The 408,166-nt window shown below is 44.6% G+C and overlaps 2 protein-coding genes and 2 non-coding genes across 21 annotated transcripts; all 4 read right to left on the reverse strand.

The window, feature by feature from the left end:
* Window positions 1-13,600: 13,600 nt before the first annotated feature.
* On the reverse strand, window positions 13,601-119,591 carry DNMT3A (DNA methyltransferase 3 alpha). Of its 13 annotated transcripts, none has more exons than XR_009694661.1 (26): window positions 119,437-119,591; window positions 92,613-92,867; window positions 80,194-80,298; window positions 65,690-65,960; window positions 59,817-59,860; window positions 59,217-59,363; window positions 33,658-33,873; window positions 33,272-33,430; window positions 32,733-32,840; window positions 32,359-32,515; window positions 31,885-32,034; window positions 31,718-31,762; window positions 30,663-30,742; window positions 30,065-30,177; window positions 29,735-29,918; window positions 29,400-29,484; window positions 27,468-27,613; window positions 26,568-26,658; window positions 26,241-26,389; window positions 25,136-25,221; window positions 22,231-22,300; window positions 21,473-21,591; window positions 20,321-20,454; window positions 18,346-18,456; window positions 17,737-17,821; window positions 14,421-14,530 (listed from the first exon to the last, which is right to left on the reverse strand). XR_009694661.1 is itself a non-coding variant. In XM_061154946.1 (25 exons), exons 2-25 carry the CDS (start codon window positions 92,673-92,675, stop codon window positions 14,241-14,243), a joined length of 3,123 nt encoding a protein of 1,040 aa, XP_061010929.1. In that variant the 5' UTR covers window positions 92,676-92,867; window positions 119,437-119,591; the 3' UTR covers window positions 13,601-14,240. The 13 variants fall into 13 exon arrangements, 11 of the variants coding, with proteins under 11 accessions (XP_061010929.1, XP_061010930.1, XP_061010931.1 ...); XR_009694662.1 differs by having other exon boundaries at window positions 14,483-14,530; window positions 20,317-20,454; XM_061154946.1 differs by lacking the exon at window positions 17,737-17,821 and having other exon boundaries at window positions 13,601-14,530.
* A 27,656-nt stretch (window positions 119,592-147,247) lies between these two features.
* Window positions 147,248-381,227, reverse strand: DTNB (dystrobrevin beta). Of its 6 annotated transcripts, XM_061154958.1 has the most exons (21): window positions 381,033-381,226; window positions 353,102-353,169; window positions 341,441-341,521; window positions 337,802-338,015; window positions 316,693-316,778; window positions 305,844-305,998; window positions 297,714-297,819; window positions 294,289-294,455; window positions 262,214-262,338; window positions 223,244-223,321; window positions 206,382-206,471; window positions 202,658-202,745; window positions 192,696-192,781; window positions 191,717-191,830; window positions 186,451-186,547; window positions 181,248-181,268; window positions 157,232-157,391; window positions 156,362-156,451; window positions 153,117-153,170; window positions 149,450-149,484; window positions 147,251-147,652 (listed from the first exon to the last, which is right to left on the reverse strand). In XM_061154958.1, the coding sequence occupies exons 2-20, from the start codon at window positions 353,166-353,168 to the stop codon at window positions 149,480-149,482; spliced, it is 1,884 nt and encodes a 627-aa protein (XP_061010941.1). In that variant the 5' UTR covers window position 353,169; window positions 381,033-381,226; the 3' UTR covers window positions 147,251-147,652; window positions 149,450-149,479. The 6 variants fall into 6 exon arrangements, with proteins under 6 accessions (XP_061010944.1, XP_061010946.1, XP_061010941.1 ...); XM_061154961.1 differs by lacking the exon at window positions 206,382-206,471 and having other exon boundaries at window positions 147,248-147,652; window positions 381,033-381,227; XM_061154960.1 differs by lacking the exon at window positions 153,117-153,170 and having other exon boundaries at window positions 147,252-147,652.
* Window positions 207,574-207,656, reverse strand: LOC133065713 (small Cajal body-specific RNA 18). Its single transcript, XR_009694973.1, has one exon. It is a non-coding gene; the product is annotated as a small Cajal body-specific RNA 18 (non-coding RNA).
* On the reverse strand, window positions 207,731-207,872 carry LOC133065726 (small Cajal body-specific RNA 17). The gene has a single exon (XR_009694984.1). It is a non-coding gene; the product is annotated as a small Cajal body-specific RNA 17 (non-coding RNA).
* Window positions 381,228-408,166: the final 26,939 nt, after the last annotated feature.

The following is a 408,166-nucleotide window of genomic DNA, read 5'->3' on the forward strand; positions in this document are numbered from 1 at the left end:
CCTACCGCTCACTTTGTGTAGCCCCGACGATAGCCCCATTTCACAGATGGAGAAACTGAGGTATCTACCTCTTGCCCAGATTCCACAGTTGCCAACAACCCCGGACCCACACTCAGAGATTGAGGCTCACAGGAGATGGATACAAGGAACACTTTCAGAGGCTGTGGGCTGGTCACGGTTGGGAAAATCCAATGTGCTCCCTCTTCAGTGCCACTTGGTCCCCTTCTCACATCTGGGAGGACAGAAACAGTGACCACAGAGGCTGTGACTCCTGCCATCTTGTTCTCTGGCCCCTGTAGAGATGCCGGCAATCACTTTAGTCCAGTGGGGTTTTTTAGGCCAGCCAGGGGAGGAGCTAGGGTACACAGAGTCCTGCCTCCTGCCCACCCCCAGTTCACATGAACTGCGTCAGTTTCTTTGTGAAAGGTATTGAGGCTCTCAGTGAGATCCCTACAAAGAAAGGCTTTCTGCCACTCATAGAGTTGCCAGATTTAAATAAAAATACAAGACAGAATATTTGGAACACACATACACTAAATAGGGCATACTAAACAAGAAAAAAATATCTGCTGCTTATCTGAAATTCAAATTCAACTGTTTTTAATCTGGCCATCTTAACTCCCCCTCAAATCGAATTATATTAATAAAACTTTATATTAAATTAAGAATAAAACAAAATGTAATAATAAAACAATATAAAAATAAAGTGAATGATAAAATTATTTTTAATAATATAAAATAAAATATTAACATTTTAAGTAAAGTATAAAGTAAACAAATTTTTGAATAAAAAAACAAATCCATTAAGATAAAATAATATGAAATAATACAGCCCCAGCAGGCGAAGGCTGGCCCCTGGCTCCCAGCAGGCTGTGTGGCTGGTGGCCCCACACTTGCGCCCATCTGCGCCCCGAGCAGCGGCGGCTCACCCCGGAGGGTGGTGCGGGGCCCAGGCCCGCAGAAAGCCGGAGAAGGGCCGCTGCCCAGGGCTCGCCCTGCTGCGCCTCCTGGGCGGCGATCGCCCCGGAAAAGTGTGGGCCTGTCACCCAGGGCCCTCCCCACCTGGCACCCCTAGCCGAATCCCAGAGTTCTAGAAAGGAAAGGAGCGCCCAGAAGACCGAGCAAGTGCCCGTTCTGTTTGGGGGGAAGTCGCAGGCCCCGCCTAGCCTCTGCCGCTTTGTCTCGCTGGGGAGGAAGTCTTGGGTGTCACCCCACCCGGATCGGGGAGGTCCTGGGATGCCTGCCAAAATCCCCGTGGGCGGTGACAGCTCCTCTCGCTGAACTTTGCTGCCCCTGCATTCTGCCATTCAAATCCCAGGTGACATTATGTGGGTAGGAACAGGTGGGGCTGTCCTTGGTTCTTTCCTACAAATCTGAATGCTGAAAAGCTCAGCAGAGAATTTTCACTCGCTTGGGAAAAAGCCAGTCTGTAGGTTGGAAAAGGCAATAATAAAAGTATCAAAACATTAATAGAATACAATACAACCACAGAACTCCAGCCTTCCTTAAGCCCAGTACTCCCACTCCCTGGGAATTTAGTCTAATGAAGTAGTTCAAAAGAATTAGAAGTGCTATATGCACAGTAATTTTCATTACTGCATTATTCACAGTGCCTAAAATTTAGAGACAGGGACCCTGGTGGTCCAGGAGTTAGAGGACTCCAAACTTCCGGTGCAGGGGACATCTGTTCCATCCCTGGTCAGGGGACTAAGATTTCACATGCTTCAAGGCGCAGTCAAAAAAGAAAAAAAAAAGAAATAAGTTTTAAGATGTAGTAAGAAGAATGGTTAAATAAAGGATTTTACACCTTCACAATGAAATGCTGTGCAGCAAGGAGATGGTTATTGCCAGGGTTGCAGAAATGTTTGCAATATTATCTTAGGGTAAAATGGTTTAACATGAAATGCTGCCTACTCATGGATTTCAGCTTCATACAATTGTTTTTCTTTTAATTGACGTTTTATTTGGGTAATTGCAGATTCAGATGCAGTTGTAAGAAAGAATACAGAGAGCTGCCACTTTTGCAGTCTCCCCCAATGGTAGCATTTTGCAAAATGGGGATATTGACAGTGATATAATCCACTGACCTCGTTCAGATTTCCCCAGTTTTATTATACTCGTGTGTGTGTGTTCTCTACAATTTCAGCACATCAGAATGCTTTTTTAAAGAATGTGTGCATGTATAGGGCCTTCCAGGTGGTGCTCACGGTAAAGAACCCACCTGCCAATTCAGGAGACATAAGAGACGCAAGTTTGATCCCTGGGTCACGAAGATCCCCTGGAGGAGGGCATAGGAACCCACTCCAGTATTCTTGCCTGGAGAATCCCATGGACAGAGGAGCCTGGCAGCAACAGTCCATAGAGTTGTAAAAAGTTGGACGGGACTGAAGGGACTTAGCACACACTTAGCATGTGTAGAACTATGTGAAGGTGGTGGGATCTGAGAGATTTTCCTTTCACTGTTTCTCTTTCAGTGTTGCTATATTATCAATGAAAAGAGGAGGGGGCCTGGACCAGGGCTGCAGGAGTCTGAGGTGCCTGCCCAGCCAGGCCCGGCCTAGCCCTGTGATCCTGGGCAAGTCAAGGAATGTCCCTGGAGCCTCAGCTGCCAGCAGCCAAGTGGGGCGCAGTCCCCCGGCGCTTGCTCGCTAACAGGGCTGCTGTGGGGTTGTTTTTGCCGGACTCGGGTAATGTCATCCAGGCCCCGAGTGCAGTCAGGCCACCAGCCCAGCCAGAAGATGAGCCCTGGGTCAGGGCGTGGGAGATGGGCGGCTCCCATGGCCCAGCTGCTACGGAAACAACGAGAGATCTTGCCACCTGCCATCTCACCACCTGGCAGGCGACGTGCCCAAGAACTTCCAGGACATCTGCAGCCAAAGAGGGCCTGACTCGAGAATCGAGAACCGGGCCATCATCCTCAAAAGCAAACTCCCTTGGAGCAGCCGGAGGAAGATGGGGCCTGATGGGAGAGGAGCTTCTGATACAGCACCCACTGGCCTCCTCCAATGATGCTCCTGAGAAAGTTGCCTGACCAGGGCCTTCTCCCCAGCCGGACCCCCACAGCTCCTCCCAGGAGTCTCCTTCCCGGTGTGTACCCTGCACTGCTTGTCCAAAAGGGCTCCCACACCCACTCCACCCTGGAGCATTTCTGAAGGTGTTTCAACCGGAGATGCTTTGTGATTTTAACTTCAGCTCCTGAAACACCTGGTCTGTGACAGCTCCAGGCTCATGGTGCCTCAGGCACATCCTGGTTTTCGCTGTGGTTAGCCTTGCTGTCCCCTCAGCCCAGGATGCCCCACACCCCCAGCCTTCTCCTTCTGTGAACTCCCCCCACTGCCACCCCGATCCTTTAAGGAGGGGTCAGCAAATATTTTCTGTAAAGGACCAGATAAGTATTTCACAATTCGCATGTGATCTCTGTCACAGCTAGCCACAGAATGAGCAGGGTGGTGATCCCATTACATTTTATTTAGGGACATTTGTTATGACTTGAATTGTCATCCCCAAAAAGATAAGCTGAAGTCCTAACTCCCCAGTACCTGAGACTATGACCTTCTTAAGAAATAGGGTCTTTGTAGATATCAAATTATGATGAGGTTATTAAGGTGGGCCCTAATCCTATGGTATAACTAGACATCCTTATAAAAAGAGGGACAGGATCTTTTGGTGGTCCAGGGGTTAAGAATCTGGTAGTCCAGTAGTTGAGAATCCACCTTGAAATGCAAGGGACTCGGGTTGGATTCCTGGTTAGGAAACTAAGATCCCACATGTTGCCAGGCAACTAAGTCTGAACACCACAACTAGACTGTCCATGTGCCGCAACAGAGAGGCCATGTGCCACAATGAAGACCCAATGCAGCCAAATAAATAAATATTTTTTATAAAAAAAAAAGAGAGACATTTGGATACAGGCACACACAGAAAACACCATTTGAAGACAGAGAAAAGATGGCCATGTGAAGATGGAGTGATGCTGTCACAAGCTAAGGATCACCTGGCGCTACCAGAAGCTCAAGGGGCCAGGAAGGATCCTCCTGCAGGCTTGAAAGAGTACCGGGCACTGCCAACACCTTGATTTTGGACTTCTACACCCCCAGAGCTGTGAGACAGTAAGTTTCTATTGTTTTAAACTACCCGGTTTGTGGTACTTTCTTACAGCCGCCCTTGGAAACTCACACAATGCTGAAATTTGAATCTCATGTCATTGAATACTTCTTCTCTAGGTGTCATTGGTCAAGCTAGGACACAGGCAGCCTTTGGATGTGGCATGGATGCAAGTAGGCAGCTGAGAACCTGGGACGAGAGCTCTCTGGCCTTCGCCAGGACCTCTAAGGAGCCGGCCATACTCCATACCCAAACAAAGCCTTCAACATCACAAGAGTTGTTCTCCCTCCCAGCTTATTGGATTAGCAGTGACCTCTACTCCAAGCCGGGCAGTCAGATTCTGTCCCAGAAACCTGGTGTGGAGTGAGAGATGGGGTCAGCCAGGGCTGGTGCCCAAGTGGAAGATTAGGGAGACTGGGACACCGACCCTTTAGTGGGTCCATGGCAGGGACAAGGGAAGGAAACGGATAAGCAGGAAGGGCCACAGGCCCCAGAGAAGGAGTGCTGTCCGGGTGTCCCACCTTACTCTGCCTCTTGCCTGCTGATTCCAAGCCCCTCTTGATGTTAAGTAGATTAGGGGACTTGAAGCCAAACCTTCATGCAGTAGGCTTACAGGGAAGGCAGAACCGGACCAGCCTCAGAGCAGGTCCTCAGAGCACCTCTCTCCATCCGAAGGGGTCCCACCTGCCTTCTCATGCTGGGATGCCTTACTTCTGCCCAAAGAAGGCATCTGGGGCGACTTGGTTGTTTTTGTTTTTTTAATTTTTATTTGTCCTGAATATTCATTGGAAGGACTGATGCTGAAGCTCCAATCCTTTGGCCACCTGATGCAAAGAACTGACTCATTGGAAAAGACCTTGATGCTGGGAAATATTGAAGGCAGGAGGAGAAGGGGATGACAGAGGATGAGATGGTTGGATGGCATCACCGACTCAATGGACATGAGTTTGAGCACACTCTGGGAGTTGGTGATGGACAGGGAAGCCTGGCGTGCTGCAGTCCAGGGGGTCGCAAAGAGTTGGACACGACTGAGGGACTGAACTGAACTGGCAGTGCTGGGTCTTCGTTGCTCCTCGGGCTTTTCTCTAGTTGTGGCGAATGGAGGCTACTCTCTAGCTGTGGTGTGTGGGTTTCTCATTGCAGTGGCTTCTCTTGTTGTGGAGCAAGGGCTCTGGGGCACACAGGCTTCAGTAGTTGCAGCCCTTGGGCTCCAGAGCACATGCTCAATAGTTGTGGCACAAAGGCTTAGTTGCTCTGTGGCATGTGAGATCTTCCTGAATCAGGGATCAAACCTGTGTCTCCTGCACTGGCAGGCAGATTCTTTACCACTGAGCCACCAGGGAAGCCCCTGGAGCAACTTCTGAGAAGTAAGGATCCCCTAGGAAAAAGGGAGGGAGCTGGGATACCAGCAGTTTCACTGGTGGCAGCATAGGTCAAAGACTCATACTATAATGTTAGAGCTCATTGACTGAGTATGCATACACATGCTCTGTTGAACTATCTGTCTGACTTTCATATCTTAATGCTCACAACAGCCCAGGGAAGGAGGCCATCAGTTATTCCGTGTTACAGATGAGGAAGTGGAGTCTTTGAAGAGGTCAAGCTGATTGTCGCACAGCTAGTAAAGAGCTGGGATTCAAATTCTGGCTAGTATGCCTTTTCTGCTTTTCTGCACTGCCTTCCTACCACTACTAAGATCCATATTTTTAGATTCAATTCCTCAAGCTGCTGTGGCCTTGAAAATGTGAACCAATCAGTTGCAGGATAGGGGTGTCCCCATTTCTATTCTACTTTTTCCAAAAGCTGGGCAGTCTCTCTGTGGTCTGAAGACAACCACCCACAAATATTTTTAATGAACCTCTCTTGCAGTTCCATCTCCCTGAGCGGACAGTGTGTTCTGTAACATAGGCCCTCTGCCTTCTTCATCCTTGAAACCATATGTGATGGCATCTGGTTGCTACAGTTTGGGTTTGACCAGCCCCTTTCAACTCCATGCCCTTCTGGATGCAGGGGCTGCCTCCCCTCCCCCATATCACTCTGACCTGGCCAATCAGGGTACCCAGCTTCCTTGGACAAAGTGACTGGACCCAGTAATGAGTTGGTCAGGATTAAGCAGGACCAATCAGAATACTTCCCTAAGCTAGATATAAGGCTATCTGGAGCGCTCCACTGGGGCCCTCAACTGAGAGCATGTAAATACAGTGCTCTCATTGGCCTTCTTCCCCCCATATAGAATCAGCCCATTTATAGAAGGAGGCCAGAAGGAGCCAAAACAAAAGACAGAAGTGGAGCGAGATCAAGAGATAAGGAAAGAGCAAGAAAGAGAGAGAGAGAGAACCAGTACTTGAAGACAGGTCCTGAGATCTGTTCAATTCTGTGAATCAACCCTGCATCCTTCCTAACTGAAAGGGTCTGTTTCCTTTTTGTTAAACACATGGTTCTGTAAATATGTCACCAGGATGAAGACAGTGTGATTCATCTCGTGGGGTTCAAGGGGTAGAGGATGAGCTGATCAGAAAGTTTCTGTCATGGTGACAGCTGGCCACATCTTCCTGCTGGAAATAAGGACAGCCCCTGTAGCACCACCCCACGGTCCCATCTGTCCATTCTCTGCCCTTTGGACCAGACGGCACCTCCTACACAGCCAGACCCAGAGATCTGGAACACCTATTAGACCTTCCCAGTGTGGGCTCCAGCTATACAGAAAACTGGGTGGCAGTTCTTGGGGCCCTGCCTCTCTCATAGACTCCATATCCATCCATGCATTTCCCTCCACTCCCAACCCTTCACAACTATTCCAAGCTCTGCCAAGCCTCCTTCCATCAATCAGGCAGGACTCTGTGTTCCTTCTTGTGACCGAGTCCACCCTATGGCCATTGGCCATTCCTGACCCCTTGAGTGGGCCTCCCTCCCTGACCAGGCCATCCTTTAAGTTCCTGGACATTCTCACTTCCACGTCCCTCTGTCAGGGTTGCCTCCTCCCCTAGGTTCACCCACAGGCTTGACACCTCCTCTTTCCTCTTTTCTCCTTTTTCACAGGGCCTAAGAGGCCTTTCCAGAAATTCAGATGAGAGAGGCCTAGCCAGTCCAGGAAGTGCTAATCTCAGGCTCCCTGCCCCAGAAGACTAGTTCACGCAGCACCGGATGGGGGCCTGCTGTGCACAGCCCAGTCCCATGAGGGTGGGTTAGACCTCCTGAAGATGGAGAGTGCCAGCTGCCTCAGTGGAGAACCTCTCTTCACAAATGGCACACATGTCGTAGTCCATCTTTATTTAAAAGACAAATATGTATATATTCACACATACATTTCGAATTCGAGACTTGTTTAGACTTTGTGCATGTAGATTTATACATAGACACAAACATTTACATATGTATATATAATGGAATATACACTATATATAAATAAAAGTCTAGAAGTAAATATACTAAAATGTCAATAATGTGGGAGTCTTAAAAATAAAAACTTTATTGAGGTATAATTTACACACAATAAACTGCAGTGTATTTAAGAGCACAGTTAAATGAGTTTTGACAAAAATATACACCCATGTAGCTACCACATAATATTTTCTCCTTTGTGCCTTTTTAAAATTTCCAATGTTTTTAATTCAGTGGCCAAGTATGACTTAAGTAACTGGATAAAAACATTTCCAGAGAGGAAGAGAGAGAGGGGGAGAGAGGCCCCGGGTCTCTGGCCCTGCGTTCCAGTGGAAGCCAGCCATGAGATGGGACAGGTTGACCGGGCTTTCGAGGACTCCCCACAGCCACTCTTGGAGGACCTACTTAAAGCAGAACATGAACCCATTTTGGGGGTGAATAAGCCACAGTTCAGAGAGGTTGGTGACACTGTCCTCTAAGTGGTGGGTCAGAACCGATAAGGGATGGTCTTGAACCTCTCTCCATATGCTTCACTCAACTAGTTGTGGGGAGCCCGACTGGACCTTCTCCAGGCTCATTCAGGGGTCCCTGCCTCCTCAGAGCAGCAGGGAATGAGACCAGTGGCCTGTCCAGACACGGCAGCCTCAAAGCCCAGCCCTCAAGGACAACAGCCCATCCCCCTGTATTAGTTACCAATGTGGTTTGGGTGGGACGCGGTGAAAGCTGACCCTTATCAGGAGACCTGCTCCTCTGGGAACCTAGCGATACCTCATCCTCACTCAAAAAGGGTGAGCATCTGCCAGCGGGACCCACCTCCTGCCCTGGTCCCCAGCAGGTAGACAGGGAGAGCAGTACCCCCTAGGCCCCTGCTCCCTCCCCCATGCACAGGGTCTTCTCCACTTCCAGAGAGAGGTCCCACCGTAGCTGAGGCCCCTTGCGCTGCACACCCAGGAGTCATCAAGGCCCCCTGGAAACCCAAGTCTTGAGGACTAATATGGGGAATGCATGCATACTAAGTTGCTCAGTTGTGTCCAACTCTTTGCGACCCCATGGACTGTAGTCCGCCACGCTGACCATGGGGATTCTCCAGGCAAGAACACTAGAGTGGGTTGCCATGTCCTTCTCCAGGGGATCTTTCCAACCCAGGAATCAAATCCACATCTCTTTAGTCTCCTGCATTGGCCGATGGGTTCTTTACCACTAGCACCACCTGGGAAGCCTGTATGCACAGAGTAGAAGCTATAAAATAGGAAATCTTTCACCGAGGTCCCCCTATGCCCAGGCTTCCAACTCCTGCATTTCCCTCATTCCAAAGAGACAACCCCCTAGGGTGGTGGGTGCAGAAGGAGCCAGGACTGAGTAGAGAAGGGTGAGGGGCTGCACACCCAGACCCTTGAAGAGGAAGCAGGGAGTTGCCACAAAGACCCTAGGGGACCAGTCCAACACACGAGAGGCTAAGTGGGGACAGGTAATACCTCAGGCTGCAACCTGCAGCCTAGAAGTATGCAGACAGTTTGTGAAATTCAGACACTGCCACTGTGTGCCCAGTGATCATGACCGAGTACGTATCCCATGTGTAAAATGGGATAATACCTGGCACAGAGGTTGTGAAGATGTTAACACAGAATGATTTCTGGTACATACTAAGCACTCATTACGTGTTAGTAATAACAATGATTATAATAACTAGAAAGAGATTATGTGCCAGACCTGGTGTGGGCTGCGGGGAAGGCCCTGCTCTTGCAGGAAAGATAGTTAATCAACAGGTAAGCCAAAATGATGAGTCAGAATTTCAGAGTGATAGCTACAAAGATAAGGAATAAAATAGGAAGGAGTAGAAACAAGACTTCTTGAGATAGGAGAGTGGTCAGAGAGTGTCTCTCTGCCCCGAGACCTAAATGAGGGGAAACAGGCAGAGGAGGGAGATGAATAAGCTTTCCAGGTAGAGGGCGCAGCTTGTACAAAAACCCTGTGACCGGAAAGAGGTTGGTGTGTATATAGGGAAGAAGACCAGCACTGCTTGGGTGTCCTCTGAGGCTGGTGGAACTTTGAAGTCCGAGGTGAAGTTTATTCTTGCTGCTATATGTGCTGTGCTGTGTTTGGTCGCTCGGTCATGTCTGACCTTTGCAACCCCATGGACCGTAGCCGCCAGGCTCCTCTGTCCATGGGATTTCCCAGGCAAGAATACTGGAGTTGATTGGCATTTCCTTCTCCAGGAGATCTTCCAAATCCAGGTCTCCCACATTGCAGGCAGATTCTTTACCATCTGAGCCACCAGGCACACAACTGATGGGGCTTTTTTGAGGGTTTGATTTTTAATGAGATTATTCTGTGTACTGAATGGGCTAGAAGGGACAGGAAGACAAAAAATGGGGAAAGAGACCAGTTAGGGGACAGATGATCGGGACTTGGGCTAAAGCAGCAGAAGCAGGGTGGGCAAGGATGGCTGAATGAAGGATACATTTAGAGGTGAGGACTGTTAGAACAAACTGGTGAACCAGATATAGGAAGTGACAGAAAGGGAGGAGTTAAGGATGAGCCCCAGGGTTTAGATGCCAGTGAAGGGGCTTCCCAGGTAGCTACATACTATCAGGTATTTCACTCTGTAGGGTGATAGGAGGGCTTCCCTGGTGGCTCAGTGGTAAAGAACCTGCCTGCCAATGCAGGAGACTCTGGTTTGATCCCTGGGTTAGGAGGATTCCCTGGAGGAGGAAGTGGCAACCTGGCAACCCAATCCAGTATTCTTGCCTGGAAAATTCCATGGAGAGAGGAGCCTGGCAGGCTACCGTCCATGGGGGTCACAAAGAGTTGGACACAACTGAGTGACTTAGCATACACACACAAGCGCCAGTTACTGAGACATAGACTAGGAGCCGGTTGAGAGGAGACCAAGAATTAGGGTTTTCAGGTCACATTTAAGGTGCCTGTGAAACCTCCAAGTGTGGGGGCCAGCTGGATGTATGATCACAGCTGGATATATGAACCTGGGCCTCCAAGGGAAGCTGGGGTGGAGGAGGATGTGGGAGTCCCAGACCCTCCCACACACTGAGGACAGGAAGAGGAAGGGACCCAGGGGCATAGGAAGATGCAGGGTGTGATGTCAGCAACTCAGGGAGGAGGGGAGTCCCCCGGTCCAGCTCTTGAGAGGTCATGGGAGGGGGGTGATGGCCCTGCTGGGGGAGGGGGGAGGGGAACAGGAAGTGAGCAAGCAGAGCTGGTGAGGGCTGGGAGTGCCTTCAAGTTTCATCGCTGTAAAGCGGAGCAGAGAAACAGGGTATCTGAGTGGGGATCAGCACAGCCCCCTCTAGAAACAGGCGAGAGGTGTGGGTTGGGGGAGGAAGGACAGGGAGGTAACGGGAAGTCCTCACACTGGGCCAGGCAGGACCTCGGTGATGGAGTAAGCTCATGTCGCTGTTACCCAAGCCAAGTCAGGGCCAGACAAGGGATGGATGCCTTGGGAGAGGTGGGGTATATTTCTCTACGCTGGCATTTTTCCTGCCTCCAGTGAAGCAGGGGGGGAGGGGGCTGCAGGGTTTGTGACCCATCAGGGCTTCAGGGCCAAAGGCTCCGAGTCTCCTCCCTTTTCACAAGGGTACCACCAGAGGCCACATGCTTGACCACACATCAAAACCCAAGTTTCCAGTGAGAAGACCCAGGCCCAAGAAGGGTGGCTGACCTGCCCGAGGCCACACAGGATCCAGACAAGCGCGTTCTAAATGATGGTCTTTCTTCTGATACAGTTCAGCGCACCTGGGACTTCAGGGTTGAACAGGAAGAGCTTGGCAGGGCTGCTCTTTGACATTTGAACCCACCTCTGGAAATTGCAGTTTGAGTTGTTCACCTTCAGAGGCTGTTGTCCCCAAGCCTCCAGCCTTCCAGCCCAGCCGCAGCCCCTCCTCGGATCCCAGCTGAGGGGGGGAAAGGTACCCTGAGGTGAGTGGGCCATAGCCTTTTAAAGTGTGAAAAGTGTAAGTCACTCAGTCGTGTCTGACTCTTTGCGACCCCATGATCTCTCCATGGAATTCTCTGGGCAAGAATACTAGAGTGGGTTGCCATTCCCTTCTCCAGAGGATCTTCCTGACCCAGGGATGGAACCAGGGTCTCCCTGCACTGCAGGCACATTCTTTAACATCTGAGCTACCGGGAAAGCCCATTTTAAAGTGTGTAGGAACTAAAGAGAAAGGGAGCTTTGGGGTGAGACCAGGGGACTGTCCAAAGGGAGCCTCATCCTCCTTGGACGTGACTTCCTTGTGCCCCCACCTCTAACATACACTTTCTTCCCCCCACTGCAGCCTCACCCCCAAAACCAGCACCCCCAGGAGTGACACCCACTGCCCACACCTGCCCCTCTGGCCCTGCTATGTATGACTTTGGCTTCCCCACCAGCCAGCCCCCAGCCAGCCTCTTCTCTCCTCCCTCTTCTAATTCCACTCCAGACCTAAATTAACCTTGTTGCACCCAGGGAAGGATCTCTTCAACCAACAAGCCTGGACCTGGTGGTATATGGCACCTCCTCCCCACCCAGGGCAGCCTGCCCTCCCCCGAGCAGTCAATCCCCATTTACCTTGATTCCTGCCCAGCCCTGACCTTTTCCTGTCTCTCCCAACCTCTGTATCATCAAATAACATCTTATTTAAATCCAGGAACTTCACAGGATGGTTTCTAGTAATGAAATGGCCCCAGCAGCTCCCTCCCATAAACTCTGGCCAGACCTCCCACTCCTCAGCTCAGATGACACTGGGGTGCTCAGCCTTGGCTTTCAGAGCAGGAAGGCACCAAAAACACCCTCCCATTTCTCCTTAGCTTTGGAGCTAGACTCTCGGTGTGAATTCCACCCTCTACCAGGCTTCCTCCAGGTCCACATTCCAGATGAGCTCACTTTCAAAATTTAGTGACCAAATAGTATTGCTTCCATCTCTGGCTTGTAGCTGTAGATCTCCAGCTTCTCTCTCACACAGAGTCTTGAGTCTTTCTCACTGAGATGAAGACATTTCAAAGTTTGTACGACAAAAGACTACATTTGTTTCTTTCTGAACTCAGAGTCTCAGAGCTGAGGATTGGGCGGAAATCAGGCAAATGTGTCAGGATCCAACCACCATGTTCATCTACTTTGCCCCAGTAAGTTTCATTCCTGGGAATGTATCTTAAAAGAAAAAAATACAAAATATAGGGGGGGGAAAGCCAACATATAAAGATATTTATTGCAGCTCTATTTATAGCTAAAATAAAATGCATATATATATATATAGAAACAAACATCCAACAAGAAAATGCCATGCAGCCATTTTTTAAAAAAGAATTCTACATCAACACTGAAAAATATGAGAAAAAAGTAGAAGTTAAATACACATTTACAATTTTGTAAAGAAAATAAAAAGTGCCCATGGGAGTGGGGGGGGGGGGTGGTGCCTGTTATTTTCTTTTTCTCAAAATTTCCCCTTATAATTTCTTTCAAAGCTGCCAGCAAAGTGGTGCCGTCCTAAACCTCCCCCAAAATCTAATGTAGGAAAGAAACCTTGAATAACCCTCCTTTAAGAAACCGTTGGCTGGATCTGCTTGGTGCTTAGGATGGAAGTGCAGCATGAAATGGGGGTCTTAAGGAGATGTGATGGGAAAAGTCCGATTCTTCTGTGTGTTCCGATCAGTTTCTTAAATGGGAGGACAGGGAACTAGTGACCATCAGGCAAAGAATCATGAGGACAAAGGGGATGTCGTGTGTGGACAGGCTCTTCCAACCACAAGGCACTGTCTGCTAGCCAGATAGGGCCGAGGAGGGGCGGGTCAGTCAGAACCCAGACTTGGGGTCTCAGGGAAGCCCAGCATGAGCCCCAGTGGCCGTTCAGTACCCCTTGATCAACCAGGGTTTCGCTGTACTCAGGGCAGCCCTGTACTGCCGGCCAGGAGTGAAACAGGATCTCCCTATGCTGAGCTGAAACAGGCTCACCTCTGCCTGCAGGCCCCTCTTCCACCCGCCACATGGAATGACCCAGAACCACCCCACCCTCTGGGCTCGCCCTGTCACTGTCCGCACTCATCCCTCAATTCTCCCTTTTTCAAGCCAAATGCCTGTGTCTCGCAGGGTCCATTGCCCAGTCCAGACTGTCCACCACACCGCTGCTCTCTTCTGGATGCCCCTGTGTTTTGGGGGAAAAAAAAAAAAACCCAGAGAGAGGGGAACAGTGCCCATGACCAAAGCCCTGTAACCCCTCTGATGATCATCTTCCCCGCTCAGCCTTGGACAGAATTTGCTTTTCCAGCAACTACGCCTCGCTAACTGATCTTTGACCTTCCAGTCAATCAAACCACCCTTTTTAAAATCTGGTTTACAATCCTTATCGAATGTTCATGCAGGTGATGTTTTAAAGGGAGGAACTGCATTGTCTACACCCAATGCTAGGACCTCCCGATTGGGGCACTTAAACCTCTCTGGGGAAGGCTGAGAACAGTCATGTCAGGGGGAAGGAGACGCAAGACAAAAGGACATTATTACGGTGCTTTTTCTGTTTTTCTTTTTGCACAAAAACAGTCCATTTATTCAAGTGTTCTCCAGCACAAGTACATTAGAAAGGAGCTTTATTATATTCTTCTGGGCACAAAAAAAAATGTGATGAAGGCGGAATTGACAGACTTTCTACATCTGCTGTACGCACTGACCTCTTTATAATTATTTCATAACAGCTATGTCACGAGCATCACTTACACAGAGATACAACAGGACATGGGGGCATGGTGGTGGGGACCCACGCAGGGCCTTCTCACACCCCCTCCCCAATGTCCCAGAACCAGACTGTGAAATGTACATTATTATTGTCAATAAATAGAGAAGCAACCCTAAAAAAAAAAAAAAAAAAAAAAAAAATACAGTGGTGAAAGGATGCTGGAACCAGGAAGAAAAAAAAACAACAACAACAACAAAGAGTCAGAAGAGGAACTGAAGAAAAAGGAAAGAGGGCCGGGAAGGGAAGGGTCGGGGAGTAAGTCCTGCATTTAGCTGCGTGGAATGTGCAGTCAAAGTGCTCTCCCGCCGGGGTCAAAGCGAAATCGTCTGTAACAGTAAAAGTTATTACCAAATCAGCTACGGAGTTTATTCTTCAGTATGAATACATGATTTCCCACAAATAAGTAAGCACCCGCTACTTCAATGCCTCAGCTAAAACACATGAAATCGTTCATTTAGTTTTCAAGTACAAAGTTAAAATGCCTTTTTAATAATAATATATCAGAGTAAAATAATAGTCTCTTTTAAACTCCACTACAAGAAAACAAAACAAACAGTCATTGTCCAGACAGCAGACTTAATTTAACAATATATATTTTTAATAAAATGTTTTAGCACCTTGTTGAGTCACCTCCTCCCTCTGCGTATTCTAAGGAATTTCGGTATTTTTGTGGTTGGTTGGATTCTAGGGCTGTGCTACCAAATCAGTCTGTGAAGTGAAATGGGACTCAGGTGATGCTTTCGGATCCCTGCTCATGTTCTCGGGCCCAGGGCTGGAGGCCATGAGGAAGCCGCCCTCCCATGCCCCTTGGGGAAGTTTTCCAGTTAGGGGAGTTACAGGAGTCTGGGGGCTTCCGTCAGGGCAATTTAGCCAGTCACGACCAGCCAAGGACCTTCCATCCTTATCCTCACTGATTCTGACCTGCCTGTCTGTCCCTCTCCCCTGGACTCCACTGTTGAGGGCCAGCGGTAAACAGGAGGCCAACCACAGGCCTGCTCAGCCAGGTCTCAGGAACACACAGTGCAAGAGGGTCTGACCTCACATCCTAGAGACCCCGGCCTTCCTTTACCAAAACGTAAAGATCCAAGAGCTTCTGCTAGAACAGTGGAGTCCATCCTTGATATAAACCTATCCTCTTTCCTCTTAGATCCTCCAAACACTTGTGATTAATCCTTGCCCCAGCAGGGAACGGCCTGGGGGGCCAATCCGGCTCCATGCCACCCCTCCAGAGGTGGAGGAAAAGAGAGCAGGACAACTCCAGTGTCCTCTCTTGACCACAAGTGCTGAAAGCGTCCAGACTAGACCCTGCACGATGACAAATTCAGATTCCTCATCTCCCAGGATCAAAACAGGGCCTGGCTAGAAACCCAGTTCTCAGCAGCATCTGGGCTCTGCTGACCCCAAGTAACAAGCAGCTCTCGTCAGATCAGATCGCGGTGCCAGGCAGGTCCCATGGCCCTAATCCTGCAAGTTCCCTGAAAATGACACCTCTTAAAGACACCATTGCCACAGCATCTCTGCACCAGGCAGGACAACAGGAATTCAAATCCGCCTCCAAGACCCACTTTATATATAACTTATGTCATCAGTGAGATGAAGACTAAGACCACTCCCTGGATGGCTCTGCTGAAAGAATCCTTCCCTTGCTCCTGTTCTACACCATCCTGTGCTGGAGATGGTGGGCTATTCCCATCGAGGTTTCCCCAGAATTGCCAGTTGCTCGGGAAGTAGGGGGAGACTAGTTCAATGTCCACTAGCCTTCCTTCCTGCTGGGTCGGCCTGTCCCAATCCGCATCCTACAGACTCATCAAAAACCCACACAGGCACCTTCGCCAGCCAACCTCTCCCAGGCCCGTCTCAAAAGCAAAGCGGCCCCCTGTACTCTTTTGGGGAAGTCTGCTTTCTAGAATGTTCAACAGCAGGAAGATTCTGGGGTCTATAAAGAAAAACAGACAGTGGCACACCCGGGTGGCTGTCTGCAAGACCCCACCAGCCTTCACCCCCAGCTCCCCAGCCTATGCACTTCGGCTGGTCCCCAGGAAAGGGGGTCAGCACCAACCAGCTTGAGGCCCCCAGAGCACAGCAGCTGCTGGCCAAGTACCAGCTTCCTCTGTGGGCAGACAACCCCCAGCTCTGTGACCCTGGCCAGCTCCCCCAGCCCAGAGTCACAGATCTCTTTGGCACCACACTCCACTTGGCACCTGCAGTAAGTAGGGGGTACCACCTAAGTCCCTGGAAACCCTCATTTCCAGGAATTTGTACATGAGCCTGCTCAAGAGAAACAAAACTCCACCGAGAACATGCTCCAGAATTTTCCAAAGGCCTTCCTGGTTTCTCCCACTGCACTGCCTCTACCAATGATCCCCCACCTTAATCCACGCACAACTTTGACTCGGCCTATCCAGCACAGCTCTCCTTTAGAAGGTATCCCCAGAGGCACCCTGGGGGTTGGAAGGAGATAGTGAAGAGCACCCCAGCCTGGCCAAGTTGGCACATTTCCAAGGTCCCCTTGGGGTCTGCCAAGTTCTACTGTGGGACCAAGCCCCCGGGTGTGGCTGGAAGAAAAGCTGGCGATTGTTAACACTCATCCCTGCAAGGGGGCCTTTGGCCAAGTCAGGTTGCCAGACCAGGAGGAACAAAGATCAGCCACAACAAGCAAGATGGCCGGACAACAAGCAAGCTGGCAGGCCCACGCTGACCCCTCAGGGCTTGCCACATCCCTGGCTACCAAGTTTCTTCCCCACGCTCACTCCCTGGATGGAACCTGGGCCACTGGGAAAAACAAACCCCTGCACACAGCAGCAGACACATGGCCTAGGAGAGCCAGAAGGTCTGCAGAGGAAGAGACAGTCCTGACACAGGCTGGGAAGACCTTAGCGTCAGCCGCCGCCAGGGGAGGGAGCACCTTGGACTGTCTGCGCAGCCCTCCTCCCCCGCCCTCCGGAGTGGTGCTGGTGGGCTCCAGGCGGGAAGATGGAGCCTGGCTGGAGAAGGAGGGGGGGCGGGGCGAGCACCACAGTTGGGTACAGACTCCAACGAGGGAGGGGCAGAGGGAACCCCCCCGCCAGCTGCTCCAGCCCCGTGGGAGCCCACCGTCACCACCTGCCATCACGGCACGGAGCTGGCAGGAAGCAACCGGGTATGATCTTAAAAACCAATCTGACAAGGATATGAGTAGCTTGAGGTGTGGGACTAAGCACCCCCTAAAAGGAGTGGGAGACCATGGCCACCAGCTGTGAGCTTACTCCTGAGCAATGAGCAAGGGATTCAAAGCTTGGTTAATTTTTTTTTTTTTTTAACCAATTACTAATTTGCTTTATTCCAAAGATGAGGTTCGCTGTCCCATTTCTTTCCAATGGAAGCCCCCTGGCCAAGACAGCCCTGGACGTCAGTTTCATTTTGGACGGGGGGAGAATAGGTAGGGGGAGCTGAGGGCTGACTTGACTGGTGCCTAGGGTTGCAGGTCAGTGTCACAGGTTGCTAACAGAAGAATCTTTTGACATCACCAGGGGCAAAAGAGATAGAACGCTACCTGCTAGAGGAGAGCACCTGCTAAAAGAAAACCTCCTCCTTTTCCTGTCTTCAGCACCTAGCAACTTCTGGGATTGACAGTCTACCTGCAAACAGGGCAACAGAGGTAAAGAGCTGCAGGGCCGACTCCGCAAAGTCCTGAATCCTGGGGAGAAGAGCACTGGGAGCTCCCTGGCTGTGTGTGTATGTGTGTGTGTGTGTGTGTGTGTGTGTGCACGTGCATTTGTTATGCATCGGTATAGAAACATGTTCCTGTGTGTGTGTGTGGGACTGATTGATTGGTGTGGGGCTTGTCTGCAGTGGGGCCCGAGACTCAGTCTTCTGAGCCTCCTTCCCCCACTCCCCACGACATAATATTTCTTATACATGACCCTATCTATGTATTTATATAGCGCCTATCAGCATAGGCCCTATCTTTCTAGGGATGCGAACATGGGACCATGTGCTTGACAGCACACCTCCCAGCCCTGCCAGTCCCAGGAGGTGCCATTCCCCCCTCCCATTATAAAATATATATCTCTATATGCCACATATCTACACCCCATCTATTCAGGCAGGCGTCTGCCCGTTGGGCCCTCACCCTGGAGCCACCCACACCAGCCCTGCCTACCGCCAACGCCAGGCCGCCTGCCTCGGTGGGAAGCGGAACCAAGTGTCGTGCACTTGGGGCTCCAGGTGCTGCCGACTCGAGGTAAGAGCACAGCTTTCATCAGACCAAGTACTAGAAAAAAAATACACACCACTCCGATCACACACGCGAGGAGAGAGGGGCCTGGTCCTCCCTCCAGCCCTGACACACGTGACTCGAGAGGAGGGAAGCAGAAGAGAAGAGGGATGCGCCCGGAAGGCCGGCCTCGGGGACCCCCCCGGCCGCTCAGCTGTTGCCCGCCGCGCCTGGTGGCCCACCTGGCCCGAGGGGTGGGGAGCCAGGGCACCAGGGCCACCACTAACTTAGAAGCACCCTGCTCCCCGCACCTTGGTTTGAAACCTAAAGGGGGGGGGGGGGGTTGGGTTTTTGTTTTCTTAAAAGAAAATCTGAAAACAAACATAATTATAACCAGAACCATAAGAATAATTATAACAAAAGGTGTCATCAGCCTCCCAGTATAAAACTGCAGCCTTTGGAGATGACCAAAAACATCACATTCCAGGGGCCGGAAGCCGCCTTGTGCACAGAGGGTGGATGGTGGGGGCCTCATAAAAGAACACACAAAAAGCGACTTAGACAGGAGAGCACCAGTACGTTTTGTATGTTTTTTTATTTGCTCCAGGTGGGGTCTGAACTGTCACTTGCCCGCACTCTGGATTTTTTTTCTGATCCCACCGCAAGGAGCCCTCGAATCGGCTAATGTGAGAAATTGGGAATGAAGACCCCTCATCCTGCCATCTTGCCGAGGGAGTCTCCTTTTCGAAAAAAATCAAAAGGTTATTGCGTGAGCCTGGATGGATCCCACTCTCAGCTTTCCACGGTCCCGACCACCGAATCTCACCCCCCTTTTTTTGGCAGGGAGAAGCGGGAGAACGCTGTTCCCAAATTCTCCTTCACACCTTGTTAAACACCAAGGGGAAATCAAAAAACCCCACCACGGAAATGGTTCACCTCCAAGCTGTCTCCCTTTCTCCATCCTTGGTTAAAACCCTTTGCACATAAGGCAACGTGGAAGCTGATGTTTTTACTCATCTCGCTGTTGTAAAGCACCATTATGAAGTCGGGTTGTACAGTAGTTAACAGTACCTTTTATATATATATCTCATTTCTATCATATATATATAAACTGTAAACAAGAGGTAACAGCGGCTTCTAGAAACTGATTTTCTTCAAGGTTTCCTGTGTGGTAGGCACCTGAATACTGTATAAAAGGGTCTTGTGTGGTGTTCTCGTCTCTCTGCTGCTAGTTGGGTTGTGATCTGCATGACCAGGAATGGTGCTGGCAAGACAGCTCAGTGGCTGGGAGGGGACTCTGCCACCTGAGTGTCTGTTTTCTGTCCCCTGCTTGTGCTCCTATCTGATCAGGCTAGAGACAACAACAAAAAAAAAGATATATAGTAAAAAAAAAAAAAAGAAAAAAAAGAAAAAAAAATCCAATATATAGATTTCTATAGAATTTCCTTTTTTTCCTTCTCTCCCATCTTTCCTCTGCAAGGTATGGTTACTATTTTTTGTTACTGATTCTTTTTTTTTTTTTTTTTTTGCTGCAATAAACCCTCTTGTTTCAGTCACAGCAAGAAACAAAAACCCAAACAAACAGAAAACCCCTCTGAAAAGAGTAGAAAACAAAAGGTTTGACCAGAAAAAAAGGGGGTAGTGGGGGTGGGGAGGGAGCTTGGTTTTGTTTTTAAATAGGACTGAAGATTAACATCGAAAAATCAGGAGATGATGTCCAACCCTTTTTGCAAGGCAAAGCCCTCCGGAATTTCCGCCTCTGTGGGGTTTGTTTGTTTTGTTTTAAATTCCTTTTTCTCTTCTGGGTGCTGATACTTCTCTCCATCCTCACGTTGTTGGTGTTCTGTTGTGTTTTGTGTTTTTTGTTTGTTTGTTAAACCTTGTGTCACTAACTTGGTTTGCCCTCACGTCCCTTACACACAAGCAAAATATTCCTTCAGCGGAGCGAAGAGGTGGCGGATGACCGGCACGCTCCACGACCGGCCCAGCAGTCTCTGCCTCGCCAAGCGGCTCATGTTGGAGACGTCGGTATAGTGGACAGGGAAGCCAAACACCCTGGGGAGAAAAGGCAGAGAGGGGCAGGGGTCAGCGCCAGCCTGGGGCGATCCTGTCTGTGATAACCAATTCGAGTTTCAGGCACCTGGCTACTTTATGTGGGTCTGAAGGCAAGTTAAGATGATGACTGCCGAGATTTACCATACAGCGGAAACAAAGCTGTGTGTGTGCTCAGTCGTGTCTGACTCTGCAAACCCCATGGACTGGACAGCTCACCAGACTCCTCTGTCTATGGAATTTCACAGGCAAGAATACCAGAGTGGGTGGCCATTCCTCCTTCAGGGGATCATCCCAACTCAGAGATTAAACCTGCGTCACCCGCGTTTCCTACATTGGCAGGTGGATTCTTGACCACTGACCCACACGGGACGCCCAGAAACAAAGTCAGTGTTTGTGAAAAACACATCCAGGACACGCTTCACCTGAGACTGAGACCCACAGTGGGCATCTCAAGTCTACAATACACACACATTCCTGTATCTTCCCACCCGCCCACCCCCCCCACCCCCCACCACAGAGGAGGGAAAACTCTGCAAGGGCTCCCAACTCATGCCTGACATCAGGAGTTCCTGCTTGCTCTGGTTGTTAATTGTCTCTTTGTTTGGCTAAATCGAAGTTACCCCAAGAAAAAGGACTCGAGTCCAGTCTGCACAAATGAGGGCACTGAAGCAGTAAGGCCCATCTGCTCCCGTGCTGTCTTGGTCTACAAAAAACCTAACAGGAGCAGCGTGAAGCAGGGAAGCCGGGTCCCTCTTGGCCTCCGGGTGGCGGGACCGGCTCTGCAGCTGCAGTGTCTCTTTGGAGTTGAGCAGGACCACTGGGAGCCAAGGCACCAGGGACAGATTCCTAGATGCCCCCTACTTTAGCCCAGCCTCACAACGCAGAGTCCTCCCCGGGCATCAGCCATGTTGGGAAATGCCTGGGAAGACAAACCCACTGCTCACAGGATGTCTGCAAGGGATGTGAGCCTGGCACAGAGGCCGGGATCCCACCCCCCACCAGCACAAAGAGTGGGTACCTTTCCATTTCAGTGCACCATAAGATGTCCTCTTTCTCATTCATGAAGACGGGGAAATGCTGGTCTTTGCCCTGCTTTATGGAGTTCGACCTAGTAGTAATGGTCCTCACTTTGCTGAACTAGAAGATGGGAGAGGAAAAGGAAGATGAGCACTCATCCGCAGCTGACAGCAACTGCCATGTCCAAGGCCTACAAGGCCTGCTTCATCCAGGGGCCAGGGTTGCCCTGCTCTTCCTCCTACACAGAGGGTACCTGGCCATCCTCACTCCAATCCTGCTGGCCAAGGACTAGAGAGACAACAGCTTGAGCCACTGTCCTTCCCAAGTCTTCTAAGAAATGTTTTTCTTCCCAGGAGTAATGATTTACAGGCAAAAGGATGCTGAATTACCCAGGGGTGCAAAGACACCCCTGGGGTGCCAGCAGTCCCAGATTCCTCCAGAGAGAAATGGAACTGCCACATCATAGGAGAATCTGCTCTGAAGGCTCGTGCAATGATGATCCTGGCCTGGTAATTCAAAAGCCCAGGGATCTCGGCCAAGACTTCTTAGCGTCTGCCTCCCACGGGACCAGCAGGGCGACACTCAGCAAGGATTCTGACCTCTTCCCCTGCCTTTCAGGCTTTCCCCCAGACCCTCCCCGTCTGGCCAACTGCAACCCCGAGTTACATCCTCCGCAGGCAGCACACAGCCCTGGTGCTGCTCCAGCGCATCCTGCCCTTCTCCTTACCCCTAGCAGAGGGCTTTGATGCTGGGGCTAACCTTGGCTATTCGGCCGTGCTCCAGACACTCCTGCAGCTCCAGCTTATCATTCACAGTGGATGCCAATGGCCTAGGAGGCAGGAGAGAGAGGGTAACGACCGAAACCAGGAGAATGGCAGGGATGCACTCTCAGCACTGACCCAGCAGCCATCTGATTCACATGGAGAAGTAAAGAACCCCCATCAAACTCCCCCAAACACAGGCACAGACACTGTGGCCACTCACGGACATAGGGCCATGAAGCATCAAATCCTTTAAGGTAAACTCAAAAGTGGTCCCAAACTACAAATAAACAGATAACGCCTGCCTGCCAAGAAGGGGAAACACCCAATTATTTTTAAACCTGTTCCCTAAAAACAGACTGCACCTGAAAAGTACTCATCACAAAGCAAGCTTTGGCATGACAGAAGGCATGACAGAATGTTCTGTATTTCGACTATGGTGATGGTTACAGGTATGTACGGTGGATGACACTCATCAAACTGTACATCTTACATGTACAGTTAACAAGAACTTAAATTCTGCACAGTCCCCAGAAGACTAAAACTCTGTGACACTCAACGTGTCACTATTCAGAAGGCAGAACAGATCACTAAGTATCACTTTAGGTGATAGCCTTTTCTGACATTTAGGATTACTTACTAAAGGTTTCACATAGTGGTCTACCACCCAGAACCCATGGTCAAGTTGCACCTCCAAACTCCTCTCTGTTTATGTGCACATGTGCACGCACACCCACCCTCACACACACACACACACACACACACACACACACACACACACACACACACACACAGTGTACTTTGTCCCCTGCAGTAATTCCACTCCTCCTGGAAGCTCAGAGTTCTAAAATTTTAGGCTTGGAAGAAGCAGGTAAGAAAACCCCACAGGCCCAAGGTCTGTCAGGAGATAATGACTTAGTGGCTCTATAAAAATACTATACTACATAAGCCCATCCACTTTATCCAATATGCACAGACATCCTGGGAAGGTTAGGGGGACACCAAGACAGTTTTTAGGTCAGCTACCCACTGACCCACCTCCTTCCAAGCCACAAGCCCTCGAGAAAGACAGGAGCTTTGCCAAACGGGTCTGAGACTGGGAAGTTCCTAAAACCTCCTGCTATTGGCAGAGAGGCATAGTAGATGACCGAGGTCAGGTTAAATGGTTCATCTAATTTACAAGGAAACCATGGAGATTTAAAATCCACATTTGGGGTGGGGGTGGGGGTGGGAGGCGGTTCAGGAGGGAGGGGACATATAGCCTATGGCCGATTCATGCTGATACATGGCAAAAATCATCGCAACAGTGTGATTATCCCCCAATTAAAATAATTTAAAAAAAAACTTAAAACATTCTGGAAAATACTTCTCTTTGTAATATATTATTGCAATTGGGGGAGTATCCCTCTGCTTTTGAACCGCTGACTCTCAACCAGAATTCTTTTCTCCTCATAAAGTGAGTGAAGTCGCTCAGTCGTGTCCGACTCTTTGCGACCCGATAGACTGCAGCCTGCCAGGATCCTCCGTTCATGGATTTTCCAGACGAGTACTGGAGTGGGTTGCCATTTCCTTCTCCAGAGGACCTTTCCGACCCAGGGATTGAACCTGGATCTCCCGCGTTGTAGGCAGATGCTTTACCTTCTGAGCCACTGGAGGAGAAACCTGGTGGTTTCTTCTCATAGGCCTTTTTACAATATGACTATTACACTGAAGAAATGAAATTTTCTTCGTTCCTGGACATTAACATCTCTGTGCAACCTACACAAAGGGCATCTTCCCAAAAAAGGACTCGATGCCAACAATGTGCGTGAACAGTAGTGGAGCAGGATGCCTAAGCTGTGTGGTGCCTGCTGTTTCAAGATGCTGTCTCTGCACGTGCACCCCAATGTTCATCGCAGCACTGTTTATAATAGCCAGGACATGGAAGCAACCTAGATGCCCATCAGCAGACGAATGGATAAGGAAGCTGTGGTACATATACACCATGGAATATTACTCAGCCATTAAAAAGAATTCATTTGAACCAGTTCTAATGAGATGGATGAAACTGGAGCCCATTATACAGAGTGAAGTAAGCCAGAAAGATAAAGACCATTACAGCATACTAACACATATATACGGAATTTAGAAAGATGGTAACGATAACCCTATATGCAAAACAGAAAAAGAGACACAGAAATACAGAACAGACTTTTGGACTCTGTGGGAGAAGGCGAGGGTGGGATGTTTCGAGAGAACAGCATCGAAACATGTATATTATCTAGGGTGAAACAGATCACCAGCCCAGGTTGGATGCATGAGACAAGTGCTCGGGCCTGGTGCACTGGGAAGACCCAGAGGGATCGGGTAGAGAGGGAGGTGGGAGGGGGGATTGGGATGGGGAATACATGTAAATCCATGGCTGATTCATGTCAATGTATGACAAAAACCACTACAATACTGTAGAGTAATTAGCCTCCAACTAATAAAAATAAATGAAAAAAAAAAAAGAAAATATTAAAAAAAGATGCTGTCTCTGGAGCCAGTGTGGCCCAGCGGCAGGCACCACTCTTTCCCATTCCCAAACACGTCCTCCGTGGCTTTACCTCAGGAAACTAAGGACTAGCTGACTCTCGACACATCGCCAGTACAAGAGAACCAACCCTGTAACTCAGCAGCACAATACACGGTCTTCAGTGTCAAGAGTGTGCTTTTTAAAGGCCCTATCTGGGACCACTAGTTTTTCGATTCTTAGCCAAGTTATTTTCTACACCCTGACTCCCCTTCTTCCTCAAGGAAAAGCAAATACAAAATACTTGGCAGAGCAGCAAGCTGGTCTGCAGGGGAGGCTGGTCACCCCTCGCACCATCGTCCTGCCTGCAGACACCCACCCATGGCCACCCAGGCACAGAGCTCTCACCAACCTGTTCATACCAGGAAGGTTCCCCCAGAAGTAGCGGGCCCTGTGCGCAGCTGACACTTCTTTGGCATCAATCATCACAGGGTTGGACTATAAAACAGGAGAGAGAGAGAGACGAATATTATAGCGTGCCAGGAAACTTATTAGTTTAGAGCCTCAAAGGCTCTCACTTCTCTCTCAAGAGGCCACACTGTGACAGCCTGAAGCTCCCTGGAAAAGCCAGAATCAAACTCAGCTACATTCCACATGCTCCCACAGGAACATTCTAGACCCGCACATGGTCCACACTGCCAAGATGGAGATGTTCTATCTGCACTGTTCCATGTCGTATCCACTAGCCCACCAGGTGCTGATGGTTGGGTACTTGAGGAGGCTGGTGCGACTGGGGAGTTTTAACATCAGTTGAAACGCCACATGTGCAGATGTCCACCTCGTTGGACCACACAGCTCCAGCTAACCCAGAGGCTTTGGGAAAAAACATTCCAACAAGTATGGATGTCTTTACTGCATGTCCAGATAATGAGCCAAACAGATGCTTGCTCCAAAACAGTCAACACCAGCTTAAGGGGTCTGACCCCAAGACTTGGGCACACAAACTGCTCAGCCAGAGAAGGACTCTGGCCCAGAAACCCTCTGCACAGGCCCAAACTGGGCTCAGCCAAGTTGGGACCCACATTACTGGAAGTAAAAACAGAGATAAACCGTGTTTTCTTCCCAGGTGGCATAAAGCACCCATCACGGTGCCTGGGAATGAGGACAAACCATCCTGGTTGGGAAAACTGATTCTGGCATCTCAAAAGGTTCCCCCAGGGAAACAGCACACAGACCTCCCAGCCAAGGAGTCTGGCACTCCACCTTGCTTATGACAGTCAGGTCCTCCACACTCTGAGGCCACAGTGACATACCACCTCTTAAGAGTGAGGCCACGGGTTCTATCAGGGGTGGGCTTCCTCCTCACCTACTCGGGAAGCCCAGAGCTTACCAACGGGCCCCTTGCAAAGCAGAAGTCCCCAGTCCCCAGCTCCACAATGCAGATGAGATAGGGATAAAGCAGCAGTCCAAGGTAGAAGCCATTAGTGAGCTGGCCAAACCAAGGGTGCTGGCTATACCTCGAGAAATCGCGAGATGTCCCTCTTGTCACTAACGCCCATGGCCACCACATTCTCAAAGAGCCAGAAGAAGGGGCGGTCATCTCCCTCCTTGGGCCGCGCATCATGCAGGAGGCGGTAGAACTCAAAGAAGAGCCGGCCAGTGCCCTCTGAGAGGTCGGAAGAGAAAGCCATCAGCTGGGGCTGTCTGCAGGAGACAGTGGTGTGGCTCGGGCACGGGGAGGGTGGGATCGTTGGGAGTAGCCGTCCCAGGGCAGAAATATCCAAAGAGGAAACCGATGTGCGGAAGCGCCAGCTCAGGAGGCGGAGGGGTGACGAGCCACCTACCGTAGAGTCCCTTGCGGGCGGGGTTGACGATGGAGAGATCATTGCAGGGACTGCCCCCAATCACCAGATCGAACGGGCCCCACTCCTGGATCTGGGAGGATAAAGGTAATGTGATGGGCCTGATGTCCAGGGACAGAGGCGGAAAGGAAGAGAGAAATGATCTGTGAAGTTGGCAAAAAAAAGTACTTTGCTTGGGACAGAAGAGACCCGAATGCTTTGTATGCTGTCTACACACACATACACACTCCTTCCAGCTATGGGCAAGTTACTGAAGCTCTCTGGGCCCAGTTTTCCAGATAGTAAAGTGAAGCGACTGAACTGTGGGGATCTAGGAGGCCAGCAAGGAAAACAGCCATGCAGAGACAGTAGTCCGGGCTGCGCCAGATGAAAGGGGCCCTCTGCCCTCTGAACCCTTCCAATGCCCTTCAGGGGCTGGGATTCAAGGTCTACATGTTTACCTGGAAAGGCAAGAGGGCCACTCAGAGAGGAGCCCACCAGACCCCACTACTCTCGACAAAATGTAGGCTGGTGAAGCTGCAGTGGCTAGAGGTACCACGAGGATGGGAACCAACTGTACCCCCACAGTGCTTCACTCAAGGGGGCCCAGAAACCAGCCAGGGAGAAGCCCAAGCCCAAAAGGCCTGGCTTCCCAATTCCCAGTGGAACCTGCCCAGCCTCGAGACAAAAGAGGGAGATGGAAGAGGAGGAGGGAGAGAGTTCAAGCGGGGAGAGGAAGATGAAAGCAGTGGGCGCCGGCCCAGGAGCTGAGTGACTTGAAAAGGGGGCGGGCCCAGGAGCTGAGTGCTATAAAGGGGCAGGCCCAGGAGTTGAGTGACGTGAAGGGGCGGGTCCAGGAGATGAGTGACGTGGAGAAAGGGGCGGACTGCGGCGCTGACGTACATGCTTCTGTGTAACGCTGCGGACGTCCCCGACGTACATGATCTTCCCCTGGTGCCGCACCATGCCCACCGTGATGGAGTCCTCACACACCTCAGAGGCGATGTAGCGGTCCACCTGAATGCCCAAGTCCTTCAGCACCAGAAGCCCTGTACCAGCCAGCAAAAAGCAGAGTCACTGGGTCACCTGCCCGGCACCCTGGTCTTTGCAGGGGGTCCCTGTGGCCAGCCAGACACGTGGGTCAGAGTCAGGCCCAAGCCCCACCCTGCCCAGAAAGCTGCCCGGAAACTTCCGGGTCAGATTGGAATTATCAGTAACAAGGACATTGAGGCTGTTACCGTTGAGGCTGTCTCATGCCTAATTGGATCTACTCAGAAAACATTCCAAGAAGGACATTCCAGGGCTTTCCAGAACGAGGGGAGAACAACAGTTGACTCTCGAGTGTGCTTTCCTTTGCTATTTCTGTACACGGGTCCTTCCTTGGCCCTTAACATCACGCTGCAATTCAGTCATCCAACAATACTCAATGTAAACACCGCCTGCTCTAAAAAGGTTTTACTGATGCCCACCCCATTCCATGGCCCCCAGGATGGCCTTCCCGCCTCTGTGAGCCCCCAACACTTGGGCACCCTCTCCACCTCAGAGGACCACGCATGCCTGATCCAGCCCTTCTCTTGGGTCTTCAAGGCAGAGTGGGTGGTCTCATTGAATGTGCTTCCTCCTGAGCTAACCAGTACTCACGCTTCCTGACCAGGACCCTTCCACAAACGCTGGCTGGAACAGACCAGCGTTCCGAAAGACCCTGAGAACTTCAGGAGACTCTGTATTATCCTCCACTGCTCCCAGCAGATCTGCTCCTAGCAGACCTCCCCACAAGGAGCCTGCCCAGCTGCTTGGGGTGTGACGTGGATTAAGGAGGCTTCCAGGTTATAGCCTGGGAAACCAAAGCTGTACATGAACTCCTTTAGGTTCACACAACGACAGCACTGAGCTGGGTAAAGAAGACACACATCCGGCTGGGGGACCAGTCCCACCCTCTGGCCAAGGTCTCTAGGCCCAGCCTTCCCATCTCCCTCTGATCCTGGGACAAGTTCTGAGGAGGACTGTTCTTTCCTAAAGATGGAACAGCCTCAGCCTGGGGGCAGGGCAGAGGGGTGGTTGTCAAGACTCAGGTTAAGAACCACATGAAATTAAAAACTGGCTACACAGTTAATGGGTTAAGTATACAAAGACGCATGTATGAGAATGCTTGTTACAGCACTGCCCAGAAGAATCAGGGAAAAAGTAAACCATCCAATAGGGGTTTATTAAATTATGGTACTTTCACTCCACGGAATCATATGTAGCATTTACAAACAACATAGTCCTATATTGGTTGATGTGAAAAACTACTCATAACACTATAAATGAAATGGCAAGTTATAACACTATGCATTTTAATATCTACATATGATTATATAAACATACAAGCCCAGAAAAAATCTAAAATCTAAAAATGTAAAAGTACATATACCAAAACACTAATTATAGGATTATGGGCAATTTAAATATTCTTTAGACTCTTTTGTTTACAGTTTGTTTTTCACTGTGACTTATAATCAAAGCACAACAGGACTGCCTATGTTTTTACTTTGGTCGCCAAGTCTGTCCTTTGAGGTTTTGTGAAAATCTTCAATAATCTCTGACCAGCGACACCTCCATTCTCTGCTGAAGAGCCCCCTAGCCCTGCCTCCCTGCCCATTTAAGGGAATGCCCACTGAACATGCTGGCTTACCACTTATTTTCAACTTCTCATTGAACACAAGAGTTTCCTCCTTAGGCTAACATTTTAACAGCTGTAATATTAACTGTCACCCTGTTTTGCCAGAGTGACATACACAGAGTCCCCCGAGCTCAGCGCCCATGTCCTAGGACCAATATGCCAACCACTCTCACCTGTAGCGATTCCATCAAATAGAGACAGCACCCGGATGGGCTTCCTCTTCTCAGCTGGGACAGGTGGGTAAACCTTCGGAGGGTCCTAGCAGCCAGCACAACAGGCCAGGTGAGCATCCAGGAATGTACCGCAGACCCACACCTGGGGCAGGCCTCTCTGCCGATTGTGAGCACTTAGGCCCTCCGGACCCCCACACCCCTGGCTGGCAGCACAGGCACGGCTACACGGTGCTCAGGACCTCAATCCAGTGCTCTCGCTTTGGCAGAGTCTGCCCTCTGGCTCTGGCAGGTGGGGGTTGAAAAGAGCTGCCCTCCACCCAGCACCCAGCACTCACGAATTCCTGGTCATGGTTGTTGGCGAAGAACATCTGGAGCCGAGACGGCCAGTCGTCCCGCCGCCGCAGCAGCCCATAGGTACCCTTGTGCCCACACATGTAGCAGTTCCAGGGGTCTTCCTTGATGGCTGCCTGCGCAGCCCCTGGCCCCACCAAGAGATCCACACACTCCACGCAAAAGCACCTGGAAGGAAGCAAGGGGAGCGGAGGGGACGCTCACCCCCAGGCCAGGATGGAGCGTGGCTGTGGCTGCAGCGCTGGGCAGGATGGGCGGCGAAAGTCCAGGTGCCAGGCAAGGAGGAGTGCACCGCCTTCGGGGCAGGGCCTCACCTGCAGCAATTGTTGTTCCCACACATGAGCACCTCGCGCCCCCCGCAGCAGATGGTGCAGTAGGACTGATAGCCGTCATCATCGTACTGGTACGCGCATTCCAGGAAGCAGTTCTAGGGAGCAGTGTGGAGGCTCAGAGACCAACGGGCAGGGCACCACCCAAGCCAGTCAGTGCAAAGACAGGCGGTAAACCCAGCCTCCGGGCTCTCCCCTTGGAACCTCGATACAGCCCTAGAGACACAACCCTGCCACCCATCCAGTCAGGGTTCCGCCCGGACCACACATCTGGGAAGGGGACGCTGTGGGGAGAGGCACCCTAACCCTAACTCAACGACCTGTCCTGCCCCCACTTCACACTAGTGACTGTGACATTGTGAGCCCGCATCTGGGGACGAGAACCAGGCCTTAGAGTGGAGGCAAGGATCTCTCATAGGAAAAGCAACAGCAGGTCAGACACTTGAACCCCCAGGGTCCATTTTATCAGGACTCTGCATCAAGAGCAAACCTGAGTCACCCTTATAGCTACCACACGTGCTACAGCCCAGAGGCCAGGAGGTGTGGTCAGCCCAGGGCCTCATCTCTGCTGGGTGTGCCCTACCTTGCAGTTTTGGCACATTCCTCCGATGAAGAGAGGGTGTTCCAAGGTGACGTTGAGGCTCCCACAAGAGATGCAGATGTCTGGGAACAGCGGAGGCAGAGTGTTACTGAAGGGCCCCCCTCCCGCCTGGGGCCCAAGCCTGGCTCCAGAAGAGCTGTGTCTAGTGGCGTGCTGGAGTGTCAGCCAGAAAAGGTGGCAGGAAGGCATCTAGGAGGGGCCCCATGGAACAGGGAGGCCATGCGGCCCCACCCCAGAAGCCTACTCATCTCCCAGAGCAGCACCACCGCCTTCCAGGAAAAGCACGATATGAGGACAAGAGCCTGCCTGCGAGAACAGGCCGGACCCCGGGTCACTCTGGAGATGTCCCTGAGCAGCCAGTCCTCAGGGCCTGGGCCCCTGCTCCCATTCATCCCAGCCCTGAGGTCCCCGAGGCTGGACACACCACCACTTGGCAAAGGGAAACAAGACCTGGGAGGCACTAATGACCATCAGAGGAGAGAAGGTGGAGAAAAGGCAAAAGGGCCAAGCTCAAATCCAGGCTTCCCAAGTGGCTTAGGTGTAAAGAATCCGCCTGCAATGCAGGAGATGCGGGTTCAATCCCTGGGTCGGGAAGATCCCCTGGAGGAGGTCACGGCAACCACTCCAGTATTCTTGCCTGGAGAATCCCATGGACAGAGGAGCCTGGCAGGCTACAGTCCAGGGGTTTGCAAAGAGTCGGACGCGACTGAAGCAACTTGAACCTGCATGCAAGTCCAAAAGAGGGCACCTTTCTCTGACCCACAACCCTAATGACCAGCCCCTACCACTGACAGGGAAGACTGTGGCACTGGGAAGGCAGGTGTGTGTCGAGCAGGCTGGAGGCGGTGGAAGGCACAGGACAGGGCCATCTCTAAGTACCCCTGGCCCACGACAGCAGCCGTTCCCTGGCACCTTACTGCTCTGTGCCGGCCACCACCTGTGGGCCTCATGTCCACACGAAGGGCCGCATGCCCAGCCCATGGACAACAAATAACTGACTTCCCAAAGTCAACACCCAGCAGCCCCTCACGACTCACCCTCGATGTTCCGGCACTTCTGCCGTACCTCGTACACCAGTCGCTCTGGGAGGGGAGGAGAGCGTGCCATTAGAGGGGCCCTCGAGGGCCACACCCACCCCTCTGAATGCTGGCCTCACCCCACCACGCCCTCCAGAGGCCACTCCCTCCAGAACCAGGCCCACTACCTCTTGTGCGTTCATCAATAATCTCCTTGACCTTAGGCTTCTCCGTTGTGCTCTTTCGGGGCTTTTTGGCTGGTGGGGGCGGCGCATAGGCAGCTGCCTCGGGTTCAACCCACATGTCTGTGTAAACTTCTTTGTAGGGGTTCTTCTCCTCTGGATCAGGGAAGCAGGTGAGGAGACCACGGTTACCGCTGACAAGGAACCCCAGCTCCCTCCCCTGCACATCTGCCTACAACAACAAGGGGGTGCAGCCCAGTCCCTAACTTGTTCCTACTCCCAACTCTCTGGGGCCCGCAAGCCAGTGGGGAATAGGTCATTCAGAGTCCCAGAGCAGCCCTATCCCTACCCTAACCCCAGGGAGACGGGGACAGTAGCATTCCCACGGGCCACTGTGATGGGAGAGAGACCTTGTAGGCCCCCCCCTCAAGCATGGCTCCCCCAGCCCAGGCACGGAGTTGCTGGTGCACCTGCATGTACCTTCTGGGGGCTCCAGGCCCTTGGGGCCAGAGGGCTGGAACCCTCCCAGGGCCCACTCGATCATCTGTTTGTTCTGCACCTCCACAGCCTTGGCAGTGTCGCTCTCGTCGCTGTCATGGCACATTGGAAACAGCTTCCCTGCTCGGCTGCTGGCCACCTGGGGGCAACACGTGTGGGGGAGGCTGTCAGGAGAGTAGCGAAGGTGGGCTCAGCCAAGAGGCGGGAAAAGGTGCAGAAAGGGGGCGAGTGAGGAGAGGAGGCCAAAGGGCCTCACAGGTGGACCCTCTGCCCAAGCCTAACCCTGGGCTCCAGCCCCCAGATGGAGCCCGCCCCCGCACCCCACCCGCCCCTGAGCCCCTTGGAGGAGCACTGACCTGCAGAACCTCGTAGATGGCCTTGCGGTACATGGGCTGCTTGTTGTAGGTGGCCTGGTGGAAAGCACTGCAGAAGGAGCTCAGCGGCATCAGCTTCTCCACGCACACCTGGAGGCACAACCCGCCTCGTTTGCACCTCTTCCCAAGCTCATCGAGCACCCACCACATGCCTGGCATGGTGGGGCGGGGGGGGGGGGGGGGGTGGGCATTAAGACCCGCCTCTGCCCTCGGGAGGACTGGATGCACCAATAAGTAGTCACAGAATGCAAAGGAAGAGTCCAGCCCCAGGTGTGGGGAGGACCTGATGCAGGTGGAAGGGCATTCGGGGTAAAGGGTTCCTGGAAAGCAGCTGAACTCTCCAAGTATGACCTCATTACCTCTGAGGATTCTTCCAACCACACATTCGCAGAGTGGGGATGAACACAGCTCCCTCTCCTATGATCCCATTCCAACCACACCCCCAGCCCAAACCAGAGACCCTGGGACCAAGACCCCTTCCCATCCCCACCCCCCAGGCCACCACCGAACCCCCGACTCACCACTGAGAACTTGCCGTCTCCAAACCACATGACCCAACGAGTGCCTTCCGCTGCTCGGCTCCGGCCCGTCATCCACCAAGACACAATGCGGCCTGGCCACCAGGAGAAGCCCCGCAGTTTCCCCCACACCAGCTCCCCAATGCCAAAGCCCCGGCCGTCCTGGAGCCCCAAGGAGCAGAAGTCATTACAGGGTGGTCACAAGGCCCTGCCACCCTGCTTCCCCCCACAGCACCCCCAGCCCTGGACGCCTGAGGGTCACGACAGCCGGGAGGGAGCTCCATCGGAATGGACAGAGCAAGACTGGAGAGACCAAAAGACGTGGGGTCAGGTAGAGAGAGCAGGACAGGAGGAGCCGGACGAGGTGGGTGAAGAAGCCAGCGGCTCACCTCGTACTCCGGTTCATCGTCAGCTGCTTTGGTGGCGTTCTTGTCCCCAGCATCAGCCCCCACAGGCTCAGGCGTGGTGGCCACCGTGGGGGACGCAGGGTCGGTGGGCTGCTGTACGGCGGGAGGACTGGCCTCCTCCACCTTCTGAGACTCAGTGGACCCCTGGTTTTCTTCAACAGCATTCATTACTGCAATCACCTTGGCTTTCTTCTCAGCCTGGGGAAACAAGGAACATAAGTTACTCTGATCTGATACTCAAAGGGCACTTCTCAATCTCTCCGTGGTCTGGAGATCATGACAGAAGGTTAGGGGCTGGAGACAGGAGTTTCCTCATCAACTCAACCCGCTCACCACTGAAAACAGAAAGATTTGCAGTTGAGAGGTGAACTCAATCACTTGGCTCAACTCCAGCCTTCTCTTCTGCCTCTTAGGAAATCTTCCTCCCTCAACTAATCTTTCTCAATGGTCAGCATCATCAATTGCCCACCCTCTGATATGCATCAATTATATGCAGAGACTATTCCGTTTAGATACCAATCATGCACCTAAGATTAGGCACAGACCTTGGCTCCATCCTTTCTTATCTTACTCCCCAGTCGAGAAACAGATCCTCTTGTTCTTTTCTCCAGTTTTCCTGGGCAGTCGACCCCTTCTATTACTGGTCTTGGCTTCCACACAATTCTAGTTTTGCTGTGATGTCTAACAATGAAATCACTATTTTGTGTTCAGAGTGCTCGGTTCTTTTCCCATCTGCTCAACCACCACCACAAGACCCAGAAGAGCTTGCCTGCTCTCCTGCTCACATGCCATCCTGGAGTTCTCAGGATTATATCTAACATACTTGGTCATCAGATTCTATGCCTTCTTTCTACGTGCACCTTTCAGATCCATCAATGTATTCATTCTTTCAACAGTTATTTAGGGAGTCCACAGTACAGCCAGGCATCCTCTCTGCCATCCCACTGACAAACCCAAGGATTCGCCCAACCCGAACAGCCTCCATCCTTTCACTGTTTCATGCTCCTCTTTCAGACTGTGACCCGCAGGCCCATTCCTTCTCAAAACCTGCTCCAGGATTCCTATCACCCTTGTTTAGTCACTAAGTCGTGTCCGACTCTTTGCGACCTCATGGATTGTAGCCCACGAGAATTGTCTCTCCATGGGATTTCCCAGGCAAGAATGATGGAGTGGGGGTGCCATTTCCTTCTCCAGGGGGATCTTCCCAACCCAGGGATCGAACCCACGTCTCTTGCATCTCCTGCATTGGCAGGAGGGTTCTTTAAAACTGAGCCACCAGGGAAGCCCTCCCATCACCCTACAGAGGATGAAATACCTGACAGTTAGCTGAGGGGCACATTCCACCTAACCTCACCCCAACTATTGAATCTAGGACACGTGGCCTTCAAACTTCAAGGCTCTGCCCCCATTTTCACCATACCAGATTCAAGGGGGAAAAAGATACCATCATCAAAATAACACTTTCCCTGAGAGTTCAGAGCTGTGAATACAAACCCATCCTCAAGATTACCTGGAGAACAAGACCTCCAAGTTGGAAGTCACAGAGTTTACATTCCTGTCTTAGCCTTGCTACTAATTAATAGCTGACTTTGGAGCAATCCCTTAAGTTGCTCCACCTAAAAAAGGAGTTTGAACTGATGGATTGCTGTTAACCTTTTCTAACTGGTTTAAGAATATGATTTATGCATGTACCAGGAGTTCTAAGGACTCTCTGAAGCCTGTCCATGGACCCCCAGGTCCCCAGTTAAGAACAGCTCAAGGGTCTACCATCTCTTAGATGCATTTTATTTTGTTCTATCTGCAAGTCTTTGCCTCCCAGCCACAAACCAAACCTGCTTCTTACAGCAATTCCTAAAACCTGAGAGTGGAAGTCCTAGTTCTTTCTCTAACTCAAATTCTACAGTGGGATGAAGCATCCTTTGCCCCCAAAGCACCAACAGCTGGAAGAATGAGCCCTTGGAGATCAGGGGGCGGGAGAATGCAGGGTTACCGCTCCTCCCTCCCCAGCCCCACTCTCACCTGAGGACTCTGCCCCACCCCAGCCTAAATCAATTATCTACCTCCTCCTCCCCTACAGGAAGCTGTGTCTAGATGTGCACTCAACTCCTGAAGGGAGAGGGCTTCTTCTCCAGGATTGTCAGCTGCAGCAGCACTATCCCAGTACCAGATGTGCTCAGATACAAGTGTGCCTCGCCGTCTCTGCTCCCTTCCCTCCACCGCGCAGGCCTCTGTGAACCTCAGGCACAGATGCTGATCTAGACCAGGGTGCTGTCTTGGATGACCCAAAGCCCCAGTTTCCAGGGGTGATGGCCCCCTCAGCCAGAACAAAGAGTGCAGATGGAAGAGGATCTACAGCCAGCAGCACTGGGGGGGCACGCCAGGCACCCCCCTCCACCTCCCCTAGTCTAGAAGGGAGTCGTGCCTGCCACCACCCTCCTGACTCCCCCTCAGCCCCTTTGTCTCTCTTTTCACCCCCTCCAAAGCAAGTGCCTGAACATTCTTCTTCCCCCACAACTTCCCCCAGCTTGTCAGAGGATGCTGCTGATAGCTGTTAAGCGCCCCCAACCCAGTAGGTGCAGGAGAACATGCATCCAGCATGGTCTGGCAGGCACAGGAGGAGGAAGGGGCCTCCAACAGGACCTGGCCAGCAGGAGTGGGGGAAGGAAGAAGAGGGGGGTGGGTTAGCAGCAGGAGGCAAGAGGAAAGGGGAAGAAGGGGCGAGAGGGTGGCTGGGTGGGGGAGGGGCTCATTAGAATAGACTTGCCTAGGGCAGTGCGAGAGGGCTGGGCTTCCACGTTCGTGCCAACCCTCCTCCCCGGGCAGACAATAGGAGAAATAAGGGTTAATTAACTCTGGGCTTGGGCTTTGGGGCTTACAGCTCCTACACACCTCCCCACCACCTCAGTTCAGAAGGTCCCAGGCCAGAGTAGCCAAGAGAGAGGCAGGATGAAGACACCACCGCAGCTCCACTACGGGCGGCCCGGGAGGCCACTTGGCCTGGAGTTTGTTCGGCCTGGAGAGCCACTGGCAACTCCACTCTGGTGGAGGCAAGGCCTCCCCATCCAGTCCCATGTCTTCGGGCAGCTGTCCCGCCTCCACCTCCCTCCGGACTCAGGCTGCTTCCCATGCCAAAGGTCAGAGGTCTAGGGACCCAGGTGGATACCCGCCGGGGCAGCAGACCCGGGGCTGTTCCCAGTGCCTCTGCCATCCCAGGCCGGCATAAGGCCACCCCAGAACCCCGTGTCAGGGTCGCACTGCTCCCTCCCACTTGGACACCACTTCTTTCTGGTGGCCTGACGGCGGCTCCCAGGAACACACAGGAGAGGGGATCATCCCTCCTGGGAGTTCACAAGGTTGGCACGGCCTGAGGACAGCGTGGTCCATTAGCCAGGAACACAGGTCAGCCAGGAAAGGCCAACAACCCATCTGCCAGCCAGCTCAGCAAAACCGCTGCCTCCAGCCTAACTCCACGGGACGGAGTCTGCCCCCCAGGCCTTTACTGACCACTGCTCCAGGCTCAGGCCAGGGCTGCTCTTCCTGGCCCCGGAGCCGCCAGGTCCCACCTGAGAGCAGGGAGGAGTGGGGCTTGGGGTTCCTGAACAGAGAGTGGGTGGGACGGCAGTAACTCAGCATCTCCAGAACTCAGGCCAGGCAGGGCAGCCAGCTCCCGCGGGCCGGGGAGGCAGACTTGACTCTTCTCAACCCAGAGGGCTGCAGGCCCAGAGATCCTCCCACCGGCCCCTGCCGCCTCCCCGCCCCCAGTTTCCCCAGGGCTCCATCCAGGAACCTACCCATAAGGCCAGGTGCAGCCCCTCGGTGGTCCAGCTCAGGTGTGAGCCCCGGCCCTGAAGCTCTGTAAGTAGCTGCCCGTCTGGGGGGAGGGGAAGGGGGCGATGGGGCTGGGGGGCGGAGGGGGCCAGAGAGAGGGGGAGGGGGGAGGTGGGGGGGAGGGATTGAACATTTTCTTTGTCTAGAACTCCAGGTCACGTGGGCCCCGCTGGAGTGCCTGGTTGGCTGCGAGCGGGCCGGGGGAGGGGGCCGGCTCTCAGACGCTGGCAGTGGGCCAGCCCCTCTCCTCCGGTCCGAGGGGCGCGGGCCGGCGCTGGGGCCTGGGGGCGCGGCTGGGCCTCCGCCCATTCCTGGGGCCCCGCCCAGGCCAGGCTGGAGGCGGTGTCCGCCCCATCCCACCGCGCGGCCTTCCCTGCCCCCGCCCCCCCGCCCCGACTCGGCCCGAACCGGGCGCGGAGCTGGGGGCGAGGCCGGGAGCCCGCGGACAGCGCGGGGCGGGAGGGAAGGGGCTGCGCTCCAGCTGCGGAGGTAAGCTGCGAGCGCCCCGACAACCGGGAGCGCAGACGAAAGGAGAGAGGAGCTTTCGGACCGTCTGGGACAGCCAGGAGAAAGTTGTTAAAAGTGAGTCTCTCCGCAGCGCAACCAAAAAGAAAAAAGGAAAAGCTTACAAATGAGCGGAGAGGCCCAGGAAGCTGTAGGAAAATTCAAAGCACACAGAGGGACAGAAAGCGCCCACACAAAACCGGGAGCGCTCCAGAACGAGAACTGGGGTTGGGGGGGCGGAGAAGGGGGGGGGGGGTGTCTCCTCTTCACACTGCCAGTGGATAGAGCGGTGCCTTAGCGTGGTGTGAGGAGTTCAGGCTTAGAAAAATCACTTCTGGCCAAGTCCTTGGGTCCCCTGGGTCATTCTGGGTCTGCCTTCGATGTCTCATTTTTCCTGTTTGCAAGGTGCAGGGTTGGGGGTGGGGTGGGGAGAAGGAGTTCAAAAGTATAGCAACACCTTTATTCCCAGCACTAACATCTGCAGCTCAAGACTCCATTCCTCCTCTGGAGCCTCCAGGTGGAGCCTCCAGTTGCACCTTCAACCATTTCATGCTCCCTCCTCCTGAGCAGAGGCCCCTCCCCCCAGGGAGAATATATACATATATATATATATACACACACACACACCCCCTCACTCTCTCTCTCCACACCCCGCCCCCCCCCCACCCCCCAGCAACCCAGAAGCAGACTCTGTTGGCCCTGCCTTCAAAGAGCTAACCAATTCAACTAGACTTGGGGTAACTGGAAAAGGTCATTGAAAAGCGTCTCTAAATAGAACTGTACCACCAGTACCAAGTCCGATGGGCCAGGATGGCTTGGAAGCCAACCAAAAACAAGTAGTATGAGTGATAAATGAGGTTAATGAGATCAGTGTGGAGCAGAGACTGAACCTGTAGGATGAATCAGATCTGGAATGAGGCTGGCCAGGTAGGAAATAAGAGATGTTAGGCTGGAAAGGGAGGAAAACCCTTGCCACCTCCACCTCCCATCCCTTCAATACAACTAAAGTGAAAGTGCAGAGAAGAGATGTCAGTGGATATATCCTATTGCACTGAAGAATGACTGCAGGTTTTCTGACATGATGAGGTGAATGGGTATTTTGTAAAGATTAGCGTGGTTTCAGTTTGCAAGATGAACTAAAAGGCAGAGCAGGGGAACTGAGGGTAAGTGTCCCAGCAGGAAATGGCTGTGTGGCCGGCTGCACTGCTGACAGATCAGGACTGGAGTTCTGGTTCTGTCCCTGTGACCTTGAACAAGCCACTTAACTCCAAGAAGTCTTTTTTCACTTGCAAAACAGGAGTGATGACATCTGCCCTCCCAGGCCGGGGATACCAGCATCTCTTGGAGATAATGCCCCCAGGTGCCTGGCGTTCAGCCACAGTGGGAACAAACCAGCTGGAACAGGTGCTGGTATAATGAGGTCAAAAGATGTGCTGTGAGGAGAACCCACCATCCTTGCCCGGGTTCAGCACCCTCCTGGGGGCCATCAGAGAACAAGGAGGCTCTGAAGAGGGAAGAGGACCCCACATCAGACAGCCTTCTCCACAGAACACCCAGGGAGTACAAACGTCCTCCCAGCCCTGAGACCCAGAACCTCTACAGCAAAGAGGAGCCCTTCCACAAAACAAAGGCCCTAGTCTGCCCTTAGCGTCTTTCAAGCCAATCAAGGTACCTGCTTGGTACAGTTTCCATGAGTTTATACCTCTTGCCTGCTCTCACCCTTTGAGGAATGTAATAGGACTTGCTTGGCTTCTCTCACTCATGCCTCCCCGGCATCCAGGCCCTGTTAACAGGCCACTTTAGACCTCACCCCAGGCATCCTCTCAAAATGAAGTTTCTGATCTGGCTTGGCCAGCTCTTTAAAAACACTATCTCACCTATGACATCTCTTTTTCCATTGTTACATGGCTAAACATTTAGACTCTACACTCCGTGGTCTTGGTCTTCAGTAAGTAATGACACCTGTTTATGCAGCCAGGACTCAAAAGTGTCAGAACGGATCAGCACCATCAGTTTCGCTTTCCCTTGGCCCACTCAAAAAGTGGCTTCTCCCTCCAGCTGCCAAACTTCCTTATTCTCATTCTCTAAAATTAAGCTCAAATTGGGGGGGAGGGGCAAGAAAGACTAGGGAATTAAGAGGTAGAAACTATTTAACATAAACTATAAGGATATAGAGCACGAGGAATATAGTTACTATTTTATAATAACTGTGTGTGTGTGAGTCACTCAGTCATGTGCAACTCTGTGACCCCATGGACTACAGCCCGCCAGGTTCCTCTGTCCATGGAATTCTCCAGGCAAGAATACTGGAGTGGGTAGCCATTCCCTTCGTCCAGGGGAATCTTCCCAACCCAGTGATTAAATCAGGTCTCCTGCATTGCAGGAGGATTCTTTACTGTCTGAGCCACCAGGGAAGCCCAAGAATACTAGAGTGGGTAACCTATCCCTTCTCCAGTGGATCTTTCCGACCCAGGAATCGAACCGGGGTCTCCTGCATTGCAGGCGGATTCTTTACCAGCTGAGTTACCAAGGAACCCCATAATAACTATAAATGGAGTATAATCTTTAAAAATTGTGAATTGCTATGTTGTACCCCGAAACATAATATTGTAAATCAACTACACCTCAATAAAATATTGGGCTTAGTAAAATTAAGCCCATCGCTTCTCGGCCTTTTGGCTAAGATCGAGTGTAAAATTAAGCCCAAATCTTGCCTCTTCCACATAGCTCCCAACTTAAGCAAAAGGAAGCTCAACTCAAAGATGTCCTCTTCTTACTTACAGCACCACCCATCTCCTGTAGCTATACCAATGGGAAAGGTTCCCCTTTTCTATACAGTGAGTCACTCTGACTGAGATCTGTGTCTAACTTGTACTTGGTGGGCACAGAGACCTCAAAGCAGAAGAGATCCCAAGATTAGGCTAAGAAGTGACTTTAGCCAAAGGTCAGGAAAAAACTAGGTCAGCCTTCTAGGATCCTCAGGTCATACATGTTCTCGACCTTCCAAAGTAACCCTCCCAGGGTGGTTACTGGGATAGGTCTTTTGATTAAGATAAAGATAGTCAATCTAAAATAGCAGAGCCATGTAAAATGAGCCAGGTTCTTGGACGTATTCTAAAAGTATGTTGAAAGGAGGAACCCCTGGATGAAAAGAAGATCTGGTGGATGTCAAGAGCCTAAAAGAAGCGTTGGAGAGGAAGTATCCAGCATGGTCCAAAAGAGAGGGCAACCTGAAAGAGAGGGCATATTTCCTGTTTGGCAGGCAGATCCAACAGGCCTGATGAAAATACCTCTTAAGGACACCTGACTCAGCACTGATCCTGTGTTCATCAAGCAAACTTCTAACTTTAATTACATTTTCCAGCGACTCTGATACCGGTAAGTTGCCAGATAAAATGGGGACAAGCACTTGGATGGATCTGTGTTGGAAGGACAAGTCCTATTATAAATCTGTAAGCTGAACATCCGGGTGTGGGCCTCACCCCTGTCTTTGGGAGCAGGAGTGTAGGGAGCGCTGTGAAGCTGACTTTCCAGCTTGTGGAGCGGAGATGAGATGCTAAGTCGTGATCCTCCACCCAGGAGCAGCAGCTCCCACGGGCGCAAGTGGGAATGCCTGACTGATTTTAACTTGAAGTTCAGCGTTCTGAGGCATGCTTTGTCATAAAATCCAGTGCTGGTGGGAGGTGGGGAGGTTATGTGGCATCCATTGAACAGGACATTTTAGCACCTGAGTCCCTGAACTCAAAAGTGGAGGGGCCAGGGTCCCTGGGAAGCCACCTGCAAAGCCACATATTGGGAGACACTGTGTATTTCTTGACACACGAACATTCCCACTGCCACCATGACGAATGAGAACTTATCTAGATAAGAACCACAAGGTCAAGATGGATGTCTCTTCCAATCCTGCCCTTCCACCTATAGCTCAGAAGCCTCCGTGCTACACAGTAGACCTCTGACCACCTGCTGATTACAGCCTGCACTCCTTGCATGGCACTTAAGGCCCCCACCATCTGCAGCCCTTACCTCACACAGCCTACACTTGGCCCACCCACTTGCTGTTTCCCAAATATGCCCTTTCCCTGCCTCCATGCCTTTGTTCATGCCTTTCCTTGCTCCTCCACTTCACCTTCCACCAGTCAAAAGCCTACCTTTCCTTCTCAGCCCAATTCACCAGCTACCTCCACCATGAAGGTTTCTCTAGACCTGAATTAGCCAGTGAGACCGCCACTGGCTGCACAAAGCCATTTAAATTCATTGAAATTAGATAAAAATGAAAATTCAGTTCCTCAGTTGCACTAGCCACATCCCAAGTGTTCAAGAGCCCATGTGGCTGAGGGGGGCTACTATAGCGGAGGGCACAGATTTTAGAACATTTCTGTCATTGCAGAACATTCTCCTGGACAGTGCTGCTCTGGCCCCTCACCCTTATCGTCCCCCACCCAAAAGTTACCTTGTCCCACCTCCTCCCCCATACTCCCAGAGCACTTTGTAATCCTCTCCTAGCACCTGCCGATCTTTGCTTGGACTAAGGTGTACTCCTCTTTCCTCTCCACAAGATTAAAAATCCCTAGAGGGGAGGGCCTGGCTCTCAGGTTCACATGGAAGCAGTGTGGACCAGAGCCTCTTGCACACTGTAGAGGATTAAAGCAGTGTTTGCTGAATGGAATCCAACACTGTCTCCAGAGCCTCATCCGGAGTCTACTGACCAAGTTCCTAGATGGGGGCAAATACTTTCCACAGCAAAGTTACGATAGGTGCTTAAGAGGTCTGGGTCCACGGCTCCCAAAAGAGGCCGGGAATCTTTGTTTTCCTGCTGCCCTGCCATCCACATGGAGGTTGCAAGCAAATGACCAGGACTGGGCTGCTGGCAGGGAAGCTAAAAATAGCCACAGAGCCAACAGCAAGGAGTTAGCAGGACTTGTTGCTAGGGAGACCAGTCACAGAGAGAGCAACCAAGCGGGGAGAAAGCGTCAGACCTGCACCCAGAGAGCAGAGGCCACAGTGGGGCAGGGGGCGGGAGACGACTCAAAGTTGACAGGGGTCCAAGGCTCCCACCTAGAGATGGTTCTGCCTTCTGGCAGCTCCTGACTAATATACTAAGTGGGGCAAATGTTCCCCCTGTCCCTCAGTAACCCATCTCCATGGAAACCACCATTGCTGGGGTGAAGTACCAGCCCCTGGAAGGGAGGCCTCTGCCTGGAGCTGGTTGTTATGGCAACCTCCCCCCCACCCCCCAATCCTCTCTCTCCTGGCTTCTCCTGTGGGGAAAAGGTGGGGGCCTGGTCTTGGCTTAGCCAGTGTGACTAGGAAACACCGGCTTCCTGACAAGAGTGACCTACGATAGGCTCTTCGGAAGCTCCGGGGACCCCAGAAAGGCCAGTCAGTCCTCAGCACAAGGCAGAGCTTCCTTTCCTTCCTGTGGGGGCCTCACAGGTCACCTTGACAGGAGAATCTCAAACTTTGTTTGTATCAGGATCACCCAAGGAGGTTTTTAAAAATACAGATTCCTAGGCCCACCTATGGCGATGAGCTGGCTTGGGGTAGAGCCCAGGAATCTATTTAAACCCCTCCCCCTATTTAAACCCCTTCTGCTTCCAGCCAGGTGTGGAGATCACTGACGGCCCTGGCAGTTACAAATGAGGAAACTGAGGGCTTCAGGAGACTGAGCCCACCCAAAGGGTCAAAAACTGAGGAGGGGGAGGTAGAAGGAGTGGAGTCGCCCCCTCTCCTGGGCCCGTCTCTCTTGCTCCCCCTTCAAACCAGAGCATGCTGATGTCTGATTGGACTGTGACTTAAAACTGAGCATCTCCACAAACTGTCCCCTGTGACAGAAAGTGGAGGGCAGCGGAGCTGGGCAATCTGGTCCCCAGTGTTCAGAGTGGTGGTGGCCCAGGCAGACGACCTGGACTGAAAGAGGAAATCCATCCTCCTTCGGAAGGAAACCAAAAGGGTCACCATGGAAACTGCAGTGTGCTGGCCTGGTTGGGCTTGGTGCCATCCCCAAACCTAGGCCCAAGAGAGGCTCATCTTTAGGCAAAGGCCATGGGGCAGGGGCAGCCCACCCCCTCACAACCCCTCACCCCTGCCGGTCTAGTCTACTTTCAGAACTGTAATGAGGCTGTGGTTTATCCAGGAGCCAATCTCTGAGCCTGCCTGAATCACACCAAAACCCTAGGATCCAGCAGCAGCACCCACACCAGCTGGGGCGTGGGGGGGGCGGGGCTTGGCTTGGGGGGAAGGGGGGCGGAGCCAGTGCAGGAGCTGGCCTCCCTCCTGTTACTCCTCACAGCCTAATTGTGTGCCCAGGACCCACCACACATGAAGCCACAGCCCTCATTCAAGACAGCATGCAATTAGATGGTAAATTATGTGGTAGAGATGCTTTCTCCATGTGCTAAAGGAAATCTGAGGCGGCCGGGATCAGTCAAGGCAGGAAGACTCGAGGGTGGATGAGAGACGGTAAACCAGGACAGGGCCCAGCCTCCCAGGTTTCTCAGATGGGCAGATCTTTGGGGGCATCTGCAATTGCGTTAGCTTCCCAGCGAGATGCACAAGCACAGCTGTAGGCACACCTGTTAGGGAGGTGAGCCGCCGAGGGCCTCCTGCCTGTTCTACGTTCCACTGCTGACAGACATTCTGATCCAGAGTAAAATGCAGGGTCTGGGAGCCACCTCCTCGCTGACCCTTCACGTCTCCATCTCTTCTGCCTCTCTCCCTGGTTCTCCCATCCCTTCTTTGCTGGCTCCCCCGTCCCTTCCCAGTCGTTACATGCTTGGAAGTCTCAACTCGCCAGACCTGCCAGCAGCTCCCGAAGCCTCAACTGCAGCCTCCTTCCTCCCCTCGCCCATCTGCCCCCTCTTTCCCGACAGCTCCAGGTCTGCTCCTTAAGAGGAAGGCTTCTCCACAAACCCGACTCTCCCACCCCATCACTTCCAGCCCCTAACTGGGAGCTGCGGGGTGAGCACGGCCCTGCCTGTGAGCCGGGTGCAGGCTGTGGGCAGGGAGCAAGGGTGGGGGCGGTGGTGCTGCAGACGCCCAGGTTTCATCTGCCCCTTGCCAGGAAACAGAACAGAAGGGGCAAGATGGGAGCAGAGGATCACAGCTGATGACAAAGCTTTCGGTAAGTGCCTAGCTTCTTTGGATCTTAGTTTCTTAATCAGTCTGAGGGGACCACAGATATCTGCTGAGTATTACAGATAAGGTCAAAGGAAGTCAGGAGGCCATATCGTGTAAGAGGTTTGGAAAGAACCTTCTGACAAGTTAGCTTGACCACGTACAGTCACTTTGCTTTAGAAACTAGACTCTGGGGAGACTTGTTAATTTTATACCTGGGGGGGTGTGGGTCCAAAGGAATCAGGTAAACCTGAACCGCCAGTGTTGCTTTCTCCTCCCCTCCCCCACCCCAGGCTCCAAGGGTCAAAGGGAGGGACCTCAGGGACCACCATTCAGATTCAGGCATGCAGACCCTCTCAAGTTTCAGGGTCCAAAGAGAAGACCCAGGAGGAGCCCAGCGGACAAGCCTTGGGGTAAACCCGTTGCTGAAAACACCAGGAACGCCTACCATCTCCATCCCAAAGGAAACATTTGAATTCCTGCACCAAGTCCTTTCCGGTCTTCGCCCCCCCACATCTGTTGGGAAACAGTTCTGTAGCTGTGCCGGCCTTAAGAGCCCATACTTCTTCCTCAGCTCAGTGTTCAGTCTGAGTTTCACACCCTTAGAATCACCTGGAGAGCTTTAGGAGCGATCTGGGCCTGGGCCCAGAACTAAATTCCAAGTGTACTGAATCCAGGGTGGGGGGACCAGACAGCAGTGGTTAAAACAAACTCCCAGGTAATGCGAATGTGCAGGGAGACCCTGTGAGGGTGACAGGGTGGCGGTGGTTGTTCAGTTGCTAAGGTGTGCCCGACTCTGCAACTCTATGGACTGCAACATGCCAGGCTTCCCTGTCCTTCACTATCAGGGTGGTGGGTGACACAATAAATGCATCTTTGGAGAAATCTCTTCTGTGTCAGGTGGCTTCCAGGTTTACTCAAGTGGTAAACAATCTGCCTGCAACGCAGGAGACCTGGATTCGATCCCAGCTTGGGAAGATCCCCTGGAGAAGGACGTGGTAACCCACTCCAGTATTCTTGCCTGGAGAATTCCATGCACAGAGGAGCCTGGCAGGCTACAGTCCATGAGGTCGCAAAGAGTCGGACGCGACTGAGCAAGTAACACTATTCACTACACTTTGTCCGGTTTGGTTTACTTCTGATCATCTGAAGCTGTGTGGTTCTCAAACTTGCACAAGCCCGAGAACCATGGGCACCTGACTAGAAAATCAGATTTCCCAGGAATCACACCAGAGTCTCTGCCTCATAGCTCCAGAATGTGTGTGTATTAGTCACTCAGTTCTAACCCATCAGGTCTCTGTGGCCATCCGGGTCCTCCCCCTCTCCCATGCCAACTGCACGCTGTGAGCAAATTTTACTGTTTTTCTGACTTGCCATCCCTTAATAACAACCCTTCACAAATGCTCTATGACTCTTTAGTTAAGAAATAATGGGCAGTATATTGTTAATTTTTCACTTTCAACTCAGATTAAGCAAAAGTAGGAATAAAAAAGTGCAATTGCCTGTTTTTGCGAATCTAGGTACTGTTTAAAAGGCAACTCTTTTAAAAGGCTCCACAGACACGTGAAAAGGGGGCCTTTAGTGGTCCTTCAGTTGTTCTGGTTGCTTCCAGAAGCCCCAGGCAGGTGAGCTGACCTTCGCTACCCTGGTCCTCCGGATGCAGGGTTCCTCCTCCCTGCTCGCCAGCCTGCACTTACCCTCCTAGTGGATGACTCCTGAGTGCCTGCTAAACCCCTCCCCATTGTCAGCCACCCTGCTGGCTTCTCAAAAGCAGCTTGTCCAAAACCTAACTTAAAAGTCCACTCCTGGGACTTCCTGGTGGTCCAGCAGTTAAGAATCCGCCTTCCAGTGCAGGGGACGTGGGTTTGATCCCTGTGGCTCATGGCAACTAGGCCTGCCCGCCACAACTACTGAGCCTGCACGCCGCAACGAAAGATCCCACATGCCGCAACTAAGATCTGACACAGCCAAACAAATAGAATTTACTCCTCCTAAGAGAGTCTCTTCATGACTTTAGGGTAGGCAGAGAACTCAGAGATATCACACACACACACACACACACACACACACACACACACACACACACACTCCAATAAAAGAAGAATTTGGTTAACTTGACTTTGTTCAAATAAAAAGCTTCTGACCATCAAAATACATCCTTAAGAAAACAGAAAGCCCATACCACCTTCCTGCTCCTAACCTGCTCTTCCTCCCTAGTTGAGGATTTCCTAGCTCATATAATGACCGCTTACCCCAGCCCCCAAATACCAGCCCAGTTTCTCCCTTCCCTCCAACCAGAGGCAAACTGTATCAGTTCTATCAAGTCTGCCTCCCACTGCCTGGCGCCTTCATCAAAATCAGATGAAACGCCCTCCTAATTGGTCCTTCTTCTAACCTTGGGTCCCCTTGCATTGCAGCCAGGGTTACCTTCCCAAAATACACATCCGGTTCTCTAACATTCCAGCTCCCTCCTGCACAGGGAAGCCCACGTTTCTCACTATGACAGGGAGGCTGGTGACAATCTGACCATCTCCCTTTGCAGTTTTATCTCTTCTTACACTTCCTTGCCGACTCCCACACCTAGTTACCAGCTCTCACGCTGTTCCCTGACCAACCCAGAAGCTTCATGCCTCTTTGTCTTTTCCCTCAGTGGTTTTTTTTCCTGAAACACCTTCCTTATTTATCCTTATTGGAATTCTCAAAGGACACCTCCTCCAGGGAATCTTCCAGGAGTTCCCCCAGAAGTTTTCTCGCCCTCCTCTGTGCTCACCAGACTCTTGGTGGCAGAAGCACAGGCCGAGGCCCATGCTCCATCTGATACTGTGCCTCATGGTGGGCACTCCCGCCTCCTCCTCTAGACCATGTGTGCCCGGGGACAGGGACTGTGTCCACTGTCTCCTCCAGTGCCAGCATGCTGCTGCGTGTATTTAGTAAATACAGACTCAAGCCCGTGTGGAGAAGGCAGTGGCAACCCACTCCAGTACTCTTGCCTGGACAATCCCATGGACGGAGGAGCCTGGTAGGCTGCAGTCCATGGGGTCGCTAAGAGTCGGACACGACTGAGCATCTTCACTTTCACTTTTCACTGTCATGCATTGGAGAAGGAAATGGCACCCCACTCCAGTGTTCTTGCCTGGAGAATCCCAGGGATGGAGGAGCCTGGTGGGCTGCCGTCTATAGGGTCGCACAGAGTCGGACACGACTGAAGCGACTTAGCAGCAGCAGCAAGTCCGTTTATGACATCTAGAGTACTGACTCCTTAACAGAGTCACACAGTCCAGCTGAGCCCCCGTGCTTGAGCATCCCAGGGACCTCCTTAACGAATGCTCTGACCATGAAAGCAGAGGAGAGAGAACAGCACCATTGATCTCCTCTGTTTGCCTCACAGCGAGGGCTATGAGCTTGTTTCTGAAAGCTGAAATAAAAATGCAAGAAATCTTGAGGTGCTCTAGATCCCAAACTCTTAGAGGGTTTTTTTGGATCCCACTCAGTGCCCTTCCCCCACTGTCCCTATCAGGCAAACTCCTATCCTAGTAGCAGGCCTGCAAGATGTCTCTTCTACGGCAGGCCTTCCCAGCCTCCTTGGGCAGGGCTAGTTAGCCGCTCCCATGGCCCCTTTCCTCCTATTTCTATCCTAGCTCTTACTGGGTTGCAGCACTTAACTGCCTACCACTGCCAGGGTGGGATTCTGACATTCCTTTAAATGTGTTTCTTTAGTGTCTAGAAAATGTGGGAACGTGGCAGAGACCCAGATGCATGTGGAGTTTTCTGAAAGCCTGAGCACAAAGTATTTGCTCAGTCAAGGTTTGTAATTCTCAAAATGATGAAGAGTGATCATGTGACTAAAGAAGAGAAAACGAGCAGTAAGGGGCAGACCTAGCTAGGCACATGGTGACCAAAGCCAGAACAGGGATGTGCAGTTCCTGAGCTGAGGAAATGCCCCAGGAACATGTGCCTGTTAGACAGGGGTGTATTTGCAACAGCACCTTTTTAGTGGTGGCTTCAAGCCCCTCCCTCTCCCAGGTGAGTAGCAAGCCCTATCATTTCTGACCCCGGCAACAAACACAATAAAAGGGGTCCACCGTGAAGAGGAAAGGAAAGCTAGATTCTAGCACAAAACATGAATTTTGTGAAAGTTTTTTCTAAGCATCTTTATTAAGATGCTTTATGTGTGTGCCTCTAAAAGAAGCATATATGTGAGGTATGAGAATTCACTCAAACATTTAATTCAGGACATCCATACAAGGAGACAAAGGGAGCTACAGCTCATGACTTCAGTCCACCTCCCCTTAAATTATGCTATTTCTGAATCTCGGGGGTCATCTGGTCTATTTGTACCCTGCTACAAACGAGGAAACCAAAGTACAGAGAGGAGAACGACCTTCTCAAATTGATCCCGGGCAGAGGCTGTACTCAGAAACCAGGCCTCCTGAATCTCATTCCATTTACTTAATCCAATTTCACAACATCAAAACCGATCATGAGACAAATAGCAGTTCAAGGGTGAGGGCTCAGGACCAAAGGAGTGGAGAAGGAAAGTGGGGAAGGGGTCCCCAGGGTGAAAGGGACCCAAACCTGGCAAGACCCTGCGGCCTGAAGACCTGCAGCCTCAGACCTGTAGCCAAGGTGGGGCAAGGCGGCACGGACAGAGGGCTGGGACAGTGAGCGCCCTCCAACCCCATCCTGTAGTTTCAGGGGAAGCCAAGACTGAAAACCAGGAAGACCCAGTTCTAGTGGAGTTGTTTGCGAAACATAAGCACCCTGCACTCTGGAGTCTGGTTTAGCCCACGGGCCTCTCCATAAGGATGTCCACGTGGCTCTTATCTCCTCATCTACAGGAATCTTTTAGCTTCCTAGTGGTAAAATAAGGACGAAAATTAGCTCTTATAGTAATTGTGAATAGTATACCTGTGAAATGACAAAAATAATACAATTTAGTAACAAGTCTGATGTCCTTTATTTAAGGGAAAAGAGTCCACAGACTGGGGGAGTACAGCGGCTCAGAGCTGCAAGAGCGCCTTCCCAAGGATGCTGGGCCAGCACAAGTTCCACCCACTGACAGAAGAGGCATCCGGAACAGGAACAGGGCATGACTGGCCAGCAAGGATGGGATTTCCTTATAAGGCAGCAAGTCTTGTTTCCTAGGGGAAGGTGAACCCACTAAACTGAGCTGAAGGATTAGCAGGAGTTTCCTGTACCTGCACTGACCTAGCTTTACTTGTTATTTAAAAAAATTTTTTTTGGCTGAGGCATGGCATATGGGATCTTAGTTCTCCAACTGGGGATCAAACCTCGGCCCCCTATTATGGAAGCATGGATTCCTAGTCACTGGACTAGCCATGGGCTAGGGTTTCCCAGGTGCCACAGCAGTAAAGAATCTGCCCGCCAATGCAGGAGATGCAAAACACGGGGGTTAGATCCCTGGGTCGAAAGATTCCCCCGGAGAAGCAAACCCCCTGGCTACCCACTCCACTATTCTTGCCTGGAGAATCCCATGGACAGAGGAGCCTGGCAGGCACAGTCCATGGGGTTGCAAAGAGTCAGACATAACTGAGCACATACACATGGACGGCCTAGCCCATGCACTGACCTGGGTTCAAAGTTCTGATCTGGGCCGGGCCACAGGGGTGGTCTCTATTTTGTGAATCCTGAAATACAAAGTTACTTTGTCATTTCTTAGGATTGTGGCAAAAGTTAATGCTCTCGGCACTGTCCCTGAGATGAAGTGAAAGTGAAAGTCGCTCAATCACGTCTGACTCTTTGCAACTCCATGGACTGTATAGTCCGTGGAATTCTCTCGGCCGGAATACTGGAGTGGGTAGCCTTTCCGTTCTTCAGGGGATCAACCCAGGGATCAAACCCAGGTCTCCTACATTGCAGGCGGATTCTTTACCAGCTGAGCCACCTGAGATGAAGGAGGTGCTCATAAAGCTACCCCTTTGGCCTATTTCAGTTTTGGCCATGGCCACTGCTGAACCCAGTGCCTCATTACTGTTTTCTCACCACTAAAAAGTGGGGGTTGTTCTAAGCACTCTTCTGTATCCCCCCACAACCAGGTGGAGTGAACATTCCAGTGGGCGAACAGCTGGTCCACTGAAGAGACAACAGGGCATCTCTGTGATGACAGTTTCACAGCCTGTCCTAAGGGCCAGCCCTGGAACTCACTACTGATTACAGGCTGTCACAACAGTGCCTTTAAAAGGTGTTCGTTTAGCCTTTTGGTAAAGTACACCTGTCACACCTGCTCGAAAGAGCATCATCTCCTTTAAGGGCAGATGTTATTTCTGAGGCTATCCTGTAAGGGTTCAGGTTTTCATTAGCTTATACACTATATGGTGAATAAGCAAGGAACGTCTGCCAGTTGGAATCCCCTAAAACCGCTACCCACACACTTGGCTAATAGTTTGGTTTTAGTCCTTAAATAAGGTCTACTTTACATTGCCATTTCTCACGTCTCCTGTACTAAAGTCCAGGAGATCACACTTAATTCATCTCCTTCTTCTCAAAGTGCCTGGCACAATACCCTCAACCCCCCAACACCGAAGGTGCTTGGGGATAGCTTATTAAATGGAATATAGCACAGCAGGAGATGACCCTCTGGACACTCAGAGGCTGTTCTTCCCAGGGCCGACAGGAAGCACAGTCTGTTGAGACTGCAGGGTTATAAAGCAAGAGGAAGCAACATTTGCTCAGCTCACAGAAGCAGCAGCACAAATGGCCAATAAACATATGAAAAGATGTCCAACCTCACTTATTATCTGGGAAATGCCAATTAAAATCATAACAAGATAGTGTTTTTCCCACCCATTAGATAAGCAAAATATTGATGTTGGCACAGGTGAAAATCTCCTCATACCCTGTTTACAGGAGCCTAAGTTGGCACTGCCCTTTTTGGAGGACAATTTGGCAGACTATAAAATGCAAAAAACACATTCCTTTCAACCCAGCATTTCTCTTTCTAGGTATCTATCTGAGAGAAACAGATGCACAAAGAGACATGACCAAGGATGTTCACTGCTGTGGTGCTTATGCAGTAAAATATTGTAAACCACACAAATGTCCACCAATAAGAGAATGGTTAAATAAAATCATGGTAATCCATACAGTGGAAGAGAACAGTAAGTACGTGGCTTGATTGCCCAGACTTATCGTAAGTGAAAAACCAAGCTGTAAAACGAAACTATAGTGTGGTTCTATTTATATAAAAAAGGAAAAGAGAAAAAAGCAACTGTGAAGCAAAATTATAAATTTACACACACACATAGATGGATAGAGACAGCACCAGATACCTCTGGTAGGGGAATTAAAGTCACTGGGGAGGGATGGCTGTTTTTTTTTAAAGAATGTATTTGTGTAATACTTATATAAAATCTGTTTTAAAGAATTACGCATGTCCTATTATATTCTAACCCTGTGCTGTACATGGTATATATCCCTTACTAACCCACACAACTCTGAGATTAGAAGTAGTCATTCATTCATTCAGCAAACCTTTACAGAGTACCTCCTGCACGGCAAGCCCTGGGGGCAGAGGTGCCCAGAGGGCCTCTGCTGAACAAGCTCAGGTTGGGCAGAAGCAGAAAACAAACTGGTGAGTGGGGTTCCATGAAGATGAGACGCACACAGGACAGCAGAGTACAGCCAAAGCCTACAAACAGCGCAGGGACCTAAGCTTGAGGGGCGGGAATGGTGGCAGGGGAGGTGGGCGGGGATGGGGTGGTTAAGTGATGCTGAAGGTCCCGGGTCCAGTGAGCAGACAAGTTGGCACCGGGACTCACTTCCAGGAAGGCGAAGGCTGTGTTGCCTGTGGGAAGAGAAGGGGGCTCTGAGTGCAGGAGGGAGAAGGGAGGAGAGAACAGACTGGAATATGTGGACCAGAGATTACTGTTGCCTGTGTGCATGCTAAGTCGCTTTAGTCGTGTCTGACTCTTCTTCAAACCCATGGACTGTAGCCCACCAGGATCCTCTGTCCATGGAATTATCCAGGCAAGAATACTGGAGTGGGCTGCCATTTCCTCCACCAGGGGATCTTCCTGACCCAGGGATCTAACCCAAATCTCTTACATCTCCTGCATTGGCAGGTGGGCTCTTTACCACTAGCGCCACCTGGGAAGCCCCTGATTACTTGTTATCAGTATTTAATACATATTAAACATCTAGTTTAATAGAACTGTGGACAGAAGTTCGTGACATTGTACAGGAGACAGGGATCTAGACCATCCCCATGGAAAAGAAATGCAAAAAGGCAAAATGGTTGTCTGAGGAGGCCTTACAAATAGCTGTGAAAAGAAGAGAAGTGAAAAGCAAAGGAGAAAAGGAAAGATATTCCCACTGGAATGCAGAGTTCCAAAGAATAGCCAGGAGAGATAAGAAAGCATTCCTCAGCGATCAATGCAAAGAAATAGAGGAAAACAACAGAATGGGAAAGACTAGAGATCTCTTCAAGAAAATTAGAGATATCAAGGGAACATTTCAGGCAAAGATGGGTTCGATAAAGGACAGAAATGGTATGGACCTAACGGAAGCAGAACATATTAAGAAGAGGTGGCAAGAATACACAGAAGAACTGTACAAAAAAGATCTTTATGAGCCAGATAATCACAATGGTGTGATCACTCACCTAGAGCCAGACATCCTGGAATGTGAAGTCAAGTGGGCCTTAGAAAGCATCTCTACGAACAAAGCTAGTGCATGTGATGGAATTCCAGTTGAGCTATTTCAAATCCTGAAAGATGATGCTGTGAAAGTGCTGCACTCAATATGCCAGCAAATTCGGAAAACTCAGCAGTGGCCACAGGACTGGAAAAGGTCAGTTTTCATTCCAGTCCCTAAGAAAGGCAATCCCAAAGAACGCTCAAACTACCACACAATTGCACTCATCTCACACGCTAGTAAAGTAATGCTCAAAATTCTCCAAGACAGGCTTCAGCAATACGTGAATCGAGAACTTCCAGATGTTCAAGCTGGTTTTAGAAAAGGCAGAGGAACCAGAGATCAAATTGCCAATATCCGCTGGATCATCGAAAAAGCAAGAGAGTTCCAGAAAAACATCTATTTCTGCTTTATTGACTACGCCAAAGCCTTTGACTGTGTGGATCACAATAAACTGTGGAAAATCCTGAGAGAGATGGGAATACCAGACCGCCTGACCTGCCTCTTGAGAAACCTGTATGCAGGTCAGGAAGCAACAGTTAGAACTGGACATGGAACAACAGACTGGTTCCAAATCGGAAAAGGCTGTATATTGTCACCCTGCTTATTTAACTTATATGCAGAGTACATCATGAGAAACGCTGGGCTGGAAGAAGCACAAGCTGAAATCAAGATTGCTGGGAGAAATATCAATAACCTCAGATATGCAGATGACACCACCCTTATGGCAGAGAGTAAAGAGGAACTGAAAAGCCTCTTGATGAAAGTGAAAGAGGAGAGTGAAAAAGTTGGCTTAAAGCTTAACTTTCAGAAAACTAAGATCACGGCATCTGGTCCCATCAGCTCATGGGAAATAGATGGGGAGACACTGGAAACAGTGTCAGACTTTATTTTTTTGGGCTCCAAAATCACTGCGGATGGTGACTGCAGCCATGAAATTAAAAGACGCTTACTCCTTGGAAGGAAAGTTATGACCAACCTAGACAGCATATTAAAAAGCAGAGACATTACTTTGCCAACAAAGGTCCATTTGGTCAAGGCTATGGTTTTTCCAGTGGTCATGTATGGATGTGAGAGTTGGACTGTGAAGAAAGCTGAGCACCGAAAAATTGATGCTTTTGAACTGTGGTGTTGGAGAAGACTCTTGAGAGTCCCTTGGACTGCAAGGAGATCCAACCAGTCCATCCTAAAGGAGATCAGTCCTGGGTGTTCATTGGAAGGATTGATGCTGAAGCTGAAACTCCAACACTTTGGCCACCTCCTGTGAAGAGCTGACTCACTGGAAAAGACCCTGATGCTGGGAGGGATTGGGGGCAGGAGGAGAAGGGGATGATAGAGGATGGGATGGCTGGATGGCATCACCGACTCCATGGGCATGAATCTGAGTAAACTCCGGGAGTTGGTGATGGACAGGGAGGCCTGGCGTGCTGCGATTCATGGGGTCGCAAAGAGTCGGACACGACTGAGCGACTGAACTGAACTGAAACATCTAGTAAATCTGAGGATGCAGGAGTCCCTCCATTTGGGTTGGAAGCCAGGAAAGAGGCAAGATTTTAGAACAGCAGGACATGGTTTCCTGACCCTGAAGAAATTTAGAATCGGTTGGAGCGAAGACATTAAAGAGAGTCATAACATCACCTGGCTATAACCGCATCCTAAAACCACCAGCACTGACACACACAGGGAGCCCACATGCCATCTGGCTCGATGACAGTTCCAGCCGCTTGGCCAGGCCTCTGCCTCGGACTCGTAAGGGTTAGTGAGGTAACACCTGTGAAAAAGCCCTTCCTAAGCCTAAAGTGCTCCTTCAGGCCACGCTGTTCTGAAAACAGTCAGAAAGAAGAGTCTGGAACTGCCCTCCTCTGGAGGACGGTGCCTCTCGTCTCTTCTCCCCACTCCCTGCCCTGGGCTAGTTCTGCCAGGCCGAGGTAGGTTCTCCTTGGCTCAAGCACAGTGGAGAGCCAGTGGGGACAGCAGGAATGCGGGATGGAGGAGACTCAGACACCGCCTTACCCGTGGGAGCCTGCCCTCAGTCCCCCAGCCCCACACTATTCTCCGGGTACACTTGTCAGCACCCCCAGAAACCAATGGCCTGGGTCCGAGCTCCCCGAGAAGTTGTCTCATATTTACCCACCTCCCAGCTGCTTAGCCAACCAACGGCTATTCACAGAGCCTGTTCTCCCTGCCCAATTATCAGGTTTGGCCTAACTGGGGAAGACATAACATGTAAGAGTTAGTGAAAAATACTCTATGAAATATAACTGACTGCTAAACCCAACAATATTAACAGTAAGGACTACAGGAGTGCAGAGAAGGGAAGAGGGCAGTGTGGACTGGGGAGATCCCAGAGAGCTTCTTGGACGAGGCAGCAGCTCTCGAGCTCAACCCTGAAGAATGAATAGGGGAAAAGTATAGCAGAAACAAAAGCAGGAAGGAAGTAGAAAGGGGAGACCGGTCTCTCACAGGGACTGTCCTATAAGAGCATGGTAGTGGGGGATTCAGGGGGTGGAGCCATCGTGGAGGTCACAGTGAGGGCCAAAGTTTTGAGAAACAGCCAGAGGATTTCTGACATGATAGGGAGACAACGGAGAGTTGTTGCTGGTTCTGTTGCAGGGCCTGGTCACGACTAAGGCAGAATTTAATCCTTACAAGGACGAATACAGAGGTGCAGAGAATAGGAGATGGGACAGACAAACATGAGCATCCCAGCTCGGGCAGGAATCCCCACTTCAGCCTTGGCAGAGGGGTTGGAAATGCCCCATTTTTCTCATCCAATTATTTTAAATTTCATTTATTTTGTGATATTCGAAGTCGTCTTAATTTCTTTTTTTTTTTTTAAGCTTAAGGTGGCAGGTAATCTCAGATGGTAAAGAGCAGACCTCACAGTGTGGAGTGACCAGGAAGGTCATGGGAAAAGAAAATTAAGCTGAGGAGGATATTTTGAGGGTAGAAGGCTCTACAGGTGAGGCATGTGGACCAGGGGCAGACTGGGGTCAGGTGAAGCCCCACAGCCTTCACACAAGCCCAGTTCCCCAGCCATCCTTCTGCAGCCCTGAGCCTGCATCCTGTGCTCCTTCATCCACCACCATGGACCTCCATTCCCGAATAGATCACACAGTCTTGTGCCTTTGAACTTCTGCACATGCTGTCTCTTTCTACCTCGTCTTTCCTCCCCTTTCCCTAAATTCAAGTTCATCCTTTAAAAGCCAAAAGCCACCTCTTGCTGATGCAAAGGTGACCCCAGGCAGAATTAGTCTTAAGTTCCTTGGAGATGCTCTGCCTGAGGTGCCCGATCCCTCACCCTGAGTTTTAGTTGGGGGACTTCCCTGGTGGTCCAGTGGTTAGGACTCTGTGCTTCCACCACAGGGGAATGGTATCAATCAATCCCTGGTTGGGAACTAAGATCCCACATGCCACGTGGCGCAGCCAAAAAAAAATTTTTTTAATAAATTTTAGCGGCAATTTTAAAATTGAGAAAATGTATCTATTATCTTACTTTTCCCTGTGAGTTGAGAAAAGACTGCCTTTTTTTTTTTTTTTTTAATTGCAACTGAAGGCAGGCCTCCATAAGGGTTCTTCAAGTACAGTTTGAGAATCATCAAATTTCTGGGATCCCTTCAAGTGTAAAAGTTATTATATCTAGCCTCTGGTCCCAGGGCTAAAGGAAAGTAGAAGCATAGACCCCACATAAGGAGTAGTTAAAAAGCAAAACCCCTCCCACCAACCACAGAGGAATAGCCCCAAGTCCTGAACAAAATTTCCATCCCAAAGACCACACTTAAATCTCAAGAGACCTTGCAGAGATTGTCCCTTTTCCAGGCTCTTCCAGGAGAGAAATTTCTGCCTTCCTGGATCCCAGAGGAAATGGAAATAATCAAGTAGCCACCACCCTCTCTCTTTCCCGCCTGGTTCGGAACTTTCTCTAGAGCAAGCTCTCACACAATGCACACAGGATAACACCCTCCTTTGTAGGCCTGGGGTAAAGATCAGTGAAGGTGAAAGGCCCCAGGTGGTGGCAATTCATGGCGGGTCCCTTCCCTTCCTGGCACCAGCTGGTCAGCACGCTTTCTCTCTGCTCATCAGACACACAGGAGGGCAGTCTCCCAGTGGTTGCTTGGGGGGGACTGCTTTCACCCCTTGGTCTCCACCGCCTCACTGCCTCTCGCTGCTGAAGCCCTGGCCTGGCTGTCTCCCTCCTGACCTGCATGGAAGCCTCTCTTAGAAAAGTCACTGGCTGCCTCCAGATGGGCAGGTGCAAACAGCCTGTCTCAACTCAGCCTCCACAGGGCAGAGCAGCCACTGCCTCTGGAAAAGCTTCTTTCCTTTCTGAGACGCGGCTCTTCCTCCCAGGCCCCTTCTCAGTACGGCTACTGCCACTGCCCCTACCTCATGCGGCCGTAACTGTAGGGTTTCTGTGGACCAAGTCCCAGGATGCGTCTCAGTTCTCTCCAGTCTCCTAGGTGAGCTCATCAGTGTTTGTGGTTCTATGCCTTCCCACCTTGCATCTGCAGCCTGGATCTCCCTCCGCTCTGGGATCCGGGCACCTTAGCATCTCAGACTAAACGCTTGCTTCCCTCAAACCCCAAACCCATTCCTCTTCTAGTCTTCCCACCTGAGGAAGCAGCACACCCATCACCCGGGTGTTCAAGCCAAACCCCTGTGGGCCATGTGTCCATCCTCTCCCCTCCCACATCCTTCCCATCAGTTAGCAAGCCCAGATCTGTCCCTCCCCTTCACCATTGCTGCTCCTTTAATCTACATCGAATCACTCCTCTGCACAGAAACCTTCAGGGGCTGCCCAGGATACTCAGTGTTAAACCAGCTTTCAGCCCAGATCTCAAGGCTCTGTATGATCGGCCTCTGCTTACCTCCCCTTGCCGCCTCTCGTCTGGCCCCACTCTCTCCCCTGCTTGGTTCACTCTGAGAAGACCGGTCTTTTACACAACCAAACAAGTCAGGGCCTCGCTTGTGCTGTTTCCTCTGCCTAGAATATTCTCCCCCTCCCCGCAACTCACAGAGCCAGCTCTTTTATTCCTTCAGGTCTCAACTTCAATGCCGCCTTCTCCAAGAAGCCTCTCTGCAACACCCTACCTAAAGCAGGCCTTTGTTAACCTCTATTTCAGCTCTTGTTTACTTGTTTGCTGTCCATCTCCCCCATCACAATGTCAGGTCCATGAGGGCAGGAATTGTACATGCACAAGGCCTAGACACTGCCTGCTTGCATGGTGAGTGTCCAGTAACATTTGTGGAAATAACAAAGGACGCGCAGTCACTGCCTAGGGAGCCAGCAGTTCCCTGTAAGTGTGAGAGGTTAACCTGAAGTGGAAGGGGAAACTGAGGCTCAGCCAGGGCCTGACAACAGCCGCAGACGGTGGCTGAAGCTAACTTCCGGTTTCCCGGTTCTGTGGGACGGGCTGGGGCCCAGGCCAGAGAAGGCACCTCACCTCCCTTTTCCAGCGTGCCAGCCACTCGTCCCGCTTGCGCTTGCTGATGTAGTAGGGGTCCCCCGCCTGGAAGGTGAGCCGCGGCATGGGCCGCTGGCGGAGGCTGGACTCCCAGCCCAGGCCACCCCGCAGCCGGCCCCGGGAGCCCTAGGACAGAGAGACGACAGACAGACCGGCATTAAGGTGGGCATGGACAGCCCTGCTGCAGGGTCGTTCCTCCTGGAGGGGAAACCAAGGAGGCACTCACCTCGTACAGAACACAGGAGCTCTGACTCCTGGCCGGAGATGCCGGCCCTGGAGTGCGGGACAAGCCCCTGCCTGGGGGGGAGGAGTGAGGGATGGCGGCGGGATGTGGGGCAGGACATAAAGCAGGAGGGGAAGTGCTTGGTCTTGGAGTGGGGACCAGCTGGCTGCCTCGCTGGGGGCCTTCCAACCTCCATACCCACTTTCTCTGCTCCTCACGGAGGGACAAGTACAGAAGGGGCCAGGGGCCACCTCGGGCTCCCCTCACACACACTCGCCACAGTCGGTCAGAGCGGTGGCTTTCTTCTCCTAGAATCAGGATCCACAGAGCCCCTGGGGGGTGAGGAAAACACTTGCCTCCATTTTCATGGATTCGATGTTGGTCTCCTTCTGTTCTTTGCCTGTGGAGAGGGAAGAACAAAGGGACTGTCGGCAGAGTTACAGGAGTGGCTCAGAGGCCTCACCTTGTGCCTGGGGTCCCTGCCTCGGGGATAGGGTTTCTCCAACCATTTGGTCTCGCCTATGTCAAACCTGATGGCCTACTGTGTGCCGGGCATCATATCATGCTGGCCCCAGGACTCAGAGCGCAGCCAGGGCAGAAAAAGGACCTGGGCAGGGTTGGAGGCCCAAACCCAAAGGAACAACAGAAAAGCCAGGGCTGTGGTTTCTGGCCCATGGAGTGAGGCAGGCACACAGAAGGGTCTGGAAAGAGCCCCTTTGGCTACTCCCAGTCAAAAGAGCTCAATTACTAGAGGGGAGGCCAGACTGCATGGTGTGGGGTGTGGCAAAGATGCTCTGGGGTGGGAGGATGGGGGCAGAGGGGAACTGGAACAAGACTACTGAAGCAACTTCGTCTCTTTGAGACTCAGTTTCCTCATGTGGAAAATAAAGATGCTGGAAATGGTTTCTAAGGTGCTCCTGCAGTTCTCAACACTGTGCTTCTACCATGAATATCTGCCTCTGTACCCCATTCTCAGGTCCCTGAGTTCCGTCTTTATTCTAGAAGCTTTGGATTCCCACTCTCTGCACAGTCGTTCTGTAATCTCTCCCAGCCTTTTCCTCGTTGAGTATAGGTACATAACCCTGCTAATGCTTCAGAAGCATTTCCCTCCTCCTCTTCCCTTCGGTTCCTCAGTTGGCCCCGACTCCAGTTCCTGGAAGGGAAGGCTCCCCTGGGGGGCTGAAGCTGCAGCAGTACAGCCTTTAAAGGTGGGGGGCAGGGAGGCCTTATCCTCTCCTGTCCTTCTCCAGGTCCCAAGCTCCAGAAGGTCCTGGAGCTCCTACGCTGGTCCGGTTCCTCACTGGCACACTCCGGAGTCTGCAGCCCTGCCTGGCTGTGGGTTGGGTTAATTATGCCTTCCAGCTTCCTGCTGGAGACTGGGGGTGCTGAGGCGGGGAGGCTGGGGTGTGTGTCGGGGGGCGGGATGAGCCTCCTCTCACCTGGGCCCCAGAACTCCTTTGTCTGAAGCCAAGATTACTGAGCTTGGCCCCAAAGTAGGAAGGTCACTAAGGCTGGCTCAAGGTCACTTGGCAGGCGGGGGGGTGGGGGGGTTGTGGGCGGTGTGAAGGGGAGACAAAGAGCCCAAACGGAAAAAACAGCCCTTCTAGCATCTCCTGGCTGTGAGGCGGAAACCAGCCACAGCACTGAAGGTCTCTGAATCCCCAAGCCCCTGAAGAGGCTATTTCTTTCCCCTTCTCTCATTCACCGAGGGAGACCTGGAGCCCGGGGACAAGGCAGGTAGGGCTGCACCTGCGGGTTTGCTGGGAGGTGTGGACCCCGCGGTGCCAGGTGCCCAGGGCGCCGGGAGGAAGCGGGGGCGCGTGTTAACTCGCCAGCGCTGTGTACACAGCAGGCCTTTTAAGGTACGTCTCACCGGACTTTCCCTGTCGCTTCCTCGTGCTTCCTTTAGGCCCTCTAGCCTCACCACTGCCAGCCCCCCCACCCCCAACTGTTTCTCGCGCTTTCGGGGGCAGGGCTCCCCCTCCCGCCCGCCCGCTCTGGGCCTCCCTCCTTCCCCGGGTCCCCGCCCCCCAACTTCTCTCAGAACCCCCGCGTTCCACCCGGCGAGGCTTTGGGCCGGCCAGGAGGGGGCGCCCACCCTCGGATCACGCGGCGCCTGGGACCTTTCTTCCGGGGGACCCTCCTTGGCTTTTGGCTTGTGGGGAATCCTCTGTTCGCTAGAATTAACGAGAATCGGGGCTGAAAGGAATTGTCCAGATGATGGAGTACTTGTCTTGCCCTTCGAGGGGGAAACTGAGGCGCGCGGGGCTCGGGGGAGCGGGTTGTGGAGCGGAGGGACTTACTACCAGAGCTGAGATCCAATTTCAGGGCTCCTGACTCCCAAGCCGGCTATTTCCTTTTTACATCGCACCGCCCTGAGGCTCCCCTCTTCCTCCTTCCCCAGCCCCCATGCTCCCCGAAACAGAACTACTTTTCCTCATGCGGTTTCCAACTGGCTTCTTTCTGGAATGTTCTCCCTGACAGATTCCGCGCATGCCCACTTGAGTGATATCGCACACACACTTTCCAGCCCGGCCCAGCAAAACAACCAACTGGGCTGCTTCAGAATGCAGCACTTGTCCTGAGTCAGGGGGTGGTCAGCTGCTCTCTGGACACTCCCTCTGCCGTCCATCTGCTCCCTGCCCAGACCCAGGGTCGCAGGCTGGGCCAGGTGGCTGTGTGTCTTCCAGGATGGCCCTGGCAGGCTGGGACATAACCCTGGGGCATCTCAGGTCCTGGGGGCAGGGGAGGCCAGAGTGCTTCTAACACTTACCTGCTGGTCTGAGGCTATACTCTGCCAGGGGTCACCCCCAAATTCCCTTTAAAATGAACCAAAATTCCAATGACAGGACTGAGGTCAGGCTGGCCTCAGAGGGTAGTTACTAGCCCAGTACTAGTGTGTCAGTCTAAGCAGAGAGAAGCTCTGTGCTGACCCTCATCTGGCCCTTCACCAGGTTGTATAATCTCAGTAACTAACTTAACCTGTCTGAACCCTCAGTCTCCCCATCTGAAAAATGGGGATAATAAAAGTCTTCCTTAGATGCTCGCAAGGATTAAATGAGAGAATTACATAAAGAGAAGGGCTTCTCAAAGTTTAACATGCCTCAGAATCATGAGGCTGTCTTTCAAATGTAGATTCTGATTCAGTAGGTCTAGGGTGGGGCTGGAGACTCTGCATTTGTAACATGCCAGATGATGCCAGGAGACGCTGCTGGTCCATGGACCATTTTGAGTAGCAAGAACATGGAACACTCAACACATGGTTAATATTCAGTAAAAAAGAAAGCTACATTACCATCATTACTACAATCATCATGATGGCCTTAATGCTAGGAGTGCAGGAGCAGTTCCAAGGCCACCTCCTGCCTGTCCAGGTGGCTCTTGTCCTTATTACTCATCATCTCCCCTGTTCCTCCTTTCTCCTGGCTGTACTATCAGGATTTGGGGCTCCTACGTGCACACAGGAGGGTGCGCAGGCCAAGACTGCTTTAAAGTCCTCCATGTTTCCTGTGTAGGAAATAATGAGAGGGATTCCGGGAGAGACAGATGGGGCCCCTGAAAAGAGACCTGGGAATGAAGGGAACTGAAAGGAGAACCTGGCCAAGTCACTTTCTCCCTGGGGACTCAATCTCCTTCCTTCTTGGAACCAAGCAGCTGCGTATGCATTCTATGGGGCCGACAGCTGGACTGGTGGCCAAGCCTCCAGTAGGCCACTGCCCACCCCTCTAGGTACCAGCTCACCAGTCTCAGCATCCAGGCAATTCACCGTGACCTTCAGGGATCCCAGCTCTGATCCCTGCCAGCATCTCCACAGCCTCAATAGCTGAGGCCACCCAGGAGTGCTCCAAGGCCAAATTTTGGAGATCAAGGACACACGGGACGTTTTCACCCACTGCACTTTGCACTAAGAGTCTGAGAAGGATCCACTCAACGTGCGAAAGTCCCAAACCCAGGAGTCACCCTGACACCATCTCTGCCCGCCCCCCTCCCGTCCCTGGCGCTCATCCACAGCTCTCCAGATCTGCCATCCTCCCCTCGGCGCCTGATTGCTCATCCTGCTTCCCGGCCCCTCTGTTCCATCCCAGGATCCAGATGGCAAAGAGATCTTTTCAAAACGTAAAGCGGATCATGTCACCCCTTGAGAGGGCAGCCTTGAAGCTGCGCTGGCTGTATCTGCTGTCCCCCTGTCACACACCCTTCTCCCTCCCTCCCCCCATTCCACACTTGTGGGTTTCTGTCAGGTCCCTGGATACCCTGCTCCCTCCCACCTGTTCTCACCCCCTCCCTGCACTTCCCCTCCCCTGGTAAACCCCAGCTCATTCTTCTGCTTAGGTGTAACAGCCCAGCTTGTCTGGGGCTCCTCTGTTACAGTTCCTGAGAACCATGTTTATTTTCCCTTCGAGAACTTATCTCTGTGTATAAACACACACTTGTAAGTGTGCATTTCTCATTAATGTCCATCTCTTCAGTGGACTGTTGAGGTCCTCCAGGGCAAGAACCAGGTTTTTGTTCGTGATAGTTTCCCCAGATCCCGGCACACATCAAGTAAGTGTTTAATAAACCCCTATTGACCAACTAGAGAAGTTGCTCCTGAGAACGGAGGACAGGGAAATCCCAAACCGAAAGCAAACTCTCATGAGTTAAGAGCAGCCTCACAGTTCTGGCTCCATCCCAACAGGCAGGAAGGCCTGCCCCAGCCCTAGGCCTCAGCTGGGTGCAAGCTATGATGGCGTCCCAGGAGCTGCCTGTCTGGTGGGCAGGGCCGGTGGGTTCCCAGTTCTGCTCTTGCACATCTGGCCTTTGTAAAGGGAGATGGTGTTTTCTCCCTTTCTTCCTGTTTCAAATCAGGCCAAATGGCCACTCCTCTGCGTGTCAGGACACATCCCCAGAGGTGCTGAGTTCAGGAACAGCCCCCACATCAACCCCACCCCCCAGAACAGCCGGGAGCATGGGAAGGGCACACAGACTCTGAAGCTAGAGACCAAGACGAATGAATTCCGAATCTACCAATAGGCTTGGGGTCCCTGAGAAAGTCACTGCATCTTATTAAGCCTTGATTTTTTCCCACCTTAAGATGAGGCTCATAATACCTCTTGAAGAAGACTGAGAGAGTAAATAAAACCACAGATGCAGAATGAGTACCTCAGAAAGCCCTTTGCACGTGGTGGGAGCATCATAAATATTAGTTGAATAGTAAATGAATGAAAGATTTTTTTTTTAATAAATTGGGAAATCTCTTCCGGAGATGCTCTCTACCGTGCATGAATATGAGGTTTGGAAGCATGCGAAATTAAGTCACGCCAATTAATCGATTGACTCACTCCCCATCATGTACTCTTGGAAGGAAGGCATTCTGAAATTAAAATGCACATATGCAAAACAACCTGGCAGGGCCCTGGGAGCATCAAACGTGATAATGTATGAGAAAGCGCTTGGTAAACTGTGAAGCCCTGTACAAATGCTAGTTGTCCTCATTACGAACATGTTTACAGCTCTCTTGGCCCTGAAATCGCTGGCTTAACCTGAAAGAAAAAAGTGGGCAACTTTCCAGGGCTCCAGGGCGAGGCCAAAAAGTCCCTAGAGGAAGAGGTCTGGGCTGGGCAGTGCACACCCCACCCCCACCTGCCCTACCCCTCCCCTACTCTGTCACCACTGAACTTCAGTCCCCTCGGCTGAACTGTGGTGGGCTCAGGACATCTGCACTGGGAAAGGTTGACGGGGCTTATAACACCCACAAGGGCACCTGTTGCCCTCGAGCGCCCAGGCCAGGGGCTTCCAATGTGTGGATCCCTAAGAGCCGCAGGTCTTGTGGACGAGTCAGCAGGCGAGGCCAAGGCTGATGGAAAGCAAGGGGAACAACCAGCCTGTGGGGAGACAGCCATCACCCCAGTTCAGCAACCACTAGCATTCTGCAAACTCACTGTTGTATCAAATCTAGTTTTTTTTTTCATGAGAAGCCAAAACTCCAGATTTTTATGTGAAATTTCTTGATTTCGAAATATTGGCAACTAATTTTTTAAAAAAAAATGTTTAAAATACTGCCTGGGTCAAATAAAATGTGCGCAGGCTATATCCAGCCAGTAGCCTGCAGGGCACATAGCCTTGGCAAGTAGACCTTCAGCCACCACCCAGCCGGTGCCTCCTGGGACCTCCCAGGTCCTGAGTTCTAACCCTCAGGGAGATCCCAGCCAGCCCTGCAGAGGCTGCCCCCCTTGTGCCCGGGACTTACCCTCTTCTGCAGGGGCTCCCCGGCCATCCTTGGGGGTGCAGCAGCCATTCTCTACAGCTCTGGAGGCTTCGGGTGGGGTCTCAGTGGCACCCTCTCCCTCTGCTGGGGCCCCGCCCTTCTGCCCCCCAGCGGGGCTCCCCTCCTCTGGCTGGGGCTCACTCCGCTTCTCCAAGTCCCCGTTGGGTAACAGCTCTGAGGGGCCTGAGTCTTGGGCCATGGACAGGGACTTGGAGGTCACGGCAGGGTCCTTCGGTGTGTCACTGCTTTCCACCTGCAAAGATAAACACGAGGGGAGCGTTAGACCAGTGGTTTCAGCCCCTCATGCATCATTGGCCCATTGGCAATTCTGGCGAAAATTACACACCGTCTGTCCAGAAAATGGTGTTCACATAAATGTGTATGCAGTCAAACACACAATTTTTTCTCTCGGATTCAAGGGCTTCACCCTCTGAAGTCAAAAGGTCTGTGGACGCCAGTGAAGAAAACGGGAAAATGTATGAGAAAGTGCTTTGTAAACTGTGAAGCCCTGTATAAGTGCTAGTTGTCTTCATTACTAACATGTTTATAGCTCTGTACCCCAGCCCACAGCACCCCCACTCACTGAAGTGACGGGGGGAGGTCCCCAAGTCTTCTCTGTGGCCCCCACTGAAAACGAATGTTCCTCATTCTATCCCCACTTCAAACCAGGACCCCTCCCCAGAGGATTCCAGGTAACCCGGGGCTGATCTGACTCCTGTGTGAATGCCCCTCTGGCTGTCCTCTTGGTCTCTTGAGCTGCTGCCTGGCCACGTGGAGTGGGAGGGTGAAAGGGGGGGGCCTCCTCTCCCCCAAACCAAGCACTGTTCCTTCCCTCAGCTTTGGCCCCACAGCCTCTCGAGGGCGCTCAGACCCCAGGAGAGCCAAGGCCCCCTGGCCAGCAGCACACAGTGGCCTGCAGCAAGTCTTCTGGAGTACGTGGTGCCGTGTTCCCCTCCAAGAGGAAGTGTCATGCTTTGTCCCCAAGAGCCTCAGAACTGAGCTTGCTACGGGAACCACACTGAGAGTTGTCATAACCGTCCCTCCTAAGTGTCACTGCATGGTGGGCAAAGCTCCCTCTCACCCGCTACCTTCAGAGCACCCAGCCTCCCAATTAGGCTCTCGGAGACTTTCGTGATTAGCTCGAGGTCACACACCTTGCGAGGACAGAGCCTGGCGAGCACTTGGCCCTCAGCCATCTGGGGGCAGGTAGGCCAGGACATCTCAAAAGGGACAGAGGTGTCCACTCAGGGCAGGAGAGACAGGAGTCCCCCTGTGCTTGGCGCTCTGCCACGCCCGTGGGCACTGGACCACCCGCCGCAGCCCTGCCCGCCGGCTCCCCTGCAGAATCAGTGCCCAGAGGAGGGCGGGAGCGGCACGAGCTCAGCAAAAACCTCAGGAAGGTGCTGCTCAAGAGTGTGCCTCAGTTTCCCCACCTGTAAGGTGAGATGACTGGTCCTATAGGAAGGTTTCCTTCAAGTCATTTTTTTCTATTTATAAAAGCCAGTCACATACAAAAATTCTAACCACACAAAAATGAATAGCACTGAAAGGCTAAAGCCCCTATTTCAATTCCCTACCTCCAGAGTCACTCCCCATAGGTGAACCATCATTAACAGTTTGGCGAGTATCTTTTCTCGACTTTTTTGCCTGCGCGTCTACAGTCATGTGTAAGTTGCATGTTTATACACATGTATTTACACACACATCCAGATCCAGAATTTTTTTTTTTCCCCTAAGAAGGGATCATATGACTTATCCTGTTCTACAACTTGCTTTTTCACTTCACAAGCACAGCGGGCATCTCTCCATACCAGCGAGTATGGATCTGGCTCACTCTGCCTCAGCTGCTCAACATTCTATGGAAAGGATGGTCCTTAATTTATTCAAACCTTCTCCTAGTGGTGGGCTTTGGGCCGACTGGCTTTCTGTTGGAGAGAACTTCTTGCACTTACGGCTCTGTGCACCTGTGAATTTCCATAGGCCAGAGTCCCGGAAGTGGCCTGGCTGGGGAAGAGGGTCTGCCCATCCAAGTGTGAGGAAAGAGATCCTGCCAAACTCCCTCCAGAGAGCTATACCCCTGAAGAACACACCCCAAAGCTTGACGGAGTGCTGGGTTCCCCAGCCCCTCCCTGCCAGGCCCTGCAGTTTCCAAGGCGGCTTCTGCCCCAGGGATTCACACTCTCAGCGATGAGCCCACTGCTGTATGGTGAGGAAACCCCTGAGGTGGTAGAGAGGGACCAGGGCCTTGGAGAAAACAACAGAAATAAAAGCTAGAGTCCGCCCTGGACGACGTTCCCTACACAGAGCAGCCTGAGGGCATGCAGAGGGACCTCGAGGCCTGGCCAGGCTGCTTTTTCTGGGGGAGGGGGCCACCTGGACCGGCTTGGGCAGGCCTGCTTCCAGGAAGAAACCCTCCCACGGAAGGCTACACATGTGTGTGCTCCTCAGCAGTGGGGGTGGGGTGGGGTCGGGGTGGAGGGGGGTTGCTGCAGCAAGAGGAAGAGGTAGGCCTCAGGGGTGGGGTGGGGAAGGGAGAAGTCCTCCACCACGCTTGGGCACTGAAGGCCAAAGCCAGCAGAGCCAGGAGGCCAAACACGGGGCCACCAGTGGAGCAAGCAGGCTCTGTCCCTCTCCTCGGTGGCCGCCCCGTGTGTTGGGACTCACACACACACTCTCTCAGGACTCAGGAGGTCTTTACCACCTCCCTGCTCAAGCCAGTGGGCTCCCTGGCCTGGAGCTCCCCTCCTCGGATGAGTCCTCTCAGTCCTCAAGCCTCCTGTGTGTGACACAGTCACGTGGCCCAGGCAACCTGGAGAGCCGGGCGTGCCTTGTTGGGGGGAGCCGCGGGGCGAGGGGGGGGGGGTGCTCTGCCCCCCTCGGGTCCAGCTGGAGCCCCAGACACGGCGCTCCCAGGAGGAGGGAGTGGGGGGTCCCGCTGGCCAGGCTGAGAAGTTTGGGTCTGCAGCACCAATCTCTTACCATGGCCGTGTCCTCCTTTCCTCTAGCCACTCGCTTCCCCACACACACCTCGAGTCAGGGTAGGCTCCCAGCCCCACAGACTGCTCAGACAACGCCACTGTCACTTACTTCCTGCCCGGGGACCACACCGCCTCTTCTCACCCTGGGACTCACTTCCTGTTGATTGCCGGCTCCAGAGCATAGAGACCCAGGAGTACCTGATCTGAGACCCGACCCAGCCCCGAGGTCCTGAGCCACCCTGACTGGAGACCCCTCTCAGGCCTGCCCCGGAGGGACCCCCAGCCTGCAAGAGGGTGAGACACACCATCCTTCTAGAGGTGGGCGGAGGAGGCGCCAGGGGGCGCTCTGCACAGCCCCAGCCCCAGGGGGTCAGTTCAAGTGGGCTGAAATCTGCCCTGATCTCACCATTCCCCCTCAACCCCCTTCCCCAACAGCCTGAGTCAATTGGAGTTCTGAGCTTAGGGGAGCTGCTGACTTAACCACCGTCAATTCGAGATCCAGCTAACCCATGAAGAACTACCCCCCTCACCCCCAGCGACTAGTGGGCCCTCACTGTCCCTCTCTCTGAGGTGTGGAAACTGGGCAGGTCAGATCCACCCAGAAGAAACCACGGAGAGGAAGGAAGGAAGGAGGTCCACAGTGGGGAGCTGGATGTTCCACCTCAGGTGAGAGGAGTAGACCTGGAAGCCACTGGGAGCAGCCACCCCAGCCCGGCCTGCGCCCTCCTGATTCCTTCTCCTCCTCTGCTCCTACCTCCTCTCAGCCCCCTCCTCTCCTCTGTGGCCACTAGCCACAGAGCAGGCACGAGATTGCTTCATTGGGTTAGACTGCGTGTTGGAGTAGGACACCTAAGGTGTTCAGTATTCATAATGGATTCCTTAATGCCAAAGACCAGGTCACAGTGAGAGCATCCAGTCCACACGCCTAGAGGGAGTCTCAACTTTGTTGTATGTCAGACCTAACTGGTTAAAGATCTGGTTTTGTTTGCTTTTACTCTTTACTACTGCCTTGAGTGGAGGAGACACAACACACTCTGAGACACTCGTTTCTCCTGTGAGGGGAGGGGTTGAGGGGAGGGGTGGCAGCAGAAGCCCCCCCACCCCACCCCTGGCCCTTTGAGAAGGCACCACCAGCAGCTGTAGGTGACAATTTCTACTTCCTCAGCTTCTCACCTGCAGGGGTGGGGAGGGGGGGTCAGGAGTGGTGGCAGGAGGGGAATGGGAGCCATGGGCCCCCTCACTTCTCTTCCTTTGGGTGGGTGGGCACAACCGAGTGGAGTAAAGCTAGACTCTGTCACCCACTGTGCACCTACCCCACCCCCACATGCCTCACTCTGGGTCTTCAAACGCGACCTACCACTTCCTGGGGCCCCCTCAGAGTTTGCTGGCCTTTGCCTTCCTTCCAAGCAAGACCCCTCCATCCCAAGGTAATGCCTCCTGCTTCTCTGCTGCCTACCTGCTCCTTGGACCTCTCCTGTGAGCAGCTTATTCCAAGCAGTGAAGGCAATGGTTCTCAGCTGGGGTGGATTTTGCCCCCTGAGAGGACATTTGGCAATATGTCTGAGACATTTTTGGTCACCACACTGTGGGGGCAGCGGGGGGTGGGGGTAGGCATGGGCTGTGGCTTCTGGTGGGTAGGGGCCTGGGATGCTGCTAAATACCCTACACCACAGCCCCCACCACAGAAATCATGCAGCCCCAAAGGGGGAGGGTGCTGTTGTTGAAAAGCCCTGGGCTGAGGACAGGAGCACGGACACAGGGACCTTCTCTAAGGACCAATTTTTTAAAACTTTTAAAAGTTGTTATAAAATATATGTAACATAGAATCTACCATTTTAACCATTTTCAAGTGTACGATTCAGTGACATTAAGTACATTCACATTGTTGTACAACCATTACCACCATCCACCTTGAAAACATTTTCATCATCCCAAACTGAAAGTCTGTACCCTTTAAACAAAAATCTCCCCATTTCCCCTCCTAGCCCCTGGCAACCACTATTCTACTTTCTGTTTCCTAAGGAATATTTTAAGTCTGTCTGTCTCTCTCTCTCACACACATACACCCCTGGAAGGCATTTGTGTCAGGCCCTGCTTGCTCTTTAAGGCCCTCAGCCTCACCCCTTTCCCAACCTCTGCCCCCCAAGAGCCCACGTGGAGGCTGGCCCTGCAGTCCACTCCAGCATTCACTCACATCTCCCAGTCCACCGCACACCACATTTGTTTACAAAGCACTTTCACACCCTATCTCATTAGAGCACTCCTCACATGGTACCTAATTATTTGTTTACTGTGTGTCTCCCTCCTAGGCTGTGAGCTTTGCCTTATTTACCTTTTTATTTCTCTTCCTTCCAACTACTCCACTGACAGCTCCCCAGTACTAAGCAGAGGGCTCGGCATAAAAATGCTTAGACAATTAATAAACTTAATTATCACAGTTATCCCGATGGGTTATGTTGCTCTCACTTTTCCAAGGAAAAAGGCTCCACAGTTTGCCCTCCAGTCACACACCTTCTAAGTGGTAAAGCTTCCAGAATGACCCAGGTACAGGAGAGGCATTCGAAAGCTGGCCTCCCACCTGGGTTGAGTCTCCGGAAAAGCCCAACCTCAAATCCCAAGGGCTGCAAGGAGGAAAAGGAGGCTTTGATGTGCCTGAGCAGGGCCAGGGAAAGGCTGCCGGCTGTTTCCTTGGCAGCAGCCACCACAACGAAAGGCCAGAGGCGAAGCAAGAAGGAACCTTCTGCAGTGAACCTGTTCAGGCCAAAGCCAATTCCCCAGCCCTGCCCCCCGCGCCCTGCTCCCCTTCCTCTCTGCTGGAAGTCTGGACCAGACCCCAGAACGCCCACCCGCCCTCAGGAGGTGATGCCTTGTCTCCCAAGGTGGGGTAGAGTGCTGAGGCTCCAGATAGGGAAGTGATTTTTGAGGCTTTTTACAGTTATAATACACACACACACACACACAAGACACACACACTGGCAAGTAAGAAGTGACGGAAATGATACACGGGAGACAGGGCACAGGGCCCAGCTCTCCAGCACAGCCTTGCATGCAGGCCTACCTGAGCTTAGGTGTGGAGGGGGGAGACCCAGGGACCCTGCCTCTCGCACTGCAAGGCCCTGAAAGTCAGAGCCAGGTCCTGCCCTAGCTCTGGGCACCTGACTCACCCTCTCTTCCCATGCCGGGAGCTGCTGCTGAAAAAGGCCTTCATTCCCAGAGGAGGGAGGCCCTGAGGCTAGCAGATGTTGGGCAGCCTCACCTCGCCCTCCCTAGTCTTCCTGCCCTCCTACTCCCACCCCCAAATGGCCATTGTGCCTTTAAGGCCCTTGGCAGCAGTCAGCTCTGTGCCAGCCGGGAACCCTGGCGTCCTGCCAGTTACGTCTTCTTGATTAAAGACACACAAACACACAATCACATGTGCAGACACACAAGGAGTGCACCCATGGCCCAGAGACATCTGCTTACCGGCCACAGGACAGAGCTGTGCTCAGATGCCCCAGAACAATGTCAACAAACACACACCAGCACCCCCCTCCACCCACACCCACTGTTCATCCAGTCCCTCAGCTGCTGCAGGCCCATCAGGTCCCCACCAAGCTCTGGATTTTCCCAACTTGACTCTAATTTCAGGAAACAGCCGAACTGTCCACGTAAGCAAGGCGGCCCTGTCCCCTAAGCGCTGGCACTGGGCCCAGGCTCCCCAGTCTCCTCTGTTCCAGGCCTTCCTGCAGCCCCTTCCCCTGGTCACTGTCTGCTCTGATTGGCCGGAAGTGGCCTTGAGGCAGGGAGAGCCAGAGAGGTCCCCTGCACCCACTCCCAAGAGAGGCCCTACAAGCCTCCCTGCCCAGCCTTCCTGGGGTGATTGGACTCGGGCCCCAAGACTTTGGAAGCAGGACCTTGACCCTTCTAATTTCCTTTTAGCCAGTGGAGTAGCTAAAAGGGCCACCGGTGGGGTCAAGGGACAGAAGGACCAGAGGCCAAAGAGGGCCAACTCTGGCAAGTCTGATCCCCCAGGCTGCATATGACTTCTAGATCCTACCGTTCCTCTCACCACTGAGGCCGGGAGCTGCCTTCCCCCTCACCCTCCTCCCCAGAGATCTCTCCTCTGTGTGTGTGTGTGTGTGTGTGTGTGTGCGCGCGCGCGCGTGCACGCACACTTGCAACTCAGGATGGAGGAGAGAACTTCAGGGTTGCAGGTGTCTCAGAGGTCACTCAGCTGGGACCCCTGCTGGCTGTGACAAACGGATGTGAGAACGAGCATGTACCTGGTGAGTGGTGGCCCACCCGGGGTTCTGCTTTCAGCCAGGGACACCTGTCCACCTGGAAGAGGGCCTGGCTGTGCTCTTTGAAGTCATCCTCAAAGGATTTCAGGGTGAGTTGGAGGCTGCCTTGAAAAAGCCATTATGTGGAGAAGATCCCACGTAGTATTTAAGTCAACCTCTTTTGAAGTTTCTTCTGTTTTTCAGCCTCTACATTCAGGCCTCGGGTGACAGGTTCAGTGAGAAGGGAACTCACCATGGAAAATGGGGCTTTCTTTTCTCCGCTTCACCTACCTTTCTAAAGATTCTTTGGGTGTCTCCCCGCCCACCCCCACCCACCCCCGCCAGGGTTTGCTCATCCTGCCCCACCCGATGCCGTGACTTCATAGCTTTAATCACATCCCGACTCAGCCTTTGTCTCTCCAGACTGGAGGGCCGTAATCGTGCTTGTCTGTCCTCACTTGGCAGCCCTGCCTTCCCCTGGATCGGTTTAGCTGCCCTTCTCTGGAGCTCTTCCAGCTCCGTTACATCTTTCTTGAGGTGGCAGAACCGAAACGCACAGAATTCTCTAGGTGAGGATGATGAAAGAAGACCGACGTCAACAACTCTGCCCCAAAGCGTGCACGGAAGGTCCCTGCCGCTGTGGGAGTGCGGCAGGTGCAGCTCGGGCTCCCAAGAAGCCCACAGGGTCCTAGGAAGCCCTCAGGGCTCGGGACCCGAGGGAATGAATGCCTCTTGCTGGAGGTGGCCTGGGACGTGTGGCTCTGGGGAAGGGGCCAGGGAGGGATGAAAATAAGCAGGGGTTTTTGGAAAAGCAAAGTGGAGATTCTGGGATTTCACTCAGATGCTTCCCTGGTAAGAACAGCTATCTAGAGCGGCCTCTGAAAGGGCCTCTGCCAGACCTTCCAAAAGTTTTCGTCTCTGGTAATAACACTGTCGCCATCTCTGGAGGCCAGCAGCACCTTCCCTCCTCTCCCTTGTCTGCAGCCCAGCAGTGCAGGCCCTACCCATTCTGTCCCATCACGGCTGCCCCCCACCCAGTAGACTCTGGACATATTTTCTGGCCTCATCACCCTATTGCCCTGGATTCTTGGGTGCTCAAACTGTCATGCTCAGAAATGCCAGAGTGACCTTCCCAAAACTTGACTCCCATCACTTCACATCCCATGCCGTCTCAAAAATTCTCTAGATAAACACAACGTATTCTCAAGAGGATAAAATGTAAACCCTCAGGCTGCCTGCAAACTATCTCTTCAACCAAGATAGAAGGTGTTCTTAAACGAAACCTCCTTCCACTCAGCCCAGCCAGTCTGCTCACAGTCCATCCTCTCCCTGGCACATGGGTCCCCTCTCTGCACATGCTGCTCAGGAGGGTCACAAGTGGAAAAATCTCCTACTTTCCCCTTCCAGGGATCACCTTTCAGAAGTCCAGCCCCTCCCCACAACATCTCTTTGGCACTTCAGGCGCAGACCTCGGACCAGGCTCTTGGGTACCGGATGCCTCTGTGAGTGTTGATCCAACTGACCAGCTGTGGAACAGCAGAGGCGTCTGCAGGGCACAGTTCCAAGAAAAGTCTCTGCCCTCCTGAGAGGCCTGCCGGCCCTGTTTTCCCCCACCCCTTCAAAAGCATGAGGAGACAGGGGAGCGGGCAGCCATGTGCCTGATGCAGGCTCACAAGCAGGGACGCCCCCTGAGGGGCGGGGGCCCAGGAATGGGAGACACCCTTTCAGAAAGTTTTGTGCATTAAAAACAAGCGGCGCCAAGTCACTGAGTCAAGGTTCCAGAGGTAAGTGAAGGAGCCCTTCAAACCTGGACACAGAGAGCGCTGTCTTCAGAAGCAAAGGGATGTATTAGGTGGGAAAATGAGCCAATACTGCAAACTCTCAATAACCGAGTTAAAAGGTACTCAGCTAGCTTCCCTGGTGGCTCAGACTGTAAAGAATTCACTTGTAATGCAGGAGACCCAGGTTCGATCCCTGGGTTAGAAGATCCCCTGGAGAAGCGAATCCCCTGGCTACCCACTCCACTATTCTTGCCTGGAGAAGCCCATGGACAGAGGAGCGTGGCGGGCTACAGTCCATGGGGTTGCAAAGAGTCAGACACTACCGAGCAACTTACACAACAGCTGGCTTAAGCTGCCGTGGGACAGACTCCCAGCTTCACACAGCTTACACCCCCAAATCCTTCGCTCTGAAGTGGGGCAGTGCGGCCCTTGTGAGCTCACTCACTGGGGCGCTGTGTTGGAGGTTCCGCCTCCAAAGAGGAGTGAGTAACACTGGCTTTGGGCCGGTCTGGCTGAGCTCAGCGCCTGCTCCCAGCCCCCTCCTCCCCTCCCCCTCCCTCCCTTTCTGGGTTATTCTTAGCAAGAAGTGACCTCAGAGTGCTCCCACTGAGCAAAAATAACCCTGGAGGAAGTTGATGAGTATAAATCTTCAATGAATAAGTGCATCTACCTAGTAAACAGGGCAGTCCCCAAAGGACCAGCCCCCCACCAGGGTCTGGTGGGCAAGGGTGGATACTGTCCCTCCTAGAGCCCCAGGTGTAACCAACACGAGGGACAAAGTTGGTCACAGGGCTGTCTGGGCCTGCGATCAGGCAGGAACCAGCTTCAGACACCTTTACTTGTTACTCTCAACGTCCCCGGAGCCAGAGAACAGGAAGATGCCTCTTCCTCCCAGCCTGACACTTGCACCCACACGTGGGCCTCCGCTCTGGGGCCAGCAGCGACCAGCCCCACATGGTGCTGTCCCCTCTGCGGGCCATGAGAACTGGCCAGCCAGCAGGCCCTGCACGCAGGTGCCAGCTCCCCTCCGAGGCCCCGCCCAGCCCTGTGGCTGGCTTCCTGTTTCCTGTTGCTGCGGGGAGCATGAGCATCCTGACTCCTAGGCCAGTGCCACAGATCAACGCCGCCGCCTGGTTGAAATGGGCCCACCTCTTACTCCTCAGACCACCCTTCCCCGCTTCGCCACAGGCTCTCTAGTATGTGGGTCAATCGCCCTGCTCAGTTCTGTTTCCTCTGGGTGCTTTTTAGACCAGGTCTACACATGTTTTCAAACAGCCCAGCCTTCGTATATTATCTTAAAGCAAATTTAGGATACCCAGTCTCCCAGGTGGTGAGACTGGAGTGGCAAGGGAGGATGAGCACCCCGGGCTTTGCAGTTGGGAGGTTGGAGGCCAAGTCTAGGTCATCATCTCTGAACCCCTGTCTCTTCCTCTGACTGTGGGGACGGTCATGACAGCAGCCCCCACCTCCCCATACAGGTTTGTTGTCAACATCAAATGAGGTTCACGGGGGTAGAAGGCCTTTGTAGGCAGTCGAGCACTGTGCCATTCTCAGCTTTTCTTCAGGACTGCCAGTCTCAGTGAGCGGGTAGCCAGTGCAAGGGGAAGGGGTGGTAACACCTCTGGAATGGAAGATCTAATGGAAGCGACATGCTCTCACTACCAGCTTTTCTATGCAAAAAGCCAGGCTTTGGTTTAGGTATCTTAGATTCCCAATCCACCAGGGAACGATACTTCCATAAAACACAAAATCGTGCCTGTGGATGTGGTGACAGTATCAAGTTGATATAAAGGTTTCCAAACTCTGATTCTCAAGTTCTGTGCAGATGGGGGAACAAACAGCTCAGACTGGTGCCTCTCCATCAGGTGTGCAGACCCAGGTCCGGGATCGAAGGGCTGTTATCTTGTCTTAGTTCTTAGTGTTCATTTTAACAATTGGTTTAAAAGGGAGGGTCAGCGTGGCTCACGATGGCTGCCCTGGGCTTCATTTGCAAGACAGGCTTCGGTGGGCTGTGACACCAAGTGGGCAGAGAGCAGGTAAGGCTGCCAAGAACATCAGAACAAATGTGCCCAGGGTGCTCAGGGAGCAGCAAGCAGACGGGGTTTCTTTGGCAAAAGAGGTGGACGCTGTGCACCCATGCAGAAGCAGGAGAAGTCACATGGTAAGGAGCCAAATGGAGTGTTCCAGGTCTCATCCCATGAGAAATGGTGACCCTCGAGATTTTTTATTTTTTTAATATTTAAGTTTTAGCTGCACTGGGTCTTCATTGCTGTGCACAGGCTTTCTCTATTTGCAGCAGACAGGGGCTGCTCTTCACTGTGGTGCTCAGGCTTCTCACTGCAGTGGCTTCTCCTGTCGCGGAGCACAGGCTCTAGGTACATGGGCTTCAGTAGTTGCAGCACACAGGCTTAACTGCTCCACAGCACGTGGAATCTTCCTGGACCAGGGGTCAAATCCATGTCCCCTGCATTGGCAGGTGGATTCTTAACCACTGGACCACCAGGGAAGTCCCCCTGTAGATTCTTGAACAGTGATGTGCCCCAGGCTGTATTTACTGTAATTACATGTGGCCTCTTCTCGGACACACTAGGTTGAAATAAGTCTTATTTATTTGGCAGGTGCTCAGTTGGTGTAATGTGTTTGTGGCCAAAAAAGAGAGGGTTGGAAGTGTTTAGAGAGATGCTGTGGGCAGGTGGGGCCTGGTCTGGGTGAGGACACAGCCAGGAGGCTGATGCAGGAGAAAGTGGAAGGTACCCAGAGATAGGTAGGCCTTGGGGGCAAAATCTAGAGACCTTAGGTGGGGAACGGCTAGGACACCACTGGATATACCTGATCCCTCCCCGTCCAGCAGTGGGTGTGCAACGTTGGCACAAATCAAGAGCCCACCTGCAGCCAGGTTTTCCTCTTGTGCTTCCCAGCACTGCCTGCTCTGTTCCACTTGCCAGGGTTTGAGCTGAGCCCACCACTCCCTGCCCGGTTTCCAGGCTTAGCTAGATGACACACACTCAGCTGCCTTAAAGCACCCTGGTCAGTCTGTTCTCAGGGTCACAGCTGCACCAGGTCCCCAAAAACCCACCCTGCTGTGCTCCTTGGCTGGTGAGGGGAGGAGGCCTGGGCAAGCATCTGCTCTGCAAGAGGCCCAAGAGACCGTGGGCTGGCCCTGGGCTGCAGCACAGACTTCCCCTATGCGGGCTCCCTTCGGGGTCCATGGGGCTGCTGCCAGGAAAGACCGGCTGGCTGTTCTCTGTGCCCTGCAATGTGCAAGGGTCCCTGTCACAACGCTGTCTTGGACCCCCTGCCTCCCCAATCAACATTGCCTCCCCGTGCTCTGTCCCCCTTCCCAGGGGCTCTCTTGGGAGTCCAGGTGGCTTCAGATGTCAGTTAGGACTGGATCACATCAATACTGACCTGCACGGGATGTGCACACCTCCCATGGAGTTCTGAGAGGCTGATGCCAGGCTCCCACATGAAAGGCCTTCTAGACCCTGGCCCACTGGCCCCACAGGCTTATGACACTGTGCATTTGGAGCCCAACTTGCTGTTTGCACAGCATCCCTGGAGGTGGACAGGGCAGGTATGACTGGCAGCCATTTTTTTTCCAACGAGGAAGCAAAAGCTCAGGGAGGTTCAGTAACTTACTAAGATCACACAGCTGGCAAGCAATAAATCCAGCGCTGCTGCTTCTGTTCTGGGTAAGGACAGGACCGACTTTGGCTGACCTCTGGCTCTTTGGTGTTTTAACCCATTTAATTCTCCCAGGGGTCTAGGGGGAATGCATCCTTATCTCTATTTTTCAGAAGGGGAACCCAGGATTAAGGCGGTGACTTGTTTAAGGTCACACACGTGGTCAGTGGTGGAGCTGAGATTTAAACCCAGGTCTGATGGATTTTAAAGACTGCTTCTCCTTCCCTGCTGGGCCTCTGTTCCAGGCCAGGGTGTGTGATCCACTGACCCTTCATCCACTGGTCTGTGCCCCCTCCTTCCCTCTCTTCATCCAACTCTGGACACACACTTGGCCCTGACTTCCTTGTACCCGCTGGTTCAAGGACCTCCCCCACCTCCCAGTGATGTGCCCTCCCTCTGGTTCCGGGACTCACAAAGATGAGTCAGAGGGCTGCCAGTTCCATTTGCTACAGGTGGCGGCTCCCACCCCTAGCACTGAAAAGTAAGGGCGGAGTGTGCTCTGCAGATCACCGGCACATGCACGGCTCAGATACGGAATGACCGACGGGTTCTCACTCCATCGGCACTGTGCCCCTCCACTTTCCCCGACAAGGTACTCTATCTGGGGGTGGAGTGAAGGGGCACCCAGGAATCTAGAAGTGCAGCCTGGAGTCTGCTGCAAGCTGAAAATTCCTTTGAAGTCCCCAGTTTTATCTTTCAACTACCTGTGCATTTTTCATTCCAGGCCATAAAATATCCATGTTTGCTTGAATATTGAAAGTGTTCAAAATTACTTACCAGTGAAATGACTTAACTTCTGCCCCCTTCCACTCCAAATCTCCAAGCAGCCCTGGCAGCGGTGCACTTCAGTGCCCCACAGGTTCCCACACCTCCTGACTCCGAAAACCCCGTCACCTCCAATAGGTGTAGCCCTCCCTTCCTCATTGCAGCCACCGTTCACCCTACTCTCTACCCCATGGAGGAAAATCCTGCTCCCCTGAGACATGTCCTTGAAGGGCTGAGTTACAAATGCGGGGCTCCTGGCTCCTCCTTACCTTCTTGCTCCAAGTTCCCCATTCTCAGCTGGAAGGGACGAAAAGAAAGGAACCAGCTGTCGGTGCTGGCAAATAACTACTGTTCTGCCTCTGCGTTTAAGGCATGAGGAAGGCAGGCTCCTGCAGCCCCTGGGCCCTGCCCCACAGAGCACTCCTCATCTGGGGCAACCCAGGAGCCTCGCCCTGGATTCTGAGGCAATGGCACCCAGAAGCTGGGGTTCTCCACTTCAATTAGACTTAAAACAGTGCCCAGCCCTCCTTCTCTCTGATAAAGGGACTCATGAGCCTGCATGTCTTCCCTACTCACTTTGATCAGACTTCCAGACCTTAGTCCCCTTCCTCCAAGTTCTCCAGGTGGGACGGAGGCCCAAGGTGGGTGTCTGGATGGGGAGGGAGGGGCCTGTGCTGGCAGGCCAGGGAAAAACAAGTCCTACCCTCTTGCTGCCCTTCTAGAATGAAGGTGGGAGTCAGGGGCCTGATTCAAGTCCTACCAGATCCATAATGCAAGTCCCCTGGCCTCTGGGGGCCTCCACTTCGATGTAGAAAATAGGAGAGTTGTGAGGGTGGTTTTTGGGTCCAGAGAATAGGGAATGGAATTGAGCTCTTAACAGCTGGAAGGGTGCACCACATCCCCAAGTCTTAGTGTGCCCAGGTCCCTGCAGGCCACACATCACGGACATTTAGAGCTTGCATGTGTGGGTACATGTGTGTGCGCGTGCACAGGGCTGGGGGGGACACCGCTTCACTCACCGGGGGGTGCTTGCGCTTCCTGCCAGGCCGCCCCACCTTCCGGGCAGTCGTGCTGGGCTCCTGCCGCTCCTCCTTGGCACGAGCCTCCTCCTGCTCCTCTCCCTCCTGTGGGCACAGACACAGCCTGTAAAGCCAGAGCTGGACCCCCAGAGCCCTCCCCAGTGTCCCACTGATAGGGCAGCCACACTCCCAGGGCGGTGTCATGCCGGCACCCTGATAGGGATGGTCTTCGCCCGCCTCCTGCCTGGCAGAGCTGAGCCACCCCCATGGGCCAATTTCCGTATATCCTCGGGGGGACCTGTGGGCCGCCCTGCTGCCCCGGCTGAACACAGCTCTCCCTCGGGTGGACACGTTTTCTGAACCACAGACTCATCACACAGGCTCTGACAAAAAAGTTGTTTCTGGATATGAGTTTATTTATATGGGAAAAAAAAATCGAACACAAGTACAAAAATGAAATTAGCTCTATACTGAGTGAATCACCTTTATTGAAGAGAATCCCATGAAGAGACACACGAAACTGAGTGATGTCTATTGGAAGTGCATGAAATCCTTGGAAGCAGGCTTGTCACAGGCCACGCAGGGCGCCACAGCTGCTCTACACTAGCCTGCCCTGAAGCACCTGCCCCATTGCGGTGTCACCCTACAGGAGAGTCCTGGGGACTTTGTCTTAGCTCATTGTGATGCCCCTCTTTTGGTGACTGGGATGGACCAGAAGCTTGGTTTTATTACCACCCTTCACCTGTGCCAGGGCCAGGCCCTGCAGGGCTTGTCTTGTGGGGCAGACACATAAACCTAGAAAGTCCTCCTGCCTCACTGCTCCAGCCTGGCCACAAACCACCCACAAGTCGCTTCTGACTCAGCGGCTCCAGCATGACTAATCACGAGCACAAACTGTGTTGGGGCAGGAGAGAGAACAGGACCCCGACCCAGCAAGGGGCCCACCAGCTGCTCTTCGTGCCCCTGTGTAATGATATCAGCAGCTCTGGGCGGCTTCATGGTCCTCCCAAGGGAGGGCGCTGGCCCAGAACCGTGCTGGGGCCACAGAGAAGGGGAGGCACACAGATTCCCAGGGGATTTCATCGAGGTGGCTCTCAATGTCCCACTCAACTTTCATTTTTTGTGATTTCAAAATAGCTTGTGGTTTGCCACATTAATTTTCAGGTGATGGTGAGACATGCGGACGGAAACCTACTGTGACCAGTCGTAGACCTTAGACTGGTGGGAAGAGCAACCCTGGCCCCTCTGTCCATCCATCCATTTGAGGCCCATCTGGGACAGATCCAACCAGGAGGGAGATTTGGGGGCATCACAGTTGAGGTTCTGGGAGTTCTCAGAAGACATGCAAAGAGATGATGACAAAGGCGCCAGGCCTTAGCACCAAGGGGAAAGCTATGGTCGAGTTGGAAGACATGGAGAGAGTGTTTAGAAGAGCAGAAAGTGGACACCAGTGTACTGTGGGTGCAAGAAAAAAAAGGGAGCTGCTAACTCAAGAGGCAAAAATTGACAGACACACACACACAAAAAAAATTGACAGACACAGAGAAGTCGAGGGCAGCGCGATTTGGTTAGGGATGGGAATGGCCAGCCTTTGGAGAAGCTGTGCAGAAAGACACAGCAGTGAGGACTGAGGGCCCGGAGAGGGGCCGATGAGACGGTTTGAGGAACCCAGCTGAGAGAAGTCTGGAAGAGAAGCCAAGGACAGGGAGCACAGTGCCAGCTGTGGACAGGAGGGGAGGGTCCAGGGCAGACAGAAAAGGCTACCCTGGGACCAGAGACCCTTGAAAGGCTCTGTTCAGGAAAAACTGGCAGAGAGATTGTGAGGGCAGAAAGGCTGAGGTGGGACACAGCCAGGTGGAGGAGAGGCCTCTGGGGGGGCCTAGGGTGAGTGGGCTAGACCTGCTGGTTCTGAGCGATCTTTCGAGACCCCACAGACACCCCCGTTTAAGAAACAATCACCTGGATCACAGAGAGAGCAAGGATTCCCAGTGCAACTTAATGTTTGTGAAGGTTCCAACTGAATCTAACCAAATGTGGTGAATTTAATCTGAGGTGGCGCGTCAGATTCCACAATGGCTAAAGTGGAACTGTCTTGACTGTGCTAACTAGGTAACTCAGCATTCATAGAACAGCCAGCCATAGAAAGGCAGAGCTTAGAGCAAACATAAATTGGTATGTGCCTGGCTTGTTTGTGAGCTGCTTTCAGGACGATTCTCTCTGAACCTCAGTTGCTTCATCCATAAAATGGGGCCATAAAGGTGTCTGGTGCCCATTCTGCCTGCTTCTGGGGTTTCTAAGAAGGCAGATGAATAAAATGGTTTATCCCCTTGTTGACTTCCCAGAGCCTAGAACAGACTCAGCCCTTGGTGGGTTTTCCACGTGCCCCACAGATGAGAGGAATGACATCTTCCCTGGAAAAAAGAGGGCCCACCAAGCCCCTGGACTTGCCTACAGAACACAGGCCAGACCTGGCAGAGCCTCTGACTGTTCCTTATGTCCAGGCTGACGGGCCTAGAAGGCACAGGCAGCAGCCGGGGTGGGGTACCGAGGTGGGTCAGGACCAGTCTGGGCAGCCAAAGGGTCTGGAAGGACTCCCACCACCCAGAAATTCTGGCCTCTGAACTGTTTCTTTAACACAGTGCATTTCTTACAGGAGGATTCATCTGATTTTCTAACTTTTGCTCTGAATTAAGCAGAGGCATAAAAGCCAGTCAGAGGCTCAGAACAGCACTCAGGAACCACAGTCACCAGGCCGCCTGCACAGACAGAAAACAAAGACACCTGACTTTTAAGGACCGCCAGGCCCACCCCCCACCCCATCAGCATATGGAGAAAGCCTCTGGGGGGCCCCTGATAGGCAACCCCCTGCCATCTGGAGACTTGCCGTCATTCCTCAACTTAAGTCTCGCACTCTCGGCCTGATGTACGGAGGCACTCAGCGCATCTTGAGTTGAATTTTATTCAACTCAACACCCCCAAGAGGAAGGGGAGGAGGACCCTGGCACCAGACCATCTGACCAGTCCTGGCGTGTTGAGACCAGAGAGTCCCTGGGGCCCAAGTAGGCCTTCGCTGCCCAGTCCAACACTCAGGCCTCAGGTACCCTGGGGTGTGCTCAGGAAACTAAGCGGCCATGAGACTTGGCGGGAGTTGTAGCCAGGTCTGAGCGACTCTGGCCCATACCCTTTCCATCCGATCCCTCACACAGCTTTGTGAAAAGCACGCTATTTTTGGTCATGTCATTCTTCCGTGATGTAGCGACATAGCAGGGCAGAGGGAGGTGGTGATACCTTCTGCTCTGGGCCTGCCCACGTTCACACCCACGAGGGAGAGGGGATAATACGCTGAGCAGGGTGAGCAGATGGCTTGGGGCCGTGCCCCTCAAGGAGGCGTATCAAGTGGTTCATTCCCGCATCTGTCAGGAGGCCTGTTTCATTCAGTATCCCTGCTGATGGGTTGAGCGAAGGAATGTAAAATATGCTTATCAAATCTGCAAGTAGCATTGAGTTAGGAGGCGTCACTAATACTCTGAAAGGGAAGAATCTGATCCGCAGTGACTTGGAGCAGCTGGAAAACAGTAACAAATTGAGCAGAACAAGCTTTGAGCCCAGGTTGGTTTCCTCATCTGTCAAGTGAAGGGACTGGATTAGTCAATCCTTCCAGTGGGAATGGGCAGAAATTCTAGGGAGGTGGGCTTTGCAGGGAGGGGGCAGGGGAGGGGCAGGCTGGACTTTCTGCTCTGCTCTTTCCTCAACAGGCGCTTCCAGCTAGTTAACCTCTCCAGCCTAGCGTTCCACACCTACAAAATGGGGAGACTGATACCTCCACCTCCTTCGCAGCAATGGTAGAACAATTAACTGAGGTAATATATGGAAAGCTGACATGTGCGAGGCACTCAAGAATTGCTAACTTCCTTTGCTCCGCACGTACCGACCAGAACTATTCCCAGAAGTGCCTCCTCCCCGCCCCCATGCAAATCCCAGCTCAAGGCCTGCATATGCAGCCATCACTCACTGCTCAGACAAACCCCAACATCTGGCTGGTACCCGCCGCAGTGTGATCCTCAGGAACACTGGGGCTCCGTGATCTTTCCAAAATGCAAAGCTGATTATGTCACTCCACAGAGCTTAAGCCCTTGCGGAGGGGGCTCCCAGGGCCCTGCGGGATCAGCCCAAGCTCCTTAGCCCAGGGGAAGGCAGGCCCTAGAGTTCCGGCCGGCAGCTCTGGCCATTGCAAAACCACCACACCAGGTGCCAATGTGGGCTGCTTCGTCCCTGGGACTTTGACACAGACCCTGGCTTCTGCCACGACTACCTTCCTCTCAGGTTGACCAGCAAACCCTGACTTTTCCAACCTCACCTCCTAGATTCCCTTCCTTCCCCCCCAGGCCCCTCCACCCATCCCTCCACTAGACTAAGTCTCTGGGTCCTTCCTCTCACAGAGTACCCACTCTCCAACACTGTAACTGACTGCTGGCTCTCCTCCTGGCCAGGCCATAAGCCCCTCCAGGGAAGGAACTCTTATTCACTTTGGCCTCCGTCCCCAATGCCTCCATTCCCTGCACCTGGCGCAGGGCAGGGACTCAAAATACTTGATGAATGACTCTCACGTAGTAGATGCTCAATAAACAAGTCCACACACATACAGAGAGAGACACATGTGTGCAAATCCACAAACCTGCACCAGTACAACTGAGCAGGAGGATCAGTGCTGCTTGATCATTACAACTGCAAATCAGGAAACAGGGTGACTAAAATGTAGCTTCTCGTCTTAAACATGATCCTGTCACTTCGATTTACGTAACCCTTTACAGGTTTCAAAGCCCCTTCGCATTTGGAGGCCTGTGAGATGAGGCAGTTATCATCAGGCTCTCTCAACTTCTGAGGCTAGGATTTGACCTACATTTTAACACAGCTCACTGGATGGATTATTTTAAGCCACATACAACTTCTCATTCTGAGGAGCTGGGCCATGACGATAATAATCTCTCGCATTTGTACAGTACGTGGTAATTAACAAAGCATTTTCACATACGTTATTTCATTTTATTCTTATGCCTTACAGAAAGTAGAGCTGGTTCTTTTTTTTTTTTTTTTTCCATTACGCAGGCGGGAAATCTGAAGCTCAGGGTGGTTCTTTCAGAGATCAGAGAGCCAGCAAGGGAGGCCTTAAGAACCAAAATTTAAATCTTTTCATTCCCAGCCCCTGGATCTTTCCACAGCAACATGCCATGATACCCTCCTCTGCTGTGTGTTCCTGGCACGTGTACACATGTGCGACATGAGCAGGCAGGCAAGCCAAGGTAAAGGTATGCGCTGGCATTCATACACACACACACACATCCACACACGGTTGTCTCAGGGGCCTCATGCCTAGACAGGGACCCCTCCCCCTAAGAGACAGCACATCCCACGAGGCCCTTGCCCAGAGATAGCCAGCGAGACACACATGCTCCCTTCGGAACGCACACCGGATGCTACCAACCCGGCATCCGCTGAGCAGATGTCTCAAGTTGGTGTTTGAGTTGAGGGGATGAACTTGCCGGATCTAGCCAGCCACTTGCCTGGGCCCCCCGGGACAAGAAGCACGTACCAGCCTTCGCCAGCTGGCTGGCCGGCCTCCCAGGACCTGTCTGTGGTCGTGGAATTCAGTGAAACGAATTGGCTTCTCTGGCAGGCAGAGCCCGTTCTGGGCACCTGAGTCCCCAGCCTGCAGAGCTACGGGCACAGGACCCCCCACCCCCACCCCCAGGCCACCCCACACATGCTCATGCACCCGCACATGCCCAGCAGGCCCAGGCCAGCCCGTGGAGAGGTGGCCTCAGGGTGAGCTGCAGGAGGCCAGGCGGGAGGGCAGAGCCACGGGACACTTCTGTTGGTGCTCACACTTCCACACGGCCCTCCTGGGCCCCCGCCTCTCCTGCTCTCAGCCACCTCCCAGAGCTCAGCAGTCCTCTGTTCCAACTATCCAAGAATATTCAACAAGCACTCACTGACTGCTCGGTGGGCTTCGTGTGATAATTACTGATGAAGGTCTTCCACGGCTCCCAAAAGGCCCCGTTCCTGGGCAGGCAGCAGCTGTGTCCTGTGGGCCCCTCCCACCCTCAGAGCTCCTGGGCACTTGCACACCATGGATTCTCCCAGGTCCTTCACACCCCGTGCGCCATGCTGGGGCCTCACTGCCTTCCAGAAGAGAAACTCCCCCAGTATACACCCAGCCCACCGCAGCCCAGCCGTGCCCACCCTTGTGGTCCTGGGGCTGCCATGAGGCCAGGCCCGTGGATGAGCTCAGAAACATTTATTGAGCACCTACTGTGCTCAATATAAAGATAAGCAAATAGAGAACTCAGTTCAGAGGGAGAGTCACCACCTAAACACACAAGGGCCTGCGCTGTGCTGAAGGCTGGATGGAGCACGGCCACTCTGCTAGCTGCCTCCCCTGTGGCCCCCAAGCGCCTCTGCCCTAACCCCTTCAGCAGCCCACCCAGGTTCTGCTCAGCCCACTGTCTCATCCCTGCCCCACCAGCCACCCTCACTTCGTGGACAGAAAGAATCCAGGTAAAACCACTCTGCCGCCATGTGGCCTTTACCAAGTTTCTCAGCCTCTCTCAGCCTCAATTTCTCACCTGTAAAAATGGGGATAATGACAGTGGGCGCCTCCAGTTACGTGAGGATTAAGTGAGGAAATTGCCAGGCACAGGTAACTCCTCTAGACTCTGCCTTTCCATGCTGGCATGTGCTAAGTGGAGTGATTATACGTGAGAGCCCTCGTTGTTCTGTGGCTCTCTGTAGGGGCAGCTGCGGCCAAGTCCAGTCCTTGTGCCCAGCCCAGTTGCCAGAAAGGAAGGGCATCACCCCACTTTACACTCTTCCTGGGACACCCTCTCCTGCTCAGCTCCCTGCCGGCCCTCTTCGCTCCACAGAACTGAGCTCGGCTTCCCCACCCAGCCCATGGCCCCTCATGGAGCCTCCAAAGATAGCAGAGCTGCTGCCATAGGACTTGGGTTCATCCTGCAACTTGCCTCGGTTTTGCTTCTGCTCAGTGGGAGACAGGAGAAAGGGCCAGGGGCTCTCAGGGTGCTTAAACCCACACCACTCACACCCTCATCTGCACCATCCCCATTCTTCTCCCAGGCCCTCAGTCCTTGGGGATACAGTAGATCTTGGGCACCAATGTGCAGATAGGGCGGTAGGCAGCAAGACAGGCAAATGGGGAGAAAGGTAAGAAGGTAGATAGACAGACAGCTAGTTAACTACCCAAAATAAATGATAAGACTCAATCTCTGCCAGGGCCCTGTGTTAACCGCTCACACACACTGTCTCCTAGAAACCTCTCATTTCGATGCTCAGCAGTCATGTAGCTGAGTCCACATTCAAACACAGGCCTGTCTCCAGAGTCCAGCTGACCCCCACTCAAGACTGAATTGACTGCAAAGTTAAACGCGACAAGTCATAGCCGCTAACTTCGAGAAGTTGAGAGAGCCTGAACCCTACAATGGAGGTCCCGGTCAGCTCTGGGGCTGTTGGGGGGGGAGGCTATTTACATCACTCATCTGCTCTCCATGCCTGAGCATCTAATCGACTCCACTGAGCTAAAAGTGGATATTTTTTATTGTCCATGGACCATTATTATTAGCTGTGTTCCTGAAGAGATAAGGGTATTTCTGCCTTTTCTGGAACTGTTTAAATGTGTAAGAGGGAAGGCTATTTCAGCGGCCCCTATGGTGACAATTATAAAGCAAAGAGCTGGCCCTGAGTGACCATGTGCGATTTAAGTGCATGAAAGGGAAGGCATGCCTGGGGGCTGACACCGGACCTGTGGAGCAGCAAGAACATCTGAGCCTGGAGCCAGGGGAACCCCACCCAAGGATGCCCCTCAAGCTCACAAGCCAGAGCTCAGAAAGTCAGTGCTTGCCAGGCCTCTGGGTTGGACTTAGGTGAGGAGGGAGAAGCTTCCTTCATGGCGCTGGCCACACGTGTGTATATATACACATGTATGTAAACACACACATACATGCATACACGGGCACACCTGCTGTGCTCCCCAGCACAAATACATATCTCCCCACCACCACCACCACTGGTGCTTCTCCAACCCAGCAGGAGAGGGTCCAAGGAGGAGCCGCCCGCCTCCGAGGGCTGGCATGGCTCACCCATCCTTGTATCTTCCCATCCCCTTCCCTTTGCTAGGTCCTCCAGGGAGGTCTATCCAGTTCACCCAACAGACTCGGGGAGCCCTACTATGTGCCAGGTACTGGAAAAAAAACTTAAGTTTGAAGAGAAAGAAAAGAGGGAAGGCAGAAGGGAAAGAAGCAACATGTACACAGCAGTGTCTTCACACAGAAGAGCATGTATTGGGTGCGTGTGTGCGTGTGCACACGCACACGTGTGCACATGTACACAGTCGTGCATACTAGTCTGCACACGAGAGCTCCTGCTAGGGATGAGTGCCCCCAACATCCACCCCAGGGCAAGAGCACAGCTATGCAGAGAAAAGCGTTCTCTGACCGTCCCGACTTTTAGTCTAAATAAACATTCTTTAACTTGCAGCAGAAGAAACGTGGCTAGGACCACGGAACATCACAGTGGGGAGGCAACATCCACTCTGTTCCCCCTTCACATGGGATGCAGCCTGAAAGGCCCAGAAGCCTGGGTTATAATCCCAGCACCACCACTTGCTAGCTCTATGGACTTAGACAAGTGACCTGACCTCTCTGAGCATCAGTTTAGTCTTTAATAAGATAGTGATGGAAATAACAGAGCCTATCTTAGGGAGCAGTTGTAAGAAGGCAAGCGCAGAGCTTAAGAGAGCACCTGGCAGACAGTCAGCACTCAATGCATCTGTTAGGTTTCCGAGGCCAAAGGAGAAGGGGAGCAGGAAGATGAGGGGCCCAGCCTGGGGCCTAGACTCCTCGTGAGGCACTGATTCACATTTGGGGATCCAAGGAGGCCCTTCCAACCCCGAGGCTTGGAACGCTCTTGGTCCCCTGCCCTGTTCCTCTGCCCCACCTCTCCCCTCCACGCGAGACCTAGAACCCCATCTCCAAGATTCCCCCTGAGCCAGGACCCAGGTTCCTGGCCTTCCTGCAGTTTACCTCCCTGCCCACCTCCCACAAGGCCAGCTCCCCCTCCCTTCTCTGTGGCCACATATACCCAGCTGACCCTTCCTGGCCAGAGCCCCAGGGCTCAGCACCCCTTCCAAGCCTGCCTCCTCCCAGTCTCCCCAAGAAGCCCCGTCCCTGCCCAGCAGACGGATGGTAAAGTGAGGGAGGCTGCAGGGAGAAGGGATGCTGGGCAGGAGCCAGAAGGACACCAAATAACACAGACCTCTCTGCTCTCTCAGCCTACTGACCACAGTACTGCACCCTGCCTGCTTGATCCGGGCTCTGGGATTGCTCTCCAGTGAAGGAGTCTCATCCACTCTCATTCTCCTCTCTGTCCTATCCATAAGGTATTTTCTGAGCATCTGCTCTGAGCTAGTCAGGCCTTGAGAATCCACCCCAATGACAGTATTGGGGTCCTGCCCTCCAGGGGCAGCGGCAAGGCGGGATATGATCCACACCGGTACTTCTCAAGTCCCCTAGAGGGCTGGTTAAAACAAGGATCGCTGGGTTCTCCCCAGAGCTTCTGATTCAGCAGGTCTGGGGTGGGGCCTGAATATTTGCATATCTAACGCTTCCAGGTATTGCTGGTATCACTGGTTTATAGACCACAGTGTGAGAACCGCTGATTCTCTCTGTATTTCAAGGCGGACTGAAGCCAGGGCTTTGATCAAAAAGGAGGAGAGAAGCTCAGGGAAAGGGCACACCAGGCAGAGGAAGCAGCATAAACAAAGGCCTGGTGGCTCCAGGAAGTACCGCAGTGAAAGGTACAGGGAGGCGTGGCTGCTGGGGAAGGAGGGGGAGGTGGCAAGGGCACGTGGGGCCAGGCGGTGAAGGGGCCAGTGGGCAGCCACACCCCTGCCCTCTGGCTCACCAAGCAGCTCCTTTGTGCCAGGCGCCCCTGGAAACTCTGCCAGGTTCCTTGGGCTCTGGCCCAAACCCATCTTCCCCTCTGCAGCCACGCGGCACCGCTGCCCCAGGCCTGGCTTTCACGGGCTGCCGTAGGTGGCTGTCAGCATCTCTGCCCGCCCTCCCAGGGCGGCTCCTGGAGCCGCGAAAGCCAGCCCTGAGGTGCCAGGGAGACGTGCCAGGTGAGCCAGCATGCACACCGGGGAGGAGCGCCCGCCATGCCCCAGCCCCCGTCTATCAGCTCCTTCTATCAGCACCAGGCGCTGGGCCTGTGTGTTTGTTGCCTCTTGAGCCAGAGCAGTTACTATGGGTAGATAATAATAGCAATCGTAATCCCTCATAATTGGACCAGACTTTGCTGTTTGCAGGGCACTCCATGCCCGTGACCTCATCTGACTTCCACAACCACCCTATGAAACAGGCACAGTGAGAGTTACTATCCCCATTTTACAGCTGAGCAAATGCAAGCCCAGAGGGCCTGAAAGTCACATCTCCAGGAAATGACATCCGCAGGCCTGGGTCCCGGGACTTGGGACTCTCTGGCCAGTGCTTTTTCTCTGTCCTGAACTGTCATGATAGTGAGCCCATCTGCTGCTCTCCCTGGGGTCTCTGCTGCCCGGGGAAGCCCTGGCCAGTAATGAGAGGAATGTGGCCTGTCTGCCCCCTAGCCTTCATCTGTTGGGGGGCAGCTGACCACCAACTGCAGGTGCATGGACGCAGAGCAGTGTCAGCACCAGCCAGGACACTGGGCCAGGGGAGGGGGTCAAGGTCAATGGAGGAGCAAAGCCTGGCCCAAGGAGGGAAGGGAATTAGTCATGGCCACAGCTGTGGGTCAAGAGCACAGGTGGCCTCAGGTGGCCTTGGCTCTTTGACGGCAGGGTGTGGGTCTGATACGGTCTGAGTCCTGGGTGGGAGGAGCCCAGAAAGCCCATGGGATCAGAAAGAAAGGGACTGACCTGCAGCCACTAGGAGCCCCAGCAGGTGGGCTGCAGCATGCACTTTGTCCCCAGCTTGGGGGCATACATGGCCTCTCACCCACCCTAAGGCACTCTATTGGGTTCCCGGCTGGGAAGGCAGGTTTCTGGGCTTCATGCATGCACATGTATGTGGGTGTGTGTCCATACCAGGACCCACACAGGTGGGGCAGGAGACTGGGCTCTCATCTGGACTCACCACTGATTAGCTGGGCCCAGCTTCCTCGTCTACAAACCAGGGCCATCTGTCCTTGCCCCACTTGTTTCAAGGGCTATCCTCAAGGACCAAATGGATGGAAATTACCCAGAAAACAGAAACTGACTCTAAGAATGAGCAAGCCTCAGAAGAGGCCAAGCACACACGGTGGGGAAAGTAGGCAGGGAGCGGGGTCTCGGAACTGCGGCTGATCGCTGTCCCCAGAGCTGCCGCTCCTCAGAGGGCTCAGGGGTCCCACGCCTGGTGTCAGGTGTCCCCCTGGTTCCAGAAAGACCAACTGTGCCCCGTGAGCACGCCCTGCTACTCCCAGCTACCACCTAGCACCACCACCCCTCAAACCCGCTCAGGAAAAGGAGAGCAGGCAGAGGACACTGCGGGGACCAGCCCGGGCCTGCCAGATGGGACGCCCCAGGAAGGCCGTGGCTGGCATGCTTCCCTGCCAGGGTGGAGGCAGGGCCTGCCATCCCTGGGGATTCTAGTGGTTCTGCCAACAGGTGGACATAGCTTGGTGAGGTCCTCAGGTAGCCAGTCAGGACCCAGCAGGGACTCCCACTAGTCTGCAGGGATCTCCTCTAACTGACTTGGGCACATCCTAGAGTTCAGCAGAAGGGCAAAGAGGTTACCCCTCTTGGGGCCCTAAAAACAAGGATGTCACTGGCTCTAGGGCCAGAAGTGACGCTTGCTCAGAGCCGGGGTGGAGTGGGGGCGGGAAACCAGTGTCTCCACCGTGGCTGGTGCCACCCTGAGCTCACCGCACCCCACACCCCACAGTGAGCCGGGCTGTCTGTGTGGCAGCGGGAGTCCTCACCAGGCCTCCCATCTACAGAGCTCCTTGAACTTGTCTTTGGCCTCCCCAAAGCTACTAACCCCTCAGGCAAACAGAGGCCACTAAACTAGGTAAAATGACTCAGACCTAAGGACACACAGCTAGTTAAGAGGCCGATTCAGAAAGGAAGCCAGGTTTGGGGCCCCTGCCAGGCCGACCCCTAACAATCACACAGACCTGGGCTCTGAAGTTCAGCTCAAACACCGCGGAGGGGTGGGGGTGTGGGCTTAGAGACCAGCTCCTGGAGCCTGATCTCCAGTATTTAACCTCTTCACACCTCAGTTTGCTTATCACAAAAGAAGGAGACTCCTTCCTCCCTACAGCCCCATGTGGAGACGAGCAACGTGGTCCAGCGCTCAGCACTCCCCCTCATCCCTGCACAGCCAGCTGCTCACCTTGCGCTCCTCCTCCCGCTCCAGAGCGGAGCCGCTGGTGTCCCCGGGGCCGCTGGCGGGCATCGCGGGCAGCTGGGCGGTGGGAGGCAGGCTGGGGCTGCACGGGGCTGGGGGGCTGCTGGGCTTTGGGGAAGGAATTATCGTGGTCTTGGTAAGCAAGAGTTACAACTTAGACATAGATCCAGGTGCGGAGCGGAAACCCTGGGGAACTGCGGCCTCAGGCTGCCGGTGGGGTTGGGCTTCCAGTGACTCCACCTGTGGAAGAAGAGAAGAGAAGAGGGGTCAGCAGGGCAGGCACCGTCCCCCCACCCAGACCCTCCCACCTGACCCCTAGTCCCTCCCAGGGCCAGCCCCTCAGCTTCAGGGCCCCCCCAACCCCCCAGCCTGTGAGGCCTGCCCCTCCAACCTGACTCTTCTTCCCAGGCTGGACCTGGCACCCTAGGGACCAGGGGAAATCGAGGCCGCCGAGTTGGCAGCGGGGCCCTGCCTGGCTTCCCTCGGGGGGCCCGCCACCTGCCTCCGAGGCAGCGAGGGGACGACAGTCTCCCCGGGGCCTCCGCGCGGCTGTGGCACAGTGGGACTCACAGCTGCCTCCCGCCTCCTCCCGTGTCTTCATTCACGTCTGTTCTTTCCTTTGAAAGCTTCCCGCAGCCTCCCTCCCACCCCCAACCACCCCCTGGGAAATCCCAGAGGTCCCCAGCCCGGCTACATTTTCCTCTGATCTGTCCTCCCCGCACCCCCACCCCCACACCGCTCCCACCACGTGGAGGAAGTGAGCGGCAGTCACAGGATGTAGTGAAATGAATGTCACCTCACTTCGGGACGGGCGCCTGGGCCGGGAGAAAGCTGAGGTTGAACTCGGGGGCTGCGGCCAGGCTGAAGGCCTAGGTCTGCAGAGCTGTCGTGGGGACGCCCTGTGGGCGGGAGAGGCTGTGGCCGCAGCCACGCCAAGGGAGGAGGCCAGGCCGCTCTGCCCCTCCACCTGTGAACCGGCCCCATCTGCCCTCAGAAACTGGTGGGCTCCAAGGGGCCTGCGAAGGCACAAGGCTGAATTTTAGGGGCTTTTCAGTCTCCCTGCTTCAGGTGTGGGCCTCAAGCCAGCGAACTAACAAAGCCTGGGCCCCACCCCCACCACAGGCCTCAGCTGGGGGTGGGGGTGCTGTGGCTTCACCCGCACCCCCCGCCCCCTTCACTCGGAGGAGACACTGAGTTCTCCTGGGCCAAGCCCCTGCCTCCAGTGCGCCAGCCAGGACAGGGAGGGGACTGGCAGGAGGAGGAAAGTGGGAGGCAGGCTGGATCGAGGCCCACCCACACCCTTCCCCTTCCAGTTCCCGGTTCTGCTTCCCCCACTCCCCCTCCCTCCTGGGCTTCTTCTCCCATCCCCCTCCAGCCAAGGCTCCCTGGAAAACCAGGAACCGGAGAAGGCGCAGGCTTGGGTCTCCCACGGGTGCAGCCCCTCCCCAGGGATGGGCGTTGGGGGGCCGGGGTGGTGTGGAGGGGAAGCTGGCGCTAGGAAGGGCCTCCTTAGGGCCAGGACAGGAGGGGCCCCCGTAAGTTAGAGCCTGGATGGGCTGAAGGTGCGCCCACCCCCGCCCCCCCCCCCAGGGGAGCCCTAAGGAAGCCGCAGGTGGACCACGGACGCCTGGGCTGAAGAACATGTGTGCCGTTAGCTGCTGGCATAGCCGGTGCAGAAGCAAGAGCAGGTCCATGTGTCCCACGCTGTGCAAAGCCCAGAATGGGCCTTCCTCTTCGGGCAGCCACGAGTATTATTACCATCTCCACGAGTGGTTACTACCGTCTATAGGAGTATCACTACCATCTACTGTAGAATCTAAGGTTGCAGAAGGCTAGGGCTTATCTGTGTTCCAGAGTCAGAGCAGAGGCTTGAACCCAGATCACCAACTCTAGAGCTCTCAGGGCATCTCTATAAAGCTCCATCCCCCCAGCTTATACCACCCCTCAGAGACAACCCCAGGAACCCATCAGACACCAATCCGACCCAGAACTCCACAGAGCTTCCGTCCATCATTAGCCAGCAAGTCCCCCTCAAACCCACTCCTTGTTTGTTAGCACAAACATCCCCCAGTCACCCATCACATCAAAAGCTTCGAAAAGGAGGTGGAAGCCGAGAGAGGCAGAGTCTGATTGGGAAGAAGAACACTGATCCCAGAGTCAGCAGAGGCGGCTCTAATCCTGACTCGGGCTCCTCTGGCCCTCAGTTTCCTCATCTGTAAAATGGAAGCGTTGGGTTGATCTTCAAGAACCAGGTCTTCCAGCCCTGTCCTGCCCTGCCACGCTGCTGGAGGCCCCGAGGGCAAAGGGTGGGAGCAGATGGTGGGGGTGGGGGTGGTCCGGGCATCTCCGGGAGCCCTGAGGGCCTAGCATGGAGTCCATGCAGAGCCAGGCACCAAGTACTTTAGGGACAGAGAACCCTCTCCAGGAAATTTGTTTCAATGCTGCCCTGAGGGCTAGAAATGTCCAGGGGTTTCTGTAAGAAAAAGCACTGGTGACAAGAGGAAGGAAGCAGGAGGGAAAAAGCAGAACATCACAGGGTGTTGACCCCGAGGGCAGACACCCCGGAAAGGAAATGCTCATCCCCCTCCCCCTCCCCTACTCACCCGCCTGAGCTGCACACTCTGTCCACACAGCAAACACAGCTGACCTGGGTCAGCCTTTTGGCTCCTTTGTGTAACTCGATGGAACAGCCTTGTCAGTAAGTGTCCCTCCAAGTCAGCCAGCATCATCGAAAATCACCCAGCACAGGGCTAGGCAGGCCATGCACTGCAGAGCTCTGGGGCCCACTGGGGCAGCCAAGGTCCAGGCCTGGACACAGTGCTGCCCGCCTGTCCTTAGATGCTTCCTTCTTCTCCCAAGCAGCCCTGCTGAGGGGAGAGACCTGCTCCTGAGCCTACGGTCCCAACGCAGCAGCATGTGTCCAACATGGCATGACAGCCCTGCTGCTCCTGGCTCCAAAGCACCCTCCTCACCCGTGCCAAGGCTGCACCACCAAACCACCACCAAACCGAGACCCTTGCCAAGAACCCTCCCACCAAGATTCGTTGTTGTTTAATCTCTAACTCGTGTCTGACTCTTTTGGGACCCCATGGACTGTGGCCTGACAGGCTCCTCTATCTATGTGATTTCCCAGGCAAGAATCCTGGAGTGGGTTGCTGTTTCCTTCTCCAGGGGATCTTCCCAATCCAGGGATCAAACTGGCATCTTCTGCATTGGCAGGCAGATTCTTTACCACTGAGCCACCAGGGAAGGCCCACTACCATGACAGGCAGCTTTTATTTTCTCCTTTATACTGCTAACGTCCACAGTGGCCATGAATAATGTTTACAAGAACTTTTAAACAACTGTTTTGAGGAATCCTACAGGAAAGTATCTTAGTATCACAACTGACATGGTCACTATCATCACTGCTCCAGTTACAAAACCGTTATGGAAAAAGATTGGGATTCTGAATATAAACACCCAACTGCCCAAATGTGCAATCTTCTAAATCCAATGTGGGAGAAAGATTGTTTAAGACACAAATTCACAAGATTGGGCTGAACAGAGAGGAAACACCACCAACAAAATGTGGGGGTCTGGAAAGCAGACTTGTAGCAGGCAAATTTCAGACAGTACATGACAAGTGATTTATGACAGAGTCCTTTAAAGACACTTGAGATGACAGCACCACGGATCACCCATGGGACCAGGGGCGAAGAGAAGGTATGTGTGAAAAAGATCAAATCAAAGAAGTTAAAATCTAGATACACTTCCACCATAAAGTCTGAAGGTTTTCTCTCTGGAGAGCACCAAACAGAGGGTCTTTGCAGAGTCATCCAGCACAGCTGAGAGCAAGAATAATAAATCAAAACCAAGGAGATGGCAACTTCCCTGGTGGTCCGGTGGCTGACTCCCAATGCAGGGGGCCTGGGTTCTATCCCTGGTCAGGGAAGTAGATCCCACAAGCTGCAACTAAGAGTTCACATGCTACAACTAAACGTCCTCATGCAGCAACAAAGATCAAACATCCCAAGTGCTGCAACTAAGACCTGGCGCTGTCAAATAAATGCAAAAACACAAACCCAAGGAGATGAAGGTTATTTTCAATGATGATGTTGAATACCTCAGGCTAGTCGCTCATTGGGTTCCTAGAATACCAGCAGCCAGATCCTTACCTTCTTTTCAGCAGAATCTTATCAGTACAAGAAGAAAGGTCTAAGAATACAGATACCAGCAACCAGAACCCAAATGGTTTCCAAGTGGCTTGTTTACATCAGCCAGTGTGGATCTGCAAGTGAACCAGCTTCTAATCTGTATTTCAGTGCCCTGTTATTAATCCTGCAAGGACAACCAAGAACCACTAGATATCCGAGGGAAGCCTCCTAACTTGGAGTGCTGTCACCACCATGCCCCCAACTCCCGGGGCTGTCTTTTTAACCTGACAGAACTACAGGTGTGACTAGCTGTTCTTACTCTGGGGTCTGGATTCAGGAGCTGAATGGATTTGGATAAAAATGGAGATCTGAAAAAAAAAAAAATGGAGATCTGTTATGGGCAATGTGCTCTAAACAGGGGAGTAAACCAAGCAAGAAGACATGAGCTCCAGAAAACAGGAATTCTAATCAGAAGGAAGGTGACAGGAATGCCAAGGAAGACCACAGAAAGAAGTCACTGAAAAGCAGCTACACTGTGCCGTAGGTGCTGAGAGCAGATAACTCAAAAAATGGAACTGAAACATAATACTTGCTGTGACTGCCCTTGTGGAAAGCCATACAGATAGCTATTAGCAGGTGCGGCAGGTACAGGCAAAAGGTATAAAGAAAATAAGGCACATAAAGAAGCAAGGTAATTAGTCACTTCAGGAGGAAAAAAGGAAACTATGGTAGTACAGTAAAAAGCTCAGCTGTGAATAGTTGTATTAGTTGACTTAACAAGTGTGTGTGTGTGTATACATACATATATGCATATATATATGTAACATACAAATGAATGCATGTTTGCATGTATGCATGTGGATATATACATATTACATGGTGTATTAATTTCCTATGGCTCCTGTTACAAATTACCAGAAAGTTAATGGCTTAAAAAAACACAAATTTGTTTCCTGAAGTTCTGGAAGTCAGAAGTCTAAACAAAGTCCAAAATGGTTCTTGTCACTGGGCTGAAATCAAGGTGTTGGCAGGCAGTATTCTTTCCTGGAGGCCCTGGGGAGAATCCATTTTCTTGACTTTTTCAGCTTCGGGAGGCGGCTCACATTCCTTGGCTCCTGGCCCCCCTTCCATCCTCAAAGTCAGTGACGGCTGGTCTTTATCCCATCTCACTACTCTGACCTGCCTGCCTCTGCCTCTCACGTTCAAAGACCCTGATGGTGACACTGGGCCCACCCAGGTGATCCAGGATGAATCTCCTCAGCTCAAGATCCTTCACTTAATCACTTCTGCAAAGGCTCTTTTGCCACATGAGGTGACACATGTACACGAGGTTCAGATGTGGATTTGGCCACGTCCTAATCCTCTGAATTTTTGTGGGGCCATTAACCTGCCAGCTACACATATACATATATTATTTTGTGCATAAGACATTTTTGAAAGAACACTGGTAAGGTACTATTAATAGTCTGCCTACCATGAGGGCTGTTTAGGAGGATGGCAGGGTAGAAAGCCATGGCTGGCCATATAAGAGAGTTAAGTTCTTATTTACTACATAGGAAATCAATGGAAAATGTCTACAACGGAAGAGTCAAAAATACGCACATTACTCAGATCCACGAGCTGTAAAATTGCTAGAAGAAACAGCTAAAAGTGGTTGCCTCCGAGAAGAAGAAGGTGGAAGTAGGCGAGGAACAAGTGCATTTTTGTGGAAAGATGTTAGTCCTGTCTGACTTCTTAAATTATACACATGTATCACTGTGAAGAAATAAAGAGTAATTTTTGAAAAGAGAGAATGGGTCTGGGAACGAGGGCTTACATCCCAGCTGCAGCCATCGGGTGGGCTTGGCCTCCATCCTCCTCCGTAAGAGTGCAGCTAAGTCCTTCCACCTCTATTACTCTATGAAACCATCACGTCCCACGGAATAACCATCATCAGCTCCTCACACCCACACAGAGTTCCATCAACAGCTCTAAAAGTGGTACCTTCCTCCTTGCCCCCCCACCACCACGCCCCTCACGAAATGTTTAATTCTCCCAGCACATCATTTCCACCAAGTCCTGCCCATGCGTGGCACGGTTCACCTCCCTTACATTCCTCCCAAACTGCATCTCCACGTGCCATGGCTGCCCACATTCCTAACCATGATGCTGCTTGCTCATCAGTCCATCTCAGACCCAAGACCCACAACTCAACCATCTCCTGCCCACACCCTCCTGCTGTTCAGCTCCCACCTCCACCACCACACTGTCCCCAGTATTATTCCTACCCTCTTCACCAACCCCAATGCCATCAGCACCCTGGGCCATGCACCCAAAAGCCTCGCCTCCAGGCCTTCTCCAACCAGAACCAACTAGACCGTCAACCAAGTCTCACCTCAGCAAGGGCCAGCACGGAATTATCCTCTTCCAGAAACAAAACCATAACAGCCCACAAACCCAAATTCTCCATCAGAAATGATCCTAACGTGATCACCATAAGGATAGACTATCCTGCTGCATCTCGAATCCTGTATTTGAATTGCGGGCAAATATCTAACCATCTTGGCACTGGGTTCCTTCTTCACCCCTCAAGCTGGTAGTCTGCTCTTCTTGTAGTGGACTTCACTGGTTTGGGTCTATCTAGTTCCTTTCCTCTCCTTCCCAGGGGGTTTTGTGGTGTTTGCACTGACCCCACCCCCAACCCCAGTCACAGAGTGAGCATGTGACCAGGCGGGGCCAACCAGAGGCCCTCCAGGAGCGTTTTGCTGCAGTGGAAAGATGCTAACAATGATAGGATGTGAGTCAGGGGCTGGTGGCTGTGTTGGAGAAAGTCTGCCTGAGGGATGGAGATAGAGGGCTGGAACACTGAAGTCACTGTCTGGGGGCCCCTGAATCCAGCTGCACCTGAAGGCTGGTCATCTCTGAACCTCCCCTGAGTAATGTGAGACTTTCCCTACTTAGGTGTGAGTGAGTCTGTGCCTGTGGCTGACAGTCATACGCTGACTCATACGCTAATCTCAACCTCCTGAAGTCTTACCTGGAAGGCCTGACTGCGTGGGTTCAAATTCTGGCTTAACTAGCAACAACTTTGCAACTTGAGGCATACCTGTGCCTCAGTTTTCTCAGCTGTAAAATGCGGAAAATGACACTTGCCACTTCCGAGGCCTGTTGTGAGAATTAAAATGAGATGCATTAAAAATGGTAACAGGGAATTCCCTGATATCCAGTGGTTAGGACTCTACACTGCCACTACAGGGGGTCCAAGTTCCATTCCTTGGTGGGGGAACTAAGATCCAGCAAGCTGGGTGGTATGGCCAAAAAAAAAAAAAAAAAAACAAAGAATGGACAAAATAATATTAAAATTATTACTTAAAAAAAAAAAGCTAACCACAGTGCCTGACACAAAGAAAATACTCAATCAATTTTAACAATTATTGGTCCCTGACTAACCAAGCCCACAGTTTTCTCTCCTTTGTTGACATCCCTGGAGTGCCTGTGAGTGTCCTTCACTTAGACAGGAGCTCATACTGATTACGATTCTTACAACGCGCCAGGCCCTGTGGAAAGAGCTTTACAGTTTCAACATCCTGTTCATCTTTATACCTCACTCCAACCCTCTGAAGTGGAGACTATTTTTATCCCCATTTCCTAGATGAGAAGAATGAGGTAGGAGAGGTTAGCAAAGCTGCCGAGGTCACACAGTACGTGGGTGGTAGGGGGAGCCAGATATCAATACAGATCCAGGCTTGTTGCCCTCTGAGGCCCCCAGTTTTTCATTCCATCAGAATCTCTTACAATTAGCAAGTGACCACTGCAGACATGTTAACTTTTGTCGCTTAGTAACTCTTTTGTGACCCCACAGACTGTAGGCAGCCCACCAGGCTTCTCTGCCCAGGGGATTTTCCAGGTAAGAACATTGGAGTGGGTTGCCATTTCCTCTTCCAGGGGATCTTCCCGACCCAGGGATTGAACCCTGGAGTCCTGCATTGGCAGGTGGATTCTTTACCACTGAGCCATGTTTTAACTTAGTGAAAGTGAAAGTCGCTCAGTCGTGTCTGACTCTTTGCGACCCCATGGGCTATACAGTACATGGAATTCTCCAGGTCAGAATAGTGGAGTGGGTAGCCTTTCCCTTCTTCAGGGGATCTTCCCATCCCAGGGATCGAACCCTGGTCTCCTGAATTGGCAGGTGGATTCTTTACTACTGAGCCACATTTTAACTTTGGGCAGGAACTAATCAGAAAACAACGTGTCCAGGTCATCTCTCTTTCCTGGTGAGGTTGGTCGGCAGTGAGGGCAGGGGAAGGGGTGGTAACAGGCAATGCGACCTTCTAATCATGCAACTCAGTGCCCTGCCCAATGCGGGAGCCATTCGCTCATGTATTTATCCCTCTATTTACTGAGCACCTACTGTGTCAGGCACTGTGCTAAGGGACACGCGCTGCCTCCATCTCATCCTCAGAACCATCCTATGAAGTCTATGAAGTTGTTTCTACTACTATTCCCATTTTACAGAAGGATAAGTGAGACCGGGAGAGGTTAATTTCCTCTCCAGAGTACTTCAGGGAGAAAGTCCCCGGGCAGGATTCTGAATCCAGGTTCATCTCACTCAGGAGTCCTTGCAAACATGGCGACGAATGTGTGTAGCACGGCCCCCAGCTGAGCTGTCTGTGCCCCTTGAGCCTGCAGATAACAGGTTCAAGGCTGAATTTCCCACTTGAGCTTAGGAGGAGGTGCAAACGTGTCCTGTGGGTGACAGAAGACAGAAGAGTATCGTGCACCCCACACCACCCAATCATCTGCCAGGGTGGTGATAAACTTGGTAAGCTGGGGGCAGCAGAAAGCTAAAGGGAGGCAGCATGGCCTCCCAGACGGAGATGTTTATCTGCCACGTCTTCCCCCTCCCCGCCACAGCCCCTCTTGGTCACAAGACTGGGGCTAGATAAGGGGGCGGGGGAGGCCCCAGTGCCACTTTCTGATTGCTCATTCTCACTCAATACGAGGGAGAGGATTGTCATCATACCATCATTCTGACTTCCAGAAACGTCCTTCCCACCCAAACCACCAGCTGCCCATAGAACACCAAAAGCCACTGGCGACAGGCCAACAATCCTGCCATGCTGTCCCCCACTTCAAAGCCCATCTGCCTCTGGAGTCACAGCAAGATGACTTGTGGCTGTCACACCACCCTCGAGGCTGGGGCACCACCAGCATGAGCATTTATAATCACACCCAGTGCTGCCATTATGGTGGCCACATGGGCAGAGATGAGTTGAATCAGAGTCCTCGGCTCATGCTTTATGGTTACCATGACACAGCCCCAAAAGCAAAGAGGGGGAAAAATGGTTTTTACTCAAAATAGACACTGGTAAGGAGCTGAAGTTGTTCTTAGGAGCCAAAATGAGCCGATACAGAGTTCCATACAGAAGCACGCATTTCCGAACACGGTGACTCAGGAGGAATCCTGTCTTAGGGGGTTGGGGATGTATGTGCGGCGATGGGCCACACGTCTGGGAGTTGATGGGCGTCCCGCGTCTGGGAGGCAGGCCACAGGGTCCAGGCTGAAAGCTCCCATGAGGCCCTGGTTGGGCCTGCTGTCTGGAAAGCCACAAGCCTGGATCTGATTCTGTCCCCGCCCCTCCCCACCCTAAATGACCAACAGTCCACACCTGTGTGATTTTCCACTTTTTTAGCCTTCTCGATAGAAGAGTTCACAACTGCCAGCTCCAGAGGCTCTTCACTTACTCTCCCCGTGATCCTTGCATCTGGCCCCCACTTGACCCCCGTATCTCTGAAAGGGTCTAGGGGCCCTGAGTGTTGTCCCCCACCAAGAGGATACTGCAATAATGATTGCATTGTAACACGAGTCATTGACTTTTTGGGGAGCCGCTTATGCTGCTGAATCAACAGACAAAAAGGAGTTACTTCATGAGCTGGAGTGACTAATCCCAGTTACCAAGGAGAAATCGGGTTGCTGGACACCATACAAGCCAGGAAGATAATCTCTGGAACTAGCGGATTCTCTCAGGTACCTTAGTTCCATAACCAAAAGTAAGGGTTAACGAAAAACTACAGGAACCAAAAAAAAAAAAAAAGGGCAGGGTGGGGCAAGGAAAGCCGAGGACCAAGGATTCGGATCCTTCGAGAATCAAGGGTTTTGGGTCACTCTACCAGGTAAAAGCTGGCCCTGCTGAGGTCCCAGCAGAGTGCAGAGAACTTAAAGGATGAGAAATGGGAGAAGGAAGCCGGATAGCAAACGTGGTCTTGTGAACAAATACAGAAATGAGAACTCTAGCAGTTTTGCATATTTTCCATTTACTTGATAGAGACATGTGTTTATTTGTACATGGTTAACTATTTTCTTCTTTTCCCGCCATCTTCTCATTATTTTATAAACAAGTTGCTGGAAGTTAATTTAGTTTATTTAGTTAATTCAGTTGCGAATTACAGTCTAGTCTTTAGGTAACGGAACATTCAGGGAGACTGCGATTGAATATGAGGCATTATTCATGTGGACAGTGATTGAGACAATTAGGGCTGGGACTCCCCATTTGGAAGACAAGGTGAGAACAGGAAGCATGAGAGCTGCTTTGACAGGTAGAAATACAACTATTCTGTTGTTGTAGGGGAGTCACTTGGGTGTAAAAAGGAAGCCACTGGAAGCTGTGCAGCGGAAGTAGCAGACTGTGCCAGCGACTTGATTCACCCTTCACTGCCTGCTCTGTGAAGATGCAGCAAGGCCCTTTAAATATGTCCCCTCTGCTAGCTGGCCTGACATCAAACCCCCTCAGTAGAGGGCACTGCACAGACACTGAAGGAAGAGGTGCTTTCCCTCCTAGAGCCAGAGTGCTCTCTTGGAGGATTCCTGCACTGTATACAACTTCTCCTGCAGCCAGATCCTATTGCCCCGTGCCCTCCCTGGTGTCCAGTCCTGTCCCATCACAGCTTCTCCAGTGCCCGGCTCCAGCAGCCAGGGCGCTTCTCCAGCACTTGGCTGTAGCAGTGCTTCACAGTCAAGAACAGCCAGCAGCTTCACTCAGTTCTCCTTTGGGGTAGTTTAGCAGCACTGTGCCTCCAGCAAGATAATTCCTCATGAACAACTTTCCTTGGGACCCAAAAGGATGGATTTCCACTGAGTTCTAGGGACGGGGGGGGGGGGGGGTGGGGGGGGTGGGCGGGGGGGTACAGGCAGCACAAATTTCTAGCGAGTAGTGCCAACATGGCATCACATGACTTTTCTGTCATCCGGGGAGCCAAGGCCATGCCCTTTCCAACACGGTCAGGATTTCCAACCCTGGGGGCCTCTACCTTGGGCACTGTGTGGCCACCTTAGGTGTAGTGGCTGTTCTCATGAATGCTACTTCTGTGTCCTTTGCAGTTCTCTTTACTTCTTACTGGTCAATCTTTCGATATTCCAATCCCGTTATGGTTAATAAGTCTTTATATTAAAACTTTCCTGTTCAAATCACTATGTGGTTTCTGTCTCCTGAATTGACCCTGACAGATATAGTCACCCACAGCCTCAAAGGGCCTTTTTTCTATCCTTGGCATCTTTGAGCTCAATTCAGCCTCCTTGCCAGCTAGTCATTCTCGGCTTCAAGCACTCACTCAGCAATCACTTACTGAGTGTCACTGCCGCGCTGGGCCCTGGGTGAACAGGAGACCTCTGCTGTTGCAGGTTCACAAGCAAGGGGACTCTCCGGCTCTCTCTCCCCACTTGGCTCTATGCTCTTGGCCCTCAGGCCCTCCGCTCCGTCTCCTGAGCTGGCTGGGGTCTTGTTCCCACTACTGCACAGCGGGCACCCCCTCAGGTCACACTCGGCTCCAGCTGTACTCGAAATTCTCCTCCACTAAGGTCTTCAGTGAGCGTAGACCTCCTACTGCAAGGCCTCCATCTTTATTCTCTGGACACCCCCACCTGGATCTCTTGCAGTTACCTAAGATCCTACTCTTTGCGAACCAGAGGCTTCATGTTTCCTCTGGTTTCCTCTGTGTGGAAGTGGCAGCACCTTACCCTCAGCTGTCAAAACCCAAAGCCCACCCCAGGGAGAACTGAGATCCTGCCTCCTCCTTCCAGCCCCACACTGCACCAAGCACCTGACCCTCAGGCCCCTATTCCCATCTCTGCCCTCCCGGCCCCCGGGAACCACAGGTCTAGACCTTGGCAGTTATCTTGGAACGCTGCCTGTCATGGCTCTCCCTCCCACCCCAGCCTCTCAGCAAAGATTCTCCACACATGGCTTCCTCAATCAAAACCTATGATGCCTGATGAAAACGTTCTGAAATTGATTGTGGTGATGGTTGCCCAACTCTGTGAATGTACTAAAAACCATCGAATCATACACTTTAAAAGGGTGAACTATATGGTATGTGAATTAGATCCTGACAAAGCTGTTATTTTTAAAAAACCCTCTGATGCCAGTGATTTTCACATACCATAAAATCTAAACTCGGGTCTGGTCTACACTGCTGGCTCGCCAAGTTTGACCTCAGCCTATCGCTCTGACCTGGCCCCCACCTCGCCTAGCGGACTCCATCATTCCAGGCCCCGGGCTCACATCCCCTGTTCCCACACACTTGTGTCAACACTCACATCGTTCTCTCCTCCAGGGGTTGGGGGGGGTGGGCTCCTCCCAGAGAGTCCCCCCAGGCCCCTTCTCCTCCGTCCCTCAGCACCTCCACCCCCTATAGCCTCTCCTCGACCATCCACCCAGGGGTCTTTAATCAGTTTGCTGTGTGGTCATTTAGCGTCTCACGTGCGGACGGATGTGCATGTTTTCCTAAACACATGAGGTCAGAGTCCTGCCCTGCACCTTGCGCTTCCACCACCCGCCCCTCCCATCCTCCCTGGTCCGGGGGACCCTTGAGGCCGAGAGGACTGTGTGAAATCACTCACAGGCAGCTGCAACATCCAGCACAGTGCTGCGGTGCCTAGAGTGAATCCCCGCAACCTCCACTCTAGGGGTTGCTTGGCAGAGCTCCCCAAGGCACTGTGCCGAGAAGGCCCCCGCTCCACCTGCCCTAGGCCAGGGCATATGCCTCCTGTGGGGTTTACGGGCCCCACCAGCCCCAAGATGCTCAGGGCATATGGGGTCGGGAGGCACCTGGATCAGTGTGGCCCCACCAGCCCCCAGATGTCCAGGGCACACGGGGTCGGGAGGCACCTGGGTCAGCGTGTCTGTGAACCATAGGAAGTAGGGGGAGCTGGCCTCCCTGTACTCAGGCCCTTGGAGGCTGGTCCCCAGGTTGCCTGTGACCATTCTCTCCCCACACCACCCATGTGATGGATGCTTGCCCGCCCGCACTTTGTCACACTCCTCCCAGGCCACCCAGCAGACCCTCTCCTCCCAGGCCCAAACCAGGAGGTCCCCCAGAGGGCCTTCAGGGTCTGGGAGCCGCTGCTGGGGCACGGCCCCTTCCCACCCAGGGAAGGCGAGAAAGAGAGTCCGCGACTGCCAGAACCACCCATTGCACCCTTGTTTCCTTTCTCCTACCCTCTACCCCAACCCAGACCAAACCACTTGTAGAGGGGCAGGGGTGGGGAGCCAAGGGGAGGACGAAGAGCCCAGGATTCCGGGCGGCACAGCCACCCCTGGTGCAGCTCAGCCCTACGAGGGCTCAGCCAGAACCCACCTCAAACCTCTGCCACTCAGATGCGGGCCTCACTTTACCAACCTGCACAATGGGGTGAATAAGAGTCCCTGCCTCCTGATTCTGTTTTAAGATATGAGAGAATCTGAATCGAATGTTCAACATGATACCTGGAGCATGGTAGGCACTTAATAAATATTCATTAAAAAAAACCCATGTTATTAATTAGGAGGTAAAGCCAGTGAAGTGTCCTTAGGAAACCTAGACTCCCACTTCACACCACGCCCAAGAATGGCTCCTACACAGCTGCTGTGGCCTGACCCAGAGTGCTCTCTCCCGGCTAATGCTGCAAGGCTTCCCCTAATCCCCCAGTGCAAAGGCCTTTGCAACCAGAATAAATAACATCTTTTCCAGCACCCTTAACCTGCCACCGTCACCTGAGGTGTCACAGGCACACACTGAGACACAGACTCACACACAGACACATGCAGAAAGACACGTATGCATGCTCGTGAGCGCACACACACACACACACACACACACACACACACACACAGGCTCCGGGAACCTGGAGCAGGAGGATTCCCGGCGAGGCCTCCCCACACATGCATCACACATTTCACCTAAAGTGCGGGCCAAAGAGGCATTTGGAAACCAGCTTGGGAACCTCATAACCATTCATAACATTGTTCTGAGAGAAAATACAAAACATGGCCCTATAAACAAACATTTGCAATAGAATTCCTCCAAGAGCTAGGAATTGCCTGTGCTAGAAAACTAACAGAGCAAGAAGAGGGAAACCACATAAACTTAGTTTGCCTCTGCAAAATTAATACCAATTACAAAAACATTTATGTGAACTGCTTACCATTTACACCTAATTACCAGGCAGCACAATTATGCATACCATTAAGGGTATGCTAGATTAATTACACTCTACATTTCATGTGATGACACCACCACACCCTCGGTCCACACAAACCCCGCTCCCCCTGTGACAGGGAAGAAAGAGCAGGTCTGTACTAACCAGAGAAACTCTGGTTTCCACCCTTGAATTGTCAGTGGTCCCCACCCACCCCACCCCCAGCCAGAGACAGCCTGATTGGCCTTCTTACCAACGTCACCACCACAGGAGCCCCTGCTGAGAACCCACCTTCCCCCACCCCCACCAGAGCCTCCTCTGCAAGGCACAGATGCTTCAAAACTCTCTCTGTGGGTGTGGCTGCATGTTATAGGCCACCACGTGTGCCCAATGGCCACCACGTGTGCCCGCTTCCTGGGAAGCTGGCCTCACTGTTCAGGCCAAGGTCACCCCGAACTCATCTCCCAGAGAGATGGACCAGGGTCCTGCAGCCCTTTTCCAGGCACAGGAAGCCAGGTCCTGGGCAAGGTCCCAGCCTACGGTCCACCCAGGACCCAAGTGGGTGAGAGCCTCTCCCACCCTCGCTTTCTGTTCTCCACACAGCCAGGAGCCACTCTGCACAGACCTCCACCTCCCCTCTACTCAAAAGAGAAAAGGAGCTAAGCCCCCTCCCCTAATTCCCACTGAGCTCAACAGATGCTCTTCAGATACACTGGGGTGACCCAGGTTTGCAGAACAAGGGAGTCAATGGAACATGATTAAGTGGAACTTCCCAGGAACCTGGAACTCAAAACCCACTGGGGGTTGGGCTTCTTGGGAGGCGAATAGCAAGAGGAGGCTCAGCCTGTGAGACAGGGGAAGAGGGGTTGTGCCTCCTGAGCACCAGACATGGGCCAGGCACGGCTGAACTGTGATCCTCATGCACCTGCGAGGCCAACTATAGGAGCATTTTTTAAAAAAGATACATGAAACAAAACATGCAAGTTGAGTGCAAGAAGCAGGGTTTTTGAAACAAACAACACAAGCCTGGGAGGTGGTCTCCACTTTGCAGAAGGCAAAACTGAGGCTAAGGGAAGTTAAGTGATCTACCCGAGGGGGATGTGGTTAGGAGTTGGCAGGGCTGAGGTGAAACCAGTGCCTGTCCAGCGCCGAGCCTAGTGGCCCTGGCGCAACGCCATGCCGCCTCCCGCCTCTGCCCAGGTTCAGGGATGCTGACCTGGCTCATGCCGTTTTCTAGAAACTCTTTAGTAGAAACAGCTCTTCCTAGGATACACAAAAGACTCGTATTTCTATTTTAGAGAAAGTTTTTGTTTCTTTTCTGTGGGCTTACCGACACTGCAAACAAACACTACAAGCACTGCAGAGACACCATCTTCTTCCCTCCTACCTTGGCAGACCTGCCTCTGAATGGAGGGTGGATGTCAACTTTGCAACTCCAGGGGGTGATGACAACTCCCTCCAGGTCGTGCAGTGGGAGTTGAAGAACAGGGTCTAGGCCTTGCAGCTTATCATTTGGGGGAGCTCCTGAGAAGCAGAAGCCCCAGCTCAAGGCCCCCAACGTCAGGATCCCCAGTGCATGTGGTACAAACTCCTGGTTAAGTCACTTGCATCCTCAAAAATCTAGAAGGATGGCTACCAGTTATGGAGAAAAACGCACCTGCCTTTCTAATGCATCAGCCGGACACTGCACCTCCCTGGGCCCCCCCACATCCAGGCCTCTCTCACCTTCCTGGCTCAGCCCAGCCTCCAGCTGCATAAATCCTAAGCACCACCCTCAAGTCCCAACTCCAGCCCCGCCTCCCATGGGAAGCACTCCTAGATCTCTCCTAGACTCCCTCCACCCGCATCCTCTGAATGGATGGCACCCCCGCCCCTGCCCACCAGGCTGGCTGAGGCAGCTCCCTCACCCTCTCCATCACCCAGCCACTCCCACCTAAATACCTCACAGAACAGCCCTCCTCCTCCTCCTCCGTGCCTGCACTGCTGCTCCCCTGGATTCCTGCACCAGCCTTCTGCCTGGTCAATCTGTCCCCAGCCTCAGCTGCCGAATTTCTCCTCCCTGATGCCCCTGGACCATCTTTCTGATACACAAATACAAGCATGGTACTCCAAGCCCAATGCTTATTGATGGGTAACATCCCAGCCTTCTGTCCAGCTCTGCTCGGCCTTCCCAGCCTCACATCCCATGGTTCCCATCACCCTTCACTCTTGCTGCACCAGGGGAGAAAATGCCCTGGACCACTCGGCCAACTGCTGCCCACCCTTCAAGACTCGGCTCCAGCCTCACCTCCTTAAGAAACCCTTCTCGGATCTTCCCTCCCCACTTGCCTGAGATGTCCCTTCTCTGAGCTCATGGAATGCCCTGGGCACGCGCCGCAGAGCTCTCTCCACCCACCTATGACGTAATGGTCACCTTGCCAGACTCTCGCCTCCGCTGCGGACACCCTGAGGACTGGCTCAGTCCTCTTTATATTTTTGTAGCCAGTGCCTGACACATAGTAGGTCTTTAGTAAATGAATAAACAAACGTTATTTGTGGATCTCAAACAAGGAGCCTCTGGAGAGAAAACTTAAGAGCTACCAGGCCCGTTGAGTCGGGGCCCCAGTCTCTCACCATACCATCTCAGAGTCCAGGCTACACAGAGGGTGTTAACCAGAGAAAGTGCAGAGGCGACTGCCCTGCCCCACTGGGCTTCCCAGCTGAGCTGCCAGTACCAGGCAGGCCCTCAGGTCACCACTAGTTGGGCTGGGAACCACAGGCCTGGGAGAGGATGGCAACAAGCACCACATTGTTGCTGGTAATAAAACCATTAGGGAGCACTGCTGTGCGCCAGCTGCCAGGCCCGGCTGCGGTCTAGACCCTCCCATGCCTGTGGGCCAGGGGGCAGAGCTGGCCCTGCCAGCAGGCCCAGCAACCAGAGCAGAGGCCACTGCCTGCTCTGGACCCAAAGAGAGCAGAGGGCAGGAAGGGAGAGGGCCCGGGGCTTGAGGAATCTGCTTGGTTCCTGGTGGGCATGGAGTCTCAAGAAACTGACCGAAGTACATCAAAATTAAAGGCCCAGAGATGAGACGCCCAGGGCTGGAGATCAACCAGCCAAATCTGGGCTTTACAGAGGAGAGACAGAGGCCATGCAACCCCTCAGGGGTGATGAGGATGACAGACAACACGTGTGGGGTCTTGGAAGACAAGAGGGCCTTCAAAGGGGTCATCTCGCCCAGTCCCCAGATGCACCCCAGTCATGACCCAATTAAGAGAAAAGGAATGCACACCACCTGAGTACCTACTATGCGCCGGGCGCAGTGCTGGCATCGTCACACAATATTTCATTAGATTCAAGCAATGCCAGTAAGAGGCAGATGCTCCTCTCAGTCCTGATTCACAGATTAAACACCCAGCTCAGAGACCTTTAGGTCTCTCAGTTACCGTAGGAGTAGCAGGGCTGAGATGCAAATCAAGGTCTGCCTGCCCTCTGGTCACTTCTGTGCCCTGCACATCTGTCCCCTGGCAGCCTGGGACAAGGGGCAGTCCACAGAGGGACTGGTTTGTTTCCATGCTGATGCTAATGGTCCTTTTATTTATCTTCCAGCCTCACTCCAGAGGTGGGGTGGGGCGGGGCTGGAGAAGTCCACATACCCTTTCTCCAGTCTTTAACAAGGGCAGCCTCAGGGGGCAAAGCAAGCTCCAAGTTGGCACCCATGGCCCGGGGCTGGGCGACCTGATTGTGGAAGGGGGAGGTGGGTGCTGTTGCCAAGCAACCAGCAGAGGAATTTGTATTCGCCCCTCCTCACCTCTCCCCTCTGTCACCTGGGTCACTGCCACCTGCTCCTGGGCCTTCAGATCAGAGTCAGGCACAGCTTGAGCCCACATGCCAGCCGAGCTTCCCAGGCCTCCCCTCTGCCCCTGGTGGGGCCTCCTGAAGCACCATCTTGTCCTCCCTGCATGTGGCTCCCCAGGCTACACCAGGGCTGGGTCACCTGAGGTCCACACCAGGACCATTTGGGTCACAAGAGCAACCAGACTGAAGATCCTCAATGATTAGTTTGTCATCCTGGTCAGATCTGAGAGGTTCCCATCCCTATCCTCTAAAGTGAACTTGCTCTGCAGCCCCGACGTGAACTGGGGTGCTGCCAGCTGCCTGTTTTCTGCTCTCACCCAACCCCAACCAGTCCAGCCTTCGCTTGGAGACCTCAGGGTCTGCAATAAATCTCCCTGCAACCTTTCCAGAAAATACAAGTACCTGAGTAGCTCCACCCTGTGCTGTCACTCTCCAAGCCAGTTTCACATTCATTATAAAAGGGCCCACCCTTCCAGCCTAAGGGTGACTCAAATTTTTTTCAAGTTCTTATCCAGAAGCTTCAAAAGTGTGGTTTTATTTTTGCTGTGGTCATTAAGAAAGGAATGCACGTGCCTTTACGTTGTTGCAAAGGTTACAAAAGTGTATAAAGTGTATAACCAAAATGCTGACACGCTTGCTGGGTGATCCTTCTAGAACGACTTTTTTCTAAGCAAGCGCTAGCCTCTAAGTGTGCATACTGGTATACGTTTTAAAGGAACTTTACAAAAATGAGATCAGACTCTGCACGCTGTTTGTGGGGGTGACCCCACACCATATCATGGACATCCAATGTGTCAGAATAGACACATTGAGTATCCCATTTCAAAGGCTTTGGGAGAATCTGACTAGATCCCCTTTTATCCATTAACTTAGTACCCTTTCAGAGTCTACAAAATAAATCACACAGGACCATGCTTTCAAGAAGCCCTCTGCCAACAGGTTCTGCTATGCTGGCGGATCTCAGTTGCCTGGCATGGGTCCAAGCACCCTCGCCTCGCCTGCCCCTCCCTGGGTCCTCTGGGGAAACTCTGAGGGAAGGCAAGCTCCCAGCCCCCCAGCTCAGGTGTTCCTGGGCATTCACCACGACAGAGCCCACATCCAATGCACAGCTCAGTCAACTACAGATCTGACCCCACCATCCCGTAACATCCTTCTGAGCATCTTTTAACCTTTCGAAGTAAGAAGCACCAGGCACCCCAGGATGGAGCTGATCTACTAGCTCTAGAACACCTTCTGCACTGACCCCAGGATCCATCTACCTAGCAGCACAGCAGGAAGAGCACCTGATTAGCGGCCAGGACACCCAAGTTCCAGCCATCCCGTTAAGAGCTGTGAGATGGTCCTCATCCCCTCTGTGCACCCAGATGGGGCATCCAACAACTGGCTCAGAATTAAAGATGACCTTGACATTTGAAACAGAAACAGAGGGAAGATCAATAGGGATGACAGTGAGCAGGGCCATGACCTCAGGAAAGAGAAAATAGGAACCTGCTTACAGATGTAAATAAGGCTGGGAAATCCTGGAGGTTGGGGGGGCGGGGAGAACCAGAGCAGGATGGAAATGGGCAATGCAGAGCTGCAGTTGAAAAACAAATTTGCATTCCCTGCTGGGGTGGGGTGGGGTGGGGGGGACCAGAGCAGGATGGAAATGGGCAATGCAGAGCTGCAGTTGAAAAAAAAAATTTACATTCCCTGCTGGGATTCGGCTAGGAAAGCCCCGGGCGCCCACACCTCCTCCCCCAGCCTCTGTCCTCCAGACAAGCAGGCCTGCGATGTGATCAGCAAGGGAGATGTGGCCTGGCGGGCCCTGTCCACTGGCTGTCCTTGCTGGGGCTGCCAGGCACTGCCAGTCACACCTAGGGGCATCCCTTCTCCAGGTGGGGCGCTCAGTTCCGCTGCATGTGGAGGAGGGAGGGAAGAGAGCAGGGCAGAGTCAGGGTCTGCTGTCCCCCCTTCCCCTTCCCTGTGCTCTTGGCCCCTTACAAGAATGATGTGGGTGCTGCAATGCCTCAGCCTGGGGCAGGGGGTGCCAAAACCAGATCCAGAGACCCCTAGGAGGCCAGGTCAGGGACCCTCCTGCCGCCCATTCACATCATGTTGCCATCACTGACAGAGACACAGCCCCGCTGGTGTTTCCCTTAATTGCCGCGACACCCAGGGGTTGCTGTAATTTAAACCCTGCTCTGTTTCCCTGAGTCTGAGCTCTTAAGCTTCAGTCTACAGAACATAAAGGAATCATCAAGATCCTACACCAAACAAGCTCAGCTGGTCCCTTCCCCTCCCTCCCTTTCGTTCCTCGCTCTTCTCCACCACCCTGCAGAGCCACCACAAGCAGGGAAGTTCGAAGTGAGTCTCCACGGGCCACGCCGGCGCTACAGGGCACAGGGGCCCACTCCCCTCAAATCAGCATGGGGCCTCAGGCTGGCCTCCAGCACACGGAGGCCCCACTCACTGCCCCAGAGTCTCCGCCACACTCCAGCCACCTTATCCCATGCAGCCTGGCTTCCTCTCCTTGGTCAGGAAGCCCCATCTCTGCGCTCAGAGGCTCATCACAGGTGCCACCTCCTCCAAGAAGTCTTCCCTGATCTCTCCAGTTGGTTGTCACCTCACTGTCCTTTGAGTGTTTTGTCTTCCTCTCCCTCGACCTTGGTCTGTGGCCATTCATTAGCTGGGCACACCCTAAACTCCCCATGTACCCTCTCAAAGCCCAGCACAGGGTCTGGCCCACAGGAAATGCTCAGCAAGTCTCTGGGACATGGAAGTAAACAGGCTGCACTTGAGACAGAATCCGAATAAAGAGTTGAAACTAGCGTGAGGGACTGTAGGTGGATACAAAGACAACCTGTTGACTATGATCTGCTAAACTCTGGAAGGATTGCTAAATGGTGCTGAGGAGCCTCCCACCTCTGAAGACGTTTCAATCAGAACCAGCACTTTCCTCATCTGTCCAAGATTTTGCACACAGAGACGGGAAGGTGGACAAGACTTCCCAGAGTCCTGCAGCACCAAGCCACGCGAACTACCCTGATGATGACGATAGTCATGCTGAGCGCCTGCACTCGGCCAAGGGCGATGGGCATTATCTCGTTTAATCCTTCCAACAACCTATGCATAGAGCCTGGTCTCATTTCCATGTCACAGGTGAGGAAATGGAGGGTCGAAGAAATTGCGCTTGTTGGAAGCTGAATGCAGTTCCCTCCAACTCCAGGGCCCTCACTTGGGCTGCCTCAGACAGGCTCATGTCGAAGCAAGTCTCTGTCCCCACGCAGCTGCACACCGCGTACACAGAAATATGCACAGAGATACACGTGCACCACACCCTGTCTTGCCCACACACTTAGCCAAGGGACACACATGCAAATCTCTGACACTGCATGAATCTCAGATCTGGTAGGTTGTTGTTGTTGTTTTGTTTTTTTTTTTTTTTTAGGAAAAAGAGTCAAAGAGAGAAATGCCTGAAAATGAGCCTTTAAGATTTGAGTGGAAAGGAATCTGGCACCTTTGGTTTACTACTAAAGCCCTGCTCAGCAGCAACAAAGCACATAGGCCCACAGATATGCCCAGCCTCCAAGCACACTACTCTCCACTGAACACCAAAAGGGAAGTGGAAACAATTCCTACAGGCCATTCCTTGGTCCTGACTGTTGCCTGTTTCCAAGCAGAAGGCCAGAGACACTTAACTATCAGTGGGGCATGGGACCGGGCAAGGGGACCTGAGCACCAAGACAGGGACCCCAGGATCAAGAGAGCAGAAGGTGGCAGGAAGTGCTAAGTGAGGGGAGCATGTGATGAGCAGGCAGTTGGCCCTTCTGGCCTCGGGCTCTGGGTAGTGCTGCCAACCCTGGAAGAAACCGGGCCTGGCTCCCCACCCAAACAGCCCCCAACCCAGCTCCAAGTGCTCTCAGAGCTTCAAGTTGTCTTTCAACCCTAAATTCTAGGGCTTGGATTCTAATGGTAACATTTCAGGCAGAGGATGGGGAGAGGGTGGTCTATTTTTAACTCACCCATTAGAGAGCTGGCAACACTGCTCTCAGAGTCCCCTTTCTATCTGGCTCCCAAAAAAACAGGAGCCTTGATGGAGTCCTGGCTCACGCTGAAAAAGAATCTGGGTTTTTCAGGGGGGCTTGAGCCTAAGGAGCCTCAGTAGGCAGTGACTATTTGGGGAAGGTGGAGCAGAAGCAAGAAGAAGAGAGCCCAGCCACCAGCCGTGCAGCTAGGGAGAGGACGGGGACGCAAACACAGATGTGCAGCAAGTTTCCCCACTATCCAGGAGACACCTTGGAAGCTCCACAAAATGACCAAGGGGACCCAGAGGTGGCCAGGGCAAGAGTCCTGTCCCGTGGAGACTATGAACCAAGAGGCGAGACTGACATGGAGTGTAGCAGACCAGGAGAGCTGGAGCAGGAGGCAATCTAAGCTCCCCGGAGGGCAGCTCTGGCCCTGCTTCTTCCCAGCCAGGTCATCCCAGGCCAGGATTTTATAGCTTGTCCTGTCTTCCTTGCAGGCTTTTTCAGAGGACCACTGGCATGAAACTAAGAGCATCTCTTGTTCTAATGAGGTGACTCTGGGTGGGTTCTGGGATGGGGGCTGGTCCCCAGAGAAACCAAGAAAGGATGAGAAGGTTTGGAGTTTCAGCCTGAAGAAGATCCACAACAAACTCAGATGCTCACGGCAAACTTGACTCAGGGAGGAAATCTCAGAAATTCTGCACACACACACACAAATGCCCATGTAAACCTACAAAAGGACACACACATGTGAGGGCTTAACCAGAGGCTAAACTTTTACACCCTTTGTGGAGTCAGATGTGACCGACCTGTTTCCTGAAGGGCCCCCACCCTTCACACCACCAGCTCCCTTCAAAGGCCCACCCCTCAGGAGGCCCCGCTCTCACTCAGACCTCCTCTCCTGAGAAGTCCTTCCTGATTATACCTGTGTGGTGGAAATAAGACCATCCCACCCCCCTTCCTGGGTCTGAAACTCCACCACTGGAATCAGAGCCATAGAATTTAAAAGCTGGAATGACCCTTCAAGCTGCAGTCCAACCCCCACCCTACAGAAGAATCTTGTCCACAGACACCCTGACACATGGCCGTGGTTATCCTCTCCTCTGCTTCTCCAGTGCTTGGGGAGTAGGGGGAGGAGGGGAGGAGCCCTTGCACAGTGAAACTGACACTCCTTGAATTTGAGAAGGAATTCACCTTTTCGAAGGCTGGTTTCCTATTGCGGGTCCGTAAGCCTGGGAAGGAGGACAAGGAGAGCCTCGGTCCATCAGGGCCAGGAACTGTGCATTTGATGAGGAGCTGAAGACAGGCCCAAGGACCTGGACAAGAAGCTGGAGAGGAAGCCAGGGCCCAGAGGAGTGGGGCCCGGGGAAGGGAGGCAGGCAGGTGCCAGACCCGCTGCACAGGTTTGCCTGGGCCCCTGCCTGCGTGCGGCACATGTGCACACATGCACACACACGCACACAAGACTCACACTTTTCACAGAGTTGCCTGTCAAACAGCCCAACCAGGGCCTCAGTGGGACCTGGAGGCAGAGGGGGACCACCTTGTCCCAGAAACCTAGCAAGAACTCCTAATAACCCAAGCCTCCTAACCCAGGCAGCTCAGGAAACCAACCAGGAGACCAGCCCCGGCCAGCCCCGGGGATGGCCCAAGGAGGGTCCGCCTGACAGCTGGGCTCCCCAAATCCCACAGGCCAGTCTTAGCACTCCAAGCATCGCCCAAAGAGAAAAGCTCCCTCGGCTGCAGCTGTCACATCTGCCGGGAGAGAGCAGGCACAGCGGAGCAGCACCTGATCCCAGGATCCCTTCTCAGCCCGCCAGCCAGGAGGCCTGGTTCAGCCGCTGGCAGCCCCGGCTGAAACATGAAGACGGAACTGTCCCCCAGGGATGCTGATGGCAGTCTCTGGGCACGGCAGCGAGGGGCAAGCTGGGTCACAGGGCGGCCGGCTCCTCTCCCGCAGCCTCCTGTCCCTGCTGGTTTGGGAGTGGGGCGAGTTGTGTGGCTTCGGGGCCCCGGGCCCTTCCTCCCCGCCTGACGCAGGCCAGAGCTGCCCAGCTGGGTGCAAGACGCCATCTTGGGTCAAGGTGCAGCCACAGGGGGCTCCCCTTCGCGAGCCGGGGGGGAAGAGAGCCCCTGAGAACCAGCAAGCCCCTCACTCCCCACCCAAGGCGCCAACACCTACTCAACTGGCTTTGCAGTAGAGAGAGAAAGAAGGACGGAAGGGATGGAGAGAAAAGGGGGAAATAACAGGGGCTGGGGGGGTGGGGGGAGAGGGAAGGGAGTGGGTGCCCCAAGAAGGGAGGCTCCAGGAAAGCGAAATGCAGTTTGGCAGCCCGAGGGCCGCGGGCCCCAGCGATGGGGGGCTGGGGGAGGCCGGGGGCGGGCCCTGGACTCCGGCCAGCCCCTTCGGAGCCGAGGGGGAGGGAGGGCAGGGCGGCCTGGGGGAAGGGAGCTGGGGTGAGGGCGGGACACGGCCCGAAGCCGCCTGCGGCTCCGAAGCTTGGGGTCTCCCGGGGCACTGGGACGTGGGGGCCGAAGACCCCGAGCCGCAGCCTCGGCGAGGCCTCGTCCTTCACCGTGCAGATGCGAAGCTTTCAAGGACACGTCTGCACCGGCCCAGCGGGGGTGCGTGTGCGTGAGTGTGTCCGCGTGCGTGTGAGTGTGTGCAGGCGGGTGGGTGCTGCTGCAGGGGGTGACCCTGGGCGCCCCCGCCCGCAACGCCCCGGGCCCCGGCCCCGAGGCTCCCACCCCCTGCGTTTTCCGGTCCCCGCGGCCCGGGTCCGGGATCTTCGCCCGCCCCCGCCCCGCCCCCACACTGCGGCGCCGCCACCGCCACCGCCACCGCCGCCGCCGCCGCCGCCGCCGCCCCGGCTCCCACGGCCAGCGGCGGGGGCAGGGAGGAGCCAGGCACGACGTCCGCCCCCCCCGCCCCGCGCGCGCGCCGCTCGACTCTCCGCGGAGAGGTGTGCCCCCCAACTGGCACTCTCCCCACCCCCGCCGCCCCTCCCAGATCCGCTGGCACCCCGCACCCCCAGCCACAGGTGGCCGGAGGAAGATCGCTGCGCAGCGCTCCCCGGCCCGGCCCCCCGATCACCCCTCGGCCCGCCCCCCGGGGGCCTCCCGGGTCCCCCCGCCCCGCCGGGCCGAGGAGGGCCTGGAGCCGGGGGGGAGGGGCGGGGGGCCGGGTCGTGCCAGGCTGCCATTTTCTGCCGCCGCCGCGGAGCCTGCGCGGGGCCCGGCCCCCGCCCCCCTCCCCCGCTCCCTGCGGGCCGCGGCGGGAGCCGATTATTCCGGGTCGGGGTCCGCGCCCTCCAGCGCCCCGGCCTCAGGCCCCAGGCTGGGCCCCGGGGCGGGGGCAGGCAGGGCCCGGAAGGCGGGGGCGGCCAGGCCGGGGCCCCTGCGGCAGCGCCTAGCCGGGCACCGAGGCTGAGGCCGGCGGCGGAGGGGGGCCCCCGGCGGCATTGTATAGACTTGAACTTGAGCCCGGAGCCGGGCGGGGGCGCGGAGGGGGCTCCGCGCCGGGAGCGAGCGGGACGGGAGGGGGCGCCTGGCGAGCCCGCGGGGACATAAACAAACCCTCCAATCCCCCGCGCCGCCCTGGCCAGCCCGGCCCGCCGTCGCCGCCCGCAGCCCTGGCCCCGCGAGCGCCCGGCGCCGAGTTGCGGGGGTCCGGGAGCGTGCCCCGAGCCGGGCACTGCCCGCCACCGTGCCCCCCGCCCGGCTACCCTCCTCCCCGCCCGCCTCCGGGCCGGCCTCCCGGGCCGCCAGCAGCGGCGCTCATTACCGTGTGGCCGGTGGGGTCGGGCCGGCCCGGCTGCGCGCCCTAGTGCCGCGGCGCCGCGTCCCGGCTCGTCCTCTGCTCTCGCCGCCGCCGCCGCCGCCGCCGCCCGCGCGCCCTCCCTCCCTCCCTCCCGGCCCGCCTGCCTGCCTCGCTCGCTCGCTCCCTCCCTCCGCTCGCTGTCGCGCTCCCTCTCTCCGCCTCCTCCGCCGGGTCCCCCCCTCCCACCCCTTCTCTCCGCCTTCCTCCTTCCCTCCCTCCGGCCGCCCGCGGGCCCAGGCCTCCGCCCGCTGCTCGCCCCCCGCGGCCGCGCTGGCCCCGGCCCCGGCGCTGCAGAGCCGGCCCGCGAGGCAGCGCCGACTTGGGGGCCCCGGGGCGCCGCGGCGGGAGCGGCCTGGGCGCGCGGCCGGTCCTAGCGCCCTCGGCCCGACTTCCCGGCCCCTACGTCCCCGCTGGGGGTCCCCGCACGCTGCAGGTCGGAGAGCCGAACCCGGCAGCGCCGCGACCCTGCGCAGGGCCCGGGCTCCCCGCCTCGGCCGCTTCTCCCGGCCACTCCGCCGGGGGCCTGCGGCAGCCCTCACCACCCCCCCCGGCCCGACCCTGCGCGGGGCGCCCCGCTACCTGGCGCTGCCTCTGCGCTGGGTCCCCGCATCCAGCACTGGCCGCAGGGACAGCGGCCCCTCCTCTCCCGCGGCCGGTGTCAAGTGCCTCCCCCCCGGCAGCCCGCGGAGCCCCCGGCGGCTTTCGCCCTGCAGTTCTCCCGACCTCCACCAGAGCCCACTGCACTCTGCCTGCCTCAGCACTGGGGCTGGGGACAGCAGCGCCGGCCCATCCGCGTCGCAACCCCCACGCCACCCGCCACCCCCGCCAGGTGCCGCCGCCGAGTGGAGGCCAGTCCATTCAACAGGGCCAAGGTCGGGGCGCCGGGCCTATCCAGGCCGTCTTGGAGGCTCGAGCACCTCTATTGGATGAGCCTCCCTTGAAGGGAGTGAGCTCCCCGTACCTTGAGGTGTCCAAGTAGAGTTGAGTGTCCTCAGTTGGTCAGTGGAAGACTGAAAGATTCCTTGGCTGGGAGGTGGAACTAAATGACATTGAAGATCCCTTCCAGCTCTAAGATTCCGTGCACACACCTACACTCCACCCTCGTGCTTACTCACCCCATTGCTGCGAGGGTTGGTCTCATTTCCCATAGAGTTCCCAGGGCTCCAGATTTCTGACTTGGGGCATCACTGTCTACTTACATCAGCACCACCGCTCTCACTCTCCCAACCGCCACCGCTAGGCTTGGCCCCCTCACTCCCCTCCCCTCTTCTGCCTGTATCCCCACCAGTCATCTCCCACAGTGTACTCCCATTCCACCCAGCACTTCATCTTTATTACAGCGCTCTGAGCTCCCTGGCCCAGGATATAGTGTGCCGCCTTCCCCAGGCATCCATCACCTTCTCTGCTGAAACCAGTCCTTCTTTTCCCTCCACCCCCACTAACTTCAGCCCTTCAAGGGTCACAGCAACAGTTACCTAACTCTTTGGGACATAGAACTGACCTTTCATCCAACAGATTCCCTTCCAGAAGTCTTCTAATGCTTCCAGGTCCCTCAGTCTGCCAACTCCCCATGCCTCAAGGTCAGAGACCACTCCCTACACAGTTTTCAATGTCATCCTCATTCAAGGGGTCACCCCATGGCACTGGTGAGAGGTCCTGCTATCCGTGGTCTCTACCTGGCCAGTTCCATCTTAAGTGGTCTCTGAAGACAGAGTCCACCTCTGTCACCTCTGTAGCCCCATACTTGGCACAGGCTTTGGCTGAATGAATATGTGCATTGCAGACTCCTTGCCACTTTGCTTTCAGCATCAAGGTGGACATCCATAGACATGCTAAAGGTTGGCTAAGGGGAAGACCATGTTTAGAAAGATAGTTGCCATACCTTCTAGTTCCTTAAAGTGTGAAAGTGTTAGTTGTTCACTAGTGTCCAACTCTTTGCAACCCCATGGACTGTAGCTCACCAGGCTCCTCTGTCCATGGAATTCTCCAGGCAAGAAAACTGGAGTACGTAATCATTCCCTTCTCCAGGGGATCTTCCTGACCCAGGGAACGAACCTGGGGCTCCTGCGCTGCAGGCGAATTCTTTACCATCTGAGCTACCAGGGAAACACTAGGGCTTATATAATAATACTCCAACTAGCAGTGAGGGTTTTCTGAGTGTCTCCTGTGTGCCAGGCACCAGGTTGGCACTTTTCCCCTAGTCCGTGGCAAGACTGTGTGGTATAGTGTGTGTCATCCCCATTCTGCAGATGAAGAAACTGAGACTCAGTCAAAGCCACAGAGCTGGGAAGCGGCAGAGCCAGGATCCAAAGCATGGTCTGTCTGACTCTGAAATCGTGATGGTTCCCTTAAAACCTTACAGTTATTCTTAATAAACTGACACTCTCAGGGTCAAGTGGGCAGTTGTGTTTCTCTTCAGTAAGGAATTCCTTGGCTTGTTCCGTGGTTAGGACTCAGCACTTTCACTGCCACGGCCTGGGTTCAGTCTCTGATCAGGGTACTAAGACCCTGCAAGCCACGTGGCTCAGCCAAAAAAGAAAAAAAAGCAGCTTTCTATTCAGTAGAGTTATCTGTGATGAACTCATTGGGAGCCCATGATAAGTGTGACCCTGGATGTCTGTGAAGCTGATGTCAAAAGGCCCAAGGTGACAATGTTAGGGGGTTTGCTTATGTGCAGTAAGAAGCAAATGTGTGGCTGCAGGGTTGTTTCTGGCTCCTGGTCCTGATGTCTTTGGCATGAGGAAGGCCCTCCAGGCCGTGCCAAGAAGAGACACATCGATGCTGGCTAACCGTACTGGGCCCTCCTCACCATACATCACACAGGGTCCAGCTCAGATTGATTTAGCCTTCAGGCTCCTACGGCCCCATCAGTTGTGTGTGCTCCACTGTGGCCCAGCCAGTATCCCAGTCAACCCCAGATCATCTGGGGTGAGGGACAGTTATCAATCACCTGCAGTAACAAGTGACAGAATCCTGCCTGACAAAAGGCTTAAGCAGTTGAGTTTAGACAGCCAGGAAGACCAGGGAACAGGTAAATCCAGGGACTCAAGTGCCAGCTCCAGAGCTGATTCTCTCACCTTTCACTCTTGTCTTCTTCCCGCTTTGGGCACTTTTCTGTGCTTTAAACAAACTGAAGGTGGTAGGCAGCTGTCTCATGTCCCTACTCTCCCAACTTAGAGAATCCCAGTGGAAGAACATAATTTCCTTTCCTTCAGGAAACCCCCTAATGCTTCCAGGGCAGGAGGTTCCATGTCTTTTATTTTATTTATTTATGTATTTATTTTTGGCCACAACACACAGAATCTTCCCTGACCAGGGATCAAACCCGTGCCCCCTGTACTGGAAGTGCAGAGTCTTAACTACTGGACCACCAGAGAAGTTCCTCCATGTCTTTAATAACACTCTCCCAATAAAAAAATAAATTAATAAAAAAAAATAACACCCTCCAAACCCCTGAGCCTCAAATATGAGACACAATTGTCCTGTTTTTTGTATTTCAGTGGCACCCTTGCTGTCAGTGCCATCCCTAGCAGAGATGTCCTGAGGGTTACTTCAGTTGTTCTGACTTTGGTCAAAGGCCACTCTGAACATGTCCTACCACCTGGGGGTGGCGTGGATCACATATCCACCCCCTTAAGTGGGTTCAGGAGGTTTGGAGACTGACAGACCCAACAGCACCCTGTGGAGAAGGGGCAGAGCTGTTGTCCAAAGCAAGGGTGCTGGGCAGACACACTGCACTTCACCCAGTGGCCGCCCAGCATCCATGTACACTGTCTTTTCCCCATACAAGCATCAAAAATGCTCTTGCTGGGACTTCCCTGGTGGGCAGTGGCTAAGACTTCGTGCGCTCAATGCAGGGAGCTTGTGTTCCATCCCTGGTCAGGGAACTAGATCCCACATGTAGCAACTAAGAGTTCAAATGGCACAACTAAAGATTCCGCATGCCCCAGTGAAGATTAAAGATCTCACGTTCCGCAACTAAGACACAGCACAGCCAAATAAATATTTTTTTTTAAATGCTGCTTGGTAGAGGTGGTGGCTGCACAATATTGTGAATGTACTAAATGCCCCCGAACTGTACATTTTCCAAAGGTTAATTTAATATTATATGAATTTCACCTCAATAAAAAGATACTTTTAAATGCTCCTACTAAAATAAAGAACCCTCACCACCTACAACTAAAAATCCATTTACTGTCCTTCCCAAAGGAGGATAAAGAGGATCCAGGTAAGTTGCATTCCTCTCAATGGTCTACACGTGGCTTCTCATTATCTGTAACAGTGGCTACATTATAAATTTAACCACCCTCAAAACACCAAGCCTATGATGGTGGAGATAAAATAGATTATTCTCAATGAAGACTGACTTTGGAAGAGAGGGGAAGGGAAAAAGCACATAGGGGCCCACCCTGCCAGCGGGGCAGCCAGGACTCACTTCTCCTAAGGGAGCTTAGTCGTCGTCTGGAGGCTTATTGTCTTCAATGGCTGAACCTGAGTGCCTACAGGGAAGAAGTCCCCTTTGCGGAAGGTCAACTCCCTATTGGCATGGTCGTGGCTTCCTGGGGATTCCTTCAGAGGCTAGGCAATCCTTAGGTCTGAGGATTGCAGAATCACTTCCTTAAAACCTCAACTGGCTGCCAGTCAGCTCGTTTCCTAGGAACTCCATGGACTGACTAGTAACTCGCCCCCTAAATCCCAAAGCTGATGAGTGGACTCCAGTGCATGGCCACCACAGAGGTTGTGAGCATTACAACAAAGAGGGAAATAAAAGTGCTTTGTAACCCATAAATGAGGTCATTATCCTAATTCACTAAGAAAATCATAAAGACACAGATTCGTTCTGTACAGTTTCACGTGCGCTAGTACACAGTCCTTTTATTCCCACGGCAATTGTCATCCACTTCCTCCCCTATTTCTAGATGCTGATTCAGCCTTTTCCTCCAGAAAACACCTTAGCCTCTGCCTCTCACTCCACTCTGAGCCTCACTTCTGTATATTGATAGAACCAGAGATAAATATAGATGTAAAATGTATGTGTGTGTATTTACATCTTGTGTATATACATACACACATTCCCCTCTTCTGTCCACTGAGAGCATGTACAAGCAATGAAACCTCAACAGGGATGAGGATACCTCATGCCCAGATCTTGGTTTCTAAATACCATTCTTTACCAAAAGGAACTGGACTTTCTTTGGAGAAATGGCAGCTTCCAGAGCTGGGTCAAGCAAAGAACAAGATGAGTCCAGAACATGTTATACTTTAAAGTTAAAGAAGTATTCAAAGAAGGATGGGATACAGAAAGGGCTTTTACTGGGAAAATATGGGAAAGTTTGAGCACCAAAATAATGATACCAACAGATTATAAATCCACTGCATAAAATAGGAATCCATGAGTCCACAGTGCTAGAAATAAATAAACAAACAAATTGCAAGTTTAGTGGGGAATGGGATATTTACACAGCCTCAAAGTACTTCCCAGCAAGATACTTACTAATTACAAAGAGGAAAAGAATAACTTTACAATGAAAAAGCCCTTTAATCAAGTGATCAAAGTTAACTTCATCAGTAGTGGACCAAATTGAAATGATACACCACCTAACAGGATGCAGTGAGAACGACACAGCATCATTTCTGTCATACATACTCCAGCCAAAGATGCATCACCTGAATCTAATCTCAAGGAGACGTCAGACAAACCTCCTCCCAGTCCATTTGGGCTGCTGTAACAAAGTACTATAGACTGGGTGGTTTATAAACAATGAATAGTTATATCTCACAGTAGGGGCTGGAAAGTTCAAGATGAAGATGCCAGTAGATTTGATGATTGGTGATGCTTCCTTCTGCAAAGGCAGCCATCTTTTCTCTGTGTCCCCACATGGTGGTAGGTACAAGCTAGCTCTCTGGGGTCTCTCTTATAAGAGCACTAATCCCAGTCATGAGAGCTCTGCCCTAATGACTTAATCTTCTCCCAAAGGCTGCACCTCCTAATACCATCAGCTTGCAGGGTAGGTTCCGATATATGACTTTTGAAAGGACACAAACATCACACCATTGCAAAGGGATATCCTACAAAATAACTGACTTGTATTTTTCAAGAGTGTCAAGGCCATGAAAGTCAGGGAAAGATTGAGGAAGTATTCCAGATGGAAGGAAAGAAACTAAAGATACAAGACAAGTAAATGTGTGATTCTGGATTGGATATTTTTGGTACAAAGGGCATTATTGGAAAAATTCAGTTCAGTTCAGTTCAGTCACTCAGTCGTGTCCGACTCTTTGTGACCCCATGAACCACAGCATTCCAGGCCTCTCTGTCCATCACCCAAACCCATGTCCATTGAGTCGGTGATGCCATACAACCATCTCATCCTCTGTCGTCCCCTTCTCCTCCTTGGAGAATTGTAAATTGGGTCTGAGGATAGTAATGGACTATAGTAATGGATCAGTGTTACTTTCCTGATTTTGATGTTTGTACTGCAGTTATGGAAGACAGTGTCCTTATTTATAAGAATATATTTCTAGTTTAGGATAAAAAGAAATATATCCTATAGTAAGGTTTTTTTTGGGGGGGGGGGCGCGACTGGGCACCATGTTGACACTTTGTCACAAATAGTTTAGAAAAAAAATAAATTATTTTGTGACATTTTCATCTTTTCTGTAGTTTTCTGTAGTTTCTGTGAGATAGTTTTAAAATAAAAAGTTTAAAAAAAATTACCCCCAGGAGTTGTAGCCTTTTCCCTTCTCACCAGGAATACATGTGAAAGAGAATATTGCCAATTGAGTATGTCATCAGACTCTTGGACTTCCGCCCACCGGTTGGTTGAGCAGTGATCTCTTGCTGTACATTTCATTTTGCATTTCTCTGACCACAAGGAGGTTGAACTCGTTTCATGTGTTAAGGGGTGTTTGCATTTATAAACTGAGAACTGTCATTTTATCTTTTGGCCACTTTTCTAACAAAATGACCTTTTCATGAATTGAGGAGGTTATTATCCCTTTGTGTTACAAGCCAATACTTACTAATATTTCTATACTGTGTATTTGGTGCCTGGCATTGTGCAGAATCAGAGAACTGACTCATTGGAAAAGACCCTGATGCTGGGAAAGATGGAAGGTGGGAGAAGGAGACAACAGAGGATGAGACGGTTGATGGCATCACCGACTCAATGGACATGAGTTTGAGTAAGCGCTGAGAGTTGGTGATGGACAAGGAAACTTGGTGTGCTTCAGTCCATGGGGGTCACAAAGAGTTGGACACAACTGAGTGCCTGAACTGATTGTGCAGAAGAGCCTGGTGAGACAGATGGTCTCTGCCCGTGAGGAGTTTACACACAACACAATCCAGACTAACGTTCACCAGTTAATCAGGAGTTAAATTGTGAAGCTCAGACAAGAAGGGAAGGGGGCTGGTGTGCAGGAGTCCCTGAGCAAATGGGATCTGAGCGGGGGTTGAAGGATGGGGGTGGGAGTTGGGTCAACGAGGGCATCTTGGGCTTAGAGGAAGGAAGGCAATGTGAGGGTGAGAACTTGACCTGCCTGTGGTGACTTGCCCTAATCCCTCTCTTTCTGCCCCGACCTCAGACTCAGTTCCTCTGCCTAAAAGAGCTTCCCTAAGTTCTTCCTGCTTTTCACTGCTCCTCCAGAAAGAGGAGGGCAGGAGCGCCAGATCAGTGAGAAGAGCAGATATACTGGACCTGATCTTATGGTCTCAGGGGAGCACGGTGGGCAGTGCCACAGTCCACCTAGCTTTCTGTGGGGGTGCCACTCAGGGTCAAGGCAGAAGATTAGAAACTTGGGGTTCTGTTACTACTTTTCAAATACAAACATTTTAGTGGGTTAAAAGCAGTGATTTTTTTTTTTTTTTTAGTTGCAAGGATATATTGTACAACACAGGGAACATAGCCAATGTTTTATAATAACTACAAATGCAGTATAACCTTTAAAAATTGTGAATCACTATATCGTATACCTGTAACTTTTATAATATCTCACATCAACTATACTTCAATTTAAAAAAAGGAAAAGGGAATTATGGGGACTTTCCAGGTGGCCCAGTGATTGAGACTCTGCACCTCCAATGTAGGGGGCATGGGTTTGATCCCTGATGGGGAACTAAGATCCAATATGCCATGGGGTGTGGCCAAAAAAAATTGAAAACTTTTTTAATTTAAAAATAAAAATAATTATAGATGATCAAATTATTTTTTAAAGAAGTGTTGTGTTGTTTTTTTTTTTCATTCATACCTTCTAGGAATGAATGTACTTTCTAGGTAATGTACTTTCTAGGTTATAACTTGAGTTCCATGTAACTCAAGGCGGTGTTTTTTCTTAATTAAATTTTTTCTTTTGATGCCAATTTGGATTCACATGCAATTACAAGAACTACTACAGAGAAATCCCCTATACCCTCTATCAGTTTTCCCCAATGATAACATCTCTCAAAACCTAAGTGTAATATCACAAGCAGGTTATTGACACTGACGTGGTCAAGGTACAGAACATTTCCATCGGCCCATGATTCCCCACGTTGCTCTCTTACAATCATGCTCACGTCTTCCCTGCCTCCCCCTCTGCCCCAATTACTCATCTGGGCAGCTACTCATCTGTTCTCTGTTTCCATAGTTTTCACATGTAAATAGTGTTATATAAATTGGAGTCATACAGTATATAACCTTTGGGGGTTGGCTTTTTTTCATTCAACATGATTCTATGGAGATCCATCCCAGTTGTTATATGTATCAATAATGCTTTCATTTTTATTGCTGAGTAGTAGTCCATGGCACAGAGATATACCACCTGTTGAAAAACATCTGGGAGTATTTCTAGTTTTTAGCTACAGGTTTAAAAACCGGGAGCAGGGAAGTAACCAAGTTGCACCAGGGAATACAGGCAGTCACATGTAAAGAAAGTGAGTCTCAACTGAAGAGAGGCATATAGGAAGAGAGGAGATTTGTGCTCAGCTGTGGTGGGGGATCCAGGGAAGCTCTGGGCCGCCTTCTGAAGGGAACGTGTATTGCTGACTGAAAACAGACATGATGAGGAGGGACATATTAACTGATTTGAGTTGTTATAATAACATCTAGATAAAATATATATTCAGGGGCCAGAAGAGAAATGGAACTGAATGCAGATGAGCATGAGGAATGGGGGAAATGACTGGAAGAATATCTCCATAGACATAGAGCTTACTCATTACTAAAGCCATGAGCAAGGGGCTCTTCAGGGAGTACACAGACAGAGATGCTGGGGGAGACCACAATTAGGGGGTGAGAGAAATGACAAAAGGGAGGAGCCTCAGAGAGGTAGGGGCAGCGGGGTGAGGATGGAGTGAAGCAGAGGAGTGAATGAAGGCCAAGGACAAACAGACTTAGCACTGACGAAGCAACAGGGTTGAAGGGAAAGGAGTGTATTTGTTATCTATGCTGCATGACAAATTAACCCAAATCTTAGTGGCTTAAACAACAACATTATATTATTTCACAGTTTCTGTGTGTCAGAAATCTGTAGGTAGCTTGGTGTCCTCGGGCTCAGGGTCACTCACAGGCTGCAGTCAAGATGTCTGACTGCAATCATTCCAAGTTTTAATAGGGAAGAGTCCATTTCCATTTCCTGTGGTTGCTGATGGGATTCAGTTTCTCACACGCTGCTGGACTCGGCTTCAGTTCAACATGGGTTGTTGGCTAGAGAATGCCCTTAGTTCTTTGCCTTGTGGGCCTCCCACAGGGCAGCTCACAAGATGACCCATGGCTTTGCTCTTAGAGTGGACAGGAGAGCGCTAGAGTGTGCAGGCGAGATGGAGGACACAGACTTTTATTTTATTATTATTATTTGTCCACACTGTGCAGCATGCAGGATCTTAGTTCCTCAACCAGGGATTGAACTTGTCCCTTCTACATTGGAAGCTTGGAATCTTAATTACTGGACCGTCAGGGAAGTCCCATCACAGACTTCTATAACTGAGTCTTAGGTGCTTTTGCCCTGTTCTCTTCATGGCTTCCCTGGTGGCTCAGTTGGTAAAGAATCCGCCTGCGATGTGGGAGACCTGGATTTGATCCCTGGGTTGGGAAGATCCCCTGGAGAAGGGAAAGGTTACCCACTCCAGTATTCTGGCCTGGAGAATTCTGTGGACTGTATAGTTCACGGGGTGGCAAAGAGTCGGACACGACTGACTGACTTTCACTTTCTTTCTTCATTAGGACCAGCCCACACTCAAGGGGAGAGGATTATATAAGGATCTGCATACCAGGAAGCCGCACAGTTGGTAAAGAATCTGCCTGCAATGAAGGAGACCCAGTTTGATTCCTGGGTCAGGAAGATCCTCTGGAGAAGGGAAAGGCAACCCACTCCAGTATTCTTGCCTGGAGAATCCCATGGACAGAGGAGCCTGGCAGGCTACCGTCCATGGGATCGCAAAGAGTCAGACATGACTTAGCGACTAAACCACCATACCAGGAAGCCAGCTGAGATGCAGCTTACTAGAGGAGCAAAGACAAACCTGAACCTCCCCCAGAGGGCCCTAACAGGACAGTATTAGAAGGGTGTGAGAGGCAGATGACAGAATGGAGCAAGACAGGTGGTGATGCCCAAATTCCAGCTGTTCCCAGCACTTCAGGAAGACATGGACAGACTAAGGAGTCCCACCCCTCTTTTCTACAGTGAGGCGCAGAAGGTCCCAGCTTGGTTCTTTCCGTGGGTCTGTTTCCTCCTCCCATCCCTTGCCCCACCCATAGCGGAGCAAGGGAAGCGGGAGCCTGGCTTACCATCTGTATCCCACCAAGCAGCGCTCACCATGGAGGCAGTGGAGCACCCTCAGGGGGAGGGAGGACAGGACCTGACTCCAGAGCCCTTGCACTCCCCAAGACTGCCTCTTTCCCACCTGAATTCCTGTTCAGGCCCAGGGACAATAGAAATGACCCCCCCCCCCCCCCCATCTCACCAAGGATCCAGCAGGGGGCTGGGAGAGCAAAATCCCTTGTACTCTAAAAAAAGCAGCTCAGAGTACTTTTATTAGTTGCCTCCCCAGTTCTCTCTGTTTCTTGTCACCTAAGGGGAAAGAAGAATGAAGAAAATACCCTCAATAGGACATAATGTTTCAGATGGGCTTTTAGATCAAGCTCTCGGTGGATCCTAATGACAATTCCAGAGGCACTCAGGCCAGTGATTGTTATGCCACTTTTCAGGAGGAGACCACTGAGACCCTGAGAGGCATCTTGGCAACTCAGTGACCAAGTGGCCCCAGACCCGGACTCCCAGCTCCACTCTGTGTCCACATGGAGCTTCCCAGGGGAGCATGGCTTCTCCAAGTTCATGAAGAAGGCCGAAACAGTGGACACAGGGTCCTCACCTGCTGAGTGTGGGACTTAGAGCTCACAGCTCTGTTCTTGCTAGTCTTACCCTCCTCCCCCCTTGCAGTAGCCTCCCCCAATAGCATCCCAAGTTCTTGCATCCAGAATATTCAGAAAACCCACCTGCCCCCAGATGTCTTGAAATCTCTTTACTGGAGATCAAGCCTTTCCTTCTACAACTAATGAATTCTCAGGAGCAGAACATGACCTGTAGCCCTGGGGATACTGGAGTCCATGAACAGGGCAGGAGAGCAAGAAGAGGGAAAAAGAGGCTTGGGGTTGCGGGGGGAGAAACTGGGTCATGGGAGCCAGTTTTTGTGACCAACACTGGGGTTTGCATGTTTCTGGGGACAAGGGAATTAGGAGGAAATTGGAACAATGAGGGGAAATAAGAGGCGTTGGGTGTTAGGCCACACGGGAGAGGGAGAGATTATTTCTCAAGGGCGCCAGCACTGTTTGGCCCAATTCACCCCAACACAGGCTACTCTATTGTGACCTCAGACCTCCTTTCAAATTAGGAACAAGGAACATGAAGTGAATGACAATTATTTTAGTTCTGTGCCCTGACCCTGAGGGAGAGAGCAGGGCTGATGGCCGCCAAGTCAGGCCCATTCAGGGCCAGGGCAGCTGAAGACACGCTGGCTGTCCGACCTTGAAGTCTGAGTGTAACGCTGCAGTCTGGGCTCCTCCGGGGACGTCTAGGCCACCATCTGGAGAGGGACAGCCTCCACACCCCTGCCCCACTGACTGGGCACCAGCGAGAGGGCACCACCCCTTCTCTGGGTCCACTCTGCTTAATGGGGGTTGGGCCCAAAAGAGATGTTATTGAAGTATTTACAACCGCTATTGTGTCCCTTTTCTGAGCACTTTTTCTCATCACACCCATTCTTCTGGTCAAGTAGGGATAATTTACAACAGGAAGTAGCGGAAAGTTGTGGGGAAAACTCTCTTGAGTGAACAGGTTAACAGCTGTCGACCGCGCCTCAGCCTCTCCGCCCTCAATGACCCCCAGAGCTGCCCCGTGAGCTGTCTGACTAAAGTTGGGCGGAGGCCTCATCTCTGCAGACCACGAAGACCCTGGCCAGCTCAGCGCGCTCCGCCTCGCAGATAGATTCGCCTCCGGGCAGGCGCCACATTTATCCGCCTCGACCTCCAGGTGGCGCTGGACTGGGGCGGAGCCTGCTGTCTGTCACCCATGTGGAGGGGCGGGGCTCTGTAGGTGCTGACTTCTGATTGGTTGGACTTGGTCTTGCTTTCTTTTCGTGTCCAGAGCAGGTCTTAGGTACAGCACCCATCAAAGCCCCTGAACTAGGCAGGAGGAAGAGTGTGTGTGTGTGTGTGTGTGTGTGTGTGTGTGTGATATGTTTGGTTTTACAAAGCCCCTGAACTAGGCAGGAGGAAGAGTGTGTGTGTGTGTGTGTGTGTGTGTGTGTGATATGTTTGGTTTAACAAAGCCCCTGAACTAGGCAGGAGGAAGAGTGTGTGTGTGTGTGTGTGTGTGTGTGTGTGTGTGTGTGTGTGTGTGATATGTTTGGTTTTACAAAGCCCCTGAACGAGGCAGGAGGAAGAGTGTGTGTGTGTGTGTGTGTGTGTGTGTGTGATATGTTTGGTTTTACAAAGCCCCTGAACTAGGCAGGAGGAAGAGTGTGTGTGTGTGTGTGTGTGTGTGTGTGTGTGTGTGTGTGTGATATGTTTGGTTTTACAAAGCCCCTGAACGAGGCAGGAGGAAGAGTGTGTGTGTGTGTGTGTGTGTGTGTGTGATATGTTTGGTTTTACAAAGCCCCTGAACTAGGCAGGAGGAAGAGTGTGTGTGTGTGTGTGTGTGTGTGTGTGTGTGTGTGTGTGTGTGATATGTTTGGTTTTACAAAGCCCCTGAACTAGGCAGGAGGAAGAGTGTGTGTGTGTGTGTGTGTGTGTGTGTGTGATATGTTTGGTTTTACAAAGCCCCTGGACTAGGCAGGAGGAAGAGTGTGTGTGTGTGTGTGTGTGTGTGTGTGTGTGTGATATGTTTGGTTTTACAGTTACCTGAGGGTGTGTGCATGTTTTTGTAATGTTATTTTTTCTTTGATTATCTGAGTTTCAATTTTTCATACCTTAATATGTTGCCCCATAAATTGACATGCCAGGAAAAATTCTTGGTCAGACCCACTTGTAATAAATATATCGTTATGAGGGAGCTAAGGTTAGGGTCTGCCACTCAGCCAAAACCCACTTCTTTTTTCATGTTTCCTTAATCTTTGTTGTATGTATATTACCAATTTAATTGTACTTGTGGGTATATTTTATTTGCACATCTGACAACTGTTTGTTAAACTTCCACTTTCTGTCTGGTGTTGAGCAGGGTTTTTGCAGTCACTGGAGAACAAAACAGACCTGGACCCTCCCTCAAGCAGCTCACAGACACAAATCAGTGATTACACACACATGTCAAATTGAAAAACTCCCTTGTGGCAATAAATGAGAAGTGGCTGGTGCTTGGGAGAGGAGCAGGAGTTTTGAGGAAGTGTAGTACTGAGTGTAGCGGCTACAGAGCCACTCCACCAGAGCACAGACTGAAGCGAAATTGGTCTCATTTCAGAAGATCTACTGGGCTCTCTTGTGAAGGTGGGGAAGCTGGGGCGGAGGAGAAGGAGTTCAGAGGTGGTTTGGGGGATATCCAGGGGCAGCCAAGATGGGCTACCTGGTCTTGTGGTTGGTCAGTGTGGAGGAAAACACTGAAAGTGTGTAATTTCCAGAATATTGTCTTCTTGCTGCAAAATAGAAAGTCATCTTCTGGGACTGGATGTGATGGGGACACTGTAAACTTTGTCACTGGAGAAGATGGTCAGAGAAGGACTGGCAGAACAAATGGACAAGAAAAAACCACCAGGGTGTAAAACAAAGGCCTGGAGTCCAGGACCCAGGGGTGGCCTAAAGAGGCAAGAGTGGGGGGAGGGGGAAGTTGGCAGGAAGATGTTAATCTGAGGCTGGATTAGCTGCTGGGAGAGTGGTTCAGGGGGCTGGCCACAGTGGGACATAACCCAGAAAATCATAAGCAGCAAAGACAAGATTGAGTCTGTTCTCAACTAGAGAGCTACCAGGGGAATTTCCTGCCAAGGGTAGTGTGTGTTTTCTCTTTGTTCACCTAAAAAGCAGGGGCAGAGACCTACACCCAGAAGAGCTCATGCATGACCTCCCCCCATGACTCACTCTGTAAACGTTCACCACACTTTTCCCCTTGAGCATTTACCACCTCCCGACCTCCCACAATTTCTCACTGTCTGTCTCCTGCCCTAAAATGTGAACTTCCCGAGGGCAGGCACCCTCTCTCTTTCTTTACTGTATCCCCAGGGCCTGGAATATGTCTGGCAGGGAGTAGTTGCTCAACAGGTATCTGCTAAGTGAGTAAAAGAAGCAGACTCTTCTTGGTCTGCAGAGAACCCTCCCTCAGTCTCAGTGTAGCGGTGAGAGCCTGACACCTCTGGCGAAGGGTAAGTTGTTCCGAGAGGGCTCTGTCGTCCAGGGCAAACCAGCCTCTGGCCCCAAGAGAAGGGGCTGGGTAGGAACTTGGTGTTTCAAGGGCTTGAGAACACTGCATCACCCACGGAGCGACAGTTATTTCCCAGGGAGGGGTGTATTTGGTGGAGGGGGTGAGGTGGCCCTCCCCAGCCTGTCTTGGTCCTACCTTGGCACTCCCATATTAGCCCCCCACCCCTGAAAGTGTTTTTTTTTTTTTTTTTTCTGTGATGTGAAGGCTACAGTGGGGGTAGAAGTTTGGCTCAGCATTCTGGACCCCTCTGACCTCTGAAGGTGGCCCTTCCCACCTCTGTGCAGGGGAGATGAACCAGTGCCCCACGCCTAAACAGCTCTCACCAGCCCCAGGGAGACTCCCTAGGGTGACTGAGCCACAGGTGTGGGGCTCAGGCCCCGCAGCCCTTGGTTCCTGCATCTCCATCACTGCAGCCTCTCACTTGTGAGTCCAGGAGGGGCCTGGTTGGCGGTGGGGGTGTGGGGGGTTGTTCAAGAACTTTTCCCTGAGGCTGAGGGACTTGAAAGGGCAGCACCTGCAGTGTCAGAGGAAGGAAGGAGAGTAACTGCTATTGACTGTACGCTAAGTGCCAAACGCTCTTCCAAGGGCCTCCCGTTTCAATATAATCCTTATAAACAACCACACAGGTTAAAAGTATCTTCTCATTTTGTAGATGCAGAGACTAAGGAAGGCATGACCTGAAGTCACACTCTAGAAAGGAACAGCAAAGTACAAATGATTTTAGGTTTTGCTTCAAAAATAGTTTGTAGTATGTGTTTTTTAAAAACAAAAATGCCAATGGAGTGGGCCAGGCATATTTAAGATCTTACAAGCATAGGAAACAGTAAGAGAACTCACTGGACATCCATCTAAAAGCAGCTTTCGACAGGCTGTGTGTGAGTCCGTTTAAGGATTGAGCTCGTGTAATAAGAGTGGGTATGTTGTTTCTGTTATTTTATTTTTAGGTACGATTTTATTTACCTATGATTGAACTCTTCTTCCTTCTCTGATTCCCTTAACACTTTTTTTTGGCCTTGTGTTTGGTAGTTAATAAGCATCACATTGGGCTTTCCAGATAGTGCTAGTGGTAAAGAACCTATCTGCCAATGCAGGAGACGTGAGATGTGGGTTCGACCCCTGGGTTGGGAAGATCCCCTGGAGGAGGGCTCGGCAACCCACTCCAATATTCTTGCCTGGAGAATCCCATGGACAGAGGAGCCTGGCAGGCTACAGTCCACAAGGTTGCAGAGTCAGGCACAACTGAAGTGAATTAGCATGCATGCATGCAAGCATCACTTTGCATTACTGCAGTTTTTCCTTATAAATCCTCAGAGTCAGAGAAAGGCCCCCATGGGCTGCTGTTTGGGAATTGCTGTGAGGTGTGGGAGGTGAGCAGAGGGGTGGGGAGGGAGTTGTCTGGCTGGGGCTTCAGAGGATGCAGGAACCCACCCTCGAGCAAGAAGAGCCCTGCCTGGCCCAGAGCAGCGCCCCAGGACACACAGGTGTGGCCATGAGAGAGGAGGGTATCTAAGTCTTCAGAGGGTCTTAAGCAGGCTTGTTGCCATGGGGGAATGGTGGGACCAGTACAGCCAGATATTCTAACTTTTCCAGAGAAGAGAAGCTGTAAATCTGGATTTTTCTATGAAATCTTCAGCTATCTCACCATTTGCAACCCACTAAATTGTTTTAAAAATACCTTGGGGGCCAAAGAAAATGACTTTAAGCCACCCTCTGTTAAACCTTCCAATTCAGTCCACAGAGTTCCTCTCTGGAGTCCAAATGATAAGGACTCGGCCCCTGGGGTGCTGTGTTCCTTAGAGCTCTCCTTCCCCAGAGGACGAAGCCGGCAGAGGAGACTGGGGCAGGAGCAAGTGCCGGGGTCCATGTGGGTCACCCGCTAACCCCCATCCCATGAGCTGTCAGCCTGCTGTGGGGTTAAGGAGCGAGCGTCGCCTTCCTAGCCTCTGATGCCCGTGTCCATTGGGGCCAGACACCCTTCCCGGCCGGCCAGCATCTGTAGTGGGCGAGGATGAGGAACCAGGTGAAGTGGATGTCTTATCATTAGCCCTTCCCAATCCCCGGCCTGAAGAGGCAGAAACCATCCCAGGTTCGAGTCTAGTCTTGAGCACCCTGAAGCCAGGACACAGGTCCCAGCTGCCCTTTCTTTACCGCTCCCCCCCAACACCACATCATGGGAGAAACTGAAAGAGATCCCCCTCCCTCCCTGGAAGCCCTGTGGGCCCTTTGCATCTTGCTTTGCCCTTGTGATTTTTTCAGGTAAATCCGCAAACAGATGTATTTATTTGCTTTGTGTGTGTTGCAGGTTGAGTTGGTTTTGTTTTGACATGTTGGTTCAAAATAAGATCACCCCTTTGAAAAATCACCTTGCTAAAGCCATTGACTCCGCTTCGACTTGAGGGGTTTAATTGAAAACAGGCGAGGCACACTGACACCCCCAGACCTCCAGCCTGAAAGAGACCTCAGAAGAGGCATGTTGGCCCAGAGGAGGGTACGCGCCACTTCAAAAGCAAGGGCCAGCGAAGGAAAAGTTGTATCCCAGGAGGAAGGTTTTGCTTCAAAAGTAGTTTTTAGTATGTGGCTTTTTTTAAACAAAGATGCTAATGGAGCAGACTAGGCACATGTAAGATCTTACAAGTGTAGGAAACAGTAAAAGAACTCACTGTAAAAGAACTATCTAAAAGCAGCCTTGGACAGGCCATGTGTGAACCAGTGAAGGAATGAGTTTGTATAATAAGAGACAATATGTTATTTCTGTTATTTCATATTTGGGTATCATTTTATTTACCTATGGTTGAACTCTTCTTCCTTCTCTGATTCCCTGAAGACTTTTCTGTATGGTGTTTGGTAATTAATAAGTATCACTTTGTATGATTGCCTTTTCCCCATGTATACCCTCCCATCTTCGTATATAACCCTTTTTTTTTTTAAACAATCTGACTTCATTTATTTTTTTATTTTTTGGCCCTGCTACGTGTAGCATGTGAGATCTTAGTTCTCGACCAGATATAAAACCTGCACCCTTGCGTTGGAAGCGCAGTCTTAACCATTGGACTGCCAGGCAAGTCCCCTCAGCTGTAGCCTTTTGAGGGCAGAAACAACATTTTACATATATGACCAAGTGTAGATGACAAATTAGGAACTTTTTTTTTTTTTTTTGGCCACATAGTGTGTGTGGCACGCAGGATCTTAGTTTCCCAACCAGGGATGGAACCCATGGAAGTGCAGAGTCCTAACCCCTGGATAGCCAGGAATTCCTAGGAACTCTATTTTAATGTAAGATGTACCTATTTACTCATCTAACCTTGGAAGATTCTTAAAAGAAGCAGAGAGGAGGACTGCTGATTATTCGCTAAGTCATGTCTCTTTTGCGACCCCATGAACCCGTGCCCCTTGCATTGGCTCCTCTGTTCATGGGATTTTCCAGGCAAGAATATTGGAGTGGGTTGCCATTTCCTTCTCCAGGGGATCTTCCTAACCCAGGGATCAAACCCACATCTCCTGCATTACAGGCAAATTCTTTACCACTGAGCTACCAGGGAAGCCCAAGTTGGGGGCAGTGGGGGTGGGGGGTGGGGTGGTTGGAATCCACTCTATTTTGCCAGGTTAGTTCAGGTCAATCACTGGATGACAGAGGTCCAGGCAGAATTTCCTCCGGGAGGGTGAATATCATTTGCCCTACATAGGGGATTCTATCTCTTGTGGTTGGGAGTCTGGTGATTAGATAGAAACCTCATTGTCCGCTAATGAGGATGCTTTGCGACATGGCTTAGGTAGGAAGGGTGAATGCTCAAGGATTCACCTAAGAACAGGATATAAAGTTAGGTGTGGAATGATTGGTATGTTCTCATGGAGAAGCATCCTTAAACTCCCCATCCTAACATCCAGGATGATCTAAAGAGCCGGACCAGTTCCCTTGGTGCATGTTAACAGAAGGAAGCCTGCATAGTGAGAAATGCAGTCACAGAAGCCTTTTGGTAGATATATTTAAAGCTCCAGGGGTGGTATGGCTCACAGGTTACCACATGACAGGGTTGGCCTTGGGAATATGGTTCCTGACATCATCTCTCTGAATTACTTTCTAGAATGAAGGTTACACAATGATAATGTTCTTCACCAGAATTTAAAAAAAATTAAGTGTAAAGTTTTTTTTAAAAAAGGCCTGGAAGGACCAGCACTTCCTCCAAGAGCTTCTCCATCACCTCCCTATGTGGTCCTGAACCGTTCAAGTTCCTTGATGTCAGTTTCCTGGGTCAAGACGATTTGTTCACGCTCTTCAACCCTCTGACTTGCTCTGTGAATAGCAGTGGCAACATCACAGTGTCTCTGTGGGGCTAACAATTAAGTTCCTGTTGGTGGGGACTTCCTGGTGGTCTGGTGGTCAAGATTCCGTGCTTCCAATGCAGTGGGCGTGGATTTGATCCCAAGTCAGGGAACTAAGATCCTCCATGCCATGCAGTTTGGCAAAAAAAAAAAAAGTTCCTGTTGAGGTCCCTCTCCATAGATGGGGTGGGTGGGGTGGGGTTCTGCCACTCAGGGCTCTTGCTGAAGCCCCCAGTAAGCCCCTCAGTGTAAGGCCTGGTCAGAGCTGAATCTGATAGGCGGACGGGGGACCTTCCGATCCTGTCCTGCAAGATCAGGGTGGAAACGGAGGAGCCCTGACCATTACTTGCAAACTGCAGAGTGGGCCTGGTGAAAGGCCACCAGGCTGAACCGGAGGCCAAGACTCCACCTCTTCCTTCCCTGCCTGCATGAGATGACACGTGGAAAGCGCGCAGCCCAGCACCAGGCCCAGAACTCTGGCTCAATCAGTGCCTGTTAGCCAGCGAGGCAGAACATGGGGCTTAGGAGGTGCCTCTGGAGACAGCCTGCCTGAGATCTAGTCCCTGCCACCTGCTACCCGAGTCCGTGGCAGAATGCCCCTCTTGTTCCAGCTGTCTCATCTGTGGACAGGGGATAGTGGAGCTGCCGTACCTTTTAGGGAAAGTCATCAGTCAGGTCATTGTGCCCAGAAAGGCATTTACCATTCTCTTCGTGCTGGATTTCGTCTCACAGAGCCTGCTTTTTGGGGAAAACAAACCCAACTGTCCATGGCAGGTATAGGTTCTATTTGCATTGACTGAGAAGCCTAGGGGAAGGGTTATGCCCAGAGGTGGAGGTGGCAGTAGGAATTAGAGGCACTATCTTGGTTAAGAATTTTTGTCTTAATTATCAGCAAATCTGGGCAATTATATCTCAACTGTGATTTTTGAAGCTGGCAAGTCAGGCTCTCCTTAAGGCAATTGACTCACCACACCCCTTCCTGGAGCTATCTCCCTCCTCCTCTCCCACACTTGGGATATTCTTCCTTTTCCTTGAAATTTTGCTGAAATTCTGCCATGTCAGCAGTGTGGTAGTATGGGAAGTGCAGTTACATCACAGTCAAGCAGAGGGCTGGAGGTGTCACTTCCCAGCTGTGTGATCTGGGACGTTACTTGGCCTCTCAGAACCATCCTCCTCTGAACTGATGAACTTACATTGCAGCTCTGTTGGGTGGGGACACTAAAGATCACATGTGTGAACACACTTGGCACACAGCAAGCGCTTACTGTATGCTCCTTCCCTTCCTTTTAGAGCAAAGCCCTCTTGAAGAAGCCCACCTGGTCTCATCACCCAGTAGCATCATGTCCAGTAAGCTGGACATTCATGCACCTAACACAATAGCTACAGCCGATTATGTGTCTGTCTTATTTTCTCTGTTCTAGTATTTCCCTTCACTTATTCCCTCCTAGATGCCTTTAAGTTGCTCCGTTGGTTGATTTCTCAAGGAAGTGTTCCATTTCCTTGGTTTGAACCTCTTCACAGGCCTGGACAGTGCTCTCCAGACATGGGGCCTGGGGCTGGCAGGCTGAGTTCCTCCAGGTTGTGCCTGTGTGTGCAGAGCCAAAAGGCCTTTGTGAGGGTAGCTCTGTGTGTACACAACACATCTAGACAGTGACCTTGTCCAGGGAGTTGTCTCCCTGGAAAGAATATGCAGGGGAAGAAAGACCCAATCTCCATCATAAAATGGGGGCAGGAAGAGACCAGTTAGCAGCTAGGTGAGGTGGGCCACGGGCAGGTCAGGGTCGGCCTTGGCAAACAGAAATGTTAAACAAGAGCCTCTCCCAGCTCCACCCTGGCATTAAACCCCACGGTTTGTAAAGTTTGGCTCCAGAGGCCTCCCAGTGACCCCAGGCTAACTTCCCTCCACTCTTCAGTGGTGGCTGAAGGCGGGGAGATAAGCGTCTCCTTGAACCAGACAACCCCTAGGGAAATTCCATAGCCCCCTCCTGAGGCTGCAGTGACTTAGGTCAGGGCTGGGATGTGAGGAGGAGGGAGGGGTGAGGAGATAAGGCCCCTGCAGCAGGGGCCGCCATAGGGGTAGAGGTCCCAAGAAAGCCATGGGCAGTCCCTTTCCCAGCCCAAGATGGGGTGGAAAGCCAGTAAAGGTAATTAGGGCAAAATGTGGGGGCTAGTGAGGCTTCCCAGATGGAGCAGTGGGAAAGAATCTGCCCTGTCAATGAAGGAGACAGAAGAGCCGTGGGTTCAATCCCTGGGTCAGGAAAATCCCCTGGTAAGAAATGGTGACCCACTCCAGTATTCTTGCCTGGAAAGTTCCAAGGACAGAGGGGCCTGGTGGGCTGTGGTAACAGCAGGGCAAAGGAATGAGCTGACCTCTGCCTAGGACTCAGGGCAGGTGAATCACGCTGCCCTACCTCCTCCCAGCCTCTCCTTGGCCGATTCCCCTCACCTAAGGTTCTGCCTCTCTCTGCATCTTGGACTATCTTCCTCTTGCACTTTCCTCTCCCAGGTCACCCTGCTGTGCCCATACATCCCGTTCTCCCTTCCCCTCCTCTGATGGCAAGAGCCTGGCCCTGGGCTCCCAGGACAGGCTGGCCACAAACGGTGACCCCAGGGTGGTTGCCAAGGCAATGAGGAAAGCAGGACAAACAGTGCCCACAGTCAAGGGAAGAGGGGCACCCAGGAGGATCCCAAGCCTGAGTCCTCCTTCCTCATCCTCAGCCTGACTCCCATTTGGGGGCCCTGGTCCAGGGGGAACCTCAGGCTGGCTGACTGACCCCCCACCAGACTCCCTCCCAAGCAGCATCTGTGCCCAGCTCCTGCCCTTCCCAGAGCTGCTCTTCCATCCTGGTCTCCCTAGCTCTGGGGCATGTTGCTTCCAGAAGACCTACCCCTTAAGGAGAGGCCTAGGAGGGCAGAGTTCCTTAGGTGGTTGATTGTTGTTGTTGTTTATTTGCTAAGTTATTGACCATAGCCTGCCAGGCTCCTCTGTCCATGGGATTTTCCAGGCAAGAATACAGGAGTGGGTTGCCATTTCCTTCTCCAGGGGATCTTCCTGACTCAGGGATCGAACTCACATCTTCTGCTTCACAGGCAGATTCCTTACCACTGAGTCACCAGGGAAGTCCATTTCCATGGGGTTGATGAGGTGAACCAAAGCTACACTGCCTATTGCTCCCAAGTGGCGGTCAGGCTCTGTAGAGGAAGGAGGAGCCTGGAGGGGCCTGGGCCCCCGGCCTAGGATTCCCAGGGAAGATTTCTAGAGGTTTTTAGATTCAGGACACAGACAATTCTTCTTCAGTGAGGGGCTGAGTGCCTGGTGGGCAAGGATGCCAACTCTGTGGGGAGGGAAAGAGACTAAAGTGATTAAGGCCTTCGGATCAGGCATGGGGCTGAAGGCATTACCCCTGAGCTGGGACCTGATTGAAAAGCCCAACATACGCAAGTGATCTTGAGGCCTGCTGTGTAGATGCTCTCCCAGCCCCAAGTCAGGTGCCGAGTTGAAGGCTCTACTCTCAGAGAAAACAGCAGCACTTGACACCGAAACTTTGCAAGTCAGGTTGCAAGGGCGAAGGAGTGTGTGTGCGTGTCCTGAGGTTTCTGTGCGCTTCCACTAAAGCTGGGTGAAGTGTGTCTGAGGACACTTGCTGGGACTGCAGAGGATTCCAGTTATAACTCATTGTGAATGAACTCCTTATTCGTTGGGAGTATGCCTGGACCCCTGGGGCTATAAAATACACATTAGTTATGACCCTTAGCTTCTGGGTCTTTTTCCAATCTCCTCTCCCCGTCACAGGTCCAGAGATCCACACTTCTAGGTGACCATTTCCCTTCCTCCTGGCAACGGCCTCAGGCAGCACCCACCATCCTGAAGCTGACGGGCTTCAGAGGGCAATGTAATCACTCCAGGCTCACTTCCCTACTCCCCTACTCATAACCCTAGTTATGACCTCAGACCAGGCTTCAACCTTAACGTCTAAGGTCCTGCATTCAGTGAGGCCTGAAGACCTGAGGAGGGCATCTGGTGCCCAGTACAGAGTGCTCATCAAGTATCTTCTCGAATGAATGACAGTCCCATGCTAGGCTACATGTTCCTTTTTAATCTCTACCTTTAGCGGTGCTAGGCTCTGCTTAGAGCATGGTCTCAGAAATTCAAGCGTGGCTTTCTGGACTCTGCCTCTTCAAAGGATGCCCACCCCCACCCCAGTAAGTCCCAGTTTTCCTCATGGTCTTCCTTAGGGATTCTACATTTTATAAATGGAAGCAGTCACACCCACCCAAACCTTCACAGAGCTGGGACACTAACTATTGTTAGTTGCTCAGTCATGTTTGACTCTTTGTGACCCCATGGACTGCAGCACGCCAGGCTTCCCTATCCTTCACCATCTCCTGGAGTTTGCTCAAACTGATCTTCATTGAGTTGGTGATGCCATCCAACCAACTCATCCTCTGTCGTCCCCTTCTCCTCCTGCCTTCAATCTTTCCCAGCATCAGGGTTTTCTCCAGTGAGTCGGCTCTTTACATCCAACGTTCAAAAATATTGGAGCTTCAGCATCAGTCCTTCCAGTGAATATTCAGGGAATTAACAGTGCTTTCTAAAACTGGGAAACTGATTTGATGTCCATCTTTTCACATCAGGCTCTACCAAAACTGTCCTGCCATGGGGCAGGTGGCGGGGGAGATGACGCCAGAGTATCCTCCACCTGTTTGCCAACACGGTCAGTGGAACAATCACCAAGCCCACCACCTAGAGACCTCATTTCCCAGGCAAGGCTAAGTGTGCAGAGAAGATGTCAGAATCCTTGACACTTATTAGTACTATTTCTAACTGGGAAGAGGGCCTGCGATCTCTATCAGTTTCTCTCCTGATCTTACTCAGTTGTGTCTGACTCTTTGCAACCCTATGGACTGTAGCCCACCAGGCTCCTCTGTTCATGTGATATCCCATGCAAGGATACTGGAGTGGGTTGCCATTTCCTATACCAGGGGATCTTCCCAACCCAGGGATTGAACCCTGTGTCTCCTGCATTGGCAGGTAGATTCTTTCCCAATTCATCACCTGGGAAGCCCCGTCAGGTTATCTACTCATCATTTTCTCGCTTACAACAATACCCATGAGAATAGGAGTTTCACATAGGCTGAAGGTAAGCAGTCCAGCTGGGGCCTGAATATCATTTAGTGGAGAATACAGTATTTACATTCTAGGGAAGGGAATTAGAAGATGATTGCTTCTTGCCAGGAAAGTTATGACAAACCTAGACAGTGTGTTAAAACACAAAGACATCACTTTCCTGACAAAGGTAATATAGTCAAGGCTATGGTAGTTATGTACGGTTGTGAGAGCTGAACCATAAAAAAGGCAAGAGCACCACAGAATTGATGCTTTTAACTGTGGTGCTGGAGAAGACTCTTGAGAGTTCCTGGACAGCAAGGAGATCAAACTGGTCAATCTTAAAGGAAATCAACCCTGAATACTCACTGGAAGGACTGATACTGAAGCTCCAATACTTTGGCCACCTGATGCAAAGAGCTGACTCACTGGAAAAGATCCTGACACTGGGAAAGACTGAAGGCAGAAGGAGAAGAGTGTAACAGAGGATGAGATGGTTGGATAGCATCACTGATGCAATGGACATGAACTTGAGCAAACTCTGGGAGATGGCGAAGGACAGGGAAACCTGATGTGCTTCAGTCCATGAGGTTGTGAAGAGTTGGACATGACGACCAAACATCATTCTGGAGAAGGCATCTTGATGTAAAAACTCCAATGGTGGGGGCTCAGTGCCAGCAACAGCCTTTCTTCCCTCTTCCCTCTCCCTCCTGAGCCAGGTAGGTCATTGGTCGCCCAGACACTGAGAATATAGACCATGTAGGACTCACTCAGTCACCAGGCATCTGTGAGGTTGGTCTGCAAGTTCAAGGCTTCACCTATGATGCTGCCCCACCCCCACTCATAGGGGAAGGTCTTTGTTTATGGAGTGGTGGGGAACAAGAAACAGCCTAGGATCACCAGTCCTTCTGGTATCCTGGCCAAGAAACGTGATAGCAGAGCCCTCCCAGAAGGGAAGTCTCTCTTTCTCTAGAATAGACAACTGACGCTGTCCCTTCTCCACCTGACTGGCCATGGTTTCTTGCTCTGATATGAATGCTTTTCTCCTCCTAGTATGGTGCTCCTCACTTTGTGGTTGGACCTACACCACCATCACCACCACCATCACTCAGGAGCTTGTCAGAAATGCAGATTCTCTGGCTCTGCCCCAGGTACTCTGGGGGTGGGACCCAGCTCTCCATATTTTAATAAGCCCTTGGGGATACTAAGTTTGAGGGCCACCGGCATTGTCTCTTACACCTAAAACCCCTCAGTAAGAGACTCACTTGGTTTTCTGATCCACACGTGGAGGACCACACGTGGAGGTCCAGTTGCATGCAGCTTGCAGTGATGGAATGTCTGCCCAAGAAGGTGGGCTAACCTTGGAGCGGAGGTCCCCGCTCCACCTGCAGCAGTCACCTGACCCCTGACAGAGGTGGTCAGGAAAGGCTAGGTTTGGAATTTACTGCACGGCTCCTCACAAACCGTTGTCTTCCAGAAGGTGCAGCAGGAATTCAGATGGCTCTGGGCATTACCATAGCAACTGTACCTTTCCGAAGCTGTCATGGACTACAGGAGCAGGGCGTAAGCAATGCAGAAGAGGGGGAGTCTGCTGGTGGAAGAAGCACACCCAACAGTGGAGAGGGCTGTGACAATAAATGGAACCTCAGCATGGGTGGGATTTATGAACCCGAACCTGGTGGGGTCTTGACTTCCTTGAGACCCAGGATGCTTCTGGCACCTCTCCAGGGGTCTTCCTAGCTACAGATTAGCACCAGCCCAAGGGGCCCACAATGCTGACAGTATACGCCAGTTCTCTCAAAAGGTCATTTTTGTGTGTACTTAGTTGCTCAGTCGTGTCTGACTCTTTGCAACCCCATGGACTATAGCCCGCCAGGCTCCTCTGTCCTTGGGATTCTCCAGGCAAGAACAGTGGAGTGGGGAGCCATTTCCTTTGTCCAGGGGATCTTCCCAACCCAGGGATCAATGCAGGAGACCATCCTGCATTGCAGGCACATTCTTTACTGAGTGCCTGAGTCTGAGTGCACATTCTTTACTGAGTCTGAGCCACCAGGGGAGCAGGTTAAAGCAGGCTGGCTCCTAAATCGTCATGGAGAAATTAAGAAGGAAGTGCCCACTACAGGACGTATCCTGTTACAGGTCAGTGTTAAGGACAGGGACCCAACTTCAAGCTTCTGGTAGGGGTCTGCATTCAAAAGCAGATGCCAAGCAGCCAGAAGGCGCAGCAGGGGCCTTAGATAATGGTAAGATATTCCAGTTGGAAAAGAATTTATATGAAAATGGACCACCCAGACACATGAGTAGTGCCTGTGGCTCTTTCCTGTCCACTTAGCATCTTCTGGGTGCTGGTAAAGTGGGAGGTTGGAAGTTTGGAGCCTTTCCTGTGCTTGGAGACTCTGACTATACTCTTTGGCAAAGGCCAAGCAGAGAGTGAGAGACAGCTGGAAGGTGGTCAGGCCTGCGGGGGCCCAGGAGACACTGCTATTCACACCTGCACCTCAGACGGCCCAAGCCCTTGGCTGTTTTGAAGCCACTGGTGCTTTTAATCTGTTCCTTTGAGTATTTTCACTCTTTAAGAAGCAAGCAGTCCACATAAGGAATCAGGAGGTGGGATCTTGCCTGTCGTCAGGGGCAGGGTACTAGGTGTGGGAAGTCAGGATTGTGGAGGCACCACAGAACCACCCAACGGTGTCCTGGGAGGCCCCCGCCTACCTAGACCTTCCACACCTATTTCACCACTGGTTGGCACTGACTGTCCAACCCAGGACATTCCATTTGGTCTCTCTCCCCATTCTCTCTCTGGCCCTCCAGGGAAGCTGGGACCCTTCCCCCCCACCCCCATATCTCCTGCATCACTGCACCCTGACACAGATGTTCCTTCAGGAGAGCTGCCTTGGCATCCCTGGGGCCTCAGCTCACTGCTCCTCACACTCTGGACTCCGCAGTGCATGGGAACTGCTGCGGGGTGGGGGCGGGCGGCCGCAGGTTCTCCCCCAGGCACGGGGGTTTCTCCCGAGGCTCCCAGAGGCGTGCGTTCTTTTTCACACCAACTCTGGCTCCCATTTTCCCTGCTGCTCTGGCACATCTGGAGTGTTCCCAGCTGCTCCTGCCCCTCATATCTGGTCTTATCGCACTTAGCTGCTGGGCAAGGTGCTCCCACGCGAGCCTCGACCTCCTTCAGGAGTGGGAGTCACGAAGGGAGAAAGTGCTGCAGAGCGCCCCATCCCTGCTCCTTCACCCCGACTGCTACCTCACGAGGCTCCCAGGTGACTGATCGCGGCCGTGGGTGAGCCCACGAAGGGCTCGGCGCAGCCCTCCTCCCTCCGACAGCGGGCCGGGGTCTGCAGCGTGCGTGCGTGTTGGGGGTGGGGGGAGGTGAGAGTCGGCAGTGGGGCCTCTCGCTTCATTCCAGTCACTGCCCTTTATAAATATTTATAGCAGTTCTGCTACTAAAAATAACATCCTGGAGCCCAGGGAGGAGGGGGGAAAAATAAATGAAAATCACCGGAATCGGGATTGATTAGCCAGTGTGCGGGAGCGGGATGGCATCCGGAGAGGCGAAGAGGCTGCACGAGCGAGGCCCCCGCCCCGGACGGCGCTCCCTCTGGCGGTCACCGGTCAGCGCGTCCCGCCTGGTCGCCCTGGCTCCGCGACACCCGCTCGCCTGCTCTCCTGCAGCGGCCGGAGGAGGTGGAGAACGAGGAGGAGAAAGGACGAGGTGGAGAAAGAGGAGGAGGACTCGCCGGGGCTGCAGGGGCAGAGCTCGCTCGCTCTCTGCTCCCGCTTACCGCCCGGGGCTGCAGCGCAGCGGCGTCGAATCGGGCGGAAGTGTAAGCAGCGAGAGAGAAAGGAAGGAGGCTATTTTTAGCCCTGTGGCCAGGGGTGTGAATGTCTGTAGAACCGAGCAGAGCCTGAAGCTGTCTTTGCACAACAGAGAGAAGAAAACCTGTTGGTTTTTAAAGGTCAAAGGTCGGGAGGAAACTCGTGCCCCCATTCCGGGGAGCAGCCCGCGTGCTGGCGAAATGCCAGCAAGAACTCCATCAGCTCTCTCTCTCACACACACACACAAAGATTGGTGCTGTTTCTCTTTTCAACCTCCAGTAAATTCCAGCAAGAACTCCATCAGCTCTCTCTTTCTCACACACACACACACACACACACACATACACGAGATTTGTGCTGTTTCTTTTCTCTTTTCAACCTCCAGTAAATTCCCGTTGCAGAGATGAGACCATGCCCGGAGGAGAGTGATGAAGATGCTAGTTCATGCAGGACTGTGCGAGGGTGGGGTGGGGGGTGCGCCCGAGGCGGCACCGGAGGTCCCTCCCACTTCCCACCGGCCTGGGCTCCCCTCTCCCTGGCAAGTGGTAACGTCTGGCAGCCTGCAAGCCTGGTCCAGGTGTGCAGCGGAAAGATGGACAGGAATGCGCCTCTGGGAGAACACCTCGCCTTCTTCGAGTCGGTCGGTGCCAGCTCGCTCCACGTCCCCTGTGCCTGTGCAGGACAGACGCACGGTCACTCCCGGGGCCTGGTGCAGGGTCTCAAGGCAAAGGCGGCTAACATCCGCCAGGACCGGCCAATGCACGGGGATGGCGCTGACCGGCCGCTTACCTTGTCACTCAGGACACTCGAAGAGGGACAGAACTCACACACCCCTTTTAGGGAAGCGGGTGTTCTCTTTCTGGGGGTATCTTGGGTCTTTGGAGTCCTTGCTTAGGTCACAGGGTCAGGAAATGTTTCCAGGAAAGAAAGAACTGTGTTTGCAATGCAAGGCTTGGAACGTGGTGGTTTCATGGGGTGAAGAATTGTGATTGAAGGGAAGGGTAAAGAGGTTGGTGATGTGCTGAGAAGCCCTGGATAGAAGGGGAGAAAGCCTTAGCCTCACACATAAAATGAGCAGAACTTAAGAGTCCACCTGAGCGTTTAGGCTTTTCCTTAACTTTCCGAAACTCTCCCCGCTTCAAGAGTTTCTCACAACACCCCCCTCCCAGGGTCAGAGGACAGCACTAGTAGCAGAGGAGTCAGGGCTGGCACCAAGCTCCTGGGTAGCGGCCTTAGTTTCCTCTTGTGTGCAAAAGGGGTGGGCCAGCTGGTGGACACGCCTTTCCTCGTCTCCCAGTTCCTGTGTGCCCTGGGGAGAGGGGCCCTGGCAGGCTCCCCAAGGGCAAGTCAGCTCCTGACTGCCTCATAGCTGCGGCAGCTACCGCCTGCTTCAGGAAGGGCCTTGCCCGCATGCGCGGTGAGCTCAGGGACAAGCCTGCCCAGCCTGGGAGGCGCTGTGATTTCCAGGGCGGCTAGAGAATTTCCACAGCTCAGCCACTGCCCGTCTTCAGCTTGCACGGTCCCTGAGCCGGGGGAGACTCAGAGAAAGCAGGTCCGGGAGGGCAAGCAGGACAGAACCCAGGGTCTGGTGCAGATGGGGAAAAGCGGGGCTGTCAGGGAAAGGCCTGGAAGCTGCCTCATGACAAGAATGCTCAGGAGGGCCTGGGAAAGGTCCTTTTCTGGACTGTGGGCTGCAGCCCTGGCTTTTCTGTCTGGAAGATCTGTAACCGAGGAAGATGGCCTAACTTTTAAACACATGAGGTGGGGGGAGGGGAGGGAAGCAAAGACTAAAAAAATAAAGAGGAATCTCAAGGCTGCACCAAAGGCATCTATCCTTGAAAGAACTCTTCCCTTGAACAGATTGGTTGTCCAAGTATTTTTGTTCCTTCCTTTTAGCTCTCAGTGCAGACCTAGAAGCCTCAATACCTTGGAACTGGAGCTAGATAAGAGCTAAGGTCTTAAGATGGAAAAACGTGAAAGGCTAACTCTCAAGGCAATGGGTGTTTGCCTGTGAGGAAATCTGAACTTTTATTTATTTATTTTTTTTTTTAAGGAAGTGAGAAGGTGCAGCTTGGCCGGGCACCATGGGAAACGACTTTATGGAGTTACCAGTGTGACCCTGCACCGGCGGTGGTTTGGACATCTGGAGAGAAATGACAGAGGCTGAGGGGAAATCAGGAGCAAGAAGGAAAGAGAGGCAGCCCGGGGAAGTGACTTTTGCCACCTGCATCCCAACACAGGTGACACCTGCCTGAAGCCCAGGCTCAGAGCACTGCAGGGCCAGGGTCTGCAAATGGGGCTGAGCAGGTGTTCTGGTGTAGTTGCACAAAGAGAGGAGGTGCAGCAGGGCTTGTGAAGGAAACTTCAACTTGCATCACGCGTGTCGGGGCAGCTCTGGCTTGGGAACTGTGATGGAGGAGAGGGAGAAGGGAGGGGGCCGTGGGGAAGGGCAGGGAACACTGTACTCACCTGTGCTTCCTCTCTGGCTGGGCTCCTCCGCTAACCTGTGCAGCACAGACACAAATGACAGACGGAGGTCACAGGCGGGATCTCCTTGCCACCCGGGGGTTCTCCTGGGGCCTCCCCGACCCATGGGCTCCTGGACTTGCTCTTTGTCTCCTCTTAGATCAACTTTTTCCAACCCGGTTTGAAAACAAGGGGGAAGTCACATGACCTACAACCAGCAACTACGACTGACCTAATGCAGCCATGGATACACATGCCTCTCAGGAGGAAGATAAATCATATGAAAGTGGAAAGGAATCCACCTTAAACCCAGGGAGCAGTTACATCAGAGGACACAGCCCATGTGGTCCTAAAGTGAACAAGGTGAAAATGGCTTAAATGTTGAAAAGAGCAGCATTTCCTTCCTGCAGACGCATCTTCCGGGGACTCTAAATCAGACTCCTGCTCACCCTGAAATCTTGAACCATCGCCTGGACTGTCAAAAGCCTGTATCTATTCTTACCAAGGACGACTGCTGTCAGTCTCCCAGACACGTACCAGTATTAAGCATGCAAAATGGATTTATAGCTCCCAATACCATGATGGCAGGTGCTGGGAGAGGTGATTCTGAAGGACACAGGGGCATAAAATGAGGCTGTGGAGTAGCAGAGATGAATTGAGGGCTCTGAAGTAACATGGGGAAGTTATGCTAGCCTATGTTTCATCTGTATGCTCTTGGTTACAAGGACTGACCACCCAAAGTGAGGGGAGGGCACTCCTACAGTGGAGCAGAATCGTTCCCCAGGATGCACCCGGACAGGGAGCCAGGGTGGGCAGGGAGACGCCAGGGTGAATGTGGCTGGGAAGTTGGGCTGGGTCAGGAGTTCTTCAAAAGTGGCCATTTGGCTCTCATGGTTTCCACTGAGCAGACTATACCTCATGGGGTGCTGACCTGGTTGTGTTTATATTATGTCAGCATGATTTCAACCCCGAAGAAGCCAATCTTTCTCTGTTTCTGGTTGATAGTTATTGCTCTCTAATGCCTAGGTGACAGTAGTTACTGCCACCTCGGTCTACAGTATTAAAATTTCACACGTAGATCACAGTGGAGAAACAGAAGTTTCATCCATAAAAACACTTGGTTGAGAACTACACCTACATAACAGCCACATGTTAGCTACAGGGTCATATCCTGGGACCCATACAGTATTGACAGCCAAATATCCTTTTTAAACCCTACCCATCTCTCACCTCAACTCTTAACACTCTGCCCCTTGGGGATGGCACCTAAAAAACCCACAGAAATGGAAATTCAGGCATTCTCACAACAAGCTTTCACATAGACATACAAAGCAAGAGGGACAGAGAGATGTTGACTGGGCAACACAGGTGCAAAGACAGAGGGTCCCTGAAGCCAGCAGGTACCAGACAAGGGAAACCATACCCAGTCCCTGTGTGAGACACAGCCTCTGTCCAGACTTGAATCAGGGCTAAGGCTAGAGTCTGTGGGCAGGGAAAGGCACAAGCGATCAGGGCAGTCTTCTGTGTGCTTTGGGGGAGCAAGGGAGACTGAGGAGAGGCCCTGGGAAAAACTATTGGGGAAGGGAGGGTATAAGGGGAGAGAGGCCAAAGAAGCAGCTGTTATGTCTTCAGCCAAGAACATTCCACATGAAAGCTGGGATCTGGCTGGATTGTGTGTGTGTGCATGCATGTGTTTGCAGGGTGTGTTTACATAAGCGTAAATCTATCTCTGTGTCTCCCCTCTTCTCTTCACCTCTTGCAGTACAGCCCTCCTGCCTCCTTCCTAGTCCCTCATCGGCATGCAAAAGTCAGGTTTCTCTTCTTTTCTCTGCAGCATTTCTAGACGTTTCAAACACCACTGCCCTCTATTGCTGACCTTTTGACGTCTTTATGTCAAATACATCATTCTCATTAATTCATCATAGCTCTTGTCCACTTTCTCCCAGGCCTCGCTCAGACTCACTTGATGATTGCAGCACCTGGAGTATGTTTTTCTACCCCCGTCTCACTCTTGGTGATTCCAGTGTCCTTGCTGACAAACTCCAAAGACCCCTCTCTCTCATCCACACGAGCTGCTATGGGCAAGCGCTCTGGACCTTCCCCTTCTTAGGTGCTCCCCTGTTCTCATCACAGCCTCCTTTTCTATATCCACTTCTCTCCACTCTTCCTTAAGACTTCTTTCACTGCACTTGGTCTCCCAGTCCATTCAGAGTAAAGATGGGCGCTGGCGTTAGAGACACCTAGGCTGAGTCCAGGCTCAGGCGATTACTACCTAGACACATTTGTTTAACTGCCCTTAGCCTTGTCCTTGGAATCCTTTCCTCATGGGGCCATGGAATTAGACAAGAGGAGTGTGTTAAGTGCACAGCCTCCAACAGGGACCTGAGCGAGCTGGGCCAGCTCCCTCTCATACTCCACTTTCAGCATCCTCAGGGTGGCCACCTGCCTCTCTCTCTGACAAAGTGCTCTCCTGCATGCCACCCTGTCTATTTCCTTATGTTTGTGAATCTACTGATATCCTACAACATGCTGGCCACTGTTCTAGTCACTGGGGATACAACCTGAACACAACAGATGAAAATCTCTGTCCTGGGGAGCTCACATTTTGAAGGAAGCCAGCAATAGATGTATTAAATACATCACAGAAATAACAGCTGACTCTCAAATGTCCAAAGAGAATTGTATTATTTGTTTAGGATAATGTAGAAACATAAAGATTAAGAGCATGAAGTCTAGAGTTAGGAAAACAGTTCAAATCCAACCCTTAGCACAATGTGGTGCCAGTGGTAAAGAACCTGCCTGCTAATGGCAGGAGATGTAAAATATGCGAGTTCAATCCTTAGGTCAGGAAGATCCCCTGGAGGAGGACATGGCAACCGACTCCAGTATTCTTGCCTGGAGAGTCCTACGGACAGAGGAGCCTGGTGGGTTATAGTCCATAGGGTCACAAAGAGTTGGACACGTCTGAAGCGACTTGGCATGCATGCAAGCTGTTTGATCTAAATTTCTCTGAGCCTATTTACTCACTGGTAAAATGGGAGATATCATTATATTACATATCTCACCAAGTTGTTGAGGACTGAATGAGATTATACATGGAAATCATTTAGCACAGCTCTCTGAATGTAATAAGTTATTAAGAAGGTTTTATATACAATAAAATGAGGAAACCTTACTGTCCTAGGTTGATACCGTTTCTCTATTGCTTTTATTTCCTCTGAGAAGCGACAAAACCATTTGGCTATTCTGTCCACAATAATCTCTGCCTTTTAAGAAAACTTCCTGTATTTAAAATCCTATACATAAAGTTTGATGACTAACTTTTCCTGCCACTTCCTTTTACCTCCTATTTTGCATATCTTAATTTTGCTCTCCTAACTCTATCCTAAATTGAGGCAAGGGGTCATGTTTGGCATTTTACTTGTATCCACTTCCTGCATCCCATCCATCTTTCATAGTGTCAGGAAACCAGGAAGCTTTTTTTGTTGATCCACTGACACAAACACCTCTAGGGAAAAACCCGGTGGCCAGTTGGGAAAGGCTGGGAGAAGGATCCACAGGGGTCTGAAAGCTTTGGGGAAAGGTGGTGGCAGGAAGGAAGGAACAAAAGGGAGAGGGGGCTAGGGCTTTGGCCCCCATCAGGCTAAGGGTCCTGTGGAGCTGCCTTTACCTCTGTCCTTCCCATTCTGCATCTTCTCTTCTTCTTCCTCTGCACCTTCCCCTGCTGTGAAAACAAGTCCAAGGAGGCCAGTGACCCTTCAGCCAGTAGAAGCATAGGCAGAGGGAGAAGGAAGGTGCTTAGCAGGCTAGGGACGAAAACCTAGCTAAAGGGTCATGGCTGCGGACCTCCAAGAGTGCTGCGGTCACCTGGTGTGTGCCCTGCGTGGCACATGCTGCAGCATCAGGTCCCCATAAGCCCTGGGCTCAGAGGAGTAGTGCAGTCTGACGTCACCCCCATCCAGCTTCTGGCTCTGTTGCTAGTTTCTCTAAGGGATGACATCTACTAAGAATATGGTGAATACCTTGCACTCAGGTTCAAGAAAAGCACCATAAAAATGTACAGCAGGGAATAACTAGATGAACACTGGCTTCCGTTTAAAAAAAAAACACTAGAGGTTTTAGCAGACAACAAACTTAAAATGACCAAACAGTGCCAAGTGGCAATGTGGAAAAAAAGCTAATGCCATCTGAGGCTGCATTCCCAAGAGGCCTGACCAGGGAGGTGGCGGCTCACTGTTCTGGGGGGGGGGGGGAGGGGGTCTCTGGGGGAAGACCCCTTGTGATCTGGAGATGTGCTCAGTCCCAGGAACTCACTTTGAAGTGGGGCCTTGAAACACTTGGCCACACCCTGGTGTGGACATGCGGGATGGTCCAGGGAAACCTGTGTCACGTGAGGAATGGCTGAGGGAACGGCGAACAGCTGCCTAAAAAGGAGAGGCCGTGGGAGAGCCACGTTGTCTGCCTTCAAATACTGGAAAGGCTAATGTGAGAGGAAGGACCGAGCTTCCTCTGGCAGCTTCGGTGGGGGGGGGGGGGTGGTGGAATGAGAATAAATTCATTATAGAAAGGCAGATTCTGGCTCTCTGATAAGCAAGAACTCCCCAAGGAGGAGAGCACGAGCATGGTCATGAATGAGCTCACTGGAAACAGTCAAACAAAGGACTTTTACACCTGGCAGCAAGCTGGATTAAGCGGCTTCTGAGACCCTTTCAACTCTAAGAGACCATTACTCGTGCAAAAATAAAAGATGAGGAACATAAGCTATGGATATAAACAGTATGTCCATGATACACATAAAGATAATATGAGCAACAGGTCTAGTCCTCATGAGAACCTCAACAGTGACAGTAAAAACGTGCTGGTGTCGGGCAAGGCTCCTCCACTCATTGAGAAGCTGGCAGCCTTGCACGTAAAGGAGTTTGCTTCTGTGTCTGATAGAGACACTGTGCCAGATGTGGACCCAGTCTACGTCCACCGTGGACTTCAGGGCGTTGGAGAATGAAGCATCCATGAAAGAGGTCTTGGTGGGATTGCAGGTTTGACCCCTTATCCTGCATGAGGATGAGGGCAGTGCAGTGGTAAGAGCATCAGCTTAACGTTCACACCCAAGCTCTTAGGACCAGCTTGGCCCCTTCGAGCTGGATAACTTCAGGCAGATTTCTTTACTGATTGCACTTCTAAAGTAAGGGAAGTGGAGGACTTCCCTGGAGTCCAGTGGTTAAGACTCCATGCTTCCAATGCAGGGGGTACGGGTTTGATCCCTGCTCAGGGAACTAAGATTCCACATTAAAAAATTAAAGTAAGGGGAGGGGACAATGTGATCTCTGAGGTACCTTCCAAATACATTACACAGCTTTGTTAAAAACCATCCTTTCCTATCAGGAGAGATGGCTGAACATTCCCACACACTTGCTTTTTTCTGAAGCTGTGTGGTCTCTATATGCTTTGTGTTTAATGATGTCCAGTTACCCCTCAAACTCATGTGATGAGTTCATGAGCCACGTATTTTGCACTAACCCTAATAACCAGCCATGAGGCACAACTGTGGTTAATTTCCATGGCCTGAAATCCCCTAAGAAATTCCCTCCAAAAGTGGGATATCTGGCATCAGTGGGGCACTATATAAGGGAAGGGACTTTCTGATCACCCATGAGGTCATCTCAAAGGCAGTCTCCCCTTTTGTTTATGTGTGTGTAGAGGGGGAAAGTGCTTCTAAAAGGGATTGAGAAATGGTACCAGAATGGAGACAGTGTTACCATCATGCTCCCTCAACAGGAGAACTGACATCTTATCAACTGTACTAGGAAAACCAACCTTATTCTCTTCTAAACAAAAACAGCAGATCTGAGAGGGAAGCCACTGGCCAGACCTCAGCCTGTCTCATGACAACTCTAAAAGTATATGGTTTCACCTACAAAGGTCTGAAGGACTACTCAAGGCTTGCCTTCCCTAAGTGCATGGATTTATGATTTCAATGTATTATGTTTGAGTAAGTACGTGTATCTGAATAGCCCACGGAAAAACTACTTTATATCTTTATTCAACAACCTTGTTAAGCTATTTCAAGGTATCCAAAAGCACGATATTAGGTGAAAGGAAACAAAAGAGGGCCACCAGTATGAGTGACCCACAGTATTAGGAAGGAAATCTGTTTTTTAATATATAATATGGGAATCTGACCACCATAAAAAAAAATTAGTAAAATATCTGGTGGCTTCAAAACTGATGCAATCATGGGGATTCTTGCAGATATGATGATGTGGGAATGGCCTATTTTTTTTCTCCCCCTCTTGGATTTCATGTAGGGGGAAATATGCCATGAGGTAAGGGTCTCAGGAAAATCATGGGAAATAGCTGCGAGACAGACAGACTGAGAAAGAAGTCATAGATAAGACTGAACATGTGGAGTGAAGGAAGCACCAGACTCAGGTCATGAACTTCCAGGGAAACCAGAGCCTCGTCACGGATAAAAGGAAAGAATAGGATTTTGAAACCAAATCAAATAGGAGAAGCAGAAAGGCAGCGGGACGAAGTCCAGAAGCTTTTGTGGCTGATTCGGTTCCCTGTCGTCCAGGAAAGCTCCGAGCGAGATAGCCGAGCAGGCCTAGGGAGAGAGCAGCTGCGGAGGAAGTACAGGCGGGAGACACAGTAAGTGAGGAAGGGGCCCGACGGAGCCAAATTCTTTTAACATCAGAACTTTGTCTGCTCCACAAGGCGTGCTCTTAAGAGAAACTTTAAGTGTGTGACCATGTATGGGAGAGAGGCTCACTGGGGAAGGCATCCAGAGAGTTCCTGGAAAGCAAGGAGGCCGCGCGGTGAAATGAGGGAGGCGCTTTACCACCTGGGGGGTGGGTGGCAAGGAAGGCAGGGGCGAGGAGGGGAGGCAGGAGGCTGGGTGGGAGCTCTGGACGTCACCTGAGTGGAGCTCCTTCACCAGGGATGACATGGTGTTGGTGATGGAGTCAGCAGCCACCAGCAGGTCATTGCGGAGGTTTCTCCTCGTACCTGAGGAGAGGCAGAGCAGATGGCGATGCCTGGTGGGTAGGTGGGTGGTGGTGGGGGCGGGGGGAGACAGAGCTGAGCAGAAGTCTCAGTTGGCTGGCCCCGGGACTTAGTGTGGACTCCTAAGGGAAGATGGGCCAAGCAGCTCCACCTGCTCCCAGGCACTGGTGCCCAAGGCCGTGGTTCTCCTCCCTCTTCTCTTTGTGAAGGCAGGACCCTGTCACCTCCACGCTTCTTAGCCACAATCAAAGAGGTGGACTGCAAACCCTTGGGCAGGACTTACTCTCACCTCCACCTCCCTGCTCTTGTCTCTTCCCCGAGACAAGACAAGACTTCCTGAGCAGCCTCGTCTTCCGCCCACGACAGAACACGGCAGGCCATTAACTCCACAGACAAGGCACCTTCAGCAAGGTCGGATTCAGAGTTCTAGCCTCCTTCTCCTGCTTGCTCTAAACTCTGCAGGCCGAGCACTCGACTTTGGGAATGATCCATCCAACTCCTCTGAAGGAGGCAAAGCCCAAATGACAAGGCACTTCCCACAACCCTCCCCCAGAAGAGCACAGAAACCCAGGAGGCCTGGACCTCACACACATACAAGCCTGCAGATCTCCCGTTGCAGACCAGCCCATCGGATGAAAAGGGGCCAGCACGAGACTTGCTTTTACTGTACATGAAAATTTGAAAGCTAAGCGCACAAAAGAAAATGGGGAGAACCGTAGCAGGAGTCTTGTCCACGTTTCCAAACCCCTTCGGCGCTTCATTTTCCTCTGCTCCCAAACTCACCTTGGGCGAAGGCCTCCTGCATGTCCCCGCCAACTCCGCTCAGTGGGTCCTGCGGGCAGTGGGTGGGGGTGGAGCCGGCAGAGGTGGAGCGCACGGGCATGGGCATGGGGCGGCTGCCTCCGTGAGTGGGCGATGTATGCGGTGATCCGGTGGCCTGAGCCTGGGAGAATCAAGGAGATAAAGCCTGTCATCTCCTGCACCTTACCTCTTTGAGGAAGGGGCAAGTGCTTTTTCTCAGTCAACCTGAGCCAACCTAGGGCTTCAGTTCAGTGGTGCAACGCACTGCATGATCAGATTTGAAAGGAAAGAGTCAGGCTGCCTCCAGGACTGGAGAGAGGAAGAAAAGGAGCAGGGAAACAAAAAGGGAGAAAGGGAGAGAACAAGGGGGAGGAGCGGGGGAGGCAGCAAGAACACTGAAGAATAAACTAAAAGCGGAGGGAAAGTGGAGGCGTGCTCAGGGAGGGAGGGTAGAAGGGCCTTCCAGGTGGACAGATGGAGCGGGGTAGCTGGTGGAGGATTTGGGAGGGGCTGGGGTCACAGCTGGGAAATAATATGCAAACATCTTTCTTTTCTGTTTGCAAACACATTCATGTGCATCATCTCATTTGAGTCTCGTAACGACTCGAGTAGTATCCATTTTAGAGAAGACAGACGAGGATGAAGAGAGTAAGAGCTCTGTGTCAGGGCTGGAACAAGCCCTTCTACTCCCAGCCCAGGGCAATGACATGCGCTTTGCAACTCTGCAGCTGCTGGGCTGCAGGGAACGTGCCTGATGAGTTTGCGGGGCAGGAGCCCAGCAGCAGGCAGTCCCAGGAGCCGAGTCATCTGGCCTGCCGTGCTGCCCTCGTCAAGCACACAGTGCGGTCTTCTGTGAGCCATTCCGTGGGGACTGGGTGAGAATGGACACACGTTTATCGGGAAACCGAGCCTTCCGTGGGAAGGTTCTGGTGTAGTTTTGGAGAAAGCTTGGAGCCATGGGATAAAACTTAAAAACTCCAGTTAAAGGGAATCCACTGAGATTTGGGCTCTGCAGCTCTTTAGAGGAAGGGCAACTGAGGGTGGCGTAAAGACTAGGGTTCTCTTTGGAAGCAAGACTGGGAAAATATAAGCCAAAGTGTGCAAATAAGTTCAAAGGAAGATAATTATCTTTGGGGAGCTGGCTCAGAAACCCCACATACAGATAGAATTGGCTGCCCCAAACAGGCTGACAGGCGGCCTCAGCTCAGCTTCACCCAATGTGAGCGCTGGACCAAGCGGAAGTGGTCTGTTTTCCATCATTCTTGCTCCGACTGGTGTCTGTGTATTTTAATCTGAGAAACTTGAAAAATACAAGGCAAGCTTAAAAGTATAATGTAACAGACCATTCAAATTGATATTTAATATTGTGTGAAATTTATTCTAACACTGCAGATAAATCTGAAGACCCCTTGACTACTAATTCTTTCCAGTCCCTTCTTCTCTTCCCTTCAGAGGCAGCCATTATCATAGATTTTGTGTGAAACTTTTTACCTATGTGTACATATGTTGTTATGAATAATATATGATGTTTCATGCCTTTAAATTTTGCATGAATGGGTATCATGCTGCACATATCATTTGGCAATCTGCTTTTATCATCTAGCATGCTTTTAAAATTTTTACTGAAGCATAGTTGATTTACAATGTTGTGTTTAACGTCTGCTAAAAAGCAGAGACATCACTTTGTCAACAAAGGTCCGTCTAGTCAAGGCTATGGTTTTTCCAGTGGTCATGTATGGATGTGAGAGTTGGGCTATAAAGAAAGCTGAGTGCTGAAGAATTGATGCTTTTGAACTGTGGTGTTGGAGAAGACTCTTGCGAGTCCCTTGGACTACAAGGAGATCCAACCAGTCCATCCTAAAGGAGATCAGTCCTGGGTGTTCACTGGAAGAATTGATGCTGAAGCTGAAACTCTAGTACTTTGGCCACCCGACGCCAAGAGCTGACTCATTTGAAAAGACCCTGATGCTGGGAAAGATTGAGGGCAGGAGGAGAAGGGGACGACAGAGGATGAAATGGTTAGATGGCTTCACCGGCTCAATGGACATGGGTTTGGGTAGACTCCGGTAGTTGGTGATGGACAGGGAGGCCTGGCGTGCTGCAGTTCATGGGGTTGCAAAGAGTCAGACACGACTGAGCGACTGAACTGAACTGATACAGCAAAAATAGCATACTTTTTGAGATCTTTCCATGATACAAATAAATATGAACTTATGAGACCCTTACTTCACATTATATACAAAAACTAACTCAAAATGCACCATACCAAATATAAGAACTAAGACTGTAAAACTCTTAGAAGATTAGACAATGACTTTTTAGATTTGACACAAAAAGTATGCATTACAAAAGAAAAAACAGATAAACTGGACTTCATTAACATTAAAAACTATTTTCAAAGGACACCTTTAAGAAAGTGAAAAAAGAATTCACAGGATGGTGAAAAATTTTTGCAAATCATGCATCCCATAAAGGATTTATATTAAGAATACATACACAACACTGTAAATCAACTATATTTCAATAATACAACTAATTTTTAAAAAAGAATATATAAAGAACTCCTACACTCAATAATAAAAAGACAAGTAACTTTAAAAAATTAAAACAAAAAAAAAGACAGGTAATTTAAAAATATGAAAAGGATCTGAATAGACAATTCTGTAAAGAAAATATGTAAATACAGAATAAGCATATGAAAATATGCTCAATATTATTAGCCATTAGGGAAATGCAAATCAAAACCACGAGATACAACTTCACAACCATACTTTTAAATGGCTATAATAAAAGGACAGATAATAACAAGTGTTGACAAGGATGTGGCAAACTCAGAACTCTCATAAGCTGCTGGAAGGAATGTAAAAACAGTGCAGCTGCTTTAGAAAATGGTCTGGCAGTTCCTCAAAAGTTTAAATATTGTGACAAGTCTACTCTTACATGTATATACTGGCCATAAATGAAAACCTATGTATACACAAAAATTTGTACACAAGTGTTCATAACAGTATTGCACATAATAGCCAAAAAATGAAAACAAATCCAAATGTCCATCACCTGATGAATGATTTAAATAAAATGTAATATGTTCTTTCAATGGAATATGATTAGGCAATAAAAAGGAATGAAGTACTGATACACGCCAGAATACACATGAACCTTGAAAATATGCTAAGTGAAAGAACCCAGTTATAAAAGACTACATATTGTTTGATTCCATTTATATGAAGTGTCTAGTATAAGCAAATCCATAGAAATGGAAAGTAGATTAGTGGTTGTCTGGGACTGGGTGCCTGGGAGGAATGAAGAGTGAATGCTAATGGGTTTGGGGTCCTTTTTGGAGGAGGGGAAATGTCATAAAATGGATCATGGTTTCTGTGACTATATTAAAAACCATTTAAAAGGATAAAGTGTACAATATATGACTTATAGCTCAATAAAACTACTAAAAAAGACACACTAACAAAAATAAAAACGCTAAGCCACAGACTGGGAAAATGTTTGTAAATTATTTCTGATAATGGAATTGTGGATCTTCACAATGATTTTTTGGATTTGATACCAAAAACAAAAGCAACAAAAGCAAAATAACAAGTCAAACTACATCAAACTAAAAGCTTCCACAAAGCAAAGGGAACCATCAACAAAATGAAAAGGCAACCTACTGAATGGGAGAAAATATGTGCAAGTCCTATGTGTGATAAGGAGTAAATATCTGAAATATAGGAAGAACTCATACAATCCTGAAAAAACAATCTGATTTAAAAATGTGCACAGAAACTGAATAGACATTTTCCCAAAGGAGACACAGAAATGGCCAACAGGTATATATGAAAGGGTACTCAACATCACAAATCATCAGGGAAACACAAAACTACAATGAGATATTACCTCATATCTGTTAGGATGGTCATCATCAAAAAGACAAGAGGTAGCAAGTGTTGGTGAGGGTGTGCAGAAAAGGGAACACTTGTGCACTACTGCTGAGAATGTAAACTGGTGCAGCCATAGTATTGAAGTTCCTCAAAAAATGAAAACAGGGGACTTTCCAGGTGGTCTAGTGGTTAAGAATCCATCTGCCAATGCAGGGGACAGGGGTTCAATCCCTGGTCCAGGAAGATCTCACATACTGCAGAGCAACTAAGCCCATGCACCATAATTATGGAAGCCCGTGTGTGGTACAGCCTGTGCTTCATAACAAGAGAAGCCCCTGGAATAAGAAGCCAACAGAGTGAGAAGTCCATGCACTGCAAAGAAGAGTAGTCCCCACCAGCAGCAACTAGAAGGAAAGCCCGAGAGCAACAATGAAGATCCAGCACAGACAAAAACAAACAAATAAAGTATCCATAATTAATAAAAATGAAAAATAGAACTATCATATGATCCAGTAATCCCACTTCTGGGTATATATCCAAAGAAAATGAAAACAGGATTTTGATGGAATATCTGAATTTCCATGCACACTTGTTCACTGTAGCAATAATCATGATAGCTAGGATATGCAGACAACCTAAGCGTCTATCAGCAGATGAATGGATAAAGAAGATATATTATGTATATTCATTATTTATTCATTTATTTATTCATTATTTAGTCACAAGAAAGAAGGAAATCCTGCTGTGTTATTTATGGTAAGTGAAAAACACCAGACAGAGAAAGACAAATGCTGCAGGTATCATCTTTATGTGGACCCTAAAACAAAAAACAAAAAAACCACACTCAGAAACTGAGAGTAGCAAACTAGTTGCCAGGTCTGAGTGGTGGAGGAATAGGGAGAGGCTAGTAAAAGGGTGTAAACTTTTGACTGAAATATAAGGTCTGAAGATCTAATGTCACATGGTGACTACAGTTGATAATATACTATCGTATAACTGAAATTTGCTAAGAGAGAACAACTTAAATGCTCTAACACACACAAAAGATAAATATGTGAGGTGATGAATGTGTTAATAAACTAGATAGGGAAATCCTTCCACCATGTATACATTTATTAAGTCACTTCAATGTATATATTTTAAATATCTTATAATTTTACATGTCAGTTACATGTCAATAAAGCTGAAATAAATACAGAATAAACTATAAGAAAGAACTTGTGTCTAGGACATATAAAGAACCCTTGTAACTGAATAAGAAGACAGACAACCCAATTACAAAACAAAGACTTGAATATACATTTCATGGAGTAAGATATAAAATGAGCTAAAAATTACATGAGAAATGTTCAATATGAGTACTCATTAGGGAAATGAAAAGCGAAATCACAAAGAGATTCCATTTACCCCACTGAAATAGCTACAATCAAAAAGACTAACAAGGATATGTGGAAATGGAAACCCTTGTGCATTGCTGACAGAATCATAAAATGGTACAACCACTTAGGTAGACAGTTTGGTAGTTTCTTAAAATGTTAAATGCAAACTTACCATAAGACCTAGCAAATTCACTCCTGAGTATGTACCCAAGAGAAATAAAGACATATGCCCATCTAAAACTTGTGCACACATGTTCATTAGCAACAGTTCAATAGGCCAAAAGTGGAAATAACTCCAAAGTCCATTGACTGGCAAACGACTTAACGAAATGAGGCTTATTCATATAATGGAATACTACAAAAATCTCTTTTTGATGTCTTTACCACTGTTTAACTTTTATAATAATTTTCCACTGACAATTCAAATGTTCGATCTTGTGAAATATTCTGTTTTTTTCCGTGGCTATAAAACATTTATTATTATTCTTTCAGGGTATATATCTCCTTTCCAACTAGTTTATAAACACCGTAGGAGTCCCATTTTGGCTAGATTATACTATCACTTATTAATCACTGCATTTTGGGAAACAATCACCTTTCACCCTATAACTATTATCAGCCTCTGCCTTTTTGTCCATTTTTATGGGAGGGGGGGCATATGTGTGTGTGCTCAGTCACTAAGTCATGTCTGACCCTTTGCAACCCCATGGGCTATAGCCCACCAGGCTCCTCTGTCCATGGGATTCTCCAGGCAAGAATACTGGGGTGTGTTGCCATGCCCAGCGGATCTTCCTGACCCAAGGATCAAACCTGCATCTCCTGCATTGGTAGGTAGGTTCTTTACCACTGAACCACCAGGGAAGCCAGGGGGCAAATAATAAAGCATACAATTCAACCTAGTTTGAAGGTACTTACGAGCACCAGACCTAGCAGTTTCAGTCTCAATCCAAACAAGATAAGGAAACTGGGAAAAAGATGAGAGAATCTGCAGAGAAGGCAGGAAAGTCTGATGCAGAGGCCTGGCTTTGTAGGAAAGTCCTAAGCTGGCACAGTGGAGGATGCAGGAGATCACAGAAGTGGTGGATCCTGGCAATGCCTGGGCCTTTCCTGGGCCTTCCCAAGGTGGAAGGAAACAGAATGAAAGTTGTTTCCTGGGTTGCCTGAGCAGCCTCAAGGAACCCATGCAGTCAATAGGCTGATACTGTGAGAAGCAACGAGTCCAAAGCTGACTCTCAGTCACAGAGGAATCAGAGCATCAGTGAGGTCAGGTGTGGAGCCTGGATGCTGGGGGAGTCTCTGAACTCAGATGCCTTAGCCAAAGAATGGGGGCTGCTGCCTGCGAGAACCTGGCCTGGCCACAAGCAAAGGACATGATGGCCCCAGCAACATATCGCCTCGAAGCTTGTGGACACTCCTCCACTGATGCTACAGTACCCTGTATAAGTCTCTAGGATGGGGCACTCATTTTGGGTGCAAGAAGAGGGTTAAAAATCTCTGCTTCCTTGGTGGTCCAGTGGTTAGGACTTTACTTTCCAATGCAGGGAACATGGGTTCCCTGGTTAGGTAACTAAGATTCCACAAGCCACAGGGCAACTAAACCTGCATGCTGCAAGTACTAAATGCAAGTTCTAGAGTCTATGCTCCACAATAAGAGAAGTTTGCACACCACAACTAGAGAAAAACTTGTCCAGCTCAGCCAGAAGTAAAAAATATCTCTGATGTGACTGACTTCAGAGTTTGCCTGAAATGCAGAAAGTGAGAAACTCAGCTCAGAAAGTGAGAACTCAAGAGGGAAACTAAGGCCACTCAAATAATTTTTTTCCCCCTAAGTATGTGGCCTGTGAAATTCAAATTGACTTCACCGTATGAAGGGCCAACCCAGCATTAAGCATGTGGCAAAGACTCAATAAACCTCACTCGGGGAGACTGGAGCCAGCATCGCTGCCTAAGGACTGAATGTCAGAGCCCTAAGATCGGAGATGAACAAATAGGTTGCTCTTTAAGAACATGAAACTGAACCTCTGCAAACAGATTAATAGGAAAATGATGATGGCGAATGAGGTAAGAGGAATGGACGGAGTAGACAGCCACATGCGGCTAAAACTCTAGGATCAGGAAATGAATCCTACGGCCCACCATCAGCTTAAAAATAATCAGCCCCCCTTCCTGGGATCACTGCCCAGGACATGCCTTCCGAGGAAGATAGAAACCAGACTCCTGATGTTGTCTTTGTTCAGAGCAGTGGAAAGAGAAAAGCTCTTCTCAGACCCCTGGGAAGGCACAATTTTCTCCATGGATCTCAAGCTTCAGTCCCTGGCTTTAGGATCATGCTGGATTAAAATATAACTAGGATAGAGCTGTCAGGAACCCTCTGTGGATTCTAGGTCCAGCAGAACAATGCCGGTTTGGCATCCTTGTGGGCCAGTACATCCCCAAGGCCCTGGCAGAGACACAAGTCACAGGCAGCCGATATGCAGGGACTTCAGCCAGGCCCAAGGCGGGGGATCAGGAATAGGGTTGATTTGGGATGAGGCTCTGGTGGCTGAGACGGTAAAACATCTGCCTACAATGCGGGAGACCTGGGTTCAATCCCTGGGCTGGGAAGATCTCCTGGAGGAGGAAATGGCAACCCACTCCAGTATTCGTGCCTGGAATATCCCATAGACGGAGAGCCTGGTAGGCTACAGTCCATGGGGTCGCAAAGAGGCAGACACAACTTCACTTTCACATGTCTGTGCAAGGGAGGTCAACTGACTGCTCCTGCACGGTTTCGAGAACAACAGTCTATTGAAATATTGGAAGCACAGCCCTCTCTCCTGCCTTCAGGCCTCTATACTTGCTGTTCTCTCTGCCAGGAGCACTGACCCCCTCCGTGTGTCTGACCAGCTCCCACTGGCTTTCCAGCTGACTGCTTCACTGTCACTTCCCTCGGACCCCTGCACGGCATTAATCTCACCTCTCAAATTTATCTTCCTTACAATTGTGCTTACCACATGTAAAGGCTTAATAAATATTTGTTAAATGACAAGGAGGTGTATCAAGTTTCTGACCCTTTTCCTCCTGTAATGGAAAGTGGGAACGGAGCCAGAGCGGGCAGTGAGCTCTGGGGAGGACTAAATCTATCGCCATCAATAAAGCTTTATGTGAAATGCTTTAACTAGGTAACTGACTGTGGTGGGCAGACCCCTGAGGGGGCTTCCAGTGACACCCTCCCTCCCTGCAGTCACCATCTGATGTAATTCCCTCCCCTTGAACATGGGCTGGCCATAGTGACTGCCTCTAATTGAAGCAGGCCAATGAGATATCATTTCTGAGACCAGCTGATGAAAGACATGACTTCTGTCTTGTCCACACGTGCTCTCTCTTCCTCACAACCCTGCTCACGCTGAGGAAGCCAGCTGCCATCTTGTGAACCGCCCCATGAACAGGCTCACCTGGCAAGTAGCTGAGGGCAGCTTCCAGCCATCAGGCCGGCGTTGAACTGTGACCCTCAATCCTGCAGCCCACAAGGGGTCCTGCCAACAACGATGTGATTTGCTGAGCCCTGAGGTGCCTGCCTCATGCGAAGAGTTGACTCATTGGAAAAGACCCTGATGCTGGAAGGGACTGGGAGCAGGAGGAGAAGGGGACGACAGAGGATGAGATGGCTGGATGGCATCACTGACTCGATGGACTTGAGTTTGACTAAACTCTGGGAGTTGGTGATGGACAGGGAGGCCTGGCGTGCTGCAATTCATGGGGTCGCAAAGAGTCGGACATGACTGAGCAACTGAACTGACTGAACTGACTGAGGTGCCTGCAACCTTGTGAGAAACCCTGAACCTCAGCTTGTGAGAACGCAGCTAAACAGCGTCTGGACCCCGACCCACAGAAGCTGTGAGTTAAGTTTGTTCTTCTAAGCCATTAACTTTCAGTGTACGTGCAGCCATAGATAACTTAGGAGCTAAGCTTGATGTTTTTCTTTATACATTATTAGATCAGCTGCATCTGAAGAGCATTTGATGGAAAGGGATTAGGAGGGAAAATCTGGGGATGCGACCAAGCCCACAGGCCCTCATGAGATGCCAAAGACCCTGGAACCAGGACCATGGATGAGAAGAGAGGCGAGGACACGGGTTCAAGAAAAATTCTTCCTGATCTGAGAATGTGCCTAAATCCCTCAGCACATGAGCCTGTCCTGAGGCTGAAAGTTTCGACCTCTTTACTTTGTCGATGATGACGGGACCTGGAGACAATTCTCGGCTGCGAATCCACTAACTTGTAGAGGAGGGACCACCACAGGCACCAAGATGGAATCTGACTCTCACCCTGGGTGAACGCCAAGGAGGCACTGAGGCTCGGTGGGGAGGGAACGGCTTTGAAGTCTGGAGACCTGGGCTTTTCTATCGATTGTACAGCATACGCATTTCAACGTTTCTGGGGTTCAGTCTTCTAATCTGAGTGGCTTCTAAACTGAGTGGCTTCACTGGTGACCTGTGAAGCATTTTTCAGATGTAAAATTCGAAGATGCTATGCCCTTCACCAAGTTTGCCTCATCTCAGAAATGCCGAGTCACCAAGGCTTTGCCTCGGCTACAACCACCCTGTCGGCGAAGGTTCGTCCTTTGCGGGTGCACGGCAGAACAGAGGCTGTTCTGCTTCTAATTTTCCTTTCTCATGAGCAGAGTCCACACCAGAGATGCCGCCCTTCAGGCCTCCTGCATGCAAAGCTGGTGGGGAGGTGCAGGGAGCAGGCTGCTGTGCGCAGCGTCTCTCAAGGAGACAGTTCAAAACAAGGTCCTTCTAACTCCATAAGTAAGAGTGGAGCGCCTGGCGCATACGCAGCTGGAGGCAGAGTCACAGAGCTCATGGCAGCGCTCCAGCTCGCTGACAGGCACCTGCAGCCCGGGTAGAGATGGCTCATTCTCTGCCCTCCTGACAGGTTTGTGCCAGACAGACACACTGGTCAGTGCAGACGGAAGCACTGCAGTGAGTGGCAGCGCCCTGTCTCGAAGGCCTAGCAGGGTCCCAAGAGGCAGGCCCTCCCCACAGAGAGCGCCGAGTGCTCCCTCCACAGAGAAAAAAACCGATCTAGAAGCAGTGGCCCGACTGGGGGCTGGGGGGAGCATCACTGTTGGAACCTAGAGATTATGGGGAACGTGACACTCTCATAGAAATCAGCGAAGGTGGAGGGACTACTCAGATGTCTCTTAGGGGATGCGGATAAGCTCTCCAATGAGGGTCCAAAACCGCTGCGTGCCTCTGGGTTTCAGCTGCTGGGAGAGCGAAGGTCAGCCTGGGGAGGCTTCATGACACGCTCCCCGGTTTTAAGGTTTCCTGAGGCAAGGACAGTGGGACCTTGTTGAAATACAACCTATTACAAAGGCCTGAACACAGCACAGGCCAGTCACGTGTCCAACCAATAACTAAATACAAGAAACGCCCTGTAACTCAGGTTCTCTGAGTACAGAAGTCCCTTGTAGTGGAGAACAATTCTAGAGAAACGTTACAATCGGAGAGGCTCTCTCCCCTGCTGGTCCTTTGCTTCTTCTCAATCAGCAAAGACTCTGAGACCCTGAGAAAGCTACATATCGTGTTCCAAGAAAAAAGCTCGGAAGTTACGCACATCATGTCAGAGGGTTCATGATCCCAGGAAAATAGGCTCTATTTCAGTTCAGCATTTATCTTTATCTGAGGAGAGAGATGCCTTGAGAGGTCACAAGGTCACAAATAAATTAGTAACACAGTTAAGACGGATACCTGGGACGTCATCTTTTTTTTTTTTTTTTTAAGAAGTTTTATTTATTAAAAAAAAATTGTGGTCACACCCTGTGACATGTGGAATCTTAGTTCCCTGACTAGGGATTGAACCCACGAGCCCGCACCACCTGCATTGGAAGGTAGAGTCTCTCCCGGACCACCGAGGAAATCCGCCTGGGTGTTCTAATTGTCCTATACTTCAGGGAGACTCCTAAGCACACCGGGATCCCAGCACCACGTTTCTCAGGTCAGACGGAACATGCATCAGTTGAGACATCCCACTGCTGAGGCCATGCAACAGAAATTAATTTCCACCACGACCAAGAAATGTGAGAAAGGAGAATACGGTGATTCTGACTTAGTCTTCTGTTTGAGTGCAAATCTAATAGTGGAGCCAAAACAGGTGCAGAGAATGCCAGAGAAGGTGACTTGAGGACACTGTGAGTTAGACAGGGACTCACACAGTGGCAGAGAGCGGGGCCGCACAGGGGTGAGGCTCTTTTTGCAGCAGGAATATGATGTGTGTGCTGTCCTGGCCACACTCGGCCATCTCCGGCAGGGTGCCTGGCACACAGTAGTGGCTCCATAAATACTATTTCCTTCCCTTTTTTTTCCTGATGGAACAAAGTATGAATTTTTCTTTTAATCTCCCTGATACACGTTATCATCAGGTAATCAAACCCATGGAGGCTCATGGCAAAAAGCCTGATCTTTAGAGTTCATGCCCTCGCCAGAGCAACTATTAACAGCATCCCCTCCACACACACGCCCAGTGACAACTCTAAGCTAAGCGGTTATCATGGTAACAGAAGGAGACACTTGAGTCTCCATTTTTCTCTCTCTGACTCATGGACACCTGCCAGGTAGCAGATGGCCTGTGTGGACAATTACCTTCATTTTGCTGCAGTGTATTCAAAATAAACAAACTGGCCTCTTTGCTGCCGATTTTCAGAGGCCCACTCAGAAAAACAACAACAACAACACCCCAAGGAAACAACATTGGGAGAAAGGAACTACAAGTCTGAAATTTAGAGGAGGCAACCATGAACATACAGAGAACTGGGATGTATAGAGAATGGACTTTGTATGTTTTTCTCTTTAACAAAAAGTTAAAAACAAACAAACAAAAAAAAACAAGCCAAGACTATTTTGAGCTGGTGCTGATGGTGCCTCTGCTGGGAAAATGCAGCTGTCTCATCAAATGTGGAAGTAAAAGGAGAGGGATTATCTGATGCTGCACTGTCTGTCCTGCTGCAAGATTTGAAAATAATTGCCTAATATGACAAGAGCTAAGACTTCGCGGAGGGGAATCAGGCCCAGGGATGGAGGTGAGAACACAGGAGAACAGGTTTGAGGAGAGAAGAAAGACAGTCACATGGCAGTGAGCAAAGCAGAGGCCGCGGTTCCCTCTGGGGTGAGTTAGAAACAGGTAAAGAACATGCCTGGAAACCTTCCTCCCTCCCCAAAGTGTCTACCTCTGAGTGTAAGGGTGGTGCAGCTTTTAAGGATGAACTTGGCTTCTAAACTCCCAAGAGAAGGGCCAAAGAGTCTGATGATGTGTCTCTTCTCTCAACACCATTGGTATACATTTATGGTGTGTGTCTGCTGGAAGGATGGGGCCACCGAAAGACCTGTCCCGAGGTCCCTCTGCAGAGGGCAGACACCTGTCTGTTCCCACTTCACTTCAGGAAACTCAGGGCTTACCCGTGACCTGTCACCCACTGTGGGGTTAACTGCTATGGATGGGAAACAGCAATGGGAGGACTGGTAGGTTCTGTGATCACGATGCTACCAACAGGCAGAAGGTTACGGTTCTCAGTTTTCATGACTCTGCCCCTATTCAAGTCGAACTAAATTACACAGAAGGCAAAGTTTATCTGAGGCTGAAAAGGGTGGGGGCAAGGTGTCTAGGTATCTTTCTGGGTGGAAGGAAGAAAGCATATTAAGTTCCTGAGACTGTCTAAGAAGAACAACCTCTTAAAACTCACCATAAACCCAAAGATCAAAAGAGAGTTGAAATTTAAACTTTTAGATAGGGAAACTCATAAATTCCAAGACTAGAATTACCCTCTTTCTGTTTGTTTCTCCTAGTTTGCCCAGGTCTATTTGAAATGGAGTCCCATTAGTTCTCATCATAGGATTTCAAAGCTAGTTCTCAGCAAAATGATCCAGGACCTCACTGAGGGAAAAATCCTTATACAATGAATACCAAACACTGAGATTGTATATTAGAAACCAAAAGATGACAGGATTCCAGGAGAGTAGAGTCCTTAATGCAGACATGAATTCAGTGATGGGTCAGGCAGCCAGAACCTATCAAAGATATTTTAAAGTTCAGTGAGTCAAATTTAAATGCTGCTTCTGGGTAAGTAAGTAAAACTTGTATGATGAGTTGGGGTACCCGATCCAGCACTGCCACTCTTTGTTGAGTCCCTGTTCTATATAATAAGGTGGTTAAAATCCAGGTTTAGCAGTCAGGTGGACCTAGTTTGGATTCCAGCTCTGCCACTGACTAGCTGTGTGACCTTGGGCAACTTACTTAACCTCTCTGGGCTAAGATTCTTCACATGTAAAGTGGAGATTAAGTGTATCTTCACGGGTTAGTGAGGATGTACATAAGATGCTTCATATCCTGGCTCATGGGGTATGACCTGCCATGATTCCATTTCAACAGGTGCAAAGTAATGGTATAAAGCGGCAAGGTCTCCACTCTCTGCAGGTTCACAGCCTCCTAGGCAATTTGGCATGTAAGCAGCTGGCCTACAAAGGAGGATGAAATAGCAGAGGTACAAAGGAAAAGGAAAATAGAGGCAAGAGGGTTTAACTCTGACCTTCCAGAACAGGGTAAGGTTTCACAGGCGAGGTGGCATCTGAGAGTGTCTTGGATGGTATAATTTCAACAGGCAGAAGCGGCTCAGGAACGGCAATCCAGGTGAGCAAAGGGCACAGAAGCTCCCCGAGAGAGGAGGCTGGGCTTGGGGGTGGGGAGGGAGCACGTGGGGACACTAGCAGGCAGGGAGCCCAGAGGATACATGGTGGGAAAGACAAGTGTGGGCCACAATCATCTAGAACCTTAAATAAACGGTCATCACGTTTATTTACTAGGCCATGGATGGGCAAACTACAGCCCATGGCCAAGTCCAGCTCGCCACCTGCTTTTTTAGTCTGTGAGCTAAGAATGGTTTTCACATTTTTAAGTGGTTTTATTTTAAATGGTTATATAAGTCCTTACATAATGCCTTTGATTTGGTTCACAAAGCCTAAAATGTTTACTACCTAACTCTTTAAGAAAAAGCTTGGTGCCCCTGCTATGAGCAATGGCAGATGGAGTCTGTGAAGGCTTCCAAGGAGGGATTGGTGTGGTCAGTCTGGTCGGATTTAGGAGTCTGGCTCTGAGGCAAAGCGAAGGTCGGATTGAGAAGCAGCAGACAGGAGATCAGGTGACAGATGATGGAGGCTGGAATGAAGAATGGTGACAGGGACTGGGAGGAGAGGGACATAAGCAAACTTTTGGAGAAAAATTTGACTACACTTTGGCAACTGAGTGGGGAGAGCAGCGGACTAGAAGAGAGCATGCATGTGGGGATTGCTGGCAATGACATTAACAGAAGCAGGGCATGTGGACAAAGGGGTGATTTGTGGGGAAAGTTGACTAGAAATATTTCACCATCCATCCCATATCTAAACCTCAGAATAAGGGATGCTGAGAATGCTGCAAAGGCTCAGAGTGGTATCAGAGAGAAAGGTTCTCGAATCCTAGTTCACCTACCAGGGATGTAATCTGTGCCCCCTGCAGTGGAAGCTCAGAGCCCTAACCACTGGACAGCCAGGGTGGTCCCAAGTAGTGCTTTTTCACTGGGGATAACTGTACCTGCTAGGAACCTTGTGGGGGTGAGGGTGGGGGTGGGACACATAATCGAGATTTAATAGGTGGAGATCAAGGATGCTGCTAGACATTCTATAATATACAGAACACTCCTCACCACCCCCCACCCACTACAGACACAGACACAGACACACACACACACACACACACAAAAGTAATCTGGCCCCAAATGTCCATAGTGCTGAGGATGAAAATGTGGTTGAGGGTGATAGCATTATGAGGTCCTAAAGAGAGTGGCCTGTCTTCCCAAATGGTGAGCTGCTATAGAAGGAAGCGGGGCTACCACTAGCTCCAGATCAGGTTAGAAACTGATCTTCAAGGGGCCAAGAATAAACTCTGAGATTCTTCTGCACATTTGGGAGCTGTCCGGGGGCAGCTATAGGCCTGAAAATCTCCTAGATTCTTGCTTGGTTTCCTGAGATCTGAGCTGGTTAAATATGGGAGCTGAAATTTGAAATATGAAAGCAGTGGATAAACACTGAATATTATATATAAGTTAATATGAATATATAGTAATAAAAGCATGGAAGGATTTATGATTAGCCAGCTTTGTAGAGCAATAATTAGTTGGCATGGGTTCTTATTAAAGGTACCACTTTAATGGCTGAGTAATATTCCATTGTATACATATACCACATCTTCTTTACCCATTCCTCTGTCAATGGACATTTAGTTTGCTTCCATGTCTTGGCTGTCGTAAACAGTGTTGCAGTGAACACTGGGGTGCATTTATCCTTTCAGATCATGTTTTTCTCTGGATATATGCCCAGGAGTGGGATTGCAGGGTCATACAGTAGTTCTATTTTTAGCTTTTTAAGGAACCTCCATACTGTTCTCCATAGTGGCTGAATTAAAGGTACCACTTTAGCTGCAGGTAACTGTCTTTCTGCATTGTCTCTAATTTTATAAAGAATGATTTTGTATTTCTTCTCTTTTTTTTTTTTTAAAGCATTGGGCAATCTATACTGCAGCGCCAAATGGGAGTAATTCTACCTGCCAAATTATGATTAGCAACAAATGGAGAAGAGTGCAAAGGAGTCTCTCATACTCTTTATAATATGATTCTTTGGCTGAAATTAAGCAGATGTTCATTTCAGTTAAGGACACTAAGCCAGGAAGCTCCCTACCTTGGCACTGCTGTTAATTTGGAACATCAGAACCAGCCCGAGGTCAGCTATAAAACCCTAGAGATTGGTATGGCATCAGGATTCATGGAAACGCCGACAGATGCTCTCCAAGTGGAGGGTCACGGATCCAATCGCATGCCAAGTGAGGATGCTGAGTGAGGTCTCACAGAAATAGTATAGGGAACTCTTTTTTCTGCGGGAGGCATCCCAGAATCCCAGAGCTAAGCCAAAAGAGAGGGATTATGGAAGAAGCTGATGTTGTTTTCTTAGGATGCTTTTTTTGTCTAGAGAAGTGGAAGGAAGAAGGTTGTCATGATAAACCCTGGAGAAGGAGTTGGTTAGAGGGCCCAGGAAATGAATTGAAGGTCAGAGGGTTTCAAAGTCACAAAAGGAAACATCAGTCAAATGAACCCAAGAGGATTTCCGCAGACCCTTCTTGGTTCATAGCCTTTCCCCAAATACACCGATTGGTATCAGTGATGAAAGGATCAAAGAATTGTGGACTGGAAATCTATAAATGAGAAAATTGAGGTTTGTAAAGGCTATATACATGGTGAGATAGAAAAGACATGAGGTTTTGTAACAATCTATTCACATACAACTCTGTAAGGTAAACTCCTTATTTAACTCCTTCCTTTGTTGAGGTGACATCAGTGGGGGTGGGGTTGAGCAGGCTGGACAAGAAGACAAAAGTCCATCTTTCAGAGCTGTCTACACTCTGCCGTACTGAAACTTTCCTTTACAAGGCTGCTTCCTTATTGTCAAATCCTTGTCTTAATTGCCTTATTAACTTTCTCCTTGAAACTTTCTGGTTTTTCATGAGAACCCACAATCCTACCTCCTCTTTATTCTTTTTGTCTACAATGGGTTTTGCCATGTTTATGGGTTCAACTCTAATTTTATGTTGCTAGCCCTGTTTCTCCACTAAATTTCCAGCAGCCTAACCCCAAATATCTAATAGACCAAACGAAAAGCTTGACTGTCTGCCTACTTTTTGTAGCTCGGTATGTTCACCATCAGATCCAAGTCCCTTTCCTGTATCCTACATCATCTCCCTTTTTCCATTTTTTCTAAGTCAATTTCCCAGGCTCCTGGGCTCAAAACCTAGAAGTCACCTTCTTTTCTGTTGATGAGACCCAGAATATAGTATTCTGGGGGGAGATATTACATCCTAGACTACTGGAGAGTGAACTTCCCCAGTCTGGTGTGTAGAAACCTTTTCCAGAGGCCCTGGTGTATATTTTTCATATATTGTATGCATTCTGATCACGAGAACAAAAGATATAAATATAGAATAGGAGGAAAATAAACAAAGTAGGTAAGGAAAAGTTTCAGCTTGTGATCGATGCCAGTGATGAAAAATATTGGGGGTGCTGCAAAGAGCCAAAGCTATTTCCCTTATATTTTCAGGCTATAAGCTCTCTCTGTTTAAGGAGTCTGGGGGAAATGAAGTGTAAGTACCTATTTTTCAATATTGCTATGACATTTTCTTTTGGAGAAAACAAACAAAAAACCCCCAACAAGCTACCAGGTGCCTATAGTAAGTACAGGAGCCAAGACTGGTGAATGTGACCATGTTTGAAGACTTTCATGAGGCCATCTATGGGAAGATGTACAAACAGTGGGACTGGGATCCAGGCTAAAGGTTTGGGGCATAGTCACAGAGTACAGCACATTGGTCTTTGTTTACCAAAATCCATTACTGCAGCTGGCCAACTTGGAAGGGAGGGCAGCAATGGTGCCTAAGGCTCTGGTTATCACTGACCTGGCTTGTGTTTCTGAATACAGGGCATCATGCCAACCATGAAATAATGTTCATACTATTTGAGGGTGGTATTTGCGTAGGATTTCTCTTTTGATCCTCCAAAAGGCCAAGCTCACCCACTGCTCAATGAACATATGTAATAAGACATTGCTTGAAGATTAAATAAATAAATGGCAATCCTTTGCCTGTCAGGAAGCAGAAGACTCGGGCTTCTGTTGCAGAATATGGTGGGGCTAAGAAGTTCCAGAAAACTTTTAAGAGGCATGTGAATCACTTTCCAGTGAAACTGAGTTCAAAGATGAAGTGAACCAAGAGGGAAACTGACCCATGAACACATCAAGGGGTTCACCAGTAATCTCTTTAATGGACAGTGAGGAGGGTTTTATTTGCTGTTGTTTAGCCTTTTTTTGTAAGTACTTTCTCTTAAACTTACAAAGTTAACATTCATGAAGTTTGTCCTGGCAGAATCACAGGTCAACCATGGCTGTGTTTGGTGAAGCCATGGTCAGAGAAGGGGGCTTCTGAGAGCTAGCCCACACCATGTTTTCTCTGGTTTAGTCATGTGGGGTGTTTGTCTGCTTCCGGAAATCAGAAAGGGCCTGGGGCAAGATCCCAACTGGCTGAAGTAGAGAGATGCCAAGTGTGGGCATGTTCTCTTAGTGAAATCCCCAAGATCCTCTAATTACATAATTCTCAGAGTACCACCTATATAACTCTCTGGATCACTACTCTACAAATTGGGATCAAGGTCACCCTTGTCCCCTATCTTAATGCAATACTGTTTACAGTCTTTAACTCTGATGCTGATCTGTATATTAAAAGTAATGATTTTCTAATAGAAGGAACTGGAAAAATGTTTAAAGGAATACACACTTCATGAGTAACATGAACCCTTGCCTTGGATAGCTCATTTTATTTGGCATTAGCAATACAGCAGTGAAATTTTATGGAACACTGAGTCTCTGAGAAAAAGGGACCCTGAAGGTGTCCCAAGAATAAATCTGTACACTGAAATCCCTCCAGAGTAGACTGGGAGACTGTTTGATCTTGAGGGAGTAGTCCACAGTTCAAGGCCACCATCAAAGCAGGGTCTTCACCAGTCTGCTGTTACTTTAATGTACCCCTCTGTACCACACTTCCGGTTATGGGCATTGGGTTCTTACTAAGCAAGTATTTTCAATGGATACAAACAACTACAGGTATCCTGCATTTTATAGATTATTTGTGCTTAAAAAAGAGAGGATGCTCTTACTCCACATAATCTGTTCTTTAGAGAGAAATAGTAAGAGAGTTAATTAAAATACTAACATATTGGCTTGTTCTTCCTATTCTTTTGGTAATGCTGAAAATTGTTTTTCTGATTCTTTTTATAAAGGACATTTCTGAACCATCATTTAGTCTCTTGGATAGATCTACCTATTATATGGAAGTACCTTGAGCAAAATTACTGCTTAGGTACTTGAACCAGTTATGTCCCTTACAAAAAACCTATACATTTGCATAGTTTTTAAGTCAATATCTTATACATTTGGTTAATACAAGCTTTCATTCAGCAACTATTTATTGAGTATCTGCCATGTGGCAGGCGCTGGGCTAGTGGCTAGGGGATGCAGTAGTGAAAAAGGCAGACAAGGTCCTTTAATTACGGTCTGACAATTATCATGGGCCTGATTAACCCTGACTCAACTGATATAATCTAATTCCTGCGTCTGTTAAACTGTAGGGTATATCATGGGTCGAACAGTCACTCAGTGAAGTCTTATCTGAAACAGCCAGGCAGTTCTACCCTTAATTACAAACCTAGGATCTGAGAAAAAAGAAGGGGGAGGAGGAAGGAAGGGGGGGAGGAAAGACAAAAGAATTATTAGCTGAGGTACTAATGTCACAAAAGTACTGGAAAAGTGGCGGAGGCTGAAGGTAGAACCACAGGCCTCAAATCACAGTTAAGGTCAGTTATCATCCATTTCCCTCAAATTCCCCAAAAGCCAAAATAATCCCTGAAAGGGAAGAAGGCAAATAGTATAAAAAGTTCTTGATAATGGATTTACAGACCCAGGGGAAAGATGTCTAGTAAATTCTTCATTTAAAAAGTCATAACTCTTTTACAACCCATACAGGGTAATGCATTTTGATAGAGAAGAAATTAAACTCTACCAGTCTGAACCTGGGAGGAAGAAAGGGTGACGACTTAGTTCTGTGGTAAATCCTTTTGGTGCTTCGATCAGTAATGATACAGATTAAAGCAGATGCTTGAGTTCTAAAGCTGTATGGTCTTCCCAGCTGTACATGTTACAAATGTTGGTGAACTAGGTAAAGCGAGTCCATTCAAATTTGCACCTCACTGAGAAGCCAATGGCAACCCACTCCAGTACTCTTGCCTGGAAAATCCCATGGACAGAGGAGCCTGGTAGGCTGCCGTCTATGGGGTTGCACAGAGTCAGACACGACTGAAGTGACTTAGCAGCAGTAGCAGTTAAGTCTTAGGTGGGTCCAATTTAAAGCTGTGATGCAGACAGAGAAAATTTCTACCTGTATCCACAGAGCAGGATTTCTTACCTCATATCACAGTGGGGAAGGATGAGGGAAAAACAATTTGTACCAATTCATGCTCTGGACAGTCCCCTGGGACAGTGAGGACTACAATGTGAGCTCAGGACCTTAGCGACAGAGAACTCCCAACACACGTACACGTTCACGGCAGGCTCCAGAGATCTGGGTCTAACTTCTCATTTTGCCAGCCTCAAGGAGAGTATGATCTCACACATGATCAAAGGTCACTGGAATGAACATGTTGTTATTTAATCCCCTGTCTGCTCAAGGTCAGCTTTAAATTGACCTGAGAAGTAATATGCCAGAAATGATCATTTCTGATTCTTGGGTTACACAGTAATCCATAAAATTTTTGAAAAATGAAGTGTCTCTTGGAAGCCCTTCCTGCTTCGATTAAAATAAATATCCACTATGTTTGTCCTCCTCTGAAAGGTGTTCTCAATAAGGTATTCTTGATCACATACTTTGCTGGCACATTCAGAGTGGGCTCAGGAGATGCTAGTCTGGGTGGATGGTTGGAGGAAGTTCCCAGCAAATGGTTTCAGCTGTAAAGCACATCTCTGGGCATTACCAGCACCTGCTTTTCTAATTCTTCTAAACAAACTAGAGGATCATCAGTTCAGTTCAATTCAGTCACTCAGTTGTGTACGACTCTTTGAGACCCCATGGACTGCAGCACACCAGGCCTCCCTGTCCATCACCAACTCCCAGAGTTTACTCAAACTCATGTCCATTGAGTTGGTGATACCATCCAAACATCTCATCCTCTGTCGTCCCCTTCTCCTCCTGTCTTCAATCTTTTCCAGCATCAGCATGTTTTTCAATGAGTCAGTTCTTCCAATCAGGTGGCCCAAATATTGGAGTTTCAGCTTCAGCATCAGTCCTTTCAATGAATATTCAGGACTGATTTCCTTTAGGATGGTCTGGTTGGATCTCCTTGCTGTCCAACGGACTCTCAAGAGTCTTCTCCAACACCACAGTTCAAAAGCATCAATTCTTCAGCACTCAGCTTTCTTTATAGTCCAACTCTCACATCCATATATGACTACTGGAAAAACCATAGCTTTGACTAGATGGACCTTTGTTGGCAATGTAATGTCTCTGCTTTTTAATATGCTGTCTAGGTTGGTCATAACTTTCCTTCCAAGGAGCAAGCGTCTTTAAATTTCATGGCTGCAATCACCATCTGCAGTGATTTTGGAACCTCCCAAAAAATGAAGTCTGTCACTGTTTCCCCATCTATTTGCCATGAAGTGATGGTACCGGATCCCATGATCTTAGTTTTCTGAATGCTGAGCTTTAAGCCAACTTTTTCACTCTCCTCTTTCACTTTCATCAAGAGGCTCTTTAGTTCTTCTTCACTTTCTGCCATAAGGGTGGTGTCATCTGCATATCTGAGGTTATTGATATTTCTCCCGGCAATCTTGATTCCAGCTTGTGCTTCATTCAGCCCAGCGTTAAATAAGCAGGGTGGCAATATACAGCTTTGACATACTTCTTTTCCTATTTGGAACCAGTCTGTTGTTCCATGTCCAGTTCTAACTGTTGCTTCCTGACATGCATACAGATTTCTCTCAGGAGACAGGTCAGGTGGTCTGGTATTCCCAACTCTTTAAGGATTTTCCAGTTTGTGGTGATTTACACAGTTGAAGGCTTTGGCAAAGTCAATAAAGCAGAAGTAGATGTTTTTCTGGAACTCTCTTGCTTTTTTGATGATCCAACGGATGTTGGCAATTTGAACTCAGGTTCCTCTGTCTTTTCTAAATCCAGCTTGAACATGTGGAAGTTCATGGTTCACATACTGTTGAAGGAGAATTCTCCTGGCTTGGAGAATTTTGAGCATTACTTTGCTAGTGTGTGAGATGAATGCAATTGTGCTGTAGTTTGAGCATTCTTTGGCATTGCCTTTCTTAGGGATTGGAATGAAAACTGATCTTTTCCAGTCCTGTGGACTGCTGAGTTTTCCAAATTTGCTGGTATATTGAGTGCAGCACTTACACAGCATCATCTTTTAGGATCTGAAATAACTGAATTGGAATTCCATCACCTCCACTAGTTTTGTTCATAGTGATGCTTTCTAAGGCCCACTTGACTTTGCATTCCAGGATGTCTGGCTCTAGATGAGTGATCACACCATTGTGATTATCTGGGTCATGAAGATCTTTTTTGTGTAGTTCTTCTGTGTATTCTTGCCACCTCTTCTTAATATCTTCGGTTTCTGTTAGGTCCATATCATTTCTGTCCTTTATTGTGTCCATCTTTGCATGAAATATTCCCTTGGTATCTCTAATTTTCTTGAAGAGATCGCTAATCTTTCCCATTCTATTGTTTGTTATTGAAGGATCATACTTCTCTGAAATTAAGGGTGGTCATATGTCTTGTTTTGGCCAATGGAACAGAGCAGAAGTGATATGTGCCACTTCTTGGGAAATGCATTTAAGGGCTGGGCTTGACCTTCCATCCTGATCATCTCCTGCTCTGCCCATGTGAATGTTCCCAGTAATACAAAGGTGCCATAAGATGAAAGTAATACATGATGTGTGAGTGAGGAAAACACAAAACCACATAAAGCAAAGACAAAAACAAGATTTGTTACATTAAAGCTATTGAGATGTAAGGGCTTGTTGCCTACTCTGACTTCATCTTTGTCTTCTTTCCCTCTTTTTGACAGTCTCCTTTTCTCTTTTCTTGCCTCCTCCCCTCATTACCCACCTCTTCCATCCTTTCCCTATGATTCCACTGCTCCCTTAACTGGAAATAATAGTAAATATAATGTTTTATACTCCTATTCTTAATTTAAAACATTGATAAATTTGCTTTTGAATAAGAAATGAGGACATTTGAATAAGAAGTGAGTACATTGAATGACGTATCTCACTTAAAAAAAAAAAAAAGCCGTGAGGTAAAATTAAAAATCAGCTTTAGCTTGTATGAAAAAATGTATGCTTTGAAAACTTTACTATGTTATATAAACATATGGTGTTACCATTGTTGATAGACCCTCAGTTGATTCCAGTGTGGGTTAGTGGCTATCAGGAAAAATAAAAACAAACATAAACCTTCCCTAAACATCAAGCAGCTCAGAAAAACCAAAGATCCCACTGGAGTAGTGCTGAACAGGAAATCACTTACAGCATGATCAACCACTTAGCTTTCATTGGTAACTTTGTTAAGAAGCCTGCTGGAGCTGGAACACCAAGAAGACTATTCAAGACTAAAGAACATCTAAAGTCATCAAAGGAACTTTGATGCACATCTTCATGCACAGTCATTCACAATATAGTATTTAGCCCCAAGGTCACCCCCACCATCCTGGAAGTTTTTTCAAGCAATTAAAGTCACCCTAATCATGAAGTGGCAGAGAACGTAAGTGCAGGAAATGCAATTGTAGCCTGGCTAATCATGCATATTTAAATAAACACAATAGATGTGTACTCTGAAGACAAATTCAACAAGCTCTGGTTTCAAATAAGAACATGCTCTATTAGGTAAACATGACGAGGGCTTTTAGGCTATTTTACAACACCAGGGAGAGAACTGATGAGGGTTTTACACAAGACCAACTCTGCAGAAATGATCTGGATGCAGGGAGGAGAGGAGAAAGTATGCAACAGTTATATGAGGAAAAGAAGACCATGCAAAGGAAGCAAGAGGTGGAGAATTCTGAAGTTCACTTACTGCCTGTTTTTGTTCTTCCTCCTAGAGGTGGTGAAGATGAAAAAAATGGTAGAGGGAAAAAAGGAGAGAGAGAGATTAATGCCCATCACCACAAACATCTGGAAAAAAGTGACAGAACAGGGTAAATCATGTCAGACTCATGGGTTCAGAGACCCAAGAGCCTGACCACCATCAGAGCATCATCAGGCGGACAGTGCAAATGGCAAGTTTTTGCCACATCCAGTTCTTTAAATGCTAACTTCTAGAGTTGAAGGAAAGAATCTCATAAAGCCTCTAGTCCAACTTCCCCTTTTATACACAAAAAAGACCTGACTTGCCCAAGGTTACATCACTATTTGGCATAAACTGAAAGAAGCAGCTCAACCATGACTCAAAAGTTCAATGATCATTCTGTTTCATCATTCACAATATTAACATGTGCTTAGGTACATTTCTCTATGCCAGTGGTTCTCAAAGTGTAGAACACAGATCAAGCAGCAGCAGCATCACCTGGAAACTTGTCAGAGATGCGTGCTTTGCCCCGTATCCCCCTCGACCAATAGAATCAGAATCCTTGGGGGCGAGGGCAGCACTGTTTCATGAGCCTTTCAGTGGATTCTGAATCCTGCTAGTTTGAGAACAAGTGCTCTTGAGAACCTCCTAGACACTAGAGAGTCCATCTGACCACAGATTCTTTTATTTAGTCTCCTCTCTTCCACGTGTGGAGCTTTTGGTCACTGTGTGGTCCTTGTCAAGGATGCACATGCATCCCCTACCCTTCCCCCTCTAAACTGGAAACTGCTTCAAGGACCTAAGAGGCTTTTCAAAGAGAGTTCTTGACCTGGCTGTCTCATTACTCCAACACAGGTTCATTTACTCCTTCCTATGCATGAAGCACTAGAAACATGAAGGTAAGGTATGGTCTCTGTCTCTCAGGACCTTACAGTGATGGTGCTCAGAGAAGGCCTTTCCTAACCCTTGGCTCTCAGAAGGCAGCTCTAGACACTCAAGAACGAAGCACAGTGAGGCGGAGATAAACACTTCCGAGTTCCTCTCTCTTCAGTCTTGTGCTTCTCAGTTTCTCTGTCTTTTAATGGGTCTCTTTGCTTCCTTTTTCTGTGTCTCATCATGGGTAACTGTGGTCATGACACCTCTGCTCTTGGCCCAAATACACAAATCTAAAAGCTGTTGCAATGGTTCCATTTAAATTGGATCCATCCATGCAGACTGTCTTTACTAAACATGTGTGTAGGAAGTCTTGGGAATAGATGGGTGATTCTCAGTCTGTAGATCTGGGAGCAATGGTGAGAATGATTTCAGTAAAGACAAGGAATTATAAAAGGGAGAGGAATAGTAAGAATCTGGAGAGAGTCATTTTATTCCTGCAAGGGAGAGACATGCATTGGAAATTAAATGGGCACCAAAAATCTCTTGAGGAAACTCCAGTTCAGCACCAGAAGAGAGTCTTCATTATCAAAGCCCCAGCTGCTAGATGACTGGCCAAACCTAGAACCACAAGCACCCAGGCAAAGAGGGGCCTGAGTGTTAGCTGAGTTCGCCTGAAGAAGTTAGCATGTTCCAGCTTTTGCATCTGGTGTGCACGGCTCCAGTTAGAAGGGGTTCGAGTTTTACAGTTGGGGAACGACGTTCCTGCTTAGTCAGGCTTCCCTGTAAGGCAGCACACTTTTCTTCCATTCGTCCGTCAAGGCAAACAGCCACAGAAGAGTTATTAAACAATTCAAAATGTGTTTTTATTGCTGGCATTAAATGTTGAAATGGAAATTGGTAGGGGAGGGACAGGGCAATCCTGACAAGTTGGAATTGCATCTGAGATCAAAAGACCAGTATATAATGTCTTAGCACTGTTTCTAAGACACCTTATTCTCACTGCTTTCTCCAGGTTGGGTATTGAAGACATCACCCTGGCTCAACAGAATAGGGAAGTTCAGAAAGCAAGGTTTCATGTTTGCACATTTGTGACTCTGCTCTATAGAATTTATCCAACGACATAAAATCGTGTTAATTTGCAGTAGACGCATGTCAGGTTAGGATGGGTGAGTGGACAGGGTAGTGTTTCTAGGACTCATAGAGCCCCCGTGTGCGTTGGGATTGGCAGAGAGTTGGTGAGGTGTTACTTAGGATGCTGTTTAATCCAAATTCACCAAAGTTAATCAGATAAAGGCTCTGTCAACATAATAAACAGGTCAGATATAAAGTCTTAGAACCTTTTTGTTATCAGTTAGTTAGGGTCAGTAAAGATTGACTGATGACAAGCCAGGCATAGGAGCCAAGTTGATTTAAAGGGGAGTAATAATGCCTTAATTATAAATTACAAATCTAGGATTGCTCAAGTTACCTGAAAATATGGGAGACCCATCCACGTGGGGGATATCTGGCTCAGCGGCCAGAGTGATGCCACAGCCACTGTAGTCATTGTCATCTATATTTTAAAAATTCATATTCCAAATCTCATTTGCAAATGACGTTAAAATTTAAAACCACAGAATTCATTTGGTAAATGCATTTCAAAAGCAATATTGGAAAAATGGAAAAAGAGGCAGAAAAATATTGGGAACATGATTAAGAAACAAACACAAACATACAACTATTTCTGGATCAAATAGGAAGTTCGAGGTAGAGGTTATCCATATATACTCATTCATCAGGGGGAAAAATGTAAAGAAAAGATACATTCTGAAACAAGGGGACTTGAGTGTCAGTCTGTATTATGTCATTTGGAAAATAACAATAAGGAGATGCCTGATACTCCCTGGTGACAGGGACCCAGTCTTAGTCACCATTATACACCACATAGCTAAACAGGACTCAGGAACTCAATACGTTTCTGCTAAATAAATGGTTTTTACCCTGCCTTATCCCTCCTCCCCCAAATTTACAATTTTTGCTGAATGAATTAATAAACAATGGTGACACTTCACACGCTTCTCCAAATTATCAATTTTCAAATAAACAGACACAGTATATAGTATTTCCCTGGAGCAGTAAAATGAAAGAATTCCCTGTGAAAGAGAAACTTACTGTGTGGTATATTTTAATTCATGAGTATCCCAGATCATGTGGCTCAATTGTCCATTTGACTAAATACTTACAGCTGTTGTATGAGGGCACTAAATGCTAGCGGATTGAACATCAGTGAAAGCAAGACAGTCCTTTGAAATTAAAATTAGAATTCTGAAGGGTACTTTTACTATTTGTTAGTAAATGTAGTTTTCATAGTAGGAAAACATCTTTGAGATTTTAAGAGAAGTCAATGATTCCTATGTATAACCTTTTAGGAGTGCATATAATATACAAATTAAGATTACGCTATAACCCTTTTAGGAAGCTGGACACAAGGTCTGAGATTTTCAACTGTGAATTTTAATCGACAGATTAAAAAAGATGACATTCCTGGTTTCTGTTTTCAAATCCTTTCTCCCTTTTTGAATGACCACAGCCTGTCAGGTGGATAAAGATAAGGCATTTAAGAGCCTGGGAGGGGATCCTACAAAACAGAGCAGTGAGGTCCTGCTTATTTTACTGAAATTGTAATTAAAAGACAACAGCTGGAAATACAAAGAATTGGAGGGTTTGGGAACAGAGTTGCAGGTACCAGCTCCCTCTGCTTAGGCCTTGAACACAAGTATCAGGGGTACACAGCGAGGTCAGGGTAATGCACATGGGACCAGGGCCAGGAACCCTGAGGAACAGGGAGGCCCATCAGCTGACCAGGCCCACCAGCTGACGGGAAAACCTTCTGTGATACTTAGGGGAAATGCATTCTGACTTCCCTTCAGTTTGCATAAACATTTTTGCCTTTTACAAAAATCACCCTGGGGTACCTTCCCATTTATGTTCTGGGTAATATCTGAGAACATTTTTCTGAAAGGGGGGTAAATCCCCTATCACCTTCTGTCCTCTGGGTGGACTAACCCCACAGCGGCAGAGCTCTCACAGCCCCGAACAGCTCCAGATGCTGCACTGGCCCAGTGTGTTTAAGTTCGCCCCTGCTCTCCTGAGTGGGTGACCGGGTTGCTTGGCTGGGTACTTGACAGCTATTTGAGGGATCTGGGCCAGGTTTTAGGCATAAGGTTTTCTTTAAACAAGACCCATTCAGACAAACTATTTCTCAGGAGAAATCCTGCTAACAGGGTTAATGTAGAAACATGTTTCCAAATACGTAATACCCAGGACCAAAGCTAGAAAAAACTCAGCTCAAGACTAAAAGAAATGATTGTCTCGAGCAAGCCAAAAGTCAGTTCAAAACACAAACACTCCATTTACCCAAGCTGCCAATACCACGAGCTTTATTATTAAAGGACGGGCTGATGATGAAGTTGAAGAAAAGTCTTCCAGCTGATCTGTTCTTGGATTTCCCCTCCAAGTCCAGACCCTTGTCACTCCAGGCCTGAATGATTTCACTAGACTCCCATTATCCTTTAGTTTCTCCTCTTCCTGACCTGTTGTGTACATTTTCCTAAACTATTGTTTTTAAAACCTTTAATGACTTCCCCTTATCACAGGATTAAATCCACCCCCTTAGCCTGGCTTCTGGCTTCTAACTCTGTGACATACCATGAAATGCAATGATTTCAGAGTATAGACAGAAAGACAGTAGGAATTCACAGCATAAACAAATGTACCCTGGTATTGCTGCTACAGGGCTGGTAAATACTTCCGCTCAGTGCCAGGCAAGCTGTCCAGGTGAAGACATTTAAATGCCAAGCATGCCTTTGCTCTAGGGTATGGAGGCTGTAATAGATTTTTCAATGAAAGGTAGTGAGGATTGAAATTATTCTATATTTTTCAAGCCCCAATATACCAAACCTAGAGCTATCTGCTATTTTATTGCTCCTAATAGAGCAAAATTATCAATTAGAGTTGGTTTGATTAGGGTGGTTTTCCTCTATAATACTTATTAAAATAGCACACAATATTTGGTAAGTATTCAGGTACACTCTTTGAAGCTTTGTCTTAAAAGAAACTATATAATTGAGAAATATTCATTTATATATAGCTAATATTCTATTTACAAACATTCTTATTTATTCATAAAAGCACATCACTCCGGTTCTGGTTATTAATTTTTTGTAATTGGGCTTTAAATAGTTAACCCTTTGGCCTCATCCTATTCTGACATCACAGGGAAGGCAGAAGCTGAGCTGGGGGTGAAGATGGACAAGAAGAGCTGAGGTGGGAGGAGGAGACTGGCCACTGCTCTTACCTTCAGTAGCTTCATCAGCCCTTCCAGCTGGACCATCAGCTCCCGCCTGCTCTCCTGCAATGCTGACATCCTCTGCTCCAGTTCATCTTTCCTCTGCCTGTCAGAAAGGAAAAGCTCATGAGAAATGAAGAGATGAAGCTCTGATGCTGGACATATAAAATGGTGATAGTATCTGTTTTGCCCACTGCTATGAGAATAGCATGTAAAAGTGCCTTGGAAAGTAGACATTGCTGTAGAGCAAAAAAGTATTGTTAATATCATTAAAGTCATTTTTTAAATTCTTCAGGAAGTCAAATACCTCATTTACATGAATTAGTTCAAATTTAAATTAACAGTGGAGAAAAATGTGTGAAAACTGCTCAGATAAGACAGGATTCAGTCGTCAGTGCTCCCAGAACCACCCATCAGGCTCTGAAAAAGTGTGACAGACATGAGGATGACTGTCTCAGAGAACTTGGTTTCCCTGAGGACAGATTTCATGCCATCAAGTCTAGGTCAATCTGTCCAAACCCAAACTTAAGACTTTCCTTCCTAAATGGTTCTCTTTCTCAATTTCCCCATCTCTCCTACTTTTTCTTCTAAGCTCTTATGGCTGAAAAACTCGATCCTCTCTGATACTTTCCTGTTCATTTCCTAGATTTCAACGGTCACCCAATTCAGATGATTCCTGAATATCAGGTGTCTTATCTTTCTATTCCTGCTTCTCTGACTTTATCCAAGTATGCTTCACCTCACACACGCAATGGTCTCCTAGCTTGACTAATCCTGATTTCATCTACGATGACTGGGAAAAAGCACTGGAATATAAATCAAGAGATTGAGGCTCACCATTTTACTCACTGTGCAACCTTGGACAAGTCACTTAACCTGTCTTAGTCTCAATTTTCTCTTCTCTAAAATGGAACTAATAACAAATTACTAACAGTAACATTTTTAAAAGTTTTTTTGATGTGGACCATTTTTAAAGTTTTTATTGAATTTGTTACAATATTGCTTCTGTTTTATGTTTTGATCTTTGGGTCGTGAGGCATGCAGGATCATATTTCCCCAACCGGGGATTGCACCCACACTCCCTGCATTAGAAGGTGAAGTCTTAACCACTGGACCACCAGGAAAGTCCCAACAATAGCACTATCTTGAAGATCAAGTAAGATGATGGACATGAAAGCATTCTGTGGCCTTTACAATGCCACTCAAAGGAAAGCTGTACTCCTTTCATCATTTCTTATAATAACCTAAACAGAATTTCTAGCATCACTGACTCTGACCTGCATAGTCTAGACCCCTGTTGTCTAATGTGGTAGCCACTGGCCACATGTGACTACTCAGCACTAGTCTGAATTGAGATGTAAGTGTAACTTAAACACTGGATTTAAAAACTTAGTGTGAATGAAAGTAAAATATCACAATAATTTTTAATGTTGATTAAATGTTGAAAAGATAATATTTTAGATTAGGCAGGTTAAATAAAAGAAGTTTTAATGATACCTATTTTCTTTTAGTTTTTCAACATGGTTGTTAGAAAAATTTTAATACATAGATGGCTCACATTATACTTCTATCAGAGAGAATACCGCTACAAACTCTACCTACATTCGATCCTCAGTTCCTTATTTCCCTTTCTCTTCTGTGTCTGGCTCTCCAGCCATGGTTCACTTTTCCCTAAGCAGACGGCATCACTTTACGACTCAGTATTCCCCTGCTCTCTTCCAAATACTATTTACTCCTTAGTGCCCATCCTAAATGTCACTCTTTTTAGGAAGCTATTCCTGATTACTTCAGTGAGTATCAGATCCTACTTATTTAATCACTATAGCAACCGGTGCTTCTCTGGGGCACTTAATTTATTTTACCTTGTACTGCTCTCACTCATACCATGACGCAAAATCTTTGAGGTCAGGGGATGAGCCTTACTCATCTTTGCATATACTGAATGATTAAGAGAATATCACGTATCCAGTGTGGACTCAATTAACATCATGAACTTAGTGAAATCATTATTTGAAGCTCTCTAAGGATTTCCAATGACCTATCACTTAAGGCTCTCAGAATCTGGTCTCAATTATCCAACTAATTTTATCTCCCATCACTGGCACTCTAAAGATTAATTCACTGGATGGCTGAAAACAAATTCTTAGCTTCAAGATTCTTTTCTCTCTCTGAAATGCGTTATATTTATTGGGGAATCTTGCTGAACCCTAACTCTGTATATAATCTTAAATGTTTTGTGCCACACTCCATTCAAACCATACCTACCTTTCATGGTTCAGCCCAAATTCCACCACCTTTGGGGGGCAAATAGCTTCTAAATTTCTTCTAATATCCACACTACTTATTATTAACATTGTATAGTATTACTGAGTTGATTAGAAAATCACTTTATGTTTTGTTTCCAAAACAAGATTATAAATTTTTAAGATAGATTCATTTGTCTTCTTGTCTTTATACTCCCTAAATTTCCATCGCAGGTATAAACTCAATAAGGAGTTGACTCATTCAATTTTCTAGAAAGTCTTTCTTCCCTGAACCACAAGACTGGATGCAGTACTCTTTCTCTGTGCTATGCAGGATCAAGTAATTACAATACAAAATGGCAAAAATGAATGGACTACAGCTATTAATTCTTGCAACTACATGGAAATGATCCTAAAGAACAATATTAAGTGGGAAAAATGTCCCAGAAGACTACATATAATTTCATTTCAATAAAGCTCAAAAAATAAAAAGCAAAACTAGACACTCTATTGTGTGAACATACACACATATCTGAAAATACTGTTTAAAAAGCAAGGGAATGATAAAGCAAATTCTGGATAGAGGTTAGCTCTGGGGGGAAGGCAGAAGGAAGTGAGACAAGATGGGGGAACTTACACAGATGACATAGCTTTAGCAATATGTGAATTCTCAAGTAGGGTGTGGGTTTCTGGGTGTTCATTTTAGCATTGTGTTTCATATCTTACTCATTTGTCTCATTTATTATTATAATAACAAATATACCATTAAAAATAATAAAGGGGGAAAAGACAATTTTGGCAGTCAGGATTCGTAACCACTAACCCTAAGGATAAAATTCTCTATCTTGTTTTATTATACTAGCTGGGTATTGGCAGTTCCTGTATTCATATACATAGATCAAAAGCAGAAGGATGTCAGAACCTACAAATGAATCCTGCCCTTCATGTGTCTTGTGATAAACAAAAGTTTGTAATATTAATCTAAATGCATTTACCAACTTCTTTCATGGCTAGTAATTCTGAGAAATTAGTTTCTATTCCAAAATTCTAAAGAAATTCTTCTACGTTTACTTCTAGAAGTTTTAACATTTTTGTCTCCATGTTTCATCCGTCTGCCGGTGTTTTTTGTACATAAGTGTGAGGAAAAAAGCCAATATGTGTGTCCTTATGCATGAGCAATTGCTCTAGCACACTTCATTAAACTGTCCTTTTTTCAGTGCTACAGAAGCTGCTTTTGAGATCAAATACTTTCTGACTTCTCAGAATTTAGACCTTCCTTGGACTTAGATTAAATTCCTGCTTCTTACTGCCTGATGTCACAGCACTGGATTCTGCCCTTTGTCTATTCTACTGTCTACGCTTTTTCAGATCTCTCTAGCATAAAGAAGCCCTTTCAGCAATCCAAGTCCCAGCAACAGTGAAACTAAAGTATGACAGTTTTTTGCGTTTCTAGATACAAGATAGTCACCTATGCCTGAGCTGAGGTGGGGAAAGAAAACAGCTGGCTGTATCTTATCGGAGCTGTGCTCCGAGTCAGCAGCTTCTGCTTTCCCGTCCTTCCTGGTATGACACCAACTGTGCTGATTTCCCAAATGTTCGACAGCAGAACCAGAGCCACCAAGATCTCAGCCCGACTAAATTCAGAAACTCAACTGAATTTCTTTTTTGGAGAATGGGAATCTCTGTATCTCTAAAGATTTTCTTCTGCACAGCTTAAATTCCTGATGACTTATCTATTAATGACATAAATCTAAACAGAAGGACAGTTAGAAAAAAACAATCATCTCCATTCTCTAAGAGAAGAAATCATGGCTGGGAAGCTAATTGATCTAAATCAAAGGAAGAACTAAGAAAGGACTTTCAGCTCTGCAGAAATCCAGGTGATGGCACATTAGAAATCGACTTGTGGGATGCCAAAGGTTACAACCTATGCAAAAAGAATCCACTGTTTGGGAATCCACAGATCCGGTGAGAATCAAGTCACTCATTTAGTTTCCATAATGGCATCACTTATGGAAGAAGGTGCACACATCTTTCTAACACTGATAGGAAATAAGACACTATGAATGTTGATCCCCAGGAGAAAGGAACGGCAACCCACTCCAGTATGCTTGCCTAGAGAATTCCATGGACAGACCATGGGGTCGCAAAGAGTCAGACACGATGGAGCAACTAACACACACACACAATGTTGCCCGGATCATGCTCATGTCATACTCTTCTGGAAGATGCCCTCGTTCCCCTGAAAACAGTACCAAGTGGGAGCTGAAGCTGCTCTCTACTCCAATCCTGATCCCACATCCTTGGTCTCTCACTCCTTGAAAGAGTTTATGTTGAAGTGGAAGGTTCCTTTTCCCTGTTGCTGGGAAAGACTGAAGGCAGGAGGAGAAGGGGACGACAGAGGATGAGATGGTTGGATGGCATCACTGACTTAATGGACATGACGTTGAGCAAACTTCGGAAGCTGGTGATGGACAGGGAAGCCTGGCGTGCTGCAGTCCATGGGGTCTCAAAGAGTCAGATACAACTGAGTGACTGAACTGAACTGAACTGGAAGGTACCACAGCCACGGTGTAAGGGATTCCCACTTGGTTTCACATCTCAGGGGATTTCCCACCACGGACTCCTGATTTAGGAAGTGCTAGAGAACATACTCGAAGGACAGGGAGAGCATTATTCCTAGCCAAGAGTCTCTAAAGTCAGACTAATTTCAAGATAAGAAGATGGAGTGCAGCACACTGGGCTTCTTAAAGCGATCACGGAAGTATAAACACTGCTCTGCTTGCGGTGGAGCTGGAGGGTGGTGTTTACCTAGTTCTGGAATGAAGGCAGGAGATCGCAGATGATTAATAAAGGAACTCAAACATCTGAAGCAGTAACAGAATGAGTGGAATGCTTCAGCTATTCGTTTTAACATGACTAGATGTACGGATGAACGGATCCTATCCTACTGGTTTGGTTTCCTGAGATATGAACTCCTATCGGAGCAGGTTATACATCGGAATGGCGGTGCGGGCAGGACTCTGACTTACCTCAGGAGCCGCAGCTCGGCCAGCAGCGTGGGGTTCTGCTGGGCCTTCTCCGGGGTGGGCTGGGACGCCTGCTCATGCTCCAGACGGAGACGCTGAATCTCCTGCAGGATCTCTCTAGACAGGGTGGATGAAAGAGATGGCTACGTGATGCTTCCCAGCGGTCTCTCTCTCTCTCTCTGCTGTTAGAAGTTTTTATTCCACTAGTGCTGCCTCTAGCTATCTTGTTCCGAGTGCTTCTGAACAAACAAGACGTGAGATAGACATCATCTTAAAATACCCACACTTCGTATTTCCTCAATGAAACAACCCTTTGTGGTAGAAAAAGTCATATAAATCTTCTCAAGAACTCGAAAAATCTCCACAGAAGAAAAATGACAACTAGAATACTCAGTTCCTCTCTGGGGGAAACTTGCAGCCTCCGAATGCAGGTCTAGTGCCCAGGTCCTCAAGTCTCCCTCCATCTCGCTTCCTCTCCTGACCCCCGACCCCTACCCCAAGAGCTGATGGCGGCCCCTTCCTCCACGATGCCTGTTATCTTCTGTCCAACCTCCTCATCCTGGTTCCTGCCTTTTCAGTGCGTGATGTTGTGTTGTTTGGGCTCCGAGCCTATGAACGGCTTTTCTGTGAGAGACCCAAGAGTGGCACGCAGCATCACGGGCCAGGACGAGATGGCGAGACAGAGCAAAGGCTCCTGGAGCAGAGCGGAGAAAGGAATGGTGAGAGGGGCACACACTGGTGGGTGGGGAAAAGAATTTCCCTGAGGGCATGTGAGCAGGGTTGCGGACTGCCAGAATGAACTGCATGCAGAGTTCATGCACAAATTAGTGTCCAGGGCAAGACTTGGGCTGGCCTATCTTAAACGAGGTGGAATCTTCCTTTGTGGTCAAAACCCATCTAGACTGCAAGGAAAACGAGAATCAGATACTCACATGATAATCTTGGGCTTATAAACTGGCCTGGCCTCTCTCTGCATTCTTACCTGTTTTTATTCTCCAGTTCTGCAATAAGCTGTCTTTGTTGTTTGTTGGCATCAAAGTTAAAGCTCAAGTCAGTGGGAGGACGGGTCTAGAGTGAGGAAGAAAGGTTTTTGGTTTTGGATTCAAATATCTCCAGAGCCCCAGATGGACTGATTTTTTTTTTTTAAAGAAACAGATTTTTGAGGTATAATCTACATACCATAAAATCCACCCATTTTAAGTGTACAATTCAATGAGTCTTAGTATATTTAAAGTTATGCAAACCAAGCACCACAGTCCAGTTTTAGAACATTTTTCACCACCACGGAAAGTTCCCTCATGCCAGTTTGTAGTAAACTACCACTCCCATCCCCAACCGCAGGCTAACACTGATCTGCTTTCTGTCTACAGTTTTGCCTTTTCTATATACATATACATGGAATGATACAACATGTACTCTTTGGTTTCTGGCTTCCACTTACTATGTTTCTGAGGTTCATCCACATTGCTCCATGAATCAGGGTTCCTTCCTTTTTACTGCTGAATAGTATTCCACTGTTTTCAGCTTTTGGTTATTACAAATGAAGCTGCTCTGAACTCTCATTTACAAATCTTTGTGTTGATATGTGTTTTCATCTCTTTTGATTAAATACCTAAGAGTGGAACTCCTAAGTTACACTCCTAAGTAACTCTGTATTTAACATATTGAGAAAGTGTCAAACTGTTTCCCAAAGTGGCTGAACCATTTTACAATCCCAGCAATAGTAAAGGAGGGTTCCAACTTTGTCATATCCTTGCCAATACCTGTCATTGTCTTTTTGGTTTTAACCATCCAAGTGAACATGAAGTACCTAAATTGTGGGTTTTTTTAAAATGAGATATAATTTACGTGCTTTAAAATTTACCCTTTTAAAGTCTACATTTCAGTGGTTTGAAACTATATTTATAAGACTGTGAGCCCATCATCAGCATCTACTTTCAGGACATTTTTATCACCCCCAAAAGAAACCCACAGTCACTCCATACTACCTTGAGACAACCTCTAATCTACTTTCTGTATCTATGGGTTTGCCTATTCTAGACAGTTCCTACAAATGGAATCATTCAATATGTGATCTTTTAAGTATCACTTCTTTCACTTAGCAAATGATTTCAGGGTTCATCCATGTTGTAGCACGTGTCAGTATTTCACTACTTTTTATGGTTGAATAATATTCCAACATATGGATAGATGGTATTTTGTCCATCCATTCAACAACTGATGAGTATTTGGGTTGTTTCCATTTTGGTGGACTATTTTGAATAATGCCGTTATGAGCATTTGTGGACAAGTTTCTGTATAGAGACATGCTTTCATTTTGGGAGGTATATAAGAGTGAAACTGCAGGTTTATATAGTAACTGTCTTTTGAGGAACTGCCAAGGCTGTTTCCTACATGGCTGCACTTTTAATGATATACAAATAATTTACATTCTCACTAGCAATATATGAGAGGTCCATTTTTCTACTTTCTTGCCAACAGTTGTTATTGTCCATTCTTTTGACCACAGTCATCCTAGAGAGTATAAAATGTATCTTATTGTGAATTTGGACTTCCTAGGTGGTTCAGCGGTAAAGAATCCACCTGCCAATGTAGGAGACACAGGTTTGATCCCTGGGTTGGAAGATCCCCTGGAGAAGGAATTGGCAACGCACTCTAGTATTCTTGCCTGGAAAATTCCACGGACAGAGGAGCCTGGCTGGCTGTAGTCCATAGGGTCACAAAGAGTTGGATACAACTTAGCTACTGAGCATGCACACGCATTGTGAATTCAATTTTTATTTTCCTAATGAGGAATATGTTCAGCATACTTTCACGAGCTTACTGGCCATCTAAATACCTTTGGAGAAATCATTATGGTTTTGATTTTCAAATCCACTGACGTTTTTGACTCTTATTACCTTCTTTAAGAATATGGAAGTCAATCAACACAAAATATGAAAATGGATGACTAGGTGACATTTCCCTTTTATTGATTAGCCACAGTGGAAGCTCTAATGAAGGCTCTGGTATGGTTATGCTTCCCTCCATGTATAAACATGATATATGATGAAGCAGAAACTTTGTTTCCTATCTAGTGCTTAAAGATGCAATCAGTAATTCTTTTCATGTGAAACTTCTTAAATAAACATAGGCAAAACAGCATAGCAAATCTGAGTCAGAGGCTTTTTTATTTAATCAAATTACCAAATACTTTTCTTTTTTAAAAGGGGAAAAAGTGATCTTTCTTCCTACAAGAAGAGTGGACCAGTGGCCAATTGAGCAAGTTCTCTCTATTATCTATGCACAGTCTTGTGAGAGCCTGAGCTGAACCTCAGAAAAATGGCAAGCCTGAGACTAAACCTGCTATGAATAATAGATTTACAAATCCTGAAGACTGGAGTTAAAATGAATGGTTCCTTATCAGAGTGGGACCAAGGAAAATTATGGATGAGGAAATGAACTCTGAAATGAACTGGTTTCATATACTGACAAGTAAACAAAAATCCCCAAAGTATTTCACTGGACATTTCTAAAGAATCTTTTTAGTTTTGAGTGTCTGACTGCAGTGCTGAAGCATCTTTCACAGAGGAAGTTAACACACGAATCAAGAATTATTATCAACAGTGATTCCTAATGAGAACATGCCATACAGCACAGGGAGCTCTACTTAATGCAGTGTGGTGACCTGAATGGGAATGAAGTCCAAAAGGGAGGAGATACACGTATATGTGTGGCTGATTCATTTTGCTGTACAGTAGAAGCTAACACAACATTGTAAAGCAACTATATATATGCCAACAAAAATTAACTTTAAAAAATAGTGATTCCTAACCAGGCAATATTCTTTGGCACCAAGAAGCATTGTGACTCAAACATAAAGAAGTAGGGGTGGGGGCTTCCCTGGTGGTCAAATGGTTGAGTCTGCCTTGAAATGCTGGGGACACTGGTTCAATCCCTGGTCTGGGAAGACCCCACATGCCATGGGGCAACTGAGTCTGTGCACCACAACTACTGAAGCCTGAGTGCCTAGAGCCTGTGATCCAAAACAAGAGAAGGCACGGCAATGCCAAGCCTGTGCACCGCAATGCAAAGTAGTCCCTGACCTCTGCAACTAGAGAGAGCCTACGCACAGCAACGAAGACTCAGAATGGCCAAACATAACTAAATAAATAAAAATTATACACACACACACAAAAGAAGAAGTAGAGGTGGAAGAAGATTCAAACCCTTAGTTGCTGTCCCACCTGGAGCAGCCTGCATCCTCGCTCCTTCACCTGGATGTAACAACAGGGAGAGCCCCCAGTGAAGAGAGTCGAATGCTGGCTTATTTCACTCAGACAAACATCACACATAGCCAAGGTACATTAAATAACAGAGAAATGTAGGGGTTTTATTTACTGACCACCTTAGACACCACAGTATTCCTTAAAAAAGTAAATAAATAAATAAAGCCAGGTATCCCTTCCTAAAATGCCTCCAGAGAAAACGAGGGAACAGTTAGTTTAAAAAAACATGGAATACTTTAGCCAGAAGAGACCTAAAGATGTTTTCTTTCAAAAATTAAATAGTTCATTCATTTACTCAACAAATGTTTCCTGAGCACTTACTATGTGTTAGATACTGTTCCAGAAACTAGGGATGCATTAGTGAATAAGGCAGTGGTCCCCAACCTTTTTGGCAGCAGGAACCATTACATGGAAGACAATTTTTACATGGAACGGGGAGGCGGGAGGATGATTTCAGGATGATTCAAGTGCATTATATTTATTGTGCACTTTAATGCCACTGCTGATCTGACAGGAGGCACCAGTCCCTGGCTCGTACGTTAGGGATGCCTGAATACAGCTTCTACCCTCATGTAGCTTACATTACGCAGAAAGCAACGGCAACCCACTCCAGTACTCTTGCCTGGAAAATCCCATGGATGGAGGAGCCTGGTAGGCTGCAGTCCATGGGGTCACTGAGTCGGACATGACTGAGCGACTTCACTTTCACTTTTCGCTTTCATGCACTGGAGAAGGAAATGGCAACCCATTCCAGTGTTTTTGCCTGGAGAATCCCAGGGATGGCGGAACCTGGTGGGCTGCCATCTATGGGGTCACACAGAGTCGGACATGACTGACGTGACTTAGCAGCAACAGCAGCAGCTTACATTACACTGGGAAAGAAAGGTAAGAAATATATATACATATGTATGACATCAGTAGTGATATATCTGATGAAGAAATACAGGGTAATGAAACAGAATAAACTGAAACAGAAGACTTTTTAAATTAGGTAGTTATAAAAGACTCAGTGAACCGAGGAAGCAAGCCAGGTGAAGGGCTGGGGGTTGGTGGCTCAGGCTTGCTGGGCAGAGAGAAGGGTGAAGGCCCACAGTGCTTCAGGTGGGTGTGTTCAGTCAGCACTGATGGAGAGGAGTTAGCCGTGAAGCAAGGGTGGGAGATAAACTGGGAGAGTCCAGATCACAAAGGGCCTTTTTATCATGGGTAGAGTTTCCATCCCATCCCACATGTGGCATGCAGCCACTGCAGGATTTTGAACAGGGAAACACTGAATTAATTCCAAATAACATAGGTACATACACTGCTCTTAAGGAGGTGGAATCTAACTCCCTGTTCCTTAAGTGTGGCCTGCCCACAGTGACTTCCTTCCAAAGAGGACAGTGTAGAAAGGGGAAAAAAGAGGAACTTTATGTCAGAGAAACCTGACAAACGTCTTCCTCAGCCAAGTCATCAAGGTCAACATCAACAGAGATAAGTGACGCTAGCACTAAACAAGTAAGATGTGAAGTGAGGAAAGTGGCACTTACCTCTTCCTCGCCCAAATCCACAATCCCAGTCTAATCATGAGAAAAATAGACAAGTCCCAATTAAAGGGCATTCCTCAAAACTGTCCAGGTCATCAAAAACAAGGAAAGTCAGTAATAAGCTATAATGGAAAATAATCCTATATATCAAATATAAATATAGTTGAACCACTTTGCTCTATACTTGAAACTAACACAATATTGCAAATCAACTGTGTTTCAATAAAACAAACAAAAAACAATAAAGAAAAGTCAGAGAAACTGTCAGATCAGAGGAACCTAAGGAGAGATGACATCTTAGTGAAATGTGGTATCTTGGATGGAGCCCCAGAAAAGAAAAAAGACATTAGGCAAAAACTAACAAAATCTGAATAAAGCACATTGTCGTTGTTTGGTTGCTAAGTCACGTTTGATTCTTTTGCGACCTCAGGGTCTGGAGCCTGCCGAGCCCCTCTGTCCATGGGATTTCCCAGGGAAGAATACTGGAGTGGGTTGCCATTTCCTTCTCCAGGAAATCTTCCCAACCCAGGGAGAGAACCCAGGTCTCCTGCACTGCAGGCGGCATGGACTTTAGTTAATAATCATACATTGACATGTTGCAGCAAACATGCTATACTAAAGTAAGATGTTACTAACATGGGAAAAGGAACATGGGTTACATGGAAACTCTTTGAACTAGCTTCAGAAATTTTCTATAAATCTGAAACCGTTCTGTAATGAAGTTTATTACAAACAAACAAACAAACAAACCCTACCAACTGGAGGATTCACTTTGTGGAATAAGAATGAAAGTTAGGAATCCTAGGGTCAGTTACTCACCATGTAAACTTTGAGCTACTTTATTTTCCTATATACCTTTATTCTCTTGTCTGTAAAACTAGAATATTTATGGAAAAAGATCCCTTCCTCTGTTACCCTAGTATTCTCTTAGACTTCCCTGGGTGGCTCAGACGGTAAAGAATCTGCCTGCAATGCGGAAGACCTGGGTTTGATCCCTGGGTTGGAAAGATCCTCTGGAGAAGGGAATGGCTACCCACTCCAGTATTTTCTCAGGTTTAGGTAATCTTACAGAGCTCCATCATCTTTAATGAGATGGAGACACAGCTGAAAAATACAGGATAAGGAACAAAACCCCACTGAGCAAAACTGGGCAAATTGGAAAAGACCCTGATGCTGGGAAAGACTGGAGGCAAAAGGAGAAGAGGGTGGGAGAGGATGAGATGGTTAGATGGCATCACCAACTCAAAGAGTTTGAACAAACTCCTGGAGATAAAGAAGGATAGGGAAGGATGGCGTATTGCAGCCCATGGGGTTGCAAAGAGTCAAACATGACTGAGTGACTGAACAACAAAAACCATTAAACCAAGGAAAGTCAACACAGTCAGCAAACTGTAATCTGCTGGGATGCACTTCTGGAGCCTCCTAAAAAGAGATTGGAAGTTTCCTGTCTGGATGAACTTGGCAGAATGAGTTTTACAGATATGCCTGATGTCAGTTAGACTTCACAGCATCCCAGGGCAGCCCTCCCATCACCTCAGCCTTGCCTAGACTAACTGGAGGGCTATGAATTATTAATATTTCCCTCTCTCAAAAACCCAGTAATGTTTTTTAGGGCAGTGGTTCCTAAGGTAACTGTAAATCAAAAGACTGAAAAAGTTTTCTTTTTGCTTTTTAAATGAAAATCAATAGACCCTGCTAAACCCATTGATTCTGGATTCAGTGATCTGAGGCAAGGCCAAGAAACTCTATATTTTTTAAGTGCTGCACACAAGATTATAATATGTAGCTAGGTTCGACAATGACGGTTTTGTAGGGGTTTAAAGTCATCACATGTGTGCCAAACACACATGAAAATACCATTATCTTTAATTCTAAGAAGCCATAAGGATATATCTGGAATAGTGTATGGGTGGAGCAGCTGACATGATGATGAGGCTGTGAAGTCTGGGACCAGGCTCTGTGAAAAAAATCTCAAAAATGTGTAAATGTTAGATAGCATGACAATGGATAATGGTTTCCTTTTCCTTTCACTTTTCTTCCAAGTTGTCCATAGTGAGTTTTTAATTTTCTCATAAAGAAACTTTACAAATAAACAAAAAATCATCTGACTACATCAAATGCTAGTGATGTTTGTGATGAAATTTTAAGATTTGCCACACATTGTATTTCTGCTTTAAAAAGGAGCTTAGGCATGTCAGGAAAACAAATTTTCTCTCTTGGTTCATCTAAGTAATCTATAAATTCTCTGTTTGGGATCAGTCTCTGTTTGGAAGAGGTTTCAGTGGCCATGTCTACCACCTGGGGAGATGTGAGGGTATGATGTTGGAGCACTTCATAGGGTGTAATGCCGGCTGCTAAAGTGATTTAATGGTCTTTCTTTGTGAAGTGTTTTGAAAAAAAAAAAAAATCAATACAAAGCCTATCTGGCAGGCTATAAATAAATTCTTTTGAGCACTACACCCACTTTATGCAAAGCACTTGTATCAGTGAGAGATTAGCAGATTAGAAGTCGTCTGTTTAATAGAAATCTAGTTAAGAAGACTCCACCCTGAGAGACCCAATATTTATAAGATAACTACACTTAGGAAAATAAACTGAAGATGAAAGGGGCCATATCAGAATTTAGTCTCAAGACCATTCAAACAAGGATTATTTTCACATGAATTAGAGAATTGGCATCAGAAACTATCAGGTGTAAACAGATTTATCTTGTTTGCAGTAAAGGAGTACTAGGATCTCCTTTTCAGGGTCAAATGGCTTTGGAGCTTCTATTTACAAAATTTAAAAAGTACTTTAAAAAGTACTAAAGTCAGCAAGACTGTATAATGGTATTAAGTATACTTAATTTTAAAACTCCAACCACAACACTACTCCATCTCAAAAAAATTAATATTATTTGTAAATTTTAATTTCTAAAATAATAAATATTTGTGACTGACTGGTTTGACTAATCAAATAAAACTAGTCTTTTTCCAAGACTTCCCCCCCCCCCATTCTGTTCCATTTCCCTAACCTTTAGAGTTGGAATGTTAGAGTCAGATGTATGACTTATTAGATTCTCAAGGAAAAGATTTTAAAGTCTAAACAAATCCAAAGGAATAAATTACATTTTGAGAGAGAAACGAAGCAAAACTCTCTATTGGCAGCTTTCATAACTATTTCCCTAGGAAGGAGTAAATAATACACTGTGGGATATTGTCCTATAAGATCTTGGCCTGCCTGTCCAGTCTAATCTCACTCTAGAACAATATTGGACCCAATGGTTTGTGATTCCTGTAACCCCTCTAAGAAATCTTATATAGTCTTGCTGACTTTGTTAAAATGTCTTTTCTGCATCTATTGAAGTATTATAATTTTCTTCTTTAAATTGCTAATATGGTGAATGACATTGGCTGATTTTCACGTGTTAAATAAATTTGCATTCCTAGGATAAATCTCACTTGATCATGGAATATTATCTTTCTATATGTTGCTGGATGCAATTTGCTAATATTTTCTTAAGGATTTTTGCATCTATGCTCATGACAGAACTTGGCTTGTAATGGCCTTGTACTGTTTTGGATTCAAGCTATGGTGACCTGATAAAATGACTTGGAAAGTGTTCCTTCTTTTTCTGTTTTCTGAAAGTTTGTGCCAGATTGTTATTATTTCCTCCTTAAACATATGATAGTATTCAACAGTTAAGCCACCTGGGCTTGGAGTTTTTGAAGTCAACTATGAATTCAATTTAACAGATTCAGGACTATTTAGATTTTCTATTTATTATGTCAGTTATGTAAATTTGAATCTTTCAAGAAATTTAGCATCTAGTCATCAAGTTTATTCATAATATCAAAGATATTCATAATATTCTTGCCATCCTTATAATGTTTATAGGCTCTGTAGTGATGTCCCTTCTTTCATTCCTAATATTGGTAATTTGCATTTTCTTTCTTCCCTTTTTATCTTTTTTTTAAACTGAAGTATTGTTGATTTATAATATTGTGTTAGTTTCAGGTATATAGTATAATGATTCAGGGTTTTTGCAGGTTATATTCCATTAAGGTTATTACAATAGGTATAACTCTTTGTGTTATATGGTAAATCTTTGTTGCTTATCTATTTTATGCATAGAAGTTTGCTATCCAAAACTTGTCCCTCCTACTCTTTGGTAACCACAAATTTGTCTTCTATGTCTGTGAGTCTGTTCCCATTTTTTTTTTTAACTATCTATATATTGGGTTGTACCAAGTCAGTTGTGGGCATGTGGGATCTTTGCTGTGGCATGCTGGATCTTTAGTTGCAGCATATAGGATCTAGTTGCCTGACCAGGAATTGAACCCAGGCCCTCTGCACTGGGAGCATGGAGTCTTAGACATTGGATCACCAGGGAAGTCCCAAGTCTGATTCTGTTTTGCATATACACTTATTTGTATTATTTTTTAGATTCCACATAATAAGTGATATTGTATAGAATGTGCCTTTCTCTGACGTTTCACTAAGCATAATATTCTCTAGGTCCACCCATGTTGCTGCAAATGGCAATATTTCATTCTTTTGTATGGCTGAGTAATACTCCAGTTTGTGTGTGTGAATCACATCTTCTTAATTCAATCATCTGTTGATGGGCACTCGGGTTGCTTTCATGTCTTCCCTATTGTAAACAGTGCTGCTATGAACACTGGGGTACATGTATCTTTTTGAATTAGTGTTTTCATTATTTTCCAGATATACACCCAGGAGTGGAATTGCTCCATCACATGGTAGTTCTATTTTAGTTTTTTAAGGAACCTCCATACTGTTTTTCAAAGTCTTCACCAATTTACATTCCCGCCAACAGTGTATAAAAGTTCTCTTTTCTCCACATCCTTTTCCCTTTCTTTCTTCTTTTTCCCTTTCTTTTTGATCAGGATTTCTAGGGGCTTATTAAATTTATCAATCTTTTAAAGAACCAAATTTTGGTTCTTTGATTTTCTTTTACTGATTGATTTTTAAAAGCAGTTATTATAGATAAAATTAAAGGCCACTGCAATCCCTTCCTTAAATCTGTTTCCCGCCTCCTGTCTCTGAGGTATCTACTCTCCAGAGTTTCATGTTTACCATTCCTCTTCCGTCTGTATATTAAAATAATGTAAATTTCTGCTACTCTATACTGTAATCCTCTATTTACTTACCATGTTTCCTGCCTCTGCAGCCAGCCGGGCGGCATAGCGGGCTATAAGCCGGTGCTCCTCGTCCAGTCGGCTAGGACTGTCCAGGACACTGCCAAGGAGATAAAAATTCAACAGGTATCTATTAAACAACCCCTACTCTTGCTTCTCTCTCAGGAAGAACAGATGGGAGAAAGGCTTATGAAAAAGAATGGTAACAAAAGAAATGGAGACCTGAATCATAGATACTAATGATCTCCTGAGACCAGAGGGATTTAGAGAAATGACAAGGCCACGCATACCATCTCTCTCGGGCAGTATATCCCTGTTGCTCCTACACCTTTAGAGGGACACTTCTTTTTGAATGCAAAGGCTGAAAAAAGGGCATCTATAAAGCCTAGGGAGCTATTTCCAATAGATTGTTTTACGAAAACCTCATGACATTTAGATATAGGTCTTGAATTCAAAAGACCAAGAGAAAACTAAAGCATCATGAAAAACAGAGGGCTGGGGAAGTACACTTAACATTGGCTGAGCAAAACTGAGGAACCTAAGCTAGGCCAGGTTCACAATATGATAAAGCTGGGGAAGATTCCATGGTATCAAACATTCCCCTCCAATGTTCTTTCTCTTCTTTTACCATGCTTATTCTACAACTGTAGCCCCAACTTGAGTGAATTAATTTAGTCTGTTACTCTTAACAACAGTTCCAGTGTTCTAAGAACTTTAAACTCCACTAAGGCAGTCTACCCATGCCAGTATTCCTGGGCTTCCCTTGTGGCTCAGCTGGTAAAAAATCTGCCTGTAATGTAGGAGACCTGGGTTCTATCCCTGGGTTGGGAAGATCCTCTGGAGAAGGGAAAGGCTACCCACTCCAGTATTCTGGCCTGGAGAATTCCATGGACTGTATAGTCGACAGGGTCGCAGAGTCAGACGCGACTGAGTGACTTTCACTCTCATTTTCCACTAAGGTAGTGCCACTACCTTGGATAAAAGGATTCTTGAGCAGGAGGCTACTTCTGTGTATATGTTCTGCTCACATAGAACCTTCTGCTGATTATGGTTGACAGCTTTAATTTAGGGTGTGATGTCAACTTATCCATATAAGGCACTTCCAGATTAACCAGCACTATGGCTTTATAATTCTATTTTGTTTCAGTTCTGACAGAAGCTTTAAGACAACAATAATGATGATGACTAACTGATGAGAGATGACTGTCATGGCTTGTTTCTGCTTTGGCTCCAGGTTCCTGGAGTTCCAAACCCCTGATTGCAATTTAACAGTATGACAAAATATGAAATATGAAAAAATTTATAAGACATGAGTTCAATATTCATCAAACCTTGTTATAATTACTGAAGGGAATCTGGGAAGGATGGTGGTAAATCAACAGAGATCTGGACTTTTCATATATAAAATCAACTATATTTTTCTTAGATTTTTTTTTTTTTTTACCATCCTGTATTTCTATCTCTGTGACTAACTCTTTAAGCTTCAGTTGGTCTTTCCTCTAGGATGAATTTTTTAAAAAACTGTGTTGCTACTGTCAACACCATGGTCTTCTGCCAATGACACTTCTCAACACTATATAATTTTAGGTGTGCAAGTGTCAGTCTCTAGCATATATTAATATAATCATTTCTCAAAAGATGATCTTGCAATAAGAACATGCTACCAATAGTTGGCTTTAATACTTTAGGGTTAGGGCCCCAAGGTCAGGGCTGAACTATAGTACTTATGCCTATATTTGTCTAAAACAAGAGGACTCTCTTTATCTTTTAAATAACAACAAAACGAACATTTACCAAAACAAGTAGATACTGTTGTGGAGGGAATAGCAGCTTAAGAAGTGGGACTTACAGTGGCTGTCCTCTGTGACACAATAGGTTCCTCTTTGCAAAAGAGGTCCTCCTTCTCCATCACATTCCCTCTCCCTAAGAAGGTCAATTTGACCTGTCATTCCTGAGTGTGGAGGACATGGTCGCTTTAACTAGCCAAGCTTTTCAGCCAGAAACTAGAACTTTTTGTTGATGACAGGTTTTAAGGTCAATGAAACTATAAGGGAAATTAGAAAGGTTCCTTATTCTTCTACTTCAGCTGATTTTACATCTCAATATTCAGAATTATCAATAGTTAACCTCGAAATTTCTGTACAAAGCTCAGTTCCTTCAACTATAAATCAAGAAGAGATGCAATACTCACCCAATCCTCACGTTCCTCCAGAGCTCCTGGCCACCAATTCTCACTCAGGGAGCCTAATCTCTAAGCCATGAGACTTGAGGGTCTCAGCTAAACCTAGCATACATCTTCCTGGGCTGAAACATCAGGTAGTAGTGTCTGTCAAATATTCTGCTGCTGTATTCACCATGGAAACTTTTAATCACTTGGACAACTACCCTTACTAATACTAAATTAGTTGTCTTGCCAGGGTGAGACAACTCTCTTCCCAGAGATCAAGGGACTGCGACAGAGTGCTCAGAATTCATCCCTCTATGATACAATGCACAATTTGCAGGCCTTCCCCTCCACAGAATAAGTTTATTAATTATAGCTGGGAGAGAGGAGAACCCTATAATCTAATGCTTTAGAGACAGGTAAATGCCTGAAGTAATAAACACCATTTGGTCATACTGGGGAAACTATGCGAAGTGCTGTAAAGTATAATAATTAAAACAGTCCTTTTCAATTATACATATTTTAAAGTTGATTATTAATTTATTTTTCTGTTATCATGGGGAATAAATGCTTCCTGTGGAGCCAAGGCATGTTAAGGGCAAAGCTATGATCAGAATTTAAGTCTCTAGTCTCTCCCATGTGTTTAAGTTTATATATTAGTTTTTTCTCTAAAAGTAAGAATCTCAGGCTGTTTGGCACAGAGACTCTTTGCTGCTATATAAAGGGGAGGGATTATTAAACTTTAGATTATTTAAACTTTACCTGCCATTCTCCTTGCAGAATGGTGGCAGGGGTGGGCATGGACTGGACAGGTGGCTTTGGGTCTACCTGAATGCAATGGCACTTTGTCTATTAACTCTTTTAAAGGGTTAACTTTGCTAGAGTTAGTGGTTATCAAATGTTTTTCCACCATAACCCACTGAGGGATCAGACATATTCCCATATTATCAGTAGTTTCTAGTTAATTATAATACATATAATTATTATAATATGAGGAGATATACATGGTTTGGTAAAAGTCTCTCAGGTAACAATGACTCAATACTACTGTTGAAAATCACTGGTTTAAATTATCAACAATGATAAGGCTTTGGGGATGGATGATGATGCAACACATAAAGATGTAACAAGGTGATGGTGTCAAAGCCTCCACCTTAGACAAGGTGTGCCGATCAACCCCAGACTTTGAACGTTGACCGAAAGATTTCATTATTTAGGCAAGAACGAACAGGAAGAGGTTGTATCAAATGCCTCTGTGAATACACGGCTTTGGGACTGCACATCTCTGAGGTTTACACTCTTTTAAGTGTAGTCTGAAGGAAGGAAGGGCACTCCACTTTAAGGAAGAATTTCTGACTCTGTGTTTAGGTAAGTGCCCAGCCTTGGCAAGGCTCCTTCTCTTTTAGAAGCTAATGCTTTAGCAATTATTTAAACTCTGCCAAACATAGCTGGTAGCTTCTCAAGAAAAACCCCACATGCGGAGTATTTTCCAGCTGGCAGCCCCGGGTAGCAGAGCTCTCCCTCCCTCTGACCAGCCCGTGGCCACCCGCCTGCTGCTGCTCTCCCACTGACCGTGCGCAGTGCTGCAGACGGGCCACATAGGAGGCTATCAGCGCATGCTCGTCAGCCAAGTGACTGGGAATATCCTGGCTATACTGTAACCTGGGAACAACGGAGGCAGAGACAGCAAGCGTGACACACACACATACAGAGCAAGAAAAGAACATGGATTAAAATGGGCAAATGTCAAAAAAAAAATAGAACAAAAAAAATCATGATAAGGAAAACAATGAAAAACCACAAGGCATAATGGCATCTGGTGTTAGACCATAGGGAGTACATCTCATCAATCCCTTCAACAAAAGCAGCCCCTTCAAAAATGGCTTTGGTGGGCGGGCTGCTACTAGAGCCCGTGAAAAGGAGAAACCAATGAGGGGGCCACCGAGGAGCCTTACCCACCAGGCTTGCCCAGGTTCTGGGCTCTGTGATGGATGCATCTTGTAGGGAATGCCCTCTGGCAGGAAAACTGAGGCAGAGTGGGTCCATTTAATCACTGAGTGGCCCCTTAATGCTCCTATGGCTTCTGTCTACCTGTCAGAGTTTTCCGTTTCTTCATGTTACCAATTAAGCCTTTTTATTTCTACAAGGATACTGCCTTTAGCATCATTCTATTTTCTCCCATAAAACTGATACTTATACAAAACTTGTTAGAATTGTATTTAATTGACAATGTTCCATACAATCTGAGTGAGGCTCTTTCTTGCAGACATTTGGAAAATCCTTAAGCACATGATCTTCTTTTTTTTTTTAACTTTTCACTAGAGAAGTATTAAAATATGCACAAAATAGAAAAAGTTATTTAATGACTACCATTTGGAGGAAGACATGGCAACCCACTCCAGTATTCTTGCCTGGAAAATCCCATGGACAGAGAAGCCTGGCGGGCTACAGTCCACAGGGTTGCAACGAGTCAGACACAACTAAGTGACTGAGCATGCACACTTCATGGACCCATCACTAAAGTTCCAACAAAGACCAACATCATCAACTTATTTAATTTATTCTTCCTTTTTCCAACTTTTTGTGCAGGAGGGTGTGGCTAGAATAACACCAATTTATTATTTTGTCTGCAAATACTTGAGTCTGTACATCAGAGAAAAAATTTATACAACCTTGACACCATTATCATGTCTGAAAAAATTAACAAAAATTCTTGAATATCTTAGTCCATCTGAAAATTTAAATCTTTTTTTTTTTTTTTTTTCGGTCTCAGTCCGTTCTCAGAACACGCTCCATCACCTAGTTCCCAGAACTCAGATTGCGCAGTGGTCACGTCATCATCGACCAGGGCTCGCAGAGCGGCAGGGGCCACCCTAACCACACCAAAACCTTAGCCTAACTGCCTCCCCCAACCTCCCAGCCCCCGGGTCCCTGGCCCCATTTCGCCTGACCCGTTTTCATAATCCTCTCAGGCTCCAGGCCGCCGGCGCCGCCAGCCATGGGCCCTATCATATAAGGAAAATACTGCGGCCTCATCCGGGGGCTGCATCGTGGACCCGGGGGCGCCCTGTCCCCTACGCCACTCGCTACACCCAACCCTGCAAACCTCCCTGCCCCGCTTCGCGCGCTGGGATCTCCCGGGCGAGTCCAGCCGCCTCGGCTTCCCCCCTGGGCTGTTCTGAAAATTTAAATCTTAAAAAATATCCTTTTAAAGTCCAGATCTAAATAAGGTCCACACTTGGCATTTGGTTGATATGTTTTTTGTGTTTTTTTTTTAATGTTGGGACTTGATTATATATTTCTGTTTTTAATCTGTAACAGTTCTTCCTTTTCCCTGTTTCTTCCCCGTCATCTACCTGTGAAGAAAACAGGTTACCTTGCTGCATATCCTACATTTTGAAGGCATCATTAAACTTGTTTCTCTAGCCCCTGTGAGGCCAGATCTAGATGCTGGACTAAAGTTTTTGCTTTTGTTTTGTTGTTGAGACAGGGCTAGGCTCCATCATATATAATATGATGTACTTATAAATCAAAACAGGAGGTACATAATGGAAGGGAATGGAAATACTGATCAGTGGATTCAGATCCTATTGATTACATCTCTCTGTTACAAACATGCTCATCAACTTTTCACCTAATAATTTTAGCATTTAAAATCATTCTTGCCTAGATACATTATTTCATGAGGGGTTACAAAATGCTGACTAGTTTTATCACCTTTTGCATGTTTATTCATTTCTTGTATTTGCTTACTGTGAAATACTGCTCATTCAGGAAAGGTAAAACAAATGGTTAATATTTCTTATTTAACAGCAACAATAGAAAAATGAGCTAGTCCCTTATGAGGGTTTTTGTTTGTCTTAATATCATTATAAACTCATAGATTTTTGTGTATCTGATGTGCTTCAATCCGTTACAATGGTATTCAAATTGTCCTAACTTTGGCCAGTGGGAACCCCAGGAAGCAGGCTCCACTAGAGCTTATTAGCTTCCCTGTTTGTACAATAAGATGCCTCAGTCTCATCTTGTATATATCCTACTCCACACTTAGAATCAACCATTCTTCCAAGGGTCCCAGGTCCCCTTTACTGAGAAAGAGCATTCAGAAGCCACAATCAGGGTACTAGAGTGCTCACTGCTTTTGGGTTGTCACCACTTCCAGGTTTTTCAGTGGATAAAGCTAGGAAATTTCTATATTTTAGAGAGAATAAAACTGAGTTCTTTCAGCACTTTCAGATATCACTCTATTTTCTAACTTACATTATTTTCATTGAGAACTCATTGGAAAATTTTACCCCTTGTTCCCGTATGTAACAGTCTTTTTTTCTCTAGCTGCTTTTAATATCTTCTATCACTGCAGTTTTTTTTTTTGTGATTTGATTGTGATTTATGTTGGTATGTTTTCCTCTGTGTTCATTCTGCTTACAGTTTGTTGATCATCTTGTATCTGTGTGTTGGTAGTTTTCATTAAATATGTAAAAATTTATTCAGAAATTTGGAAAAAAATTATTTCCATGAATTTTTCCTCCCCCGTTAGACTGTTTGACATTGTCCCAAAGGTCACTGAGGCTCTGTTTTTCAAATATTTTTCTCTCTGCTTCATTTTAGATAGTTTGTATTGTTTTAAGTTCAGTGAACTTTCATTTTGTAATTTCTGACCTACTGTTAAGTCCATTCACTTAATTTTTCAGTATAATCCCTTTCAACCCTGTAAGCTCCACTTTTTTTTTTTCCATTTTTTTATTTTAAAGGTTTTAATGGAAGTAGACTATACATGCAAAAAATTCCAATCACATTTATACTAGGTTTTTTATTTCTCACATTTTCTCCACATTATGTTGATATTTTCTTTTATAAATATATTTAAAAAATATTTATTATTTGGCTGCACCAGGTCTTAGTCATGGCATTCGGGATCTTTACTCTTCACTGTACCATATTGGACCTTTAGATGCAGCATGCAGGATCTTTTTTTTTTTTTCCTCCCCTCAGTTGCGACATGTGGGATCTAGTTCCTTGACCAGGTAGGGAACCCTGGCCCCCTGCACTGGGAGCATGGAGTCTTAACCACTGCACCACTACAGAAGTCCTTCTTTTATATTTTTGATACTTATCATGGATGCTTGAAAGTCCATGTCTGCTAGTTGCATCACATGTGTTATTTCTGGCTCTGTTATGTTGACTAATTGTCTCCTGGTTACATGTCACACTTCCCTGCTTCTTCTTATGTCTTCTAATTTTCCACTGAATGGTGCAAACTCTGAGTATTATGTTGCTGAATGTCTGGATTTTGTTGTCTTCCTCTTAAGAATGGCAGTCAATTTCCTTGTGAACAGCTTGATCCTTTTGAGGCTTGTGTTGAAGCTTCATTAGTGCAGATCTAGAGTAACTTTATTTAGGGCCAATTTGACCCCGCTCCTATGATATGATCCTTCTGGGGTCTTCACTGAGTGCCTCAAGCATTCAATCTTGTCTCTTTACTTTGGTTGGTTAGAACTCAAACTATATATGTTGGTTGGAACTCTACAGTGTGAGCTCAGGTTAGTTGTTCCACTTTCAAATCCCCAGGAGTTGTTCTCTCTCAGATCTTGTGAAATCTCATTACATGCAAATACAGCTTAGTTTTCAGCCGAAGATTCAAGGGATCTCTCTTCAGATTTATGGAGCTCTTTCTCTGAACATGTACTCCTCTCTGGTGTTTTGTTCAGCAAATTTTGCTCCCCAACTCCAATCTCTACACTCTTACTCTCAGCAAGACCGCCTTGCTCTGCTTATATCCTGCACTGGTGTTTGGCAAATGCATTCCTGCGGAAAGTCTGGGCGTTCATGGGGCTATCTCACTTGTTTCCCATCTCAGGAATCAGTCCTAGGCTACTTACTGTCTAATTCTTGAAAACAGTTGTTCTTGCATTCAGACCAGTTTTCCAGCGGTTTATAGTGAGAGAGCTAATCTGATACCAGTTAGTTCACCATGACCAGAGAGGAAGTTCTCTCTGTAGTAACTTATTTTTATCATATCTTTGTAAAGCATCAGTCTACTTCAAACTAGAATTCAAAACAAAGCTGGGTCTTTATGGCAGACAGATTGAGAAGTAGGTTATATAATCCTGCATACCAGGACAAAAGCTTTAGCTTTTACTCTGAGATTAGACGTTACTGGAAGGTTTTGAGCAGAAGTGAGGTATAACCTGTATTTTAATAGGATCATTTGCTACAGGAAGGATAAAGTGCCAGAGAGCAGGGGGAAGAAGCAGTCAACTAGAAGGTGGCTTGACATTCCAGATGAGAGACAAGAGTGGCTAGGAAATAGTAGCCGTAGAAGTGATAATAAATAACAAGATCTTAGATAGACTTTGACAGTGTTTTTGGATAGATTTAATAACCTGACAGTTTAGATGCGAGAAAAATTAACGATTATGACCAAGCAACTAAGAAAATGGGACTGCCATTCACAGTGATGGGGAAGAATATGGGAGAAGCAGATTTGGTGGGAGAAAATATAAAACTGAGCTTAAAATATGCTAGTTATGAAATATATATTAAATACCCAAGTGAAGGTATTGATTAGGAGGAAGATATGTGAGGGAAAAGGTGAAAGTTCAAGGAAAAAGTCTCGGTCAGAAAAAGAAGTTTTGGAGTAACTAGTATGCAGATTTTATCGAAAGTCATGAGTACGGATGGGATCACCTACAGTGAGTTGAGTACAGACAGAAAAGAGAAGTGATCCCTCTGGTATGCTAACATTTACAGGTCAAAGAGGTATGGAAAAATCAGCAAAGGAGGCCAAGAAGGAATAGGAGAAAAGCAGAAGAGCATAGTATCTGCAGGCAAGCGCAAAAAGTGTTTCAAGTACAAGGGAGCAATCATCTACATCAAATGCCACTGACAGGTCAAGCCTGTAAGTCCTGAGAATTCAACACTGGATTTAGCATGTGGAAGTCTCTGGTCTCCTTGACAAAAGTGGTTTTGGCAGAGTAACGGGCATGCAAATCTGACCACGATGTGCTCCAAAGGAAATGGCAGAACAGAAACTGGAGACATTTACTATAGAAGCAACAGTCCATTAAACTCCATTTTAGTGTGATACGAAGGACTGCTATTCAGAACTAGTGTTGTCTGCCAGATAATTAGGAATCTAAGCCAAAATGAAAAGCATTAACAGTAGCTGCTTATGGCAAATGAGGAATTTAAATGCCCATGAATTTTCTGACAATTTTGTTTGGGGCAGACTCTTGAGAGTCTCTTGGACTGCAGGAGATCAAAACAGTCAATCCTAAAGGAAATCAACCTTGAATATTTATTGGAAGGACTGATGCTAAAGCTGAAGCTCCAATACTTTGGCCACCTGATATGAAGAGCCAACTCACTGGAAAAGACCCTGATGCTGGGAAAGACAGAAAGCAGAAGGAGAAGAGAACGACAGAGGATGAGATGGTTAGATGGCATCACCGACTCAATAGACATGAATTTGAGCAAACTCCAGGAGATATTGGAGAACAGAGGAGCCTGGCGTGCTGCAATTAATAGGGTTGCAAAGTCAGACACAACTTAGCAACTGAACAATGGGTGTTATATCATTCTACTCACATTCAAAAATGTACCTGTTTTTCAGATTTATTTTTTTAATTTAAACTCTTTCTTGATTATGCATACATGCATTAAATGTGCTGCAATATGTATATGCAACACATATACAATCCCAACTTCCAAACAGATTTTGCTTTAGAACTCTGTTTTCCTAAAACAAAGGCAATACTTTGGAATATTTTGGAATCCTATAACAAATAAAATAATGAAAATAACTGTTCTATTTCTGCTATCAAAAGTTAATTCAATCCATAAAAGTAGGTGATTTGCATGCCTGAGTACACAATAGCTTGAATGGCACTTCTGATGGAGACTGGGCATGTGAGTCAATGTTTGGAGCATTGACTAGAGTCAGCACTGTGCCAGGACAGGAGGACATGAGCAAAACCCAGACGTGGATTTTTCTACTTGACTGTTAACATCAAGAGAGCAACAGTCAAGTAGAAAAGAGATGATCACACAAATAAGGAAAACTCCAAGTGTAATGAGTGTTATGATGAGAAGGACACTGTTCTATGAGAGGACCTAATAGTAGAATTTTACCCAATTAGGGAGACCAGCAAAGGCAAGGGTGATTAGAATGAACCAAAGTTAAAAAGAAAAGTGACCATGAGATGAATATATTTCTCCCCAGGTACCCTAAAGAGAGTTCTTTCCCTCATAAGGCATCTCCCAGCTCTAAAACAACGGTAATAACAAGCATAGTTGGGGACAGAAGGTCCTGATGGGACTGCAGGGTCAAAGGCAGCATTTCTAAAAACACATTTCCCCAGACTTCTTCCTTTAGAACCCTCAAGCTTGTACTGAATCAAATTATCTGAGAACAAGGCCTGGGGATATGCATTTGAAACAAGCTTCCAGGGCTCCAGTTGCACACTGCAGTGTGAGAATGGCTCTCCAAGACAACAAGGGCTTGGAAGCCTAGGTGACAGTCTCATGGCTCCAGCAGAATCTCCAGTGTTAGCAAGAGAGGGCGCCTTTGGCCAAGGTTAAGACCACACCCATGGGCACAGGCAGCAAGGGGAAGGGATCTGACGGCGGGGGGGCGGCGGGGGGTGGGGGTGGTGGGAGGAGGTTGGGATGAAGGGTAAGCAGGGGTGGGACAAGGTCAGAGGCACTACAAGCAAGCATGCTAGAGCCAGTGCACACCCCTGGTAGCGGAATTATTTACTAAGTAAAAGGCAACAGAGCATAGCAACCAAGAACTCCGGCACAGGAGTCAGGCAGTCTTGGGTTTAATCCAAACTCTGATACTTATTAGCCATGTGAGCTTGGACATTAACCTCTCTATGTCTCAGTCGTCTCATTTGTAAAATCATAATAATACCAAATCTACCTCATGAAATATTTACTTTAGAGAGTGTTGGGAGGATTAAATACCATAACATAGTAGTTACTATCAACAAAGTACTGTGACCCAGCAGATACTTTTACAGATCTTCTGTTTGTTCTTAGAACAATCTTCCATAAAAGGTATTACCTGTAATCCTCTCAACTTCATATTCCAGCCCTGACCTCTCCCCAGAGCTCCAGAATCATGTAGATTTGATGCCCGTTCAGCATCTCCCCTTGCCTGCCTAACAGGCATCTCAAGCCCAACATGTTCAAAATACAGCTCAATTCTCCACACTTTCCTGGTTCACCTGCCACTCCCCCTAATTGGCTGGTTTAAATAAACAGCACTCTCATTCACCCAGTCAACAAGCCCCAAAGCTGAGAAGTCTTCTTAATTTCTCTCTTTTCCTCATGTTCCACATCCAATCTCTTAACCAGGTCCTGCCGGCTCTACTTTCAGAACAGATCCCCAAACCAGCCGCTCTTACCACCCCTCCTGCTGCCATACTCTCTCATCTGGAATTCCTCCCTCAACACCACTTGGTCTATCCCAAGAGCCTCTTGACTGGTCTCTCTTCTTCCACTCTAGTTCTCTACAGTCGAGTCTCCACACTGCAGAGATTTTTTTCTTTTTAGTAACAAATCAATTTGGGGAGGTAATGAAAATATTCTCAAATCTATCGTGGTAATGGTTTTGCAACTCTGAATATATGAAAAACCACTAAATGGTATGTGTTAAATGGATGAGTTGTATAATATATGACTCAACAATCATCTGTTTAAAAAATAAATCAACAATTCTGAAACTGCTATGTACACTACGAGCCACTGACCGAATATGTAAACGGATGGTGACTGATGGGAGCCAGGTTTCTCACTGATCAGAGTGGAAGTTACAGCTAACCAAGAGGGGCCAGCAGGAGTGAGCCAGGTGGTACTGCATCAGAACATGATATTCCAGGATAATCCATGTCCTTTATTTCTCAGCCCTCAATGAAACAAGCAGGCAGTGCTGTAAGATGCTACGTGCTTGAAATAACTGAAGAAGAAAACCCCTTTCCTAGCAGAAGCGCTGATCAAGGGGCAAGCAGCAGCAAGATTTGGAGAGAAGGAGTAAGTTTCTGGATCAAGCCTGGTTGATTCTCACCCTCAAGGAGCTTAGGGTCTTGAAAAGCATGAAACAAATGGCTAATAACAATTCTATGATATGTACAAGATACTACAGATCACAGAAGACAAACACTTCACCTAGCTTTAGGGTACTAGGGAAGGCTTCCTGGAGGTGGTGAAGTTGAGAAGGCAACCAAGGCAGAGCAGCATATGCGGCGACCTGCTTGGTGAACTCTGAGTGATTGAGTAACTCTGACAGTAGATGCCAAATAGAAACCATGGAATAGGTATGGCTGCAGAGGCTGGCAAGGGTCAGCTCAGAAATGAAGAATGTGCATTGCATCTTGCAGAACTGCACTGCCACTAGCCACCTGTGGCTGTTTAAATTCAAATTAATTTAAATTAAGTAAAATTAAAAATTCACTGTGTTGCATCAGTCATATTTCAAGTGTACAGTACCCACACATGGCTAATGGCTACCAGACGGGTTAGCACAGAACATTTCCACGCTCTTGGACAGCGCTGTAGAAGGGAAGAGCCACTGAAGATTTTTATCCAGGAGCATAACATACTCAGACCTGCACTTCAGAAAAAGTCCCCTTGGTCGCAAAAACGAGACTGGATTGGTTGGGAGCAGACTATAGAGTTTTCCTAATAAGATCCAGGAAAAAGATAAGACCTTATACTACAGCACTGATTTAAATGTCTGCTTATTAAAAGAAATTGAAATATTTTAATAGTTTGATGTGAACAAGGATGAAAAACTATGCCCGTCTAAGCCAGACCAGCACAGGAATTTGAGCACTGCTGTAGGAGTTTCCATCATGTGTGCAAGCTCGTAGAGCATCTTAATAGCATCTTATTAGAAAGCAGTGTGCTGCACCTAGTCAGCCTCTTAGCAGCAGGGACAGTCAAGAGGTATCCAAGGCAACAGCCTCCAAAGCATATGTAAAAATGTGTGTGTGTGTGAGAGAGCGAGCGAGAGACTGACTGTGTTCTACTGGCCATTTGTTAGATCTCAAGAATTCATGCCATGGTCTGGTTCCCTGACGTGCCCCAGGCTCCTCTAACTCACATAACCTTGCTAACTTCCTCCACAAATCTCCCTTCTGTGTTTTGACCAAAGGTACCTAACTCATGCCAGAAAGAAAACCAACCACTCCCTTCCTCAGCACCCCCACATTCAAAATGTACCAAGCCCGTCTTCACCCCCAGGATCCCTTAAGCATCTCAATCCCAATGTGAGAACACAACTCACGGTCTCTCCCCCTAGGCCAGCTCCTTCTTCCCCTCTGCTCTGCTGATGGTCCATCACTCTTGCTCACATTCTGAATCTCAAGCCTCAGTCCAATGAGAGGAGGAAACTATTCACATCAAGGTTTGGAGGTATGGAGTTGGAAATACTCAAGCTTTTAATCTGTACTAACCTGAGTTAGAACTGCTGAAGGGTTTACCTTAAATGCTTGAATGGAAATGGAATTTAATCCCAACCCAGAAGCCACTGAAAACTGGCAGGCTGCCCAGGCCACCAGACAGACTCTGGAAACGTGCCAACGCTGAGACTCTGCAGTTCCATAAGATTATGTGTTAATTTTCAATTACTCTGCTTTTCTGTCTTTCAAGGGAAAAAAAAATTGGAGAAAAAATAATTGCTGAGTTGCCTTGGAGAGGTTGTCACGAAGAATTCATACAAGGTAGCTGTTTCAGGGCGATGCCGAAAACCTCATTCGTTTTTGCTTTCCACCAAACTCTATTTTTCTCATTTCACAGAAAGAGAATCAGTGGCCCGAGTCCACACATGCACAGCGCCTGCCTTGACCAATTTCATTTTGTCTCTCTTCTCAGTTTCCCCACATCTCTTTTGTTTTCAGTCTGAAAAGGCAGTGTTCTGTGGCTTCTGTCACTCCACTGCTTTCTGTAGATAACAAGATAAGGTCTTTATCTTGGCGCCCAGTCAGAAAGCCATTTTAAAACCAGTATAGGACAACTCACCTCTTAACTTGGTCATGTTTCTATAGCTCAGAAGTAGTACTTATACTGTGGCACCTGGCCTTTAAAAACTGCTTCTCCTTCCTGTGAAGTATGGATTAAAGTAAAAAGGCTCGGATAAAATCTTGCCTTCACTTAAGGTTCCTCGCAACTGGTGACCTACTCAGGATCTGTGGCTCTTGTATTTACCTGTTCACCACTCTAAGATGGTGTTATGTCCCACACAATCATCTCCATAAACTGAACAGAATAGCAAGAATTATTTAACCCTTGAGAAAAATTAAGGGGGTAGGGGAACATAGGTCTCCTGAAACAAATCCGTGCAAACGGAGGTGTGATGTAACATACTTTCATGTGCACTTTTTTAAGAAACTACCTGAAAAAGAAGTTTATGGTGATGTGTCTCCTCAGCAGCTCTACCTTCTCCAGGGAAGTAGCCTCACCCTTGTTTGTGAATTGACCCCTACCCATTCAACCATGTTATTCTAGGTGGGGCCACTGAACACAAAACACCGGGGTGGGTAACATGACCCAAGATGGATCCAATGTAACTTCCACTGAAAGTTTTCAAACTGGATCCACATAGAGTAATGAGGTTATGAAATGTGAACACACGGGTCTCCTGGCTTTGTTCCCTGCTGCGTGGAATGATAGTTACATTAGGAAAGAAGCAGCAGATGTGCAGTAGAGAGAAGCGAGGAGGCGATGGGTGGGGGAAACACCTACACCAGTTAGAGTTCCCCTTGCTCTGTCCGCCCAGGGGCCCAGCCACTACCCCCTGCTCTGCCCACGGCCTGGTTACAAAAACAAAAAAATCTTCTTGTTTTCCCTAAGCCAATTCAAACTGAGCTTTTATTACTTGTAGCTAAGAGTTATGACTAAAATAGAAACTAACACTGGGAGTCGGGTGTAACACTGACTGGAACTAGCTAAGTCAAGGAGAAGTGTCAATGGTAGCAAAACTCTCTCCATCCAGGGAGGGAATACATCAATCTTTGCTACATGGCTACAGAGCAAAGCCACTGGTTAAACTGTAATCTCTGGGATCCTAGGACTTGGATCTTGTGCCCCTTCTGGCTGGAGCCCCAGGCACTTTAAGAGGAATAATAGGATGCAGCGGGGCTTTCTTAAAGTCTTTAATATGATGTTCCAAGAGAAAGAGACATGTTGTCTGGAAGCCAGTGGCCTCAGCCCACCAAGGTGAGATGATTAGGACAAGTTGGGTTTTTATGGGGGTTGTATTGTTCCAGAAACCACAGGCATAAATCTCAGCTCTGGCAGGGTAGGGCAGGGGCAGGTGCCAGTTATGTAGACATTCTGAGGCTGTAAGTGCTTCTTACGCAGACTATGAGCCATCATTCTGTAATTCCCCCCACATAGCCTTCCCATTCCTGGGTGGGCTTTCCTCCGGGTTTCTCAGTTGGCTTAGGTTTTAGTTCTCTCCAGCCTGGAAAAATCAGTTACCACTCAGCCATCTGCTCTGCTGCTTCCAAAGTGTTCTTGCTATTGTTTCCTCACCCATTTTTCTCTGTTGTTGTGGGCTTCTACTAAAAAAAAAAAAAAAAAATCTCTTGACTATCATTTTCATGGTGTTTCAGGAGGAAATGGGCAGATATGGCTTAACATGTCCTATTTCCTGTGACTTTCCTTCCCCCGCCCCGCTTCTCTAAATTACAATTATCCTATTTTCAGGTATCTGCTGTTACAGACTTGTGAGTTGTAGTTGTAGCTGTGAGTTGTAAAGATGTGAGAGTTCTTAAAACTTCTCATTTGGTCCATGGTAGACTAGGTTAATGAATCACAAAAGAGCTGATCCCGACGAATGGACATGACTCAGACATCCGGGACCCCATGCTGTCTGCAGGAGGGGGATAAGACCTCCGGGAAAGGTGAGTGCGCACCCCTAGTGATGCTGCTGCACTGTGTCAGGAGGGAAAGCTCGTGGGGAGGGAAGTGTGTGTGTGTGTGTGTGTGTGTGTGTGTGTGTGTGCGCGCGCGCACGCGCATGCATGTGCACACCTCTGCACACCTCTCTGTGCTGGGCAGCCAAACAGCACTCTGCCAACAATCTCTGGTATTTTTCTTTTATAGTTACAGGATCTCTGCTGCTCTTGACAGTACAACCTTCTTTAGGAGAAATGCTCCTCCCTCAATTCTCCTGATACAGGTCTGAGAGTTTGGCTTATCGCACACACACACGAAGATAGGCGGTAATGCCATCCAGGACAATAAGAATCCTTTCCTGGAGTCTTCTAATCCGAGAGAGGAAAGGCACAACCTCTTGAGTGACAAGGCTGAGGATGTGAGTTGGAAGTCACTGGCACCTTGAGCAGTGGCTGTTCTATAGGAGGAGGGAATGAAGACCTCACTTGAGAGGAGCCAAGAGATGGAGAAGCCAAGGGTGGACATCTCGGTGGCAGTTCAGCTTCTGCTCTTCCCTTTCCTCTCTTTTTTTGGGCTGTGCTGGTCTTTGTTGCAGTGCATTCCATGGGCTTCTCCAGCTGCACCGTGAGGGCTACTCTATTTGCTGTGTGCAGGCTTAGATGCCCCATGGCATGTGGGATCTTAGTTTCCCAATCAGAGATCAAATCTGCATCCCCTGCATTGGAAGATGGACTCTCAATCCCCAGACCACCAGGGAAGTCCATACAAGGTTGCACACAAGACTTCTACAATGTTTTCATCTGGCTTAACTGGGTTTGTGCTTTTTAAAGTTAGATTTTAATACTTGAAGTTAACAGAGTTAAAACTACTGTACCAAACAAATGCACAAAGTCAAAAGTTTCATCCTAGAGGTTTTTGTTGATGTCAAAGTTACATGAAATGCCCACAGAATTGTAAACATTTTTATGTGTATAAATAATTAAAGCCAAAGCTTTAGAATACATTAAAAATATCAGCATCATTTTTCATATTGGTTTGAATGTAAGGTATGACTTAAAATAGTACAATAGTGCAGACCGTAATAATATAATCACATTCTGAACCTTGGGGAAATAGAGGGGCAGAAGCAAGCCTCAGAGGAAATTAACTAGCAGACGGGCAATTTAAGTCTGTTTTAAAGTTCTGAAAGTTTGTTTGTTTTTAAGTATACTGTTCTGATTCCCTAACAGAAGCACATTTCTAGAAACTACTCAGTCTCAAAGACGAAATTTCTTTTCAACTATAGACATGCCAATATGAAAAATATTAGAAAAATATTACGGAGGGCAAATCCCTAGAGGGGAACCTTTCAGGTACATAATTTACAGTTTCTCACATGATTGTCAGCATCTCAGCCCTTTATAAGGTTTTCTTCTGTAAAAAGTAACCATTACATTTGACCATCTTTTATTGGGCTAATCAAATATTTTTTTTCACCACTGGGGCTGTGACTATTTTTATATGCATGGCCTATCAGAAAGGTAGAAATTGGAACTCTTAATTTTTTTCCGGGGGCGTTTTTGATACTGTGTGTGTTCTTGTCTGACTCAGTGATTTATGTCTTATGCTGAGTTCTAAAGAAAACCTTATTCTGGAGAGTAGCCTTATGCCCCCCGAGGACTCTTTGCCCTGGCAGAGGAAGGATCTATGACTGGGATGACGTATCAGGCTCCTGGCTTTTATCAGACTCTGGAGACACAGGTCTGATGACATTCAAAGGAGAAAACAAACACTGATGAGTCCTCAAGGAAGTAAACAGGGTACTATCTGAAATTTATACAGTTGAGTAACTGAGGCCAAGAAGAGCCAAATCTATGAGTTATGCAATTGATGTCTGTATGTTATATCATCATTTCATCCTGAATAGAAATGAAATCTCCTAAAGTTCTAAGGACAATATTGTTGGACAGGCGCATCTTGTTCCCATGTAGCCTTTCTAACAACTACTCTTCATGGTTAGTCACAGAGCTCTGCCTTTGCTCCAGTCTCTTAGGGCTGTGGCCTCGTTTGGTCTGCTGGTCAGCCCCTGGAGAGTCTGTGACAATCACTGCTAGCACTGACAAAGCCTACCCAGAAAGAGATGCTAGTTGAACTGCTGACTTTAAAATATTCACCCAGGTTATACAGTATTATCTGAAACAACTTTCATAAATCGTAGATATTTTGTGACTGACAATGGCAGCTGGCCGTTGACTACTGAGCTGGGGCTTTATGCAGCAACATCAAGCTTAAGGTTAGTAGTCCTTCTAGAGAGGAGCTGTGATGATTATTACTCCCAAGTCCCTTCTTTCAGCCTGCTCAAGCAATGAAATATCATCCAGAAAAATATACTCCCTCCAACAGACTCTAGCAGCTACATTCAGCTGTGGGTCCTAAATGCACAGTGCCCTTGGTCATCATACACTTAGGGTCCTCAAGAAGTCAGATGACAAAACTAGTAAATGAAGAGAACTCAGGTGAAGTGAAATCCTTATAAATGGCGTTGCTAAAACATAAAACCTGGACTTCCCTGGTAGCTAAGATGGTAAAGGATCTGCCTGCAATATAGGAGAACTGGGTTTGATCACTGGGTGGGGAAGATCCCCTGGAGTAGGGAATGGCAACCCACTCCAGTATTCTTGCCTGGAAAATTCCACGGACAGAGGAGCCTGGCAGGGTACAGTTCATGGGGTTGCAAAGAGTCGGATACGACTGAGCAACTAACAAAACATAAAACCACAAGCTGACTTCTTTCAATAATCTACCTTGTCTTCTGAGTTTTGAAACAGAAACATTACTGAGTTGATATTTAGATTCTGGGTCTGGCTCTGAATGTTATGAGTGTTTACCATAAAAAGCTAAGGCCAGCAAGGGTGACTAAAATTGAGGCAGGTGGGAGAGCTTCTACTGCCTTGTATTCTTTCATAAGCCTTCTGTTTCTCTTAGAGAGGGCATCCTCTGTAAATTAGCCCCTCCTCCCCACCTGTTCTCTCATTAGTTCACTTCCTAAATAACAAGGACAGTATCTTACATCCTCACATACACACCCCACAATGTAGATACTATTATTGTCCTCATTCTACAGATAAATCAACCAAGATAAGAATCTTGTGCAAGGTCAGGTGAGAGCCAGGATTCAAACACAAAGTCAAAGGGCTCAGAAATCTGTGCACAGTTGAGACTGCTCATACCACTCAATTTTGCCCCAAAGAAGCAGTGTAGCTACTGTCCTGCTGGTAGCGTCCCAACAAGGCTGCGGACAAGCACTGTCATCTGGCCAGGGTGCTGAGTGTCCATGTGGGTAACACTCTATTAGCAAGTCACTCTCATTTGTTAAGTCCCTAAATCCTCTACTGCAGGGTGGCAGATTCCTATGGTTTACTCCTTCGTTTCTTTCTAAGGCTATTTCCCAAATTTGCTTGATGATAAGAATCACCCAGAATACTTGCTTAACATGTGGCTTCCCAGGATCTCAGGATCCACTGGATCTGAGAAATGTGTGATCCCAGAAATGTATATGTTTAGCAAGTGACCCAGCTGATGCTTCTCATCACTCCAGGCTGGGAAACACTGCTCAAGGAGTTTTACCCAATGTGAACAAACATAACTGCTCTTAAGTATTAGTATCTTAAGTATTATATATATTAAGTCAAGGTATTATTACATAGATGACATTTCTATAGTTAAATTAATCCAAAGCAATCAGTACACATAGTTTTCTTCAGGTCTGCAGTACAAAGTGCTCTTCTTCAGGAAGGACTTGGGGAGTAGGTGGGAATATCTTCGAGTTTCTTTGTATTTTTTTTTGAGCGATGACTGCTAGAAAGAATTCTTTATTGGTGTGCCCTTGAGAAATTTTCTGCATTGCTCTGGTGAGGGAATAGCTTAAATCAGATGGGAAGTCAACCATTTTATACAGCTCTTTCAAGTCCTGCCTAAGAGAATTTTGGAGAAGAGTTAACGAAATAAAGAAGAGAAAGGAGTATACTGTTCTAGTGCCTTGAAGGACCCTAAGGAAAGTCCTTGTATAATTAAGAGAGAAACTCAGACTTTTCACCTTAGATGCTTATAAATTCTATACAGAATGATGCAGGAGAACATAAGGAATTAGCGCAACTTATGCAGTCCAATCAGAAAGCAGAAATGATCTCTGACTCTCCAAGAATTCTAATGCAAAACTGTTGAAATTCATGCTCATCAAAATATTGTTTAATGTTAAAAAAATAAAGAGATCCCAAACAAGCCTAATCTGCTTTGACACCATGTTCACTGGTTGTCACAAAGGGACAGTATCCACCTCAGGCACCACTCAAAAGCAGACTCCTTCAGTTGCTATATTTATAAGTTAGTAGGGGAAAAAACAGGAGGATAAACCATAGAAAATAATATAAAAAGACAGTCAGAGGAAGAGAAGGAAAGCCAGTCCTTTCTGCCCTGTGGAACACTCTGCTTCTCAGGACAGAGGTCAGAACCCAACTCCCAGCGGGGACTGAGGCACAAGCATCACATACCTCTTGGTGGGCGTGGGCGCCCCGGAGGACATGTGGCTCACCATGGTGTCATTCATGTTCATCGGAGGGCGAGGAGGACTGGAAGAAAAGACATTGACATTAGATTAATAATTACCAGTGAAATGAGGGGAAACAAATGGAAAAGTGATAAGGGCAAAGGACCAACTACTAATATCGCTCCTGATATGCACAGAGGGATCCATAAGGAATGGGGCTAGAAATCAGTACTTTCAGCCTAAGTACTCAGCAAGAAGGTCAAAGCCAAAGGACCCTAGAGCCATTACCCGATAGGAACAGCAAATTGTACCCACGTGGCTGAAAGTTAAAGTGTTAGTTGCTCAGTCGTGTCTGACTCTTTGAGACCCCAAGGACCGTAGCCCACCAGGTTTCTCTGTGCATGGGATTTCCCAGGCAAGAATACTAGAGTGGGTAGCCATTCCCTTCTCCAGGGGAATCTTCCTGACCCAGGGGTCAAATGGGTCTTCTACATCTAGGCCATCAGGGATGTAACTCTTGTAGCTCTTGTTTTATAGGTTTAGCACACAAGAGTCTGAATTCTGCATTCCAGGTGTTTTACAGAAACACTAGGTATATGGCATCAGCAGCAACATGCCTGCTTTTCCTGACATTTGGTTAGAGTTCACTGTCTTCCCTCAGATTTAGTTTGCATACAATTTACTGAAACCATTAAATTGTTAAATACTAAGTTCTTTTATCAATCCTTTACTAGAGTGTTAACAATGAGGCCATATCTGTAATTCAAATTTAAATTTGAAGGTAAGCATTTTTGATAACTTGTCTTTATTGGTCAGTTTTCTGGACTCAAGGTTTCTTTCTTCCTCCTGTGAGTCTTGAATGAATGATTCCAAACTTAGCAAAAGGAATCTGTGATTCTGCCTTTCAGCCATTCTTCAGCCCCTTCTCCTTACCCACAAAGTTCAGTTACAAAGGGCTTCTGTCTTACACTTGGAACCACATGACTATTGCTAAATATTCCTCCTGGGAAATCACTCACTTCCTCTCCTAAACTGAAAGAAGTATTTTTCAGAGAAATTTGTCCATCAACAGCAGAAATGTGAGGCAGAGAAGTCCTTCTCTCATATTTAGGTGTTTGAGAATGACCTCCTGGCTCCTTCTTATCTCTTAATAGCTGAGTCAATTATGAAATTATTTTTTAGAGGTTACACTTAGCAAGTCCTAGTGAATATATATATGCGTGCATGCATGTTAAGTCACTTCGGTCGTGTCTGACTCTTTGCGATCTTATGGACTGTAGCCCACCAGGCTCCTCTGTCTATGGAATTCTCCAGGCAAGAATACTGGAGTGGGTTGCCATTTCCTTCTCCAGGGGATCCTCCCAACTTAGGGATTGAACCTGTATCTCTTACATCTCCTACACTACATTGGCAGGCAGGTTCTTTATCACTAGCACCACCTAGGAAACCCCATATATTTTGGCCACACCATGTTGTATGTGGGATCTCAGTTCCTCGACGAGGTATGGAACCCGCGTCCCCTGCATTGGAAGTGTGGAGTCGTAACCATTGGACTGCCAGGAAAGTCCCTATCCTAGTGAATATTAAAGGACCAGAGCCTTTATTATTTTTGTAGGTTTCATAGTACATTCAAATACAGGTTCAAGGGAAAAGTTTCAGGTAGGTCCAAAATACTGAGAGATGGGTGGGTCTACCTCTACACTTCTTTTTAAAAAACCAACTTCATTTCCAGATAGGGAAATATTTTTAATGATTTCTCATTTAATGGAGAGGATCAAAGATGGAAAGTAATTTGCAGGGAACAGATTTAGGTCTCTTGATTTTTAAGCCATAACACTATGCTTATTGTCACACATTTCTTCCTTTGCGTGACAAAGTAAGACATTCAGAATTGAAATATGCCTTTTGAGGCTGGAGTTCAATTTCACATTATTTATCTCACCACCTACTTTCCAGGCAGACATCCAGTTTTGCCCCCAAATTTCAAGCCTATTAATGGTAGTGCTGTGTTGAGTTATAATCCATTGTTTTAGGCTGGTTATTAATGGAAGTGAACATGAAAATTAGCTTCATTTTACCCTAAACTTATATTCTTGCCTCTAATTCTCTTAAATCCATTGTCCAAAGGGGATAAGGAGACAATTCCTGTTAAAGAAACAAATCCAGCATGATAGCTTTTCATTCTTGAAGGCATCAGAAACATTTCAGTCCTGCAAACACAAATGTGCTTTGCCTCTTTAATATACTATTATTGGCAACCCATTTCCAATATAGATAAGGACATGTTCATGTTGCTTTCAGAACTTATGCAGTTACTCAGTATATTTCAATATTGAAGATACTACTGCATTCAATTTCCTTTCTTACATTCTTTGAGGAAAAATGACAATAGGGAAAAAAAAAACAAGTTTGTTTTAATTCCCCAAACATGGATCCACATGATAAAATTCATGATTTGTAGCATTCTATTTGGTCTGATACCACAAAAGGTTTTAATAATTATCTTTATCTCTTGGTAGATATCATGATCAATTATTATCTTACAGCACACATAGCAAAGCTTTTCTGATATTCAAAACTAGACAGTAAGGATTAGATTGTAAGTTGTAAATTAACCAGACCTGCCCACAAATTTCATACCCTTTCTGAACTCCTAACATGTTTTGCTAGGGAAATAGATATGTGTTTATAACCCAAGATCAAAGAGGCATCTGAAAACTTAAAGGGGGTCTTGACTGTAGAATCTACCACTAGACCCACTGAGAAAGCCAACAGCTTAGATGTGGTCTCAGGAGATGTAATACATCAAAAATTACTCCCAGTTTCAAAGAAAAAAATTGTCATAGTTCTTGCAAGACAAAACTGAAAAGAACGCTTCTTTTAGGTGTGAGGTAGACATTAATGGTGCCAGTTATAGAAACTTACTTACAAAGTAGGAGAACTGACAGAACTCACCAGATCAGTTGTGTTGATCTTTACCGTTCAAAACTTACTGAATACCGTAAAGCAAAGACTACCAGATGTTCTATATCCTTCTTTGGTGAAGATATCGGTAAGGATTTTTAGAAACTAATGAATTCTGTGATATCCAAGTGACCATCAACTATCACTCAGTACTGTGATTTGAGGGGTTCCATCTTTGTTAACAAGACAGGCCAGTTTTTTGGATGAGGAGATAGAAACAGATGAATGATCTAGATAGAAGGTAATTTGCTAGTCAGAAGAGGTGGATATGAAAAGAAGACTCAGAATTTAATTCTTTTTTCTTAATATACATTTTTTTGAGAATTTGTTAGGTATTATTATTATTATTATTTTTGGCCATGAGGCAAGGCTTGTGGGATCTTAGTTCCTTGATTAAGGATTGAACTTAGGCCCTTGGTAGCGAAAAGCACGCAGTCCTAATCACTGGACCACCAGGGCATTGCCAATATAATTTGTTAATTCTTAATCAGAAGGAAAGGGGCATGCCTACTGGGTACCTATTCATATAAGATAAGCAAGACTATCTTTATCTTAATGACCTAACTATATGTATATGTATGTATGTGTGTGTCATCATACACATCGTCATCACAAATGCAAACTACTGGGAGCAGCAATACAAGTATACACAAAGTGTTGAGAATTCAACAGATGAAGAGCTGTTATCCCTGCCTGGAAGAATAATGGGTTAACAGTTTTCAGGTAAAGTTACATTGAGGCGAGAGTTTTCCAGATACAGAAAAAAGGGTAACCAAGGTAGAAGAAATGGTATGGAAAAAGGTACAAAAATCCAAAAGTACATGGCATACTTGGGTCTCTAATTTATTTGGCTACACTCAAAGGTCCTGGGAGGGGAGTAGCCGAAAAAGCATTTGACAGGGAGATTAGGGCCAGAGTTTAATGATATCTGTTCTATCACAAGGCAAGAAGTTTGGACTTTATACTATAGGCAGTAGGGGAGGCACTAAAAGTTTTTAAGCCAAAGATGATATGACTATAGTAAGGTTTTGAAACGGTAATTCCAGAAGCTTGTAAAATGCTGGTTTTAATCTGGGTGAACACAGGAATCATCAGGGAAGCTTTTTGTGCTGAGATACCCAAGCTGTACCTTCAGTTTAGTGAATCTGAATCTTCAGGGGCAAGAGGATTCTTTGTAATGCATGCCCCCATTAAAAAGTCATTTATGTGAAGAGGTTTGGAAGGTGAAAGAAATGGAAGCTGGGACCTCAATGAAGAGGTTATGGCAACTGTCCAGATCAGTGATTACAAGGGGGGACACTGGTAGATAAGACGGGGAAGAGACAGAGAGAAAACATTGTGGAGGTAATATAGATAAGATGTGACAGATTAATTGCATGTGGTCAGTGAATAAAGAATAACTGAGATTTTTACCTTAGTCTGACTACTGGGTGGATAGTGGTAACATCCAAACTAGGGATCACAAGAGTAGGAAACAGGATTTGGTGTTGGACTGGTGGGGGTAGAGAGAATGAGCAGGAAGGTAAAGATGAATAGATTTCAGTGGTGAAGTTGCTGAATCTGAAGTGGCATTCTTAAGTATAGGTAAATGATATTTACCTGTATCTTGCAAGCAGTCAGAAACAGGAGAAAGGAACCCATGTGAAAATGTCAAGTTTGAAAACATTTGAGTGTCATCATTTAAACTGTAGCTGTTCATTTGAGTACTCTGATCATTATAAAGGTACATTTTATTTTTTTAGGTGGAGCAAGGTAAGCTTGGGGAAATATCCAGTGATAGGGGGCTTAGATAACAAGTATAGAGCTTCTGGTTACTGGTTAGACAAAACTCCTACTAGAAAGTAAAAATTTAACTTACTGTATAAGTTCATTTTATGTTACTTCTCCTATGACCAGACCACTCCAATTCATTCTGGTGGATACTGTGGAATGTAGACTAGCTTGAAATTAAAATTACTCTAGAATCTCTCATAAGATTTTTAAAGCCAGGAATAGATGAAGAATAACTCATCATGCCTTTAAAATCTTCCAGGACAAATTATATATAACTGTGTATTTCTTTCTTTCATTTATCAAATATTTGTTGTGTCTCTACAAAGTGGTAGGTACTGTGCCAACTGCTGGGGATAAAAATTAAAAGGACAAAAACTTAGATGTTATGAAGAATAAAAATACAGAAAAAATAATTACAATATAATGCAGTATTTAATAAAAGTAAGAAAAACTGCAACATTCTATGGGGAAACACTGAGGTCAGTTCACCTCATAAAGAAAAATAAAATTTCAGTGTACTAAAGAACTAAGTATAAATGTTTATATAAATCAGAGGCAAACATACAGGCCTATGGATAGAGAGGATTTTCTAAGTTCAAAAGCAATGGAAAAATTAGGAAGAAAAAGACGGATGAATTCTAATGATTTAAAAAGTCATTTGGGGAACTATTTCAACAAATGTGACAAAGCAAGAATTAACAGCCTTAACATACAAGGGATTCATACAAACTGATAAGAAAACTATTAAGACTTCAATCAGATAAATGGTCAAAGTGAAAACATACCATTAAGAAGAAGAAACACAAATAACAATATAACACTTTAATTGTGAAAAGCAAAGAAATTTGCTAACATTACAGACCATTTTCCCTTGTAAAAAATAACAACAATATTTTTAAAATTTAAGGTAATCTTAAAGCTAGAGAGGATTTTATGACAAGGCCCTTAACTGACTATTTTAAGCAAGAGTGTAAGCACAAAGTTAAGCAAAATTTCTAGAAAGTAATTTGACAATATGCCCATCAAAGATCTTTTTTTTTAATTTTTTTAAAAACTTGGTTTATTATTTTGCACCTTGGTCTTTAATGGCTTAGAATGGACTTTTCAGTTAAATTTGCATGCATGCTTGTCTAGTGACTCGCCAGGCTCCTCTGTCCATGGGACTTTTTCAGGCAAGAATACTGGAGTGTGTTGCCATTCCCTTCTCCACAAAGATCTTTTAAAAAGTTCAAACATTTTGACTCCTAATTCCCTTTCTAGGAATATATTCCAAGGAATTAATCAGAAATGTAAAGATAATTTTACAATTAAAAATATTTAGGAAAATATTTATAACAGAATAATTCCGGAAGAAATCTAAAGTATTCAAATATGAGGGAAAGGAAAAGTAAACCACAGTACATCAATAAATATAGTATATTAGGCTATCATTAAAAAATAATCCTTATGAAGAGCCTTCTAATTACAAGAGAAATAGCTTATCATGTAAGAGGTAAAAAGAAGGGTAAGATAACTATATTAGCTAACAATTAGTAAATGTTTGATATGCATCTGTTAGACAGTGGTTAGAGCTTTAAAACATTATTTTATCTTTATAAAAATCCTATAAAATAAGATAAAATTATTTATACGTATACACACCTGGTCTTAGCTAAATAATATGATGTGTAAAGCAAAATATCTGAAGGAAATATATCAAAATGTTAAGAAAAGTAGAATTACGGGCATTATTTTTCTCGCCTATTTATACTTTCCTGTCCTCCAGTTTTTCAAGTTTAATTTTTTTCTGATTTTCAGAGAAAAACATGCTTAATATTTTAAAAATATGTATGAAAAAAAAAGAAAGAAAACTTACTATACCGAGTCAAGTTTTCTAAAGTGAGGTTGTACTGTTTCTGTTATCACTAAGAAAGCAAACTGCAAAGGAAAGTCTTTTACAAACCTAGAGAGAACTTTGAGACTGTTAGCAGAAAAAAGACCTGTTAAATGGTTTGAGTTGATCCAAGCTTCCACAACCCCCCAACATCCCTACCTCCACATTCCCAAAAAATAAAGGAAATAAAACATTTTAGATCTGTCTACATTATCTCCTCTACTAAACTGCAGGAAATGTACGTGGTTTTTTATCACTGTATTACGAGCACCTGGCATACTATGAGACACAGATTAGGCTTTCAGGAAATATTTGATCATGAGTCAGCATGACGTCGTGTGCAGAGTGTGTAAGAAGTAACCTTTCTGTTATATTTAGCTGCAGTGAGACTCTTCTCCGAGAATGGAATAATGACATTTTTAGCTGTTATATTTGGTAGGTATGCTTGTAGCTATAGCATGCTTTCATCTGTGATTTCATAATGGAATCAACACAGTGGAGAGTGCCTTTCATAACAATAGTAATACTGAGTGCTTCATACATGCCAGATTCAGTTCTAATATTCCCCATGGATTCGCTCATAGAAATCTCACAACCATCGAGGAGGCAGATCCTATTATTACCTTTATTTTACGGATGGAGACAGTAAGGCACAGAGAGAAGTAATGCACCTGAGGTCACAGCCAAATCAGGCGGCAGAAGCAGGGTGTGAACCAAGGCGGCACAGCTCTTGGGTCTGTATTCTTAATCATTATGGTGCAGTAGTTCTACCATCCTTGCTCTAGTTTTAGAAAAACTTATGACTGTTTGGTCTATAAATTAAAACCGATAGCATGGGGACTTCCTGTGGTCCAGTGGCCAAGACTCTGTGTGCTCAGTGAAGGGGGCCCAAGTTCAATCCCTGGTCGGAGAATTAGAGCCTACATGCCGCAACTAGAGTGCATGCCCAACTAAATAGATCTCAGGTGCTGCAACAAAGATCAGAGATGCCACGTGTTGCAGTTAAGACCTGGTGCAGTCAAATAAGGAAATAAATAAAAGTAAATATATATATATATATATATATAATAAAACCAATAGCATGATGTTAGATCATAGCTCTTGTAAAGTTGCTTCTATAGGAAAGATAAAATGATAATAGTCTTAGGGTATGGTTTTGGGTGATTTATTCTTTCCCCTTAGAACTCTGTATTACAAATGTTTCTCAAACTATTTGGTTTCATTTTTAGCCACCTCTAGGCATTGGAGAAGGAAATGGCAACCCACTCCAGTATTCTTGCCTGGAGAATCCCAGGGACGGGGGAGCCTGGTGGGCTGCCATCTATGGGGTCACACAGAGTCGGACACGACTGAAGTGACTTAGCAGCAGCAGCAGGCTGTTCCAAGGAAGACTAGGTATGCTCATATGAATTGTTTCCTTCAAAAATATATCTCTATTAAAATGACTTTCAAATCAAACCTTAATTTCAAAGGTCTTTTGAAATCTTCATCTCAGCCTAACAAAATAAATGCATTTAGTGAAGAAATTACTTATTATATCAGCCAGACTACTGATTAAAAAAAAAACAAAAAACTAATACCTGGCTTCAGACCAAAACTGAGTGTGATTACTTGCTTTTATTTTCTAAGTTGACTGAGATTCAGGCGTAAACAATTTCCGGATAATACTCTCTAACCAAGGATGTGAAAACATAATACTGTTGTTTAAGCACAATTTCTACTTAAAAATTGTGAGTGAGTCAAAGGGTATGTGTGTTTCCTAGGTGGCACTAGTGGTAAAGAACCCATCTGCCAATGCAGAAGACGTAAGAGACTGCAGCTTCAATCTCTGGGTCAGGAAGATCCCCTGGAGGAGGACATGGCAACCCACTCCAGTCCTTGGAGAATCCCAAGGACAGTGGAGCCTGGCAGGCTATAGTCTATGGGGTTGCAAAGAGTTGGATAGGACTGAAGTGATTTAACATGCACACACGAAGGGGTACATGAAGAAAGCCAAGTCTGAAGCCTGCAAGGACGAGTGACACCTTGGGTAACTGTCATTTTCTGTAGGCCCTCTGGTGTACCTCTTCTGTAGGAAGTCACCCAGACAGACAGACACTTATCCCTGCACTATACTTTTAAAAGCATTTGCTCATTATCTTGCTCTTCCTCCCGGAATATTCTTTAACTGCAAAGGTTAAAGTCACAGTTCTGCAATTCTCTTTTGTCTTGACAGTCAACTGCCAACCACACATGTGTGGGGACTTTTTACCAGATGTTTTGGTCTGTTCATTACTGTTACTGTGCAAGGAAAAAAGATTTTATTGTGCTATAAATAAAATAATATGTTTTCATTTACTTGATCACTTTTTTGTACTCCCCACAATAATGCTTTACATAGGTACTCAACCATTTTTAGTTAAGTATATTTAATCACTTACTATAATTTTTGCAGCCAGCTATTTTGCCCACAACCTGGATACCTGTTTTGCCTTTGAAATTACCTCCCTTACTCACTTTAATCATAGTTTTCTCATCTTTAAGTTTATGTAGCAGATACCACCATACATTAAGACTGTATGGTGTCTTATAGTAAACTACTTCACACACTGTAAACCACTTCATTCTTTTCTCCATCAAATTATACTTCCCTCTACATCTTTCAAGCAAGTTGTTTATTTGCTTCTTCTAAGCCCCCACTTTCAAATTCTCTCTAGGTACTTATCCTGGAATGTCTTTCTTCATAGACTTGCCAAAGTCACACTCTTACAAGAAATTTTTTTTAATTTAATTAATTAATTTATTTGGCTGTGCCAGTTGCAGCGTGTGGGATCTAGTTCCCTGACCAGGGTTCGAACACAGACTCCCTGCATTGGGACTATGGTGTCTTTGCCACTGGACCATGAGGGAAGTCCTCTTTCTCACTTTTTTAATGAGAGAAATGGCTCTTGACATTTCAGTATCCCATAAAGCCCTTCTGATTACTACAAACTCCATTTAAATAAACAAAGGTCACATCAGTACACAAACAAAAATCCATGGCTAACTAATGCCTAGCAATATTAGGGGCTTTGAGAAAAAAACAAAAACAAGTGAACACTGTCCCTGCCCACATGAAGTTTATATTCCAATTAGTCTTCATAGTTAGTCTTCACAACAATAGACATTTATATTTTAGTTTAACATATTACAGCTTTTAGGTCAAATATAATTTGATAATCATTCACAATAAAAAATGTGTAAAATAATTTATAACAGGACTACAATGTAATTATTTTAAATAATTAACCACAGACTAGGACAGCAAAAAGAATATTAAAAATCCCACAAAGGGGGATTCCTTGGCAGTCCAGTCAGTCCAGTGATTAGGACTCCACACTCTCACTGCTGAGGGTGGGCAGTTCAATCCCTGCTTGGGGAAATAAGATCCTGGAAGCTGTGTGGCATGGCCAAAAAAATAGCAAAATAATAATTCAGAAAAGGTTATTGAATACACTTATTAAAAAAAAAATACCATGAAGTTAACATTTGCAAGATTTGCTGTATATTTTACATATATTTCCTTTCAGAACACTGCAGAGGGTTGGGAGGGAAGGGGTGATGAACTACAAACATTTACTAAGTATGAGCATTTGCACTGAGCTAGGTCCTCAGATACATTATTGGAATTCATGCTACTATTCATGATGGTATTCTTATTTTAAAAATAAAAAGAGAAAGGTTAATGAGGATAATTAACATGCTTACGGTCACAAAACTATGAAGTGAGAGTACCAGCACTGGAGCCCAGTTTTACTCGGTTCTGACGCCACCAAACAGATCAAAGCCACAGATTCACCATCCTAACCCAGGCATCTCTCTACTGCCCACATGAATTTTTCAGATTAGAGTTCTCAGGGAAGAATAAATCCCCTCTATTACTTTCTCTAAAAGCACCCTGCCTTGAGACAATGGTTATGACAAGTGCAGATCATTTTTAACCTCCTTAAGTGGTGTGATATTTTGGTCTTTATTTATGTCTATGTACCAGACCAACTGGGCTTTCCCGATGGCTCAGCAGTAAAGAATCCACCTACAACACAGGAGATGTGGGTTCAATCCCTGGATTGGGAAGATTCCCTGGAGGAGGAAATGGCAGAGCTAGAACAAGATTCTTGGCTTCCTTTGCGTATTCTTGCCTGAAAAAACCCCATGGACAGAGGAGCTTGAAGGGCTACAGTCCAAAGGTTCATGAAGTCAGACACTTCTGAGTGACTGAGCACACACACACCAGACCGACCATCTCCTTTACTCCACTAGGTTCCAGGGTTATCCGCCAAAGCAAAGAGGTTAAACAAGCCAATGGAACTGCCTTTGGGAAAACTATTAGAAAATAACCATATGATACTATAAGCATAGCATAGATATTATGTTACATATTTACAGTGAGGTTTCTCTGACTTCTAGGGAAGTACATTTTACTTTATTGGTTATTGACAATTAATTAACCAAAACAAAAGACTTAAAATTTCCAAAATCAACTTCTAATCTAAACACACTGCAACTAATCCATTAATGTCAAAAAGACCTAGCAACAGACACACATGCCTTCATTCCTATTTCTGGCAGTTCAACGTAGCCATTTGTGGTGTAAGACTTAGAATGAAGTATTTCTCAGGAAGGAAAGGTTCACCACAAACACATTCTTATACAGAATTTTCACCACTAGACAGCATTGAGAGACACCCAGAGGAAGCCAAGTATCTTGTTCTAGCTCTGGGAAAGGATAGAACTGTAAAATGAGGCAATAATTAGCAAACTACTTATTAGTATTGCTCAACTTAATATGATTATACTGAAAAAGTTGGCAAAAGGTCTTAGAAATGAGATAATTAAATCATCGAGACTGTAGCCCACTGGGCTCTTCTGTATATGGAATTCTCCAGGCAAGAATACTGGAGTGGGTTGCCATTCCCTTCTTCAGGGGATCTTCCTGACCCAGGGATCGAACCCAGGTCTCCTGCATTGCAGGCAGATTCTTTACCATCTGAGCCACTAGAGAAGTCTCAGAAAAATACTATTTTATTTTAAAAACCTTTCCACAATGAATCTTTGAATCTTTCCTTCTTTGTTCTCTTTCTTCATTAAACTTAGGAAGTTGCCAGTACTTTTTAGATGTCAACTCCTGTATTTCTAGAAAGATGAGCAAAGACGACAACTTAAATACTTTAACAAGTTACTGTTCACAGAGAGGCCAATGAAATGCATGATGCAATGTCATTTCCTAACCTGTTCATATGCTCATTACTGAAACCTGTTTTTAAAAATGGAAACATACATATTATGGAAGAAAGGCTGACTCTTAATGTATTTTTGCAATTAACCAGGCGAGAAAATATACAATGGGTTTCCCTTCTTTAAAATAACTGGTTGGGAAGTTTCAGAGGCTCTAGCATCCTGCCTAAAATAAACAAAATCATCATCAGCCCAGCAGCTCAAGCAGCAAAAACACAAAGGCAAGGAAAAGCTATCAAACCTTTACGTTCTGTAGCAAACGCTTCTTCTTTCTCTATGGATCTGGCATCTAATGCATTGCACTGCTGTTGTCTCTAAGGAAACAGAACAATCACATGACGAAGAATCTTCTCTACAAGGTAGTTTATCCCACAGAGCATTTTGGGAAAAAGCAGGTACAAGAGAACAATTCATTAGAAGGCGAGCACACGTCTGCACTCTGTCAGCAAGTCCATCAAGCAGTCGAATGCAGCCTGTGACAGGAAGGCAGATGAGTGCAAGAGTAGGAACCACTCCTTAGATGCTTCAACATGAAACACACCCTCCTGCAACAGCATCCAAGTTCTGCTGCAAACCAGTGACCTAATTAACATAGTCGACGATTCCATTCTGGCGGGGATATTAAGGAGCACCCCTCTACCTCTTTTCTTAGGGCCTCTCCTAATTGCCAACTGCTTGATAAGAAAGCAGCTAGCAGTACTGTGTCTGCCAAGCCATCTAGGTAGGTAGCATTTGGGAGGTAGGAAGAATTTGCAAGGCTTAATTTTGTTTTGTTTTGTTGAAGAGGAGTTCATGGAAATATAAGCAGAAAGAAAAAAAAAAAAAAGCAGAAAAGCAGAACCATGGTGTCTACCTACCCCTGAGATCCAAAGAGCTCCTTAGTTCATAAAGGCGTATCATCAGAGGGCAGCTGAAAGAGAAAGGCTGAACAGTGGGCTGTCAGGGACACCTCCAGCAGGGCGCTCACGTGATGAGTATGTTCCTGACACTCACAGTCATCCTGTGGCCTCTTTTTCTACTTCATCTACCCAACAGTTCATAAATCTATCTGTTCCTGGTCTCCATCTCCACTGGCATCACCACCTTTCAGCATGCATTTGGTTAGTGTAACTCAAATATTGTAAAGGTTTTCCTATTAGTCCACCAGTGTCCAGAGCACTTTTAAGCTGTTGCTCACTGGATTTCTCATGGTTAAAATTACTTCCCCAAGCATAGCTCTCATGCTACCATTTGGCCACAGATCATCAAGCCTCTACTAGTCTCCCAAGTTAGAACAAATATCTTCCTCTCTCTATACTCACTACCCAGACACTACAGCCTGAGTCTCCTAACCCATCTTCATTTTCCCGATCTCCCTAAACTTCCCAGGCGTTCTGGACAAACCTGTTACTTCACTCAAACATAGGCCCTGAACTTTTCTGCCACAGTAAAACAAAAGTAAGACAAAACTGTAAAAGATACACAAGGATTTATACTAAAAACGGAGTAAGTCAGAATGAAAGCCAGACTAACAACCTAGGTGCCTGGGAAAGAAAGCTCTATCATTTGAGATGAACAAAGAGGCGAGAAAAGGCAACCCAACAAATCAGACCACTAGCTGGTTAACATCAACATTTTGATATCAATAATAAAATTCTAAAGAAAAAAATAAATGCAAGTGTTCAAATGCTTGGCATAGAAATATAATAAAAACAAAACAGCAATGGAAAACATCTTTCAAAGCTGTGAGTTGTGAGGACAAACAAGAGGAATGAGCACAGAAAGTGAAGGGCAGTGTGAACAACAATGGATAAAATTAATTTCAGGAGGGAAAAAAGGGATTACAGAATACCAGAGATGGAAATGCCTTCATTTTATAATAAAAACACATCAAAGGGGAAGAAGAGGCAGCAGAGAGTGGAAAGAACACAAGTGTGGGAGAACCAGGTTCAGCATCCAGTTCTGGTACTAAGCAGATGAAGTGATGCCTCTGACTCTGGGCTATGAAGCCCTTTGGGCCTCAGCTAATCAGTCTGTGAAAAGAAGGAGGCTGGTTCTAGAACAGTGGTTTTCACAATGTGTTCCCTGGGCATTAAAGGATTCCATGAGGTGCTTCAGTAAACCAATGAGGAGAGCAAGGGGATTAGGTGTCAACCTCATCCCTGATACCTCAGTTGGTAAAGAATCCGAGTTCAGTTCCTGGGTCGGGAAGATTTGCTCGAGAAGGGATATTACTACAGGATTCTTGGGCTTCCCTTGGGGCTCAGCTGGTAAAGAATCTGCCTGCAAGGCAGGAGACCTGGGTTCAGTCTTGGGGTTGGGAAGATGGACTGGAAAAGGGAAAGGCTACCCACTCCAGTATTCTGGCCTAGAGAATTCCATGGACTATACAGTCATGGGGGTCACAGAGTCGGACACGACTGAGCGACTTTCACTCACTCACTCACTTCAATAAGAGCAGCTCCACTCTTTTCTCCACACTACTGCTGCTGAGTCACTTCAGTCGTGTCTGACTCTGTGCGACCCCACAGGCTGTAGCCCACCAGGCTCCTCCATCCATGGGATTCTCCAGGCAAGAGTACTGGAGTGGGGTGCCACTGCCTTCTCCAGCTATTCTCCATAGGAGTTCACACAAACTGTGGAGCACTGGCTCTAGGACGCAAAGCTTTTAGTAGCTGCGGCAGGTGTGTTCAGTAGGCGCGGCTCCTGGGCTCTAGAGCACAGGCTCTGTGGCATGTGGGATCTTCCCAGATCAGGACTCAAACCCATGTCTAATGCATGGGCAGGTGGATTCTTTACCGCTGAGCCACCAGGGAAGCCTTCAATGTTGTTTTAAAAAATTTGAAAACCCCTTTTCTGACTACAAAATTTAAAAGAGAAGCCTCTTCTGTACTCACTCACAGTATCCTGTTCTGTTCTTGTAGAGTCCTTGTCACGGTTCACAATTACTCTTCAGCCTTTACTTTTTGACTGGCCTCACTCAAGAGGCTGTAAACTTCCTGAGAGCTGGGCTCACGGGGTTTATTCCACCTCTGTATTCACACTGCATACCTAACATATGACTAGCACACAGTGGATGAAAGAAAGTGTTAGTGAAGTCGCTCAGTTGTGTCTGACTCTTTGCGACCCCATGGACTATAGCCTAACAGGCTCCTCCATCCATGGGATTTTCCAGGCAATAATACTGGAGTGGGTTGCCATTTCCTTCTCCAGGAGATCTTCCCAATCCAGGGATTGAACCCGGGTCTCCTGCATTGTAGGCAGATGCTTTACCATCTGAGCCATCAGGGAAGTCATAGTGGATGAACAACCAACATTTTTCAATAATGAACTTATTCTTATGATTTTATGATTCTATTTTTCATTCCAATCTACTTGAAACAATGTGTTAGCTAAATCCAAAAGTACAAATTGGTGAAAGGCTCACCTGAACTGAATTCAAATAGAAAAAATGTCCAGCTAGGGAAGTCAAAGAAGGATAGCTAACAGGCCATTTGGGATGGTAAAAATTCTTGAGTGGGAGGAATAATGATGAGTAAATAATGTTCTCAGGCATTTACCTGGGTACAGGAAAACAGGAGTCTTTCTCATATGTACTAAATGCATCAGATCAACTTTGCCTATTAAATCAGCCTTGCTATTTAATTTCTGGGCCAAGAGAATCTAAAGGTAATTTTAAATGCCCTAATACATTAGGGAGTTTGCCAGGGGAATAAAGAACCACACACCACTCATTAAATGTGTATCAAAGTCTCTGTTGAAAAGGCCATACAGAGACCTTTGGAGACAGTGCTATGACAGTGAATTATAAAGCAGCTGAAGGTGTAGTCTAGGGATTTCTGGTTCAAACTGGTAGACTGAGCACATGTTGGGAGCTCACCCTTCTGCACCAAAGAAAAATGATTCAAAGATATAAAAGTTAATTGAGGCATGCATAGGTAGAATCAAACATTTTTTAAAAAGGGAAATTTTCCTTAAATTAAAAAAAAAAAAAATGAAGACACATCACCGAAGGAAGAAAATAAACAAGAAGCCACTGTGGTGAGCAAGGCTGTGCTAAACTGCCACCAGCCACACACAGGACTGCAGGCCACCTCTGAGGAGGTTGAAGAACTTAATCAAAACCTGCTCCCACCCCACCCACCCCCCAAAAAACCAGACAAAACAGAGCATCTAAAAAAAGTCTTTAAAATGAGTATGTTTAATATCCTCATTTTTAAAAAATGAAAATCATAATTACTGAGTTTTTTTTAAAAATGCACAGATAGACTGAACATAAGCCTGAATACAGCTAAAGGCTGGCAGTACCTTTTTTTTTCAAGTCAAGAAAGATGAGAACTGAACTTTCCTGGTGGTGCAGTGGTAAAGAATCCACTTGCCAATGCAGGGGACATGGGTTTGATTCCTGGTCTGGGAAGATTCCTCATGCCGTGGGGCAACTAAGCCTGTGAGCTACAACTACTGAGCCCGTGATGCCCTAGAGTCCATGCTCTGCAACAAGAGAAGCCACAGCACCTCAGCTAGAGAGTAGACCCTGCTCACTGCAACAAGAGAAAGCCCATGCACAGCAGCGAAGACCCAGTGGAGCCAAAAATAAATACACTTTAAAAAGAAGAAGAAGAAGAAGAAAGAAACATGAGAGTTAAATCCAGTTTTAATGTCTGTACTCTGAGTTCCAGAGAGACCAGAGGGAATGGAGGAGAGGCAACAGTCTCCAACACAGAAAATGGCTGAGGATTTTTCAGACTCAAAGAAAGACATGAGCTTCTAGAGAGTAAGAATTCTCTGAGTAGTAAAACAAATACAAATAAACTTCTTAAAAAAGTTTTTATCAAAAAAAAAAAAAAAAAGTTTTTATCCAGGTAAATTAGAGTGAAACTTCAGATTACCCAAGGCATTTTAAAAACTGTAAAAGTGACTAGGGAAATATGAGAGAGTCAACAAAAAGGAAGGAGAGTCAGACTGCTATCAAAACTGGTTACAAGACAATAGAGGAATGATATCTTCAAAGAATGAAGGGAAAACATTCCTCGGCTAGATTTTAAACCCAAATTATCACTCAATAGTGAAGGTGTGCCACAACAACTAGACAAGAAAAAGAAATGAAAAGATCTGAACTGTAAAAGAAGAAGTAAAACTATCTCTATTTGCAGATGACATGATCTCATATATAGAAAACCTTACAAGAATTTACCCCCAAAAAAACTGTTCAGTTTAGTTCAGTCGCTCAGTCGTGTCCAACTCTTTGTGACCCCATGAACCACAGCATGCCAGGCTTCCCTATCCATCACCAACTCCCGGAGTCCACCCAAACTCATGTCCATCGAGTCGGTGATGCCATCCAACCATCTCTTCCTCTGTCGTCCCCTTCTCCTCCTGCCCTCAATCTTTCCCAGCATCAGGGTCTTTTCAAATGAGTCGGCTCTTCACATCAGGTGGCCAAAGTATTGGAGTTTCAGCTTCAACATCAGTCCTTCCAATGAACACCCAGGACTGATCTCCTTTAGGATGGACTGGTTGGATCTCCCTGCAGTCCAAGGGACTCTCAAGAGCCTTCTCTAACACCACAGTTCAAAAGCATCAATTCTTTGGCACTCAGCTTTCTTTATAGCCCAACTCTCACATCCATACATGACTACTGGAAAAACCATAGCCTTGACTAGATGGACCTTTGTTGACAAAGTAATGTTTCTGCTTTTTAATATGCTGTCTAGGTTGGTCATAACTTCCTTCCAAGGAGTAAGCGTCTTTTAATTTCATGGCTGCAATCACCATCTGCAGTGATTTTGGAGCCCAAAAAATAAAGTCAGCCACTGTTTCCACTGTTTCCCCATCTATTTGCCATGAAGTGATGGGACTTGGCTGATGTGATGGTTTATTAGCTCTCTCTCTCTCTAAAATAACTATTAGAGCTAATAAGCCAGCTCTAAGCAAAGTCAATATAAAAAGCCAGATCTATTTCTATATACTAGCAGTGAACAATCTGAAAATGAAATCAAGAAAATAATTTCACTAATAATAGTATGTAAAAGAATAAAATACTCAGGAATAAATTTAATCAAAGAAATGCAAAACCTATGCACTGAAAACTATAAAACATCATTGAAAGAAATTAAAGAAGATGGAAAAACATTCCAAATTCATAGACTGGAAGACTTAACACTGTGAAGATAGTAATTTTCCCCAAACTGATTGACAGATTCAACACAATCCCTATCAAAACCACAGCTCTCTTTTTCGTAGAAATGGACAAGTTGTGGCTCAGCTGGTAAAGAACCCACCTGCCAATGCAGAGGATGCAAGAGACGCAGGTTTGACCTCTGGGTCGAGAAGATCCCTTGCAGAAGGAAATGGCAACTCGCTCTAGTGTTCTTGCCTGAGAAAATTTCATGGACAGAGGAGCCTGGTGGGCAACAGTCCATAGGTTGCAAAGAGTCAAACACAACTGAGTGCATGCATGTGCACACACAGGTTCATACAGAAATACAAGAAAGAATAGCCAAAATAATCTTCCAAAAGAAGAAAAGTTGCAGGATACATACTTCCTGATTTCAAACTTACTACAAACCTTTTTCAAAGTAGATTAGTTTGCTTTATGTCTGAAGGTTCAGAGATATGGATAAATTATCCATTACTCTCTGCAATTACACAGAAATCCCTAATTAATATCTGATATTACTGGTTTTGAAAAAGTTTCTAGGTCTAAACACTGTGTAAGGATTCAACAACAGACCATGAAGGTTTCTTAGGTAGCTTTCTAACTGGGGTCTCTGTCAATGCCATGCGCTCCATTTCACATCCCACACCTCTGCGTGCATGGTTTGCTGGAATCCCCAGAGGAGAAGTACAGTTGATAATGGTACTCTTACAGCTTCTCCACTCAAGGTCTTCATTGTTTCTCCTCTGAAAGTGAAAGTGAAGTCGCTCAGTCATGTCTGACTCTTTGCGACTCCATGGTCTGTAGCCTACCAGGCTCCTCTGTCCACGGGATTTTCCAGGCAAGAGTACTGGAGTGGGCTGCCATTTCCTTCTCCAGGGGATCTTCCCAACCCAGGGATCAAACCCGGGCCTCCTGCATTGCAGACAGATGCTTTACCGTCTGAGCCACCAGGGAAGACTTTCTCCTCTGTTCCCATATAAATGTTGGGGAAAATGACAAATATATGTAGTCACAGGAAGCTAAAGGATGCTGTTGTAGACAGGGAACTGAAAGTAACTTTGATGATGTGTTATAAGGGGTCGAGAGTATTTTTCATTTCAAAGATGTTAAGTTTTTGGACCCACCAGTACTTTTTCACTTGTAACTTACTGCAGGGCACCCAGAGCAACAAGACATCTGACTTGATCCATTTAAAGGTTTGCATGTTCAAGCTAGTTTTGGAGATCCTCCTTGGAAAAAGGTCACCTTACATATGGGATTGCTTTTCCTGTTTTTAAAAGAGAAAAATATCAAAAGCTTACTGCCACTTCTCCTACTTTCCTATTTCTCGCCCTCTTCCACTGCCACTTTTAACATTTTAAGATCACAATAAATTACAAATATAACTTTGCTTCATTTTGATGACTCAATTTCATCCAAACTCTTTAAATACATCTCTGACATCAGTGTTTTCATCATCACTAAAGGTTCTCTGAGTCATCACACAATACTCCAGAATACATCATGGTCATTCTGTCCCAAGTGTTCATAAATAACTCCTCTGTGTCTAATGTTCTCAATGGAAAATGTACCACAAGCTTCTCCCATAATATTAAGCCAGCTGGCATTTCATCTATAATCACCACTTAGAACATTTTTACTTTTAAATTAAATTTAATCTTTTCTACACACATAATTAATAAGCTTGATCTAATGGGAATATGGGGGAGCACTGCACTCAGTACTAACCTGAGAATCTTTTTTAAGCACACAGAGGATGTTTAGAAAAATTGTTCAGATGCCTGACCCTACATGAAATAACTCTACCAGAGGATCAATATCATACAGAATACCACCTCTGACCAAAACTTGATAATATCAGAAAGTATCAAAAAATATTCCCCAAAGTCTCATGTACTTGGAGATGTTTTTAAAGAAATTTTAAAAAATCAATTCACTGAATCATCTAAAGAAGTAAGAAACTAGTAACAGGGTTTGACCCTTACATGTTTTTTCTTCTCCATTGAAAAGAAGGGAGGGTGGGAAGGGAGGGAGGGAGGGAAGTAAAAGGTATTAAAAACAACAACAAAACAACCAACAAACTCATGAATGTCCTCAAGACTTAGATAAACTGCCTATTTGACATCCCTATTTGGTGTCAAAGAAACCTCAACATGTCCAAATGGAGCTCTCATTCTATTCAAACTTCTTCACCTATAGGTATCCCCATGTCTAGCCCTCCAATCATTCAGGCCAAATTGACTTCTCTCTTTCGCTCATACCCCACATCCAATCTGTCAGCAGCAATTTTATCCCTACATGTTATATCAGTTCTAGATTTAAAGACTGAGTTCAGACAGATAACATCAATGGTAGTTTAATCAATTTCTCAAAATGAAGACACTAAATATTCATTTCAGAATAATCTATGGAGAAGCTCTTAACAAGAATGTTTTTCTTGTAATAAACTGGACACAGGAAATGAGTGAAAAATAACAGCTGGGCTTATACAGAATTAAACATGAGGTGGTGACAGCTTGGAAGAAATGGCTAAAGAGAATAAAGAAGTCACTTACATTCCAAAAAGAATTATACTAAAAAAGCGAAAAACCAATGACGAAGAATCTTCAATACAAACTAACAGAATATTTTCTTAAATTCAGGTTTGGAGACAATGTATTCAATCTTACCCTTAAAATGATCCCATTAAATTATCCATAAGGGAAAAAATAAGTGAGACAAAAAAAGAAAGGTTTTTTTTGTTTGTTTTTTACTTTTTCTTGCTTTATTTTTTGCTGTACTGTCCTGGAAGCAAGAACACTGAGTACCATGTTTAAGTGGTAAATGTAGACACATCTGTCTTATTTCTTATATAAATGAGCAAAGCATTCAGACATTTGCCATTAAGGACAATGGTATCTGTAAGTCTTTCTTAGAAATCATTCATGGTGAAGATGTTTTCTTTTATTCCTCATTTTCAGAAAATTCTTATCAGGAATGAATGATGGATTTTCTCCAGTGATTTTTCTTCATTTACTGAAATGATTATATAATTTTAAATGATATTAATCTGAATTATATTGATTGCTATTTGAAGGTTAAATCAGCTGGTAGTCCTAGGATAAACTCCACTTGATTATGATGTATTTGTCTACGGCTGCATTTGCTTCATTAAAATTGTGCTCAGGATTTAAATATGTAATAATGACATATAGACTGTGGTTTTCTTTTCCTGTAATATTTTTGGCTAGTTATAGAATCAGGTAGCAATGATCTCAATGAGTTGAGAAGTAGTCTCTCCTTTTCATTTCTAAGAATTTGTGTAGAGCCAGTGTTTCTTCTTAAAACTTTGGTATAATTCACCAGTGAAGTGATAGGCCTGGAGTTTTCTTTGAAGGATGGTTTCTTAATCTTCAATTTTATAAAAGATACGGGGTTACGAAGGTTGAATGAAATTTGGTAGTTTTTGTCTCTCAGAAAATTTTTCCATTTCTTTTAAGCTGTTGAATTTCTTTATATGGTGATAAAGGCAATATTATGGATATCTTTTTAATTATGTAGAATCTGTAATGAGGTCACCTCTCTCATTCTTTTTTTTCCTTTTTTTTAAGTTTTTTTTTTTTTTGAAGGGTAATTCCTTTACAGAATTTTGCTGTTCTCTGTCAAACCTCAACATGAATCAGCCATGCTGCTGCTGCTGCTGCTGCTAAGTCACTTCAGTCGTGTCCAACTCTGTGCGACCCCATAGACGGCAGCCCACCAGGCTCCCCGGTCCCTGGGATTCTCCAGGCAAGAACACTGGAGTGGGTGACCATTTCCTCCTCCAATGCATGAAAGTGAAAAGTGAAAGTGAAGTCACTCAGTCGTGTCCAACTCTTAGCGACCCCATGGACCACAGCCTACCAGGCTCCTCCATCCATGGGATTTGCCAGGCAAGAGTACTGGAGTGGGTTGCCATTGCCTTCTCCGTGAATCAGCCATAGGTATACATATATTCCCTCCTTTTTGAATATGAATCAGCCATGGGTATACATATATCCCCTCCCTTTTGAACCTCCCTCCCTCCCTTTTCCCTCTCCATTCCCAACACTCTAGGTTGCTACAGAGCCCCTGTTTGAGTTTCCTGAGGCATACAGCAAATTCCCACTGGCTCTCTATTTTACATATGGTAATGTCAGTTTCCATGTTACTCTTTCCATACCTCTCACCCTCTCCTCCTCTCTCCCCATGTCCATATATCTATTCTCTATGTCTGTTTCTCCACTGCTGCCCTGTAAATAAATTCTTCAGTACCATTTTTCTAGATTCCGTATACATGCATACAGAATACGGTATTTATCTTTCACTTTCTGACTCACTTCATTCTCTATAAAGGGTTCTAGGTTCATCCACCTCATTAGAACTGGCTCAAATGCATTCCTTTTTATGGCTGAGTAATATTCCATTGTATACATATACTACAACTTCTTTATCCATTCAACTGATGATGAACATCTAGGTTTCTTCCATGTTCTAGCTATTGTAAACAGTGCTGCAATGAACAATGGGATGCATGTTTCTCTTTCAATTTTGGTTTCCTCAAGGTGTAAACCTAGGAGTGGGACTGCTGGGTCATATGGTGGTTTTATTCCTAGTTTTTTAAGGAATCTCCATACCGTCTTCCATAGTGGCTCTATCAATTTACATTCCCACCAACAGTGCAAGCACGTTCCTTTTCTCCACACCCTCTCCAGCATTTATTGTTTGTAGACATTTTGATGAGGGTTAAAAGAAAGGTCCTTTTAACCAAAAAGAACATGTCTTACTTTAACCTTATCTTGATCCCTAAGATTATTTTAAGTGGTAAAATAAGAACCTCTCTCCAAAAGCTAATAAAAATTTACAGATTTTTTACAATCTGAGTAAACTTTAATTGCCTTCCAAAGTCTCAGTAAGATCATATCAAAGTCATGTCAGATAAACAAGTAAGGTCTGACAATGTGACCCTGAGTCAGAGAGAGACAAGAAACTTCTCCAATTTAACCTAATTTAATTTTAATTTACAACTGGGCCCTGTACTCCAGAAGCACAACACATCAGTAGAGTTAGTCCCCCCAACACTGGAGTATGCCAGGTACTCAGGGTATACAATTCTAGACCTTAAGAAGTTGATGGTGTAAAGGAGGTGTTTATAATAAAAATAAATGGAAAAAAAAAAAAAGGAGGTGTTTATGATGTTCAAGAAATCCAGGTTCAATACACACTCAAGAAATCCTTAAAGGAGAGAGCACTTTACTATGTGCCCAAATGACTAATATAATGACAAAAGCTGGGAATTTCCTGGAGGTCCAGTGGTTAAGACTCTGTGCTTCCAATGGGTTCAACACTTGGTTGGGAAACTAAGATAGCCCAAAAGCTAGAAAACAAAAAAGCAAAACAAAATTACACACACACACACACACACACACAAACAAGAGCTTTTAAAAGAACCTAAATAAGCCTGGAGAAGGAAATGGCAACACACTCTAGTATTCTTGCCTGGGAAATCTCATGGACAGAGAAGCCTGGTGGGCCACGGTCCAAAGGGTCACAAAGAGACAGACACGACTCAGTGACTAAACCATTACCATGTCATACACCTGAAACTAACACTGTAAATCAACTATACCTCAATAAAAGATCATGTCAAAAGAAAAAGAATCTAAGTAAGGAAAGAAGAGATCCATATGAGTTAGCTGCCTCTGTGGTTCAAAGGTTTCATGAATGGAGCAGAATTCAAGTTTGGCCCATGGATATACAAAGTGTGGAAAGTTTGGAAGGGGCAAGAAGGGCATTCAGGAAAAGGGGTTATTGGGCTAGGACATCCTGAGCCAGCTCAGAGATATGGGACGAGATAAAAGTTTTAAAGAGTAGGAAGGAGTCCTACTTCCCTTGTGGCTTGGGAAGGAGGCCTGGCCAAAGTGGAGGTTTTATCCTGCATAATTCAGCAGTAGAAGATAAGATTCAAAAGTAAGGTAGGTCTCGATTACACAGGGCCTTGAATTCCAGCTTGAGAAGTGCCGCCTTAAATCTATAGGCAGTGGAGTTTTGTAGATTTTTAAAATACGGAAGTAATATGACAAAGGCATATTCGAGAAGATGGATTTGTCAACTCTGTACACAGAGGTGAGGTTTAAGGAGAATGGTAAAGGGCTAATTTAATAGGTGCTAAACACAGGCAGTAATCAAAAGTGGACAAGACCTATTAAGGAGCTAAGAAACATTCAAATTATCCTCAACTGCAACCAGATCACAGTATATACATTCTACTAAGAAATTCAACTCAGGGAAATAAACTTCTGAGGTTCAAAATCTGAAATTATGCTACAAGTGTACCCCAGGTTTAGCTAGGGGAGAGATGAATCTCAAAGAAAAGCAGATTTCTCCAGTATTAATAAGAATGATTACTTTTCAAGGATTTCTTAGTAATCATAATGAATTGGAGGATCATGGCTTCCAACCCCAAAATGTTGATATTATCAGCTCTAACTCTGTAAAAACACAAGAAAAAGACCTGCCTCATCCTCACATACTGATATAATTTCTTATGCAGCTTGAATGCTTCACAAAGATCACTGCTATTAGTAAGTTGCGAGCATATACACATGCATTTGTTCATTCCACAAATATCTATTTATGGTCTGCTATTTGCCAGGCCCATTCTATACCCTGGAGATATGGCAGGAAACAAAGCTTTTGTTTTCAAAGGGCTTACCATCTAGTGGAGTATAGATTATAGACAAATACAAAAATGTATAATGTCACATAACAGTGCCATGAGGAAACTAGAAGGAGGCAATGGGACAGAGTGATGGCAGTGCTATTTTAGAGACAGTCAAGATGAGTCTCTTTGAGGAGCTCACATTTAAGGAGAGATGTGAATGAAGTAAAGGAATGAGACATGTGAACATCAGGATGAAGAGCATTCTGGGCAAACAAAACAGCAGCGCAAAGTATGGTAGGAACATACGTGGCATTTTCAAGGAACAACAAAACCAGAATAAGAAAAAAGTACAGAGCCCAACAGGAAAGTGGTTGGAAATGAAGTCAAGGAGGCTGCCAGGAGCCAGAGCTTATGGGACCTTGTAGACCACTGGACAGACTTTGGCTTTTAAGTGTCATGGGAAGTCACTGAAGAGACAAGGACAAACAAGAACTGGGTTACATTACGAAAGTGAAAGTGAAAGTCACTCAGTCATGTCCAACTCTTTGTGACCCCTTGGACTATACACATACAGTCCACAGAATTCTCCAGGCCAAAATACTGCAGTGGGTAGTCTTTCCCTTCTCCAGGGGATCTTCCCAACCCAGGGATCAAAACCTGGGTCTCCTGCATTGTAGGTGGATTCTTTACCAGCTGAGCCACAAAGGAAGCCCACATTATAGAACAGGTATAATAAGAAACCACCAATTCATAGATACTTAGAGTTCTGAATTTTCTTTACAAACATCTAACACCCTTTCAGAAACAGGTGATTTGCACTAAATATTTACACAAAAAACTCATATCTTAAAAAAACAATCTCAAAAGGATTTTTCATGAACATTAGCATTAAATCAGGAGGTAAAAATGAATTGAACCAAAGGGACTATACCTATGGTTGTGGGCACTGTTAAGGATTTGTTAAACATATAAAGTAAGTGTGCTCTGGACAAGATTAGCCACTCAAAAGCAAACACAGAAGAGCACAAAACAAAAACCCTACCAACCAACAAATAAAAGGACTAGGGAGAAGAGGGGTAAGTGTGGGGAGAAGGGAAACAGAGGAAGAAAACTGATCTACATATTTAACGGACTCCCTAACAAAATCTCAGCAAGATTTTTGTTAAAAATGACAGCTGTATCCTGAAATTTAAAAGGATCTACAATTGCCAAAATAATTTTTAAAAAGAAGACAATTTACACCATCCTAAATCAAAACTCACTATTAAGTTACAGCATTCAAGATCAAATAGTACTGGCATAAAAACAGATAGAATGAAATAGAACTGAGGGTCTAGAAATAAACCCTTAGAGTGAACTGATTTTGACAAAGGTGCAAAGGACAGTCTTTCCACAAATAGCGCTCATATAATTACCTAATTAAATGATAATTAAGTTCACATGCAAAAAAGGGATTTACCTTAAATCATACACAAAAAGTAGTTCAAAATTAACACAAAAATGGATTACAGACTGAAATGTAAGGGTTAAAACTATAAAACTTCTAGATGAAAACATATGAGAAAATCATTGTGCTCCTGGGTTAGGCAAAGATTTCCTAGATATGACAGAAGAAGAATAATCCATAAAAGAAAAAAATTGATAAAGTGGCCTCCCTTAAAATGAAAATGTTTGTTTTTCAAAAGCTTGTTAAGGAAATAAAAAGATAAGACAGACTGGAAAAAATTACCTGCAGATTATATATCTGACAGAGAACTTGTGTCCAGTATATGTAAGGAACTCTGGTCATTTGTTTTTTTTTTAATTCAACTTATTTGCTGGGGACAGTTTGAATAATGAGTAAACTATAGTGCCAGTGAAGTTGCTGAGTCGTCTCCGACTCTTTTCGATCCCATGGACTGTAGCCTACCAGGCTCCTCCATCCATGGAATTTTCCAGGCAAGAGCACGGAGCGGGTTGCCATTTCCTTCTCCAAGGAACTCTGAAAACTCCTAAGAAGACAACAAACCAACCAGTTATTAAATGAGTGACAGAAACTGTCACAGACCAGAGGAGCCTAAGGAGGCATGGGGAATAAACGTAATGGTACCCTAGATGGAAACCTGGAACAGAAAAAGGTCATTAGGAAAAAAAGACTAATGAAATCCCAATAAAGCATGGAATTCAATTAATAATAATAATAATATCAATATTGGTTCATTTGTAAAATGCTAACAGGAACTGTGCCCAGAGTATATGGGAACTCGTCCTATCTTAGCTACATTTCTGTAAATCTAAAACTACCCTAAAAAAAGATTATTTAAATCATCTTTTTAAATGGTGAAAGATATAAATAGATAATTATAGAAAGAAAATATATGAATAGTTTATTAGTACATGAAAAGGTGTTCAACATCATTAGTCATTGGGGAAATGCAAATTAAAACCACAATAAGGTACCACAACTCACTGCCTAGGATGGCTATAAATTCAAAAGATCGACAATCTACCCAGTGCACTGGTTAAGACTGTGGAGACACTGAAGCTCTCAGATACACTGGTGGGACTGTAACAGGTACAGTCACTTTCAAAAACAGTTCAGCAGTTTCTTAAAATGTTAAACATATGCTTACCCTGCATGACCCAGCAATTCTACTCCTAGGTATCTACCCAAGAGACATATGAAAACATATGTCCACACAAAGACACAGATGTTCAGAGCAGGATTATTCATAAGAGTCAAAAACTGTAAATGAGCCAAGCATCCATCAACAGGTGAAAGGATAAATGAAACATGGTCTATTCATAATATAATGGAATATTTGCAGCACTGAAAATATATAAACACTGATACTTGCTACAATATTGATAAGCCTCAAAAATACTATGCTAAGTGAAAGAAACCAGAGACAGAAAACTACATATGATTCTGTTCATATAAAATTTCTAGAAAAGGCAAAACTGTATAAACAGGAAGTATATCAGTGGCTACCTTGGGGCTACAGATGGCAGCTGGGATTGACTACAAATGGGTGTAAGGAAATTTTTTCAAATCATGAAAATGTTCTAAAACTGGATGGTGGTAATGGGTGCAAAACTATATTCATTTACTAAAAATCATTTAACTGTCACAGTGGGTGACTTTCATGACATGTAAATTATACCTCAATAAAATTGTTTAAAAAAAAACAAATCAAAACCACAATATTCTATTACCTCATACCCATTAGGCTAACTTGGAAAAAAAAAAAAAAAAAACTACCCAAAAAATAAGAAGTGTGGATAAGGATGTGGAGAAATTGGAACCCTCATACTTTGTTCATGGGATTGTAAAATGGTGCAACTACTATGGAAAACAGTATGGAGGTTCCTCAAAAATTAAACATAGAATTACCATATCATCTAGCAATCCCACCTCTGGATATATAACCCAAAGAATTGAAAGCAGGGTCTCAAAGACATATTTAGACACCTATCTTTACAGCATTAATCAGAACAGCCAAAATATCTGTTGGCAAAGGAATGAACAAACAAAATTTGGTATATACACACAATGGAACATTATTCAACCTTAAAAAGGAAGGAAATCCTGACACATATTACAACATGGATGAACCATGAGGATGTTATGCTATGTGAAATAAGATAGTCACATAAAGGCAAATAGTATATGATTCTACTTCTATGAGGTATCCAGATATGTAAGAGTTGGACTGTGAAGAAAGCTGAGCGCCGAAGAATTGATGCTTTTGAATTATGGTGTTGGAGAAGATTCTTGAGAGTCCCTTGGACTGCAAAGAGATTCAACCAGTCCATCCTAAAGGGGATCAGTCCTGGGTGCTCATTGGAATGACTGATGCTGAAGCTGAAACTCCAATACTTTGGCCACCTTTATGCGGAGAGTTGACTCATTGGAAAAGACCCTGATGCCGGGAGCAACTGGGGGCAGGAGGAGAGGGGGACGACAGAGGATGAGATAGTTGGATGGCATCACCGACTCAATGGACATGAGTTTGAGTAAACTCTGGGAGTTGGTGATGGACAGGGAGGCCTGGTGTGCTGCGATTCATGGGGTCGCAAAGAGTTGGACATGACTGAGCGACTGAACTGAACTGAAGGTACTCAAATTTGTAGAAACAGAAGTAGAATGGTGGTTACCAGAGGCTCTTGATAAAAGAGGAGTTGATGTTTAATGGATAGGTTGTTTCGGATTTGCAAGTTGAGAAAGTTCTAGAGATCTGCTTCACAATAATATAAATACACTTAACACTACTGAGCTGTGCACTGAAAAATGGTTAAGATGGTAAATTTTATGTTACCTATATTTTACCATAATAAAAAAAAGAAAACTGATGGATTGTGCTTGGGCAATGTTAGAGTTTAAAAACGGGATTTTATGGCAGTACAGTGGTAAACAGAGTGAGAAAAATCCCAAGGGGTGGGTGAAACTGAGCAGGCCAAAGTCACAACCACTTATAAGTGATGATCCTCCTCGAATTAAACCTTGAGTATTGTTGTATTAAATAAAGCCATTTCTCCTTACTGCATCATAATCAATCACCACATTTGCTGTTCATGTGACCATCCCTCTCTATCACACACATGCAGGAAGTATACATATATACTTACATGTGCAGGTTTGTGAGTATATGCAAGACCTTCTGTCCCCAAAACACACACACACGCTGAGGTTCAGGCAGACACTTTATCCTATTTCTGGGACCATCTTACATGACACGTGAGCAGTCATGGCACAGACCACTTGGTACCAGCGCTCTCTGTGTTCCCTCTGTCTTCTCTGGAGAGAGACACTTCCAGGGCCAGCCACCCAAATCCCAGAAGAGAAAGATAATCTGGGACGTTTAGCCTGAAATGGAGCCAAAAAGACCACACCAAAAGCAGAACTGAGCGAAGCTCAAGGGGCTAAGAGAATCTGGTGTTCCTCAGCTGCTTGGTTTTCAAACTCATCCCAGCAAAATGCAAGACAGAATTAGTGTCAGATGAGCTATGACCTGAGAACCATAAGAGCCTTCACATTTTAGGCTATCTAAATAGAACAAAACTCAGCTTTTTCTTTCCTGAAAAGGTCAAATTAGATAGACCTGAAATTTTAGGTGTCTGATGGCCGACTCGTGAGCAGATTACATCACTATGCCTAGATTTTTCCAAATCATTACAGCAAAATGCAAGACAGAATTAATACCAGATGAACTATGATCTAAGAGCCAAAGTATAAGACCTGCATGTTGGAAACAGCTCAAAATTCTAACCTTCCAAATAGGTTCAGCCTCAGGAGACCAAGATACCCAGAATGATCTGATGATATTCCTTTCAAGTGAACAGAACATCAGATTCACCTAGGGATCTAAAAGAAAGCATCCTCTTGCCAGTTTCCTCAAATAAGACTCTCCCCAGCACCAAGCACAGAGCCCCACTCATAATTCACATTCAGCAAATACTTGTGGAAGAAAGTGATTTCAATCCAAATCAACTTATCAATATCATAAATTCTACAATTTATTTTGGAATATAGCAAAGGCAGTTATTAACTCTCATTGAAAAAAACCAAATCTGGCTCATAAAAAAAGTTGCAAACACTGAAGCATTTGGTTCGGCACAGGACAGTTAGCCAGAAGCACCCTTGCCACAAAAGTCATTTCAATTCCAAATTCATCCATCATTGTAAAAGAAGTGTCAGAAATATGTGCCTAAAACTAAACGACATAAATAAGAAGTTAGACCTGTTTTTTTTAGAGGGTTACAGATAGTCTTATATTATCTCTGGTCTGGTGAATTTCTACTGATCTACTTAACGTCAATGAATAAGAACAAAAGTGGCAGAATTTTCACACTATACTAAAAAGTTTGCAAACAATGAAAGCACCAGATGTTTGATGCATAGTTGTCTAAGCTTCAAAAAAACAAAAAACGACAACAAAAAAATAAACTATGACCTGTATATGAATACAAGTATAGATTCAATATAAGAACAAACTATGTTTAGAAAAGAAACAACAAAGAGGACAGGCTTGATTAAATCAAGGTAATGCTCATATATATAGTCTAAGTCAGTATTAAACAGAAGAGGGGTTAAAATAGGACAATTAAGAGCCATATTAAAGTGTTATTTTAAAATCTAGCAATTTTTTTAAATTGTCTAAGTTAATTCTGTTTTGATAACGGATGTGAAGAAAACTGGTTGGTTTAGCTGTGCAAACATGCTACATATTTATATATAGAGAGAGAGCAAGAAACAGTAAAAAGGTAGACTGGTTTCTAGGTAACAAACTTTATCCAAATGCTTTAACAGAAGATGTTACCAAATTAACCTTTACACTTGGGTGGGGAAAAAAACCTGGACCATCAAACCAAAGAATATAATGAGCCTCCAGAAAAAAAGAAAAACAAGAAGCACAAACTGCCCTAAATTTGCAGTTTTTATCAACTCTTCTTTTAAGAGTAGCAGTTGGCAATTTTTTCTGTGCAGAGCCAGATAAAAGATACTTTTAGGCTTTGAGGGTCATACAGTTTCAGTCACAGAGACTCAATTTTGCCACCGTAGCCCGAAAGCAGCCATATGACAATTGGTAAATGAATTAGTGCGCTTCCCTGGTGGCTGGGTGGTAAAGAATCCGCCTGCCAATCCAGGAGGCACAGGAGACGTGGGTTTGATCCCTGGGTCAGGAGGATCCCTTGGAGAAGGAAATGGCAACCTATTCCAGTATTCTTGCCTGGGAAACATATGGACAGAGGAGCCTGGCAGGCTACAGTTCATGGGGTTGAAAAGACTTGGACATGATTTAACGACTAAACAACAACAACAAAATGAATTAGCATGGTTGTGTCCCAATAAAAGTTTATTTATGGACACTGAAATTTGAATTTCATATAACTTTCACAAAATATTCTTCTTTTTATTTCTCTTCAACTATTCAAAAATATATTTTTTTTAATTCTTAAAAAAACATGGGCCATACAAACAGATGACAGGCTAGATTTAGCCTGTGGGCTGCAGTCTGCCGACTGCTGTTTAAAACAATAGATTAGTCACAGGTTATCCAATGGGACACCAGTCCTGCCCTTCCCTGCTGGAATTTAGAGGAACAAACCAAGCCAACATCAGAAGTTTTGCTTTCTCTCAGAAACAAATAACCACAAACTCAAATGTAATGATGATGAACTACTAATTAAAGAAATTAGATATAAGAATTATGTGGTTAGACAATTAGATGCTAAGCATCAGCCAACTGCTTGAATTAGGCTAGCAGGAAGTTTATCAGAGACATCAAGGACCAGAAGTTTCACAAAAATGTTCTGACCAAAAGAAACAACTAATTTCTCTCAAAGACTTAGAAGGAAACTTGCTACTGCGCTAATGATGAGCAAATTGTTTGTTTGTTTGAGATTTATTTGAAAAATCTTGTTTACTTAATATTCTGAACTCGCCAGAAGAGAAACACAATGGCCCCATTGAGGAAATATGCCTGACATCTAGTGGAAGTCTTGGGAGCTGCAGGTATGGGACCTATGCTATTTACTGAAGGAAGAACAAACAGAAGGGGCAAGGCCTAGATGTTTAGTGTCACTCAGTAATTCAATGCATTTTAAATACCTACCATGTTCCAGCCACTATTTTAGGCACAGAGAACTCAGTGAAGAACAAAGAAGACAGCTCCAGGCTTTCTGGAATGTACATTTTTATGACATGACCTACTTTATTCTGAAAGTTTAGGATACAGTATTTACAGCATCCTAACAAAATGGTAACCCACTCCAGTACTCTTGCCTGGAACATCCCATGGACCGAGAAGCCTGGTAGGCTGCAGTCCATGGGGTCGCTACGAGTCGGACACAACTGAGAGACTTCACTTTCAACTTCTTAGAAGCACTTTTAGATACATTATCCTTAAACAATATCCTGAGATAATTAAGATGAGTTTTATTATCACCATTTTACAGAAAAGTAAATTGGTGTCTCTTGAGTTTTAGTCCAGTTTTCCTTCTGTCACATTATACTGCCTCCCTTCTATTTTCCAACCAACCAAGTTACAGCTACTCAATGCTCTTTCTTGATTCTAAACCTATCCAAGGGGTTCAAACAATGGTTCAATTACCATATGTTTCTACAGGAACAATTTCTTACTGGGCCAGCATGTTAGAAAACTAGGAAAGAACAGTAGGCAAGGAGTTCGAAAGCCCCACACTTTGGTCCCAACTCCAGCACTTTGCCGTTGTGTGATCCTGGGCAGGTTAATAGTTAATGCTATATGTAGTGCAAAGGTTGCTGTGAGGGTTAAATGAAGTAAAGTACATGAAAGAGGTGAACAAAGAGCCCGGAACACTGGGTGCTCAATAAATATCCAACCCTGAATCTCAAATTTGTGATCATCTGAGAATCTCTATCCTATGCCAACAATGAAACATATGCAATTAACATTAAAATAAACTTAATCTCAATTTCTGTTCCAAATTTCCACTGGAGTTTTATTTCTGGGCATTTAATGGTAAAACCTAAGGTTTTTTTTTAAATGTTTACAAACTTTTCTCCATCTCCATTACCACAATGACAATCCAAACCACCATCATCTCTCAGCTGGTCCATTGAAAAAAAAAAAAACCTAGCTGGGCTCTTCTTTTTCATCCTTGTCCTGCTCTTTATTTCTACATAACAAGCAGTGATTTCTTAAAGTACAAAATTCGACATGTCCCTCTCCAATCTAAAACCCTTCAATCTGGGATAATGTCCCAAATCTCAGGGGGCCGTTGCCTACCTCTGCAGCCTTCCTCTGGCTCTCTGTTCTCCTGCTCCCTCTCTACTGGAAATGCTCCTCCCTCTGCCTTCCATGTACCTAATCTCTATTTATCTTTAAGGCTTCACTGTATATGTTACTCTTCACAAAACCCTTTCTTAACCTACCAACAAGACAAAGACAGGCCAAAAGGGAAAGACATCCTGTTAGACAATTACTTTATATATTAGGACTGATGTGTGATTTATACAAATATTATTTCTCAGAGATTTCAAGGTGAGTATCAATTGTCAAAAGGAAGGCAAAATTAAAATTGCAACAGAGTCAACAGGAGCATAACAGGGGTGGAACAAATGGCTCTCTGTTTTGAAAAAAATAAACTTAAATTCCTAGCAAAATATCTCATGGCAGCTACAACAAAAAAGGAAAAAAATACAGAAATAAGAAATTTCTTGACAGGTATTTTTAGAATTTTGAAGTGAGAACATTAATTTTAAATATAAAATGAAAGCCAGAAAACATACAGAAAAAAAAAAATTTGACCATTAAACTAAAACTCCAGTAAGACACTATTTTCTACTGAGAAGGAGAAATAGAGATACATGCATTCTAACATGCCCCATCTCTCTTTTCCAAAAATTGTGAGCAAATAAGCATGTTATGTAAGAAATAACTATAAAGTGTGAATCTACTTGCAAAATGTTTCACTAGTGGCCAAGGGAAAGGTTCAAGTATACTGGCCATCCAGTCCCTTAGATCCTATTCCCAACTCTCAACCCCCTTGGAAGACAGCATTCATTCAAACCAGGATGACTGATTAGGAGTAAAACAAATATAAACAATCTGATTGAAAATAATACCTACAATGTGTAAGGACTCCTGAAGTGCAAGAAAATGGTCTTATTCTTCGTCCAAAACAGGACTCTTCTAAATTAATACAGTAAAACAATGATTAAAATAATCATGATCTTATCCAAATAAATATTTTACTGACTTTAAGCTTTCAAATGCAGGAGCTACCCTCATCCTTACCTTCATGCAAAACAGCAACCTTTTCTTTTTCCTGATCACAATTATAAACGCATAGCAGCCCACTCCTCACAGTTTTCTCATCTTTTGAGCTATATATACTTGCAACTCTTTCCTCAAGAAGCCAGCTGCAAACACTGCATGTTATAAAACTGGTTTCCTCACTGTCATTCAAACTTATTTGTATATAAGGAAAGTACTGTGTGACTACTGCTTGCACCTTGCTTAGTATCTGGAAGGTCCTCAATAAATATCTGCTGAATGAATGGAAAATCTGAATTTCAGCAAGCAGTAAGAGTTGCTATTCACAGGGAATGGGATGATTTGAGCTCTGCGGTGACCTAGATAGGAGGGAAATCTGAGAAAGAGGGGATACATACATACATATAACTTGGAACATAATAAAAATTTGATCTTATACTAAATAAGCATGTCTCAACAATTTGACAGAACTGAATAATAAAGATTTTCCAGACCAAAATGAAATTAAATTAGAAATTACTAACAAAAAGGCAACTAGAAAACCCTCATATATTTAGAAATTAAGACATTCATTATACTTCTCAAAGAAGAAATCCTAACAACTTAGAAAATATTTATAACAATAAAAAATTACATAACAAAATTTGGACATTACTCAGGGAGTGTTCAGAGAAATGTATAGTCTTAAATGCTTACATTGGTGGGGGGCGGGCGGGGGTGGACTTGAAATAGTAAGCTAGTGTGTTAGTCACTCAGTTGTATCTGACTCTTGACGACCCTATGACCTGTAGCCTACCAGGCTTCTCTGTCCTTGGAATTCTCCAGGCAAGAATACTGGAGGGGGTAGCCATTCCCGTCTCCAGGGGATCTTCCTAAAACAGGGATGGACCCCGGGCCTCCTGCACTGCAGGCAGATTCTTTACCATCTGAGCCACCAGGCAAGCCCAGGAGTAAGCAAACCATATCTTAAAATAAGTTAGGAAAAAAGAAGCAAAATAAACCCAAACAAGCTTTAACAAAAGAAATAATAAAGATAAGAAATAAATGAAAAAAACTAAATATAATTCATATAACAAAAGAATAATCAAAACCAAAAGGTGGTCTTCTGGAAGCCTACCAGACAAACCTATGGCAAGATTTTTCAAGGAAAAAAAAATAAATATGTGAGAGTAGGGATGAAAAAGATATTAGCACAAATATTGTTGATAAAATATTATAAACTTTGTGCCAATAACTTTAAAAATTTAGATGGAATTGACAAATCCCTACATCTATAAAATGTTCCAAAATGACTCATAAAGGAATACAAAATGAAAATAGTCTTATAACTGCTTTTTAAAATGGAATTAACAGTTAAAAAAATCTTTCCATAAAGAAGGGTTTAGGCACAGACAGCTTCACTGGTGAGTTTTACCAAAAACAAGGAGCAAATAATTCCAATCTTAAGCTCTTCCAAAAAAATAAAAAAAGAGAATGCTCCTCGACTTTTTAAGATAACAAACTGGCCAAATCTTATCCTAAAAACAAACCCAAAATATCAAGAGCAGTAACAGGACAACTTAACTCATAAACATAGAAAAAAATCTAAACAAAATATTAGCAAGTGAAATCTAGCAGTGTATTAAAAAGGAGGGTCAACTTATGTTTAATCCAGGAACGTAGGGTTGTTTTAAAAAATTAATGTAATTCACTATATTTATAGAATAAAGAAACTCAGGCTATCATATTAATGCTGAAAGTCTTTGATAAAATTTGACATCATTCATGACAAAAAGAAAGCACTCTTAGCAAAATTGGAATAAAAGGGAACCTCTTTTATCTGATAAACAGCTTCTACAAAAAACCTACATCAAAGAACATACTAAAATGAATGCTGAAAGCACTAGCTTTGGTATTACTAATAATGCAAGAATGCCTATCAAACCACTTCTATACAATATTGCACTGGAGGCACTAGGCAGCACAATAAAAAGAAAAAAGTATGATTATATTTGAAAGTATAAAGAATGGGAGGGAAGAAAAAAAGCAATCATTATTTGCAGGTGATATAATTATTTATAGAAAAATCCAAAAGAATTTGAGTACAAATTAATAGAATTACAAGCAAGTTATGCAAGATGACTATCTAGTGGATTAAAATACAAAAGCAATGTGCGTTTCCATATACCAGCAACAGACTGTTAAGAAACATAATTCAAAAAAAGATACCATGTGCATGACTGTACACATTTGCCAAAAACCATTGAATTGTACACTTAAAGTGGGAGCATTTTATTGCATCTAAATTATATCTCAAAATAATTGTAGGGAAAAAAAGGCACCATTTGCAACAGCAACAAATGCAAAGTACACAAGAACTAAACACATACAAGATCTTTCTGAGGAAAAATTATACAGCTTTACTAAATGGCACAAAAGGATATTCAAATAGGTGGGAAGACATAATACATTCATGGAATGGAAGACAATATTGTAAAGATGTCTGTTCTCCCCAATTTGATCTTTAGAGTCAATAAATCTCTGATCAAAACTTTATGAGGGTCTCAATAAGCTGATTCTCAAATTTATATGAAAGAGCAAAGGGCAAAGAATAGACAAGACATCCCTAAAAAAGAAGGTGACTTAATCCCTTACAGTAATTAAGATAGTATGATATTGGCATAGTGATAGACATTTCAACCAAAGGAACAGAATAAAGAGCCCAGAAATCAGACGTGTGTATTTGGAAACTTCATTTATGACAATGATGGCATTGTAGTTAAGTGGGGAAATGATGGATTATCCAACAAATGGCCTTGAGACAAGTTATTCAAATGCAAAGAGAGAAAGAGAATTGGATATTCTACATCGCACTACACACTAAAAGTCTGTTCCAGATGAATTAAAGACATATATAAAAGGGACATCTTTAAAACTTAAAAAGAGAGGGGAAAAAAATCACTACAGTGTTGGAGCAGGCAAGATTTTTTTTTAAATTTAAATAAAAAACACTAACCAAAAAGAGAAAAGGTTAATAAACTTAATCAAACAATGGATTACACACAATAGGTAAAATGCACTACGAAACATAGTGGGAGAAAAGTGTATTTTTTCCCCAGGAAGAAGAAAACAATGGAACACTGAAGCAAAAACCACAAAAACAGTACAAGAAAGTCAGTCTGGCTATAAAGCCAACAGGCACACTTTTGAGCAATCCATGGTAAAAAAGAGGATCCCACTCAACTCCAACGAGAACAGCGGCACAGGGACCATGACACAGGAACTAACCAAAAGCGTGTCCAGAATGACAGCACACAGCTCAACTTTGTCATGAATGGAATTAACTAAAAATGCTGTTATTTGGTTTCCAACTTTTACACTGAGCCCTTAATAAATCTCAGAAGACTTAGTCATGATCACAGGGAAGAACAGAACCATTATTAGCTTTGACAATATAAAAGTAATGGCATAGGTGATAGAAGTTAGGAGGCAAAAGGAGAAGGGAGAAGGGGACAGAAGTTACATACTGGAAGTCAAAAGAAATTATAAGAAATAGAAGTTTAAGAATTACATTCAAGATTACAAAGGTAAATAATTTTTTAAATGGTGATAGAATTATGAAAAGCTGGGATGGGTTGATATGCAGAGCTATAAATGAGGTTGGTCCTCTATACCACAGAAGGAATTCAGTATGTCCAAAATGGATAAGCCAAGAAATGGTGCTCTGAATACATTATTTAGCGATACGGAGGTATCCATTAGGACTTGTACTGGACCGTGGCCTGTGAGGAACCGGGCTGCGTGGCAGGCGAGCCAGCAAAGCTTCATCTGTATTTACAGCCACTCCCCATCACTTGCCTTACATCCTGAGCTCCACCTCCTGCCAGGTCAGCAGCAGCATTAGATTCTCATAGGAGCACAAATCCTATGTGAACTGTGCGTGTGAGGGATCTGGGTGCAGGAAAACAAGATCAGGGCTCCCACTGACTCCGAATTATGGTGAACTGTATAATTATTTCATTATGTAACACAATGTGATAACAATAGAAATAAAGTGCACACTAAATGCAATGCACACAAATCATTTCGAAACATGCCCACCCCCACCTTCCACCTCGTCCCGTGGAAAAACTGTTTTCCATGAAACTGGTCCCTGTACAGTCTTGTGTTTTCTAATTTTCTCTCAATACGAAAAGAATAAATGAGGTTGATTTTAATTTTCACGTTGTCTAAATTACCTTCAAAATCTCAGTGGTCATTAATTGTTGTAGAGAAAAGATCCCTACTACTGAAAAGAACACAAAAACAAAAGGCACCCTTGTTAAACCAAGTATAATAATTACTTGTAATGTGTTAATTTTCTGATAGAGACTCCTATATTACTTAGGCTTCAGGGCTCAGGAGCTAGGTTTCCATGTAGATATTACAGTGATTTAAGGTGCTGAAAGCCTGAAGTATTAAGATCCCCAAAAGTAAAGTAAAAAACACAAGGTTAAACATTCATGTTAGCTGATAGTCAGTTCTGACCCAAAAGAATCCAGCAAGGTATCCATTTCAGTATAATCCACATCTCACTCCAGGTATATACTTACACTATATTTGCAAGGTCAAGTGGTTTCTCTGGTTGCTCAGGAAAAACAGGATGCGGGGGTTCTCTGGTGGGTACACACCCCAAAGATTTACTAATTGCATGGCTCAGCTTCTTTGCAGGGGATTTCTGTGTCAAAGCAGAAAATAAGGAAATAGGAATTGAATTTTCAAAAGAATGAGAAAGAATGTTAACTTAATGACAAGAGCTGTTGAAAATATCTTTTCAAATACATGCTAATCTGCATTATGGTGAACACTACTGAGCCTTGCAGAAAGGAATCTACAGCTGTTCCAAGGTCCTTTGTGGCCCTTCGTTTCTGACTCCCTCATTTCTACTATGCAGTCACACTACCCCATTAGTGCTAACGTTCCTTTTGAACATGTCTTGGCACCCCACTCCAGTACTCTTGCCTGGAAAATCTAATGGACGGAGAAGTCTGGTGGGCTGCAGTCTGTGGGGTCTCGAAGAGTCGGACATGACTGAGCGACTTCACTTTCACTTTATGTGCCCTTTGCGGGAATTGCCTCTTTTGTTGCTTCTGGATTATTCTGGTAAGATGCTCTAGTTAATTCCCTGCTCAGAGTCAGAAATTTTTGCTGGACTAAAACACTAAAAGGTTACGGGAATGCTGAGCTCTTAACTCTTGAATGTTAGCAAATTAGCTGACCAACCCACATCCCCAGAGATATTAAGAGACTATCCTCCAAATGAACGTGAAACAGAACATTTGGTGTTAAGGGGCCGGCCGTGGACACAGACACAAGTGAGTGCAATCAGCATCAGATCCGTGATTCTAAATCATGACATGCCGAAGGTACAGAAATAAGTTGGCATACTAATACATTTCTTGGGAAGGCAGAGCAATACACAGCAAATCCAAAGACTAGCAGGCCTAAGGTATGATAGTAAATACACACAAAAGTAAACAATATGCCACGACTAAGATATGTAGAATACGAAACCTATATTTAAAGGAGGCTCTTTACAAACTTATTTATTGTCCACTCAATTCCCTTAATAATACTGTTGTCTGAGATTTTCCTGGCAGGATACTAGTTGCAAAAAAAGTTTAAATGTTTCATTCTTCTGCCTCTGCAGTGTGTTACCATATGTACCACTTTAACTGGAAAACAAAATTTGTTTGCAGCTGTGTCTCATCAGTAGCACATCTCCACTTAATTTAATATCCTGCCTGCATTATTTTTATTTATTTATTTAGCCACACTGTACACCTTGCAGGATCTTAGTTTCCTGAACAAGGATCAAACTGCCCTTGGCAGTGAAAGGGCAAGAGTCCTGACCCACAGACTACGAGGGAATTCCCAGCCTGCATGTATTTTAACATGGATGCGTGTGTGCTGTTGCTTCAGTTGTGTCCGACTCTTTGCAACCCCATGGACTGTAGCCCGCCAGGCTCCTCTCCAGGCAAGAATACTGGAATGGGTTGCCATGCCCTCCTCCAGGGGATATTGCTGATTCTTTTCTGCTGAGTCACCTTGGCAGCCAGTATTTTAACATAAAATAAGCCAAAATCTATTTACCTTTAAGAATATATAGGCAAAGTTACTTAATACCTTGTTTATAACAGACTCCTTGAGCCTCCTTGAACACATTAAATTCTGTGGAAAAAAATCTATATGTAATCAAATTTCTTAAAAATTATATGAAGTTAAACAAAACAGAAATTTTGAACTTCCCCACAACTGCTCTCTCTGCCCAATGAGTAGCTATATGTAATCCTGACTCCCCCTTCTCTGCTCCGTTACACTGCCCCAGACATCATGCAGTCTTCTGCTTGAAACCTTTCGAAGATTAACAGTCATTTATAGACTAAGATATAGAGACACACCATCCTATTCCCACACAGGCACTTTCATATCTGGCTCCACTCTCTGGCCTCACATTTCACCCCACATCGGCATGAACAAGCTGCTCAGTTAATCTGTACCTTGGCCCGCGCCCTTCTGAGATCTCCCTTTCCCCATCTACTTCACTGTAAATTTTCTGCTTATTTCTCAAGACTGCTTGTTTGCAAGTCTCCCTTTCTCTCTGAAGACCTCCCTCACTGCTCCCTAAGTCGGTGCCCACTCTTCCAAGTTACCCACTTGACAGGTACACATTTCCACTGTTGCACTGTTCCAATACTACACTGCACTTGTCCATCTGTTTAGGCTAGTGCTTTCGAAGGGTAGGATCTACATTTTATTTATCTGTGTATTTCCAGAACCCGACCTACAACAGAAGATGTTATTTGAATAAATTATTTGCTTAGATGAATTTTCTAGATTGCTTTTTCCTGACTAAACCACAGAAGCTTAGGTTTTTTTTTTTTAAGAGTTATGATATGAGTAGGGGACCATCAGAGGACACCAGAGATATCTTAACTCACCGTTACAACTAAACACTATGCATGTAATCCATGTATTTATTCTGTGATTTTTTTTGCTACATCTGAGAACCCCCTGGGCCATTAATTCATGCCCTCTACGTGAGATGGGATATCACATAGACTATGTTAGTTGCATCCTGAGTAGTAACAGCCATGAAATCACAGGTTTCATATGTATATTTTACAATAAACATTAAGATTGTTAAAATGAAAAATGTTTCCCTTCCCACCACTTAATATTCTCTAGCAGCATGCTTGTTGTGCTTTCAAAAACACAAGTCAAGGTTTTTTTCCAAGTCAAGGTTTGAGGTTAGATCCCAGTTCAAGTCTCAAAAATATAGATAGAAAGACTAAATCAATACAGCAAAGCCAATTCCAAACAGAGTACATCAAGAAATGCTTGATGTGTATGGGACGGAGAAAAAGACTGGAAATAAACATATATCTATATATTAAAAAGCACAGATATTACTCTGTCAACAAAGGTCTGTATAGTCAAAGCTATGGTTTTTCCAATAGTCATGTATGGATGTGAGAGCTGGACCATAAAGAAGGCTAAGCACCAAATGCTTTCAAACTGTGGTGCTGGAGAAGACTCTTAAGAGTCCCTTGGACAGCATGGAGATCAAATCAGTCAATGCTAAGGGAAATCAACCCTGGATATTCATTGGAAAGACTGAAGCTGAAGCTGAAACTCCAATACTTTGGTCACCTGATGTGAAGAGCCAACTCATCAGAAAAGACCCTGATGCTGGGAAAGATTGAGGGCAGGAGGAGAAAGGGGAGACAGAGGATGATATGGTTGGATGGCATCACCAATTCAATGGACACGAATTTGAGCAAACTCCGGGAGATGGTGGATGTGTGTGCTCAGTTGCTCAGTTGTGTCCGCCTCTTTGAGACCCCATGGACTGCAGCCTGCCAGGCTCCTCTGTCCATGAGATTCTCCAGGCAAGAATACTGGAGTAGGTTGCTATTTCCTACTCCAGGGGATCTTCCTGACACAGGGATCAAACTCATATCTAAGGTGTCTCCTACAATGGCAGGTGGATTCTTTACCACTGCACCACCTGGAAAGGCCAACACTTTCAATTAAATTGTAAATTAAGGTAAATAAATGACTTCCTTAAAAATATCTTACAGAGTGAATTATAATGTGGCCATGAAGTGATTTCACTTGTGGAGTCTGATTAGGAAACTAAGATTAACAAAGCCTGTGAGCAAAAGTTTGAGAACTAAAAAAAATAAAAAATAAAAAGTTTAAAAACTACCATTACTATAATTGCCAAGACAGGGACATTACATCCCCTGACTACTTGGCCCCTAGTACAATGCCCAGGACTTGGCAGTCAGTCACTAAATATTTACAGAAGTACAGGCAGTGAGGAAGGAAGAAAAGCAATCCAGGTGTAGGAACTGGTGACCCCCAGACTTCATTTAAGCTCCAGGCCTGAGAAGTTCTGACAGTTTTTTATACCTTTCCCCTCAGTTGAAACCTAACACTGATATAGGGGGAGGCCTTAACCTAGTAAATTAAATCTCCTCCAAACACTCTTAGGTGACGATTTTCAATCTTCATGCATTTTCAATACCTTAATCCACTTTACCTAATTTCAAAACATTTTCCATCATCTCTTAAAAATATTACAGGTTACATTTTTTAAAAATACATCAAAAGCATATAAAATGGCTGTGTATGCTCTAAAATGTGAAATACCCATCTATCCTCTATCTTTAGTCTGAGAAATAGACCATTATCATCACTTGGAAGCCTGGCTGTAAGTCCTCATCTAAGACAGCCCATTCCCACCACATCTGCTCCTTTCTTGGTTATCCTGGATTCTGTACTGTTTACTTGATTTTACTATTTCAGCATTTATGTATTAAAAAAAATGCATGATTTATTTAATACATGCTTAAAAACCTATATAGGCTTACACATATATTTTTATGCAACTTCTTTTACTCAAAATTATGTTACAATTGATCTGTACTTCATTCTTTTTTGTTTGTTTGTTTGACTGTTCTTCTTTGCTCAATTACATCATAATCTATATAGCCAGTCCAGCGTTGATGAACATTTGGGTTGTTTCCATTTTTTTCCCTCTCCGTCACAATGCTGCTATAAAACATTCTTGTCCATGTCTCCTGGTGACCATGTAAAAGAATTTCCTAAGAGTTATTCCTAAGAATTATTGGGTCATAAGTTATACACATTCAATTTTACTTGGCACTGCCAACTTGCTTTTATAAAGTGGTTACACTAATTTCCTCTCCCATCAGCTGTGGAAGAGATTCTCTCTACATTAATGTCAACCCTTGTTACAGTTAGACATTCTAACATTCACCAATCTGGTAGGTGATAAATGTTATTGTGGTTTTAATTTGCAATTCCTTATTACTAGAAAGACTGAGCATCTTTTCCAGTGTTTATGAGCCACTGTGGTTCTTCGTCTGTGAAATGCGTGTTCCTGTCTCTGGAACAGTGTTTCACTTACTGATTTGTAAGTCTTTCTCTTACTGATTTCTAAGAGTTTTTTTATATTTTGTATTTTAACCTTACAGAAGGTATATCTTACAAACAACTTTCATGTTAAGGTTTCTTTTTCATTCTGTTGTTTTTGATGATTGGTCATCTTAAAATATACAGCAGTCCCAATTTATTAATATTTCTTTCATATTTTGCGCCTTTTGTATTTTATGAAATATGCCCCTTCCTGAGGTGATAAAGGTATCCTGCCAGATTGTCTTCATTATTTTATAGTTTTTATCTTTCATTTTTAAATTTAAATCTTCTTAGAACTGATTTTTTATATGTGTAAGGAAATAATCCAATATGGATAACCAATTGCCTCAGGATCATTTAATAAACAACCCATTCTTCTCTTATAAGATAGATACTCTACTTCTGTACCTATACCAGTCTCAAGATAATTTAGCAGTTACAGCTTCCACTTATCTTTTCATGTAGTACCAGTGCCTCAAACTTTCATTCCTCATTAGGAGAGTCTTCATTTTTCTTGACCCTTCACACTTCCACTTTTACCATCAGTCATTTACCACAAAAAAATCCCTGCTGGGATTCTGATGGAAACTGATTGAATATACAGACATTTCTGGGGAGAACTGACGTCTTCACATACTGAACATTCCTTTCTGTGAACGGCTTGTGGTATCTTAGTTCCCCAACCAGGGATTGAACCTGGGCCCTCAGCAGTGAGAACACAGAGTCCTAATCATTGAATCACCAGAAAACTCTCATAAGCCTTTTTAAATTTCTTCCAATAAAGTTATAGATTTTTGTTCACAAAGGATGTATGTATCTGTTATTTATTTCCAGTTACAGAAAGATTTTTGCATATAGCAATCTTGCTCTATTTTTAAAAAATTTTGGTAAAACATACATAAAATTTACCGTCTTGACCATTTTTAAATATATGGTTAAATAGTGTTAAGTATACTGGCCATTTAGAAATCATCTTTGGAGAAATATCTGTTCAATTTCTTTACCCATTTTTTAACAGATTGTTTGCTTTATTTTTTGTTCTTAAGTTATAGGAGTTCTTTATATAATCTGGATATGAGCCCCTTATCAAATATATCATATGCAAATATCTCCTCCCTTTCTATAGTTTGCCTTTTCACTATGTTGATGTGTCCTGTCATACACAGGAGTTTTTAATTTTGATGTAATTTATCTATTTTTACTTTTATTGTCCCTGCTCTATTCTAATGATTTATTTGGAGATTCTTTCAGTCTTTCTGTATTGATAGTCACCATTAAATAACAATAACTTGTTTCCTTTCAATTAAAATGTCTTTTATCTGTTTTCCTTGTTTTCTATGCTGCTTAGGACCTCCAAGAAAACATTGAAAAAAGTGATAGCAAGCCTCCTTGTTTTGTTTTCAATCTTAAAACAGATACTCTTGGTATTTCATCAGTAAATATAATGGATACTATGTTTTTATAAATATATTATATTAGGTTAAGGGAATTCTTCTACCCCTAGATTACTAAGGTATAATGTGTGTAAATGTTTAAATTATTAATGAATATGGAATCTTAATAACTATTTATTGATTATACAGAATTAATCCATCAATCTATGAATATGATTAAATTATAATAATCTATCTCTTGTTGTTTAGTTGCTCAGTTGTGTCTGACTCTTTTGAGACCCTATGGGCTACAGCCTGCCAGTCTCCTCTGTAGTGAGTTGCCATTTCCTGCTCCAGGGGATCTTCCCAACACAGGGATCAACCCACATCTCTTTCTTGGCAGGCAGATTCTTTGCCACTGAGCCACCTGGGAAGCCTATCTTTAAATGTTGGAATAAAACAAGAGTGTTCATGATCTTTTGGATACACTACAGAAATAAGTTTCATATTTGGTTTAGGCTTTCATTTGTGTTCAGTAGGATAGCCTGTAATTTTCCTTTCTTGTCCTCATAACATTTTGGTACCAAGGTAATTCTAGCCTTAAAAATGAAATCAGAATGTTCATTATTTTTTTTCTAGACTTTGGGAAATTTTTATAACACTGAATTCTTTTCTTTGAAAGTTGAAACTTAGGTAAAGTTATTCAGGTCTGGTTGTTTCCTTTGTACAAATATTTTAAGCTACTAATTCAAATTCTTTAATGATTATACTAATATTTACAGTTTTTATTCTATCTTGAATCAGTTTTAGAAAGCAAGGTTGTTTAGTAGTTGCATATTCATGCTGTTGTATATATATATAGCTGTTGATTTCATCTTTTTATCTTTTGTAAACTTTACCTCTGGTGAAGATTTTTTTACTGTAATAAAATGTATATAACATAAAATACATCATTTTAACCTCTCATAAAATGAAATCTATGAGATCTATTTTGCCCTGAAATCTATTTTCTGAGGTTAATAAAGTTTCACCATGTTTCCTTGGTGAGTTCTTAGCTTGGTGTGTCTTTTTGTTTTCCTTCTTTCTTATTGAGATATATAGACATACAGCACTGTATAAGTTTAAGATGTAGACCATAATGATTTGACTTACATACATCATGAATTTATTATCACAATAAGTTTAGTGAACATTTATCCCCTCATATAGATACAAAATAAAATGTTTTTTCCTTGTAATGCAAATGTATAACATTTACTGTCTTAACAACTTTCATATATAACATATAGCTGTGTTAATTTTCTGCCTTTTTATCCTTAACTTTCAACTTTGTGTATATATTTTTTATATTTTTGCTGTTTCTTGTAAATAGCATACAGCCACATTTTTTAAAAATATCCACTTGACAATTGTTGCTTTTTATCTGAAAATTTTATTTAGTTCACAGATTACTAATAAATATATTTGGACTTGTTCCCATAGCTTGTTATTATTTTAGTTTCTTTCTTTTATTTTTGCCCTTAATTACTTTTTAAGTTTTATTTTTCTCATTTTGTTTTCCTTTTTTGGGCAATTATACTCTTTGAGCAGACTCTTCTGGTGGTTGCTTTTTTTTCTTTGTCTGAAACAAAGTAATGTTTACTGAGAATTTAGTGTCATGTTATCTAAGAGGTGCTTTGCACATATTCAGAGGCTCATTTAACCCTCCCAATGTTTTATGAATTAGATATTAACAGTCTCAATATTATAGGTACAGAAACTATATATAGTTCATATAAACAGGCCTGTCTTACTTTTTTCACAGTACAACACAGCCCTCTGCCAAGTAAACTTAGAGAACATACAAGGGATCAGAGAGATCGCCCGGAGCAATGAGACTTCCTTGCAAAAAGTCAGAAACAGACTGGGGATGCAAGTACTACACTGGGGATCGTGAAGGGGGCACTTGGCTGAGTAGAGGTGGGGACACCTCCAACTGAGGACAGCTGCAAGGATATAGATAACTGTGGACCAGGCACTAAGATATTCTGAAATTTTTTTAAGCTCAGATGACTATATTCTTAACCAGCCTTAAGCTAATTTCTTACACAGCACAGTCTTCACCTCAGGGTACTTGACTACAGACCCTGACGCTTGGGAGCACTTCAGCCTAATGAAAAAGTTCAGGATTGGTGTCTTGGAGGCCATTCCTGTCTGTTCACTTCAAATTACTCTGAATATATCATCCGGAGGACCACTGGTGGGGATTCAGGCAGAAACAAAAGCCTCCTCAGAGAAGTCAGAGACCTCCTCTAAGCAATTTAACATGAACATTTTACACAACCTTAGTCAGTATCTGTACTCTCATCTTGTAACTTAAAATCCTTTAATTCTAACCATGCCTCAACTATATTCATGGCATGGTTGATTAGTACTTCAGCTGCATCTTATTTTCAGACCAATAAAATTATTAGTCATTATTATTTTACACAGTGTTTATTTAAATTTACTCACATTTACTACCTCTGCTGTGCACCATTTCTTATACTCCATTTCTTTCTTATTGCTTCCATTTATTTTTTCCCCAAAGCATATCTTATGTTAGTTCCCTTAGTAACAGTCTATTGGTGGCAAACCCACTGAGAATTTTTTTGAAAATATATATTCTTTCTTTGCTCTTAAACAGACTCGCTAGGTATAGAATTCTAGGTTGATCTTTTCACTCTGTCCTTCAAATTCTTCAATGGACTTTCACATTTTCCATTTCCCAGTATCTGTGTTCAGTATTCTTTATCCTGGTTAATTTTCTCAGACTTATTTTCCTAATTTTTGCTGTAGCTGTCTCTAATTAGCTATTTAACCCCTCCACTGAGTCTAAACTTATTATTTTTTATTTCTAGAAGTTCAGTCTGTTCCTTTGTCATAGACTTATTCTTTTTTCAAATGTCACTATTCCTAAACTTATTTCCTTAATTTTTATTTTTTTTTAAATTTTATTTATTTTTTTTTATTAGTTGGAGGCCAATCACTTCACAACATTCCAGTGGGTTTTGTCATACTATTTCCTTAATTTTTAAAATGTACTCTTTTCTAAAGTCCTTGGCACACTAAAGGTACTATATGTCATGCTAGCTGATTCTCCTTCACAGTAGATTGCTTTATAATAGAGTTTGAGCTCACCTTTAATGGAGACTGTTTTTTGTAGGGGAATCTTATTTGTACTCTCTCTGGGCCAGAGGAGTAATTTGAGCCCCTCTTTCACAAGGAGGCAGCCCTTCTAAAATTCTAAACTTTACAAAAGTACCAGTTCTACTCACCTTGAGTAGACCCAAGTTAGATTTTCTACACCTCAGAGGCACTAATAACACCAACCACTGGTCTAACTTCAGTATCCAATCTGATAAATCCTGGGGATACCACAATTTGGGATTTAATTTTTGATAGCCAAGAATTTCTCTGACTTGTCAAGTTGAATTTTGCATTTCAGTTTTGTTATCATTTTTCATCCTGCATTCGTATTTTTCATTGAGGATAGAAGCCTATAGTTAGCTTCTAATTCCCTTTTTGCTCTCCTTAACCACAAGTTCTAAGTTGCTGTTTTTGCTGATTTAAGTCACAACTTACTAAAAATCATCATATATCTTACAACCAATATCTATCTACATTCAGCATTGTTTTTCTGATTTCTCTGCTTCCTTTTTTTTTTTTTTCCCTCTCTTAAATCCCATTACTCCCTTCTTGGTTCATTTATTTTCTTTCTGCAATGTATCTTTAAATAGCTCTTTCAGCAAAGGGCTTTTAAAGTCCTTAAATTCTGAAAATGTTATTATAGCATCCACGCTGTTGAAAGATAGTCTGGATGAGAATACAATTTTAAGTTCAAGTTTATTTTCCTCAGCCCCTTGAAGACATTCTGCTGTTATTCCTTAAAACCAGTGATTAATCTAACATCATTTGGATTTTTTTTTCTCCACTTCATGCACTATGTGGACTCTTAGTTCCCCATCTCGGGATGGAATCCAGTTCAGTTCATTTCAGTTCAGTTGCTCAGCTGTGTCTGACCCATGGACTGCAGCATGCCAGGCCTTCCTGTCCATCACCAACTCCTAGAGTTGACTCAAACTCAGGTCTGTTGAGCCGGTGATGCCATCCAATCATCTCATCCTCTGTTGTCCCCATCTTCTCCCACCTTCAATCTTTCCCAGCATCAGGATATTTTCAAATGAGTCAGTTCTTCCCATCAGGTGCCAAAGTACTGGAGTTTCAGCTTCAGCATCAGTCCTTCCAGGCCCCCTGCATTGGAAGTGCAGAGTCTTAATGACTGGACTGTCAGGGAAGTCCCTGGATTCTTTTCATTTTCTTTTTAAATTTTCTTTCCTTGTTTATTTTTGGTTGTGTCGAGTCTTCATTGCTGTGTGTGGTCTTTATGTAGTTGTGGCGTGGCTTCTCTTGTTGAGGAGCATGCACTTTAAGATTTTGAGAACTTTTTTCTTAATCACATTTTTTATTAGTATCTTCTCTATATATGTCTACCTCTATATTGGCTTTTTCCAATTTTATGGGATTTATTTTTTCCTTTTTTTTTCTTATTGTTCTTTTCTTGGCATAGTTATTCTTTAATATATTTAAATCTTTTAAAATACTTCTATTTAACTCTGCATTTCTATTTTTTTTCTTTTTCTCCCCCCACCATGTTAGTGTGTTTTCTTTTCTTTGCTTTGTTCCTCAGTTGGCTCTTTGCTTTGGTCTTGTTTTCTGTTTCATGTTTCAGTTAGTGTTGTTTTTAATTGGTTGGTATTATTTTTGATTTCCTTAGTTCACCAGGTCACTCTCTGTATTCTTCTTTAGACTGTTATGGTTTTGTTTGTGTGTGTGTATATGTTCCTTTGCTTTTGCTACTATTCACCTGATATTGCATTTGCCATTTGTCTAGGGTTCTTTTTTTTTTTTTTTCCTAGTTTTTTGTTTTTTATTTGTTAGTTTTAATCCTCTTTATTCCCTTGACAAATGGCTTGTGGGATCTTGGTTCCCTGACCACAGATCAAGCCTGAGAATCTAAGGAAGCACTGAGTCCAGGACACTAGACTGCCAGAGAACTTCTGATCCTAGGGAGTAGTAATTAGTGAGAACTCCCACGGAAGCCTCTACCTGTATTAAAGACCCAGCATCACCCAATTGTCAACAGCACCCAGGGCAGGACGCCTCATCCAGACAACAAGCAAGATAAGAACACAAACCCAATCAGCAGCAGACAGGTTTCCCACAGACACCCTAACACCTACCATCTCACACGACCCCGCCCATCAGGGGGGAGAAAAACTCACCTCTTCCCACCGGAATGCAGGCCCAAGTCCCTCCCAACATGAAGCCTGCACAAACCACTGGACTAACATCACCAACAGAGGGCAGAGACCAAAAACAAAAGGAACTAAGATCCGATAGCTTGGGGAAAACAGACCTCAAACACAGTAAGACAAAATGGAAAGACAGAGAAATACTACACAAATGAAGGAACAAGGTAAAAACCCACAAGACCAAATAAACGAGGAGGAAACAGGCAGACTACCTGAAAAAGAGTTTAATGATAGTAAAGATGACCCAAATCTTGAAAATAGAATGGAGAAAATGCAAGAACCATTTTAACATATTTAAGGACCTACAAGAAATAACAAATAAACAAACAATGACCAGTAAGGCAATTACTGAAATTGAAAATACTCTAGAAGGACTCAATAGCCGAATAACTGAGGCAGAAGAACAGATAAGTGAACTGGAAGATACAATGGCAGAAATAATTGCTCAACAGCAGAATAAAGAAAAAAGAATAAAAAGAGTTGAGGATAGTCTCAGAGACCTCTGGGACAATATTAAATGCACCAGCATTTGAATTATAGGGGTCCCAGAAGAAGAGAAAAAGAAAGATAATCAGAAAATTTTTGAAGAGATTATAGTTGAAAACTTCCCTAATATGGGAAAGGAAATAGTCAAGTCCAAGAAATGCAGAGAGTCCTATACAGAATAAACCCAAGGAGAACCACACTGAGACACATATTAATCAAACTGACAAAAATTAAACACAAAGAAAAAATATTGAAAGCAGCAAAGGAAAACCAAGTGACATACAAGGGAAATCCCATACAGTTAACAGCAGACCTTTCAACAGAAACTCTGCAGGCCAGAGGGAATGGCAGGATATATTTAAAGTAACGAAAGGGGAAAAGTCTACAGCCAAGATTACTCTACCCAGCAGGGTCTCAAAATTCAAAATTGATGGAGAAATCAAAAACTTTACAAACAAAGAAAAGTTAAGAAAATTCAGCACCACCAAACGAGCTTTACAACAAATGCTAAAAGGACTTCTATAGGCTGGAAACATAAGAGTAGGAAAAGACCTACAAAAACAAACCAAAAACAACTAAGGAAATGCCAACAGGAACATATATATCAATAATTACTTTAAATATAAATGGATTAAACTCTCCCAACTAAAAGACAGACTGGCTGAATGGATACAAAAACAAGCAAAAACATATATGCTGTCTATATACTCATCTCTTGATGCTGGTTTCCGGGAGAATTTCTTGCCCTGATCTTTCAGTTCAATAATCTGTTCTTTAGCTATATCCAGTTTGCTCTGAAGCCCATCTAGAGAGTTTGTTCAACAACTGTATTCTTCATTTTCATTATTATTTATAGTTTCATAACTTCTACTTCTTGTATTAAGCATGAAAGTCTATCCTTGGTCCTCTAAGGAAATTAGACTGACCTATTTTTAAAGTTTCTTTCTGACTCTTCTAACCCACAGGGTGTAGGTCTGCTGTTTATATTTCACTGAGCTAAGCTCCCTCTGGGTTTTCATGACCATGTAAACATCTCCCATGGGACTGTTCACTTGCCATCTTAGCCAATAGTGGCCTCCTTGCTGGGGGCCTCATGTTGAATCTTTTCTGACAAAATCAGCAGAGAGCTTCAGGGTCTCAGTAGTAGTGATGACCTCAACCAGGCACTGTTAAGCAGTTCCTTTCTTCAACTTCTCCTTTACGTACACCCCTTCACTTAAAAATGTTTTATGGCTTCAGGTCAGGAACATTTCTTTTCAATCTTGAAAGATAATTTATTAAACTTAATTTTTTATCATTTCTATGGACTTGGTACAGAGGGGTAAGTGGGAAAATGTGTTTGGTCAACCACCTTGAAATTGGGTTTCTTACTTCTTTAAATATAATTTCTGTGCATTCTCTTTAGCCTCCTTCTGGAACTGTTATTAATGGCACTCCTCAATCTATCTTCCTTTTTTTTCCCCCCCATTACTCTGTCCTTCCGTCATGTGTTTAAGAACAATTTTCTGCTCTAGTATCCAGCTCACAAATCTGCTCTTAAGTTACAGGCACAGATAACCAGGCCACTTAATGAATTTCTTATTTTGACAATCAAACTTTTAAATTCCAGAATCAATACTTAGTTATTTTTGGTAGATAAAATAGCTTGGAACTTCTCTGGTGGCCCAGTGGTTGAGGCAGGGGACACAGGTTTGATTCCTGGTCTAGGAAGATCCCACACAGAGTTGTCACAGAGCAACTAAGCCTGAGAGCTGCAACTAGAGACCATATGCCACAGCTGCTGCTGCTGCTGCTGCTGCTGCTAAGTCACTTCAGTCGTGTCCAACTCTGTGCGACCCCATAGACGGCAGCCCACCAGGCTCCCCCGTCCCTGGGATTCTCCAGGCAAGAACACTAGAGTGGGTTGCCATTTCCTTCTCCAATGCATGAAAGTGAAAAGTGAAAGTGAAGTCGCTCAGTCGTGTCCCACTCTTCACGACCCCATGGACTGCTACAGCTACTGAAGCCTATACACCTAGAGCCCATGCTCCTTAACAAGAGAAGCCACCACTCTGAGAAGCCCAAGCACCACAATGAAGAATAGCCCCTGCTCACCACAACTAGAAAAAGCCTGCTCTAGCAACAAAGACCCAATGCAGTCAAAAATAGTTAATGTTTTAAAAACTGTTCATCTCTCTCCAAGAGTTCAACTATACAATTTTAAAATCTAGTTCCACTTGTTCTACGAATTCTATGTCCAAAATAAACGCTTCTGCTATCTCCTTTGCATAGCTGTTTCTGGTGATTTTTAATGAAGTGCTCATCTTTGTAGTCAAGGCTCCTTGTTGAGACAATCTATCCTATCTGTGCTCATGCTTACTTGACAGGGAGAAGCAGGACTTGTTTTCAGTGAGAGTGAAGGAAGGGACAGAAGGTGCCAACCTCATGGAAAAGCTTTGTAGCTAGTCTTATGAACACAGGATCCCTATTCTCCAAGAATTCACCACGCACCTCTGCCTCTCCAATCCAAGGTCCTATGTACACTACATCTGCCTGAGACACCTGTATCACCTGTATCACTCTGTCACTTGCTCTGAGCCCCTCTCAGCTGGCCATATCAACTATTTCCAAGCAAGAACACCCTAAATGCTACTCCTATCCTGAAAAGCAATACTTTCCTGCCTTGTTTCTCACTTATGAGACTATATCTAGGTAGAATAAAAAGTAATTAGTTCACATATGGCTTCTGAAACGTGCTTATAAATTACTATCTCTTGACCCATAAAAAAGGAACCACTGCTATTTCAACTGGCTCAGTAAGAGCTGAGGTTGGAGTTGTGTAAAGAAAAGGAGAACCTGGCTTGAGCAGCAAACAGTTTCCTTTTCAGGAAAAAAAAAATTATACAGATTTGCTGGAATTCAACATCAACAGACTGACATTCCTATGTGCACCACAAGAGCCAATATAGTATTTATGGTTCCACACACATCAACCCTGGGATTGGGAGGGGTACCCTTGAGTACCAACAACTGCTACGTTAAGCATAAATAAGTTATAACACTCTTCTGGACTCAGGAATCCCACTATTAGAATTACACCATAGAAAAACTCTCTGGGCTGCATGAGATGACCTGTACCAGAAAATCCACTAAAGCTTTGTTTGGAAAAGTAGAAACAGGTTGAATGTCAGTCAATAAGAGAATAAATTAAATGTGGTGTATTAACAGAACTGAATTTTATACGGCACTGAAAATAACCATACCAGTATGGAGATCATTTTATAAACAATGTAGGTGAACAAAAGAAGCCACAGGTTGATGCTATTCTGATGAAGTCAATATACAGAATCTAGAAAAATGGTACTGAAGAATTTATTTACAGGGCAGCAATGGAGAAACAGATGTAGAGAATAGATTTATGGACATAGGGAGGGGGAGGAGAGGGCGAGATGTATGGAAAGAGTAACACAGAAACTTACATTACCATATGTAAAATAGATAGCCAATGGGAATTTGCTGTATGGCTGAGGAAACTCAAACAGGGGATCTGTGTCGGGCTGGAGGGGTGGGATGGGGAGGGAGATGGGAGGGAAGTTCAAAAGGGAGGGGATATATGTATACCTATGGCTGATTCATGTTGAGGTTTGACAGAAAACAAAATTCTCTAAAGCATTTATCCTTCAATAAAAAATAAATTGAAAAATATGAGAAATAATGCTATATGTTTTAATGGTCACACACACATGTGTAATAAAAATACAAAAATATGAACGGAAGTGTTAAGCACTAAATTCAAAGCAGAGGTTATTTCTGAGGAAGGACGAAAATGAATATATATTATGGACCTCTTTCCATATCTGAACATACATATCTAGTTCAGTTATTTTGACTACTACACAGAATTCCATAGCTATAATTATATATATATATATACACACACACACACACATATATATACCATAATAAATTTCACCATTTCATTACTGTTGGATATTTTGATCATCTCTTCATACCTAAACCCTGATATACTTGGTGCAAGAGTCTTTGTGGGAGAATTCCTATATGGAGAATTGCTGGGTCAAGGGTTTTATGCATTTAAAATTTTATCTTTCAAGTGTTGCATCAGTTCATACTTCTACCGAGTTCTCTTCTCCACATTCTTGCCAAAATTGGACATTATCAATCTCTCACACTTTTTGCAAGTCAAGGAAGACAAAATGAACATTCTCATGATCAAAAGTAGTTTAAAAACTGGAACAAGTGGGAGATGCCAACTTTATAAAGTTCTTTAACAAACACTTGGGGTATACAGGCTAGCAACATACTAAGGACTTACAAGCTAATAGAATATACAGACAAGTGAACAGATAATTATAATAGCATAAGTGCCTTCTATTCAGTATGCCATAGCAGAGCATGAAAAGACACGTAAATCAGCTTGGGGTTCAGGAAAAGAGGCAATGGCTGCGCTGAATCTCAGAGGCTGAACAGAAGTTGGCAAGGGAAACTGGGGAAGATGAGGAAGAGAGGAGACAAACATAGCTAGAACAACAGATTCAAAGACATAAAAGTAAGAAAATATGGTAGGATAAGAATTGGAAATAGTTCAACACTATCACAGCGCTATCTATGAGCTATAGCTAAAAGTCCCAGCTATAGCTAAAAGTCCCTGTCCAAAGACACAACTATAGAAGCTTTCAGAACATTACTCCATTAACACAAGATAAAACCCCAGTGTGTTATAAACCATCTCTGATTTAGACGCTGCTTCTAGCATATACGGAACAGACAGTTCTCTGACTCACGTGCAGTAACAGACTGCATGTCAGGGTAGGATGAGGAAGGAGAACTCTGACCAATACTTCAGCTTTGGGCAAACAAAGGGTCTAGTCAGCTAAGACAAAAAAGCAGCAGCACACAAGTGTACTATGGAAAAAGTTTCACAGGCATCCAGAGTCCCGCGAAAGGCAGGGTGGAGGTTAGAGAAGGCATGAAGGTCAGAAAACCAATAAGACCCACCGTGTGCTTCTTCATATGGCAGCACTTTCTGCAGCCTGAAGCAGAACAGGTACTAGAAATGCTTATGGAATGATAATCAGGGCAGAAAGTTCTTTGCCTGGCTGAGACCGCCCACTGACACCTGGGCACACAATATCTCCAAAGGCTGTCACAGACAATGCCACAGGTGAAGGCAGGAACAGAACCAGAAGTCAATTAACATCATATGTGATATAGATGCTCCATAGCCGAGCACCAAAGACTATCACCACTATTAAAATATTAGGTCTGAAATGATGTTTCCCAACATTATCTGAAGATTTAGAAATTCCTATGGTATTTATTTAAAAATAAAACAGATTTCTCTGCCTCAACCCAAACCTACTAAGTTAAAACTCCCAAGGGCAGAGACCTAGTACTCTGTATATTTAAAACAAGCTGCCCAGCTGATTCTTTTCAGGCAATTTTGGGAAGTGCTGATCCAGAAGTTCTTGCCAAAACAAAGGTTAAAAAAATATATATATTTATATATATATATATATATATAACTATTGGGAAATGATTGTTACTGTTTCCCACAGGCAATACAGTTATCTACTTAGAAGTCTAAGAAAATTGACTGGGGCTTCCCTGGTGGCTCAGCGGTAGAGAATTTGCCTGCCAAAGCAAGAGACACGAGTTTGATCCCTGGTCGGAAGATCCTACATGCTGCAGAGCAACCAAGCCCTAAACCCTTGGGCCACAACTACTGAGCCTGTGCTCTAGAGTCCAGGGGCTGCAACTATTAAGCGCACACGCAGCCACTTCTGAAGCCCATGCACCCAAGAGCCCATGCTCGGCAACAAAAGAAGCTACTGCAATGAGAAGCCCATGCACCGCCACTAGAGAGCAGCCCCTGCTCACCACAACTAAAGAAAAGCCCGGGCAGGAACGAAGACCCAGCACGGCCAAAAACAAATAAGCAAAATTTTTTAAAAAAGAAAATAGACTGAAAAAATTATTAGAACCATGTGTTGACAGAAAAGCTAGTAAGACTTCAAGATAGAAATGTCTACAGGGCCACTGAATACAGGAGTCTTAACCTGGACCAGAAGCCTGGGCTGGAATTCAGAACTGCAAAAATCTGTAAGTGCTGGAGGGTGGGTGGGGAGGGTCATCTAAAACCCGGAACGATGTGAAAACATTCAGAGGTCGCAGCAAGAGAAGAAAAGACAGCTTACTGAATCACTGTGTTGTGCAACTGAAACGAATATAATATTGTAAATCAACTGTACCTCAATTAAAAAAAAAAGAGAAAAGCAGCTCAGGAAAGCATGCTGCACACAATATGGGTTCCTTTTTATGGTGGAACTCATGAAAATATAGGTTTATTGTAGATAATCAAAGTTTCATAATTGGACATTTTGTAGTCATTAAGTGGAGATAAAAGGTGATAAATATACAATACACGTGTTTAAGTGTATTTAGAGAAACAGTTCTACAGATCTCAGAATGTATTAGACACACTGGCAATCATCACTGATAGATCTAAGTTAATGCAGAAACAGACCAACAATTCACACTATTGTGTCCTACAGATTCCTCTAATTCTCTCTACACATGGAAGCAGGATACACATTCTCCAGTTTGGCTCTGGTGGCCACTTGTAAGAATCAAAAGAGATCAAACGCTGGAGAAAGGGCTGTGGGTGAGATGACTGCCAGAGGAAACCGCTCACTTGAAGAACTGCTTGGTTTCAGTTAAGTCATACATTTCTTTGCAATGGAAAACCTCCCTGTCATTTCTGTTCTAAAAATAATCAGGCTAGTTGAAAAAAAAAAGCCTTATTATTTCATAAACTACACACCAATACTTTCTTGAATAAGTATCCATCTTTTTAAACACCTGGGTCCATTTCAAGTGTTCTGCTTTCAAATTCAGCACTTCTGCAGTTGTAAATGGGTTTAAGAATACATAGCGCATCCAAATATCAGAGCAGATTGGGGCAATGTTCAGATGCTACAAAGAGCAATAGGTAAAACATCCCACTCAACCCACTGAAGTTGCTGATACATGCTGTCAGCCTACTCCTTTTACCTCTTGGAGGGCCCAAGAAATTCATAATTTCAGAAGGAAGCCCTTGGTCAATGAAGCAGCCAGTGTAGCTGCCATCAGGAGAACTTCAGGTCACATGTCCCTAGGTCTTCATACCCCCATGAAAGGGAATAAAGCCAGGAACCCATATTAGTCTCTTATGATCCTTTGTATTTCTGCATCATCTGTTATAACCTCTCCTTTTTGAGTTCTAATTTTGTCAATTTGATTCTTCTCTTTTTTACTTGATGAGTCTGGCTAAAGGTTTGTCAATTTTGTTTACCTTCTCAAAGAACCAGCTTTCAGTTTCATTAATTTTTACTATTCTTTCATTTCTTTCTCATTTATTTCCACTCTGATCTTTATAATTTCTTTCCTTCTGCTAACTCTGGGGTTTTTTTTGTTGTTGTTCTTTTTCCAGTTGTTTTAGGTGTAAAGTTAGGTTGTCTATTCACTGTTTCTTGATGTAGGACTGAATTGCTATAAACTTCCCTCTTGGAACTGCTTTTGCTGCACCATGTGACCCAGCAATTCTACTACTAGGCATGTAACCAGAGGAAACCAAAGTGGAAAAAGACACATGCAGTCCAATGTTCACTGCAATAGCTAGAACACAGAAGCAACCTAAATGTCCATCGATGGATGGATAAAGAAGCTGTGGTACATATATACAATGGAATATTAGTCAGCCATAAAAAAGAATGCATCTGAATCAGTTCTAATGAGGTGGATGAATCTGAGCCTATTATACAGAGTGAAATAAGTCAGAAAGAGAAAAACAAATATTGTATACTAATGCACATATATGGAATCTAGAAAGATGGTACTGATGAAATTATCTGCAGGGCAATCGAGACACAGACATAGAGAACAGACTTATGAATGGCAGAGGAGAAAGGAGAGGGTGGGATGCATGGAGATAGTAACATGGAAACATGCATAACCACATGTAAAATAGAGAGCCAATGGGAATTTGCTGCATGACTCAGGAAACTCAAAGTGGGGCTCTGTAACAACCAACAGAGGTGGGATGGGGAGGGAGGTGGGAGGGAGGAAGGTTCAAAAGGGAGGGGACAAATATGTACCTATGACTGATCATATTGAAGTTTGGCAGAAACCAACACAGTACTGTAAAACAATTATCCTTCAATTAAAAATAAATAAAATTTTTAAAATTGCATAAGAAAAAAAAAAGATGGGTAACCCAGAGGTCTATGTGCAAGGGCAAGACCCTCTCCCAACAATACTCCCATCAGCAGCACCATGATCTGCCTAGGAGATGGGCTAATTTCAGTGCAACGTTTATCACAAGTTACACCTGTTTCATGAGAGACTCGAGTCCCCCACTTGGACTTTCATTTCATAGGGTTCTGCACAGCCTCACAAGACCCCATCTCCTACTAACCCTCCACTCTCAAATCCTTCAACTTGTCTGCAAGTCTAGCAAAACCCCTTCTCTGTCTGAGGATCCTCTCCTCTGAGTCTTACTTTCACCTTCTTGCTCTCCTAGGAAACCTGGCTTTCCCCGAAGGCTTGGCTTCCTCTGTAGCTATTCAAGTGGCAGCCGCTTTTTCTCTCACATCCCTCAAACAGCTGGATCTCCAGTGGGGGTGAGGGGGAGATGTCCTCCTAGAACCTGATAGCTATTCTCAGATTTTCTCCCCTTTTCCTTAAAACCCTACTTTTGAATTTCATGCGATCATGACGTGAATTTCATATCACCAAAACCCTAAATATCCCTCTCTAGTGGAGTTCAATATTACTGCTGTAATTCTTACTCATTTCAACATCCACATAGTTGACCTTTCCCAAACACTACTGTGGTTGATTGAATGGTGAGCCCCTCAAAAAATATGGCCAAATTCTAACCTCTGGAACCTGAGAATATGTTAGAAGAGCAAATATTACCTTCTGTGGCAAAATAGGTAACTGAGTTAAAGATCTGGGAAGGAAACATTTATCCTGGATTATCTGGATGGGCCCTAAATGCAATTACATGTATCCTTATAAGACAGACACACAGAGAAGACAGAGAAGAGGAAGCGGTCATGTGACCAAGGAGGAGAGACGGGTGAGGCAGCCACAAGTCAAGGAATGACAACAGCCACAAAAGTGGAAGAGACAAAGAAGAGCATCATGGCTAACTTTGTGTGTCAACTCATCTATGCGCAATTGTTTGCGCCCAGACATGCAAACAAACAGTATTTTCAGTGCTCCTGTAAGGGTGTTGTTGGATGAGATCAACACACGGATTGGTATTCTGAGTAAAGCAGATTTCTCTTTCTAAGTGGGTGGGCCTCATCCAATCAGTTCAAGACCTGAATGGAATAAAAAGTCTGACCCTCTCTCAAGTAAGAGAATTCTTTTAAACTGGGACACTGGGTTTTCTGGCTTTTGGACTTGAATGGCAACATCTGTTCTTCCTGGGTCTCACACCTGTAGGCCTTTCAGACACAGATCTACATTATTAGTTCTGGTTCTCACACCTTCAGACCCAAGCTGGAACTACATCCTTGGCTCTCCTGGGTTCTTGGCTTTCTGCCTCTTTCCACAGATTTTGGGAATTGTCAGCTTCTGTTGCTGCCATGAGCCAATTCCTTATAATAAATCACTTCTTATATAAACGTAAACCCTACTGATTCTGTTTCTCTGAAGAACCCTAACACAAATGGATTCTTCCCTGAAGCCTCCAGAGGAAGTGTGGCCCTGCTCACACCTTGATTTCACACTGTAGTGTCAATGGACAGAGAACAGACTTGTGCTTGCCAAGGAGGAGGTGAGGGAGGGATGGATTGGGAGTCTGGAGATAGTAGGTGCAAGCTATTACATACAGAAGGGATAAACAAGGGCCTACTGTATGGCATAGAGAACTAGATTCAATTTTTTGTTGTCATTTAGTCGCTAAGTTGTTCCTGACTCTTGTGACCCCATGGACTGTAGCCCACCATGGACAGGCTTCTCTGTCCATGGGATTTCCCAGGCAAGAATATTGGAATGAGTGGCCATTTCCTTCTCCATTCTGCCATTTCCTTTTCAACCCAAGGATTGAACCCCCATCTCCTGCATTGGCAGGCAGATTCTTTAATGTTAAGTCACCAGGGAAGCTCTAACTATATTCAATAATCTGTGACAAACCATAGTGAAAAAGATCATGAAAAAGAATATGTGTGTATATATATATATAACTGAATCACTTTGATGTACAGTAGAAATTAACACAACATTGTAAGCCAACTACACTTCAATAAAATAAATTTTAAAATAAAATAAAAGATCATGGTGTCCAGAATTGTGATGGAATAAATTTCTGTTTTAAGCCACCACATCTGTGGTAATTTGTTACAGCCACTTTAAGAAACCTATACACCGGTCTTCCCTGAACTCTTCTACAACAACCTGTCCTCCACTCTGTATCAGCCACCAGTTTCAAGTCTTGTTCTAGAACGCTGTATTACCAATTGTCGTATATTATCTAAAATCTCGAGTCAAGTACCCTACTCTCACACCAGCTTCTATCTTTCTTTCACTCCTTCCAGTGTCCTGCCTCCAACAATACTTCAACACCAGTGGGACCTAAACTTCATTGGACCTACCACCTTCTCCCAGTCCCTTATCCTCCTCACGGTCTCGTTTCTCTCTTTAACCAACTTGCACGCCACGCCCATTATTACATTCATTTCTTTGCATACTCTCCAACCTCTCTCACCAGCTCTCTTCCTTTGTCATACTCCTTTGTCAAAACACCAACTCTACCTATTCTGCTTCTCAAACATTGAGGGGGCGGAAGTAAAATACACAACTACACCAACTGGTCTGACTCTGAATTCATAACCACCAACCTCAAGTTAGTCATTCCAATCGCAGCTCAAATGTCACTTCTTAAGAAAAACTTTCCCTGACCAATTTTTAACAGCTTTATTGACATACATACTTCACATATCATAAAACTCACCTTTTTAAAGTCACAATTCAGTGGGTTTTTTTTTAAATATATTCAAAAGAGTTGTTAACCAAAACTAATATCTCATTTCAGAAGATCTTTTTTTCACCCTCAAAAGAAACTCAGTACTCTTTTTCCCCACTCCACTAACCTACCTTGTCTCTATGTATTTGCCTATTGTGGACATTTCATATAAATGGAATCATACCCTATGTGCCATTTTATGTTTGGCTGCTTTCATTTACATATTTTCAAGGGTTCTTCCATGTTTTAGCATGCATCAGTACTTCATTACTTTTTGTTGCCTAGTAATATTCCATTATGTTGACATAACACATTTTGATTATCTGTTCATCAGTTGGCAGACATTTGGGTCTATTTCCACTTTTTAGGTATTTTGAATGCTGTCTCTATGAATATTCATGTACAAGCTTTTGTGTGGACAGAGTAACTTCAATTCTCAAAGGAGAATTCTCAATTTCTACCTAAGAGTGCAACTGTCAGCTCAATGGCAACTGTTTAACATTTTGTTGTTGTTCAGTCACTAAGTCATGTCCAACTCTTTGTGACCCCATGGACTGCAACATGCCAGCTTCTCTGTCCATCACTATCTCCCTCAGATTCCTCAAACTCATGTCCATTGAGTCTGTGATGTCATCCAACCATCTCATCCTCTGTCGCCCCCTTCTCCCCTTGCCCTCAGTCTTTCCCAGCATCAGAGTCTTTTCCAATGAGTCGGCTCTTTGTATCAAGTGGTCAAAGGATTGGAGCTTCAGCATCAGTCCTTCCAATGAATATTCAGGGTTGATTTCCTTTAGGATCGACTGGTTTGATCTCCTTGCTGTCAACAAGGAGTGTAAGCCACAGTATGCAAGTCTCAGCAGTTTCTCTGAGAAGCATGGGGCACTGGCCTTAAGGGACTCGATTCTGTACCAATTTTCTTCACCTGTGTATCTCACCTCTTGCTATAACCTGCTAAAAGTGAGGATACTGTTTTATGCCTTTAAAAAATAGTCCTCCTGGGATGTCCCCTGTGGGCCAGTGATTAAAGCTCTACTCTTCCAACGCAAGGAGCCTGGGTCTGATCCCTGGTCAGGGAACTAGGATCCCACACGTTAAGTGGTACAACCAAAAAAATAAATAATAAAGATTTTTTTAAAAAGGTAAAAAATAGTCTTCCTGCCTAGTTTTGCACTATGTACAAAGTAGCTGTTGAACTATGACATGTAACTATTTAGAAATAAACAGGGGCATGGCCAAGAAACATACCTCCTCCTCCATGAAAACATACTATCTTTTAGAATTTTAGAGATGGGAGGAGAGGTATACTGATCACATGAAAATGAAATACTGCTTCTGACAAAAGTCAACAGTCTTAATTGTTTCAAGTCTATAACAACATAAGCTTCTCTGATTCCTTCAAGTAAATGGTTTAATATCATTGCTGCCCAAACAACTACACTGGACATATATAAGTTGCCCATTAACATTTACTCAAAAAAGAAAACAAGCAATCATAGTAACAAAGGTTGTTAAATCCAGTACTTTGCCATGTATAGGTTTTCAAGTGTAGGATAAGTAACTTTGTTCTGAGGTGGAGTCTGCCACCTGGTGGGAAGAAAGGTGAAATTTCCATATCCTCAGCTAAGTTACGTAACTACCTCTACCAAGACATTCTACCAACAAACTGTACTGTGGTACAAGTGTACTTTGTACACACACACATACTCCCTACCGTGAAGTGACGACCACAAGGGAATTGGTCAAATTTCTCTTGGTAAAGTGAAGACCAGAATGCACAGAGATCAGAACATAAGGCGGGGGGAAGGCAAGGAGTGGGAGCAGGCTTGTGTATCTCCATCCTCCTTGCATATCAAGAAAGAGTTAAGAGTTTCAGTTTGGGAAAATGAAGAAGTCCCAGAGATGGATGGCAGCGATGGCTGCACAACAACATGAATAAACTTAATGCCGCCAAACTGTACTAATTTAGTAGAAAAACTTTGATAGACTCCTTGGCTGATGGAAATCCTTGTTCAGATTGTAAGGCTTTATCCTCTGGGTGGCAGACTGTATTTTCCAAACATAACTGCAGGGATCTCTCCTGCCACCCATGCTCCACTGTGATGAATTTTATCACCACCCCACCATCATCAGAGATGAAGTCCCTTCTCCAGCCTTAGCAACTGTGACCAATACAATATGGTGGAGGATCATGATATAACTTCACAGCCAGGTCAGACAAGGCCCTGCGGCTTTCCCCAGCACTCCAGGCACGTTGGTACTCCCGTTGCTTCCCCGTTGCGGGGATGTTCTCTCTTAAAACACAGTATCCACGCCATGAAAAGCATAAGCCACATTCAGAGACCCATTCAGAGACGGCTCCTGTCAATCATCCCAGCCTTATGATCTGAACGAGGATTTAAGTGGTTAACTCAGTCACAGAGACTATCATATTTTCTATTAAATCATACTTTTAAAAGGAAAACTTTATTCAAATAACTACGCATCATATTTAGTAGAATTTTTATGGCCATATTTAAATGATTCAGATTTGGAGGAAGACTCTTCTAAAGTATTCTAGATATAGCGTTTTTGTAGGTTTTTGGGTTTTTTTTTTTTTATCACAGTTAAATGATCTTTAGCCCATACCTTCCCCATCTCAGCTGATGGTAATTCCATCCTTCTATTTAGGTCAAAATCTTAGCATTTCCTTGGACTCCTTTCCTTTCACAAGCCACATTCAACCCATGAGACAGATTTATAAAATATATTTTAATTCAATTCTTTTTATCTACTACTAATTCTTTTTATCTCTACTGCTAATATCCTATCATGTCTTGTTTAATTACTGCAATTACATCTCCAAAATGGCCTGTTTCTGTCTTTTCCTTCCACTGTTCACTTTTTACATGGCATCCAGGCTGATCATTTAAAAATATAAATCAATGCAAGCTATTTTTCTACTCAAAACTCTAAAGAGTCCTCCTTTCACTCAGAGTAAAAACTGAAGTCCTTACAATGGCCACCAAGGCCCTTGTTACCTCTTTGACCTCCTCTCCTACAACTGTCCCCTTGCTCTGTCCACTTTGTCTACTCTGGGTTTTTTTTGTTCCCTGAATTGAAGCACAGTCTTGCTCTACAGCCATGACACTGAAAACTCCTGCTCTTCCCAGATGTCTGCAGGCAAACATCTAAGACTGCTCAAATCTCATTTTGTCAGCAAGGCCTCTAAGACTCTCCCCACTCCTACCCTTCATTCCTTTTTCTGATTTCTTGCTCATGTGAGAGTATAAACTGGCAGACGGGTTCTGATCCAGGCATCCAGGTACCCAGCCTCCTTTCATCTAAGGACTCTGCCTCTGGGAACTAACAGAGGAATGAAACTACATTTCATTTGGGCAAATGTACAGAGGAAGTGGGAAGGGTAAAGACAGAGAGACTGGAGAAGACACAATTGCTGTAAACTACCTTGACCCTAATATCACTTTCAAACAAACTCCACTGGTAAGAACTAGTCCCATGGCCCATCTGGCTACAAGGAGGATGGGTTATATAATCTAGTTATATACCCAGGAGACATCACTTTGCCAACAAAGGTCCATCTAGTCAAAGCTATGGTTTTTCCACTAGTCATTCATGTATAGATGTGAGAGTTGGACTATAAAAAAAGCTGAGCACAGAAGAATTAATGCTTTTGAACTGTGGTGTTGGAGAAGACTCTTGAGAGTCCCTTAGACTGCAAGGAGATCCAGTCAGTCAATCCTAAAGGAAATTAGTCCTCAATATTCATTGGAAGGACTGATGCTGAAGCTGAAATTGCAATACTTTGGCCACCTGATGTGAAGAAGTGACTCACTGGAAAAGACCCTGATACTGGGAAAGACTGAAGGCAGGAGGAGAAGGGGACAACAGAGGATGAGATGGTTGGATGGCGTCACTGACTCGATAGACATGAGTTTGAGCAAGCTTTGGGAGTTGGTGATGGACAGGGAAGCCCAGTGTGCTGCAGTGCATGGGGTTGCAAAGAGCTGGACACAACTGAGCAACTGAACTGAACTGATCCAGGAAGAAAAGGAAAGCACGGATACTGGTAAGCACTTTTAATCTTTCTTCTGCTACACAGAGAATACACTCAAACCTCCCCGACTATCCAAAAGCAAACCTAAAGTCCCCTTAAGTCAGGACATCAAACTACAAGTGCAGGACCTCTGACTCTTGCACACTCTCCTTCATCAAGACCACGTGCAGTTCCTGAGGCTGCATCCGATGAACTGAACAGGCGTGTCATCTGCACCTGCCCTCCCTAGTCCCAACATACAACAGCAGGGCAAGAGCAGAAGGTTCTTCTTCATCCAATATCCTCCTTGGTTCAGCTGGGCTCTGGCGTGCCCTCCTAAGGGGCTGTAAAACCTTCACAACCCACCTCCTTCCAGAACAAGTTCTGGGTCCTTAAATAGTTTTACATTTACAGCTCAAATCGTCAGGCTCATGGTTCCGTTGCCAATATAATTCGCTCAAAAACTTAGCAGGCCTTTGATCTATTTGTTTCCAGTCAGTTCCATGTGCCAGAAACCACACACAAAGTTCTTTCCCAGACAAAATTCTCAATCCTGATTTATGCGTTTGCCTCCATGACTCTTGCTTTCAACTAACAGCAGCCACATGGGGGCCAGATGAAACAATAGGTCAGCGGTTTCCAACTTTGGCTGCAAAACAGAATCACTTGGGGGAACTTTCAAAAACGGCCTGTGTCCAGGTTCTGTGTATCCTGGAGCCAGTAAATCAGAAGCTATGCAGGTGGGAGTAAGATAATTCTGGTGAGAGCAGCAGTTCTGATGGACTCTCACCCTTCATCTGAGCTTGGCCACAGGACGGGGTCACTTTTTTTCAACTGAGAATGTTTACTAGGTCTTTGATGCTCAAAGCCTCTCTCAACTCTTATCTCCTACTCTCTAGTCTGCTTTTCCTTTCTCTGCCCCAACTCTCAGAACTTTCTCTATTCCCTTTCGTTTTTTTGTTTGAAAACTAGCCAATTCTTTCCTTAACTCCTCTCTTTCATGTAATACCTTAACAATAAGTCAACACACACTGTGACCTTTTCCAATGTTTGACCAAGAGTTAACGTGGCTTGAGGTAGGTTTTCCAAGTTACCATGGATGACAAATTTACCAAACTGGTCATCTCTGCGGCACCTGGGTTTCTGTCCTTCCCATCCCCAATGTCAGTGTCCTCATCAGGGTGCTACCTGACTGCTAAGTCAATGAAACAAATTTAAAGGTTTTGTTTTAATAGAACTCTACTTCTAGTATCAACCACGGTAGCAAAAACTAAAACCTCAGTGGCTTAATACAAGGTTTCTTTCTTGCTCCCATGAGAGTCACACAGGCTGGCAGGATATTCTTCTCACCCATTGTTCAAAGACCCAGTTTCCTTTCATTTTATACTTTCACCCTCTCTGGGTCCTAAAGAAATTCTCTTTATAGTTTTACCCTCTCTGGGTCATTAAGACATTTTATAGTTTCACCCTCTCTGGATCCTAAAGAAATTCTCTCCATTAAGCTGGTAGAGAAAGAGAAAAGGCATCCAGCTATTAACTGTCTTGTTCTGGAAAGACACATATCACTCTAATCACATTCCCCTGGTAAGAGTTATTCACATGGTCCTTTTAGATACAAAGGGGCTGAAAAATGTAGTCTAGATATGTGCCCAGCAAGAACAGGAAAACAGGGTTGTTGGCAAGCCTTAGTGGTCTCTTTAACACCCCTTAAAATTTAAGCTCCATCAGGGTAGGAAGAGGAGAGTGAAAAAGCTGGCTTAAAACCGAACATTCAAAAAACGAACATCATGGCATACAGTCCCATCACTTCATGACAAATAGATGGGGAAACAATGGAAACAGTAACAGACTTTATTTTGGGGGGCTCCAATATCACTGAGGATGGTGACTGCAGCCATGAAATTAAAAGACGTTTGCTCCTTGGAAGAAAAGTTATGACGAACCTAGACAGCATATTAAAAAGCAGAGACATTACTTTGCCGACAAAGATCCGTCTAGTCAAAGCTATGGTTTTTCCAGTAGTCATGTATAGATGTGAAAGTTGGGATTATAAAGAAAGCTGAGCACCGAAGTATTGATGCTTTTGAACTCTGGTATTGGAGACTCTTGAGAGTCCCTCGGACAGCAAAAAGAACAAACCAGTCAATCCTAAAGGAAATCAGTCCTGGATATTCATTGGAAGGACTGATGCTGAAGCTGAAACTCCAATAGTTTGGCCACCTGATGCAAAGAACTGATTCATTTGAAAAGACCCTGGTGCTGGGAAAGATTGAAGCAGGAGGAGAAGGGGGTGACAGAGTATGAGATGGTTGGATGACATCATCGACTCAATGGACATGAGTTTGAGCAAGCTCTGGGAGTTGGTGATGGACAGGAAAGCCCCCGTGGGGGTCACAAAAAGTCGGACACAACTGAGCAACTGAACTGAGGGTAGGAGTCTTTGTCTGGTTTGTTCATAGATAGATCTCATAGGCCTTTTACACTGCCTGGAACATAGCAGATGCTCAAAAAATATCTTTTGAATAAATAATAAATGGACAGAATGAATCACAGGTATGGTACCATATGACTTCTTTTCTATAATAAAGGTAAAAGAATGGATTGATGACTAAAAGAAAAATGAAGTATACTGCATAGTTATTACATAAAACATTAAAGAGAACTCTTAGAAAAATAAAAATAAAAATTCTAAGCACCAACACTACACATATCCAATCTACAACAGAATTCATGCACACTAAATTCATCTGTTGTAAACATACAGAGAAACATTCATTCAAAATATTAATACAAATATAGTGGACAAATTCAAAAAAATTACCATTAAACTGATTATATATTTTTTCTTAGGTGGAAACTTCTTTAACCAAATAGCCTCAAATTTCACCCATATCTTCCTCAAAGAATAAGAACATTGCACACAGAGCCCCAATCTTAAAAACAAGTTACACTTACACACACACACACACACACACACACACACACACACACTGCTAAAAGATCCTCCCAGGATGCATTTACCATTGTAAGGCACATACTCATCAAAATTCAGAACTGATACATTTATGACACCAGCATCAAAATTAAGTGTGCTGATAACACTTGATTTTCTTGAAATCTTAAGTTACCACCACAAAAATGAATGAATAAACTAGAAAAAAATAACAAAACTGAAATTTTTTAAAGATGGGTATAAGACTTACTTCACAAGGGTGTTGTGAGGATCAAATAGAAATTTAAAAATTCACTTGTGATTTCTGTACTTTAGGTATACTATAGATCAACAGGTATGAAAAACCGCTCTGTAAATCATAAAGCAATATTCAAACAGTCACTGATGTTTAAGTAAATGTAACATTCCCATTTCTACAAGGGTTATAAATTAGCTAAATGAGTAAGTTTAAAGCAAGGTGAAAAAGAAGGTCCTCATCCTCCTAGCCCTGACATCTAGAAGGAGAATTTTCAGTAGATACACTCAGAATCCAATCATTCTGAGATAGCAAAAAGCTATCTCAGTGTAAAGAGTGACACTCTAAATAAGAAACAGCCAAAAAATACTAAAAAGTCAATTAACAGCATGGGATACTTGAAGAAAAAGGAACAATTTTAAAATCTATAAATCCTTTCTAGCCAATTAAAGAGAATAAACTATAGGGTTTTTCCCCCACTTTGTCTTTTTAAAAAATTTAAAATAATGTCTCCTCAACCAAAAATAAAATTGGAATTTACAATACAACAAGACTCAGGACAGGAGGTTCAGTTTAACAAAACTTTATGGTTTAATTGTAACTGAAAAGCCATCTAAGAAAAAAATGATCTCTAACACATTATCAAAGATGTAGGAAATAAAGAACACACTTGATTAAAGTTTGCTCTTGGTTTTTAACTAATCCCTTATTTGCTTTTTTCTTGGTTGAGTTTTAAGAAGAAAGAAAAGAAAGAAAAAAGAAAGAAGATGTAAAGAAGACTAAAAGAAAAAAGACCTGCTTCCAGCCCCCAATAATGAAGCTAATACATAAGTTTAGTATGATGCCCAGGCTAAAGAACCTAGATCCACAATTATACTTATGACCATAAATATTTTTCTACCTTTTGGCAAACCAACCAACCAATCAACAAACAAGAACTAGAGGGAGAAGTTTTAAAACAAGGCTATAGCAACTGTTAGGAAATAAAAATATGGCATTTTTCTAAACTCTGGAAATAAACTGGAAGAAGGGAAGAAAAAAAATGACTGATGCTACACTTGCTACATGATTTATAAACACGACACAGAAAAGTTAAACACTGACCTCCACCTAAATATTGTTATTTAAAAGACTACTTTTGAAAGAGCTATCAATGTGGTAACTGTAAAATACAGTATTTTCCCAATTTTCAAGAGTCAAAAATCTAACCTCCCCTTATGCAGCTTTCTTTGCAACATTTAAATCCTATAAGCATGAATAAAATTTGCTTGCAAAAAAGAAATTTAAATCTTCCTCATAATGCAGCTAGCTTCTTGTAGGAACTTATGTTAATGAGATAATTTAGAATGTGCACAAAGATTTCATCAAAAGCATGTGCACTGCAACATTAACCCTAAATGCTCAAGAAAAGCACAAAATACACTCTGGAACATCTTTAATACATACGACACAGATGTAAAAACAAAGCTCAGTTTTGTGAAAGCAAATGTCTTGTCAAGGGGAGATGCTGGTGATATATTATTTAATGTGAATACAAAGTTGCAAAGTGTTAAAACAAACAAACAACAACTCTGCTTGTCAAATCAAATGATGAAGCACAACACATCTGCAAACCCCATCATAAAAGTCAGGGTTAATATTTTATGACGCCACATCCTTATTTGATAGGCATCTACCAGGGAAGAAGCCCTTCGTGCTGTTGCCGATGAAACAGATAAGCGCCGGGGACACAGACTGAGACACAGAGCGGTTACCCAGGAGGAGTGCTCCTTCATCTGGTGCTGGTTGCTGTGGGGGCCGCTGGCATGGCCGCGCCAAAAGCAGCTCTGGCAGAGCTGGTAGTTGTGGCACTGCTGGCATCGGTACCGGAAACCCATCATGCTCTCGCAGCGGCAGTAGGAGCACTCCACGGGGTGGAAGACTGCAGGGCGGGGAGAGGGCCAGAGAGAGACAGAGGTCACCGTCAGCTGCAGAAGAAGGTCAGCGCGGCACAAGACCAAACCTAACGTAAAAGCCAAGGTGCAAACACAACTAGAACCGAAGAACTGCAACTGTCTTCCATTTAGTTCATCTAACCAGCCAGTGCATCCTAAAGATCTGTCCTGGGTGTTCACTGGAAGGACTGATGTTGAAGCTGAAACTCCAATACTTTGGCCGCCTGAAGCGAAGAGCTGACTCATTTGAAAAGACCTTGATGTTGGGAAAGATTGAGGGCAGGAGGAGAAGGGGACAACAGGATGAGATAGTTGGATGGCATCACCGACTCAATGGACATGGGTCTGGGTGGACTCCGGGAGTTGGTGATGGACAGGGAGGCCTGGCGTGCTGCGGTTCATGGGGTCGCAAAGAGTCGGACACGACTGAGTGACTGAACTGAACTGAACCAGCCATTCAATGAAATAAAAAGACAATACCAAAATGTCCCATTGAGAAGCGATTACAATCCACCTTAGAAACCAATCAATTTCCTTCTTTAAAACATCATTCATGTCTCAAAGGTTAGGTACACATATAAGTAAGGAGGAGAGACAACTTTACTCCAAATTTCTCTTCCAATCCTATTTCTTTTTAAGAAATGTATATTGTTAGCTGTGGACACATGTCTCCTTCACTCACATAAAATCTGTGAGGGCCAGGATGACATGCTATGTGTCTCTATTACCTGCGAGTGGTATTTCACACAGTCCCTTGGATTGATGATCTTGAAATGTTTGCTGAATTAAATACTATTACATGCTGGGGTGCAAATGGGAACTGGTTAAAAAAGAAAAGTAAGGCAAGTCACATCAAAATACCAGTTTTAATAGATAGTCAATGGGAATTTGCTGCATGACTCAGGAACTCAAACCAGGGCTCTGTAACAACCTAGAGGAGTGGGCTGGGGAGGGAGATGGGAGGGAGGCTCTAGAGGGAGGGGACATATGTACACCTATGGCTGATTCATGTTGAGGCTTGGCAGAAACCAACACAATTCTGTAAAGCAATCATCCTTCAATTAAAAAAAATTTTTTTAATTAAAAAAAAAAAAGTACTAGTTTTAGGTAAGAGCTTGAAGTACTGACATAAAATAAAGTACTCTAATCTAACCAATGAAGGGGCAGTGATTTGGAGGAAGGGAAACTCAGTGACCTGCCATTCTTTTCTCCACCTCACACAGCATCTTACCTCGTGGAAAATTGCCAGCTGGCAGTTAGGATTTATAAGGGTTACTGGGGCCTCAATGTCCAGTTCATTGAGTGGAAAGTGGGCAATAAATGCACAACTGTGTATTACAGATTGTTATTTATACTTTTAAATGTTGAAAGCAACATTGTTCCCTTTGCCAATTCAATTCTGAACACAAGAAGTCGATGTCAAAGGAAAGAGGGGTGTAACAGTCAAATCATCATTTGAACAGCTCTTTATGGCCCTATGGCTACAAAGGCAATCTTATCTCAATCATAAGGACTTCTAGTCCTGCTTCCAAAAATGTAGGTTAACTACAGAATCAAGACTCAAAACAAACAAGGACAAAGCCTGAGCACTTGGTGAAAAAAATAATGCAACAAGATCACTAAAGAATAACAGAAAGAGTAAAATCTGGAATGAGAAATCGAATGCATAAACTTCCTCTAAGAAATTTAAATTTTTGTCACCAAGATATGTCTAAAGAGTAATCAAAGTGTTAATCACATAAGAATGTAATCAAAATACTATGTAGAAAGTCACAACAAAATGTTCATATGGATAATGATAATACATCTTGACAAATGAGATTCCCTCTAGGGAATGGCAACCCACTCCAGTATTCTTGCCTGAAAATCCCATGGAAGGAGGAGCCTGGCGGGCTACAGTCCGTGGGGTCACAAAGAGTCAGACACGACTGAGCGACTTTACTTCACTACTTGGTAGAATAGACATAAAGTGATTTTATGAAAATGAGCTGGATATGAAGCTACTAAAACATTTAGGGCTATAAAAGTATTGCTCCCCCAAGGAAGCAATATTGTTATAATTTAATAGCACAAATCTCTTTCCAAAAATCCTGTTTAAAATTTAGCTGTTTTAGTCTACTCAAGAAATTCCAGAACTTTAGGAAAACAATCATGCATCTAAGGACTTGTGAACTAAAGTCATAACTGGGCAAAAGGCTGAGAAGTTTAAAAAAAATAAAAGATATGAACAGGAGGCAGAAAATATAAGAGAGTACAGTTATGTTCTCTCATTCTTACAAAATGAAGAAGAAGACTCTAATTTTTAGTGCCTGCCACCTTTCACTCTTTCTCTTCTGTGGAATAAGGAGAGAAAGGCAAGAGCCATGAGAGAAGGGAAGGTCCAGAGAAAACTAGGGCCTTTCCTTTAATGAACTGAAACAACCTAAACAAGGAGATAAGCTGATAACAATACTAGAAAAACCTAAGAAGTTACTCAGAGGTAAATACCATTTCAATTCCAAGTCAAACAAAGATTCCCAGGTGGCACTAGTGGTAAAGAACCCGCCTCCCAAAGCAGGAGATGCAAGAGACATAGGTTTGATCCCTGGGTCGGGAAGATCTTCTGGAGGAGGGCATGGCAACCCACTCCAGTACTCTTGCCTGGAGAATTCCATGGGCAGTGGAGCCTGGCAGGCTACATAGTCCATGGGGTCACAAGAACTGGACACTACTAATGCGACTTAGCATGCATGCACCTGGAGAGAATACTGAGAGTAATTCAGTAGTAAAGAAAAAAACTGGGTACTGGTGAAACCAAGTACCAAATTCTATCTTAGCTACTTTCCTTTAAACTATTCCAAAATAATTATAATTTTAACAGTGGATATTTAATACATTCAATTTTTTGGAGCTAAGCTTTTTATAAACTACAGGGGAAAAAAAGGAAGTCATGGCTAAGTTGGGTGGGTTCAAGCAGAAAACAATCATCTGGAATCTGGAGGGAAAAGCCTAGAGTTTGAAACACAAAGTTTTCTGACCTGATATTACTACATTGGTATCCTAAGTAATACGTCCCCTTTCCTCTTTTTTTTTTTTTTGGAGAAATAAATATTCTTCTTTGAAGCTGAAACTACCAATTCAAATGATGGAGTGCCAACAAATGTCAATTACAATTTTCAGTGACAATAGCTAAGAACATTACAAATAATCTCAGTTCACATACTTCCTGTAGCACAGGGGACTGAATGATTAAAAGTTCTGCTTACCATTCTCCACGTGGGCAAGCCTATGCATGAGAGGTAGCCAGACAAGGCACTGGGGAGGAGGATCAGCCATCATTGTGTCTAAAAACATATTTAGCATTATCTTTTTCTGTGAAGAGAGAAAAAAAGAAACTTATTTTTCAAGTTACCTCTGAACTCTAACATTAAGCTAACAGGATTCTCACAGCCAAGGTGTAATGAATTACATGGGAAATTTTATAGCAAAATAAATAATATTTTGCAATACTACAGACATTGCAACACACTATCCTAAATACTATTGCTATATTCAAATGCATTTCCACTTATTTTATTTGAGTCTTAAAACAAGTATATAAAACAAATAAGCTAGGATGGAAATACTGTGTTGTACACCTGAAATTTGGAGAAGGGAATGGCAACCCACTCCAGTATTCTTGCCTAAAGAATTCCATGGACAGAGGAGCCTGGCAGGCTACAGTCCATGATGTCACAAAAGAGTCAGATACGACTGAAGGACTAATACACACACACCTGGAACTAATATTGTAAGTCAACTGTATTTCAATAAAGATATGAAATGAAAAAAGATAAAGAGGCATTACTATCTTCATTTTACAGATGAGACAATAAAGGAATAACACATTTAAATAACTTGTAAAAGTCCTACCCAAATCAGAACAACTCAGGTATCCTTCAAAAGACTATTTCTGAAGAAATCTGAAGCAAAGTCTCAGATCCAAGACAGAGGACAGGCCAGCAGTGAATGGAGAGAGGGAAAGGGTCTCACATATATGCAAGAGGGCTGAGGGTGATAACAGTAGGAAGTTACCATCCAAAGGCCCTCTATACACAGCTGTGCACTGATGGTGTGGTTTGAGAAATGTCTACTCAAATAGGCTAAAGTTTTCCAAAGTGTTTTCTATCTCAGGAATCCAAGTTACTACTGTTTCTGAGATTTCAATGGAAATTGGGAGGAACGGGTGAACAACATAAAAATAAAGCCAGTAAGTCATCCAACATTTGAATGGAGGTTCAGACATGGAAAATATCTCTTATAGTGGATATGTAAATAACTGCAATAAACCAAAATAAAATTAAAAGCATCCACTTAAAATTGAGAAAGAAGACGCTAGGGAGTTTTTTTTAACTAGTCAGAGGTAGCTAACAAATATTAAACATATCATTCATGATAATGTTTAAATTAATATATCTGTATCTTCTTATATTTGTTAAAAATTACATTTTTACAAGCCCACTTATAATCCTAATGTTACTTTCCCTAAAAAGTCTTGACTCACTTATCATGGAGTTTTACAGGTTTTTAAAAAATCTTCAAGATGAAAAAGTTCCTTAAAAAACTAAAAACAGAGCTACCATATGACCCTGCAATCCCACTCCTGGGTATATATCCAGAGGACAACATGGTCTGAAAGGCTACATGCACCTCAATGCTTGCTCATCGCAGCACTACATAGCCAGGACATGAAAGCAACCTAAAAGTCCACAGATAGAGGAACGGACATATCTGCTATCTCAGAAGTCCCTTATAAATACACTCAGGATCAGTTTCCAAAAGTTGTCCTCAGTTCAATTCAATTCAGTCACTCAGTCATGTCCAACTCTTTGTGAACTGCAGCACACCAGGCTTCCCTGTCCATCACCAAGTCTACTCAAACTCATGTCCATCGCTTTGGAGATGCCATCCAACCATCTCATCCTCTGTCGTCCCCTTCTCCTTCCACCCTCAATCCTTCCCAGAATCAGGGTCTTTTCCAATGAGTTGGTTCTTGTCCTAAGTTGTCCTAAATCATACTATAATTGGAGGTCCACCGAAAGCATGAGGAGTGAAGCCAAAAGAACCATGTCCCAGGACTCTGTCTTCCATTAACTACGTGATTTGGGGGAAAATCACCTAATAATCTGGTTTCAGTTTTCTTATTTCTCAAGGGCTAGAGCAGCGGTTCTCCAAGTATGGTTGGAGATCCCCATGGGAGGTTCCTAAATCATTTCCAGGGAGTTCATGAGGCCAAAACTACTTCCATAATAACACTAAGATATTATCTGCCTTTTCCAGTTCATTCTCTCAAGAGTGTATGGTGGAGTGTTCCAGAGGCAACATGGCATATCCATGATTATCTGCAAAAGCTTTTAAAATATTCCTCCCTTTTCCAACTACACAGCTGTGTGAGACCAGATTATTTTTTCCATACTTACTCCAAAACAACATATCACAACAGATTGAATGGATAAACAGATATGAGAATCCAGCTGCCTTCAATTGAGCCAAGTATTAAAGAAATTTGCCAAAAATATAAAACAATGGCATGCTTCTCATTACATTTTTTTGCTTTGCAATATATTTTTCATAAAATATATTATTTGTGTTAATATATAATAGGCTTGTCATTGTTCTTTTTAAATGATTTAATATTTTTAATTTATCAATTTTAATTTCTAACATGGAAACAGTGATAGATACAACCCGTATAGACAAAAGCTCTCTGGGGTTCTCAAATGTTTTTTGGGGTGTAAAATGGTCCTGATACCAGGAAGTTTGAGAACTCATGGGACAGAATTCCTAGCTCTAAAATTTCATGACTCAGAAAAAAACTATGTGAAAAACAGACTGCCTCTTTCTCTACCTTTTTGTTTTATTTTGGTTTTGCTCTTGGATTCATGCTTTGCATTTCTCTTTATTTTTTACAGCACAATATTTATAATAAAAGCTGTAATAAAACTGCATATAATGCACATTCCTATTACAATTCTCATTTTTCTGTATTTCCCTCCAAATGCATATGTTTCTATAGAGTTACGTACATAGGGGAGATATAAATGTATGATCTGTTTTTTAACTTGTTTTATTAAATACTTTATTGTTTTGCTATGTCTTCTTTTCTAATCACTTTAACAGCTGCCTTATCCACTGAGCAAAAACACCATGATTTATTTATGCCTTTCTCAGTAAAACACTGAGGCTGTTTTTATCTTTGAATGCACTTTCATATTTTTCTTTTAATCCAGTGTTTCAGTTTGTTACCTCCCTCCCTGCCCTTTGTTGTTCTAATTCTCAATACTGACAATTACTAGTCTAGATGCCATCCATTCTCACTTCCCTCCCTCCACTTTGAGCTACAACTTTCCTGCATTAAAAGAGGGGACAAATTACCTCTTAAACGTGAGAAACCCAGTATCACTAAAATAATATGAGAAAACAAGTAAAATAATTTAGCATTAGATCATCATAATTGCAATTTCCAATCTCATTTTTATTAAAAACTCCTATTTTCTTATGGGCAATAGGTAAATAAATTTTTATCCGTTGTCCTATGACTTACTTGGTCATCAGTTAAACTGTATACAACATTTAGCTAAAAGTCTTAAAAATATCATTTTAAAAATCTTTCAGATTAAAATGTTTTTATACAAACTTCTGTGTAGAGTTATACAAATATTTTGTCTGACAAGGGCAAACACACATTAACTGGTTATGGGACCAGTGTTATGGATTGGTCTTCAATTATTAAAAGGCTCTGAATTTGTCCATATCACAGATTTATTTTGGACTTTGAAAATTAGGATACTTTGCAATGACACAACAATATAAAGTTGCTGTGCTTTTTGTCAGAGCTACTTTCATTACAGCTTTTAAAAAATGGAAAAAGTGTTTAAAAAATCTGAAATTCTGTATTTTCCTCATTGTAAAGATCGTCTCATTTAAGAAAATGATGGAATAAAAGTATCAATGAAAACAGTAAGGTTGCAAGTATATCCACGAGCTTTAAGTTTATGATTAGAATTCAAACCCAGATACTTTCTCATGTCATACTTGATTTAAAACCACTACTCAATTAATCCAACAAATAACCTGTAAGCACTGATGATTTTCTAGACTGTTAGTCACAAGGATGTAAATTTGAAGAAGACCAAGGTGCATCCCTTCAGGATATCAGTGAGCTACATATAACTGGCCAGGGACTGTAGAACAGGAAGCAATTAATCCTACATTGAAAGATTCAGAGCATCTAAGACCAGGAGATATTTAGCTGTGATATGAAATATGAGGCCTTTGTTGGAGGAGAGAGAAAAGGTCAGGGGCTACTGCATTTCAGTGAGGGCTAAGAACATAAAGAAGAGAAGAACATCACTTCTGCTTACACAAAACAAGTGAAATGCAAATCAAAACTTTGCTAACATTTCTCATCTCTCAGACTGGCAAAAAAATCCTAAATGAAAGAATATGTGCTGTTGGCAAGGCTGCAAAGAAAAAGATGGCCTTACCCATTGCTGGTGGGAATGTAAAGGGCACTGGGGCAATATCTAAAAAGAACCCATGGCATCCTGAGGCAAAAGGGTAGGAGAGATCAGGAGTGAAGAAGAAAAGACAGGCTGCAGTTGAATTGATAAGCACCACAATGTGTGGCTAACAATCCAATAGACAATGAGGAGTTTGCAGGGTTTTTGTTTTTTTTTTTAAAGCAAAATAGGGACATCAACAGGGATGTTTTTTTAAAATGATGACTTAAACTCAAATTTGCTTATGCTTAAAAGGAATAATGAATCAAAAGCAGCATCTGAGCAGGCATCGTCCTCTTCTTTTAGGCTGCCATTAGGGCAGGAAGCAAAGTGACTAGGAGTCCACGGTTCACAGATCTTTCTTGGCAAAGAATTTTCCTGCTTACCTTGAAGACTAGTGAAGCACAGACTCCAGAGTAGGGAGTACATGTAGACTGTGTGGCCAGTGAACCCCAGAGAAGTAGCTGAGCCAAGAGACCCCAACACTGTACAGCCAGCAACCTCCAGCCCTGCCTACTGGCCAGGGGATCATCAGACCCTGTTCTCAGCTCATGAGTAATAGCAGAGGGCAGGGCCTTTTTCTACAGCAATGTTCACAGTAAGCATTGTTAACTGACAAAAATCTCTTTTAAAAAATGAAAACATAAGTCAACTATACTCCATTAAACAGTAATCTTAAAAAAAGAAAACAATCTTGGAGCCATCATCATTTCTACCTAAGGAATAATTCAGCAAGACATTCTCTTCCACAGGCCCAACTAGGGCAAAATCTCAGTTTCAACTCTCTGCAATTTTGTTCAATCTAATGAAAGCCAGCGATATAGGCCTGATTACCATAGACCTGTTCATATCAAAATCCATGTTATATGCTGTAATTCATCCAATCTAAGACACCATCATTTGTAAGATGCACCATTATTTTTTTTTCCTGCCACTAAGAAAGAAAAACACTCAGCCAATTAAACTAACTCAATGACTTAATTAACTATAATCCTTCATGACATGTGAATTGGTCCCACCAGCCTCCTGATGAACTGAAATTCCTTTCATCTATTCAGAAGGATTTGGCAATTTTGCAAGGTTCAGTGGCATTGCTTCAACTGACAAGAAATGATTTTGGTCGTATCTCAATGATAAAAACACAGCTTCATCTATTTGTGGACATCTTCCTTTAAAAAAAAAAAAAGAAAGAAAATTTTCTGTAAAGCACCTGATGTTGCTTTGTAAGAAAATATGTAGTTTCTCCAATGATGAATATTTATCTCACTAAATTTATTTCTTAAATAAATTTAATAAATTTATTTCTGTGAAATTTATTTCTGTTATGTCCACAACTTTCTGTGTTTACAACAACTTTTTAATACTGAGTCAGAGTATACTCTCTCTGAGGACATCTGAAATGACAACACATGCAGTACCAAAAGGGGACATAACTCAGCTGAAGAGCCTACGACAGCAGTAACTATGATCAAGTTATTACATGTGAGCAGGAAATGACAACTCATCATAACCACCACCTGCCAAAAGCAATGGTCAGATGCCATGGGCTATACGAGAGATTTTGAGAGATGTCAGGCGTGGAAAGGGTCTTCAAATCAATGAAAATGGTAACACTGCACACTAGATTATAATGGTAACGAGGGGCTTGCTAACACAGACTAAAAATTTCGCTTAGTTAGGATACCTATGAAATACACACACACCTATTCATGTGCCAGTCAACTCTTGCCAAACTTTATTCAATGTCCAGGAAAACAAAGTCAGAACTTCCAGGAAGTTCTGTAATATAATTTTTGGTGGATATATGTATGGATATATGTTATTCTATGGCCTGGCTAAATATCCCATATTTTAACCTTTTGAAAGTGAAAGTGAAAGTTGCTCAGTTGTGTCCAACTCTTTGTGATCCCATGGACTATACAATCCATGGAATTCTCTAGGCCAGAATACTGAAGTGGGTGGCCTTTCCCTTCTCCAGGGGATCTTCCTAACCCAGGGATTGACCCAGGTCTCCCGCATTGCAGGTGGATTCTTTACCAGCTGAGCCACAAGGGAAGCCCAAGAATACTGGAGTGGGTAGCCTATTCCTTCTCCAGCAGATATTCCCGACCCAGGAATCAAACTGGGGTCTCCTGCATTGCAGGCAGATTCCTTCCCAGCTGAGCTATCAGGGAAGCCATTTTAACCTTTTACTTCTAAATAATTTCAGATTTATGGAAAGCCTATAAGATTATTTAAAAATTCCCATTTGCCATTAACCCAGATTCTTCAAATGTTAACACTGCAGAAGAGATATACTTTTAACTTTAAATAACTTTTTATTTCTGCAAAATCAGGACATTCTCTTGATTAAATACAAGTATCAAAATCAGGAAATCAATGTTATTGACAGAATACTATTATCTAGTCTACAAGCTTCAATTCAGATTTTCTCTATTGTCCCAATGGTGTCCTTTATAACAACAACAACAACAAAAATCTGGATCATGGTTGTATTTCAGTTTTCATGTCTGTTTAGACTCCTATAATCTGGAACAGCTCCTCAATCTTTTTTTGTCTTTCATGACATTGACCTTTTAAAGTGTGTGGGCCAGTTATGTTGTAGAAATACTGCATTTGGCATCATTGAATGTTTCCTCAATGAGACTCAGGTTGTGCTTTTCTCTCAAGAGAACCACAGCAATAATACTGGCTACTTCTTAGGGCATCCTGCTAGGAAATAGGATTGCCAGCCTCTCCCTCTGCTGGAGACGTGGATTTGATCACTTGGTTAAAGTGGTATCTGACAGGTTTCTCTACTGCAAAGTTACTATGTTTCCCTTATAATAAATATTCTATGGTGGGACACTTTCAAACTATGTCAGTATCCTATTTCCGTTAATCTTTTACCCAGTAATTTTAACATGTGTGCTAAGTCACTGCAGCTGTGTCCAACTCTGCGCAGCCCTATGGACTATAGCCCACCAGGCTTCTCTGTCCACGAAATTCTCCAGGCAAGAATACTGAAGTCAGTCGCCATGCCCTTCTCCAGGAGATCTTCCCGACCCAGGGATCGAACCATAACCACGGATTGAACCAGTGTCTCATACGTCTTCTGCATTGGCAGGCGGGTTCTTTACCACTAGCACCATCTGGGAAGCTTTAACATAGATTTTTAAAAATTCTCTGCTTTCTAGAACTTTCTAAATGTAGCATGAAGCTCTGTTATCTCATCTCTACCTGGAAAAAAAAAAAAGAAAAATGGCTGCTACAGCCAACATCCACTCTGCTCTGAGTTCTTTGAGGCACAGTTAAGATCTCAGGAATATACTCACACTAACCTCTGGAGCAAGACCACACAAGGACACTCACGAATGAAGAAGAACTCAAATCTATCTTTCTTTTATATGAAAATGGCAGTATACTCTTGAGAGACTGTGAACTGACAGTTGAGAGTTGTATAGCATTGCTTGTCTTTGGTGCTCAGGAAACAATGATCTGAATTGTATAGAGTTTTATATCAAAATTCCTGTATTTCACAGTTAATGACTCCCTAGGGAGAATAATATATGTCTAGTAGCAATAATATAAATACTTCATCTCAAATATTTTCCTGGAAACTTTCAGTAATTTGAAATATTTCAAATCCTATCATTTTTTTTAAGAAAAGACTTCCCTCCCCTCTCCCAAAAAGAGTTCTCAGGTGAATTTTTTACCCTCCCTCTTTTTTATACCCCCTCCTCTGATTTAAAGCTCTTTTTCCTCCCATATTCAAGACCTATATCCCTAGTGTGAAGCAATCTGGCAAAATTTGACTAAAGGTAGAGGGGCAGATGAGAGCTCTTCAAGTCCTAGGTTCTATTAAACTGTCCTTACCTGCTGTGGAAAACAGGTGCGGACCGAGTGCTCTGTGTAACCAAAAGATGGCCCTTCAAAGACAGCTGTTGGGAGCTTCAGAACTTCCTTCAGAAACTGGTCAAACTTGCTAAATATCATTAAGCCATTGGAATCTGACATCTGGGAGAAAACATCTATGAGAATAAAACCAAATAAAGTCAAACTATAAAGAAAAACCAACTTTTTATAAACAGCTGTATGTCATTTGTATACTAGTCCAAAAGCATCATTAAAGAGTATCATAAAGTTACTATGATTTTTAGTTAACATGTACTCTCAACCTCTTTCACACTGTGTGGTTACTTTGCTGAGAAGGCTCCTCTTTCCCAATCATTGAATACTCAAGATCACCATTCACCATAACCATTCACATACATCCACCTACCTACTTTTTTTGAGCATACATAACTGGATAATATATAACTTTTTATTTTACCTATTTACACCTCACCTTATTCCAAGAAGAATTTGTAGCAGCACATCTTTATCTCTTACATTCATGTATGTACTTACATAACAAATATGCATACTTGAGTGTATGAATACAGCTGTATATCGGTGAAGAGTATGAAAGAAACTGTATCACACATGTGTATTCATATACTAATGATGTAACGTATTCTTATGTAGTATGTTCATTTAAAACATTCCATTTAGTAAGTTCCAAGAGTAGAATAAAAAGAACTCACATTATCTTTTCTAACACAAGATCCTTTGATACTGTAAGATTATATTTTTACATAATGCCTGTCCCAAGCAGCTGAAAAAGAGGTTTCCAGTAGTGCTACTATTTCTTTATCTCCTTAGAGAGAGCTTCCTATCCCTAGTTAGTAATTCTCCTCTTCTCACCCATAGTTGAGGAGAAAAAGAAAAATAACCTGGAGCTCAAAACAACTTGACAACTATAACCTAAGCTTTCTTTTCAAATTATTCAGCTTTCTTACAAACAAATCAGTGAGTTAAATATGTGGAGGAAAAAAATCTCCTGAGGCCTTTTCAAACATGGTATTTTGAAAAATAATATTCCATATATTAATAATAAAAAGGTATATTAGAAAAATGTATGTAATAGATACATACAATGTACATTTTTACATTACTCTTTAGGTTCAATCTGGGGATTTTATCACAAACCACTAGCTAAAAAAAAGAAACATTTAAAATATGTTAATCAAAGAAAGATAAAATTTAGATCATCAGCACCACAGGGTAAATATTAAGGCATCAGAAAACAGATAATTATCAAAGGAAAATCTCTGGCACATACCTTTCATGAGAGCTGCTAGTTTGCAGTTGAGGGAAACGCATTAAATAACCATTAGGAGGGGAAAATCTAACAAGAGGCTAAAAGAAACACAGTCCTAGTGGAAAGTAAAACCAAGTAATTAACAAATACATACTAAGTTCTCATTGAGTGGTCCAAGTGCCAAGCATTTTGCTATGTATTTTGAAACACAACAAGGAAGTATGATACATGGTCCTTATCCCTCAAGACACTTTCAAAGTAACTGGGAAAAATAAGATACATAGGGAGCAAAGAAGAATTAAACACTAAGCTAACTTAAATAGAACAGAAAGAAAGGAGGCATTTAATATTAGTTTAACCTCACCATTTGCTATGGCTGAGTCTGCCTGTGTGTGTGGCGTGCTAAGGTGCTTCAGGTGTGTCTGTTCAGTTCATTTTAGTCACTCAGTCGTGTCTGACTCTTTGCGACCCCATGAACCGCAGCATGCCAGGCCTCCCTGTCCATCACCAACTCCCAGAGTCCACCCAAACCCATGTCCACTGAGTTGGTGATGCCATCCAACCATCTCATCCTCTGTCATCCCCTTCTCCTCCTGCCCTCAATCTTTCCCAGCATCAGGGTCTTTTCAAATTAGTCAGCTCTTCGCATGAAGTGGCCAAAGTATTGGAGTTTCAGCTTCAGCATCAGTCCTTCCAATGAACACCCAGGACTGATCTCCTTTAGGATGGACCGGTTGGATCTCCTTGCAGTCCAAGGGACTCTCAAGAGTCTTCTCCAACACCACAGTTCAAAAGCATCAATTCTTCTGCGCTTAGCTTTCTTTATAGTCCAACTCTCACATTCATACATGACTACTGGAAAAACCATAGCCTTGACTAGACGGACCTTTGTTGGCAAAGAAATGTCTCTGCTTTTTAATATGCTGTCTAGGTTGGTCATAACTTCCTTCCGCGGAGTAAGCGTCTTTCAATTTCATGGCTGCAATCACCTTCTGCAGTGATTTTGCAGCCCAGAAAAATAAAGTCGGACACTATTTCCACTGTTTCCCCATCTATTTGCCATGAAGTGATGGGACCAGATGCCATGATCTTAGTTTTCTGAATATTGAGCTTTAAGCCAACTTTTTCACTCTCCTCCTTCACTTTCATCAAGAGGCTCCTTAGTTCTTCTTCACTTTCTGCCATAAGGGTGGTGTCATCTGCATATCTGAAGTTATTGATATTTCTCCCGGCAATCTTGATTCCAGCTTGTGCTTCTTCCAGCCATCGTTTCTCATTATGTACTCTGCAAAGAAGTTAAATAAGCAGGGTGACAATACACAGCTATGACGTACTCCTTTTCCTATCTGGAACCAGTCTGTTGTTCCATGTCCAGTTCTGTTTCTTCCTGACCTGCATGAAGGTTTCTTAAGAGGCAGGTTAGGTGATCTGGTATTTCCATCTCTTTCAGAATTTTCCACAGTCTATTGTGATCCACACAGTCAAAGGCTTTGGCATAGTCAATAAAGCAGAAAGAGATGTTTTTCTGGAACTCTCTTGCTTTTTCGATGACCCAGTGGATGTTGGCAATTTGATCTCTGGTTCCTCTGCCTTTTCTAAAACCAGCCTGAACATCTGGAAGTTCACAGTTCATGCATTGCTAAAGCCTGGCTTGGAGAATTTTAAGTAGACACCGAATATTCTTATCTCCTTCATTAGTAATAGAACACTCATTTTATTTGTGGAGCAAGGTACTCAGCTAAGAGATCACACGATGCAACCTTCTTTTAATACGTTTCAGTCATGTGACTAGGTGTTTGGAGACTTAAGCAGAAAGGTTGTGAGAGATTTCCTGGAAGGCTGGTTAAAGAAAGTTGATTGCACTGGAAAGAGATCCCTTTTTCCTTCCTCCTCTTGCTATCTGGAATGTGGCCATGATGGCTGCAGCTCCGGCAGCCATCTTAGACTATGAAAAGTGAGTGTCAGTCACTCAGTCATGTCCAACTCTTTGCAACCCCATAGACTGTAGCCTGCCAGGCTCCTCTGTCCATGGAATTCTCTAGGCAAGAATACTGGAGTGGATTGTCAGGCCCCCCTCCTGGGGATCTTCCCAACCCAGATATCCAACCTGGGTCTCCTGCATTGCAGGTAGATACTTTACTGTCTCAGCCATCAGGGAAGCCCTGGACTACGTGGAAACCTCAAACTTTATGTAGAAATCATACACCAGAATGATAGAAAAGAAGGATATAGAAAGCCTGGGTGTCAGATGAACACAAAGCTACCATATCAATCCTGGACTACATACCCCTGGACTTCCTTAATATAAGAGAAAAATAAACTTCAACTTTGTTTAACACTGTTATCCTGGGATTTTTGTTTTCATCTTGCAATCCCTAATATTAAGTACTACTATACTTTACTAAACATTATCCCATTTTACTGTCACAAAAAGACAGTGTGTATGTGTGCGCGTGCACATGTGTATGCACATAATTGTTTAAATTTCATAGCTAAGGAAACTAGCTTAGAAAGGTTAAACTTCCTAAGGTCAAAAAGTTATGTCTAGATCAAGATTTAAATTCACACTGATTCCAAAGACATTCCACTACACTATACTTCTTCAAAATATAGTGTAGGATAGATACAAAAATACATAGGCAGGGGTTGTAAAGAAAGAAATTTAGAAGCTTGGCCTTGCAAACTAGGATTTGGAATGAAGTAAAAACACGGTGGGAGTAGGGGTTTTGGGGCACAACTAGAGAAGAACAGAGATAAATAAAACAAATGAATGAATATAACAAAGCAGAAAGAGACAGAGAATAAACTAGTGGTTGTCAATGGGGAGAGGGAAGGTGGGAAGCAGGGTTAAGGGATGAAAAGGTACAACCTAATATTTTTAAAATAAATAAGCTATAAGGATATATTGTACAACACAGACATATACACAATATTTTATAATGACTTTAAATAGAGCATAATCGCTAAAAACACTGAATCACTCTGTTGCACACTTGAAATTAATATAATATTGTAAATCAACCATATTTCAATTGAGGAAAAAAAAAAGAGTAGGGTAAAAATCTCCATGGCAGGAGTTTATAGTGTGTCTGTTAGTGTTGGCAGACAGCAAACAGTGCACTGAAGAGAATGTTCTATGATAATTTATATTGAGAAGGAAAGATAAATAAAGATTCAGTAAGAAAAGTAATCATGTTATGAATGAAAACTCAAAGAGGAAACAATCTGGATTTGGTTTAAAAGTAGGGAAGAAATATTTAGAAAGTTAGGTTTTAAGAAATCAGACTGTTAATGACTGGCAGAATAAGAGGAAGAATGAGATTGGAGACATCAGCTAGAAAAGTTTATAAATAATGCACAAGTAAGGAGGTGAGAGTCAGAATTCCAGGAGTGACAGAATGGGGGGAAGGCTGGTCAACTCCAAGAATCACAATGTAGGCGACTGAAGTGGATGGCAAACTGGATTAGAGAATAAAGGAATTTCTAAAATTAGGATTATTTTAAGTTTCCAGCTTCACAATCCTACGAGGCAAGTCATATGGCAGAGCAGGAAAACAGGAGGAACCCAAATGCTGATGAGAGTCCCTGAGCCACGGTGCCAACCGTGAACTTGCCAGGCTTCGGACTTATTTTTACACGAGAAAAACAAATCCCGATGGTTTTAACGCCACTCCTAGTCAAGTTTTCTGATGCCATTCCATGTATTCATAACTGATACACTAGCAGTTATTAATGTGTAGTCACTAATAGTAGAAATATTCAAGACCAGAGACTTCAGCTACAAAGTATATACATACACATATGTACATAGCTTCGAATCAAAAACATAGGTGCATACATCCACACCACCAAATCTATACCTAACTCAATCACAGCAGTAGTGATTAGATAGTGAAATGGCTAACTTCTCCCCTCAAAAAAAAAGTATTATTTTCAGTTATAGTTACTAGGTCATATAATATATACAAAGTAGTAGTTAAAAACGACTGAAGCTACTTAGCAGCAGCAGCAGTTAAAAAAAAAACAAAAACACTTTTTAGTCCATGAAAAAAGAAAGTATAACTTAATAGGTTTATATTACACTAGTAAGAGAACAAACAGAAACATGTTTGTTGGGTGGTTGATTTTAAGAGAAATACTGCTAGACTAAAACTGAACATACAGTTAAGTAATTACTTAGAAGTCATTACTTGTAGAGTTACTGGTTTAAAACACTTTTTCCTTTTTTTTTTTTTAAGCTAGGCTTCTCATATCTGTAAAGAAAAACACTGAAAATAATTGCTAGATTTTTTTAAATCATAAATGAAATATAATAATGAATCCAAGTGCTTCTCATATCTAACAAAATGAAATATAACAATGAATCTTTAACAGCAAATATGATTTACTATATACTTATAAAAATATCTTAGCAAAGAAATAAATAAGAGCTAATTAAATGTAATAAAAAATATCCCCAGAATTCAACTAGCCCTCTAATTAAAGCCCTAAACCCTTCTGGCATTAAGGGAAAAAACTGCTTCCCAGATCACTGGTTAATTTCCCCAGTAATTCTATTTATACGCCTCTGAAAGAAGGTATGCTGATTTCCCATTAGTTGTCTCCAGATAAAAGTATAGGCTTTCTCCCTTGTGAAAAACCCACAATCAAGTCCTTACACACACACGGGTACAAACTTTTTAAAAATACTCTGTCCTTTGTGTAGTGGCAAAATAATGCTACTATTCTACCATCCTGACATATATATTGATTTTTTTTTTCTGATGATAATGACCCTGGCTTTCTTCATTGCATCTATCCATTCCCTTGTTGGCCCTGCATGACCAACCGTACACTTCTGCAAAGTGACAGGACTGTTTACAATAAGGACTCAAGCGTATTGAAAAGAAAGCAATTTTCTTTTCTCTGTTAGCTTTGCTGGCTAACATCTTCTTCTCTTGCCATCTTGCTACCAACTGAGCAACCTAAACCACACACACACACACACACAAAATGTATACACATCTGCATATTTATAAATATCTATATGTAACTAAATCCAAATGCAAATTTTATTCTCAAACTCATGAATATTCCTACATCATTCACTAAGTCGAAGTGAGGCAGGAGGATGGGAGACAGCCATGCCTTGGGCTTCTAGTATTGACTCAGTCAGGAACTACCTGAGGCAAGTCTCCAGGGCCTCCCTTGCTTTTGGTTTATCTTTTTCTTTTTCATAAAATGCAGATGAGGCAGTCATTTCTTGCTTTCAGTTTTAAAATATTTTGGTTACATGAGAAATATGAATGTGAGCAAATACTCAGATTAAAGAGTCACTTCCTGCTAATGAAGGGAAGGAATGATTAAGAGTACCAGCCACAATAAGTAAGCAGTGACAGGTGGTTAGAAGACTACAGCAGAGGATGCTAAATTTTGAACAGGTGAAACTGCTTAATTATAACTTCAAAGGTCGACTCCCTATAGTTTGTTAATGAAACATCAAGGAAGCAAATCAACTGAAATGTTAGAACTGCCAGTTCTGTGCAAAAACACCACCTCAGGTCATCTTTTCCCCGGCTACTCAAAATGTGGTCTATCAAAAACACACAAAAACAATAAATAATATAAATTATTATTAAAAAACCATTTTATGCCACAACTCAGAGAAAATGCCTAGCAGGATGTTATCATTTTGGTATATTTCTTTTTTATGCATATAATGATTTTTTGTTTAAAACTGCATTTTGATTATTTTTTGCATTTTGCATTACAAAATGCATTTTGATCTGAAGCATAATTTTAAAGGCAGTATATTCAATCCTGTCAGTATCCCGAAGTATAACTGAGCTCTCACTTTTGGACATTAAAGCTGTTTCAAGTCTTCGTATATTATAAAAAGTGCTGCAACAAATATATATAAAACCTGGGATTTTTAATTCCTCAAGATAAACAGGAAGCAGGCTGAGTTACGGGATACAAATATTCCTACAGCTTTTCTGATACACACTGTCAGACTGCCCTTCAAAATGATGGCACCAGTTTTCTCAAGGACTTAAAAATAAATTGCATGAATCATCTGTTCCTATCTTTTAGTGCAAGACATATGGGGTTTGAATAAGAGATTAAGTTTCTTAGAAAACAGCAGAATTAGACAAAGCAAATCACATGGTTAAATTAATTGATAAGTACGGTCTAATCAATAATGGGCTCACAGTCTGTAAATTTTGTTTCTCTGAGGATTCCTGCCATTATTGAGCCTTCATCATGCTGATAATTAAAGTCTGTATTCTCTGATTATAAATCATTGGTATTTAGAATCCTGACAAGTTGCCTTTGAATCTTGGATACAGCCCCTAATGGCCATAAGTTAACCACTTATCTATAAATGAATGATATCTGGCAAAAGAAACTTACTTAAGAGAGACCTGTAAAGTCTAATTAAGAAATGTCTCAAACTAAAAACACAAATATTGGTTAAGTCATTTTAAATGCTATCTTGACAAGAAAACAAGCAAGCAAACAAGAACAGATCAAGTAAAATGGGGGAAAGTGAAAGTGTTCATCGTTCAGTCATGACCAACTCTTTGTGACCCCATGGAATGTAGCCTGCCAGGCTCCTCTCTGTCCATGGAATTCTCTAGGAAAGAATACTGGAGTGGGTAGCCATTCCCTTCTCCAGGGGATCCTCCCAATCCAGGGATCCAATCTGGGTCTCCTGCATTGCAGGCAGATTCTTTACCATCTGAGCCACCAGGGAAGCCCAAAATGGGGGAAAGAGAGAAAATTAAAGAAAAAAAAATCCTAAAACAGGTAAAAAGCAGAAAGATCAAAATAAAAGTAGAAATGCTAAGGCATATTCCATAAATTAGGAAAATCTAACTTAATGGGAACATTAACAGAGGTAACAGCAAAAGTACAGTCAATGGGAGGAGGCTACAAGAACTAAGAACAAAGACAGGCAATGAGGAGGCAGAAAAAGTGAATAAATGGTCAAATATCAATTGATGTTACAATACAGTCTTACAGCTAATTTCTGCTACACTATTATTCAGCCACCTCAACTAAGTAGGACATAGCTGTGACTAGAAAGCAAAGAACAAATGGATTCTCACAACAGCCAAAACTGACAATCATACTATGAAAGTGAGTGCTTCTCTCATTATGAGCAATCACTTCTGTCTGTACTTCAATAGGATACAAAGAAGGCTGGTTATGTTTCCTCCATCAGTAGCATATGAAAAGTGGATCAGAAGCAAAGAGAGACTTGCAGAGGCTGCAGCACCGATAATACCATCACGTTTACCAGCGATAAAGGACACAAACATACACCGCCACCACCAACAACCAGAAATTCAAGAGCTGAAAAAGCACAGCGGTCTGAAAACACGAGAAGGAACCCCAGGATTTCACCATCAGCCCTAAACGTATCAGAGAATGACATCCCTAAGAGATGAAAAGTGTTTAAATTATGATCAGTAAGCTCTGTTTAAAACAGGAGGCAAAAAAAAAAAAAAGTGAAAAAAATTAAAATAATAAAAATAAATAAAATAAAATAAAACAGGAGGCACACACTATACAAAGCAGTTTCCATCCTGGATGATTAAAACAAAAAAGTGGAGGTAGGCTAAAATTTTACCAAATACAAATTACTGATTGAAAACTAAAGTTATTGCAGTTCTCTGTTGTAACTATTAGTGAAAAAGTACAAATTTTAATTCTCTGTGAAGTATGGAAGGGATCCAAATGATAGTGGGTTTTTGTTTTTGTGTGTTTTTTTTCCTAATGTGGCTTTTGAACTTCTTGTGCCGCTGTGCTACGCTGCTCAGCTGTGTTGAATTCAGCAACCTTTTGGACTGTAGCCCACCAGGCTTTCTGTCCATGGGATTTTTCAGGCAAGTACCTAGCTGCTGGTATCTAGCATAAAATCTGCATATAAATGTAGCAAATTTAATCAGAGATCCTTAAAGAATCCAGAATCACCTAGAATGTGCAGGTAAATTGTCTATTTTCAACCAGCTTCTCCAGTATTTCTTTATCTGGTATCATTGTCGTTAAAAAGCAGACAAAAGCCCAACTTTCTTTTTGTCTGTGTTTGAATGAAACATAATTTCATCCATATTGTATTATCTTCCTCAGAAAAACCACACTAGAATTTAGAAAATACTAAGAAATTTCAGCTCCAAAGGGTAATATTTTGAGATACCATGTGAAAAAAACTCAGAAGAGTATTTAAATAAAACTATAATTTTTCCACCAAAACTTTGTTTTAAATTGCAGCTGATTTTGAAAAGAGATAACTAGATAACACTGACCAAATATATTATCTAAGACCTTTCTTTAGGCGTCTAAATCTAGATCTAATGAGCCACCTAACTTTCCAACTTTTAATGTTATGGTATCATGTAAGAAAAAGCACAGCAAACAAATGCACCTATGAAGAAATCTTGCCCAAAAGCTTGTACTTCAATCAGATGAAGCCTCTGTATCTTTCAATTAAAAAAAAAAAAATACTGGCCACAGAGGAACATCACACAGATGCAATCATCAAAATCTAGTCCATGAGAAATGCTACGGCACAGATGACCCAGTTTCAACAAACCAATTCACAAGGCATCTCAACACTTCGTGAAAACCCACAGCTTCAGTCTCACCTCCCTGAAAACTGCCAGTTTCTTACTCCACAAGTACTTGTATTAGGGCACCTGGATCACACCTTGTCTCTTGTTACAGGACAAGCAGGGCGGAGTACAACAAAGCAGCTTACAGCAGGCTGTGAATCTACGAGCCTGAGTTGAAATCCCAGTTTCACCCCCTCAGTTAACTCAGCTGTGAAACAGAAACTATCACGTGCTGCTCAAAGACATGTTAAGTAAGGACCCAGCACAATGCTTGGTGTATCTGAGGCAGTCAGGGACTATCTAAAGAGTGAATAAATGAAAAGGACAAGCAGAAAAATTAAGTAACTGTGGATTTTACCTTCTTCCATGTCATTTTACCACCTTCTAACAGTATCCACTGAACAGTACAATGCCAATATTGAAAACAATAAGAAAAAAAAGGAACAATAACTGAATAAACAGGCTATTAATTTCTACATAACTACACTTGACTCTAAGGTACTAAAAAAGTTTAATCACAAGAAATACCACCTGATAAAGCATGGAGTGATTAAGGGTAAACTTGACCAAACCCAGTAAAAGTAATGAAATTTACTTTCTAACTAAAAGTGACCAACATAATTAACTTCAAGCATAATTTTTAATAACATAGAAAACATTTTTAAGAGAACTTTTAAAGCATCCAGCTTCAAAAAGAATTTTTAAAATGTCAACATTACTATTCTGAACCTTTTCAGTTTTCTTGCTTTAAACTAAAAAAAAAAAAAAAACCTAACAAATCAATTCAACCAACTTTCCCATCTGACCAGTAGGTGGCATAATTTGCATATTCTGAGCCAGTAGCTGCAAAGAAAGTGATATGGTAGTGAGAAAAACCAAAAACGTTCAATAGATAATCATCCAAAATTCTAAAAACATTCATTTAAAAGTGTTTAGAAGTCCTAATTTGAAAACAGAATCTTTCAAATAATATAAAAATACTTACATCTCAATTTGTCCAGCATTTTTCCACCACACATGGTTGCTAACATAGCTTTAACTGAAAATACCGTCAACTTGCCTCGGCCCTCACTGCAAAATAAATTATATTAGAAATAATTGCTATCTGGAACCACAAAAGCAATCAAACGCATCACTAAATATCAAGCAACCAGTAAATTGATTCCTGCACTTACGTTACAATATTACCACATTTAGAAACCTTGTATTCTTGCTTTTCCTTTATAGAATTAAGGCTTCACATATGCTATGTGAAAATTGTTCAAACTAGTTTATTTGGAAATAAGTTTAGAAACACCCTGTTAAACAACTTCTATTGGATTTCTAGGCAAAGGCCAAATGGACAGAACCTGAAATAAACATCCCGCCACCTTAATGTATCAAATCCACAGCTGAAGTGTTTTGAGTATTCAAACTTGAGGCCCTACCTGGTTCAAACAGTGATTCAAAGATGTGTCCTCCCATCAGGATATTATAACAACAGTTTATTGCTTTGTACTAAGGAAACAGGATGCATACTGCTATAAAGATTTTCTAGTACATTTATCTCTATTTGTTTTTCTGTAACAGCCTTTACGTTACCATGTGTTTATTCTTAGAAGCTCATCTGAGACATCTGTGTCACATCTTCTCCTATCACCAATGTGAGAAAAGTGAAGGAGAAGGGACAGGGACATGAACTCTTCTGCAGGAACTAGAAAGATGAAATGTAGAACGTGAGTGAACTACTCTAAGGAAAGCTGTACACCACCTGCGCAACCAGGACAATATCAGCAAGGCCCCAAGCAAGCCCTGTGGCCACTGCTTCAACCATTCAACTATGCCCTGGTTTCAGAGAAGATGAAAACTTCAGTAGCTGGATTTTTAAGTCATATATATAAAATGACAAATATAATGGGCTTTTGTGTTAATTTTTTTAAAAGTTTACAGAAGAACAGCATCTTCTTCCTTTTTGGCCACACCACACATGTGGGATTTTAGTTCTGCAACCAGGGATCAAACCTATGCTTCCTGCACTGGGGGCATGTAGTCTTAGCCACTGGGCCACCAGGGAAGTCCCTCTTTTTTTTTTGGAAGTCCCATTTTTGTGTTAATTTTATGAAGCTTGTGCTTACAAAGTGTCATAGTAACTTAGAGTAAAATACCGTTGCAATAATGAGAACTGTATCATCTTGGTTTTGAAAATCATATGTCCACCTATCATATTTACCAATTCTAACATAGTGTCTCCTATTTTCCAAAACTTTTTGTAAACAATAAGATCATACCTGGAAAAAAAGTAAAGGGTCGATAACCTAGAAAATTCTCAGTGAAAATACTGCCAGGACACAAATGCTTGTTACAGTCTGATTTTAACTATTACATCTAATAAGATAAAACAGGAATTCTCTAAAACCAGCTAAAATTAGAATGGAGTTTTTAAAATATATAGTTCATCAGAATACAGATTCTGGTCCATGTCTTATACCGTACCTGGCAATATTATTATCTGGAAATAAGGAACATTCCCATGTCAAACATACATTGCATTATACAAGCAACGTAAGTGGCTAGAAAGAACATAAACTGGCTTAAAAGTAATAGATTTCTGATACAGACTTCTACAGTGGACATCTCTTTTTGGTTCCTGACCATCCAAATGCTGAGCCTACATTAACGTACACCCTACCTTATGCAACATGTATATTTCCCACTACCAAAGTACGAAGAGAGAAAGAAAAAAACAAAAATATGTGTTTTCCCATCTTTCTTTGAAATTAAGACAGGGGCACATAACACAAGCTCCACTAATAAGATGCATCAGCTCTAGACGTCAAATAGAAAACAACCTGCAGAAGAAAGAACTCCCAAGAATCCACCCAGCGAGGATGGCGACAGGAGGAGCAGTTACACGCAGTGTCTGAGAGCAGAGAGAGGGACTGTCACGGGGGCACACAGTCCATCATCAGTGCTGTCTGGAGCACAAACAGCAATATCCATGCCCAGCCTGGTGGCAGAGGTGCTTCCTGAGACCACTTATGTGCTATGATTTTGAGCTCTGTTCCTGGCAGCGTGGTCTTCAAGTCTACTTTCCTGACCCTACTTAGAAAGCTGAGGGCTCGCCCATATCCTTTTAAGGAATTAGCCAGAAATGATTCCTACTGCTTACAACTAAGAACTCTGATGAATGCAGCCTCCATCCCGAAGGGGCTCAGAAAGATGACTAAACAAAACATTCCGGAAGCTCAAAGCAAGAGTAAGCAAGTCTGATGGCCCGCAGGAAAGGATGGAGAGCAAGCACTTCCCCACAGAAAAGTCAAGCTTTGCTGCACAGCTGATGACATTTTTAATGTAAATGTGATCAAAACATTTTCTGCAGACACAGACTGCATGATGTAAGAATACCCAGGAAATTCCATAAGGGAAAGTAAAAATGAATCTCAGAAGAGATTTCCACAGAAATCAGGATTCTGATTATCTCTGGGGGGAGAGAGAGGAATTGTAACACAGAAAGGGGTTCTTCCAGGGTGCTGACAACATCTTATTTCTTGGCCGCTGGAGTGTTTATATGGATATTTGCTTTAGACCAATTCATTAAACTGTACTTTGTTTTAGCTATTTTTCCATAGGTGTTTTCTATTTCTGAATAAAAACTCTTAAAAAGTGAATCCTGGGAGACTGAGGGTCACCATTATTGGACAAAGCTAATGGTTTAAGGGAGAGAAAGATGAAAAGGAAAAATACAGGCTAAAAAACATTTAAGATACTTAAACTGCAATGCATAAAATTTTCCATAATGAGAATTTCCATAACAAAATGTAAAAAATAGTAAAAACCCCAAGGTTCTGGCCCCATCTTTACATGTCTCTTAATAGAAGACTGGCTATTAGGCTACCATAAAAAAGAATGAAAACACATATGAAAGATAGAGAATTATATCAAAGATAGACTACTAAGTGAAAAAGCAAAGCAAGGCACTGAACAAAATAATTGCTAGAATGAAATCTAGCAATTATGTTAAAAAAGAGACAGTAGAAACAATATTCTCACATACCTGTATACATATAAACTATCTATCAGTATCTGAAAGGATACTGAAAAAATTACAGTTGCATCTAGGGTCAAAAGCAAGCAGCCAAAGGAAAGCAATGAAAGAGTGGGCACTTTTCACTTTATAAATAATAAATGTTTCGTCTAGAAGAGGAGGTTGTTAAGCCAATAAACTAAGCTTCCAACAAATGACACTAGGAAAAGAACAGCAAATTAAACCCTAAATGAGCAAAAGGAAAAAAATAATGAGTAAGAGCAAAAATCAGTGAAATTGAAAACTGAAAACCAATAAAGAAAATCAATGAAACCAAAAGCTGGTTCTTTGAATAAACCAGTAACACCGATAAACCTCTAGCCAGACTGACTAAGAAAAAAAAGAGAAGACACACATTACCAATATCAAAAATGAAAGAAGGGGTATTAGCAGAGACTCTCTAGCTATTACAAAAATAATAAGGAAATATTACTAAAACTTTATGTCCATAAATTCAACAACTTGGATGAACTGGACAATACAAGCTACTCCTTGAAAAATGCAAACCATTAAAGCTTGCTCAAGAATAAATACGTGGCTGGAATAGACCCATATCCATTATGGAAATCGAATCTGTATCTTTAAGCCTTCTAAAAAATAAAGCTCTTTATTCAGAGAGCTGGCAAATTCTAAACATTTAAAGAAGAAATAATTGCATTTCTACTCTCTTTCAGAGAGTAAAAAAGGACGGAACATGTACCAATTCTTTTATGAGGCCAGCATTCTTCTGACAACAAAAACACTTAAAGCAGTTCAGTTCAGTCCCTCAGTCGTGGGGTCCAACTCTTTCCGATCCCATGAATTGCAGCACTCCAAGGCCTCCCAGTCCATCACCAACTCCCGGAGTCTACCCAAACCCATGTCCATCGAGTCAGTGATGCCATCCAACCATCTCATCCTATAGTCCCTTTCTCCTCCTGCCCTCTAGCCTTCCCAGCATCCGGGTCTTTTCAAATTAGTCAGCTCTTCACATGAGGTGGCCAAAGTACTGGAGTTTCAGCTTCAGCATCAGTCCTTCCAATGAACACCCAGGACTGATCTCCTTTAGGATGGACCGGTTGGATCTCCTTGCAGTCCAAGGGACTCTCAAGAGTCTTCTCCAACACCACAGTTCAAAAGCATCAATTCATCGGCACTCAGCCTTCACCGTCCAACTCTCACATCCATACAAGACCACTGGAAAAACCATAGCCTTGACTAGATGGACCTTTGTTGGCAAAGTAATGACTCTGCTTTTAAATATGCTATCTAGGTTGGTCATAACCTTCCTTCGAAGGAGTAAGCGCCTTTAAATTCATGGCTGCAATCACCATCTGCAGTGATTTTGGAGCCCCCCAAAATAAAGTCTGACACTGTTTCCACTGTTTCCCCATCTATTTCCCAGGAAGTGATGGGACCAGATGCCATGATCTTTGTTTTCTGAATGTTGAACTTTAAGCCAACTTTTTCACTCTCCTCCTTCACTTTCACCAAGGATCAAAAAAAAAAGAAAATAGCAAGTCAGTATCTCTTGTGACCACAGATACAAAATCTTCAACAAAATGTGAGCAAACTTAATGTAGCAATAAATAAAAGTGAATTAAAAATCACAATCCAGGGGGCTTTATCCCAGTGATGTGACACTAGTTTGACATTTGAAAATCAATCAATGTAAAGAGAAAACCCCTATGATCATCCAAATAGGTACATATAATAATACTCAACATCCATTCCTGATAAATACTCTCAGAAAACCAGGGGGAAAAAAGCACTTCCTCAGTGCGCACCTTCAAAAAATAATCCCTGCTGGTAACATCATACTTGATGATGAAAGATTAAGTGTTTTTTCCCTCATATCAAGAACAAGTCAAGGGTGACTGCTTTCACTGTTAGAATGCAATACCACATTAAAGAACCCAGCTGCTGCAATAAAGCAAGAAAAAATATAAATGCACAGAGATTCAAAGTTCAAAAATACAACTGTATCTTCTCCAGACAATATGACCTTCTGAATAAAAAAATCCCAAAGAACCCACCAGAAAAAAAATGTATAGAACATACCAAAATACTATAATAAAGGACTTTTAGCAAGGTTGCAGTATACAAGGCCAACACAGAAAATTCAAATTTCTATAAATCAGCAAAAGATAATTGGAAATACAATAGCAAGAAAATATGAAAATGCAGATAATTTTTAAAAAATATATGTTCAAGATTTGTATGCTGAAAACTACACAATATTGATGAAAGAAATAAAAGAAAATGTAAACAATTACACCACATTCATGAAACAAAAGACTCATTGCTTATTTTAAAATGTTAATTCTCCATAAATGGATCAGAATCCTATTGTGATTCAATACAATCTCAAATTCACCATAGGGATATTTTTCTAAAAATCAACAGGCTAATTCTTCATACTTCCTTAGCTTTCTAAACCCATACAAATCCCAATAAGGCATGAGAATAAAGATACTATTCAGATGCCTAAAACCCCCCCTGTTCTTGGTACTTTCAAAAGGTTCTCATGTCATTTTAATATGCATCCAACCAGTATGGACCTAACAGAAGCAGAAGATATTAAGAAGAGGTGGCAAGAATACACAGAAAAACTGTACAAAAAAGATCTTCATGACCCAGATAATCACAATGGTGTGATCACTCACCTACAGCCAGATATCCTGGAATGCAAATTCAAGTGGGCCTTAGGAAGCATCACTTTGAACAAAGCTAGTGGAGGTGTTGGAATTCCAGTTGAGTTATTTCAAATCCTAAAAGATGATGCTGTGAAAGTGCTGTACTCAATATGCCAGCAAATTTGGAAAACTCAACAGTGGACACAGGACTAGAAAAGGTCAGTTTTCATTCCAATCCCAAAGAAAGGCAACGTCAAAGAATGCTCAAACTACCACACAATTGCACCCATCTCACACACTAGCAAAGTAATGCACTTTCACAGCATCATCTTTTAGGATTTGAAACAGCTCAATTGGAATTCCATCACCTCCACTAGCTTTGTTCATAATGATGCTTCCTAAGGCCCACTTGACTTCACATTCCAGGATATCTGGCTCTAGCTGAGTGTGAGTGATCACACCATCGTGATTATCTGGGTAGTGAAGATCTTTCTTGTATAGGTCTTCTGTGTATTCTTACCACCTCTTCTTAACATCTTCTGCTTCTATTAGGTCCATACCATTTCTGTCCTTTACTGAGACCATGTTTGCATGAAATGTTCCCTTGGTATCTCTAATTTTCTTAAAGAGATCTCTAGTCTTTCCCAATAGAAATTGTTTTCCTCTATTTCTTTGCACTGATCACTGAGGAAGGCTTTCATATCTCTTCTTGCTATTCTTTGGAACTCTGCACTCAAATGGGTATATCTTTCCTTCTTTCCTTTTCTTTTCGCTTCTCTTCACAGCCTTTATGTTTAGGAACCTGTTTATAAGCACGTAACTGTGTACTCTGGGAATGGTAGAGGTGGGGTCAAATTATGAATCTCCCCCACTTATAATGCTTACAACTTTAGGTTCACAGTTTGAACTACCATAAAATTTATTCACTCTTCAAAAGCAAGTATTACTATAAGCAAGTTAAAAAATGATATATTTAAAGATACTTTATAAATACTTATTAAAGAGACATATAAAAATCTAAATATAAAAGCATGAAGAAATAGTTATCCAATAAAATAAATGCAGGGGTAGTCTCACAATTCTTACTTCCTCAAATCACATTATTTTTACTTTTCTTCAAAAAAAAAAAAAAAGTTAGCTCCCTCCTCTCAAGTATTTGCTTTGTGGCCAAACTTCAGCATTTACTCCTTGCTCTGAATGCTTTTCTTGGCACTGAAACCTCTAGGCCTACTTTCAGCCTAACAACTTCCTGTAACTGCCCCCAAACACTGCAAAGGGAAGGTGTCGCTTTTACTTGTGCAGTGTTTGGTTAGAGCTCTGCATTTTTTCCTCTGCAATTAGAGGCAGTGGAGAGAAGTCGCACTCACTTAGCAGCCTGATCCCTTAGGACTCTGCCCTTTATCTGACTGATTCCTTCTTCCTGGAAAAATCTCATTCTTGATCCTTCCCACCAGACATCTGAATTTAATCCATAAACCCTGATCAAGTTACATTTAAAACTGAACAGTCCCCTGCCCTTAGCATATAACCTCACCAACAACCACGTTTTCAGTACTTCCAAAGTCAAGTCCAAGTTCATACCAGGATCAGTTCTCTTCAGACAAGATCTGGAAAGATTTTTAACCTGGTTTCATCACCCAAAAAATGTGACTCATTTAAAATCTGGCCTAGCTGGAAAGTTGATTAATAGGTCAATACTTAAGGTATAACACAATTAATACTGAATATGAACCCCTATAGAAAGATGCTAAAATGAAAGATGAAACAGGTAATATGTGTTGAGGATGACAGGGGAGAGGAAATGTGTTATTTTAACCTCACCCACACAGAATCCCTCTGGGAAACACCCCCCCCCACCAATAAGGAACATGATGACTCTCATTCTCAGACTTCCCTGGATGATTCAGCTCCACAGACCAATCATTTTAACAGTCTGACAGTAAACCATGCACATGACTTCTAAAAAGAGTTCTTATCCAACACTGAGACAACACTGCAATGAGCTCTGCGCCAAGCTAAGCAGACAGTGAGTCACCCTGAATAAACACTTACGTTTTAACATGCAGGTACCTTAAGAAGTCTCTGCACTCCTCACCTGTGCCTTCTGCATGGGAATTTGCTCATTTCAGTTTAGTAAAGTCTCAAATTTTTGGATACTTAAACTAACCCAAATCGAATGGTTGTCGATAGCTTTGCACTATCTAATAAGAGTTTGTTATTCAAATTAATACTTTCGAAAACAGGACTACAGGGAGCACTTTTTACTTAAGAAAACAAGCTGTTTTTACATCTTCGGCAAACAACTGTAAATGCTGCCAACCATAAATTAGTATTCTTGCATAAAATAGACTTCTACTTCAGAAACACTATTACCAGTCCAATTATCGCACATAGCTAACTAAGAGTAATAAGAGCATTTCTCCTGGATTTTCAAAAACTCGTATTTTTCCAATTAATCTTCATTTACAAAACTTCACTGTGAATGTATCATGCAATAATCAATGGCAAATCAAGAATCTATTTGGCAAATGTCAAATAGCTTAATCAAGTAAAATCAACACAGAGTATTATTCAAATTTATCACAATCAGAATGCCTGTTAATTTTCATTTCAATTTTACAAATATTTATTAAGAATCCAGCATTGCAGAAATAAAAGGTAGAATCTCTGCTCTCAAGGACTTTCAATCTTATTTGTATAATTATGAAGCAGTTGAGAGCATTATATAATTGAAACTCAAAATAATGATCTAGGCAAGCATGACAAGTCCTCATAGGGATGAGAATAGAATTGCTGATAACAGGAAAGGCTATAGGGTGGGTAAAAACCAGGGATGGGGAGGGGGTGGTGGGCAGAAGACCAACCAAAATGCATGGAGACAAGAAATGAGGATGCCATATCGGAAAACTGAATAGTGCCTCAAGTATATTAATTAGAGCTTGGTGTGAGTATGGAATTAAGGACTGATAGCACAGGGCTTGCCAGGTGGCACTAGTGGTAAAGAATCTGCCTGCCAATGAGGGAGACACAAGAGATGCGGGTTCGATCCCTGGGTCAGGAAGATCCCCTGGAGAAACAAATGGCAACCCATGCCAGTATCCTTGCCTGGGAAGTGCCATGGACAGAGGACCCTGGTGGGCAATACAGTTCACGGGGCGCAAAGAGTCAGACATGACTGAACGGCTGAGCACACACACATACAGCATCAGACCTAACTGAGGAGTAAAGCTTCATTCAAAAACCAGATGAATCTTTGAGTGTTTCCAAGGTGGGAGGTTACATGATGAAAATAGTGTCTTCATCAGATTACTTTAGAGGTGAGTTTTGAATGGCCTGGAGAAGTTCCTCTGTTATTTCTGCTCTCCTTACTTTCAGGGAAAAACAAAGGCAAAGAAAAAGCAACCCTCGGAAAAAGTATTCCTCTTGCCTTTTCTTTTAAAAAAAAAAAAGGATAAAAAGAAAAAAATAAAATGAAAACCAAAATAACAACCTCCCCCCTCACAATTTTTTTATCTGAAATTTATTTTTTAGCTAATGGTCAAGACTTTTGCAGGTCTGCATATCCTGAAATCAGAGTACTGTCTGAAAATTTGTACAAATGCTCGAATTCTCTTGAGAGACAACAAAAGCTTTAAAATTTAGAGAGCAAGGAAGTGATGGGTAGAAAAACAAATGAACTTCAAAGTAATTCTGTCACCAAGCACTTAGACTAGGGTTCAGTGAACTGGCTTCGGGGGTCACACTACCCATCACATCACATAATGCACACAATCCACAGCAGTATCGTACAGGGCAGACGGTGCCGTGTGGACACACGGCTCCACTCCTCCTCTGCCACCAAAGCGACTGTTTTTCTCCATTTTGCAACAGGTTTCCCCTTAGGATTTCACCTTTATAAAACATTCAAAAGCCCAGCTCATTCTTCACCATCCCCTGGAAATATCCTGAAAAAGCTATGGTCAGATCTTCTAAGAATTAGAAGAATTAACTAACCTTAGCTCTTCTAGGCAGTAAAGGCAATGGCACCCCACTCCAGTACTCTTTTTTTTTTTTTTTTTTTCCAGTACTCTTGCCTGGAAAATCCCATGGACGGAGGAGCCTGGTAGGCTGCAGTCCATGGGGTCGCTAAGAGTCAGACACGATTGAGCGACTTCACTTTCACTTTTCACTTTCATGCATTGGAGAAGGAAACAGCAACCCACTCCAGTGTTCTTGACTGAAGAATCCCAGGGATGGGGGAGCCTGGTGGGCTGCCGTCTATAGCGGCAGTAGCAGCAGCAGCAGCTCTTCTAGAAGCTAAATAGGCTACTATCGAGGGCATCAAAAGCTTCCTATCCAGCACTAATTCTCTCCAATTTAACTTGGCTTTCCCCTGTCATCCTGAATCCATCAAAGAACAGGCAGAGATATCAGTAAAGACTGTACATAAATAAATGAAATGTTTGTGTCTCCCAGGAAATTGTACCTTTGTTTAAAAATCACTAATGGGGAAGACTATAACCTAATAATATCCTTTTTCAGCAATGTCCATTCCATAAATGTGCTAGGCACATTCAGAACTTAAGGAATACATTTGTTTTTATTTAAAGTGAACTAGTTTGGTCTTGCTTTTTTGTATTTATATTGCTTCATTTTCTGGCATCCAGTATTAAAAGGGAACTATGGAAACTTTTAATATATTGAAATTAAACTGCTAAAACAAGATTTTTACATGGTTTTCAGCCATATTTCCAAACCACAGAGAAATGTTTTTCATATAAAATTCATCATAAATTATCTGTATCAAAGTCTTTAGCCTAAAGGAATCTTCAGATTGCTCAAATTTGAAAGAGTGTTTTCTACAGTTATTCTAGATGGTAAACAATAACCCTGGGCCTTTCACTGATATGTTTAGTAGATATGCTTTGAAGATTTTATCCAAGCCTAGTTTCATTAGATATATGATTTTTTTAACAGGTTTGTTCCATTAAAGGTGGAATTTCACTGTATCTCGTTTTGGTGAAGGTCAGCGACTCATTTACAAAACAAATCTTGATTAAAAAATAAGAAGGAAGATAAGGTTCAATAGTCAGGTAAAGCGTAAAGGAATTTCTTAGGAAGTCATTATAAAACATTTTTCCTTCTGACAAGAGGAAAACATAGAATATGATAATTATCCAAGAAGAATCTCCTATCAGGTTTAAACTATAAAAGTTTAGACCATCAGTTCAAAATGAGGTAAGTGTTCTAGAAAATAATCTATCAGAAATCACAATGACTCTGAACTTCCCTAGCAGTCTAGTGGTTAAGACTTCGCCTTCCACTGCAGGGGCTGTGAGTTTGATCTCTGGTCAGTAAGCTAAGATACCACATGCCTCATGGTCAAAAAAAAAAAAAAAAAACCACCCAAAACATAAAATAGAAGCAATATTGTAACAAATTCAATAAAGACTTTAAAAATGGTCCATATCAAAAAATCTTTAAAAAAAAAGAAAAGGAACCATTATGGTTCAATCAATAGCTGGTACCAGGCCTCCCCCTAAAGCAATATGATTACAAAAAGAGGCCCATATACATATATCGAAATACTACAACTATCAATCAAGCCAATAGATTATTCATTAAAATATGCTCTATCTCTGTACAATGACTAATATACCTTCAAAATGACCTGGAAAGTCAAATTCACCATCTCGGATGCAGATACTTGATGCTCCCACATCAGGAGAATTTGGCCCCCTTTTCCTGCCACCTCCAACACACCCCATACTTTGAAGAACCATATCCGTATGTGGACACTCCAGCCTACATGTCCATAATTTTCCCACATCTACTGCAAATATCCAACCCAAAATGACTCCTTGGATTCAGGGGTACAACTATCTTAAAAAAAAAAAAAAAGAAAAAAATCAACAAACAAGACAACTTACATTAGTTTCAAAAGTATTAGAGCAAATGGACTAGGAATTTAAAAATAAACATAATAAATATGTTAAAGACACATATGAAAACATATTTTCAGGGAAATGAAAATTAAAACCATAATGGGATATTGATGAGGATGCAGAGAAAATGGAACTCTTGTGCGCTGCTGGTAGGAATGTAAACAGGTGCAGCCACTATGGAAAACAGTATGGAAGTTCCTGAAAAATTTAGACATAGAACTACCACATGATCCAGAAATTCTACTTCTGGGAGTTTATCGGAAGAAAATGAAAACACTAACTCAAAGATATATGCACCTATCTGTTCAGTGAACCATTATTTACAACAGCCAAGACATGGAAGCAATCTAGGAGTCAAGCAGTATATGAATAGAATAAAGAAAATATGGTGTATATGTATGTATATAAATATATACACAAAGACATATATATACACATACATACAAACACAATGAAATATTAGTCATAAAAAAGAAGGTAATCTTGCATTTGCAATATGGATGGACTTCGAGGGCAGTATGCTAAGTGAAATAAGTCAGATGGGTAAAGACAAATATCATATGATCTCACTTTTATGTGTAATCTGTTGATTAAAAAAAAAGAAATCTCCGGTTCAGAGATAGAGAGAACAGGCTGGTGGTTGCCAGAAGCAAGGTGTGGAGGGTGGGCAAAATGGGACAGGGGGTCAAAGGTACAAACTTTCAGGTATAAAATAAATAAGTCATGGGGATGTAACATACAGCATGGTAACCACAATTTAAAACACTGTATTGTATATCTGAAAATTTCTAAGAGAGATCTTAAAAGTTTTCATCAGAAGAAAAAAAATTTTTCTAACTATGTATGGTGATAGATGTTAACTAGACCTATTGTGGTGATCATTTTACAATATACAAATATTAAACCATTATGTTATATACCTGAAACTAATAATAATGAAATAAGAACTACAAATCACATAAAAGAATCAATCAGATATACTAGGTTTGAAAAATACAGTTAACTGAAAAATAACATAATAAATGGGACAAACAGTAAAACAGCTCTAAACAAAGAACAAATTAATGAGGAGAAGTGCAGACTGATAAAACTCTTTCAATAGGAGGCAGAAAAAGTCAAAGAACTGAAGCATATATGAGAAACAATAAGAGACAGAAGTAAATCTGACAACATTCTGAAATAATAAATAAAAACGGAGGAAATATTTGGCAATGACATATCAGTTTATTCTGATGACCTCATCCTCTGAGTAGAAAAGATGGGGGAAAAAATTTTTTTAATCTCTCTGAATGAAAATGAGGACTAATAACTGAGTCACCTAATGCAAAGGAGTTGGATGACCAGGGAGGGGAGGGCAATGGTTGAAACCACTTTTTCCATGCAAGAAATTTTCTGTTTTCAGAGGAGAGCTCAGAAAGGCTGAATTACAGAGTAGTAATTCTGAAAGTATTAAGGAGCTGGAAGAGATATGTGAAATGCTGAATCCTGATGAAAATGCCTATCCTTCTCCCATTACTCTGGATTGAAAGCTCAAAGGCTGCACCTAGACCACTAGTGTGCAGAAGTGACAAGGGGCCTCACATGGGCTGAACTGGAAACTGAAATCGGGTGCCTCTGGACTGTTAGGGTCTCCAGGCACCTGGCAAAAGCAAACAGAAACCCTCTCTGGAGGAAAACATTATCCTAGGCCTCAAAGTATTGCTGAAAAATATTTTAAAATATAATGTCTGATACATAATAAAAATTTTAAAATTTTGCAATATGTTTCTCACATAATAAAAACTAATAAGCCAAAAAGGAAATAAGACAACAAGAATGAATACCAGAAACAGCAAACAGTACAAAAAGAACCATAGGGAATCTAGATATTGGATTAAAAGCCCAGATCTTAAAAAAAAAAAACTCTGCTTATTGCTATTTAAGGAATGTAAGAATGATGCATTTGGCATCATGGTAATATTGCTGAAGACCAAAAGAAAAAAGAAAAGGGAAAAAAAACAATCTTAAGAGTTGCAAATGAAATTGACAGATTACCATCAAAGCAACTAAAACTACATTCACTGTCGATTTCTCATCAGAAATAACAGAAGCTACAAAAATACTAGAACAATATTCTTAAAATGTTGAAAGAAAAAATTGTCAACCAAAACTCATATACCAGATGAAAATATTCTTCAAGTATGAACATGAAAATTTCAAACAAAAATTAAGACAATGTGTCACAATCTGACTTGCAGAAAGGAATCAAAGGGTGTTCTTCAGGCAGACAGAAAATAACTCCTGATGGAAGCTTGAAGCTGTAGGAGAGGGTGAAAAACAACAAAACTAACAAACCAAGAAGTCTGAGAATTCTAAGGCTTACAAAATGTGAATCAAAAAGATCTCCTACTTCCTAGCACAGTTTGAAAGAATCATTTGATACTTTCTAAAAATCAGTTCCCTGATGGTGCAGTGGCTGAGACTTCAAGCTCCCAATGCAGGGGGCCGGGGTTCGATCCCTGGTCAGGAAACTAGATCCCACATGCCACAACTAAGGGTTTACGTGCTACCATTAAGACCCAGTGTACCCAGATAAATGAATAAATAAATATTTAAAATAAATAAATATCAATTCAGTTCAAAGCTGAACTTTCAAATAACCCACAGCTCAGCAATACTATGCCTCAGTTTAGAACCAAGCAAAACATCTGGACAATGTACCATGAAACATGTATAAAAATATTCAAGCAGTGTTCTTTCTTAGAGCAAATATCTAGAAAACACCACATTAGTATAGAAATACAACAGAATGTTTTATGCCAGTTAAAATAACTGAACTATAGATAAATGCAACATGAATGAATCTTTAAAATGTATTACTGGGTGAAAAAAAAATAACATAATAGTACATCGGCATGGCACTCTTTTTATAATTGCAAAAATATTTCAAATTAAATAACATTCTATGTCCATAAATGTGAAAAAATTGTTTTTTTTTTTTTAAGAAACAAGGAAATGATAACACAAAATTAGGACAGGGTTCACCTTAGTTAGGTCAGTGGGATGGTTACAAGAGATAAATGAAAATAATTGTCAAAATGTTTATGTTCAAGTTCCTGGGATAGATAGTGGATTGGTGGGTTCTTGATGTTTCTATGAATGAGGGCAAAAAGAGTATATGCAAAAAAAAAAAAAAAAATCAGAAGCTATAGCAGTGGTACAGGCAAAAGATGATATCAGAGGTGTGGGATGTAGTAATGGGGATGGGGAGTTCATTGTTCACTTCAGTTCAGTCACTCAGTCGTGTCTGACTCTTTGCGACCCCATGAACCGCAGCACGCCAGGCCTCCCGGTCCATCACCAACTCCCAGAGTCTACCCAAACCCATGTCCGTTGAGTCGGTGATGTCATCCAACCATCTCATCCTCTGTCGTCCCCTTCTCCTCCTGCCCTCAATCTTTCCCAGCATCAGGGTCTTTTCAAATTAGTCAGCTCTTCCCATCAGGGGCCAAAGTATTGGAGTTTCAGCTTCAACATCAGTCCTTCCAATGAACACCCAGGACTGATCTCCTTTAGGATGGACTGGCTGGATCTCCTTGCAGTCCAAGGGACTCTCAAGAGTCTTCTCCAACACCACAGGTCAAAAGCATCAATTCTTCTGTGCTTTCTTTATAGTCCAACTCTCACATCCATAGATGACTTGGATAGCCTTGACCAGACAGACCTTTGTTGACAAAGTAATGTCTCTGCTTTTTACTATGCTGTCTAGGTTGGTCATAACTTTCCTTCCAAGGAGCAAGCATCGTTTAATTTCATGGCTGCAATCACTATCTACAATGATCTTGGAGCCCAAAAAAATAAAGTCAGCCACTGTTTCCACTGTTTCTCCATCTATTTGCCATGAAGTGATGGGACCGGATGCCATGATCTTAGTTTTCTGAATGTTGAGCTTTAAGCCAACTTTTTCACTCTCCTCCTTCACTTTTATCAAAAGGCTCTTTAGTTCTTCACTTTCTGCCATAAGGGTGGTGTCATCTGCATATCTGAGGTTATTGATATGTCTCCTGGCAATCTTCATTCCAGCTTGTGCTTCCTCCAGCCCAGCATTTCTCATGATGTACTCTGCATATAAGTTAAATAAGCATTGTGACAATATACAGCCTTGACATATTCCTTTTCCTATTTAGAACCAGTCTGTTGTTCCATGTCCAGTTCTTACTATTGCTTCCTGACCTGCATACAGATTTCTCAAGAGGCAGGTCAGGTGGTCTGGTGTTCCCATCTCTTCCACAGTTTATTGTGATCCATACAGTCAAAGGCTTTGGCACAGTCAATAAAGCAGATGTTTTTCTGGAACTCTCTTGCTTTTTTGATGATCCAGCAGATGTTGGCAATTTGATCTCTGGTTCCTCTGCCTTTTCTTTTTTTTTTTTTTTTAGTTCTACCACTTTATTGCTACCAACCCATCTCCCTCCATCCTCGTGCACACATGCTCAGTCATGTAACCCCATGGACTGCAGCCCGCCAGGCTCCTCTGTCCATGGACTTTTCCAGGCAAGAATACTGGAGTGGGTTGCCATTTCCTCCTTCATCCTCTGCCTTTTCTAAAACCAGCTTGAACATATGGAAGTTCACGGTTCACGTACTGTTGAAGCCTGGCTTGGAGAATTTTGAGCATTACTTTACTAGTGGTGAGATGACTGCATCTGTGTGGTAGTTTGAGCATTCTTTGGCATTGCCTTTCTTTGGGATTGGAATGAAAACTGACCTTTTCCAGTCCTGTGGCCACTGTTGACTTTTCCAAATTTGCTGACATATTGAGTGCAGCACTTTCACAGCATCATCTTTTAGAATTTGAAATAGCTCAACTGGAATTCCATCACCTCCACTAGCTTTGTTCGCAGTGATGCTTCCTAAGGCCCACTTGACTTCACATTCCAGGATGTCTGGTTCTAGAGTGAGTGATCACACCATCACGATTATCTGGGTCGTGAAGATCTTTTTTGTACAGTTCTTCTGTGTATACTTGCCACCTCTTCTTAATATGTTCTGCTTCTGTTAGGTCCATACCATTTCTGTCCTTTACTGAGCCCATCTTTGCATGAAATGTTCCCTTGATATCTCTAAATATTCTTGAAGAGATCTCTAGTCTCCCATTCTATTATTTTCCTCTATTTCTTTGCACTGATCACTGAGGAAGGCTTTCTTATCTCTCCATGCTATTCTTTGGAACTCTGCACTCAAATGGGTATATCTTTCCTTTTCTCCTTTGCTTTCACTTCTCTTTTTTTCACAGCTATTTGTAAGGCCTCCTCAGATAGTCATTTTGCTTTTTTGCATTTCTTTTTCTTGGGGATGGTCTTGATTCCTGTACAATGTCATAAACCTCAGTCCACAGTTCATCAGGCACTCTGTCTATCAGATCTAGTCCCTTAAATCTATTTCTCACTTCCACTGTATAATCATAAGGGATTTGATTAAGGTCATACCTGAATGGTCTAGTGGATTTCCCCACTTTCTCAATTTAAGTCTGAATTTGGCAATTCGGAGTTCATGACCTGAGCCACAGTCAGCTCCCGGTCTTATTTTTGCCGACTGTACAGAGCTTCTCCATCTCTGGCTGCAAAGAATATAATCAATCTGATTTCGGTGTTGGCCATCTGGTGATGTCATGTGTAAAGTCTTCTCTTGTGTCACTGGAAGAGGGTGTTTGCTATGACCAGTGCGTTCTCTTGGCAAAACCCTATTAGCCTTTGCCCTGCTTCATTCTATACTCCAAGGCCAAATTTGCCTGTTACTCCAGGTGTTTCTTGACTTCCTACTTTCACATTCCAGTCCCCTATAATGAAAAGGACATCTTTTTTGGTTGTTAGTTCTAAAAGTCTTGTAGGTCTTCATAAAACCTCAACTTCAGCTTCTTCAGCGTTACCGGAGTTCATAGACCTTGAAGGCTATTCAAGAGGCAGAAATGAAAGAACTTGGTAACTGACTGAACGCTGGGGCTGACGGAGGAGGAAGACTTATAATGACTCTCAGTTTCAGGTTTAAGGACTGGATGGAGAGCAGGACTACTTAAGAAGCAGAACAAGTTTACACTGCACTGCAAGGAATTTAGTAGTGAACACTGTAGTCAGCACCTTTATATCCAGTGCAACTGTCCCCATGATGAGGCAACAAGGGTTGAGGGTGAGAATTTAACTAACCTCTGCCCTAAAGGCATAAATCCTTTGTTCCAGCTAAAAACAATAAAACAAAACAAAACACCTAACACTTACACACACTGGCCCAAATGTACATTTCTGGAGGGAGACTCCAGTACTTCTGCTTGGTGTTGAAAGAAAACTGGCTCTCTCTGCCTACCTAGGCTTGACCGGAAACATTTAGTAGCTGCTAGCAAGCATTTTCTGAAGCAGAAGGATAAACGTGATAGAAGAGGTGGGCAAAGCCAAGACCACTATAAAGAAATGCAGCCAGGGCCCTGAGGCAACCACGATCCAGGGCTGGCCTGTCTCTGGCTCCTCTGTTATATGAGCCTGTGCTCCGGTTACCAGAAAAGCCCATCTGAGTAAGCTTCCTACGGCTTACAGCTGAAGACGTGGAACTATTACAGGGGCTGGAAACAGAAAGAAGGTTAATAAACCACAAACTCTAAATCAGCTCAACTGAAGAAGAGTAAGGAAGGCTTCCGATCCTTCACGCTGGGAATTTGGATATCCTTGTTATCAAAGAAAAAAAAAAAATGTTGTTTAAAGCACCACCCTTTTGTACCTTTGGACCAGACCATGTAACTACAGTACTGTAACTGTGGTACCGAGATCTCACAGAGGAAAAACTGAGGCTCACAGGATGTTTCGGCTAGTTCCTCACAGCTTAAATCCTACAAACAGAAGTTTATAATATTATTCTTTTCATTCTACAATGTTTTTAATTGTCACATGTGAAGTATTTTAAATCCTAAGTTTCAAAAAAACTAATTCCTAAGAAAGTATATACACTTAATGGAGAAAGTTTTAGATCCTGTTTGCTCCATATGTTTGTTTTAAGGTCTCAAAATTTATTATAATAATCAGAAATAACGTGACCAAAACTTTCACTATGAGTTTGGAGGTGAGGGAATTTAATAACTAAGTAATTGGTACATGCAAATTTTAACACTGAGAAATTATGCAATGAAAAAGTCTGAAAAGATCAATTAAAACAACATGAATTCTACATATCAAAGGAACTCTCCAGCCTAAGTAACACAGTGGCCATTCTATAAAGAGACTACTCCTTTTTGAACTATTTAACAATAAAATGGGATTCCCTAATAGATCAGTTGGTAAAGAATCCGCCTGCAATGCAGAAGACCCTGGTTCGATTCCTGGGTCAGGAAGATCCACTGGAGAAGGGACAGGCTACCCACTCCAGTATTTTGGGCTTCCGTTGTGGCTCAGTTGGTAAAGAATCCACCTGCAATGTGGGAGGCCTGGGTTTGATCTCTGGGTTGGGAAGATCCCCTGGGGAAGGGGAAGGCTACCCACTCCAGTATTCTGGTCTGGAGAATTCCATGAACTGTATGGTCCATGGGGTTGCAAAGAGTCGGACACAACTGAGTGACTTTCACTCACAACAACAGAATGTCCTGATTTTTCAAAAATAAAATTTTGAAAGCCAGACCTTTTCTTTTTGTTTTGGTACAAGAAAGCCAATTTCAAGTTTCCAGAGCGCTAACTCAGTAACTTGTACCATATAAAGATTTCAAGATTAGTAAAGATTTGATGATTTACTCTGATGCCCACGCCCATGCATCAGACATGAGAATTACCAAAGTCACCACTGTCATACTGTTATTCCTCACTCTTCTTAACTCATTCATCTCCTCTCATTTTTCCCAGTTCTCTTCAGTGTGCCCTCTACTGATCTGTCTTCATCTGATTCACCGTCTGTTGTTTTCCTTTGTCTCTTTCTGTGTGTGTCCAGCTTTCTCCTCCTGTGTCCTAGGACACCTCTGTGCCTCTGCCCTTACCTTTGGTCTCCCCATTCTCCCTCTGCTATCTCTTCATTCTCCCTTCTCCTCTAATCTTTAGCCATAGTAGTTAACTTATTTGATATAATTACAGAATCAAAGTTTATACTCTCCGCCTTGTCATTTTTAAGTTGTAAGATGGTTTTTATTCCAATACTTTGGCCATCTGATGCGAAGAGCTGACTCATTTGAAAAGACCCTGATGCTGGGAAAGATTTGAGGGCAGGAGGAGAAGGGGACCACAGAGGATGAGATGGTTGGATGGCATCACCGACTCAATGGACATGAGTTTGGGTAAACTCCAGCAGTTGGTGATGGATAGGGAGGCCTGGTGTGCCGCAGTTCATGGAGTCATAAAGAGTCGGACATGACTGAGGGATTGAACTGACTGACTGACTGATGGTTTTTATTTCCGACTTTAAAAATACTGTTTCTTACATTGTGTTGCATGGCCCTGAATTGATGCACTCAGCAAGTCAGTGTCATGATAAGGTACTGTTTACTCACCACAGAGCAACAGTTTTTACTAAGGTTTTTGGATCAGAAGAAGCATTCCTTAGACAGTATAAAACTAAACTACTGAATTCACTCATCTAAACTGCTTTAAGAAAATGGCACTAGAATTCTGGGACTCATGTTTTAAGAATTCAAATTTCTTTTTAAAAAATTGTTATTAAATGGATGGAATATCTAATGTGATAACATCTTTAAAATTGTTGTGAATTTAGTGACTGCCTCTGTGTGACCTGGCCTTGACACCTGAATGGCTTTACCATTATAAAGTTTAACTAAACAGCATTCTACAAATACCTAAACTTGTTTTTCTACAGAGAAAAAAATCAAGGCGAGAGAATGAACCCATCCAAATCAGATAGCTGACAGTATAGCAGGAATCAGCAACTAAATCCTTAGTTCCCAGAAAATAACCTCAGTGCTTCCATCATTTATGATTTATTTTTTATTCTTTATCATACATTCTCCATAAATACAAATATAACAACTCATTTCTGTTTTACTTTGGGTTATCTTTAGTCTTCTTCTATTGTTTGAAGGTTTAGAGCACAATGTTCTACATTAAAAGAAACTTAAAATAGAATCCTAAACATAAATAAAAAGAAAGCAAGATACTATATAGTCCAAGGGCAACTGTTATTTCATCATAAAGAAAAATTAGCTTAGATGTCAGATAGAGAGCCTCATAATCAAATGTAAAACTTAGCTATATTTCACTGGATATAGAACATCAATATTAATGTATCTATGCTCTTACCAAACAATGTGTCTCAAGTGTTCTGACTCTCCCTAACGTTACAGAGGTTACTATGTGACATGCCACAGGACACTAAGTCATTCTGGCATTCAAGCAGTCTTCAGAAGGGACTTATACTAATTCATTTCCCTATTAACTGTGTCTCTGAATTGACAACCCCTGGCAAGGCAGTGCGAAAGAAGGAAGATTAGGAGAGAAATATTCTTAAGATGGAGTAAGCAAGGGAGGTACTAGCCTGTCATACGCAGCAATCATGAAGTTGAGAAGGAGGCTGATGGACTGCTCCACGCTGATCTGGTGAGTGGAAGGAAGGCGCTTGTTCAGCTGGTAGTAGATGGATGAGATGACGGTCTCGAGGCGGGACACACTGATCTCAGTGCTATGGTCCAGTGTATTAAGGCCATTGTCTCGGAAGGCTTCAATCATGTTCCAGATATCAACAAGATGGACTAGAACACAAAGAGAAGCTGTCAACAACTCAACAGTTTTAATTTATCAGAAAGCTGTAAGAACTTTGTATTTATTTACATTTACTAGAACAGTGAAGGGTAGGGCTTCCCTGGTGCCTCAGCGCCAATGCGGGAGACATGGGGTGGATCCTTGGTCCCGGAGGATACCACATGCTGTGGAGCAACTAAACCAGTGCACCACAGCTACTGAATGTGTACTCTAGAGCCCAGGAGTCCCAACTATGAACCCACATGCTACCATTACTGAAGCCCATGCGCCCTAGGGCCCATGTTCCGCAAAAAGAGAAGCCACCGCAATGAGAAGCCCTTGCACTACAACTAGGGAGTAACCCCTACTCCCTGCAACTAGAGAAAGCCCACGCAGCAATGAGGACCCAACACTGCCATAAATAAATAAATATTTTTTAAAATGAATAGTGAAGAGTGGCAGAATATGTCACCCCAAAATATGTCACTTTGGCCTATGGATTAGTTTGAGCTAAAGACACTTGAAAAACAGCAGATGCCAAAAAGGACACTCTGACCTCCCCCTTTCTTCCCCAAAGGAGGAATAAAAAGTCCCATGTGAACAATGCCCTCCCTATTTCAGGAGGAAAGAAACATCCTCTTCACCAGAGACAGTGAATTGAGTGTGAGAGAAATCTGTACCTACTTCATTAAAACGACTCTTGTCTGGAGTCTCTCAATATTTTACTTTTCCACAACTGCTACTCTTCGTTCAACTCAGTGTATAAGCACTCAGTCCTACTCACTTCTTTTTTGCCTCCCCTTTGCTGCTTCAAAAATACACAATGCAAAAGGTAACAGAACCTCAAAAAGACAGTCACAAACTTTGTGGGAGACAGTAACACAATCCTCTTAGCAAGTGACAGAATAAACATATAAAAAGATAAGAACAGTCATAGACAAAGTTTACAACCAATAAAGTAGGCATAATTGACACCATATGAAGTCTTGCCCCAATGATCAGAAAATATGCTTTACTTTCAAGAACAAAAAGAATACACATAAAAATTGACCTTGAAAAAATATTGACCTTACCCTGAGTCATAAAGCTAATCTCAATAAATGTTAAAGGATTAAAGTCATATAAACATTGTTCTCTGGCTAAAATGAAATTAAGTCAGAAATCATTATCAAAAGGAAACTTTTAAAATAAACCTTATCTTTGGAAATGAAGAAACATACTACTAGGAACTTCCTTAATCTGATTAAGGATAGCTACAAAAAACTGCAGCAAACATATTACTTAATAGTAAAATGTTGATACTGGGAATGAGATAAAAACGCCCACTATCATCCTTCCTATTGTATTTCAGATCCTAAACCATATAAATATGCAGTAATTATCAGTACAAACATTGGAAATAAAGAAATGTAACCATTCAAATGACAAAATTATATCCATTAAAAATCATAAAGACTCTATATATTTATCACTAAAATTACTATGTGAGTCTAGAATGACTGCTAGATACAAATCAAGATATGAAAATCACTGAATTTCCACGTACCAGTTAATGAAATGAACTTTTTAAAGTTCATTGAAATGAATTTTTAAAATTCATTTTAAATGAAATTTTTAAAACCTATAATAGTATTACAAATCATCAAGAATTTAGGAATAATTCCAATAAAGGATGTTCACCATCTCTACCAAAATACCTATAAATATACCTAGCAGAAATTGAAAATCTAAATAAATGGAGGGATATACCACGTTCATAGAATGAAATCTCAACACTGGAAATACAGCAATTCTCTCCAACTTGATCAACAGATTCAATGCAATCCCAAGAAAATCCCAAGTGCTATATATTAAAAGGATGAATTTTACTATATGTAAATTAAATTTTTAATTTTATAATTAAAATTATGTTTTGAGTATAAATTAACAGATTCTAAAATTTGTGTGAAAATAAATGTAAAAAGGAGTATGTCTCTATAGAACAAAGTAGGGAGACTTGTTCTACCTGATATCCAGAACACACTATAAAGCTATAGCAATGAGGATTGGTACAAGGATAGACAAATAGACCAATAGAACACAAGAGTCCAAAAGCAGATCCTCTCATATATGGACACAGCTATCAACATTCTGGTACATTTCTCCTAATGAATATGAGAAAAAGATTTTTTAGTAATGGAGAAAACAGATGGTCTCTTCAATAAACAGTGTAGGGTCAACTGAACATACATATGGAAAAAATTTGATTCCTACTTATACTCTCTACCCACAAAAAAATTTCAGGTGGATTAAAGAATCATATGTGACAACATAAAACTTCTAAAACCATGCATCTTTATATTACTAATGCCATTAGCCTGGCTCAGCCCACACACACAGACTACTGTGTTCCAAGAATTATAGGAAGAATTATAAAACTGGTAGTTGCCCTAGGACAGTGGTTTTCAAACTTTCTGACAACCCACAAAAATGTATTTTAATCAAAACACACATATACACACACTTCTAGATATATAAAAAACATGTTCCAAAAAATACCTTACTACATAAGCTATATTCTAGTTTTTTGTCCTTCTTTCTCTCCATTACATGCTTTAAATTCTGGCTACAGTCCACCAAAACGGTTTCAGGAACCATTAACAGGTCATAACCCATAATTTGAAAAACAATGCTTTGGGAAATCAGAGAAGAAACATGACTTCAATCTAGGATGGCATGGTAAACTCTTCAAAAGAGAATTTTAAGCTAGAATTTCTGAGTAGGACTTAAAGCAGTGTAGAAGTATTTAGATATAAAGTGATTTATAATAAATGACAAAACCTAGACTAAAACAGATTCTCCCACTCTAAGGCTAATGATCTTTAGATTACACAAAATAGTTTTTCCTTAATACACACACAAACACATATATGAGAAAAGTACAATAATTCTAAATTAGTTCTCTGTACACAAATTAAGAAGAATTTTATATGCCTGTGTATATACATATACACATACATATATTTATTTCATAAGTAGCAATTGTGGAAGCAACTGCTTATAGAAAGGGCTGATTTATGTTATAATAAGTTTAATCAAGAAAGTTAATTTTTATTATACCTTTATCAAAATATTAGCTTTTCTTTCCTTCCAGAAACTGATAAATTGTATTAATTTTATATAGAACTTTTCACTAAAAACAGTGACAAGGAGAAATCAATTCGCCCATTTAAAGAATTAGTTAATCTCAAAGCTAGTTAGCTTACTGAGTTTCTTAAATATTTCGAGGGACACCCAGAATAAATCAAGAAGTTCTTTCTACTATGAAGCTTACATTCTGATAAACATGACAAAAAATAATTCAATTAACATTACAATATGACTAGAAGACAGTAAAATCTTTTATACTATCAAGAGCTCAATCCAGCTATCATAGAAATGAGTAGAAATGACTTACGGTTGCATCGCTTTTGTACAAATCGTAATTTGCAAGCTGTTCTGTAAGTTGATAGTCGTATGACATCAAAATTCTGAGCACCTGAAAAAGGGCAAATAAAAAACCTTCAATTAGATTTACCATTTAATTTCCAGACACTGGGGAAGTGATTCTATTCTATTGTGTTGGCACAGGCTATATAACATGTCAACTAGACATTCTTTGGCTAAAACACAAGGTGGAGAAGAACGGTTAAGAAACACTTCTGTGTGCCCACTCCATGCCAAGCACGACGCCAGCACTTTTGCCTACATCAGTCTGTCTGCTAGTCTAGGAAAACTCTGAGGGGAGGATCACTCATGATTTGAGTGAATGAATTACATATTCTGCAAAGTGAAAATCAGTGGTAGAGTAGGAAAGACCTCAGCCTAGAGCCAGGAAAGCTAAATTCCAGCCCCAGTCTAACCACCAACCATGGACCGTGACCGTGCCCATGTTACGTCCCTTCTTCTCGGCCTCACTGGCCTCACTGATGAGGCCAGTGAAAAATCAGGGAACTGGACCAGCTTATCTCTAAGGTCCCCTTCCATGTCCAAGGCAGCCTGTGTTTTTCAAGAAAGGGCCATGACAGTATTTCCAGACCACTGTATTTATGTGCTTCTAGCACACTACCCCTCCCTAGCAGGAGCTAAAGATTATTTCCCGCCACCTGCATGTGAGGACATTGTGACTGCCTCAACAAAGAGAGTGTGGCAGAGGAACACTGCCTGATTTCTGAAGATGGGTGATAAGCCTGGGACAGCCTGCCCCTGCTCTCCCTCTCTGAGGATGCCTGGAACCTGGACATCATTGTTGTAAAGAAGCCCAAACTAGCTGGATGTGGAGAGACCACACAGAGATGCTGGTAGGCAGAGGAACTGAGTCCATCAGCTTGAAGTCAGCAGCAACTGCCAAACATGTAAGTGAGCAAGTCAAATGACCCAGCGTTGAGTCTGAGCCTTCCAACAGAGGCCTCAGACTTCATGCAGCAAAGTCAAGACATCAGCACTGGACATGTTCTGTTTTCAGACCCAAAAAAAGATGTAAAACGAACGGATGTTCGGGGATAAGTGATATATAGCCATAGTAACTAGAACAAAGCCTAAATTACATGAGGCTATAAATCAAACTTTGTTTTCATTTCAAAATTTGCTGTAAAAGTCTCGTTGAACATTAAGCCCACTTCAGGGAAGTCTGACTTCCAATGTGAGTTTCTTTTTTATTTCATCCATACTGCCTTTGTAAGATCTGGCAGCAACTTTTGACACAATAGATGGAAAGGGAACTGTCATAAATTACCTTCTTCTACCAATATTTACAGTCATCTCTCATTTCTGCTCATTCCACAGTGCAGGGGGGAAAAAAAGAAAAAGGAAAGGATTTTTCCAGATTTTTGGTGAACATACCTATTGACCAAAAATTGAAGCAAAGATTTCTTTTAATCTCACTTCAATCAACCTTTACCTTGATGTCACGATCAAAATTATTTTCTTCATCACCTGGCTCTCACAAAATTTCTATCCTTCTATACATACACTATTCAGTCCTATTTTTTAATACACCAGGTATTTTGAAATAGAATTCACCCATTTTAAGTATTCAATTTAGTTGTACAACCATCACCACAGTCAGTTTTTAGAAATTTTTCATTATTTCAAAAAGAAACCTCTTCCCCTTATGAGTCACTCTGCTTATTTCTTAATTGGGTTGTTTATCTTTCAACATTGAGTTGTAACAGTCCTTTATATGTTGTAGATAAGAGTCCCTTATGAAATATATGACTTGCAAATTTTTCCTCCCATTCTGTGAGTAGTCATTTCACTTTCTTAGTTATATCCAGTAGAGCACAAAAGTTTTTAACTTTGATTAATCCACTATATCTATTCATTCTTTAGTCACTTGTGCTTTTGGTGTCATACCTGAGAAGGCTTTGCCTAATCTAAGTTCATGAAGATTTATATTAATACCTATACTATTATTTAATTATTACCTACATTAAATTATTACCTAATAATACCTATACTATTATTAAAATGGTTTTTTCTAACAATTTTACAGTTTAGCTCTTATGTTTAGGTCTATGACATATTTTCAGGGCTTTGCTGGCAGCTCAGCTGGTAAAGAATCCGCCTGCAGGGCAGGAGACACCAGTTCAATTCCTAGGTCAGGAAGGTCCCCTGGAGAAGGGATAAGCTACCCACTCCAGGATTCCTAGGCTTCCCTGGTAGCTCAGATGGTAAAGAATTCACCTGCAATGCACGAGACCCTGGTTCAATTCCTGGGTCGGGAAGATCCCCTGGAGGAGGGCATGGCGACCCACTCTAGTATTCTTGCCTGGAGAATCCCCATGGACAGAGGAGCCTGGCGGAGCCTTGCAAAGAATCGGACACAACAGAGCGACTAAGCACGTGACATATTTTTAGTTAATTTACTATGTGGCATGAGGCAGTGGTTCAAATTCATTCTTTCACATATAGATACCCACAATTCCCACCACTATTGGTTCAAAAGACTATTCTTTCTTCATTAAACGGTCATGGAATCCTTGTGAAAAATCAAGCAACCACAGGTGTATGGGTTTAATTCTGAACTTTCAATTCTATCCCATTGATGATATGTCTATCCTTATGCTATGATATGTCCTTATGATCATATCCTTACGATGTATCTATCCTTATACCAGTACCACACAATCTGGATTATTATGGCTTTTGTACAATAGTTCTCAAATTCAGAAGTGTGAGTCTTCAAAATGTGTTCTTCTCTTTAGAAATTATTTTGGCTATTCTGGGTCCCTTGAATTTCCATATGAATTTTAGGATCAGTCATATCCCTTTCTGTAAAGAAGCCAGTTTTTTATGAGATCTGCAGTGAGTTTATGGATCCATTTAGGGAATATTTCCATCTTAATGATAAATCTTCTGATCCTTTAACACAGGTTATCTTTCCATTTATTTAGTACTTTCTTAATTTCCTTCAATAATACTTGGTAGTTTTCAAAGTTTTACACTTCTATGTTGAAGTTATTCAGTCTGATTTTCTTCCACTCATTTAGTTTCTATGTTACTGCGCTTGTGCTGTGCTTAATCACTCAGTCATGTCCGACTCTTTGCAACCCTATGGACTGTACTCCGCCAGGCTCCTCTGTCCATGGGGATTCTCCAGGCAAGAATACTGGAGTGGCTCACCACGCCCTCCTTCAGGGGATCTTCCCAACCCAGGGATCGAACCCATGTCTCCCTCATTGCAGGTAGATTCTTTACCATCTGAGCCACCAGGGAAGCCCAGGAATCCTGGAATGTATAGACTATCCCTTCTCCAGGGAATCTTCCCAACCCAAGAATCGAACCAGGGTCTCCTGCATTGCAGGCGGATTCTTTACCAGCTGAGCTACCAGGGAAGCCCTTCTATGTTACTACCTCAGCCTAAATATTTTAAGTTGGAACCATTAAACATTAATTATTCAAAACCAAACCAATGATTTTAAGAAAGAATGCTGACAAATGTCCAAGGGCATTTAAGAAATAAACCATCATTAAATCACTGTAATTTTAACTACAGTGTAAATTTACAAAAATTTACAGTGTAAATTTAATTACAGCTAATTTTAATGACTAAACATATATTTCTATGAGAAACACTGACAAAAAGGATGTTAACAGCTAGGAAAGGAAAGTTCCATCCCCAGCTGATCAAACAAAAGGTTACTAATCTAACTGATCAGACTTTTGCAAGGCATTTATTGGGCCATGTTTGCTAGTGGAGAAGTAACTACAGTTAAAAAAAAAAAAAAAGTCAGTGTATCTGGTATAACTCACTCTCTTCAAACTCTTTCTCTAGTGCAGTTAGGATCAGATTAGTCACCACAAAAGATGAAATAAAGCAGATACCATGCAAGTCCAAAGCTAACTAGTTTCAGAAAACAGACGACTCCAAGTGCTTCAGTTTGCCAGAAATCACTATGTTAGTTTCAGGAACCAGTCAAGAGTCAAGTATCACTCTGCTTTCCTTTGCCAGTCTGATCCTTAAAAACATACATCACTCTAAATGCAATAGGGGGAAATGTACAAACAGTAGTGGGGCTTCCCTGGGGGATCAGATGGTAAAGAATCTGCCTGCAATGTAGGAGACCTGGGTTCAATCCCTGGGTTGGGAAGATCCCCTGGAGAAGGGAATGGCTACCCACTCCAGTATTCTTGCCTGGAGAATTCCATGAACAGAGGAGCCTGGAAGGCTACAGTTCACAGGGTCCCAAAGAGTCAGACATGACTGAGCAACTAACGCTTTCACTTCACTTCATAGATAGCAGTGACTATTACAGAATTCAGAAATTCTAAGAATTTCTGGCCAGACTATCATTTCTTAAAAAATCTAACAGCAGTCCAAATCCAAAAATAATGTCTAAAGGGATTCCCCAGGTAAGAACACTGGAGTGGGTTGTCATTTCCATTTCCAGGGCATCTTCCCGACCCAAGGATCGAACCCTGGTCTCCTGCATGCAAGTGGTCTCTTTAGACTGAGCCACCAGGGAAGTCCTATCAATAACCTTAGAACTTCACTAAAATCTTACTATACTAATATTCAACAAATCAGGTACTCTAGCCTCCCATATACTTCCCTTCTTCTAGAGCAGTCCAATCTTCCCTAATCTATATAAGAAGAATCCACATCCACTAAGTATAGCCTTTGCTTTTTTAATACTTCCCCTATGTAGAGTGAAAGTGAAAGTCACTCAATCGTGTTCAACTCTTTGCGACCCCATGGCCTATACAGTCCATGGAATTCTCCGGACCAGAATACTGGAGCAGGTAGCCTTTCCCTTCTCCAGGGGATCTTCCCAATCCAGGGATCGAACCCAGGTCTCCCACATTGCAGGCAGATTCTTTACCAGCTGAGCCACAAGGGAAGCCCAAGAATACTGGAGTGGGTAGCCTATCCCTTCTCCAGTGGAATCTTCCCAACCCACGAGTCAAACCAGGGTCTCCTGCATTAAATTCCTGATCAGAAAATATGTTAGCTTGGCAAATACAAAATAGAAAAACCCCGAGTGAAGAAGTTTAAATGATTAGAATATTACTTTGGAAATTCTGAACTAGAAAGGATTCTGTTCAGTTCAGTCACCCAGTCATGTCTGACTCTTTGAGACCCCATGGGCTGCAGCACGCCAGGCTTCCCTGTCCATCACCAACTCCTGGAGGTTGCTCAAACTCATGTCCATCGAGTCAGTGATGCCATCCAATGATGCAGACCTGGGTCGTCCCCTTCTCCTCCTGCCCTCAATCCTTCCCAGCATCAGGTCTTTTCCAATGAGTCAGTGTTTCGCATCAGATGGCCAAAGTATTGGAGTTTCAGCTTTAGCATTAGTCCCTCCAAAGAATATTCAGGACTGATTTCCTTTAGGATGGACTGGTTGGATCTCCTTGCTGTCCAGGGGACTCTCAAGAGTCTTCTCCAACACCACAGTTCAACAGCATCAATTCTTCAGTGCTCAGCTTTCTTTATAGTCAAATTTTCATATCCATATCCATACATGACTACTGGAAAAATCATAGTTTTGACTAGATAGACCTTTATTGGCAATGTAAATCTCTGCTTTTTAATATGCTATCTACATTGGTCATAGCTTTTCTTCCAAGGAGCAAACATCTTTTAATTTCATGGCTGCAGTCACCATCTGCAGTGATTTTGGAGCCCAAAAAAATAAAATCTGTCACTGGTTCCACTGTTTGCCCATCTATTTGCCATGAAGTGATGGGACCAGATATCATGATCTTAGAAAGGATTACTCTTCATTATTATTCATTTCAAGAATATTTCATTATAAGAAATACAATAAAATGTCATTTTAATATTATACTAATGTCAGACAATGTTTGAAGTTCATCAAGAAATGGTACAGAGAGTCCTAACTAAATATCCAGGCAGAATTCTGGCCCCAGTTAGAAAGCCCAGTGAAAAGTCCTAGACAGACAGGAAACCAATCGGACATTGGATACCCAAGAGGCAGAGGAGAAAGATAGGGAAAGGACAGAAAGGATTAACCCTTCTTTGCACATTATGGCTCTACTTATATTAATGAGAAATGGATATGGATGTTCTGTAGTATAATCAAATCCCAAGGAAAGCAAACAGTCAAATGGAAGGGTTTTATCTGTCTGTATCAGAAGCCTACATCAAAATCTCCACAGGAGGAAGCTGGAATCTTCATTCCTAAAAAATAAAATGTTAGTTCAGAGCAACACAGGATTCTCTAACTCAATTTAAAGGTCTGCCTCATGCATCTCTCAAATTTTATCTCACACTCAACTCCAATCAGTCTGGACTACATGTAATTACCCAAACATGCCAGGGCCTCTCACCTCTGGGCCTCCATAGGCGATAATGTCCCAGCCCTTCCTTCACCACATATGGGGCTGACTCAGCCAGGACATCACTTCCCCCCAGATTTCTTCCTGGACACCACTGGCTTCCCTCAACATGGCTCCCATTTCCAGGAAAACAAGATCCAAGAAGATAGAGACCATGTTACCGTGGTACTATTCATTACGACATGCCCCAAAGTAAGGCATAACAAAACTAACTAAGGCACCTAACTGCTGGTCAGGAGGTCAAACCAGTCCATCCTAAAAGAAATCAATCCTGAACATTCATTGGAAAGACTGATGCTGAAGCTCCAATACTCTGGCCACCCAATGCAGAGAGCCAACTCACTGGAAAAGACCCTAATGCTGGGGGAGAAGGGGACAACAGAGGATGAGATGGTTAGATGGCATCACCAACTCGATGGACATGAGCTTGAGCAGTCTCCAGGAGATGGTGAAGGACAGGGAAGCCTGGCATGCTGCAGTCCATGGGGTCACAAAGAGTCAGATACAACTGAGTAACTAAACAACAACTAAATATTTACTGAATGAATAAACTACTAAAAATTAGGAAGTTCTGAAATGCCTGGTATAAAAGACTCTGATCTGTTTTTTTCCGAAAAATATAAAGTCAAGTCAAAAGGTTATGTAACTGTACACACTAGCAAGGAAAGAGTGATGGAGGGAGATGATTAAAGTAGTGGAGCAGTCAACTCCTTTTCCTGTATAAACATGTTGATGCTTTTAGCCCTCTTCAAGTAGGGCCAAGCATTCTAAAGGTGTTTCAGGAGGCCATAGGATGTGGTGGAGGTGCTCAGTAGACCAATGAGAGGCATGAAGAAATAAATTTACTTTGCTGAGAAAGGAATCTAACTAAGGAGATGAGGAACAGGGAAGGAGAAAGAAGAGGAGAGATTATAAATCTAATAAATGTATAGTAACATTTCAGAGCTATCCAAAATTTTTACAAGTACTTCTAATTAAGAAAAAAAATATTTTTCAAAAAAAATATTAGTCTGAATAAGCAACAATTATGAACATGAATGACTTCCTCATTTTTTTCTTGGCAGTCCAATTAGAAACCCTAGGGACCAAAGATGAAGCCAGAGGTCCCAGAAGAGAGGAAGGTACAAACAAAATCAAGATCACTGAAGGGTGACTCTCACAGTTGGTGAATGAGGGGAAAAAGTTTTAAAATCCCACAAAGGGAAATGGTAGAGACACATGGCTGATTCCACCAAGATTTAATTTTTTTAAAAATAATGGCAAGCAAGGAAAGTGATAACCAAATAGGCTGCATAAAACAAAAATGGATTATACAGAATAAAAATAAAGTTTAATTTGTGGACTTCAAAAAACACAAGAAGTAGGATCTATTTCATAAAGGAGGTACTCTAAAGCATTCTAATATTCTTACATTACTTTGAACAAAGTTATAAACATTGATAGGATTTGGACTTCTTTAACTGATGTTAAAATTTCTGGAGTAACCACAAAAAGAACAGAAAAAGAACATACAACTCACAATTAAGTAGAGGAAAAAAAGTAGAATGGGAAGGAAGGAAGCTCAATTCATCTAAGAAAAGCCAAGGAAAGAGGGAAAAAACAAAACACAACAGAGAAACAACAAAATTGAAGCACAAAATATAATGGAAGAAAAATGAAACATATCAGTATTCATAACAGCATTCATAACAAAAAAATTTAAAGAATAAAAATAAATATACTGTACTAGGCATGCTAACCAAAAGAAAGCTGGTATAGCTATATTAATATACAACAAATCAGACCTCAAAGCAAAGAAACATTACTATAAAAAGTGTACCTATTTAATAATAAAAATTCAATTTTCTAGGTAGACAGAACATTTTAGTATATATGCATCTAAGAACAAAAGCTTCAAAACACTGACAGTACTACAGGGGGAGATTTTAAGTCCATGATCAATGCAGAGATTTTCAACATCTTCCAGTAATTAAGATCAAGCAGTCAAATGAGTAAGGATAAAAAGACTTTAATAAAATATAACAAGCTTGATTGAGATAATAGAGAAATCATGTATATTATTTTCAAGCATTCAGGGAATATTCAGAAAAACAAATAACATAAAATATCAAGAAACACAAAGATTCTAAAATCAAGCTAAATATTCTTGTAATTAAAAACATCTACTTACTAGATTAAAAGGATACTTCTAAATAATTCATAACAGAAATCAGAAAACACAGAAATCTAATAGTGAAAATAGTATATATCAGAACACATACCTACAAAAATAGAAAGTCATGAAAAAGTATTCAGTGCTTACATAAGAAAAAAACATCTGAAAATAAACCTCTACCTATAAAAATATAGAACTGCCTAAAGTAGAAAGAAGAAAATAATAAACCATGTAGTAACATGAAATAATGAGGACCAATAAAGCCAAAAGTTTCTTGGAAAAAAACAATAAAAGTGGCAAAATTCTGGAAAAGGAAAAATAAAATCAGAATCTTTGAATATGAAGGCCTGGCATCAAATATATTGTAGACTCAACTAGGAAGCTATTATTTTGGTACCAGAGTTGAGAAACTATCACTTATCATTTTTCTTAGTAATTTTATATCATATACAAATTATAAACTATCAAATTTCTACATAATTTCTCCTTTAAGAAATATTTATTGAGTTGATGGGGCTACCATGATAAATACATGTGATTCTTACTTTCATGGGGTTAAAGTCCAAAAGATAAAATATTAAGCAAAGAGATTTCATGCTCCCAAAGCAGGGGGCACGGGTTCAATCCCTGATCAGGGAACTAAGATCCCACATGAGATGCAGTGCTGTCAAAAAGAAAAAAAAAACACCCAAAGAATTAACAAACTAATTTCATCCCTGTTTAAAACAGGAAATTTAAAGGTATTGTCTAAAAACAGAAAGGCTTAAGAATACTACTGAGTGGCACAATAATAAAGGTAGCTATGACAAAGAAATCATATTGCCTGCAAATCCTAAAATATTTACTTTTTGGCCCTTTAAGAAAAAGACTGTTGGCTCCAGAATTATGTATGTTAAGAGAGTCAAGGAGAAATATATGTCACTATATCTCAATTTTTTTAAAAGGAGAAATACATTCCTCTCAAGAGAAGCATAGACAAATGATAAAATTCAATACTCATTCATGATTTAAAGAAAATAACAGTAATAACTCTTCGTAAATTAGAACACAAAAATAGTTCCTTAACCTGATGAAAGGTACAAAACCTGTAACAAATATCATTTTAATAGTGAAATATTACATCCATTCCCATTGAAGTCAAAAATGAGACGAGAATGTCTGCTATCCTCCCAACTCTTAACTATAATATCTGTATAGTCAGTAGGTCATGAAAAAGAGGTATAAGTATTGCAAAAGTGAGTCAAAATGGCCTTTCTTTAAAAATTATACAGTTCTGTAGAATGTACACCACCAAGAATGAACCAGAATGTAAACCACAGGCTTTGGGTTGTTATGATATGCCAATGTAGGTCCATCAGCTGTAATGGACGTTCCACTCTGGTGTGACAGTTGACAGTGGTGGAGGCCATGCATGTGTCAGGGCAAGGCGTATACATGAGACAGCTCTGTTCCTTCCTCTTAATTTTGCTATGAACCTAAAACTGCTCTGAAAATTAAGTCTTTTTTTTTTTTTTTTTTTTTTTAATATATAACTAGTTTTATTTATTTGGCTGTGCCAGGTCTTAGTTGCAGCATGCAGGATCTTATTTTTCGTTGCAGCATGTGGGATCTAGTTCCCCAGCCAGGGATTGAACCCAGGTCCCCTGCATTGGGAGCATGGAGTCTTAGCCACTGGGCCACCAGGAAGTCCCAAATTAAGTCTTTTTAAAAGGCAATATACATGTAGTTATCTATAATACCTAAGTAGAAGTCTATAAACTAACCATTAAGATTAATGAAAGAGCAGAGAGAAAGATCATTAGATTCAAAATCAATATACTAAAGTCAACTCAACACCTGGATGACAGGGCCAAGTCATCAGGGTGGCAAACAGTGGCTTCTGCATCCTTAGAAGGTAATTATGCTGGAGATTTGGGGTGATGTTGGAAATAAGGGTGGGGCTTCCCATAGCAGATACCATCACCACCAATGCAATTCTTTCTGTGGAAAAACAGAGGTGACTCTTGCAGCCACACCCACCAAACATCTCCCAAGACCATCCATATTCTTGAGTTTGTTAGACAGAATGGTAATTTATAAGAAGTTTGTGTCAGTGATAACGTTCACTAAGCAATCAACCCAATTCTTTGAAGAATACCCAATTTTTACTTTAAATATCTCCCCAATCATGCTCTCTCACATGCCCATGAGAGTACATGCCAGATAATTCTTAGTATCAAGAATTATTATTTATTTGGTTTCCATTTTTGTCAGTTTCCCTTTAAAATGAAAACAGTATGAGTGAAGTCAGGGACTGTGTTTTGTTCTCCCCTATATGGCTCAGATGGTAAAGAATCTGTCTGCAATGCAGGAGATACAGGTTCAATCCCTGGGTGGGGAAGATTCCCTGAAGAAAGGAATGGCAACCCACTCCAGTAATCTTGCCTAGAGAATTCCATGGACAGAGAAGCCTGGTGGGCTACAGTCCCTGGAGTCACAAAGAGTCAGACATGACTAGGACACGACTAACACATAACCCTAGCACCTGTAATGGTGCCTGGAACGTAACAGATTCTCAGTAAATATATTAAAATGTCAATGAAAAGGTGACCCCTTTGCTGAAGAATATAGGAATATATAAGAATAAATAACAATATATAAGAATGTTTTAACAGAAGATTTTAAAAGGTATTTAGTAAAGTTACAGACCAAAGTACACATTCCTGCTTTTACTTCTTCCTACAGCTCTAAGTGTTGTTCTAACACTTAGTCCTCCCTACACTGGAGTCTTTATCTACAGTAAGGTAATTTATATAACGTATTATTTATCATCACCTGCAAGCTCATGGTAACAATGGAGTTATTGCAAGAGGTCTAAATTGACTGGCATGCTTTAAACTCACAGATATTCTAGGTAACATATTTGTCATTATTTACGACCTTGCTTAAGAAAGCAATTCAAGTTAATTCAATTAAAGTAATGCTCTGGCTTGGTGTCCTCCAACTGCATGATTCTTTAACTCCCATTCCTCTCTTTCTAAAATTTGTAACATAAAACTTCTGATTAAAGCTCTGATTTGATCAGGGGAGGGAAATGACATTCCCACACATTAATACAAACAAGGATTCCAGAAGACTCACGCATTTCTATGAACAGCTGCCTCTTCTCTGCCATGGTCTTCCGCTTGTTCCCACTTTCCTCAATCATCCTAGAGACAGAGAAGAATACAGTCAGCAAATGTGTAGACAAATGTGTAATCTGACAATTCCAAGTGCTTATCAGTCTGCTGTGGAGAGGTACAGGAAACCAAGCTGTATACGCACACATTAAAAGGACACCAATAAAAGTAAACTGGAAGCCCAAGGCAGAAAAAGACAAACTGTTGTCCCTTTATTTGACAGCTTCTAAAATATTATAAAGTCAATACTTAAACGAGCTCATACACTTGCTTCCTGTGCTGACAATATGGGGCCGTGTCTTATTTTTTTTTCCATGTCTTATTTTTAACTTTATTTTCTCTACAGAGTCCTGGATTAGTCGAGATAACTTCCCCATATTCCTACTGTTTTACATAGATAAACATGTTATTAAAAATAATTTAGATAATAATTATAATGAAAGGCTGTAATAATAAAAACATTAAGTAGCTTACACATAAAAGATATAAATAATATCTTTTATTTTTATATTAAAAAGTACTGAAAGAGGAATTCATGCACAAATTCAAAGAACTCCTAAACATAAGTCTTTAATCACATGACTTACGCTATGCCAGTCACTTTGTTTAAAAATAAAACTCTTTCCATGCATTATCTCATTTAATTCTCCCAACAATTCTGAGTGCTGGCATTATTATTATCCCATTTTATAGATTAGAAAACAGATATCTAGAAAAGAACACTAATCTGCCCAAGGACACAGAATGCAGAAGCAATAGAGCAAAACTGCAACCCTTTCATTAAACTTCTTTCACAACTTTTGTTTCTAAATACATTTCAAATCTCTATGCTTAAAAGGCTAGAACACAATAGCCCACTGCATGGACCTTACTGATGTAAAATTTGTGATAATTTCAGCTACACTCTGCCTTACTCTATGAAGTAAAAAATATCTACAAAAAAAAAAAAAAAAAATATCTACAAATAGCATATGCTAAATAATTCCCTAAGCAGATTAAACTACTGTAGATCATGCAGTTATTTACATAACATTCTCAAATGTGTTAGAATCATAAATTAAATGATGACTACACACATTACATATCCATTAGAACAAAGTGCCTGTGAAAGTTTAGTTATAGCCTAAAGAAAATTTAAAATGCAAATATATTCCTTAACATTCTGCAATTAATATTTTGATCATTAAAACTATCCCTTTCCTAAATCACTGTAATGTTACCAAATAGTAAGTGATGGTTACCTGACAATTTGCCCCCAAGAGGAAACAGTTTTAAACAGAAGGAAAGTAAGCAGAAGAAAAAGCAACCAGAAACAGCAAAAAAAAATCTAATGAAATCTAAGTCCTAGAAAAAAAGCAAGAGTTGGGACCAGTAGCCTGTAATTATAAAGAAAAAGGGTATTCAAAAACCTCCTCCCTCCTATCCAAAAACTTGGTCTCTCACTGTGTAATACAAAGTTTAAATGCTAAACACAAATTAAAATAGAGAATCATAATATCCTTTATAAAATATATAATTTATTATATTTCTTCTACTTTGTTCTTTAAATCAATTTTTCCCAAAGTAAAATCTAAGAATTCCTGGAGATCCCTAAGTTCTTTGGGACAATTTTCTAAATTTTATCTTTATTTCCAGATTAATTTGAAAAAATTAATAAAAACATATTGTACTGCCAATGCCACTTCAGAGCCCACATCTACATGTAAGAATACTATAGCACTGCAAGCAAGAGGTCATGTAAAGCAGGGATAATTAAACTAGAGAAACTATACTACCCTGGACCAGATCTGACCTGGCACCTGTTTTTGCAAATAAAGTTTTATTGGAACACAGCCACACCTATTCATTTATCTATGGTCTATGGATGCTCTCATACTACAAAGGCTGAGTTGAGTGTTTTCAACAAAAAGCATCTGGCACGCAAAGTCTAAAATCTTTACTATCTGGTCCTTTAAGAAAGAGTATCCCAACCCAACCTAAAGCAACAGGAATTAATACTGCACTACTACAAACAGCTGGCTCAGTTTGGTTAGCATGTTCCCATGTCAAAACGACAACAATCATCCCACATTTCACAAGGGTTTGAGTTTCACTTCCATTATCGTAAGTTTATCCTTGGCAACTGCCTTATTAATTACTCTAAGATTCATTCTTCATTGCTGTATACATTTTAAATTTTGGTAGATATTGCCAAATTGCCCTCCAAAATGCTGTGTCAGTATACATTTACTAATAATCTTCCCCCAGGAAGTTTTAGATATTACTAAGGTAGTCAGCACAAACTGACCTTGTGCATTTGTGCTCAGTCATGTAATCCAACAGACTCTTTGCAATCCAATGGACTGGCTCCTCTGTCCGTGGAATTTCCCAGGCAAGAATACTGGAGCAAGTTGCCATTTCTTTCTCCAGAGGATCTTCCCAACCCAGCAATCAAACCCATATCTCCAGCATTGGCAGGCGATTCTTTTTTTAACCACTGAGCCACCTGGGAAACCCTTACTCTCCCATCAAATTATACACCTGCACGGAATGTGTGCTGGAGTTATTTGAGGTTGGGGAAGGTAAATGTCACCAGGTGGATTGGGAAAGAATACAACAGAATCCAAAATACCACCAAACAGATGGTGAGTTTATCCTTTTTTCCCTCTTGAACCCCTGGCTTGAACTCATCACAGCATGAACCCCTGAACCTAGCACTGTGGGACACACACAGAGGAATCCGGGAAAAACCCTCTAGCTACAGCTTAAAGAGAAGAAAGAAGTCTAAAGCCCATCCAGAGAGAATGGGAGAGACTTCCCAGCACTTTTTTCTTCTCTCTTCATTTTCTTCATTTTCTCCCACTCCAGCCAGGCAGTGGCAGTAGCCAGGCAGTGGCAGTATCAATAAAAGCAGCTACGCTGGGAAACTACAGGAGTCAAAAATTTGAAGAAAGACGTATCATCTAATCAGATGGCCTAATCAAAACCCCAGCAGAATTTTTTGTAAACATAGACAGTCCTAAATTTTATATGGAGAACCTAAAGGTACAGGCCAGATAAGAAATTTTGGAAAGGAAGAATAACATTGGAGGCACATACTATTCAATTTTAAGAATTACTAAAAAACTACAGTAATCAAGACAGTATGATATTGACAAAGGGACAAGTTCACAGATCAACGAAACAGAACAGAGTATGGCTACAGAGGCACACAGATATGGCCACTTGATTTTTTTTTAAGATGCAAAAGAAATTCAGTGAAAAAGGACAGTCTTGGTGTCAGAAAAACTGGTTATGCTTATGTCAAAAAAATGAACCTTGACCTATACCTCACACCATAAATAAAAATTAATTCAAAACGGAAGACAGACATAAATGTAAAAGTGTAAAAGGGAAAATCTTCATGGTCTGATACATCACTCTAAAAGCACAAAGAACAAAAGAAAACAATAATAACAAACCGGACATCACCAAAATTAAACACTTCTGTTCTATGAAAGAAACCAATAAGAAAACAAAAGCTACACTTTGGGAGAAAAATATCTGCAAATCACAGGTCTGACACAAGACGTGTATCCAGAAATACTTGTATGTATTTTTAGAAAAACTCTCAAAACCAAGCCAACATGCAAGAAAAGCTTGTTATTCAATAGAAGCCCCAATACTGACCTTATTTGTTAACTTAGCAGGTGCAATGGAATTGCACCAGCAGGTGCACCTACTGATATTCTGCCTTTATTCCATTACCCAAACTACTACTCTGATGCATAACTTATCAACTTCCGGTTGCCAGTATTTGCATTTCTTTATTTGAGGCTTTTTCTGGCCACTGAAGGCTTTGACACCTGCAGTGCAGTCCAGAAGTACCAGGGGATTAACATCCCTGGACAGTAGTCCTCCCACTGATGGAAGTTAATATATAAATAATCCAGCTTCTTTACCTATCAGAGGGACTAACTCTGAGGCCATGTGTTTCACTGACTTCCTGAGCTCCCCTTTGGAATTAACTTTGCTCACCCACGGCAACTGATATGGGTGCTTATCTACTACTACTTTCTCTTCTCTGTCTCACTTCTCCACTCCTTCACCGGTATTTTCTAGGATCTAAAAAAGAAATTTTTTTAAAAAAATTGCACTAGAGTCCTTACAGATCATTTTCTTCTAGGGTAATCCAAAAGAAGACAGATTTGATCCTGTGAAACAGACCTCTGAGATGAATTCTGTAAGTGGATCACTCACCAAACAGACAACAAGGATCCCAGTGCTAGAAGTAAGTGGCTTGGTGAGAACCCCTGCTCTGCTGCTGCACGGATAGTACTAAGATTCTTGATGTGGTGAAACTAGTAAGGGATACACTTAGAAGAAGATGACTGGCTTATGCAATAGCTTTCACATTTGAGAGAGATAGGAGCACCAGGAATTTTAAAGACAATTCAATGGTTGAGCTTTTGTTAAGAAGGACTGATGCACAGAAGAAAGAAAATATCAAGACTTAAATCAGTCAAGTACCAACTCAGAGCAAGCTATGACAGCCAGATGATCTCCATGGCAGCAATTTCTAAGGAACCCTCAGCTCCCACAACTTGAGGGCAGACTGTGCTAAAAATCAGGCTCAAATTACGAAGGTAGGCAACTTAAAGAAGAGTGAATTCACAGTCCAGCCAAGATTCTCCTGAACATTCTGGGGCAGAAGTGGCCCTCTTGCTGTTGCTACAAGGGCTGTCTCCTCGGCCTAAAGCCCATGCAAAGGCCTCATCTGAGATGCATGCCTCAAAAGATGCTGACCCACCTGAGAATCTGTCCCCACCTTCCTCCCTGTTTCCAGGCTAATAACCAGGGTCCAGTCTCATTCACATCAACAGAACTGGAAGGGGCTGGCCCCACTTTGGATAGAATAGTGAGGATTCATCAAAACAGCTGCTGGACCTGACGATAGGCACCAACAGGAACTGGAAGAACATACCTGGAATTGACGAGTGTTCAACCTGAGCCAAGTGTAAGATAAGACAAAGTGTGCTGACATGGCAGCACTCGGCCCATGACCCAGGATTTAATGCTCTATAAAGAACACCTGGCACTAGTCCTGACATGCTGTAGACTAACTCATGTAAGTCGGCGTGGGGTTTTGATGGCCCAAAGAAAATGAGCTGAAGATGTGGTAATTGCATGGCAGGGTATTAAGGAAAGAGTTAGTAGGGTGCTCCCATTTTCCATATCTCCTGACCTTTATTGAATCCTTCTATACTGACTGATAGGATCTGCTTTTCTTTATTTCTGTTTGCTTTTGTTTTGTTTTAATAGAGAAACCAGACTTTCTCTGACCTCTAAAGTCTATTTCATACTCTGCATGACAGGCCTGAAATACTATAAAATACTATAAATTTACCCTTTCCTACAGTCTTAATGATTGACGTAGTTGGTATATACACACTCTACCTACCTTGCCCCTTATGCATGTGAAAGTCACTCAGTCGTGTCCAACTCTTTGTGATCCCATGGACTGTAGCCCACCAGGTTCCTCTGTTCATGGGGATTCTTCAGGCAAGAATATTGGTGTGGGTCCACGCCCTACTCCAGGGGATCTTTTCAACACAGGGATCAAACCCAGGTCTCCTACATTGCGGTTGGATTCTTTACCAACTGAGCCACCAGGGAAGCCCCTTAAGGGTTAACTCTGAGGACATGTGTTATATGAGCTCCCGGTGGGAATAAGCTTCAGTTACCCACAGTAGGAACTTGTTTGATAACAAAGCCTTTATTTGCTAACTTCCCTTCCCTATTCACTTCCTGGTCCCCTACAAGTATCTGCAGGAATAAAATGCAAAACAAAATCTCATACTTGCACTCAAATCCTTGTCTAAGAGTCAGCTTTTTGTGGAACTCAAACTAAAATATTAAAGACTTTCCATTTCAGTCAATCTTATAGTTCAGATTTCATAAAATCCAAATGTATGGGGTACACAAAAATTAAGATGACTATAAATGACTTCCCTCAGTCTTGAGGTGATTCCATTTCAGAGCTTCATGGATACTGATACCTCTATCTTTGTAATTACAATTTTAATAGTCCACGCCTGACAAAGATCTAACCCTCCTACCTAGCCTGATCACATGTCCTTGTCCTCCTGATACGACTTTAAAGATCAGCACTTTGTTGTTGTTGTTCTGTCTCTAAGTCACGTCCCACTCTTTTACAATCCCACGGACTACAGCCAGTCATGCTCCTCTGTCCATGGAATTTCCCAGGCAAGAATGCTGGAGTGGGCTGCCATTTCCTTCTCCAGCGGATTTTCCTAACCCAGGGACTGAACCCATGTCGCCTGCATTAGCAGACAGATCTTTACTGCTGAGCCACCAGGGAAGCCCAGTCTTACTACCAAACCTGATTATGTGTCCTTGTCTTCCTGATACGACTTTAAAGATAAACACTTGCGTGAATATAAACACATCTCTCCTCTTCCTTCCACTCGGACTCCTGGCACTTTGCCTTTTCTGAGCCTCATAATCTAGAAGTAACCAACACCTCCTTATCATCCACTTCACATACTAACCTTGATTTCAAACACTGCCATTTCCTTCCTCATAATCATGCTCATATCCACCCTTTTTTCCCATTTCAACTGCCAAAATCTTTGTCCACATGAATGCACAAATAAAATTCGATGACGCCGTGATCTCAGGACCCTGCAACCCCTTCTTCCTGTAGTTCATCCTGGGAATATGCAGAGAAATCCACTAGATACATTTATGCACACGTGCTTGCTCTTCAGTGGATCCTAATCACTCAACTTAGGAACTTCATTCCACCCAATTAAAAAAATCAGAACACAAAGTGAAATAAGCCAGAGAAATATAAATGCTATACAATCTCACTCATATGTGGAATCTACAGGGAGTCAAACAAGCAGAGCAGACTGGTAGTTCTAAGGGTCTGCGGAGTTGGGAAAATGGGGAGATACAAAGGATTCAAACTTTCACTTAAAAGATGAGTTGGGGGTCAAATGCACAGGTTGGTGGCTACAGTTGATAATGCTCTACTGCATGTTTGAAATTTGCTAAGAGTGTATATCTCAAACCACCACCATACACACACAAGAAAGAAGGGGCTAATTAACTTCACTGTGGTAATCATTTCACAATGTACACATTTATCAAATTATGTTGTACACTTTAAATATACAATTTTATTTGTCAATTATACCTCAATAAAGCTGGGGGAAAACCTGAACAATATATTTGAGCACCTTTTCCACATCCCTGAATACTCTTCAAATCATAATTTTGAATGAGAGAATGGAATTTATCACAATCATTCATCTGCGCCTTGACTGCTGACAATATTTCCAACTATCTACTATTATGAACAGTGCAATAATAAACATCTTTGAAGCAAAATTTAAAACAAGAGAAGAACCATAGTACAGCTTTGGTCTACAAAATGAGAGAGGACCAGAGTCCTAGCTGTGAGAATATAAGCAAAGTTTCTTCAATCTGAAAGGAGTTGAAACTGTTAAATTCCTAGAAAAGGTTATTTAATGACCTAAGCCCAAGGCCAAACTGAATGAACACGTTTTTAGATATAACACCAAAAGCACAATCCATGAAAGGAAAAATTGGATCTTATTAAAATTAATTGTTCTGCAAAAGATACTGTTAACAGAATGAAAAGTGCCAGAGTGAAAGATTTTCAAAACATATACCTGATAGAGAACTTATATTCAAATTATGAAAAGAACTCTTTTCATAATTCAACAATAAGAAAACAGCCCAAATGAAAAATAATCAAAAGATCTGAACAGATATCTTATCAAAGAAGTTATACAGATGGTAAGCATATGAAAAAATGTTCAGCATCATCCATCATTAGGAAATTACAAAGTAAAACAACAATGAGATACCACTAAACACAACTCTGTGTGTGTGTGTGTGTGTGCATATGTTAATAGCTCAGTCATGTCTCTTTGTGACCCCATGGACTATAGCTCACCAGGCTCTTCTGTCCATGGAATTCTCTAGGGGATCTTCCCAACCTAGGAATCGAACCCGGGTCTCCCACATGGCAGGCTGACTCTTTACCATCTGAGCCATCAGGGAAGCCCCAAACACCTATTATAAGGATGGCTAAAATCCAAAAAACTGACAAGAATGTGAAGCAACAGGAACTCGCATCCACTGCTAGTAGGAATGCACAGGCAGCCTGGCTGGAAGACGATTTACAGTCGCTTACAAAACTAATCACAGTCTTACCATGCAATTCAGCGATTGCACTAGGTATTTAACCAATAAATACTATAAATACTGAGTGGAAAATGTATATTCACACAAAACCTGCACCCAAATGTTCATACCAGTTTTATACACAACTGCCAAACACAAAGGAACCAAGATGCCCTTCAATGGGGAATAGATAAGCCAACTACTACCTTCATAAATGGGATATTTTTCAGCAATAATAAATAAACTATCAAGTCAAGAAAAGACATGAAGCTTAAATGTATACTGCAAAGTGAAAAAAGCCAGTATGAAAAGGCTACATATTATATGGTTCCAATTATAAGATCTTCTAGGAAAAAAAAACTATGATAAAATGATCAGTGGTTACCAGAGACTTGGGACAAACAGAAGAGGAATGAATAGGTAAAACAGCAAAATTTTAGAATAAAACTTCTGTATGATACTGTAATGGTGGACACTGACGCTACACACTTGTGAAAAACAAAAGAAATTTACAACAGAGTGAAACTTAATGTATGTAAAAAAAAATTTTTTAATCATTTAGGAGGTCAGAGGATTCCAGGATGAAATGCAGAATATGACAAAACAATCTAACTGTATTACAAAGAAATGAACCAACCTCAGTGAACAGGGAGAAAAGTATAGTGACCTAAGTAACTCTGGAAGTGAATGGAGTCTGTAAAATTGAAAGCAAAATAAAATACACATAAGTACTGTCCTCTAGTTTCCCACAGGTTGCATGCGTGCCTATGTGTCCACTCGCTTCAGTTGTGTTCAACTCTTTGCGACCCTATGGACCTAGCCTGCCAGGCTCCTCTGTCCATGGGGATTCTCCAGGCAAGAATACTGGAGTGGGCTGCCATGCCCTCCTCCGGGGGACCTTCCCAACCCAGGGATCAAACCCACATCTCTTACGTCTCCTGCATTGGCAGGCAGGTTCTTTACCACTAGCGCCACCTGGGAAGCCCATTCCCAGGGTTGAGTAAGTGAGTGAAGTCGCTCAGTCGTGTCCGACTCTTTGTGACCCCACGGACTGTAGCCTACCAGGCTCCTCCGTCCATGGAATTTTCCAGGCAAGAGTACTGGAGTGGGGTGCCATTTCCTTCTCCAGGGTTGTGAGCTAACAATTCTAATGCTGTAATGCATGTATGCATAATTGACCAATTAAGTAAACAGATGGCAGATGGTGAAGTGTGAGGTTACAGATAAGCAAGATGAGAAGCCACAATGATCCAGGTGGTAATGGAATGAACCACAATGGAGACATCACTGTGAGTTCACGGAGAACTCATATATAGATATACAGTTACAAATAAAAGTGTTTGTAGGTATGTTTATGTATATGCACTAGTATACACATAATATCTCCTTCCCTGATGGCTCATCAGGTAAAGAACCTGCCTGTAATGCAGGAAACACAGAAGATTTGGGTTCAATTCCTGAGTTGGGAAGATCCCCTGAAGGAGGGCATGGCAACCCACTCCAGTATTCTTGCCTGGAGAATCCCCATGGACAAAGGAGCCTGGTGGGCTACAGCCCATGGGGTCGCAAAGAGTCGGACGCTACTGAGCACTGAGCACATACATGTCCTCGCTCTGGCAACTGAGAAGACCTAGAAACAACAGTACCACAAAGCAAGGAGCACCTTTAGGGTCCAAATTTTTGTTTATAATACCGTTCTCCAATAAAAAGAGCCAGGGCTCCCCAGAGAAATGCCTGACGCAAGAAATACACAAGATGAGCATGGATCGTCTTGTATTGATAGTAGAGAAAGTAGTTCTGGGAGGAAAAAACCATATGATAGGAGAATATCAAAGGGACACAGAGCCAACTGAAAAAGCTCCCAATGGCCAAAGGTGGAAAAGTCCAGCAACAAAATTTAATTAAGTATTAATAGTATCTTTAAGTTGATACTAACACAAATGAGTGGATAAATTAATAAATGAAGAATCAACAATATCCGGTGCAGAAAAGTTCCAAATAAACTACACAGAGACTCTGCCCTGAAGAAGGTGGAACATAACTCTCCCTTCCTTAAATGTGAATTGTACCCAGTGACTTCCTTCCAAAGAGGTGATGGGAAAGAGGGAAATAACTTGACAGTGGAGACCCCTGAGACACTGCCTCAGCCAAGTGATTAAGTTCAAGGTCAACAGTGATAAACCATGTTGACAATAGGTACCCTTGACATGATGTGATGAAAATGGCATTTTATCTCTATGGTCTTCCTACCCAAAACCTATAAACCCCTCCTAATCATGAGGAAAACATCAGGCAAATCTCAGTTGAGGAGAAATCTACAAAAATACCTGACCAGTACTCCTCAAAACTGTCTTGTTTCATCAAAAACTTGACCAGCAAAGTCTGAGAAACTGACAACCCTAGAGAAGTCTAAGAGACACGACAACTAAAAAAAAAAAAAAGAGACAGAGAGACACGACAACGAAATGTAATCTGGTATCCTAGATGGGATTCTGGAACTGAAAAAGGCCTTTAAGTAAACACTAAAGAAATCTGAATAAAGTATGGATTTTAGTTAATAATAAGTAACATGTCATCATTACAGTTCATTAACTGTAACAAATGAACCACACTAGTATAAGATGCTAATAACAGTGGGTGTGGGATGCCTTAGGAACTCTCTATTACTGTTCAATTTTTCAGTAAATCTAAAACTGTTCTAAAAAAATTAAGTTTAGGGACTTCCCTGGCAGTCCATTGGTTAGGACTCTGTGCTTCCGCTGCCAAGGGCAGAGGTTTAATCCCTGATGGGGGAACTAAGAGCCCACAAGCCAAGAAGTGTGGCAAAAAAAAAAGTTTTATTTTTAAAGACAGTACAATTATATTATTTCTTTTCTTTCATTCTCTTATCTGATTTAAAAAGCAACTGCTTTTTAGTACAACATAGGTAAAACAGTATCTATAAAATTGTATTGTTGGGCCTATAACACATAGACTTTTTTAATAAGACATAACAATCCAAAATGTCTACGTATCTAACCACAGTGCCTCAAAATACACTAAGCAAAACTGAAAGAACTGAAAAGGAAAAACAGACTTATTCACACTTTTACTTGGGAGATTCAGCACTCCTCTATGAAGTAGAGGAGTAGAAAGCCTCTCTTTCAAGTAGAAAGCCAAGATGAACATGGCAGGACTAAACTTCACTATCAGTCAACTAGACCTAACTGACATTTGTGAAACAATCCATCCAATAATGACAAAATCAAATTCTTTACAAGTGCACATAAAACATGCATCAGAAATTCAGAAAAACTAAATTCCTCTGGAGACGGAAGTAGAATAATGTGACTGCAGGGGGGATACCAACTCTATTAGCTTTGATTTGGGTACAGTGTATTATTCTTTATGCTTTATATGTCCTGTTTCATAATAAAATTTTAAGTCATTAGGGTATATTTTCTTTCCTTTAATGCTTTGGAGGGTTAAAGAGGCAGGTCTCCATATGTTATGAAAATGAACTCTACCAAAAACCGTAACCTCCGAACTTATATTCAGACAAACAGGAATAGTCACAAACTCCATAATTTGGTATAATATTTATTACTTCAAATCCTCAGCAATTTCTTCTATGAGTATTTAAACATTATTTGCTAACAAAGGATGGATTTTCAGCTTGTCACTAAATTAGAATTGTTCATTTGTCTATGTATTACTTCAGTCAGTTTTACTAAAACAGGAAGAAGAAAAGTTCGTGGATTTTTTTTTTTCTTTTACTCTTTTTTATAGTTCAGTCGCTCAGTTGTGTCCAACTCTTTGCGACCCCATGAACCGCAGCATGCCAGGCCTCCCTGTCCATCACCAACTGCCAGAGTTTACCCAAACTCATGTCCATTGAGTCAGTTATGCCATCTAACCATCTCATCCTCTGTCGTCCCCTTCTCCTCCTGCCTTCAATCTTTCCCAGCATCAGGGTCTTTTCAAATGAATCAGTTCTTCACATCAGGTGGCCAAAATATTGGAGTTTCAGCTTCAACATCAGTCCTTCCAATCAACACCCAGGACTGATCTCCTGTAGGATGGATTGGTTGGATCTCCTTGCAGTCCAAGGGACTCTCAAGAGTCTTCTCCAACACCACAGTTCAAAAGTATCCATTCTTCTGCACTCAGCTTTCATTATAGTCCAACTCTCATATCCATACGTGACTACTTTGGAAAAACCACAGCCTTGACTAGATGGACCTTTGTTGACAAAGTAACGTCTCTGCTTTTTAATATGCTGTCTGGGTTGGTCATAACTTTCCTTCTAAGGAGTAAGCTCTTTTAATTTCATGGCTGCAATCACCATCTGTAGTGATTTTGGAGCCCAGAAAAATAAAGTCAGCCACTATTTCCACAGTTTCCCCATCTATTTGCCATGAAGTGATGGGACCAGATGCCATGATCTTAGTTTTCTGAATGTTGAGCTTTAAGCCAACTTTTTCACTCTCCTCTTTCACTTTCATCAAGAGGCTTTTTAGTTCCTCTTCACTTTCTGCCATAAGGGTGGTATCATCTGCATATCTGAGGTTATTGATATTTCTCCCGGCAATCTTGATTCCAGCTTGTTCTTCCTCCAGCCCAGCATTTCTCATGATGTACTCTGCATATAAGTTAAATAAGCAGAGTGACAATATACAGCCTTGACATACTTCTTTTCCTATTTGGAACCAGTCTGTTGTTCCATGTCCAATTCTAACTGTTGCTTCCTGACCTGCATACAGATTTCTCAAGAGGCAGGTCAGGTGGTCTGGTATTCCCATCTCTTGAAGAATTTCCCACAGTTTATTGTGATCCACACAGTCAAAGGCTTTGGCATAGTCAATAAAGCAGAAATAGATGTTTTTCTGGAACTCTCTTGCTTTTTCGATGATCCAGTGGATGTTGGCAATTTGACCTCTGGTTCCTCTGCCTTTTCTAAAACCAGCTTGAACATCTGGAAGTTCATGGTTCATGTATTGTTGAAGCCTGGCTTGGAGAATTTTGAGCATTACTTTACTAGCGTGTGAAATGAGTGCAACTGTGAGGTAGCTTGAGCATTCTTCGGCATTGCCTTTCTTTGGGACTGGAATGAAAACTGACCTTTTCCAGTCCGGTGGCCACTGCTGACTTTTCCAAATTTGCTAACACATTGAGTGCAGCGCTTTCACAGCATCATCTTTTCGGATTTGAAATAGCTCAACTGGAATTCCATCACCTCCACAGCTTTGTTCGCAGTGATACTCCTTAAGACCCACTTGACTTCACATTCCAGGATGTCTGGCTCTAGGTGAGTGATCACACCAGCGTGATTATCTGGGTCATGAATATCTTTTTTGTATAGTTCTTCTGTGTATTCTTGCCACCTCTTCTTAATATCTTCTGCTTCTGTTAGGTCCATATCACTACCTTGGATGTGAGGGAGCTCCTCTCGGCTGCCACCCCGACCTTGGACATGGGGTAGCTCCTCTCACTCTTTTTTATAAGTAGTAATTAATTAATTTTGGCCACACTGGGTCTTCATTGCTGCACACGGGCTTTCTCTAGTCGCAGTAAGCAGGGGCTACTCTCTAGTTGCAATGCATGGGCTTCTCGTTGCGGTGGCTTCTCTGGCTGCGGAGCACAGGCTCTAGGCGCACAGGCTTCAGTAGTTGCGGCTCCAGGGCTCCAGAGCGCTGGCCTACTAGTTGCAGCCCAGGTGCTCTGCGGCATGTAGGAGCTTCCCAGTCCAGGGACTGAACCCACAACTCTTGCACTGGCAGGTAGATTTAACCACTGGACCACCAGTGAAGTCCTGTCATTTACTCTTAAAGTAAGAAATCTCCAAAAGAAACTTATAAAAATACATCAACTTAATAAAATTTTAAGATATTAATTAGCACATGACTATAATCGTGCCTCATAAAAGCTTAGAAAGTTTGTCTTCATATTCCGAATGCTTAATTTAAAAATATCTCAACTGACCAGATTAGCCTCAAACTACCATTAAGCAAATACCTTAAAGCACAAATATACTCAATGGTACATATAAACCTATATATCAAAGAGTATTTTTAATAATTTTAAGGGTTTTTGTAATTTTTTTTTTTTTTACTGATTCCTCTTCCATCTGCTTAGATCATTTGTTTTGTACTTTGCATCTGACTGAAAACAAGCTCATAATATAAATAGAAGTACCAGCTCTGCTTGCTTCCTGCTGTTCATATGTCCTTGCATTGGTACTTAAATCTTCAGTTGAATCTGAAACTTCAATCTGCAAATTCTTTGCAGGAATCTTTTTAAGCCCTTTGCCTATTCAATCAGCAAGGTTCATATCATGCAAATGAGATAATACTGTACACTCTGAAAAACTCCTAAACCAGACAGAGGTTAACTGTAACACATCCAAACAGGATTTTAGCAAACAAATATGGAGGTTCACACTGTTGGCCTCTCCAGGTATAGTGTCCCCGCGATCCTCCCCCTGGCTACTTCGCTTTCTGTACCTGATGTATATTATCAGATATACAGATGGAGGTAAGTGTCAACCTATAGTTTAAATATCAGTAAAATTGATTGCCCTTTTTTTTCCTTGTTATACCCTGCCTAGAGGATCAGTTTGCATACCACCTACTTTGGAAACATTACTCTTAAAAAACTAAGAGTGAGAAGATGAGACTGTGCTAGACCTGAGAAGTAAATAAGGAATGTGAATGGTAGAATCAGATGAGGAAATTTACAGCCTAAGTGGTTAGTTAGCTTGGCCTAATGCTGCAAAGCTAGTCATTTTCTAGTTCTCTTCCCACTGTGTCACATCGCCCCCTCCAGGGCAAACATGAGGACTCCAGGACTGAGGGAAAAACACAACGTCCCCAGACCGTGGGGCTGGGCAGGCCTTAGGTCACAGTGAAACAGGGTCTGGAGGCCAGTACAACAAAATGTCTGGGCCCTCATTAGTGCCGTCAGGGAAGCAATGTGTTACACTAAGTCTGTAGGCATAAGTTAATAAACTCCATAGTAAAAACTGAAGGAAAGAAAGCAGGCTCCAGAAAGGTTTCCAGAAAATCTCTATACTGCACCTAAGTGTTAAATATCCTTCACTTCCCATGGATTGTTTTGTTGATTAACTTCCAGTTCTCAGTTACTTCAAAGCATCTAGGTATGGAAACTTCGTGTGTAAGTTCACTGTCTCCCAGCAAAACTTGTCAGTTTTTCCCTGGATGCTCCTTCAACTAAGAAGTCAGAGATGGCTGAGCTTGTCACTAATAAGTTCTTAACCAGAACTAATCAAATTTCCCTAAAACAGAATTAACTTCCTTGCTTATTTCAGGAAAATTCTCAACTGTTCTTCCTCAAATACTTTTTTTTTTTCAGATTATATATAATTAAAAAACCAAGAAAGCCAGGGAAAGTGAACATTTGTAAAGCCCTAGAGATTCAGCTTTTTGATTTGTTTTGGTTTGGGGGTTTTTTGTTTGTTTGATTTTACAAATCTGAAAAAGTTCTCTAAGTTTCAATAAAAAATATTCAATGACTGCACTCCATTGCTACACAGAACTCTGAACAGCAAATATAAGTTCTCAGGGCTATGGTAACTGTTTGCTCCTGGCCCTGCGGAGTGGCTTGTGGGATCTCAGTTACCTTTGTGTATGTACTCACTCAGTCATGTTTGACTCTTTGTGATCCCAGGGGCTATAGCCCACCAGGCTCCTCTGTCCATAAAATTTTCCAGGTAGAATACTAGAATGGGTTGCCATTTCCTCCTTCAGGGGATCTTCCAAACCAGGGCTTGAATCTCTGTCTCCTGAGGCTCCTGCATTGCAGGCAGATTCCCTACCACTTGAACCAACCTGACCAAACCCTGGCACCCTCTGTGGAAGTATGGGGTCCTAACCAGGAATCCCCTACAGTAACTGTTAAATAATGCAAAGCATTTAGTACAATGTCTGGCACAAAATAAAAGCCTAATAAACGTTAGCTGCTATTACTATCATTATTATCATGATTGTTACTGATGTTATTATGTAACTACCCTTTTGAATGATGCCTAGGCTAGAATTCTATTGACAAGACCCCTTTTTCTTAACTGATAGTTTTATTTAAAAGTATAAAAATATAGAGTTGGAAGGAGAATACATACTTTGTCATAATCATCTGCAATATTTTAAATCTGGAATAGAGAAAGGGTTTTAACAAAACTGAATGGAGGTAAAGAGGTAGAAATGCAGTGTGCCCAAGCAATCAGAAAATAGAATGTAAGAAAATAGGGACAAGGGAGTTCCCCAGTGGTCCAGTGGTTAGAATTCTGGGCTTTTACTGCCCTGGCCCGGGGTTCAATCACTGGCTGGGGAACCGAGATCCTGAAAGCCGAGTGACACAGCCAGAAAAAAAAAGAAAACTGGAGAAAAGTAAGGCACAAAAAATAGAAACAGACACCTCTAGTCTGCTAAATACAAACCTCACAGTTTTTCCGAAAATCTGTCATAGGCTGCTTAGTTCATAAATAAGAAATTTTAGTTCTAAGCAAAGATACTAAACTACTTACCTAGTAAGGAAATACTGAAAGCGTATGACCAATAAAGGGTACATTCTTGAAATGTCATACAAAGCTTTAGTTTTCACATTCATCAGTTCAGTTCAATCACTCAGCTGTGTCCAACTCATTGCGACCCCATGGACTGCAGCACACCAGGCCTCCCTGTCCATCACCAACTCCCTGAGCTTACTCAAACTCATGCCCATCAAGCTGGTGATGCCATCCAGCCATCTCATCCTCTGTCGTCCCCTTCTCCTCCTGCCCCCAATCCTTCCCAGCATCAGGGTCTTTCCAAAGGAATCAGTTCTTCGCATCAGGTGGCCAAAATATTGGGAGTTTCAGCTTCAGCATCAGTCCTTCCAATGAATATCCAGGATGATTTCCTTTAGGATGGACCGGTTGGATCTTCTTGCAGTCCAAAGGACTCTGAAGAGTCTTCTCCAACACCACAGTTCAAAAGCATCAATTCTTCTGCGCCCAGCTTTCTTTATAGTCCAACTCTCACATCCACACATGACTACTGAAAAAACCATAGCCTTGACTAGACGGACCTTTGTTGGCAAAGCAATGACTCTGCTTTTTAATATGCTGTCTAGGTTGATCATAGCTTTTCTTCAAAGGAGTAAGCGTCTTTTAATTTCATGGCTGCAGTCACCATCTGCAGTGATTTTGGAGACCCCAAAAAATAAAGTCTGTCACTGTTTCCATTGCTTCCCCATCTATTTGCCATGAAGTGATGGGACCGGATGCCATGATCTTAGTTTTTTGAATGTTGAGTTTTAAGCCAACTTTTTCACTCTCCTCTTCCACCCACATCAAGAGGCTCTTTAGTTCTCCTTTGCTTTCTGCCATTAAGGTGGTGTCATTTGCGTATCTGAGATTACTGCTTTTCTCCCGGCAATCCTGATTCCAGCCTGTGTTTCATCCAGCCCGGCATTTCACATGATGAACTCTGCATATAAGTTAAATAAGCAGGGTGACAATATACAGCTTTGACATACTACTTTCCTGATTTGGAAACAATCTGTTGTTCCATCTCCAGTACTAACTGTTGCTTCTTGACCTGCATACAGATTTCTCAGGAGGCAGGTAAGATGGTCTGGTATTCCCATCTCTTTAAGAATTTTCCACAGTTTGTTGTGATCCACACAATCAAATTCATATTCATACTTCAAAAAAAAAGTATCTTTGTTAGTTATTTCTATAGCTATAGTTTAAAACCCTAAAAAGGGCTTGTTGTTTTCTTTTTTAGAAAGATATATAAGAATTACTTTTTCAAATGACTTTGGAATTAAGTGAAAAAAGGAAGATCAGTTAAATGTGTTCCAACCTAAGTCAAATTATTTGTATTTCTTTTTTATCACAAATGCAATGTGCAGCCTTCACACCAAAATCCTAGATGTTAATTTCATTTCTAAGTTCTCATATTTTTAATTTCATTTAAGATGTTGGTAGCAATGATCAATTATCAGCTACAAAAACCACAAGTAAAGCAAGAGAATCAGAATGTGAGGGCTGAGAAATAACCTAACCCAGGTCTCATATTTTGCACATCCAAATAAATAAAATGTCTAGTCTCAGGCCATACTTGTATTTCACAATAAAGAAATAGAGATAGAAACCCAGAACCCCTAAATCCTGGTCAATTATACCACCTTTCTAGATGTGAAGACAGTAGGATAATTTTTCGGCCTATAATCTGTAGGGAAGATTTATAAACAACAAATTAAAACCACAAATCTAAAGCGTTAATGCACCAAAAGGTTTTTTTGTTTTTGTTTTTTTTTAAGTTTTAAAAGAGGGACATCCCTAGCGGTCCAGTCACTAAAACTCTGAGCTCCCAATGCAGGAGGCCCAGGTTCAATCCTGAGTCAGGGATCTAAGTCCCACATGCTGCAACTAAAAGTCTGTATGCCCAAACTAAAACCCAGCACAGCCAAATAAAACATTTTTTTAATTTTTTAAAGAAAAGCCACAAACTGGAAAAAGAAATTTGAAGCCATCTAGGTGAAATATTAGCATCAAAAATGTATTTTAAAATTATAAATCAATATGAAAAAGACAACACAACAGAAGAACAGGTAAATGATAAAAAAAAACAAGCAAATCACAGAAGAGGAAAACTCAAGAGCCCATTAAAAACACAGAGCAATGTTCAAACTCACTAGTAATCAGAAAAACATGTAAAATTAATATAAAAAATATAAAAATAAGATTGCATGGTTTATCCAGCAGATTTGCAAAATTACAAAGTCTAAAACACTAAGGGTTGAGAAGGCAGGGAAGGGCCAGAAGTCACACATCACTAGTGTGAATGTTTATAGGGAAACCACTTCAGAGTGGAATCTAGCAATTACCACAAAGGTTGAAGATGCGCATGGCACACATACCAGTGGGTTACTCCAAGTACACACTATAAAAGACATGCACTGTGCGCAGAGACATGACAAGAATATTCAAAACAACATTTTCTGTAACAGCAAGAAAAAAAAACCAGAGCACATTAATTATCAATCCACAGGAAAACATAAAAATAAACTGTGATCTAGCCCAATAACAGAATCCTGTACAGCCAAGAAAATGAATCCACTAGAGCTACATATGGGCTTCCCTGATAGCTCAGCTGGTAAAGAATCCACCTGCGATGCACGAGACCCCAGTTCGATTCCTGGGTCAGGACAATCCGTTGTAGAAGGGATAGGCTACCCACTCCAGTATTCTTGGGCTTTCCTTGTGGTAAAGAATTCATCTGCAATGTAGGAGACCTGGGTTCAATCCCTGGGTTGGGAAGATCCCCTGGAGAAGGGAAAGGCTACCCACTCCAGTACTCTGGCCTGGAGAATTCCATGGACACAGTCTATGGGGTTGCAGAGTCGTACATGACTGAGCGACTTTCACTTTCAGAGCTACATTGAGTTCATATGGATGGGTCTCAAAATACTGAAAGAAAAAAAAAGCTACAGAAAGACATAAATAATACTGTTAATATAGAGAGTTTTTTAATGCAAAACAATAATGTACATTTTCGGGCTATTTACATATGTAATGAAAGTATGAAAATATATACAGGAATGAAAAGCATCAAATACAAAACAGTGATTTTCTCAGAAGGGGAGGCGAACACGACTGGGAAGGAGCGGAGGTTCAGCTTTAAAAGGAGCCTAGTTTCTTAAGTGGTACGTACACAGGTATTCACTATTTTTATTCTCTATACCTCTTTGAGGGTCAATATTTCACAATATTTAAAAAGTTAAAGGAAATAAACTCAAGGTCCAAAAATAGTTTACTTGGGAGACCACATGCTTAACCATGATACTGTTTATTCTATTTTTGTTTGCGCAGTTTAAAAAGGTTTAGTCACTATAAGAAACTGCTCAAGAACACGTAAAACATCACACTGCTAAAAAAGCAACAAAGTACCTGGCTAAACCAAGAGTCTTTCATGGCAAGCACATTAGAGACACAAAGTGGTCATTATCACCATGCTCAGGGATCATTTGGGTAAGCCAAAAACAAAGCCCAAGTTGAACTTGGAACATAAAAGTCTTGTTTAGAGACAGCATGTAGAAAGAACATGGGCTTTAAAGTCGGACCTGGTTCAAATACCACTCCTATCACTAATTAGCTGTGCTGCCCTAAACAAGTTTTAACTTCTCTGAGCTCTTTTTCCTCCCTCAAACTGCAGATGTTTCCACAGTTGTAAAGTTTAAAGTGTAGTCATTATCTTGAAAATCTCTTGACATACTGTCAGTAGTTATTAGTTGCAGAAGAAAGTCTCTCTCTGGCAAGTAGAGACAGAGCAAGCAGAGATAAAATTAAAAAAAAAAAAAAAAAAAAAAAAAACACTTAAAGAATCTAGAAAAGAAACCAGAAGAAGCTGGAATGGTTGGGGCTAAAAAAAGTCCTTAGAGAGTCCCAAAAGTTACCCCACAAAAAAAAAATTTTTTTTACTGTACACTATTTGATTATAGTGAGGCTTAGTTACAGGAATATTTAGTCCAAACCTAATTATTGCTGAAATGCTGCAATATAACATACAATACAGCTTATATATAACATTATTAATAGGCTTCCCAGGTGGCTCAGTGGTAAAGAATCCACCTGCCAATGCAGGAGATACATGCTTGATCCCTAGGTTGAGAAGATCCCCTGGAAAAGGAAATGGAAACCCATGCCAGCATTCTTGCCTGGAAAATCCCATGAACAGAGGAGCCTGGTGGGCTACAGCCCATGGGGTTGCAAAAGAGTTGGACTTAGAAACAATATTGTTAATACATAAAAATTCAAGATCAAAATGTATTTTCTTTAAAAGTTCATTTAAAGTTAAAAATGCATTAACAAATAAATCATACAATATATCTGTTTCTCTCAGTTTTCTACAACTCAGAAAGGTCTGTCCTACTGTTAATATACTAAAGAGAAAACAATGATAATTTCAACAAATGCCAAAAAAGCCCTCAATAAAACTCAACACCCAATAAAAATACAAACCTAGAAGGAAACTTCCTTAAATTGACAAAAGACATATACCAGAAACCTTTAGTAAGTATCATATCTAATAGTGAAACACTGGAAGTATTTCCATTCAGGAAAAAGACTAAAATGCCCGTTATCATTGGGCATTCAACTTTTCCTATTCAACTTTTGCTCTGGAGGGTCTAGGCACTGCAGTAACACAAAAAACAAGATAAGTGGTATAGAGCTTAGTAAGACGCCTGATTAATTAAGTCTTCCAGTCAAAGCAGCACAGTAAATAAACACTTGAATGTATCCCCTTTGCTCCAAATACATCATAAAAGAGATTTTTTAATATATTTATAAGCTACTAAAAAGGCTCAAAAACAAGATAAGCCTCCACCTGGAGCAGAAACAGAACAGATACACAAAACTGTGAGCCGGACCAAAGCTACAGGTCTGCTGGACTCTGAGTCTAGAACAGGTGCAGACTTCCTGCAAGGCCACAGGGACACACAGCCAAGGAGCTGCAGAGAAGGGGAGACCCGAGCTGGATTCACTGTTCAAGGTCAAGGACGAGGCTAGAGCTCAAAGGAAGCTAAAAAATATCACTGTCGGCCTCTGCCTAGAACTATGGCTTATATGGCACTCTGGATTCTGAAAGGCGAGAAGAAAAGAACAGCCTCACGACCAGGAATTGAATCAAGACACTTAAACACACTGTGAGTGGATCTGAAATAGCCCAAATTACCTTAAAGAGCAGGACCCTGACCATTACCAGATCTGATTTCTTGGCTAGAGTCCAGTCAATCAATGGAAGCACTTGAAATATCACCAGAGAACGGTGACCACAGAACTAAGAGAAACAAAATCAGCAGTTCTCTTCCTCTTTTGTTTTTTTTTTTTTGAGTCCACAAATCAAAACTTCAAAACATATAGAAGTATAATGCTAAGAAAGACAGCCCATAAAAGCAACAATGAGAATATAAATCCATACCAGATGAAGTTTAATTTTACAGAACTGACAAAGACTTATTTTTTTAAGTACATTTAGGGTGCTAGGATATATGCTTTTTAAATTATTGGGAGTGCAAAACTGGACAGCCACTTTGGAAGACAGGCAGTTTCTCACAAAGCTAAACATACCATCCAGCAATCATGCTTCTAGTTATTTACTCAAGAAAGCTGAAAACCTGTGTCCACACAAAAACCTGCACATGAAAAGTTACAGAAGCTTTATTCATAACTGCCAAAAGCTAGAAGTAACCAAGATGTCCCTCAACAGATGAATGGATAAACAAAACTGTGGTGCTTTTCATATAATGAATTATTATTCAGCAATAAGAAGAAAGAAGCTATCAAGCCAAGACAAGACACACAGGAAACTTAAAAGCATAATGCTAAGTGAAAGAGACCAGTCTGAACGGCTACAATACTATATGATCCAAACTATACGACATTCCGGAAAAGACAAAACTATAGACACAGTAAAATGATCAGTGGCTACCAGGAGCTCAGAAGAAGGGAAGGAGGAATGAATGGATGGAATACAGGGGATTTGGGGGCAGTGAAATTATTCTGTGTGAAAAAAAAAAGAAATTATTCTGTGTGATACTACAATGACATTTCATGAAATGTCATGTGATAACATTTTGCATTTGTCAAACCGCAGAGAACTGCACAACACAAAAGAGCAGAACTCTAATATAAACATGAACTTAAGTTAATAATAATGTATCATATTTATTCACCAGTTGTAACAAACATTGTCACAAATATAGTAACAAATGTATGATTTCACTTATGTGAAGTACCTCTAGTAATCAAGTTCACAGAGACAGAAAGCAGAATGGTGGTTGCCAGGGGATGGAGGGAGAAGAGTGGGAAGTTAGTGTTTAATGGATACAGAGTTTCAGTTGAGAAAGATAAAAATGGTAATGGAAATCCATTCTGTAAATGGAGAGTGATGGTTATACAACAATGTAAATGTATTTAATGCCACAGAACTGTACAATTAACAATGATTTAAAAAGTATATTTTATGTTATGCATATTTTACCACAATAAAAAAAAATATGAGAGGAACTTCCCTGGTGGTCCAGTGGCTACACTCCCAATGCAAGGGGCCTGGGTTTAATCCCTGGTCAGGGATCGCACATGTCACAACTAAGACCTGGCACAGTGTTAGGGTCCTTTAATGGACCGGAACCTAGTGGTTCCCAGTCGACGACGAAAAAGTGAAAGAAGGAAAAAGGCTAATATCCCCTGGGTTACACAGCCAGCCTTCGCACTCCAGGGAATCAGCCAGAAATAGAGAGAGAGAAAGAGAAAGAAAGAAAGACACGGGGACCCAAGCTCTGATGCAAGAAGGGTGCTTTACTGAATTCTATAAGAGTATATATACCAGTAGCTTCTTTAGATAAAGATCAAGAGACCAGACTTTACCAGTTTACCAAGGAAGCAAGGAGCAATAGAGGCCAGAAGGCCAAAAGGCAATCCATATCAAAAGAGGGTCGTAAATAGTTACTTTTCACCATATGGAAAAACTGACAAAGGAAATGCATGCATTCCTCAGTCCCCAGAGAGGCTTGCCTCTCCTCTTAATTCCTGAATATTCAGGAATTAATAAGGAACAGAGGATTCATGACAGATCCAAAACTGCACACAGGAAGCCTCCTGTTAAATGCTTCCTGACAGCACAGCTAAATAAATAATTTTTAAAAATAAAAATGAAAAAAAAGTGTTGAAAAAGTGGTATGCAAATTGAAAAAGAAAATCATATCACTCCGTTATTCCATATAGGAACACCACACAGAAAGCAAAACCTTTTTTTTTAATTTTAGAAGAAAATACAGATATATCTAATTCATACCCTGGGGCAGAGAAAATTACTTAAACTAGACAGGGAAACAAAATTTTTTTTATTTAATGTAAATTTTTTCATAAACACATTAAAATGTAAAACTTGTAAACAACGGAAGACATTGTTAGCAAGCCTCTGACTGGCAGGATACACTGGCAACACATAAGTCCACCTATGTATTAGTATCCAAAGTAACTTAACTGTCCCACAGCGAGCAAAGGACCCATAAACAGTGACTTAAGTATACAACTGAACACTACTCAGTATTTAAAAATAAATGAACCGGACTACACGAGGCAACATGGTTAAATCTCCATCAACTAATTTAAAGCATATACTCCTTCGATTCAGCAATTCTACTTTTTACTCACTACAACAATGTGTAAAATGGCAAACAGCTTTAATGGCCATTAATGAGCAGACTTCCCTGTGTGGCTCAAACAGTAAAGCATCCGCCTACAATGCGGGAGACCCAGGTTCGATCCCTGGATGGGGAATATCCTCTGGAGAAGGAAATGGCAACCCACTCCAGTACTCTTGCCTGGAAAATCCCATGGACAGAGGAGCCTGGTAGGCTATAGTCCATGGGGTTGCAAAGAGTCGGACACAACTGAGCGACTTGACTTCACTTTACTTGAATGAGCAGAGGATTAAATAAACTACTGTACAATACGTACAACATATGGGATTGTGTAGGAATCAAGAAGAATCGGGTAGATCTTTGTGTTCCATCATGGAAAGATCTCAGGCATTCTGTTAGAATGCTGCAGACCAGTGTGTACAGTATCATGTCATTAATGTGGTTGGGGGGGAATCCTATTTTTATTACCTATATGTAGATGATAATACATAGGGTAAGGTCTGGAAGAATCACAACAAACTGATAACTGCAGTTTCAGTGGAGAAGGGAGTGGGTCAAGGCGGGTTTTCTTCTGTATGTACTGTTTGGGCCTTTTATGAGAAAGTGTGCATTCATGAGCCATTTGCACAGCTGCAGGACACAGCTCCAGGCTGCAGGACGCAACCCCAGGAACTGCCACTCACAAGGATTCCTGTGTGAATGGCAACCCCTAAAACCCAGCAGTATACTTCCTGCACCAATGCCAGGGCCCTGATGCTTGTGTAACTAGAAATAAATAAAGTAAGAGGAAATGAGGATATTGCAAACCAGCATGAGGGAGTTTCTGGAGTGATGCAAATTTCTTTATCTTTGTTGGCATAGTGGTTACAAAATAGACAATTCCCAACTTACGATCATTTGACTTATGATTTTTGACTTCACGATGGTGCAAAAGCAATACACATTCAAGAGAAACTACTTCAAATCTGAATTTTGACCCTTCCCCTGGCTAGTACTTGTGACGCTGAGCAGTGGCAAAGATCTACAGTTCCTGGTCAGCCACAAGATCACCAGGATAAACAGCTGAGACACTTACAACCACTCTGCTTTTCACTTTCAGTACAGTTTCAGTAAATTACATGGAACATTCAACACTTTATTATAACACAGGCATTGTGTTTTAGATGATTTTGCCCAACTGTAGGTTAATGTAAGTGTTCTAAGCATGTTTAAGGTAGGCTAGCTTAAGCTATGATGTTTGGCAGCTGGGGTGTATTAAATGCATTTTTAACCTACTGTACTTTCAATTTACAGTGGGTTTATCAGACATAACCTCATCAGAAGCTGAGGAAGATTTGTACATACATTTTTCAAACTCCACCAACTCTGCACAGGACATCTGTGCAAACATCAATAAAGGTGATTTAGAAATAAATGGCAACCCACTCCAGTAATCTTGCCTGGAGAATTCCATGGACAGAGGAGCCTGGCAGGCTACAGTCCATGGGGTCGCAGAGTCAGACATGACTGAAAGACGAACACTTCTAAATGTAAACTAAGTATATAAATAAATAAAACACAATATTACTGAGAAAACGGAGAACAAGGCATCCTAAAGTACTGCACCCCAAAATAAGAAATAGTAGACACCTGATGGTTGCACTCTTAATTAAGTGCACCGTCCTAAAACTAAAGAGAAATTGACTTAGTTCTTCAAGGCTTACCACACAAGGCCAAATTTGAATTAATATTTCATTTTTATACAAGGAAACACAGGTCCTGAGAGATTTAAAGTAAGTGCTTTAAACCAATTCCATTGGTTTTAAATCTGACTTCCTAAGTAGAAATTTTCTCTCTCACTCATAGTGGACACTCGAAAGTCCTGCCAACACTACGCTGACTACACAACCCCCTTCAAAGGTAATTCCATTGATGTATGATAAAAATCCTCCCAGAACTCATAAAAGGTCAAGTTTTAGTTTGGCAGACAAAGTAACCCAACAGGCACTGCAACCCAGGCAACTGAAACAGCAGCCTGGAGCTTGAGAGTCCAGAAATTCAATGAAGGCAGGAAAACACAGAGTCCCAGCCCTCATCAAGAGCAGAGTCACATTCTCTGACCACAGATCTAAGATGCAAGAGCCAAGATAAAAATGAAAGCATGCTCTCTAGACAGACATTCTCCCCTTCTTCAAGTGACAGAAGAGAGAAGGGCCAGAAGGGGATGATTTGAAGCAATGACCCAAGGAGTAAGCTCCTGGCAGTAAACACAGAATAAAGTTGTCAAAGTGGCAGCACAGCCACAAGATATGACAACTCCATCACCTTAGCCACTGCTTAGCCCAGACCTGAGAACCTCTTACAGGGCAAAAAGAGACAGGAAACTTGAGGGACAAGAGGAGTTCATCAGCATCCCTAACATCACATTGATCAACAGTGCTCCACATAAAATAGAGCAAAACCTTGCTTGGTCCATTCATTCATGCAGTAGGCAGGTATTCAGTGCCTGCTGCTTGGGAAGAAAGGGAACTTCCTCTTTCCAATTTCCTTTTTTCCTTCTCTCTCTTTAAATGTTACACAGAAGTGTCTATAAAACTCTCCCAAATACCTCCCACAAGCTTCCTTGACCCTCCTGCTTTAATCCTCAAACCAAGCAATTTTATGGCTCCAATTTCCCAATACTACTGGAAAGAAGACAAAGTGAAAGAGACAAAATCCAAAGCTGCTTTGTATTTCATACGCAAACCTTTACAACCAAAAACTGCCAGCACCTACGTAGCAAATGATGGTTGTGCTTTATACAATTGTGACCCCAGTGCTGACTACCCAAGTTCTCTACCCAAGGTAGTTAACCAACAAACTGTTTGCTGAGGCTGCTGGAAGGTCTTCCTAATCCCAAGGCCTGGCACAGGAATTTAACAGCAAACATACGTTAGTTGCATCCTTCCTCCTCTCAGGACACTTTCCTTAAAAGGGTGACCTCGGTGTACAGGGTCACAGTTAGGCGCCTCGGGAAACAGTGTTTGGGGACGATCTGAAATAAATTCCCTTCCCTCTGCCAGGGCCTGCCTGCCTCACCTGCCCTCTGCCAGGACCTGCCTCCTTCGCCCCCTTCAACACCTAATGCAGAGCCTCCTCCCACCAAGCCGGGCTCGGGCAGCATCACCCAGCGCCCGCACCCCGGCTCCGTGCCCGCCGGCCAAAGCGCGATAGGAACACCGGAGCCCCCCCTCCCCGGCCCGGGGCTCAGAGGCCGGCGACGCCGGCCCGGGAGTCCGCTCCATCCTCTCCGCTCGCCCCTCCAGGGCCGGGAGCGCGGCGCGGTCTCCGTTCACAGCGCTCGCGGTGCAGCGGCCCCGGCTCCCGGCGCGCCGTCTCCGGCGGCTCCCGGCCCTGCAAACCCCCGCAGGCTCCCGAGGTGCGGGCGCTGCGCGGGCGCCTTCCCGCTCCTCGCGGGCGCGAGGCTCCGGCACCGCGCTCCTTTCCCGCAGCCTGGGGCAGCTGCCGCAAACCCTAGCCGTACTCACTTCCCGGCCGGATCTGGGGGCGTCGAGAAGGTCTCCGGCGGCTGCAACCTCCTCCGCCTCCTCCGGCCAGGCCCCCGCGGCTGTGGCAGTGGCGGCGCCCTCTCAGGCCCCGGAGCCGCCCCCGCGGCGAACGTTCTCAGGCACCCAGCTCGCGCCGCTTACCCTCCCGGCACGCGCAGCGAGCCCGCCCCCGGTGCGAGGGCGCGAGGGCGCGAGGGCGCAGGGCTGGGGGCGGGCACGCGCCGCCTGCGCGAGCGCGCGGCTGGGGGCGGGGCTTCCGCCGCGCCGAGGAGGGGGCGGGCCAGCGGGCTGGGTTCCCTTCGAACCCCGCCCCCTGCGGCCCCGGTTCCGGGAGGGCGGGGGAAACTTGCCCCCTGCGGGCCTTTCCTGGGAGCCGGCGGCGGGCGGTGGAGGTGCGTTTCAACTCCAAAGGTATGTACCCCGCCACCTGGATGTTCGGCCCGACGTGACTACAAGGTAAAGAATGCGAAGAACCACCCCCATAAATCATTCATCATCCGCGCCTGGAGCAGGAGACACTGCCCTGAGTGGTATTTCCAAATTAATTCAACTCAGCAAACTGTTTACTGAGCACCGACTCCGTGCCCAGTTCTGTAACGCTGTACCAGGTGCTGTGTGACCCGTCACGGTCACGGTCCCCGGTCTCCAGGAGCGCATAACTTAGTGGAAAAGCAGCCGTGTAAACAACCAGGTCTGGTGACCCGTGCAAAGCCAGAGCCGCTATGAGATGCTGTGGGAGCTCGGAGGAGGAAGAGATTACTTCCGCTTGGACGATGCGGAGAGGTTCCTGGAAGAGATGGCATCTGTGTTCAGCCTGCAAGGAAGAAAAAGAGAGGAGTCCTAGGAGGGAAAAAAGGAGGGCGGGGGGAGGGCATCAAAGTCTAGGTAAACAGCTTGGGCAAACGAAGAGAGAGAGACGGAGGATTACCATTTCTGCATCAGCTTTTTAATATCCGTTTTTGATAGAATCCTTTCCAAACTACGTGAAACAGGAGATGATGCCACATGGGGAACAGCAAATCTTTTTTTTTTTTTTTTCTTAAGAACTCAAAAGATCATTCTTTTTTCTTAATTTATTTTTTTAATTGAAGGATAGTTGCTTTACAGAATTGTGTTGGTTTCTGCCAAACATTAACATGAATTAGCCATAGGTATACATATGTTTCCTCCCTCTTGAACCTCCCTCCCTCCCTCCCTCCCTCCCCATAGGATCATTCTTGTCAACATCATTTAAGACTGAAAACAGCAGTGTCCTTTAAGGACTTTTGATATGTTGGTGACGGATGTAAATCCCTAAGCTAAGACAGCCTAGTGCCCTGTGCTTTGAGTCTGGTTTTTCACTGCTTTTTGGCACCTGATAGTAAAGCAGATCGTGCCACCTTCTGCTGTGGTCTTCCTGCCTGCCTTTAAAGCATCCTTGTCCTCCTGCTCTCATCTTCCTATTTTTAAACCCCTAAGGTGAAGGAAGTGCTGGTAACCAGCTTTGTTAAGGAGAGTAAACATTCCTCAAAAAAAAAAAAAAAAATTGACAGCATCTATCACTCATGAATTTTGTGACTGTTTTGCATGCTTAGAAGATTTTTTCACTTGCATGCAGGGTCTTAACCATGTTCTGAATATGTTAAGATACTCAGGGTTAAGAGACACTTTGTTTATTCACTTACTACTCACTAAGCATCAACTGTGTGGGAGGTAGTGAAAGGATAAAACATTGATCCTGTCCTTTGGAAGAAAGATGTGTAAATGATGTAAAATAAATCTGTAAAAATGTTGCTTGCTGTGTTTGTTATACTGATTGAAACCACAATAATTTCAGTATGTGGATAGCCATTCTGGGAATTAAACTACTTCAAATATATTCATACTAGCACTCCATCTCAGTTCTGTATTTCATCAGTTCTTACATCCTCAGAAACATATTGCAATCTTTCAAACATACGCAGTCATCACCCTCACTCTCAAAATTACCGGCCTGTTTTACCTACATGTCCTTTGCTTTCACCATTTATTCATGTTGAAGTTTTTCTCGTCCTAAAGAAAAAGGAAGAAACCTCTGTGACTCTAGGTCATACTCCAGTTACTATTCCCTCCCTGTCTTTTCCTTGACAAAAGTCTTAAAAGTAGTTTACACTCATTTCTGCTAACTCAGCTCCCTCTCACTCCCCAACCTATAGCGTGTAGCTTCTGTCCCCACCACATCACTGCACTGCTCTCGATCAGTAAGCACTGGCTTCATCCTCAATGCCCCAGGCCATTTTTGAGTCCTCTATTACTAGAGCTCCTGGTGGCATTTGGTAACACAGGGCATTCCATTCTTTTTGACACCCCCCTGGCCTTTGCAACAAGACTCATCTCCCAATCCCTCTGACCACTCCTCAGTCTCCAAAGTCCTGTTCTCAGCTTTCATCACACCCCGTACAGTGCATTCTCCCTGAGCTGTTGCTTCCACTCTGTCTTCATCTGCCACATATATCAGCAGCTCCCGAGTGTGTTAACTAGCTCAGACCACTCACCTGAGTTCTACACACACACAAGTCTACCAGACATCTCTACCTGGATGTCCTAGAGACACCTCAAGCTCTACTTTTCTAAAAACTGTTAGCATCAGGACTTCCCTGGTGATCCAGTGGTGGGGATGGAGGGAGTAGGGTTGCGGGTTTGATCCTTAGTCAGGGAACAAAGACCCCACTTGCTGCACAGAGTGGTCAAAAAATAAAAATGAATAAATAAAACTGTTAGCCTTCCTGTCCACTCAGTTGCCCAGAACCTGGGAGTCATCCTTGAATCTTTACCCCCAACACCACCACACTCAGCTTCCCCAGTGGCTGAGCAGTAAAGAATTCCCCTGCAATGCAGGAGACCCCAGTTCTATCCCTGGGTCAGCAAGATCCCCTGGAGGGGGAAACGGCAACCCACTCAGTATTCTTGCCTGAAAAACCCCACAGACAGAGGAGCCGGGCAGGCCACAATGCAAAGGGTGGCAAAGAGTGAGCACATGCACACACCACCACACTCAACAATTCTATTGACTCCCCTCATGCATAAATCTAGAATCTGTCCCTCTTAACCCATCTTACCTAGACTAATGCAATAGCATCTTATCTTGTCTCCTCCTGCAGTCTTGTTCCTTCTGATCCATTTTCCATACTTTCCATGTGAGAAAAAAAAAATTTTTAATTCGCTGCTTGTGGTGTCATGGCTGGCACATAAGACCTTCTATTTATCTAGCCTCTGTCTTATTTTCCACTCAGTCTTTTGTCGCTTCCTGCATACACCCCATCCAAACCCCTGAATCATTTCCACTTTCCCTATCTCCATACCTCTGTGCTTGTTTCTCTGTCTCTTTGGAATATTCTTTGAATACAGTCAAAGAATGTCCAACGTATATGCAACTGAAGTTCCACATATGATAAAACTATAAGAAACATTCTGGAAATAAGAAAATACTTACTTACAAAATGAAAGGGCTCCCACGTACTTGGGGAGATGACCACAGAATGATTAATCCTGAGAGCTAGTCTCTTAAAAGTATTCATTTTATTCATTTATTTATTTTTGGCTGTACTGGGTCTTCGTTGCTGTGAGGGCTTTTCTCTAGTTGTGGTGAGCAGGAGCTACTCTCTAGTTGCGGTGCACGGGCTTCTCATTGCGGTGGCTTCTCTTGTTGCGGAGCACAGACTCTAGGGTGCGCGGGCTTCAACAGTTGTGGCACGATGGCGCCGTAGTCGCAGCTTGCCGTCTCGAGAACACAAGCTCAGCAGTTGTGTCACACAGCCATAGTTGCTCCATGGCATGTGGAATCTTCCCCGATCAGGGATCGAATCCGTGTTTTCCACATTGGCAGGCGGAATCTTCACCACTGAGCCACCAGGAAAGCCCCTCTTAAAACTACAGACAAACAAATAAAAATAATCATCTTCATGGCTTCCATACAAAAAATTCAAATTATTTAAAAGTGTAAGAAAATAAGGCTGCAGTACTTTAAAGATGACTATATTTTCTGTATCCAGGCTGGCCTAAGTGAATTGCTTGACCCATAGAATGTGTGATGTTATGGGACTTACAAGCCTATGTCGTAAGAAGTCTTGAAGAGACCACTTAGGTCTTTGGGAACACTTGCCCTTGATGACTTGACTCACTATGTAAAATATCTAACTCCCTGAGGAGAGGTTCTGAGACTACTCGGAGAGGAAGAGGGTCTTGCCTGATCCTTGCTGTTACAAGTGAAGTCATCATGAGTTCTCCGTATGAGCCCAGCCATCAGCTGGTATTCACCCAGTCAAATCCTACCTGAATTCCTGACCCCAAAGTTTGTGAATTATCATCAAAATGGTCCTTTCTTTATGCCTTCCTTTTAGGTAGGTAGTTTGTTATGGAGTTTGGTAACCAAAGTATTTGGCATCAGACTTCCTAACAGCAAAGCAAGGCTATAGTGATGCAGCATTTTCAGTATTTCCTAAAAGCTCTAGGAAAGAAAATACCAGCTAAGGATTTTATATCCATCCATCCATGCTGTTTTTCAAGCATCAAAGGCTATTAAAAAAACTTTTTAAAATGCAAGAACTGTCCACATAAGCCCATCCTAAGTAGCTACTAGAGCAGGGGTCAGCAAATTTTTTTTCTAAAGCCCCCAAATAGTAAATATTTTGAGTTGCAGGCTTAACTATTCAACCCTGCCATTGTAGCACCAAAGCAGCCATAAATAATATGCAAATAAGTGGATGCAGCTATGTCCCAAATAAACTGGATTAACCAAACTAGGCAACAGACTAGATGTGGTCCATAGGTTGCAGTTTGCCACTCCTATGCTAGCGGAAAAGAAATAAAGTTATTTCTCCCTCTCAAAAAAGCACAAGATCTGTGTGATTTAAGAAGATAATATAAAATGACTAAGTGGGGGTTTTGTATTACTTTGCAAGAATTACCATAATAAAGTACCACAGACTGACCTAAAGAACAGCAACTTATTTCCTCAGAGTTCTGGAGGCTAGAAGTCCAAGATCAAGGTGTCAGCAGGGTTGATTTCTTCTGAGGCCTCTCTCCTTGGCATGCAGATGGCCATCTTCTCCCTGTGTCCACACATGGTCTTCCCTTTGTACTGTGACTGTCTGTATTCTAATCTCCTGCTCTTCTAAGGACATCAGTCACATACAAATAGGGTCCACTCTATTTATGACCTATTTATGACCACTATGACCTAGTTTTAACTTCATCATCTTTTAAAAGACTTTATCTCCAAATACCGTCATTTTCTGTGGTACTGCCTAGGACTTCAACAACTTAAATATAAAAACTAAAACTATAAAACACTCAGAAGAAAACATAAATATAAATCTTAATTATCGTGGGTTTGGCAAACCCTTCTTAGACACAATGCCACAAACACAAATGACAAAAGAAAAGACAGATATATACCCCAAATTTAAAACTTGTGTGTGTCAAACGATGCCATAAAAAAGTACAAAGGCAGTCTACAGAATGGGAGTAAATATTTCTAAATAATATATATGATAAGGAGCTTATAACCAGAATGTATGAACAATACAACAACCATAAGACAGATAACCCAATTGAAAAATGGGAAAGGATTTCTTCAAAACATATGTTCAACATGATTAGCTGTTAGTGTAATATGAACCAAAGACACTGAGATGCTACTTCACTCCCATTTCCAAAATCACAGACAATAACAAGTTTGGTGATGATGTGGAGAAATTGGAAATTTGATGCATTGTAAGTAGGAACTGTGGTGTTGGAGAAGACTCTTGAGAGTCCCTTGGACTGCAAGGAGATCCAGCCAGTCCATCCTAAAGGAGATCAGTCCTGGGTGTTCATTGGAAGGACTGATGCTGAAGCTGAAACTCCAGTACTTTGGCCACCTCATGCAAAGAGCTGACTCATTGGAAAGGACCCTGATGCTGGGAGGGATTGGGGGCAGGAGGAGAAGGGGATGACAGAGGATGAGATGGTTGGATGGCATCACCGACTCGATGGACATGAGTTTGAGTAAACTCCAGGAGTTGGTGATGGACAGGAAGGCCTGGCGTGCTGCAATTCATGGGGTTGCAAAGAGTCAGACACGACTGAGCGACTGAACTGATTGAAGTAGGAATGTAAACAGTGCAATTGGTCTGGAAAACAGCTTGGCAGTTCCTGAAAATGTTAAACATAAAGTTATCGTCTAACCCAGCAATTCTACTTCTAGGTATATACACAAGAGACTTGAATATAAATGCCCGCACAGAGACCCATACACACACATTGAGTCTTGTTCCCAATAGCCAAAAAGCAAAAACAACCCCAAAAGTCTATCAACTGAGAAATAGATAAACAAAATACAGTAAATCCATCCATACAGTAGCATATTATTCAACAATAAAAAAATTAATGGGGTATGTGGTATAACATGGATGAACCTTGAAAACATTATGCCCAGTGAAAGGAGCCAGTTACAGAAGACCATGTATTTTATATATGCCATATATATGAAATGGGATTGCAAAGAGTCAGACACGACTGAACAACTGAACTGAACTGAATATATGAAATGTCCAGAATAGGCAAGTCCATAGAGACAGGAGATTAGTGATTGCCAGAGGCTGGAAGGGTTGAGGTACTGGGAAAGGACTGATATTGGGTATGGGTTTACTTTTTGAAATGATGGAAATGCTCTAAAGTTGATTGTGGTGATAGTTATATAACTCCATGAAATACTAAAACCCACTGAACTGCACACTTTATTTTTTTTTTCATTTATTTTTATTAGTTGGAGGCTAATTACTTTACAATATTGTAGTGGTTTTTGTCATACATTGACATGAATCAGCCATGGATTTACATGTATTCCCCATCCCAATCCCCCCTCCCACCTCCCTCTCTACCCGATCCCTCTGGGTCTTCCCAGTGCACCAGGCCCGAGCACTTGTCTCATGCATCCAACCTGGGCTGGTGATCTGTTTCACCCTAGACAATATACATGTTTCAATGCTGTTCTCTCAAAACATCCCACCCTCGCCTTCTCCCACAGAGTCCAAAAGTCTGTTCTGTACATCTGTGTCTCTTTTTCTGTTTTGCATATAGGGTTATCATTACCATCTTTCTAAATTCCATATATATGTGTTAGTATACTATAATGTTCTTTATCTTTCTGGCTTACTTCACTCTGTATAATGGGCTCCAGTTTCATCCATCTCATTAGAACTGATTCAAATGAATTCTTTTTAATGGCTGAGTAATATTCCATGGTGTATATGTACCACAGCTACCTTATCCATTCGTCTGCTGATGGGCATCTAGGTTGCTTCCATGTCCTGGCTATTATAAACAGTGCTGTGATGAACATTGGGGTGCACATGTCTCTTTCAGATCTGGTTTCTTCGGTGTGTATGCCCAGAAGTGGGATTGCTGGGTCATATGGCATGAACTGCACACTTTAAATAGTTGAATTGAAAGTGAATTATGTCTCAATAAATCTAATTATTTGAAAAAAAAAGAGTTCTTTGAAAAAAATTTTTTTAAGTTTATAAAAATTCTTTTATAAAAAAGAATCTTGAAAGACCCAAAAGTATACTTGAACAAGACATCCCTTGGTTTCAGTTAAAATATCTCATATCATCAAGATGACAGTTCCCCTTATGTTAATTTATGAATTTAACATGCTTCTGCAAAAAATATACACAAGTTTTTATGCAGCTAGACAAATTGATACCAAAGATCATATGGGAAAAAAGCACTCAAGAATAGCTACTAAAACACTGAAAATGAGGAGCTATGAGAGGTGTTTAGTACCAGCAAATACTAAACATACTACAGAGCCTCCTAAAGGGAAACAGTGTGGTTCTGACATATGAATATCAAGACCATTGTTATTGAATGGCAAACAGAAATCAATCCAACAAAAATATAAAAATCCAGTATATGATAACCAGTTAAATGGCAGCAGTGAAAAGGAATTTTTAAATAATGGTGTGGGGACAACTGGATAGACATACACAGCCTCACTCTGTTGGTGAAATTACAGGAAAACAAATATTACTAGAGGGCATGAAAAATAGTACAACCCCTGTGGAGGGGTATTGGGCAATATCTACTGGAACATTTGCACATTTATCTTTCAAACTAGCACTCCCACTTCTAGGCATTTATTCTAAAAATGATATCTCCAAAATAATAGGTACTCCTACAAATGGAAGAATCTTCATTGTACTGTTACTGGTGTTTGCCGGATATTGGAAACTACCTGAATGCCCAAACACAGAAGACGGGCTGAGTAAACTGTGATACCCACGCACGATTGGCTACTGAGAAGCAATGAAGAGTATCTTGATGAATTGATACAAAGTAATTGCCAGGGTAGATTATTAAGTTATAAAACAAAGATCAAAAGCAAATATAGTGTATGGCCATCTTGTCATTGCTATGTTAATACTATGTACATTCAAATAATAAAAGTAAATCAATAAAAGTAGAGAAAACTTAAAACCTGTAATTAAATGCAAATAGAAAAAAATGAACCCAACTGTATGTCAAGTGGGGCAAAGAAGTAAACCAAGGCATTTTGAACATAGTACTTAGATATAAGTTTTAGTCTAATGCAAACAGTAAACTGGAGAAAAAGAATTAATATCAGGAAAAGAAGAAACACAATGGACAGTAAATATATTCTACTATTAATTATTAATATTATTAATTAATAATAATAATTGATAATATGATTGTCTTTGTTGTTAATATTTACTACTTATATTAGCAAAATATTTAAAATTTAATATCCAGTGTTAAAGATTTTTTTGAAGAAATGTAAATTATACAACTTTTCTGGAAGATGATTTGGAAATACATGTCAAAATCTTATAAAATATTGACATTCTTTGAGCCAGAAATCCACACCCTTACAACTAATTTTATGAAAACTTTCAGTGAATGTGTAATTACATTTATGCAGTAGAATATCTTATCAGAGTTAATTCTAAAAACAAGAATTGGGGAGAAGGGGAAAGGAACAGGGCTTTAATTAATTAAATTATGAGATATCCATGAGATAGAAGATACCACGGCCACTAAAGTCACAATGTAAAAGAATATTTCTTGTCTTGAAAAAGTGTAAGATAGTACGTATACTATGATTAAAATTTTGCTTAAAAATATGTGTGAGACAAACAACTCAGTAGAAAGGAGGGCAAAAGTATAAAGCAGACATTTTATAGAAAAGCAAACACATGTGGTAAGTAAACATATGAGAAGATCCTCAATTTCATTAGTATTTAGGAAAATGCAAATTAATGTTCAATGTTGCACAGCTACTAGAAAGGCAAAAGTTTTAAATTCTGACAATTCCAAATGTCGAACAAGTGGTTGATCAATTGGGAATTCTTATGCACCAATACTGGGAATGTAAATTGGAGCAGCCATTTTGTCAATGCCTCATAATGATGAAATTTTGCATACTTCATATTCAACAATTTCACCCCAAAGGCACTCTTGACATGTGCATGAAGAGCTATGTACAAAGGACTTCCCTTGTGGTCCAGTAGCTAAGACTGCCCACTCCCAAGGCAGGGGGCAGGGTTTGATCCCTGGTCAGGGAGCTAGATCCCACATGTTGCAACAAAAACTGAAGGCCCACATGTTACAACTAAGACTTGGCACAGTCAAGTCTTTTTTTTTTTTAAGAGGCATGTTCAAGCACTGCTTATAACAGCAAGGTACTAAGAACAAACTAAATGTACAGTAAGAGAATAATTAAATAATTGTGTATATCTTCACAGTGGGAACGTTGAACAGCAGTGAAAATGAAAGAATTATGCCTACATAAATAACCTGGTAAAATGACTCACTGTATTTTTTGAGTAAAAAAAAAAAGTCAGAGACTTATGATTATAATATGATACCATTTTAATACAGCATTGTAAATCAACTATACTTTAACATGTGCTTAGTTGTTCAATCGTGTCTGACTCTTTGCAACCCCATGGACTGTAGCCCGCCAGGCTCCTCTGTCCATGGGGATTCTCCAGGCAAGAACACTGGAGTGGGTTGCCCTGCCCTCCTCCATGATACTTCAATAAATTTTTAAAAAATATGATTCCGTTTTTCATGAAGCTTAAAATCAAGTAGAGCCAAACAATTTGTAAAATTATCCCAAACTTCAAGAAAATAGTTATCCTGTGGGAGGAAATGATAGGCTGAGAGCACTTAGGTAAATGACATTATTGCCAATTACTCACGATGTTTTGTTTCTTGGTGTGTCTGTGTTTTGTGTGTGCCAAATATCATATTTTTAAAAGATAAAGGGAAAGAGTTTGTATCTCTTTGTGTGTTGTCCTCCCTAAATAAAAGAATGGAAGATGGTAAACCAAGGTTTTAGCAGAGATGATCTCTGGGTGGTCGGACCAGGAGTGATTTTCATTTTCAAAATGTCTTAAAAGAACATGTGCTTTTTTGAAAACAGGAAAAAATATTTTTAAAAATCAATGCAAGAACCTGTCTCATTTTTATTCTGCAGTCTGAACATCCAAGTCTTAATTTCCCTGATGATAAATGATTCGGGGAAGAGATACATAGCAGAATCTCCAAGGTTGTTTGTGACACCAAGTTAGGGCCCGGCAGTGAGATGACAGTGGCAGGAATAGAGCTGAACAAGGATGTATAGAGCTGCATAGGAGGGCGACACCTGCCAAACGAGTGTCACTTGTGGGCAACAAGAAGGGAATAACTCAACAAAACTAATTTCATGAACTTGAAACTATTCCTTGAAGTCATGAATCTACTGTCCTGCCTCCATCCTGCACCCGTACCCCCAATAACTTGCAGATAAGAATACTAGAGACAAAATATCACGGTCCTATCCTTGTATCCAATTATAGTAAATTGACAAAATAATGTGTATCATTCTTTTCTGGCACTTACAGATGACATAACAGAACTGGAAAAGGTTCAATAGAGAGTAATTAAAATGACAAGCAGAAAGCATGTCCTTTACATATTGGCAAGCAAAAACCAAACTCTGGTCTTCAGAAGAAGATGAGAGTTTAGATGTGATATGCCGAAAGGGTGCCTAGTTGAAACACACATGCAGTCACCAAATCTCAGAACATCAGCAGTAAAGCGTAGCTGGTGGTGATTCAAAGAGGCAGACTTGAAAGCCAAACAGAGGAGCTGCTATTTTGCATGTTGAGCAGCAAGGAAGCAACTCCTTCCCTCCAGTTGCTGAATCATTGGCTTTCAGTCTTGTCCACACGTGGTATGAAGATGACACAGGAGACAGATATAGAGGTTCTGGTTGGGGATGGGATGACCAGGAAGAGAGGTAGTGCTGGGACAAGGCTGTCCTTACTCTCCATAGCATCTTGTGGATTCTGGGAGTCTGTGACAAATTGCCTGGAATATCTTTATGAATGAAACTTTCTAAGTTTATATCCTGGACAGTGGTACTGTTCTTCAATAAATTGTCTTTCAGTGTCATGATGAAGATTGCATCAGACTGCATAGTTCACGGTGGTGTTTTCTGTGTGCAGACGGTCACAGGCATGATCCACTCTGCCATACTGTGAAAGCTTAGGAGGCCAGAGGCTAAATGACACCCCCCACAAGATCCTCAAGAATTACCTCAAGAAGGCAACCCAGAGGACATAATATCCAGAATCTCCTCGGTTTTGCTGGTTCACCAAAGGCTAATTATTTACAAGGTGTTTTTCGGACACCCCAAAGATCAACAAATCCTGTGTTTACTTGACTTTCTAAATTGGCTCCAGATTAGTCATTTCAGCTCTTCTCAACCTGGCTGCAAATCACCTGGCATGCTTTTGAGAAAATACCTACATCTGGGATCCACCCTAGCTGAACTGAGTTTGTTTCAAGTGTCCCTAAGTGATAGAATGTGTGACCAAACTGGAGAACCACTGAGCTTCTCCACATGCTAAAGTTAATTATTTGAGAGGTTCTGGCTTTAGGAAGAGTGCAAAGGGCGTGGGCCAACAAGCCAGGGTGGAAGAGAAAAGGTGATTCGGCCAGCTCTCTGGTGCCTACACGTGCTTGAACACTGTCCTGGCTCTGCCCGCATGGTTTTGGGGGTCAGGGAGGCTGAGCTGTTTTACCTTTCAGTTACCAGACAGCCTGGAACACTGGAAACAGAAGTTTCCCGGGTTCCTGTGTTCACATGAGGAAGGAGACTTTCTCTGCTAGGCCCCAATTCTGTGCCCTCCCAAGAACTGGAGCGAAGGACGCAGGAGGTCCACAGCTCTCAGAAACAGGAAATAGCTTCCTTGCCGCTAATGCTGAGTTGTTCCTTCTTCTTGTGCTTCTTCACATTTACTTATGTCCTTAGCCTGGGGTTAACTCTTCTGCTTAGTTACGTTCCTCTCTTGTCTCACCATTTCAGGGCTTAGGAGAGGCCCAGGGCCTTTTCTTGTTCCGCATAACAAATTCTTTTAGGGCCTACACGACTACCATTAAGTGCAACTCGGGGCCTCCTCAGGGACTTCTGTGCCTTCATTTCATGTTATAGGAAATAAAAGTGATTCCAGTTCACAGCAGCGCTACTCACAATAGCCAAGACATGGAAGAAACTAAATGTCCATCAACAGATGAATGGATAAAGAAGATGTGGTATATATACAATGGAATACTACTCAGCCATAAAAAAGAATGAAATAATGTCATTTGCAGAAACATGGATGGACCTAGAGATTATCACACTAAAGTGAAGTTAGACAGAAAAAGATAAATACTACATGATATCACTTATATGTGGAATATTTTTTTAATTATAAAAAGAACTTATTTACAAAATAGAAATAGACCTGCAAGCATAGAAAACAAACTTATGGTGACCAAAGGGGAAGCAGAGGAATGAAGTGGGAATTTGGAATTAACAGAATTACACTACTATATGTGAAATAGATAAACAACCAGGACCTACCGTATAGCACAGGGAGCTATATTCAATGTCTCATGATAACATATAGTGGAAAAGAATCTGAAAAAGAATATATATATATATATACCTACATATTATTTGGGACTTCCCAGGTGGCTAAGTGGTAAAGAATCTACCTGTCAAGCAGAAGATGCAGGTTCAATCCCTGGGTTGGGAAGATTCCCTGGAGAAAGAATAGGCAACCCACTTCAGTATTCTTGCCTGAGAAATCTCATGGACAGAGGAGCCTGGTGGGCTACAGTCCACAGGGTCCCAAGAGTCAGACAAGACTCAGCAACTAAACCACCACCACATATTATATCCCCAAAACTATCAACTATCTTTCAATTAAAAAAAAAAAAAGGTGGTACTTCCTGTATAGGTTGGGACCACTGTGTGCCTAGAAAATTCCTTCTTTTCCTCACGTTGACATGTCTCCATCTTTTGAAAAAAATGCAAGAGCAATGAGCCCAAATTACGAGAGAAAGAGTCACCCAGTGGGAAGTGGAGGGGATCCCCACAAATGTAGCAAACAACGTGGAACACAGAGAAACCCAATGACCATCTCGTCTCCCTGCTAGCAACTTCCCAGCACTGCTGCGCTGAGCCCTGGGCTCCCTCTGGGGGCACCCATCCCACCTTCTCTATCCCTCCCTTATACTGGCAGCACCCGCTTTTCAATCTCTTTTAATGCAAAAAACCACTTCACCGTGGGTGAGGAAATCTCCAGAAACAAACCTTGTCCACAGAGGCCATCTCAGGTACCCAGACAATCCCCTGGGGACAGCTGGGGGCTTTTAAAGGCACATTTATCACTTCACTTATTTCTCAACCCTTTGGTTTTCTACCCCCACAGTCTGTATACTCTCTTCTACATATCAAGTAGTAATGTTCTACCTCAGGTGGCGAAGTGGTAAAGAATCTGCCTCCCAGTGCAGGAGATGAAAGAGACATGGGTTCAATCCCTTGGTCAGGAATATCCTCCAATTCCCCCTGAAGGAGGAAATAGCTACCCACTCCAGTATTCTTGCCTGGAAAATTCCATGGACAGAGGAGCCTGGCTGGCAAAGAGTCAGACACAACTAAGCACACAGTGCATGTCAACTATTTGGTTTTATCTTTTATGGTCTCTGTCAATATCCATCCGCCAGACTTCCCTGGTAGTCCAGTGATTAAGAATCCTTACTTCTACTGCAAGGGACACGGGGTTTGATGCCTGGTCAGGGAGGTATGACCCTGAATGCTGCGCAGACAGCGGGTGGGACCTCAGAGACTCCATACCTAGCTAGGAAACAGGTACTGAACATGATTGTGACAGAAAAGACTTTTTATATAGAGACTAACATGGATTAAGGGCTTCCCACACAGATCAGTGGTAACGAATCTGCCTGCCAATGAAAGAGACGTGGGTTTGATCCCTGGGTTGGGAAGATCCCATGGAGGAGGAAATGGCAACCCACTCCAGTGTTCTTTGCTGGGAGAATCCCATGGACAGGTACAGTCCATGGGGTCGCAAAGAATCAGACACAACTGAGTGACTGAGCACCAGCTTGGATTAAAGCACATTCCCACCAGTTAGCATCCTTTCATGAATTTATGGAAAGCTGGAAAAGTCATAGACTGAGGGGGATTCAGAACCCATGCAGTTTCTTCAGGTACCTGATGAGAAAGGTCGGGAGGGAGGTCTTGCCAATCCTACAAATTATAGAACCTTGGGTTGTGAGCTAGGGCCCTCCCCTAACAGTTAGTATTGCATGGATGCCTACTGCACCAGGCCAGAAAATGGAAGGTGGGATGGAAAACAGACGTGGCAGTTTTAGCTTAAAGAAGCTTACAGACAGAAGGACTTTCCTTGTAGTCCGGTGGCTTAGACTCCAGGCTCCCAATTCAGGGGGCCTGGGTTCAATCCCCGGTCAGGGAACTAGATCTCACTTGCTGCACTCTGGAATGAGGTAAAAAAATCCTATGTGCTGCAGCTAAGATCCTGTGCAGCCAAATAAATAAATAAATTTTTTAAAAGAAGCTTATAGATGGCAAGCAAATTGTACAGATAAAACTGTTTTTTAAAAAAAGACTATGTTTAAAGTGCTGAAGGATCCCAAAAGAGATTCATTCATTCTAGAAGCATGGTTTGGCAGATTGTAACAGCAATGGTCCCTACTGTGTGGTAGACTACTGGTCTACCATACAGCATGACCTAAAGAGTTGTGCTTCACGATACTCATGCCCTCTTGTGTTCCCCTCCCGTGTTGACCCTAACTTGGCTTTGTGACTTGCACTGACCAGTAGGACAATGACACGCATGACACAAGCAAAGGCTTGATAATCCTTGAACCTTAGGGCAGCTCTCTGGGAACACTACCCTGCAACCGCCATGTAAGAAAGCGAATCTAGCTCATGGAGGATGAGAGGTCATGTGGAGGAAACCAAGGCACCCTAGCCATTCGTCACCACCTATTTCCAGGCAGGTGAGTTGAGGCGATCTTGGACACACCAATCAATTGACCTTATAGTTTAACTGCAGCCACATGAGTGGGCCCTGACGACCCCAGCAGAGGAGCCTCTCAGCTGAACTGCAAAATTGAGAGAAATAATAACTTAATATTGTTTTGAGATTCAAAGATTTGGGGTGATTTGTTATGCTAGGAAAGACAGTACGCAGAAGATGCAATGAGGTGGTGCTTAACAGAAATACAAAACATGTAGCATTGGCTTTGGATGGCCTGGCACATGGAGGATGGCAAGGTGGCAAGGAGGCTGTTGGTGCAGGCTGGAGGCTTCAGGAAAACCTTAGCAGAGGCTGGAAAGATAGCCACCTGTGTCCTGTGGCAGTGAAACGATGACAGTAATGAAAGCAGTCATGTACAACTGTCACCTGCAGAAACTTGAAACACAGAAAACATACTCAATGAACTTGCGAATCTGGCTCACGGAGTTTCCAAGCAGCATGTTAAAGGTGTAAATTGCCTTTTTTTTAGCAAGGGAAGGAGGAATTGTTTAGTTTGCAGCAGGATTTAGAAGAAGGAAGTTTGAGAATGTAATGTTTTCCAAACCTAAATGTTTCATACTTCCAGTCTCTTTATCCCACGAAGGAATCTCAAATAAGACATGGTTTCAGAGTAAAGTTGTGGAGGGAGGCGAGGGACAGGGCAGCACAGGCCACGTCACGCTTAACCCGCCACAGTCTGCAGGAACTACCCCAAGAGGAAGCGAAGGAGCCCATTTTAGAAAACAGCACCTTTAAGTGATTCATTACTCAGTGGAGGTCTTGGCTTAGCCGTGGGGTCTTAAAGGTTCAGAGTTTTCACGCCACGACTGCCCAAACACATGCTGTGGGAGAGACTGTCAGGGTGGTCGTGGGCAGAGCAGAAATGCACACTGTCACTTCTCAGCCAAGCATTAACAGGAAATAAACAAACACCCCAACTGCACCATCTGGGCAGGGTAGAAATTTCAGCAGACTCTAGGTCCCCAGATTCAGGTTTACTATATATAACATGCTATTGTTGCCAAGCTATGCATCCATGACCACTGCCGATCATGTCTCAGGGTGTCATGTCTTCATTTGTAAAATGAGCAGATGTCCTCCAACTCTGAAAGTCTAAGGTTCTTAGATGAGGGGTGTTGTTGTTTGTTTTGCTTTTTTTTAAATTTTTATTGGAGTATAACTGCTTTACAATGTTGTGTTTAGGATGAAATTTTAATACATAAATAAATATGTAAGTGCCTCTCACATAATAAGCAGTCAAGTCTGTGTTGATCTGAGTGGGCATTAGCAATCCAATGAACTATGATAACACTGAAATATTATTATCTATAAATTGCTGCATCCCTTTTGGAAAGCAACATGGGAGTAAGAGTCATAAAAATGTTTGACCCTTGACTGTAATCCCATTCTTAGGTATTTATCCTGAGGAAATAACTAAACATAAGACAAAAGCTATTTGTATCACCTCTAACGTTAAAAAAAAATCAGAAGTAATCTAAATGTCTAGTGAAAAGGATAAATATATGATTGCCTGGGCAATATTGTGGACCATTATAAGAATTATTAGAAAAGCTGTAGAATTACAGAAAAGTGTTCATGATTTCATAATTAGTGAAAAAGGCTATATATATATATATACATATAATATTACTATATGTAAAAATAGACTATGCATATGGATAACGCTAGAAACTTGCAAATACAAAAATAGTTGTATAAAAGAGCTGAGATAATGAAGGTTTTTATTTCTTAAAAGTTGCCCTTCTAATAAAGGTTTTTCTTAACCCCATTATCTGTCTGTGCTCTTCACTCTTGTTCCTGTGGGAGCAGGTGTGGAAAGCCCACTGCACTCAGTCTGAGGGTGGCCCTGAGCCATCCAGGCCTGACACGGACATGAGCATCTCCTGGCAGCGTCCAGCAGGGACCAGGGACTGACCAGGAGTTCCTAACCTAGGAAAGGGTAATTTAGGCTGCCTGTAACCCACCTCCTCTGCCAAAGAGGGTGACTCAGGAAGAGAGTGCCAAGGCAATTCTGAGAAACCCTGACATGCCCTGCCTCATATCCGGGATGGTTCTGGCAGGAGACCTGAAAACAAGGAATGTGCATCGCCTATGACCTGGCCAAGGTGTTTTTGTTGCTGGTCATCAGAGAGAGGTACTGAGAGAAGAGACATCACCTCATCCCCCTTCTGAAGGTAAAGTCATCTTCTCCATTCAAATCGATCAGCATTTTTGAGCATCTACTTTAGAGAAGACACTGAAGAGGATATAAAGGTGGCTAAGACAGGGTTGTTGCTGCAAACAGCTTGGAAGCCCTTTGCTTCCAAGGAAGAGAGACAGACAGAAAGGATTATGCTATAAGGCAGAAGATTGAAAAGTCAGGAAACCTGTGCTACCAAAGTCAGGAAGTGGAAGAGGTCATGCCCAGCTAAAAGGATCACTTGTGCTGGGTCTTGAAGGATGGATTTTGTCAGAGGAGATGATTTGAGAAGGCATTTCTGGCTGAGCAACCAGCGGAAGCCAAAAGGCAAAGATGGGGGAGCCCTGGGGCACTTGGTAGCAGTGAGCAGTCCACTTACGCTGGACCAAGGACACAGTGCACAGACTGTGAGGGATCTGATATGAAGGGAGACTGCACCTTGAATGATCTGCCTGGCTGTGCTTTTGTGCACAGTGACAGGAGCGTAGAGACAGAATCAGATTTGGGAAGGTGGGAAGCAAGCAGCCTGGCTGGGGTTTCAGCAGCTCAATGGGAAGGAAAAGACAAGGGTGAGGGACCCTACACGAACAGGGCTGGTGGCACTGGGCGACTGACCTGTGTTGGGTGGCAGGAAGGGGTTGTGGATACCTCTGGGGCTTATAGCCTGGGATACTGAGTCCTGGGGATGCTGACCACAGGGATCAAAAGGAATGGGCTGGAGCAGGAAGGGAAAGAGAAGGGTCTAGCGCAGGATGCGTTGAGTTAAATGCAAGTGGCCATGTCCCTAAGCAGGTGGATGTTAGGGGTGAGCTTGATAGAGCGGTGAGGGTTAGATTTGAGAGCCATCCATGGAAAAGGCTGCAGCTGGAGAGGTAGAAGAGTCTGGGAGACAGAAATTCAGAGAAGAATGTGTAGGCATCAGAGGAGAAGAACCAAACAACAGGGAAACTGGCCGGCCAGAGGGAACAGAGGAGACACAGGGTCCCCAGGGTTGGGATGATGATGTGAAGGTGCAGGGGATAAGGTGGCTAGGGTTGGCAGCTGGGGGTATCAAAACGAGAGTGTAGGATGGAGCAGAAGCCAGATTATAAGCAGCAGAGAGCACAGTTACAAGGTGGGGACAAACTCTGATAACTCTTTAGTTAAGTTTAGTGGTAGGGAGAAGAGAATTGGAAGGCAGCCTGAATGGTTATCAGGTCAAGGGAAAGTGTGCTGTGGGGAGTACACATTGAGTATGTTTGTATTTGAGAAGATGGTGGATAAAAGGACAATGAGCATCGATGCCCTGGAGAGGAGGATTCTGGGGCACCACTAAAGTCAGCTCCATCCCAAGAGATCATGCTTGATCCTCCAAGGCAATGCAGTTAAAATTTTTTTTCTTAAACTTTCCTTCAGGCAAACTTTTTTTTTTAAGATTTTTTTATAAGGACCATTTTTAAGTCTTTATTGAATTTGTTAACAATATTGCTTCTGTTTTATGTTTTAGTTGTTTGGCTGCAAGGCATGTGGGATCTTAGTCTCCTGACCAGGGATTGAACCCACACTTCCTGCATTGGAAGGTGAGGTCTTAACCACTGGATCACCAGGGAAGGCTCCAGGTAAACTTTACTCATAACCCCAGCATATAAAGTCACTGATGCCGGTTCACAGTAGGAAATGGAGAGGGTCCCTAGAAGGTGCTCATTGCTGGGGGCATCAGCTCCAAACAAAACAGAAAGGATGGATGAAGAGCAGATAGGTGGTTTAGTTGCTAAGTTGTGTCCGACTTTTTGTGACCCCATGGACTGTAGCCTGCCAGGCTTCTCTGTCCATGGGATTTTCCTGGCAAGAATACTGGAGGGGGTTGCCATTTCCTTCTCCAGGGGATCTTCTCCACCCAGGGAGTGAACCTGGGTCTTCTGCATTGCAAGTGGATTCTTTACCAACTGAGCTACCAGGGAAGCCGTACATATATGGAGGGCCAATGGAGAAGAACAAAATGAAGTTTGCAAGGAGAAAGGGAGATGTTTTGCTGAGGGCCCAATGGAGATGTTGAAAAATGGTGAGCTTAAAGAAAGCAGAAAGAATTTGGAAGTCACAGTGAAAAATGAGCTACTGATTGCATTTGAGCTGGGAAACATGGGATTTCCAAGCAGCACAGAAGCCCCTGTTGAGTCGGAGAGCATGAATCAGAAGTGCAGCCAGCTGGCACACAGCTTTCCCCCGGCAAGTTTGGCGGCCTCGCACAGAAGCAGCATATGACGGTGATTATCCAGGCTGGGAGCTGACCAAGTGTAATAGAAGGGTAGGACGGGAGGGGCTCTCAGGAGCTTGCAAGGACGTGCTCGAAAGAGACAGCCTTTTCTGAGGTCCCCTAGTTGCCAAGCCAGACAACAGGGCTCTTTCTCATGTCCACGGAGGTTTTCCCTTGGCTGCTATCAGTGGGAGGCAAGCCTGCTTTGAAGGCTAGATCACTAACTTTGAACTGAGATTTTCAGTGAGCAAATATTTTAGTTTTTAAAAAATCATAGTAAACTGAACTTAAAATTTACCATTTCAGCCATTTTAACGTGTTTAGTTCCACGGTGGTGAGTACATTCACATTATTGTGGAACTGTCACCACCGGCCCTCTCTGAAACCTGTTCATCATCCCCAGCTGAAAGTATACCCATTAAACACTGACACTCTGTTTCTCCCTCCCTCCAGCCCCAGTAACCACTGTGCTACTTTCAGTCTCCACGTAACTGACGATGCTAGGTATCTAAGTGAAACCATACAATACTTGTCTCTCTGTCTGGTTTGCTTCATTTAGCATGATGTCCTTAAGGTTCATCCATGTGGTAGCATGTGTCAGGATTTCCTTCCTCTTTAAGCTGAGTAATATTTCATCAAATGTATACACAGGCTGTTTATTCATCAGTCATTGGACACTGCATCGTTTCCACCTTTTGACTATTATCAATAATGCTGCTATTAAATATTGGTGTACAAATATATGCTCAGTTTCTATTGTCAGTGTTTTGGGGTATATACCAACAAGTGGAGTTGTCCATAATGTAGTTATTCAATAATATACATAATTGAATAAAAATAGATTCAATGCAACTCAGAACAAAATGCGTGGTGCTAGACCTGTGGGAGCTTGGGACACAGAGACCCAGGCGCCAACATTCCTGCTTGGACAGGGCAGGACATGGCATGATGACACGGCCACCACTCACTCTATTTCTGGAAACCTAGGCTGGGATGTCAATCCGTCTTTTAGGATTCAAGGCCTGACTCCAGAACGCTTGGCTATTTCAATTTGGGGGAAGAAAGGGGCCATGCCGAGCTTCTGAAATACTGTTCGTGGTTAGGCGAATGCACACGCATACATGTGTGAAGTATGAAGTACACAAACCCCTGTGTTATGGCCACAGATGATAAAAATCAAGCTGGTTATTGGTTTAAAAAGGAAAAAAAAAAAAGTCTAGTTTTACTGAGGCACACTAGACTTTCCTTTCTGGCACTATTTGTATTTTGGAGTCAAGACAGCCTTTTGTTCAAATCTGTGCTCCACTAGTCTTAGCTCTGTTGTTGTTGTTGTTTTTGTTCAGTCGCCAAGTCATGTCCAACTCTTTGCAAACCCGCGGGCTGCAGTGGGCTCTCAAGAGTCTTCTCCAGCACCACAGTTCAGAGACATCAGTTCTTTGGCACTCAGCCTTCCTTATGGTCTGTCACATTCGTACATGACTACTGGAAAAATCCATAGCTTTGACTAGACAGACCTTTGTCAGCAAAGTGATGTCTCTGCTTTTTGAGCAGGTCATACTACCTCCCTGGTTCTTAGTTTTCTCATATGTGAATTACATAGCTAAAATAATTAATGAGATGTGTGTGTGTAAGCGCTTCATGTGGAATTTAGCTCACAGGAGACGGTCAGTAAACATTGGTTCCCTTCTTCCCATCTCAGTGGCCTCCTTCACTGCCCCTCACGCATTTAGACTTAGGGAATCTAGAACCCACCCCTGCTCTCTGGCACCTCCTCCGGTAGCTATAAGAAGTGAAAGTCACTCAGTCATGTCTGACTCTGCAACCCCGTGAGCTATACAGTCCATGCCAGAATACTGTCCATGCCAGAACACTCCAGGCCAGAATACTGGGGTGGGTAGCCTTTCCCTTCTCCAGGATCTTCCCAACCCGGGGATTGAATGGGGGTCTCCTGCATTGCAGGTAGATTCCTTACCAACTGAGCTATCAGAGAAGCCCTTCAGGTAGCTAGCTATAAGCAGCCCAGAAAAAGACAAAAACTCTGCACCTTTGCCTCCTAGTGGTGAAACAAGACTATTACATGGGCAAACAGTAAAGGACGTGTTCAAACTTTATCAGAGGTTGGGTCTCATTTACAAAAACCTATCTGAGTCATCTGAGTCATCAGCAAAATATTACTGTAAATAGAGTTTACTGCTTACTATTCGTGTCTAATTACTAGCTAGCAGAATAATTACAAGTCAACATTAACTATATCACATTCATTTGGTCTGCAGATTGATGAGAACACTAACTGTATATTTTCCCTCATGTTCATGACTGCTAAGTTGCTTCAGTTGTGTCTGACTCTGTGCAACCCTACGGACTGTAGCCCACCAGGTTCCTCTGTCCATGGGATTCTCCAGGCAAGAATACTGGAGTAGGTTGCCATGCCCTCCTCCAGGGGATCTTCCAGACTCAGGGATTGAACCCACATCTCTTATATCTCCTGCATTGGCAGGCAAGTTCTTTGCCACCCGGAAGCCTCATGTTCATCTGTGTATAAATGTGAAAGAGCTGATGACTGAGAAGAGGCTCATGGAGAGCGCAGAGTGGACTTCTCAAGCTCAGAGATATCATAACGTCCTAGACAGGAGCACAGACAAGGGCACCGAGGATACCTGGAAAAGCATTTAACTCTGGAGGTGATCCACGAAGGAGTCAGTTGACTGAGTGGGGTGGCCCTGCTGTCTTTCAGACAGGCTGAAAAATGTGAGCTGGAAGTAGACCCAGCCACTGCCACAGGCAGCATTCAGAACAGCTCCTGGCATGTCTGTTCTGAGTCCTGACTGGAGTGGCCCAGCCAGGACTGGGGAGGGTGGAGGAGCCAAGCAGAGCTCCCTCTCCTGAGAATGAGACAGATGACACTGGGGGAACCCAGCTATAGCATCAGGAGTAGGTTCCACATAGAAAACATGTGCCATGACAGGTCCTGAGCTATGTCTTAGGGCAGTGCATCTCACGTCCTGTTGCCACAGTATCAGGATAATCATTGGACTTGTCAAAATGCTGATTCCTAGGCCCCACACCAGACCCACCACTCTGGGAATGGGGACTAAGAATCTATACTTCCATGCTCTTCCTCAAGGTGATTCCTATCACCCTGAAATTTGAGAATCATAGACCTAAGACTAGTTAACTCCCTTGAAAGGCAGAATGAGGCCAGGAGCTTGGGCAGGACCAAGTGGCTGTGACTATGAAATAAGCCTGTATACTCCCCATTTTTGGCTTCCCAGGTGGCACTAGTGATAAAGAACTTGCCTGCCAGTGCAGGAGACATAGAGATGTGGTGTCATCCCTAGGTTGGGAAGATCTCCTGGAGGAGGGCATAGCGACCCACTCCAGCATTCGTGCCTGGAGAGCCCCATGGACAGAGGAACCTGGCGGGCTACAGTCCACAGGGTCACAGAGTCAGACACGACTGAAGTGACTTAGCATGCAGGCATGCATAGTGTTACAGTTAACTAAAAGCCATCTTTTTTCTATCTCTTTTCTTCTCTGGATTACAAGACAATAAACCTTACTCAGGACTGAAACCTACAATAACAGAACTGTATGTAACTGCTGAGTAGTTGTTAAGTGTAAAATGTCAAAACCATCCGCAATAAAGTCCACAAGAGATTGGGTTGGCTGGCAGCTCCAAGCCCAGCCTGGGCTCAGGAGCCAGAGCCTGAGCTGCCTGTTCAAGCAGCTTGTCCAGTGGCCTGATGCAGGTGCAAGCGGAGGTGAGCAGTTCTTTAGCAGCTGCTTAAGCAGCAGGCTGGGAGATGCTCTACTGACAGTTAAGCAGGATGGACCACTGCGCTAAGAGGTGTGAAGAGCTCAAACTCTGACCTTTTATGTGGACATCTTCTGTTTGAGCTAGACTGGGAGTTGACACAGAGTGGCAGGTTTTGGCCTCGAGGGAGAAAAAAGCTTGAAAGTGCCAACTTCCTTTCAACGCCTGTGAGGTGAGGGGGAGCCGTGATAACAGCCTATAAATACCGCACGATGGAAAGGCTAGCGGCTGGCCACCCCAGGGTGCAATTTCAGAAACAAGGGGTGCAAAGAAATGCAGTCAGAGAAATATTAGCCTAAAGGTCAAGTTTTTGTACAGTGAACTTAGTGAGACAGCAAAACCATCCTCTCCTGGGGAGAGAGGGCAGTTGGAGGAAATGTTAGCTCCTGAAGCTTAAGGAGAGATTTGGAGGACCTGCTGGAGAGAGGAAGCCACCCCCTGTGGGTGCACAAGGCAATGCTGGTGACCTGGAGAAGCGTCAGTACAACCGTCCTGTTGGACGTGGCAGGGAAAAGAGTTGACAGAAGGTGATGAGAGCATTTTTTCAGAGGGAAACAGTAAGAGGTTCAGTCTCATTGTGATGCTTTCCTTTTCTATCTTTGGCCCTAAGAAGCCTAAGGCTATAAATGCTCTATCATTGAGTTAATCCTGCCACAGATCTTAAAAATGGTTCTGTAAAATGGAGGTATTAACTAAACAAAAAGTTGTTGGCTTGCAGATAAAACTTGAAACAGTGATGCACTGAAATGAAAAATGTGTATTTCACATGTAGTCTTAGAATTATAAGGTCTATAGAGGCTCCTCTTTTGAAGCACAGCATCTGTAATTTGAGTATCTGATGAGAAGTGTGCAGTGGAATGGAGCTTTGACCCTGTTAGCACCATAATAAGCTGTAACTTAGGCATGCGTATTTCACATATTGAGCAGATCAGAAAAGTAACTGGACTTTTTTACTGACTCTCTATCCTCCCACATTGTGACAGATTCTGTCCCGCATTTCTTACCCAACAAACAGAGCTTCAGTACTGCTCAGGGGTCTCAGGGGTAATTCTGATTAGTCTCGGTTGGTCTGGTGAGCCAACTTCTCTTGCCAATGATCGGTTTAGGGGTGGGCAAGTAAGGGGAGACCCACTGGAGAGCTTCTGTGAATAGTTTTCACACCTTTACTAAGACGTCCTGTTCTTCCACTGCACATTGTTATAACTCACCATGAAGTCGGGACAATAGCAGACTTCCATGATCAGGCGGAAGGGCAAGGTCAAAGCTGAAATGCTGACAATGGCCAAGCATACAAGTAGGAAGGTCACTTAGGTGAGAGGTGAGAGACTGTGGGTGAGAGACAATGGTGTCTTGACCAGGGTGGTGATTGGAGGTGGGGAGAAGTTGCTAGATTTTGGATATATTTTGAAGGCAGTGCCCAGAGGATTTAGAGGCTTGAATGGGGAGTGTAAGAGAAAAAGAGGAGGCATCAAGGAAGACTCAAAGATGTTTAACCTGAGCACCTGGGAGGATGGGGTTGCCATTCACTGAGATGAAAGGAACAGCTTTCAAGGGGAGCAGGAGGTCAGCTTCAGAGGGTGAGTTTGAGATGCCACATTCAAGTGGACATGTGGCATGGGTACTGAGACATGCGGGGAGTATGGGAGGGAGGTCCAGGCTGGAGGGACGGATGTGAGTTGCCAGCATTCAGAGAGTATTAAAGCAGCTTGTCTTTCCATTTTAAATGGAATCACTATCAGAGTGAAAAGAGAAGAGGCCCAAGGACAGAGCCGCAAAGCAGTACACAGACTGGGAAGGAGCTGTCACATGGATAAAACCCTTGACATAAATACAGGAGAAAAAGCACAAATGTAAAAGCTCAATAATAACAACAGCTTACTCTAGGCCAAGCTCTGTGCTACGGTCTGTATGTATATATATTGTGCAATTTAATCCTCTGTTCAGTTCAGTTCAGTCACTCAGTCATATCCAGCTCTTTGCGACCCCATGGACTGTAGCATGATAGGCTTCCCCGTCCATTACCAACTCCCGAAGTTTACTCAAACTCATGTCCATTGAGTCGGTGATGCCATCTAACCATCTCATCCTCCTCCTGCCTTCAATCTTCCCCAGCATCAGGGTCTTTTCGAATGAGTCAGCTCTTCGCATCAGGTGGCCAAAGTATTGGAGTTTCAGCCTCAACATCAGTCCTTCCAATGAATATTCAGGACTGAATTGCCTTAGGATTGACTGGCTGGATCTCCTTGCAGTCCAAGGGACTCTCAAGTGGCTTCTCCAACACCATAGTTCAAAAGCATCAATTCTTCGGCCCTCAGCTTTCTTTATAGTCCAACTCTCACATCCATACATGACTACTAGAAAAACCATAGCCTTGACTAGACAGACCTTTGTTGTCAAAGTAATGTCTCTGCTTTTTAACATGCTGTCTAAGTTGGTCGAGACACTTACTCCTTAGAAGGAGAGTTATGACCAACCTAGACAGCATGTTAAAAAGCAGAGACATTACTTTGTCAACAAAGTTCTGTCTAGTCAAGGCTATGGTATTTCCAGCGGTCATGTATGGATGTGAGAGTTGGACTGTGAAGAAGGCTGAGCACCAAAAAATTGATGCTTTTGAACTGTGGTGTTGGAGAAGACTCTTGAGAGTCCCTTGGACTGCAAGGAGATCCAGCCAGTCCATCCTAGGGGAGATCAGTCCTGGGTGTTCATTGGAAAGACTGAGGCTGAAGCTGAAACTGCAATACTTTGGCCACCTCATGCAAAGAGTTGACTCATTGGAAAAGACCCTGATGCTGGGAGGGATTGGGGGCAGGAGGAGAAGGGGATGACAGAGGATGAGATGGCTAGATGTCATCAACGACTCGATGGACATGAGTTTGAGTAATCTTCGGGAGTTGGTGATGGATAGGGAGGCCTGGCGTGATGCAATTCATGGGGTCGCAAAGAGTCGGACACAACTGAGCAACTGAACTGAACTGAACTAGGTTGGTCATAACTTTTCTTCCAAGGAGTAGGCGTCTTTTTATTTCATGGCTGCAGTCACCATCTGCAGTGATTTTGGAGCCCCCAAAAATAAAGTCTCTCACTGTTTCCACTGTTTTTCCATCTATTTGCCGTGAAGGGATGGGACCAGATGCCATAATCTTTGTTTTCTGAATGTTGAGTATCAAGCCAACTTTTTCACTCTCCTCTTTCACTTTCTTCAAGAAGCTCTTTAGTTCTTCTTCACTTTCTGCCATAAGGGTGGTGTCATCTGCATATCTGAGGTTATTGATATTTCTCCCGGCAATCTTGATTCCAGCTTATGCTTCCTCCAGCCCAGCGTTTCTCATGATGTACTCTGCATATAAGTTAAATAAGCAGGGTGACAATATACAGGCTTGACGTACTCCTTTTCCTATTTGAAACAAGTCTGTTGTTCCATGTCCAGTTCTAACTGTTACTTCCTATCCTGCATACAGG

This window comes from Dama dama, chromosome 11 (assembly GCF_033118175.1).
Source record: "Dama dama isolate Ldn47 chromosome 11, ASM3311817v1, whole genome shotgun sequence".
Lineage (NCBI taxonomy): Eukaryota > Metazoa > Chordata > Mammalia > Artiodactyla > Cervidae > Dama > Dama dama.

Bases quoted from the DNA above. Each gene is read 5' to 3' on its own strand.
- DNMT3A (XM_061154946.1), bottom strand. From the start codon at position 92,675: ATGCCCGCCAGCGGCCCCGGGGACACCAGCGGCTCCGCTCTGGAGCGG. The intron at 32,035-32,358 runs GTACATGCAGGT...TCCCTGATCCAG, and splicing joins GGGCCTGGAGCCCCCAGAAG to AGGAGAAGAACCCCTACAAA. The intron at 21,592-22,230 runs GTTAGCCCCAGC...CCCATCTTCTAG, and splicing joins AGCACGGCCGAATAGCCAAG to TTCAGCAAAGTGAGGACCAT.
- DTNB (XM_061154958.1), bottom strand. From the start codon at position 353,168: ATGATTGAGGAAAGTGGGAACAAGCGGAAGACCATGGCAGAGAAGAGG. The intron at 297,820-305,843 runs GTAAGGACAGTT...CTCTCTTCACAG, and splicing joins GCACCTGTTTTCCACAGCAG to AAAAAGATAATGCTAAATAT. The intron at 157,392-181,247 runs GTAAGTGAACTT...TGATTCTCCCAG, and splicing joins AGGAAGAACAAAAACAGGCA to GCTCAGGCCACCGGATCACC.